Genomic DNA, 463,796 nt, shown 5'->3' with positions numbered 1-463,796 from the left:
TGGGTAGTTTGTAAAGAGCAGAAATGTATTGCTCACAGTTCTAGAGTCTGGAAATCCAAGATCTGGGTGTCTGCGTGGTCCAGTTCTGGTGAGAGGCTGCTTCAGGTCTCACACTGCAGAGTTCTCCTTGTATCATCATACAGCAGGAGAGGGAGGCATTTATCTCTGACCTTGTTGATAAGGGCACTAATTCCATCGTGAGGCCTCCATCTTCACACCCTAATCAAGTCCCAAAGGGCCCGCCACCTGATACCATCACTTTGGGGGTTAGGACTTCCAAATACGAATTTTGTGGGGATGGAAACATTCAGACCACAAAGGGCATTGAAGGCTACATGTCTTGGCATCCAGAAGAGAGAATATATTCATGTAAATAAAGAAGAATGAGCCATTTACCAGGCCAAAAGAGCAGACCGAGGACTCAGAATCCAAACTCTTGATTTCCAACCTGCAGTAATGCTTTAATTATTATGTGTCAAAATTTGGAAATCAAACTGAAATGGACCCCATCGTCCCTTGAAAGGGAATGAAGACACAGGAGGAAAAGGATCATTCATCAGTCTTTGTGAGGAGTCTCCAAAGAATCTCAGTAAGAGTAACGTGGTTAATTGTCTGGTCGCTGTGACCTGTGTGAATCAGGGAGAATTTGAGTTCAGATACGTGGCTCTGTATGTGACATCAAGCTGGTTATTTTCTGTCATGACCTAGTAGAGGACAAATTAGCGACGAGGCCATCCTCCTGAGTTTAATAGAGTGCCGGGCAACAGCTGAAAATTGTGCTGCTCTTACAACTTGAATCCCCAGAGCCATAGGCACCTTAAAGGAAAGAGAATCCTAGGGGTTTTAGCAACAAACTCAGTAGGCATGACTGATACCAGTAGGAGTAGAGTGGGAATACCAGCCACTGTCTATTATAATCCCAGCAAATACGACCGTGATAAAGGAAAATAGCTTGGTCATTCGTAACTGCCTTCCAGTGGGAGGAGACCATCTGAGAAACTGCTTTCGTTAAAAGTACCTGTTCGGGCTTCCCTGGTGGCGCAGTGGTTGAGAGTCCGCCTGCCGATGCAGGGGACACGGGTTCGTGCCCCGGTCTGGGAAGATCCCTCATGCCGCAGAGCGGCTGGGCCCGTGAGCCATGGCCGCTGAGCCTGCGTGTCCGGAGCCTGTGCTCCGCAATGTGAGAGGCCAAAACAGTGAGAGGCCCACGTACCGCAAAAAAAAAAAAAAAAAAAAAAAAAAAAAAAATTACCTGTTGCGTGATTACACTGGGCCTGGTGCCGAGGATACCACAGAGAATACGACAGAGTCCAGTTGCTACAGAGCTGATTTGCCACAGAGAGTCACATACCTATTATTTATTGAAAGATCGGTATTAGAGGGGGCTGAGGCCACAGAACATCCACTGCAAAATAAAAGAATTCATGATCAGAGTTGAAAGTGAATTCTTTCCATGATACCAATCAACATTTATCCAGTTCTCAATTAATTACAAAGATGGTTTTCTTTTGTTTGAAAAGAATAGGCTTGGATTGGAACCTCTGACAGTCCTTTGGGGAATCTGAAATTCAATGCAAAAATACAGAGAAAGATTCAAATCGATGATGATTCCTAAATCATCTGGGAGCAGATCGCTCCCACGGGTACAAACAGTAGTTGTTAGGGGTGCGAACAAATCTTAGCTACCACAATGGTGGGTGGCACTCCAAAGCTCAACCCTATCTAACCCTATCCTTTGTATTCATTTTTCTCTTTGGGTTTTCTTGTGTATGAGACGAGAGGCATTGACATTGAGTGCATGGAAGATACACAATATGCAGGATCAGTGCTACAAGCCATGGTGGCTTGATGTTTCATTACAGGACTTTCTCTCCATCATATGCTTGAACTCAAAGTCATAATGTGAGAGGTGCCTTCTGCTTACTTATGAGGTGTCCTTGTCTGTCTTGTGGATTTTGCTTATGTTTGAGCCTCAGTGTGATGTGGGCATCGGGAATTAAGCACAAGTAGGTTGTATTTTATTATTTAATTCTAAAAAAGTTATCTAGGAGATCAATAATTACGTCTAGTCCTAAAGAGAAAAAGTTGTTGACAATATCTAGAGGAATATCTAGCAGCTAGTGAAGTTAGAAATCATTTTATGATATGAATCAAAACTAAAAATTACTTAAAAATAAATGTTAAGAAAATCATTTAAATTGTCAATGGTTTTAGCAGTTTTGATAGATTTTTAAATATATCTATACATTGGTATTCTTATGAAGTATTTGTATAAATTTTTATTGAATATGTAATTTGATACATTCCTATTTATTAAGTAAATGTATTACATTAAAAGTCATTCTGCACACTTAACCAAAATGTTAAATTAATTGTAGTAGCTTTTACAGTTAATTTTTAGCCTAATTTTTTTTGTCATACTCACCCCTGCATCGAATAAAAAGAAAAAACTTTTCACTTTCTTTTTCTATTTATAAAGTAGAGGTATGCATGGAGTACATATTGATGTACCCAGTATATCTGTGTATCAAAATTTCATAGGGGGGCCATATGGAAAAAAATATCTAGAAAGGTTCTGTGGGCAGGAGAAGGGGAGGCAAGGATGAAAAACAGTGTTTGAGAAACACTGCCCTAACCTATCTGGAGAGTGCAAAATGAATAGCAAAAACAGAAGTAGAAAGTAAGAGGGAACATTCAGAAAATGGAAACCAATTCGCTCCCATTTAAGACCCAGGCCTGAAGGAAGGTCTTCAGAGAACCTAGAGAGCAGGGTTCACAGAGTCCCCACCTCAGCCAAGCCGGCAGCATCTGCAGGGTCCCCGATGGCCCCAACCGTGTCCTTACTCCTGGCCCTGGTGCTGCTCAGCTGCAACTCCAACTGCTCTCTGGGCTGCGACCTGCCTCAGACCCACAGCCTGGCTAACACGAGGGCCCTGATGCTCCTGCAACAGATGAGGAGAATCTCCCCCTTCTCCTGCCTGAAGGACAGAAATGACTTTGGATTCCCCCAGGAGGCGTTTGGAGGCAACCAGTTCCAGAAGGCTCAAGCCATCGCTGTCGTCCATGAGATGATCCAGCAGACCTTCCAGCTCTTCAGCACAGAGGGCTCGGCTGCCGCTTGGGATGAGACCCTCCTGGACAAGTTCTGCACTGCACTTTATCAGCAGCTCACTGACCTGCAAGCCTGTCTGATGCAGGAGGCGGGGCTGGAAGGGACTCCCCTGCTGAAGGAGGACTCCATCCTGGCTGTGAGGAAATACTTCCACAGAATCACTGTCTATCTGCAAGAGAAGAAGTACAGCCCTTGTGCCTGGGAGATTGTCAGAGCAGAAGTCATGAGATCCTTCTCTTCATCAACAAACTTGCAAGAAAGACTCAGGAGGAAGGAATGACACACACCTGGTTCAACACCGAAATGATTCTCAGTGACTAACAAGACCACACTTCCACCTGTGTTGCCATGTCAAAGACTCTCATTTCTGCTCTCATCATGCCCTGAATTGAATCAATCTGTCACATGTTTTCAGGAATATTAAGCAACATCATGTTCAACTCTGCAGGCACTAGTTCCTTACAGATGATTTATTTATCTATTTAAAAATTTATTTATTTAACTATTTATAAAGTTTTAACTTATTTTTTGTTTGTATAATATTACGTGCACCTTTAAATTGTGGTTAAGAGAAAAAACACTTTCTTTGTATTTAGTCTATTTATTTTTTGCTTTGTGCATTAAGTAAATTTTCACCATAGAAAAATTTTTATATTTGTTTATTCTTAAAAAAGAAACACCGAACCTGAATTTGCAGTCTGATTAAAGAATGGTGCAATTCATTTACATCATTATGTAAATGATATGATACACTAGTTAGAGTCATTATGATACTCTAGTTAGAAGTAAATATAAACATCGTCTAAGCCAGGTTGTATGTTGCCCTCAGGATATAGTGGTGACCATAATGAATGTCCTATGATTTTCTCCTCTGATTTTGTTAACCAGGTTATAATAGCCTTGTAAAGTGAATTGATCAAATTTCCATCTTTTCCATGTCCTATTAAAATAGGAACTAAACATGTTTTACTGAATAGTTTTATGACATAATTTCCCATTTTGCTCTCTCTTCAAGACACTTCAGTGAGGACCTATATTGTTCTTTAAAAACTTTTGATAATGAATTTCTATTTCTTTTGGACAGCACACCATGCTGAAAAGAGTCTAAGAAGATCCTCATGCACTGGAGCTAAACTTGTCTAAAACAGTATCTAAGTTTTATCAAAATAAATTGTATTCTATTTCTTTTTTGAATTTTATTTTATTTATTTTTTATACAGCAGGTTCTTATTAGTTATCTATTTTATACGTATTAGTGTATATATGTCAATCCCAATCTGTAATCTATTTTGATTTTTATTTTTCTCTCTTTGTTTACATTGCCTAGGAATGTGCTCAGGAATATATGAGGTGCTTGAATTCTTGTCAGGAGAACTTATGAAATGAACCCTCAGCAAACAGTGCTGAGACAACCCCTTGCAATTTGATAGTCAGAAGCTCATCAAACCACATATTCCTAGCATAGCATTTATTCAGTCAACAATACTTAAATTCCTACCATGGGCTGGGCGCTGTGCTAATGACTGGGCATACGAAATTCAGACTTAAAAGTCTAATCTGCTGGAGGAGACAAAAATTAGCTATCAGTTACACAACAGAATGATAAGTGTTCTAAGGGAAGCACTGTATTTGCAAGGCAAACGCATAGGCCTGGAGCCACATTGTAAAATGGAGAGACATTATCAAAGAATGGGTACTCTAGGACTGATAGATGGATATAGAAAGACACTTAAAGAACTGGACAATGAGAAAAGGGCCAGAGACACTGTGCAGGCCATTTGGAAGCAAGAGCTAAATCAAAGGGTTGACAAAATTGGACATTTTTAGAAAATAAGAAATAAAAAAGAAATAAGGGCTAGGAGCAAGACCAGGTTTTCCTCCCTACCAGGGATCTTGAAATGAGAGATGAGAAAGTTACACCAGGCCTTGAATGCTCCTGCTGAAACTTGGAGACCAGGATGCTATTGTTAAATTTCGTACCAGAGGGAGGGAGAACTGGGTCCAGTTTCCTTAACTGTTAAACTGAGATCATCATAAAACCACTTCATAAAACTGTGGTGAGGATTAATTGCTTTAATTTATGTAAGGTGCTCAGAATGGTACCAGGCAGTTACTAAGTGCTCCTTACTTATTAGCTCTTCTATTTGAACCTGGTTAGAAGATTAGTTCCTGATGTTCTGGGTCTGTGGTCAGGAAGATGAGGCAGTTCCAAGAGAGCTGTTCAGGAGGCATTTTAGTGCCAGGTCAACCACTGGACAAGGGAGAGGAGAAATAGCCATTCACTGGGATGACTGGGCCAAGTGCGTTGCAACAAATATCCCAGAGTTCCAGACAGAAGCATTCATACTTGGCTCACACGCCAGCTGTCTACAAGGACGCCCCTTCCTCCACTGGTTTCTTGCTTGAGTTTAGGAGCTAAAAGTTTTGAATTTAAACTCAAGTTTATCCCTTGAGTTTAGGAGCTAAAAGTTTCCACCAGAATGACGCAGGCATCTTGCAGGCAGTCGGAGGAATCCTCTGCTCTGTGCACTCAACTCAGCCAAGAAGCTAGGTCAGAGGGGAATCCCAACCTCAATTCTCCAAATCCAGTTTGGCAACTTGCATTCAGTTTCCTTCACTTGTTGCGTCAAGTTCGTTGCTATTTTTGCATTCCCCGTTCATTACGCAATCTCTGAAGATGAAAGAAAGCTAAAGTTACTTGTAAGTTTGGACTATGTAGACGGTTTTGCTTTCGCTCTTTCACTTTAAAGAAGATTCAGAAACTGCTTCAGAGACAGAAAACTCACACACAACACATACAGTAAGACGTGCCCACGTGTTAGCAGAGGGAAGGCAGCTGATGCTTGTTCAGCAGCTGCTGGAAATGTGTTGCCCATTTAATTCTCTTCTCAACCTTAGGCTGGCCTGGCTCAATCCACCCCTGAGAGTGATTGTAAGAATTAAGTAAGTCCAGCTCAGAGAATGGCCTGGTATTTGAAGGGAAAAGTAAATCCAGGCTTGATGCAGATGGGGGCATGTTCAGAGAGGGCCAATCTGGAGTGTCCAGCAGCAGCGGGGTCCTGGCAGCAAACAGTGAGAGACACGGGATGGGCAGCTCCTGCGTGTTCCTGGGCCATGAACCTTTTGATGGGAGCATTCTGAGGGTGACGGGGGGTGCAGAGTGTAGGATCCTCTGGTTGTGCACGTGCTGGGGGAGTTTGCTAGAACTAGGCAGGGCTCCGAGCCAAGTGGCCTAGTCCCAGCTGCATGCTGAAGTGACCAGGACAAAAACTGTGGAATGAGTCTAGTCAAAGGCCTGTGACAAGACATCCAGGGTGTGAGAAAGGGGAAGAGAGAAGAGGCTGAAACCAGTGGCACTTAGATCTTATCTGCATATTCAACTTCTTCACACCAGGTTGGAGGCCTGAAGGTGGAGGTCTGTGTGTCACCAGCTGTTGGCTGTGGATACAGGGAAGCCCCAGCCTGGGCAGAATCAGCCTTGGGTGCTGAGTGAGGGTGAGAGCGAGGCCGCAGGTGGAAGACTGGGAAGACAGACTCTTCCCTCAGGCTGGATACGGACTTCTCCATCGTGGTCCCTAAGTTTCACGGGAACTCTAGGCCGCGGAGCAAAATTTCTCCGGTGAAATTAGGACTCTTGGTGAGATTACCACTGATGAGTGTGGAGAGTATTGTTTTGGAACCAAGCTCTTCCTCCTCTCCTGTGTCCTCGTTACCTCCCAGCCTCAGCCTTTTTTAATGGACTTTACTACTCCAAATGTAATTTCACACCACGGTTGCTACCCAAGGTCAGGAAAAAGTGTCACATTTGTTATCCTGTGATTTGAATACAACAACCAATAAAGAAAAAGATGAATGTTATTGTAAACCCATAATACTCATCTTTAGTTAACCACCCAAATAGGTACTTGTAAACATTATCAACGTCAGCAGTTTGCAAATGTTTTGGTCTCAAGACCCACTGATACTCTGAAAATTATTGAGACCTCAAAGAGATTGTATTTATGCAGGTTATATTCATTGGTATTTACCATGTTAGAAATTAAAACTGAGAATGCTTTAAATATTTATTCTTTTAAAAATAACATTATATCTTAACATAAAAACATACTTTTATGAAAAATAACTACAGTTTCCAAAATAAAAAAAAATTAACAAAAAAGTCTTAAAAGTTTTGCAAATCTCTTGAACGCCTGGCTTAATAGAAGGCAGCTGGGTTCTCATATCTGCACTGCATTCAATCTGTTGTGATGCATCACTCTGATTCAAGTCTTTGAAGGAAATCCAGTCTCACACAGACGTGCAGTTGGAAAATGGATGATCTTGAAGACCTCAGAAAGAGTATCTGGGAACCCCTGGGGTCCTCAGACCACACTTTGAGAGCCACTCATATACATTTATCATACCAGATTGAAAGGATACTTACTGCCCAGAGTGAGTTTGAATTTCTGTTCATCTTCTTCTTATTGTCCATTTCTGCTTATTTTCATTATAATTTAGACAAGTAAGAAGTATGGGAAAACATTATACTCTTGTGGTTGCTATTGTTCAGGATTATCAGCTAAATGATTTAGATAAGAGTAAGTATATGTGCACAGTTTTGATTGTTGTTTACTAACCTCTCTTATTATTAAGTATAACAATCATGCACAAAAGTGCACAGAACAGTAGCACAAATTTTAGAATAATTAAAGCAAATACTCATGTAACTACCAACCAATAAAAACAGTCAGATTTTGCAACATTCTGGAAGCCTCACCACCGATCACAATCCTGTGCACCCCTTCATGAACATAACTCCTACCCTGCTCATTGCAGGTGACCACTATCCTGAATTTTATGGTAATCACTTCTTCACTTTTCTTTATAATTTTACCCTAAAATACAGTCTACTTTTGCCTATTTTTAAATTTTATATAAATGCAATATGTATGCTTTGGAGTTGAGTTTCTTTCACTCACCACTGTGTTTGTGAGATTTATCCCTGTTTGTGCAGACAGTTGTGGTTCTTACTTTTCACTGTTATTAACACCCCTATTATAAGCACAGATAACAACATATTTATCCATACAATTTTAAGGAATATTTGGGCTGTTTCTAGTTTGGAACTATTATGAATAATGCTGCTATGAATATTCTTTACTTATATCCTGATGCATATTTACATGATTTTTTTCCAGGGTAAGTGCTAAGAGTCGACTTACTGGGTCATAGGTCATGCATATTTTCAGCTTTGCTGATAATGTTTTTTAAGTAGTTGTACAAATTTACACACCAAACAGCAGTTGCTCCATATGGTCATCACACTTGAGATTTTCAGTCCTTTAATTTTTTTACTTGCAGGCAATGTATTTGTTTATCTAAAAATTTGAAAAAGCAACCAAAAACATTTAGACATAGTGTTTGCAAAGTTGGCTGGATAGAAAACCAGAATTAGTTAGTTTCGTGTGTGTGTGTGTGTATGAAAATGTAACGAAACATTAGTCCATTAAAAATTAGAAAATGTAATGAAAAAATCATTTCATTCATACTTGCAACAATAATAAAGCATAAATATGTTGAAATAAACCTCAGAAATATTGTGCAAGATATATAATCAAGCCAGCAGCAAAACTTTACTGAGAGACATTTTTAAAAGTCCAATGAAATGGTAATATTTGCTTTTTTATTCTTTATGAAGTGGTTAAGAAATGTTTGCTAAATAAATATTTGTTCACTAAATGAATGTGTGTCTTTCAGGAGGAGGCTGGCCTTGGCAGTCTCCTATTGCAGACTCTGATTTCCCTTCTCACTGATGCTCACCGCCTCATCACGTGCTTACATGTCCGTTGCTCACTTACAAAAAGAATAAGTTGGAGAAGTTGGTTAATCCTCATTGATGGTCAAGGTGAAAAAAAAAAAACACAACCTCAGTTGTAACCTCAGTGTAAGAGAAAAAAAAGTTATATTTTTCATTGGTTTCTGGCCATCTTATTTGAATCAAAAATTCATCTATAAACTTGTACTTAGAGGCCCAAGGTGAAGATAACTTGCCCTGTCAATGCTAGTTTTTTAAATGATTAAAGTCCACACTTTATTCAGATCTCCTTAGTGTTTACCTAATGTTCTTTTTCTGTTCTGGGATGTCATTTAGAATATGCCGCATTACCTTTAATTACTATGTCTCCTTAGGCTCCTCCTGACTATGACAGTTTCTCAGTAGTAGACGTTTTATGTTATTGTCAATGGTAACATTTTTATTTTATTTTTTAATATTTATTTATGGCTGCATTGGGTCTTCGTTGCTGTATGCGGGCTTTCTCTAGTTGTGGCGAGCAGGGCTACTCTTCGTTGCAGTGCGTGGGCTTCTCATTGTGGTGGTTTCTATTGCTGTGGAGCATGGGCTCTAGGTGCACAGGCTTCAGTAGTTGTGGCAGGTGGGCTCAGTAGTTGTGGCTCGTGGGCTCTAGAACAAAATCTCAGTAGTTGTGGTGCATGGGCTTAGTTGCTCCATGGCATGTGGGATCTTCCCAGACCAGGGCTCGAACCCGTGTCCCCTGCATTGGCAGGCGGATTCTTAACCACTGTGCCACCAGTAAAGCCCCATCAACGGTATCGGTATCATTTTTAAATGTCATTTTCCAATTTTTTATTGCTAGTATAAAAAGAGGTGATTGATTTTTAATATTGATCTTATTTTCAATGACATTGCTAAATTCATTTTTTAATTCTAATAGTTTATGTATTCTTTTGTAGTTTGTATGTACACAATTACATCATCTGTAGATAATGAAAAAAATATCTGAGACAGTCAGCAAGAGATTTGACTAGGCCCCTCACGAAGAAAATAGCCAAATGATCAATAAGCATATGAAAATGTGCTGAACCTTGTTAATAATCAGGGAATACGAATTAAAACTGTAATGTGATATCACTATGCATAACTAGAAAGGCCAAAATTAAGCAGACTGGCAATACCAAGTGTTGGCAAGAGTGTAATGCAACTGACATCCCATACATTGATAGTGAGAATATACATTGGTACAAACATTTGGAAAATATGTTTGTTATTAACTGCTAAATCTGAACATATGCGTATTCTATGACCCATTTACTTCATCCTAGGCATATAGCCAACAGAAGGCTGTACAAATGTGCACCGAAAGATACAAACAAGGTTTTTCATAGCAAAATCAATTATAATGACAAAATCAGGAGGAAAAAATTCCAAATGTTTATCAGTAGTGGAAAAGATAAAACACTGTGGCATTTCTACATGGATATGACACATTCCTGCAAATTAATGGACTATAACTGCACACAAAAACATAGATGAATCTCGCAGACATACTATTGAGTGAAAGAAGTCGTTCATACAAAGTTCAAAAACAGGCAGAATCTAGGCTGTTAAAAGGCAGTAGTGATGCTGGGGGAGGAGCTTAGTGATGGGGGAGGAGAGAGGGGCACTGGAATGTGATGGGGGAGGGGAAAAGGGCCAGGTAGGGTTTCTGTCTGTTGGTAGTGTTTATGTCTTCACTTAGTTTGTGGTTTCAAAGGTGTGCAGAAGTTTATATTTTATGATTTGTTGATTGTATACTTGACATTTGTGCATGACTTTCTATGTATATTATGTAAACTTTTTTTTTTCAGAAGGAGGAATGGGGAATTCTCCCCTTATGTATCAAAACACTCTCTTAATATACACGTTGTTGCCCCTTCCAAGATATCCCTGAAAGATTGTTTTTTGCCTTAATTTCTATTTTGCCACTGCTCACGAACTTCTTGCTAACTCTTCATCTTGTCTAATTTATCATCTTTTATTGTGCCGTTTTTTGTTGAAAAAATATTTGAAGAGATGAGGAAGAGAGAAGACAACTGTAATTTTGATTTCTAGAGACATAGTTTTCCTCCATAGATAATCGTATCAAAAAAGAGAAGGAAACTCTTTCTGTCTCTGAGGTTTTTCTGTCTCTGAGGTTTATAGCAAAGCAGTTCCGAATTCAAAAGATTTCAAATGGCTAGAAACATCATTCAAGTTTTACTTTCTAAATGTCACTCTGCCTCTCTGAAAAACCTCATTAACCAGAAGAAACTGATACAGGGACTGGAAGTAGTTCTCTGGACCGCAGAAAGCTGGTAGGAGAGAATGCACAAAGAAAAGTCTCCACAGAGGGAGGAAGTGAAAAATGGCTTCCAACAACAGAGGACAAGATGAAAGAAAAGGGCCAGCGCATTCATTCTTGCAATGCAGGTATACAAAAATAGATCTCCCTGACAGAGATAAGGCTATATGAATTTTCCTGATTATTTTGATAAAACTCAAATAAATTAGGGGAAATGAAACAAACACAAACAGAAAGATGGTGTCTTCCAAAGGAACAGATTTTAATCCATTCATAAGTGGACTTCTGCAGTGAGTATCACCCGATCCTCAGGAGAAGCTTCATAAAGGCAATTGGAAGAGAAATATTAGGAAGCACCTCATGAACACAACAGCAGAAATTGGAAAGACGACAAAGGGAAGAAATCAGAAAAAAGAATTCTTTTTTTATAATTCTGTATCCACCCCCTTCTTCCAGTTCCTTAGCTATCATCTTTATTTTCAGCCTCTACAGCCATGAGAGCCCCTGGGTGGGACTTTTCCCTGCTTCAGTTCACCTCCAACATTTCTGCCTATTCTTCTGCCCAGAGCAAAACATAGTGCCCTCTACGCCCAAAGACCTCTTGAATTAAGTACAAACGCCACATTCTGGTATTCAAGAGCCTCCACAATACATCTCGAGCTGATTTTTCCACCCTCAATCCCCTTGACTCTTAGCACAGAGCTTGTCCACAATTTGAAGCTCCTTCTATGTGCTCCCTGCAAACTCGTCCATTCTCCTGGCTCTGTTCGTGCTGCTCCCTCTGTCTTCAGCTGTGCTGTCCACCATGGTAGCCATCAACCACATGTGGCCAACTGAGCACTTGACTAGTCCCAACTGAGCTGTACTATGACTGTAAAAGTATTTTGAAGGCAGTGTGAAAAAGAAGAATGTAACTATCTCATTAATAATTTTATATTGGTACATGTTGAAATGAAAATATTTGGATATATGGTGATAAATAAAATATACAGTTAAAATTAACTTCATTTGTTTCTTTTTACTCTTTTGATGTGGATACTAGAAAATTTTAAATTGCATGTATGGGGGCTTCCCTGGTGGCACAGTGGTGAAGAATCGCCTGCCAATGTAGGAGACATGGGTTTAAGCCCTGGTCCAGGAAGATCCCACATGCCGCGGAGCAACTAAGCCCGTGCACCACAACTACGGAGCCTGAGCTCTAGAGCCCATGTGCCACAACTACTGAACCCACATGGCACAACTACTGAAGCCCGTGTGCCTAGAGCCCATGCTCCGCAACAAGAGAAGCCACCGCAATGAGAAGCCCGCGCACCACAATGAAGAGTAGCCCCCGCTCACCACAACTAGAGAAAACCCGCACACAGCAATGAAGACCCAACACAGCCAAAAATAAATAAATAAATAAATTGCATATATGGCTCACATTATATTTCTTCTGGGCAGCGCTGATCTAGAGTGACCTCCACCATATTGCCTGCACCATGGCCACCATTTCTTAAGTTGCACTGCTTGCCTCCTTATCCTCTCCATCAGCTATAATTCCTTTTTCCTTTGAGAGTTAGCGTTGTCACCACGGTTTGTACCATGTATCTATATGAAGGCACTGGTCATGGTCTGCTTCATATTCTAACTGTGGCATAAGGAAAGAGCACAGCTTTGACTGCAATCCGCCCATCTTATTAGCTGTGTGTATCTTGGGCACGTTACTTAGCCTCTCTGAGCCTCAGTCTTGCCCTTTTAAAATGGGGATGACAATAACCCATCTCAAAGGTTTACTATGAGGATTATTCAGAGAATGGCACATAGTAAGTGTTCAGTATATGGTAACTAATACTACTGCTACTAATGCCACTGCTATTATTTTTATTCCATTAGGGTATGAACTCTCTTAGCAGGGAGGATCAGAAGCTGTTGGATGTGGGCAGGATGAGCAGGCCCTTTGTCACACCTGGGGAGGTCAGCTCTACATGAAATTGCAAGTCAACCTGGAGGGGCAGGCCCCAGTGACCAGACTCCTCAGACAACCTCCCTTCCCTGAGTGCAGTGGACCACTTCTAGGTTGACTGACCTCTGTGACTCCTTGCATTGGCCTTTGTGTGTGAGCCATGGATGATTCCAGGCTAATCCAAGTATCCTTTTAAAAAAGAAGAAATCTTGAGGAATTATTCAATGACTGACACAACTGGGCATTTTAAAGTGGAACAGCTGAGGGGCTTCCCTGGTGGTACAATGGTTAAGAATCCACCTGCCAATGCAGGGGACACGGGTTTGAGCCCTGGCCCGGGAATATCCCACATGCCACGGAGCAACTAAGCCAGTGTGCCACAACTACTGAGCCTGAGCTCTACAGCCCGCAAGCCACAACTACTGAGCCCACATACCACAACTACTGAAGCCTGCACACCTAGAGCCCGTGCTCCGCAACAAGAGAAGCCACGACAATGAGAAGCCTGTGCACCACAATGAAGAGTAGTCCCTGTTCACTGCAACTAGAGAAAGCCCGCTCACAGTAACGAAGACCCAACACAGCCAAAAATAAATAAATAAATTAAAAAAAAAAAAAAGTGGAACAGCTTTCTCTAAAATCCATTGTGCAGAACTCATGAGATGGTTGACATTCTGTTCAGAGATGGCATGCAAAGATTAAAAGGCCAGAAAGAATGAAACCCACATAAGATGCAGAGTAACCAGAAATGCTGGGTTTATTGTTTCTTTACTGTAGATTAATCAATAATGAAAGAATACATTCACTGTGGAAAATTGAAAAACCACGCAAAAAAAAAATCATCCTTTAGTTTCATAAATCAAACATAATCACTATTAAAATGTTGGTATATTTCCTTTTATTTTTTTTCTGTACATACTTCTACATAGTTACATAGTATGTACAATTTTGTGTCCTGCTCTTCAATATAACTAGGTGCTTTTTGTTTTCTAATGGCACAAGTAACATATGGTCATTATAGAAAAAAATTTAGACGTGAATAAAACAAAAGAAAGGCTAAAAATTAAGTAACCTTAATTAAATTCTTTCAAACAAAGTGCACAAAATTTTGAAAATGCTTAATAATCCTGTCTCCCAGCTATCTTTTGTTTTTTAAACATCTTTATTGGAGTATAATTGCTTTACAATGGTGTGTTAGTTTCTGCTTTATAACAAAGTGAATCAGCTCTACATACACATATATCCCCATATCTCCTCCCTCTTGCGTCTCCCTCCCACCCTCCCTCTCCCACCCAACTAGGTGGTCACAAAGCACTGAGCTGATCTCCCTGTGCTATGCGGCTGCTTCCCACTAGCAATCTATTTAACATTTAGTAGTATATATAAGTCCGTGCCACCCTCTCACTTCGTCCCAGCTTACCCTTCCCCCTCCCAGTGTCCTCAAGTCCATTCTCTACATCTGCGTCTTTATTCTTGTCCTGCCCCTAGATTCTTCAGAACCATTTTTTTTTTTAGATTCCATATATATGTATATATGTGTTAGTATACGGTATTTGTTTTTCTCTTTCTGACTTACTTCACTCTGTATGACAGACTCTAGGTCCATCCACCTCACTACAAATAACTCAATTTTGTTTATTTTTATGGCTAATATTCCATTGTATATATGTGCCACATCTTCTTTATCCATCCATCTGTCGATGGACACTAAGGTTGCTTCCATGTCCTGGCTATTGTAAACAGTGCTGCAGTGAACATTGTGGTACATGACTCTTTTTGAATTATGGTGTTCTCAGGGTATATGCCCAGTAGTGGGATTGCTGGGTGGTATGATAGTTCTATTTTTAGTGTTTTAAGGAACCTCCATACTATTCTCCATAGTGGCTGTATCAATTTACATTCCCACCAACAGTGCAAGAGGGTTCCCTTTTCTCCACACTCTCTCCAGCATTTATTGTTTGTAGATTTTTTGATGATGGCCATTCTGACTGGTGTGAGGTGATACCTCATTGTGTTGTTTTTTTTGTTTGTTTTTTTTTTTTGCAGTACGCGGGCTTCTCACTGTTGTGGCCTCTCCCGTTGTGGAGCACAGGCTCCGGACGCGCAGGCTCAGCGGCCATGGCTCACGGGCCCAGCCGCTCCGCGGCATGTGGGATCTTCCCGGACCAGGGCACGAACCCGTGTCCCCTGCATCGGCAGGCGGACTCTCAACCACTGCGCCACCAGGGAAGCCCCTCATTGTGGTTTTGATTTGCATTTCTCTAATGATTAGTGATGTTGAATATTCTTTCATGTGTTTGTTGACAATCTGTATATCTTCTTTGGAGAAATGTTTATTTAGGTCTTCTGCCCATTTTTGGATTGGGTTGTTTGGGTTTTTTTGATATTGAGCTGCATGAGCTGCTTGTAAGTTTTGGAGATTAATCCTTTGTCAGTTGCTTCATTTGCAAATATTTTCTCCCATTCTGAGGGTTGTCTTTTGGTCTTGTTTATGGTTTCCTTTGCTGTGCAAAAGCTTTGAAGTTTCATTAGGTCCCATTTGTTTATTTTTGTTTTTATTTCCATTTCTCTAGGAGGTGGGTCAAAAAGCATCTTGCTGTGATTTATGGTCATAGAGTGTTCTGCCTATGTTTTCCTCTAAGAGTTTTATAGTGTCTGGCCTTACATTTAGATCTTTAATCCATTTTGAGTTTATTTTTTTGTTCTCATAGCTATCTTATTATCATGGGGAAAAATCCAGGTACAAACATTCTCTGACCATCTCTGACTTGAAAATCACAGTGGTCTTCAGTCTAGTCCTTTACCTTACCATGCATCCTCCCACCACAGGGCCTTTGCATATGCAGTCCCATCTGATCTTCCTTCTGATTTTAGCTCCAGTGTCATTACCTCAGGGCAGTCTTCTCTGATTTCTTCTACTACATTATGTCCTTATATCATAGGTCCCCTTATATCATAGGTACACACAATATCACTTACTCCTCCTCTGTAACATTTGTTACCATTGCATTTTTAGTTTTGTGTATTTCTTTGATAAATGTTCTGTCCCCTGCTTAACTGTATGATCCATGAGAGTGAGGATTACAGTCTGCAGCAGCTCATGCTACAGCTACCCACAGTGTGGATTTAGTAAATTCAGGCTGAAAGATAATGCAAGGTTTCCTGAAAACTGAAAGTTATTACTTTAAGTATCATAATTATTAGAACTTATTTTTGTCTTGAAATCTTTAAAAATGTACTCTACATCTACCTGTCTATATAAGCAGGACAAAAAATCATAATTTGATTCTTTTTACTGAGTCCTCTCTTATCAAAATCAGTTACTAAACTCGAATTCAAAAACGGTCTCAGAAATATTGAGCTAGAACCACTTGTCTCAATAGTAAAATCCTCTGATTACTTGATTGTTTTCCTCCATTTTCCTTCTGGACCTTCTTTTAATATGAGGTATAGATTTTGATGCAAATGGAAAATCAGACACTTAGATTGTTAGAAGTATGTACAAAAAAGACATTGGCCCTCAATAATGGTCACAAAGGCCCCCTAAAGAGGAACCATGGACTTTTATGCATGGCCCATGTAACATTCATTTTGCCTGCTTAGAGATATTACTTAATTTCTAGTTTTCAGTTATATTCTGGATAGCTGAGATTACCAGATAAAGCAATAAATTAAGGATGAAAAAGTTATGTGTTGTCTCGTTGCTTATGGTTAAGGCCCTACAAAAAAAATTCAGATCAACTTAATTTGACATCATTCTATTTTAGTTAGAAGAAAAATAGCTGTCTTTTTAAAAATAATAAACTGCATGTATTTATTGATTTGTAATAGTGTATTGGGAATTAAATCTAGTTGTTAGGAAAAAGAAAACTCTCTTACAAACAAAGACTACCTCTCAAATCTCAAAATATGCAAAAAGAAAAAGAAAACTATCCTTTCCAAATTAAAGAACCTTGTAATAGTCAAGTTCAAAATGATTTGGCTTATTTTTTTCTTTAGCATTTCACTGAAACTTTACAAAACATTAGAAATCCTTTGTATATCTTTTCCCCCCTAATATAGATAAAAGAAAATAACAAGGAGCTTAAAGAAAAAGAATTTTAGAGACAACTAATAAGTTAAATGACATAGGAAAACTGAAAGGGAGAACTGAAAGTGGGAAATTCCTCTCCAACAGAAAGAGTGGAGGGCCATGCTGTATAAGTAGACCACACTCATGGAGAAAGAACATTCACACTGCAAACTCCTGAAGACTTGGCTTCAGCATCTAGTAGTAGACCAGATAACGCTGTTCCTGTTTTCATCATGACCCACAGATGCATCCTCCAAACTGCTCTCCTGTTGTGCTTCTCCACCACAGCTCTTTCCATGAGCTACAGATTGCTTCAATTCCAACAAAGGAGCAGCAATTTGGCATGTCAGAAACTCCTGCGGCGGTTACCTGGAATGCCTCAACATTGCCTCGAGGACAGGATGGACTTCAAGGTCCCTGAGGAGATTAAGCAACCACAGCAGTTCCGGAAGGAAGACGCCGTATTGGTCACCTATGAGATGCTCCAGCAGATCTTTGGTATGCTCAGAAGAAATTTCTCTAGCACCGGCTGGACTGAGACCATCACTGAGAACCTCCTTGTGGAAGTCTATGGGCAGATGGATCGTCTGGAGACAATCCTGGAGGAAATAATGGAGAAGGAAAACTTCACCAGTGTAGTGACCATTCTTCACCTGAAGAAATACTACTTGCAGATCATGCAGTACCTGAAGTCCAAGGAGTACAGCAACTGTGCCTGGACAGTAGTGCGAGTGGAAATCCTCAGGAACTTTTCCTTCCTTAACCGCCTTACAGATTACCTCCATAATTGAAGAACTCCCCCCTGTGGCTATGGGAACGGACAATGCTGCCAATGATGTCAGGCTCTTCAGCCAGGGGAGGTTCTTTAAGGAACTGACAGGCAATGCACTGGATTTGAAAGGACAGTTAAAGACTTTAAGCTTTTTTAAAATTAATTTATATATTATTTATTTATTTAAATTTTACCATGGGAAATAAACTTTTTATGAAACAAAAGTCAACATGGCAGTTTTCATTTCAATTTGATTTATGTAACCATCATATTAAAAATTGCAGATCACCTAGGAGACGTTCTTTTTAAAATAAGCCTGCAGAATAGTAGAATTTCCGGGCCCTACCTTCAAGGAATTTGAAATACAAGGAAGCCGTGTGGAATATACAAGGTAAAAGATGATAAGGGGATGGGATTTTAGGAGAAGAAATGTGGCCTGAGCCTCTACAGAATTAAAATGGGAGAGCCAGGTAAGTGACTGTGGAACTAGAAGCAGGGGTGCCTACTGCTTCTACACTGTACCCCAGGCTCTTTGGCCCTAAAGTTAGAATTTGACGGCTGTCAGGGTAACCAGGGGAATATTTCAGCTCTTGTGTTTGTCCTAAACTCATCCCTATTATCTGTGGGGTGCTCTGCTTCCCTCCCCATGCCCCACAGGATTTTAAAATATTTATGTACCCATCCCCCTCCTCTGGCCAAGCCTAAGAGTGAGAAGTCCCAGGCACTTCTGTGACACTGTTAAGTAGCAGTCCCTTTATTTTACTCTTCATGGTACAGCCAAGATGTATGGGTGTCTTAGGAGAGCTGGGGTCTCTGTCGACTTCCAGGGTACAGACACCAGAGGGAGAAAGAACTCTGCCTGATACCCCTGCTGTCTGGCTAGGTTTTCTCCCCATTTTTTTTTCAGAAAAGCGAGTCTGCTCCTGGTTCCCCCTTCCCTGTTCATACAGAATTTCAGGACTATCCTATCTGTTTTTTCTGCTGCTCTGCATCTCTGAAGCTACATACTCTCTAAAGTCAAATCCAAGACAGGTGCAGCAGATTAAGTTGTTTTAGGCCAAGTGAAAAACCAGGGAGCATGAGAGAAAGGGAAATTCGGGTGGGAGACAGGGGGCACTCACTTATTCCAGGGCTTACCCTGAGGAAATAAAGTTTCCCTAGGAGCTCTTTGGAACCTGGCCAGCATGGCTGGGTTTCTGTCTTTGTAGCGAACCCTTTGGGAATCTGAATTTTTGATTGTTCCTGTCATTAGCAGCTACCATCCAGGCACTGAGCTGAGCTCCTACCTATGTAACTGGATTTAGTCCTCTTCGAAGGCACCCCCCCTGGTGGCGCAGTGGTTGGGAGTTTACCTGCCAATGCAGGGGACATGGGTTCGTGCCCCGGAACGGCTGGGTAAGCGTCTGGAGTCTGTGCTCTGCAGCGGGAGAGGCCTCAATGGTTAATAGGCCGGCGAACCAAAAAGAAAAAAAAGCATCCCTCAGATAGGGATGATACTGTAATTGCTTTTACAGAAAACCAAGTCTCCAAGGGGTTTAGTAACTGCCCCCGCTCATATAGCTAGTGAGTGGAGGTTAAAAAAGAATTACAAAGGTAAGAATCATATACAACATTATTTGTATCTACGAGCTTTCTCCTAGAGCAGCACAGAAGTCTGTGTTCCCTTTAAGGGATTCAGCTTTGAGAAGAAATGTTAGTCAAAAGTTTCAGAGCAGACACTATCGTGCAGACAATGAGCTCGGGGCTCCCCCTTGTGACTCAAGTTGGGTAAAACACCAGCTGTGGGACAGAGAAGTGCCATCCTGGTGGGTCTGCGGCTGTTGCTGTCCTCCCAAGCCAGGCAAGGTCCCGTAAAATGATAACTTTCCCTCTCCCCACAACTCCCCACAGTCTGAGACTCCACACCCCAGTTCTGCCAAAAGCCCTTCCACAGCCGTGCTTCCTTTTGCCTAGGAGTCAAAAACAAGATCCGTACATCAAAATGCAGAGTGAAAGGCATGCCTAGAGCAGCCAAGAGGATGCTAAAGAAGTTTGCCCGGTCTCCATTGTGAAAATGACTATACTACTCAAAGCAATTTACAGATTCAGTGCAATCCCTATCAAACTACCAATGGCGTTTTTCACAAAACTAGAACAAAAAATTTCACAATTTGTATGGAAACACAAAAGACCCCAAATAACCAAAGCAATCTTGAGAAAGAAAAATGGAGCTGGAGGAATCAGGTTCCCTGACTTCAGACTATACTACAAAGTTACAGTAATCAAGACAGAACAGTACTGACACAAAAACAGAAATATAGATCAATGGATATATTGGGGTTTTCTATCTTATCAATAGGATAGAAAACTCATAGATAAACCCATCTTATCTTTGATAAAGGAGGCAAGAATATACAATGGAGAAAAGATACCCTCTTCAATAAGTGGTGCTGGGAAAACTGGACAGCTACATGTAAAAGAATGAAATTAGAACACTCCCTAACACCATACACAAAAATAAACTCAAAGTGAAGTAAAGACCTAAGTGTGAGGCCAGACACTACAAAACTCTTAGAGGAAAAAACATAGGCAGAACACTCTATGACATAAATCACAGCAAGATCCTTTTGACCCACCTCCTAGAGAAAGGGAAATAAAAACAAAAATAAAAAAATGGGACCTAATGAAACTTAAAAGCTTTTGCATATCAAAGGAAACCATAAACAAGACCAAAAGACAACCCTCAGAATGGGAGAAAATATTTGCAAATGAAGCAATTGACAAAGGATTAACCTCCAAAATATACAAGCAGCTCATGTAGCTCAATATCAAAAAAACAAACAACCCAATCCAAAAATGGGAGAAGACCTAAATAGACATTTCTCCAAAGATATACAGATTGCCAACAAACACATGAAAGGATGCTCAACACCACTAATCATTAGAGAAATGCAAATCAAAACCACAATGAGGTATCACCTCACACCAGTCAGAATGGCCATCATCAAAAAATCTACACACAATAAATGCTGGAGAGGGTGTGGAGAAAAGGGAACCCTCTTGCACTGTTGGTGGGAATGTAAATTGATACAGCCACTATGGAGAACAGTATGGAGGTTACTTTAAAAAGCTAAAAATAGAACTACCATACAACCCAGCAATCCCCCTACTGGGCATATACCCTGAGAACACCATAATTCAAAGAGTCATGTACCACAATGTTCTTGGCAGCTCTATTTACAATAGCCAGGACATGGAAGCAACCTAAGTGTCCATTGACAGATGAATGGATAAAGAAGATGTGGCACATATATATAATGGAATATTACTCAGCCATAAAAAGAAACGAAATTGAGTTATTTGTAGTGAGGTGAATGGACTTAGAGTCTGTCATACAGAGTGAAGTAAGTCAGAAGGAGACAAACAAATACTGTAAGCTAACACATATATATGGAATCTAAAAAAAAAATATTCTAATGAACCTAGGGGCAGGACAGGAATAAAGACACAGACATAGAGAATGGACTTGAGGACACTGGGAGGGGGAAGGGTAAGCTGGGACGAAGTGAGAGAGTAGCATTGACATATATACACTACCAAATGTAAAATAGCTAGTGGGAAGCAGCTGCATTGCACAGGGAGATCGGCTCAGTGCTTTGTGACCACCTAGTGGGGTGGGATAGGGAGGGTGGGAGGGAGACGCAAGAGGGAAGGGATATGGGGATATATGTATATGTATAGCTGATTCACTTTGTTATACAGCAGACACTAACACACCATTGTAAAGCAATTATACTCCAATAAAGATTTTTAAAAAAATAAAAAGTAAAAAATTTAAAAATTAAAAAAGAAGTTCACCCGGACCGAACAGCTAAATTGGCCGAGAAAGTGAGAGGCTGGGGCAGCCCTAGAAAGGCCTTCTCTGTGTGTGTCCAGGGGACTAGAGGACAGAGGAGAGGCTTCTTCTGCAGAATTGTGAATAACTGTGCCACTGCTGAGCATTCTGGTCCATCCAGAATATCAAAAGTATGTTCATCATAGTAGAGGATAAATGACAATTAATATTAATTATAATAAGAATGCCGGAGGTTAACCTAAAAGCTCATGTTTGAGTATTTGCATATGTTAAACAACTATGCCACATATAAGGCAACATATCTTCATAGATAGCTACATATGAGGAGTGAAGTGATTATTTTAGCTGGCACCAGAATACCTCCCTAGAAAAGCACTTGTTTAGGAGAATATCGAATGGGCCCCTTGAGATACAAGGTGAGATCTTGAGGTTGTGGACGTGGCAACACAAAAGACAGCACAACATCAATAGCATGTTTTTGGGTGTCTGTTTTTAAGGAGGAAAGAGAGAGAAACACAGCCGATGGTGTTGGAGTTCTGATGCTCCCTGGAATAAGGCAGCAGTGAAAAATTTCTGATGAGGGCAAACAAAGGACTTTTAAGAACAAGGATGTCTCACAGGCAACTTGAAATTATGTGCACTGATGTGATGAAATCCTGTCCTCCATCTTCTTCAAACCTTCAGTAGAGGTGGCTACCCACACAAAGTCCCCGTGTTTGTAGAAATCATAGAGTGTCCAGGGTTGAAATGGTATGGGGAAACAAGCAGACGTTGGCTAGATGTCCATACGTGAACCAAATCAGTGGGGACAGCAGGCAGAGCCATGACAACAGAGCCACTTCCCACCTCCACCCATCTACCTCCCAAGGAAATCGTGGAGAGGACATGGATTAGGGGGTGGAGCAGTTTTATCTACTCTTAAGCCGTTCGAAGGGCCTGGTGAACATCTTGGTTAACATAAATATTACGTAAATATTGCCTAACCATATGGACATGTAGATACAGGGTAATATCAGTGTACATTTGTATGGTATTTTTCGCACTTAACAAAGCTGGTATTTAGGAATTTTGGGTGTCATTAGGCACTTTTAGGCCCTGAGATATATCTGATGCAGGACCTTGTTTATAAAATGCTCTGAAGAAAATGAAAAGAACATGCCACAGTCTGGGAGAAACTATTTACAAATCACATATCTGATAAAGGACTTGTGTCTAGAATATATTAAAAAATACTCTCAAAACTCAACAATAAGAAAATAACCCAATAAAAGTGGGTGATATATTTGAATGAATACTGTACCAAAGAGATAGATGAATAGTAAATCAGTACATGGAAACATGCAAGCCTTCTTCATAGGTTTTTTTTTTGTGTGCTTGTGTGTATGTGTGTGGTTTAGATCAGATAATGAATGTGAAATGGTTTTTAATTACACAGGAGCCCATTTGATTACATGAGGACCTACCATAGCCACTACCCTTCCTGAGGAATGTCCAGCAGCCATCCTGGTCCAGTTCTGTATGTGACACACTTGAGGTCTGTCCAGCAGAGAAGGCAAGGCCCTCACTGATACGGACTTCTGTGTCGACTAGTCTAGTTATGAGACAGAGAGGCAACAGCTGGTAGTGGAGTCGGAAGGTGAAGGGCATCCAGAACCAGGTCTTGCTAATTGCAAACATTTTCTCTAAATCTGTCGTACCGGTGCTTACTGAGCCTGAAAAAGAAATTGTTTTATGAATGTATCCTTTTTTTTTCTCAATGTTAATTGTTGCTTTATAAATATGAGTTTAATTGTCTAAAATCTCTTAGAATAGTTAGTTTAAAACAATCAAACTCTGAGATAGGACTAGAATTGCCAGCACAGAAGTGTACTCTTAATTTAGCAGGACCACGTTAATCACTTAATTTGTTAATTGACTTGATGGATAGTACTCCAAACACTTGTTCCCATCAAACAATTATCACCAAATCAGCAAATTTGGCCTCAGTTGGCATTCTGTTTCAAAATTTTTGCTTTACTTTATAATTCTCTGTGTAGAGTGTTCTTAGGAAACTCAAAATGCATTATTTAAATTATATCTCCCAACAATTAGCCTAGGAATAAGAAAAAAATGGAGTTCCCTTCAAAAGACCTTCTTAAGAAAATTAAAGACCTGTTACAGACTGGGAGAATATATTTGTAGTTCACATATATGATAAAGGACTTAACATCTGTGCATAAAGAACTCTCAAAACTCAAAAATGGTAAAACAACCCAGTAAAAGACTTGACTACATTTCACCAAAGAAGATACACAGATGACTAATAGGACAGGAAAAGATGATCAACATCATTAGGCATTAAGGAAATGCAAATTAAAGCCACAATGAGACACCACTGCATACTTACCAGAATGGCTAAGGACTGACCCTATCAATAATTGGTAAAGATGTAGAGCAACTGGAACTCTCATACACTGCTGGTGGAAATAAAACACTGTACAGTCTCTTTGGAAAATCATTCTGCAGTTTCTAAAAAAGGTAAACATACACCTACCATACGACCCAGCCATTCCACTCGGTTATTTACCAAAGAGAAAGGAAAGCATGTTTCTATGCATAGACTTGTATATGAATGTTTGTAGGAGCTTTACTTGTAATATCCCCAAATTAGAAACAACTCAAATGCCCATCACAAATGAATGATTATAAAATGATTGTAGTATATCCAGATAATGAATACTATTTAGCAATTAAAAAGGATGAATCCTTGATAAACACAATGGCATGGATAAATCTCGAAATTATGCTGAGTATAATAAGACAGACCAAAAAAAGGAGTACATTCTGTATTGTCCCATTCATACAAAATTCTAGAAGGGAAAACTAGTTTATAATGACAGAAAACAGATCAATGGTTACCTGAGGATGGGGGTGGTGGGAGTGAGGAACGAGATGGAGGGAGAAACTACAAAGGGACATGAGGAAACTTTTGGGGGGACATGGATACGTTCTCTGTGTTGTTGTCGATGGTTTCAGGAGTGTACATATATGTCAAAACCAATCAAAGTGTTCACTTTAAATATGCAGTTTATTGGATGTCAGTTACGCTTCATTAAAGTTCTTAAAAATATATAAGAAAACAAATACAAAGTAGAATGGAGCCAACGCATCGTGTGTCCCTTTGTCAGAATCAGCATACTTTGTTTGATGGTTTAAGATCTCTTAATAAGAGTCCAAGATAAGATTAAATTAATAGGCCCTCAGAAAGGAAAAATTATCTTATAGTCTAAGTTCAACGTTGTCAGCAGTTAGATTGTAAGAGGCTTTTATGTCACACTGCAATAGTCTTTCATATTTTAAAAGGTTGCCCAAGAAGTTGGTCAATATCCTCTCATGCTAAAACTCTGAAAAAAAGCCTAGAGCACTTTATAAATAGTATAAAATTTACCATTTTAACCATTTCTAACTGTACATTTTTGTAGCAGTAAGTACATTCACATAGTTGTGCGACCATCACCACCATTCAACTCCAGAGCTTTGTTATATTCTCCAACTGAAACTCTGTACCCATTAAACACTAGTTCCCCATTTCCCCCTACCCCTACCCCTGGTAATCACCATTCTACTTTCTTTTTTTTTCACCATTCTATTTTCTGTCTCTATGAATTTGACTACTCTAGGTACCTCATATAAGTGGACTCATACAGTATTTATTCATTTGTGACTGACTTATTTCACTTAGTATACTGTCTTCAAGTTTCAGCCATGTTGTAGCATGTGTCAAAATTTCCTTCCTTTTTATGGATGAACAATATTCCATTGTATGTATATACCACATTTTGTTTATCTATTCTTCCATTGATGGACATCTGAGTTGCTTCCACCTTTTGGTTATTTTGATTAGTACTGCTTTGAACTTGGGTGTACAAATACCCGTTTGACTCCCAGGTATTTGTATTTTTTTCTAAATCTCTAATTGAGCATGGTAACCTGAATTTGTTGCATTAGTTACCTTTTAGACCTCAAGAGCAAAGTGGCATGGGGGTAATTTACATAAAGACATGAGTTTAACCAGAAGTAGAATTGCTGTATCAATGGTAATTCCATATTTAATTTTTGAGGAATCATCAAGGTAACTATATTTAAGTTGTCTCTTTAAGATGCAAACATCTGCTATAATAGCATAATGCAAACACAACAATAATAGCTACATTTCTTAAGGATATACATTCTGCAAGGGACTCTGCTAAATGTGTTATAAATATATACCATCTTATTTAATCCTTCTGAGAGGATTCCTCCCTAGGAGGAAAGTATTACTGTATTCTTTCTACACATAAGAAAACCAAGGCTCAGTAAGCTTAAGTAACTTGCCCAAGTCCACAGTTGGTAAGTACAGAGACATATTTGGAACCCGACACCATACTCTCAACTACCTGTAATCATCTACTACCTGCCAAACTGTTATTTTTATCCAAAAACATAGCACTGATCTTGTGGTTTAAAGAGAGCACGAGGAGCTCTATGGCCAAGTGGCTCTAGCTCCTGGCTTTGCTCCAAATGCCTATGAGGACCTTCTGCAGAAGGGGCTGCTCTCTTACCTCAAGAAGTTTGTCTCCCTTCCATCCCCACCCTTTCATAAAAGGACTTTCTCTCCCTTGCTCTCTGGAGATTAGTAGGAAATTCCCATCTGCTCCCTCGCCAGACTCTACAGAGACTATTTTCTCTTCAGGTTTTAGGAGGCAATTGTCTGAACCATGAGTCATAGTTTTCCCTGGCAAGGCTGCATTTCCTTCTCTCGACCACTATGCTTTTATCCTTGTACCAGCAAGAAAGCTCTGTATGCAGTTTCCGTTTCAAGTCTTACACCAGCTGCTTTCGTTATCTCACAGGAATGTTTAAGAACAAAAAATGGCCTGTGTTTTTTTTTGTTTGTTTGTTTGTTTTAACATCTTTATTGGAGTATAATTGCTTTACAATGGTGTGTTAGTTTCTGCTTTATAACAAAGTGAATCAGTTATACATATACATATGTTCCCATATCCCTTCCCTCTTTGGCCTGTGTTGTTTAATGGAAATACCCAACAAATTTCTCTTTCCTTTCACTTTTTAATTTCTTGGCTCGTTTTCTTTTTTAAGAAAACCCAGAGGTAAAACAAATAGTTTTCAAAGCAGAAAATGACTTACTAATCCAGAAATGCAAGAAATGGAAATCTGTGAATTTGAAAGTCCAAATATTAAAAAAAAAAAAAAAAAAAAAGTTTTCTGTAGTGGAAAAAGCACAGGACATGGAGTTTTTATAAACCTGAGAGCTAATGAGGGTTCTGACATGTTCTAGCTGTATGATCTTGGGCAAGTTATGCAAACTGGAGATAATCATACCTCAAACTCTTGAGAAATTAATGTCCAGAATGTATGACTTGGTTTAGCACAGGGCCTTGCCTGTGGAAGATGCCCAATGTTTAACTTAATTAAACGTGAGTAAAAATTGTAGAAATTCCTTACATAAAATTAAGCAAGCTTAAGGAGCTCCCTTCCCAAAATCTCATACAAAAAGCAAGTCCTTTGGGATAAAAATGAATGTCATTTTTACCAATGTCATATTGACAGATATTGGAAAAGGATATTCAGCATCTCTGATTACAAAGTGTAAATAAGACACTTCTAAAATTCCAACTTCAACATTCTATAAGTGGCCTCTGCAAGACTATTTAAGAAACAAGACCAATTGTTTTGCAAATCTTTGAAATGTCAAGAAAAAAGATGGGTAAAACAGATTGTAGGAAAGGGTGAATAGGAAGAAGAGTCAGCTTTGTTCATCTCCTGTGATGGGCCTGAACTGTGCTCAGCTGTTTATATGTTACACTGGACATCTGTTGTGGTCTGCTTAGCATCTAGGACCACCACTGACAGCTGTGGGATTGGGGCCATGCCCAACTCTGCGAATGGGCCTCTGACCCAAGCTGAGGCACTGAGAGCACTGGTATCTCCATGGCCACAGTGACTGGTCAGGAGGAGCTGAGTGACACAAGCAGAGGCCATGAGAGTGACAAGAAGAACTCTGGCTGGAACGCTGAGGAAAAAGGAGTCTCTGTCTGTGGTAGCAGGTGCCTGGTTCAGTGTAAGCTTAGGACCAGGACTGCCACGTCCGGCTGCACAGCTTATGTTCTGCACACCTTTAGATGGTGCTCTTCTCTGGGGAGCCTGACATGTCCCACACTGGAAGAAATGCTGAGGAATAAAGCCAGAAAGGACAGCAGAAGGGAAAGATAGATGAAGACACATTCCTGAATATATTGCTTCAGCCATGCCTGAAGCCAGGTGAACTTCTAAAGTGTTTGTTATATGAGCCTTGAAATAGGGTTATAGGGAACTGGAAAATAAACTAGAAACCCACCCACTGCCTCACTGACCTCTCCTGCCTTTGAAAGTAACCCATGTACACATTCCTTCACGCTAATTTTTGTGAAGGTGTGCAGGTAGATCTGCCCATCCTTAGACGTGAGGAGAGGTACTTATCTGACTGGTTTTTTCCTTGTTCTTCCTGTGTGAGCTGCTGTTTACACACTAACCAAGGTCAGTGATTTATGAACTCTCCTACAACCTCAGCACACCAGACACTGCTGAGCACTGGGCTTACATAGACAAACACGGTACAAATGTTATCCTCAAGAAGCTCATTTTCAAGGAAAGAAACAGATAAGTCTATGACTAAAAATGATAGCATGATGATAAATGTCATTTTAACATAATGAACAGTTTCCTATAGAAGCCCAGATTTGTCTGTCTGATGGTTTGAGCAGCCTTCACATAGAAAGTATTTGAACTTGGATTTGAAGAGATTGTAGCATTTAAAAATGAAAAGAATGGGAGAGAGAACATTTCAGAAAAGAACCATCTGAACAAAAGAAGAGTCATGAAAACACGTGGCCTGTTCAGGGGATGTCATGAAGGACAGTGTAACAGGTATTGGGTAAGAGTGAGAAGGAAATGAAGCTGGAATTTAAGTTGGGATAGATGCTGAGGGCCTGGGGAGTCGGGTGTTTAAGGAGAGGAGTGGCCTGGTCAGATCTCTTTAAGACAGGAGACTCTGTCACAGCTGGAAGGGGTGGATTAGAGCAGGTTGGGGATGGAGGTCAAGAGGCTACTGAGGATCTGAGCACAAGGGGATGTTGGCCTGAACTAAGACTGAGAAGGGGTCAGTTTATAGACACATATGATGGGAATTCAGTTCTGCATAATCCTCTCAGCCTTAATATGCTCTTTTCTCTTCATATTCACAACTTCAACATCACAGGGATTAATTTTTGAAATGAATGAAATTATAATTCTTAATCAGACTGAGAAACAACAGTTGGTGTTATTAATAAAACACCCCTATAACCCTAGAACCTCTTTTCAGCTCACCATAAAGCTAATGAGGGGTCTCTAAAGCAGGGACTATGGGTGACAGATTGGGCACAAGAAGTCATCTGAAGAGATTAACATCCTCTATATACATGCAAGGTATAAATCTATTTCTATACAAGACAGAGTATTGTTCCCGTCTGATTACATTTCAACTGCTTTTTCTAGGAGCACCAAGAAGCCTTTCCCATTCAGTGGCAGGTATTGCCAAGCTTTCAACTAATGGGGTAGGGCATGTACCCTGCTCTCTGGCTCATCCAGCGAGGCTGTGACAGTTCTATTCAATGCCCCCTCTCTCACCTGCAGATGACTATCTCTTAACCCTGGAGAAATTCAGACTTTGGTGGCAGGTTGTATTCGTTTGCTAAAGCTGCTGTACAAAGTACCACAAATCAGGTGGCTTAGAACAACAGAAATTTACTTTCTCGGTCTGGAGGCTAGAGGTTGGAAATCAAGGTGTTGGCAGGGTCTGTTCCTTCTGAGGGCTGTGAAAGAGAATCTGCCCTGTGCCTCTCTCCTAACTTCCCGTGGTTTGTAGGAATCTTTGGCATTCCTGGGCTTCTGCTGCATCACCCTGATCTCAGTCTTCACCTCTACATGCTGAGAGATCTGTGTGCATGTCTGTATCCAAATTTTCACTTTTTATAAGGACAATTAATCTTATTGGATTAGGGGCCCCACCCTATTCCAGTAAATGACTTCATTCCAACTTAGCTAATTATATCTGCAACAACCCTATTTCCAAATAAGTTCACATTCTCAGGTATTGGGGGTTCAGACTTCAGCTGGGGAGGGACATATTTTATAACATCATACAGGGGAAGATGAAATATCTCCTTGTCTTCTCCCCTAGGTACTTCTTTGTGTGGGGTGGAAGTTTATCAACTTTTCTGTCAGGTTTTGCCATGAAAGAGGGTCCCCTCTCCCACCTCAGCTTCCCCCAGCTGCAGTAGACAGGGGCACAGACAGCTTCAACTTTCCTTGAAATACTGCTATGAAGCCAAGATGAAAACCAGTCAACTAAAAATGCCATAAAGATCTTCATAGTCTGTTAAAATCATCCCTTCCATCATATTTGCTGTAAACTTTATAGTTTAAAAGACAAGAATATATTTGGGGAATGGGCCTCAGACCAATTGGCCTCTGTGTGGATCTCAGCATCTGTTGAGGAAGGGGGGCCACACTCGGGGAGGGAGATAATATTCAATATTAGCTTCTTCCCCTGGGCTGCAACTTGAGCTCTCCTAAAATCCAACATAGTTGAATCCCATGGATTAATTTTCTACTGTACACCCTACCCCTGAAATGATAAATGTGGTCTGCATGAGAGATTCATTTTCTTTCTATTTACTTAACTTTGTTCTTACTTCTTAGGGCCTAATAACATTGGACTTATTAAGCCAAGTGTGCTCAGCCTCTCTGGGCTTCATTATAATGCTTTCTATGATGATCAACAAAGAAGGTTCCATTTTTAAATTGCTTCACCCTAAACCCTTGGTTTCACCCCAGGGTCAGTTGTCTTGGGGAGGCATGTGTGAAGGGGCGGTTGTGGACAATTTCATTCTGCGTTGCTATCTGTGTAGGACTTTTTGGGCACAAGTAAGAGCTTAAGTATGGAAGGTGTTTTTTTTCTCTTTACAGACAATTACCATCTGTCTTCCCTTGCTAAAATATGGGAGTCTTTATTACAAAGCACTGCAATCTTTATGCCAAAGTAGAATTTCATAAAATTTGCACAAAATCCCGGATAGCTCAGTTACTCTCTTCTATGTCAGTAAAAACAAGAGCATGGCTGGTTGGCCAAAAAGACAGAATTTAGCATGAAGCCATGGCTATCTCAAATGTATTTTTAGAAAGAAAAAAATGGACTGAACACGTTATATTCTGACTCCATGTGCAATAAAGTTTCTGTCTTTCATGATACAGTTTCACAGACATTGCTGCCAGAACCCAGCCTCCCACCGGAAATCACTTTAGGTTTGGTGCCCCACACTGGACTTTTAGGCTGACTCTCACTTCCCATTCCCTGGTAGCTCAAGCAAATAAACACTACAGTGAAAAAGATGACAGGGACAGCATTCTATTTTTAGATGTCTTGTCAGAGAGCTGTTGCCAGTTCCTAATGAACCTGTCTTCCCTCTTCTATCTTCCTTCCCTCTCTGATCATCACTTGGGAATAGAAAAACACAGTCAGCCCACAGGTGAGTGATTGAGAGACACTGAGACAGTACCAAAAAGACTTTTGAAGGTTCTGAGCAAGTGTGATGGACTATTAAGCTGTGATAACTTCCAAGGAGACATCATCTCACTCATCAGTAACACATTTTTCATCAACAAGTCTAAAAACTCTCCTGATTTTTTCTTCTTCCTTTTTTTTCCTTTTGATTTGCTGAAAGTGATAAATGGTAATAACTCAGAGAAAATAGTAGTGGAGGGAAGCAGTGGGAGAACAATTTGCAACTCTGATTTGTTGATCTTAATAAACTGCTGTCATTGATCAACTTGGAGAACATTGTCCCAGTGGAACCCCTTGTCCAAATGCACCTGGCTGTGATACTAAGTGGTAAACTACCTGTTTGTGTGTGAAACACATTTTGCCTCCAATAGAGGATGGCCTATCAGTGACCTTGCCCACCATTAACTGACCAAAATAGGAGAAAATATATTTTCGTAGATTTTTCCCCAGGTCTGATCATACAGTAACAAGGTTTGCAGGTGCTCCAAAACAATGATCCTTAACTAGTTGTAATATTATTTCCCTCCTGGCCAAAATAACTAACCGTCTAGTTTTAATACCCTCTGCATATATCACATCTTTCTCAATACAGCATTTTAATTCCAAAAAATAGGTTCGCCATAGAGCAGATTAGAGATCTGAGTACTAAAAACTTCAATAGTTTACTCTAAGTCAAGTGGTTAATAAGTAGCAGAGGCAAGGTTCAAAGATATGCAAAACTTTAATAGGCTCAGACAATGGTATTATTTAGTAATTCTTCATTTCTTAACAGGGAGATGGGGACTGTATTTAGTACACATTCCTATGAGGGACAATGAGCATCCTCAACTCCCTGCACATTTCTTTATTCACTATTCATTCTATACATGTGAATTGGACAACTTGTCATATGCAAGACATTCAAGACACTGTGCCTGCCCTTGGGGAGCTCAGTCTCATTGGAGAAGACAGCTAGAAGGCAAGATAATAACCATAGTCACAGAGCTATGAGAGAGTGGCTGAAGTGCAGAGAATGGAGATGAGTCCTTCTTGAAGCCATGACTAGGTTCCCTATCTGGTGAAGCAAACAGAAGCGGCTGGAGCCTATGAGTTTTAGTTCTATCACTCAAAGATTTCCCATTTTATCTGGTTTCCACCTCTCTTTAAATTTATAATTGAATGTAAAGGACTTTTCGTGCTGTTTTTTAATAGGTTTAAAGCAAAAGGTCTGGATTAAAATAAATATAAGGATATCTATATAAGAATCCTTATATTTATGTCAGCACATAAATTATGTGACTTTGGACAAATTTCTTAATCTCTCTGAGGTTCAGCTTCATCAATTTAAAAATGGGCTAATGATATATCACTTATATGTGGAGTCTAAAATATGAGACAAATGAACTTCTTTATGAAACAGAAACAGACTCACAGACGTAGAAAACAATCTTGTGTTACCAAAGGGGAAAGCAGAGAGAGGGATAAATTAGGAGTTTGGGATTAGCAGATACAAGCTACTATATATAAGACAGATAAACAACAAGGTCCTACTGAACAGCACAGGGAACTATATTCAATATCCTGTAATAAACCATAATGGAAAAGAATATGAAAAGGAATATGTGTATAAATGTGTATAGCTGCATCACTTTGCTGTACACCAGAAATTAATACAACATTGTCAATCAACTATGCTTCAATTAAAAAAATAAAAATGGGCTAATGAAATGATTTATCTCTAAGATTTAAGGTATGAGATATTATATGTAAATCCCTAGCACAATTCCTCGTACACAGGAAGTGCCAGACAAATGTTAGCTATTGTTGCCATTGGCTACATCGGCTACTCACCTCTACTCAAACACAGATTAAGCCTTAGTAAAAAGAAAATACATAAGACTGAAAAGAGGAAAGCTAAAGTTTTCATTAGCACACATGTCTCCATTATGTTAAATACAAGCCGACTTTCATGTTGATGATAAGCAGGAATGAAGGAATTGATGGAAAAAAGAAGTTATTCTAAGATTAGAATTTCCTGGTACCATCAAAGGAATTCTTAACACGTAAGAACTTGAGAGTCATCTTTTCTTATCATTAGTAAAAAGAAATTGTTTTAAAATGTGTACCAGCAACCACAACTTAGAATGCTCTAATGAAATCAGCTCATTTCATAATAGTAGTTTAAGGATGATTTAATTACAGTGTTTATTTCAGTACAATCTTTAATGGAGAAAGAAATGGTTCCACTCAAAAGTCTTCCTCAATAAATTGCATTTAAACAGTCTTAATACTCACGCTCATACAAAGATTGCCTGTGATTTTACATAGACAGTTTTTTTAAAAAGCAGTACTTGAAAGTGCTCTTGTAATTTAACCCCCAAACTCTGATTTTCAAATGGAGAGCAGGGGATTTACCAAATATGTGATGAAGAATCATATTTTCATGTTCTTTCGTTTTGGCAGGAACTCTTGTTTCAATTGAAAACATTCCCTTACCATCACGGAAACCCAGAAGGCAATCATGAGTTAAGACCTGAAAAATAAAACTGAGAGAAAAGACTGGAACAACATGTGGTCGTCATTTTCAAGGCCACAGAGAAGGGAAGTGGTTTTCCACTGCTAGCTAAGCAAAGGCAGGCACACGTATCACATTAATGTGGAGGGTAGACAGTAAAAATACAAAGAGATGGAAGTTCCCCTTTCATTCATGGTGAAGCAGGTGCTGACTTGCCCTGCAGTTAGGACTGCTTAGTTTAGGATCCTGATGTCATTTTATATTTGAGGTAAAGGTTTTCTGTTTACATTTGTGGTCTCTCACAACCACTTGAAAGATATGGCCATCTCACTCACTTGGGCTCCTCTTCCCTAAAGATGAACTTTCGTATGTCCCCAAGACCACAATTAGAAGTTTGATTGCAAATCACTACCCCTGAATTTTCAGCCTTACAAATTATTTTATCTGTCCATGTCTAGAAAGGAAGGAAGGAAGGAAGGAAGGAAGGAAGGAAGGAAGGAAGGTAGAAAGAAAGAAAGAAAGAAAGAAAGAAAGGAGAGAGAGAGGAAGGAGGAAGGAAGGAAGGAAGGAAGGAAGGAAGGAAGGAAGGAAGGAGAAAAAAGTGGTGTTTTTGTTTCAAAAATATATTTACAATGTCAGGTTATAAAAACAATATTAACTTAGAGAGATCACTATATCATTTTTCCAGCCTCCTTTATAGCTTGTGGTCACCTTTCTTGTTTAATCTCCCTTCAACCACCCCAGACTTAAATCCTGCTTCACTCATGCTCAAGCAAATAAGACACATACCTAAGGTATCATAAAATTTACAAGGGATGGCAACTCACCTTCCCCCCATCTCATGGCAGCCATTGCTAGCTGATTACAGTACCCTCACCATTCAGCCCAAATGAAGCCTCAGGATCCTTCTAACTCCAGAAGACTAAGACCAGTCGATTTGGCATGAAATTTTTTTGTCATCTCCAGTTTAGAGCACAGTCCCCCTAATCTTGCATCTCCGTCACCCAATAACATTGCCTCCACTAGTTAGTGATCCTTGGTACATTTAATCTTTCTGAGATTTGCTTTTCTTACCCATAAAATGACGATCATATAATTACCCCACATTGAGTCTGTAATAAGATTATGTATATGAAAATACTAAGCAAACATATACAATAGTTTGTTTTACTCTACTCCCTTTTTTTTTTTTTTTTTTCACTACGCGGGCCTCTCACTGTTGTGGCCTCTCCCGTTGTGGAGCACAGGCTCCGGACGCGCAGGCTCAGCGGCCATGGCTCATGGGCCTAGCCGCTCCGCGGCATGTGGGATCTTCCCGGACAGGGGCACGAACCCGTGTCTCCTGCATTGGCAGGCGGACTCTCAACCACTGCGCCACCAGGGAAGCCCTATTCTACTCCCTTTAATTATTCCCATCATAATTGGCTTTCTCCTTCAAAACATTCTGGTTTGCCTTACACACAGTAGTGCACCATTTAGCACAGGACCTGCACATAATTGGTTCTCCATAAACATTAGTCCTGCCCCACCCCACTGTCCCTTTATGACTCACTCCTAGTAATGTTACTCATTCATCAATTGTTGGTGTTCACAGTGTTTTCACACTATAATCTGTCCCAGTTAAATAAATTCAAAGCATAATGTCTCAAAGAAGAATTTCAAAACTGTATCTTGACTGGTTTCACTAGTCATTCACCAGAAGGGTTTTCCGCCTTTAAGTAATTATTTCTGCTCTTATATCCAGTCACTGAGCACAGTTCACCCTCACTTTAACCTGTGGACTTCTCCATGCCTTTCCAATGTGGACCATTCCATGTCTTTGACAAGAATGTTCTCTCCACCTGGACAGCGTTCTCCAACTCACCTCCTGCAAGACCAACTACTCTCTGAGGATGTCCCTGGCTCTTCACTACCTTCCCCATTCCCAGAGGGATGACTCAGTCCTTCTAGATAACTCTTCACACTATATTATATTTAATGGCTCTTATCACGTTACTAGAGGTCCTTGCCCACTTCTTGGTCAAGATGTGAGCATCTTGAAGGCAGGGGTCCTAGCTCCTTTTCTTTGTTGTGTCTGTATCCCTAGTATTTAACACAGAGCCCTACACACGGTTAATCTTCAATACAATTAAAAGGAAGAGTGGGGACTGTTAGCATCTTGAGTCTTCATTAGTTCACAGCACAGAAGGAATCATGGCAGCCAGTGGAGAGCAGGCTGGTATGATAGAGCTTAATAATCACAAGCAGCTAAGTTTTACTGAATACCGACAGTTGCTGGCCACTGTCCTAAGCCCTGTGTGTGAGTAAGCAAAGATCTGAGGCCCAGGCAGTTAATTAGCTGCTTAAGTTTGTGGGGGGCACATCTGATCCAAACCAAGGCAGCCTGGCTTCAGCACTGGCACTCTCCATCATTCTGCTTTACTGCTGAGGGAGGAAAAGAGGAATACTGTGAGTAGAAATGACATGAGCACAGCTAAACAGGGAGATAGGAGAACAAAGACAAATTTCACACATTCTACAATTCTGATTTTGCTAGGAAAAAACTAAACAAAATCTCAATGTACATAATCACCTTAGAAGAACTTCAAAGTGCAAGTCTGTGATAAAGCACAATTAGCTAAAACGAAGTCTTGAAAACCATACCAGATACTGTATCTAAACAAGCATTTCACCCAGAGACAGTCATCTTGATTGGAACGAGCACAAGCAGCGTTAACTCGAGGAAGGAAAGCCACAATAGGCTATGCACAGAATAATTAAACTAAGGCAAAGACATTGTTTTGTTTTCACTTAACTGATTGTTGGTCTTTCATAGCAGATAGTTTATATTTATCATGATTCTAAAATAGAGCATGTGTATCACTGTCCAACAATGCTACAGAGTTTTGTATATTATTGAAAAATAGTAAACAAAAATCGGAAAAGACCACGAGAAAGTACAGGGACCCTGAAACGTCATGCAAAACAAAAGTTCCCACAGATATACAAATTCAGAGATGTTGAATCTATGCAATCAAAAGTGGTCCACAGCCAAGCTCTCTCCGAGGAAGGAGTACATAGTAAAGGGGCCCACGATGACCAGGTGGAGCTTGCCATATTTGTCCTTGGTGCTACTTCTATCCCCTACTGACTGCTCTCTGGAGTGTCACTTTTGAAGGAGGAGGAACTGGAAGATTTTACAACATTTAGAAAACCTAGGAGGAAAATTTCCTCTGAGATGTCTATAGGACAGGAGCAACTTTGGATGCTTCCAGATTTCAAAAATTGACCAGTTTCCAAAGGAAAGTGCTTTCACTACCATCAAAGAAATGCTGCAGCAGATCTTCAACACTTTCAACCTGAATGTCTTCCAATCTTGAAATGAAAGCAGTTTAGAGAGACTCCGAAGTGGACTTTATCAGCAAATGGAGAAGGCAGGAGTGTGTCTGGAGCAGAAAATCAGGCAGGAGGGCCAGTCATTCTCACAAAGGGAGGATATCAGACTTGGAATAAAGAATTACTTCTGATGAATCCACAACTACTTGCAAACCCAAAAGTATAACAACAGTGCCTGGCAGGTTATTCATGTAGAAATCCAAAGGCATTCTCTGTTCATTGAGCAGCTTACAAGAAGATTTCAGGACCAAGAAATACGTCACTTACATAAGTAATTTGGAGTTGATTACCAGTATCATTTTAGATGTCTCCTCAAATCAGTGTAATATTTCTGAGCAACTTTTATTTATTTTTTTATGAATTAGGGTAATATTTTCAGTCAGTTTTCTGGATTAAGATTATTTTGATCATTTGCAAATATTAGTTTATTAATGAATTTTTACTAAAATAAATTATTTACTTATCCTTGAAATATAAATATTATACTTGATTTATGTATAAAATTTTACTTTAAAATTAAATAACTACTATCTTTTAGTTCACTTTTATAATCAATATCTCCCAAATTTAGTATTCTTTTTTTTTAAACATCTTTATTGGAGTATAATTGCTTTACAATGGTGTGTTAATTTCTGCTTTATAACAAAGTGAATCAGCTATACATATACATATATCCCCATAGCTCCTCCCTCTTACATCTCCCTCCCACCTTCCCTATCCCACCCCTCTAGGTGGTCACAAAGCACCGAGCTGATCTCCCTGTGCTATGAGGCTGCTTCCCACTAGCTATCTATTTTACGTTTGGTAGTGTACATATATCAATGCCACTCTCTCACTTTGTCCCAGCTTACCCTTCCCCCTCCCCATGTCCTCAAGTGCATTCTCTACGTCTGCATCTTTATTCCTGTCCTACCCATAGATTCTTCAGAACCATTTTTTTTTTTTTTTTAGATTCCATATATATGTGTTAGTACGTGGTATCTGCTTTTCTCTTTCTGACTTCACTCTGTACGACAGACTCTAGGTCCATTCACCTCACTACAAATAACTCAATTTCGTTTCTTTTTATGGCTGAGTAATATTCCATTGTATAAATGTGTCACATTTTCTTAATCCATTCATCTGTTGATGGACACCTAGGTTGCTTCCATGTCCTGGCTATTGGAAATAGAGCTGCAATGAACATTGTGGTACATGACTCTTTCTGAATTGTGGTTTTCTCAGGGTATATGCCCAGTAGGGGGATTGCTGGGATGTATGGTAGTTCTATTTTTAGTTTTTTAAGGAACCTCTATACTGTTCTCCATAGTGGCTGTATCAATTTACATTCCCACCAACAGTGCAAGAGGGTTCCCTTTTCTCCACACCCTCTCCAGCATTTACTGTTTCTAGATTTTTTGATGATGGCCATTCTGACTGGTGAGAGGTGATACCTCATTGTGGTTTTGATTTGCATTTCTCTAATGATTAGTGATGCTGAACATGCTTTCATGTGTTTGTCGGCAGTCTGTATATCTCCTTTGGAGAAATGTCTATTTAGGTCTTCTGCCCATATTTTTGATTGGGTTGTTTGTTTTTTTGATATTGAGCTACATGAGCTGCTTGTATATTTTGGAGATTAATCCTTTGTCAGTTGGTTCATTTGCAAATATTTTCTCCCATTCTAAGGGTTGTCTTTTCATCTTGTTTATGGTTTCCTTTGCTGTGCAAAAGCTTTGAAGTTTCATTAGGTCCCATTTGTTTATTTCCGTTTTTATTTCCATTTCTCTAGGAGGTGGGTCAAAAAGGATCTTGCTGTGATTTATGTCATAGAGTGTTCTGCCTATGTTTTCCTCTAAGAGTTTGATAGTGTCTGGCCTTAAATTTAGGTTTTTAATCCATTTTGAGTTTATCTTTGTGTACGGTGTTAGGGAGGGTTCTAATTTCATTCTTTTACATGTACCTGTCCAGTTTTCCCAGCAGCACTTACTGAAGAGGCTGTCTTTTCTCCATTGTATATTCTTGCCTCCTTTATCAAAAATAAGGTGACCATATGTGCATGGGTTTATATCTGGACTTTCTATACTGTTCCATTGATCTATCTTTCTGTTTTTGTGCCAGTACCATAGTGCCTTGATTACTGTAGCTTTGTAGTATAGTCTGAAGTCAAGGAGCCTGATTCCTCCAGCTCCGTTTTTCTTTCTCACGATTGCTTTGGCTATTCAGGGTCTTTTGTGTATCCATACATATTGTGAAATTTTTTGTTCTAGTTCTGTGAAAAATGTCATTGGTAGTTTGATAGGGATTTCACTGAATCTGTAGATTGCTTTGGGTAGTATAGTCATTTTCACAATATTGATTCTTCCAATCCAAGAATATGGTATATCTCTCCAACTGTTTGTATCATCCTTAATTTCTTTCATCAGTTTCTTATAGTTTTCTGCATACAGGTCTTTTGTTGCCTTAGGTAGGTTTATTCCTAGATATTTTATTCTTTTTGTTGCAGTGGTAAATGGGAGTGTTTCCTTAATTTCTCTTTCAGATTTTTCATCATTAGTGTATAGGAATGCAAGAGATTTCTGTGCATTAATTTTGTATCCTGCTACTTTACCAAATTCATTGATTAGCTCTAGTAGTTTTCTGGTGGCATCTTTAGGATTCTCTATGTATAGTATCATGTCATCTGCAAACAGTAACTGTTTTACCTCTTCTTTTCTGATTTCGATTCCTTTTATTTCTTTTTCTTCTCTGTTTCCCATGGTTAGGGTTCCAAAACTATGCTGAATAATAGTGGTGAGAGTGGACACCCTTGTCTTGTTCCTGATCTTAGAGGAAATGGTTTCGGGTTTTCACCATTGAGAACGATGTTGGCTGTGGGTTTGTCATCTATGGCCTTTATTATGTTGCGGTAAGTTCCCTCTATGCCTACTTTCTGGAGGGTTTTTATCATAAATGGGTGTTGAATTTTGTCGAAAGCTTTTTCTGCTTCTCCTGAGATGATCATATGCTTTTTATTCTTCAATTTGTTAATATGGTGTATCACATTGATTGATTTGCATATATTGAAGAATCCTTGCATTTCTGGGATAAACCCCACTTGATCATGGTGTATGATCCTTTTAATTTGCTGCTGGATTCTGTTTGCTAGTATTTTGTGGAGGATTTTTGCATCTATGTTCCTCAGTGATATTGGCCTGTAGTTTTCTTTCTTTGTGACATCTTTGTTTGGTATCAGGGTGAAGGTGACCTCATAGAATGAGTTTGGGAGTGTTCCTCCCTCTGCTATATTTTGGAATAGTTTGGGAAGGATAGGTGTTAACTCTTCTCTAAATCTTTGATAGAATTTGCCTGTGAAGCCATCTGGTCTTGAGCTTTTGCTTGTTGGAAGATTTTTAATCACAGTTTCAATTTCAGTGCTTGTGATTGGTCTGTTCATATTTTCTATTTCTTCCTGGTTCAGTCTTGGAAGTTTGTGCTTTTCTAAGAATTTGTCCATTTCTTCCCGGTTGTCCATTTTATTGACGTAGAGTTGCTTGTAGTAATCTCTCATGGTCCTTTCTATTTCTGCAGTGTCAGTTGTTACGTCTCCTTTTTCATTTCTAATTCTATTGATTTGAATCTTCTCCCTTTTTTTCTTGATGAGTCTGGCTAATGGTTTATCAATTTTGTTTATCTTCTCAAAGAACCAGCTTTTAGTTTTATTGATCTTTGCTATTGTTTCCTTCATTTCTTTTTCATTTATTTCTGATCTGATCTTTATGATTTCTTTCTTCCTACTAACTTTGGGTTTTGTTTGTTCTTCTTTCTCTAATTGTTTTAGGTGTAAGGTTAGGTTGTTTATTTGAGCTGTTTCTTGTTTCCTGAGGTGGGCTTGTGTTGCTATAAACTTCCCTTTAGAACTGCTTTTGCTGCATCCCATATGTTTTGGGTGTTTTCATTGTCATCTGTTTCTATGTATTTTTGGATTTCCTCTTTGATTTCTTCAGTGATCTCTTGGTTGTTTAGTAGTGTATTGTTTAGTCTCCATGTGTTTGTAGTTTTTACAGATTTTTTTTCCTGTAATTGATATCTAGTCTCATAGTGTTGTGGTCGGAAATGATACTTAATACAATTTCAATTTTCTTAAATTTACCAAGGCTTGATTTGTGACCCAAGATATGATCTATTCTGGAGAATGTTCCATGAGCACTTGAGAAAAATGTGTATTCTGTTGTTTTTGGATGGAATGTCCTATAAATGTCAATTAAGTCCATCTTGTTTAATGTATCATTTAAAGATTGTGTTTCCCTATTTATTTTCATTTTGGATGATCTGTCCATTGGTGAAAGTGAGGTGTAAAAGTCCCCTACTACGATTGTGTTACTGTCAATTTCCCCTTTTCTGGCTGTTAGCGTTTGCCTTATGTATTGAGGTGCTCCTATGTTGGGTGCATAAATATTTCCAATTGTTATATCTTCTTCTTGAATTGATCCCTTGATCTTATGTAGTGTCCTTCTTTGTCTCTTGTAATAGTCCTTATTTTAAAGTCTATTTTGTCTGATATGAGAATTGCTACTCCAGCTTTCTTTTGATTTCCATTTGCATGGTATATCTTTTTCCATCCCCTCGCTTTCAGTCTGTATGTGTCCTTAGGTCTGAAGTGGGTCTCTTGTATACAGCATATATATGGGTCTTGTTTTTGTATCCATTCAGCCACTCTATGTATTTTGGCTGGAGCATTTAATCCATTTACATTTAAGGTAGTTATCGATATGTGTGTTACTATTACCGTTTTCTTAATCATTTTGGGTTTGTTATTGTAGGTCTTTTCCTTCTCTTGTGTTTCCGGCTTAGAGAAGTTCCTTTAGCATTTGTTGTAAAGCTGGTTTTGTGGTGCTAAATTCTCTTAGTTTTTGCTTGTCTGTAAAGGTTTTAATTTCTCCATCAAATCTGAATGAGATCCCTGATGGATAGAGTAATCTTTGTTGTAGGTTTTTCCCTTTCACCACTTTAAATATGTCCTGCCACTCCCTTCTGGCTTGCCAATTTTCTGCTGAAAGATAGGCTGTTAACCATATGGGGATTCCCTTGTATGTTATTTGTTGTTTTTCTCTTGCTGCTTTTAATATATTTTCTTTGTTTTTAATTTTTGATGGTTTGATTAATATGTGTCTTGGTGTGTTTCTCCTTGGATTTATCCTGTATGGGACTCTGTGGTTCCTGGACTTGACTGAGTGTTTTCTCTCCCATATTAGGGAAATTTTCAACTATAATCTCTTCAAATATTTTCTCAGTCCCTTTCTGTTTCTCTTCTTCTTCTGGGACCCATGTAATTCGAATGTTGGTGTGCTTAATGTTGTCCCAGAGGTCTCTGAGACTGTCCTCAATTCTTTTCACTCTTTTTTCTTTATTCGGCTCTATGTTAGTTATTTCCACTATTTTATCTTCCAGGTCACTTATCTGTTCTTCTGCCTCAGTTATTCTGCTGTTTATTCTTTCTAGAGAATTTTAAATTTCATTTATTGTGTTGTTCATCATTGTTTGTTTGCTCTTTTGTTCTTCTAGGTCCTTGTTAAACGTTTCTTGTATTTTCTCCATTCTATTTCCAAGATTTTGTATCATCTTTACTATCATTACTCTGAATTCTTTTTCAGGTAGACTGCCTATTTCCTCTTCATTTGTTTAGTCTGATGGGTTTTTATCTTGCTCCTTTATCTGCTGCATATTTTATTGTCTTCTCATTTTGCTTATCTTACTGTGTTTGGGGTCTCCTTTTCACAGGCTGCATGTTCATAGTTCCCATTGTTTTTGGTGTCTGCCCCCAGTGGCTAAGGTTGGTTCAGTGGGTTGTGTAGGCTTCCTGGTGTAGGGGACTGGTGCTTGTTTTATGGTGGATGAGACTGATCTTGTCTTTCTGGTGGGCAGGACCACATCTGGCAGTGTGTTTTTGGTGTCTGTGACCTTATTATGATTTTAGGCAGCCTCTCTGCTGATTGGTGGGGTTGTGTTCCTGTCTTGCTAGTTGTTTGGCATAGGGTGTACAGCACTGTGGCTTGCTGGTCGTTGAGAGGAGCTGGGTCTTAGCATTGAGATGGAGATCTCTGGGAGAGCTTTCACTGTTTGATATTATGTGGAGCTGGGAGGTCTCTGATGGACCAATGTCCTCAACTCGGCTCTCCCACCTCAGAGGCACAGGTCTGACACCCGACCAGAGCACCAAGACCCTGTCAGCTACACGGCTCAGAAGAAAAGAGAGAAAAAAAGAAAGAAAGGAAGAAAGAAAAGAAAGTTATTAAAAAATTTTTAAAAGTATTAAAAATAAAAAGTAAAAAGAAAAGAAAAGAAAGAAGAGAGCAAACAAAGCAAGAAACAAATCCACCAATGATAAGAAGTGCTAAAAACTATACTAAGAAAAAAAAAAAAGAACAGATAGAACCCTAGGACAAATGGTAAAAGAAAAGCCATATAGACAAAATCACACAAAGTCCACTACCCCGATTTTGGAATGATTCGTTGTCTATTCAGGTATTCCACAGATTCAGGGTACATCAAGTTGATTGTGGTGACTTAATTCGCTGCTCCTGAGGCTGCTGGGAGAAATTTCCCTTTCTCTTCTTTGTTCGCACAGCTCCTGGGGTTCAGCTTTGGATTTGGCCCCGCCTCTACGTTTAGGTCACCTGAGGGAGTCTGTTCTTTACCCAGACAGGACGGGGTTAAAGGAGCAGCTGATTCGGGGGCTCTGGCTCACTCAGGCCATGGGGAGGGAGGGGTACGGAATGCGGGGCGAGTCTGCGGAGGCAGAGGCCGGTATGACGTTGCACCAGCCTGAGGCGTGCCATGCGTTCCCCCCGGGGAAGTTGTCCCTGGATCACGGGACCCTGGCAGTGGCGGGCTGCACAGGCTCCCGGGAGGGGAGGTATGGATAGTGACCTGTGCTTGCACACAGACTTCTTGGTGGTTGCAGCAGCAGCCTTAGCGTCTCATGCCCGTCTCTGGGGTCTGTGCTGATAGCCGTGGCTCGCGCCCGTCTCTGGAGCTCATTTAGGCGGTGCTCTGAATCCCCTTTCCTCGGGCACCCCAAAACAATGGTCTCTTGCCTCTTCGGCAGGTCCATACTTTTTCCCGGACTCCCTCCCGGCTAGCTGTGGCGCACTAGCCCCTTCAGGCTGTGTTCATGCAGCCAACCCCAGTCCTCTCCCTGGGATCCGACCGAAGCCCGAGCCTCAGCTCCCAGCCCCCACCCGCCCTGGCGGGTGAGCAGACAAGCCTCTCGGGCTGGTCAGTGCTGGTCGGCACGGCTCCTCTGTGCGGGAATCTCTCCACTTTGCCCTCTGCACCCCTGTTGCTGTGCTCTCCTCTGTGGCTCCGAAGCTTCCCCCCTCCGCCAACCCCTGTGTCCGCCAGTGAAGGGGCTTCCTAGTGTGTGGAAACCTTTCCTCCTTCACAGCTCCCTCCCAGAGGTGCAGGTCCCTTCCCTATTCTTTTGTCTCTGCTTTTTCTTTTGCCCTACCCAGGTACGTGGGGAGTTTCTTGCCTTTTGGGAAGTCTGAGGTCTTCTTCCAGAGATCTGTAGGAATAGGTGTTCTGTAGGAGTTGTTCCACATGTAGATGTATTTCTGATGTATTTATGGGGAGGAAGGTGATCTCCACGTCTTACTCCTCCACCATCTTGAAGGTCTCCCCAAATTTAGTATTTTTATAACTTTCTTCAAAGGGTAATCTTCCAACTGCTTCATTTGACAGAGAAAATAGTTATCTTAAACGATGTTTATGATAACCTCACAATGCAGAAGGAAGCTGATAGTAGGGCTATCAGTTGATAAAAGAAGATTGTGACCATGATGACAAAATTGGCAATTTCTGTTCTCAATAAGTCCTAAACTTAAGCTGGGACAGGAACACACCTTTCACCCTAACCATCATCCCAATCCTGAGCATGCCTTCCATCTATTCTGGACATTACACGTGATTTCACAGGAGAAGGAGAACCAAGGAAAGCATTGGGATAAAGATGATGGCAGATAAGGAGAAGTGAGGGAAAGGGAGAAAGGTGGGGCAGGAATTCCTGAGATGCACTCCTACCAGACCTGACACGCTGACAGGTACAGAAAGTCCTCCCCCTTCTTAGACTTCCTGCTCTCCACCTAAGCCCAGCAATGATAAATAATGCATCACTGATGTGTATTCTTTCAGTGTTGTTTTCAAGTCTATGTGAGGCTTGGGGCCACATTATCAATATCACAGTTTATTCAGGGATTTGTACACAGACACACAGAGAAGCAGGCCATGTGAAGGTGGACGCAGAGAGTGGAGCGATGTACCTACAAGGCAAGGATTGCCAGGAGCCACCAGAAGTTAGAAAGGGGCAAGGAAGGAGACTTCTCTACAGTCTTCAGATAGAACATGGTCCTGCCAACACTTCGATTCTGGATTTCTAGCCCCCAGAACTGTGAGACAAAACATTTCTGTTGTTTTAAGTCACCTAGTCTGTGGTACTTTGTTACGGCCCTTGGAAAGGAATACAGTCACCTTGGTTCTCATGGCTCAGTGACCACACACTGACTCAGATCATCTCATGGCCAGTGGTGGCCTCCCTTCAATTGTGAACTTCTCCCACAGTCTGTAGTCTTCCCTATTCCCACAATCAGTTTTCTCTTTGTTCATCTCTCTCACTACGCTAAGAGAGCCAATGCATCTTACTGACCCTGTTGAGTGAAGAGAAAAAGAGCTTCTCAGAAAAGTTCACTCCTCAGAAATGGTACCCCTGGGAGTAGCCATTTCGTTTTTGTGATCTCTTAGCGCTTCCACCTTTCAAAAGTTCTGTTGCTAAATTAAGAGTTCACATTTCTCCTGTGTATACATCAAAAGCTGTATGTGTGGGCTTCCCTGGTGGCACAGTGGTTGAGAGTCCGCCTGCCGATGCAGGGGACACGGGCTCGTGCCCCAGTCCGGGAAGATCCCACATGCCATGGAGCGGCTGGGCCCGTGAGCCATGGCCGCTGAGCCTGCGTGTCCGGAGCCTGTGCTCCGCAACAGGAGAGGCCACAACGGTGAGAGGCCCACGTACAGCAAAAAAAAAAAAAAAAAAAAAAAAAAAAAAAGCTGTATGTGTCCTCAGAAACATCTCTTGGCACTTTTTTTTTTTTTAACCATTCACTCTGCTCATTCATTAATCTTCAAGTGATCACACCCATTAATTTATTCCACAGATTTACACTTTACATGTGGAAAATCCTCCAGGTGCTAAGAGGCTCTAGTGAGGTGTGCATGGACCAAAGACAGGACCCCTAACTTGTAGAGTTTAGCCCACCTTTCATCTCCAGCATTATAGACTCAGGCACATCATCTCCCTCCACTTCCTTCCTCAGCCCCAGCCTCTTCTTCCAGTCCTCCTCATTAGGGAGGACCACCACCACTTTCCAAGAGAAAGTCTTGAACAGCAATAGCTTCTGCCATTGGCCAGAGTTGTACACGTTACACTGATCAAGAACGAAGTTCCGGGCTTCCCTGGTGGCGCAGTGGTTGAGAGTCCGCCTGGCGATGCAGGGGACACAGGTTCGTGCCCCGGCCCGGGAGGATCCCACATGCCGCGGAGCAGCCGGGCCTGTGAGCCATGGCCGCTGAGCCTGCGCATCCGGAGCCTGTGCTCCGCAACGGGAGAGGCCACAACAAGGTACGTGAGAGGCCCGCGTACCAGAAAAAAAAAAAAAAAAAGAATGAAGTTCCTCTTTATCCGGGAAGCAATCTGGACCAGCTTACTAGGGCACTGGAAGGCTTGCTGAACTAAAAGGTCTCAGCTTTTGGGGTCCATCTGTGGCTCCTCGAGCCCCTTCATCCATATTTGATTGAGCACAGTCTCAGCTCCCAGGACATTGTATCTTTTCTCAGGGTTTTCTTTTGCATATTTCAGTGCCCACTGGGTCTTTCCAGGTCCAGGCAGTCCCACCATCAGAATCACCTCACACTCCTCTATGGTCTTGGGAGGGACTGCAGTGAGCACGCGCTCCTCCACAGGCATGGCATGGATGAACACAAACTCTTCTGGCGGTGGGAAGAAAGGTTCCTCCTTCTGACCAAAATATAATTCTACAACACAATTTTTGCAGAGGACATGGGGTAGGAGGGCCCTGTCAGCCACGGATTCCTTGTTGATACGGAATGCCACACCAAGGTCTTCTCCATTCTTGGAAAAGGAAAGTTCTACTTCTTCAACCTCAAATTTGGCAAAGCAGCCAATGACATCATTCTCCCCAAAAGTCTGGCCAAATTCCTCAAACTGCCCATTCTCTGCCTCGAGTCCTCGTCCACTCAAACCATAAGAGAATCCATCCTCACCAAGCTGTGGATGGGAAAAATCAACAAACCATCCAACTCGAAGGAGAGAAACCTCTGTGCAGCCTTCTTTCATTGGGAGATTCTGGGTTACCTTGGCCTCAAAGCAGACTTTCCCCTTTGTCACTCCATAAGTACTTCTTGCCCCAGACCAAAGGGTGTGGAACTTCTCTGAGAAAAGTGGCTGCCCTCCATAGCGGTCTTTGCTCACCCGAAAATGGAGATCCGAGGTATATGTGTCCAGGTTCACAAGAGCCTGATCCTCTCCTCATCTTTTGCCTCTTCTTCCGGGGGTGGTGGAGACTTTGAACCTGTTCCTCTGCGGCCTTGTCACCCGGCGATTCGGATCCCGGCGTCTCCTCTCCACTCTGATCCTCCGGCTCATCTTCCTCCCCTTTGCCAGTGCCCTGCTCTTCACCACCGGTCACCCGACCTGACTCGGCTGTGGCTTCTTCCGCCAGTTTCTCGGAAGCACAGGGCTCGGCCGTGGTCTCCACGGCTGCCGCCTCCGGGGCTCCAGCGGTGGCTGTGTGGCCTCTCTTGGCACTTTTTTTTTTCCTCTGCCGTTGCGGAGCACAGGCTCCAGACGAGCAGGCTCAGTGGCCATGGCTCACGGGCCCAGCCGCTCCGCGGCATGTGGGATCTTCCCGGACTGGGGCACGAACCCGTGTCTCCTGCATCGGCAGGCGGACTCTCAACCACTGCGCCATCAGGGGAGCCCTCTCTTGGCACTTTTTAAAGGCTCTGAAAGCTTTTGTTTATTTGCCAGTGAATTTAGTAGAGAATATATTCCACATATGGATTTATATACAGTATATAAAAATGCTTGGTGAAAAATTAAATACAATGTGAACCTGAAATATCCTATTAAAAATTACATTTCAAGCCAATTTAAGAAACTATTTTTGCATTATTTGCCACTTAGATTTTTAAAAGCATAACAAAACCTAATCAACTAAAACATTTAAAAAACAAGTGACCGGTTTATTTTAAGAAGGATGATGTTTATCTCACCATAACTTCTGTCAGGATAAGATAACACCTGTTAGATGAGGAAAGAGTTAACATGTCAATTCCTATTGATTAGCCGCAGAAATATTTTGTCACCAAAGTGGGTGTATCATACTTGTAAAGTATATATTTTAATAAATAATTTGTTGAATTTCATCTATAATATTGGGCCAGGCACTGGGCTAAGTGTTTATGTTTATATGCACAAATACACACCAAACAAAATCTAATTTATTCCCACCTGAGTGCTGTGAAGTTAGAACTTTACAGATCAGGAAACTAGAGCTTCAAGGGATGAGTTCCTTACCAAAAAGTTCTCTTGAGTACTAACTGCAACTTGACCATTGTATTTCTATGAGTTTTTGTTTGTTGTTTTGTTTTGTTTTGTATTTGTTGAAGTATAGTTGATTTACAATGTTGTGTTAATTTCAGGTGTACAGCAAAGTGATTCAGTTATACATGTATATATCTATTCTTTTCAGATTCTTTTCCCTTACAGATTATTATAAGAAATTGAGTAATCTTATCAATATCTAGTTCCCTGTGCTATATAGGAGGTCCTTGTTGGTTATCCATTTTATATTCCTATGATTTTAAAAAAGATATTTAACAAATTTTGACAATACATCATTATAGTTTAGTTATCATTTTAAAGGTTTTTCTGTTCAGTTCATTACCCATCAACATTATCTTCTTTTAAAATATACTCTCCCTGGTCTGGGAAGATCCCACATGCTGTGGAGCATCTAAGTCCGTGTGCCACAACTACTGAGCCTGTGCTCTAGAGCCCGTGAGCTACAACTACTGAGCCTGTGTGCTGCAACTACTGAAGCCCGTGCACCTAGAGGCCGTGCTCTACAACAAGAGAAGCCACCACAATGAGAAGCCCACACACCTCAACAAAGAGTAGCCCCTGCTCACTGCAACTAGAGAAAGCCCACACGCAGCAACGAAGACCCAACACAGCCAAAAATAAATAAATAAAATAAATAAATTAAAAAATAAATAAATAAAATATACTGTGACATTTGTGAGGACTGTATCCTTAAGACCTTCAGCAAAACTCAAACACCAGTATCGTATATCTGTTCCCAGATACACACAAATGGCAGGTCCATACAATACGGTAAGCCCCCTTTGAGGCTGATGCACCTTGGGAGCTAAACTCACACAACTCTGTCTGCACTCTAGCCTCCCAGCAGGTGGGTCCAATTCAGGTTTGCACCTTACTGAGGTCACACACATCTTGAAGGTGAAATAATCCCATTTTGATGTAGCGCTCAAATCTCCAAAACCAAAAATGTTAAAGCCTAATCACCAAAGATCTTCAACACAGTATGTTTTTTAAAGAGCTAATAATTTTCCTATTAAAATGTTTCTGACGTTCAAGGAAATTTTTTATCACATTTGTTCTCTGAGATAGAGGGAACTTTAGTTCAGGAAGAGTAGAGCTGAGAATGTGAGGTCACTTCCCTCTCCTGTGCATTCCCTGGAGTCCTTCCTACAATGCTGCTCCAGGGAGTTTCCTGTCTCCATTTCTTAAATAAGTTTAATCACTTGTGCTCCATAGCATTCTTCCCCTGGGTCTTTAAACATGCACAATCTCCCAGACATCGAGAAAAACTTCCCTTGATTTTCCTGGAATAGGATTCTTTACCATCCCCAAGGAGTCGTTATGGGATTACCTGCCAACATTCTCAATGGTAGCTGTTTCAAATAACATTAAACACCATTTCCTGAGTAGCTACTCCTCACTTGATGTCCTGCCAGGTTGAGATGGTGGGGTGGGGGTGGAGGGCAGCGAAGGCACGGATTCCCATTTTCAGAAAGCTCAAAGTGTGATGGGGAGGCAGACATACAAACAATCACTATAGGTTATCGTAGATGTAAAGCGTGAAACGAAGATCCAAAGAGGGAGAAAGAGACAGGACAGAGGTAGAGGACAGCAGTGGCCACAGACGGTTTAAAGAAGCAGGAAGTGGTTAACGTCAAGTGAAGGAGAAAACCCAGGCAGAGAGGGTCTGAAAAGCATGCCAGCTTGGCTGCAAAGAGAAGGAGGCAGATAAGGCAACAGCCGGAGCAAAAGGCACAGTCAAGGGAGAGGGAGGGTCTGTTAGTTGCCATGAGTTGAGGGTGATAGATTCAACTGCTTTAATGTGACAGCTGTCTGGATAAATATGATGGTGATGGATAAATGTCGAAATAGCTTCAGATGTAATTAAATTAAGTTGGAGGGGAAAACATCTCCTCTGGAACCCAGGACAGATTTTAGATTTGTGTAAAGACCAGCCAATGTACTGTTTGTTTAGTAAATTCTGCCTCCCAAGATTTTGAAGCAAAATTTTAAATTCAGCATTTGAAAACCAATTATGTGTGTAAAGGTAGTTTTCAATCACCTGAGTTCAAATCTTAGCTTCACTGCTTACTGGCAGTGTTAAAATCCTGGATAATTTACTAAAATTATCTGTATTCTAGTTTTCTCATCTGTAAAATGGAAATAATTAATATTACATCATCGTAGCTTTGCTGGAGGAGCAAATCAGTTAAATCACATAAGGTGTTTAGAATAGAGACTAGCAATAGTCAGCCCTCGATGTATTTAGCTATCATTGTAATTATTATAATTACGAATATCATTATCTGGTCTTATTTTGGTCACAGTTCTTATAAACATAAGTCAGTTTATTTACTTCATTTTACAAATGAAGCAAAATGGCTTCACGTGAGTAAATAATTTGCTTTGAGCTCTACACCTCATCAGAATGAGAATAAAACTCCCAAACCTTTCTTCATACACACCTTAGTGTCTGTTAAATATGAACAGATCTTTACACCAAGGGCACCACAATGGCATGACAGTCTGAAATTATTTTATACCTAAGAAATGAAGTAATAAAAATATATATACATGTTTAGGCTCAAGTTCTTCTTATATCACACCTGCCCTGGGTCACAAGGTCCACAAAAATTAGATGCAATCTAATTGTATTAGAGCAAAAAATACTAACAGTAAAAGAAATTAAAAGGAGGAAATGTGGAAACATAGAATTTTATATAGAGTAAAAGTATCATTCAAAATAAGGTGAAATAGAGACAGAAACAGATAATTCATTGCTGTAAGCCCTGTATTAGAAGAAATACTAAAAGAAGTTCTTAAGCATAAAGAGAAATGATAGAAAATAGGAGTCTATGTGAGGGAATGAAGAATTGCAAAAAATGGTAAATATGTAGTAAAGGTAAAGGTCTTTCCTCCTTATTTAAAATTTATTTAAAAGACAATTAACTTTCTAAAAAATGAAAATTTATTGTGGGATTTATAGTATATGTAGTAGTAAAATATATGGCAGAATACAGAAATAGCAGAACTAATGGAAAGGAAAAATGGAAGAATTCTGCTTTAACTTTTTTTATAATATATGTGATGTGGTATAATATTAACTCAATGTAGATTATAATAAGTTAAGGATGTATATGATAATTCCTAGAGCAACCACTAAAATATAAAACAAAACTATAGCTGAAAAGCCAATATAGGAGACGAAATGAAATTCCCCAAAGTACTTGATAATTCCAAAAATGTCAGGCAAGGAGGAAAAAAGATTGAAAAAGCAATTAGAAAACAAATAGCAAGATGGGAGATATTAACCCAACCACAGCAATAACTGCATTAAGTGTAAACTAAATACTTTCATTAAAAGGCAGAGATTATAGACTGGATATAAAAGTAAGACCCAATGATATACTGTCTACAAAAGATATACTTTATTTTTTTAAATTTTTAAATTTTTGATTTTTTACACTTCAAACATAAAGAAAAAGATAGGCTAAAAGTAAAAGGATGGAAAAAGATGCACCATGCAGACACATATCATAAGAAATCTGGAGTAACTATATTAATATCAAAGCAGACTTCAAGCTTAACAAAATATTAGCAGACAAATCCACTAGCATATAAAAAGGATGATATATCATGACTAAGTGTTAGGTTCATCCCAGTAATACAAATATAATTTTAATCTTTTGGCACTGTTTTGATATCTTTTGCCATACAAAAACATTTTTCTATAATCCTGTTTTGGTGAACAGCTCTTCCTAACACCCAGGGTGTCCAAATAATCATCTAAATTATATAAGTTGTTTTTACTGACTTTTTCTATACACTTAATTCTTTAATCCACTGGGAATTTACTTTTGTATGTGGTGTGTGATAGCATTCCAACATTATTTTCCTCCAGATGGATTAAACAGGTGTACCAACTATTTATTAACTAAGTGAGCCTTTTCTCACGGAATTGAAATTTTAGTTTGTCAAACATTAAATTCCTATATATGTTGAAATCCATTCCTGGGATCTTGATTGTCTTCTATTGTTCAGTTTGTTTGTTCCTATATCAATACAATGTCTTGTACTTTATTGCCTAGTAATGCATATCCTCCTCACTATTCCTCTTTTAATTAATTTTTTGGCTAGTCTTAGAAATTTCTTTCTCTGTATGGACTTTAAGATTACTTTATTCAGTAAAAAATTTTTCTTATGATTCTAATTGTAATTTCCTTCCATTCATAGATTAATTGGAGAAAATTTAAATTTGGAGGACATTAAGGACTCCATTCAAGAACATGTTTCCATTTGTTTCATTTTTTAATATTTGACAATAAGATTTTATAACTTCCTTGTTAAAGAATCTGTATGTTTATTCTTTATTTCTAGGTATCTTTAGTTTTGTTACTATTGTGAATGAAATTATAATTCTATTTTGTTTTAAACTGATTATTGCTTTTATAGAGAAAGGATTTATAATTTTTTAAAAATTAAGGCTCATATCTGGACTTTTGGAAATGTGGGAGGAGATCACCCAGCCCTGTAAAGGCAAGCCTGAGCTAACAAAATCATCAGTTAGGATTAGTCAAGATCAGTCCAAATTTTGTTCTAAATTTCTGTCTCCTGGTGGCTCCCTTACCCGGCTATTTTCTGATTTGGGCACCAGTAAAGCAGTTTTTTCTGTTCTTGCTTGACTGAATTCTACTTGTCGTATATTCAGTGCCACCCTTGCCCCTCAGACTAGTCTGAGAGGATGCTCCTTCTTGGGGGCTGGGATCCAGCACAAGACCAGATTCACTCTATCTCACAGGTAATCTGATAGATATCACTCATGCGATGTCCAACCATATGGAATAAGACTTTTATACCAGCAATATAAAACAATTAACCATCTCTACAATGGTCTTAAAAGTTATCTATGTGGTAAAGATTATTTCTAATAGCAGATAAGAAATCATTACAAACTCTAAGGATGGCCATTTAAATGTGGTTATATCAGGCTCATAAACCTTATAAATTAAAAGACTAAATCTCAATGCAGGGTTAGCCTTCAACAACAATATTAAGTAGGGTAACTTTCCTTTATCTTCCCTTGACATCGGTATCTAGTGTACTAATGGTGCAATTTAGCCACCTTGTCTTCTCCCTACTTCTTCACCCTACGAAGGCCCAATCTCCACCTACTCCCAATACCCTCACCCAGACACAGGGAAATCAGACTTCTGTCTGAACAACAGGCAAACGCAAGTACATCTGACCTACGACAGCACCCTGCTTCTGTCTAGACGGTCCTCATTTAGAGAACCAAGCTTTCATATCTGGGTTTAGCTCGGCTTTTTGACCTGGCTCACAACAGAACTCTCTACTTCTGAGTTGACCTCTACTCCTCCCCTCAATCCTCCCCCCCGACCCCACCGATCCACTTATTATCTCCTCTTCTATAACTCCTTCCCATTCCAAAACATATGCTGAACATTTTCTTGCTGGAGATCTAACTCTTGAATTTCATTTAGGATGATAATTCCTTTTAGTTCCTTTGTCTCCCATAGCTTGACCCCTCTCCAACCACCACAACCCTCCCTCCTCTGTCCCCTTCTTCCTTCTTCCCCAGGTTTCTGCCCTATTTGACAGGCAACATCCAGGGCTCCACCTCTAACTGCTGGAGCAGGTTGTCACTGGGCTTTGGGGACATTGACCTCGTCTGTGTTTGAATTTGAAGCTTGACAGTTATCATATTTGAGCCTCATAGGGGAAGCAAGCTAGGGTCTGTAATTGTATTATCTTCATTTTAAAAAATAAAGGAGGGGCACAGTGGTTGGGAGTCCGCCTGCCAATGCAGGGGACATGGGTTTGAGCCTGGTGCAGGAAGATACCATATGCCGCGGAGCAACTAAGCCCATGTGCCACAACTACTGAGCCTGCGCTCTAGAGCTGGCAAGCCACAACTACTGAGCCCATGTGCCACAACTACTGAAGCCCGTGCACCTAGAGCCCATGCTCCGCAACAACAGAAGCCACCGCAGTGAGAGGCTTGCGCACGGCAACAAAGAGTAGCCCCTGCTCGTCGCAAGTAGAGAAAGCCCGCGTGCAGCAACGAAGACCCAATGCAACCAAAGATAAATAATTTATTAAAAATAAATAAATAAATGAACTGAGACTCAGAAAGGCATTATTACTTGTCCAACATCACACAGAAGTGAAATCTAGACTTGAACCCGGGTCTTCTGACTGAAAATTCCTTGCTCCCTGAAACTGTTTCTTTCTGTTTCTGAGCATAGTTAAAAAAAAGAAACAACAACAACAAAAAATCCAGACATTTAAAAACACCTTGAGGGAGTTTGGCATTAGCAGATGCAAACTATTACATGTAACATGGATAAACAACAAGGTCCTATTGTATAGCACAGGGAACTATATTCAATATGTTGGGATAAACCATAATGGAAAAGAATATAAAAAAGAATGTGTATATCTGAGTCACTTTGCTGTACAGCAGAAGTTAACACAACATTGTAAATCAACTATATTTCAATTAAAAAAAATTTTTTTAAATACCTTGAGGTCTAGAAACACCTTGAGGATGGAGAATGTGTCTTTTTGTCTTTAAGTTCATCCAGTCTCCCAAACAGCCAATAAGAGCTCACATAGCACAAGGTCAAGCACAATATATTTTGATAAACAAATACTAATTCTGTGGAAAGTATACACAAACAGCAAAATGAAAGTATCAAACCAATGCATGAATAAAGAAGTACGAACATTGACATCACTTACAGCTGATGGCTTTTCTAAGGAGAGCATTTATAGAAAATATGTATTTGAGATACAGAATAAATTGTGAGTTTATAGAATATCAGAACCAGATCATGGAGATCTCTATGATCTTCTTATCTAATCCCACTCAACTAACAGAGTAGCCAACATTGAGAAGGCAATATGGATTAAAATAATCTGAGAAGCAAGACCTTTGTTTTTCTGAAACTCATTTTTCAAGGAAGGAATCTTTCTGGTCAGTTTTCTTTTGGGATCAGCATTTCCTACCATTATTAAGCTACATAAATGCACAGTATGAGCTATGTTTATCTATTTAAACATCCAGTAAAATTCAATAATTTTAGATGAATTAATAAGTGTTTAGATTGTTTATTTTGACTTTATCTCTTTTGTTTTGTAATTTCTTTATCCAAAAAATGATTACAAAAGATGTTGCCGTTTTGTTTCTTGACTCTGTGTACATATCGTACAGTCAAAAAGTCTTAAATTTTTAAAGCCTAATTCATTTTTAAAATCTCTTACCTTAGATTATCAAAAAGCAACCCTGCCTTTAAAGTGATTTGGATATAATGGAAACAAAAATAATTTTATCTAAAGAGATCAATATAAAAATGATCTTGAAAATATTTATATTTGTGACCCAAATAATGTTTCCATCATTATAAAACTAAATCTGATCTCAAAAATTACCATATTAAGTTGTTTTTCTGTGGGTGACTCCTCTAAGTAGTTTGTAAAGTGAATTATTCTAAGAAAAGCAGTTTTCAGTAATCATAGACAATGGCATGGAACAAGAATAAATAGAAATGAAAATTGTATGTGAATCTAAATAAAACCTTAACTGTATATAACAAGAATAACAGTTTGGAATTATACTAATGTGACTTTCTCTTTTGCATTTCTTTGTATGTTACTTTCCTCCAAGCCTGCTAGAGGCATCCTTTTGCCTTAGGAGATTTGGGCTGGTTGTAGGAAGGCTGCAAAGGGATGGATTGAGTTCCCTCTCAGCCTTGATATTGTGTCTTTTTAATTTTGGCCATTCTCATACGTGTGTAATGATATCTCTTTGTGGTTTTAATCTGCATTAAATGTATACATATATCCCCTATCTCCTTCCTTTAAAAAAAAAAAAAAGAACAGTTCCCACCCACCTCATATGGTTGCTCTGAAGATTAAGTGAGATAACTCATAGAAAGCACTGTAAAACACATATAGCTTATAATCAATAATATAATCACGTGAACTAAGAGATTTTATAACAGCGCCTGCATGGCTGAATGAACCAATTACACACTTGAACACATTTGTCTTGGAATAAGACAGAGGATAGATTGGGGGATAATGATGACCAAGAAGTCCAGGGTTTGGTCTTCTAAATGGAGTCGCAAAGGGGGAAGACATTTAAAGGATGAATAGTTAAAGTTCTAGCAGAGAAGTAAAAGCAATGCTTCGGATCAGCTGAAAAAGAGTGGTAATAGAGGCTGAGAGCGTGTCCAGGCAAAGATTACAATAGATGACTATTTATGATTAATGCCCAAGTAAGATAAGATAACTGGGCAAATACAGCTGAAATTTTGCACAATGCTGTGGAAAGAGATCTCAGCCTAGCTTTAACTAGAGTTTTGGTGTCTTTGAAACAAGAAGATTGGACAACATAATCTCTAGGGTTATGTATGGATCTAGCAGCTTGTGAAATTTCCAAACTGTGCTATGGGATTGGGAGTGGGAAGAGAGAGAGGTTGTGATCCCTGAAAATTCCAGGTGATTGAAATAAAAAGGAAATCTAGAATTGAAAGTTATCAGAGTATAACTGTATCCTTACAGTGCCCTTTGTAGGTAATGGAAGAAGAAGGGGGCAATGGGGCACTTTTCCAGCATCTCTGCTCTCAGTGAATATCACATGAAGTATTGACATTCAAAAATGGGATTGCCAAGGAATGGGAGGGAAAAAAATGCAGGAACAGGGTGATGGATAGATGGATGGTTAAATGTCCAAACTCAGGATATTCAACCACTGGATTTAATTTCTCTGAAGATCATTATGAAATAGTGTAGCTTATTACATTTTATATATGGTTTAAAAAATTCTTGAGCTAATCTGCTACTGCCATGAAATGTATTTCAAGGCTTTAGTTTCCCAAATGGTGCTCACAGGGATGAAAACAAATTTAAACATTTTCCCAAGGAAAACAACACTGACATATTCAAATAGTGTTAAAGTTCCTTCTAAAGGCAAGAACATGTTAATTTTGAGTTACCTGAACTATCCCGACCTCTGACTTCTCCTGTACAAGTAGATAATTGACATTTTTGGATACCTATCATGCCAAGCACTGTACTAGGTACTTTTACACATTTTCATCTATACATTTTCCTATTCAATCCTCCCAAGAATCATGTAGTTTTGGCAAAAGAGACTTTGTTCATAGAAGTTAAAGTATGTCAAATTCTTACTGTAAGTAAGAGGTAGAGCCCTCTGGGAATTCACAATTTAGTTGAGTAGGTAGGAACCCCAGTAAAAATATCTTAAGGTAAGTGCTATCATAGACATCCATTAGACCAGTGCAGCTCCCAGAAGAAGCTCTGGGAAGGGCTTTAAAGAATGAGTAGAACTTTGACAGGTAAATATTGGGATGAAGAGGAAGAAGTAGAAGAGAAATTCAAAGAAGGAGAAAAGTTTCACATAGGTACACATGATGATCAGAAAATGCCTGGTGTGGTCATGGAATGGTGAGTTGCTGTAATTGGTGGGGGATAGGGTGGTATGAGATGTCAGTGTATGACTGGCTTAGAGGCAAGAGGAGATATGACTGTAACAGGCAACAGAGAACCACAAAGAATTTTGACCAGAAAAAAATGGCTGGATCAGGACTGTGGTTTAAGAAAATACTTCCAGCAGGCTTCAACTAATGTATGGTAGTCTGGGTAGAAGGAGGAGAGACGGGAGGCAGGGAGGCTGGTGAAGTCTGCCTTGGTAATGCTGGCAGGACCTGAAGAGGACCTGCCCTAAGGCCCTGCCAAGGAAGAGGGAGAAATGCACTTCCTACTCAAAATGTTCTCTCATAAGCTCCCTCTGCACTGATTCCTTGGAAAACAAGGTAGAATTCCCTAACTTCTTGATTTGAAAGGTTTTTTGTTTGTTTGTAGTTTGTTCTTTGGCAAGTAAAAAGGAGCTCTTTTTGGGTGTCCTTTACCCGGGTTCTGGGTATAAGGAACAGAAGTAGAATGCTAGTGATCTCAACAGAATAATTCTGTCAATAGAATTAGATTGGATGGGGAGACTTAATGATGACTCCTAAATTTTAAACCCGAATGACTAGGAAAACCGTGGCCTCCCTGTAGGAAATTAGATAATGATATGGGAAGAAAGACAGTATGATTATTTTAAATAGATTCAATTGGAAGTTACAATGGGATTTTCATGCAGAAATATCCAGAAGCTGCTGAAAGGCCAGAACTAGTGTTCATTAAAAAAAACAACAGAGGCTGAAGATAATAGAGTTAGCCATTATCCGCGTGGAGATAAAGCCGTGTGGGGAGATGTCTGTGCTGAGGAATAACATGGTGGCAAAGGGAAAAGATGGCCCAGGGCAGACCTGAGAGGAAATAGAGCTGGAGAAGAGGAGGCGTCTAGAGAGAAAGAAAGGACAGAAGGCGAGAAAAGTCTAACATTCAGAGTTGCAGAGGCACAGGGAAGAGAGGTGAAGGTGGTAAATGCTGTAGACTTGTGGAAGGGGAGGAAGGGGGAGGATGTAGATGCAGGGTCCGTGTTTTATGATAAAGGGTCGCTTTCTGCCTTCTCCTCTCGCCCCATTCCAGTCCATCCAGGACTTCATTCCTCTCTCGCTGCCTGGCCTGGGCACTGATGACATTGATGACTGCTTAGCCACCAGTGTTTGCTTGTAAAATCAGTTTCCTCTTTACATGAAATTCTCCCCAAGAGCAAGAACTGTGTGGGGTCATCTACACAGTGGGTGCAGAATGGGGACTCAGGGAAGAAATCAAGGCAGCCTCCCTGAGAGAACAGTTTCTGGAGAGTGTTGGGAAGGGAAGTTAAATAGTAAGGTGTTATGGACCAGGAAGATGGTAAGAAATAAAGAAGCGTCTGATTATGAGAGTGGGCAGGGAGTTATGAGAAAAAGGAGAGAGAAAACTACGTCCAGAGAGAAGCAGAAAGAATAAAATGTGTAATTCTAGGGTGGGAGAGATTTGAAGATGTTCCTAAACTGTGGTGAAAGCCAGTGGAAAGGACAGGATGGAGATGCAAGAAGAAGGTGTGGGTAATAACTGATGGAATGACTTTGAGAAGGGACTGGTGAATGCAGGAGAGGGATGAACTTCCGACCCAGGGCAGGGGGTGAGGGAAGGTGCAGAGAAATGGAGAGATGAGGTACCAGGTCAGAATGGACTAGGAGGAAGGAAACTATAGCTAGCCTAATGGAAAAACAAAAACAAAAAAACCTTGAGGTTCTAATACTGCCATTTATCAGTCATGTGACCTGTGGCAAGTGCCTTAACATATTTTTGAAAGATTCAACTCCCTTTAGCTAAAATGGGGATACTACCTTCCAACTCCCCAAATCGGGCATATGGTCTTGCTTACTTGCAAGTGCTTTCTCGGCTTTTTGTTTGTTTTGTTTTAAATTTATTTGGGGATATTTCCCTTAGAAGGCAGAGAAGCTGGAAGATGGTCTGGATCTTATCAGCAAAGTAGCAAGTGGGTCACCAGAGCATGAAGGAGAGAGTGATGCCATAGGCCTGAGTGATCAGGAGGTTTCTGAGGGCTGGGCAAAGGATAGGGAGATGAACAACACAACGTGAATAAAAGGATTTGCAAGCATCAGTGAGGACCCAGGAGAAATGAGAGGGCAAGGATGTCTGATACTGAGGAATCAGGCCTCTTGGCTGAAAAAGTCTTAGGGAAGGCCTGCTCACAATCGTCCTAGCCTAACCGCTCTCACAGGTGAGGGTAATGAGAGGCGGCACCTGGGGCTCACGCATCCCAGCAGGCTTTGGGATGGCTTGACTGCGCGCTTCCGGGGTCAGGGGTTAGGGTCCGTTAGTTTCTACGAGGCTGCAACGGAGTCTCAACACAAAGATTAGGAAGCCGGGTAAGGAGCCTGGTGCACCTTACTTGGGACTGGGGTGTGTTAGGGCCCCCGCCAGGGCGGCCCAGCCCGGGCACCTGCCGCGCCTCGGCGTGCCAGTGGTGGTGCAGCTGGCTCCCGCCGCCGCAGGAACTTCAGGAACTTTTTTTTTTTGGTAAATTGCTGCGTGAGGAGAGGCCCCGCCCTTCCGCGCCCGGCCGCCCGGCCTCCCCTCCGGCGCTCCTGGCGGGTGTTCGTTCCCGGTCGGCGTGGAGGGCCTGGAGACGGCGGCCCATGGGACCCGTGGAGCTGCCCGTCTGGCTGCAGCCCAGGTAGGACGCTCGGCAGAGCAGGGAGAGGAGCGGGTACGGGAGGAGGGGCCGCTGGGGGTGAGGGTGGGGAACGGGGCGGTGGGTGGTGCCGATGCTGATGAGCTGGGGGAGCACCGGCCAGCGCCCGATCAAACTTAGGCCCCACACTCCGTGGGGCTCTGGACAGGTATTGGCTAATTCAGTTGTCTCGACAACCCTAAGAGTAACTGTTATTTCCCCCATTTTATAGCTATGGAAATGGGAAGGACGGGCTGCGTGTCCACCCTTCCTTTTGTGCTCTCTCTTGCCGTCTTTTTCTTTCTTCCCCCTCCGCCGACCTGGAGCCCTTCCCTTGACTTTCTCTACTTGCTGCAGAAACACCAATCACACGTGTAGATTTCAGGGCCCAGTTCCAGAAAAACTGATCCAGTGGTACGAGGGTAGAGCCTGGGAAGTGTAAGTTTAACCCACGCACCATGTGATTCTGCTGTAGGTTTGAGGGAGGAATTCCTCTTCCCCACTCGTTTAGTAGTACTTGAGTCATCTGTAGGGGTGCCCAGGTAAAATCATCAAGCTACACTGTATCTGCTTCCCAACGTATTTGCCTTATTTCCCAGAGGTTTCACGTCTCCAACTAGGAGAAAAATCTTGTCTACCCTGGGCAGGGCCACTCCCACCGCTTTTCCGAACCAGAGGCAACGCTTCAAACGGTGCTTTCTCTAACTCCCTCAAATGTGTATCTGTCAGTCTTCTCTTAGTCATCTCCCCAGCAACCCATTTTAAAAGCCAGCTTGACTTCCCATATCTGGCCCAAGTGACTAAACTGCTTTCTCTGTGTCTGGTGAAGGAAGCTATCTGCTTTTGCAAAATATAATAGGCAGTGGTGAGACACTGTCCCCAGTCACATAATGCATTCAGAAGTCAGGTGTGTCCCATGATTGAATTATCCACCACCTGGGAATGCCACCATTGCTACTCCCCTCTTGTAACTATAAACTAGTTATCAAGTTCAAGTTCTGCACTTAGCAGGGACACATATCGACCACATCAGCCCCTCTCCATCCATATTTTCTTTTCAAAAATATTCAAAGCCTACTTTGCAATGCTTTCATTCCTTGTGGAGCAGCAAGGTTAGAGGTTTATCAAAGATGAAAGTGGATTTTGAAATAGAACCATATTTGTCTTTAAACAAACTCAGGATGGTTACTTTAACAGATAGTGTGTGCTTTCAAAATCTGATGGGGTTTAGAGGGGTAACCAAATAAAAGACTCTGATATGGAATAGTTGTCTCTTGCTTGCTCAGATTGGCCAGTAAGTTAGTGAAAAGATGAGTATAATGCTGAAAGGGTGATTATAAAGGAAGTGTTTAATATGTTTAAATGAAGTATTTTCCTGTATTTATTGTAGGTATAGGAAGAATGCCTATCTTTTCATCTACTACTTAATCCAGTTCTGTGGCCACTCATGGATATTCACAAATATGACAGTCAGATTCTTTTCATTTGGAAAAGGTAAAAGCCCAAAACAGTTTTGGATTTTTAACTTTCAATCCTCGTTTTCACCTAGTCCTGGTTATAATAATTTTTTAACTTCTATGAACTGCACCTAATAGCCTTCACTTCTCTAAAATGTAGTGACCATATTTTTCAGTAAGCATACTTTGTTCTTACTGCAAAAACCAAAACCTTTTTGGAGGGGGGGGGAGGTTAGATGAGGGAAATGTATGTGGCTTCCCCCTGAGTAGGCGTTTGCCCTGAAAACATAGACATGGCGTTGGGGTGGTGCCATTTCACTCTTCCTTTTTGGCTCTGCACCAAACCTTAGCAGATTTGGTGTGTGTTGTGGAAATCTGTAAATTCCAGTAAAACATTTTTTGCAGAGAAATCAGGAATTAACCAATTCTTCTCCTGTTTTTTATTCCCCAGGTTTCAGATAACTGGAAACTACTAACAAATGAAAGACAAACTTTATATTCCTCAGGCTTCTATTTGATCCCTTTAAAGGGCAGTGTGTCCATAAGAAAATGACACACTTTGTAGATGACTCATCACCTATATGGGAGTTAGCATTAATGGTTTAAGTCATAAGTTTCCTCCACTTTCCTAAAAAGTAAAGATTTTAAATGCATTTCAGTTTTTCAAGAAATGAATCACTGTCATTTAACATCCTGACTGTCAAAATAACATTCTTTTCACGTTCCATCCCCACATGGGTAAGTGTCATCACAGTTTACAACTGTTGCATGACTTGACAATTTGAGCAACTGCTGGTTTCAGCTAAAAACAAACATCTAGGATATATCTGGGAAAAGTCATGCTGTGCTCATCAATTCAGACTTCTGTATCCTCAGAAAATTAATCTACTTCTGTGGCACCATAAATGTTGCTTTTTCATTACTGCAATCTACAGATAAATTCTTGCCTTTGTTAAGAACCTCCAAAGATACAGCCTGAGGCTTGAATTTCAACTATGAGTGTTGGGAGTCCTCAAGCAGAGGAAAACACAGGGCTTAGGAAAACTTCCCTTATATTTTTAGGAAAAAACATAACTTCTAGACCTTGGAAGTTAGCTGTGGCTTTGAGGGCATATTATAGGTCATTCACAACATGAGTAACAAGGCATGAACTCTTTCTTATGCTGCCTGGCCTTTCCAGTAGGAAAAGTGCCTTAGTCAGCAGTGTACTTATTTCTTAATTGTTATCCTGCCGTTATAATTATAAAAGCTACGTATTATTAAAGAAACACAACCCATTCATATGGAAGGCAGGCTGAAAAGAACTATGTGGGGTTCAGTACAGTTCCTGAATCAATGTATAAATTAAGTAGCTCAACAGCACTCAAGCACCTGGACTAGTAACGTCTGCTACTTTCTTCCTTCAAGGAGCCGTGTGACTGATAATTCTCTTACAGCAAGTGCAGGGCCATGGATAAGAGCATGGACTCTCTATGCCTCAGGAATCATCTGTGAAATGGGGATGATAATTATGTCTATCTCATAGAGCTGCTGGGAAGAGACACCCTTTGTGGTTGATAAATTATTATCATGTGAATGATCACTAGGGAGTGAAAACAACAAAGACTTCCCTAGAAGATTCTTAACATGGCAGGATTTCAATTTAAAATTTAAGCCAACACATTTATCCTATTTAGACGAACATTTGTTTGCCTCCCATTTCAGCTCTCTCCAAATGCAGTATTTGTTTTGGGCCCTCTGCAGTGGGCCCAAGTTCCAGTGTTTAAAACTCACAGAAATCCAGAAAGCACTAACTACATATATATGAGCCATAAATGCTAGATACACATAAGATGTTATTTGATATCATGGCATCATTAATCTCATTTCCATAAAGCTTCTCTGAAATAGTATTTTCTCATCTCTGTCATTTTCCTGTCAATGGACAAGGTGTGGGCACCACAGCTTCTTTAATAAACACTTCCAGCCTGTTTTCACTGGTGTAGTCTAGAGTCTAGCTGTTTACTTTTATGCTGGGATTGCTTTAGAATCTCATAAATGGGGAATAAATGCTTTAGCTTTGGCCATGGAGCCTTCTTTTTCAAGTTTTAAATCCTTTCTGGAAGAGGAGCAATTAAAATGTACAATGATATAAAGTGCTTTCTTTGGTTACATAGTCTTTGTAATTTAGTAATCTATTTAGGAAATTTCTCACATGTACTAAGAAAAAGGAAATAAGGAGTCTCAACTGTATTTCAAAGTGCTTTATAGATTTGGGTTGTGATCTATGTTTTACTTACCATGTCTGTCTTTTTAATTCACTGGACACAGATTCAATGGTTGACACTTTTTATGCAATTGGACTTGTCATGCGACTTTGCCAATCTATTTCCCTCTTGGAGTTGCTGCACATATATGTTGGCATTGAATCAGACCATCTTCTCCCTAGGTTTCTGCAGGTAGGTTTTAATCGCATTATTTGTATTATAGAATTTGTCGCATACTTAACTTTGTTCTATTTATAGCCTCTGTTGACTTTATGGCAGTGAAAAAGCCAACCTTTGCTAATTTGCAACCCACATCACTAACAAGGAGAATTCCATGAAAAACTTACCTCATCCTAAAACACTGCACACTTAAAAAACAGAAATATAGATCAATGGAACAGGATAGAAAGCCCAGAGATAAACCCATGCACATATGGTCACCTTATCTTTGATAAAGGAGGCAAGAATATACAGTGGAGAAAAGACAGCCTCTTCAATAAGTGGTGCTGGGAAAACTGGACAGCTACATGTAAAAGAATGAAATTAGAACACTCCCTAACACCATACACAAAGATAAACTCAAAATGGATTAAAGACATAAATGTAAGGCCAGACACTGTCAAACTCTTAGAGGAAAACATAGGCAGAACACTCTATGATGTAGATCACAGCAAGATCCTTTTTGACCCACCTCTTAGAGAAATGGAAATAAAAATAAACAAATGGGACCTAATGAAACTTAAAAGCTTTTGCACAGCAAAGGAAACAATAAACAAGATGAAAAGACAGCCCTTAGAATGGGAGAAAATAGTTGCAAATGAAGCAACTGACAAAGGATTAATCTCCAAAATTTACAAGCAGCTCATGCAGCTCAATATCAAAATAACAAGCCAATCCAAAAATGGGTAGAAAACCTAAATAGACATTTCTCCAAAGGAGATATACAGATTGCCAACAAACACATGAGAGAATGTTCAACATCATTAATCATTAGAGAAATGCAAATCAAAACTACAATGAGGTATCACCTCACACCAGTCAGAATGGCCATCATCAAAAAATCTACAAACAAACAAATAAAAAAAATCTACAAACAATAAATGCTGGAAAGGGTGTGGAGAAAAGGGAACCCTCTTGCACTGTTGGTGGGAATGTAAATTGATACAGCCACCATGGAGAACAGTATAGAGGTTCCTTAAAAAACTAAAAATAGAGCTACCGTATGACCCAGCAATCCCCCTACTGGGCATATACCCTGAGAATACCATAATTCAAAAAGAGTCATGTACCAAAATGTTCATCGCAGCTCTATTTACAATAGCCAGGACATGGAAGCAACCTAAGTGTCCATCAACAGATGAATGGATAAAGAAGATGTGGCACATATATACAATGGAATATTACTCAGCCACAAAAAGAAACGAAATTGAGTTGTTTGTAGTGAGGTGGATAGACCTAGAGTCTGTCGTACAGTGTGAAGTAAGAGAAGAGAAAAACAAATACTGTATGCTAACACATATATATGGAATCTAAAAAAAAAAAAAAGTGATGAAGAACCTAGGGGCAAGATGGGAATAAAGACATAGACTTTATGGACTTGAGGTTATGGGGAGGGGGAAGGGTAAGCTGGGACAAAGTGAGAGAGTGGCATGGACATATATACACTACCAAACGTAAAATCGATAGCTAGTGGGAAGCAGCCACATAGCACAGGGAGATCAGCTGGTGCTTTGTGACCACCTAGAGGGATGGGATAGGGAGGGTGGGAGAGAGGGAGACACAAGAGGGAAGAGATATGGGGACATAAGTATATGTATAACTGATTTACTTTGTTATAAAGCAGAAACTAACACACCATTGTAAAGCAATTATACTCCAATAAAGATGTTAAAAAAGAAAAAAAAAGAATACAATACCTGGTTGCTATTGCTGTTATTTTAGGTATCGTTTGTATCTAGCCCTAGATGACCATTGTTCCTTTTAAAGGCAGGCTGAAGGAAGGTGGGAAAGTCACTGGTAGATATTTAGTATACTAAATCATTGCTGAATTAAGGCAAGAAAAACAAAAAAGTGGTATTTTCCTTAAGGAGAGATAAAGGTTAAGTGACTATATGAGCATATGTTTAAAATTTACATGAGTATAATATTAACTGCAAAATAAATTGGAAAAATGGATAACAAAATATGACCAATTTGCATTGTAAAAATATTTGAAATACTAGAATCTGATTGTATTGCCAGCACCTAGCAAAGTGCTTATAACAGAAACATACACCTTCAATTTTGTTGATTGAAGGAGTGGCGTAGATCCTTGTATTAAAATTTGCTTAAAATACCATGAAAGTTTAAAAGATGGAAATCAGAGTATAAACTTGAGGAGCCTATCAACTCAGCATTGCAAGTTCATGGGAGATTTTTGTTTATTCAGTAAAAGTAGAGAAATAGTATTCATTAGGATGAAGACATTTTCAGCGTTGACATATCAAATGTAAAATAAAAATTGGGGCAATATTTAGAGTACAAACTAGTAACAGAGTAGTCAGCTAGCCAAAACCTAGATGGAAATGCCTTAAATGTATTTACTTACAAAATAAAAAGGGGTACACATATGTCCCAGAAGAAGCATATTATTTAGGAAAAGATTTATTGGTATTTATTATTTGTTAACAACTAAGATGCATATAGCATCATCTAATGCTAATTTTAGAGAACAGAAGTAACAACCCAGGTTAAATGAAAGTTGTATTCTGTCATATGGAATTATTTTGCTTGGAGTATGATCAAATTTATCTGAATCTAAGTCATGTTTTCTTTTGGCATACTTTTTTGGATTTTGTACTTTATTAGGCTAAATTGGATAATATTAATTTTATGGTAAAACAGCAGTTTCAGAGTTAAGAGCAGTGTTATTTTAGTTATTTCCAAAGAAGGAAATGCAAGTGAGAAGCAGGACAGTTAAATTTGTAAGAAAGAAGAGCATCTTGAATATGTCTAGAAAATATGCATATATTTTATGCTTTCCAAAAGTATGTAGACTTATCCAAAAATAGAAAGTATTATACAACTTAGAAATCTGATTTGTTGCAGTCCTAGAAATTCCAGAATATTTAAGTGTGATTTTAATCACTATTAATTGAAACTGTAGTGGCTTATGGAAGTATGATCACTGTAATCAGAATATATCCTGGTTTGGTAATTAAAAAATAATGGCAAGTATACACTGACACTTTTTATTTAAAGGTGAGGTGGCAAAGTCTACTGTTGTTGGAGCTCAAATGATTTTTAAGTTTCTGTTGTCAGGAGCAATCAGGAACCATCATAGTAGTGAAGACAGTTACCATTCTCATTCTGGGCTGATTATTGTTAATTTTTGTTGTGATGTTTGGCTTCCTCTTTTTATCTCTTTATCTTTATCTCTCTGCCTGTCCTCTGTTTCTTTTATTCATTTACTATCTTTTCTATGGTTTTCAGAATGGACATAGTATTGTAAAAAAGCTTCAAGAACACAGCATTGGGTCCAAAGTTTCATTTTCTGCCCCCTTCTTTTATTAGAGTTCTGCAGATAATTAGAAGAATTCCCTCATTATGAGATGACTCTGAGGCCCCTAACTTTAAAATAACCAAACGAAAGTCTAAAGTTGTGTAATTATTCTTGGTTTTCCTGTTTCCCCACTTTTAAGTGAAGAAACTAGTTAAGAATGTGGCTAAGCTACTCATACAGTAATCATAGCTGATTGCATATAGTATCTGGAAAAATGCATGGTGTCTATCTGCTTTCAAGTAGGTTGAAAAACATGTCTACTCATTTGTGATGTTATTTTGACATTACCTTTGTGAGATTGCTAAGTCACAACGGAATTCTCTTTTTGGGAACTGGTCTTCCAAAATATCAAGATAAGTAATTCCCAAAAGAGGTAGGAACTCTTAGCTAGTTGAGCAATTAGAATCACATGTATCAAATGCCGGTGGTGTGTGTTTAGGAGGGTATGTTTGTTTTCTGTGTTTTCTTCTGTACGTTTTTAAATGTTTTATACACATCTTTATTTTCACAGTTAGGGAAGAGCCACTTGATTTTCTAATATTACAATTGGTAAAAGAAAGTGGGGGGAACCCATTGACGATAAGACTATAATAAGTTAACACAGAGATGTATAGTTTATGTATTTTTTAAAGGTACAATTTAGAGGAAAAGGGCAAAATGACAACATAAATAGTTGTTTATATACATCCATTTTTGGAAACAATTACATGCCAGTTAAAATTATATCAGGAAATAAAGTAAACTTTTGGTATTTTTAATTTTATAAAATGGGAAAGTAAAAAAGGTCCAAAAGTAGAATATAACTATAATTAAAAGTGATAAGTGAAAACTTGGCATCTCTCCTCTCTAACACCTTGCTCCCAAATGAGCTTGCGTATTTTATTAGCTTGATTTTTAAAAAAAAAGTTGAATTGGGAAACTATTTTAGTATATTTAATCAAAACAACTTGCTTTTATGGAGCAGAAGTACCACCAACCCTGAAATATTGATTTTGAAGGGCTTTCTTCTGACTTCACTTGTGCAGAAGCCCGAGAAAGAGGTTTTTATTGATATAGCTTTAGGATGTTTCAACTCAGGGAGAGGGAAAATATCCACAAAACTAACCTTTGTATTATGACATTAGGCTGATGTGCCTTTAGGAAACCCTCAGAGTTATCCACTTTACTCCTTTACCTTTTGAGAAATGCAAAGACTTCATACATAACTGAATTATAACGGCTAAATTCTGCCTCCTTACCTTTGCATCCCAATAAACATAGCTGCACATGTCTTCATTTTACACAATTTTTTAAATCTATAAATCAAAACACTGGGAGTTATTACCCCCAAATTATCGTGCCTACAGACTTCCATTTGTGAGCCCAAATTGCCAGAACAATTTTTATTTTTACCGATATCACATCCTATTTCTGATAAGGACAAGCAGGGGTCTGCTTGTCAAAAATCATTCCAAAGATTTCACAGTCACAGATTCATAAGAACAAATATGAAGGATATACCCAAGGAGAGTGTCTTAAAATAAACCCTTTTAGGAAAACAGCAAAGTTTCACCCTAATTTCTTTTAATCCGTGACGCAGGTGCTTCTTTGCATTGCTAGATTTAATTATTTTTTTTCCATAAAGTCATATAGATTTTCTCTCCAGTTTTAAGTTGGGAACAGGTTTATATTGTTAGAGATAAAACTGTACTGCGGATAGTGTTGTGCTATGAGATTCCCAAAACTTTGATGCTTCCTGACAATGAATTATTCACTCTGTACATAATGAATTATTACGTACAATTCACTCTGTACGTAAGATTTTCGATTTTTCTGGTATTTTTTGCATTTGATCAGTGGAGTTCTTTAGTGTGATAGTTATAAATCTATATTCACAGTATAATTTTAAAGATTCTGAGATTAACTTTTTTATTCACTGATAGTCTTGATTATATAGAAAAATGTATTTTCCTGTAAATATACTAATCACTACATTAAATTATGCTTATTTTTATCTCCAGTATAATTACTTTACACAAAAGTTAAATAACTTATCCACGTTCACATAAATTGTAAATGGTGGAGCAAAAATATGGATTTGGGCTAGTTTTCCTGAACGCTCAACTATTATGCTACATTTGTTTACAGTGTGTATCTCACAAACTAGGACATAAACACCATGAGGGTTGGGACTTGGTCTTGTTCATGGTGTTATACCCCTCGGGATTCAGGATAGTGCACTCAATAAATATCTATTGATTGATGAATAAGTAAAAATATATAAATAGTATTTAGATGCTTTTGTCTTACAGAAGAATGTGGTGATTTGAACATTTAAGGGTATGTTTCTGAACTTCTCAACAAAAGTTTACAGGGTTTAAAATAGTTTGGGATATCCTTTTAGTAATATAATAGTCTTTGAGGCTAAAACTAATTTATTTTTAAGGTTGTAGAAATTCTCTCTATAGTTGAAGTATGATTTTTTACTCCTTCAGTAGTTTATAACTAATTTGCTAGATGCCATTTATAAAGTAACAGTTTTAATCATTGCTTAATCTGGAGTTCAGGATTCCCAAATAGAACATAAAAATGCAAAATATTTTTATTTTGTAGTTACCAAATTTTTGAGTTAACCACATTACCAACATGTTTAATTTGGCCTATGTTACAGTGTTTTTACTGTGCTTTTATTCTGCCTGTTTGAGTTGCACTAAACATTACAAGACCATTCATTAGTAATTGTCATGTTCTCATAGGATTTGTTTAAAATGACAAAGTGCTAAGTTTTCCCAAGTGTAAAGCTCTAAATAACTGGTCAAACTATTATATGTAAAGAAAAGTAATAAATGTTAAAAGTCTATTCTTCAAAATTATTTTGGTGTTGATTTAGAAAATCAAGTAAGTTCTTGTTTTAAGGTTTAACTTTTCAGCAGAGGCTTTTTTTTTTTTTTTTGAGAATAGACTATAACATAGACATTATGCGAGGGTGTAGCCTATAAAATAACAAAGGTGAAAATGTCTTAGTGTTTCAGAACAAGGAATTTAGAATGACATTGTCTAGACTTTGATTTCATATCTATAGGCAAGTCACTTTCACTTTGTAAAATGCAGTGTCCTTTGTAAAAGGCAGATAATAACAATAGCACTTCTTAGGGTCGTTATGGAGATTAAATGAGATGGCGTGTGTTTGGAACGTGGCACAAAGTAACTAATAAATATTGGCTTTTTACCAATTTAAGAATATCGCCCCCTAAATTCTCCCATTGTATTACCATTGAATGGTCAAGTTAGATTTAAATAACCATCAGATAATTTATTAATTAGACTGACATCGTATGGGAGGAGGACCTTCACATACCTTCCTGTATGTATGTGGTTGTGTTTTGGGGGGCATGCTGATTGCTGATTTCTCCGCAGTCAGGTTACCATCACTAACATGCCACAGTCCCTCGTGTGATGATTTTAAACAGAGTGAGTTTCTTTGTGCAGCTCCAGTCTCTCTCTTTAGGAGAGTTTTCCCTCCCTACTCATTAGTTGAGGGGCAGCCTGAAATCAGGGATTGTCTGCAACTCTGGAAACCAGGAGACTTGGGAAATATATGTTTCCAGGTCTGCCACTAGTATGGGCAAGTCACTTAATTTCTCTGGTTCCCAGTTTCCTTATTTGTAAAAAGGTGGGGTTGGGCAAGTATCTAGCAGGGCCCTTAGAGAGCCATCTTATCAAAAGGTAGCTTATGTTCTCTCTTTCAGTAGTCACCCATGTAATTAGAAATATGTGTATATGCATTCATGTGTGTATCTCCTGAGATTTTTGACAAAAATTAGATAATTTTCCTAATTAGTAGGCACTGATCAAATGTAGGATTAGGCAGTGCCTAAATACTTGTTTGCTGCTAAGATCTTGTATCCGAAGGCTGCCGGGTGTCATAGCAGCAAGCTTGGATCATTCGGTAATTATCATTGCAGTTAAGTCTAATTCGTTATATAAATATGGTTAAATCAAGAAACTAGGGCATTGTAAAGAAAGACTGACAAAAGAAAAACAGCCATGTAGGTAGCTTCCATTGATTGACTAAGGTTTGAATCATATCTAATTTCCTTAGCCAAGCAAGGGCCCTCTTGACTCACCAATGTGGTTATAAACACGCTGATACAGCTTCTACGTGTGGATTTCTGATCATGTGGCCCAATGTTGGCAAATCCTGGATTTCTCTGCACTAGGTGATTTTCCAGGACTAACAACCTATGATTCTAAGTCATAGATTATCCCAGTCTTTAGTCCTTGATCCGCTTTAAAAATAGACAGCTATTGAAAAATACAAAGCAGCCCTCATCTTCCTTTATCACTAACATGCTCCCTCAATCTCATGGATATTTTCCTTCGACCATTGTGAGGAAAGTAAAATGTTCTATTAAAAACAAACAAAAAACGCAGAGTGTACAAAGTATATTAATATGGCATAAGAAGGCACATTAGATTGGAAAGAGGAATGTATATTTTGAGGTCAGTAATGAGCTGAGCCATAAATGTGTGCATTCTTAATGATTTATAGATGCTTACTGACTTGGAAAAATATGAATTTGTTGAATTCTTTTCATTTTCCACTAGCTTATGTGGGTTAGGATTATATTATTTCGCATCCCCTTTCTCCCTTTCTCCCACCTCCCACCCACCCCCACCAAAAAAAACTAAAAACAAAGCAAACCCCCCCAAACCCCCAAAACTACAGGGGCTTCCCTGTTGGATGAAATGGAAATTTCTCAGCCTGTCATTCAAAACTCTTCACATCCCAGCCCCCAACACCTTTTCAGTTTTATCTCCTAGGATTCCCTTCTCTGCACCTCCTCTCTAGCCCCCAGGGGTTCTCCTTACTCCCCAGCACACTGTGTGTTTTCACACCTCTGCCTCTTTGCTCAGGCTGCTCCCTTGGCCTAGGATGCCCATTCTCCTATCCAGTCTACCTGACAAACCCCTGTCCATTCCTCAAGATCCAACTGAAATGTTGCCTGCCTCGATAAATCTTTTCCGCATCTTTTTCTCAGACAGGTATCTCCCTCCCCTGTGCTCCCATATATAGCCCTTTAAATGACAGCATTATTCACACTGTGTTACAGTTACTGCCCCACATGCTCCTACCATTGCTACCCTGTGTAGCAAGGACCATGCTTTCATTATATATGTAGTCTTAGCATCTGATACATAGTGGACACTCAATAAAAGCTTGTCAAAGTGAGTAAAAACCATGTGTGCATGTATCACAAGAAGGGACATGCCCTGATTCAGATGAAATATGTTATCTTTTTATTCATTACATATAATTTGGAGAATGCAGAAAAACAAAAAGGAAGAAATGAAATTCATCTGTAACCCTGCTCCCTCAGAGATCATGTTAACTGTGTAGTATATATATTTATAGTTAAAGCATACTTTTTTTTTTTTTCTTTTTTTGGTGGTACATGGGCCTCTCACTGTTGTGGCCTCTCCCGTTGTGGAGCACAGGCTCCGGGCATGCAGGCTCAGCGGCCACGGCTCACAAGCCTAGCCGCTCCGCGGCATGTGGGATCTTCCCAGACCGGGGCACGAACCCATGTCCCCTGCATCAGCAGGCGGATGCTCAACCACTGCACCCCCAGGGAAGCCCTTAAAGCATACTTTTAAGAGGAACTCTGGTTTTTAAAATTAGAAAATTACCTACCCGCTTAACAGATGATCCTAATTCTTGACTTTTCTCTTTCTTTGTTAGCTCACTGAGAGAATAATCATCCTCTTTGTGGTGATTACCAGTCAAGAGGAAGTCCAAGAGAAATACGTGGTGTGTGTTTTATTCATCTTTTGGAATCTATTGGATATGGTTAGGTAAGGAGGCAAAATAATCTCTTAAAACAAAGCCAAATTGCTTTCTACAGTGAAGCCAGTAATAGCTGCTTACATTTGGTTACTCTGAATGAGAGAAAAATACATAACCCCTTTTCATATTATTTTATCTTGATATGGAAATGTATTTTTAGTGCTTTCCATAATGGGCATATCAAAGATAATGGAAACCTACCATGGTATCAAGAGCAAATCATTGCATCAGGTTCCCAGCAGAAGACTTGGCATACACCAATTTGGAATAAACCTCGCAGCTGTTGCTAATGAAAGGCGTTCTTTGCAATTGCTCTGGTATGTGTTACTTTAATAAGCAAAGCAAGATTTTTATTCTATCATAGTCACAATTTACAAAGTTGGTTTCTTGGAATTCAAGAATATTATAAATATAGGGCCTTATCTCTCTGGGGAAAAAACACACCTCCACAAACATATTTGTATACAATTCCAGCGGGTTCAAATAACTGAAGTTCTTTCATGGACTCACTGGGAATCCTTGGACCTCAGGTTAAGAACCCTTGCTCCCGATGGTGTTATGTTTCCTTCTAATTCTAAAACTTTGTGTGTTATCTCTACCAGCAATGGTGTAAAATTGCTGAGCCGTTTGCTCAGTGGCTCACTTTTGAGAGGCTCCTAACTGCTACTTCAAGCTCTCACAAATGAGAACCGTCCCTCCTGCTTGAAAGATCTGGATGTGGATGGGTAACAAAAGAACCCTAGCATTTTAGCTGAGGTTATATAAATTCTTTATTATATTGTCAATAACTTGGCTGAATTAAGATATTCTAAGTAGAATGAATTTAATGAAATATTTTGTTGAATTAAAGTGACTGTAATTCTTTGTTATATATAACTTAGTTATTTCTCACTTTTAACTGAAAGATTTGTGGACTTGGGGCAAACTTCAGGGAGTTTTGTAGCCCATGACTTTCTGTTTATGAGACATGGAGCCTCATTTGGGACTGTGGCTTTCTGATGTTTCATTCTCTGGTATGCCCAACTCTTTCAGTGTCGATTCAGTCTCAGATAAGCTCAGTAGACCCATTAGAGAACAAAGTGGTTTTGGCATTGAGAGTGGTATCGTGATGTGATGGAAAGAATTTTGGACATAGAAGTGGAAGATCTCAGTATGAACCTCACCTCCACTGCTATGTGATCTTGGGCAAATCACACAACCTTAAAAATAACAGCAATGCGATAATTCATGAACCTTAATATTCACCCTTTTAAAGTATAAAATTTGTCGATTTTAGTGTATTCAAAGACATGTGTAAAGACATCACTACTGTCTAATTTGCGAACATTTTCATCACCCCCAAAAGAAGCCCCAAATCCATTAGCAGTCGCACCCAATTCCCTTTTCCTTCCAGCCCTGGCAGCCACTACCATACTGTCTGTATGGATTTGCCTGTTCTGGACATTTCATATAAATGGAATCATATAATATGCGCCTTTTGTGACTGGGTTCTTTCACTTAGCATAACGTTTTCAAGGTTCGTCCATGTTTTAACAGGTATCAGTATTTTATTTCTTTTTATGGCTGAATAATATTCCATTATATTGATATACCAATTTTTATTTATTCATTTATCAGTTGATGGACATTTGGTTTGTTTCTACTTTTTGGTCAGGAGGAATGCTGCTGTGAACATCCATGTACAAGCTTTTGTGTGCACATATGTTTTCATTTCTCTTAGGAGTGAAATTCCTAAGTACTGAACCTTTTTAAAACTCATTTTTTTCCTCTGTGAAATGGGGGCAGAATTATCTTCCCAATTTACCATAGAATGACTTTTTGAAAAGCAACTTCCTCAACCTGATAAAAGCATCTGTGAAAACTCCACAGCTAACATAACGGTTAATGATGAAAGACTGATCTTTCTTCCAAAGATAGGAATAAGACAACAATGTCTACTCTTGCCTCTTCTATTCAACATTGTACTGGAAGTTCTAGGCACGGCAGTTAGGCAAGAAAGTGATGTAAAAGCATCCACATTGGAAAGGAAGGGGTAAAATTATCTCTACTGGCAGATGACATGATCTTGTATATAAAAAATCATAAGGAATTGACTAAAAAATATTAGAATAAGCTAGTTCAGCAAAGTTGTAGAATACAAAATTAATACACAGTTGACCCTTGAACAACATAAGGGTTGGGGTGCTGACCCTCCGCAGAGTTGAAAATCCACATATAACTTATAGTTGGCCCCTTGTATACAGGGTTCCTCTGTATCTTAGGTTCTGCATCTGGATTCAGCCAACCCCAGATAGTGTAGTACTGTAGTATTTACTATTGAAAAAAATCGGCATATAAGTGGACCCACTTAGTTCAAACCTGTGTTGTTCAAGGGTCAGCTGTACAAAAATTAATTGTATTCTACACATTTGCAATGGCCTATCCTAAAATAAAATTGAGAAAACAAAACATCAAAAAATAAAGTACTTAGACATAAATTTAACAAAAGATGGGCAGAACTTGTACACTAAAAACTATAAAATACTGTACAGAGAAATTAAAGAAGATCTAAATAAGTGGAAAGATATTCCGTGTTTATGGGTTGAAGACAATGTTTTTAAGATGGAACACTCCTCAAGTTGATCTACAGATTCAATGCAATACCTATCAGAATCCCAGCAGGCTTCTTTGCAGGAGTTGAGAAGCTGATCCTAAAACTCATATGGAAACCCAAGGAACCCAGAGTAGCCAAAACAATCTCAAAAAAGAACATAGTTGGAAGATTCACACTTCCCAATTTCAGAACTTACTACAAAGCAACCAGAGTTGCACACATCAAGAGTGTGATAATGGACATAAGGATATATTGTGGAATAGAATTGACAGTCCAGAGATGAACTCTCAAATTTATGGTCAATTGATTTTCGACAGGATGCCAAGGTCGTTCAATGGGGAAAAATAGTCTTTTGGTCAAACGGTGCTGGGACAGCTGGATATCCACATGCAAAGGAATGAATTTGGTCCTTTACTTTGCACCATACAAAAATTAACTCAATGGTTCGAAAATCTAAATGGAAAAGATAGAACTATAAAACTCTTAGAAAACATAGGGGTAAATGTTTTTGATCTTGGGTTTGACAATGGATTTTTAGATTTAATACCAAAAACACAAGCAACAGCAAAAAGAGATACATTGGACTTCATCAGAAGTGATTTTTAAACATATGAAAAAATTCTTACCTACTCTTGTAATAGAAAAAAATCAAAGCAGCGAGATACCATTTTTCCCTTATATTGGTAAAGAACAAAAAGTTTGATAACATGCTATGTTTGGTGAGTGCTTGCACTGCTGATGTATATTATATATAGTATATATACACATAGGTAAGTATATGCAAAAATATTTTGGAAAGAATATATGAGAAATTGGCATTGGTCATTGCCTCTGAGGAGTGGAATTAGGGTCCTGGAATGAGAGAAAGATTTACTTTTCTGCATTCATGTTTTCAAGGTTTTGAATTTTGTTTTGCCATATGTATGCACTGCCTATTCCAGTAGTTCTAAGTATGGTCCCTGGACCAGTGGCATCAGCGTCACCTGGAACTTGTTTGTAATACAGATTCTCAGGTCCACTGAATCAGACACTCTGGAGATAGGGCCTAACAATTTGTGCTTTAGCAAGCCCTCTGAGTGATGCTGATGTATGCTTAAGCTTGAGAAATGAAAAGATTTTGATTACTTCATCTATTACATCATAAAGACAGGTTTAAAACCAACTCCTATACCCAAAACAAGCTCCTAAGGCCAGTTCTTTAATTATTCACACAAGATGGCACATATTTTTTTTATTTTTAAAATTCATTACCTAGATATTTACAAGTCTGTCTGTCTTAAAAACTTAGCCTGTGCATAAAATGGGCTTGGCTTCTGAGTGAAATTGAAGTCACTATTTGAGGAAACTTGTAACTGTAATTTGCTGGGGGATAAGATATACATTTTTCTCTCTTCCCTCTATAATTATCCGTGATCCACCCCATAAGACAAGCCAGACTGACACGGTTCCTCTCTCTCCATTATTTACCTCTTCTCCTGCTTACATTACAGGAAATAAAGTAAGGAATTTGCATACTCTCCAGTTTTATCTGTGTATTCAATTACACAGTAAGGTATTCTCCTATTTCCCAGACATCAGCAGCAAATGATGTTTATGAGCAAACTTGTCTCCTTTCAGGTACACTTACAGCATGTTATCAGTCATTGGAATATCCTATGCTGTCTTGACATGGCTCAGTCAAACACTATGGATGCCAATTTATCCTTTGTGTGTTCTCGCTGAAGGTAAGAAAAGAGTGACTTTTCTGTATTGCTTACTGGCAAAAGCAATCCTATTATGATGATTCACAAAACTTTTTGATGATTAAGTTACTATTTTTGCTACTGTTCAGCTGACTAGGTGTTATCTTTCCTGGCATACTTCCCTTGATGCAAAGAAGCAAAACATTAAAATGTCAAGTTAAGGGGGAAGCAGCTCTGCACAGTAGACAAAATATTGGATGAGGAATGAGGACATCTGAGGGCCTTTAACTTCATTAACTTGCTGAGTTTGGGTAAATCATTTAACCTCTCTAAGTCTGTTTACTCATCCAAAGGGGATTTAACATTTAGTGACTCAGTGATTATTTGTAATGCATAGAAATTCAGTTCCCCCTTGGCTGGACTAGCCTTCCCACTTACCATCTACCATGCTGCCTACTCTCTGCCAGTGACAGTTAACTCTACCTTTAGACGAGTCATTGGTTTCTCAGGGAAGCGTTCCTCAATTTCCTCATCAACATTAATTCCCCCAATGAATCTCTTTTGTAAGACCTATCTTAGTTGTAATTAGACATTTGTGTGATTCTTTGATTAATGTCTATTTCCTTGTCTAGCCTCTAAGCTCCTTGGGGATCTGGGGTTGTCTTTGTTTCTTTCTTCCTTTGCCTTATGCACCCAATACACATGCTCAATAAACAATGAATTATTAAATACAATGTGAAGTAGGCTAATTGCTTAGCCTAAATGTAAACCTAAAGCTTAAACTCAAATAATTAAAAGCATCAATTTGCAAAGAGCTTGAGGATATTTGGGGAGTATATGCTTCCCTCTGTAATGGATTTAGCAGACTGGTAGGGAACTCTGAAACAGACATGATAAAAGTTTTTGAAAACCGAAGGCATAAAGAAATTAAGAGGGCACATGTTAAGTAACTAAGGGAAAACAACATACAGAAATATTTAACATAAAATGATGGTGATGTTGGCAGTAATTATAAAGTATATATGATATAACCACACGTTGTCTATCTACCAGTGAGCAGAGAAAAGGAGCTTATATTATAGTAAATCACGTTAGACATAATTTTAAAATCTGTTTTTTTTCCAAATAGACTATGCCAAAAGAATCTAGGGAATAATCTTCTTGAAAACCATAAAAAATGGATTGGCCATTTATTTGAGAACAAAATCCATCACTCATTGAAACATTTATTTATTAAGTACATTCATTTGTTAGATAATATGAAAACTACTATAAAGAATATATAAAGGAATAAAGTAGCAATATGACTAATATTTTCCTAAAAATAGGGATGAATAAATATATAGGAAACTTTTCTTTTTATTCCATAATTGTAAACATTGTCCTTTCTTAGGAAAGCCATGTTTATATATAGTTGCCATAAAATGCATATTCTTTTATTAAAATTAGTTTCATAAACTTATTCTTGCAATTAAAAAACAAAGTCTATCCAGAAAAATTTTGAAAGCACATATAACAAAATATCAATAATGATTAATTCTGTGTGGTAGAGCATAGTAATTTTATCTTTATATATTTCTATATATTTCAAATGTCCCAAAGTATAAAAACATGTAGTTAAGAAAACCTGCTTGACTTTTGATAATTCTAATATCTTTTAATAACTATAGTTTCCCATCTGATAATATAAGACAAAAACCAAGTTCATATTCATAATCAAATCAACTATACTAATAAAATGCCAGAGACTTAGGTGCTGCCCATGGAAATCTTAGATGGCATGCTTTAGTGTCAGTTGCAGACTCTGTGCCGATTCCACTGTCTGGTTCTAACAGCTGTGGGTGCCTGAGTTTTCCTCTGTCTTTTTAAAAAAAAGAAATTAAAAAATAATAATTTTAGACTCACAATAAGTTGCAAAAACAGTGCATTGTTTCCATGTACCTTCGCTCAGCTTACCCTGATGAGAACATCTTATATAACCATAGTACATTATCATTTTATTCCATGAAATGTTATACAAAGTCTATACATGGGACACAATTTCATAGAATGTCCATCTCTTCTTATTTGACCTGAGCCTCCTCCCTCAAAATAATTTAGGCCAGCATTTCTCACATGATTCCTCAGAATTTTTATTAAGTACTGCTGGGATGGGGAGGAAGAAAGAGCTATTCCAAGACCAGTTAAGCTGAGGAAATGGGTGAAACCAGTTTCTTTATTGCAGAACTTGACAGAATCTGCTATACCAATGCGTGTTATGAAACTCCAAGAGGAGAATATATGAAGCATTTTCCATGTTCATTCGTCTGTAACCCCTACTTGTGGCTAAGAGGACAGGTATTTTGAGATACAATTTTTGGTACGAACTACTATGTATAAAATAAATAAGCTGCAAGGATATATTATACAGCACAGGGAATATAGCCGATATTTTATATTAACTATAAATGGAGTATAGCCTTTAAAAATTGTGAATCACTCTGTTGTACACTGGAAGCTTATATTGTACATCAACTATACCTCAGTAAAAAAAAGAAACACTGTAAACTATTTTTGTGTAGGCATAATAAAGTAAAAAATGGACAAAATTCAACAAATCACACTGCTATAATGGCCTTGCCAATCTGATCAGCAGATTTCTATATCAAACTATAGCTTTGGCAAAAGGATTCAGCAATTATCACAAAATGGTCATTATCAAATTCAGAATATCCTTCAACTATGCATACATATATACACATCTCTGTAGCAAGTTAAGGAGGGAAACCTTCATGATTCCTTTTTTCTTTAAACAGCATTTGCCATCTATCAGTCACTGCCTTATTTTGAATCATTTGGCACTTACTCCACAAAGCTGCCCTTTGACTTATCCATCTATTTCCCATATGTGCTGAAAATATATCTCATGATGCTCTTTATAGGTAAGTGGCTTTTCTGTTTTGTTTTGTTTTTGCATTCTTTCTGTGCTTTTTGGTTTGTGCTGCCATCTACCTTAGTAGAAAGGTCTGTAAACATGGGAGAGATGGTAAAAGAAGGCTGACATGATGAACTAGACCTTGTTAGTAAAATATTTAGAAGTTATAATGCTTTTTGCAGGTCATGATGAGATCAAATATATCACTGTTTGCAGTGTATGAACAAAAACAGTTTTACTAGCAGAAAATGTAACTGCTTTGTGTATGAAATATAAAAGTTTTCACGACAAACACAAGCATCTACAAAGAAAATCTAGATGTCAAACTAAGTGAACTTGGCTATTTCTGGATTTCCCATTTATATCTGTTTTGTTTCCTGTTTGTTTGCCCTTATGTGCTAGCATTTTCTAGCAGGCAGGTGGGAGTAGGTGCTAAAGGCTCAAGAAAAATATATAGGACAAAAACTTACAGTTGAGAAAATCTAATCAATTAATTAATTTGTCCAGAAAATTGGGAAACAGACTTCTGTTGTTAAATTTTAGTTTCTCCAGCTCTAACCTTCACAAGTCCTTCACAAGTCCTTAAGGTAATTATTACCTCTAGAAGATAACAACTATCAGGTATGTAAGAACAACACATAAAAGAGAAGACAAATGTAAAACTTTAGGGGAAGTGGAGAGAGCTAAAGAAAAGTTCCTTCCTTGCAATAAACAGAACAGTAAGGTGGAGGAGTTTGCTTTACTTCTCCTGCAGAAAATCTGGACACTCTTTAAGTATTCCTTCTTTGAGTTTCCTTTGCAAGTGCCTCCTCCCTGGACTCCAGGCAGCACTCTGTATTTCAAAACCATGGTTCTTTCCACAGAGATGGTTAATCAGTCTTAATTTTTGCCATTTCTTTCTCCACATCAGGTATGTATTTTACCTATAGTCATCTTTACTCAGAAAGAAGAGACGTCGTCAGAGTCTTTCCCATTAAAAAGAAGAAAATGTGAAGCATGGCACTCTGATGTGACATAATAAAGGAGAGGCTGTGGATTCAGCTGCAGTAAACACAACACAGGTGGAAAAATACCTAGTATTTCATAAAAATCCATGACATGCAATAATTGCTCTCCTCCCCAAAACTCTTGACATATACAGCAGTCTGTGTTTCTTACATGTTGTTTTTAGTATGAATACTCTTCATGACCTGTTTCACCAAAGCTGTGAATTTTACACAAGTTAAGTTTATATTGTGTTAAACCTGATTATTTTCCTGTAAGGTTAATGAGAAATAGGATTTTAACTGGAGTAGATTCTGTTAAACTAAGAAACCAAAGTTGTTAACCTAAATTACATCCATTTACATATATTTCTTTTCACTTCTGAGTTCCCAAGTAGCAGCTGATCTGTGGGAGGGGAGTGATGTGTAATATGGTCTGTATTTTTCTAGAATAACTTATTTTATAGAGAGATGTCCCTGTCCCCAGACCCACCTTAAACATTAGACACACTTAGAAATTTAAACATTTTTCCAAACCCTGAAAGAGTATTTGTTAATACTACACAAGTTATTTGGACTTTGATGGTTTAAAAGAGAGCCCTGAGGAAAACAGAATAGACCTTCGTTTTCACAAATAATGCCCCATATTCCTTTTTAAAAAAATCTAATCAAGCCATATACATACCTTAAAGGAGATAAAAGGTACAAAAATATAGTAAATCATTTAAATAAGGCAAGAAAATTGAGAACCAGTGATGCTTCAGATTATTTATTACTGAATTATTATTGCTAATTGCTATAAATCATATATGTCATCACTTCTACTTTTGAAAAATGCTCCTTCCTTTGAAGTTCTAAAATATATGTGAATAATTGACTAATAGAATAATTTCTGTACCTTCAGTATATCATTCACTTTTCTTGAGAGAATTATAGAATCTCATTATCCAGTAAGTATATAAAAAGGGTACTAAATATTTTGTGACAATAAGAACCAGGTAATGGAAATGTAATTATAAAAGATGGGTAATCTTATTTCCACTAAATAAAACATATGAAAAGAAACAATTGAGTATTAATAAAGATAGTTGATATCTTTATAAAGTTAATATGTTTGGAACTTTAAAATAAGTATTAAAATTATCCTTTTAAGCTGTACATTTTATTTTGCTTTTGTTTTTATTGAAGTATAGTTGACTTACAATATTATGTTAGTTCAAGTGTACAGCATAGTGATTCAGTATTTTTGAAGATTATACGCCATTATAGGTTGTTATAAGATAATGGGTATAATTCCCTGTGCTATAGAGTATATCCTTGTTGCTTAACTATTTTATATATAGTAGTTTGTATCTGTTAATCCCATACCCTTAATTTGTCCCTTCTTCCATGTCTCTCCTCTTTGGTAACCACAAGTTTGTTTCCTATGCCTGTGAGTCTATTTCTGTTTTGCATATACATTCATTTGTATTATTTGTTAGATTCCACATATAAGTGATATCATAGTGTTTGTCTTTCTCTGTCTGACTTACTTCAGTAAGTATAATATTCTCCAGGTCCATACACGTTGCTGCAAGTGGTAGAATTTCACTCTTTTATGGTGAAGTAATAGTCCATTTTATATGTATAGTGCATCTTCTTAATCATTTGTTGGTGGGCATTTGGGTTGCTTCCATGTCTTGGCTATTGTAAATAGTGCTGCCTGCTATGAACATTGGGGTGCATGTATTTTTTCGATTTAGTGTTTTCGTTTTTTCTGGATATATACACAAGAGTGGAATTGCTGGGTCATGTGGTAGTTCTATTTTTAATTTTTCTAAGGAACCTCCATACTCTTTTCTATAGTGGCTGCACCAATTTGCATTCCTACCAATAGTGTTCGAGGGGTTCCCTTTTCTCCACATCCTTGCCAACATTTGTTACTTGTAGACTTTTTGATGATGACCATTCTGACTGGTGTGAGGTGATGTCTCATTGTGGTTTTGATTTGCATTTCTCTAATAAGTAGTGATGTTGAGCATCTTTTCATGTGCCTGTTAGTCATCTGTATGTCTTCTTAGAAAAACCTCTATTCAAGTCCTGCCAATTTTTTGATTGGATTGTTTTTTGGGATGTTGAGTTGTATGAGCTGTTTGTATATTTTGGATATTGAGCCCTTGTCAGTCACATCATTTGCAAATATTTCCTCCCATTGAGTTAAGTTGTCTTTTCATTTTGTTGATGGTTTCCTTTCCTGTGCAAAAGCCTTTAAGTTTAATTAGGTCCCATTTGTTTATTTTTGCTTTTGTTTTCTTTGCTTTAGGAGAAAGCAAAAAATATTGCTATGATTTATGTCAAAGAGTGTTCCGCCTATGTTTTCTTCTAGGAGTTTTATGGTTTCCAGTCTTACGTTTAGGTCTTTAATCCATTTTGAGCTTATTTTTGTAATGGTGTGAGGAAATGTTCTAATCTCATTGTTTTACATGTAGCTGTCCATTTTCTCCAGCACCACTTATTAAAGAGAGTGTCTTTTCTCCACTGTATATTCTTGCCTCCTTTGTCGTAGATTAATTGACCATAACTGCATGGGTTTATGTCTGGGCTCTCTGTTCTATCCATTGATCTGTGTGTCTTTTTTGTGCCAGTACCATGAGTTTTTTTTTTTTACATCTTTATTGGAGTATAATTGCTTTACAATGGTGTGTTAGTTTCTGCTTTATAACAAAGTGAATCAGTTATACATATACATATGTTCCCATATCTCTTCCCTCTTGCATCTCCCTCCCTCCCACCCTCCCTATCCCACCCCTCTAGGTGGTCACAAAGCACCGAGCTGATCTCCCTGTGCTATGGGGCTGCTTTCCACTAGCTATCTGTTTTATGTTTGGTAGTGTATGTATGTCCATGCCTCTCTCCTGCTTTGTCACAGGTTACCCTTCCCCCTCCACATATCCTTAAGTTCATTCTCTAGTAGGTCTCTGTCTTTATTCCTGTCTTACCCCTGTGTTCTTCATAACATTATTTTTTTCTTCTTAAATTCCATATATGTGTGTTAGCATACGGTATTTGTCTTTCTCTTTCTGACTTAATTCACTCTGTATGACAGACTCTAGGTCCAACCACCTCATTACAAATAGCTCAATTTTGTTTCCTTTTATGGCTGAGTAATATTCCATTGTATATATGTGCCACATCTTCTTTATCCATTCATCCCATGATGGACACTTAGGTTGTTTCCATCTCCGGGCTGTTGTAAATAGAGCTGCAATGAACATTTTGGTACATGACTCTTTTTGAATTATGGTTTTCTCAGGGTATATGCCCAGTAGTGGGATTGCTGGGTCATATGGTAGTTCTATTTGTAGTTTTTTAAGGAACCTCCATACTGTTCTCCATAGTGGCTGTACCAATTCACATTCCCACCAGCAGTGCAGGAGTGTTCCCTTTTCTCCACACCCTCTCCAGCATTTATTGTTTCTAGAGTTTTTGATGATGGCCATTCTGACTGGTGTAAGATGATATCTCATTGTAGTTTTGATTTGCATTTCTCTAATGATTAATGATGTTGAGCATTAATGATTAATGATGTTGAGCATACTTATACATTTTGGAGATTAATCCTTTGTCAGTTGCTTTATTTGCAAATATTTTCTCCCATTCTGAGGGTTGTCTTTTGGTCTTGTTTATGGTTTCCGTTTCTGTGCAAAAGCTTTTAAGTTTCATTAGGTCCCATTTGTTTATTTTTGTTTTTATTTCCCTTTCTCTAGGAGGTGGGTCAAAAAGGATCTTGATGTGATTTATGTCATAGAGTGTTCTGCCTGTTTTCCTCTAAGAGTTTGATAGTTTCTGGCCTTACATTTAGGTCTTTAATCCATTTTGAGCTTATTTTTGTGTATGGTGTTAGGGAGTGATCTAATCTCATACTTTTACATGTACCTGTCCAGTTATCCCAGCACCACTTATTGAAGAGGCTGTCCTTTCTCCACTGTACATTCCTGCCTCCTTTATCAAAGATAAGGTGACCATATATGCATAGGTTTATCTCTGGGCTTTCTATCCTGTTCCATTGATCTATATTTCTCTTTTTGTGCCAGTACCATACTGTCTTGATTACTGTAGCTTTGTAAGATAGTCTGAAGTCAGGGAGCCTGATTCCTCCAGCTCCGTTTTTCATTCTCAAGATTGCTTTGGCTATTCTTGGTCTTTTGTGTTTCCATACAAATTGTGAAATTTTTTGTTCTAGTTCTGTGAAAAATGCCAGTGGTAGTTTGATAGGGATTGCATTGAATCTGTAGATTGCTTTGTGTAGTAGGGTCATTTTCACAATGTTGATTCTTCCAAGAACATGGTATATGTCTCCATCTATTTGTATCATATTTAATTTCTTTCATCAGTGTCTTATAATTTTCTGCATAGAGGTCTTTTGTCTCCTTAGGTAGGTTTATTCCTAGATATTTTATTCTTTTTATTGCAGTGGTAAATGGGAGTGTTTTCTTGATTTCACTTTCAGATTTTTCATCCTTAGTGTATAGGAATGCCAGAGATTTCTGTGCATTAATTTTGTATCCTGCTACTTTACCAAATTCATTGATTAGCTCTAGTAGTTCTCTGGTAGCATCTTTAGGATTCTCTGTGTATAGTATCATGTAATCTGCAAACAGTGACAGCTTTACTTCTTCTCTTCCAATTTGGATTCCTTTTATTTCCTTTTCTTCTCTGATTGCTGTGGCTAAAACTTCCAAAACTATGTTGAATAAGAGTGGTGAGAGTGGGCAACCTTGTCTTGTTCCTGATCTTAGTGGAAATGGTTTCAGTTTTTCACCATTGAGGACGATGTTGGCTGTGGGTTTGTCATATATGGCCTTTATTATGTTGAGGAAAGTTCCCTCTATGCCTACTTTCTGCAGGGTTTTTATCATAAATGGGTGTTGAATTTTGTCAAAAGCTTTCTCTGCATCTATTGAGATGATCATATGGTTTTGCTCCTTCAATTTGTTAATATGGTGTATCAGATCGATTGATTTGTGTATATTGCAGAATCCTTGCATTCCTGGAATAAACCCCATTGGATCATGGTGTGTGATCCTTTTAATGTGCTGTTGGATTCTGTTTACTAGTATTTTGTTGAGGATTTTTGCATCTATGTTCATCAGTGATATTGGCCTGTAGTTTTCTTTCTTTGTGACATCCTTGTCTGGTTTTGGTATCAGGGTGATGGTGGCCTTGCAGAATGAGTTTGGGAGTGTTCCTCCCTCTGCTATATTTTGGAAGAGTTTGAGAAGGATAGGTGTTAGCGCTTGTCTAAATGTTTGATAGAATTGGCCTGTGAAGCCATCTGGTCCTGGGCTTTTGTTTGTTGGAAGATTTTTAATCACAGTCTTAATTTCAGTGCTTGTGATTGGTCTGTTCATATTTTCTATTTCTTCCTGATTCAGTCTTGGCAGATTGTGCATTTCTAAGAATTTGTCCATTTCTTCCAGGTTGTCCATTTTATTTTCATAGAGTTGCTTGTAGTAATCTCTCATGATCTTTTGTATTTCTGCAGTGTCGGTTGTTACTTCTCCTTTTTCATTTCTAATTCTATTGATTTGAGTCTTCTCCCTTTTTTTCTTGATGAGTCTGGCTAATGGTTTATCAATTTTGTTTATCTTCTCAAAGAACCAGCTTTTAGTCTTATTGATCTTTGCTATCGTTTCCTTCATTTCTTTTTCATTTATTTCTGATCTGATCTTTATGATTTCTTTCCTTCTGCTAACTTTGGGGGTTTTTTGTTCTTCTTTTCTCTAATTGCTTTAGGTGCAAGGTTAGGTTGTTTATTCGAGATGTTTCCTGTTTCTTAAGGTAGGATTGTATTGCTATAAACTTCCCTCTTAGAACTGCTTTTGCTGCATCCCATAGGTTTTGGGTCGTTGTGTCTCCATTGTCATTTGTTTCTAGGTATTTTTTTATTTCCTCATTGATTTATTCAGTGATCACTTCGTTATTAAGTAGTGTATTGTTTATCATCCATGTGTGTGTTTGTGTTTTTTACAGGTCTTTTCCTGTAATTGATATCTAGTCTCCTAGCGTTGTGGTTGGAAAAGATACTTTATACAATTTCAATTTTCTTAAATTTACCAAGGCTTGATTTGTGACCCAAGATATGATCTATCCTGGAGAATGTTCCATGAGCACTTGAGAAAAATGTGTATTCTGTTGTTTTTGGATGGAATGTCCTATAACTATATATCAATTAAGTCCATCTTGTTTAATGTATCATTTACATCTTGTGTTTCCTTATTTATTTTCATTTTGGATGATCTGTCCATTGGTGAAAGTGGGGTGTTAAAGTCCCCTACTATGAATGTGTTACTGTCGATTTCCTCTTTTATGGCTGTTAGTATTTGCCTTATGTATTGAGGTGCCCCTATATTGGGTGCATAAATATTTACAATTGTTATATCTTCTTCTTGGATCAATCCCTTGATCATTATGTAGTGTCTTTCTTTGTCTCTTATAATAGTCTTTATTTTAAAGTCTATTTTGTCTGATATGAGAATTGCTACTCCAGCTTTCTTTTGGTTTCCATTTGCATGGATTATCTTTTTCCATCCCCTCACTTTCAGTCTGTATGTGTTTCTAGGTCTGAAGTGGGCCTCTTGTAGACAGCATATATATGGGTCTTGTTTTTGTATCCATTCAGCCAGTCTGTGTCTTTTGGTGGGAGCATTTAGTCCATTTACATTGAAGGTAATTATCAATATGTATGTTCCTATTCCAATTTTCTTAATTGTTTTGGGTTCGTTATTGTAGGTCTTTTCCTTCTCTTGTGTTGTTTGCCTTGAGAAGTTCCTTTAGCATTTGTTGTAAAGCTGGTTTGGTGGTGCTGAACTCTTTCAGCTTTTGCTTGTCTGTAAAGGTTTTAATTTCTCCATCAAATCTGAATGAGATCCTTGCTGGGTAGAGTAATCTTGGTTGCAGGTTTTTCTCCTTCATCACTTTAACTATGTCCTGCCACTCCCTTCTGGCTTGCAGAGTTTCTGCTGAAAGATCAGCTGTTAACCTTATGGGGATTCCCTTGTATGTTATTTGTTGTTTTTCCCTTGCTGCTTTTAATATGTTTTCTTTGTATTTAATTTTTGACAGTTTGATTAGTATGTGTCTTGGTGTATTTCTCCTTGGATTTATCCTGTATGGGACTCTCTGTGCTTCCTGGACTTGATTAACTATTTTCTTTCCCATATTAGGGAAGTTTTCAACTATAATCTCTTCAAATATTTTCTCAGTCCCTTTCTTTTTCTCTTCTTCTTCTGGAACCCTTATAATTCGAATGTTGGTGTGTTTAATGTTGTCCCAGAGGTCTCTGAGACTGTCCTCAGTTCTTTTCATTCTTTTTTCTTTATTCTGCTCTGCAGTAGTTATTTCCACTATTTTATCTTCCAGGTCACTTATCTGTTCTTCCGCCTCAGTTATTCTGCTATTGATCCCATCTAGAGTATTTTTCATTTAATTTATTTTGTTGTTCATCATTGCTTGTTTCATCTTTAGTTCTTGTATGTCCTTGTTAAATGTTTCTTGCATTTTCTCTATTCTATTTCCCAGATTTTGGATCATCTTTATTATCATTATTCTGAATTCTTTTTCAAGTAGACTGCCTATTTGCTCTTCATTTGTTAGGTCTGGTGGGTTTTTATCTTGCTCCTTCATCTGCTGTTTTTTTTTCTGTCTTCTCATTTTGCTTATCTTACTGTGTTTGGGGTCTCCTTTTTTCAGGCTGCAGGTTCGTAGTTCCCGTTGTTTGTGGTGTCTGTCCCCAGTGGCTAAGGTTGGTTCAGTGAGTTGTGTAGGCTTTCTGGTGGAGGGGACTAGTGCCTGTGTTCTGGTGGATGAGGCTGGATCTTGTGTTTCTGGTGGGCAGGTCCACGTCTGGTGGTGTGTTTTAGGGTGTCTGTGAACTTATTATGATTTTAGGCAGCCTCTCTGCTAATGGGTGGGGTTGTGTTCCTGTCTTGCTAGTTGTTTGGCATAGGGTGTCCAGCACTGTAGCTTGCTGGTCGTGGAGTGAAGCTGGGTACTGGTGTTGAGATGGAGATCTCTGGGAGATTTTCGCCGTTTGATATTATGTGGAGCTGGGAGGTCTCTTGTTGACCAGTGTCCTGAAGTTGGCTCTCCCACGTCAGAGGCACAGCACTGACTCCTGGCTGCAGCACCAAGAGCCTTTCATCCACATGGCTCAGAATAAAAGGGAGAAAAAGTAGAAAGGAAAGAAAGAGAGAGAGAGAGAGAGAGAGAGAGAGAGAGAGAGAGAAAGGAGAGAGGGAGGGAGGGAGGAAGGAAGGAGGGAAGGAAAGAAAGAAAGAAAGAAAAATTAACAAGATAAAATGAAGATAAAATAAAATAAAGTTATTAAAATAAAAAAGAATTAAGAAAAACAATTTTTTTAAAGAAAAAACAAACAAACAAAAAACCCCCCAAAAAACAAAAACAAAAAAACGGATGGATAGAATCCTAGGACAAATGGTGGAAGCAAAGCTATACAGACAAAATCTCACACAGAAGCATACACATACACACTCACAAAAAGAGAAAAAATAATAAATCTTGCTCTCAAAGTCCACCTCCTCAATTTGGGATGATTCGTTGTCTATTCATGTATTCCACAGATGCAAGATACATCAAGTTGATTGTGGAGCTTTAATCCACTGCTTCTGAGGCTGCTGGGAGAGATTTCTCTTTCTCTTCTTTGTTCTCACAGCTCCTGGGGCTCAGCTTTGGATTTGGCCCCGCCTGTGTGTGCATGTAGGTCGCTGGAGGGTGTCTGTTCTTCGCTCAGACAGGATGGGGTTAAAGAAGCAGCTTCTTTGGGGACTCTGGCTCACTCAGGCCAGGGGGAGGGAGGAGTACGGAGTTGGGGTGAGCCTGCAGCGGCAGAGGCCAGCATGACATTGCACCAGCCTGAGGCGCGCTGTGCGTTCTCCCGGGGAAGTTGTCCCTGGATCCCGGGACCCTGGCAGTGGCAGGATGCACAGGCTCCCCGGAAGGGAGGTGTGGAGAGTGACCTGTGTTCGCACACAGGCTTCTTGGTGGAGGCAGCAGCAGCCTTAGCGTCCTGTGCCCATCTCTGAGGTCCGCACTTTTAGCCGCGGCTTGCGCCCGTCTCTGGAGCTCCTTTAAGCAGCCCTCTTAATCCCCTCTCCTTGCACACCAGGAAACAAGGAGGGAAGAAAAAGTCTCTTGCCTCTTTGGCAGGTCCAGACTTTTCCCCAGACTCCCTTCCAGCTAGCCGTTGAGCACTAACCCCCTGCAGGCTGTGTTCACACCGCCAACCCCAGTCCTCTCCCTGCGCTCTGACTGAAGCCCGAGCCTCAGCTCCCAGACCTGCCCACCCCAGAGGGTGAGCAGAGAAGCCTCTCGGGCTGGTGAGTGCCGGTCAGCACTGATCCTCTGTGCGGGAATCTCTCCGCTTTGCCCTCTGCACCCCTGTTGCTGTGCTCTTCTCCATGGCTCCGAAGCTTTCCCTCTCCACCACCTGCAGTCTCTGCCTGCGAAGGGGCTTCCTAGTGTGTGGAAACCTTTCCTCCTTCACAGCTCCCTCCCACTGGTGCAGGTCCCACCCCTACCCTTTTGTCTCTGTTTATTCTTTTTCCTTTTGCCCTACCCAGGTACGTGGGGACTTTCTTGCCTTTTGGGAGGTCTGAGGTCTTCTGCCAGCGTTCAGTAGGTGTTCTGTAGGAGTTCCAAGTGTAGATGTATTTCCAGTGTATCTGTGGAGGGGAAGGTGATCTCTGCGTCTTACTCTTCCACCATCTTCCCCTCGTCCCCCATGATGTTTTGATTATTGGAGCTTTGTAGTATAGTCCGAAGTCCTGTGGGGTGATACCTCCGGCTTTGTTTTTTTCCTCAATATTGCTTTGGCAATTTGGGGTCTTTTGTCGTTCCATATTAATTTTAGGATTATTTGTTCTAGTTGCATGAAAAATGTTATGGGTATTTTGATAGGGATTACATTAAATCTGTAGATTGCTTTGGGTAGTATGGCCATTTTAACAATATTAATTCTTCTAATGTGAGAGTACAGGATATCTTTGTATTTCTTTGTATCATCTTCATTTTCCTTCATCAGTATTTTATAGTTTTCAGAGTATAGGTCTTTTACCTCCTTGGTTAAATTTATTCCTAGGTGTTTTTCTTTTTGATGCGATTTTAAACAGGATTATTCTTTTTGCTCTCTTTCTCATGGTTCATTATTGGTGTATAGAAAAGCAACAGATTTTTGTATATTAATCTTGTATCCCGCAACTTTACTGAATTCATTTATTCTAACAGTTTTTTGGTGGAGACTTCAGGGTTTTCTATGTATATAGTATCATGTCATCTATAAATAATGACGGTTTTACTTCTTTCTTTACAATTTGGTTGCTTTTTATTTCTTTTTCTTGTCTGATTGCTGTGGCTAGGAATTCCAATACTATGTTAAATAGAAGCAATGAGAGTGGGCATCCTTTTCTTGTTCCTGAGTTTAAAAGGAATACTTGCAGCTTTTCACCATTGAGTATTACAATGGCTGTGGGTTTCTTGTAAATGACCTTTACTATGCTGAGATATGTTTCCTCTGTATCCACTTTGGTGAGAGTGTGTATTGTGAATGGTTGTTGAATTTTGTCAAATGCTTTTTCTATGTCTATTGAGATGATCATGTGATTTTTATCTTTCCTTTTTTTTAATATGGTGTGTCACATTGATTTACTTATGTTGAAACATCCTTGTGACCCTGGAAAAATCCACCTTGATCATGGTATATGATTCTTTCTAGGTATTGTTGGGTTTGGTTTGCTAATGCTGCTTTGTTGAGGATTTTTGCATCTATATTCATCAAATATATTGGCCTGTAATTTTCTCTGTTTCTTTTTGTAGTGTCCTTGGTTTTGATATCAAGGTAATGATGGACTCATAGAATGAATTTGAGAGTGTTCCCTCCTCTTCAATTTTTTGGAATAGTTTGAGAAAGAGCAGTATTAGTTCTTCTTTATGTGTTTGGTAAAATTCCCCTGGGAAGCGGTCTGGTCCTGTACTTTTGTTTGCTGGGAGGTTTTTTTTTATTACATATCCAATTTCACTTCTAGTGATAGGTCTGTCAGATTGTCTGTTTATCCTTGCCTCAGTCTTGGCAAGCTGTATGTTTTTAGAAATTTGTCCATTTCTCCTAGGTTGTCCAATTTGTTGGCATATAACTGTTCATAGTATTCTCTTATGATTTTTTTTGTATGTCTGTGATATGGGCTGTTATTTCTCCTCTTTCATTTTTTATTTTGTTTATTAGGTCCTCCGTCTTTTCTTCTTGGTGAGCCTGGCTTAAAGGTTTATTAATTTTGTTTATCTTTTCACAAAACCAGCTCTTGGTTTAATTGATCTTTTCTATTTTTTTTAACTTCTATTTTATTTATTTCCTCTCTGATCTTTATTATTTCCTTCCTTCTGTTGACTTTAGGCTTTGTTTTTCTTTTTCTAATTCTTTTAGGTGGCAGGTTAGGTTGTTTATTTGAGATTTTCCTTAGTTCTCGAGGAAGGCCTGTATTGTTATGAACTTCCCTCTGAGATCTGCTTTTGCTGCATCCCATAGATTTTGTAAAGTTGTGTTTTCATTTATGTTTGTCTCAAAGTATTTTCTGATTTCCTCTTTGATTTCATTGTTGACCCATTGGTTTTTTAGTAACATGTTGTTTAGTCTCCACATCTTTGTTCTTTTCTCATTTTTCTTTCTGTAGTTAATTTTTAGTTTCATACTGTTGTGGTCAGAAAAAATGCTTGATATAATTTTTATTCTCTTAAATTTGCTAAAGCTTGTTTTGTGATGTAGTATGTGATCCATCCTGGGGACTGTTCCATGTGCACTTGAAAAGAATATGTGTTCTAATTTCTTCAGATGTAATGTCCTGTAGATATCAGTTAAGTGCAAGAGTCTGTTGTGTCATTTAAGACCTCTGTTGCCTTACTGATTTTCTGTCTGGATGATCTGTTTATTGATGTCAGTGAGGTATTAAAATCTCCTACTACTATTGCGTTACTGTTAATTTCTCCCTTTATGTCTGTTAGTATTTACTTTATATATTTAGGTGCTCTTGTATTGGGTACGTATATGTCAGTGAATGTAATATCCTCTTTCTGTATTGATCCCTTTATCATTATATAATGCCCTTCTTGATCTTTTGTTATAGCTTTGTTTTAAAGTCTATTTTGTCTGGTATGAGTATTGTTCCCCCTGCTTTCTTGTCATTTCTGTTTGCATGAAATACCTTTTTTCATTCCCTCACTTTGAGTTTGTGTGTGTCTTTCACCCTGAAGTGAGTCTCTTGTAGGCAGCATATAGAAAGGTCTTATTTTTTATTCATTCAGCCACCCTGTGTATTTTGATCAGAGCATTTAGTCCATTGACATTTAAAGTAATTATTGATAGGTATGTACTTATGGACATTTTATTACTTTTTTCCAGTTGTTTCTGTAGTTCCTCTCTGTTCATTTCCTTTTGTTTCTCCCATTGTGGTTTGATAATTTTCTTTTGTAGTGTGCTTAAGTTCCTTTCTGTTTGGTTTTTGTGTATCTTTGGTAGGTTTTTGATTTGTGGGTACTATGGGTTCATTTATGTTGACTCATAATTATATCTACTTACTTTAAACTGATAGTCATTTAAGTTCAAACACATTCTAAAAGATCTACATATTATACTCCCCTCTCCCACATTTTGTGTTTTTGAAGCCATATTTTACATCTTCATGCTTATCCCTTTACTGTTTATTGTAGTTATAATTGCCTTTACAAATTTTTAGTTTTTAATCTACATACTGACTTAAGTGATCTTCAGTCCTTATTATATATTTGCCTTATATATATTGCCTTCCTTATTATATATTTGCCTTCCTTATTGGGATTTTCCTTTTCCTATATATTCTTACTTCTTTTCCATTTAGAGTAGACCCTTCACATTTCATTTAAGGTGGGTTTAGTATTGCTGAATTCTTTTAATTTCTGCTTGTCTGAGAAGTTCTTCATCTCTCCTATTCTAAATGATAATCTTGCTGGGTAGAGAATCCTAGGTTGCAGGTTTTTCCCCTTTCAGGGCTTTGAATGTATCATGCCACTCCCTTCTGGTCTACAGAGTTTCTGCAGAGAAATCAGCTGATAGCCTTATTGGGGTTCCCTTGTATATGACTCTGTTTTTCTCTTGCTGCCTTTAGAATTCTCCCTTTAACTTTTGCCATTTTAATTATGTCTTGGTGTGAGTCTGTTGGGGTTCTTCTTGTTTGGGACCCTTTGTGATTCCTGTACAAGGATATCTGTTTCCTTCTTTAGGTTTGGGAAGTTTTCAGCAATAATTTCTTTAAATATGTTTTTGATCCCCTTCTCTCTCTCTTCTCTTTCTGGAACCTCTGTAATGTGAATGTTGGCACTTTTTATGTTATCCCATAGATCTTGTGTGTTGCTTTGGTTTTTTTTCATTTGTCTTTCTGTCTGCTGTTCTGACTGGGTGATTTCCATTACTCTATCTTCCAGGTCACATATGCGTTCTTGTGTCATTTAGTCTGAGATTCAGTGCTTCTAGAGTGCTTTATCAAAAATAGGTAATTGAATTATTTATTTTTGATTGGGTCTTCTGTATAGTTTCTAGTTCCTTGTTAAAATGATCTGTGCTTAGATCAATTCTCTTTCCTAATTCAGTTATCATTTTTATTACCAATGTTTTCAACTCATTGTGGTAGACTGATTATCTCTGTTTCATTATTTTTTCAGGGCTTTTTCAATTGAGTGTAGTTCCTCTTCCATTTCACTTAGCTATCTCTGTCTCTATGAATTTTGGTGGAACATTTATATATTATGGTCTTGAAGGGGCGTTTTTATGTGGGAGTGTCCCTAAATAGACTGTGTGTGCCCAGTGTCTTTGGTGTGGACACCAGTCACATCTTTCCTCAGGGTGTGCTTGTCACTATCAGCTTGGTAGGGTGTGTGGCTGGTGTTGAAGGAACTAGAGTCTGTGCAGGGTGTAAGACAGGACTTCCTCTCTGCTCATTGGCCTATCACAGGCAGGGTCTGCTCCCAAGTTGCTACAGCAGAAGCCCTAAGGGTTGGGCCTGAGCTGGTTCTGTTCTCTTTAAATGTTGTGTTTTTCCTTCTCCCTCCACTGGGGCCTTTGCCCCAAAGGAGGGGAGTGCTGAAATAAGTTGGGCTTATGTGCATACAGAGGTACAATGCACTACCTGTGTATGTGTCTCTGGCTCTGCTCAGACACAGCCCAAGGTTGCATCTTTTCCCCTCTTGTGGTAGTCCCAGATCTAGTGTTATGTTGTGGCATGGTGTGGGCAGTGTCAGAGCATTTGCTCAGCTGGACTGGGAATCATGGTGTCTTGGTCACAGGAATTCTAGCAGCTGCACTGCTGTCAGAAGCCTGGGCTTCTGGGGTGCTGTTTGAGTCAGCACCAACAATGGCTGCTGCTGTACCACCTGGACCTCATCCCATGCCCCCCAGTTCACTTCTGCATCCCTAGGTTGAGTCTTTTCCCAGGAACTGGCTGCCCTAGATCCAGTGCCAAGTTGTGTTGTGGAGTGGGTGCTACCTCACCACACTCCCCCCTCAGCTTGGACTGGGGAGTGTGGTGAGATCGCAACTACTAAGGCAGACCTCTGTTAGCTCTGTCTGTTGGCAAGCCAGCCCCTGTGCACTCCTCACGAGTGGAGTCTAGGCCTCTCCAGCTTTTCTATCTGTCCTAGCATTTCTCCAGGCAGCCAAGTGGGCTTGTATCCTCCATGTAGGACCCCAGGATTGGGACGCCCAGTTGTGGCTCTTCCATCTTACTCCCAAAGGTGAGCGTCTGCCTGTGTAATCTCCATTTTCCTCTTAGTCCCCTCCCAGGGGCACAGGTCTCAACCCAATGTTTTTCTTCCCATTCTACCCAATTATGTAAGTATCTTTCTTGCAGCCTTGATTGTATAGGAGTTTTTCTGCCAGTTTCCAGTTAGTTTTGCATGAGAATTGTTCTACATATAGAGGTATTTTTGATGTGTTTTAGTGGAGGGAGGTGAGCTCCACATCCTCTTACTCCACCATCTTGGTCCCCCTTCTCTATTTCACTTTTAATGTTGCTTATTTCATGCCTAAATTTAAAAAAAACGAAAGCTTTAGTGGGTAAAGAGAACAGAACCCCTTTGCAAACTTTAGATGACTTAGTCTAGCTTCCTTCCAATAAAGATGGCTACCTACATTGCTGAAATATATGATTATACATGAAATATATCTCACTAAAATGAAGAGAAAGAAGTAGAAAAACTAAACTTTATGGGGTCATTATAAGAAATTAAAATTTCATTACTAAGTAATAACTTTACTTTTTAAACCAAGTTACCTTAAGAATCTTCCTGCTTCTTGAGGTAGAAAACCAAAATAAGCAGTAAATTTATAATTTTGGTAATTTTGGAGTAGAGATGATGATTCACAATAATTTGAGATATGTGCAACAATTGTAACGTTAAAAAATCTGTGATTTCGTTTGGTGGCAGAGTCCCAATTGTTATTATTACTGTGGCTGGTTGACTGTATTCATTATTGAAAGAAATACATTCTGATAGAGATTGGTGAAAATAAGAATGCAATTCCTTTTCTCCCTCAAGTTCGTGTTCTCCAGATTAAGAAGCTGAGACAGTAAACATTTAGTTAATCGGGTGTTACCCAGATTGCAAAGCTGATGTCTTTGGCTATCTTTTTTAACCATGTCCACCAATTCTTCATTTCATTTTGTTCAGTGTCATCAAAGGCTTACTTTCTGAAATCTAATTAATATAGATGAAATATGAACCATTAGATATTTGGAAAGCATGAGACATAACTTTTTAAATTATCTGTCTCTGGAGTTTCAAATGCCAAGTTGCATTGCCTGAAGTTCCAAGTTACACTAGTTAAGGAATACTGATTACATCAGCAGTGCTTCTGGTGCTGAGAAAAAAGAAAGAGTAAAACTGAACTGAATCAAAACTGCTTTGGAGAATTTATTTCATCACTCAGCAGAAGTCTACCTAAAAATACAAGTAGAACACACAAGTAATATCATCAGAGTCAATGAGATTTTCCTTTAAGAAGGTACTTGAATGAAAACCAATAACTAGCACTTCAAAACACATCTGTTCAGTATAGATGTGTTTTATTTTACTCCAGTATGCTTTTCGGGAAACATTCTTATCTTCGTCTTAGATTTTCATTCAATTAAAAGGTTAACCTTAGTAGAATGAGTTGGTTCCTAGTCGGCTGTATACACATGCCTATGAAGAAACTTATTTTGTGCCTGCAGTATGTCAGGCACAGAGCAACATTATAGAACCTTTACCAGGCTTCTTGTATACAAGTTTGTTGTCAAAAAATGTACTATGTCTCAATTAGCTCCCTAAGATAAGTTAACTTTTTTCGTTTGTTTTTCAACTACATCTGCCTATCTTGAGCAGATTATCACAAGAATCTGCATTTCTTTCAAAAGTTGAAGGAGATAATATCAACATCTGTTTCTCCAGAGAAAGAATCTTACATTTATTTAAATTTATGTACAGAGAAAACACAGTCACATTTTATTTTATTGTGCTGAAGTATTAAAGTGACTTAAAATTAAAAGCTATCTCCCCTTTCCCTAACAACTTCCTCTCATTGGTTTATTTTTTGCTTTGAAAACATCATGTGTTCCTTTGTTCAGATAATTTTTACTTTCTTCTTCTGGGTCTAAGTGATAAGCTGATTTTGATATGGCACTTTTCTCCAGGCAGTTTTTCTAAGTAATTCCAGGGAGCAACAGTCACAGAATTAACAAGAGTGCCTATTTAGAATCCAGATTCCTGGGCTCCACTAAAGAGCTATTGAATCAGAGGCTTTGGTAATTAGCTCGGGAGCCTGCAGTTTGACAGGCTCCTCAAATGAGCCTCATTTTCACTACAGTTTGACAACCACTGCTTTTGAGTATAAAGTATTTCAGCTTTGGACAGAAAACTGCTAATAAGAACTATTTATATAAAAGCCACCATACAATATAGTTCTCTGTAGAACTGAGATAATGGCATTCATTTTTTCTTATATTTATATAGTTTTAAACCTACTAAATAGGAATTATTAACAAATTAGTCTATCTTTGCTAAGTGTAGCTGGAATTTTAAATCTCATCTTAAAAAAGGTTCCAGTCAATTCTATATGAAAATCAACTAGTAAAAATATGCTTTAATTCATCAGATAAATGTAGGCATCCATTGTGTACTTACTTTGTGGTATTCAGCTGAACCATGGGGTCCTGTGATACATAATGTGTTTTAGAGGTAAGAGCACTCTTGTTATTGTCGTTATTGTTATTGAAGTACAGTTAATGTACACTATCAGGTAAACAATATAGTGATTTACAGTTTTTAAAAGTTGTATTCCACTTACAGTTATAAAACACTGACTATATTGCCTGTGTTGTACAATATATCCTTATAGCTTACTTATTTTATACATAGTAATTTGTACCTCTTAATCCCCTACCCCTATCTTGCCCCTCCCCCTTACCCTCTCCCCACTGGTAACCACTAGTTTGTTTATCTGTGAGTCTGTTTCTTTTTTGTTATATTCACTATTTTATTTTTTAGATTATATATATAAGTGATATTATACAGTATTTCTTTCTCTGACTTATTTTTTAAAAATATTTATTTAATTTATTTTGGCTGTGTTGGTCTTCATTGTGGTGTGCGGGCTTCTCTTTAGTTGTGGTGCACATGCTCCAGGGCACGTGGGCTCTGTAGTTTTTGTGGCACATGGGCTCTCTCATTGAAGCACGCAAGCTCAGTAGTTGTGGCGCATGGGCTTAGTTGCCCCGTGGCATGTGGAATCTTAGTTCCCCAACGGGGGATCAAACCTGGGTCCCCTGCATTGGAAGGCAGATTCTTTACCACTGGACCACCAAGGAAGTCCCGCTGACTTATTTAACTTAGGCTAAAACCCTCCAGGTCCATCCATGTTGTTGCAAATGGCAAAATTTCATTGTTTCTTTCAATGTTTCTTCATTGTTTCTTATCTCTGTATAGAATTCCATTGTGTGTGTGTGTGTGTGTGTATATATGTAGATGTATATATATGTATATATACTGCATCTTCTTTATCCATTCATCTGTTGTTGGATACTTAGGTTGCTTCCATATTTTGGCAATCATAAATAATGCTGCTTTGAACATTGGGATGCATGAATCTTTTTGAATTAGTGTTTTCGTTTTTTGGGGGATAAATACCCTAGAGTGGAATTGCTGGGTCATATGACAGTTCTATTTTTAGATATACTGTTTTCTACAGTGATGCACCAATTTACATTCTCACAAAGAGTGCATGAGGGTGTCCCTTTTCTCCACATCTTTGCCAATATTTGTTTGTATTCTTTTTGATGATAGCCATTCTGACAGATGTGAAGTGATATCTCATTGTGGTTTTAATTTGCATTTCCCTGATGATTAATGATATCGAGCATCTTTTCATGTACCTGTTGCCCCTGTGTATGTCTTCTTTGGAAGAATGTCTATTTAAGTTTTCTGCCCATTTTTAATATATATTTTTTGATGTTGAGTTGTATAAGCTGTTTATATATTTTGGATATTAACCCCTTATCGGTCATATAATTTTCGAATATTTTCTCCCATTCCGTCAGTTGTCTTTTCATTTTATCAATGGTTTCCTTTGCTGTGCGGAAGCTTTTAAGTTTAATTAGTTCCCATTTACTTATTTTTGCTTTAGGAGACAGATCCAAAAAAATATTGCTACAATTTATCTCAAAGAGTGTTCTGCCTATGTTTTCTTCTAGGAGTTTATGGTTTCCAATCTTACATTTAGGTCTTTAATCAATTTTGAGCTCATTTTTGTAATAGTGTGAGGAAATGTTCTAATCTCATTGTTTTACATGTTGCTGTCCAGTTTTCCCAGCACCACTTATTGAGCAGACTGTCTTTTCTTCATTGTGTATGCTTGCCTTCCTTGTCATAGATTAATTGACCATAAGTGCATTAATTTTTTTCTGGGCTCTGTATTCTGTTCCATTGATCTGTGTGTCTGTTTTTGTGCCAGTGCCATACTGTTTTGATTTCTGTAGCTTTGTACTATAGTCTGAAGTTAGGGTGTGAGATTCCTCCAGTTCTGTTGTTCTTTATCAAGACTGTTTTGACAATGTGGGGCCTTTTGTGTTTCTGTACAAATTTTAAAATTATTTGTTCTATTTCTGTGAAAAATGTCATGGATATTTTGATAGGGATTGCACTGAACTGTAGATTTCCTTGGGTGGGTAGTATGGTCATTTTAACAATATTAATTTTTCCAAAACATGAACACTATATCTTTCCATCTGTTTGTGTCATCTTCAATCTCTTCATCAGTGTCTTATAGTTTTCCAAGGTCTTTTATGATACTTCCTTAGGGAGATTTATTCCTAGGTATTTTATTCCTTTTGATATGATTATAAATGGGATTGTTTCCTTAATTTCTCTTTCTGATAGTTCATTGTTAGTGTAGAGAAAAGCAACCAATTTCTGTATATTAATTTTGTATCCTGTAACTTTACTATATTCATTGATGAGCTCTAGTAGTTTTTTGATGGTGTCTTTAGGATTTTCTGTGTATAGCATCATGTCACCTGCAAATAGTGAGTTTTGCTTCTTTTCCAAGTTGGATTCCTTTTATTTCTTTTTCTTGTATGATTGCTGTGGCTAAATTGCCAATACTATGTTGAATAAAAGTGGTGAGAGTGGGCATCCTTGACTTCTTCCTGATTTTAGAGGAAATGCTTTCTGCTTTTCACTGTTGAGTATGATGTTAGCTGTGGGTTTGTTGTATATGGCCTTTATTATGTTGACATATGTTCTCCTTGTGCCAACTTTCTGGAGAGTTTTTATCATAAATAGATGCTGGATTTTTAAAATGCGTTTTCTTCATCTACTGAGATGATCATGTGGCTTTTATTCTTCAATTTGTTAATGTTGTGTGTCACATTGATTGATTTGCAGATATTGAAAAATCCTTGCATCCCTGGGTTAAATCCCACTTGGTCATGGTGTATGATCCTTTTGCTGTTTTGCTGGATTGGGTTTGCTAATATTTTGTTGAGGATTTTTGCATCTGTGTTCATCAGTGATATTGACCTTGTAATTTCCTTTTTTTATGATGTGTTTATCTGGTTTTGGTGTCAGGCTGTTGCTGGCCTCATAGAATAAGTTCAAAAGCATTCCTTCCTCTGCTATTTTTTGGAATAGTTTGAGGAGGATGGTTGTTAACTCTTCTCTAAATGTTTGGTAGAATTTACCTGTGAAGCTCCCTGGCCCTGGACATTTCGTTTGCTGGGAGCTTTTTAAATTACTGATTCAGTTCCATTACTGGTAATTGGTCTGTTCCTGTTTTCTATTTCTTTTTAGTGCAGGAGATTGTATGTTTCTAGGATTTTTTTCATTTCTTCTAGATTGTCCATTTTACTGGCATGTAGTTGTTCATAGTACTTTTTTATGATTCTTTGTATTTCTGTGGTGTTGGTTGTAACTTCTCCTTTTTCATTTCTGATTTTATTGATTTGCACCCTCTTTTTTTCTTGATGAGTCTGGCTAAAGGTTTATCAATTTTGTTTATCTTTTCAAAGAACCGGCTCTTAGTTTCATTGATCTTTTCAATTGTTTTTTTAGTCTCTATTTCTGCTCTGATCTTTATGATTTCTTTCCTTCTACTACCTTTGAGTTTTGTTTGTCCTTCTTTGTCTAGCTCTTTTAGATGTAAGGTTATGTTGTTAATTTGAGATTTTTCTTGTTTCCTGAGGTAAGCTTGTATTGCTATAAACTTCCCTCTTAGAATTGCTTTTGCCGTGTCCCATAGATTTTGGATTGTTGTGTTTTTGTTTTCATTTGTGTCCTGATATTTTTTTATTTCCTCTTTGATTTCTTCTGTGATCCATTAGTTGTTTAGTAGCATATTGTTTAGCTTCCACGTGTTTGTGTTTTTTGCAGTTTTTTTGTCTTGTAATTTCTAGTCACATTGTGTGTGGGTGTTGTGGTCAGAAAAGAAGCTTGATATGATTTCAGTTTTCTTAAGTTTACTGAGACTTGTGACCTAGCATGTGATCTATCCTGGAAAATGTTCCATGTGCACTTGAAAAGAATATGTATTCTACTGCTTTTGGATGGAATGCTCTCTCTATATATTGATTAAGTCTATCTGATCTAATGTGTTATTTGAGGCCAGTGTTTCCTTATTGATTTTCTAGCTGGATAATCTGTCCATTGATGTCAGTAGCGGTTTTTTCTTAATTAATTAATTTTTGGCTGTGTTGGGTCTTCGTTTCTGTGTGAGGGCTTTCTCTACTTGCGGCAAGCGGGGGCCACTCTTAATCGCGGTGTGCAGGCCTCTCACTATCGCAGCCTCTCTTGTTGCGGAGCACAGGCTCCAGACGCACAGGCTCAGTAGTTGTGGCTCATGGGCCTAGTTGCTCTGAGGCATGTGGGATCTTCCCAGACCAGGGCTCGAACCCGTGTCCCCTGCATTGGCAGGCAGATTCTCAACCACTGCACCACCAGGGAAGCCCTAAGTAGCGTTTTAAAGTCCCCAACTATTACTGTGTTACTGGCGATTTTTCCCATTATATCTGTTAATACTTGTTTTATGTTTAGGTGCTCCTATGTTGGGTGCATATGTATTTACAGTTGTTATATCTTCTTCTTGGATTGAGCCCTTCATCGTTGTGTAATGTGTTTCTTTCTCTCTTTTAACAGTTCTTATTTTAAAGTCTATTTTTTTTCTGATATAAATATTGCTACCCCAGCTTTCTTTTGATTACCACTTGCATGGAATGCCTTTTTTCCATCCCCTCACTTTCAGATCTGAAGTGAGTCTCTTGTAGACAGCATATATACGGGTCTTGTTTTGGTATCCATTCATCTATTTCATGTCTTTTGATTGGAACATTTAGTCCATTTACATTTAAAATAATTATTGATATGTATGTTCTCATTGCCAATTTTTTAATTGTTTTGGGGTTGTTTTTGTAGGTCTTTTTTTATTCCTTTCTTCTTTTGTTCTCTTGTGATTGGATGACTATCTTCAGTGTTATGTATAGATTCCTTTTTTGTATGTGTATCTATTATCAATTTTTGGTTTATGGCTAACGTGAGGTTTATATATAGCAATCTATATATACATGTGATTGTTGTAAGTTGATGATCTCTTAATTTCAAATGCATTTTAACAATCCTGGATTTGTACTCTCCTCCCCTCAAAATTACTCTTTTTGATATCATATTTTACATATAATTGTTTTGTATATCTCTTACTTGCTTATTGTAGATATAGATGATTTTACTATTTTTGTCTTTTAACTTTCCTACTAGCTTTTTGCATGGATGATTTCCTACCTTTACTATATGTTTGCCTTTACCAGTGAGCTTTTTCCTTTCGTGGTTTTCATGTTTCTTGTTGTGTCCTTTTCTTTTTTACTTAGAGAAGTTCCTTTAACATTTCTTGCAAAGGTGGTTTGGTGGTGCTGAACTCTTTTAGCTTTTGCCTGTCTGTGAAACTGTTGATCTCTCCATCAAATATGAATGAAAGCTTTGCTTGGTAGAGTATTCTTGGTTTTTCCTTTCATCACTTTAAAATATATTGTGCCAATCCCTTCTGGCCTACAGAGTTTATGTGGAAAAATCAGCTGATAGTGTTATGGGGGTTCCCTTGTATGTAATGTGTTCCTTTTCCCTTGCTTCTTTTAATATTCTCTTTTTACCTTTAATTTTTGCCATTTTAGTTACAGTGTGTCTTTTTAAAAAAGTTTATTGGATTATAGTTTGTTTACAATGTTGGGTTAGTTTCAGGAGAACAGCAGAGTGATTAAGTTATATGTATACATATATTCATTACTTTTCAGATTCTTTAGGTTATCACAGAATATTGAGTAGAGTTTCCTGTGCTAGACAGTGGGTCCTTGTTGGTTATCTATCTTATATATAGTAGTGTGTGTACGTTAATCCCAAGCTCCTGATTTATCCCTCCCCCTTCACGTTTCTGCTTTGGTAACCATAAGGTATTTTTTATATCTGAAAGTCTGTTTCCGTTTTGTAAATAAGTTCATTTGAATCTTTTTTTAAAATTACATTCCACATATAAATGATATCATATATTTGTCTTTCTCGGGTTTTTTTTTTTTACATCTTTACTGGGGTATAATTGCTTTACAATGGTGTGTTAGTTTCTGGTTTATAACAAAGTGAATCAGCTATGCATATACATATGTTCCCATATCTCTTCCCTATTGCATCTCCCTCCCTCCCACCCTCCCTATCCCACCCCTCCAGGTGGTCACAAAGCACCGAGCTGATCTCCCTGTGCTATGCGGCTGCTTCCCACTAGCTATCTACCTTACGTTTGGCAGTGTATATATGGCCATGCCTCTCTCACGCTTTGTCACAGCTTACCCTTCCCCCTTGCCATATCTTCAAGTCCATTCTCTAGTAGGTCTGTGTCTTTATTCCTGTCTTACTCCTAGGTTCTTCATGACATTTTTTCCCTTAAATTCCATATATATGTGTTAGCATACGGTATTTCTCTTTCTTTTTCAGAATTACTTCACTCTGTATGACAGACTCTAGGTCTATCCACCTCATTACAAATAGCTCAATTTCGTTTCTTTTTATGGCTGAGTAATATTCCATTGTATATATGTGCCAAATCTTCTTTATCCATTCATCCAATGATGGACACTTAGGTTGTTTCCATCTCCTGGCTATTGTAAATAGAGCTGCAATGAACATTTTGGTACATGACTCTTTTTGAATTATGGTTTTCTCAGGGTATATGCCCAGTAGTGGGATTGCTGGGTCATATGGTAGTTCTATTTGTAGTTTTTTAAGTAACCTCCATACTGTTCTCCATTGTGGTTGTACCAATTCACATTTCCACCAGCAGTGCAAGAGTGTTCCCTTTTCTCCACACCCACTCTAGCATTGACTGTTCCTAGATTTTTTGATGATGGCCATTGTGACTGGTGTGAGCTGATATCTCATTGTAGTTTTGATTTTCATTTCCCTAATGATTAATGATGTTGAGCATTCTTTCATGTGTTTCTTGGCAGTCTGTATATCTTCTTTGGAGAAATGTCTATTTAGGTCTTCCGCCCATTTTTGGATTGGGTTGTTTTTTTGTTATTTAGCTGCATGAGCTACTTATAAATTTTGGACATTAATCCTTTGTCAGTTGCTTCATTTGCAAATGTTTTCTCCCATTCTGAGGGTTGTCCTTTGGTCTTGTTTATGGTTTCCTTTGCTGTGCAAAAGCTTTGAAGTTGCATTAGGTCCCATTTATTTTTGTTTTTATTTCCATTTCTCTAGGAGGTGGGTCAAAAAGAATCTTGCTGTGATTTATGTCATAGAGTGTTCTGCCTGTGTTTTCCTCTAAGAGTTTGATAGTTTCTGGCCTTACATTTAGGTCTTTAATCCGTTTTGAGCTTATTTTTGTGTATGGTGTTAGGGAGTGATCTAATCTCATACTTTTACACCTACCTGTCCAGTTATCCCAGCACCACTTATTGAAGAGGCTGTCCTTTCTCCACTGTACATTCCTGCCTCCTTTATCAAAGATAAGGTGACCATATGTGCGTGGGTTTATCTTTGGGCTTTCTATTCCTGTTCCATTGATCTTTCTGTTTTTGTGCTAGTACCATACTATCTTAATTACTGTAGCTTTGTAGTATAGTCTGAAGTCAGGGAGCCCAATTCCTCCAGCTCCGTTTTTCATTCTAAAGATTGCTTTGGCTATTCTGGGTCTTTTGTGTTTCCATACAAATTGTGAAATTTTTTGTTCTAGTTCTGTGCAAAATATCAGTGGTAGTTTTCTGTGAAAAATGCCAGTGGTAGTTTCTTCCCAAAGAGGGAAGAAAACGTCTCTTGCCTCTTCGGCAGGTCCAGACTTTTCCCCGGACTCCCTCCCGGCTATGCGTGGTGCACTAACCCCTTCAGGCTGTGTTCATGCCGCCAATCCTCTCCCTGCGCTCTGGCTGTGTTCATGCCGCCACTCCTCTCCCTGCACTCTGACCGAAGCCCGAGCCTCAGCTCCCAGCCCCACCTGCCCCAGAAGGTGATCGGACAAGCCTCTCGGGCTAGTGAGTGCCGGTCAGCTCCGATCCTCTGTGCGGGAATCTCTCCGCTTTGCCCTCCGCACCCCTGTTGCTGTGCTCTCCTCTGCGGCTCCAAAGCTTACCTCCTCCGCCACCCGCACTCTCTGCCCGTGAAGGGGCTCCTAGTGTGTGGAAACCTTTCCTCCTTCACAGCTCCCTCCCACTGGTGCAGGTCCTGTCCCTATTTTTTTCTGTGTTTATTCTGTTTTCTTTTGCACTACTCAGGTACGTGGGGAGATTCTTGCCTTTTGGGAGGTCTGAGGTCTTCTGACAGTGTTCAGTAGCTGCTCCGTAGGAGTTGTTCCACGTGTAGATGTATTTCTGATGTATCTGTGGGGAGGGAGGTGATCTCTGCGTGTTACTCTTCCTCCATCTTCCTGGGCTTTCTATCTTGTTCCATTGATCTATATTTCTATTTTTGTGCCAGTACCATACTCTCTTGATTACTGTAGATTTGGAGTATAGTCTGAAGTCAGGGAGCCTGATTCCTCCAGCTCTGTTTTTCGTTCTCAAGATTGTTTGGGGGCTTCCCTGGTGGCGCAGTGGTTGAGAGTCCGCCTGCCGATGCAGGGGACGCGGGATGCTGCCCCGGTCCGGGAAGGTCCCACGTGCCACTGAGCAGCTGGGCCCATGAGCCATGGCCGCTGAGCCTGCAGGTCCGGAGCCTGTGCTCCGCAACGGGAGAGGCCACAATGGTGAGAAGCCCGCGTACTGAAAAAAAAAAAAAAAGATTGTTTGGCTATTCGGGGTCTTTTGTGTTTCCATACAAATTAAAAAATTTTTTGTTCCAGTTCTGTGAAATATGCCATTGGTAATTTGATAGGGATTGCATTGAATCTGTAGATTGCTTTGGTAGTATAGTCATTTTCACGACGTTGATTCTTCCAATCCAAGAACATGGTATATCTCTCCATCTGTTTGTGTCGTCTTTGATTTCTTTCATCAGTATCTTAAAGTTTTTTGCATACAGGTCTTTTGCCTCCTTAGGTAGGTTTATTGCTAGGTATTTTATTCTTTTTGTTGCAGCAGTTAAATGGGAGTGTTTTCTTGATTTCACTTTCAGAGTTTTCATCACCAGTGTATAGGAATGCCAGAGATTTCTGTGCGTTAATTCTGTATCCCGCTACTTTACCAAATTCATTGATTAGCTCTAGTAGTTTTCTGGTAGCATCTTTAGGATTCTCTATGTATAGTATCATGTCATCTGCAAACGGTGACAGCTTTACTTCTTCTCTTCCGATTTGGATTCCTTTTATTTCCTTTTCTTCTCTGATTGCTGTGACTAAAACTTCCAAAACTATGTTGAATAACAGTGGTGAGAGTGGACAACCTTGTCTTGTTCCTGATCTTAGTGGAAATGGTTTTGGTTTTTCACCATTGAGGATGATGTTGGCTGTGGGTTTGTCATATATGGCCTTTATTATGTTGAGGAAAGTTCCCTCTATGCCTACTTTCTGCAGGGTTTTTATCATAAATGGGTGTTGAATTTTGTCAAAAGCTTTCTCTGTATCTATTGAGATGATCATATGGTTTTTCTCCTTCAGTTTGTTAATATGGTGTATCAGGTCGATTGATTTGCGTATATTGAAGAATCCTTGCATTCCTGGAATAAACCCCACTGGATCATGGTGTATGATCCTTTTAATGTGCTGTTGGATTCTGTTTGCTAGTTGTTTTTTTTTTTTTCTTTTAACATCTTTATTGGGGTATAATTGCTTTACAATGGTGAGTTAGTTTCTGCTTTATAACAAAGTGAATCAGTTGTACATATACATATGTTCCCATATCTCTTCCCTTTTATGTCTCCCTCCTTCCCACCCTCCCTATCCCACCCTGCCAGGAGGTCACAAAGCACGGAGCTGATATCTGTGTGCTATGTGGCTGCTTCCCACTAGCTATCTACCTTACGTTTGGTAGTGTATATATGTCCATGCCTCCCTCTCGCTTTGTCACAGCTCACCCTTCCTCCTTCCCATGTCCTCAAGTCCGTGCTCCAGTAGGTCTGTGTCTTTATTCCTGTCTTACCACTAGGTTCTTCATGACATTTTTTTTTTCTTAAATTCCATATATATGTGTTAGCATATGGTATTTCTCTTTCTCTTTCTGACTTACTTCACTCTGTATGACAGACTCTAGGTCTATCCACCTCATTACAAATAGGTCAATTTCGTTTCCTTTTATGGCTGAGTAATATTCCATTGTGTATATGTGTCACATCTTCTTTATCCATTCATCCGATGATGGGCACTTAGGTTGTTTCCATCTCCTGGCTATTGTAAATAGAGCTGCAATGAACATTTTGGTACATGACTCTTTTTGAATTATGGTTTTCTCAGGGTATATGCCCAGTAGTGGGATTGCTGGGTCATATGGTAGTTCTATTTGTGGTTTTTTAAGGAACCTCCATACTGTTCTCCATAGTGGCTGTACCAATTCACATTCCCACCAGCAGTGCAGGAGTGTTCCCTTTTCTCCACACCCTCTCCAGCATTTATTGTTTCTAGAGTTTTTGATGATGGCCATTGTGACTGGTGTGAGCTGATATCTCATTGTAGTTTTGATTTGCATTTCTCTAATGATTAATGATGTTGAGCATTCTTTCATGTGTTTCTTGGCAGTCTGTATATCTTCTTTGGAGAAATGTCTATTTAGGTCTTCTGCCCATTTTTGGATTGGGTTGTTTCTTTTTTTGTTATTGAGCTGCATGAGCTGCTTATAAATTTTGGAAATTAATCCTTTGTGAGTTGCTTCATTTACAAATATTTTCTCCCATTCTGAGGGTTGCCTTTTGGTCTTGTTTATGGTTTCCTTTGCTGTGCAAAAGCTTTGAAGTTTCATTAGGTCCCATTTGTTTATTTTTGTTTTTATTTCCATTTCTCTAAGAGGTGGGTTAGAAAGGATCTTGCTGTGATTTATGTCATAGAGTGTTCTGCCTATGTTTTCCTCTAAGAGTTTGATAGTTTCTGGCCTTACATTTAGGTCTTTAATTCATTTTGAGCTTATTTTTGTGTATGGTGTTAGGGAGTGATCTAATCTCATACTTTTACATGTACCTGTCCAGTTTTCCCAGCTCCACTTATTGAAGAGGCTGTCTTTTCTCCGCTGTATATTCTTGCCTCCTTTATCAAAGATAAGGTGACCATATGTGCGTGGGTTTACATGTGGGCTTTCTATCCTGTTCCATTGATCTATCTTTCTGTTTTTGTGCCAGTACCATACTGTCTTGATTACTGTAGCTTTGTAGTATAGTCTGAAGTCAGGGAGCCTGATTCCTCCAGCTCCGTTTTTCGTTCTCAAGATAGCTTTGGCTATTCTGGGTCTTTTGTGTTTCCATACAAATTGTGAAATTGTTTGTTCTAGTTCTGTGAAAAATGCCAGTGGGAGTTTGACAGGGATTGCATTGAATCTGTAAGATTGCTTTGGGTAGTAGAGTGATTTATAGAATGTTGCTTCTTCCAGTCCAAGAACATGGTATATGTCTCCATCTATTTGTATCATATTTAATTTCTTTCATCAGTGTCTTATAATTTTCTGCATAGAGGTCTTTTGTCTCCTTAGGTAGGTTTATTCCTAGATATTTTATTCTTTTTGTTGCAATGGTAAATGGGAGTGTTTTCTTGATTTCACTTTCAGAGTTTTCATCATTAGTGTATAGGAATGCAAGATATTTCTGTGCATTAATTTTGTATCGTGTAACTTTACCAAATTCATTGATTAGCTCTAGTAGTTCTCTGGTAGCATCTTTAGGATTCTCTGTGTATAGCATCATGTCATCTGCAAACAGTGACAGCTTTACATTTTCTTTTCTGATTTGGATTCCTTTTATTTCCTTTTCTTCTCTGATTGCTGTGGCTAAAACTTCCAAAACTATGTTGAATAAGAGTGGTGAGAGTGGACAACCTTGTCTTGTTCCTGATCTTAGTGGAAATGCTTTCAGTTTTTCACCATTGAGGATGATGTTGGCTGTGGGTTTGTCATATATGGCCTTCATTATGTTGAGGAAAGTTCCCTCTATGCCTACTTTCTGTAGGGTTTTTATCATAAATGGGTGTTGAATTTTGTCGAAAGCTTTCTCTGCATCTATTGAGATGATCAAATGGCTTTTCTCCTTCAATTTGTTAATATGGTGTATCACATTGATTTGCGTATATTTTAGAATCCTTGCATAATGGAATAAACCCCATTGGATCATGGTGTATGATCCTTTTAATGTGCTGTTGGATTCTGTTTGCTAGTATTTTGTTGAGGATTTTTGCATCTATGTTCATCAGTGATATTGGCCTCTAGTTTTCTTTCTTTGTGACATCCTTGTCTGGTTTTGGTTATCAGTGTGATGGTGGCCTCATAGAATGAGTTTGGGAGTGTTCCTTCCTCTGCTGTATTTTGGAAGAGTTAGAGAAGGGTAGGTGTTAGCTCGTCTCTAAATGTTTGATAGAATTGGCCTGTGAAGCCATCTGGTCCTGGGCTTTTGTTTGTTGGAAGATTTTTAATCACAGTTTCAATTTCAGTGCTTGTGATCGGTCTGTTCATATTTTCTATTTCTTCCTGGTTCAGTCTTGGAAGGTTGTGCATTTCTTAGAACTTGTCCATTTCTTCCAGGTTGTCCATTTTATTGTCACAGAGTTGCTTGTAGTAATCTCTCATGATCTTTTGTATTTCTGCAGTGTCGGTTGTTACTTCTCCTTTTTCATTTCTAATTCTATTGATTTGAGTCTTCTCCCTTTTTTTCTTGATGAGTGTGGCTAATGGTTTATCAATTTTGTTTATCTTCTCAAAGAACCAGCTTTTAGTCTTATTGATCTTTGCTATCGTTTCCTTCATTTCCTTTTCATTTATTTCTGATCTGATCTTTATGATTTCTTTCCTTCTGCTAACTTTGGGGGTTTTTTGTTCTTCTTTCTCTAATTGCTTTAGGTGCAAGGTTAGGTTGTTTATTCGAGATGTTTACTGTTTCTTAAGGCAGGATTTTATTGCTATAAACTTCCCTCTTAGAACTGCTTTTGCTGCATCCCATAGGTTTTGGGTCGTCGTGTCTCCATTGTCATTTGTTTCTAGGTATTTTTTTATTTCCTCTTTGATTTCTTCAGTGATCATTTCGTTATTAAGTAGTGTATTGTTTAGCCTCCATGTGTTTATGTTTTTTACAGATCTTTTCCTGTAATTGATATCTAGTCTCCTAGCGTTGTGTTCGGAAAAGATACTTGATACAATTTCAGTTTTCTTAAATTTACCAAGGCTTGATTTGTGACCCAAGATATGATCTATCCTGGAGAATGTTCCATGAGCACTTGAGAAAAATGTGTATTCTGTTGTTTTTGGATGGAATGTCCTATAATTATATATCAGTTAAGTCCATTTTGTTTAATGTATCATTTAAAACTTGTGTTTCCTTATTTATTTTCATTTTGGATATCTGTCCATTGGTGAAAGTGGGGTGTTAAAGTCCCCTACTATGAATGTGTTACTGTCGATTTCCCCTTTTATGGCTGTTAGTATTTGCCTTATGTATTGAGGTGCCCCTATATTGGGTGCATAAATATTTACAATTGTTATATCTTCTTCTTGGATCGATCCCTTGATCATTATGTAGTGTCCTTCTTTGTCTCTTCTAATAATCTTTATTTTAAAGTCTATTTTGTCTGATATGAGAATTGCTACTCCAGCTTTCTTTTGGTTTCCATTTGCATGGAATGTCTTTTTCCATCCCCTCACTTTCAGTCTGTACGTGTCTCTAGGTCTGAAGTGGGTCCACACTGTTAGCTGCGGCTCGCGCCCATCTCTGGAGCTCCTTTAAGCAGTGCTCTTAATCCTCTCTCCTCGCACACCAGGTAACAAAAGAGGGAAGAAAAAGTCTCTTGTCTCTTCGGCAGGTCCAGACTTTTCCCGGACTCCCTCCCTCCCGGCTTGGCGTGGTGCACTAACCCCTTCAGGCTGTGTTCATGCCACCAGTCGTCTCCCTGCGCTCCGACCGAAGCTCGAGCCTCTGCTCCCAGCCCCGCCTGCCCTAGCGGGTGAGCGGACAAGCCTCTCGGCTAGTGAGTGCCGGTCGGCTCCGTTCCTCTGTGCGGGAATCTCTCCGCTTTGCCCTCTGCACCCCTGTTGCTGTGCTCTCCTCTGCGGCTCCAAAGCTTCCCCCCTCCGCCACCTGCAGTCTCTGCCTGCGAAGGGGCTCCTAGTGTGTGGAAACCTTTCCTCCTTCACAGCTCCCTCCCACTGGTGCAGGTCCCATCCCTTTTCTTTTGTCTGTTTATTCTTTTTTTTTTTTTGCCCTATCCAGGTACGTGGGGAGTTTCTTGCCTTTGGGGAGGTCTGAGGTCTTCTGCCAGCACTCAGTAGGTGTTCTGTAGGAGTTGTTCCACATGTAGACGTATTTCTGATGTATCTGTGGGGAGGGAGGTGATCTCCGCATGTTACTCTTCTGCCATCTTCCTGGGCTTTCTATCTTGTTCCATTGATCTATATTTCTATTTTTGTGCCAGTACCATACTCTCTTGATTACTGTAGATTTGGAGTATAGTCTGAAGTCAGGGAGCCTGATTCCTCCAGCTCTGTTTTTCGTTCTCAAGATTGTTTGGGGGCTTATCTGCTGGCGCAGTGGTTGAGTCCGCTTGCTGATGCAGGGGACACGGGTTCGTGCCCCAGTCCGGGAAGGTCCAACGTGCCGCTGAGCGCCTGGGCCCATGAGCCATGGCCGTTGAGCCTGCGCGTCCGGAGCCTGGGGTCCGCAATGTGAGAGGCCACAACAGTGAGAGGCCCGCGTACCGCAAAAAAAAAAAAAAAAGATTGGCTATTCGGGGTCTTTTGTGTTTCCATACAAATCAAAAAATTTTTTGTTCCAGTTCTGTGAAATATGCCATTGGTAATTTGATAGGGATTGCATTGAGTCTGTAGATTGCTTTGGTAGTATAGTCATTTTCACAATGTTGATTCTTCCAATCCAAGAACATGGTATATCTCCATCTGTTTGTGTTGTCTTTGATTTCTTTCATCAGTATCTTAAAGTTTTCTGCATACAGGTCTTTTGCCTCCTTAGGTAGGTTTATTGCTAGGTATTTTATTGTTTTTGTTGCAATGGGAAATATAATTGTTTCCTTGATTTCTCTTTTTGTTCTTTCATTGTTAGTGTATAGGAATGAAGAAATTTCTGTACATTAATTTTGTATCCAGCAACTTTACCAAATTCACTGATTAGCTGTAGTAGTTTTCTGCTGGCATCTGTAGGATTTTCTGTGTTTAGTATTATGTCATCTGCAAACAGTGACAGATTTACTTCTTCTCTTCCAATTTGTATTCCTTTTATTTCTTTTTTTCTCTGACTACCATGGCTAGGATGTCCAATACTATGTTGAATAATAGTGGCAAGAGTGGACACCCTTGTCTTGTTCCTGATCTTAGAGGAAATGCTTTTTGTTTTTCACCATTGAGAATGATGTTTATTTGGGTTTGTCATATATGGCCTTTATTATGTTGAGGTATCCCCAGTTTCTGGAGAGTTTTTATTATAAATGGGTGTTGAATTTTGTCAGAAGTTTTTCTGCATCTATTGAGATGATCATATGGGTTTTATTCTCCAGTTTGTTAATGTGGTGTATCCCAATGATTGATTTGTATATATTGAAGAATCCTTGCATTCCTGGAATAAACCCCACTCGATCATGGTGTATGATCCTTTTAATGTGCTGTTGGATTCTGTTTGCTAGTATTTTGTTGAGGAGTTTTGCATCTATGTTCATCAGTGATATTGGCCTGTAGTTTTCTTTCTTTGTGACATCCTTGTCTGGTTTTGCTATCAGGGTGATGGTGGCCTCGTAGAATGAGTTTGGGAGTGTTCCTCCCTCTGCTATATTTTTGAAGAGTTTGGGAAGGATAGGTGTTAGCTCTTCTCTAAATGTTTGATAGAATTCGCCTGTGAAGCCATCTGGTCCTGGGCTTTTGTTTTTTGGAAGATTTTGAATCACAGTTTCAATTTCAGTGCTTGTGATCGGTCTGTTCATATTTTCTATTTCTTCCTGGTTCAGTCTTGGAATGTTGTATCTTTCTAAGAATTTGTCCATTTCTTCTAGGTTGTCCGTTTTTTTTTTTTGCAATATGCTGGCCTCTCACTGTTGTGGCCTCTCCTGTTGTGGAGCACAGGCTCCGGACGTGCAGGCTCAGTGGCCATGGCTCACGGGCCTAGCTGCTCCGTGGCATGTGCAATCTTCCCAGACCGGGGCACAAACCTGTGTACCCTGCATTGGCAGGCGGACTCTCAACCATTGCGCCACCAGGGAAGCCCAAGGTTGTCCATTTTATTGGCATATAGTTGTTTGTAGTAGTATCTTATGATCCTTTGTATTTCTGTGGTGTCAGTTTTTACTTCTTTTTCATTTCTAATTTTATTGATTTGTGTCCTCTCCCTTTTTTTCTTGATGAGTCTGGCTAAAGGTTTTTCAATTTTGTTTATCATCTCAAAGAACCAGCTTTTAGTTTCAATGATCTTTTCCATTGTTTTCTTCGTCTCTAATTCATTTATTTCTACTCTGATCTCTATGATTTCTTTCCTTCTACTAGGTTTGGGTTTTGTTTGTCCTTTCTCTGGTTGCTTTAGGTGTAAGGTAAGATTGTTTGAGATTTTTCTTGTTTCCTGAGGTAAGATTGTATTTTTATAGACTTCCCTGTTAGAACTACTTTTGATGCATCCAACAGGTTTTGGACCATCCTGTTTTCGTTAGTTACTTGGCCTGAGGTGTCTCAGCACTGGTGTGTACAGACTATTGGGCAAGGGTGGGGTGGGTCCTGGGGCTAATAAGCTGGAGGGAGGATTCCACAGTGGTGCCTGCCAGCACCAGTGTCCACCTGGTAGAAGGAGTTCCCACAAATGGCTTCCTACAGTGTCTATGTCCCCAGGGTGAGCTGCAGTTGCCTACTGCCTTTCTGCAAGGCTCTCCAAGATTAGTAGGTAGGTCTCACCCAGGCTCCGCTCAAATTACTGCCTCCGCCCTGGTTCGAGGAGGGTGTCAGATTTTGTGTGAGCCCCTAAAGGGTGAAGTCTTTATTTCCCTCAGCCCTCTGGGACTCCTGAAAGTAAGCCCTGCTGACCTTCAAAGCCAAATGCTCTGGGGGCTTGTCTTCCTGGTGCAGGACTCCTGGGCTAGGGAGCTCACTCCTTTGGGAGAAACTCTGCAATTGTTATTATTCTCCTGTTTGTGGATCATCCACCTGGGGTTATGAGATTTGACTATATCACAATTCTGCTACCCCTACTCATCTCATTATGGTTCCTTCTTGATATATTTAGTTGTAAAAGATCTTTTTTGGTAGGTTCTGGTCTTTTTCATCAATGGGTGTTCTGCACATAGTTGTAATTTTGGTGTGCATGTGAGAGGAGGAGAGCTCAGGGCCTTTCTACTCCCCCATCCTGTGCAGTCCTCTCAAGAATGCTGGCTTTGATTTCAACTCCAGCACCAGTATTTCCTAACTGAATGACTCTCTGAGTCCCAGTTTACTTAACTGCCCAAGGCTGTTGTGAAGAGCAAATGAAATATGGTAAAGTAAAGTAAACCTCTGTAAATTATAAAGGGCCATACAGAAGTAGGAATGCTTTTCTTTATTACATGATGGTTTACTGATTTATATTTTCTGAATGTAAGCTCCACAAGGGTAGGAATGTCATGTCTTGTTTACTTTGTACCCCAGAACCTTGTATGGTGGTACATAGTAGACACTCAGAGTTGTTGTGCAACTCTGACTTTATGGATTACTATTACTACATCCAGGAAAAAAAAAACTATACTTTAAGAAATAGATTAACTAGGTGATGTTTCAGTTATTTTGGATTTATCTCAAAGGGTGCTTCATGTTCAGAAGACACATATATAGGTTTTTTTAAAAAAACTTACATAAATATCTTTCCTTAATGTGCTACTTGCTTCTAGAATGTAGATAATAATTTTTTACTTAAGAAATTTCCATTATCTTCCCAAGTCCTGACATACATGTTGTCAGGCCTGTTTCAAGCATTATAGCTACTATTTATTGTTAGTGAAACATACAAAAGTGAAAGCATTTCTTTTACATTTTAGAATTTATACAGCATACAACTACTTTGTTAGGTAGGTTATTTCTTTCATACAAAAAATAAAACCAAAGTCAGGGAGTCATCAATGTCATTTTTATTCAGTTCCATTTCTAATAGTTTGGCTGGACATTATTTCACAACTTCATAAATATTTTATGTGTCATACATTAAAAAGATGAGACTTTAAAGTTACTAGGAGTAGAATAAAGTGTTTCCTTCCAGAAAATATAAAAGCATATATCCAGCACCAGAGCAGTGATGATATACATTTATACATGACGATGATGCTGTGAGGTATCTTTCCATAAGAGTGGTGAAGGATGTGAACTGTCCCAGCCACATTCTGTCCTCTGGTTCCATTTGAAATGCCTGCAGCTATGAATAGGCTGGTTGAGGTCAGAGACCTAAAGACCCAGCTTACAACTCTGGCCTAATGAAGGCCCCATCCTCTTAACCACATGGTCAGATTTCTCTTCTAAAACAGCAATTTGCTAAAATGTTTACCAAAAATCTAAAACTACTGCTTACTTTCAAAGTGACTAAGATGTTTCAAGACAGTAGTTAAGTCCTTAAAGTTTTACTCCTTATATTATTATAATATCATCTTTGGTTAAAATCATTTTGGAGAAGTTAACTTGTGGCAATTAACTTCAAAAAAAAAAAAGGTGATTAACCGCCTCTTGGTTACCATGGAGCCATTACATTACAAATAAAGCACAAAGATTTTAGGCACTTGCATGGATCTCAACATCTGTTCCAAATGTACACTCTTCAAGTGAAGAGTCACAGTGTTTGGACACATCTGAGACACACAACATAGCCTTAATCCCACACATTGATTTGTTAGTATACCCTAGCATGCTATTTGTCTTGGCAACTTGTGATTTCAAAAACTAACAGAAGATGACTTATAAGGAAACTTTTCCTTTTGTATATAGTTTGGAACGTCTGGTCTCAAAAAAGCAGAGACTTCTGGTTTCTGGAGAACAAACTGAAATATCCCAAGGGAATATCTTAATACTTACTGGAGCTCAGGTAACCAGGAGAAAGGGTCTTATTATGCCAGTAACCTACATCTTAGAATAATTAGAGTTTAGAACCTTTACAGCTTCAAATTTAGATTTTGACATTTTGGACTCTTTATGGAGTCCAAATGAATAGGAATGAATAGGAAAATCCTATGAATAGGAAAATCCTATGACGCTTAAACACAAGACTGCTGAAAACAAAAAGAGGGAGCTAGGGAAGAGAGGGTACAGGTAGATCTTATTTCCTCCCTTTTGTACTATTCTGTTTTCTTGTCAAGGCAGGAGCAATGACAAAGTCTGACTGAGAAGAAACTGGGCCAAACTGAAAAAGACAGTCTGGGTCTGGAAGGCTGGGCTGATTCTTTATCCCTCTCCTTGAGCATCAGCAAGTCTGCCCACTGATTTGGGGGGAAATGTGAGAGTAGTTCTTCAGTGCCCATTTCCTCTTCCCTATTCTTTACTGCCATCCACATCTGCTAGTTGGCCCGGGAATGTAATGTCCTTCAACCCATGAAGACCTGCTCCTTTACACTGTAACTCCCAACATCCCAATTCCAGAGGCTTATTAATATGAGGCAGGGGTGTTTCTTTTATCTGATTCCAGCAATCTATATTAAGCATGAATGAGGCTAAATACTTGGTAGGAGTTTTCATCTGAAAGTGGGTGCTGATGAGCCTGATGCAGTAGAAAGCGCATTGGACCTGGGGTTCTAGGACCTTGGTTCCAGGTGTAGTAGCTCTGCCACTTATTAGATGTGTTTTCATTTAAAAATAGAAAATAATGCCTCTTCACAGTATTGTTGCAAGGGTTAAAAAAGATAATACAAGTGAAACTCTAGTCACTTATATAGTCTGACAACTAGTGTAATAAACGTTAGAAGAATGTCAACATCTCATTGGTAGGTAGTATGAGAAAGCCACGGTGGGTGGGAAGGAGACAGAAGCTGGCTTCTCACATAAATTTTCTACACTTCTGCTTCCTCCAAACTCATTTCCCTCCAGCTCAGCCTCTAAAGAAGTAATAGAGATGAAATACTTGGTGATGTAGTTAAGTACTACCTGAGAGCTCACCTTCCTTTCCTCCTTTTCTGTAAGTATCTCAGCACCCTACGGAGTTCAGCAAAAGAAAGAGCTGTGACCTGGAAACAGTGTGAATTACACAGTGAACCACAAATATTTGGAACCTGGAATCATAAATCCGTATATTTGGAAAATAAAATTAGAGCTATTTTTAACTTAAGTGGTAGGTATGCTTGGTGACAACATGAAGGTATTGTACATGCCACACAGGAATACTAAAAGTTCCATGACACTGCTGTGGCATGATAAGCACGAAGGTACATTATTCCAGTGGCACACATTTTCTCCCCAGTAATCCCATATACGTATACATCAGTATATTTGTATGATTGGCTAAGGACAGCCCTGATTAATGGCTGCATGAAGGAACAATAATTAGCAATCAGAGCAAATTAAATTCCTGGCTGATCCTAAACCCCTGAGTAAAATGCAACCCTTGAGGATGCTGTCACATTCCTTCATTTACTTGGCATTAGGCCACCAGTCACCCTGATTAAGACAGAGGTTTGTACTTATAAAAAAAAGATCGATGTTTGGAAGAGATATTTGCCATTTTTTGCTTGCCTAGCATCCTAATCACCTTTCTTCTGGGGGAACCCAGTTCAGGTGGACAGACATGTGACCCCGGCCTGGTCACGTAGAACCCTCCCCACCCCACCCAAGGACTCAACATGACTCAAGCTGAATCAGAGTCCACCCCATGTTGCTTCCACCATACCTATGAGCAAAGACACCTTCCCTTCCTTATTTTAAATTGGGTAACTTTCACTTGCATTCAAGAGACTCAAGCATAAAAAAATTATAGCCACCACTTACAAGTCTGATTTAGCAATGTTTAACACTATGCTTATTATTTAAATGCGTATAGCAGTTCCAAGAGAGTGTTTTAGCAATAAGAATAAGAAAACATGTCTAACTTACTGAGTCAATGAATATCCTCTGGAGACTTCATGGGAAACAGATCAGATTCCACTGTCACCGCTACAGTTTGGTTTTGCTAGCAAAACCTTCCCCATGCCTTAAAACAAAAGTCACATGCACAAAATTCACAGGATTATTTTACTAGAATTTAGTGCGGAGGAGATGATATAATTAGATTTTCACAAAAAATCTTTATGTTGAACTCTAGCCAAATAAAAGAAAATCCAAGTTCTTGTTTCGGTCTCAAATGGCCTGGGTACTGAAGCAGTGGCCCCTGTCCTGGCGTGCACGGTTCAAGCTGTCGGTTGTGTGGCCACCCTTTCATGACCTTCAGCTCTCTGCATCGTCTCAGTAAGCCCAGACACGAATTCTGAAAAATTCCTTCTGTCTGTATGGTTTTCCTCATCCAGCTGAGAATGCTGCTGGCTACTGCAAAACTGTTTACCAACCATAAGCTCTGGTCCATACAGCTTTCTTCGTAAACTCTGGGAGAACTCTCAAGGACAGCAGGGTGGCTAAAGGGACAAAAAATAAAGTGCACTGTTGCATTTGGTGGAGTTGCATTTGAAAAAGTCATTTAGATCAAAAAGGTGTCAATAGAACCTGGCTTGTTCTCACTCAGCTAATCTTTAAGAATTCTATCAAGCCTTAGAATTTTAATGGAAGAAAATGATTAATAAAGGTTGAGGAAAGTTTTTTTTTTTTTTTTTAAGTTACTTTGAAACCAGTTAGTGGGAAATTCTGCATAATTAAAACAAAAAGTGACTTCTGGGATGCTGACAATGCTCTTTTTCTTCATCTGGGTGCTGATTACATAGGTGTGTTCCCTTTGTAAAAATCTACTTGTGCACTTTTCTACATGAATATCACTTTTCCACTAAAAAAAGCTTAATTGAAAGGTAAACAGGGCTTCCCTGGTGGCGAAGTGGTTAAGAATCCCCCTGCCAACGCAGGGGACACGGCTTCAAGCCCTGGTCCGGGAAGATCCCACATGCCGCGGAGCAACTAAGCCCGTGCACCACAACTCCTGAGCCCGCGCACCTAGAGCCCCCGTGCTTCCGCAACAAGAAAAGCCACCGCAGTGAGAAGCCCGCACAGCTCAACGAAGAGTAGCCCCTGCTCGCCGCAAGTAGAGAAAACCCGCGCGCAGCAACGAAGACCTAGTGCAGCCAAAAATAAATTATTTTTTTAAAAAAAAGGTAAAGACAAAAAACCTGATTCTGTAATGAAGTTAGGTTCATGGGCTCAGTGGAGCAAGTATGACTGTACTAAACTATATTTGAACACACACCTTAGCTGTCATGGGTCCCTCAGAGATCGATTTAAAGTAGGGAAGTTACATGTAACCCCTCTAGGTAAATTATTACATATCTTATTTTAGAATACTAATGTAAATATATTGAGATTTAAAAAAAATATAATAGTGTGAGGGAATGAGGGTAAGCCAGAGCTACATAATAATCGTGTGTGACTCTAGTAAGCCCTTGAATACACGATCAAGTGAACATGTACTTCTTTGACCCAAATAACTATTTTCCTCATTGGTATCAATTAGTATCTTCATGACCTAAGACAGTATATGTTGGGAACAACCAATGGAATTATAGACCCATGGCCATTAAAAATTAGTCCAAACTCCTCAAGGAAAATAAATGGAGGAAATCCTAGCAGCAAGTTTCTAGGGAATGGTCAAGTGAAAATATGTCAGACCACTGCTCTGATCCTCAGTGAAGTTCTGTGGTTGATCAGAATCACCGTCCTACACAGGCCCTCCCACCTACTTTGGAGGTAGGGAGAAGGACAAGAACCAACACATTAGATAATTCTCGCTTGTTAGGCAATCAATAGATTATACCATACTTAAAGCAAAATACGGTCAATTATCACAAGAGTAGGCCAGCAGGCAACTTTCCCAAGGTGAGGCTTTTCAGTGCAGTAGCTTACAGCATGTCAGGGGCATCAACAGCAGCCACTGGTAGGATCCAGACCCCCAAGTCTCAAGATGTGGATGACAGTACAAGCTGTCTTGGACCACAGAGCCAATGCCCAGAAGACTTTTCAGATTTGAGTAAAAACATCTACATAATTTTCACAGAAAGATCATCTATATTTGTGGATCCCATAGTCATAGTTTAACAGTCAATAGAGATGAATAAAAAACATGAAAATCATCTAAATGCCTGGAAGCATGGGAAATGTCCAATTCCCTTGGCAAAATACTATGCAGCCATTAAAAATACTTATGAAGCCAGTGTAAGAATGGGTTAAAATGCTTTTAAGGGCTTCCCTGGTGGCACAGTGGTTGAGAGTCTGCCTGCTGATGCAGGGACTGGTTCGTGCCCCGGGCCGGGAAGATCCCACATGCTGCGGAGCGGCTGGGCCCGTGAGCCATGGCCACTGAGCCTGCGCATCCGGAGCCTGTGCTCCACAACGGGAGAGGCCACAACAGTGAGAGGCCCGCGTATCGCAAAAAAAAAAAAAAAAAAAAAAAATGCTTTTAAAATAATTTTAAAGTACAAAAGCCAGTATTCAAAGTGTGTATGTACATTTTTCAATTGGCTATGATTATAAAAATGTTAATACTCATAGAGGGAGCAAAAACTTAGGAAAAACAATCAAAATTGTCATTGGGCAGTGGGATTCTGGATTCTTCTTTGCTTATTTTTACTTTTCTGAATTTTCTAAATTTTAAGTCATTTTATGATTATAATAAAACATTTAAAAACCATTTAAATAACAAATCTAAAGGCAATGCAACTTTTTTAACCACTTTCTAATTCAAGAATGCCACACTGGTGACAGCTTCATATTACTTCTCTAAACTGAACCAAGACAAGCCCTTTCAGGAGCCAACACACGCTAGGTTGCTGTTCTGCAGCACAGACAACACTGGATGGGCATAAAGCATGGAAGTGATACCTTTTAAAAGATCCCTGGACTTTGCTGAGAGGCCTTCTTTAGGGCTTTCCATGATGCTGAATAGCCAGTCAATGAACTAGAGTGAAAATGAAGAATGGTATCAGTGAAAACAATCTATCAGTAAGACATCATTCAAACCCTTGGGCCTGCACATATGAGTATCAGGGCAGTAGTCCCTGGACAATACCTGCCTGGGCTGAGAGAGTGGAGTGGAGACAGGACCAGGCACAAGAGATGGGAAAGTTGGAAATGGCTCTTATTTAGTTAAATGACCCAGCAAAGTCAAACCTCCTTCCTTTGCTGATTACCCTGGGACTTGCTGTAGCTTTTAAGAGTGGGGTAGGCATGGGCCCAGAGGGCCTCCTGTGTGCCATGAACATTCCGTCTCATCACTCTGAGAGGCCCCAGAGAGGCTAAGAACCTTGCCCAAGTCCACTCCCAATGAATGGCACAGTCAAGATCTGAACCCATGTGCACCTGGCTTCAAAGCCTCACACTCCTCCTTCACATCATGCTGCCTGCCACCTGGTTCCGTGTGTATCAGGCCTAGGCTCCTAGGTGGGGTGGTAAATGGGGAAACACATCAGATGTAAAATATGTTTCTGTGGCTAAGAACAATTTGTGCCCAAATGGATATGAAGCAAAGTTGAAATGCAAGAGAAAAGGCATAAAACAATTTACTAGGTAGACCCAAGCGTATTAGCTGCAAATAAATCCTGCAGATGAGGTAGAAACTCATAGTACTCATGAGTTTGACTGATCTCCCAGATGCAGCCAAAATTGTTTTTGAATTAGATAGTGGATAATTTCGTTGACTGAATGTTGCCAATCTCGACTCATTGAAAAACACGTACACTAGTTGTAGGTACTAGGATTTTTAACTTTGGACTAAAAAAAGAAAATATTCCTAATTCTCTACTTTAATTAAAACTTTTTTCTTTATTTTCTTTTCCTCAATTTTGTTTTATCATATCCTACTGGTAAGTAAATAAATCAGGTACTACAAATACATAATAGATGCAGGATGTCTATACTGTAGTCCAAAATGAACAGGGTGTCCCAGGCCAGAAATAAGGGGATAGGATACCACATTTAAATTTATTTTCATTTAAAATGAAAAAGAAAACACAAAATTTGGGATAATAATACTAATGCTTATCAGGTTTAAGAAAACAAAGGCATTTTAATTGAGATGCTCAGTGAAGTTCATGGCTAAACTGTGGGTCCACAGCTCAGAAATATTTTTAAAGATTAATGTTCAGATTTTAAGATTAAGCCACACAAAGTTGGCTTTAAGCTTTCAACCTCGTAAAAATCCAGTTTTGATTAAATGGGATTCAAAAATATCTTTCAACAATTCAAGACAGGTCAGAGCCACATAATGAGAAAGGATGTACCGTATTTTCATATGCTCTTCACGACAGCTAGTAGCCTGGGGAAACTCAGTATTAAAAACCAAAAGGTACTTCCTATAGTTTGGGTTTTCCTGAGGGCAAAGGTGATGACATTAGGCCTTTACAAATCTCCCCACGGTATCGCACAGGCCAGAAGCACCTGGAACACACCTATCGCATGGAATGAGCTGTGGGGAACCTTAAATATGGTAAAAGATGGATACTCCAGATTCGCATCTCCCTGGAGGATTTCCTGGACCCCTCCCCAGACATTGTTGATCACCCTCCTCCCTTGCTCATCACCACTGTATCCTTATCATACCATCTTGCAACCTTGAACTTGCTTTCCTGTCTGTCCTCACTCTGAAATTCTGAGCTCTCAGAGACTTATTCATCCTTTTATCCCCAGGATCAAGAACACATGTGTCTTCAATAAATGAAGGCAAGTATAAGCTTTTCTTTCCACTTCATCCCTAACTGTAAGCAAGTTGTTGCTGTTGTCACTGTTGTTTTTAGTCAGCGGTTACCCTGAGCCTGGGCTAGCCTCAATCGCTGAGGCTTTGCATCTGGCTGAGATTCGAGGCTGACTAGGAAAGCCTGTAGTGTGACTCAGGTTTCACTTAACTCCCACCTCAATTCTACAGCAGAAACTGCTGAAGAGAAAATGGCCGCCTGCCCTGACAAGCAGGTAGCTGCCAACCTCACCTTCTGGGTCTGTTCCTTCCATGGCTCTTTCTGCAGCAGAAGAGGCATGCTACTGGGAAGGAGAGTGACAGCCTCCTGCACAGTGACCCTGTGCAAGGGACTCCTGCCAAGGAACCTTGAAGCTGGCCCAGCTGGACCATTTTCTTGATGCCATGGCAACCAACTGGCACTGAGGCCAAGGAGCAGAGGGGCAGCGTGGTCTGCCCATGCAACCACTGCTGCTGCAAATATCAGCAACAAGAAATCCAAAGCCTACAGTAGAAATAGGAACAAGGTCAGGTCACATGCTTTAACAATGCAAAGTAACACATGTTCACGTACACAGCCCCCATCATGAGGCGATGTTATCTTCCCCTTCACTCAAACCTTCTGCCTGCCCCACCCCTACCCCAGAAGAGGGACTGGACCGAATAGCAAACTATTTCCATGCTTAATGAAGAGACATTTTGGGGTTTCAGAAGGTTTGAAGGATCCTCTTTTGTGAGGACAGAAGGCCCAATAGTTTCATTATTAGCGTTCTAACATTTCAAGAGAAACATAATTTATTTAACACCTAATCATACTGAGATCCAAACATTCCTCTGTTTTGGTGTTTTCAAAGAGATTTAAAAATTAATTAAGAGAGATCCAGACAGGGGTATTTAGGTTTATTATTATGTGGCCAAAACTGATTTTCAAAAATATGTATAGTGTATTCTGTATTTAAACAGAAACAAAAAATGACTCTCCACATGCATTAAAAAAAATCTGTTTAGAATCCATGCATTTAGATTTTATAGTCTAATCTAGACACTTGTAGAAATGGTGGTAACAAGGGCTACCTCTGAGTTACCGTACTTCTGTGATTTAAATTATTCTTCTGTTTATCTGTATTTTCTAAGTTTCAAAAGACTTTGTAAGAAAGCAGAGAAGGTTAATACAAACTGGAAATCAGAATAAAAAGAGGAAAGATTATGCTAACTCAAAAAAAAACTTTTTAAAGTACCCATCAATCTCTTAAAATGCCTAATCTCACTAATGAAAATTTCAAAAAGACACACAACTCTGCAGAAGAGCTGGGCAGAATATCAAACAACATCCCAGGTTATGCATATTTTGCTCACACAGCAAACAGGAGACCCATGAAACATGGCTATGGAAAAAATACTAAAAAAAAATGCACATTGGGCAGCTGAGTCAAGAAAATGAGGAGAGTAGGAAGGTGCTGTCCTTCATTTTTTAATCTTTTTTTGTTTTACTCACCCAGTACTAGCGGTGGTTAACCTTTTTTGGGTCATAGGTCATTTTGCAGGTGGGGTGAAAATTTCCCTCCAATATATGCATGTTAAGTATTGGCACAAACAGAGATTACTTGGATACACTTCAGGAACCCCTCCAAACCAGGTGTTTGAAGCCGTGCTCTGGGCCAGTGCGGAGGCCAGAGCCCTGTACCCCAGTCTTTGTGGGGTCCAGCCCAAGTACACAGGATCCCAGTTTCCCCCTCCAGCTAGAATCCTTTGTGTACTGCCTGTCAAGGAACGTGGTTCTGTTGAAAATATTTTTCAAAGGGCAGCCATGGGCATCTCCTAAAGCCTGGTAAGAACATCCGTTTCCTTGTGACGTCAGATAATTGTCATCCTTGTTTCCCAAAAATAAAAGGAAGGAAGGAAGGAAAGCTTCAAGCAGCAACATGTTCCTCTTTTGGGAGAGTAAATATCCTCTATATTTTAAGGAAGCCACAAATGGCTCCTCTACATTTTACCTCATTAAGAGCCACGTTCTGAACAGATGCTGACTGGTAAGCAACATTTCTGATATAACCCATCAGTTCCAAGAGCCACTCCATTCTCTTCAACACGCCTGAAACAGAAGGATATTTCTTACCAGACCATGGTTTTCCTTTGCAATGTACAACAGATCAGCGATTACCGTCATAACTAAAGCAGAACACCCGCCGAGGACTCTGTGTGACAGTTTCAAGTCCTTTTATGGTACCTGAGACTTGTGCTCACCCGTGAGAGAGTTTTTGATACTATTCACATCAGATGACCATATTTTGGTCTTTATTTTTAAAAGCTAATTTATTCTTCAAATCTGTGATAAAATGGTGAAATGCATTTGTTGGAGTTGCTCAACATGAAACACACTCGGAGAAACTGGGCATGCCAACTAGTTAGTAATGTTAAATCCTTGATAACTAGTTGTTTTTATAGTCTTCCCTTGCTTAAATATTCCCAATTTATGCAAAAATCATAGAGAATACCTATCCTAAAGACATTAAAAACAAACAAAAAACAAAACACAGCTACTACAGGCTAACTGGAGAACAAACATCAACATAAATATTAATTTTTCCTTTAAAAAAATGAGGATTTTCAGCACAGCAGAGACTACTTGGAAACATCTTAAAATTTAGTGCATGAGAAGAAAATGGTAACTAAATTTGAACTCCAGCTAGTTAGGACCAAAGGCAATATCACATTTGTTTCCTTCATATATCGTCATGCTTAATAGGGAGTACCTGCTAGTTTTCTGCCTGATAAATACACTTTCGAGTTAGAGTAAAAAATCTCATTTCTCATCACAGGTTCACTTTTCACTGGGCTGGCGCTACTGTGGACATGAGACAACTCTCTCAGTTGCCAAAGAGGAGGATGAATCAAAATTTCCTACACAGTCTTGCAAAGAGTATTACAATTGTATTTGTCAGTTTTCTCTCAAAGCCTTCAAGATACAAGAGATGGGGATGATGGGTCACAAGGGCTTCCCAGCCATGTTTGATCTGCTGAAGCCAGATGCCTTCAGGACCTGAATGTAGACTTGAGAAATTATAAGCATATGACCAAAGGCATGGAGGAGAAATGAGGGAGCTCCCTCTTTAGATGATTATTAAAGTATAAAGTCTAAAATGGTCTAAAAGTTGCACCATTCATCAGCAGAGCTTCATGCCTGCAGTTTCTGGCTTGAGGACGTAGTAAGGGTGTCCAGATTTTATTCTTCTCACTCCTGAGAAGTTCTTCTATAGAATAACTAATTTGTTGTTGCTGCTTTCTTTTTCCCTTTGTAAAATGACCACCCAAAAGCCGTTTTCATGAAAACATCAGGGAGAATCAATCAGCATCCATCTGCTTGAGAAAGGAAGCAGGCAGAATCAACCTGATAAACTTGTTTATGTCTCTGAGGGCCTGGAGGGCCAAAGACAAGATAAAAGTCACCAGTAGAATTCATTCCCACCTCCAAAGAGTTGGTGTTGTGAGCTGTAATTGCTGGTTTCTATCCAAGGTGCTACTCATGTCGGGTAACAAGGCCTCGCCTGTGTCAAGAAGCACTAAACTAGTTGAGGAAACAATTACAACCTAAAAGATGGTAGGTACATCTTTCTGTTCCTGATGTTCGCCTCCAGCTGGCCTTACCGGTGTTGGCGTGGCTCACAATCCGTGCCTGGTATAAGCTGTGCAGTATCATCCAGGCCAGTGTGTCTTTTTCATGGTGCCGAATAGCAACACTGAGCACATCAGTCAAGCCCATCAAGGGGAATCGTCCTTGAGAGACCAAGTATAGTCTGACAAAGGCAGCCTTTTCTAAGCTGTTCTGCAAAAAAGTAAATTGTTCAGTTACTATTAAATTAACTGAAATTGTTATAGGACCTCGGGGCAAGGGCAAAAGAGAAAGGGTGAGTTTGAAGTTGATTACCATTCCAAATGCTAAAACTGTTCGTTTCCTGCACTGTGTGACCTACCTGCCTGCATGCTATATTAAAATGTACCTACAGACAGATGGTTGTAATGTCACCTCCTGTTTTCTCATAAAAACCATAAATGATTTCAGGGGTTAATTGGTGAGGATATTTAGTAAAGATACACAAATAATAATAATGATAACTAACAAATACAGTACTTATTATGTGCCAGGCACCATGCTAAGCACTTAACCTGTGTTAATTTGGCACTTCACAAAGGGTGGTACACAGACCTATGGGGCACCCCAAGACCCTTTTAGAGGGTCTGTGAGGTCAAACTATATTCATAATAAGACCCCAAACTGTAGTAATGTTCATTGTATTTTTCACTGACACTTGCAATTTTTTAAAAAGCTAGTTTCATTTAAAATATCCTTTAAACAATAAAAATTACTAGTTTTGTTAAACCTCTGCCCTTGAGTCCATCTTTGTAATATTCTGTATGACCAAATGGGAAGTATGCATAAAAAACTTGTGCTGCATCCCCAAGTGTGATGGTCATCTCAAGGAGAAAGTTGTGAGAGTGAGCTGTGAGCTGAAATAGCCACTCTACTCATGGAACGCCATTTAGTTGAAAAGAATAATTGATGGACAAACTACGGTTATGAAAACTATTTGATTATTTTTTAAAAGTGAAGGAAATAAGGCTGTCACTTCAAGGAAAATACTTGACAGTATTTATTGCCAATGATAAAATGTGAGCTTTTAAGTGAAAATTCGATTTTTGGAAAATCTGTATCTGCTACTATGACTTTAGTAGCAGATACGTAAAAGACTTTTCTGATGAAGTTACTGGTGATACTGACAAATGTGATGTTTTGATATTTTATAATGAAATTTACCAACATTTGGAAGATTTTCAAAATCTAGTGACTCAGTATTTTCCAAATGACCAATATATCTTACAAATCTTACAATAATATCTTACAAAATCATGCATTGGTAAAAGACCCAGAGTGCAATGGACCAATGGATTTTAATGTAACAGAGTATGTGAAGTTCACTGATACGGTTTCAGATTCCACATTTCAACTAACCTATAAGAAACCAACACTTGCTGAGCTTTGGTACAGTATCAAAGAAAGACATCCCCAATTATCAGAAAAGACTGTTAACACACTCTTCCCCATTCCACCTACGTATCTGTGTGAGGCTGGATTTTCTTCACATACTTCACCCAAACAACATCACAACAGATTGAATGAAGCAGCAGCTGTGAGAATCCAGCTGTCTTCTATTAAGCCAGACAATAAAGAGACTTACAAAATAAAACAATGCCACTTTCTCACTAATTTGTTTTTTGGAAAATAGTTTTTTCTTACATATGTTAAGATGCAATGGGTTTATTATTATTACTTTTAAGTAAATATTTTAAAATTTTTCTAGTTTTAATTTCTAACATGGTAAATATTGACAGATATAATCCACATAAATAAAAGCTCTTTGGAGTCCTCAATAGTTTTTAAGACACTAACGTAGTCACGAGACCAAAAAGTTTGAGGACCACTGAATTACGCATGTAATTCTAACACTGAGCAATAGATTACTATTATCATCTCTCCTTTACAGATGAGGAGACTGAAGCAGAGAAGTTAGGCAACTTGCTTACTGCCACAGAGAGTAAGAGCTGAAACCCAAGGAGTCTGAGCTCTTCACCTGTACCTTCTTCTTACCTGTGTTCTTTCTAGAAATGAATAGAAAACAAGGGCTCAGCGGAACACATTAACTTTTGGGGACACCAGAACAGGATTTAGAATGTTCTAGTGACAATCTTCTGAATGGCACTTTAGAAACCCAAGTGAATAACAGCAACTTTTAGCTCTAGGTACCCCAAAGTACATTATATTAATTACTTCGAACAATGTAACATGAATATAATAAGTTGTAATAAATTACATGAACGTAATAATTATGATAATAAGTTATTACTGAGTACTTGCCTTGGGTCAGGCACTTGCCCAACAACTTAACATGGATTAAGCCATTTAACTCTCAAAACAGCCCTAATAGGTAGGCGCTATTATCTCCCTTTTATAGATCAGGAAACCGAGGCAGAGAGAGGTTATGACACTTCACCAATGTCACGTTGCTAGTAAATGAGAGACTGGCTTTCATACCAGGGTGGTGAGGCTCCAGAGTCCACTCTCTCAAGCATTTCCTTATACCGCTTATCCTTGCCTAAAACGAACATCTCCAAAAGGCCGATATTCCAAATATTCTAACAGTGCTTCTCAAACCTTAGGATGAACCACAATCACCGGGAGGGACTGTTAAAACACACACCACTAGGCCTCCCTCCAGGGTTTCTGATCGAGTAAGTCTGGAGTGAGACTCCAGAATTTTCATTTCTCATCACTTGCCAGGCTGATGTTGTGGGTCCGTCGGCCACAGTTTGAGCATCACAGCTATACAATGCAGAGGATTCAAGGATTCAACTTAACAGGCCAATCTGCCATATAGTGAAATAAATGATAAGATGACCACCCATGATGTGAGGGCTCCCAGTCCTCTAGACCTTTGGTATTACCTGGTATGCAGGGATGCCATTTGAATAAGTAGGTCCCATTGGGATGTACTTACTCTAAAAAATTATTCATTTTTTATCTGCAATTCAAATTTAACAAGGTATCTTGTATTATATGCTAAATCTGGCAACTTTACGCTTATGCTGCTTTTCGCTTATTCATCCTTTGATTCGGTATGGGTCTGAGAGGTACTTGTTATCTTGTGTCAGTGATAATAGTGTTTGTTTTTCAATCAGCCACCTTTCTTCATTTCAAAAGGATAAGTATCAGGTGAAGAAAAATAAATGTGCCTACCATGCACCAGAAAGTTCTTTGGTCAGAATATTTCCATTCTTGTGGATTTTGTATTGAAGATGTCCTGTACTTATCTTTGCTCATCAGTAACACTAAAATGTTCTTGACAAAGTGGGATTAATTAGGTTAAAAAGTTATTCATTCATCTATCCATTTATATACTACTACATATCCAACCATACTAGGCTGGACATGAGACCCCACAGTGAAAAAGATGGTTTCCTGAAATTATCCAGTAGCAAACAAATATGAAGCAAAGCTAGCTTCAGCCAAAAGGATACTATAATCATCTCAATTGTAATCTCCACCTCAATAATAAAAAGACACATAGATATGTTATTACCTCAGTAATCTGGGCAACCCGATTGGCTTCATCGTCTGTCATTTCCGAGAGGCATTTTGCTACACTGATATACAGCTCTAGATCATTTCTCTGGTAAAGAAAAATCCAAAGCATGTCAAAATACAGTGTAAAATAACACGTATATTCTCAATGTTCTGACAAAATCATTAGATTTGCTTATCTCCACGAACAGCAGCTGATGAGATTTTAATTTTAACCAAGCCAAAACTTGTGACCAATTTTTATCATTTAAAAAACACCTTACGGGCTTCCCTCGTGGCCCGGGAAGACGGCCCGTAAGCCATGGCTGCTGAGCCTGCGCGTCCGGAGCCTGTGCTCCGCAACAGGAGAGGCCACAACAGTGAGAGGCTCACGTACCACAAAAATAAAATAAAATAAATAAAAAAATAAAAAACATCTTTCCTGTTATTGCGTGTATTTTGTTTGACTGTACTATTTTCTTCTTATCAGAACCCATCATTCCGAATGGATTTTTAACTTTTTTTGTACAACTACATTTCAGAAGTCTGTTGGGGGAGAGGCAAGGCTAGTATTAAGTCACTTGATGTAAATAGTGGGTCAGACAATACACCCAAGGACTCCCCAGGTGTAAAGTATAAGGGTTTCTTTTTTTTTATTTTAAAAATTTATTTATTTATGCCTCCGTTGGGTCTTTCTTGCTGTGCCAGGGCTTTCTCTAGTTGCAGCGAGCAGGGGCTACTCTTCGTTGCAGTGGCTTCTCTTGTTGCGGAGCACGGGCTCTAGGCGTGTGGGCTTCAGTAGTTGTGGCTCATGGGCTCCAGAGTGCAGGCTCAGTGGTTGTGGCATAAGGGCTTAGTTGCTCCACGGCATGTGGGATCTTCCTGGACCAGGGTTCGAACCCATGTCCCCTACATTGGTAGGCGGATTCTTAACCACTGTGCCACCAGGGAAGTCCCAGTGTAAGGATTTCTGAACGTGCTCATCTTCTACGGGCATTTGGTAAAAGGCCTAAGAGCAAACTTCTGGTGCCGCACTGGTTAACCTGCTTCTGAGCGTGCTCAAAACTTTGGTTCTAAATATTCAACCTCAATTTAGATCTTGGAAGCAAACATTCTTAGTGAAGAACGTGGTTATTTCTTGCTAGCCTTCCCACCACATTCTTAAAACATGTACCTCCCTGCTTTGCCAAAAGGCTTTAAAAAATCCCAAACATAAATTGTCAGGAATGTAAATATTTTTGTTCCTCACCCGAATCTTATTTGGCAGAAGGTCAAAAATTTTCCCAGTAGCTTTGCTGAGCAGACTCCAGAGGTGGTAGGCAGGGCTGGGCTGTTTCATGGCCTGGCTCAGACCCTGTAAGGCACTCGGGCATAACTCAGGTTTGGAGAGTGGGGAAGCTGCTTTAAAAACTGTCACCATCAAGCTTTCAACAAAACCCACGATCTGTTCATCAGAGACGTGTTTTATCCACGAAGGCACAGATAGCAGGAGGTATTTCTTGATATTCAGCTGAAAGCAAAACAGAAGAGGTCAGATGTAAACAGGCAAGTCTGGGTTTGTAATGCTCAAAACCTCTAGGTCATCACTGTGTTTGAAAGATAAAAGGTTCAGGTGAAACATAAAAAGTTCAGGTTGTTTCCTAGACCCTCATTTCCCCACAGCTTCATGGTCTAATGGACCACCGATGCATGTAATTTTAGCGGCTGCGGTGACTTCTGATCCAGGGTGACTCGTGTGGATATATGGTATCTGCCAATCCATCTGTGAACTACTCAGCTTAAACCTTGGATCTCTTCAGCGAGGGGAATAAAATGCTACTTCTAAAAGAACATGACAGTTGCTATTCAGTCTTAAAAGGTCACATTCTCTGGCAAGAAAAGCTCCTGAAGATGAAGGCTCAACTGCTGGAAATCGACTAAACAGAATATCTATTATTATTCATTTCTTCTTCTGAGGAAGAATAAAGAAATAATGAGGGGAACTGGCATTCTGGGGCCATTTCTGAGCAAAGAAGAACCAGCCAAGCGTATGGAACTGACCATAGCATATTAAGAGTTCAGGAGCGGGCTTCCCTGGTGGCGCAGTGGTTGAGAGTCCGCCTGCCGACGCAGGGGACACGGGTTCGTGCCCCGGTCCAGGAAGATCCCACGTGCCGCGGAGCGGCTGGGCCCGTGAGCCATGGTTGCTGAGCCTGCGCGTCTGGAGCCTGTGCTCCGCAACGGAAGAGGCCACAACAGTGAGAGGCCCGCGTATTGAAAAAAAAAAAAAAAGAGTTCAGGAGCGCTAAGAAGGGGCATAGTTAATGATAGCTGTGAGCCACAGACTTTGAGAAAGCAGGCTTCAAAAATTCTTAGAAACATTAAGTATGATACTAAAGGAGCAGCAAGTCTAAAAGAAGTGCTTTAAAAAATAAAATCTGACAAAAACCAGTATATTTCAAAAAAAGATCAATGTAGCTTCATGAGTTACAGAAGATTTCATGTTAAAAAACATGCCATTTCAGATCATTTTTTAAATGAGCAGGTACATAATTTAAAAAATGAATTTACAAACTTAATTTGTTAATTAACAAAGATAATAAGAAAGGTTCCTAATCAAGGACAAATGCAAAAAAAAAGAAATAGGACAGATCTAAAAGAGAAATGGAAGGATAACTAAAACCTAGAAAAATGTCTGAGATCAAAAAAACAGGCTGTTAGAATTATAGATGATTCAAAAGGAAGGAAGCATTAACAGAACAGTGTTCAAGACACAGGCTTTTGAGTCAGCCAGACTCTTCCATTTATTTGCTATGTAAACTTCGCTTAACCTCCAGTTGCTTCTGTTCATCAACCTATAAAATGGGAATAAAATCTACTTCTCAAAAGTGAAATAAACCAGACACAAAAGATATAATACTGTACAATTCCATTCTAAAGAATTTCTAAAGTTTATATGAAATTTAAATTTATATGAAAGTTCTTTAAAGAAGGCAAAATTATAGAGACAAAAAGAACAGTAGTAGCCTGAGTCTGAGATTGAGAGTGGGGATTAACTATAAGTAGGCACGATAGAACTTTTTGGAGTGATGGAAATATTATTGGTGATGGATGAAAATATATAAATGTACTAAGACCCATCAAATTATACACTTAAAATAGCCATATTTTATGGAATATAAATTACAACTCAATAGAGCTGTAAAAAAAAAAAAAAATTGGCCTGTCAGGGTTGAAGAGAGATTAAATCTGATGTCTGAAAGTACTCATTGAGTGCTTACCAGTAGCAGGTACATAACCAGTGCTCATTAAGTGGTAGCTAAATGGGAGCTGTTTGGAGCAGACAGGTAATAACAGCTGATGGAAAGGACGCAGACCTCAGTAACACTGACCTTCAATTAAAAAGAATCAGGAGACGTAGGAAAGCTTAAAAAAAAAAAGAAGTACAGAGTAGAGACTAAAGCCAGAAAGACTGAGGAAATAATAAGAGGGTTTTGCACTATCCTCAAACAATTAAAGCCTCCTAGAATAGAAGAATAACGAAGAGGAGATCATTTAACTTATAATTAATTGGTAAACCTCTAAGGAATCATGGAATGTGGTTTTTTGGGGGGTCCTACCTTGAAATGTACCCAAAATTATACATCTTTAAATAATCTCACCCTATTCTTCCTACCTACCCTTAGAAGGTAGGAAGGTGCCCTGGAAGGTGCTGGCCCCCTCTATGCCCTGGAAGGTGCTGGCCCCCTCTATCATAAATACCAGGCTAGATCACTTCTCCCTCAGCACTTTACTCAAGCTGAACACCATTGGCAGAGATGTTCTACTCTCTCCACATACACCTTCCCACTTACATTCCCTTGTGTCTCTAACTTGATGCCTAATGAAATCCTACCAAGCCTTCAAGGCTCGCCTTAATTGCTGCCTTTCTGTGAAAGGGAGGGATCATTTATCCAGTGTGTGTGGATTTGCCTTTCTTTTAATACCTGCTGAAACGACTGCATATCATATAAACAAACCCAGGTTCCAATAACTGTACAACTTTCTACCTGTATGGTCTTGAGAAAGGAATTTTAATATCTCTGATCATCACTGTCCCTTTTTCTTGTAATAAATGGCAGCTGAAAGCATGAATGGTGATGGCTATGGCAGAGTTCTGTGTCCCACAATTTTCCAATTTGCTGTCCAGCTATTGTCAAGTCCTCACTGTGAAATCCCATTTGTCCACTCTTGACTTTGAGAGCTCACACACAAATGAATGTTGATCTCCCCCAAAAGAACCATATCCTCCTGTTGCTCAACATCCTTAATTACTACATACACTCAGACCATGGATCAGTGGTGGCATCACCCATATTCCCAACAGTGCAGCGACATTCTGGGATGACTGAGCCTGGGTCACCATAATTTCAAGACACAGTTGCTGAATCTCTTCACCTGAAAAAGAAGAAAGGAAAAAACTATCTGTAATATAGCTGCTTCTCTTAACTCATATTCAGTCTTCAATGTCTCAAATCAGACATCTAAAGGTAAAAGAACTTGTGTGTGATGTCTAAAGGTAATGGAACTTCAGCAAACCATAAGGTATTTCAAGAGACGTTTTTAGTTATGAAGCAAAAGAACGTACCCGCTGTATCAGAGGCTTGAGTTTTGGAACTGGCAAGGATCTTGAAATAGCTCAGGAAAGTTCTCTTGTGATGTCTAGACAAACCTAAACACTCAAATACTATTAAAAATTTGAGAAAACTCTAGCTAAAAATCTCGTTTCTGTTTTTCTCTCCTCTCCATCTTACATTCAGCACATAGACAAATCTGGAAGGCCTGAGAGATGTATCCATGTTCTCTAGTGACCCAGTCTTTTTAAGCCTGATCCCAGTCGGCAGATGCATCTTCCCAACCAGACCTTTTCTTCTTTTTACTAAGGATTTTTACTAAAACACCAACATCTTCCATATAGCACACAAAAGCAGGGGAGGGGCAGGGGAACATATTTTTCTGGAAACATAGTATGGTGAGATCTGGAAGCATAGTATGGTGAGATCATATCTTATATAGGATTAGGTTCAAATGAAAGCATTCAAATGAAAATTGTGTTCAGTCAAAATAATCTTTGATTATCCCTTAAACTGTACATAAAGTATACAAATCTTTTTGTATATCATATGTAAGTAAGCACCTACTGTAAAAGAGCACTCATGGCAAATACACACACATATACAATTTCTAGCACTGTTAAAGTTGTTCTCCCTCTTTTTTTTTTTTTTTTTTTGGAGGTGGGGGGCAAATACATGCATCTAAATTTGCCTATGCTAACACTCTAACTCCATACTAGAGGTTGCTGTGGACAAACTGAGATGTGCATTCCCTTTGCCTCTCACCACAAAGTACCTGTGGTAAACAGAATAATGGCCCCCAAAGATGCCTATATCTAATCCGCGGAACTTGTGAATATGTTCTCTTGTATGGCAGAGGAACTTTGCAGATGTGATTAAGGTTAAAGACCTTGAGATAAGGAGATTATCCTCGATTACTGAAATAGACCCATTAATCACATGAATCCTTAAATATGGAAAACCTTTCCTGTCTTCAGAGAACCAGACAGATGACAGCATGAGAGGTCTTCAGCCCTCTGTTGTTTGCTTTGAAGATGGGGAAAGGGGGCCACAAGCCAAGGAGTATGGGCATCCTCTAGAAGCTGGAAAAGGAAGGGGAATGGATTCTCCCTGTCTTAGTCTGTTTGGACTGTTATAACAAAACACTACAGACTGGGTAGTTTATAAACAACAGGAATTTATTTCTCACAGTTCCGATGGCTGGAAGTCCAAGACCAGGGTGCCAACGTGGTTGGGTTCCGGTGAAAGCCCTTTTCTAGGTTGCAGACTGCTGATTTCTTGCTGTGTCCTCACATTGTGGAAGGGACTGGGGAGCTCTGTGGGGCCTCTTTTATAAGGGCACTAATCCCATTCATGAGGGCTCCACCCTCATTACCTAATCACCCTCAAAGGCCCCACCCTCTAATACCATCACATTGAGGTTTAGGTTCTCAACATATGAATTTTCAGGGAACACAAACATTCAGGCCACATCACTCCCCTGGGCAACTAGGAAGGAATGCTGTTCTGCTGATATCTTGATCTTAGCCCAGTGAGAACCATGTTGGACTTCTGACCTACAGGACTATAAGATAATAAATTTGTGTTGTTTCAAGCCACTAAGTCTGTGGTAATTTGTTACAGCAGTAATAGCAAACTAATACAGCATCCCATAGGGCATTTCCTTGAAACCTGGAGTTCTGAAAATGCAGCTTGATAACCATCAAACCAGGCTTTCTGGGACCTGCACCACACGCCCAGCGACATGCACCATCTCAGTCGAGTATTGTTTTGATGAGTGTATCTGGTCTGTGTCTTCAAACCTCCTTCCCCTCCCCCTCAGCTATTTAGAAAGTGACTCAATGAAAGTAACCCAGCTGTCCCATCCAAGAAGACAAACCTCAAGTACCCAGACATCCATCCAGTCACTACCAATTGTGACACACAATTTTCTATTCAGGTCACATCCTAAAAGCAGAGTCTGAAGACCTAAAAACATGATATTTACCAAAGTTTAGCCTCATAAGTGGAGAGAGGAGTGCAGCCCAGTTCACAGGAGGATACTGGTAGCTTTCTCCAACAGTTGCTATGGGTTTCATCACAACTTTGAGAAGGGAAGGAGGCACAGATTCAGGACCTGCAACAGAAAGGAAAAAAATAATAAAATACTTCAACAGCATCATGAAACTGGAACATGCCAACTTTCCCTCCTTTCTACTAGTTTCAAAGGATTTGGTATCACAGCTTCAATTGTGTTCAACCTTTCAATTCTCACTTGCTGGAAACTTTGCTCCCTCTGTTCTTCTCTCTCTTATTTGTCTCCAGTCTTTCCCTCTTGCCTGGATAGGAATATTCCACATTGCTACTTAACTCTCTTCCATGTTCTCTCATGTCTTTTCATCCAGCTTCCTACAAAGAGTAACTTACTCTACATTATTGCCTTATTGCTCACTCACTCCTTAATCCACTTCTAGAAAAGGAGACAATCACTACCACTCAGGTCCATCTCCTTCTCAGGAGAATTGTTTACCTTCAGTCCCTGTGGCTCTAAATGGTACATTCTGTCCCATGTGATCCCTGCTTCTTCTTCTCCTCAGCCTGTGCCATGGCTGACTGCTCCACAGGTGAGCACCAGATATAACAGCTAATCCATAGGTTAACCAGCTATCTGTGACATAGCGCCATGTTCTTTTCTTTTTATTTTTCAGGTGGGAGGTAATTTGAAATTGAAAAAAATGAGACACTCTAGCAGTTCTAAGTGCAGCCATAAGGTGAAGCCAGGGTTGGAGTAGCCATTGAGGGCCATATAGAAGTGAAGTTACAAGGAGGTCAGAAATGATGTATGAAAAAGTAGCAGACCAAGAAGAAGTAACTGAAGCAGCAGGATCAACATAAGCAGCAGAAGGGAAATCAGCATTAGCAGAAAGAGAAGCAGAATCAGCAAAAGGAAAAGCATCAGCAGGAAAAGGAAAAGCAGGGGTGGAATCAGCAGATAAAGCAGCAGCAGCAGACACCGAAACAGGGGAAAGCAGAGATGGGGGCAGAGTCAGCAAAAGGAAAAACAGCTGCAGAAAGGAAAAGCACGGGAGAAGGAGAAGCACAGGAAAAAGGAGAAGCACAGGAAAAAAAGAAGAAGCAGAAGCAGAAAAAGCAGCTGACCTGGAGACCCTGAAAAGTGCAGAAGCAGAAGTAGGGGCAGAGTCAGCAAAAGAAAAAAGAGCTGCAGAAATAAGAAGCATGGAAAAAGGAGCAGCACAGGAGAAAGGAGAAGCAGAGTCAGAAAAAGCAGTAGAAAAGTAGAAGTATCAGCAGATGCTGAAAACAGGGAAGGAGAAATAAGTGGAGAGTCAGCAAAAGGAAAAACAGCTGTAGAAAGGAGAAGCACAGGAAAAGGAGAAGCAGAGGCAGAAAAAGCAGCAGAATCTGCAGACCCTGAAAAGTGGGGAAGCAGGAGTGGGGGCAGGGTCAGCAAAAGGAAAAACAGCTACAACAAGGAGGAGCATAGGAAAAAGGAGAAGCACATGCAGAGTCAGCAAGAAAAGTAGAACAATTAGTAGAAGTTGAAAAACAGGGAGAAGCAGAGTCAATAAAAGGTCAAACAGTCAAGAAAGGAGAAGCATAGGGAAAGGGAAAAGGAGAAACATATAAAAATGGGCAAAGAGTTTGAAGACATTTTCCCAAAGATGGTACACAAATGGCAACAAAGATATGAAAAGATGTTCAACATTACTAATCATCAGAGAAATGCAAATCAAAACCACAGTAAGATATCACCTCATGGCCATTAGGATGGCTACTATTTTTTAAAAAAATAGAAAAAAACTGTGTTGGTAAGGATGTAGAGAAATTGGAACCCTTGTGAACTTCTGGTGGGATTATAAAATAGAACTGTTATGGAAAACAGTATGATGGCTCCTCAAAAAATTAAAAATAGACCTACCTTATGACCTAGCAATCCCACTTCCAAAAGAACTGAAAATAGAGTTTCGATGAGATATTTGCATGCCCAAGTCTATAGCAGTACTATTTTATTTTTTGACAGTAAAACAGTTACTTTATTTTTTTTGTTTCGTTTTCAAAATTATATAATAATTTATTCACATAGTTCAAAAAGCAGAAAAATCATTTTTATTTTTTAGGCAAATAAAGCATATTATAACTCTCCGTTCTACTACACCTTATTTTTCTCACTTATTGATGTGTCTTAGAGTCCTTCCCTATTAGTACCTTTTTTTTTTATACAGCAGGTTATTATTAGTCATCAATTTAATACACATCAGTGTATACATGTCAATCCCAATCGCCCAATACATCCCCCCACCCCCCAACCACTTTCCCCCCTTGGTGTCCATACATTTGTTCTCTACATCTGTGTTTCAATTTCTGCCCTACAAACTGGTTCATCTGTACCATTTTTCTAGGTTCCACATACATGCATTAATATATGATATTTGTTTTCCTCTTTCTGACTTACTTCACTCCATATGACAGTCTCTAGATTCATCCATGTCTCAACAAATGACCCAATTTTGTTCCTTTTTATGGCTGAGTAATATTCCATTGTATATATGTACCACAACTTCTTTATCCATTCATCTGTTGATCGGCATTTAGGTTGCTTCCATGACCTGGCTATTGTAAATAGTGCTGCAGTGAACACTGGGGTGCATATGTCTTTTTGAATTGTGGTTTTCTCTGGGTATATGCCCAGTAGTGGGATTCCTGGGCCATATGGTAATTCTGTTTTTAGTTTTTTAAGGAACCTCCATACTGTTCTCCATAGTGGCTGTTATCAGTTTCCATTCCCACCAATGGTGTAAGAGGGTTCCCTTTTCTCCACACCCTCTCCAGCATTTGTTGTTTGTAGATTTTCTGATGAAGCCCATTCTGGTGTGAGGTGATACCTCATTGTAGTTTTGATTTGCATTTCTCTAATAATGAGAGATGTTGAGCAGCTTTTCATGTGCCTCTTGGCCATCTGTATGTCGTCTTTGGAGAAATGGCTATTTAGGTCTTCTGCCCATTTTTGGACTGGGTTGTTTGTTCTTTTAATATTGAGCAGCATGAGCTGTTTACATATTTTGGAGATTAATCCTTTGTCCGTTGATTTGTTTGCAAATATTTTCTCCCATTCTGAGGGTTGTCTTTTGGTCTTGTTTATGGTTTCCTTTGCTGTACAAAAGCTTTTAAGTTCCATTAGGGCCCATTTGTTTATTTTTGTTTTTATTTCCATTACTCTAGGAGGTGAAACAAAAAAGATCTTGCTGTGATTTATGTCAAAGAGTGTTCTTCCTATGTTTTCCTCTAAGAGTTTTATAGTGTCCGGTCTTACATTTAGGTCTCGAATCCATTTTGAGTTTATTTTGTGTATGGTGTTAGGGAGTGTTCTAATTTCATTCTTTTATATGTAGCTGTTCAGTTTTCCCAGCACCACTTATTGAAGAGACTGTCTTTTCTCCATTGTATATCCTTGCCTCCTTTATCATAGATTAGTTGACCATAGGTACGTGGGTTTACCTCTGGGCTTTCTATCCTGTTCCATTAATCTATGTTTCTGTTTCTGTGCCAGTACCATATTGTCTTGATTACTGTAGCTTTGTAGTATTGTCTGAAGTCAGGGAGTCTGATTCCTCCAGCTCTGTTTTTTTCCCTCAAGACTGCTTTGACTATTCGGGGTCTTTTGTGCCTCTGTAAAAATTTTAAGATTTTTTGTTATAGTTCCGTAAAAAATGCCACTGGTAATTTTATAGGGATTGCATTGAATCTGTAGATTGCTTTGGGTAGTATAGTTGTTTTCACAATATTGACTCTTCCCGTCCAAGAACATGGTATATCTCTCCATCTGTTGGTACCATCTTTAATTTCTTTCATCAGTGTCATAGTTTTCTGCATACAGGTCTTTTGTCTCCCTAGGTAGGATTATTCCTAGGTATTTTATTCTTTTTGTTGCAGTGGTAAATGGGAGTGTTTCCTTAATTTCTCTTTCAGATTTTTCATCATTAGGATGTGTATAGGAATGCCAGAGATTTCTATGCATTAATTTTGTATCCTGCAACTTTACCAATTTCACTGATTAGCTCTAGTAGTTTTCTGGTGCCATCTTTAGGATTCTCTATGTATAGGATCATGTCATCTGCAAACAGGGACAATTTTACTTCTTCTTTTCCAATCTGTGTTCCTTTTATTTCTTTTTCTTCTCTGATTGCCAAGGCTAGGACTTCCAAAACTATGTTGAATAATAGCATTGAGAGTGGACATCCTTGCCTTGTTCCTGATCTTAGAGGAAATGCTTTCAGTTTTTCACCATTGAGAATGATGTTTGCTGTGGGTTTGTCATATATGGCCTTTATTATGTTGAGGTAGGTTCCCTCTATGCCCACTTTCTGGAGAGTTTTTATCATAAATGGGTTTTGAATTTTGTCAAAAGCTTTTTCTGCATCTATTGAGATGATCATATGGTTTTTATTCTTCCATTTGTTAACATGGTGTATCACATTGATTGATTTGCGTATATTGAAGAATCCTTGCATCCCTGGGATAAATCCCACTTGATCATTGTGTATGATCCTTTTAATGTGCTGCTGGATTGTGTTTCCTAGTATTTTGTTGAGTGTTTTTGCATCTATATTCATCAGTGATATTGGTCTGTAGTTTTCTTTCTTTGTGACATCCTTGTCTGGTTTTGGTATCAGGGTGATGGTGGCCTCGTAGAATGAGTTTGGGAGTGTTCCTCCCTCTGCTATATTTTGGAAGAGTTTGAGAAGGATAGGTGTTAGCTCTTCTCTAAATGTTTGATAGAATTCACCTGTGAAGCCATCTGGTCCTGGGCTTTTGTTTGTTGGAAGATTTTTAATCACAGTTTCAATTTCATTACCTGTAATTGGTCAGTTCATATTTTCTATTTCTTCCTGGTTCAGTCTTGGAAGGTTATACCTAACAATTTGTCCATTTCTTCCAGGTTGTCCATTTTATTGGCATAGAGTTGCTTGTAGTAGTCTCTTAGGATGCTTTGTATTTCTGCGGTGTCTGTTGTAACTTCTCCTTTTTCATTTCTAATTTTATTTATTTGAGTCCTCTCCCTCTTTTTCTTGATGAGTCTGGCTAATGTTTTATCAATTTTGTTTATCTTCTCAAAGAACGAGCTTTTAGTTTTATTGTTCTTTGCTATTGTTTTCTTTATTTCTATTTCATTTATTTCTGCTCTGATCTTTATGATTTCTTTCCTTCTGCTAACTTTGGGTTTTGTTTGTTCTTCTTTCTCTAGTTCCATTAGTTGTAAGGTTAGATTATTTATTTGAGATTTTTCTTGTTTCTTGAGGTAGGCTTCTATTGCTATAAACTTCCCTCTTAGAACTGCTTTTGCTGCATGCCACAGGTTTTGGATTGCCGTGTGTTCACTGTCATTTGTCTCTAGGTATTTTTTTATTTCCTCTTTGATTTCTTCAGTGATCTCTTGGTTATTTAGTAACGAAGTGTTTAGCGTCCACGTGTTTGTGTTTTTTACTTTTCCCCTGTAATTCATTTCTAATCTCATAGCATTGTGGTCAGAAAAGATGCTTGATATGATTTCTATTTTCTTAAATTTACTGAGACTTGATTTGTGACCCAAGATGTGATCTATCCTGGAGAATGTTCCGTGCAAACTTGAGAAGAAACTGTAATCTGCTGTTTTGGATGGAATGTCCTATAAATATCAATTAAATCTATCTGGTCTATTGTGTCATTTAAAGCTTCTGTTTCCTTATTTATTTTCATTGTGGATGATGTGTCCATTGGTGTAAGTGAGGTGTTAAAATACTCCACTATTATTGTGGTACTGTCGATTTTCTCTTTTACAGCTGTTAGCAGTTGCATTATGTATTGAGGTGGTCCTATGTTGGGTGCATATATATTCATAGTTGTTATATCTTCTTCTTGGATTGATCCCTTGATCATTATGTAGTGTCCTTCCTTGTCTCTTGTAACATTCTTTATTTTAAAGTCTATTTTATCTGAAATGAGTATTGCTACTCCAGCTTTCTTTTGATTTCCATTTGCATGGAATATCTTTTTCCATCCCCTCACTTTCAGTCTGTATGTGTCCCTAGGTCTGAAGTGGGTCTCTTGTAGACAGCATATATATGGGTCTTGTTTTTGTATGCATTCAGCAAGCCTGTGTCTTTTGGTTGTAGCATTTAATCCATTCACGTTTAAGGTAATTATCGATATGCATGTTCCTATGACCATTTTCTTAATTGTTTTGGGTTTGTTTTTGTAGGTCCTTTTCTTGTCTTGTGTTTCCCACTTAGAGAAGTTCCTTTAGCATTTGATGTAGAGCTGGTTTGGTGGTGCTGAATTCTCTTAGCTTTTGCTTGTCTGTAAAACTTTTGATTTCTCCATTGAATCTGAATGAGATCTTTGCAGGGTAGAGTAATCTTGGTTGTAGGTTCTTCCCTTTCATCACTTTAAGTATATCATGCCACTCCCTTCTGGCTTGTAGAGTTTCTGCTGAGAAATCAGCTGTTAATCTTATGGGAGTTCCCTTGTATGTTATTTGTTGTTTTTCCCTTGCTGCTTTCAATAATTTCTCTTTGTCTTTAATTTTTGCCAATTTGATTACTATGTATCTCGGCATGTTTCTCCTTGGGTTTATCCTGTATGGGACTCTCTGGGCTTCCTGGACTTCGGTGGCTATTTCCTTTCCCACGTTAGGGAAGTTTTTGACTATAATTTCTTCAAATATTTTCTCGGGTCCTTTCTCTCTCTCTCTTCTCCTTCTGGGACCCCTATAATGTGAATGTTGTTGCATTTAATGTTGTCCCTGAGGTCTCTTAGGCTGTCTTCATTTCTTTTCATTCTTTTTTCTTTGTTCTGTTCCACAGCAGTGAATTCCACCATTCTGACTTCCAGGTCACTTATCCATTCTTCTGCCTCAGTTACTCTGCTATTGATTCCTTCTAGTGTAGTTTTCATTTCAGTTATTGTATTGTTCATCTCTGTTTGTTTGTTCTTTAATTTTTCTAGATCTTTGTTAAACATTTCTTGCATCTTCTCGATCTTTGCCTCCATCGTTTTTCCAGGGTCCTGGATCATCTTCACTATCATTATTCTGAATTCTTTTTCTGGAAGGTTGCCTATCTCCACTTCATTTAGTTGGTTTTCTGGGGTTTTATCTTGTTCCTTCATCTGGTACATAGCCCTCTGCCTTTTCATCTTGTCTATCTTTCTGTGAATGTTTTTTGTTCCACAGGCTGCAGGATTGTAGTTCTTCTTGCTTCTGCAGTCTGCCCTCTGGTGGATGAGGCTAAGAGGCTTGTGTAGGCTTCCTGATGGGAGAGACTGGTGGTGGGTAGAGCTGGGTGTTGCTCTGGTGGGCACAGCTAGGTAAAACTTTAATCCGCTTGACTGCTGATGGGCGGGGCTGGGTTCCCTCCCTGTTGGTTGTTTGGCCTGAGGCAACCCAACACTGGAGCCTACCTGGGCTCTTTGGTGGAACTAATGGCAGACTCTGGGAGGGTTCATGCCAAGGAGTGACAAACTGGATAATCTAGATGAAATGGACTTCCGAGAACTTCTGCTGCTACTGTCCTTGTCCCCGCAGTGAGCCACAACCCCCACCTCCACCCCGCCTCTGCAGGAGACCCTCCAACACTAGCAGGTGGGTCTGGTTCAGTCTCCCCTGGGTTCACTGCTCCTTCGCCTGGGTCCCGATGTGCACACTAGTTTGTGTGTGCCCTCCGAGAGTGGAGTCTCTGTTTCCCCCAGTCCTGTTGAAGTCCTGCAAACAAATCCCACAAGACTTCAAAGTCTGATTCTCTAGGAATTCCTCCTCCCATTGCCGGACACCCATGTTGGGAAGCCTGACGTGGGGCTCATAACCTTCACTCCAGTGGGTGGATTTCTGTGGTATAAGTGTTCGCCAGTCTGTAAGTCACCCACCCAGCAGTTATGGAATTTGATTTTGCTGTGATTGCGCCCCTCCTACTGTCTCACTGTGGCTTCTCCTTTGTCTTTGGATGTGGGGTATCTTTTCTGGTGAGATCCAGTGTCTTCCTGTCAATGACTGTCCAGCAGCTAGTTGTGATTCTGGTGTTCTTACAAGAGGGAGTGAGAGCACATCCTTCTACTCTGCCATCTTGGTTCAGCTCCTCCGTAGCAGTACTATGCACAATAGTCAAGAGCAACCCAAATGTCCATTGATGGAAAAATGGATAAACAAAATGTGATATATACACAGAATGGAACAGTATTCAACTTTAAAAAGAAAAGAAATCCTGTTATATGCTACATGTCCTCAACCTTGAGGACACTATGCTAAGTGAGATATATCAGTCAAAAGACAAATACTATATGATTCCACTTATACCTGGCATCTAAAATAGTCAAATTAATAGATATGGAAAGTAGAATCGTGGTTACCACGGGTCGGGGAAGGGAAAAAGGGTAAGTATTATTGCTTAGTGGGTACAAAGTTTCAGTTTTGCAAGATGAAAAAGTTCTGGAGATTAGTTTAACAATGATGTGAATATACTTAACACTATATAAATGTATACTTAAAAATGGTTATGATGGTAAATTTTAAATGTTTTTTATAATTTAAAAAAAGTTTAAAAAAAAGGAGAGACTTTTGGTTTCCGGTTGTGCATGTAAGGAGCTTGGAAGTTACCACTCTGGTATAAAAGTAAAAAGCTGAACAGACTGAAGAATCAACAACTCTTCTTGGATCCTTAAGAAAGGGAAGAACACAGGGCAAACTGCTGCCTCCAAGACTAGAGAGACAGGCAGATGAATACAGGGAGTCATGGCTTATCAGAGCAGAGACTCATGAGTGGATGCTGCAGGAACAGTGCTGGGGTAAGAAAATCTGAACTACAATTGATGCAATGCTGGAGGGCCCACAAATTTGATAACCTAGATGAAATGACCCAATTCTTTGAAAGACACAATCTGCCAAAATTCATACAAGAAGATACAGACAATCTGAATAGAACTACATCTATTTAAAAACTGAATCAATAATTAATAACCTTCCAAAAGAGAAAGCAACAGGCCCAGATGGGTTCACTGCTGAACTCTACCAAACATTTAAAGAAGAAATTATACCAATTCTCTTTAATCTCTTTCAGAAGATAAAAGCAGAGGGAATATTACCTAACTCATTCCATGAGGATGGCATTACCCTAATAGCAAAACCAGACTAAGACATAAGAAAACTACAGATATTTCTTATGAACATAGATGCAAAAATCTTTAAGAAAATATTAGCCAATTAAATCCAACAATGTATAAAAAGAATTATACACCACAACCAAGTAGAACTTATCCCAGGTATGCAAGGCTGGTTCAACATTTGAAAATCAATTAATGTAATCTATCACATCAGTAGCCTAAAGAAGAAAAATCATATGAATATATATCAATAAATGCAGAAAAAGCATTTGACAAAATCCAGCACCCATTCATGATAAAAACTCTCAGTAAACTAGGAATACAGCGGAACTTCATCAACTGGATAAAGCATATCTATAAAAAAATAACCTTCATCAACTAGATAAAGCATATCTATTAAAAAAAACAGCTAACATCATACTTATTGATGAAAAACTAGGATTAGGAACAAGGCAAGGATGTTTCTTCTCACCATGGCATTTCAATATTATATTGGAAGACCTAGCTTACACAATAAGATAAGAAAATTAAATAACAGGTATACTGATTGGGAAGGAAGATGCAAGTAACTAAGATTAGAAATGAAAGTGATGACACTGCTATCAACCTTACAGAAATAAAAAGGATTATAAGAGAAAGCTATGAAAAAGTTGTATGTAACAAATTGGATAATCTAGATGAAATGGACAAATTCACACACCTAAAAACACACAAATTACCAAAACCGACACAAGAACAAATAGAAAATATGAACAGACCTATAACAAGTAAAGAGACTGAATCAGTAATCAAAGACCTCCCAACAAAGAAAAGTTCAGAACCAGATGGTTTTCCTGGTGAATTCTACCAAACACTTAAAGAAGAATTCATACCAATCCTTCTCAGTTTCTTCCAAAAAACAGAAGAGGAGGGAATACTTCCTAGCTCATTCTATGGGACCAGCATTAGCCTGATACCAAAGCTAGATGAAGACAACACAATAAAAGAAAACTACAAACCACTCCTTGTTATGTATATAGATGTGTAAATTCTCAACAAAACACTAGTAAACTGAATCCAAGGGCATATTAAAAGGACTATACATGATGACCACACAGGATTTATCCCAGGAATAAAAGTGCTATACAACATAAGAAAATCAATCAATGTAATATATACCACATTAACAGAATGAAGGGAGGAAAAACATATGATCATCTCAACTGACACAGAGAGCTTTTGATAAAATCCAACATTCTTTCATGACAAAAAAATACTCATAAAATTAGGAATAGAATGGAATTATCTTAATATGATAAAGTGCATTTGTGAAAAAACCCACAGTGAAAATCATATTCAATGATGCAAGACTGTAATCTTTTCCTCTACAATCAGGAACAAGACAAGGATGCTCACTGTCACCACTTTGTATTGGATGTTCTAGCCAGAGCCATTAGGCAAGAAAAAGAAATAAAAGGCATCCAGATTGGAAAGGAAAAAGTAAAGCTATCTCTATTTGCAGATGACATGATCCTATACACAGAAAAAGAGAAGTTAGTAAAGTTACAGGGTACAAGATCAACAAGCAAAAATTATTTGTGTTTCTATATCCCAGCAATGAATAATCTGAAAAGGAAATTAAGAAACAATTCCACATGCAATAGTACCCAAAAGAATAAAATATCGGGAAATAAATTTAACCAAGGTAAAAGACACACACACTGAAAGTACAAAACATTGCTGAAGGAAGTAAAAGAAAATCTAAATAAATGGAAAGACATCTTGAGTTCATGGATTGGAATATTTAATATTGTTAAGATAATACTACTCAAAGCTATCTACAGATTCAACACAATACCTATCAAAATTTCAACAACCTTTTTTGCAGAAATGGAAAAGTTGATTCTCAAATTTATATGAAATTGCAAGGGGGCCCAAATAGTCAAAACAATCTTGAAAAAGGAAAATTTAAAGGATTCACACATACCAATTTCAAAACTTACTACAGAGCTACAATAATCAAAACAGTGTGGTACTGGCAAATATAAGGATAGACATATAACAAATGGAATAGAATTGGGAGGCCAGAAATAAACCCAAACATTTATGGCCAATTGATTTTTGACAAGGGTCCTAAGACCACTCAATAGGAGAAAGAAGGGTCTCTTCAACAAATAGTGCTGGGACAACTAGGTATTCAGGTGTAAATAATGAAGCTGGATCCCTACCTAACACCACATACAAAACTTAACTTAAAATGGGTCAATGACAATATAAGAATTAAATTGTAAAACTCTTAGAAGAAAACATAGAGGTAAGTCTTCATGACCTTTGATTTGGCAATGAATTCTTAGGTATGACCAAAAATATGAGCAACAAAAGGAAAAAAGATGAATTGGACTTTGTCAGTGCTAAAAACTTGTGTGTCCAAGGATATTATCAACAAATTGATAAGACAACCTAGAGAATGCAATAAAACATTGGCAAATTGTATATATGATAAGGGTCCAGTATCCAGAATACACAAATAATTCTTAAAATTCGAAAACAAAAAGACAATCTAGTTTTTAAAATGATCAAAGGACTTGAACAGATAATTCTCCGAAGAAGATATACCAACAAGTAGTTGAAGTTGCTTAACCTCATTAGTCATTAGGGAAACACAAATCAAAACTAAGTGATCACTTCACATTCAATAGGATGATAATAATAATGATAATAATAATCATGGAGAAAGAACAAATGTTGGCAAGGATGTGGAGGAATTGGAACCCTCATACATTGCTAGTAGGAATATAAAATGGTGCAGCCACTGTGGAAAAACAGTTTGGCAGTTCCTCAAAAAATTATATGGAATTACTATATGACTGAGCAATTCCACCCCTAGATACATACCCCAAAGAATTGAAAACTGGTATTCAAACAAAAACCTGTACACAAGTCTCCACAGCAGCACCACTCATAATGGCCAAAAGGTAGAAACAACCCAAATGCCCATGAACAGATGAATGGATAAATAAAATGCATATCCATGCACTGGAATATTATTCAGTCATAAAAAAGGAACTAAATATTGATACTTGCCACCACATGGATGAACATTGACAACATTATGCTAAGCGAAAGAAGCCCATCACAAAAGGCCATATGGCATATGATGCCATTTAAATGAAATATGCAGAATAGGCAAATCCACAGAGACAGAAAGCAGATTTTGGCTGTTAGGGGCTGGGGGAAATGGGGGAATGGGAGCAATTGCTCAGGGAGTACAAGGTTTCCTTTTGGGGTGATGAAAATGTTCTGGAACTAGACAGTGGCCTAATATTGTGAATGTACTAAACGCCACTGAATTGTACACTTTAAAATGGTTAAAATGATAAATTTTATGTTATGTGTCTTTTACCACACACACACAGACACACACACACTCACACACACAAGCACAAGAAGAAGAGAAAGGGATGAAGCAGTCTTTGATGAGAAAAGCAGAATCCATGGAAGAGATCGATACAGTGCAGCCCTGGGCAGGCAGACAGAAAGCAAGATAAAGTCTTGATGCCTGGTATCTTTCTGCTCCTGATACTCTGAGGGTTGAGAATAGTTTCTGTCCTTAGATTTCTGGGAAACCTATGAATCCTTGCAGTAAATACTGAGTCACTTGAAGCAAGTCATTGTTTTCTGTAATAAAAATTACCCTAACATAATTGCTATCACTGCCTAAGCTCATTTACTCATAATTTCACAGACTACTTAGGCGTTGATGACTAGTAAACCCATACTTCTAATGCAGGCCTTTCTCTGATGTTTCTACAGCTATCTCAAGAATCAGCATATTTTCTTAGGTAGCCCCCAACAAACCTACCTCTGTACCTTTGCCTCTGCCAACTTGGCAAAGTATAATAAAACTAGTTGTGTGCCTTCCAGTGCTGTTTCTCTCCCCTCCAACCAATACTTTTTTGCTTTTTGAAAATGTTAAAAGCTCAACACACCTGCCACTCTTCTATGCTGTGTTACCAGTAACTGAAGCTTTATTTCAATTCCACCTTGTGATGTAGTACTAGGATTATAGGAAATATTATCAGGGAGTTAACCATTGCTATTACAAGTAGAAGAATTTCTGACCAAAAAAGTAAATATATTCTTAAACACATTCATTTATTCAACTGAGTATCTATTAGCTACCAGACAGTGGAGACGGTGTTGAACAGGCAGAAGAGGTCACCATGCTCATGGAGCTTATACTCTAGTGACAGGACAAACAGACAAGGAAAAATCAGGTGTGATAAAAATAAAAATGCTATGATAGGAATTAACTGGTTGGGTATTCACATAACTCTATACTGATTATCCACATATGGCAGCTGTCCACACACAAAGTTGTCTGCAAATTGGAGTCTTTGATTTCACAAAACAACGACAACAAAATTTAAGCTGCTCTTGGGGGGGCCTTTTGGCTCACGATTCATAGAAATAGCCTAATGAACTGGCAGATAGTATAGTAAATATCTGGACATAGAATTACTCTTCACTGGGCTTCCCTGGTGGTGCGGTGGTTAAGAATCCGCCTGCCAATGCAGGGGACACGGGTTCGAACCCTGGTCCGGGAAGATCCCACATGCAACGGAGCAACTAAGCCCGTGCACCACAACTACTGAGCCTGCTCTCTAGAGCTCATGAGCCACAACTACTGAAGCCTGTGTGCCTAGAGCTCGGGCTCCGCAACAAGAGAAGCCACTGCAATGAGAAGCCCTCACACTGCAATGAAGACCCAACACAGCCAAAAATAAATAAATTTATAAAAATAATGTTCTATATTCTAGAAATGCCATTACCAGGTAGGAAAAGCTTATTATTCTAAAAAAAAAAAAAAAAAAAGAATTACTCTTCACTCCTATTAAGGACATAAATCCAATTCTATATTGTAAATCTTTAATTCATAAGCAGATTTCTGTTAAATTTTTTTCTCAGATCAAGTGTTTTTAAAACTATATAAAATTATATTCCAGGTCCTTCTATAGAATTCACTACAGAAAACTTGCAGTTTCCAGAGGATCTAGAGAATCAGGAGAGACATTCAACCTGTCCTCTAATACCAGGACCCAATGTAAAATATGGTCATTTTCTATATCCTTTATTGCTTAGACAACAAACTCTCTCTTGACAGGACAACAGAACTTTCACCAGTAACTGCACTTTACTATCTAAACACTTTACATGTTGCTTCCATACTCTTTAGAACTGACCTAATTAATATACAAGCAAGTGTCAGAAACAAGGAGAACTTGTAAAATGGAGCACAGGGGTGAAAATCAAGTAAGTACTATAATGCAATACATTTCCCACTTTTTAAAAAAGCAGAGAATCAGTATGGACTAGCATAGCTAGAATCACACAAAATTTTCCACTATATTTGCAGGGAACTAATTCTGAAACCAACTGGAATGAAAGAAATTATAGCAGCTGTTAGGAATGGAGAAAATACCTGGTAGTTCTAAGCATTTGCGGGGAGATATGGAGAGAGAGTGAGCCCCAAAATGGGAGAACAGAGTCACATGGTTCCCTCCCCAGAGATCTTTAGCATTGGACACAAGAATCCAAATCTAAGCTATGGGAAGGATCAGTTCCCTTATTACAGAGCTCTATCTTTCACCCAAGTGCCTTAGACAAAAAGAAATACTGGAATGCTTTATAGACAATGGATTTGGAACTGAGAAGACCTAACAGTACTTGTTAAAAGGATCCAGATGTCTTAAAATCCGGTACAAAGTTGCTTTAAATCCCTCATCCAGTTGACAGCCTCAAAGAACCCTGATATAAATGGCATATCCGAACATAATGCATTACAACAGGACCCATTTATCACACATACTCTGGCTACAAAAAGGATCAGATCTCAATGCCACAATGCACATGTGTAACTCCTATAGGAAAAGTCTGGTAACAAGTAGGCTAACAGCCACTGGTGTGTCTGTTCCCCATCACCAGCATGTCGCTTGTAATGGTGTGGATATGTCTTTACCTTCTCCATCATTAGCATTGTTTAGAAGCAATATATATAATATATGTATATACACATATATAATATATATATTATATGATTACACACACACACACACACACACACATATATATGTTTAAAGTGGTAGATCAACAAATACTTGAAAACGATTACATGCCAAGTACTCTGTACTAAGCATTTAGGATAAAACCCACATGTTCTTCCTGCCCTTGAGGAAATTACAGTCTACTGGGAAAGACAGACTTTAAACAAAGAATCACAAATAATTAAGCAAATAATTTCACATATGTAAAGTACTATGAAAAACATAAAGTATCACATAAGAAATCTATACTAATCTGGGAACATCAGGGAATCCTGTCTTATCCTCCACTGAGGAAAGGATGTTTAAAACAAGATGGAAAGGATGAGTCGAATTTTTCTAGACAAAGTCCTTAGAAAACACAGGTAGACATAATGACAGCATGACATATTTTGAGAGATTAACAGATGCTTAGCCCCTTGCCAGAAACCACTCTATAATCAAGACAGCTGTTGAAAACAGTTGATGATTCCAATATGTCAGTCAGATACTAAGAGTTGGTAGGATGTTCTTTCTTAGGACCAAGTACTTCAATATCATCCAGTGTTATCAGAAACAAAAACATCCCTGAGCCCCTTAGCACCAGGAAGGCTGCCAAGCAGGGTGGCTGCTCAGTGGAAATCAGGACCTGGGAGAGAGGAAGGCAGCTTTAGCAGGACTGTGGCAAATACATTGAGAATAATGGGAGTCAGGTTTCTTAAAGTCAGAGAAGAAAGTTACAAATGAGAAGGAGGAAATGCAGAAGGAAGCCTGTGATGTTGAATTGGAGATATTGGTGTGAACTCAAGTTTTTCAATATATATAGCTAGATATAAGAATAAATATAGACAATATGTGAGAGAGAAAGAGAGAGAGGGAGGGAGGGAGGGAAAGAAGGAGAGAAAGAGAGAATTTCCTAACTGTCCACTGAAAGGGCCTAGGAGCAGTGATTATCGCAGTAGCAATGCAGTAATTTGCACCCAAGATCTTGGCTTCTAAATATCTTTCTCCACGAGAAGAAACTTGAGTTACCTGGCTATTACAAGGCTGAGGATAATACAAGATGAACCTAGAACATCTTTGTGTGCCACAAAGAAAAGGAGGTACTCAAAGAATGATAAGGTTATCTCAAAAGGACACAAGAGTCAACTTAAAGAGGCTCTTTCTCATCTAGTCTGGAACAATTTGAGGATCAAAATCATGAATAACTGAATAATAAATAATTGAATAATAGGAGTTCAGCAGTCCATATTGAAAGAAAGAAAGAAAGGAAGAAAGAAAAAGAAAGGAAGCAAGGAAAGAAGGAAGGATGGAAGAGGGAGGGAGGGAAGGAGGCAGCTTTTCCTTTCAGAAGAAAGCCTACCAAAAAGTGTAAATGGGATAATGGAATTTTAAGAATCACCTATTGGCAATCATCAGAGTAATAACTCAGTCAAGAAAACATTAATGGATACCCAAACTAATGGGTGAAAGTAGGATGAAAATGGGATATTCATAAAGTCTCAAAATATCTCCACATAAAATATTTCTTGATGATAAAAGGAAAGGAGGAACTTTAATGAGGAGACACCTGGAAGAGATCACCTTATCCAAGTGATCAAAGTTAGCATCACTTTGGTGGAGGAAGACAGACATCGTGTACCACCCGAAGGGATGCAGTGAGCAGAGCAGGCCTCCATGGCTGTAACATTCTTGCCAAAGGTGACTGACCTCTCATGTGAGGAACACCAGGCAAACCCAAACAGAAAAGTGCTCTGTAAAACAACTGGCTTCTAATCCTAAAACACGTTAAAGTCATGAAAGACAGAACAACCGAGGCAATGTTCCAGACTGAAGGGGACCAAAGAGATGACAAGTGTGACATTCTGGATTAAATTCTTGTTCTGCTAAAGCCATCATTTGGGCTGTCAGGGAAACTTGAATAGGGTCTCTGGGTGAAAGGAATATAGAAGTGATCTGGCTGTTTTCACTTTTTGGTAAGTTTTAAATTATTTTAAAATAAAAAGTAAAATAAATTTGAAAGCACATCTAACATTTAATTTAAAAAAACGACATCTCAAATAGTAAATACATACAAAAATGTTCATTCCTTCTGACAATGAATGCAAATTAAAGTAGTCTTAAAGTATCATTTTATACCTGCTTGGCTTTTATTGTAGTCATTTGTTTTATCTATCTGATGGTTTGCTTTGTAATATGATAACTAGAAAGGGTTTATTCTTTATTTGTTTCCTAAGCACTGTTACATAAAGTGAAGCTGTGAGAAAAGCGTGGAAAAGATTCTCGTTCAGAGCCCCCAGAAAGAACCCACCCTACCAACGCCTTGACTTCTGACTTCTTGCCTCCTGAACTGAAGGTTTCCCCTGCCTGTGGCAGACACCAGAGAGTCACCACCAGGGATGCAGGGATGCAAAAAAGGACACAGGCAGAAAGACACAGAGAACTCCCAACCTGAGCTTCCTCAAGTGCCTTCACTTCCATTGCTGTTCTTGCCTGATCGGAAGTTGTGCCAGTGTGCCTTCCTTTCCTCTCCTTGCCAACACCTTTGACTATCCCGGCACCCAGAGCTGCATTCACTGTGATTGAAGGTCCATGTTTTATATTCTGTCTTCACAACGAGCTCGTCAGCCTGAGGATGGCTCATAAACTCATAATCCTTACAAAAAACTCTAGAAAGAAGATTCAATTATTTTCTCCACTTTACAGAAGCAATTGAGGATTACAGACTTAAGTAGCTTGCCTGAAGTGACATAGCCAGCAGGCAGTATAAGTGGGGTATGAACCCAGGCAGTCTGGCTCCCACGCTTTTAACCTCTATGATATGCTGCTGTACTATGATACTCAGACAGGGCCGAGGTACTGAAATCTGCTACAGTCCTTTTGAAGAGCAATGAGGCCATGCCATCTCTGTAGTCATCAAATCCTCAGCCTCTTGGCCACTAATAAATTGCTGAGAGTTTATCCTAAGGAAAGCTATAGGCACAAGGATGTTCTCTATAATGGAAACATTTTAAATGATCTATAGGGTAATGGGTTAGTTATGATTCATCGACTTGACGGAACATTCTACAGTCAGTCATTATCATTATTAATGATAATGGTAATCATTTTTAATGATAATTATGGAGATATATGGAAAATAGGGAAATGTTTACAATATAATATTAAGTTAAAAAATACAAAGTTTATGTATACTGGTAAATATGTAAACATTGTGTGTGCATAACAGGAACAAATTAAAAAGTAAAATTTTTAAATGATAATAGCTGTTAGAAAGTCATGGGATAATTGGTGACTTTTTTCCTTTCAAATATTTTTATGATGTTTACAACAAAAAAATAGAAATTAAATACTCCCCAAACATATCATATTAAAACCTGTCTAGAAAGTGATGCAAGGATTCTTTTCATGCTTCCTCAACCCTTCTTTTCAGGGGATGAGTGGTGATTATGTCCATTTACATGGAAACTTGTTAAATTTTTTAAAAAGACAATAATATACATTTTATGATTCAATATAATATAACACACACACATCTAGAGGACATACACTGGAATACCTACTGAGGCTATCTCTAGGTGGTGAGATTAAGAGGATTCTTTCTTTTTCTTCATACCATTTTTGGTATGAAGAAATGTATTCATTTCTAATAACTTTTTAAAAAGAATTGTATAGGTAAACTATTACCAAACTAAAATACTTAAAAATAACATACTTTTGGTAACCAACTCCATAATTTCATCAGAAAAATAGAAATAGCTTTCTCATATCATTTATTCTATATTCTGCTCTCTTGGCTAGACTCATCAACAATTATATCTCATGCTAGTAATCCAAAAATGATCAACTGAGAATCTACCTATTGATAGTATATGTACAAGCCCAACACTTATACACTCAAATCGCTGACCAATGAATCCATATCGAGAAGGAAATGCCATTCATACTGACTTTCTTACAAGGATTTAAATATACTTTCTGTGAATTAATACTTCTTATTGTAAACTTTAAAGCCTAATAGAAAAATTAAAGCTTAGAAAGTCACATTCCCCAGCAAGAGAATGATAAGAAAAATAATCCTAAATGATTAGGTAGAAATACCTAAATGTTATCACCAAAAATAAATGATTATTTTTATTAAGTACTTTTAATACATTTTAAGTGTTTTGTTTAAAAAGTAGGTAAAATCCTGATGAAATCTGAATATGCCATGAGATTGAGAAAAAACAAAGATCAGAAATCAGGAAAAAGAATAAATGTACAGAAAAGCAAAAATAAGAGTCAAAATTTAGAGGCCCTTAAGATAAAAAATAATTCCATGATAGGCGGAATTAGATTATAAGCAAATTTTAAGCATAGCACAGCCAAGAAATGTCCATAGAATAGATTATGATGATGACAAGGGTTAAGGAATATTATATCTGCTAGAAGGTAGGGCTATTAGGGAAGAAGAGAAAATGTTATAGGGTATAGCAAAAAAAACAGTTATATTCAAAACTATTAACTGCAGTCTTAAAATTGGAAGGAATTTTATCTGTTTGGCATGGTTTTAAAATGTAGGCCTGTATGAAGGAATAGATGCTATGAACATATGCTATGTTCTGTTGTATGAGTACTAAAGTGAGTATCTAGAATGAGAAAAGCCCTAAACATTTGAAGCAGATTAATATATTCACTATCTCAAATCTGATTGGCTAAAACTGAGATCATGACATCCAATCTCAACCTGGCATATGTGTGAATCAGGGATAACTCATCACATTTTTCTTCCTCTTGTGAGTTACTAAATGGCATACAGAGGCAACGAAGCCATGCTATCCCTAAAGTTTTCTCTCTTCTGCCTATGCCAAGCATGATTTTTATCCTCTCAAGCCATTTCTTCCTCTAAAGAGCTCACCAAAGTTGTCATCCTTCCTATCAGCAGCGCCACTGGGCTCTGATGAGTGACACCCAAACATTTAAACTCAAAAGCTGCTTCAGAAGGGAGTTATTAAAATTCAAATGAGCTGGGCATATTGAAGAAGAAAACACTTGTTTGCATGCACACCTCCACATTTGGCCATCCCATTTAGACCCATAGAGCAGGGTCTGGTTTTGTTTTTGTAAATGGGCTTCCGAGGCGGAGGTCAGCCTCCCACGGCCTCCACTCCTCTGGGGTCATCATTAGTAATGGGTAAGGCTGAATGGATTTTCCTCTGAATCTAGTCAGTAAACCTGACAAGAAGGCAGCCCTCTCCCACAACCTGAGAATGCCAAAAATGTGACTAGTAATATGGCATTTTAAAAATATTTCATTTATATGTCTTAAAATAGCTTTAATAGTAAGATTTTACATAATGTTTCTGATGTCAATTTCACCTGATTTTTCAGTTTTAGAACAGAATACTTCCTGTTGTACCATGACTGCATAATCATAAAAATATTACATTTAACAAAATTTTCCACAAGATTCACAGAAAATTCATTTCTGTTAAAAAATATGAATCTAGGGAGCCAAATGACATTTTAGTCACTAGAAAAGAAAAAGAGTATGTCTTTCATTTGGTCTTAAGAGTTTTATATTTCATGGAAATATCTCACGCTATCATCATTTAAAAATTTTATAAGATATCAGTGAGCAAACTAACAAAAAATAGAGCAAAAATATATGTTCCTAGAATTATTCTAGCCATGGAAATTTTAGATGTTCCTTTAGTAAGAATTCAATTTCCTCCTAATGGAGACATCTCTGTACTTTAAAAACACTTAATTTATGGCAATATAAACAATTAACTCCACATTATATATATATGACATGTTCATATATAAACATATCTTGTAAAACCATGACATAACCTTATACCAATTTTTACTGAGGATATGTAAAAGCAAATTATGCTAAGTCGCGACCTGAGGATAATATGCACAATTTCTAGAACTGCAGAAACTAAGGGAATTCATGTCCAACCTATGAAAGTAGTTTACAATCTGGAAGCTCCAGGGATTTCTGTACCCAGTGGAAACTTAGACAACGGACATGACTTTTAATGTCCCTTCCAATGGTGAGATTTTATCCTTCCATGACCTTCATTAATCAATGACTTCAGATGTCCCCAGATGTCTTCATTTTAATTGGTTTAAAAACTTTTTTTCCCCTAAAACTGGGATGGTCTTGTTGTAATACAGGCACTGATTTTGCCCAGACTGACACAGCCAACCCAACGAAGAATGAAACTAGCACACATCAGTGAAAGAATATTACATAAAACTGGTTCCTGAGCCATGACATGCTCATTTCAGATCCATTTTTTCCTCATAGCATGAAATGGTAGGTGTGTATCATTAAAGAGCATTTATTTGATAGTTTATGTGGCATTATTTTGACTCCAGTTATAAACAAAAGGCACTCAATCTCTGTCTTTAGGTTGTGTGTGGCAGCAAAAAAGAATCACAAAGGGACAACTGGTGCAGAGAAAAACAACAGAAACTAAAATTAAGAACTAGAGCCAGTGATTCCAACAACACAAAGTGATCACACAAGGTTCAGGGAGAAGACTTACCTCCAAGTCTGGTCCTGGAATACAAACAGCACCCATGTGTGTTTTCTCTTTTTAGGTCACACTCACTTGAAATTGACAAGAAAAGTAATGTGCGCTTATACTTTCGAAATGGCCAAAAGGAAGATTAAGATATTCACATGTCCCCCAAGATCACGTATGGTAGTTCCAACAGTACACACAGTGTGTATGTTTATGTACCACTTAGTGTAGTTGGTCTCCTAGTCATCTCTACTGCAAAGATGATCTGGCAGGAGAAATTATTCACCCCTTCAGATTTGTATTGTTTAATTCTACAGAAGCAAGCTGAGGGCACACAAACTTGACATGTAGACAGTATGACAGAGTTCAAGAAATGTGCTCACTTGCCTTTTTTTCCTCCTGTAATGAAGAAGCCAATGGATGCTCTAATAAAACTGCTTTCAGGCAAATAGCTATAGTCCGTAGGAACTGTGGAGACAGAAAATGATCAAATTAACCACTGAACCTGACGGGACTAATGAAGGAAAGATAATGATCTCATGCTGCCATATCAACCTAGAGACAAAGCAGAAGTGTTTATGCCATTAATCTCAGAACAATACTCTGTGGTTGCAACTAATTCTATTAGGTTAAGTGACTGGCCTTGGAGTCATCACTTAGGCTATGCAAGCAAATCTAAAACGGTGGTAAATCTAGAGGAGGCTGAAAAACCACAGAGGACAAAAATTGTACTCAAGTGGTTTAAAAAAACCCTTTTCCACTTTGGCACATCAATGAGCTGCAATCCAGTGACTTCCTCTGTGTCAGCAAGGAGTCTACTGGGCTTCTAGGATGAGACCACCATTCTCTGGGCTATTTCAGGGCACCCTGAGTCAGATATATGAACTATGGAAATACATCAATCAGCATTAATATCAGCTAGTCTCTTACTTCATAAGGCAGGGACCTCTATGTGACCAACACGTGCAAATAACCAGATGTGCCTGCTGACCTGGAACAATGAAGGAGTGACATTTATGCTTGTTGAGTCCTGGGAGTTTCCCAGATTCTTTTCCTCCCAGTTCCACATAATTGTTTCATGAAATGTTTTTTACTGGGATAGATGGCTCAACTTTTCCAGACACACAATCATGTTGCTCCAAAGAACCTGGGTGTAAGATGATTCACTACGACCTGTCTTCAGTATATGTGGGCCAGACCGTGTACTCCACAGTATAACAATTAAAAGCCTATGTGAAAAAGCAAAAGCCTGACATACACATGCTATTTTACCAGGACCTTGTGAGAGCACTGCACTTCAAAACTAGCAATACCAAGGGTTTCTAATATGACTACTTTTTTTTTCCTTTTCCAGTTTTAATATGACAGCTTCTAGTTGTCTAAAGTTCATTATGTTGGGAATGCTGTGAAACCATGTCCTATTTCTATAGCTGAGGAGTGATTGAAAATGAGGGAGACAGTAATTATAGTAGCCCATGGTAATGCTGTCTGTAGACTACCTGTCAGGGGATATGTGAAACTAGGTTTTAATGAGGAATCTTTGGTACCTAAACCTCCCTGGCATGAGTCCAAGAGAGCCAGTGGTCAAAATTCTATAAAGAGCAAGGAGTAGCTATAGGTCCCAGTGCATTACAGTGATGCCTTCCCCGGGAGATCTCCAAGTACACACATAAGTTAAGCATGTGGGAACTGCAAATATTTTTATTGCTTTTATTAAAAAGCTGGAAATAGAAAAAGCCTTGTTACATTAAGACCTAGGATTTTAATTCCAAGGCCAAGGAGATATACATCTTTAAAAGTACTTACCCAATTATTTTCTCAAAACCAGGAGCCAGAAGAATTCCAGCCATATATGAAGAGTTTTTTAATGAAATATGAATATTATACAAACTATGATTACATCTAGTAAAATAAAAAGAACTCTGTTCCAAGCTTCAAGGGTCTGATTCCTAGTTTCTGAATTTCTCATTAAGCTTGTACTTAAGTCATGTAACCTTTCTGAGCCTCGGGTTCTCCATTTGTAAAATATGGGGTTAGACTCAATGTCTAAACCGATCTCCAAGGAAGGCAGAGAGAAAGAGTGAAAAGAGCATGGGCTTTGGCGGCCGACAGATCTTAGTTCAAACTGCATGTTTACCATTTACTGCTATGTGACCCTGGGCAAGTCAGGAGACCTCTCCACAGTCCATTTTCCTCTGATGTAAAAGAGGGACAGTAATATCCACCACCGATATTACTGTGCTTGGGTAGCTGTGAAAATTAACTCTCTTAACAAAGCACATTGCCCCATGTCAGCAATCCCTCCTTCCAGCTCCAGTGTTCTATGACTCCAGTCTTACCCGAGGTTCTACTTTGATTTGAGGACAGAGTAGACAGATGAAGATGTCCTAGAAGCCAGATTGCATTTGACTGAAGACCAATCACCCCAGACACACTGATGACCTATAAATGAAATGTAACAGTTCAATGATGGGGCAAGATCCAAATTCTATTCAATACAAGGCCACTCACAGGAGGTCACTAATCTTTTATGAGGTGGTGGCTTGGCTGATAATGAGATATACAAGATGTACTATCAACTGTCTAGTATACTAAACGTGGGACATAGAGGTGATCAACAAGTGTTGCTGAATGAATGAATGAATGAATGAATCTATCAGTCATGATGGAACATACCAGTGGTTGTCTCAGTTTTCACTGAGTCAGACTGGTCTAAAGGAATTTTCAAAAAATGAGAAAAGAAAATCCAAAAAGTAAAAAGAGGCGATAGTTGCTTAAAACTAAAGTACCTTTAAAAGTAGAAGGAGATACTATTTTGTTCTCTTCTTTGACTAATTCTCTATTACTGTTTTATCATTCATAATAAGATTTTTAAAATAATAGTTTTCATTTATAGATTTTTCCCCAAGTTACAGCAACTTATGTTTCAGTAGAATTTTTTTTGGAGAATATTCATATTCATACATGCAAAAGAGAGTTTCTTCTGTTCAGAAATTTGTTTGCTTTTAAAACCATGAATTCCTAAAACTTCTTTATGTGGTGAGTATTATAACCAGCTATATTTGCAAGAATGAAAACAAGTATGCTAAGTGAAAAGCCTAGGATACAAAGTTCTACATATGATAAGAATACAACTATGCAGAGAAAATAAGAATGCTTAAAAAGAAATATGACCAAATATTAGTAGCAGCTGCTTCAGGTTGGGAGGAACATCACTGATATTTTTTCAGCTTCTTTCATTCTGTAATTTTAAGTTTATTCAATGAACATCATGATTTTTTAAAAATAAAAATCTGAAAATATAAAATCATTTCTCAGCAGATGGACATGTTTATTCTTTAGACAAGGAGAATGCTGACCATAATTTACCTAAATACTTTTACCAGTGACATCTGAACTAGTGCCTCTTGACCATTCTGCTTAGATATATGCCCGGCCCTTTGACTGTCTTCCACTTTTCCTTGTCTGGAGGGCCTGACATTCTTTGCAAGGTCAGGTTTTAATTTTTAAGAGAAACCAGTGCCAACTTAACTCAAAAATGCCAGCTTTCTTTTTTTCCAGAGGTGGTGTGTGTTGATCAGCAAATTATGCAGGGCCGTAAGCCATGCTCCAATGACCCTTGAACTCACCATGAATAACCAGAGATTTTCCCATTGTCTAAGTAAAACAGTTTATATCATGAAAAAGAAAAAAGACCACAAAGGGGAATATCTGTTTTCCCACTCAACGGTCTGAAATTCCCCTTCTCACCTGAGTTAAAGTTCTAATGACTTCATTAAGTCTGCCTTGAAAATGAGAGGACTGGATGGCTTCTGACTTCAGCTGAAAGAAAAAGGAGAAATACCCATCCCGCATCCCCCCAGAAGTAAATAATGATATTCCCAGTGTATGAGTTACCATCATCTAAGCTGTGAAATAATTTATCATTATATCCTTATATTTCAAAAACAAAAGCTGTGAGCTCCTTGAAGGCAGTGCCCATGCTTTATGAAATCACTGATTTCCTAGCACCAGTTCAGTGTGGCATGTAGCAGTCACGTAATAAACCTTTACTGTATGAACAAAGGAACACCTTAGAATTACTTGTAAATTTACATATACATATGCTCACTACACAAAACATTTTAAAGTGAAAGCATAATTACATAGATATAAACTTAAACATCACAGATGCAAAATGGAGTTTCTTATGAATGGCTTTTTAAATTTCTTAGGATCCAATCACTTTTCTCATTCAGAGAATTTTGCAGAAAGTAGATAAGTTGACTAGGTTTAATTCCTACAAACCAAATAAAATAAGGAACATATCTCTATAGAAAGAATTCCTGACCAAGAGCAATTTTCCATATATAAAGGCATTAGAAAGCCCAGTGTAAACAATACCATGATCATATATTGTTCTTTCCTTAGCATACTGAGATATTGGGTATTCTTTTCTTGCTGTGACTATGTACACATTTAGGTTTCTTCTCCCACCCGACCCCGACCCCCCCCTTTTTTTTTTTTTACCTGCATTACATCCCCTTCAGAGCCTACCAAGGCCACCATGCCATGAAGAGCTGCCAAACACAGCATTGTGGAGGTGCCCTGAAAACAAACATCAGAATATGTCAAGAGGGAAACAGTCCTTGGGTTGGAAGTGGATAAAAATTTTATCAGGGCTTCCCTGGTGGCACAGTGGTTGGGAGTCCACCTGCCGATGCAGGGGACGCGGGTTCGTGCCCTGGTCCGGGAGGATCCCACATGCCGCAGAGCGGCTGGGCCCGTGAGCCATGGCCGCTGGGCCGGCATGTCCGGAGCCTGTGCTCCGCAACGAGAGAGGCCACGACAGTGAGAGGCCCACATAACGCAAAAAAAAAAAAAAAAAAAAAAAAAAATTATATCAAAGAAAAACAACTGGCCAAAATGGTACTAAATTTGTAGGGTCAACACAACCTGTGTCACTGAACTGAGAACTGCCCCAGACTTGAATAAAGTAACAGGTTAAAGTTGTTAGATTCTAGGTGGTTTCTTGTCGTTTTTTTATTTTTCAAAACTACAGTGTTGTTTTAAAATTAACACACTGACAAAACAGCCAGTTAAAAAACAAAACTATAATGGTTAACAGGATGTATCATTTATAAGGCATTAAAAATACATGTGTCTTGGGGGAGATTGGTTTAAGATGGCGGAGTAGAAGGAAGTGCGCTCACTCCCTCTTGTGAGAACACCAAAATAATAACTAACTGCTGAACAATCATTGACAGGAAGATATTGGAACTCACCAAAAAAAGATACCCCACACCCAAAGACAAAGGAGAAGCTGCAATGAGATGGTAGGAGGGGTGCAATCACAATAAAATCAGATCCTGTAACTGCTGGGTGGGTGACTCACAAACTGGAGAACAATTATAACACAGCAGTCCACCCACTGGAATGAAGTTTCTGAGCCCCACGTCAGGCTTCCCAACCTGGTCTGGCAACGGGAGGAGGAATTCCCAGAGAATCAGACTTTGAAGGCTAGTGGGATTTCATTGCAGGACTTCGACAGGACTGGGGGAAACAGAGACTCCACTCTTGGAGGGCACACACAAAGTAGTGTGCGCATCAGGACCCAGGGGAAGGAGCAGTGACCCCATAGGAGACTGAACCAGACCTAACAGCTAGTGTTGGAGAGTCTCCTGCAGAGGCGGGGGGTGGCTGTGGCTCACAATGGGGACAAGGACACTGGCAGCAGAAGTTTTGGGAAGTACTCCTTGGCGTGAGCCCTTTCAGAGTCCACCATTAGCCCCACCAAAGAGCCTGTAGCCTCCAGCGCTGGGTAACCTCAGGCCAAACAACCAACAGGGAGGGGGAACTCAGCCCCACCCAACAGCAGACAATCGGATTAAAGTTTTACTGAGCTCTGCCACCAGAGCAACACCCAGTTCTACCCACCACCAGTCCCTCCCATCAGGAAGCTTGCACAAGCCTCTTAGAAAGCCTCATCCACCAGAGGGCAGACAGTAGAAGCAAGAAGAACTACAATCCTGCAACCTGTGGAACGAAAACCACATTCACAGAATGATAGACAAAATAAAAAGGCAGAGGACTATGTACCAGATGAAGGAACAAGATAAAACCCCAGAAAAACAACTAAATGAAGGGGAGAACGGTAACCTTCCAGAAAAAGAATTCAGAATAATGATAGTGAAGATGATCCAGGACCTCGGAAAAAGAATGGAGGTAAAAATCGAGAACATGCAAGAAATGTTTAACAAAGACCTAGGAGAATTAAAGAACAAACACCTAGAAGAATTAAAGAACAAGCAAACAGAGATGAACAATACAATAACTGAAATTAAAACTACACTAGAAGGAATCAATAGCAAAATAACTGAGGCAGAAGAACGGATAAGTGACCTGGAAGATAGATTGCTGGAATTCACTGCTGCAGAACAGAAGAAAGAAGAAAGAATGAAAAAATGAAGAAAACCTAAGAGACGTCTGGGCCAACATTAAATGCACCAACATTCGCATTACAGGGGTTCCAGAAGGAGAAGAGAGAGAGAAAGAACCCGAGAAAATATCTGAAGAGATTATAGTCAAAAACTTCCCTAACATGGGAAAGGAAATAGACACCCAAGTCCAGAAAGCACAGAGAATCCCAGGCAGGATAAACCCAAGGAGAAACATGCTGAGACACATAGTAATCAAATGGACAAAAATTAAAGAAAAAGAAAAATTATTAAAAGTGACAAGGGAAAAATGACAAATAACATACAAGGGAACCCCCATGAGGTAAACAGCTGATTTCTCAGCAGAAACTCTACAACCAGAAGGGAGTGGCATGATATATTTAAAGTGATGAAAGGGAAGAAACTACAACCAAGATTAATATACCCTGCAAGGATCTCATTCAGATTCGACAGAAAAATCAAAAGCCTTACAGACAAACAAAAGCTAAGAGAATTCAGCACCACCAAACCAGCTCTACAACAAATGCTAAAGGAACTTCTCTAACTTCTCTAAGCAGTGTTTCTTGGGAAACACAAGAGAAAAAAGGACCTACAAGGACAGACCCTAAACAATTAAGAAAATGGTAAATACATATCGACAATTACCTTAAATGTGAATGGATTAAATGCTCCAACCAAAATACACAGACTTGCTGAATGGACACAAAAGCACAACCCGTATATATACTGTCTACAAGAGACCCACTTCAGACCTAGGGACACATACAGACTGAAAGTGAGGGGATGGAAAAAGATATTCCATGCAAATGGAAATCAAAAGAGAGCTGGGGTGGCAATACTTATATCAGATAAAATAGACTTTAAAATAAAGACTGTTGCAAGAGACAAGGAAGGACACTACATACTGATCAAGGGATCGATCCAAGAAAAAGATATAACAATTATAAATATATATGCACCCAACATAGGACCACCTCAAAAGATAAGGCAAATGCTAACAGCCATAAAAGGAGAAATTGACAGTAACAGAATAATAGAGGGGGACTTTAACACCTCACTTACACCAATGGACAGATCACCCAGACAGAAAATTAATAAGGAAACACAAGCTTTAAATGTCACAATAGACCAGATAGATTTAAGCGATATTTATAGGACATTCCATCTACATGGAATGGAATGTAATCCGTACATTCCAGATTACACTTTCTTCTCAAGTGCACACAGAACATTCTCCAGGGGAGATCACATCTTGGGTCACAAATCAAGCCTCAGTAAATTTAAGAAAATAGAAATCATATCAAGCATCTTTTCCAACCAAAACGCTGAGATTAGAAACAAATTACAGGGAAAAAAACATAAAACACACAAACACATGGAGGCTAAACAATACATTACAAAATAACCAAGAGATCATTGGAGAAATCAAAGAGGAAATCAAAAATACCTAGAGACAAATAACAACGAAAACACGACAATCCAAAACCTATGGGATGCAGCAAAAGCAGTTTTAAGAGGGAAGTTTATAGCTATACAATCCTACCTCAAGAGACAAGAAACATCTCAAACAAACAGTCTAAACTTACACTTAAAGGAACTAGAGAAAGAGGAACAAACAAAACCCAAAGATAGCAGAGGAAAGAAATCATGAAGATTAGATCAGAAATAACTGAAAAACAAATGAAGGAAACAATAGCAAAGATCAATAAAACTAAAAGTTGGTTATTTGAGAAGATAAAAAAAATTGATAAACCTTTAGCCAGACCCATCAAGAAAAAGATGGAGAGGACTCAAATCAATAAAATCAGAAATGAAAAAGGATAAGTTACAATGGACACTGCAGAAATACCAAGCACCATAAGAGACTACTACAAGCAACTCTATGCCAATAAAATGGACAACTTGGAAGAAATGGACAAATTCTAAGAAAGGTATAACCTTCCAAGACTGAACCAGGAAGAAATAGAAAATATGAACAGACCAATCACAAGGAATGAAATTGAAACTGTGATTAAAAATCTTCCAACAAACAAAAGTCCAGGACCAGATGACTTCACAGGTGAATTCTATCAAACATTTAGAGAAGAGCTAACACCCATCCTTCTCAAACGCTTCCAAAAAATTGCAGAGGAAGGAACACTACTAAACTCATTCTACGAGGCCACCATTACCCTGTTACCAAAACCAGGCAAAGATACTACAAAAAAAGAAAATTACAGACCAATATCACTGATGAATATAGATGCAAAAATCCTCAACAAAGTATTAGCAAACAGAATCCAGCAGCACATGAAAAGGATCATACATCATGATCAAGTGGGATTTATCCCAAGGATGAAAGGATTCTTCAATATAGGCAAATCAATGTGATACACCATATTAACAAATGGAAGAATAAAAACCATATATTTTTATGTTTTTCAAGTCCTAGCCACGGCAATCAGAGAAGAAAAAGAAATAAAAGGAATACAAATTGGAAAAGAAGAAGTAAAACTGTCACTCTTTTCAGATGTCACAATACTATACACAGATAATCCTAAAGATGCCACCAAAAAACTAGAGCTAATCAATGAATTTGGTAAAGTTGCAGGATACAAAATTAATACACAGAAATCTCTTGCATTCCTATACACTAACAATGAAAGATCAGAAAGAGAAATTAAGGAAACAATCCCATTCACCACTGCAACAAAAGGAATAAAATACCTAGGAATAAACCTACCTAAGGAGGTAAAAGACCTGTACTCAGAAAACTATAAGACACTGATGAAAGAAATCAAAGATGACACAAACAGATGGAGAGCTATACCATGTTCTTGGATTGGAAGAATCAATATTGCGAAAATGACTATATTACCCAAAGCAATCTACAGATTCAGTGCAATCCCTATCAAATTACCAACGGCATTTTTTACAGAACTAACTAGAACAAAAAATCTTAAAATTTGTATGGAGACACAGAAGACCCCGAATAGCCAAAGCAATCTTGAGGGGAAAAAACGGAGCTGGAGGAATCAGACTCTGTGTCTTCAGACTATACTACAAAGCTACAATAATCAAGACAATATGGCACTGGCACAAAAACAGAAATATAGATCAATGGAACAGGATAGAAAGACCAGATATAAACTCACACACCTATGGTCAACTAATCTATGACAAAGGAGGCAAGGATATACAACGGAGAAAAGACAGTCTCTTCAGTAAGTGGTGCTGGCAAAACTGGACAGGTACATGTAAAAGAATGAAATTAGAACATTCCCTAACACCATACATAGAAATAAACTCAAAATGGATTAAGGACCTACATGTAAGACCGGACACTATAAACCTCTCAGAGGAAAACATAGGAAGAACACTCTTTGACATAAATCACAGCAAGATCTTTTTTGACCCACCTCCTAGAGTAATGGAAATAAAAACAAAAATAAGCAAATGGGACCTAATGAAACTTAAAAGCTTTTGTCCAGCAAAGGAATCTATAAATAAGACAAAAAGACAACCCTCAGAATGGGAGAAAATATTTGCAAACGAATCAACATACAAAATATTACTCTCCTAAATATATAAACAGCTCATGCTGCTCAATATTAAAAAAACAAACAACCCAATCAAAAAATGGGCAGAAGACCTAAATGGACATTTCTCCAAAGAAGATATACAGATTGCCAAGAAGCACATGGAAAGCTGCTCAACATCTCTCATTATTAGAGAAATGCAAATCAAAACTACAATGAGGTATCACCTCACACCAGTTAGAATGGGCATCATCAGAAAATCTATAAACAACAAATGCTGGAAACGGTGTGGAGAAAAGGGAACCCTCTTGCACTGTTGGTGGGAATGTAAATTGATACGGCCACTATGGAGAACAATATGGAGGTTCCTTAAAAAACTAAAAGAATTACGATATGACCCAGCAATTCCACTGCCGGGCATATACCCAGGGAAAACCATAATTCAAAAAGACACATGCACCCCAATGTTCACTGCAGCACTATTTACAATAGCCAGGTCATGGAAGCAACCTAAATGCCCATCGACAGACGACTAGATAAAGAAGATGTGGTACAGATATACAATGGAATATTACTGAACCATGAAATGGAACAAAATTGGGTTATTTGTAGTGACGTGGATGGACCTAGAGACTGTCAAACAGAGTGAAATAAGTCAGAAAGAGAAAAACAAATATTGTATATTAATGCATATATGCAGAATATAGAAAAATGGTACAGATGAACTAGTTTGCAGGGCAGAAATAGAGACACACATGTAGAGGACAAATGTATGGACACCAAGGGGGGAAGCAGGTGGTAGTGGTGGAGGTGGGATGAATTGGGAGATTGTGATGGACATGTATACACTAATATGTATAAAATAGATAACTAATAAGAACCTGCTGTATAAAAAAATAATAATAAAATTAAATTAAAAAGGAAAAAAATGTACATGTGTCTCTTTCATTTGAAATTGCCTATTCTTTTATGGTTAAGCTATATATCTTGGCAGCACCTATAAATGGTCCAATAAAGTAGCTCTTTTTCCTTTATAAAACTATAAAATAACATGCAGGAGGTCCTTCTACCTCTGTTAGGACAATTCTGATCCAGGCAGGGAGCAGTTTGTTGCCCAAGTCTTCAGCTTTTCCATGTCCACACACAGACAAACCATGAACTATGTTTCCTAACGCCAGGGCAAAACCTGAAGTCTGTTAAAAATAAATTAAAAGAAGAGGTAAGAAAAAAGGAAGAATGGCACAGATCAGGAATGTTCATATACAGCAAAACAAGCACATTTAAGGGCTCCCTTTCCTATAGACACATTCTGTTTCCATCTGAAAATCAGAGATTTGCAGATTTTTTAAATCTATACCAGTCTGCAACAGAAACTGCAGTCTAATTGTATGGAATTTGGCTTCAGTAAGTCGTTTATTTTAGGAAAAGAATACTGCACTACTGATTGACTTGGGTCAAACAATCCAAATTCTAAGAAGGAGGTTAGGGTGAAAACACCAAGGTAAATCACCCAAGCCCAGTCAACCCCCAAACAAGAGGAGAAAATATTCTATAATGAGCACAGCATATGCAAACTTCTATATTTTGGTGTTTGCAAAATCTATTCTTTTTTTTCTAATTTTACATTAATTTAATTTAATTTTTTATTGAAGTATAGTTGATTCTCAATGCAAAATCTATTCTGACTGTAAGTGAGCAGGCATACAACCATAAAATAATAACAATACAAAACAGCACAGGCTTAAAACCTGGACTGAATCCTGCAGTAACCCACTATGGCCAATATTAAGACTTTGGAGAAATCTAAAAAACAAAGAACTGAGCAAACAAAATACAAACAGGGAAATTCTAGAGCCTGTGTGATCAGAGGGAACATTTTTGTTTCAATTTTTAAAAATTATGGTAAAATACACATAACATAAAATTTACCATCTTAACCATTTTTAAGTGTACAGTTCAGTGGTATGAAGTACATTCATAATGTTGTGCAACCATCACTCCCATCCATCTTTAGAACTCTTTTCATCTTGCAAAACTGAAATTCTGTACCCATTAAACAATAATTCCCCATTCCCCCTCCCTCAGCCCCTGGCAACCACCATTCCACTTTCTGTCTCTATGCTTTTGACTGCTCTAAATACCTCATATAAACAGAATCATACAGTGTTTGTCTTTTTGTGACGGGCCTATTTCACTTAGCATAACGTCCTAGAGGTTATCCATGTCATAGTGTATGTCAGAATTTTCTTCCTTTTGAAGGTTGACTAATATTTCAGAGGGAATATTTTAAGGGTATTTCATTTAAATTGCAGGAATCTAAATTTTCTTATATATTTAGTCATGAGCAGAGTTTCTCTGCCTTGAACTTGCTGAGGCTTTACTCTATCAGATTACTCTATGTATTCCTATCGTTACGAATTTTTGTTTCTAGCCTTACATAACTCTTATATTCCCTAGCCACGTGTTTTAAAATTTTATAAATACAGAGCAATAGCTGGAGAGCCAGTAAAGACTTTTGTACTCAGACCAAAAAAGAAAAAATGTCTATAGGGGATAAAGAGAGAAAAAGATGTCTGTGGATACTGGCTATAGCTGTGGACAAGACAAGAGTTAGAAGTTCCTCAGTTCCGGGCACAAACCATACCACATTATAGTCTAATTCAGAGTAAATTAGAATTAAGACTTAGCAGCAGCCTGAGACCCACTGAGAAATAACCAGAAATTCCAACCTGCTGGTTGTTCTCCACCAACAGTCGAAGCTTATTCATAATATCTTCAGCCTCTACAGCCTCAATAATTCCGGCACTGAATGCAGATGTACATACACAGCTGAGGGTATAGGCAAGGACCTGAGAAGAAAAGACAAGAGAAACACGTGTTTTCATGAGGGGAAATAAAAGAACACGGTTTAGTTGACACGAATATTTTGTCAAACTTATCCCTGGCATAAGGTTTGGATTCGAGTATACCCACTATAGACGGGGCATTGTTTTGCTGCCTAACTTATATTTCATAACAATATTATGAGATGGGGGTCATTATGGCTACTTTCTGGATAAAATCTTCGAGGCTCAATTACACATAGCTAGCAAGTGACAGAGGCGAGATTCAAACCTGGGTCTTTAGACGCTAAATCAAAAAGTTCCCTCAACAGTAGAAGTAGATTTTCATCACCAGTGGATACTACTAATGGCCATGTGCTCTGATCCAAGGCCAAACTGGAGAGGAAATTCAAAAGCAGTGAAACGCTGCTACATGAAGATTCCCTAGTAGAAGTAGTGGAGCATGACGGACGAGAAAGGTGGGTTTTAGAGTCGGATAAATTGTGTAAAATAGGGATAATACTACTCACTTCAGAGCACGAGTGTGATTTTAATAAGCAAATGAATAAATAAATAGATGAATAAATGAACAAATTATAAATTTTTTTTAAATGTTGGGAGTAGAAACAATACTTGAGTGTATATCCCAAATTGACCACTGACTGGCTAAGTAACTTTAAGCAAGTCACTCCAACTATTTGAGCTTCCATTTTGTCGAAATCAAGGTTCTTCATCCCTCCCTGCTACCTTGCATTTTCATGATGAATCCCTTCCTCACAAAGATGCTGTTAAGACAAAGTAGAAATGTTCAACTCCTCACACTGATTGATAACAGCATGAAAAAAAGAGGCAGTTTCTAAGGTAGAAATTGGATAATAAAAATCAGAGGGGAGGAACAACCGAAATTGCTTGCTCGAGGCCTTCTAAATCAAACCATCAAGGCAGACAGATGCATCAATTATAAAAACCTTGCTTTCATTTATTAATCAAATTGCTCCGTGGTTGTAACATTTTCTCCTTCGGCTTAAAAAAAAAAAGTACTTTCCAACTGTGCTCTGCACTGCTTTAAAAATGGAAATGTGGTGCATGTCTTAGAACAAAACTGCAACCCTCTGTGCCCCAAAGAAATTCACTGATTCAACAAGTCCTATTGCTGAAAGCAGAGGAGCTGAGCAGGGAAACACAGCAGCCATTATGTGCTCATCAATAGCTCGTGGGCAGGCCGGGGGAAAATAGGATCTGCTCTAATGAGACGGAGAATCTAGTGAGGCCAAGAGGTCGGCCCAGGCTCCTCCCAGAGAGAAGAGCCCTGCAGCGGCGCGGCTTCACCTGGGCTCACAGACACACAGGCCTCAGATGTCCTGCTCGACCCAGTCAACACACAGACCAGAGCCCAGGATCCCAATTCTGCATATTTTTACACCATCACAGAAAAATCTTTTCATTAAGTGTGGTGAAGGGAATTTCCTCAATAATTTTTCATGCTTAACTGACATTAAAAAAAATCAAATGCCTTTTCGATCCTCAGTTTCTTAAGCTTATTCCTGGCCATTTCTTAAAGTTATACTTGGATGGAGGCTAATTCTAAAAAATCTCCATTTAACCTTCCTCCAGAAATTGCAGCTCTTCTTAGAAACTGCCTTCTAGTGATACTGAGTCAGGTTTTTGTATTCACTAAAGGCTCTTATATGCCACATGTAAGTCTAACTTGATTTAAATAGCTGCACTATTTGAAAACCTTATGATCTAATGTAGGTTGTTTGCCACTCAGATTTTCTCCTTAGCCCAGCTGAAATTGAGGAAGGATTTAATTTCAGAGTTACCAAAACAGGAGAAGTAGAAAATAAGCAGCAAGAGGAAAACAAAAGCCAGCAGAGGGAAGGAAACTGGAACGTTGGTCTCCTACCTCCTGAAAGGTTCTGCTCTGGCCCCCGCTGTCATCTAGGTACACGGAGAGCTTCCGAAGCGAGGCTGCCACGTGAACTCGCGACTCTGTTCGGCTGCTGTGGCTCATGAGGGACAGGACAAGTCCAACTCCCAGTACACAGCCCGTGCTTGGATGCCAAAAAAAGATGAGGAGTGAAAATCGTAAGAAATCCACGCCATTGCTCTTCACTTATCATGGGAGTTACCAGTGCTCTACAACCCGAGGTAAGATGGCTGGATTCTAATTCTGCTGCCTGGTGTACAGGTGTATTCCATGACCAACGCCCCCCCCCCAATCAAAATGTGTCCATGGCCCATGCCAGTGCTATGTACCCAATGGAGAAAACAAATAAATACATGAAATAGTTTGACAAACTCTGTAAGAGAAGGAGGCGTAAAAATTAGTCAAACCAGTTCTATCTCTGCACTTAGAGAAATGCCGTGGTCCTCTCTCCACCGACTGCCCCCCCCAATCATGCTGAGTGCACTACGATTAACTGCATAAAGACAGAAAAGCCTAAATTTCAGGATATGAGCTGAGGCCATCTGATTAATAACGGGGGGAGGAGGGGCAGATAAATGCAAGGCATAATTACGAGGTACTGCTAAGTGCTTCACGTTTCCTAGTCAACTTCAACAAGTGGAATTTCTGTCTCAAAGAAACTGTGTATTTGTCTGTGCACAATGACATTAATCCTCTTCTCCCCTCTGATCCCTCCGAGTACCACTGGGTCAGAAGAGAAAATGGACAAATGACAGGCTTGTCAAAAGTTACCCCATGTGACAATTCAATTGGAATCTTGGGCTTTGTGCCCCAGTTCTCCTGAAAGAATACATATCCATTTAAAGAAAAGAATTGTTCTCCCAGAAAACTTCTAGTTCGTGTGATAAGATAAATGTGGCTTGGGGGTAATTTTTTACTCTTTTGAAAAAGTTTTTATCATCATTGTTGTTTTTCAAGTTGAGGAAATGCTGACTTTTTCAGAAATCATCCTCACTCTGGTTTGGCTTGCCTCTCTTCCTGATATCTACTGCTTAAGAAGACATTCCAGGGCATTTCTCCAATAACATATTTCAATGCCCGTATGTTATGTCATTTTGCTCTTATATAGCATCTATCGCTTTGGCTGGCGTCAAGACCTTCACATAGTTTCCTGAACATGTTAGTTACTTCCCCCGACACCTCTGTGCCAGCGGAGCTTCCACATCCGATAAGAGATGCCCAAGAGGATGGACAGGCTACAGGATTTGCTCAAGGTCATGCAGAGAGTTTCCAGCAGAGCATGGACAGAAGACAGGGTTTTTTCATTTCCAACCTTCTGTTCCAACTGCCAAACCCAGGCCCCTCCCGGCACCCTGTGTGATGCCATGATGGAATGATTATGAGAAGGCAACATGTCTCAGGTGTGTTTTCCTAGGTTCTATTGCACAACGATCTGGCATTAGAAAATCCTTTGTCAGGAAGCTACTGCAGCACTAATCCAAGTCAGGCAGAACTGCTGTTCCTGCTTACAGGAACTTAACAACCAGGTCAACTAGCATAATGCATATTTCAATGAGTTAAATCAGCATCTAACATCTGAACACTGTGTGCTTTTGAGACAAATCACATTTCTGAAAGAGGAAAGGCTGCTGCTGATTAGAATGGATTTAAAGTCTTTGTTTTCATTTAGACTCTACAGGAAAGGTTTTTTTTTGGCCATCTTTCTATATTGATGCATATGAAAACTTGAAATCAGACCAAAGATATAGTTAGACAAATATCATTTAATACTTTAAAATTTAACTTTTGCTCCCTCTTTAATTATGTAACTGCTATTTATGCTTAGGATTTCAAATGTTACTTCCTCAGGGATACCTGCCCTGGCCCAGCAGGGAACCTCCTTAATATTTTCCCATAGTACCTTGTACTAATTTACTTCAGACAATTTTAATGATACACTCTGATGAAGATTATCTGGGAGATGATTTGATTACTGACCACATCCTTCACTAGCTTGCAAGCTCCATGAGGGTAGGTACCTTTTCTGTTTTTTCCTCACTACAGTATTTGTGGCACCTAGTAACACTGCTTGACAGGGAGAGGCATTCAACCAACATTTACTGAACGCTGAAGAACTGACCAAATTCTCTTTAGTTTCAAGAGAATCTAAAGTGGAGAGAAAAATCTATAGGGGGGAACCCCCCCAAAAAAACCCAAGGCTTGATTTTCATGTTCAGTTGGAGGCAAAATTTATGAGTGGTAAAATTCACTGAATATATCATCCAAGATTCAATCAAGAAAACTCGATTTCTATTTTTTGCCTGACTAATTTAAGAAAGAGGTGTCAGGTTTATGAGGCAAAAAGATTCTTCTCAAAGCTCACTTAACTACTGGGGTTCATCTTCTTCAAATAATAGACAGGTCTTGCTTTTCTGGCTATCTGGGCACACAAAAATCTCTATCCCCTGGACTGAAGCTCCTCTTTCACCATCTCAAGGCACATGGGCACAAAGGTCTAGAAAAAGACATCCCGGTTTCTAGTTTACATTTACCTAAAAAATATCACAGCAGAATTATTCTTGGGCAAGGTTAACAGTCACTAACGATTCTATTCATTTGGTTATTAGCTGACTGTTATGATATACGAATATACAGTCTAACTAAGTACATATGGGTGCCAACAAAAATACGTTAGATTGTGTGCATCTATTGACCATCTGAACTGTTTCCTTCTACTTTGTCTCATTTGTTCCAGCATGTACCAAGAAGGTAGTCCTCAAGCTTCATTCCTGATGTTCCCTGCTGACTTCCAAATCTTCTACATTTTAATGTGTGTATCTTTTGTCCTAAGTCTTAAAGATTCTTCTAGGTGCTTAGTTCAGCATTTCTACACATTTCCCTCATTCTAGCTTCACTGTTCTACCAGCCCTAAACCAAGAATAACTTGGGCAGAGATAGCTTTCACATCCTTCTGTCCACTGAAAACAAAAAGGACTTAAGTGTTGGTGTCCTGAACAGATGAAATAAATTGTGTTAGATATAAAATTGAGGTTTGGGAATTGCTAACATAAATCTCCTAGAAGAATACTAACAAATGGTAAAGAGGATGATATGCCCCATTATGTCATTACTTATTTGAATCTCTTATCCAAGTGTATTAAAATATCACTGGCAAAGGAAATTCTGAGTCTTAAAAGCTATGCTCATAATTCCGATATGTGTGTTGCTATATCAACTGGGACATGATATATTTTTCTAAAATTAACAAGAGATGAATCTTCAATTCCCTAGTTTATTGTAGGCTATTCTGCAGATTAAGTACTAGGCCATCTAATAATTAGTTCTAATAACAGCTAACATTTGTATAGTGCTTTGCCCTTTACAAAGTGCTATACAAATGTTATCATATTTGTAAAAGCTCAACAGTAATTAACCAATGCTCAGGTCATTGATGGATAACATGACTAGTTATGGCTGTGAAGACTGGAATGGTGTAATACGTACCACTAGATGGCAGCAAAATGTAAGTGATAGGACCCCAAACACCACACCAGGTGCTCGGTTCTCTCAGCAGGGACACATCCATTAAACCAAGGAAGCGTGGTAAATTTGCTCTGGGTGAATTCTATCACTCGAGATAGCACGCTCCCAGATCTATTAACTACCTTTGGGTAACGCCTCCGATATTTCAGGTGAGAGAGGACTGCCCTGGACTCCTGCAAGCTCATTGGATGGGGGAATACTTTATGCTATGAACCAGGTCTGGGCCTAGTTAGAATCTCTCTTCTGCTTTCAATGATAGACAACATCCACATGTCAGAAAAAATAATCAACACCACACTGTCAAGTGTCAAACTGCTTTCTTTCTACTGAAATGTGTTCTCCATGCTGTGCTAAGCAAGAGAAAGCAAGCTGGTTTTGAAGTCAGACTACCTAGGTTTCTCTCCTGGCTCTGCCACTTAGTGTGTGACCTTGAACCAGTCTCCTATTTTAGACTCACGTTCTTCATCTGTAAACTGAAGTGATGGTGACTCCTGCTTTAGTATCAATATTTAGGTTGTAATCAGGGCTTAATTACATGAGAAGAGGATGTGAAAAGGCCTAGCAAAATACGGCGCTGCTCAGTAAGTATTAGTGGAACCCAAAACCAACGAGAGACCTACCTAAGCGTGGACACCCACAAAGCATTAGCAATGACAAAATACTAAACTTCATTAACTAGGAAAAACACAGTTTGGAGAGAATAGAGGGAGGGTTTCTTGAAGGACCTGGGCTTTTAATTGGCACTGAAAGGCAAGCAAGATTTTACTAAATGGACAGGAAATTTCTGATGACCCTATTCTACTTGAATCTGCAGGCTCAATACCCTATGGAGGCCCACCTTTCCTTCTCCCAAACACATGTTTATTAAGAAGGTAAGAATCAAGAAAGAAGGTAAGAATGAAGAAACAAGAACCTTGTTAATATAAAAAGTTAATTTTAAAGTTACATATGCTTAGACATATGAAGGTTGTAAATGCATAAATGCCCATACTTTGGATAATTCAGTTATCCGCGTGGCCCTCCCTTCACTCAAACAACCTTCCTGCAAACTCATGGAGCTGGTACGTGAGAGTCACTCCTGATTGTTCCAGCTGGCTGAAAGTGTGCAGCATGTTAATCACTATTTTCTCCCCAGCTTTATAATACCCTGAGCTACAGATATGTTGGACACCTTTGTGGGAAGGCAGGAGAAAGAAGGAAGATGGGGAGAGGGGACAGGAAAGGACAGAAACTTACCTTACTCCTTGGCTGTAAAAGGCAGCACCACCAACACATGAATTAGGCTCAAAAAACTCAACTCTTCACCGGCCCCCTGAACAGTTAAATGACCCTATCCCTTCCATTAATCATTTTCTAAATTTAAGAGACTTGAATCATGCCACCGAACTCTCTTTGCCCATACTCAAAACCACACTCTTAACACGTCATTTCATCTCTGACGTGTTCAACTTTAAAGTGTGATAAAGTGAGTGTGTTTCAAGCATTCTTATCCAACCTTAGCCTGCATGTGAAAGATCTCATAACTACCACCTACTAAGTGAAGATCTGACTTTATTTACACATGATGAAATACATGATACTTGCAGTACTTCTACCATTTATGCTTTTGTTAGTCTGAACTTAACAGGCTACATCCATGAACGTAACTTTAGATCATAAGTTCCTAAAGGCCAGAAATTTAAACACTGATTTTTTTTGTAAACACTGATTTAACTCATATTTGAACAGTGCCCATAATAGCATGAAGTAAATGAGTTAATAAATTGGAGGTTAGTGCTTATACTCTGTTGAGTTTCCTAGTAACTTCAACCCCAGAAGATCCAAACCTCAAGTTCCAAAACATAGGGAAATCCAAAAAGGTACAATCCAGGTTCTCAATGGTGTCAATATTTCAGAAGGCCTAATAAAACAATATGTTTTCCCACCACACAAGCCACATGGATGAGTTAAAACATTCAATGTCTCACTAAATGAGTATGTTTAACACCATTTTGTTTTGTATTTTCTGATTATTCCTTTTTGTTTTTGTTGTTTTTCATGACTGGAATGAGAAAATAAATTAACTCAAGATATTTAGTTTAACAGACAAAATATTTTAAAAGCATGAAGTTTGCGGGGAGAAGGGATCTACTAATATTGAGGAGGTTGGGAACCTCTGGTGTAACCTCTGCTTGTTTCTATTTTGATTCCTCTGACATTGGATTTCATAGGGAAATCCAAATCATGAGTCAAAGACTCTCTTAGTCAAATCAAATTGAAAGAATATTTTCAACAGATTTTAAAAAGGTTGTCATACATACAAGTCCCCAGATAGATGCCTCATATGGTAAAGTACAAGACAGAATCTAAGGTATGGGTAACTTAATGACAGCCACAAAATGACATTTGTTGCTTTGTATGGAAACAAACCGCCTATTTCTGAAACATGGGTTTCAGAACAAGTAAGCTTTAATTACAGATTTTTTTTATTACTACTGAAATCTCTACACAAAGGAATTCAAGACCGGGTCCTACAAATATTTCACCATAGAATGTAAAATTTATGGCAAAGAAAGAACCAATCTCTGAGTATCAGAGAAGGAACGGAATCAACATACTTGTATTCAAGACTAGTGTCAAAGCAGCAATTTTCCAGGGCATCCAAAGACTTCATCAGAAGAAGGTTCATCTGTTGGCCAGATATATCACTGGGTAAAGACCAAGAGGGAAAAATGAATTATTTAAAATCATTCAACTGTCCAAAATATTTACTATGTAATATTTTGCTCTCAATATTTTATTGAAAATGCATTTCTTTAAAAAATATATAAAAGTAGCAAATAACAATATTGATGATTCACACATATTTTGTAGACAGAGAAACTGAGTCAGAGAATTTATTCAATAATTGGGTTTCTGTACATTATAATCACTTGCAAACCAATAAACCCTAAAACTGCTACTTTTGCATTTTCTCAGTTCATTCAAATTTTAAAATCACTGAAAAATAAGAACAAAGCTCAGAATTCCAAAAAATTATTTCTAGGAATGCTAAGGTGATTTTCTTCAGAATATTTACTAATCCATTAAGCTGATATCAATAATCATTCCAAATCTTTCTTGCAAAGGCTATAACTTCTGATTTCATGTCTCAAATATGGAAGTTTTCAGTTCTATTCTTTTTTTTTTTTAAAGGGGGGTAAAACCCAGCCCTATATTTTTCTGCCTTTATACAGTAATTGATGTGGTTTTTGTAATTGTCTTGGTGAGAACTATGACTTTTAGAGTAAAATAAAACTTAAAAGGTAGGTCTACATCTGTTTTTTCAGGCAGAGTTGTGGGCTTCATCACCGACACTTTATTATCAAGGGGTCCCTACATGTCAGCTCTCCTGCTGTTGCCTCAGACCATGCTGAGTGGAATGCAGCCCCAGGAATGCCAGCCAGCCAGAGCGCACTTTAAATAATATCTTCTCCAACCAAGACTATAGTGGTTTTGCCTGAGGTGAAGGAGTACATTTTGCAATGAGAAAACATGCACACAGGTACACACAATTTTAACAGCTTTAACTAAATAAGTCCTATTATAGTTGTTCTCTGGAGTAAAATGTACTTAAATATCCTAAACAAATGCTAAAGAGATCCTACTAGTATCCTCTGGGAGTTATGACAGAAGCAAGCTTTGGAATAATATACTTTTCTGAATAAATTCTAGACTGGAATTTAAATTCAGGAGATTTTTCATAAGCCTCAGCAAAAGATAAGAAAATAAAAAGAAAGATGGATTGAATGTCAAAATTCTTTGCTACAAAGTGATTTTTCATTCTTGATACCAGGATATTTTCCTGATCCTATTCTCCTAAGGGGCCACTTTGGGCTACTTATTTGATGTCATTGATTATTCAGAGTTAGTAGCCCTCAAAACACTTACTTTAATCTTAGAAAAATAGAAATTTTCTCCAAAAATGTCATTATCTGGTGAGACTGTCATTATCTAGTAAAATATTTATTAGTACTAAAAGGCAAATATTTCAGATTCCTCTGCTCTATGAAATTAGGAAGGTGGGAACCATGAATAATTATATTAATGGCTGCAGTACTAACACACCAGGCAGAAGGAGAATGCTATCAAATACAGGATCATTATGGCAAAGTTAAAATCTGCAGTTATTCTGTGGGCAGGCCGCCTCAGGAAGAGCTTCCTGGTGTCCTTCCCCAGGGTTTCCTGCAGGTGCAAAGTCAAGTAGGGTAGATAGGGGTGGAAGGCAATCTAGGAACCAGAAAGGATGCTTTAGGGGAATCACCATAGGTTTCTCCAGGTAGCATAATTAAATTAACCACAAATGTAAGCTTGTCAAGCCCTAAAACCAGCGGCATCTCCTCCTAAACTAAGGAAGAAGGGAGCCAGAGCCAGGATAGGATGAAATGAGTTGCCTGGAATTAAACTGCCATGGCTCATTTTTAGTTGTAAAACAAGTAGCTTGAAAAGATACTGAAGAAAGAACATGAACACAGATGGTGAAGAGACCGCCATTTGTAGCATAGAAGCAAAGGGGAAAAAAAAAATCACTTTCACGTTTTAAGTCTATAAAAATACTTTGTGTTCTGTCCCACACACAAGACATGTAACAGTCAATTCACATGCAAAGGGCAGCTTTTTGTTCACGTCCAGAACCAGGCCTGTGTATACTAATACTGGTGAATAGAACAAAATGAATATTCTGGAAATGTTTCATTTATGATCACAAAGACTAAGGCAATCTTCCCAAATCATCCAACAGATGTTTCCAAGGGCTGAAAATGATCATCTGAAATACAGTATTTCCCTAGATCAATAGCAGTTCTCATAAAGGTTTCACATATGGATGTTTGCACAAAACTATGTAAATTACAAATGTAAACTTAACCACTGGTTTCAAACAGAAATCTAAATATAGCATAATATCACCCAATTTACCCACATCAACACCATTTCTTGCTTTTGGACAGACAATTTCTGCCAACTAGGGAAGCTTAAGGACAGCTAACATCAGAACAGAATGCCTCTCCCCACAATCCCTACTATTTCCAATGCAGGAAAATGGGCTGAAATTCCAAATCAGTGACATCTAAATATTCATGATCCCCAAATACTCGTGTTGTACCACAGTACAATCAATCTGGATATATAAAATTCTAAGATCGGTAATAAAATAAAGAATAAATATAACGAGCAACAAAACTAAAGTAGATCCGTGCACCAGGAAACTTTCCCACTTAGTGGAATTTTCCACCTGGGTCTTTGATATTCTATTAGCTCCATTCAAGAGTAAAGCTAGCAGTCTAAAAATGAGCAATCAAACTGAATAAAGCACACAGTATAATATGCAGAGATTAAGACTCTTTAAGGATTACGAAAATGTAGCCAGGGCGCAGGATAAAAGCAATATTTAAAACTGGGTACATGCAGTTCTCAGGTGATTCAGTGATTCCCGCACCCTCAGGCACAGGGGTACCCCGATCTTTTCCTCCCATTTTATAGTGATTTCAACAAAGAATAAGTAATTACTTTCACCCTTATAAACCAGAGGGAAAAAAAGAAGCTTTTTAAAATTTATAGCACCATATGATTAGACTTTCCTCATGTCTATTACACATGGCTTTCATCTAAGCATGAAATGATTTTCAAGTAATCAATCACTTTAAAAAGAGGAACCCTTAAAACACATTAATGTCTATGTGATGGTATTTTAGAGAGAGAAATTCATTCATAAAGGAGAATAAAGGATCAAGCTGCACATCTCAAAAAGTGGAGCACCACAAATTGCTCAGATATAATGTGTGTGTGTGTGTGTGTGTGTGTGTGTGTGTGTGTGGGAGAGAGAGAGAGAGAGAGAGAGAGAGAGAGAGAGAGAGAGAGAGAGAGCGCGAGTGTCGGGGGATGGGGGGGGAGAGAGGGACAAATCCTCCACCTAAGTCACAAAGAGGAAAAACAGGAATATTTTAATAAACTGTACCTGAGTTTCTCCTCACACAAGCGAGAGAGAAACATCCCCAAAGCAAGGCCCATGTGGATTTGCACGGCTTGAGACTCATCAGCACTTGGTTTCCCAGGTAACCTGGCAGTCAGCATGTTCAGGATTTCCTCAACCTTCTCTTTGCAAGAGATAATGAAAACTGGCACAAGGAGAGACAAAGCCGTGGCGGCCGCAGAACGTGCAATGGCACTAGCTGTGTTTTCACCAGAATAGGATTTCTAGGACATGCCAAAGAAAGAAAACAGGGGGTTGGCCTTTTGTTTAAAACATGAAGGACGCACACCTATCACAAAAGCGCTATACAACAGTGCAAGCTTCTCCTAAATCCACCCTTGCCACCCAAAAAAAAAAATTTTTTTAATAAATCTATTTCTGTGTTTACCTACGGGTTACCTTCTTACTCTTAGTAAAACAATTCGCTACTAAGCAATCGGTTGACTAATAATACCCTTTTAAATTTGAAAAACCAAGTTACAAGTGTCTCCTTTTAAAGGGTGTGAATTCCCTCACTATAAAGCCTGAAACAATATCAGTGTTTTCAAAGCCTACATGTGTATATAATGAGAAACCCCAAGTGAAGCTATCCAAGCTTGCAGAAACCAGCAAGCCACATCATAAATGTCCAGAAAGCCAGGAGTTTTCTCGGAGAGAAAAGAAAAGGGGTTAGGGTGAGGGCAGCTCAAGTTTAGTTACAGAGGGATAAGTGTAAGTTTGGCACAGGGATCTATTGGCAGATCTCCCAAAATTTTTGGTGGGAACGCTTCCCAGTAGATGGATTATTTCCTACAGGGGGTTAATTCCTTTTAATTAAAAAGGAAGTTGAAATCCTAAAAGCCTCTGGTTACAAAGCAATAACCAGCTATTCAAAATGAAACGGAGAGCTCTATATGCTCCTTTCCTATATGTAATTACGGGAAAAGAAATGAATAACAACCCTAATAAAATGACAGGGCAGCTGAATGTGAACAGTTTCTACGAGAGTCCTGTGTTAGAGAGCTCCACCAGACATTATATAATTTATAAATATGTCTCAAGTGGGGAAGAAAGACCGTTTATCATTCCTCAGTATTACCCACTTCAAATTTTCAGACACACCATAAAGGCCGTGTTGTCCCTTGCAGTCAAAACACATTGAAAAGTGTTTTTAATTCTATACTCGTTTGCTCTCTAAGCTTTAGTACTTTAAGGATAAAAAGCAACATGAACTAAGGGATTCTTTAAGTTAATATAGCACTATTACAACAACGATACTACTCAAAATGACCCAGCTGCTAAGACAAGGGAAATAAAGAAAGTAGCTTTCGAAACAGGGCTTTGAAAAAGTATAATAATGCAAGAATCACAAAGGTAAGAGGCAACCCCGAGCTGGCTAGTAAAGACATTATTCTTATTGGATTGCAAGAACTAAGCAGCGCTATTAGAAGTCTAATACAATATCCTGTCCTGCTGAATATCTGAACCAGACAGCTACTGCAAAGACCTCCATATAAGTTAACAAGGTTTTCATCCATCATTAAAGAAATAAGAAAACTTCTGACAGAAAACAAATCATCGTAAACAAAGTACTTGTTTGAGCAAAATCTACCTTCCAATTTAATTCTACGTTATCTAGTAAGTCATTTTTTGTCCTCAAGTATAGTAAAAAAATCTAGTTCCAGACCCTAAGCCCCAGATGGATACATACCAGGTCCTCCTAAGGGCAGGAGGACAGAGGCACACAAAATGTTGTACAAAGAAGACCTAAGGCAATGAAGTTTCAGGCTAAAATCGTGATCTTAGCAACAGTTCAGGACTTGTGCTATATTTTAATTCAAATCAACTGTAATCCTCTGCCACTCAGCTGATTGTCCCATGATCCCTATAATTCCCTAAGCAATGGATAGTGATAAGGCAGAACCAAAATAATTCCATGCAGATACAGAAATAAAGCATTCACTACAGCCAATAAAGGGGAAATGAAACCTAAACCAACAAAGTGTGTTTTCAATTTGCTTCAGATCTTAGCATATAAGCATGAAGAAAGAGAATGACTAAGTAACAGGTGCTTTTTTATGATCAACAATATTACTTTGTATTTATAGAGCATTTCACATTTTCAAAACATTTTCCTGTAGATTATATAATTTGATCCTCACAATCTTCTACAAAGTTGGCAAAGCATTCATTTTTACCTTCATTTTACAGGAAGGGAAAATAAGATGATAGGTTAAGTGTCAGGTCAACAGTCACAAAACTAATAAGAGGTGAAGCTGGGGCTACAATCACTGTAGTTAATATTGCTCAATCACCTCATTTTATAAACAAGGACACAGTGGTCCAGACAGATTAACTGAACTTCCCCTGGTCACATACTCTGCAATGAAAAGCACTAAGACCAGAAACTCACGGTCCTCCGTCTTCAGCCAACGTTTATGTTACTACAACTGTAGCGCTTGACTCTGATTACACATCAGAATAACTTAGAAAGCTTCCAAAATGCTGATACCCAGGACCCATTCCCAAGCAATTACATCAGAGGTGAGGCCTATACATCAGTATTTCTTTTTTCAATATGTATATATATATATTTAAAGTTCCCCAGGTGACTCTAATGTACAGCCAAGGCAGAGACTTATATCTAATGTATAGCTAAGGCTAAGACTTACACTATATTATGGATTTCACATGAACAATTGATATAAGAATCAACGCTTGAGTTTTCTAACCATTTTTTATTTCTCGAACTTACATAATAAAAGCAGGAGAAAAGTTGTCCTCTGGGCTGGTAATGGCTATCGACAATGACCAGAAGAGTATCAAACACCATGGAAACCCACACTTCCATTGAAAGGAAATTAGGTTGAACCTGCAGATGAAGGGAAACATGAAATGATAATGGGAAAAAAGAAAAAACCTAAACTTTATTTCTAGAACCAGGGTACAACCTCCTTCTGTATGAAAGAATGAAGTGCTGTTATTAAAAACTAAACTTCACCTGCCAGGACTGCATGAAGTAGATAGGTATTTGACAAATACACATCCTCACCTGTGCCCCAATGTGAATAAGACTTACCTTTCATACAAGACTTAGCAGATGTGAGAGGATGAGGGCTGCAAAACAGAACAGACCTGGGAGCTCCTTAGAGCTCTCCCGTGTTCAGTGAGGGTAACATGGTGGTTAAAGGGAGAGACGTGCAGAGAAACCAACTCAAACTTTCTCATTTCTGACTTGTCATTTCAATAAAGCAGCTGACAAAATGTTTTTACCATCTCTAGCATTTCTGCTTACTATCACTATACTTATCACTCAAGAATCATCACATTTGCCTAGCCAAGTAAGTAAGAAAACATAAATGATCTTCAGTTTGGAAAAGAAGAGGAAAGAGAATGCAAAAAACAAAACAATGACAACAACAAAACCCAGCTCAGTAAAAAGAGAACTTGGTTTAAAAAAAAAAAAAAAATCATTCTTGAGGGACTTCCCCAGTGGTCCAACGGTAAAGAATCCACCTTCCAACGCAGGGGACACGGTTCGATCCCTGGTCGGGGAACTAAGATCCCACATGCAGCAGGGCAACTAAGTCTGCGTGCGTGACAACTACTGAGCTCGCGCGCCTCAACGAGAGGGCCCACGTGTCGCAAACTACAGAGCCTACATGCTCTGGAGCCCACGCGACACAACTAGAGAGAGAAAAAACCCGCACGCCACAACGAAGAGCCCATGCCCCACAACTAAGACCTGACACAGCCAAAAAAATAAAGAAAAAAAAATCATTCATGACCATGGATGTCGAAAAACATTCATTAACTCACATGGTGCAAACTACAAAGGTCGATGCGGTGTTAAGAAACCTTGGAATTAATTCCTTGAATCAGACAAGACCTTCTTCTTAAGATCTTTAGTTGTTGGTCAAATGCAGATTTGAATGAAGTTTGAAAACTTCAACTTTAATCAAATAATGACATCTTGAGTTTATATTGAGTAATAGCCAAAGGCAAGGTTATCAAGAATAAAAGCAAAGCCCCATCTTTGGCTTGTGAGGCTTCTCAATGTTTTGTGTACTGTGTGCCACATCACAGGACAAAGGTTGTGGGAATAAAGAATAGAAGGGCCTGGAGCTCAAACTCTGAGCTAGACCTCCAGTTATTACTGGGGCAAATGACCTGTACAACTGGTAGTCTGACATAAATAACACCAAAACGAAGGGATCCTAGGAAGGCATGTTTACTTTTTAGGGTGTAGGTCTACCTAGCATGTTGCCTCTGCTAAAGTATTCCACGGCTCTTTCAAAGATATGAAACATTTCCACTCTAAAAAATTTTCATCTTTCTCATTATTAAAATAAGATTCTGGGCTTAAAGGTAAATTTTCATATGGTAACTAACTACATTTTTATCCTTCATGCGATAATTCCTTGGCCTCCTTCCCTTCCCCACATGTAATACACATTTGTAGCTTTTGCCACACAGCATTATTCTCTTGTTTATTGGTAAGAGCACCCTTTGGGGAATTCCCTCCTCCACGATTTAAAGCTTGGTTAAATGCTCAATCAAGCTACTCATCCTACCCTGCTGAAGGTGTAGGCATGGGACCCATGGGATTCCGAATCTTAAGTGAGTGACGCAAAGACAGTAAATGACTATAGCCGATCCATCCCAGTAGGGGTGGTCTGCTGAAATGGTTCATCAGTACCTGTGTGTGGACTCCCCAACTTGCCTCCTGTTCTTCTCCCAACTCAGTTTTTTTTTTTTTTTTCCAACTCAGTTTTTAAGCTTTGCCTTCAATTCCATGGGATTCCAGATTCCTTATTCTTCTAGTTCCTTTTTAATTTAAATTAGAGTTGGCTTCTTGCCCAAAAAGAACCCACCAAAAAACCCTACCATGAAAAAAGAATACAAATGGTCCATCGGGCACTCTGTGGGGACAGAGATAGGCTGAATAGCATTGAATAAAGCCCAATTTTTTGCAGCAAGAAGTGATGATGCTGATGATAATAGTTACTATTACTGACTATTTACCAGCCACTGTGCCTTTCATATATTACTTCATTTAATCCTAACAATAACCCTATCTGGTAAGTATTGTTATCCCCATTTTACAGATGGGGAAATAGGCTCTGAAAGGTGAGGTTACCAACAGTAAGCCAGAGAGCTAGTAAATGCAAGTATTAGGATTTAAATCTAGGACTCTCCTACTCCAAAGCCTGTGTTTTTTAACCACTTGACTATACTGTCTCCAGATAATGATAGCTACCAGAAAACGGGGCTTAAAAGAAGAATAAATCCATGCCTTTTTATTTTGACAGATATGAATTATCTGAAAAAGTACATTGGAAATGAACATTGGCCAGCTTGCCACATGTTTAATTAAGAAATAAATGCCTTGCAAAAAATGAATAGGCACTTTGTCACTGACATCTACAATTAAAATGCAAAGTGCAATTTTTTTCAGTCAGTAAACACTGCTTATTTATCATTTTTTTGACATCATTGTTCACTTTCAGTAAGCCTAGTTAACCTCCTAAGATTGGTTACCATGATGTAATCACAAAAAGACAAGCCCTGTTGCATAAAATTGGTACCTTCAAATGGAAATGACCACTTAACTGTGATGGAGAGAGCAAAACAGAAAAGCAGCAGAGAAAAGTGTTTTAGAGGACACTTAAGCTTACGGTATAAAGATGCATAGGGTAGCACAGCCAATGACTGTAACCTCCTAAATTCAGGGCCAGGCTTCAGGAGAAGTCTCACTTTTCACACGTTACACAACCAAAGGTCAACTGGTTCTAATCACCCTTAACTCACCTCCAGGACACCCTCAGAGTCTGAGGAGAGGCTGGCTTCATGTTTGGAAACGACGACAGCAAGGCTGCTTAAGGCTAACAGCGCGTTGCCTTTGACCACTGGGCTGTCTCTGTTTAAAAAGAAAAAAATTCCAAGAGAGGATTTGGGGGCATTAACCGGGAGAAGAGAAGGTGATATTATAGGGAGGGCAGATGAGGTCAAAAGCACTTCCATCCCTTCACAGAGCCTTGTAAACACAGGTCTGTTGGTTCCCTGATGCCAGCAGCTTCTTTCCTCCTTCTGACACTAGTGCTGATTTTTAACTCTTCTTATAAATGTATGGTCATTATGCTTTGGGTAACCTAAAAAATCTAATAAGCTCATACATCTAAGCTTCTTCTTCCTAAAATTTTTATTTCATCATTAGACCTTACATTTCCCAAGCCATCTTCTTCGGTGTCATCTTTGGCCAATATAAAAATGTACTGATTTGTTTTGGAAACACGGCGAAGGACAGTTGTGTGAATAAGCCCAGCAGAATGCAACTGGCCCCTGGCTTTTCTAAAGCACTGGTGTGTGGAATCAGCTTCTAGTGAACCACTTCAGATGGCATACTTTAACAGCAACTCGACACGCTGGCGGCTTTCCTCCGTCATTATCATTTTCCCCTTCTTTCTCTTAATATGCCAAAGCCAGCAACCTTAAAGTCAGTCTGTAACATAATTCAGAAACCCTAGATAAGATGCAAAAAAGCTTGTTTTTAGACTATTTGCATAGAGAGTTATCTTTTTATATCACTCAAATGGTAGTTTTCTAATATTGGCAATAAAATATTAAGTTTGACTTATGAATTTGGTATGAAGAAAACTGAATCTTTTAAATACACTTACCACTGGAAAATGTACATTTAGTATTATTCCATAATTCCAAAGTAAGCCTATAGAATAAAATCCCCAGTGGGACACTGATGAGATGCTCTTGGCTTGCGGACTTCATTGTAACAGAACTCAGACAACACAGCACTCTTACCATCGGATAGTTCAGTTCTCAGGGAGTTCTACAATTGTGGGTTCCCAGAAATGCAGAGAATCCTTCCCCAAACCTAGACTTGAGACCTGAACTTTAATGAGTGTGTACATCCAAGAACTACTCCCTTGCTTACCCTGGTGCAGGAATAGAGCAGATGGGCGGGATGAGGAAGATTTCCAGCCCTGCTCCCCATGCAAGCCTCGTGTCTCCAGCCCTAGGCCACAGTCACGACTGAACATGTGAGTTAGTGAGTATCAAAAGGTTAGTATACACCTGTGTTCTTGCATTTTTGTTTCCATTTGGTAAGAATGGAACTCAGGACTTGCCATTATCAAGTTCTATCAATCCATCCATTCCTTCCTTCCTTCCTTCTCTCTCCTACTCTCGGGTGATTAAGCTCAGTGAAGGCTTGCTCTGCACTCTTGATCATTTTGTTCATCTCTTCTTAGATCATTCCTCCATGACGCCTATCATACATTGATAAGACAACAATATTTACACTGAGGGATGGGGCAGGGGGAGAAAACAGAAAGGAAGCCTTGAGGTTGAAGCAGTTTTGCAGTGAGGATTACTGGGAACTCCTATAGCTTACATTAAAATCCCAGGAAGCAAGGCAAGATGTGGGCACGCCCGGGTGCCCTAGCCAGAAAATCATTTAACAAAATCAAAATTAAACCCTTTATTTATTTATCTTTTTTTTGGTGGTGCAGTGGTTGAGGGTCCGCCTGCTGATGCAGGGGACACGGGTTCGTGCCCCAGTCCGGGAGGATCCCACATGCCGCGGAGCGGCTGGGCCCGTGAGCCATGGCCGCTGAGCCTGCGCGTCCGGAGCCTGTGCTCCGCAACGGGAGAGGCCACAACAGTGAGAGGCCCGCGCACCGCAAAAAAAAAAAGAAAATCCTTTATTTTAATATTCTCCCTTTCCTTTAACTGAGAATACCTTGAAGCCTGTTCTGCTACAAAATGGGCACGAATCCCCGCAGTAAGATTTTAAAAAGTTTTAAATTCTCAGTGAATTTATCACCCTGGAGAAATTCTTAGATGGTCACTAGAAATTGGGTATCAAAATCTTTTAAAACAAGAATATTAGTCAAGATGACATAAAAAGTGTCTTTTTAACCCTGAAATTCTGAAAGAAAATTTAGCCTCAGTTTTAAAACAGTACCCCAAATCACTGTATTTCAAAAGTTTCTCTGGTCTTGACATTCCTGAGCATGTATTGTTCTTGTAAAATGGGGTAAAATGTATTTAAAGTCACTGGTAATTAGATCTTTGGATGCAGACTAAATGCATATTTGGACATTAATCTTTGAATAGGAAAAACTAGCCCACAGTCACAATGCATGCTTAGGCCAAGTTACACATTTCATAAAGGTACGGAGACTAGCTCTCTTTTTTTTTTTTAACATCTTTATTGGAGTATAATTGCTTTACAATGGTGTGCTAGTTTCTGCTTTATAACAAAGTGAATCAGCTATACATATACATGTCTCCCCATAGCTCCTCCCTCCTGCGTCTCCCTCCCACCGGTGACTAGCTCTTGAACATCTCTTCATTCCCCACTTGCCTTGCAGTGAGTTATGGAGAGAAGACACTCCATACATACACAGTGAGACAAATTCAAGGAGGAACTGGCCAGGTGAAACTCTAGAATAGGTTCAGCAAAAACTCTTCACCTTGTTGATCACATAACTATCCCCTACCAGTCAAGCAGCAGTGATTAATTTGCATAATAACATGTCAGCATCAGTGCAGTATTTATCTAGGCAACACCACTGACATTTTAATTAAATTGTCCTTTGAAACAAACAGATGCCATTAACCTAATTAAAAAGCTCAAGGAAGGATGAGCTACCATGATGCTTTCTTAGGGACAAAGTATTACATTACATATTAGTAAAGTGACCCAAGCCTTTGGGGATTTTTATCTTCAGGTTCAAATCTATTTAATTATTAACAATGAAAATAAATTTACATCAATCATCAGGTTTTATCTGTGTTCTGATTCTCCCTTAGTCCTATCCCTGATGCTTTTAAAAATGCTCTCAAATGAGCAAATCAGTCTAATGCTGTGACTAGTGTTTTACTTCCTACATTTAATTTATGCCTCAGAACAAAATAAGCCCTACATTGGCCCAAAGTAGCCTGTGGCAGCCATGGTCCAAGGAATAGAAGGCTAAGCTGGCAGGAGATGGCGATGCGGTCCTCACAAGATTGGAGCAAGTCAGTGGGAAAAAGTAAAGAGAAGGCAGCAGACTGATTTTTTTCTTCCACTCTATCATTAATCTCTCAGCCTCTGGACCTTAACTATCTCCTGCTCACTTGCTGTCATGCCTAGTATTGTCAGGATTGCTTTAATAAGATAAGGTCTATAAAATACTGGGAAATTTTTGATGAAAAGGTAACACCATGAGAACATAAATTATTTTTACTCCATACCACTGAGAATGTGAACACACTCTTTTTAGGTATTAGTCATGAAATGATGCTTTGCAAATCTAAGATTAAAGTCTTGGTGAACTAAAATTTTAGAATGGAATCTGCCAAAACTACTGGAGAGGCAAAATTACAGTTTGTTTTAATAGAAAGCTGCTAGTTTCTTCAGCATTTGAGCTTTTGTTTCAAGTGTCAGAGCACTGTTTTTAACAGGAACTAAGCAGACTACATAATAAAACAAACTATGAAAGGTAAAGGCCAAAGGCAGCCCCCCATCCCAGCACCTCCTCCCCTCCGATAAGCAGCTGAGTGCTCTCCCACTGTGTCTGCAATTCACCAAACTAGGTAAACAGACACAAATGAGTCCCTATCAAAGCCTCTCTGTACTTTAGTTTTCATTTTGTCAACAGATATTTCCCACTGCCTCCCACGGAATTGAGTGTAGGGGAGGATTACCACTATATTCAGAAGACATGAGGCTGAGTAGTGATCAGGTATTGAGATCAGGTTTTAGAGCGAAGTACCTGCTTAAGAAATTGCTGGTGGAAAGCGAATTCTAAGGTAGATGGTGTTTTTTGGGTTTTGTTTTTTAGGCGAAATCTGTGTAGCTACAGAAGGTTCTAGGACATGAGAAAAATAAACTGTAGTTAAATATTTCTAGATAATATAGACTTTCAATACGTATGAAATTCTCTGGGTCAAAGGTATATCTATATTATTTGGTGAATAAGAAGAAAGGAAGTCAAACAGCAGCAAGCTAAGGCTAATAGTGAAAAGGAGAAGCGTATGTAACTTACTACCAGGAACAATTAGGCAGCTTGCTAACAAAGGGACCTGAAGAGACTGATCAAGCAAGTTCACTAAGGTATAATTTTCTTAGTAAGAGTTGGCTTAAGATAAATAAAAAGCCTCAAGATAGCAACACTCAAGTTATTTTTGTTAAAACAACCATAAGGATATGATGGAAACTGCTTTTTTACTGGGTCTTCACATTAGTTTTTAGTATTAAAAAATTCAATATTTAGCTACCCTGGGCCCAATAACACCAGGAGAAAAAAAGGAGGTACTACGTTAAATTATTTACTGGTTCACAGTTGAGATTTAATCATCTGTTTGTAAAATAGACATAATTCACATTAGCAAAGATTTTTTCTCCCCTGTACTAAATCACAATCCTTTAAATCTAAGCCAAAGCACAGGGCATTTTGTTAGGTGTACAGCATGGGCACTACTCTGATGTAAAGTTATGTGCCTGTACTGGTTCCTCCGTATTTTCACAGAAAGACATGTAGTAAGAATTAACTGAATATGAGAAAGGATAACAACTGATTTTTAAAAAAATAACTGAAAAGTCCTTTAAATCCTTAAAGTAATGAAATGCCAGAAAAGGAGAAACTGTTCGTAACTGTGAGGAAGAAAACTATTTATAGAAAATTCCTGGTAAGAGAATAAATGGATCTTACTTTGCAGCTGCTTTGGTGACCTCATCAGTCAACATGTCTCGAACCCTGTGATACAGATGGAAAATAGGTATGAGAGTTTATAGTAGAGCAAGAAACCAATCTTTTTGCTTATTCATCAATTAATAAGAACCTCTGGCAATGACTCCAGATCTTAAAACTTCCATGTAGAATTTTAGTGTAAGGTGAAAGAACGGTAATAAGGGCTTCATTTCCAAGACAGTTTCATCTTCCTAGTCCTTAGGTTACTTAGTAGAGGCAGGGAAGGAGGTGAATGCAACTAATGTGTAGGCAGTGTTTTCATGGTGTCATCTCTTAAACTGAGTGCTGGGTATACAAGTGTCCTTTATATTATTCTCTGTGATGGACTGAATGTTTGTGTCCTGCTGCCCCAAATTCACACGTTGAAATCTTAACTCTGAATGTATGGTATTTGGAGGTGGGGCCTTTGGGAGGTCATGAGGGTGGGGCCCTCATGAATGTGATTAGTGTCCTTAAAAGAAGAGAGAAGAGAGACCAGAGAGCTTGCTTTCTCTCTGCTCTCTGCCATGTGAAGCTACAAGGAGAAGGCAGCCATCTGCAAACTTAGGAAGCAGGCCCGCACCAGCACCAGGTCTGCTGTCACCTTGATCAAGGGTTTCCCAGCCTCCATAACTGTAGGAAATAAATTCTGTTGTTTAAGCCATCTGGTCTATGGTATTTTTGTTATAGCAGCCTGAACTGACTAAAACATTCTCTCTTTTCTGCACAAGAGCTCACCAAAACAGCAATTTACTGCTTTCAAATTGTAGATAATAGAATTTTCACTATGTATGTATGCAAAATAAAATTTAAAATGTTTGCTATGGTATACGTGAAACTGATATAATATTATATGTCAATCATACCTCAATAAAAAGACAAATGTTTGTTATAAAATTGAACTAAAAGAAAATACTTACATTTGTGGATTTAAAGGAAGGTATGTTCAATTAAAATATTCACAGTTTTTTTCATATAAGAGTCTTGAGATAAAGTGAAAAACAATCATTGACTACCAAATTTATATTCCAAAGATGATATCATAACATGTTCACTGTACATTTTGAGTTTCATAAATTCAAAGTTTTTATAACTATCATAAAAGTTTTGCAAATATAACTGTATTTGCATTTGAAATATAATAAAATCTTAGCTATTCAGCACTCTTTGAGAATGAGTCATTCTTAAGAACCAAGTTTTTCAGATAGCTGCAAACTGCTCCTTAAACTTGTACTTTATAAAACCATTTGACAGTAAATTTCTCTAAAACGTATTGTCCAATCTTGGTCTTCCTAAATGGAGTATAGTGCATTCAGTGTATTCTTTTACTGGTCAACGTGAAATATTGACAGACGATGACTTGCCTGTACTTCTAGGTAGAGCCACACCCTCCGTTAGTTCCCTCCTCTTACCTACTCTCCCTTCTCTCTGCTGCATCACCAATTTTTCCTTCTCCACTTGTATTACTCCCCTTAGCTTGTGAACACACTATAATATCTACCATCTTAAAAAAAGAAGCCGCTACTGCCCCATTCCACTGCTTCTCACACAACAGAACTCATTTAGAAGAGTAGCTTATACTTATGACTCCAGTTTATCTCTTTCCACTCTCTAGACCCTTCTATAATTTGGCTTTTCTTCCTACAAAACAGCTCCTTCATGGTCACCAGTTGACTTTCAAGAGGCCAAATCTAATGCTCAGCTCTCAGTCTCCATCTTCTGTAGTCTCAGAGCAGCATCTGACACAATCGGTTGCTCCTTTCTTGAAACACTTTCTTCCTTCAGCTTTTAAGGTGGCTTTTACGATTCCATTCTCTCTTGGTTTTCTTCCTACAACGCTAATCTTCCATCTGCTTTACTGGCTCCCTCATCATGTCCCCCATTTCTAAATGTTGAAGTGCTCCAGGGCTCACTCCTCTGACCTTTTCTCTATCTTTACTCATTCCCCAGATGATCTCATCCAGCATTGTGATTTTAAATGCAGTCGATATGATGATGATTCCCAAATTTATATAACCAGCCCTGACCTTACCCCTGACCTCTAGACTCATAGTCAACAAACCACTTGATATCTCCAAAGTGCAGATCTAATTAGGTATCTCAGGCTTAGCAAGTCTCAAACCTGATTTCTACCCTAGACAGACCTGCTTTTCTATAGTTTTCCCCATCTTAGTAAATGGGAACTCCATACTTTTAGTTATTCACAGTCAAAATCTTGGAGTTATCCTTGACTTCCATCTCTCTCTCACATCCTCCATTCCATATGTCACCATGTATATTTGGAAGAGTATTGCTAACAGACCACTCCCCAAATTATCATTTTCAGAAGATGAAATTAAAACTATGTGTAAAGGAAAATAGGAAGCGAAATCCAAATTCTTAATCTCTAATCTTAAATCCAATGTCATAACGTTTTAAACTGCATTGCTATTTTTTAAATGAATCTAGGAAATGTAACTTAGAATAGAATTAGTTAACTGTACATGTGTACATGTGCGCATGCACACACACACACAGCTTCTGCTTTTCTACATATGCCAATTGTTAGTAAATAAAAAACTGAAACCAAGTAACCTTTGAACAGATTTTTATATTAAAGAAACCTGTGGCTACAGGAAAAGCTATTTAGATTCTGGGCACTTTACTTAGATTTAGGCTGCTGCAACATTAATCTGACAAGGTATTCATCACAACCCACGTAACAATTTAAATTGCTTTTAATGTGCCAGCACTTACACATTTCTAGATAATATAGTGGGAATTCACTGGGGGACATCTGCCAAAGAAATTAAAGCCTTGACATGGTAAAATTGCTCCTAATAATGAAGATGTCTTGGGGAGGGAGGAGCAGGGGAGTGGAAGGGTATTCCTTGACTAAATGAGTGGGAAAAACGCAATTTTCATTCAAAAGCATATAAAACAATCAATTATAGGGAAAAAGGGAAAAACAAACCATTTCCACACTGCTTTAGAAAACAATAAAAATATTTAAAAACCATGAATAAAGTGCTCCTTCTTTGATCTGGGGAGGAAATAGAAAATACACCTATCACATCTTCAGCCCTTTGCCCTTCAGGCTCATACAGAGGTTAAAATTCCAACATTAAAGCCTTTAAAGTGGTCACCTTCTCCCTCACAGTTCATTTCCCATAACAAATAATGAGCACAGAAAGCCATCCCCTTACCAGAGCCAGGCTGTGCTTTTTTTGTATTGCACCTCCTCAGGTCCTTCTTTTCCATGTTTTAACTGCAACTCCAGCTCTCCTATCCTCCCCTGCAAAAAGCACAGCATCAATCAGCATGCAAACTCTATGGCCAAAATTATCTTAAAATTTTTTTGGAAACACTTAGGTAACAATCCTTTCCCAATTGGCCTTAGGTGTTCCTGATAAGATATCAGATTTTGACAGAGGATGTGTGAGAAGAGAGAATTATATCACTGCTCAGGGATTTCCACATTCACCAAATAAGCATATCCTGGAGAAGTTGTATGTTTGGCAAATTTAGTGCAGAGCACTTCATTTGGGGATATCTATTAAAAGCAGATTTGAAGTCCATAGGTCCTAATCAACAAATCCCCTATATTGTAAAAATCTGCCTGTGTCAGCAGCTGACAATTTCAACTGACATGATACCAAGATTGGGGTCTGGGTACCAGTATTCTAACAGAATGGTAGAAATGAGTAGGAAGTATATAACACTTAAGATTTAGGTAATGTATAACAAAAGTTATTCTCAAACAGATGCAAATTACATTTCTATTTCTTGACTAAACTTATAGATATAATTCTCAACCTGTACCATGCAATAAAAATATAGCTAATATCATCATCCCTTTAAGGGCAACGCCTTCAAATATTTATTATTTGTTCTATTTTTTTATACTCAGGATTATTTTGACCAGATGCTTTCCCCTCTACTCCATCACCAATTACATTATTTAAATGTAATTGAAATTCTGGTTTATTGATATACCCTGAACTGAACAAGAACTCAGATTGCATACTGTATTACTGAGTAATACCAAACCATTTTCAGAAGTGGTCGTGTGGCTCACATTCTCACTAGCGGTAAGTAAGAGTTATGGCTGCTTCACATCCTCACCAGCATTTGAAATTACCAGGCTTTTAAATTTTTACCATTTTGGGAGGTGTAAAATGGGGCCCATTATGGTTTTAATTTTCATTTTACTGTTTACTGAGATTGAGCATCTTTCCAGATGTTTAATGACTATTTGGGTTTCCTATTCTGTCCACTTTTCTATTGGTTGTCTTTTTCTTATTGATTTTAGAGTTCTAAGGTGTGCTCTACATAAGAAAAATTAAACTCTCTATATATTCTAGAGAGGGAAGCAATATAGCTTTAGGTTAAGGATGTGGACTCTGGAATCAGGATGTCCTGACCTGATGTCATTTCCACTTACTTGCTGTGTAAGTTTGGGCAAGTTACTTCACCTCTCTAAGCTTCAATTTCCATTTGTAAAATACAGCAAACACCTAACTCATGGTATTAGAGCATCACATAAAAAAATGTGGAAAAGTGTCTATTTAGTGCAGTGACTGGTACCAAATAACTGCTACCATTACCAGGTTTGCTGTCAAAAACAAACTCTCCTTATTATCTTCTTATAATCTATTCTCTCACGAATATATCTAAATCCTTCTTGAAATAATTCATATTTTTAATCTGTACACTCTCAAAGAGTAAAAGGTTCCCCAAAACGTAATATCCAGACTATAAAGTTGCATGCCCTTGTATTTCTCTCATATACTCTCAGTTGCTAGCTTGTAAGCTCATTGAAGAGTACAAGGATGGTTTTATCCATCTAAGGAGTCCCTGTATTTTGCACAACCTCCAGCACACAGTGCCCTGGGGTTCACCAGTTCAGGCACTCTGAGATCTGATGGGCATTCTGTTCACGTCCTTCATAGTTTCTATTTACTTCAATCATGTTCATCCCCATCTCCGTGTTTTCAATGATAGAATCCTGACCCTTTCATTCTCCCTCTGTCTCTTGGAGCAAGGTATCAGAGGTGATCAAACTGGCAAGATACTGATATTAATATTTAATATTGATAGCAGCCTCCCAAGAGGGTAGGCAAAATAGAAAATCATGTTTATTGCCTTCTCTGTTTGTTATGCTTCTTAAATCATACCTCTTCCCTCCTAAAACATTTACTTTCCATAATGCTTTCCAAAAAAAAGACAAATAAGAAATTAAAAGGTTAAAAATCTGTTCAGAAATAAGCAAAACACAGAAAGGCCAGTATATGTGCAGCCTCTTGAGAAGGCCTACTTTTCTGATCTCTCCTGTAGCCATAAACCAGTACAACTATTCTATAGTGACTAAGTAAATTTCTCATTTTCTCTTTCTCAGAGTCTCGGTTCTTCTCAATCTCCTCTTCTGAAAGGTCTCTAATTCCTTCTACCCAGCCCCTGTTAGGCTATTTATTCAGATCTACTTTGCATCCAATTCTTCACCTACTGACAACAGAGATCCAATGGCATTTAACTCAGTTACCTCTGCTTCTGGTTAACAGCTGTGGTTAAGGAGGGGGGTAGGGTGGGGACACTCACTGGGAGAGAAAAGGCTGAAATGATCACTTGAAATGAGATTTTTTTTTAATAAAGTTATTTATTTATTTATCTTTGGCTGTGTTGGGTCTTCGTTGCTGCACACGGGCTTTCTCTAGTTGTGGTGTGCAGGGGCTACTCTTTGTTGCAGTGCGTGGGCTTCTCATTGCAGTGACTTCTCTTGCTGCAGAGCCAGGGCTCTAGGCATGCAGGCTTCAGTAATTGTGTGCACAGGCTCTAGAGAGCAGGCTCAGTAGTTGTGGCACACGGGCTTAGTTGCTCCGCAGCATGCGGGATCTTCCCGGGCCAGGGCTCAAACCATGTCCCCTGCATTGGCGGGCGGAGTCTTAACCACTGTGCCACCAGGGAAGTCCTGAACTGAGTTTTTTGGATTGCCTGTAGATTCCAATTATTAATTTATCTATTCCTCTTCCTTTGTAAAAAAAAATCTTCAGCCTAGGTAACCACAAGCTTGCTGGTTACAGTGAGCAAATTTTACCTAACTCTAAACCTGCACATTAAAGACAGACAAACAAACAACCTTTACAAATGGTCAAAGACTAATCTACTAGGGATCACAATTCCTGACCGGTTTTGATTTCAGATTATTGTGCAGCCAGCTGACCAACTCAGGAAATAAGTATCTGCAGTCAACCTGTTTTAACCCCTCTGTCCTGTCTGAGGTCATATTCAGAGTCCCTAAGGGCCCTTTAACCAAAGGCTGGAGACCTTAACCTCCTCAGCATCCCACAAGGGCAGAAAGGTAAAGCCGACCTGTAGAGGGCACTTTACCAAAATGGACTTGGAACCGTCTATCAACTCGTATCTGCATTTTTCAACGTAATGGGAAGAAATCCGAATACCTCCCCATGTCAACCACTTTGATATGCTTATAATTCAAAATCCGACGTTCTTGTGGAAAAATTAGATAAGGCTGGAAGCTGACGCCTAAGCAAAAGCCACTAGAAGCGTTCAAATTGCAAACATTCACATTATAGTCAACCTCTGGGAAATAATGTAGAATGCACCTTTTAGCGTATCTCCTAGGCTTATTGAATAAAACATGGCTCCTCTAAATGATTCTCTAGCCTAATGCTACGAAATATGTCTAACACCAGATGGAAGTAACTGTACCTCCTGTACTGAACGAAGAGCTATCCTCCAGGATGGAAATTCTTGATATAGGTGAGGAGTTTGGCAGTTCCTCTAATTCTTCTAAGATCCCACAAATTCTGTTTAAGTGTGTGGGCTCATTTAAAAAGACTTGCTGAACAGTTAAAATGCATCAGCATACTTTCAAGTAATAGTGATAGCCTAAAAAGCACTGTTTTTAGTACTTTTCAAATAATACTGAAAATTTTATTATAGTCCCTACTTTGAGTTTCACCTCTTAATCCCCAATTCTCAATGGAACTAGACTTGATAGAAACCCAAAGGAAAGAGATTTTAAGTGATAAATAAATAAAGATACACACTATCACCTACAACAGTAGAAAAGCAGAATAATTGACCTGTGTTACTAAAAATACTCAGCTGGCTTTTCATAAATTGATCTGTCCTCTAAAATATTAAACCAATTTGCATTATTTATAACAACTAATGACGGTGTTAGGGAAAATGCATGATGCAGTGGCCAAGGCTGAGGCTCTGGAATCAGACAAATCCAGGTTAAGTTCCAGTTCTCTCATTTACTGACTGTTAGATTTTGTGCAGTTTGCTTTGCTTTCCTAGCTAACCCTGCTTCCCCATCTATAATCCCATCCTACGTGAGGCTACCAACATCCACTTCAAAGAGCTTCTGTAAAGATGAATTGAAATACTATACATTAAATGTTGGACAGACACTAGTTATTTAATAAATGGTAGCTCTTGTTATAAAAAAGAAACCACCGAGGGTTTTTTTTTTAATCAGTTGCTTGTCATCTGCATGTTACACCATAATTCTACTCAATTTCACCTTCTTTATGCTAAGAGCTAAATAAAATTCTCAGTACATGCTGCAGGAGGAGTTGTTCTTGCCAGCTCCAGGTGCCTATACTGGAGTACATCCTCTATTAAAGCATCAAAGATTTGTACTGGCATTGCTAGTGGACACGTTAGTCTCCTGCACTGGACTGGGAGCTCACTGAGAGGAAGGAGTGCTTTATTCCTCTTTCTATCCCACACACCCGGCACAGGACCTGGCCAGTAAAGTACGTTCCATAAATGTTTGGTGAAGGAAAACACTGCAAAATTACAAAGGGAAAAATGAGTGTGCGAAAAAGTGCATACTCTGATGAGCAATCTCACTCTTCTTGAATAAAAACTATAATTGGTTAAGGGTGTGTAGAGGTAATTCATTCATTCACTTATGCATCCACTCAAAACAAAGTGGCCAGATGCTGCTGAGGATAAAAAAGTGTGTAGGCCAAGCAAAAGGGTACAATGGTTCCAAGGGAATGTCTTTAAAATGCAGATTCCAGTTTAGTTTGGGGAACCATCTAAAACACTGTTGTTCAGAGTAGGGTTGATAGACTGAATCAAAATCACCTGGCAGCTTGGTAAACATGGAGATTCCTGATCTCCTATTCAGTTCCAGTGAACCAGAATCTCTGAAGATGCATTAGTACTTTATAAATTCTAGAATGAATATGTTGTAGCAAGGTTTTAATTTGAGAACATCAATGCTGAGATGCTTAGTCATTCCTCCGGCCCCACCTCTATCCTTTAGGACAGCTGTTACCTTTAACCATAACACCTCATTTCCTAAGCCTTCATGAAAATCTTATTTTGGGCCATAAATTACTTAAGTAATTTAGATTTTTTCTATCATCCTTAACAGAGAATTTTAAGCTAGGAAAAAGGATTGAGTTAGTAGTTTTTTCCTTATGCAATTAAATGTTCATATATTCCCAAACTGATTAAAAATTATTTCTAACTTTAAAAACTCACAAGCTATAACTTATAATATTACTGGAATAAAAGAAGTCAAATTGAGCATAATTCATTTATTTAGTGAGCACTAACTATGTTTTAGACACCATGTCAGGTTCTAGAGACGCAACAGAGAGGAAAACACAGCTTCTGGCTTTAAGGAACAGAGTCAACTGGAGGGAGGCCCCAGACATATAACTAGGGTGATAAGGGCTTTGAAAAGGGAAGCATGGGTTCTAAGGAGGCACACAGAGAGGGAAGGCACACAGATAAAAACCATGTAAAAAAAACAAGTAGAAATTTGCCATTCCAACATGTGCCCCTTTCACGACTATGACAACTATAAATACAAAGTGAAACTTATTCCTGGAATTGAGAAAAAGGGAAAAGCTGCAAAACCAGCCTTGAATAGGCAGAGAGGGAACGGCAGTGCCTGCAACAGAAGGAACAGTGTAGGTAAAAGCCAAGAGGTAGGGAAGACATGCTGAGTTTGGGAAAACAAAGAAATTGAGCAAGGCCGAAAATTCAGGGGAAGGGTTAAGAGACGAAGCTGGAGATGTAAAAGCAAGTCCAGCTCGAGAGGGCGCAGGTACAGGATGAAATGATGAGCTCAGTTTGGGACACGCTCAAATTGAGGTGCTGTGGGACAGCCACTGCGGATATCTGGGACAATGAGAGGTGTTCACAGAGCAGCAGGACATCGGAGAGGAGCGCTCAAGAGGCAGCTCTGGATGGAACACACATCTGGCGGGGGGCGGGCATCACATTTAAAATTTAAGTGCAGTTATATATGCATGCCTCACATTCTTTTATGAGCAAAAATAACCGTTGCCTTTTTGATAGTGCTATTTTCCTAAGTGCTCTTACACTAACTACGTATTTGTAGTAAACCTTAAGAGACACGCCCTAGAGCAAGCCACCCCATGGTTTCATTACCTGTAAAATGGCATGATAAGCACGAGTCATATATGCGAGCCAGGCCTGTGGGAGAAAAATTGCACGGTGCCACTCGGAAAGCTGGATGTGAACCTGTGGGAAAAATGTACCATGACATAAGTTAGGCTGCACAGTATTAAAACAGAATAAAATGAAAACTGTATCATCAATTCTCTCTTTCCCTTCATTTTCTACGGTCTGGATTCTAAAACAAACCAAAACAGTCTAGGATCAGAACCACAAATAAGATCTTTCAGATATTTTCAAAGGAGAGGAGCTTAGAGTCCTGTAAAGACAAAATACAGTAAGCCTGGAATTTTCTAAATTAAAGCAAATAAAATCCTACAATAATAACAAGTTAAGATGTATGTGTAATACAACTATGCCCTCGAAAATCAGGGGGAAACTCTGTAAAGCCTCTTGCCAATGTCAGGAAACTAGGTATTGTCTAACAAATCCCCCTAGTAATTTTAAATAAAAATAAATACCGCTCACATCTTGGACTTCCAATATGACAATTTCTGAAGTAATAAACTTAAATTGCCAACAGAAATATCATGTTGTGTAGAAACCAGGATGTTAAGAGCATGCAAATGAGTCCCGCACACAGCAATTGAGCACACCACTAGATAAATGCCCTTTAATCAGTGTGGGTAAACAAGAGAAAAATGATATATGCCAACACTGAAATCCTGTTTCTGAAGACAGGCCCAGACAAAACATCTGGTTTTCATAGTCATTTCTGTTTCTACCTATTAGTATACTGCTATCTTGCGACAAATCTTCCCAGGTCTGCTTCTGTTAAAGAAAGATCACTCAAGAAAAAATAGTCCCAGTGCATCACATTTCACGTTTCCTGTAACTCATCTCATCTAAACTCAAACAACGGAAACTTTAGTCTGTGTCTTACAGACAAAAAACAACAACAAACACACAAAAAGGACAAATTTCTACATAATTACCCCAGAATCATGATAACTACAGTGTTTAAAGAGATTTTACTGTATTATAGGAATTAATTTTCTCAAGTGCTTTGTGATGGGGAAGAGAACAGCCTCTCTGAATACAGTTGGTTCCCATGGCTTCTGGTATTTTCTTTAATCCCAATCTAAGTGTGGGCCTACTATACGCAAGGGACTCTGGAAGGATGTGAGGATTATAAATCGATCAGTAACTGCACAGAGTTCAGAAATGCGCAGGGAGAGTCAGAAACGTACACAAATAGATTATAAGGCAAAATTATGAAGCATCTATGGGAACAAAGAGATCAGTCTGTCTGCAATCTAGCACTCCTCATCCCACTGCTTCTTTTTAAAAAATTAGATACTCAAACTGTATGAAAAAGATACTCAGATCACGAAATGAACCTAAAAAAAAAATTATAAAGTCAGATTTCTTGCTTTTCTGATCAAGTACTCACTCTATTGAGTAGGGTAGGGGAAGCCTTGTCAACATGTTAACAAAACTCCTTGAAGGAAGGGGCCTACCAATTCCTGCTTCTTCCCTTGTTATCCAGGAAGCTCTGGCGGCATTAATTAGTCCTTGACCTTGCTCTTTGTTTCCAAAATGTGGGGACTTCCCTTTAGCTTTTTCCTACCCTTTTCAAAAAATACATTAATTATCTTTAAGTTCCATTTTGAGACCTGGATTTCACAGAAAGGATACAAACACCACAACTGAAACTTTTATCTCTTACTTCAGAACCTCAAAATATTTTAAAATTTTGCTGCTACATAATCCATGGACATCATTGCACAACTGAGAATATCCACAGTCTCAGCAAACTGGCAAAAAGAGCACTGGATGTTCTTGGAAAGACAGCGATCTCAATTGGCTTCTTAAACTTGAGTTAAAAAAAGAAAGTAATATGAAAAAATGTAAAGGAACATGAGCAAATCAAATGCTGAGCTTCTAAGAACAAAGACTGTCATGCCAGGAAACCTAGTTACAAGGAGGCTATAAACCGAAGGTTAAAGCTAACCCTCTTGCTGCTGTTCAGACCACATCTGAAGGTGGGTGCAGGGAAGCAGTCATGCTTGAGCCTAGACACCTGCCTGAACTCCCCAGGTTTTATGAGATTACACCTAGTCTTAGTGTTCTGTGGAGTTAGCTGTGACTAAATCTCTTTAAAAATGCACTTTCTCGCTCTTTCCCTTACAGAAGAGAGACTTAGAGAAACAGCTTAAACATAGTCATGCCCTTACTCTCCAGTTGTGTTACAGGCAGAAAAGACTTCCTTGACCATGTTTCACAAAAACACATTTTAGGATGTGTTCAGTCACCCCATAGAGGTTAATGTTGCTAGGCTGAAAAATATAATTTGCATTACTGAAGTATGAAAATCATGTATAATTTGCTATACTGGTGCGATGGCTTTGAAGGAAGCCCAAGGAACAAACTAATTCCAATCATGAAGTTTCAACCCTGTTATTCAACAGATGATAAAGCAGGGTTCTCAACCACTGTGCACCGAGTTTTAATTAACACATGCAATACAGTTTTTCTAAGGCTAACTATGTATACCCTTGCAGTGAATAACAGGTGTCTAATGGACTGCTAAGGTGAGCAGCTTCTATGACTTAGGAAAGAGTAAGAGTTTCTATGTCTAAGAGGCAGTACTAAGTATAACGAAACATTACTGCACATGCCTAAAAAAGAGACTACGTTAGGGAAATACGCAAGTAGGGTAAAGGGGGAAAAGAAGGATAATAAGGCAAGAGTGGGGACAGGAGCAGGTCACAGGACTAAATAGGGCGGTCAGGGTATCTCGTTGAGAAGATGAAGCCTGAGTGAAAACTTGAAGGAAATGAAGAACTGGTGGGAACGTAAAATGGTTCAGCTGCTGTGGAAAACAGTTTGGTGGTTCCTCAAAAAGTTAAACATAGAATGACCAAATGACCTAGCAATTCCACTCCTAGGTATATACCAAACAGAACTGAAATGACATATTTAAACAAATACTGTACGTGAATGCTCAAGCAGCACTTTCACAGTAGTCGCCAGGCAGAAATAACCCAAATGTTCATGAATGAATAAATGGATAAACAAAATATGATAAATCCACAATGGAATATTATTTGCCCATAAAAAGGAATGAAGTACTAACGCATGCTACAATGTGGATGCACCTTGAAAACATTATGTGAAAGTCAAAGAAGCCAGACATGAAAGGTCACATGTTATACGATTCCATTTATATTAAATGTCCAGAACAGGTAAATCCATAGAGAGAGAAAGCAAATTAGTGGTTTCCAGGGGTGGGGAGGAGGTAGGGAGAGGAAGAAGTGGGAGGGAATGTTTAATGCATACATGGTCTCATCTAAGGGTGATGAAAATGTTTCAGAACTAGACAGAGGGGAAGGTTGCACACTGTGAATGTACTAAATACCACTGGATTGTAGATTGTACACTTTAAACTTTAAAATGGTTAGTTTGATGTTATGTGAATTTTACCTCAATTAAAAAAAACCCCACAAGGTAAGGCAAAGATCCCTAAAGTGAGCACATGGCTGACCTGTTTTAGGAACAGAAGGGAGGCCAGGGTAACTAGCACAGATAGAGTAAGCAAAGAGGAGAGTGTAAAAAGAGAAGGCTGGAGAATTAACAGGAGAAAGCAGGGCCTCCTAGGTCACTTCTCAGGACTTGCCTTTACTCTTACTAAAGGGGGAGCCATTATAAGGTTTTGAGAAAAATGACACAATCTAATCTACATCGTAAAAGGATCATGCTGACTGCTCTGTTGAGAACAGACTGTAGCGGGCAAAGGTCAAAGCAGAGAAATCTACTCAGAGGCTCCTGCAAAAATCCAGGTAAGAGACAATGGTGGCTCGAGTGGTAGCAGTAACACTGTAGAATAAAAGTTTTCGAGTATTTAGCTGTGTAATTTTTCCAGCCCACCTCAAATATTAAGTAAAATGCCAATATATAAAACAGAGAAGCAAAATTTGTGTAAATGAAGTAAGGGTGAAGGCTGAGGGCTTGGCGTTCAGCCCTCTTGATCATCTGAGTCTACTTTGTGGTGGTCTCTAGCACTTTTTAAAACACAGTTTTAACTAGAGGGACATAAAAGAGATCAGTGGTTGTCAGGAGATGGGGGAGCGGGGGAGGAGCTGACTACAAAGGAGCATGGGGGGATTTTCGGGTGATAGAACTGTTCTCATCGTGACTGTGGTACTGATTAGACAAATGTGTTCATGTCTCAAAATTCATAGAACTATATACTAAAAGGGGAGAAACCTACTGTATGCATATAACTCAATAAAATAAAATTTAAAATACATAGTTTGAAAATGGCTACTTTTAGAACATACACTTCTCAAACATTCACCTCCCACCATCTAATATCCTCTGTATACTTCTTTGTCATCATCATTCAAAATCCACTCTTTCTCTTATCTTTCCTTTTCCTATCAATATTACCCCATCAATATTACAATCACCAGGTTTGAAATTTCTGATTTATCCTGGACTTCTCCCTTGCCCCCAACTCAACTGTCATCTCTACCTCTAAAATGTTTACTATGTTTGTCCCTACTTCCTCATTGGGTGAGTCCTAATTCCTGCCTTGATTACTGAGGCCACCTAACTGATCTCTTAACAGCCTAAAATCTTTCCTCCTTCTAATACATCCTGAATGGTGTTGCTACTATTACATTAACTCAGAACTTCTTTTCAAAAACCTTTGATGGTTCATTAAAGAATAAAGTCCAAATTCTTCTGTGCTGTGTCCAAAGTATCTTAGAATCAAATTAAGAAATACTTTATTGTAGGAGCCTCCCTAGCAGGTTCGATCCCTGGTCAGAGAACTAAGATCCCACATGCCACTCATAGCGGCAAAAAAAAGAAAAAAAAAAAGAAAGAATTTGTTATGTGAGAACTCTGCTGCCCTGCTGGTTAAGATCCTCATCCAATTTCCCCACTTGATTTTCTGCTCCTCTCTTTCATTTAACCTGTATTCTGGTTGATTTGGGTTATAAACCAATTCCCAAGCCTGTCCTATATTCTACAAGACCTTTGCATTCACTGACTGCTTCTGCTGCTTTTAATGCCCAGTCTTCCTCTCACCTCTACTTTCTGAAATAATTTCTCCCATCCCTATGCTTGGAAATATACTATATGCCTCTCCCGTTATACTCAACAGATTCCATCTTAGACTATTCTTTCATGGACCTTAATCTCATACAATCCCAAGGGCAGAGATCATATCCTATTCATCCCGGAATCCCTCCCATGAAACCCACAACAGTATCTCGCACTTAAGTGTTCACTTAAATACCTGCTGAGTTTAACCAATTAAACGTACAGTGTTAGCTTTAAGGCAAAATCTTGTCATGTGAAAGCCACACTGTCATAAACAAGTAATCACAGAAAGTTATGATGTGTAAAATCACAATGTTAGAAAACGTTTTTTAGTAGGCACGGCTAAACACAAACAAGTTGTTGAGAATACAGTTATTTGAAATTTTACAGAACATGTCCAAAATGTTCTGGCTGGGAAATGTTTCATTCCAGATTAAAAACACAGTGACTGACAAGGCGAAATTTTAAAGCGGGTATTATAAACTTTGTATTTTGAAATTTCCTAACGAAACTTTTTAATTTGTATCATACAAGTTCTAATGACATATACGTGAAATACTCGGTCAACAGAAATATCCTGCTTAGAAACACAATTCATAAATGTAGCGGGAATGTCAAAAGACAGAATGAAAAAGGAGATGTTGTTTCCTCACTGATGCATGTTTTTCTTGAAGGAACTACATGGCTACCTAATTAGATAATTTATGTTCAGAATATATTGCCCAGAAATTTGGTAATGTTTTCTACCTCTTGAGTGATCTTAACAAATACAATTATTCATTTATAAGAAAATACCCATTTTAACAGCACTTCAATAAATAATTTAAATCAAGTAAGACAAGCTTTGGTGAGGCTGTTTGACTGTAAAACTAGAATGGGATAAGGTAGAGCAGCACATAAAAATCAACAGGTAAAGTGTTTGTTATTGATTTTAAAACTGCAATCTCACAAAGTAAGGCATATTCATGTTAACCGGATGTATATATTATTATCAAAAGAATAAAAGTATTTAACTTCAGTTGCTACGCGGACACACCAATACTGAGCCACTACATTTGGTCTGTGACATACACACACTCCTCCCACATTCCCAGAAGAAAAACCATTTGTACTTAGTGTCAGAGACCCCCAAAGCCACTCAATGTCCCACTGTTTATAAATAAGAAATCATAGGCTTCAGTTGTCTGTCAATAGTAATCTTGTTTGCACAGTATAAATTTTCTATTATTCCTGTCCCCTGACAAATAGTGACTGGGAGACAAGAAGGGAGGGCTTATAGAGGACACATTTTTAAAGTAAAATGACACTCATCACTTTGTAGGTGCTTTCTGGACATTTAAAACTCTCTCTCTCCTTCCACCCTCCCTCCGTCCCCCCCTCATTCTCTCTCCAGCTTAGTCTATCTCTCTCTTCCCCTCTCCCCCCACTCCCCCTTCCCATGAGGATAACATTAGCTTGAAAGCTGACAATTCAATCACATCTCAAGCAACCATTTACTCTGTTATTTAATAGGAAGGGGGAAAACGCTGTTACCATAACAACTCACATCACATGGTAATTATGGAGTTTCTAAAATACAGCAAACAATACTTTTCACAGTGTTTTCTAAGGGGAATGTGTAATAAGCACAGATACCACTTCTCACAATTATTATTCAAAATTTTCATCTAATTGTTTCATATTGCATGAATGCCAACATACTCCATGTTTTTCATAAGAAATATGTTTTTAAATAAAGAAGGAACTGAAAGAAAAGGGCAAATGATGGGTTATATCACATGTACTTTTGGGTATCTAGGGAAAAAATGTAAAGAAGGCAGAAGAAAAAAATTAATTTATAAGGCAAAACAAAACAAATGATGATCAATTTCAAAAGAAAGAAAGAAGAAAAAAGATTTCATTCAGAGTAGTACTGCCAATAAGCCTGATAAAGGCTTCTCTGACATAAAAATGAAAAAGAGCTCATTACCTAATGCTGAGGCATAAATATGGTTGGGTAGCAGCAGGATCAGGAAAATTTGCATGTGCCCAAAGATGGAGGAAATAATGAAGCAAGGCTGCCATTCTCATCCAGGGACAAATAAGTATCATCCAATTTAGGTGAGAGTATCATGTCAGAGTTAGAAGTGCCAAAGGATGACAAGACAGTCAGCAACTTTCAGGGAAAGAAACTGTCATTCACCTTCAGCTTCCTCATCAACAGGAGCCAAGTTAGTCTCAGGATGAGAAGTAGTTATAAATCAGGGCAGAAGGGCTTCCCTGGTGGCGCAGTGGTTGAGAGTCCGCCTGCCGATGCAGGGGACACGGGTTCATGCCCCCGTCCGGGAAGATCCCACATGCCACGGAGCGGCTGGGCCCGTGAGCCATGGCCGCTGAGCCTGCGCGTCCAGAGCCTGTGCTCCGCAACGGGAGAGGCCACAACAGTGAGAGGCCCGCGTACCGCAAAAAAAAAAAAAAAAAATCAGGGCAGAAGAGGACAGTCACTTGAGCTTGGAGAAGCCCTAGTAAAGCTGAAATGACCCCTGGTTGTCCCCTGTTCAAAGGAGCAAAGAGAGAACGGGCACTTCAGTTTTAGAGAAATCTAAACAGGACAGTGATTATACAGAACTGTTCCTGGTAGGTCAGGTCAAACCCAAATCAGACTTAGATCTGTGATCCTTCCGAAAGTATAACGTGGGAGAGTTTAACTTTAAGAAAAGTCAATGAAAAACAAAAACAGTTTTTAGGAAGAAGGGGATATAATGCTTTCCAAAAGAATTCATCACAGATTAAATAGCTAGTTCTCCATGACACTGAAAATACTTGATTTAACTAACACAGTTATTGAGAAATATTGACAATTACATAAAGCAAAATACACTTCAAAATATGAAGAGCAGAGCACTGGGACATTCAAAACCAAGTTCTTTTATCCATCCATTCACGCACTCACCCATCTATAGTTGTATGCATTAGGGCCATAGAATATCCTATAGGTATATGTAACCTTTGGCAGAGAGGGGAGGCTAAACCATATAAATGAATAACAACACCAACAGTATATAATAGCTTGTTCAAATGACAATAACGTCACTTCTTAGTAAGACCTCAACAATTATTAGATTGACCATCAATTTAATAGCAACATTTCTGGAAAAAGGAAACGATCCCACTAAATGCACGTATAAAGTATAGGACACATCCAAGTTTCAATAGGATTAAAATCACTTACAAAGTGTCTACTATGTGCCAGGAATACTAAGCACTGGAACAACACATGACCAAAACAAACTCCCTGATTTTATAAAATTTACACTTTAAAATAGGAGAGAGACACGCTAATTGTCATGTATGCTGTGCCACCCAAATCCCCACTTCAGGATTAGTAGGGATAGATGGATAGATAAATACCTTCACGTATTAAATAAACTGAATTCATAGTTACAAACATTCCTAAAGAAAACTCCAAGCCCAGAATTTTCACTAGAAAATTCTACTGCCCATTTTAGGAAAAATTATTTATTAGGATAGCATTATCCTGATAACACATCAGGCAAAGGTATTACAAGGAAACTATAGAACCATACCCTTCCTAGGTGCAAAGATGCAAAAATCCTTAACAAAATATTATTAGCAAATCAAATTCAGCAATAAATAAATAGAATACTTCATTATAATCAAGTGAGTTTATCCTAGGAATGCAGATTTGGTTCACATTAGAAAATCAATCAAAATAATTCATCATATGGGGCTTCCCTGGTGACTCAGTGGTTGAGAGTCTGCCTGCCGATGCAGGGGACACGGGTTCATGCCCCAGTCCAGGAAGATCCCACATGCCGCGGCAGGCTGGGCCCGTGAGCCATGGCCACTGAACCTGCGTGTCTGGAGCCTGTGCTCCGCAATGGGAGGGGCCACAACAGTGAGAGGCCTGCATACCACAAAAATAATAGTAATAAAATAATTCATCATATCAACAAACCAAAAAGGTATACAATCATTTCAATAAATGTAGGGAAAAAATATTTGACAAAATTAAACATCTATTTGTAATAAACACCCTTAGCAATTTAGGAATAAAAGGAAACTTCATCAACCTAACACAGGATATCTACAAAATCTCTACACTAAAATAAACTAAATATAACATCATATTTAATATTAAGACACTGAATGCTTCCCCCCAAGACTGTTAACAAGATAAGAATTTCTGCTCTCACCACTGCTATTCAACCACACCAAAGGGTCCTACACAGTGCAATCAGGCAAGAAAAAGAAATCAAAGGCATACAGATCCAAGAGAAAAACAGTATGACAATCTATATTCATAGGCAACATTACAATGAAAAACAAAAAGAATCTACAAAAAAGCTACAAGAAAATGTAAGTGGGTTTAGTAAGGCCATAAAAAAGTATCAATAACATGTTTATATTCTAGCAATGAGCAGTTGGAAATTAAGACAAACCAAAAAACAGTCTAATCGCACTAGCATAAAAATACTTAGGGATATGCAATACTTATTAAATTTAACAAAATATGTGCAAGATTTGTAGTAAGAAAACAATAAAACATGATCTAAGATAATAGAGAAATATACCTTGTGTATGGGTTGAAAACTTAATATTATTAAGATGTCAATTCTCTCCCAAATTGATCTACAAATTCAATTTGCATTTCTACCAAAATTACAGCAGACTTTTTTTGTAGCTTCTCAAAGCTGATTTAAAATTTATGTGGAGGGCTTCCCTGGTGGCACAGTGGTTAAGAATCCGCCTGCCAATGCAGGGGACACGTGTTCGAGCCCTGGTCCGGCAAGATCCCACATGCCATGGAACAACTAAGCCCATGCATCACAACTACTGAGCCTGAGCTCTAGAGCCCGCACACCACAACTACTGAAGCCCGCGCGCCACAACTACTGAGCCTGTGCTCCACAACTACTGAAGCCCATGTGCCTAGAGCCCATGCTCTGTAACAAGAGAAGCCACTGCAATGAGAAGCCCACACACCGCCAACGAAGAGTAGCGCCTGATCGCGCAACTAAGGAAAGCCCGTGCGCAGCAATGAAGACCCAACACAGCCATAAATAAATAAATAAATAAAATTTATGTGGAAAAGCAAAGGGCTTAAGACAGCCAAATTTAAACCAAAATTGGAAGATTCATATTACTTGATTTCAAGACTTATTATAAAGCAACAGTAGTGAAACTGTGTGGTTTTGATGAAAGTCTACACACTTAGAACAATGAAACAAAATTAAGTACAGAAATAGACCCATACATATATGGACAAATGATTTTTTTTTTTGTGGTACGCGGGCCTCTCACTATTGTGGCCTCTCCCATTGCAGAGCACAGGCTCCGGATGCGCAGGCTCAGCGGCCATGGCTCACGGGCCTAGCCGCTCCGTGGCATGTGGGATCTTCCTGGACCCGGGCACGAACCCGTGTCCCCTGCATTGGCAGGTGGGCTCTCAACCACTGCACCACCAGGGAAGCCCGACAAATGATTTTTTGACAAAGGTGCCTCGGTGAAGAAAGGATGGTATACTCAACAAGTATAACTCATACTTTATGAAAAATTAACTCAAATAATCATAGGCTAAAATGTAAATCTTAAACCATAAAGCTTCTTATACAAGAAAACTCAGGCGATCCATCAAGTGATCAATGGATAAACTATATATGATATATTCATACAATGGAATATTATTCAGCTGTAAAAAGGAATGAACTGCTGATACATACTATAGTACATATAAATCTTGAAAACATTATACTAAGTAAAAAAACCCATACCAAAAAACCCACATATTGCATGATCCCATTTATATAAAATGTCTAAAACTGGCAAAACTACACAGAAAGAAAGTGGATTCGTGGTTGCTGAAGGCTGGGATGTGAGGAAAATGGAGAGTGACTGCTAATGGGTACAGAGTTTCTTTTCATTATGATGAAAATATTCTAAAATTGATTGTGGTGATGGCTATGCAACTCTGTGCATATACTAAAACCACTGACTTGCACACATTAAATGAGTGAATTTTACGGTACATAAATTATACCTCATTTTTTTTTAATTAAAAAAAAAGAGAACACGGGGGAAAAAAAAGCAGAAAAACTTTGAGACTTGGGGTAGGACAAAAAGCAAGAACCATAAAAAAAACTTGAGAAATTCTTCAAAACTAAAGATCTTCTCTTCAAAAGACAAATGAAAAGTTACAGAGTAGGTAAAAACATGTGCAAAACACATTTCTAATTTAAAAAACATCCAGAATATATAAAGAACTCTCATTTGAAAACAAAAAACCTGGATTAAAAATGGGCAAAAGAACAGAACACTCTATGGAAGAAAAAATATGAATGGTGAATAAATACATGAAAAGATGTTCAACATCAGCAGTCATTAAAAAAAAACACGAATTAAAAACTACAAAAGGGAAACCACTAACCACTATGAGAACTGCTAAATTTAAAAATCTGACCATATTGAGCACTGGCAAGGAAGGCAGAGCAACCAGAACTCCCTTACATTGCCGGTGGGCACTCAAAATGGGACAGTCACTAGAAAAACAGTCGGGTAGTTTCTTACATTCACTCACCAAAAGACCTAGCAATCCCATTCTTAGGTAGTTATTTACTCAAAAGAAATGAAAACAGATGTCCACACATACACCTGTATGATAATGTTTATAGCCGCTTTAGTCATAATCTGGAAAAAGTAGAAACAACCCAAAGGTCCATCAATGGGTAAATTAATACACAGATTGAAATAATGACGACAGGCTTTTTAAAAACAAAAAGACTCAGAACAGAGCAGTGATGGGAACCTAAGCAAAGTCTGAAGAAACTTCAGCTGGAAAAATACCAAAGGGACTGCTACAAAAGAAACACTAGAAGAAAGGAGGAGAGTTAGGAAATACTAGAGTCATCCTGGAAAAAACCAAAGGTATTTTAAAATTGTTCTCTGATTGCCCTGGGATGGTACAAGGTAGTTCAAGAACTGGGTAATCATACTTCCTGGGTTCAATTTCCAGGCTCCTCTACTTACCTGTGTCATGCACATTAACAGTACCAACCTCATAGTGTGAATATAGAGATTAAATGAATTAATATATGCATGGCAAATTTTGAAGCATCTGAGCTGGTTATTAGCTATTATTATTGCAATTGTTATACCTATTAACTAGCTCTTAAAATTCTTATTATTTGTTGTCAGATAGTCTGAGAAACTGCATGGCTCATTCTCTATCTCTTTTTTTAAAAAATGGATTATAGTAAGCAGAAAATGAATCCAAACAAAATCCTACCATAGATTTGGCAGAATTCTGTCTAATGTGTCTTCCAATTGACTCCTAAAATTATGATCTTTTCTCATCTCTTGAAATTTTCTAGGCATTCTAAAATACAAGCAACAAGTATCATAACCCAAATATTTTCTCTGTTCACATCTAAGGTACACCTCATAAGTTCTGATTCCATTTTCTGAATTTATTAGGTGTCTTCTGCTACCTCCACATTAACACTTTTTTTGTTTCTTTTCTGATGGTACTTTTAAAGTTAGGCTTCCATTAATACTTAAAAATTTGGTTACCCACGTTAAGTCCACAGCTTTAAAACCCAAAAAGGTACCAAATCTCTCTCTTCTCCATACCAACAAATAATATGCTAGGGAGAACAAATCTAGAAATTACCTATGCTTTTTCCTCTTTTATGAAATTAAACCTCTCTTCTTCCCAGAGAAACACTGCTCTCCCCAGATCTTTCTTCCCTCCTTAGTTAAATAAAGACATTGTGTTAGACAAAAAAGGTTCTGAACCAAATATTTACATAATTTCAATTCTAACTAAATATATAAAACTAATATGGGTGGCTAGGATAGAGGTGGGTCTATAAAATCTGGCTATGCTGGGACTTCCCTGGCAGTCCAGTGGTTAAGACTCTGCACTTCCACTGTAGCGGGCACGGCTTCAATCCCTGGTCAGGGAACTAAGATCCCTCATGCCATGCATGTGCACAGCCAAAAAACAAATAAACAAAAAACCTGGCTATGCTAATTGGTGGCAATTGGTATGACACAGAATATAATCAAATCAAATTAGTGATGCCAAGATTTATAAATTATGTCTCAAAATAAGATTTAATACAAACATACTGTAGCAGCACTATTTTTACCTCATATCCTTTAAAATTTTTACAATTTATATATTTTCATTTATAATTTGTATATAACTTATGTTTAAATTATGTAAAATAAACCTCTTTGCTGTGATATTTTGTTTTGTTATTCATTCATACATTTTAATTTATATATAACTGAATGAGTAACTGTCATAAAATTGTAAAAAACAACAAAAAAACAAATTTCCCAAGTGCTTTACAACTTCCCTCTTCCCTCTCGTATTGCTACCATCTGCAACGATCAGATTTCAAGCAAAAAATAACGTAACTTTATTTTAAAAGGGTGGTCTAAAAGAAAAATTAAATAAACACTAAAACGATAGGTTGTTTGTTTTTTTTCCCCCTAAACTCTATTATTTACTGTTAATTCCCAAAATATAAACACTGGTGCTGTACATACTTTCAAAGGATCACAATTAAGAAAGAGGCAAAATTACTTCTTTAAATAATAAATTGGTATTTATTCTGAAATATGGAAGTTAAATACTGATGAAATAAACCAAATTCCAAGATACTACTCCTTAATAGGCTGAACAGTGGGGAAGCATGCCAGTTTCTTTGAGAAATACCTCAAAATATTTTAGTATTCAGTTGGCTCAACTATTCTGGTTGTCTTTAAAAGCCACTTAAATTAATTATGATAAAGAGAAAAATAATTCCCAAACACACACTAAATCTCATGGGCATAAAGTGAAGGAGGGAAACCCCAAAACATATATAAGCAAGAAGAACCTGTTACAGAGCATGGGAAGGCACCTACCTCATGCACTAGAGCGAGTGAAGTCTGCTTGAAACTTCGCCCTCTATTGGCCATCAGTCTATTCAATGGTTTGCCATCTTTACTCTGATATATTGAAATATCATAACAAAACAGCATACCACCTTAAAAAAAAAAAAAAACATTGCTTATGGCAAAACTCATTAATTAGGGCCTCAGTAATCCATATTCAATCAATCTGTATAGAGAGATTTAGAAATTAAAAGAATATGCTAAACAAATTATGATTTTTAACTGTGAATAAAAAATAGAGCTATAAGAAGTTACCATATTGAAACGATCACTTACTGACAAGCCTTATTCATTTGTAAATAAATGAGAAAATTTCAAATCATGTCTTATTTTAAATTTTGTGAACTGTTACTTCTAGAAATTCTATTAAGCTTTTCTTTAAAAACAAATTTCAATGAAAGAGAAATGCTTGTGCATGTCAGTCTTTGTGAACTCCTGAATAATATGGGTTCCTTTAGTTTCTATCCATAAGTGGACTAGTTTTCCTTCATACCTGCACTCATACATTCACTCTCCCTCTTTTCCTCCCTTTTCTAACATACTTTTGGGGGAATTTTTGCAACTATGTTCATGGAAGAGACTGGCCTTTACTATTCTCTTCTTCTACTTGGTGTCAAGATTATGCTGATCTCAATCAAGAGTGTTCTCTTCTTTTTTTTTTTCTTGGTTGAAGTTTATAAAGACCACTGTTATTTCTCCCTTAAGTTTTTTGAGGACTTCACCAGGGAAGCCATCTGCACCTAGGTTTTCTTTGTGGGAAGGTTGCTACAGATTCAATTTCTTTAATACATATCAAACTATTCATATAGTCTATTTCTCCTTCTGTCAGTTTTGCAAAGTTTTATATTTTGACAAATTTCTACATCTCATCTAAACTGTGAAATTCATTGGCTAAAAGTTCTTCAAAATATTCTTTAATGTTTTGAATGCTGTAGGGCCTGAAGTGATGTCTCCTTTGTTGTTCCTGATACAGGTGATCTATATTTCTCTATTTTTTTGTCCAGCCTTACAACAGCTTTATCAATTTTCTTAAACTTTTTTTTTAAACTAGCAGTGTTTTTTATTTATTTATTTTTAATTTTTATTTATTTTTGGCTGCGTTGGGTCTTTGTTGCTGTGCGTGGGCTTTCTCTTGTGGTGAGTGGGGGCTACTCTTCGTTGTGGTGCATGGGCTTCTCATTTCAGTGGCTTCTCTTATTGTGGAGCAAGGACTCTAGGAGCAAAGGCTTCAGTACTTGCAGCACACGGGCTCAGTAGTTGTGGCACGTGGGCTCTAGGGCCCGTGGGCTTCAGTACTTGTGGCGCACAGGCTCAGCAGTCATGGCTCGCAGGCTCTAGAGCGCAGGCTCAGTAGTTGTGGTGCACGGGCTTAGTTGCTCCGTGGCGTGTGGGGTCTTCCCAGACCAGGGATGGAACCTGTGTCCCCTGCACTGACAGGCAGATTCTTAACCACTTCACCACCAAGGAAGTCCTCATTAAACTTTTCAAAGAATCACCTTTGGCTTTGCTTATTTTCTTTATTTCCTGTGTTTCCTATTGCACTGATTTTTAATCCTATCTTTATTATTCCTTCCTTTATCATTTCTTTAAGTTTAATTTGCTGTTCTTCTCCAAGTTTCTTGAAATAGAAGCTTAAACTATAATTGTTTTCCTTTCTTCTTTTTTCAGTATATGCATTAAGGGTACAAATTTCCTACTAACACTGTTGTTGTTTTTTTACAGGTAAAGCAGATAATTTTTAATGAAATGGAAATTATAAGACTTCAAAAGATTTTTTTTTTCCCACTACCACCACCCCCGACCCTCGCTTTCCCTCCTTGGTGTCCATATGTTTGTTCTCTACTTCTGTCTCTATTTCTGCCTTGCAAACTGGTTCATCTGTGCCATTTTTCTAGATTCCACATATATGCGTTAATATACGATATTTGTTTTTCTCTTTCTTACTTCACTCTGTATGACAGTCTCTAGGTCCATCCATGTCTATACAAATGACCCAATTTCGTTCCTTTTTATGGCTGAGTAATATTCCATTGTATATATGTACCACATCTTCTTTATCCATTCATCTGTCGATGGACATTTAGGTTGCTTCCATGACCTGGCTATTGTAAACAGTGCTGCAATGAACATTGGGGTGTATGTATCTTTTTGAATTATGGTTTTCTCTGGGTGTATGCCCAGTGGTGGGATTGCTAGGTCATACGGTAATTCTATTTTTAAGGGGTTTTTTTTTTGGTGTTTTTTTTTTTTTTTTTTTTGCAGTACGCGGGCCTCTCACTGTTGTGGCCTCTCCCATTGCGGAGCGCAGGCTCAGCGGCCATGGCTCACAGGCCTAGCTGCTCCACAGCATGTGGGATCTTCCTGGACCAGGGCACGAACCCATGTCCCCTGCATCGGCAGGCAGACTCTCAACCACTGCACCACCAGGGAAGCCCCCTCCAGTTCCATTTTTTTCCCTCAAGATTGCTTTGGCTTTTCGGGGTCTTTTGTGTCTCCATACAAATTTTAAGATTTTTTGTTCTAGTTCTGTAAAAAATGCCATTAGTAATTTGATAGGGATTGCGTTGAATCTGTAGATTGCTTTGGGTAGTAGAGTCATTTTCACAATATTGATTCTTGCAATCCAAGAACATGGTATATTTCTCCATTTGTTTGTGTCATCTTTGATTTCTTTCATCTGTGTCTTATAGTTTTCTGAGTACAGGTGTTTTACCTCCTTCAGTAGGTTTATTCCTACATATTTTATTCTTTTTGTTGTAATGGTGAATGGGATTGTTTCCTTAATTTCTCTTTCTAATCTTTCGCTGTTAGTGTGTAGGAATGCTAGAGATTTCTGTTCATTAATTTTGTAACCTGCAACTTTACTGAATTCATTGATTAGTTCTAATAGTTTTCTGGTGGCATCCTTAGGATTATCTATGTACAGTACATGTCATCTGCAAACAGTGACAGTTTTACTACTTCTTTTCCAATTTGTATTCCTGTTATTTCTTTTTCTTCTCTGATTGCCGTGGCTAGGACTTCCAAAACTATGTTGAACAACAGTGACAAGAGTGGACATCCTTGTTGTGTTCCTAATCTTAGAGGAAATGTTTTCAGTTTTTCACCATTGAGAATGATGTTTGCTGTGGGTTTGCTGTATATGTCCTTTATTATGTTCAGGTAGGTTCCCTCCATGCCCACTTTCTGGAGAGTTTTTATCACCTATTAACACGATTTTAGCTGCATCCCACAAGTTGTAATTTGGCATATTTTCATTATCATTCAGTTCAAAATATTTTTTGATTTTTTTCTTTGATCCATGGATGATTTATAAGTGTACTGTTCCATTTCCAGGCGAGTGGAGAAATTCCAGTTATCTTTTTGTTATTTAGTTTAGCTTAATCCCATTGTTATCAGAGGACAGACTCAATGACTTCAATATTTTGAAATTTGTTGAAATGTATGGTCTGCTATATGACCATTTTGATAAGTTTCCAATGTACAGTTAAAGAGCATACAAATTCTATCACTATAAGATACAATGTTCCATATGTCACTTAAGTAAAGTTTGTTCATAGTATTATTCATATATTTTGTGAACCTGATTTTTTTGTCTGCTTGTTCATCATACCATTGAAAAAGCTGTTTAAGAGTTTTCCGCTATTATTGTGGATTTGTCTATTTAGTTAGTTCTGCTAATTTTTTTTGGGGGGGGGCGGTTTGCGGGCCTCTCACTGTCGTGGCCTCTCCCATTGTGGAGCACAGGCTCTGGACGCGCAGGCTCAGTGGGATCTTCCCGGACCGGGGCACGAACCCGTGTCCCCTGCATCAGCAGGCGGACTCTCAACCACTGCGCCACCAGGGAAGCCCAGTTCTGCTAATTTTTGTCATATAGTTTGAAACTCTGTTATTTTGGCACATTGATTAGAATTGTGATACTTTTCTAATGGACTGACTTCTTTATCTCCATGAAATATTCCCTTCATTTCCAGCTTCTTCCTTTTTCATATGTCTAGCACTTTTTCACTGGACAGTATATGAAAGAACCACAGAAAGTCTAAATGATATTATTATTTTTTTAATCAGAGGATTTTCTCCTCTGCTAGGCAGACAGAGTGAAGAACAGATTATCTCAGGTGAATGAGGGATTTAACTGAGTTAGGCTTGACTATAGCTTTGGTAAATCTCAGTCTACCTCTGTTTCAACCCTGTTCCTAAGGCATGCCTCCTCAAGATTTTCAACTGACAGTCTTATCAGTCTTTGACTCTTCAATACAGAAAGATTATGGGAGATTCAGAGATTTGTATCTGTCCTCAGAAGTTTTCAGCTTAGCTTTTAACTTCCCACAAAGCTGCAAAATTTGACAAATATCTTAAGGGAGAAACAGGCTGTGTGTTTGAAGGGTCTCAAGTTCCCAGTCTTGTCACTCAGGTTACCACATAAATGTCATGATCTCTGTTGGCTTCTCTGCCTCCTGCACCAGCCTCTTGTTAAGGTCAAGCCTGAATTTCAGCCTCTATCTGAGGCCAACATTAGTAAGTGCATCCAGGTGAAAAGAGCTGTAGATCTCAGTATCAGTTCACTACTTGTGTGCTTTGTTTTCAGGCCCATTCTCCTAGCCAGTCTTTGTTTCCTAAGCAACACAAGACTGGAGATTTCACTGCCTCTCAGAAGCATCAGCCTAGTTCTTTAACTTTCAGTGCAAACTCAAAAGTCACCAAATTGCTTATGAGGAAGATCACCAGTTTGTCACCTGTATTAGAATCTTCAGAGAAACATAACCAACAGGATATATATAGGTACAGATATGTAGATAAGCAAGAGGAGATTTATTATGGGAATTGACTCCCAAGATTTTTGAGGCTGAGAAGTCCCATGATCTGCTGTCTGCAAACTAGAGAACCAGGAAAGCCTCTGGTGCAATTCAGTCTGAGTCAGAAAACCCAAGAACCAGGAGCACCAATGTCCAAAGGCAGGAGAAGATGGATCTCCCAGCTCAAGCAAAGAGCAAATTCACCCTTCCTCTACCTTTTTGTTCTATTCAGGTCTTCAATGGATTGGATGTTGCCCACCCACACTGCTCAGGGTGATCTTCTTTACTCAGTCTACTGATCCAAACGCTAACCTCTTCTGGAAACACACTCAGAAATAATACTTACCAGTTATCTGAGCATCACTTAGCCCAATGAAGATGACACATAAAATTAATCATCACGTCAGCCTAGTCCCATGAAACCACTAAAAGCTTTACTGGTTTCTCTATCCTCCAACAGGCCTCTTCCTGGGCCAATACACAATCCCAGCCCACAACCAGAATCAGTGACTATCTCCCATGGGGTAGGGGCTGGGGCGTGGGACAGGTCCATAGGGAACAATCTAAAATGTTCTCTCCATTCCATAACTTCAGTCTATTCTTTGTTTTATCTATGTCTTTGTTTCTACAGTTCTCTGATGGCTTTAAAATGTGATTCATTTTTGTAATTTATCCAGCTGTGTCTAGACGTTAGCAGCAGCAGCAATGCCTTTCCATGCCCTATTACACCCTACTTGGAAGAGAAACTTAAATCATCACATTAAAATCCTGTACCGTGATACTATGTATTGTGCTTACCCGCAAGGCCAGGTTTCAAACCCGGCTGCTTGTTTGTTTCATACATTTTCAACATAAAATTGGGGATTCCTGCTACAGTCTTTCCTTGATCTAAGCGGGCACCTCCTTTTAATGCAGAGTGATACACCCCACGGGGCATATTCACCATTTCTTGCTTCACAAGTGATGTAAAAAATTCCTCCAAAGCTGAAAGAAATAAAAGGAGACCAAAAGTAGAGTGAATATAGTATGCTAGTAGAGAAACATTCATTCTTAACTCATACACACACACACCACCAACAACAACTTAGCTATATTTCATGTCAAATTTCACAAAGTAAAAACAATTCTTGATTCCCAGCCCTTTTGTAGTCTTCCCCAAACTAGAATATGGCACCCAGTAACTCAAGCTTAAAAACTTAGTCATTCTTAACTCCTCTCTTTCTCACACTCCTTATATGCAGCAAGTCGTTTCAGATCTACCTTTAAAAATATATCTCAAATCCATCAGTTTCTCTCCATTTTCACTGCTACTTGCCCAGTCATTATCTTCTCTCTTCCTCATCTGGATAAATTTAAAAACTAGTTCTTGGTTTCTTCTCCTCATGACCACTCCTCTAAACCATCCTCTACCCAGAAAGAAGCTAGAGTTTTATGACATTTCCTTCCCTAACATCTTTCAATGCTTTTTCACTGTACATAGAATAACGTCAAGACGTCTGACAATGATCAAGGCCTTCTATGACCTAGCCCCTGACTCTCCCCGTGACCTCATCTCTACCACCCACCTTCCTTCCTAGCTGTGTTAAAGACACACTTCCACAAGGCCTTTTTTTCCACTCCTCAATAACACAAAGTTCATATCTAAGTCAAGGCCACTGCACTTGCCATTTCTTCCACCTGGAACACACTAATCCCCAATGCCCACGTGACTGGCGCCTTCCTGTCATTTAGATATTTTCAGAGAGGCCCTTTATGACTATCCACCATTCTGCGGTAATATCAGTACACGTATTTTAAAAAATTAATTCATTATTTCTTTGTTTGTGTTCCTTCTAATTAAGCCCAAGCTCTTTATTGCTTGACATCTTCACTTATTATAAGGTAATGCAGTAATGTGGGATCAGAAGACAATAGGGTATCCAAACAAAATACCTGGTTAGCACTATAGGTTTATATTCAAGTGTTATTTTCCTAAGGACCACTAGAGGTTGCCCAATGCAGAAACAAAAACAACAAAAATTAAAGCTAAACAAATCATATGGAAAACAAAAAAGGAAACCACCACAGGTGCCTCTTATTATAGGAACAAAAAGCAAGAGTCTGTCTACCTAAACTAGAATTTCATTCTGAATAGGTCTAAAAGTTTCCTTTAAATGACCACGATTAAATTAAAGGCAGAAGTACTCACTGGAACATGTATTATGTACCCAGTTCTGTCATTCCTATATAGAACTTTCCTAGGTGCAACAAAGCTTCTCCATTCAAAGCCCAGAGAACACCTGTGTAGTATGTTTTCTATTTACCCCTCCAGATCCACACTCTCAACCCTACTCTGTGCCCCGGAAGAATAACCTTTCACAACTGCATCATCAGACTCCCTTGTCCTCTGGCTTTTAGTTGGCTTCATCCAATGGGAGACACCGGCAGGAGATCACAGGGTGCAAACAGAGGTGAGAGCATGTAATCCCCAGACACCCTCCTGCAGGACTGCCCCAGGTGGTCTGCATCCCTCTTTTGAAGGGCCTTGCTCCCCTTAGGAGCTTCTTATGACACAGAAGCTCTCTCTTATTCTCCTAACTGCTCCCTTCCCTTACCTCTTCAGGCTGAGGGACATTAACCATTCTTAGATGACTCACCATTGCTTGTGAATTTCCTTTAACCTTGACAACACACCTTTAAGCAGTCCCTTTATTAAACTCTCAATTACTCTCTCTGAATTTCCTGCGAAGACCCTGATCAACACATCATCTAAATGAAAAGTGTGAGTAATATCCAACTGCAGGTCATACATTTCAATTCCTGTATGTACATGCACATGTACGACTGCTTCAAGCTTGGGAGGAGTATAGACTTTTCAGAATGGACCTAAGAATCATGCACTTGTGAGGAAAGAATTTCATGCTTTCTCAGAAGACACCCTATTCTGGTAAAAGCTGATACACGTCAAGAGATAAGTACACATCTACACGAAGACTAACCCAGGAATGAAAATTTGTCTACTTGTCAAGCTCTTCAGAGAATTAAGGATTATCAAATAATTCCAGCCCTGAGAGTAGTTTAAATGAAAGTAAAATACCACGAATGCAAAACCCCAAGAGGACTTTGAACTCTAAGGTTATTCTGGGATACAGGAGGAACTTTGGATAACTGATGGCTTTTTTCTTCCTTGGGCTTACTATTAACCGCAGGGGAGGTCCTAGACTCTGAAGAGCCTTCAGGTAGGAAGTGGGGACGATCAGGAGAAAGAAAAAGGGAACAAGTCCTTAAGGCTTGTTCTGGACATCAGGAGAAAAGAAAAGATGGACTCTGTCTAAGTTGTACCGTTCAGTTTTCTCTAATGAAAGGAGGCAGGAATTTGGGACAGGAGCTTTGTCTAGCAAGAAGTACTACTATATACTTGGCTGAATTCCTCAGGAATCTCCATGTGGGATGAAACCAAGGATAAAAACTTCTAACATTACAGGCTACTGAGATTATGACTGAGAAGATAAAGATGACATTTCTTGTGTTTATCGAACTTAATTTTGAGAAATTAAATTTTTACATCCATGAACATTCAGGGTAGATTTGGGACAGAATAATAATAGATGCATGCTTGGGAAAATGTTGGCTACTACTGAATTAGAACAACTAGGTATAATTAGAATAATTTTTTAAAATGTCAAGGTCCTGTACACTTTATATCAAAGCTGGAAAAAAAAATTGAACGACCATAAAAGTTAATCTATTTTTTAAAAGCATTAATGTATAGCTCTCAAATACTGGTACCACCATTTCTTTAGGAAGAATATATTTCTAATGATGAAACTACCCAGGAAATTTCTGAAGATTCTAATGATCTTTTCAGTTATCTTATATAAATAAGCTAAAGAACCATTTGAATCACTGACTTAAAGTCTCACTGAAAATTTGTCTTGTAGAATAAATTTAACTTTTGAGATGAATTTAAATTTTTCAGTGAAAATGGTTGTTTAAACTAGTTCTCCAGTTTATTTTTACTTGAGTCTAACATTTTTCAGTGTGTTTTTGAACACCATACTACCTCAAGCAGTCCCTATAAGACACATAGAAAATAAGTATTTAAGATTAAAGTAAGCTATAATATGTGTTCATCACAAAAGAGCACAATTAATCAGTTAAAATCACTAAAAAAATGCTAGCTTCCCTGACACAAAATAGGAGTCACCTGGTAAAACGGAAGGAGCAGTGAGTGACAACAGTTTGAGATAGCAAGAACCAGGAATGGAAAGATCCACGTCCTTTTCATCACCCTCCTCATCTTCATCTAGGTCATCAGGAATTTGGATTTCTGGTCTTACCTGAAATGATAGAGAAGGCGATACTAAAATATTATGTAAAATCTTTTCCTTTAAAAAATTTAGACTCATTGCTCTACAATGCCAAAAGACCATTAAAATTAATTTTAAAAATCTATTCGTTTTCGGATTAACTAAATGGTAAACTCTAATCATCTTATTAGATACACTCCCAGATCCATGTAAAGAACTAATGGTAATATAGTAAGAAAATCACCATAAACCAGCCTAAGCAATGATTACTATAGAAAACTAATAAAATTTTATACCATCTGACAATAAAATGCAAACACACATTCAATATATTGAACTTCTGTAGTTTATAATTAAATAGTTGCCTTGTCTGAATACATGTTTTAAAAATTTGTGATTTCAGCCATATTTCTATGACAAAGCTTAAAATCTTCTAGTAGAATATACATAGTAGAGATCAGGAAGACACAGAATGCTGTAGCTGACTTTTCTTTTTAGACTTAGCAGTTTGTTGCTATGGAATATAAAAACACTAAAATCTGCAGTTGGTAGCTATACTTTATAGTGTCTAATTTGCCATTTGAAGATTTTGTGGTTACTCTGTGATTAGTTAGGTTTATTTGAACCAAAAATTAAAAATGTAAAAAGATTACCACTATTGTAGTTTCCACAAGCTATAACTGTCAAGCAATTAATTAAATTTTTAATACTTTCAATGACACACCATGATAATGCCCACATGGAGATAATTAAGCATTAGGGGAGGAAATCAAAATATATAAATGTGGTTGCTATAACCATAAAGTGCCAGAACCCAGTCATTACCATTAGCCTGTCTCCCGGAGTTATTTTTAGAAATAATTAACAATTCCTGCAGACTGCCTTTTTCATAGGTCCCCAAAGCACTGTTCCGTTTAGGAACTGCACTGAGTTAGGATTCTTGCAGGGGGATAAAAGCAAACAGAGATAAAATGCTTCTCACGTATAATAACCTCAACTCCGATGAAGCCTTTCAATCATAACTAGCGTTCTTTTCAGTAGTGAAGGAGTGAAAGCAACCTGACCACCAAGCACTTTCCAAGACAAGATTTAATTCTGATTCAGTCTTGAGGATCTAATTCTCAGAGGACTGAGCCAGCCATAATTACAGAGATAGCAATGACGCATGCTCCGCAGAGGGCATGCCTGCATTTGTTGATATCAGCGCACACCAGAGGAACCCTGGCACCTTTGCAAACCTTTTGGTTCTGACAAGCAGGGTTTTCTGAGTGTCTCTGGTCTGTGTATATACTTGGAATTTGCCACATTTGGTATCATCAAGAGGTATCTTAGAGATTTTAACTAGTCCTAGTTGCCTAAAAAGTTTCAAAAAAAGGAGTTGGTTCTGGGTCTGTTTACCTTGCTTCCTGACTTTTTACACATTATAGTACAAATTGAAAATAATATTTGAACAGCATATGGGGGGAAACAGACAACAATGCTTACAGCTGGAGGCTACATGAATAACACCAGATACTGCACCAGAGCATCAGAGCACTGGGTAGCTCTGCTACATGTCACATTCACAAGTGGTAGGAGACTCGGGGAGGTGGAAGCCAGCGGTAAACACTTAAGCTAATATGAAAACTCATAGGGATGGTGAGGATGTGGAGAAATCAGAATGCTCACACACTGTTAGTGGGAAGGTAAAACGGTGCAGCCCCTTTGGAAAACGGTTTGGCAGTTTCTCAAAAAGCGAAATGCAGAGTTACTGTATGGCCCAGCAATTCCACTCCCAGGTATATGACCAAGAGAAGTGAAAACAAATGATCACACAAAACTTTCAGACGAATGTGAATACATTAGTTGTAACAGCAAAAATGGAAGCAACTCAAATATCCATGAGCATATAAACAAAATACAGCACACCTACACGATGGAATATTATTCAATCATAAAAAGGTATGAAGTGCAGATATGTGTTCCACATGAATGAACTTTGGAAACATTATGCTAAGTGAAGGAAGCCAGTCACGAAAGATCACATGCTATATGATTTCATTATAGGAAAGGTTCAGGACAGGTAAATTTACAGAGACAGAAAGTAGATTAAAGGTTGTTTAGCGCTGGGGGGAAAGAAAGGGGTAATGGGGATTGATTGCTAATAAGACGATCTAAAATTAGATTGTGGCAGCTCTGTGATTAGTTGCACAGTTCTCTGAATAAACTAAAACCACTTGAATTGCATGCTCTAAATGGGTGAATTGTATGGAATGCAGATTATATCTCAGTAAAGTTATTTAAAAAGAAAGGAAGGAGGAAGGGAGGAAGGGAGGCGATAGGAAAGAGAGGAAAGGGGAGAGGAGAGTGTGGGTTGGAGGAGGGGCAGCAGAAGAGGCAGCAGCACAAGCGGAAGCATAGGAAATAGAGGCGGAAGCTGCCACGACCTTCAGAGGGACCTCAGCTGGTGGATGAACTAGGCCAAGTGACCAATGCTCCCAATTCCAGAATTATGTAGTATAAAAGGAATCTGATTTTTGCACACATTTTAGCCTATCCAGTTTAACTGCTCAATGAGTCACAGCACACAGGCCATCAATATTTCCGACAGCCACTAAAGAAGACCTACTACGTTGGGGATTTTAAAAAAAAAGATCCGTTCATCCATCTTAAGTTGTTTAATTTTGCATTCACATAACTGCACCCCTATATTAATTTATCTGCTGTGCGATAAACAACATATGTCTGCATCTTACATACACATATATGTTAACAAAGACACTAAAGATGTACTGTAATTTATTTTATTTTATTTATTTATTTATTTTTGGCTGCATTGGGTCTTCGTTGCTGCTCATGGGCTTTCTCTAGTTGCAGTGAGCGGGGGCTACTCTTCGTTGTAGTGCACAGACTTCTCATTGCCATGGTTTCTCTTGCTGCAGAGCACGGGCTCTAGGCACGTGGGCTTCAGTAGTTGTGGCTCACGGGCTCTAGAGTGCAGGCTCAGTAGTTGTGGCGCAGGGGCTTAAGTTGCTCCACGGCATGTGGGATCTTCCAGGACCAGGGCTAGAACCCATGTCCCTGCGTTGGCAGGCAGATTCTTAACCACTGCACTGCCAGGGAAGCCCCAATGTACTGTAATTTAAGTATAGATGATATACTCTGCCTACTTATAATGGTAGGATTACACCTTCAATTTTGTTTCTTCAAAGGTGAGCTGATTCTCTGAACTAAGTAGCACTTATTGTTAGACTTTGGTTTCATGGCATTTCCCTACTCCTCTGTTCATCTCTTAAAGAAATATTTGTTCCAGCTTCCCTATACTAGTCTCAGTCTTTTCCCTTTGTTTGTATGCAACAAGTGAATAAGATCAACGTAAGTACAACTAAGGAAAATCAAGGGAAGTCATATGAAAAAATACTTGTTAAAATTATAAAATGTTGCTAACTATATTACATTAGCTACTCAAACATCCAGGAAAAAACTGTCTATTTAGAACACACACACACACACACACGCACACACGCACATACGCACACCAACTACACGCTTCCAATTATAGCTAAGCTTTGTTGAAGAAACTTAAAGGGAGAGCCAAATATAAAATGATAAATTACTTTTAAAATCTGCTTTAAGTTGAATATTGGAAAGCTTATCCTACAAAATGCCTTACTTACTACATTTTCTGAGCCAGATAACCTTTCAACCACGTTTCTGTGTGTGCAACCTAAGAAAATCCAGGAGTTTGTGCATAAACAGAGGATTTATTTGGAACTCGTTAAGTATCTGCATAAATTCATTTAAGAAGAGAAACAGCTTCTGATGAAATCAATAACATTCACTTAAATCAAAGCGGAACAGGTTACACCACATTAATACCAACCCAGGGTGCATAATAAGTTCTTTTATATTACTCGCTTCTCAAATTAACTCCAGAAATCAACAACACTACCTTAAGAGCTCTATAATAAAAAGTTTAATTTTTAAGCAGCCAAGCATTTTTTAAAGAACCCAAGTCAGAGAGAAGAGTCAACCTAAATGTTTATCAATTACTGACTGTTTTACCAGAAAAACCATTCTTTGTAGTTTTTTTGGTTTGTTTTTCTGTTTTGTTTCATTTTGGGGGTGTCAGGGGGCACTAAAGAAGGCAAAGGAGAAGGATAAATAGCTAAAAAGACAAAGAAATACAAACTAAAAGGGAAAAATCATTCATGTCTATTTTTTAACACTGAAATCAACAGGTCCTCAAAGAAGCCCCCCCGAAATTTTTTGACCAACTTTAGACTTGCATGTTTCAAGTGATTAACAATAATATTTTTACAAACCAACAAACACATGGATTCATTCACTGGCCTTATTTCCGTAGTGTAGTGGTTATCACGTTCACCTCACACATGGTTTCATTCAACATTCCCAGCTCATAAGACAGCCTAGCACTTAGTATACGTCCAATAAATAATCACTAAACCAATGCAAGTGTTAAGTGTCTATCATCAACGATCCCACAAAACTTCCTAATAACAAACCAGTGACAAGAAAGATGAGTTAATGAATCTGCTATTCAAATCCCTGGCTCACATGATATCTCATTCAGCTCTACTCTCCATTGATATTTTCCATCTTACCTTAGGTGGTACTGTTTCGTTTAACCCTAAATATTCCTTCTGAGGTCTGTCACTCCTTTAATGCCTTCTGTTTACCAGGCTGTTAGCTTTCTTTCAACAAGTTTCACAGTTTAAGTTGATGCAGCAATGAACAAGAAATCTTTCTTTGATAAATTTAAAGGTGTACTTACAAAAGTAGTTGAATTATAATCCGCAAAAGTCACCATGTGGATAGTATCTTTTAAAAAAATTCTCTTTTTAAAAAAAAATTTCTACTTGAAATTCACTGTATGTTCTGTTAAAAGATTATTTCACAAGTTTCCACAAGTAGAAAAAGAGAACCTGTACACCTTTCACTGGAAAGGTATACAAGTAGCCTTCAGTTTTGTGAGTAAACCAAACTGCCCCTGGTGCAGAATGAGTAAACTCTGACAACAAGGAGGAATCTTAGATTTTACACTAGAGAAGTCCCTACCTGGCAGAGACTTTTGAAACAGTTGAAAGTATGCTTTTGTAGAAAGTGAGCCACAGTTTCACATCACTGCCACTATCTACAAAACAGAGGTGGGATCTGGGGTTGCACCCTTAGCCTTCAGGGACTTGTTTGGAATATGAACATACTGACCATTTTCTGGACTTTTAGTTCTTAGATATTCAAACAGCCAAACTGAAAATCAGTAATTAATAAAAAGAAGAAGAACAATGCATGGTGTGGTCTTGGAAGTAATGATTCTCCATGCGGAGGAAGGTCTTCTATATCAGAAACTGGGGGTTGAAATGGGGTGGACTCTTTTAAACCATATGTCCTCTCATCTTAATCTCAGTTAAGAATATCCACGGTAGTGAACCTCTGTTACATATGAGAGGGAATCACATCCTAGACGCGGGTTAGGGCAGAAAAAAGGTTGAAAAGCATGGCTAAAATCAGTCTTAGAGACTTCCTTTACAGCTCTTCACGCTCTGCTAGTGAAAACCCAAGCATATATAGTACATCACTACCCTTTATGTTGGAAGGTATAAAGAGCTATTTATGGTTATTCAGGGATCAGAGGATATAGAAGCGTTAGATTAAGAAAGTATCTAATATTTGACTGCGTACAGCACTTAGCTGAGTAATAACTCTAACAAAGACAACCAGAAACTAAACATAACCCTCAAGTAGGATAAAATAGAAACATAACATTATTTAAAGAGGTAGAGACTAAACAGTCAAGAGTGTATGGGAGTTATTTAATAAAAGCTATCATTCCAGCTGGAATGTTTCAGTAATAATAGCTAAAAATAAAGGTAATCATTATGTTGTAATCTAAATTACCAATTGCTTATTTAAAATAATATAGGGACTTCCCTGGTGGTCTAGTGGTTAAGACTCTGCACTCCCAGTGCAGGGGGTCAGGGTTCGATCCCTGGTCAGGGAACTAGATCCTGCATGCATGTCACAACTAAGAACCCACGTGCTGCTACAAAGATCCCGCACGTGGCAATGAAGATCCCACGTGCCTCAACTAACACCCAGTGCAGCCAAAAAATATATATGTATGTATATATATAAAATAAGAAAAAGTATCTTTCCAGATAGTGTAGGTAATCTATTGGTAGGAGTTTACATACCAAATTTACATGTAATTTTTTCCTTTTTCTTTACCTTTCTCTCTCTTTTTTTCAAAAGCTATGGGTATTGCTAGTCACCATGGTGTAGTCTGAAATCCCATCTTTTTAAATTTTACGAGTCATAGGACATCTTTTGTTAAGGCTTCCTGTTTGTGATAACTGCACAACAAGCTGGCCGATCTGTCTTCGAGTTCTCAGTGACACGGGAAATCCTGCCTCACTTAGGATTTGGTTTTACAAGAGCCTATCTTCAGTCCCTCCAATTCAATTCAATGAACAGAAGTTTGCCTGGTTACTACTGGCATCTAGTCTCTGCATAAGCTCAACCCAGAAGAAAAAGTCAACTCATTTTAATGCCTGAGGATCCCAAGAAATTCACAATAAAACTTGCCACTTCACCTCAAGGACAGATTCTGGGTAATGTTACGCATAACTTCTTCTAAAACAATGTCTTCCTTACACTCTAAAGGCATTAAATAACCATTTGTATGCCTTTGAATTACAGTAACACTAAATGTGAAATCATACACTTAGGGACTTCCCTCGTGGTGCAGTGGTTAAGTATCTGCCTGCCAATGCAGAGGACACGGGTTCGAGCCCTGGTGCAGGAAGATCCCACGTGCTGTGGAGCAACTAAGGCCATGCGCCACAACTACTGAGCCCTCGTGCCTAGAGCCTGTGCTCTGCCACAAGAGAAACCGCCACGATGAGAAGCCCCGTGCACTGTAACGAAGAGTAGCCCACGCTCGCCACAACTAGAGAAAGCCTGCGCACAGCAATAAAGACTCAATGCAGCCATTAAATAAATAAATAAATATTTTTTAAAAAGAAAGAAATCATACACTTAACTCCTTAATATAACCTGATAATTTAAAGCTGGTTATACTAGGTAGGTAGTAGAAAAGGTTGTATGTTTTTAGTCTAGTCTAAAAACTAAGATAATGTCTCACAGTGTGTTAACCCTTAAAAGAGAGTGATACTTTCTTCATCCAGTTCTCTGGGACTAACCTATATATCATTTCAAAGTAAACAAATAAATAGCAGATTTTTTTCCGACGGCACTTCAATTCTGTATCACAAATAAAGATCTCTGGTTGCTCAGGTGGTAGAAAACCTTACTCTGAGCAGGCCATGCTTGGATGTGAAGTTCAAGATGGCGCACTAACTGGGTAAGTTGGTTCCTATAGTGACACAGACCTTGCCCTGGGCACAGGGCAATGCAGTCATACACCAAGTCACCTTATAGAGATGTCATTTTCACCTTCCATCTGCTTCATTCATTATCTGTGAAGTCTAAGACCTCTATAGTCTACTACAGATTAAACAAATTATAAATATAAATTCTTATCTTTTATGGACAACATATCTAGAGTTACAGGTAAGAATTCCCTAAGCAGGGGATATAAGTAAAGTTATAAAACGTAGCAGTAAAGAGATACCGGTAAGAAAGCAGAAAAACCTACCTGTTCAGGCAGATGAAGAATGGTGTGCTCCCTGGCACCGAAGTGTGACAGAGATTTATATGCAGCATTTGCTACAACTGGGTCCTAGATAGAGTAAAAGTAAGATAAACAAAAGAAACAACATATATTAAACATCAACTCTGGAGGCAGAAAGAAAATCTTCCCTGACCAACCTCAAAGTTCTACAGTCAGTGCTTTGGAAATGGTATTCAAGCCTTGCTTAGTACGTCCCAATTAAAAATAGAGAGAAAACAGCACTGGACAGAGGCATCAGAAAAACCACATTTCTATCCTAGCTGGGACATTAAACATAAAATAACTCCTAATTGCTCAAGTCCCCATGAGGTGGTATGGTTTAGCGGAAGGAGTACGAGGGTATAGAGTTTGATAGGCCTGGAAGTGGACTCTGAGTCTCCGGCTACTCCCTGGGAGAGCTGGTCTTCTGGAATCTAAGCTTTTTCACTCATGAGCCAGGTGGAACATCACCAACACCCTCTGCTCTATACTCCTTGATTGGAAATGACATTCGAAAAATGGAGAGTATACACGCTACTGTATATAAAATAGATAACTAATAAGGACCTACTGTACAGCACAGGGAACTCTACTCAGTACTCCGTAAGGGCCTATATGGGAAAAGAATCTAAAAAAGAGTAGATATATGTATATGTATAACTGATTCACTTTGCTGTACACCTGAAACTAACACAACATTGTAAATCAGCTATACTCCAATAAAAATTTTTAAAAAACAAACAAAAAATGGAGCGGACTTTTTGTTTGATGTGCTTATCGGTGGGGGAGGGGCAAAGCAGGAAAGAGGAAGGACCTTTAAAAGGAGAGACAATGGCAACAGTCCCTCTTCATATCTGTCAGTGTCACAAAGTAACAAGTGCATTTTATGGTGAAAATGTATTAACTGGCATAAATTAAGAATAACTTTTAAAACCTAAATTTATTAATAGTCACAATTCTTTTAAAACCAAGAAGGCATCATTTCAAGGGAGTTATATTTTTATCCTAAGAGTCTTATTTCACAGTTCTTTCCCCAGTTTGGTTCTGTTTCACTGACGCCCTTGTGACAGTACCTTGTTTTGAGTGTGGTTCCAGAGGAAGCTGAGGACTTGAACTTTAAAATTCTGAAAAATCAACAAACAACAGAATAAAATTTTAAGACAAAGATAAAATTGAGAGCAAACAATCTAAAGTAGCAAATGTGGAAATTAAATCACTTTAAAAATTATACCACTAGTAACTGACTTAATCTGTACTTATCCATCATTCATAAAATGAAAATACTCAGAAACAGACTCATCATCTAAACATATGGATACGATAACAAGGTGAGATTTTAAGATTACTGAATTTAGAAACCTAACCATTTCTTACTGATCTCTCAAGTCTTAGTACAAATGTCACTCTCCTTTTTCATGCCTCTATTTCTAACCCCCTACCCAGAAGAGCGCTCTCCCTTCTCTAGGCAGCCATACGGCACATGGCACAATTTAGCATCTAACGTGATTACCTGTGTATGTGGTCAACTAACTCCCTACTAGCTTGTACACTCCTTAAAGCGGTGGCTGTCTTTCTCATTTCAAAGACCAGTACATAAAGAATATAAAGCCCAGTTCTTCAAATGACAAATATTTAATAAATAATTGAGCATAAAAAGCCATTTATTTTCCAACACTCAGTGTCTTCTTAATTTCAGCCACATCTAACTTCTTGCCCTGCTAATCGTATGAGGTTCTTCTATACCTCCTTGTGTTTGCATATTCTCTTAAAAACGTCAATGAAAAGCAACATTTTATTAATTCTTCACGATCCTAGTCTAATAGCGCCGACTAAATAAGGTTTCCTTAGATTTCTCCTAAGAATGCTTGTCACTTCCACCACCACACTCTCGTAGCCCTTTGAGTAACTGTGCTCATCAAATGTTATTATAATTATTATTGCTTATGTCTATATCTTTTACCAACTTTTGAGCTTTCAGAAGGCAGGGACTGACAACATGGTATAATGGAAAAATATAGCCTTGGAGCTAGAAAGTCCTGGGTTTAGAAAACAGCTTTCACTTAGAAACTACAGTGTTGGTTCAGTTACTTGTCTTGCATGTAGCAGATACTCAATAAATATTTGTTTAATGAATGGATAGACCTCTTAAAACCTCAGATTCTTTTGCTATAAAATGAAAAATAATACCTGCCTATCAGATATTAGAACTAATTGATATAAAGTAACTGGAAGAGCGCTGGGGAATATAATAACTACTTAAAATAGTGTCTATTATTGTTTATTAGTATCTCTAAGGCCTAGCACAGTTCTAATAAATATATTCTGAGTCAATGAATGAATGATCAAGCATTTTGCAAAGCAATTCAGAAAATATACAAATTGAAACATGGACTCTATTTTCAACAAGCTTATATGTTAATGGAGAAAATATATGTATACATATACCTGTAGTATAAAATAGAAATAAATGTTCTTAAGACAGTATAGCTAAAGAACTTTGTAAGCAATAGACTCCTGTTGAAGAAAAATTCTCAAAGGATGAGATAACTTAAACCAATTCTTTATTTCCTAAAATAGACTTTAAAATTAGAGGTGAAAAAGAAGGTAATACTAGACAGAGAGAACAACATGAACAAAGGAAAAGCAATGGAAAAATTTGGAAGTGGAGAAGGAATCTACAATGGTTTGGTTTTCCTGGAGTGCAGGAGGCGGAAAAGCAGAATGAGGCCAATTCTAAGAGACCTTATTGGCTCCATATAAAGAAACTGGACTTCACTTTTGGTAAACACAAGGCATTTGAGGTGACTAGGGATAGCAACGACCTAAGAAATGTTTTGGGAAAACTATATTCAACTCGGGCTTACATACAAACAAACTCTAAGCACTTAATAGAAAACAAATTATTTAAATACACACAGGAAGAGACAGGCGGAGGGAGGGAGAAAGGAAGGGAGGGAGGGAGAAAGTGGGGGAGGCGGGGAGGAAGGGAGAGACAGAGCGACAGATGGGAGAGGGGTTTTCCCTACGTTTCTTTACTTCTGCTGCCAGGTGGGCTCTGATCACTGAAGTAATCTCCCTACTAGGAGGAAACTGATGGATGAAATGGTCCCCAAGCCATCTATCTGAATAACAGAGGAATCCTAATGTTATTATAAGCATGAAGATAAACCAAAATAAAATGTCACTGAAAAGGAATGTAAAATTTGAAGGAAAAAAAAATCGTCCAAAAGACAACTTACAGCTTACCAATGTAAGCAAACATAAAAAACACACAAGCCACTTCATAAATTCAATGTAAGAAAAACTGAAAGTACAAGCAATACAAAGGTATATGAGTTCAGCCCTTGAAGACAGAAAATAAATAGATGTATCACTGCATACAAAGTCCTTATTTTGTGTTTTAGTATGGGCTCCTTATCAGTAGCCTGGCAGATTTTCTGACAACATGGGGTATGTACCCACGAACAGTGGCCATAAAAAAGACTGCTGGTGAACTATATACTCTAGGAGTCTCGAATTGATTCTTTTTTTAATACCCCAAAACAAAAGCCCAAATGTGAGAATAAACTCACAATATCCTGTATTGGTTCATTCATTCATTCAACAACTAGGTTCTGAATATACATTATGTACCATGCTAGGTATTGTGTCCTTGGTAAGGACAAATTTGATTTTATTCACTGTGTAGCATTTAGAATGATTAGAAGTATTATCCTACAATCCTGTCTTCTCATGTGATCTAAAACAAGTAAGGGACTATTCTTGGAATCTTACAGAGGGCCAGTTTATCAAAGTCTGTGAAGCACTAAATCAAACTAAAGGTTCACCAAGACTTCAAGTGGAAATCAATTGAGGCTCTTTGAAGGAAAAGTCAATAAAAAGGTGAGCTTGAAAGGGGATATGGCTACAAAAGTGGACATATAAATGAATCTGCCACCCTCTCATTTCATTCAAAGAAGAGATAATAGAGAAAATGTTAAACAGAAGTACGTGAATCTTACAGCAAAACATCTTCCACCAAGTGTTTCAATTCATTACAATGACAAACATTGCCTAGTTCATAAAATTATTTTCCTCTCCTAGGACAGGTTGATTTTACAATCGTCTTCATTGAAGAGTATACATGAAAAGCAAAGCTATATATAGAAAATGTAAACTAATAAACTAACACGTAAAAAATCAAATTTCTATGCCTAAGCTAGAAAAAACCCACAAATGACACTATGTCTATACTACTCAGAAGTCTGCCCTGCCTTACTAAAGCCTTTGTAACACTTTTTAGAATTTAAAACACCAACAAAATGCATTTAAACTGTTGGCCTCGTGAATTCTATTATTTTAAGAAACACTATTTTAACATATGGGCTTTAAAAAATCTTGACTATACTTTCATAATAAAAACTTGGCATCCTTCACGTAAATAAATCTCAAAGACAGAGGACTGATAAGGGTGGATATCCTCCTACTCCTAGGAGTCCATAAAGATATCAACATGTTCACAGAACAAAAAGTGCTAAACGATTTTTGGCAAACAAAAGATACGAATATTTTTTCCCAAAAGTTATGATAAAGCACATGTCTTCCCAATGTAGAAACAGGCAATTTATTGAGCTCTGAATGCATACCTCATATTCAGCTGTATTGACTGTTAAGGAAGGAACCAGAGAAAACAGTTCACTGAGGGTCTTCAAAATGAGAGGTCTCATGTCACAACTCAGCTTTGGGGAGAGAGCATTCCAAGTGGAGCGAATACAAACCACCTGTGAAGCAAATACAAAAGTCAATGCCTAACAAAATCCCAGCTCATATGATGCCGTTAGTAAAGAGTACTGTCTTTCATTATAAGGAAACTTAAGAACAAGAACACTCCTAGCAGTTAAGATCTGATAAATCATCACCCCTCAAAAGAAATTATTTAAACTAATATAAACTGTTGTTGAAGAAGATCCAGCCTGCCTCACACTACTGCTTTTTTACTTTATTCTGGTTAACCAAAGAAGCAAAGCTTTGTCGCTCTCCCTCACGCACAAATACACACAAAATTCACTCCAGGTTAGCTACAAACATTGTTGAATAGCCATTCTCTGAAACCAAGAAGGGTGAGATAATGCTAGAACATTTCTAAATCCAGGTATTCACAGTTCTCATAGTTTTCTAGTCTTGCTGAAACTGTATCACCACTCAGAAAATTGGGATGTTAGCATACATAAATCAAACACTCTCAAATCATCTTACAAACTTCTAAATGAGGTAGGTGAATAATTTTATTATTTAAAATAATAACTTAAAACTTTGTTTAAAAAGTCATTTCAGATTTTTAAGAGGCTGTTACATGCTAAAATAAAACTAACAAAAATGTTATTGTTAGCTTGACCCAATTCCCTTAAACCAAGTATTCTTAAGCCATTTCAAGATCTGTTTTTAAGGATATTCAAATATCTTCTTAAGTTCAATTCCAACTACAATGGATGATTTCTTCACTTACAGATATTTGATTAAAATTTTAAAACTCAGGCAAGAAGAGTGGCAGCACAGATCAATCAGATAGAGTTTAACAAGGATTAATCTTTCTAAACCACTACAATCTCTTCTCTTAAGCTTCAATTAACACACACAATTTATCTTCATCTACAAACATAAATTATTTAGGAAACACTACATGAGTTGACAAGTGAAAAGATGTCAAAGATAAATGAATAATATATACTTAAAGACACAGATTAAGGAGAGACTCAAAGAAGACAGCAGAAAGAGTATCTCAGAAAACTTGGATTCAGTGCTTTTGCTCTTATTTTCCACCTTCCATGAAACAGCAGAAAAATGTTCTTTGACTTGAGATCCACTACAAATTTGGATTCCACTAGCATTCACTAAGGGCAGTACTGTCAGGCATGACAGTAGGTACATTTATACAAAGTAGCTCTAATATTACAAATCATCAGTATTTGAAATAAAAAAGAAACCAATTCTTTAAAAGCTATCAATTCAACATCGAGTATATACCCAGAGTAGTATACAGCACTAAGAGGAACAATAAAATACAAAACATAATCTAACCCTTCAAAGAATTTACCACCATATCAAAAAGGAAGAGAAATGTCTGTAATTCTAAATCATTGGGAAACAAAAGGTGCATGATTAGATTTTGAACTATTTTCAACAGAAAACAGTTTCAGGAGGAACCCAGGGAGGAAAGCTATTTCAGTGGGTGGGAGTCATTACAGTATCAGGAGGCAAAAAGTCTAGAGATGGGACTTGGAGAAGGAATGGAAAGAAATCAGGCAGACATCCCACAAGGAAATGGAAAGCATAAGTCAAACACAAATAAAGCAAGCTGTAGACATAAAAAGCACGAGTCCTGGTGAAGCAAGGCTGATGGATCAAAGAGTACCTAGAATACCAAAGCAGTTTGGATCAGAATCAAAAGGAAAAGGAAGCCTCCAGAGATTTCTGAGTTGGGGAATAAACTAAATTCAAATACTATTTTTGAAAGATTCTTCTGGTAGTCTTATAGCCAAACTCAAAGCAGTCATGAACCTCTCTAATTCCTATTTGTCAGTAGTCCCTAACATAAAGAACCTCAAAAGTTTTCCAAAAATTGTATTATCCATGCTTTCTCCTCACTTTAAATTCCTATCTAATTCCAACCTACGTTGTTTCAAGACAGTTCAAATCTCAATTCTAAAATTAACTTTTCTCTTACAATTCAGGCCCTCATTTTATCCCTTCCTTTCCTCTAACTTCTAGCACTTAAAACTCTGTACCACCCAACTTAACATTTAATTCCATACTGCCTGGTATTGTTCACTATTTTTGTAAATATAAATTGTCTTCTCAACTAGATATTAAGTTCTGTAAAGACAATGACCACATCTTACAGTTCTCACCCCCCCCCCACCCCGCTCACCTAGCACAGTAATAACTATATCAGATTATCAGTAGTTATCAACTACTGATGGTACTGGAGCCTGAGGAATGGTAAATCTGAGATAGAGAATAAAAGAATTAAAAGGACTTGGAGAATGAAGTGAGATGATTTGGGCCTAGAGACTTGGGTGAATAAAAAGCAACACAATTAAATGGAGGGGAAACCTGAAGAAGGAGCACCTTTGCAGGAGATGGGGGATGGATATGTTTAATTGGAGCGGATGGAAAGACATCTAGAAAGAAATATCCTGCAGGCACGAGGGAAAAAGGACTGTAACTCAGATGAAAGGTCTGCTAACAACAGGTTTGTCATTCAAACATTTCCGTAAATCAAAATACCAGGAGGAAGTATGGTCTCATACATGTTCTGATGCACTTTGCAGATCAACAAAAAAGATCTCTGGCCACCAATTATGGGAGTACAAAAAGGGCTTGCCTTGTCCATGGATGGTGGGTGGGGAGTGAGGCTATATCCTCTAAGTATCCTCTAAGTATTTACTAAGGTTTACTAATTTTTTTAAAAGTCTTCCTCCTAGAAAGTTTGAAAACTAGTGCCTGAAATGGTACTCTACATGTGGAATATGAGAAGATATTCCAGAATCCCAGCCATGAATTGTGCCTTAAATGTAAGCAAGGTATACCTGCAGGGAATATACGTTAAATCCAGGCTTGCCTATACATAATCAGGAGCAGGGAAGCCTCTAATAAAGAAGCCTGCTTCCTTTGACCTTCGCAACCCTGGCTATTCTTGACTAGATCTTAGAGATCTTCCAGCCCTGAGGGCTTTGGATTCAACCGATTACTATCTTGCTATGTCCATCTACTAGAACCCTGTGGATCTGATCCACCAGCCTGTTGACCTGTGCAATCTGTCATATTATATCAGATTAGTCAAGCTCATGTTCCTGGTCTTTACTGGCTTGTTTCGGCCTACTGTTTATTACCCAATGACTTGTCTGTTTTCAAAAAATAGACTGACTTCTGGCTCCAACAACATGATGGGCCATACTTGAAATGACTGATAAAGAAGAAAAGTCTTTTATATATAGCTGAGCCGAAAAGGAAAAATGGGGGTGGGGTTAATTACCCAGTGCCGGAAACAAAGAGGGAAATACCTGCATTGTGGTATTGAAAGGAAGTTGTCAGTTTCCATAACCTAATAGCTTGAGTTTAAATGTCCACATGGTAAGAGGAGATACTGCCTTTATTCTACAGATGGAAGAGAGTCAGAACTGAGACCCCCACATAAAACCAGCACCCTTGAAGGGCTGCACCCTAGTGTAATGGTTGGACTAGAAACCAATGAGCTGAGAAATTAACAAAAAATGGCAGTGAGCTGGGGGTACCTGGACCACTCTCAAAAAGCACTCCCATAATACATAACCCAAATGATTTGCACAGAAAAATAAAATCAAATAAGCCACACTAAAAATAAGTTTATATGTCTATACATTATAATATGACTGTTTAAAACCAAAGGCAAAGAGACAATCTTCAGAGATAAATGGAAGAAAATACAGGCTATCTACAAAGGAGCAATTTAGAGTAACAACAAACTTTTCAAAATTAACAAGACCAAAAGACAGTGCAATAAGATCTTAAAAGTGCTAACAGCCTACAATACTAAATCCACAGGAAACTATCAGCCTACAATACTAAATCCACAATTCAACAGTATCAGCCTACAATACTAAATCCTATGATACTAAATCCACAGAAACTATCAGCCTACAATACTAAATCCACAATTCAACAGTAGGGGCAAAACAGCAAAAACAAATAAAATACAAGGAAAACTATCAGCCTACAATACTAAGCCCACAATTCAACAGTAAGGGCAAAACAAGCAAAAGCAAACAAAATAGAAGGAACAATACCTAGGTATTATGCATACATAGCATATGAATATTTACCGATTAATGACTCAGAACATATTGCTTAGTTTGTCTATGAGATTTTGGAGAATTCATTCCATTCTGAATGCTTACGTTATGTATATTTTGTTGCCATTTTTGTTTCTTGGGGAGAATGATACTTTTTCCATGTTATTCTTCCACAAGAACCTTAGCGACACTAAACAGCACAGATTACGAAGATCCGATGCAACATGATATACTGTAAAGAGCACATGACTAGAGTCAGAAACCCCAGGTTCTCCCATTTGGTAGCTGTGGGACTATGGCAAAGTCATTAATCTCCTTCAATTTGTGTCCGCAGCTGCAAAACGGAAATAATAGTACTAACACCTGCTCTATGTATAGCACAAGGTTAACAGTAAAGACAATACTGAGGCAATTGTACGCAAATGTGCTTTATACAGTGTAAAAGAAGCTTGCCAATGGAAAAGATAATGAATCGCAAAAGAATCAGTCTTTGCTTCAGTTCTTGAGCTGTAAGAATGAATTTGTTTCTTCGCAGAGGAACACATAGCTATCTTCTAATTTTACCTCCAAAAGGTATTTCTAGAAATTCCCAAGAAGAGCCTACTCCTTTTGTCCTGATGCTTTACTCCAACAGAGGGAAAGCTTTTTAAAAACATTTAGGCTATGAAAACCGCCTTATTTGCCCTTTTCATAATGAAGGTAAAAGAAACTGCCTTCACAATTAGAGGACTCAAGTCATCACCATGCAGTGAAGCCCTCTTAAGCTAATTCAGCACACACAATTCATAAAACAGGATGCTTCTGTTACCAAAATACAATAACATGGGATAAGAGGAGTTTTAGGCGCTATAATCAATGGAGCAGAAACAATGGGAAAAATAACATTCTTTCTTAACCTAATAATACGGGGTTAAAGGTTATAGGTATAAAAAAATTACTAGCATAGGTTTATTTAAGCAATTTCAGTCTTTTAATGTCTGAGACTAGTGTATTATCAAAGCAGTGTTGTAAAAAAAAAAATAAGAATAAATATTGAGTTGCCTTTTTTCAAGTCCCTTATAATCTAAAGGACAGTAATTCTGATGATTAGAGTTGCTCAACTTCTGTACTGTTGATGGCAAATAATGTAAAGGCACATATCTAAATCCCAAAGTGTGGCTTAATGAATCAAAAATATGTGTACTTGATGTGGTAAAGCTACTCTCATACTAACAATCCCTAATATCACAATGACATTTCTAAAGGAGGCACGACAGAAAAACTGTTTGGCAGTTTGTAGTACAGACTTATAATTCTAACATCTGAATAGAAGAGGCTTGGAACTGTATAAGTGCTACAAGTAAAAACAGAAAGGCATTGACTAAACAGATTGATCTAGATTATCAAGCCACCCAAGGGAATCACTACTCAGCGGCCTGGGATTTTAGGTTTCTCTTTTATTCCGCCATGTCAGAAGTTGCAGCTTCCCTGAGACACCTCCTCCTAAAGGGAACAATATCTTCCAATGTAAACTCCATTGATTTCTCTGCAGGAACAGAAAGAATGACAAAAGAGCTCCCTGCAGGGACGTTCAGTTTTCATTTTTGCTAGATTCTGTCTGAATTAATTATCTATTTCATGTTGGACACTCTCCTGGCATGAACTAGCAAACTCACAGTAAGAATGTGTCAGAAATATCCTTTGACAAGAAAATTAGTGCTTTATTCCCCCAAATAAGCAGAGGGATTTTTTTTTTAAAAGGCCAGTTCCTTCCCCTGTTCAGATAAATGGAATTTAGACTCCAAGGTAAAAAAAGAAAAATAACAGAAATTCAATCAAAATAGCTTAAACCCCCCCACCCACCAAAAAAACCTGCTGAAAAGTTGTTCAGCAGATACAAAACTAAAAGCAAAGCTTTTGCATAGCAAAGGAAACCATCGCTATAACAAAAAGACAACCTGTGGACTGGGAGAAAATACTTGCTAATCATGCAACCAACAAGGGCTTAATTTCCAAAATATACAAACAGCTCATACAACTAAATAACAAAAAAACAAACAACATAAAAAATGGGCAGAAGACTTAAATAGACTTTTATCCAAAGAAGACATACAGATAGCTAATAGGCACATGAAAATGTGCTCAACATCAGTAATTATTAGAGAAATGCAAATCAAAACCACAATGAGGTATCATCTCACACCTGTCAGAATGGCCATCATCAAAAAGTCTACAAATAACAAATGTTGGAGAGGATGTGGGGAAAAGGGAGCCCTGGTATGGTGCTGGTGGGAATGCAAATTGGTGCAGCCACTACGGAAAACTGTATGGAGGTGCCTTAAAAAACTAAAAATAGAACTACGATATGACCTAGGAATTCTACTCCTAGGTATATATCCAAAAAAAATGAAAACACTATTTCAAAAAGATGCATGCACCACAATGTTGATAGCAGCACTATTTACAATAGCCAACACATGGAAGCAACCCAAGTGCCCATCAAAAGATGACTGGATTAAGAAGATGTGGTATATTTATACAATGGAATACTACTCAGCCATAAAAAAGAATGAAATACTGCCATTTGCAGCAATGTGGATGAACCTAGAGAATATTATGCTAAGTGAAGTAAGTCAAGCAGAGAAAGACAAATACTGTATGATTTCACTTACATTTGGCATCTAACAACCAAAAAACAAACAAAACAAGATGAAAACAGACTCACAGATAGAACAAATGGGTGGTTTGGGGGGTGGGCGAAACAGGTGAAGAAAATTAAGAGATACAAATTTTCAGTGAGAAAATAAATAAGTCACAGGGACGTATTACACACCAAGAAATATCGTCAATGTTGTAACAACTCTGCATGGGGACAGATGGTTACTAGACTTATGGTCTTGATCATTTCATGATGTAGTTAAATGTTGAATCACTATGTTGTACACCTGAAACAAACATAATTTTGTATGTCAACTATATTTCAATAAAAAAATTTATCACAGTATGGTGCATCATATGAAAAGTCAAAATCAAAACAGAAAACAATTTAAGTATCCCACAATAGGAAATTCATTAAATACAGGACAGCCACATGCTCATTCAATTAGCTGTCAGAAGTAGATTATTACATGACTTGGTGTCCATGATAAACTGCTAGCTGAATAAAAACATGTTACAAAACAATATCTATAGTATGATCTCTTTCTCTGTTATACATATACTCTGGTTTAGAGATGATTCTTAATCTTTTTTTCCTCAGTCAAAACTTCTGACTTTTCTAGTACGTACATGCAATATTTGAGTCATATGTTAAGGGAAATATATATGCATTTTATGAATTTAAGCCTTAATCATTTTTCTATAATTAAAATTAATTGATTCTTCCACTTCCCTATAGATTACATAAAGATTTACTTTCATATGGCAACTAAAATTACTGTATCTTTAAAATGACATTAGGCAAGGTGCTCAAACTTTGCTAAAAATTGGCATTAATGTTTCTTCTGCCCACCCACCTAAATTAATATTGTTTTATATGAAAACTTGGAAGTTTACCATAGCTGTTCCTATTTTACAAAATGGAGCCCAAAATCTTCAACCATACATGGCAAACCTAATATAATTCCACAGAATTTTTTACACAACCTTATTGCTCAAAATGGCTATTGCGCCTCCTCGAACAGAGCATAAGCCAGGAATTAACAACTACTCCTGCCAAATCAACTAAATATATGGCTGGTGATGACTACACGACCCATAAACACAGGCCAGGAGGAATGGAGGCAAAGACTGAGAAGATGCAAGAAATGTTTAACAAAGACCTAGAAGAATTAAAGAACAAACACCTAGAAGAACTAAAGAACAAACGAACAGAGATGAATACAATAACTGAAATGAAAAATACACTAGAAGGAATCAATAGCAGAATAACTGAGGCAGAAGAACGGATAAGTGACCCGGAAGACAGAATGGTGGAATTCACTGCCACGGAACAGAATATAGAAAACAGAATGAAAGAAATGAAGACAGCCTAGGAAACCTCTGGGAAAACATTAAATGCACCAACAATTCACATTGCAGGGGTCCCAGAAGGAGAAGAGAGAGAGAAAAGACCCGAGAAAATAATTGAAGAGATTATAGTTGAAAACTTCCCTAACATAGGAAAGGAAATACCCACCCAAGTCCAGGAAGCACAGAGAGTTCCATACAGGATAACCCAAGGAGAAACATGCCAAGACACACAGTAATCAAACTGGCAAAAATTAAAGACAAAGAAAAATTATTGAAAGCAACAAGGGAAAAATGACAAATAACATACAAGGGAACTCCCATAAGCTTAACAGCTGATTTCTCAGCAGAAACTCTACAAGCCAGAAGGGAGTGGCATGATATATTTAAAGCAATGAAAAGGAAGAACCTACAACTAAGATTACTCTACCTGGCAAGGATCTCATTCAGATATGACGGATAAATCAAAAGTTTTACAGACAAGCAAAAGCTAAGAGAAGGCAGCACCACCAAACCAGCCCTACAAAAAATACTAAAGAAACTTCTCTAAGCGGGAAACACAAGAGAAGAAAAGGACCTACAAAAACAAACACATAGCAGTTAAGAAAATGGTCACAGGAACATACATATCGATAATTATCTTAAATGCAAATGGATTAAATGCTACAACCAAAAGACAAAGACTCCCCGAATGGATACAAAAACAAGACCCATATATATGCTATCTACTGGAGACCCACTTCAGACCTAGGGACACATACAGACTGAAGGTGAGGGGATGGAAAAAGATATTCCATGCAAATGGAAATCAAAAGAAAGCTGGAGTAGCAATACTCATATCAGATAAAATAGACTTTAAAATAAAGAATGTTACAAGAGACAAGGAAGGACACTACATAATGATCAAGGGATCAATCCAAGAAGAAGATATAACAATTATAAATACACATATGCATCCAACATAGGAGCACCTCAATACATAAGGCAACTGCTAACAGCTATAAAAGAGGAAATCAGCAGTAACACAACAATAGTGGTGTACTTTAACACCTCACTTACACCAATGGACAGATCATCCAAACAGAAAATTAATAAGGAAACACAAGCTTTAAATGACACAAAAGACCAGATGGATTTAATTGATATTTATAGGACATTCCATCCAAAACAGCAGATTACACTTTCTTCTCAAGTGCACATGGAACATTCTCCAGGATAGATCACATCTTAGGTCACAAATCAAGCCTCAGTAAATTTAAGAAAATTAAAATCATAACAAGCATCTTTCCTCACCACACACTATGAGATTAGAAATCAATTACAGGGAAAAAAATCGTAAAAAACACAAACACATAGAGGCTAAACAATACGTTACTTAATAATCAAGAGATCACTGAAGAAATCAAAGAGGAAATCAAAAAATACCTAGAAAAAAATGACAGCGAAAACACGACGATGTGTTTCATTTTGACAACAAAAATCCAAAATCTATATGATGCAGCAAAAGCAGTTCTAAGAGGGAAGTTTATAGCAATACAAGGCTACGTCAAGAAACAGGAAAAATCTCAAACAATCTAACCTTACACCTAAAGGAACTAGAGAAAGAAGAAAAAACAAAAACCAGAGTTAGTAGAAGGAAAGAAATCATAAAGATCAGAGCAGAAATAAATGAACTAGAAACAAAGAAAACAATAGCAAAGATCAATAAAACTAAAAGCTGGCTCTTTGAGAAGATAAACAAAATTGATAAACCATTAGCCAGACTCATCAAGAAAAAGAGGGAGAGGACTGAAATCAATAAAATTAGAAATGAAAAAGGAGAAGTTACAACGGAATCTTCAGAAATACCAAGCATCATAAGAGACTACTATAAGCAACTCTATGCCAATAAAATGGACAACATGGAAGAAATGGACAAATTCTAAGAAAGGTATAACCTTCCAAAACTGAACCAGGAAGAAAGAGAAAATATGAACAGACCAATCACAAGCACTGAAATTGAAACTGTGATTAAAAATCTTCCAACAAATAGAAGTCCAGCACCAGATGGCTTCACAGGTGAATTCTATCAAACATTTAGAGAAGAGCTAACACCTATCCTTCTCAAACTCTTCCAAAATATAGCAGAGGGAGGAACACTCCCAAACTCATTCTACAAGGCCACTATCACTCTGATACTAAAACCAGACAAAGATGTCACAAAGAAAGAAAACTACAGGACAATATCACTGATGAACTTAGATAAAAATCCTCAACAAAATACTAGCAAACAGAATCCAACAACACATAAAAAGGATCATACAAAATGAGCAAGTGGGATTTATCCCAGGGATGGAAGAATTCTTCAATATATGCAAATCAATCAACGTGATACACCATACTAACAAACTGAAGGAGAAAAACCATATGATCATCTCAATAGATGCAGAGAAAGCTTTCGACAAAATTCAACACCATTTATGATAAAAACCCTCCAGAAAGTAGGCATAGCGGGAACCTACCTCAACATAATAAAGGCCATATATGACAAACCCACAGCCAGGGCTCACATTTAGTACATAAGTGAAAGAATGAAAAATTAAGTTATAACAGTTAACCATGTTTTTTAAAACAAATATCAAGACATATGAATAATTCATATCCTATGTAGAAAAAAGTATAGGTAAAGCAGCACTACCATATAATGCAGGGAGAAGTCCAACAGGAAGAAATCTTTACAGATGGTAATTATATACCCTTGGGCTAGCAATTTCATTTCTAAAAATTTATTCTAAGAAATAACTAGAGGTGAGCGCTAAGGACAGCTCTCAGGATGATCATCACAGCACTGAAGATGATAAAAAAAATTGAAAACAAAATATCCATCAATAGAAGATTGGTAAAAGTATGAAGAATGCAATGTACAATGAAATACTCTGTAGGCATAAAAAATACGTGTGTACATATGCCAGGAAAAGATGTACACAATATATTAAGATGAAAAAATCAGGTTATACTAAACCATACGCTCAATGCAATCTCATTTTTTAAAAATCCATAGATATACATGTACATATAGAAAAAGGTATGAAATTATATATAGCAAATTGTTTAGAGTCATGTCTGGATAGTGATATTATGTGCAATTTTTTTGTTTCAAATTTTGCTTATCCTTCTCTTCTAATTTTGAATAACAAACGAGCTGTGCAAGAAAAAATACTGTAAAAACTCAATATGCATATTCTAAAAGTAAAAATTCATTGAGACACCGGGATAGAAAATATGAAATTATAACTTTCCTGGGCAATGCAAGAGGTCTCATAAACAAGCTGTTAAGAACTAGGACTAGAGATGAATAAAAAGAGCTTATTACACCCCAAAGTAGCTCACAGAAACATAAACAAGGAAACAAACATTTATAGTAAGTTATGCTTAAATACAGAGGGATGCCGTGGGGCAAAGAGTGAAGGACACAAACCTAATGGGTAAGAAAATTTCACAAAAGAGAAACAAATCACTCAATAAACTTCATTATTAACTTAACTAGGAAATGTCCCCCTAATAATAAGAATTTTACTAGCATTCTTAGATTACCTTAAATTCACTAAACTTTTCTAACAGAACTTATACTCCTGCTTTGTAGGATTTATCACAACTGCAAATAAGTAGCTGTACCACAAATGGTAAAGTATCATCTGCTCTGGGCCCCCAACTTAGAATGAAAGTTTCCTGGGGGTAAAAACTATGTCTCTCCTTTACATCATTGTATCTCTAGCATCTAATGGTGCCTTGTGCACAGTAGACACATAACTTTAGTTGAATAAATAAATATAAATAAAAACTGTCAGTTTATCCTTTCCTCCATAGGTTTGGCTCAGAAAGCAGGTTGTGTTGCCTGGCGCAAGGACATCTTCCACATGTAACTTAGAATCAGGCCCCTCTTTAATACTGTTCTGCAACTGCTGACTCTAAACCCTAGCCAATCCTAAGCAGTTCTTTAGTTTTCTGTGGTTAAATGCAAACTCTCTTGCTCTCTATATCTCTAAGCTGTTCTTCTTCAGCTCCTTTTATTTATCAAGTGGCATTAGGCTACCGCTTTTCCCTCCCTTTTGGGGTAGAAACGGGCAAGGGAGTGGGGGATGGGAAAAGCAGTGACAAATTAATTACATCATATGATACAGAATAAAAGGCAAGGGATTAGCCTTGTTTTTAAATCCCAGCTCTGCCTCTTCTTAGCTCCATGCCCTTGGGAAAATTACTTGTACTTTGTGGGTCTTAGCTTATTCACGTATAAAATAAGGACAAGACCACCAAACTCATAGAGATGTTGTAATAATTAAATAATGTATGTCATACACGTAGTGTAGGTGCCTTGACAGCAAGAGGCACTCAATAAATGGAATAGCTGTTCTCCCTGTTTTTGTGGTTGTTACATAATGATATTTGTTCCTAAACTACTCCTTAAAGGCAATTCCTCTCAGTGAATGATATATCCTAGTTTCTTTTAGAGTCAGGTCCCTACTCCTTCAAAGCATTTTCATATCATATAACAAAACAAAATCTGAGAAAAAGAGTTGTCTTTAGTAGATCTCTTCATAATGATGGCTTGTTGCAGCACCTTTCTAAGACATCTTAACATAAGTTCCACTGGAGCATCCTCTAGACCAGTGACCTATAAGCATGATCATTTGTACATCTCTACTGGTAAAAAAAAAAAAAAAATTCAGCACACCAGCATATATATATATTTATTTTATACACATGAACTACAGGAATGAAAATATTATGCAAAGTAGGAAAATCTAAAACAATTGTTCTTACTAAAAAACATAAAACATGTTTAAGTTCAAAACCGTTGAAACCTCTATGTAATACAAATATCTTTTAGGGACACACTCAACCTCAGTATAAAATACTGTAAATGATATAATCTGCCAATAACCACGTGAAAAGATGCTCAACACTATAAGTCATTAGGAAACTGCAAATCAAAACCACAATGAGATACCACTTTATACCCAATAGGATGGCTATAATAAGACAGACAATAACAAATGTTGATAATGATGTGGCAAATGTGAATGCTAGCATATTGCTGGCAAGAATGTAAAATGGTGCAACCACTTGGAAAAACAGTTTGGCAGTTCCTTGAAAAGTTAAAAATAGTTATCATAAAACCCAGAAATTCTATTCCTAGATACATATCAAGAGAACTGAAAGCATAAGTCCACGTTAAAAACTTGTACACAAATGTTCATGGCAGCATTATTCATAATAACTAAAAAGTAGAAACAACCCAAATGTCCATCAACTGACGAATGGATTAACAAAATTTGCTACAGCCATTCAATGTAATATTATAGAGCCATAAAAAGGAATGAAGTTCTAATGAAACTCGAAAATATGCTAGGTAAAAGAAGCCAGACACAAAACGTCATATACTATATGATTCCATTGACACGAATTGTCCAGAATAGGCAAAGCCATAGATACAGAAAACAGTTGCCAAGGACTGTAGGAAGATGGGAATTGAAAGTGACTACTAATGGGCTTGGGGTTTCTTTGAGGGTTGTATCCGTTTCCTATGGCTGCTGTAACAAATTACCACAAAGTTAGTGGCTTATCACAACAAAAACTCATTCTCTTACAGTTCTGGAGGCCAGAGTCCAGGTGAGTCTTATGAGGGTAAAATTCAAGGTTACCTCTAGAGGCTCTGGAGAAGAATCTGTTTCCTCGCCTTTTCTAGTTTCTAGAAGCTGCCTGCATTCCTTGGTTCATGATTCCTCCCTCACATCATCACATCACCTTTTCTTCTGTTTCAGTTGTCACATCACACTTTCTCTTCTCTGTAGTCAAATCTCTCTGTCTCCTTCTTACAGGGACACTGTGATTACATTTAGGATACCACTCAGATAATCCAGGATAATCTACCCATCTCAAGGTCCTTAACTTAATCACATATGCAAAGTCCCCTTTATGATATAGGATGACATTCATAGGTCCCAGAGATTAGGACCTGGATATCTTTGGGGGGCATTATTCAGCTTAACACAGGAATGATTTAAAAGTGCTTTGATAGGGGCTTCCCTGGTGGCGCAGTGGTTGAGAATCCGCCTGCCAATGCAGGGGACACAGGTTCAAGCCCTGGGAAGATCCCACATGCTGCAGAGCAACTAAGCCCGTGTGCCACAACTACTGAGCCTGTGCTAGAGCCTGTGAGCCACAACTACTGAGCCTGCACACCTAGAGTCCATGCTTTGCAACAAGAGAAGCCACTTCAGTGAGAAGTCCATGCACCGCAATGAAGAGTGGCCCCCGCTCACCGCAACTAGAGAAAGCCTGTGCGCAGCAACAAAGACCCAACGCAGCCAAAAATAAAATTAATTAATTAATTAAAATGCTTTGATAGTGGTGGTTGATGAACAGCTTTGTGAATATACTAAAAATCACTGAACTGTACACTTTAAAAGAGTGAACTTTATGTTATGTGTATTATATCTCAATAATGCTGTAACTTTCTTTAAAAGACACTGTTGTCAGAAAAATATAGCTATTACATGGCTCAAAAAATAAAAGGCAAATAATTTGTGTATAGCTGTCCTCAGGCATACGTAAAGGAATGAAGAAATTCCATAAAGTCAAGGTTAACAGTGCTTCAGATAAACTTCTCAACAATCCGTATCTGGAATCAGCGTGTCTAATAAAATGACAACCCCATATACATATATATATGTATATATATACACACATACATATACATACACATATGTATGTAAATACCTATAAAATGACACAACTATATATATATGTGTGTATGTGTGTATGTATGTATATATCCTATAAATTCATTTAACTCATATGCATAAACTGTAATGGATTGCCATATTCTAACAAAGGAGAGATGATGGTACAGCCAGTCTTCACTGTGGAACTCCCACTCTTCCTTTAGGATACCTGGCTACTCTAGGTGGTACATGACCATCTGATGGAAGTGCAAGTAAAGAAACCATCAATCCATATATTAAATATTATTTGAGCCTAATTTTACTCTTTGAGATAAAAGATAAATAAGAAATATTCTAATATCTTCTTCCCATACCTCATGGCTGGGCTTATACACAAAACACCTTAGAGACTGCTGCTCTTGACAATGCTCCCAAACTTCACTGGATATCAAAGTCACTGGGGAACTCATTAAAAACTAAAGAGCCTAGGCTTCATCTCTAGAGATTCTGATTTCATAGCTCAAGTTATCCACAAACTTTTGAAGACCTTACTCTATACACTAGAAATCACTGCCATTCATTTTTCTATGAAGTCCATAACTTAGACAGAGTAGCTGAGGCAAACAAGTGAAAGAGAAGGAAATACACTCTAACTGAAGCTGTAAGTGTAACATGATGAAACAAAGTCAATGACATTCTTTTGTTTGACCTGTTTTCGACAATTTCAGATCAAAGTCATATGACCTTGTCAATTGTTTAAGCAAGTTAATTGTTCAAATGACCACTTACATAAGTAGAGGCAGTGTGCCATGGCTCTGAAGCCAAAAGAATGGTACCTCTGAGAACATCTTACTCATTACTGTTGAATTAGAACTTAGAGCAACAGGTTCCATCATACTACTATGAGAAGATCTAAGCCTAGCTTTTAATAAAGCTCAAAAACCAGACAACAGGTCCTATATGGTATGAAGTCATCTAAATCACAAAAGATAAGTGATATATACTGAAAACATAAAAAAAGCCATTAGAAAGACAGCCAATTAATAGTACAGTCCACAGACTTGAACAAATCCTTTTCTGTCAACTCTGAAAAGTCTCTCCAACTTAAAACTAAAGAACCTTAAAACAAAATGTATACCTTATCTCCTTTAAATACTACTTCTAGATTTTTATGCATGTTAAAGAGGCATTCTGAGTAATTCTGTACCTATGCAAAGATTTACCAAAAGCTTACTGTCTTAATTCCCAATACTTCCTACACCTTTCACTAACACATGATTTTAGTCATCTAATCAAAGTGAAGACTAATCTGGCAACATTAGTATTTCTGGAAATGAGTCTCTTAGCGATATTTTATCTTGGGCAATGAGAGGGTAAGATCAACACATTTATATACCATGGAGATGAGTTTAAGCACCACAGATAACAATGCCATTTTTAATAAAAGTTTAATTCTAGGTTCATTTATGGGTATACGATGAATAAGTTTTTCAAAAATTCTAGGTCACTTAAGGGTATATGCAAAGTTCTTGGAAGGTACCAAAATAATGCTTTCAATCACTTCTCAAAATCCATAGAGCCTTTCAAACATGTAATGTCATTTAATCTACAACCCTCCTTCAACGATTCCCTCTCTACACCCCATGTCCCCATTTACCCCCCAAAGAAAAACCCACCCCTTGTATAAGTTTAAACCAATATTTGATTCACTGGAATGGCAGAATGGCACACAATTAGCATGATTTTAGTCACGTCATTATTTCTAGCTCAGTGGCATTTATTCAGATGAGCACAATCTGCAACCACTGAGCCCAGCTCTTCTGATGTTAACTGGCATCATTAAAACCCTCCTAGTGTCCAACTTGTTTGATCTTTTAAAGAATGCCCTGCGTTTGTGACTGAGAGCCGGAAACTCACGGCTGGATACCCTGAACGGCGTTCCTGTTTGGTCACAGACTACTCACATCAGTTAATAATCCTCAGAGACCAGGATTCCAATTCAAGAGGGAAAACTTTTCATACAAAAATTCTTTAAACACAAAATAAACAGGAAATGGGATTAAAATAATGAACAGGCGGGGAGAAGGAGCTCTTAAATGCCATAACTTCGAAAGTTGAGAATGTAAAATGTTCGGAGTGAAGTATCTAAAAGATCATAGCAAATCTGGGTATGGCAAAGGGCAGACAGCAGAGGAGAGAGGACTGAATCATAAAAGCAAAAACAGAAAATGATAAAATTTCGAGACCTCAAATTTAAAATTTTCTCTTTTGATTAGTGCTCAACTTTTCATACTCTACAAATACTGTCTGTAAAAAGAAATTAAAACAACCAATTAAATAATACTTGACTTAAATCTTTTCTACTTAAAGAGAAAAATCCAATATTTTTATTTTCCCACACATTTCACACGTGTGCTGAATAGCATTCCATTATACAAACCTACCACAGTCAGTTAAAATTTTATTTTGAAAATGAAAAACCATATTTAAAAATCTACTCACAGCGTGACAAAGTAAATGTTATAATGTCCACAAATGTTTAATAAAAGGCAAGTTCCTGCTGTCCTTTTAAAGTTAAAAATAAAGCCAAACTACAACTTTCAACTGCAAAGAGTCATTGTGTAATACATAAAAAGCTCAGCATGGAAATAGATTCAACAAATGTACAAAAAGCGTTTTCATGCCCAGGAAGAACTGAAGGCATCAAAAAACATGCCCCAACTACAAATAATGTAGAGCTCAGTTCAAAAAGACCAGCAAATTCCTTCTCTAATGCATAGCAAACGAAACTTAATCAACTCCTCTGCAAGGTCAAACAGGCAACCCACCTTCAAATGTCCCCACAAACGAAAACATAAAAACAACAAAAGAGGTTCCAGAAAGTAATAAATACTGAATCCACAGTAGGCTACAGAACCCTTACTGTACATAGCTGAGAAAACCTACTGTGGAACAATGGATCATATTTCCATATTAAATTATATTTATCACACTGAAAAACCCTTAAACAAAATACAGGATTTATACTGGCCATTTTTATACGACACTAACTCCCTAAACCTTCCAAACACAATCCCACTGAAAACATGAGTCCCACTGAAAATCATTCCCACCCCATGACGCACTGAAGGAGCAGCTAGACAAAGAGTTGGGATGATGGGAGAGGGCAGGGAGAACTACCTTCCCCCATGATTTCAGAAAATAAATCAATAAAAGAGGATAGAATAGCCAAAACATAACCTTGGCACAGGGTATTTCCGGAAAAATAACTGCTGTGACAAATGGCCTGAAGTGAACTCTTCCAGCGGTCAAGAATCCCCAGGAAAGGCCCCTCCCCTCCTTATCTGTTGCTCAATTGTACAATACTCCGCTTTGAAAATATAACACCCTCTTGGAGCTGGGCAAGATGAAAGAGCTTTTCTTCATGATCCCGCAACGCCTATTAATTTTTGCTACAACAGACTCACAGCTGATTAAGAAAACAGAGGGCTAGCACTGCCTCACATTCCCATCTCAGGATTTAAGAGAGAAAAATCTTAAAAGTGAATGAGCCCTCTTTTTCAGTACAATGTATTGATTTTCATTTCTGCACACACCAAAAGCTGTTTCTCTTCCAACTGTGGGCAATTTGTTTAGCCTAGAGGTCACTTTCCTCCTTGAAACATCAGAAGCAATGTTATTAGATTCCTATGCAGTTAAAGAATTATCTTTCTGAAATATTATGACTCATTCACCACCACCCAGAGCACAGGTTGAGAAATCAATGGCTGAAGGAGCAAAATTTAAACTGTCCACAAAGTACACTCACACTTTTATCACAAGTGGAAAAGCAACATGATAGAGTGGAAAAGCACAAGAAGTATAGTTAAGCCAAAGAGTATTCGAATCTCCATGTTATCACATATTTATGTTAATTTGGATGTTACTTTGACTTCCCAGACTCATGAGCAATAGCACCTATATTACAAGATTATTATGAAGTGCAATATAGAATATAATGGATACCAAATGCCAAACATATTCACTAGCATGAAAAATGCAGCTTTTATAGTTTTGTTTTATTAAAATATAACAGTTCAATGAATCCTGATAATGTATACACTATTGTAACCACCATGCCCATCAAGATGCAGACCATGGAAATATAATGTGAGCCACGGGGACTTCCCTGGTGGTGCAGTGGTTAAGAATCCACTTGCCAGTGCAGGGGACACAGGTTTGATCCCTGGTCCAGGAAGATCCCACATGCCGCGGAGCAACTAAGCCCATGAGCCACAACTACTGAGCCCACGTGCCACAACTACTGAAGCCCGAGCGCCTAGAGCCCGTGCTCCGCAACAAGAGAAGCCGTCGCAATGAGAAGCCCGCACACTGCAACGAAAAGTAGACCCCTCTCACCGCAACTAGAGAAAGCCCACACACAGCAACAAAAACCCAACACAGCCAAAAATAAAATCAATAAATTTTTAAAAAAAGAAAAATATAATGTGAGCCACATACACAACTGAAAATTTTCTAGTAACCACACTAAGAAAAGTAAAGGGAGACAGACGAAATTAATTTGAATATATTTTATTTAATCCAATGTATCCAAAATATTATCATTTTATGTAACTGATTCAAAACTATTATCAATGAGATATTTTATATATTATTTCATACTAAGGCTTCGATCTGTTGTATATTTTACACTGGCAGCACATCATAATTTGAATTGGCCACAGTTCAAGTGCTTACTAGTCTCTGTGGCTAACAGCTCTTATATTAGACAGTGCAGATACAGACCACAATCCAGAAAATTTCCTCATGTCCCTTTCTAGTCTACACTTCTCCCCACCCCAAGTCAACTGCTATGCTGATTTCTACCCTCACAGATAAATTCTGCCTAATCTTGAATTTCATAAAAATTAGATGTATAGACTTCTTGTGACTGGCTTCTTTCACCAAGCATGCTTTTGGGATCAGCCATCTTGCTGCAAGTGGCAGTGGTCCGTTCCTTTTTATCGCTGAATAGCATTCCGCTGTACAAATACAATACCTATTTGGGTTGTTTCCAAATATGCTATAATCAATAAAGCTGAAATGAACACTCTTGTACAAGTCTTTTTGTGGTCATGTTTTCATTTAACTCAGGTAAGTATCTAGAAGTGGAAATGTTGGATCATAAGGTAGGTTTATGTTCATCTTTTTAAGAAACTGCCGAATACCCTCCCATAGTGGTTGTATCATTTTATACCCCTGACAGTAATGTATGAGATATCAAATTACTTCATACTTTCTGCAGTGGTTGGTATTGTCACTCTTTTAAAGATTAGTGATTTCATTGGTATATATGTTTCCCAACGACCAACAATGTTGACATTTTTCCATGTTTACTAGCCAATCATATGACGTCCTTTTTGAAGAGTGGTTTGGAAAGAAGAAGGGAGAGTTGTTGCACAGACAAACTGAGATTACTTATATAAAGTTATTTGTGGGTTTCCCTGGTGGCGCAGTGGTTGAGAGTCCGCCTGCCGATGCAGGGGACACGGGTTTATGCCCCGGTCCGGGAAGATCCCACATGCCGCGGAGCGGCTGGGCCCATGAGCCATGGCCGCTGAGCCTGTGCGTCCGGAGCCTGTGCTCCACAGCGGGAGAGGCCACAACAGTGAGAGGCCCGCGTACCGCAAAAAAAAAAAAAAAAAAAGTATTTGTAACATTAAAATAAGGGATGCACTTGCAAGGACTACCTGGGTCAGGCAGATAGCGTAAATCTAAAAGCCAAGGAAAGTGCTGCAAATTAGAGTACACACTCCTCTGAAGGAGGCTGTTAAATGTTACTTAGTACCAAGGCCTCCATCCCACGTGGAAAAGCAGCCCAGGTTCTGTAAGATCTTCCTCTCTTATCAAGAGAGGGTAGATACCTGTATTTTTATTTTTAATTAATATTGGAATTAATATAAAGTATTAATCCTATGATAATCAAAGAATATAGGCCATAAGTTTTCAAACTCTGATTTATATAAATGTTAGTGGTTTATATAAAGACAAACATCCCTACTATGGTAAACATTAAACCATTCAGAATTGTTACTGATTACTGGTCAAAGATAATAACTATTAAGACAAGGACAGGCAATCTACCAATGACAGATGACAAAATCATTTCAAGTGGCAAGGCAACAATGCCCCAGAGACAGAAAGAAAAAGTTGGGTAAGGCAGCTCCTGTTTCCTCTTTCCCAGCTAGCTTCCTAAATGACAGAACACATTCTATGGTATTCTTATTCTTCAGTGACTATCCACATTATGTAATTCTAGTAAGAATGAAGGTAACAGCTAATCATACTGCAGTGGCAGTGCCTACCTAGGAGTATATGCATTATTTGGGGAGAGCAGAAGAAAAGATATATGCTGATGGGACATAAAACAGTACAGCTGCTTTGGAAAATAGGTTGGCAGCTACTAAAATGTTTAAACATAGAGTGATATGATCCAGCAATTTCACTCTTAGATATATACCCAAGAAAAATGAAATATATGTTCACATAAGAACTCGAACATGAATGTTCATAGCAGCATTATTCATAATAGCCAAAAAGTGGAAACAACCCAAATGTCCATCAACTGATGAATGGATAAATAAAATGTGGTGTAGCCATACAGTGCATTACTTACCTATAAAAAGGAATGAAATATTGATACATGCTATAACATGGGAATCTTGAAAACATTATGCTAAGTAGAAAGCCAGTCACAGAGACTTCCCTCATGGTCCAGTGGTAAAGAATCCACGTTCCAATGCAGGGGACATGGGTTCGACCCCTGGTCAGGGAACTAAGGTCCCACATGCCACAGGGCAACTAAGCCAGAGCGCCACAACTAAGAAGCTCGCACACCTCAACTAGAGAGCCCGCATGCCACAAACTACAGAGCCTGTGTGCCCTGGAGCCCACGTGCCACAACTAAAGAGAGAAAACCCACCACCACAACTAGAGGGAAGCCCGCACGCTGCAATGAAGAGACCGCGCGCCACAACAAAAGATCCCACGTGCCGCAACTAAGACCCGACACAGCCAAAAAAATTAATTAAATATTTTTTAAAAAGCCAGTCACAAAAGGCCACATATTGCATGACTTCGTTTACATGAAATGTCCAGAACAGACAAATCTATACAGACAGAAAATAGATTAGTGGCTCCCTATGGCTGGAGGTGGGGGGGCATGGGGGTATGGAAAGTGTGAAGTTTCTTTTTGGGGTAATAAAAACGTTCTAAAAGTGATTGTGATGATGGATGCACAACTCAGAATATTCAAAAAGTGACTGAATTTTACGCTATAAATGGGTGAGTTGGATAGCATGTGAATTATATCTCAATACAACTGTTTTCATAAAAAGAAAGAAAAACCAAAGATACTAGTGATCCGTAGAGCCTCTTTCTTCTAGTCCTAAACATTCTTTCCCTCTGCCACCTGATGTTGCTGCTTAAAATTTAGAGAAGTATTCCTTTGATGTTGTATCTCTCCTCTGCACTATTTCTGAATTTCAAATATCAATACATTTAGTGTACCTAACACAATGCTCTCCCCTACGTAGGCTGTGAGCTCCTAGAAGGCTGAAAATGTCTCATAAATCTTTATATCCAGAGAGCCTTGCACAACCTGGCTTCAGTTTTCAGTATTTTTATTTTAAAGGTGATGCTTTTGGTGTCCTGCCTAGGGAATTCTTGCCCAACATGTGCGCTGCAGTGGACACAGGCTTGGGGGGAAGCTGCGCCATCTCCTTTTCCCTTGCTCTCCTCGCCACGTCTACTCAACAGAGAATGAATAAACGACAACTTGGCAGAACACTGCTGAAAGGCTGCCAACCCTTCTATTTGAACATCTTCTGGAACAGGCAACAAACTTTATGAAATTATGAGATAAACAAGATCCCTTTTACACTTACAACCCATAAACCCACAAAGCAAAACAATGACAACATTTTCTTAGAAGTGTAAAATAAAAAGTATGAATTTAAATATGATCTCTAGTCAACAAGATGAATTTCAAAAACGTCTTTTAAAAGCACTCATAATAACAATACATCAATGATTTAAGAATAAAATTAGTAAAAATATATATTTAACTTTTTACAACTTATACCTGAAAGTCTATAATGGATTAAACCACTTCCACCCCTCTTTAATTAATAGTTCTCCAAAGCCCCAAAGTGAAGCCTACATGGGACAAATTCACTGTGAGGAAAGAATATTCATTTTAGACCTTTTCTTTCCTTGTAATCTTTGGGTAAAAGGGACCCTGGGCTCCTGGTAACAAGCAGAATGATCATAACAAGAATAAAGGCTGCCCTAGACTCAATGAAGTGACGATATAACTGAATTGTTCTCTCTAGTAACAAATAATACTCCCAGAAACTTGGGTACAAATTGCTACATTACACCTTTCTCTTGCATGCTCGAGTAAACATAGAAAGTTACTTAAAAAGTAGGCTAACTATTTAATAAGATCATAAAAAATCCATAAAACTCTAAAATGTTTAGGGCAAGAAAATAATCCAAAAGAAAGGAAAAACTTTACATATGTAATTAGTTCTTAGACTAATTATAAAGAGAGAAAAATGGGAAGCAAGTTTAAAATCCAATCTAAAATGAATTATTTGATTACATATGATACTTTCACTCAATGGAAAATAATTGAGCCATTAAAACCTGTAGCCACATCAAAAATCTTTCTAGTAAAATGTAAAGTAAATTGAGAAGATGGAAAGTATAAAATATATATGTGTAAAGAAAATACAATGGGAAGGAAAATGGAAAAATCAAAATGGTTTTGTGAGACGTTGATATGGGATACTTTTTTTTCACTATCCGAAGTAAATGTGATGCTATAAAAACCTAATGTCTTTAAAAGTAGGACAGAAGCATTTCAATACAGCTATAAAATATAAAATTTAACAATAACCCATAAAACACTAAAAATTAATCTATTTTGGCTCAAATATCTTTTTCATTAGGATCTCTATCCAAAGACTAAATAATTTAAAATCTTATGCATTAACACATTGCAAAGGAAACAGACAAGTACGAGGGAAAGAGCATAAATTTAATGCTCACAAAAAGATTTATCCATTTAATATCACAGCATGACAAGGTCAACTGAACACAAACATGACTAGTAAAAACACAGAGTGATAGTATATGAATTATATCTCAATAAAGCTGTGTTTAAAAAAATAGTAATTAACACATAGTCTTTGAATTCAGGCACACCTGTGTTTGAATCCTGGCCCTACCACATTTTAGCTGGATGACTTTGGGCAATTTATTTAACCTCTGTCAGCCTCCCAAAAGAAAACAATACCTTATCACATAGTGAGCTTTTTTTCAGTAAGATTAAATCATATAATAAATATAACAATTGTAGTATATAGTGCTTACTATATAGAAAGCATTCAATGAATCAATAGATGCTTACTACTACTATTATTAAAATATCTCTAATAGTTTTCCAGCTGAAAGCACTCTGCTAATTTCACATAAAAACAAAGAAAATGTCATATGTGGACAAAATAGCTAAGTAAAACGTGTCTTTCTCTGATATTTCATATGGCTTGATGAGCTCTCTTTGTAGTAAAAGGCCCATAAAAGAGTTCACGATTTCCCAAGTATCCTTTACTTAGAAGCAAGAAGACAAAACTGTTTTTACTAATCATTCCTATAGGAATGAAATGTAACTTGGCTGACCAGAGAAGTTAAAAGCAATGGAGAAGAGAATATGCAAAGGATCTGAATAGACATTGCTCCAAAAAGATACACAAGTGGCCAATAAACACAGGAAAAGATGCTCAATATCCCTAGTCATCAGGGAAATGCAAATCAAAGCCACATGAGATACCACTTCATACTCACTAGGAAGGCTACAGTTAGAAAAAGAAGCAGATAACAAGTGTTGCTGAGGATGGGGAGAAATTAGAACCTTCACTCGCTGCTAGTGTGAATCTAAAATGGCACAGCCACTTTGGAAAACAGTTCTGGAAGTTCCTTAAACAGTTAAACACAGACTAACCATATAATCCAGCAATTTTATTACTGGTGTATATCCCTCAAAAATGAAAACATATGTCCGTGCAATAGCCTGTACAAAAATATTCATAGCAGGATTATTCATAATAACCAGAAAGCAGCAAAAATCCAAATGTCCATCAACAGATGAATGGATAAATAAAATGTAAGATAGTCATATTAAATATTATTCAACCATAAAAAGAAATGAAGTATTGATACATGCTATAACACCAATGAACCTTATAAATATGTTAAGTGAAAGAAGCCAGATACAAAAGACAATATATTGTCTTCATTCAGATGGAATCCATCCTTTCAATCTCTCACTGGAAACCATGATTAATGATTAAGCAGTAGTAATTGTAGGTTTAATCTGACCCTACCAAGGACAAATGAATTTCATGATGATGACGTTCAAAACTGAAGAGTCCATTGTCAACCTTAGGAAAAAGAGCTCAACTCATTATACAAAGGCAAGGATGGGAAAGCCCAGTAAAAGCTAATTTTGGATGGTTTTCCAACTAAGGTAAGTATTTTCTTAAACATAGGGTTATTCAATTTACTCTTATTCTTTTTCGTTTTTAAAATTTCACTGTTTTAGGCTGTCTTTCTATATTCTTAATTATATTTGATAGTCAAGGATCTACAGAGAAATAGAGAAATCTCTTCCAAATGTTTCTGGGAAGAAGACTTATAACTATGCTGAATATTTTCATTCTTGAAACTCTTGGCAGCCATCAGTGCTTCACACATGATACCAATTAGAAGACAGAATAAATAGCTTCATAGAAGGCAGGCTGGCTTCCGTAAATAGCATGCTGGCAAAAAACCAAAAGATTAGCCCAAAATTACTAAATGTGGACTGGCAAGGGCCACCAAATTGAGTATATTTTACAACTTAAACACACATCACAGGACACAACAGCAGCAGCTCCACAAATAATGAATACACACACAAAAAGCTTGGAAAGGCTTAAGCAAGGTCCATCAAGGAGGACTAGATTATTTATACTTATTTAGATGAACATAAAGTTATTTATTACCAAACATAAAAAGGAATATTTTTATAACCAAAATTAACCGTGATGCAGTCAGTTTCAACAAATTCCACAACTCCAGACATTTGTAATATCTATAATGAAAACATGGTAAATAACACTTATTCACGACTAGTAAGCAACAATAAAATAGTGGGTCCATCCCCTAGACAAGAAAGAGAGATGAAAAAGAAGGGATAAAGAAATAAGTATTCTTTGTAATAAAAGGAAGTTAACTGATTACTGGTATTGGTTTTTGACTTATGAATGCCCATCTTATTACAAAAAGGATTTAAAGAGGCTAGTATCTATTGTTAGAAGGACAATGTATTAAATTCTTATCTCATTTGCAATATTTCAGTTAAGTTTCTTAAAAGTGAATTTTGATAAAAGTATTATAAGGGATTTGGATTTTATAACATTAAAAGAGAGAGGGGGTGGGAAGAGAGAAACACAATAAGAAAGAGAAATGCCTTTAACCAAGCAAAGGAAAGGAGTATTGGGGTACCAATTAAGACACAGGCTTTATTAAATAAAATACTTAGACATGATGCCTCAATTCCTCTAGAGGACAATGGAACATAAGAAGGTAGTTGCTATAGAATGAATGTTTGTACCCACCCCGCTAAATTCATATGTTGAAATCCTAATCCCCAAGGTGGTGGTATTAGGAGATAGGGTCTTTGGAAGGAGATTAGGTCATGAGGGTAGAGCCTTCATGCCAGGGATTATAAGCAGACTACAGAGAGCTACCTCGGCCCTCTGGCTATGTGAAATTACAGTGAGAAGACAGTTGTCTATAAGGAAGACAGCTGGCTATGAACCAGGAAGTAGGCCCTCACCAGACAGTGAAAGGGCCAGCGCCTTGATCATGGACTTCCCAGCCTCCAAAACTGTGAGAAATAAAAAATTGATGTTAATAAGACACTCAGATTATGTTATTGTTATAGCCTCCTGAATGGATTCAGACTATAAGATAGTCTGATAGTGGGTTCAGAATTATCTTTATGAGTAGTGGTTTGGATCGAGGGAATGGATTTGGGGCTACATTATGCAACAATCCCAAGTGGTCTCCTTTAAATAGAAAAAAGTACCAAAGCTTTAGCAGTGAAGGGTTAGGATACCATCTGGAAAAAGAAACTAAGTAACTAAGTCACCATCATATATTATGTGAGTTTTAGAGGAGAAATTAAAAAGACTACTTAGACCCTCCTTGAGGGCATTGACTATAACCAATCTTTCAGGAACAAGTCTGATATTTAAAGAACCCTACATGGGTAGACATTATGCTAGGTCTCTTTTGTTTTTAATCCCATTTTATCCTCATTTGAGGAAATAAGGCTCAAAGAGGTTAAGTAAATTAGTCAGAGGACACACAGCTAATAACTGGTATATAGGAGGTACATGGTATGTCTGCCTAAAAACGAAGATGCTTTCTACCACAGCAGGCAACAATTTTTTATATCTCCAGTACTAACTACAGTTAATGATGATATCTTACAGAAGTGAAATGAGAAAAATCACTTCTTATGAGTTAATAAGCATCTATAGATAGCAGAGCCTTAGAATAGCAAAGGATGGGTGGAGAACATAATGGAATCACAGACAAAACGACCACTTCTTAGTGGTAATTAGGAAGAAAAACTTAATTTCTTAGGAAGAAAAACTGAATTTCTTAGGAAGAAAAACTTAATTTCAGAAACAAGTAGATTTCTGTTTGAAAAAAATAATAAAAAGGAAATACTCCCAAATGGTAGAATTATTTATTATGAAAGTAATATAATTATTAAAGTGATACTTTCCATTTCCAGATGACTGACTGTAGCAGTAAAAAACAAAAGTCCTTGATTATGTGAACTATTTCCCTGCTGTAATAGGACCCTACCATGAAACCTTAATAGCTTTGTCAACTACAGGGTACACAGTCTGAAAGACTATCCTTAGTACACATCACTTCCTAAACGGTAATGGTGTTTACTGCCTGCTAAATAAATGTTTAGCCAAAAGACCATTATTCTCAAACCAAGACACTGAGCAGTTATCTAACCTCCTTCTGAGGTCTATTTTCCTCATCTATAAATGTTATAATCCCTATATTGAAGAGTTGTTGAGGAACAGAAATGAAAAGTGCTTACTTAGCACAAGGACATGATCATATATACACTAAATAGAGTCATTGCTTGTATGATTATATTATATTCATTATCATCATATCAACCATAATTACCAAAAGCTAAGAGAATTCTACTTAATCTCATTCACTAAAGAACAACAATTGTATAGGTATGTTTACTGCATCAAAAAAAATTGGTTAGAAAGAATCAATCAAGATGGCAGAGTAGAAGGACATGGAACTCACCTCCCCCCATGAACACATAAAAAATACATCAACACGTGAAATAATTCTCACTGAAAACTAACTGGAAACTGGCAGAAAGATTCCTATACAACCAAGGATATAAGAAAGATCCACACAGAATCTGGAAGGGAAGAGAAGGGACCTGTGCCCCCTGGGAGGGGACTCAGAGGAAAAGGGAGATTACATAGGAGGAGACCCCTGCCTGCAAGCCATAGATTGGGCGCCCCAGTCCTGGTGTCGGACACAGGGAAGACAAGCCCCCTTGGCTGGTTGTAGAGCTGTTGGAACTAACAGGAGGGCTGTGAAGAACATGCAAGGACTGGCTTGCTCCTGAGGCAGCGTGGCAAGGACAGATTGAGGATGGTTCCAGTGGCTGCCCAGTTTTCTGCAATTAGCCTAGCATACGCCTCAGCCTGAGCCAAGCAAATGCTCCAGTCCCGCTTACTCTACCACACTAGAGAAAGGGCTGCCATCACCAGGGAGAGAGCTCATATCTTAGTACTGAGATGCAGAGGAAACTTGGAACTAGGGCAACATCTGAGCACAGTGTGGGCAGCCATTGCTGGCATTTACACAGGCACTGTATCAGGGGTAGTCTTGATCTCTGACGGAAGCCAGACTGCTGCACCCACACCCTGACACATGCCCAGTGCTAAACGGAGCCCTGCTTACCCTGCAGCACAGCTTCTCAACAGGGCTGGGGTGGCAGAGGCTGGGGGTAGTAACTGGCTGTGAGGGACAGCAGAGACTCAGACACAGCTGGGGCTGTCATTATTGGTGCCTGCACAGGGGGCACATTAGAGGCAGCCTGGACCTCTGTGGCCAGCCCATCACATGCTGGCATGGGCCCCTCTTCCTCCAGCACTCCTCCTCTCTGGGGCAAGGGTACAGTGTTGGGAGTGGGAGACAAACACATTTAAGGGAACAGAGACAGCTTGGACCCGAACCTCAGGGCTTCTACTCCATCAACTTTGGACCTGACCCTGCCCCCGATAGGGTGCTAATGGCCACTGAGCAGAGGGGAAGCCACACCTCACACTTGGCTCTGGCCCTGGTTCCTCCATCTCCAACCCTACTTCCTGCAAGATGATAACTGTCAGCATACCCTGAGGAAACGCATGGCTTTTGTTCACATCAAATCCAGCTCTCCCACCAAAGGCACTGGGCACACACAGGCTGTAGACAGACACTCCCACATAAGGACACCTCTTCAAGACTGCAATAGGTAACTGTTTCATCTAATTTCACAGAGACAGGGAAAGTTAAGCAAAGTAAGAAGACAGAGGAACTAGTCTTGATTGAAAGAGCAAGACAAAACCCCTGGGAAAATAAATAATGAAATAGAAATAAACACTTTACAAGATAAAGAATTCAAAGTATTAGTAATAAGAATGCTAACTAAATTAGGGAAAAGAATAGATGAACACAGTGAGAATTTTAACAAGGAACTAGAAAATATACAAAAAGAACCAATCAGAACTGAAGAATACAGTAACTGAAATGAAGAACTCACTGAATAGCAGACTATGTGATACAGAAGAACATAAATGATCTGGAAGATAGAATAATGGATATTACCCAATCAGAACAGCAAAAAGAAAAATAAATGTTAAAAAATGAGAACAGTTTAAGAGATTTCTGGAAAAACATGAAGCATACCAACATTGGCATTATAGTGGTTTCAGAAGGACAGGGGAGAGAAAGGGGGTTGAAAATGTTTTTGATGAAATTATGGCTGAAAAAGTCCCAAACCTGAACAAGGAAACAGATATCCAGATACAGGAAGCACAGAGGGAATCCAAACAACATGAACCCAAAGAGACACACACCAAGATATATCATAACTAAAATGGCAAAAGTAGAAAATAAAGAGAATTTTTTTTTTGGCCATGCCACGTGTTAAGCGGGATCTTAGTTCCCAGACCAGGGATCAAACCCATGTCCCCGCAGTGGAATCTCAGAGTCTTAACCACTGGACTGCTAGGGAAGTCTGCAAAAAGAGAATTTTAAAAGGCAGCAAGAGAAAAACAAAGAGTCATATACAAGGGAACCCCCATAAGGCTATCAGCTGATTACTCTGCAGAAACTTTGCAGGCCAGAGGGAGCAGCATGATATATTCAAAGTGCTTAAAGGGAAAAACCTGCAACCTAGGATACTCTACCCAGTAAGATTATCATTCAGAATTAAAGCTGAAATAAAAACAAACTTCTCAGACAAGCAAAAACTAAAAAAATTCATCAATACTAAAGCTACCCTAAAGAAATGTTAAAAGGTCTTTTCTAAGTGTTAAAGAAAAAGCTATAATAAGAAGTAAAAATTTATAAGAAAGGAAAAATCCCACAATGAAATGCAAATATATAGTAAGGACTGAGGATCAACCACTTAAATAAACTAGCATAAAGATTAAAAGACAAAAAATTGTAAAAGCAGGGGCTTCCCTGGTGGCGCAGTGGTTGAGAGTCTGCCTGCCGATGCGGGGAACGTGGGTTCGTGCCCCGGTCTGGGAGGATCGATCCCACAAGCCGCGGAGCGGCTGGGCCCGTGAGCCATGGCCGCTGGGCCTGCGCGTCCAGAGTCTGTGCTCTGCAGCGGGAGAGGCCACAACAGTGAGAGGCCCACGTACCGCAAAAAAAAAAATAAAAAAACAAACAAACAAAAATTGTAAAAGCAATTATAACTACAATTAAAAAAATGAAGATGTAAAATAGGACATCAAAAACACAAAATGTAGGGGACGGGAGTAAAAACAGGTGTATCTTTTAGAATATGTTTAAAATTGAATGACTACCAGTTAAAAATAAGTAGATATGGTTATAGGTCAACATGAACCACAAATCAAAAACCTACAATAGATACCAAAAACCTAGAAAGAAACACAAGCATACTACTAAGGAAAAACATCAAACCATAAGGGAAGAAACAAACAGAAGAAGAAACGAACAGAGAAGAACTACAAAAACAACTGGAAAACAAGTAGTAAAATGGCAATAAGTATATACCTGTCAGTAATTACTTTAAATGTCAGTGGACTAAATGCTCCAATCAAAAGACATAGTGGCTGTTTGAATAAAAAATCAAAACCTGTCTATACACGTCTTACAACAGACTCACTTCAGAGCGACACACACAGAGTGAAAGTAAGGGGATAGAAAAAGATATTTCATGTAATCAGAAATGGCAAGAAAGTGGGGGTAGCAATACTCATTTCAGACAAAATAGACTTTTAAAACAAAGTCTATAACAAAAGACAAAGAAGAGCATTATATAATGATAAAGGGATCAATACAAGAAGAGGATATTACACTCGTTAACATATATGCACTCATACAGTAGGACCTAAATATACAAAGCAAATATTAACAGACATAAAGGGAGAAACTGACAAAAAACAATAATACTAGGGAACTTTCACATTCCACTTACATCAATGGACACATCACATAGACAGAAAATCAATAAGGCAACCATAGTCTTAAATGACACAATAAACCAGATGGTTTAATAGATATCTACAGGACATTCCATCCCAAAACAGCAGAATACGCATTCTTTTCAAGTGCACATGGAACATTTTCCAGAAGAGATCAAATGCTGGCCACAAAACAAGTCACAACCAATTCAAGAGGATATAAATTATATCAAGCATTTTTTCCAATCACAGTGGTATGAAACTAGAAATTACAGAAAGAAAACTGGGAAAATAACAAACACCTGGAGACTAAACAACATGCTACTAAAAACCAACAGTCAATGAAGAAATCAAAGAGGAAATCAGAAAATACCTTGAGACAACTGAATATGGAAACACAATTTTCCAAAATCTATGGGATGCAGCAAAAGCACTTCTAAGAGGGAAGTTTATAGTGACACAGGCCCTCCTCAAAAAACCAAGAAAAATCTCAAATAAACAACCTAACATACCACCTAAAGGAATTAGAAAAAGAAGAACTAACAAAGCCCAAAGTCACCAGAAGGAAGGAAATAATAAAGATCAAAGAGGAAATAAATAAAATAGAGACCTAAAAACAAAAAAAAAGATCAATGAAACCAAGGGCTGGTTTTTTGAAAAGATGAGCAAAACTGATAAACTTTAGCCAGGCACATCAAGAAGAAATGAAAGAGGAAAAAAAATAAACAAAATAAGAATTGAAGAGGAGAAATAACAACCGATACCACAGAGATACAAAAAATCATAAGAGAATACTACAAATAGTTACATGTCAACAAATTGAACAACCTAGAAGAAATGAACAAATTTCTAGAAACATGCAAGCTAAGGCTGAGTCAGAAAGAAACAGACAATCTGAACAGACTGATCACTAGTAGTGAAATTGAATTTATAATTAAAAAAAAAAAATTCCCAGCGAAGTCCAGCATCGGACAGCTTCACGAGGGAATTCTACCAAACATATAAAGAAGAGTTAATACCTATCCTTCTCAAACTATTCCAAAAAACTGAAGAGGATGGAACACTCACAAATTCATTCTATGAGGCCACCATTACACTAATACCAAAACCAGAAAAAGACATCTCCCCCCAAAAAATTTCAGGCCAATATCTTTGATGAATATAGATACAAAAATCCTCAAAAAAATATTAGCAAACTGAATCCACTGATACATAAAAAGGATCATACACCATGATCAAGTGGGATTTATTTCAGGGATGCAAGAATAATTCAATATTCGCAAATCAATGTGGAACACAACATTAACAAAGAGAAGGATAAAAATCATGTGACCGGGGGCAGAGTCAAAATGATGGGGTAGGAGGATGTGGAGTTCGTGTATCCTCAAAACTAGGGCATCTACCAGGTGCTGGTGGGGGACCTCAGACACCTAAGGGGATGGGAGGAATGCCTGTGCAACCAGGTAGGATGTGGGAGGGAAGAAGGCGGGGGAGGAAAAGTGGAGGTGGGATGGGACCAGCATGCCTGAGGGGTGGCTGGGGGAGGAGAGGGGTTCCCACAGTCAGAGGGGCCCACTCAGGGCGATGGGATCAGCAGGGATGGAGAGAGACCTTTGGGGAATTGGGGGATCAGAGGGGAATGCAGCCAACATCTCCCCAACTTGCTCAGGCCCCAGGAAGCCTGCTGGGGTCCCAGGCTTGAACCTCTGCCCTCCAGGGCCCCTCCAGCTGGGCGGGTCCTGAGGACATGGGAGGGAAAGTGGGGAGGAAAAGTGGAGGTGGGACGGGGCCAGCCCCTGAGGGGCAGCTGTGGGATAGGAGGGATTCCCATGCTTGAGGGGCCCACTCCCAGTGAGGGGATCAGTGGGGATCAGGAGAGACCTTCGGGGGATAGGAGGGGAACACGGCCAGCATGTCCCCTGCCAGCTCAGACCCCAGCAAGAATGCTGGAATCCTGGGCCTGAACCTCCACCCTCTGGGGCTTCCTCTGGCTGCATGAGTCCTGAGCCTAAGGCCCGCCTCCCAAAGGCCTCTTCCAGCCAGGCAGGTCCTGACATTAAGCCCCAACCGCCCAAGGCTTCTACCAGCCTTTTTTTTTTTCTGCCGAGGTTCTGTTTTGCATTGTTGTTGCTTCATTTTTATTTTTCTAACATATTTTTATTTTTCTAACTTTATTTTTTATTCTTTCTTTTTGTTCTGCTCCTTTTGGTTTGTTACATCTCTTTTTTTCTTTTTTTGCTGCACCACATGGCTTGCAGGGTCTTGGTTCTCAGGCCAGACGTTGGGCCAGAGCTCCAGTGGTGGGAGCACCGAGTCCGAGCCACTGGAATGACGGAGAACTACAGGCCCAAGGGAATATTAATCGGTGTGAGCTTTCTCAGAGGTCCTCATCTTGACACCAAGACCTGGCTCCACCCAACTGCCTGCAAACTCCAGTGCTGAAAGCCTAACAGCAAACAACCAGCCAGACAGGAACACAGCCGCACCCATCAAAAAAAATGGGATGACAAAAAAATATAGTACAGACAAAGGAGCAAGATAAATCCCACAAGACCAAATAAATGAAGAGGAAATAGGGAACCTACCTGAAAAAGAATTCAGAGTAACCATAGTAGATGATGATACAGAATCTTGGAAATAGAATGGAGGCACGGATTGAGAAAATACAAAAAATGTTTAACAAGGACCTAGAAGAACTAAAGAACAAGCAAACTGTGATGAACAACACAATAACTGAAATGAAAAATACACTAGAAGGAATCGATAACAGAAAAACTGAGGCAGAAGAACGAATAAGTGAGCTGGAAGATATGGTGCGAATAACTGCCAAAGAGAAGAATAAAGAAAAAAGAATGAAAAGAAATGAGGACAGCCTCAGAGACCTCTGGGACAACACTGAATGCACCAACATTCGAATTATAGGGGTCCCAGAACAAGAAGAGAAAGAGAAAGAGTCTGAGAAAACATCTGAAGATATTACATTTGAAAACTTCCCTAACATGGGAAAGGGAAAAGCCACACAAGTCCAGGAAGCACAGAGAGTCTCATACAAGATAAACCCAAGAAGAAACACACCAGGACACATAATAATCAAACTACCAAAATTTAATTGAAAGAAAAAATATTAAAAGCAGCAAGGGAAAAGCAACAAATAACACACAAAGGAATCCCCATAAGGTCATCAGCAGATTTTTCAGCAGAAACTCTGCAGGCCAAAAGGGAGTGGCAAGATATATTTAAAGTGATGAAAGGGAAAAAACTACAACCAAGATTACTCTACCCGGCAAGGATCTCATTCAGATTCGACAGAGAAACCAAAAGCTTTACAGACAAGCAAAAGCTAAGAAAATTCAGCACCACCAAACCAGCTTTACAACAATTGCTAAAGGAACTTCTCTACACAGGAAACACAAAAGAAGAAAAAGACCCACAAAAACAAACCTAAATCAATTAAGAAAATGGTAATAGGAACATACATATTGATAATAACCTTAAATGTAAATGGATGAAATGCTCCAACCAAAAGACACAGACTGGCTGAATGGATACAAAAACAAGACCCGTATATATGTTGCCTACAAGAGACCAACTTCAGAACCAGGGACACATACAGACTGAAAGTGAGGGAATGGAAAAAGATATTCCATGCAAACAGAAATCAAAAGAAAGCTGGAGTAGCAATACTCGTATCAGATAAAAAAGACTTTAAAATAAAGAATGTTACAAGAGACAAGCAAGGACACTACATAATGATCAAGGGATCAATCCAAGAAAAAGATATAAAAATTATAAATATTTATGCACCCAACATAGGACCGCCTCAATAGATAAGGCAAATGCTAACAGCCATAAAAGGAGAAATTGACATGAACACAATAATAGTGGAGGACTTTAACACCCCACTACCACCAATGGACAGATCATCCAGACAGAAAATTAATAAGGAAACACAAGCTATAAAGGACACAACAGACCAAATAGACTTAATTGATACTTACAGGACATTCCACCGGAAAGTGGTGGAATACACTTCGTACTTAAGTGCACATGGAACATTCTCCAAGACAGATCACATCCTGGGTCACAAATCAAGCCTCAGTAAATTTAAGAAAATTGAAATCGTTTCAAGTATCTTTTCCGACCAACACTATGAGATTAAAAATCAATTCCAGGAAAAAAAACTGTAAAAAAATACAGACACACTGAGGCTAAACAATACACTACTAAATAACCAAGAGATCACTGAAGAAATCAAAGAGGAAATAAAAAAATCTATAGAAACAAAGGACAATGAAAACATGACGATCCAAAACCTACGGGATGCAACAAAAGCAGTACTAAGAGAGAAGTTTATAGCAATACAATCCTACCTCAAGAAACAAGAAAAATCTAAAATAAACAATCTAACCTTACACCTAAACCAAGAAGACAAAGAAGAACAAACAAAACCCAAAATTGGTAGGAGGAAAGAAATCATAAAAATCAAAGCAGAAATAAATGAAATAGAAACAAAGAAAACAATAGCAAAAATCAATGAAACTAAAAGGTGGTTCTTTGAGAAGATAAACAAAATTGATAAACCATTAACCAGACCAGTCAAGAAAAGAAAGGGAGAGGACACAAATCAATAAAATTAGACATGAAAAAGGAGAAATTACAACTGACACCGCGGAAATACAAAGGATCATAACAGACGACTACAAGCAACTATATGCCAATAAAATGGACAACCTGGAAGAAATGGGCAAATTCCTGGAAAGATACAATCTTCCAAGACTGAACCAGGAAGAAACAGAAACCATAAACAGACCAGTCACAAGTAATAAAATTGAAATCGTGATTAAAAATCTTCCAACAAACAAAAGTCCAGGACCAGATGGCTTCACAGGCGAATCTATCAAACATTTAGAGAAGAGCTAACACCTATTCTTCTCAAACTCTTCCAAAAAATTGCGGAAGAAAGAACACTCCCAAACTCATTCTACGAGGCAACTATCACTCTGATACCAAAACCAGACAAAGACATCACAAAAATAGAAAATTACAGAACAATATCACTGATGAACATAGACACAAAAATCCTCAACAAAATACTAGCAAACAGAATCCAACAATACATTTAAAGGATCGTACACCATGATCAAGTGGGATTTATCCCAGGGATGCAAGGATTCTTCAATATATGCAAATCAATCAATGTGAATCACCATATTAACAAATTAAAGAATAAAAACCATATGATCATCTCAGTAGATTCAGAAAAAGCTTTTGACAAAATTCAGCACCCATTTATGATACACACTCTCCAGAAAGCGGGCATAGAGGGAAACTACCTGAACATAATAAAGGCCATACACAACAAAACCAAAGCAAACATCATTCTGAATGGTGAAAAAATGAAAGAATTTCCTCTAAGATCAGGAACAAGACAAGGATGTCTACTCTCGCCACTATTATTCAACATAGTTTTGGCAGTCCTGGCCACGGCCATCAGAGAAGAAATTTTAAAAATCCAAATTTATAGGGCTTCCCTGGTAGCGCAGTGGTTGGGAGTCCGCTTGCCGATGCAGGGGACACAGGTTAATGCCCCAGTCCGGGCAGATCCCACATGCCGCAGAGCGGCTGAGCCCGTGAGCCATGGCCACTGAGCCTGCGCATCCGGAGCCTGTGCTCCGCAACGGGAGAGGCCACAACAGTGAGAGGCCCACGTACCGCAAAAAAAAACAAAAAACAAAAATCCAAATTTATATATAAAACACTGATGAAAGAAATCAAAGATGACACAAACAGATGGAAAGATATACCATGTTTTTGGATTGGAAGAATCAATATTGTGAAAATGACTGTACTATCAAAAATAATCTGCAGATTCAATGCAATCCCTATCAAATTACCAATGGCATTTTTCATAGAATTAGAACAAAAAATTTTACAATTTGTATGGAAACACAAAAGACCCCGAATAGCCAAAGCAATCTTGAGAAACAAAAACGGAGCTGGAGGAATCAAGCTCCCTGACTTCAGACTACACTACAAAGCTACAGTAATCAAAATAGTATGGTACTGGCACAAAAACAGAAGTATAGATCAATGGTGCAGGATAGAAAGCCTAGATATAAACCCACGCACCTATGGTCACCTAATCTGTGACAAAGGAGGTAAGAATATACAATGAAGAAAAGACAGTATTTTCAATAAGTGGTGCTGGAAAAACTGGACAGCTACATGTAAAAGAATAAAATTAGAACACTCCCTAACACCATACACAAAAATAAAATCAAATGGATTAAAGACCTAAATATAAGAGCAGACACTATAAAACTCTTAGAGGAAAACATAGGAAAAACACTCTGACATAAACCGCAACAAGATCTTCTTTGACCCACCTCCTAGAGTAATGAAAAGAAAAACAAAAATAAACAAACAGGACCTAATGGAACTTAAAAGCTTTTGCACAGCAAAGAAAACCATAAATGAGATGAAAAGACAACCCTCAGAATGGGAGAAAATATTTGCAAACAAAGCAACTGACGAGAGATTAATCTCCAAAATACACAAACAGCTCATGCATCTCAACATCAAAAAAACAAACAACCCAATCGAAAAATGGGTGAAAGACCTAAATAGACATTTCTCCAAAGAAGACATACAGATGGCCAAGAGGCACATGAAAAGATGCTCAATATCACTAATTATTAGAGAAATGGAAACTGAAATTACAATGAGGTATCACCTCACACTGTTCAGAATGGCCATCATCAAAAATCTACAAACAATGAGGGTGTGGACAAAAGGGAACCCCTCTTACACTGTTGGTGGGAATGTAAATTGATACAGCCACTATGTAGAGCAGTACGGAGGTTCCTTAGAAAACAAAAAATAGAACTACCATATGACCCAGCAATCCCACTACTGGGCATATACCCTGAGAAAACCATAATTCAAAAAGTCATGTACCACAATGTTCATTGCAGCCCTATTTACAATAGCCAGGACATGGAAGCAACATAAATGTCCATCAACAGATGAATGGACAAAGAAGATATGGTACATATATACAATGGAATATTACTCAGATATAAAAAGGAATGAAAATGGGTCATTTGTAGAGATGTGGATGGACCCAGAGTCTGTCATACAGAGTGATGTAAATCAGAAAGAGAAAAACAAATATCGTATATTAATGCATATATGTGGAACCTAGAAAAATGATACAGATTAACCATTTTGTAGGTCAGGAATAGAGATGCAGTGGTAGAGATCAGACATGTGGACACAGGAATGGATGGTGGGATGAATTGGGAGATTAGCATTGACATATATACACTACCATGTGTAAAATAGACAGCTAGTGGGAACCTGCTGTATAGCACTGGGAGCTCAGCTCGGTTCTCCGTGGTGACCTAGATGGATAGGATGGGGTTGGGGGAGGCCCAAGAGGGAGAGAATATATGTATACATATAGTTGATTCACTTTATTGTACAGCAGAAACTAACACAACATTTTAAAGCAACTATACCCCAATTTTTTTAAAAAAAATCACATGATCATCTCTATAGACACAGAAAAAGCATGTGACAAAATTCAATATCCATTCATGATAGAAAATTTCATCAAAGTTTGTGTAAAAGGAACATATCTGCTCATAATAAAGACCAGTTATTATAAACCCACAGCTAACATCACACTCAATGGTGAAATGATGAAAAGCTGAAAGAATTTCCTCTAAATTAACAGATGAATAGATAAAGAAGATGTGTGTGTGTGTGTGTGTATTCCAAATATACATAATGGAATATTACTCAGCCATAAAAAGGAATGAAATTCTGCAATTTGCAACAATGTGTATGAACCTAGAGAATATTATGCCTAGTAAAATAAGTCAGATACAGAAAGATAAATACTCTGTTATCACTTATATGTGGAATCTAGAAGATAAAACAAATGACTGTATATAACGAAACAGAAACAGACTCACAGATACAGAGAACAAAGTAGTGGTTACCAATGGGGAGAAGGAAGGGAGGAGGGGGGAGGTAGCGCTATAGTATTAAGAGACACAAAATACTATGCATAAAATAAATAAGCAACAAGGATATATTATACAGCACAGGGAAATATAGCCATTATTTTTTAATAACTTAAAGGGAGTATAATCTATAAAAGTATTGAATTAATATGTTGTACACCTGAAACTCTTATGATATTATAAATCAAATATATTTCCATTAAAAAACAATAATAAAGCAGCTTACAAGGCTACATAAAAAAATTTTTTTTACATAAAAAACTTTTGTTAGGTCGATGAATGATCTTTGATGTAATTACCACATTTCTCCAAAAGATTAAAGATTTCTTCTGCTGTGCTACAGTTTTGGGAGCAGTCTGAAGTTCAGAAGATCATTTAGAGACTCGGTTCTAATATCAGTCCATCCTACCCAGTCTGATCATTAGGAAAGAAAGGATCCTTTGCCAATCTTCAAGTCAACAAAAGTTTTTTGCTGGCTATAAAACTGCCACTGGCCCATGCCGGTTTCCTTACCTCTTCTGCTTCTAAGGCTCTCAAATCACGAAACCGAGAAGCAAATATACTCAAGAGTTCTCCTATAAGCATACTTCTCCTTCTATATTAACAAAAATAAATAACAACGAGGAAGAATCTAAAGTCTGGTTTTCTTTAGCCTCTAGAAAATGTCTACATGTTTCAAGACTTCCCTCTACAAAGAATTTGTAAGGTAGACTGTCTTATTTCACTCTTCCGAACAAAAGTCTCCTACATCTTTGTAACCACAATGCCTTGTAAATTATTTTCTTCCAAATTATACAAAACAACTCAAAAAAGCCCACCTCAGCCTGGCAGAGTGCATGAAGACCTTGTAACACCAAGGCTGCTGGAGTAGCCTGGTCAGGCTTGGTGCATTCATTCAACATCTGGGAAATAGCTGCCAACATATCTGCACCGTGCTGATATGGCCTACAAAAAACGACAGTTTAGACACAAGATTAAAGCCAAAGAACTATATTACTACCCAAGGTCTTTTGCCTGAACAAAAACATTAATGCTTTTCTTTACTCTTGTGCATATCAAACGTTGACCCTCAACTAAGAATACCATATGCTTTTGTTCAAAGATTTGCATCTTCATCATTTCTGCTGTAACTTCAGGCTCATTTTTGGTATTATTACCCAAAAAAGAAGACACTCCTTAACAAATTTTATTCTCCCTGAATCACAAAACCTATTGTCTGAATCGACAAAAACTCAAGTCTATAATAATAGTGAAAAGAACTGACTTACCTTATTGAGATCATCAGTAAACCCAGGGATTTGAGATCAGAAGATGGTTGGTCATAGCAGTATTACAAACTAAGGTGGGTATGCCTATCACAATAACGACGATAATGATGATAAAATCATAATAATATGAATTATAACTGACTGAGCACTTACTTCATGCCAGGTACTGTGCTGGATTCACTCACTCATCCTCCTCTCCTTCCTCTATCCCACATATATTGTGCTACCCCCAGAATGCTTTTAACTTCATAAAGAAATGCTCAGGTCTGCATTCGTTGTAACCCCTCAGCGATATAATACTTCTCTCTATTTAACAAAATATCAATTGAAAAAATTGCCTGACTGAATTCTATTGCTTCACTGTCCGCCAAATGGAAATCATTTAACAAAACTGGAAAAATTTGACGGATCTCGAGATGGTAACTGAAAGGTTCACTGAATAAGGTTTCAACAGACTCTGATCTGATCTGATGTTTAACGTCTCCTGAGCCTCATCTTTAAGTATGTAAAATTAAAATGTCGGCTATCATCTCTAAATTTTTTCCATGCCAATACCTCAAGAGAATCTAAACTCTTAAGTCTTGGGTTAACACGTGTGTAACTTTTAGACTAAGATGTTTTTTGTGTTGCCAAAAGGCTGAAGCTTAGAAAAGAGGCAGAACTGCTGAGGCTTAAATACAGTCTGATCCAAGATTTTACTTGAAACGGAAATCATCCACATTATCAGCATCTGGGCCAACCCATTCATTGCACAGCTTCAGGAAGTACCATTCACAGTGTCATCATTGACAAAAGTAGAATGATGCTCCAAGAATTCTACAGTGCAGTGGCTCAATCAATATATGAAACTGCAGGATTATAACTCATTACAAATGTATCAAATCTATTTCCTCTCTAAGATTTTGGCCTTACCCTAATTCAAGAAAATAGAAATCTGGCAAGGTGGAGCTTTGCTTAGTGTTATTTCAGTCTTGTCACCTCCTGCCTAGTTATTAACCCATAACCTAGAATAGCAGAGTCATCTCCCTAACATCTTCATGTCTTCCTAAACCCTAAAGCATACACAGGAATTCAAGGTCATTTCCCTCCTTGTAATAATTCCTAATAATTAATTCCATTCAATGAGTTACAAATAAGGCCTTCTCTATTAAAACATCTTATAAAAATCAGCATAACATAGAGAGAATATAAGAAAGAACAGCTTGACTGATAATCCACTGCTTAGGTTTCAGGAATTTATATATAGAAAAATAGAAAATGTAACATCATATGTTTTATTACAACATTAAATTATTACACAGAAAAGGATATATAAATAGCCTCTAAACCTAGATATAAGTCTAGACCTGAAAAGACATGCCTGCTACTCAAAGCTATTGTTTGATGTTACTAAATTTTACAATCAGACAATTTGACTTTAATATTCATTTATTCTTATTCAAACATCCTCTGCCTATCTTTCCTTGCTTCTTGCTTGCAATAAAAAAATTAAATGCAAAATAATATATCATGATATACATTCCCAAAGGTCAAGCATGTCTTACCTTTGCTTACATATATCTCTGATCGATGCTGCTTTAGCTATCAGTTTCTCCCACTGGACCTCCTTGCCCACAGACAGAGAGGGCACATCGGACATGGCCATGAAACGCTGCAGTTCAGGATAGACACGATCCTAAAAAGGCAATTTCACAAAAAAGGTAATTTCACAACTTGAGTTGAATAATAATTGTCTCCTTTTATGCAGCATTTTCACATTTAAATCTTACATCTGCATTGCAAATTATAATGTGTTTCATCTAATCAGAAAAAAAAGAATGCTGTTATGATTGCTGGGGATTTTCTTACAGATCCATGTACTGTTCATTTCATAAAACAAGAAAAAAGTGGCAAAATCTCACTCTAATTACAAATGCTCTAATCACTTATATTTCTATCACTTTTTCCACACAAATGGAAAAATAAATTTCAGAATTAAGGAAATAAGATTATTTTCTATTCTCAATTTCTCTCTGAGAGTCAATCACAACTGACCACATTATAGATCAAAAGTACACTAAATCAAAATTTCTCAATGCAATCATTTATGTCACTCACTAATATTACTGTATCAAAGAAGTGTCATGCATAATGACAAAATTACCTTTCTTCAGTGAAAGGGACATGCTTACTACTCATACAAGTGTATATCTGAGCTTACCTGTTTTTCCCACAAAGAAGTCAACAAGCGCAAAGTGACAGCTTTTAGTTGCGGAGTGGTTCCAAGAAGTTGAATTACTCGTAGAATTTGTCCTATGCACACCTAGCAAACATTGAAGAAACTTTGGTTTCATAAATGCAAATGTGGATAACCCCAAGGTTACCAAAGGAACTTAAAAACCTCTTATTATAAAATAAAGACTGAAACGGAAGCTTACTACAGTATTACCCATCTCCTCAGAGGTTGGAGATAGCTTTGGGAGGAGCTAGTTAGCAATTCTGGGGGCATAAAGACCCAATCTCAGACAACAGCCAATGGGAAAACTTGATGAAAAAATGATTTTTAAAAACTAATTCTTAAATATTGTAACAAAAATGTTTGGCCCAACAAGGGAAGCAGTGATCAAGGCAAAATTAAAGGGTCAAAATTTCACATGACAACAAACAAAATTCATGTCTCACTTTCTTTTTGCCCCAAAGTAAGTCGCTTAATATACAAACCTTGTGAACACCAAGTGTAGGCAAAGTATACAAGATATCATTGTATAACACAGGTTCCAGTGGTCTTCCTAATTTGAACATCAAAACTGGAATCAGATTTGGTACCTGAAATGAATTTAAAGAACATATAAATTATGCCTTTTAAAAGAAATCAATCGATAAAGCAATATTTCATTTTTCTCCAAATGAATACTATGAATATATATGAATTAAAAGCCTAAAAAAATGTCAGTTAGCCATTTGTTATTAATGGTAATTTCAAAGTACTGTTAATATTCTATCTCTTTTATAATTACCTGTGAGCCCTTGTTCTATCCCTTTATACACATATACCTATTACAGGGGTTTTTTGGTGTTAAAAAAATGCTTTTCTTAAACAACTATGACAAACTCTCAGCAATACAAAAATAATTAATACATATCCTGCCCTAAAGAAGCTTACAGTTGTAATGAGTAGCACAGTGAAATATTCAATGGTTATTCCAATGTAAAATAATTAAAACCAATTGTAATATAGGGGGGGTTAATGGACAAAAATTTCCCTCCACGTTCATACTTCAACCCCTATGCATGATACAATAAAATAAGAAGAGCAAAATCATTTGTGGATCAAAAGACTTAATATTGTTAAAATGGTACTATTTCCCAAATACATCTACATATTCAATGCAATCCCTATCAAAATCCCAGGTAGCCTCTTTGCCAAATTTCAGAAATTGATCCTAAAATTCATTTGAAAACAAGTGATCCTGAAAAGCCAAAACAATCTTCAAAAGGAGCAAAATTTGAAGATTCAACCTTCCCAAATTCAAAATTTATTACAAAGTTACAGCAGTCAAAATAGTGTGGTACTGACGTGAGGATATAAATATAGATCAATGAAATAGAACTCACAGTCTAGAAATAAATCGTTACATTTAAGTCAATTGATTTTAGACAGAAAGGCCAAGAAAATACAATGCAGAAAGAAGAGTCTCTTTGAAAAATGGTGTTTGATTTTTGACAACTGTATTTCCATATGCAAAAGAATTAATTTGGACCCCTTCCTCACACCACATGTAAAAATTAACTCAAAATAGATTTCAGACCTGAATGTAGGAGCAAAAACTGTAAAGCTCTTAAAGAAAATATAGGAGTAAATCTTTGTGACCTTGAGTTAGGCAAAGCCTTCTTAGATATGACACCAAAAGTATGAGCAACAAAAGAAAACAAAACATTTCATCAAATTAAAAATATTTGTCCTTCAAAAGATGCTATAAAGAAAATGAAAAGAACAACCCACAGAATGGAAGAAAATATTTGCAAATCATATATCTAATAAGGAACTTATATCCAGAATATATGAAGAATTCATACAACTCCATAATAAAGGACAAGTGACTCAATTTTATAAGAGCAAAGGATCTAAAGAGATACTTCTCCAAAGAAGGTAAACAAATGGCCAAAAAAAAACATGAAAAGATACTCAATCAGCATTAGCCATGACATAAATGCAGATCAAAATCAAATGATGTATGACTTCATACCCAATAGGATGGCTTGAAACCACATTAAGTGTTAGCAAGGATGTGGAGAAATTGGGACCTTCATACACTGCCAGTGGGAAAGTGAAATGGTGCAGCCCCTTTGGAAAACAGTCTGACAGTTTCTCAACTGGTTAAACAGAATTACCGTATGATCTAGTAACTGTACTCCTAAGTACCTACCCAAGAGAAATTAAAACATACATCCACACGAAAATTTACATGTGAATGTTCACAGAGGTATAATTAATAATAGCCAAACAGTAGAAACAACCCAAATATCCATCAACTGATGAAGGGATAAATAAAATACAGCATATCCATATGATGGAATATTATTCTGCCATGAAAAAGTAATCAACATGGATGAACCATGAAAACATCGAGTGAAGTAAAAAAAGCCAGTCACAAAAGACCACATATTATATGATCCATTTATATGAAATGTCCAGAATAGGCAAATCTACAGAGACAGAAAGTAATTGCTTAGGATCAGGGAGGTATAGGAGAAAATGGGGAGTGATTGCTAATGGGTACAATGTTTCTTTTGGTGGTGATGAAAATGTTCTTAAATTATCTGTCATTATGGTTGCACAATTCTGTGAATATACTAAAAGTCACTTTGTACACTTTGAATGAATTAATTAAATGGCATGTGAGTTATATATTATAAATATATATAAAATATATTTATATGTATATTTTATTATTTTTATATTTTTAATAAATATATAAAACTACATTTTAAAATCATTAAGAGAACACCTATTATGAGCAAGGATCTCTACTTGATGGCACAAAATGCAATGCCAAAAAAATTTTATTTTCCTTATAGTGCATTTGACAAGTTTGTTACCCAGAAATTGATAAATTTCCTCTATCTGCTGTAGTCTTAGAAAACTTGTTCCTTCTAAGCTTAGAAGACATCTATTTTAATTCAATCTCAAGAAGGAAAAAAAAAATCCTCCTAACCCTACCAACAAAAAAGTGACAGTTAAACACTGACTCATTAATGGGCCTGACCATCACATACCACAGCGGCATTTGGAGCTACACATGTAATGGCTACAGACACACAACACACAGGCAGAATTTATGATGTTTTTAACAACTGCTGGGGCTCTATTGGAACAGAAGTTCCAGCACCCTCACCTTGAGCAAACGAAAGGAAACAAATTTTTGAATTGGCTTTTTAATTCCCCATTTTAATTAAAAAAGGTTATCTTAGATTGCACTGCACAGGCCTCAATGAATTACTCCTTCTGGGAAGATCTCTACCAAGACAGTTTGACAGATTCTTAGTTCTGAGAAGGGCAATCAGTACATATAGTGGCATTTTACAAAATAGTGTATTTAATTATATGGCTTTTAACAAATGTTTAAATTATATTGTCAGGAAAGAAATAAAGTATTCTACTTATGCTAAAGAGTACACCTCCTTCATGATCCTCAGACCTAAAGAAGTATGTAAGGGTGTTTAGTTTTCTCTGGTAAGTTCAGAAATTAAAAAACAAAGTGGGAAATTTTTACAGCAAATAATCTTAGATCTTGAGGCTATTCTAGTTCATATTAAATTCTCAAATCAATGGAAAAAGAAAATAGGTGTTATTTCATTAGGAAAACATAGATATAGATATATATGTGTGGAAAACATTTTTTGCATAAAGTCTGAGCTGTTGTTTTCCAAATGAAAAGACATATGTGTATTTATTGATTTACTTGAGATGTCATTATGGGCTCTTGATTCCTCTGCTCTTGAGTCTTCTATTCTCTGGAAGCAAAAAAAGCAGAGAATGAATACTCTGCCTTTACCTTAAATTTAAAATAAGCCGGCAAGTGCCCTATAATTCACTGTCTCAAGACCTCCTGGTTTCATAAAACTCAACGTTTTCTCTCCCTCCTTCAGAATTCAAGTCCTTGATTTAAAAAATTTGATTTCAAATGATGGAATCATTAAGGAAACCCCTCCCATAAGACTATCAGCAGGTTTCTCAGCAGAAATCTTGTAGGCCAGATGGGCATGCAGAATGATATATTCAAAGTGCAAACAATCAAACAAAAAAACCCAGCCAACTAAGAATACTATAGCTAGTAAAACTTTCTTTCAAAAATGTAGGAGAAATACTTTTCTAGCTAAACAAAAGCGAGGGAGTTCATTCACTAGGCCTCCCTTACAAGAAATGCTAAAGGAAGTCCTTCAAGTTGAAAGGAAAGAACATTAGACTGCAACATAAAAATATATAAAAGTATAAAGCTCAGTGATAAAGGTAAATGTATAGAAAAATATAGAATACTGTAATATGTCACTTTTAATACTAGAATAGGAGATAAAGACATAAATATAAATAGCTAACTATAAAGATATGTTAATGGATACACAACATAAAAAGATGTAAGTTGTGACATCAATACCATAAAGTGTGGGGGGGTTGAAAAAGTAGAACTTTTACATGCAATTAAAGTTAAGTTATTACGAGCTTAAAATAGGCTATTATACATGTAAGGTGGTTTCAGTTAAGTGCCATGGTAACCACAAAGAAAATACCTATAGAAGATACATAAAAGATAATGAGTAAGGAATCAAAGTATTTCACTACAAAAAAATCAACAAAACACAAAGACTGAAAGAGAAGAAAAGAGGGACACAACAGCTATAATTCAGACAAAAACCAGTTAACAAAACGGCAATATTATGTCCTTCCTGATCTATAATTACTTTAAATGTAAATGGATTAAACTCCCCAATCAAAAGACAGAGTGGCTAAAAGTTAAAAGACAAGATACAACTAAATGCTGTCTACAAGAGATTTACTTTATATTTCAGGACACACATAGGCTAAAAATAAAATGACAAAAAAAGATACTCTATGCAAATAGTAACCTCTAAAAGAAAGCAAGGATAGCATAACTTATACCATGCAAAACAGACTAAGTCAAAAACTGTCATAAGAAACAAAGATGAACATTATATAATGATAAAAGAGTCAATTCACCAGGAAGTTAAACAATTATAAATATATATGCACCCAACATCAGAGCAATATAAGTATGCTCAAATATACAAAGCAAATATTGACAGAACTGAATGGAGAAATAGATACCAACACATATAATAGATTTCATTACTCCACTTTCAATAATAAATAGAACATCCAGACAGAAGATCAATAAGAAAACAGAGGACATGAACAACACTATGGACCGAATGAAACTAACAGACATATACAGAACATTCCATCCAACAGCAAGAAAATACAAATTCTTCTCAAGTGCATACGCAACATTCTCCAGGAAAGATCCACATGTTAGGTCACAAAATAACAAATTTAAGAAGACTGAATCATACTAAGTATCTTTTCTTACCACAGTGGAATGAATCTAGAAATAAATATTAGTAAGAACACAGGAAAATTCACAAATACATGGAAACTAAATAACACACTGTTCATCAACAGATGAATGGATAAAAAACATGTGACACAGACACACACACATATATACATACACACAATGGAATACTACTCAGCCATAAATAAAGAATAAAATTTTTCCATTTGCAACAAAATGGATGGACCTGGATGGTCTATGCTTAATGAAATAAGTCAGACAGAGAAAGACAAATACTGTATGCTATCACTTACATGTAGAATCTAAAAAATAAAACAAACTAGTAAATATAACAAAAAGGAAACAGATTAACAGATATAGAGAACAAACAAGTCATTACTGGTGGGAAGAGGGAAGAGGGGAGGGGCAATATAAGGATAGGGGATTAAGTTTATACAAACTACTATGTATAAAATAAATAAACTAGGGCTTCCGTGGTGGCACAGTGGTTGAGAGTCCACCTGCAGATGCAGGGGACATGGGTTCGTGCCCCGGTCCGGGAAGATCCCACATGCCACGGAGCGTCTGGGCCCGCGAGCCATGGCCGCTGAGCCTGTGCGTCCGGAGCCTGTGCTCCGCAACGGGAGAGGCCACAACAGTGAGAGGCCCGCGTACCACAAATAAATAAATAAATAAATAAATAAACTACAAGGATATATTGTACAGCACAGGGAATCCAGCCAATATTTTATAATTACTATAAATGGAGTATAATCTATAAAAATTTTGAATCACTATGTTACACACCTGAGATTAGTGTAATAGTGTAAATCAACTATATTTCAATTTTAAAAAAGAAAAAGTATCTCAAATAAATACTCTAATCTTATACCTCAAGGAACTAGAAAAAGAAGAATAAACTAAGTTCCAAGTTAGCAGAGGGAAGGAAATAATGGAAATTAAAGTAGAAATAAATGAAGTAAATAACAGAAAAAAATCAACAAAATTAAAAGTTAGTATTTTAGAACATCAACAAAATTGACAACCCTTTAGCTAGACTAAGAAAATAAGAGAGAAGACTCAAATAAAATCAGAAATGAAAGAAGAGACATAACTGATACCAAAACAATACGATGGATTTTGAGACAACCATATACAATTATACTACAATAAATGGGATAACCTAGAAGAAAAGGCTAAATTCCTAGAAATATGCTTCTCATGAAGACTGAATCATGAAGAAATAGAAAATCTGAACAGACCAATTATAAAGAAGGAGATTGAGTCAGCAATCAAAAACCTCCCAACATAGAAAAGCCCAGGACCAGATAACTTCACACGTGAATTCTACCAAACATTTGAAGAAGAATTAACACCAATCCTTCTTAAACTCGTCCCTAAAAATTGAAGAGGTGGGAACACTTCTGGACTCATTATATGAGACCAGCATTATTCTCATACTAAAACCAGACAAAGACATTACAAGAAAAGAAAACTACAGGCAAACATCCCTAATGAACACAGATGCAAAAAGACTCAACAAAATACTAGCAAACAGAATTCAACAACACATTGAACGGATCATAAATCATGACTAAGTGGGATTTATCCCTGGAGTGCAAGGATGGTTCAACATGAAAATCAATCAATGTTATAAACTACATTAATAGAATGAAAGATAAAATCACATGATCATCTCAATAGTCACAGAAAAAGTGTTTGATAAAACTCAGCACACTTTCATGACAAAAACATTTACTAAACTAGGAACGGAAGAAACTTACCTCAAAATAATAAAGGCTCTATGACTATGAAAAGCCCACAGCTAATATCATACTGAAAAATAAAAACAAAAAACTTTTCCTCTAAGAGCAGGAATAAGGCAAGGGTGCCCACTCTTGCCATTTCTATTCAACATAGTACCAGAAATTCTAGGCAGAACAACTAGGTGAGAAAAAAAAATGAAAGTCATCCAAATCAGAAAGGAAAAAGTATGGACTTCCCTGGTGGTCCAGTGGTAAAGAATACGCCTTCCAATGCCGGGGACACGGGTTTGATCCCTGGTTGCGGAACTAAGATCCCACATGTCACAGGGCAACTAAGCCTGTGTGCCACAACTACTGAGCCCACGTGCTTCAACTAGAGAGCCCACATGCTACAACTACAGAGCCCGTGTGCTCTGGAGCCCACACGCCACAACTGGAGAGAGAAAACCTGCACACCACAACTAGAGAGAAGCCTGTGTGCAACAATAAAGAGCTTGCACACCACAATGGAGGATACTGCATGCTGCAACAAAGATCCTGTGTGCTGCAATTGAGACCCAACGCAGCCAAAAAAGAAAAAAAAAACAAAGGAGGAAGTACAATTATCTCTGTGATAACATGATCTTGTATGTAGAAAACTCTAGTGATTCCACATACCAAAAAGTTAATTAAAACTAGTAAATGAATTCAGGAGAGTTGCAGGATACAAAACAAACATTAAAAATCAGTTGTGGGGCTTCCTGGTGGCACAGTGGTTGGGAGTCCGCCTGCCGATGCAGGGGACGCGGGTTCGTGCCCTAGTCCAGGAGGATCCCACATGCCACGGAGCGGCTGGGCCCGTGAGCCATGGCCGCTGGGCCTGCGTGTCCGGAGCCTGTGCTCCGCAACGGGAGAGGCCACAACAGTGAGAGGCCCACGTACCGCAAAAAAAAAAAAAATCAGTTGTGTTTCTATACACTAACAATGAACAATCCAAAAAGAAAATTAAGGAAACAATCGCATTTACAATAGCTCAAAAAGAATAAAATACTTAGGAATAAACTTAACTACAAGGTTAAAGACTTGAATATTGAAAACTACAAAACATTGCTTAAAGAAATTAAAGACAACACAAATAAATGGAAAGACATCTTGCGTTCATAGATCTGAAGACCTAATATTGTTAAAATGTCCATGCTACCCATAAAAGTCTACAAATTCAATGTAATCCCTGTCAAAATCCCAAAGGAATTTTATTTTTGCACAATAGAAAAACAATCATAAAATTCATATGGAACCACAAAGGACCCTGAATAACCTCAAAACATATTACAAAGTTACAGTAATCAAAACAGTATGATACTGGCACAAGGACAAACATATAAACCAATGGAATAGAATAGAGGGCCCAGAAATAAACCTATGTATATACGATCAATTAATTTATGACAAGGAGCCAAGGATATACAATGGGGAGAGGATAGTCTCTGCAACAAATCCAGGGAAAACTGGATATCTGCATGCAAAAGAAGGATATTGGACCCTTATCTTACACCATACACAAAAATCAACTCAAAATGAATTAAAGACTTAAACATAAGACCTGAAACTATAAAACTCCTAGAAGAAAACATAGGGTAAAAACTTCCTAACTTTGCTCCTGGCGTTGATTTCTTGTATATGACACCAAATGCACAAGCAACAAAAGCAAAAACAGACAAGTAGGCCTACTTCAAACTGAAAAGCTTCTGTACAGCCAAGAAAACATAGTAAAAAAAGGCAACATATGGAATAATAAAAAAAATTGCAAACCATATATTTGATAAGGGGTTAATACCCAAGACATACCAGGAAACCCTACAATTCAACAACAAAAATATAAACAAACAAATAACCTGATTTAAGAAAATGAGCAAAGGACTTGAATAGACATTTTCCAAAGAAGAAATACAAATGGCCACAGGTATATGAAAAGATGCTTAATATCACTAATCATCAGGGAAATGCAAATCAAAACCACAGTGAGATATCACCTCATACCTGTTAGAATGGCCATTACCAGTAAACTAGAAAATAACCGGTGTTGGCAAGGATGTAGAAAAACTGGAATCCTTGTACACTGTTGGCAGAATGTAAAATGGTGCAGTCACTATGAAAAACCGTACGGAGGTTCCTCAAAAAATTAAAAATAAGACTAACGTATGATCCAGCAATCCCACTTCTGGAAATTCAGGACAGGCAGTAGTCTCTTTTAAAATTTATTCACAAAAAAACATTAAATGCTCAGTTGCTATTAGCTGCCTGTTCTGAAACAAGTCTTCTTTATTGAAACACAATTTTCGGTAATATTTTATGGAATATAAACAAACTTGAATTGTTTGACTTGTTTAACTTGGCACTGTTAGTTTTTATAATAAAATACACATGAGTATTTTAAAATGTTTCAAATAACTGAAATATTTCAAAGGAATTGAAATCAGGATCTCAAAGAGATATTAGCACCCCCATGTTCACTGCAGCATTATTCACAATAGCTAAGAGATAGAAATAACCTAAATATCCATCAGTGGATAGATGGATAAATAAAATGTGCTAGACACACACAATGGAATATTACTCAGCCTTAAAAAAGGAAATCCTGTCATATACTACAGTATGGATAAATCTTGAGGACATTATGCTATGTGAAACAAGCCAGTCACAGAAGGACAAATATCACATGGTTCTACTTGTATAACTATCTAAAGTAGTCAGTCTTAAAAAAAGAAAGTAGAATGGTGGTTGTCAGGGGGAACCTGACAAGGGGGAAATGGGGACTTGCTGTTCAATGGGTACAGATATTCAGTCTTGCAAGATGAAAAATTGTATACATTTTGATAAGAAGGTATAGTTCATGTTACGTGTTTTACACCACAATTTTAAAAAGAACCATGAGATTGTTTTTTAAGAGTCAGAAGAGTCTTGTCGAGTTCATTTAGGTAAATGACTTTATATTACAGATGATGGAAGTGAGGCACAGAGGGATCACACAGTTAGTTGGTGGCAGAATGAGGATGGAAGTCGACGTCTCAGTTCACCCCTCTATTCTATCCTGGCGGAAATGAAAATGATAGAAGATTTCAGGCTGTACATAATAGGATAAAGAGCTATTATGTAAGTCTTCTCCCTATAATCAGACAAAACATCCAGAAAAAGTAAGCAGGAGAGACAAAAACCAGTACCTACCTGGAGTCAATCATATAAAGAACAGAGTAGAAAAATTTAACTCTGGGTTCCATGAAAAATATCCATGTTGGCAACACTGTATGAGGCTACACAGAAAGTAACATAATCTTTCAGAGAGTTCTATAATGAAAATCATGAGTAGGCTATCCACTTATTAATTGAGAAATACAAAGGGCTTTGTTATTATTCATTTTAGTTTTCAGATGAGAGATATAATAAATGTTTATAACTCCCCTCTTTTTTAAAAGCATGAGACTCATACTCTTTAATACTATATAAGAGATATAGCTATAAATTAGTATTAAAAATTAAGATACCAGTGAAGAAAATAATTCAAGGCATGATCATCTTATGGAAGAGGCAAAAATCCAAAGCAATATCTGGTTTTCTTTAACTTTTTAGACTTACGTTTTACAAAACTAGACCTGAACTACAAAAGCACATTCTTAGATCATATTTTATACATATCCTTGGATAAGTGCTGAACCATCTTTGCACAAGACTCTCTCCTGTGAGAAAATGGAAGTAATCTATGTACACAAGTGTATTTGCCATTTATAAAACAGTGGTAAGATAACAGTATGTGTTAAGTTAGAAATGAAAAGATAAAACATGAATTTAAAAAATATTTTTTATTGAAGTATATTTGATTTATAATACTGCGTTAGTTTCAGGTGTACTACACCATGATTCAGAAAAACATGAAATTTTATAAAACAAAGAGTGAATATGCTAGGATGGTACATATAAAAAAAGCATAAATACATTCTTTAATAATTTTAACATTGACAGAAATTTTTAAAAATTATTTATTCTACAAAAAAGGGGCATAATGTACTATGATTTTTTTTAACATTAGTTAATTCGACCTTCCTCAATTATTTGATATGTCTACTTTGGTATCTACTTATTATTTAAGTAATACAGTGAAAAGCAGTCCATTGAGGGATGTGCTGAAAAACTAATTGTTGCCTTTACTTGTAAGGAATCTGCAGAAACACAGCAACATTACAGTAATGTAAACACAGTATAATTTTTTCCTTCTGTGGTTCATATTATATTTATATCACAGCATTATAATTAAATAAGTGGTCTAGGGTCTTGAAGTTTAACCTTTGAGAGTCAGATAAGGTCAAGGGAAGATAGGTATCTAGAAGATTGCTCCCACTGGGCAATCTTCTTTCTATCTGATATTCACTCTAGCCTTATTCCAGTTCAGCCTGAGCATCTGATCCATAATGACTCCTCCAACAGTAACAGCTAACATCTATTGAACAGTGACTGTAAATGCTCTCCTTAGCACTTTATAGAAATCATGATTATCATGTTTGAAATGACAAAACTGAAGCTTGTAAAGGCCAAATAATGTGCTCAAGGTAACAGAGCTAGTATGTACTGGAGGTAGCACTAGAGCAAAGCAATTTAACTCTGAAGAGCCCAGGTACTTGCCACTTTGCCTTACCAAAAGTAGGGATGGCATCTTCCTCACCTTTGAATCTCAGGTTCCAGCATACCGTAAGTGCTTTTAGAATGCATAAACTACTCCTAATTCCTTTATCTGCTCAAATTCTATTTGCAAGATGGATCTTATAACAGTGTTGCAGCTATTTCATTCGGTACCCAATTATTAAAAGCCTACCACTTGAAAAGAAAAGTACTTAAAGATAGTACTCTGACCAAATTAACTTTGAATCAGAAAAATTTCCCTGTTAGGTAAGTGTTACCAGGATATCAAAATGTTACCAGGACATCTTCAGAATCTGAGGTAAGAATTTCCCAGTACATAGAAAAATAAGTTCAGCAACACAGGAGCTCAAAGTATGGAAAAAAAGAGGATATACGACAAACTAGAATGGATAAAGTCAAGTATCATATCACTTGAGGAGTCTGAAATACCTGGAAGAAAATAATCATGACCTTTCTCAACCTAAACTTAATTTCTAGGTTAGCCTCCTTAGTCTTCTGAATTTAATTATCTCTCAGAGTCTGGCAATTTATGTATTTAGAACATGGTATAAGAAAACTTAAATTATAAAGTAATAGTCACACTATTAGTATGTAATCACCAGTGGGAAAAAGGAGTATAACCACAACTTCTTTCAATTGCTAACATTTTAACAACTTGCTATAAATGATAACTATAATGACTGAATTCCTGAAAGTATAAAATTTCCTTCCTAAAAAAAGGCGGTTTTACATTTCTATCATGGTAAGATCTAAATCTTTGGTAGTCTGACTGGTAGAACAAAAGTGAAAAGGCAATATCCTGTTAAGTAAAGTATAATGTGTGTATTTTTCCTTTCAATTCGGTACAGTCGATTTCTACTACTGCATATGTCACTGACAGTAAGTCTTAAGTCGGAGAGTTGAAAGGAGGAGTCTGAATGCCCTCCAACAATGAGATATAATTAAATACAGCTCAGTGAGATAAGCAACTATGTAATAAAACTAGAGAGAGTCAATGCTTTGAATGTATTAAAACAGTACATTGCTCAAGGATCCCAACGCTATGACAGTCAGATCAGTTTACTGGAATATGAAAAACTATGCAAGACTGACAATGGTAAACATGAGCCAATTCATACTACATTTGAGGGAAAAAAAGATTAAATGGTCAATACAAATTGGCTGAACATAAAGTATGACTCCAAATCCTCACTTGCCTTCTTCAGTGACAAAAAACCTTTGAAGTATAAATAAGTGGTAGATACTTTATACCATGAATTGTATTTATAAGGTCCCAATTCAGTCTCAAATGAAAGCCTTAACATTAAATAGGGTTTACATGAATACTGGTAAACAAATGACCTGACTAGAAAGCTATATTAACCAAAAAGATTCACACCCAGAATGAAGTAAAATTAATGAAAAAAGCCAGAAACATAAAAAAGGATTGATATAAATGTCTTGCAACAATGAATAAGAAGACATTCAATTGCTTGGAGTAGACAGTGTATTGTTAAGGAATGACAAAAAACAGATTTAGTAAACTCCTATCCTGCATAATCTTCTGCATCAAGGAATAATATTAGACTAGAGAGATGAATGTTAGTAAGAAAACACTGACAGTGACACCCATGATAGAAGCAGACAGTACAAACTGAAAGGAAAAAAAAAGATGATGATGATTCATCCATGAATGGTTTTTAGAAAAACTGATTATTAACGGGGAGGAGAAATCCTAACACGTTACCACGTAAGAAAAAAATTCCAAATGGATTCAGGAATTAAATATCAAAGAGAAATAATGATTAAAGAATCTAGAAGAAATGTTAAGTGAATATTTACATGCCCTCTAGAAAGAAAATAGCTCACTATGCATTAAAACAATGAAAGTAAAGATGGCTACAATTCAAGAACATTTAGAAAACAAAAAGAGCTACTGAATTTAAACACATATTAGCACAACAAAAAAATTCAACAACAGTTGAAAGATAAAGTTAAGGAAATTCTCCTCAAAAGTGGAGTAAAAATGTAGAGAGAAGAAAACAGGGGAACAAAAGATAAGAAAAATATAAGACCAGTACAGAATTCAAGGTCCAAGCAAGAGAAGTTATAGAAAGAAAGATCAAGGTCAGTAGAGGGAAAGAAATTAATGACAAAATAACAAAGAAAATTCCCCAGAATTCAAGGACCTGGATTTCCAGATTAAAAGAGCCACCAGTTATCCAGCACAACAGAGGAAAAAAGATTCACACTAATACACATCGGCATTGAAATTACAGAGTATGGGGCAAAGAGAAGATTCTGAAAGCTTCCAGAGAGGAAAAATAAAAACAAAAATTAGGTTCACATAAACATATACTCAGGATTTCAGGCTTTGGATTTCTCCACAGCAACACTGCAACCTATAGAAGCAGTGGAAGAAAACAAAAAAGATTTTGAATAAAAATGGGTCCCAATGCAGAATTCTACACCCAAACTAACCCAATCTCTGCCACACAGTAAAGCACTCACTAACAGTCAGCTATGAAAAAGAAAACACACACACACACACACACACACACACACACGCGTGCGCGCGAGATTTTTCAACCAGTGATTTGATACTTGAAGTAAAGAATGCAAAAATTCTTAAGATACATAAAGATTTCCCCCTCCAAAACGGACACAGCATATATATCTAAAACTCAAAGAGAAAAAGAAAAGGAGCGAATAAAAACTTTAAATCTCACTACTAATTTTTAAAACTGAAAATTATAACAAGATAATTTTCTCACATACTAAAGTTTAAAATATTTTTAAATTCTAAAACAATGTAAACATACAGTGAAACAGATATTCTCACACGATTATGGGGGAGTAAAAGGTGATACAATGTTTCTAAACAGAAAAATTTCAAACTTCATTTAAGAAGTTTAGCTCTAATCTGGGATTTGCTTCAAAATAACAGTTCTGAGTTGGGGACTGGAGAGTGGAGAGTACAAGAGATACAGGCCAGCTATGGAATGATAACTGTTGAGGCTAAGGGATGGATTCATCAGGTTTATTATACTATCTATCCACTTTTGAATATGTTTGAAATTTTTCATAATAAAACATTAAAAATCTTCTAATCTAGGAGTCTCATTACATAAATGTATTTTTTTAAAAAATCAGAAATTCAATAAAATTTAGGAGACAAGATTCCCCCCAATATACATACAATATCATGTCAGAGTAAATCAGCTAAAAAGAAGCAAAACACAATAAAAACCTCCATATTATAAAACACCAATACAATGTGCAAAACATATGCCAGGAAAACAAACATACTGTAAATAGAATTTGTTGTTATAACCACAAAGAAAAAAGGGCAAAGAGAAACAGAAAACTCTGTGTTCCTGTACTACAGAAGAAATGAAGACAGACAAGTTATCTGTGAATATTTAAAGGGTAACATATAAAGGACAAACTAGGTTTGTTTCATGTAATCCCAAGGCCCAAACTGAAGGGCATATTTGGGTTTAATATGGAAAAGAAGTTTTAAGAGAAATTTTTAGAGAATTGAATGGGATGCCTCAGGGGGCACTAAGTTTTCTGTAACCAGAGGTGCTCAACAAGAGAATGATAACCACCTACTGAGTAGATGTTTAAGGTATATATATATTTGATATACTCAAATATCAAAAAGGAGAATATGAGAGGAAATTGTCAGGACCTACTACTTAAAAATATAAAACACAGCCCAAATTAATCAAGATTTAAGTAAATATTTGTGCAGAAACGAGTTAACGTAGCAGGCTTGAGAATGGCATCCTTAAAAAGCCTGCTTGCAAAGTTAGCCTTTGAGTAGAGTCTCAGAAAATGGATTTTGGTAGGGTTCCTACCATTCTTTACTAATAGGAATGTGCCTAAACTCTTTGTACAAACACAGTATACAACACTGTGCCTAAACTGACCAGCCCCCAATAAAACCCTTGGGCACAGATCTCTAATGTGCTTCCATACTAGACAACACTCCACATGTGCTGTCACGATTCCATGCTGGCGGAATTAAGTGCATTTTGTGTGACTCCACTGGGAGAGGACTTTTGGAAACTTGTGCCCAGTTTCTTCTGGACTTCACCCAATGAACCTTTGCCCTTGCTGATTTTGCTTTTACCCTTTAGCTGTAATAAATCATAGTTGTGGTTGCAACTAAATACTGGGTCCTGTGAGTCCTTAAAGCAAATCAACAAACCTGGGCATAGTCTTGGAGACCCCTGACCCAGTATTTCATACTCTGCTTTAAAAGTAACTAGCAAGTAAGAAAACAAAATGTTATGTAGGATTTTTTAAAAGAACAACTTCTAGAATATTTCTCAATCAATAGTAACAGTAAACTCTCCTATGAGTTATACACCTAACAATCAAAAATATTTGAGGGACAATTGCACACTGGGTGCTGTGTTAGGCTTTACGACACAACTGAGAAGACAGTCCCTGTTCTCAAGTAGTTTACAGTCTAGTCAAGGAACTCACAATTAAAATCTCCACCATTATTGACTGAAAAAGCCAAACTCAACTTTTTTTTTTTTTTTTTTCTCTGTGGTACGCGGTCCCCTCACCGCCGCAGCCCCTGCCGCCACGGAGCACAGGCTCCGGACGCGCAGGCCCAGCGGCCACGGCCCACCGGCCCCGCCGCCCCACGGCACGTGGGATCCTCCCGGACCGGGGCACGAATCCGCGGCCCCCGCATCAGCAGGCGGACCCCCAACCACTGCGCCACCAGGGAAGCCCCCAAACTCAACTTTGAAGGTTAAAATCATAAAAAATAATTTCTATAGACAGAAATTAAGATATAAGAACAAGAAAACAATTCAATCTTTGATAACTGCAAATACTAAATAGTATAATAATGACTGCTTTTCATTTTTCAGAGGAAGGGAATGATTCTAGGGCTGGGCTGCCCAACACAGTAGCCACCACCCTCATATGGCTATTTACATTTGAAATTAAATTAATGAAAATTAAATAAAATTAAAACTCCAGTTCTTCAGTCACATTAGCCAAATTTCAAGTGCTCAAAAGTCACACGTGGGTAGCAGCTACCATTTTGGAAAACAGATTACAGAACATTTCCATCATTGCAGGAAGTTCTATTGAACAATGCTATCATAAAAGGCTGAGGTGCCCAAGAATTCCTCAGTTGTCTGCTACCACATTATCTGTAATGGCAACAACAGTAACAAAAAGAAACACAGACACCTTAAATATCTATCAATACGGAAAGAGTTACGTACATTAAACTGCTGATACACCATAGTACACCAGCATCCTTCAAAAACCATAAATTACACCTATAACATGGAAAGATGGCTATAACGTATTAATGAGAGAAAAACACAAACTGCAAAGGAGCATATATTTAGTATAACATAATGGCTTTGTGTGCATATGTGTGTATATATATTCGGGGTTCAGAGGGGAGAAGTTGCATTAAAACAAATATATTTGTTTACGAGTACTTGTACATACTACTATATTGTTTGGATACATACTACAATCACATATTACAAGAATATTACTTTAGTAAAATAAAATATTATTTTATTTATATTAATAAATGTAATTAATATAGTAATGTTTTACTAAAGTTATTTTCAGCAGTATTTCAGTATGTGATGGGACTGAACTGGCTATTAAATGACGAGAAGCTATAAGACTAGTAGGCAGGAAGAGTAGGAAGTAAACAAGGCAGCATTAGGACTCAGCAAAGGCTCACTGGAGGAATGAGACAGACTGCAGGTATCCTGCCCAAAGAAGACGGTTCATGTCAGGGAACAAAGTCTGATCATCTTCTCCCCTGCCTTCTTGCTCAGCTTAGTTTTCAAGGCAAATCTAGCCCTTCTTGCCTGCTGAACCTTGTGTGTGTCTCTCCTTTTTCAAACTGATGGTTCAACTATTCATGCACTAACCACAAAAAATAATGTTTTACAACCATGAAAAATGTTTAAGGATAAAAGAGTAATTGTTTGCCACTTTCTGGGCAAAGAATACCCTAAGTATTGTTTGTCGCTCTAGCTTTGTAAACACCTTTATTTCCGTATACTTTGGGTAACAGTTATTCATTCTCAAGAGTGCTGCCCACACTAGTCTGTGAACACCTCACAGGTAGCAACCCTGCTCCTATTCTTCTTTGAATTTGCCCAAGACCACACGTATAGCAAATACTCATGAACATGAGCTGAATTCAACTCGAGACTGACTAAAGGAGGAAGAAAAAGTTAACAAACTGTGAAGTATTGAGACTGACTACTTCCATCCAAAAAACATCTGCCTGACAGTCCATCGCCCTCTTAGTACCACCCGGAAAACCCCATTTTAAGAATTTGTTCTAATTATACCATAACTTTATAATGAATATGATGAAATACCCTTTCAACTGCTTTCTTTAATACTCTCCACCTGTTCTTTCCTTTTATCAATGCACCATCTAATTATGATCTTTGTAAACCTAGTAAATAAAGACTTTTTTATGGTCAATTAAAAAAAAAAGAATTATTGTTCTTAACCATTTTAGGTTTCTATTTCACTGCAGAGACTGTGAGGCTATTTTAGCCCAGTAAAGCCAATGAGAAGAGTATTTCTAAATACTTGGTACATTTATATCAAATAAATGAGAATTGGGATTTTTTTTTTTTTTTTTTTTACTGTACCTACCCGTGTACTATTCAACACAGTAGCCACTATCCACATGTGGCTAATCAGCCCTTAAAGGTGGTGAGTCTGAACTGAGATGTGCTGTAGGGTAAAATACACACCAGATATGGAAAGTTTTGTACCAAAAATATATATGTATAAAATATTTCATTAATAATTTTATGTTGATTACATATTGAAATTATTATCTATTATTACATATTGAAATAATGTAGTTTCGGATATATTGAGGTAAACAAACATATTTTTAAATTAATTTCACCTATTTATTTTCACTGTTTAAAAAATACGGCTACGAGAAAATTTTAACCTATATATGTGGCTCATATTATATTCCTATTGAACAGCACTATTCTCTATCCCCTTTAAAACACATACACACATGGGCTTCCCTGGTGGCGCAGTGGTTGAGAATCCACCTGCCGATGCAGGGGACACGGGTTCGTGCCCCGGTCCGGGAAGATCCCACATGCCACGGAGCGGCTGGGCCCGTGAGCCATGGCCGCTGAGCCTGCGCGTCCGGAGCCTGTGCTCCGCAACGGGAGAGGCCACAACAGTGAGAGGCCTGCGTACCGCAAAAAAAAAAAACAAAAAGCACATACACACGTGCACACACAGGCACACTGAAAACAGTTAATGTCTCTCTTTTCAGGTACTGGGGATAAAGGATGACAATAAGCCTCAGATGGGCAAGGAGCATGTCTATCTTGCAAAATAGCATAGCACTGCTCCTAGAACATGAGGTAGCAGATACATAATTGTGAAATAAATAAAAGAAGCTATAAAAATAAACTACAGTTTTAGTAATAGATAACTTTTATTGAGCACTGATTATAAACCAGGTATTATACTTTGGATTATCTCATTTAATCCACCTGATGAATTTAATGAGGTGGATTCTTCTATTATTCTCATTTTAAAGCTGAGAGAACACAGGTATAGGCAGAATTATAACAAATCTCCAGTATATTTTACAATATTACAAAAAACAATTCAATTTAGATATTCTATACAGGAGGTTCATAAAACCTTAAGTTATAAATATTTATTGAGTGCCTTCTATCACATGGTATTATACTAGGTGCTATGACATTAAGAGAAATCACAGGTTAATGCAATCAAAATATAAATAGTTACAGGCTAGAAATCTCACAATTATCCCATATCCTACACCAAAATATTAATAAGCCTGAATAATAGTTAATTATCTAGTAACATAAAATTCTTGTGAATTCAGACAATTCCTTGAAATTCACTGTAAAAAAAAAAAAAACCACAGCATTTATATGGCACTTTACAAAGTCTTTTCATGCACAGGACCTTGTAATTCTTACAACACCTCTGAGAGGTAGGTATTATTAGAGATTGGATGGGATCTTACAAATATTGATAAAATATTGATAAAAATTCCAGATTCTTATCATCTTCAGAAATAATGGCCTTGGGCTGAGCAAGGCATGAAGACAGTGTAATTAAAAACTTTCTATGAGGCTTACAAAAGGCCAATTCCAACAACTTATCACTTTTGGGGGGAAAAAAGCATTCATATTTAAAATAAGCCTTCATATAGAATAATTTAATTAACATCAATCAAAATTAATTCATCCTTACTGAGCTCCTTTTTGAAAACATATTTATTAGGGCTTAAATCTTGATCTACCTTGAAAAAATAAGCAATATTCAATACACACTAAATCATCAACTTAGTTTTTAATGGTTAAATGGCATGGCAAGAATGGTTCAGGTACTTGTAAATGCTAAATGTCTGGGTATGTCTTCATGGGCTTTTGAACAGTTTCAAAGAGCAGACATGAGGATTCATTAGCTCTTAGCACATATGAACCTGCTCCAAAGGCAGCCAAGAGAGTTGCCTAGCAACAGTGCATTTTGCATCTCTCATCATCCCCAAAGATGCTGCAGCAGCAGCAGCTAGGTCAAGCCTCTCATTAGCAACCTGACAAAGCGTTTCTATCTACAATTTTACAAAATTATTTTTATTTTCAAGTGAAGCTCATATATCTATGTATTATTCTTACTGACAATGTAGTCTCTTCCTTCTATTCCTTCTTACCAACCCCCATTTCAACAGATATGTTTTAATGAACCCATCAAAATACCTGTAACAAAAGCAGGCACTGAGAAATCCAACAGAATTTATATGCCTATTCACATCACTCTAACAGTTCCATATCTTTGGGGCAATAAAGTAAGGAAGCTTCAGAAGAAGAAAAACAGATGCTGGAATCCAATAACGGGAAGAGAAAAAGTCAGTTATTTGACTTCAAAATTAACAAAAAATCTATCCAAATTATTTTCAAAGCTATTGATAGCTAGTCTTATTTCTTTCCAATCCCCACAAAAACTAATCTCAACCATATAGCAAAAAAGCAGAAGGCTCCAGAGTGGTAATAAATAATAACAAATGGATTGACAGTTTATAATGAATGTAATCTATTGGAAAGGTACTCTGGTTCCCAAATTAATAACTGTGTTATAAAGCTTCACCTCAGATCAATAGCTATTCATTCACTTCTTAAAGTGTTTCCTAAAATTACCGCTCAGCATGGTTCCATGCAGAGCTACAATATATACTCACATAATCTGTCTTATATACACTCAAAGACCCTTAAAAGAAGATAAACATAATAAGCAGATAGACTTTTCATTTCATGTACTTTAAAGTGCTTAATCCAGATTTTGACATGAACCACATACATCCTGGTCTCTGAGCTTGCATGCAATCATGAATTTCCCTATGGAAAAGATTACAGAATGTGCATGACATGTTACAAAAGATAAAGTGTAGGACTAATAGACTTAGATTAAGAACGGTGTAATGAGGAACATTTAAAAGCAACTGTCATCACACCAAATCAAAATAAGTAAACTTTGAAAGTGATCTGAAAGGAACAATGTGATTTTTTTCCCTGAGACCCCTCCCCCTTTTTTAAAACATACAAAAAGCAAAAAAAAAAAAAAGAATCTTTAGGAGGATTTCCCAGAAGGGTGTCGTTTACCACAAAAATATTTCATTCCAGCAGTTGAAAGACCATAAAAGGGTGAATGTCCTCCAGAGTCTCTAATAACGGTAATAGATCTTGTGTTACTATTCACAAGTGACCTCTGAGTCAGGCGATTTAATTTTTTCCCCTGCAGCATGGTTGGTTTCACACACAGTGTAATAACAGTTTTTGCACAACAAGACAATTCATCCAATTAGAAAGACTGTATTAAGTCTTTCATGAACAGCATGTATCATTACAGCTTCAGCTAGGATTTGATTCAAGACGACCTAATATATGCATGCGTGAGTCTTCATTTTTCTGTTGTTTTTTAAAAAAGATTCCTGACTTCCTTCAGCAATTTTGCAGACCATTGCCTGAACCCACCCTGGTTTCAAAAAATAACTAAGAACTCATCAAATGCTCCCTGAGCACTTTAAGTCAGGTACCAAGAATTCACCAGGCAACAGAAATGTGTATAAGGCTCCTCGTTTCTAGTTTCTACGTGGGTTAAATGAAATTCCACTAATGTCTCAAAGGACAAAAAACATAAAAAGGGACAGAACGGGCATAACCGGTTATTGCAATTACGTTTATGCTTTGCAACATTTCAACAACGCGCCATTAATTATAAAGACAATATGATATTACCGAGAAAATCTTTAGATAAAGTGAATTTTGAGACTTCCATTGTAAACCTCAGCAAAGCACAAAAGATTTAAAAACAGAAACCAAAGGAAAAGGTGTTAAATGAAAACCAACCATCTGGCAATCTCTGCTATCATGAGTGGCTCAGCATCGTTCAATGCCCACAGAAGCCTAAACCTAAGAATGTCTACACATTTCTTACTGCCTTGCTGATGAGATTAGGAAAGTTAAGCCCAGAATCTCTGCAGCAAAGGGCTGTAGTGACAGCTGCAGGAATTCTCAGGGGTTCCCTTCACCTTACTACCTTTAATTGATGCTGATAGGCTTCGCTTCCCCCTTCCATCTCTGAATCTGGGCAGGCCCCTCTGAGGAAGAGTATCGGCACTCCCTTGCTACAGGGCTAGGAGTGTCTTTACAGCTCTCCTGCCCCAAAGGGATTCTCCTACTCCTCCATGGCAAGCAGCCCAAACCTGTCAGATTAAGTTCTGTTTAGACTTTTGATGCAGGCGAGATGCTCTCTTCTGGTTTGATTGGTCAACACCCTCTAGGAATCCTGCTTCTTTCAGCAGAGGCCTGTATACTCCTTAAGCAAACCTCTAAAATGAGCTGAGACAATTCCACTCTAGTTCTCTTGCTCCTGCTGCCCACATTTTAACCAGAGGAAACACTAATATATCTTTTGCTTTGACAAATTCTAGACATGCAAGTCAATCCCTACGTGGCTCTCTCTTTGTTTCCACTATCACAATAGCTAGCCAGTGCATCACTCTCCGTTAGATTTTTGGGGAAGTCATCAACCCATGGCACATGCCTGCCCACCCCAACTGCAAGGGATTCACTTCAAGCTGGATGAGGGGATGTGGGGTTCTGTTGCGATCTCTGTCACTAGGCTTGAGATAAGGGGCTGGCGCTGGTAGGACTCAGCACTGCAGCAACTTTCTCCAAGAATCCTCCCTCTTTTCTTCACCTAACTTTTCATTTCCTAACTTCTAGACCCTTGGATGTGAGTAACGGGTTAAAAACTGCAATAGTACTCAGACATCGAGGTTTAATCCTACTACTCTACAAGTTTTACTGGGTGTTCTGTCTCAAAACTCATTTTGGTATCTTAAGGTCCCCACCAAAACTTCTAACATCCTGTTATATAACTTTATCTCCTCTATGTCTCATTACCCCAATACTTTAGATAAATTCCTATCTCCTGACTGACTGCAAAACTCTTTAGGATCTTCCTTCCAAATAATTGCTCAGTATCCACTCCAGGATCAATTCCCCTCACCCTACATATCCCGGTTTAATACAGTACTACTTGCTGTCTCATTAACCCACTGTGACCTGCCACAGATTTGTGTCTTTGCATATGCTCCCTATCCTGCTAGAACGCCTTTCCTTTACCCTGCATCAGGGAAACTTGTGGGCCTCTTCCTGTATGTTCCAGAGACACTTACATACCTCCACAATGGCAATTACCACCTCGTACTGAAAAGTAATTTTTAATGCCTCTGGCAAAAGACTAGGATCTATGATTCCTGGAAACAAAGACCATGTCCTTTCCTCTTAGTGTACCAGAACTTGCCATATAGAAGGTATATAATATATATATATATGTTGAATGACTAAATCAATGGCTTGAAAATGCTTGATAAATAAAATGGGACCTAAAAAAAACAAGGTATCTACAATATTTCAAGCTAAATGGTAATTCCATGATAAATCCACTTAATGCAGATCAAATTGCATCATTAAAACTTGAATACAATCTGACAACTAAATACACATAAGTACCGTAAAATGCCACCAGTATAATTATCACTAATAACTCAGACTACTAGAAACAATGAAGGTAGACAAGACTGGATTAGAGAAAAATGTTAAAGAAATAAAATTCGATTACTGTCACATATATACTGTAACAAACTAATTAGCCAAGTGTTGCCAAGTACCAGTCCCTGCTGATATGTCTTAATGAATAGATAATTTGATTATTTTTAAATTGGCACATTCATTGTACTAATGCAAATGAACAAACTCAAACTGCCTAAAAACAACAGCATCAACATCAGCTTATGTTTGAACTCAGCTTATATAAAATTACCCTGAACCCTAAATTAATAGGATTTCATTTAATAAGATTTTAATATAATCTAACCCAACCTTAACCCTGTCCCTGGAATCCACACTGTTCCATCAATTAGTTTGGATAACACATGACAACATTGGAAAATAGTTTATTGGTTCTAGGATGGTGGGCACATACATCTAATATATTTATGTAGTAATTCAATCAGGCAACAAAACAAGTATCAAAGCCCAGCAAGTGGGCAAGGTTACTAGGAGGCAAAAACAAGTGAGACATAGTTTACCATGAGGAATTCCTTTTATAAATTCCAAATCTAATTGTAATCCAACGAAAATTTTCTTTGAAGATAACTATAGGACACTTCAGAATGCTAATTTGTCCTTATTTGTCTTTAATGCTATTTGTGACATGATAAATTCAGGTTACATGTATTTATATGCTTGTTTTCTTTATAGAAAAGAAATATACAAATTGTCTTAAATACAGATGAGATCCACTACCACAAGAATGTTAATAAGCAAGCATGACAAGACACAAGGTCTCCAAAAGTCCAATCAATTCACCAGAAACCTACATATAGAAATCATCCCACTTCTTAACTACTTGTCTGGCTCCACTGAATTTGTAACCATGTCTAACCCATTTGACGTAAACTGACTTCAGAATGCCGTATTTCATTATATCAACTATTCTAAAAACTTGCCAAAGTGTCCATTGTATTATCTATCATGAAAAACTCAAAACTGTCACTGGTAGGGTAGAACTCCAATGGGCTGAAAAGACAAAGGAAGAGCATAAGTCTCAAGACTTCTGGTGAGGGAGCTCACATAGTTGTCCAACTTTAAGAATTCTGGAGTAAACCTTTCCCACTAAATCCACCAAATCATGGCCTGTCATCTCGATTACAGCCATCAGAGAGTAGCTATAATTGTGACAAAATGTCAGTGGCTTTCTTTTACTTCCCAACAAGAAAATGAAATCTAAAATATAAAAGTACTGCTAAAGAACCTATGGTACACCAAGTAAAAAACTACTCTAGTACCTCCAAAAATGTATTTACTCCACTGTTTGCCCAACAGTGGCACTCAAAAAGGATCATATGTCATATATAAAAAGTAGTGCTTCATATGTAATAGAAACAGGCAATAAGACTCTTCCAGTTAATTTCAAAGATGTTTGTTTAACTTGTATTTGTCCAGCAATAGCTGATGAATCACCTACTCCAGGCAGACCTCCTATTATGACTTAGCCACCGCTTTCTGGGCCCATACCAAACCGTATGCTTCCCTGCATCATACCAGTTATCACAGGGCATTCTAATTGTATATTGCCCATCTTCCCTATGCACTGTGAATTCGCCAATAACTATCTTTGAATCCCAAGTTCTAATTAAAATGTGTGCCCCAAAGATGTTCTCTATGACTGTTTACTAAATAACTGATTCTTCAATGCCCTTTCAAGCTCTTAAATGAACAGTATATCTTGTCAAACCTTTTAAATATTTCAAACCTAACAACCAACGTGTGATTTTCTCAACATTTTGTAAATGTTATTTTTCAAAATAAAGGGAATACAACAACCTACTTTTTTGTTCACTAAAAAAAATTCTTGTCTTTAATTAGGTTTCAGAATTTCTCAGTTATGATCACTACAAACAAAAAAGTATAAAAGAATAATTTTTGACCATTAAGCAATAATCCCAACTGCAAGCATTTTTGTTGATGTTGATTCACTTAGAACATCTCAATCTCTTTTTGACATGTGCTTACATGAGTCATGACTCTGTACGTGTTCTATTTAGGTAGAAATATCTGGCTAAATGTGATTTGCCTATGTATAGAAGAGCCAATGGAAGCTAGCATAGAAGAGGAAAAAATAATCACACAAGACTGAAGATCTGGCCAGATTTCAAACACATGTTGAGGTTTCTTTCTTAACATCTAATTATCTCTACAACTGACTAGGCTAATCTAACAAATGTAAAGCTAGTGAACCTTGTTTACTCTTTCAAAATTTTTTTAAGAAATGGTTTAACTAAAAGTTGTAGAGAGATAGTATAGCATATTGGGTTAAGAGCACAGAGTCTAGATATGTGCTGGGTTCAAATTCTGACTTTTCCAATTACTGAATGGCTGTGTGAATCTGGAGAAGTTAGTCAACCTCTGTGCCTCTATTCCTAAATAATAATGGTACCCAACCTCAAAGAGCTGTGAGTATTCAATGAGTTAGCTCATATATGCAAATAAAGTGATTAGAATAGTGACTAGTATATAATAAGCATATGTAAATGTTGGCTATTTTTATTAACTGTTACTTTGTTCAAGAAGATGGTTCAGCTTCTAAATGAGTAGACTATATTTAAACCTATTTTGCCCTAGAAATTAAGGATAATAAAAGAAACAATTCATTCCAAAGCATCAGGTTATCAAAAGGCCTGTAACTGACTTACTCAACAGAGCTCAGAATGTGATCAAGCTGGCAAACATGATAAACACTCCACTTTTGGACTTGGCGGCACTATACGTGCAACTGGTTAAGTGAATATCTTTCTGCAGTGAAGTTAATGTAATGAATCAGAATCCGTGTAACAAAGGTGATTAATGCAAAAAAAACAAAACTAAATGTCTTATAATCATAAGATCGCTGAACCTCAAATCAATCAATAGTAAATATTTATAACATGAATTCTACATTTAAAGTATTGTACTAGAAGTCATTATATGTTTTAGTAAAATTTTATAAATTACATCAAACAGTTTTTATAACATTTCTAGTATTTCAAGGTACAGTTCTTATGCTATTTACAAATTATCTCTCTCCCATATACTGCCAATATGTTCTTATTTATTGTTTTTTTAAAGAAAATCAATCGGTTTTGTACACTGATCTGATATCTGGCCACCATATTGAACTCTCTTATTTAATCTAAAAGCAAAAGTTTTCAGTAAATTCTCTAGTATTTTCTAATTGTCTGTAAGTATTAGGAGCTCTGGGTTTTTATTTTATTACACATATATAACTTTTATTTCTTTTTCATGAATTAACAATGGCCAGAACCTCCAGAAAAATAGTAAAATTGACATCAGACATACTTTTCCTAATTTCAGTGGAACTGCTTCTAAATAAAATTTGACTTGAGATTCTACCATTTGTCAGTATAAAATACTCCTCTTCATCTTGTGTAAGGCTTTTTACCTTGGATTCTATATCATCTATCTTGGATGATAATATTACCACATCTTATGCTTTCTTAATGATCTACCTAGCTTTTCATTTTCACTCTTTCATTTTCAGCTGTCACTTGTTTCAAGGTTTGTCTCTTAGAAAAAGTACAGAATTGTGTTTTTTAATAATATGAGCCTTCATTTTTTTAACTGAAGTATAGCTGATTTACAATATTGTGTTAGTTTCAGGTGTAGAGCAGAGTAATTCAATTATACATACGTATTTTTCAGATTATTTTCCAGTATAGGTTATTACAAGATATAGAGTACAGTTCCCTGTGCTATACAGTAAATCCTTGTTACTTACCTATTTTATGTATAGTAGTTTGTTAATCCCATACTCCTAATTTATCCCTCCCCCTGCTCTCCCATTTGGTAACCATAAGTTTATTTTCTATATCTGTGAATCTGTTTCTGTCTTGTATATAGATTCCATTTGTTTTTTTTCTTTAGATTCCAAATATAAGTGATATGATAGAGTATTTGTTTTCCTCTGACTTACTTCACTAAGTATAATATTCTCTAGGCCCATCCGTGTTGCTGTGAATGGCAATATTTCATTCTTTATTATGGCTTAGTAATAGTCCATTCTGTATATATACCTCATCTTCTTAAGCAAATCATCTGTTGATAAGCACATGGGTTGCTTCCATGTCTTGGCCATCATAAATAGTGCTGCTATGAACATTGGGGTGCACATACATTTTCAAATTAGTTTTCATCTTTTACAAATATATAACCAGGAGTGGGATTGCTGGATCATATGGTAGCTCTATTTTTATTTTCTTAAGGAACCTCCATACTGTTTTCCATAGTGGCTCTATCAATTTACATTTCCACCAACAGTGCAAGAGGGTTCCCTTTTCTCCACACCCTCTCCAGCATTTGTTATTTGTAGACTTTTTAATAATAACCATTCTGACAGGTGTGAGGTGATACCTCCTTGAGGTTTTGATTTTCATTTCTCTAATAATTACGTGATGCTGAGCATCTTTTCATGTGCCTGTTGGCCATCTGTATGTCTTCTTTGGAGAAATGTTTATTTAGGTCTTCTGCCCATTTCCTGACTGGGTTGTTCGGTTTTTTTCAATATTGAGTTGTCTGTGCTGCTTATATATTTTGGATATTAACTCCTTATTGGTCACATCATTTGCAAATTTTTTCTCCCATTCTGTAGGCTTTTTCATTTTGTTGATGGTTTCATTTGCTGTTCAAAAGCTTTTAAATTTGATTAGGCCCCACTCATTTATTTTTGCTTTTATTTCTTTTGCCTTAGGAGACTGATCTAAGAAAATGATCTAAGAAAATATTGCTATGATTTATGTCAGAAGATGTTTTGCCTATGTTTTCTCGTAGGAGTTTTATGGTGTTGTGTCTTATATTTAGGTCTTTAAACTATTTTGAATGTATTTTTGTATCTTGTGTGAGGGAGTGTTCTAATTTCATGGACTTACAAGTAGCTGTCCAGCTTCCCCAACACCACTTTTTGAAGAGACTGTCTTTTCTCCATTGTATATTCCTGCCTTCTTTGTTGTCGATTAATTGACCATAGGTGTGTGGGTCTACTTCTGGACTTTCTATTCTGTTCCATTGATCTATATTTCTGCTTTGTTTGTTTTCTATCAATGTTCTTGTGCCAGTATCATGTTGTTTTGATTACTGCAGCTTTATAGTATAGTCTGAAATCTGGAAGGGTTATGCCTCCAGCTTTGTTCTTTTTCTTCAGGATTGCTTTGGCAATTCTGGGTCTTTTGTGGTTCCATATAAATTTTAGGGTTATTTGGTCAAGTTCTGTAAAAAATGTCATGGGTATTTTTTGGTTTTTTGTTTTTTGGGTTTTTTTTTTTTTTTGTGATACGCAGGCCTCTCACTGTTGTGGCCTCTCCCGTTGCGGAGCACAGGCTCCAGATGCGCAGGCTCAGCAGTCATGGCTCACAGGCCCAGCCGCTCCACGGCATGTGGGATCTTCCTGGACTGGGGCACGAACCCGTGTCCCCTGCATCTGCAGGCGGACTCTCAACCACTGCGCCACCAGGGAAGCCCTGTCATGGGTATTCTGATAGAAATTGCATTACATCTATAGATTGCTTTGGGTAGTATTACGAGCCTTTTTTTTTTGATAAGGGAATTTAATTCATTCACAGTAATTGTGGTAACTGGAATATTTGGAATTATTCCTACCATCTTATTTTATGTTAATATTTGCCATCTTTTTTAGGTTTTTTAAAAAATTGTTTTCCTTTTGTTATATTATTTGGAAGTTATAAATCACCTTTAGTTACTAATAAAGGTTTAAATACATATTTAAACTTATTTTTCTACTAACATCAAAAAAATACTCAGTTTAAAAACAAAATTCCACCCTTACTTAGCATGTTCTCACTCTTCGCACCACCACATTCCCACTACCTACTCCGACCACTTCCCATGTTTTAAAGCTTGTACTTTGTTCCAGGTAGTTATTTTTCATAGTTTATACAAACAATTATGGTTAATTTAAAGTAATATTTACTGGATATTTTGATCACCTTTTAACATCTCTTCTCTATACTTTCTTGGATTCGTTTTCAGTTTTGCTAGAACACATTCTTGAGGGGCTTTTCCTCCCATAAAATCAGTAACCAAGAAATGTTCTTGAATTATTGCCCATCAGAAAAAGCCTTTATTATCATCACTTGTAAAAAGTAGAATGATGGAAAGGAATATTCCGGGTTCAAAGTGACTTTCCTCAAGAAATTGGAAGACAATATACCAATGTATTCCAGTACCCAGTGGGCTGCTATAAAAAATCTAAGGTCAATCCAATTTTAAATGACTTCATCTTTTCCAATTCTTCTCTAAAATCTCTTTTGATGTTTTCTTTATTCTTGAAGTTCTGGGCATGGATATAGGTATTGATCTATTCTCACTTGTGCTATGTGGCTTTCAGAGGGTCCTAACAATCTATATCTTTGTGTCTTTTTTGAGCTTAGGAAATAGTTTTCTGTCATATTTTAAGTTTTTCTCCTTCATTTTCTCTTCAGTTTTCTCCAATTGAAATTCCTACAGAAAGATGTTAGAACTCTAAGATTGACCTTCAATGTCTTAACTTGTTCAGTTTTCATATTTTTTCTATATTCTGAAATATTTAGTTGGCTATTCTATAAATCACTAATCCAGCCTCTATTTACGTACGTAAGTTTTTAATTTCTAAAGTCTCTTGCTCTTGAATTTCTTCATCACAGCAGTATCTTATATACAATACAAAAACATACAATATCTTGCCAACATCTCATAGGTACTGGATTGTTTTTATATTATTCTCTGCACCCCAAGTTCTTCTTCTGGAAAGAGATGCTCTGGTTAGTCATGCTGTTAAATTTTCTTAAAAGTCTGATGAGCCTTGATTATCCATTTTTATTGATGAATCAAGGCAAAACTCATTGGAGAGAGCTGACATGGGCTGCTTCTGTAGATGTAAAGAAATGTTTCCTTGATTAAGACTCTCCTCTGAATTGAAGGATTGACTATGGAAGGGCTGAAGAATCAATGGCAAGGGATGTCCACTGACAGCTCCACTTTGGGGTGTCTGGCCATGATACAAGTAGGCAGGGGACCAACACCCCTTTTTCCTTCCCTGCCCTCTGACCAAATAAAAATTTTATTCTGGCAATGGTGGACTTTGTGTTTTTCCCCTTGAGAAGAATTCCTCATGCCTTTTATAAAATTCAAAGTTACCACAAAATTTGTTCCCCTCTGAGTCCTTCAGCAACACCAGAAGCCCATTCCAAGCAGGTTTTAATCTGAAGACAAAGCTACTGCTAACTGATATTCAACTGGGAGCAAAGAGACTCTGCTGTTCTAAATGCACTTCTAGGCCCCATCCTCACCAAACCCACCCCCATCCTTTCTGTTACTCAGTGTTCAGTGACACAAGACAAATGGCTTCTGTTTCATTATATGAGTAAGCTAGTGAGTATCACAGTGATCTAGGGTTGAACTTTTAAGCAATTTATACTCTGTTGACTTCTCAGAAGAAACTCAGCCCAATATTAGCCCTCAGGAACTCAAGAAAGGTAAAAAATTGACATAGGACTGCTTCCCTGAGTATAAACTCAAGGCTTCATGCAAAAAACTGAAAAAAATATAAAAAGGTTCAAATGCCAGTTTAAAACATTTTATTCTATAGATATCTATGTTGGGTTTATAAAGAAGAAATAAACATATTGCCACAGGATGGAATAGATACTTGACCCTGTATTTTCGTCTGTGTTTCTCTTTGCCTAATTGTTTCATGCTGACAGGCTCGTCCCAATTTTGCTCTAGGCATAATCAATGCTATGGCTGCAAGGGAATAGTAGTACAGCATTTCTTATCTGTAAAGCTCTTTATTAAAAGTACTGTACATTCTGGCTTCTTTTTGCTGGTATGAAGAACACAGGAAGCCGACTGACTTCAGGGGGTAGCAATTCATAGAACTCGGTGACAATAGAACAGAGTGCAAAGTGTCCAAGGACTCTTTGTGCAAGTTCCTTTATAGAATATATTTTCTCCTTTTCTCACAGCAGTAACTTACAGACCATTAAATTTCACACATTTCCTATTCATTTTCCATGTTAAAATATGGCTTATGACCCAGAGTAGAACTATCACAGGATTCTGCCCTGAAAGTCAACTTTTTACTATTTGATAATATATGACTTTTAAAAGACCAGCAAGTCATGGGCCATGAACCTATCCCCATAAGTGATTTAAATGGCTCAAACATGTGTACACCTTCACAAATGGACAAAAAAAAAAAAGCCCTGAAAACATTACAAAGGATAAGATAAAATTATCAAAGACTGCAATTGTTCCCATTAAGTAAGACCTTTAGTGAGACTTAACAACCAAAAGGTAAAAGGGAAGTAAAAGTCCTCAGAGTTGTAAATGCAAGCAAAAACAAAATAAGACAAACAAAAAGACACAGCTCTATCCCCAATTCCAAACAAGAGAAAAGCAAGCAAGTACCAAGGATTTAAAAGACGGCATTGGGTTTCACAAAACTTAATTTGATAAGCTCCTCGGTGAGAGTAGATTTTAAGGAAGGAACTTGTGGTTCTCTAAAGTCAAAGTTTATAAACTTTTCCTCTTTGGCATATTCCATTTTATAAACTAGTCAAAAAGAAACTGTTATGCCTTACATGTAGCAGTTAGAGTTCCTCCACTGAAGTTGAAATACTAAGCTATTGTAAGATTTTACTTTAAACCATCTCAGCCTATCTAAAAATTACTCATCTTCGTGGTTAATGTTCAATTCAGATGCCTAAGTATTTAATCTTGCCGTAAACTCTTAACAATATAGGTAGAAACAGAAAGAAACATATTTTCTTAGGTTTTAAAACCACTAACAAGCAGCCTGGATTTCCAAAAGAGAATATAATCTGTTGTCAGGTGTTCTCTCTACATCTGTTTATATGACATACTATTAAGCATTTAATAACCTATAGTCTTTGCCGAATCATTTATCTATGTGAAAAGTAGCCTCCTCCTCCAACACCTCTATTATTCTCTAGGATATAATGCTTCAGATGGAGAAATGTCAATTCCGATAGCTAGAGGGAAGCTATAGTTAATAATATAGCTAACATAATAAGTGGTTATTATAACAATTATATATTTAATATATTAAATATTATGTAATAATTAGCCAATGATATAGCTAATATAATATAGCTAAGCCAACAGATATTAGAGAAGGTTTTAAGAGGTGAATAGTATCCCTTTCTTCTCAAGGGGCCAGGGGCCAGAGTAATAATATGGGGAACTGGGGGGAAGGCAGGGGAGTCCCACGAAGACACAGAGAAAAGTTTACCTGAGGCTGCCAGAAGGAACATGGGTGGGATATTACTGGAAACCAAGGTCAGAGGTGGCAAAGAACTAAACATAAACTCCAAAAGGGAAATGAGAGTTAGGAAGAGAGGAAGAAAAAGTAAGGTTTCTCGCTGAGAGTATTAGAAGCAAGATACAATCAGGTATATGGAATGGGTTGAGGAAAGTGGTACAGAACTGGTGCCATCGCCAGTTAAGTTTCTATAGAGGCACACAGTGCAGGTCACAGAGCCAGACGTGGTTCTTAATTAGTGAGCTGTCGCTGTGCTGGGCTCACCTGAAAGGGGAGATAGGAAGTCAATCAACATGTGTTGATTAAGGGTTATTAACCTCTTCTTAAGGAGGCTGTTATCAGTCTCAGACATTTCCAAACTGTCCACAATCATGTTTCATAGATTAGTCAATCATTTAATAAGGGTTCAAAATATGATTTGATATTGCCCTTTAAAAAACCATTCAATTAAAATTTAGAAAATGTCCTTATTTAAGCCTGGGGTTCACATTATCCCTTATTAGAGCCTATGTTTATATTCACTACCACTGATTTCAAACTAGATGTGACCAGATCTGGACAAATCACAGAGTTAGGAAATAGCTCTCTGAAGAAGAAACAATAAGCCCAACAGGACGTTACTGTTTATGAGCCATGAAGCCATGTGCTTCAACCGTCATTCAGGCATCTCTGAAGGCAGCATGAATGATTTACATCAAACTGTGGGGAAAAAACCATTACTCACAGTATCAGAAAGGCAGGAACCGTTATATAAACATAACCAAAAAGCACATGAATCCATCATCTGCAATTTCCAGAAAAAAACACTAATTTAGGAATTAGATGGCGTTCCCATATATTATAAGCACAGACTATGATACGAAAATCTCTCTCTAAACTAAATCAATGTGTTTAAAAACTTTCACGACTTCCATGGGAATTCACACAGGATGCTCATTCTTGGATCTCTCCCCAGAACACTCTAAGACATTCCTTCCAAGAAAGAAAAGGCACTTAATTTTTACTAAGAGCTGCCTGACCTGAGCTTGTATCTTCTGCAAATTAAGTCTCATGATGTCTGGATAAGAAGACTATATGGATTATCAGTAACTGCTGACAGCATTTCTAGATATGGAAAAAAAAAGTTCCTTACTATTTTTTTCAAGTATCAATTTATTGCTGTGGCCTTGAGTAACTATCTAGTTATTTTAACACCATCATCTGTATCCAGTTAACTCTAAAATGGTACTCACAAGGCCAAGTTCCCTTCAGACTATCTAGCTCCATTAGACTTCCATGGCCCATGTATTAAACCCAACAAAAACGCATGCCACAGGGGAACATGGTGAGGGACTAAGGATGAAAACTCACTGGGGAAGGGGATCCATCAAAGTACCTGATAAGTAAGAAGAATAATTACATTTTTAAAGAAGTATATTTTCTTATCATTATTAACACTAAAAGTGTTAGTTGATATTGATAACTTGCATTACTATGAATAAGTACTATCAAAAATAATTTCTATTAGTATCTTAGAATGAATAATAATAATCATAATCACACTAAACACACTTCAAATATGGCACATCTCTTTCAAACTTTTCAAATATTTTCTCTCACAAGGTCTTAAGAGTAGAATTCTTACAATAAATTATGGTGTCACACAAACACAATACTGCAGGCCAGTGAACTCTATATAAGAGGTTAAGTGACCACCAAAACAGAGTTAGAAGACAGCTTCTAAATTCCTATTCTTACATACCAATTTACTTAGTATCTGCTTATTAGTAGTCTAAGACTTTTCTTTAGTATTGACTCCTCCATGAATTTGAGCCAATGATTGCTTAAACATAATATACCTTTTTATAAGGTAAGAAAGGACAAACACACATGAAACAATACATTTCATGCAGTCATGTCAACTTAATGAAAGAAACAGAAAACACTCCTCCAATAATAGATCTCAACCCTAACTCATCTAATTGAATCTACACCAAGCAGTTACAATTAGAGAATTGCTTTTTCACAATATTCAATCCTCTTCTTCAGGCTGCTTTACCTTGTAGCTAAAAGCCAGAGAAATGATATGATATGGTCACTTCATAAGGAAAAGTGAAGAACACTACCTCCTACTTCTAGTCTTCCTTTATCCTTTTCAAAAGACTTAAACAACTCCACCTGTAAGTTCTTATTAATTATATTGCCTTTGCTTCTTCATGAGTTTGGGTAACTACATTTCAACATTTTACCCTACCATTCACCTTAACAAGCAAAATTACACGGGGTGTTTTTACTCACTTCTTTAAAAACTTCCTAGAAATTATCAACAGATGTGTAACATTGACTTTAATTTATAGCACTGCTTCTTAATAAACATTTATTGAATAAATAAATGAACCGGGATGGTCACCCCAGTGCTTCCCAACTTTTTCCATTTCATGGCACACATGAAAAGTGTTTACAAGGATCCTGGATCACCCTAGAATTTCAAAGACTAAATGCATTTCCTAAGTATCAATACATACATTGCTATAACACATGTTCTACATCAGTGGCAAACATAGGTCAGGTAACCTACGGTATGACTTCCTCAGATAATCTCCAGGCATTACCTGTGCATTAACTATTCTAAAGAGATAATCCTACAAGGTGTCAACAGTGATAAAAAGCATTTGGTAGAATTAGGATTGTTACAGAAGCTGAAGGGAGAAATAAAGTAGGAAGCAAGCTGAAGTGTTTCACGTTATGTGAGACAAAGGTACTCTGAATACATTACGGATCCACTTGCAGAATCAGACAGAGAAATCTAGTCAGAGGGAAAACTTTTGTGAGATAGCAGTTGTTTACCCGACAAAACGGAATGAGCGTGACAAGTTGGGGACAAAAAGGAATTGCAAATACATTAACTTCATTATCTAGGAAAACATATTTATCCCACCTTCACCAAATTTTTTTCCTATAGGAACACTCCATAAAGAGATGGACTTTTTCTTCACCATGCTTGATAAAGAACACAAGCACAGACACTAAGATAGAGAAGATAATAAAAATGCCATACCTACTTGGTTAGGAAATCCTTCCCTTAACAGGAAATGCATTCTAGAGATTCTATCCAATAGAAAAAGACTTACAGATATCTATGCTAAATATATGGTTAGTTTAAAAGGCGGGGGGGGGGGAGTTTTATTAATAATGTCTGATGGTTATCTTATTATTATACTCCAAGAACTGTGCAGATAGGAAAAATGATTATTTATCTTTAGTAAGTTTAATATGTTTATTAAACAACATATCTTTAACATGTTGTTTTATACGGTACTGATCAGCATGTTTTATATGGTACATGATCAGCATGTTAATCAGTACCATATAAAACAACAACCCACTATTTGTTTTGTTTATTAAATGACTGAATAAAAATACGATCAAATTGCAAGAAGTTAAAAAGAGATTAATTCCTATTATACAGGCCCATTTATTCTGAATTAATTAATTTTTCCACCTTAAAAGATTGATATGAGAACTAAGGGATATGCATCTTGGAATAGGGTGCAAGAGTTAATGAAAGCATTACAAATTAGCAAATCCATCAATAACAAAAATAACAGATTAGCATCAGGTGTAGATTCTCTTTCGAAGTGTCTTTCATTAAAGAAACATGTGCATTATGAAGTAGACATCAACTCAGAGTAAGGAGAAAAAAGAAAAAAATGGGAAAATAAAGATAGCAAAAAAAAAAAAGCAACCTGTACTCTAAAACTCTGATAAAAATTATCCACAATGAAAGAATAATCTACAATTCCAATATTAAGCTTTACCCCCATTACTGCTCCATTATTTTCTTGCTTTACCTGAGAGGAATCAGCTTGGGCAAATTCTGTAGTGACCTTCAGTATCTGACGAAGATTTTGTCCTTTATCTTCAACAAGGAGGTAAGCCAGCAGAAGAAAAACATGCACAGGGATCGCTGTGGTAATAGGGAGCAATGACTCTACGGAAGCTAACCAGTCACTTATCGCAGACTCTTCTCTCATTACTTCAAGGATCCTCCAGGCTGTAAATATTGAACCATACATGCTGGTTACAGGGAACACAAGCTTGTAGGAGAGCTGAAAAGTAAACACAAAAAAAGGCATGAATAAATGAGATAAATCTATCCGTCAGGTATACATTTCTGACATTCATTTATTTTTTATACTTCATTGTAAGAAATCAATCCTTCCAACAAAATGAATACAAAATTTTCCATTCCTGCCCAAAACCTCTCTGCACGTATTTAAGCTAATGGGATTACACAAAAAGAAAATAGCTGTCAGGTGGATCTCTAGAATAGTTTATTACCAATTTTCCTCATGTTTACCATTCGCTCCAAGTTAAGGCAGAAAAAAAAAAAAGAGTCAATATAAAAACCCAGAAGCAACAGAGTTTGGGAAAAGCCATTACCACTTACGAAGTATTCACCAGTGAGAGGGAAGATAGAAAAAAAACACTGTATTTGCCCAGCTCCAGGGCCCAGTAAGAGGCAACTCGGGGCAGATGGCAGATTTGGACTGAGGACAATTCATTTTTGTAACAGACAGTCTGTTGATAGGAACAGAGTTGGTTCAGCTGGAGCCTGAAAATTCATTAATAATTGTGAATAACTCCTGCAAGAAGAAATAGCCTGACAGCTCTAAATTGAAATGATACCCGAAGAAGATGTTATACTTAAGTCAGTCTGAGGAATGACTCCTCATGGAAGTCAAGTGGTGCAGTCAGAGTCAGAGACTGGATAGAACTCTGCCAATGTGAGCTGTGTGTCCGAATGGCCCAGGAGAAGCCACAGACATTAATGAGGAATTAGATATTGCCTGCTCAAAAAATAATTCAATTCATTTAGAGTACAATGAGACAAATTAGAAATTTCTAGATTATAACTATCCTGTTATTGGAGACTGACTTACATGGATAAGAATAACAGTTGAAAGGATGAGAAGTAAAAGTTAAGCCTTATAAAACTTTTTAATAACGACTTTATTGAGATATAATTCACATCATAAAATCCAGACTTATAAAGTTTATAACTCAGTGAATTTTAGTAATTCATAGAATTGTGTAACCATCATCACCAGCTAACTTTAGAACATTTTTCGTCACCTCAAAAGGAAACCCCGTGCCCATTAACAGTCCCTCTTTATTCCTTCTGACCCACAGGCCCAGGCAACCATTAATCTACTTTCTGTTTCTATTCTGACCATTTCATATAGTAGGAGCCACACAATATGTGGTTTTTTGTGACTGGCTTCTTTTACTTAGCATATTCTCAAGGTTCATACATGTTGTGTCTGATAACAATACTTCATTTCTTTTCATTATCAAATAATATTCCACTGTATGGATATACCATATTTTGTTTATCCACTCATCAGTTAATGGACACTGGGGTTGTTTCCACTTTTTGGCTATTATAAATAATGTTGCTAGGAATATTGCTGTAAAAGTTTTTCTGAGAACATAGGTGTTTAGTTATTTCAAGTATATGCTTAAGAATGAAGATAACCTTTATTTGAAAGTAACTGCCAGGATAAAAACATACAGGGAAGCTCTATCTTTACTGATAGGAAAAGATCTCACACAGAAAAACAAAAGATACATATAGTGTGCCTGAAATGCTACTAATTAATTTTTTAAAGGAAAGCACAGAGACCGTATATTTGTATTTGCATATATATGTGTGTGTATACCTACACACACACACACAAAGTATTTAGACAAATATAGAAGAAATTAATAGCTACTAATCTTCATTTTCTATCTTAAGAGTGTGGAAACTGGACAAACAGAATCACAGGTGAGAAAGAAACTTCTCATTGTATACCATTTATAATTCTTACCATTTTAATGTATTACTATTTTAAAAATTATAAATTTTTAAAATTAAATGATACCTAATTTATTATAACCCTAAGAATTTTTTTCCCAAGAAGATGGAATTCATTAAAGACGAGAGTCAATTTCTTTAGCCTAATGACAAATAGTATTGGACTTGAGATTTAAAAGACCAGGACTTTAGCGCAGCCATGCCAGCTATCAGCTGTTACGCAAACTCTCTGAGCCTTACTTTCCTCATTTGTAATATGGAACTAATGCCTACCTTCCAGCCAAAATTATTGAAGTTGATAATGAGATAGTATCCACAAAGCACTAGCACAGTGCCTAAAGTTGCAGAGGAAAGAAAAATATTATCCTTGTCATCTTTAGGAGAGAAAAATAAAATTGCTGGATATGAGTATAAGAGAAAATAATTGGAAATCACCATGAACCATAACTCGAGTCAAAAGCAGCAACATTACAGAGTAAACATAGTGAAACAGAAAAGTAATCCTACTTTGCTTAAAGTATTAGTCCAGGTTTAGGCTCTTTTTTGTTTGCTTGTTTTCCTAAGGTAGAACAATGAGGAGAGGAGAAAGGCACAATGTTAAATAAGAGATCACAGAACGGCCTCTCTGTCCCATTGAGTGACAGCTGCCACTGGCATAGTCCCAGGGCAAAGGTGCCACCAAGGGTTTTCTCTCAGCACCAGCTACCAAATCCTAGCCCCACCACCTGGGGGAGGACCTGTGAAAGTGCTGGTAGGCCCTGTGTTTTAGAGGAGAAAGTAGGTATTTAAAAATAAAAGAGAGGCTCATGTCAGGTGAACTATATCTCAATAAAAAAAATAAGAGAGAAGAAAACACAGAAAAATAACATTTAACTGAATATTAAATGGTTGCAAATCATCTTCAGACGTGAAATAGTTGTGAATCTTTACTTTTTAAAAAACGAATATGAAAAGACAACCCTCAGGGGGCTTCCCTGGTGGCGCAGTGGTTGAGAGTCCGCCTGCCGATGCAGGGGACGCGGGTTCGTGCCCTGGTCCGGGAAGATCCCACATGCCGCAGAGCGGCTAGTCCCGTGAGCCATGCCCGCTGAGCCTGCGCATCTGGAGCCTGTGCTCCATGACGGGAGAGGCCACAACAGTGAGAGGCCCGCGTACCGAAAAAAAAAAAAAAAAAGACAACCCTCAGAATGGGAGAAAATATTTGCAAATGAAGCAACTGACAAAGGATTAATCTCCAAAATTTACAAGCAGCTCATGCAGCTCAATATCAAAAAACAAACAACCCAATCCAAAATTGGGCAGAAGACTTAAATAGACATTTCTCCAAAGAAGATATACAGATTGCCAACAGACACATGAAAGAATGCTCAACATCATTAATCATTAGAGAAACGCAAGTCAAAACTACAATGAGATATCATCTCACACCAGTCAGAATGGCCATCATCAAAAAATCTACAAACAGTAAATGCTGGAGAGGGTGTGGAGAACAGGGAACCCTCTTGCACTGTTGGTGGGAATGTAAATTGATACAGCCACTATGGAACAGTATGGACATTCCTTAAAAAACTAGAAATAGAACTACCATACGACCCAGCAACCCCACTACTGGGCATACACCCTGAGAAAACCATAATTCAAAGAGTCGTGTACCAAAATGTTCATTGCAGCTCTATTTACAATAGCCAGGATATGGAAGCAAGCTAAGTGTCCATCAACAGATGAATGGATAAAGAAGATGTGACACATATATACAATGGAATATTACTCAGCCATAAAAAGGAACGAAACTGAGGTATTTGTAGTGAGGTGGATGGACCTAGAGTCTTTCATACAGAGTGAAGTAAGTCAGAAAGAGAAAAACAAATATCATATGCTAATACATATATATGGAATCTACAAAAAAAGGTCATGAAGAACCTAAGGGCAAGATGGGAATACAGATGCAGACCTACTAGAGAATGGACTTGAGGATACGGGGTGGGGAAGGGTAAGCTGGGACAAAGTGAGAGAGTTGCATGGACATATATACACTACTAAACGTAAAATAGCTAGTGGGAAGCAGCCGCATAGCACAAGGAGATCAGCTCGGTGCTTTGTGACCACCTAGAGGGGTGGGATAGGGAGGGTGGGAGGGAGGGAGATGCAAGAGGGAAGAGATATGGGGACATATGTATAACTGATTCACTTTATTATAAAGCAGAAACTAACACATCATTGTAAAGCAATTATACTCCAATAAATGTTTAAAAAAACTAATAAAAATTTTCAGGTACACTAAATATTAACAATAAGACATCTGGTAGTACTTCTTTGTCTAAAGAGGACTGACAAAGAAATCGTGAATGCAGGTGAACAATATAGATTTTCATTAACTTAAAAGAACAACAGTTATCTATAATGTTGACTAAAACAGGCTTAACAAAAATGGGGCCAGGATTTGATCTGGAAAGGGAGTGTGGAAACAAACCTAGAGACACTTAAAAGTAGGACCAGTTTTTGCTAGAAGGAATTTATCACTCACCAGACCAGAAGCAGAAGACTGGAAAAGATAAAGCCTTAAAGAGAGTCCTTCAACTCTACACCTCTACGAAGAATCTAGTCAAGAGCTAAGAGGCTTGGTAGTGGTTAATTATCACCAAAAGACAATGAACACCACCCCCGGTATCCATGTTATTAAGAAGACAATGATAACCATTTTGACTGGTGTGAGATGGTATTTCATTGGAGAGGCTGTGGAGAGAAGGGGACCCTCCCCTACACTGTTGGTGGGAAGGTAAATTGGTGCAGCCACTATGGAGAGCAGTATGGAGGTTCCTTAAAAAACTAAAAATAGGGCTTCCCTGGTGGCACAGTGGTTGAGAGTCCACCTGCTGACGCAGGGGACACGGGTTCGTGCCCCGGTCCGGGAAGATCCCACGTGCTGCGGAGCGGCTGGGCCCGTGAGCCATGGCCACTGAGCCTGTGCATCCGGAGTCTGTGCTCCGCAAAGGGAGAGGCCACAACAGTGAGAGGCCCACGTACCACAAAAAAAAAAAAAAAAAAACTAAAAATAGCGCTACCATATGACACTTCAATTCAATCCCACTCCTGGGCACATATCCAGAGAAAAACATGGTCCGAAGGGATACATGCAACCCAATGTTCATTGCACCACTGCTTACAGTAGCCAAGACATGGATGCAACCTAAATGTCCATCAACAGAGAAATGGATTAAGATGTGACACATATATACAGTGGAATATTACTCAGCCATTATAAAGAATGAAATAATGCCATTTGCAGCAACATGGACAGACCTAGAGATTGTCAAACTGAGTGAAGTAATTCAGGCAGAGAAAGAGAAATATTGTATGATATTGCTTACGTGTGGAATCTAAAAAGAAATGATACAAATGAGCTTATATAAAACAGAAACAGACTCACAGACTTAGAGAACGAATTTATGGTTACTAGCAGGGAAAGGTGAAGGGAAGGGATAGTTAGGGAGTTTGGGATTGACATGTACACCTGCTATATTTAAAATGGATAACCAACAAGGACCTACTGTATAGCACAAGAAACTCTGCTCAATATTATGTAATAACCTAAATGGGAAAAGAATTTGAAAAAGAATAGACATATGTATATGTATAACTGAATCACTTTGCTGTACACCTGAAACTATCACAACATTGTTAATCGACTATACTCCAATATAAAATAAAAAGTTAAAAAAAAGACAACGATAGAAGCCCAAGATCTAATTCCTTTTAACTTCCAACCAAAGGCTTTTACGAAACCAGTTTACTTCAACTTACTATTGATTTACTGTTTCCCTGTAAATCTGAAATGCTGTTATTAACTCCAAGTTCAGCACAAAGATGATAAATCACTGTTCAGCTAAAAAAAACTCAAAAAAACGAAGTGGAGGCAATAGAGTATAGGCAAATCTAAACTCTATTTGTCAAACAGACAAAATCTGAATCTCAATCCTACCATCTACTACCTGTTCAATGAGGGGAAGTTAATTAACCTCCCTAATTTCAATTTCTTCACTTGTAAAATGAGTATTATAAGATTATCATCAAGGAAATGCAAATCAAAACCACAACAAAATAGCACTTCACACCCACTAGCATGGTTATAATAAAAAAGACAGGCAATAACAAGTGTTGGCAAGGATGTAGAGAAACTGGCACCTTCATACACTGCTAGTGGTAATGTAAAACGGTGCAGTTGCTTTGGAAAAGTCTGGCAGCTCCTCAAATGATCAAACATGGAGTTACCATATGGCCTAGCAATTCCACTCCTAGGTATCTACCCAAGAAAAATGAAAACCTATGTCCACACAAAAACTTGTATAGGAGTGTTCATAACAGCATTATTCACAATAGCCAAAAGATTAAAATAACCCAAATGTTCAACGGATGAATGAAAAAATAAAATTGGTATCTCCATACAATGGAATATTATTTGGGAGTAGTTTCTTTTTGGAGTAATAAAAGGGTTCTAAAATTGATTGTGTTGTTGTGTACACAACTCTGCAAATATACTAAAAGCCATTGAGTTGTGTACTTTAAATGAGTAAAGCGTATGTACGAGAATTTTATCTCAATAAATCTATTTTTAAAAATAACCAGGGCTTCCCTGGTGGCGCAGTAGTTGAGAGTCCGCCTGCCGATGCGGGGTACACGGGTTCGTGCCCCGGTCTGGGAAGATCCCAAGTGCCGCGGAGCGGCTGGGCCTGTGAGCCATGGCCGCTGAGCCTGCACGTCCGGAGCCTGTGCTCCACAACGGGAGAGGCCACAGCAGTGAGAGGCCCGCGTACAGAAAAAAAATTAAAAATAAAAAAAATAACCAGCCTCCCACTGCATGACCCTTGGCAAGTTACCTATCTTCTCTACGCCTCAGTTAACTCTTGGATAAAATTAGACCATTAATATTAGCTACCTCAAAGAGTTTGAGATAAAATCAAATGACTTAATATATGGCAAAGCACTTAAAATGGAGCCTGAATGTAAGACATGCTTAATAAACAGCACCATGAAGCAGGGGCTTTGTTGCCCATCTGGCCAAGGGCCGGAGAGCTTCAACCATTAGTCCAAGGCCACACAGCTGGAAATGGCAAAACAAAACTATTTCAAAGTTACTGTGAGAAATGAGTTGACCCATATAACTTCTTACACAGAGCATGTGCTCAATAAATGTTAACTTTAGCTATAAATAGGACAACAATCTATTACAAATTTTGATTTTTTTAAGAGACAAATATTCAAAATGCTTTCTGCTTATTATATACTACTTCAAAGCAACTGTGAATGAAACCTACTAGGCACTGCTTTATTCCAAGGTAATAAAGTTCACAGTACTTTATTTAAGTTTGAATAAAGTACATTATCAAAAAGTACCAGTGAATAAATGTATGACAAATCCTAGCTCAGTCACACTGTCTCTAAATCTTTCTGTTGACTAAAACATTTCTCCAGAGCTGAATCTTGCCCTACTATATAATTGCAGGAATTTAGCTTTTAAGTCTCTTTCCCACTTTATTTCACCCAACCATGGCTCCCAAGAGCACGCAAGAGACCCCAGCAGTTGGCTTCCTGTGTCCCAGCTCTAGCCTATGGCACTCCCAGCACACTTCACCAGCTAGCAGGCCATAACTGCAATCTTTCCAACAGCTGTGATATCAGCCTTGAGCGGGGAGATCCATTTAGTTCCATCCTTGCGTACTCTCCCTCAGCCCTAGAAGTAGTAACTGTTCCCTACATTGGTTATTGAGATATTCCTTAGAGCCTCATTTACAGCTTTCAATAATTAAACACCTTTTACTAGTTAACCATTTTTCGTATTAAGTTTTTCTTTGTTCAAATTATCAGTGTGGTTTCTCTCTCCTAACTAGACCCTGACTCATACACTGGCGCTTTCTCCACCCTCCCCCCAACAATCTTTGGGGTAGGGGGCAGCAAGATTTTAAGGACTTTAGAGTTTACAACCAGTGTTTGATATTTTCACCTAGGAGAACACAAATAGGTGGTTTTAAATATCACATTTAACAGCTACAAAGGGATCCTGTTTTTCATACACCATAAATAAATAAATAAATAAAAGCTTATTAGATTATGTTAATCTTTTATTTGAAAGAGATGAATGGCTGGCTTGATATCTTTTTTAATTCTTGGAAATTGGGACAAGTTAAAATATGTTTTATTTCTTGGTTATCAACATTTCAGAAATGGATAGGTAATAGAGAACTACATGGTACAGTATATTTACCCTTTGTTTCATTTATCAGAAGAATTGTACTTCTGAAGAAACGCTTTATTTCTAAACCAAACACTCTTAAGTCGGAGTCACCAATTCAAAAATAAATAATAAAAATATAAACAACAAAACTCTGTGATTTCAAACAAAGTCTTTCTGTAATAAATCAAGACAGTAAAATGATCTTTTGTATTCGTATCAGAAGCACACATTCCTCATTGAACAGAAATTTCTTGAATGTCTACTATGCGGCCAACAATAGGTCAAGTGTGGAGGATGCAAAGACAAATAAGCTAGGGTGTTACCTATTTCTTTAAGTATGTGGAAAATAGAGTATTCAGTTTAACAACTGCTATTTTTAATTTTCCCATCTATAATCAGCTGAAAAAGATAATGCAGAAACACCTAGGGTGGAAAAAATACCAAAAGTTCAACAATTGTTGCCATTTAAATATTAACATGCTTAGAGAATAAAGGCAAAGTGTGAAAAGGGCCAAGATTCCTTCCCTCCGTGAGCTCACAGCATAGTCGAATGTACAAATATGTACCCCCTAAATTAAGACACAACACAACTGAGTAATGCTAAAAGTACTTGGATGCAAAGGAAAGAGAGTAATGAATTCTGACTCAGGGAGGCTGAGAACACTTGGCTGGGTCTTGAAGAATGAGTAGATCAGGCAAAGGAGATAAAAGATCATCCTGTGCAAAAGCAAAGATTCAGGAAGAGACTCGGAGGGTTTGGGGCAATTTAAATTTACAGGTATGTTTGGAATCTAGAGTCTGGACGGGTGCAGAAGAAAAGCCAACAGTAAACTGTGGCTTAAATTATTTTAAAGGGTGATCATATATCCACTCAAAGGCTCAAGAAAGCAGCACACTAGCATCAGGAGGCATTTACCCCCTAATAGCATTCCTTCCTCCTCCCTCTTCACCAGCTGCTGAAGAGAAAAATCCAGCTATTAGTGCTGATGAATAAGATTCACTCACACCTGAACAAGTAGTAAGCTGAGTACTTACACATTCGATTTAGGGTGATCCTCAGTACATATCACTCATGATTTAAAGGAACAGAACTCTCAGAAATAGTGCCCTGTCCCTACCCCCATTCAGAATCCAAGTATTGTTCTCTATGGGCAAACCAAGAGGGAAGGTAAAAGGCTATTAGAAATTTTTGGCCACAGTGCGTAGTCCTGTCAGAGCAGATGCAAGAACTTCCTTCTCTTAATGCAAATCAATTACCTATTTCAAGTTTTAAAGTTTTAGTCAAACAATTAGGATTGAGGAAACTGTAGCATACATTCAATTTGCCTGTAGGCTACTTTCTGCTGTATGATCAAACAAGGAACAGGACCAGCAATCCCTAACAATGGCTGGATTTTTGCTGCCAGAACATTTAATCATACATTATTAGAGGAATCTCTGCTTTTGCAGACAGAACAACTGAGGCACTAGCTTGCATTTATATAATGCCTCTCTCTCTGGCGACTTAAGATGCTTCACCAGTTTTATCTTCTTTAATCCTCATTCAATCCCCATAAAAGTCATAGCTGGGAATAATACTACATTTTACCGAAGGCAAAACTCAAGTACCAAAAAAGAAAAAGTCTGACGAATATAGGCCTAGAACCCAGCCACTAACCAGACACTGACAATACTTCTACATTATTCTAACAGGAACCGTGAGACTGACAAAGCAGAGTTGGGTAAGAGGCCCTCAGGCAGGGATAGGAATGGAGTGTGACAGCAGAGTAGGGCCACATACAGGAGGCATCAAAAGCCTCTTAGTTCTTACAGATCCCAGAACTTCCAGGCAATTGAGATTCCCCACCATGGATTGTGGCAGGTCTAGCAATAAGCCGCACTAACTGACAGTGATGACAAAAAAGGGCTCCATGCTCAGAAATGTTGGAGAAGCACTAGGTTAAATAGAACTAGCTCCTTTTCTGCAGGATTCCTCAGGACCTTTAACTACTAATGTACACTGGCAACTCAACAAGCAACAAAGATTACACAGCATTTCCAAAACTTATTTCACAGCCGGACTACCGCCCCCTCACAGTCCAAAAGAATATACTAACATCTACACCAGTGCCTGACAGAACGGTAAAGTTCAATGACAGAATTTAAACCCAGACAGATACATCATTAGGAGGTGAGATTATCGGCAGTGACTTAAACCCCACATTACCAATTAACCTTTATGTAAGAGAAACAAGGACGAACTCATTACCTTTTGGTGGTCGTCTCTGTAGCACTCCTGCTGTACCATTTCTAAAAGGTTTAGAGCCAACTGCTGCCTAGAGGGTCCTTCTTCGTCTGGGGATATACAGTCTTTCAAGGCAGTAGAAGATAATATCTGCAGAACTGGCATCACTAGCAGCAAGGAGGACTTTGGGATTTTCTGACCCTCAGCAGAAGAGAGAAGCTTCAGAGCTAGTTATCAAAACAACAATTTACAGTTTTAAAATTAATACTACAGTCAGGGCTTCCCTGGTGGCGCAGTAGTTGAGAGTCCGCCTGCCAATGCAGGGGACAACGGTTCGTGCTCCCGTCCGGGAGGATCCCACATGCCGCGGAGCGTTTGGGCCCATGAGCCATGGCGGCTGAGCCTGCGCATCCGGAGCCTGTGCTCCGCAACGGGAGGGGCCACAACAGTGAGAGGCCCGCGTACCACAAAAAAAAAAAAAAAAAAAAAAATACTACAGTCAAATAAAATGCTATTTTGTTTAAGAGTAATATGCAAAAAGTTTTCTTGCCCCTTTACAACTGGGTCAGACACATAACTAAGATGATAAACCTTATCCTTTTAGAAATAAAAAGAATGAAACAATTAACTCTTAGCTAAAATAAGATGTTAACGTATATAATTGAAAACTTGATGATACTTTTAGAGATAATGCATATCATATGTCAAAAAGTGAAATCAGCTCTTTTTTAGGTCAATGTGAATTCCTTTAAAATTCAACTTTTGCCTTTATGTCCTGTCAGATCCTCTGCCCTCCACAGAACCAAGAGACCGCAGAGCTCCTGATCTGTGGATAACAAGATCAACATGTGTGCTTCTCTTACAAACCCAGCTGAGAATTGTATCAAGAGATGCAGAAGTAAACAAGGTGAAGCAGGGCTGTCCTTCAGCTGTAACTGCTAAGAAGCAAATCAGCAAAGTCTCAAAGTCCATAACCAGCGTAACAATCCAACGCATTTTTATAGTACTGTTTTTAACATGGAAACTCAACTTACACATCAGAAACATACACACATGTACAATCACTTACTTACATGTACAGTCTCCCCTAGACTACAAACAGAATGAATTAAAGAATAAATATACTTTCTTTTCAGTTACTGAATGAACGCTGATTTACTGAAAGATGTTATTTGTAGGCTGCAGAGCAAGATTATTAAAGTAATCAACTAACTTCCCCACTACACTAAAAAAATTCAAATTCAAAAAATTTTTTAAAAAATTAAAATTTTTTTGATTTTTATTTTTTGCCGGTGCCATGCAGCATACAGGATCTTAGTTCCCTGGCCAGGGGTGGAAACCGCACTCCCTGAAGTAGAAGCATGAAGTCTTAACCACTGGACCACCAGGGAAGTCCAATATTATATTTTAAATCACTTGGAAGTCAAACCTGAACATGGCATGAAATACAAACCCCTGCTGCTCTGACACAACTAATTTACATTTTTTGCCTAAATGTTAGTCTTAATCCATAATTGTCAGTTATTATGAAAATCCATTATCTTTAACAAAACATGAAATTCATATAATACAAACATTTCTATATTCTTTACTATGGATCTTCCAGGCATTTTTATAAATTGCTATTTACAATCAAGGCCAGTGTTAATAATTAAGAAGCATAACATTGTATCAGTGCTGTGCATTTTTTAAATTTGAAATAACAAATATTCTCTTGGCTATTGTATTTCTTTGAACACTCTTTCCCAATCTACTAAACAATAGTTTTTCATTACTTTTCAACATGACATACTGGCTCAATAGTTTTCAATATGGTTTATTCAATCTATCTAAAGTAACTTCAAATCAGAGACACTGGTTTACAAAAGAAAAAGTCTTCTATCCAACAAATAATAAAAGTATTGGAGTGTTTGAACCTGTATCAGCCTATCATACATGAGCCACAATAAAGGACTATAGCTTCAGAATTAGGAATGTGGTTTCTCTGTGGCGTTGAATTTTTTTTTTTTTTTTGGTCAAAAAACAAAATCCATTTAAATGAAATATCCAGAAGAGACATATTTAGAGACAGAAAGCACATTAGTGTTCTGGGGGGCTGAGGGTGGGAATGAGGATTAACTGTAAATGGGCACAAGAAATTTGGAGGAGGGGGGTTGATGCAAATGTTCTAAAACTAGACTGTGGTGCTGGTTGCACAACTCTAAATTTACTTTAAAAAGCACGTTATTGTACACTTAAAAATGGTGAACTATGGGATTCCCTGGTGGCGCAGTGGTTGCGAGTCCGCCTGCCGATGCAGGGGACACGGGTTCGTGCCAAGGTCCGGGAGGATCCCACATGCCACGGAGCGGCTGGGCCCGTGAGCCATGGTCGCTGAGCCTGCGCGTCCGGAGCCTGTGCTCCGCAATGGGAGAAGCCACCACAGTGAGGCCCACATACTGCAAAAATAATAATAACAAAACTATGGCTGTCAGAAGTAACTGGACTGGAAAATTATACCTATAGGAGGATGTCATGCGTACTGCTGTAAGGGAAAAAAAGGCAAAAGCAGTTCAGAAAGGGCCTAGGGAGGAGGGTACAAAGAGCATAGGGCCAATAAGCAAAAGCAGGGTAGGAATCAAAGCCCTTAAAACAGCCAAGGGTCCCCTCCATGTGCTAAAGCCATTTCCAAGACAGACTGTACATGAAAGAGCAATTCACCCTCAAAATCACGATGAATTAAAATGCCCAGAAGAATGAGCTACACAATCGGTATCTACCTCAAGCACCTTTTAAAAATGAAAGTGGCAGTGTATCAATATATCATGGCATCATAACATATACATCGCAATTTAGACAAGATCCTACATTACTACATGGATTATGGTGGCCCAACTAAAGCAAGGCAACAATAATGTAAAAGCCGCATTTGAAAAGCGTGACTTGTTTGCCAATCTGCCAGACCTGGCACCTTGATTCTTTACCACATTATTCGTAAACAGAACTTCTTTTGCCTCCCTTCAGCCCCATTCCTCACTTTTCTTTAAGTCAATACTGGAGAGTCAGAAGAATGTTATCTTTCATTTGTTCTAGGCAGGTTAATAGAATAATCATACTTTAAGTCTCGTTCAATGTGGCACCAGTTTTGAATAGTACATGTATATATAGTTTTACAAACACAAATGCTAAACACTTATTTTCCTTCAAGGGTTTTATGCTATTGATTCTGTTTGCTATACAAGTGTGAATAAGCTGGCATGCCCTTCAAAATATTTACCAATGTCACTGCTATATGATTTAGATCATAATCTCCTAACGAACAGCTGAGATACTTGGTAAATTATGGTATATGGAACCTTGCACAAAACACCTTTTTGGATAAGAAAAAGAAAGTTCTATTTGATAATGACTAAACAGAAAAATTCCAGAATGGACACTCAAAGTATACAGGACTTTTTTTCTACAGCACAGCAAGAAATGTAGTTCAAGTGACTCCTGCCAATACTTGTGTTATACTTACGTTTTACTCTTGTGAGTGTATTTTTATTTACCTAGACTTAAGATTGGCTTCTGCTGACTTGCCGGAGACTGTAGTAGTAGTAAAGCTATTCCAATTATGACTGGTTCAACAGGAAAATCCTAAAAAAAAGTAAAGAGTTGAAGAAGTTTCCAGAGCCAAGGCTTTATAACATGTATCCAGGAAGAGTAAATTTAACATGAAATATTATAAACCTATCGTACAAAATTATTTACAGTAAGCCTGCTGTATTAAAGGAAGAACTGTTGAAGGCCACAGCAGTCACATATAAATTCAAAATGTTATATCTGGCCAAAAAGCAATAAACTATAAACCAAATTAATTCAGAGGAAAAACTTGTAGTCTTCAAAACAGTCAATCTTTGCAAACCACTGAACACTACCTGAAATACTTAAGAGTATTTCATTTCTGGAAAGTAGCTCAATTGTCTGCTTACCTAATACAGACATGATTCATCTATACAACTTACATAATAAATTATACTTAACAAATTTTAATAAATCTTGTTATTATAATAAAAGAAACAGTACCAGAGAAGCAGAGATTATTTTTAAATTACAGTAATTTATTAAGTATATTTAAATATAGCAAAGCAATAACGATAGAAACTTAAAGTCATTAATTTTACCAAGTAAAATGAAATGAAAAAGAAAAAAGGGATATGTACATTAAGTTCTTATAAATAAAATGCAAGTGGCATAAGATAGTACTTGAAGTTTCTAAATAAAGAAAATTATAATGTATTACGGAACTAAAGAAGAAAGGCCCAGCACACTTTGCTAAAATTATTTCATTCTGAAATTTACAGAAGTGCCTGCAGAGCAGAAATACCTATGAATCATGAGGACAGGCAAAAAATTAAAATTAAAAAAAAACACAAAAATTAAAAAAAGAAAATGTGAGATAGACTCGTGTTAAACACTAGAGAGAAAACAACTTAGTCTGACACACAGAAGTTACAATTTTGGAAATGCTATCAACTCTGGGACAAATTAATAAATGCATATCTACATCTTAGTTATACCATCTGAAAGTGAAATTAAACTGCAAAATCTTCTAACGTGCTCATTTATGGACTTTTAACAACTAGCAAAAGAAGAAAATGTATGGTTTTTTTAATGGAATATATTCCAATTTGTGTCTTGGGGCCTATATGTGTTCACTGTTTTGAAATATAGTTGAGAATAATGAAGCAACAGTTATCTATTTGAGGACAACAAATGCATTTTGAAACCAATATATTTCCAGTATACACCATCACACCATTCTTTCCCAGTTTGCTCAATTGCATTTAAATTCTGCATGTTCATTTAAAAAAAAAAAACCAACCAAATAAGCAAAACTCAGCAAGGTCATTTACATTTCAAATTTACTAGCTACCAAGAGAATCAGAGACAAATCAAAGTATTACTTGTACTAACGCTATCATTGGAAAGCCTTTTTCACACAGGCTATCACTGGAAGGGCCACAAAGTAGCTTCTCAGGGTTCTGAAATGCACTAGAAGCATTTTAAAGGAATGCAGCTTAAAGGTATGAAGGCATAAATGAAAATGACTTCCTCCAGGAAGAGTGAGACTGGCCTGTTCAGAACAGAGGGTGAAAGGAAAAGAACTAAGGATCAAGACACCAAAAATAAGGAAAAGTAATGGTAAATGATTAAACTAGATGATCTTAAATTGCTTACAATTCTGAGAGGTTACAAGTTTTTTGTGTGATTGACTGATTTTTAATGAACACCTGAGAATGGTATCTTTTAATGAGCCCTTTTAATAAAAGCCCGTGTTGGACATCTCTTGTGCTACTTCAAATACTACAGCTATTGCCATAGTGACTCTTGCTTCCTGTCCCAGGCCACTGAGAGATCCAGAAGTACAAGGAAGTTAAAGCCCCATAGGCTTGACAAATTGGCAATAGAAGCCCAGGGACAAATGCTTCCCCCTTTATTCTGGATCCTTCTGGCAGGTTCTGAGACATATTCCATAATACTTCTCAGCATATTCTGTGATATCGAGCAACTGATTGCTTATAGCAGTGGCCAACTTGATAATACTTGCATTGTCTCTCTCATATTTCACTCTTCGTGTCTCTCTCCCACCTGCTTCTTGAGACCACACCTGCAAATGAACTCCTATTGCATAAGCCTTTGCATTTGTGGAAACCCAGGTTCTGCTTTTGCCTTTAGGGAAACTTAAGGTCTACTTCTGGGGGAACCAAGGCTAACTTAGAGCCTATCTGAAGAAGTAAAGAAATGCCTTTATACTGGACCACAGATGTCACAGGAGTCTTAATGACAGCAAGCCCTTGGAGTCCACACTACATCAGAGGTACATCAGAGGTATGTGAAGCAGACACAACAAAGATGGCAGCCCAGCTCACACAATCGCATGTCATGGCTTTTCTACCTACACTGTCCTCTGCTCAGAGTTGACTGATCCAAGCTGGGCCAATCAGATCATTTTTCCTAGGAATCTGACAACATAAACTGAGATACACAGTGAAGGAAGGTGGGTGGGATTGAATCATCTGATAGCAATGTGTTAGGGAACAGGGGTCCCCAGCCTTACTAAAGCTGGGATGTATAGCGCTCTTTGCTTTGAGAGCTACCTAGTCTCCTTACAATCAGTATCATTTTCTGTTAAGAGTACATATTTTTTGGGACTTCCCTGGTGGCACAGTGGTTAAGAATCCACCTGCCAGTGCAAGGGACACGGGTTCCATCCCTGGTCCAGGAAGATCCCACATGCTGTGGAGCAACTAAGCCTGTGTGCCACAACTACTGAGCCCGCGTGCCATGACTACTGAAGCCCGCACTCCTAGAGCCCATGCTCTGCAACAAGAGAAGCCACTGCAATGAGAAGCCCGTGCACTGCAACGAAGTGTAGCCCCCGCTCACTGCAACTAGAGAAAACCCACATGCAGCAACAAAGACCTAATGTAGCCAAAAAATAAAAAGTAAATAAATAAATAAATTTATAGAAAAAAATAGTACATATATTTGCTTGAAATGGAAAGCACCTTAAGTTATCCTTTAAATAAGCTAAATATAGTTCAACTAAGACCAAATACACTGAAACTAAAGTAGCCTAAGAAATACATCCATTTTCAGTGTACAATGAAATAAATCCAATATAAAAGCAGAAAAAGAACAAAGGGGAAAAGAAAAGTTAATGTAATATTTGAATTGAATATCTAGCTGATAAACTCAGTGATATAGGAATACAGGTATAGCCTCTAAATAAGACTGATTTATTCTACTTCATTTTGTTTCAAATTAAAGGGTATATAGACCTAAAGGATATATGTTTGCAAATTAATTTTCCTAGGCTTTTTTTTACACCTCAGAAACACTGGGACAGAGTTGGGGGACAGGAAATTTCATAACACAAGTATTTTAACAGTTCTACATATTTTTTACTTACTTCTAAAATTGTTAAAATATTGGGCAGAAGGAAGACACAATATAAATATGACCTTCTCCCACAGATACCATTTCATTGCTCAAAATAAAAGTATTCTGTAATTCTACATTAAAATCAATAATATTTTTGGGACTTCCCTGGTGGTGCAGTGGTTAAGAATCCGCCTGCCAATGCAGGGGGCATGGGTTCAATCCCTGGTCCAGGAAGATCTCACATGCTGCAGAGGAACTAAGCTCATGCGCCACAACTACTGAGCCTGAGCTCTAGAGCTGGCGCACCGCAACTATTGAAGTCCACGCGCCTAGAGCCCGTGCTCCCCAGCAAGAGAAGCCACCGCAATGAGAAGGCCTCACACCGCAACGAAGAGCAGCCCCTGCTCACCACAACTAGAGAAAGCCTTCACACAGCGACAAAGACCCAACACAGCCAAAAATAAAAATAAATAATATTTTTAAAGTTGGACTCAAGAGCCAACTTAAAAAGATTCCTACTGGCCAAAAACAGGACAATTTGAATTTTAATGCAGACATTATCTGTAAGAAATTGAATTGCATCAAATATGTTTAAATCTATAAGTTCACAATACTTTTAGAAATTAGTAAGTAAAGGGAAAGAGTCAAGCATTTATCCTAACTTTTCTATATAAACTCTACCACTGGATAACCAAATAGTAGATAGAAACAAATACTTTTTTAATAGAAGTATTCCAGCTAATAAATGAAGAAGAATGGATAGAATTAGAACATCATTTCTTTAACGCCTAATGAATTAATGGAGCTACGCACTGAGCATCAACAGCAATCAACATCATAAAAAGAAGAGCAACATATATTATGTGCTTCTTGATGAAAGAACACACCATTCCCTGTGGTCTTAGAAATGAAAAACAAAACAGAACAAAAACCTGAATCTGATCAAGCCTCTATAGCCAACTACCTATTAACTGGGAAACATGTCCAAGTGAGCCACAAGGTTCAATCAGCAGATTTCAAGATGTACAAAACTCCATAGCTCACATAATTCAGGTTTTTCCATATGTAAACAAACTGCCAGTAAGAAAAGAGGTAGGGAAAGGAATGGAAGGAGACCATCTTTAGTGTAAAAGATACCTAAAAGATAGATCACACATGCACACACCAAAACTGTATTATGATATGAACAGATACACACATAGGCAGTAAAACTATAGAGAAACGTAAAGAAGCCACTACTATAGAAGTCAGGATAGTCAGGGGAGAAAGGAGGTTGTGATTAGGACCGGGCTCCTGGAAAACTTCTGGGGTGGCCAGAAAAGTTCTGTTTCTTGCTCTGTTTGATGCTTACAAGGATGTTTGCCGTACATGCAAAAAAAAAAAAAAAAATTATGAAAATTATTTGAGGGTACTAGTTTAAAATACAGATGTTTGGGCCCCACACAGCCCTGCTAATTCAATACTTCTAGGGGTAGGCCCTAGGCATTTGCTTTTTTTTTTTAGAATCAATTTTATTTATTTATTTAGGTTTTGTTGGGTCTTCATTGCTGCGTACGGACTTTCTAGTTGCAGCAAGCAGGGCCTACTCTTCGTTGCAGTGAGCAGACTTCTCATTGCAGTGGTTTCTCTTGTTGCAGAGCACGGGCTCTAGCCGCGCGGGCCTCAGTAGTTATGGTGCACGGGCTTAATTACTCCGCGGCATGTGGGATCTTCCCGGACCAGGACTCAAACCAGTGTTCCCTGCATTGGCAGGAGGATTCTAAACCACTGCGCCACCAGGGAAGTCCTGCATTTTTAATGAAATCTGCCTAGTGATTTTTATGCACTCTAGTCTGAACAATTTGACTGGAATATAAACGTCACAGATCTCATCTGTTTCACCTAACTGCTACAGCAAAGTGTTTGCTGTAAAAAACTGTCTACTACTCACATAAATCTACACAAACACAAAGGAACATTATGGGATTTACCTGTTAAGTACATTACATTTACAGTTAAGACAGGCAATTCCAAGTAATTTAACTAATATTTTCTATATATTATTTATCTATAAATATTATATATCCATATTTTCTATATATTTTTGTATTATTAGTAAAATAATATATATCAATATATTATCTATTAGCGCTATATCTAATAGGTATAACTATATATAATTTATATAAATAAACATCTGAATAGGAATGACATTATTTTATTATATTAATTATATAATTTATAACATATATATTACCATATATTACATGTTACTATATATTACTATTGTATCTAATAGATAATATGTGTATTATATTTTTAATATTACTATATATATTACTATTATACTAGATAATATATACAATATTAATATAACACAAATATATCATTATATAATATTATATATAAAGTCCCAACATCCATGAAACCATGCTAGTCACAAAACTGACAAAAGATTACTTGAGCCTTCCTCGGCTCCCACCTCCTACCAAAATCTACACTCACTTTCTCTGTTTCCTCAGTTACCATTCACTCCCTTATTCCAATTTGGTTCCTATCACCATCACTCTGCTGAAACTGCTTCCTTTAACATGAACAATAAATTTCTACTTGCTGGATCCTAAGGGGACTTTCTATCCCGTACTTAAATCCTCTCCCCAGGACACTGTTGACCATTCCCCTTTTTGAGATATTCCTTCCCCTGATTTTCATGTCTGAGACAGATGACATGGGACCGAGTATCTCAAAAGGGGGAATGGTCATCTGTCTCTTCTGCTTGTTATACAATCCTTCTAGCTGTACTTTCTCAGACTTCTCTTTATCAGTACACTACAAATACTTACAGCCCCTGGAATTCTATCCCAAGCCCTGTCATGAAGTCCATGGTTAAAACTTCCACCCCAAAGTAGAAATCTATTTACAAGTCTCTACCTTTAGCCTAGGCTTCTATCCTGAATTCTAAAACCATATATCCATCTATGACCCATGCATACCTCAAACCAAGCATATCTAAAACTAAATTTATCATCTTCCCTTCAGCATTGGCTACCATTTCTCAAGTGAACGGCACCATCCAGTTGCCCAAAATAGAAAGCTGAGACTCTACCGAGGACCTTCTCCTTGACCATGTTATCAACCACAAAGCCCTAATGATTTAATGTCCTATATTTCTCTTTTCCTGCTCTAATTTCCCTAATTAGCCCCTGCCATGGACTGAGATCCCCCCCTTACCAAAATACATACGTTGAAGCCCTAAGTGCCAACTGACTGTATTTGGGGTAAGGAAGTAATTAGTTAAATGAGATCATAAGGGTGGGGCCTTAAAACAAAAGGATTAGTGTTCTTATAAGAAGCAGCAATAGAGACCTCATCCTTGCTCTCTCTCTGCTTTGTGATGACACAGTGAGAGAGCAGCCTTCTTCAAGCCAGGAAGAGCGAGAGCCCTTACTAGGAATCAAATTGGCCAGCACCCTCATCTTGGACTTCCTAGTCTTCAGAACTGTGAGAAATAAATTTCTGTTGTTTAAGCCACTCAGTCTGTGATATTTTGTTAAGGCAGCCCTAGCAATCTAAGACATCCCTCCTCACTTCCTGCCCTATTAGTGTCGCTCTGCTCTAAACCCTCCTCCACGCTCCCACCAGAATGATCTTCCACACACAAAAACATGAGGGTACCTCTTTGCTGAAAGGTCTTCCATAGCATGCCACTGCCTAGAAGATAAGATGTAAGCTCATTTGTGTGGTATGGAAGACCCTTCACGGTAGGCCCAGCCTTATCTCTTACACTTTAATCCTTTGGCAACACTCAACACTTTTTTTCTGAACAAGCCATGCCTGCCTGCTCGCTCATGTTTCTGTGCCGGGGCACATGCTGTTCCAGCAGCTGGAATGCCTTCTCAGCCTCTGGTTTGTACCAAGCAAACTCCTACTCAGACTTCCTCAAATCTGAACTCATGCCCTACCTCCCTTAAATTGTGCTCCCATGGTACTTTAAATATACCCCCATACAAGCAATTTACCTTATTGTACTACTATTATTTATTTGCATGTTTGTAAGTCCCTTGAGGTCACAGAATGGCCTTTTCATCTAAGTACAAGTGGCCCTTGAATAACACATGGGTTTGAACTGCACAGGTCCACTTGTACATGGATTTTTGTCGATAGATATGTACTACAGTACTACACAATCAGCGGTTGGTTGAATCAACGGATGCAGAACTCCAGATAGGGAGAGCCGACTGTAAAGTTATATGTGTATTTTCCACTGAGTGGAGGATTGGCGCCCCTAACTCCTAAGTTGTTCAAGGGTCAACTGAATTCTTCTATAGAGTGTGGCATATAAGTGTTCAATACTTGTGTTCTACATGAATAAATGAAAAAAATACCACAGTGGTAGACCCTTAACTGATGCTCCAAAGAGTATTTAATGACTCATTTTTATAATAAATGATAGTAGTACTATTGATGCATTACTAGTATGATCTAATAGTATTAGATCAAAACACCTTTGATATGCAAGAAAGTAAGAGAGCACACCCACCCTGCTACTAAAAGACCTACTTAAGTGATAACTGACATTAAAACTTCTTACAATCCTTACCTCCTTCAGAAGTTCAACACTGTGCTCTAAAAGGTGAATTAAAGATGAGCATTCCCCAGTTATGTTTAAGCTGACTTCACAGACACACAGCAGCTGAAGGGTCATCTGGATAAGCTGAATTTTCCAGAAAACAGGATGACGCAAAAGGCTTAAATATACTTCTTCGATAAACAGCATCACTTCTGTTGTCTGTATCAAATCTCTCATCTGTTTGAGAAACAATCTTGTGATATTAAAATAATACACAAACAAAAGGATAATTTTAGCTTATATAAGAAGCTTTACCAATAAAATTTTTTTCCTCTAAACCTATAAAGACTTAAAAGGGATGAAGAAATTTATGTAACTCAGAGAGAGTTAAACTGTACAACTCTGCTTTCTCCTTTTGTCACTAACCAAAACACAATTTGCTACTGTTTTTGTTACTGCTGGCTGGCACAAATTCTTTTCATTTATTTTTCTAACTACTCTGAGTGCAGATTTTTAAAGACAAATTACATGACAGTACCATCATGTTGAAGGAAATTAATTAAAGTTGGTTCTGAGTTCTCCAAATGGACTCTCCTTTCTATAATTTCAACATAGCTACCTGGAAGGAAAGGGTTGGCGTGTTATTCTAATGCACTGCTAAGCCCTTCATCTGAACGAAATTTGCTCAGACAACCTTAACTGAGAGCATCATTTCCACACTTGGCAGATGCAGTGAAAGACGACATTCAAATGGTAGTGTCTTCTCAGCTGGCTAATGTATTAGATAGGAAGGACTTGGGTGCTCTTGAAAATCCCAATTCAATTCAAACCCAGCTGTTCTGATCAAAATTCTGGAGTTAGTATTAAGGATATGGTCCTGCTCACAGACACACTGGCATTTCCCAGAGATTACAAACAATGAACCATCTGCTTCAATCAGGAGCCTTGTGTCTGTTAAATTCATCAAGAGGAAAGCCTACAGTTAACCAGCTGTACCTTTCACCAGTCGTTACCACCATAATAACCCAAAATGACTATAAGTTATACACAGAGAGAGAAGTTAATTCCGAACAAACAAGAAGAAAAAAAACTATTAAAAGATCAAGGGGAGGAGACAGCAAAGAATACTTAAGTTATAAGAAATAACTTAGTTCAGTAGCTAAATTATTTCATTCTTTTGCAAATATACAATGGCAAAGGCAAAAGGCCACCAAGAAAGGAATTTAAAACAAAGTAAAGCCCCATGTTTATTTGACAATATATTTCCTTGAGTGCATTTTTTTGTACATACTTGAAATTTTCCGTAATAAAAAAAATTTTTGAAAGACAACCTCAGCAACTTAGCATTAAAGGCTCTCTAATCTTTAACATTACCAAAATTCTTAACAAGAATACTTTGTAAGTAATGGTTTCTCTTTATGTAGAAATAGAACATGTGCAATGAATAATATGTGAGATGACAAAAGTCACAATTAAAAAGAACTACTGGGACCAAAGTCAACAGTGAAGTTCAAGGCAGGTTAAGTCCAAAAAAAGACAATTCCATAAATACAAAATGGAAGAACAATTGGAGTGAGAAGAAAAAGAAACAGGAGTTTCACTGACCATCATCTCATTGACCTATGGGTCAACAGGGTTGACAGATATTTCTCAGGAAAAAAATTTTTAATTAACATGATGGTATTGAAATGCTCAGTATGGATCAGACCACATCTATACTACTGTATTCAGCTCTAAGAAGAACATTTCATAGAGACACATTCTCAACACCAATAAACTAGAGAATTCCTTGCAAACAACAGTGAAAAGTCAAAACCATTTCATGTGGAGAAGTAAAGAAACTGATGAAGAAAAGAAAGGAGGGAGGGAGGGAGTAAAGGATGAAAGGGAAGAAAAGGAAGGAAGAGAGAAACAACACAAGATAGGATGCAGATGGGCTTTTTAAAAAGCTTATTTTGCTTTGTTCTGAGAAGAAGAGGGACTAATGGGTAATCTTAGGAAAATGCAGGTCAATTAGAAGTACTTGCTAAAAAAAAATAATAATAAATGGTTGCCCTGCAAAATAGCATGCTTCCTATCACTAAAATATTTAATTAGTCGTGGGATGGTTGTCTCTCAGAGAGGATAAGAAGTGCCTATAACCCGTGGGAAAATGGATGACATTGCCACTAAGACCCCTCCCAACTCTCAAATTCTTCATTCCAATAAAGCTGTTTTGTTAAGTTATTAAATGTATTTATGTCACTAGTCCCATTAGTTCCAAATGACGGATCTCTTTTTTCCTCACCTATCTTGACTATATTAACAAGCCACAGATTTCCAGAAATACTGCACAGAGCACACTTATAGAAGTATTTAGGCTTGTCAATATAGGTTGATGACGATGAAGGCAAACACCTACCAAAGAGCACAGAACAGGGTAACACAAGCATCGTATGGAAAAACTGTACGCTAGTTCAAGACATCCGCCTATACATTGCTTTGTTGCCCACACAAAACAAAAGCTTTGGAAAAGCCACAGGAGAATTCACTTGAATTAACTTTTCTCTGCCTTGATTATAGGAAAGCCTATTTATGAGCCGTAAAAGAGTCACTCTAGTGACTCCTTGCTAACACAAACTTAAAACAGGTCATCTGTGACCTCAAGTGATCACCTTGAAAAATAATCACAGATTCCCTCCATCAGCTAAGCAGCATGGTGTTCAGATTCTAGGCAAACAACAAACCTAGATGGTGGGATGGGATAAATGAATCACTACACCCAAATCACAACAAGCTGGCAACTGGAATTTTTTTTAAATCTGTAGTTATAGAGGTAGCTCAAATTTACCTCTCCCCTGAATTCCCTAAGCATTTTATCCATACCTCTGTATGGATAAAATACTTCATCCATCTACTTTGAATTATACAAATATATATACTTGTTTTAGCTCTCTTACTAGACTGTGGTCTTCCCAAGAACAGGAGCCATCAGGGTCACCACATACACTGTAAGGGGACTTGTGAAAACTGGAATCTAGCCAGCATTCAGCTGGTCAAGCCCTGTGTCCCTAGGGCTGCATCTGCCCAGAGGGATGCCTTTTTTCCAAACTTACACAAAAAGGACATTTTTTTTCCTTATAACCCTCTTAGTCTCCAGCACAAGGAAAAACTCAATGCAAAATTATTTTCCCTGAGAAGTCTTTCTTATAGATTTCATTCCTAGTAATCCTAAAATGGACTATGTTGGTTTATATTTCTGTGAATTTAGTTAACATTGTATATATTAAAGTGAAATCTAGATTTGTTTCCTTCATCACCTCCAAAACCCCGCAAGCATTTCTAGAGCTGTTTGCCAGATCACATGGGCTCTATTTTATGTACAAAAATAACAATCACCACTTACTAATGCTGGTGCTATATTAGTGAAGGAGGAGGAAAGGCCTTACCTGCAAACATGGAACCATGTCGCAACACAGTTGTAGCATCTGTTGTTCCAATATTGATGGTTCTTCTTTGTCACAAAGAACCCGGGGGTGAACTAAGACTTTGAGCAGAGCTAGCCGGAGTTTAGCATATTCTTGTAACTGGGATGGTTCACAATACAGATACCATAGAAACGGTGCCATTATTTGGATACATGAAACTTCTGACCTGCAAGTAAGCCATGGAATGCATAAGCCAGTAACTGAGTTAAACAGGGTACCAAGCAAGTAAGTGTCAAACATCAACTTAGAGTTCATGACATATCATAAACTATGATACCATTGAGTGTATCTTTTTTTCATGACTCTTCTATTCCACCATGACCCACCTAAACCCATGCCAAACAGTTCTTTGTACACTGGGGAGAATGACTCAACACCTGGAGCCTACAAGCCTGATGCCCAGGACTAAGAGGGCCTCTACTTGCACACTAGAATAGCATCTACATCTCCAGGACCAGTCTTTGGTGAACATCAGAATCATCTGAGAACCTTTTTAGAATTATAGACGTTAGGATCCATTTTTTCAGGAGTATGCATGCATTTTTGGAAAAACTCGACAGGTAAGGTCCTATGTAAAACAAAGACATACAGACATCCCAAGAAGATGATGATAACAGTTAACATTTACTTGTCAACTTGTTAGCACTCAGAGTGTGCAAGTTACTGCACTTTATGCCTTTCAACTCAATCAATCCTCACCACAACCCTATGAAATAAAAATATTATTATCCCATTATGCAGATACAGAAACTGAGGCAGAGAGGGATAAAGTAATTTGTCAAGTCCCTCCTCTTAAGTTCTTCCCACTCAGAGGAGGAAGACTTTACATATGTTTCGGATCTATTTAGATTACAATACATCCCAATAACTCCAAGTCCAAAGACACTAAAATGCCAGAATGACCTTTCAGATATAAAAATTTGATCATGTCATTAATCAGCTTGAAAAAACTTATGCTTAAGATAAAGTACTTAGCCCAATTCACAAACCCTTCATAATTTGGCCTCTTTCCAGTCTCATTTCTTGCTTTTCTCCACTCTCCACTGAACTACACTAAACTTCTTTCAGATCTCTAATCAAGCCATCTGGGCTTTCTTCTCACCTGCTGTTCCATCTACCTATAATACTCTCCCCTTTCTCCCTAATTTCTATCATTTTTCCATTCTCCCTTTAAAATGACTTCCTGAGGGCCTTCCCTGATACCTAGCCTTGGTCAGATCCCCATTATGTGCTTGCAAAGGATAATGACTTTATTGTCATTATTTATTTAATATCTCCATCCCCTGACAGACTATAAGCCAATGAGGGCATGAACCATGGATTTCTGTTTAATGCTGTATCCCAAATAACTGTACACACTAGGCCCTCAAAGAGATGCTCAATCATTAAATTAATCGATTCATTTACACTAAGTTATAGAGTGGATTTACAATTAGCATGCATCGATTAAGTATCACAATTTTAATATTTTTCATATTGATTATACACAAGTTATTACTAGATAAGATACAAAGATGAACCAGGCAATATCTATCCTTAAGAAGCATATAGTCTAACAGGGACAATCAGCTCTGTTTCTGGACTAGAGAATAGAAAGTGAAAACTGCTAAAAGAAAGGTATAAAGTGCAATACTTATTGGAGGAAATGGCATTTGAGTTATGCCTGACAACATAATTTTATAATACTATACATCCCACAGCAATGTGATTTCAAAACACCATTAACATTAATAAAAATTAAAAAGTTACCAAATTGATAAGATTTAATCTATTCATTTATTTGCTTGACAAAATTTCTGAGTTCCTACAGTATACCATTCACTCTTCTATGTGCTAGAAACCAAGCAAGAAACAAAAACAGATGAAATCCATGCTCTGATGAAATCCATGCTCACAATCTGGAGGGATTTTTTTTTTTTTTCATGAGCACAAACACACAATCCATAAAAAACAAAAAGACTTATGAGTTTCATAATTATGAAACACATGGCTTCATCACACTACCCCCTTTAGGAAACTAAAAGAACTTTCATAGATTAAGCAAGTAGACAATGTATGTATGGGTTAGAATATGGAGCCGAAAAGAGATTTAAGAAACATTGTTCCTCCATCTCTCGCTAATAATGTACTCCCCAAAGAATAAATACTAGCCAGGTGTCAAAAACATCCATGAATAGCTTATCAGTTTTCTCCTACTTTGAAATGCTGAAGGTGAAATGCAAGGTTCATACAAAGAAATATATTTCCAAGATGCTGTTAATATTTGACATCAGGAGCATAATGTTGAGCTTTCCTAGAACAATATACTTTTTAAAAATCTCTGTGGCTTAATCTGTCCTGATTTTAGATTTTGCATTTCCTATGTGGTATCTGATGATCTACTATCACTGCAGTGGGGTATGCAATTAACAGGGCTTAAGGAGAAAAGGGAAATAATAAAACAACCTGAAATCCCAAAGTGATTAAGAATGTTTAAAAATGCAACCAATTGTGCATGTATCTACACACAAGGCTTTCATATATGTTCACCAAGGATGGAGAAGCAGTGGGAAAAGACTTGTAATGAAAATCAAAACACTGAGCCTTTGGGCCCAACTCTGCCACTAGCCATCTGACCTTGAACAAGTCATTTAATGTTGCTCTCCTTAGTTCCCTCACCTGAAAAACTATGTGTTAGACTAGATAATCTTGAAGTATCCAGCCCTAAAGACCTTGACATCATTGTCAATTCACCCAATTCTCGGTTCTATAATGGTGAAGTCTTAACACCACAGGCCTTCTACAAATCAGTGCAGAATTTAACTGGAGAAACATGCCCCCAAAAATGTAGCACGAAGATACACTGCTATTTCAAGACATCTGTTGATACATTCTATTAAAAGTGAACCCATACATGTAGGCTAGCACCTTTCTACTCTACCACCTCCAGCGAGGTTTCTTCCCACATTTGTAATACAGTTTGTAATACAGCTATATTCTTTGTGTGACTTGATAGCTCATTTCTTTTTTCATTCCATTTCTGGGATATATATATATACATACACACACACACACACACATATATTTGCATACATTAAAGTTCACTTTTTGTGCTGTAAAATTCTATGGGTATTGATAAATGCATAGTGTCATGTATCCACCATTACAATGTCATATGAAATACTTTTACTGCCTTAAAAATCCTCTATACTTCACCTTTTTAACCCTATCTCCCTCCCCTCAACAAACCCCTGGAAAGTACTAATCTGTTTGCCACTCTATAGTTTTACATTTTCCAGAATGTTATATAAATGGAATTATACAGCATGTAGACTTTTCAAAAAAAAAAAAAAGTGAACCCAGCTACTCTAATCAACAATTCCTAACACAGAAAGAGCTAGAATACAAGCTACTGTCACATTTTGCCTCCTTCCTATAGTTGTGAATCACTATTTATATTCTTATTAAATTACCAAACTTCCTTCATTACCTTCTAAATGACAAAGTAAAAACTACTAAGTTAACTTACTCTAAAATTAAATCTCAAGAAACTAACAGTCTGCTGAAAATGCAAGCAGAGTGATCAATTTCATCCTGCAAAGAACAGTCTCATAGTGCAAAAGTAGAAATGAGACAACTGTAATTATTCTTTGCAAATAAATATAAAATAATTTGAAACTTCTATAAAGCTCTAGATAGTATACTCTAACACTCCAGAATTCAAATGAAAGGAATAAGTCAATGAAAGCTTATCCATAAGTAAACCAAACTCAATTAATAATCTCTTCTCCTTATGACTATCTGGACATATATCATTAGAAGAACTACTTTCAAATTCCAATATAATAATCCTTTGAAATGAAACAACCAAAAAGTAAGTTAATTATTTGCTGACTAACTAAACCACTGGAAAAGAGAGATATTGTAAGGATTACCCTAAAAACAAGCTAACAACAAATATGGCACATCAGCAGCAACATGTTTTTTTGCTGCGGAGCACAGGCTCCGGACGCGCAGGCTCAGCGGCCATGGCACACGGCCCCAGCCGCTCCGCGGCACGTGGGATCCTCCCAGACCGGGGCACAAACCCGTGTCCCCTGCATCAGCAGGCAGACTCCCAACCACTGTGCCACCAGGGAAGCCCAGCAATATCTTTTATAAAGTATCCCAATCTATTTAACAAGAGAAACTTCATTAAACAAATGTTTATAAATTTGTCATTTTTGCTTTCTGACATGGATGAACAAAGACTTTTTTAGTAAATATTAATATCTTACCTTCGAAAATACAGTCCTAGGTGAGGGAAGAGAGGATGATAATAATGTTTATTTTAAGGTATTCATTCAATTGTTACATGGACTTTTATCACTGGCAGATGATTACAAGTTTCCCTATATCTCTTTAAAACTTCCTGTAGCAGTATATCCTGCCTGGAAATTCCATCTAAAATTGAAGTTATAGACTCCGAAATAATGTTCTAATACACTGTATGTATAGGACACTCTAAGACCTTCAAGAGCTAGAACACATGAACGTGGCTAGTGTGGTAAATGTAACTCAGGCACTGGATTACATGGGACAATGGTACCATCCCATCATGACCTTGTGTGACATACTAAGTATACAGTGATATAATATTTTAGGAGGCACTCTACAACCCACTGCCTGGGCCCCACCAATCTGTGGGCCTCATGTGTATACATATATAAATTCAACATTTATAAAGCACCCAAAAATGTGCCAGGCATTATTAATATGAAGAATATTGAGACACAGTCCCTGTCCTCAAGAAAGAAGAAAGTTTCACAGTTAATGGAGGAGAATAATTATAAGACCATACAGTAAGTATAATGATGTCAGAAATCACAACTGAAGTTACTAAGGGAGCATGTAAAAGAGACACCTAATTCAGCCTGTGGTAAGTACACACTTCCTAGGACAGACAATACCTAAGCGGAGATTTTTTTGATTTTTTTTTAGTTTTTTGGCCACACCACACAGCATGTGGGATCTTAATTCCCCGACCAGGAATCAAACCCGTGCCCCTGCAGTGGAAGCGTGGAGTCTTAACCTCTGGACCACCAGGCAAGTCCCTAAACAGAGATTTAAAATACAGAAATTAATCAAGAAAGGGCTAGGGTATTAGTCAGAAAAAGCACAGAGGCGAGGAAACAGCACTGTTTCCTGTGTGGAACCAAAGCAAGTCGGTGTATTGCTGAAATACATAATTCATAAATTATGAGATAAAGATAGGAGAAAATAAAATTGGTGAAACAGATCATACACAGAGCCTAGCATGACATAATAGATTTCGTCCTGTAGCCCAGGGATTTTCCAACTATTTCAGAGACCAAACTATTGTTTTCCATAAGATATCAACACATAAAAAAACAGTCTATAAGAAAAAGAGCTGAAGGGGTGTGAGGGTGTTTCCATGCTTAGCCTATACATTGCAAGTGCAGTTTGAAAATCACAGCTGCAGCGACTTAAGAAAGGGAGTGATGCAATAAGATCTGCTCTCTTGATGCGTCACCCTGATGGATGCTTAGAGAATGGCCTTGAACAGGACGAGATCAGAGGCAGAGATGCCAGTTAGGAATAGGTGGCAATAGCCACAGTAAGAGATGACCGCCTGAGCCAGTGCCATAGTAACAAGGATGTGAGAAAGCTTTGAGGAGCATCAGAAGGCAGAAGGCCTTGGTGAAGCTAAACTAACTGCACATATGGCAGCTATCTGGTCCCATTTGGCAGGACTGCTTAATCCCAACTGGCACTGGTTTCTAATGGAGAGATTAACTCACTAATCAATTTCCAGAGGGAAGAACCTATCTTCCATATGTACCATGTAGTAGTTTACCAAATATTTCCAATCAACTTTCCCAACTAACCAATGCTTAGTTTATTTAATAATAGCTTTTCTCATAGTCAATATTTCAACAATCAGTAAATCTGGTAGGATTTTTTTCTCTTACTCTTAAAAAGAAAATAGAAAACTATATCCTGCTCTAAGACATTTCCTTACTTCAGGAGAAAACATTACAATCAAAGCAGCTTAAAAGAAAAACTCTAAAATTAGCATATACTATACATCTCCCTCATTTATTTTATTTTACATTACCTTTCAGGGCATTGCTGGAAAAAAGTTGTCAGCTGTTGCAAAAGTACTGGCCAGCAATCAGGTCTGTGTTCAAGCACAGTGATCAAAGGCTGAGGATGGTTTCTGAAAAACAGAAAGTCACATTGGAAGCTGTCATTTCAGGACTACACCTTCTTAATATCCAAATATAGCTACAAAAAAGCCACTACCATCTAGATTCAAAATTGTCACAAAAATATCATTTGCTGCATTTGTTGCAGAGTTGGCTCATTAGAACTATGTTTTTCCTATATCTAATTCTTTTCCAGAAAAGAGAATAAACCCGGGTCTTAGAGACCCAAATTTGACAGCAGACTCTGCCATTTAATAGCTCTATGACTTTGACCAAGCTTCTCAATCCAGTAGCTCTTTCATATCCATCCCCTTGATTCCTGCATTCTTGGAAATCACTGGCCACCTCCTCCTCTTGCTGATCTCTTTCCAAACCTGGAAGGTTCCATTTCCTCTAACACTGCCCCAACCTATAAGCACTATCTCTCCGTCTCTGTGCCCACTTACCCCCATTTTTCTCAGTATATGGTTCTGTGTTTCCCCAGTATACTTAAGGTGAGAAAAAAGAAAATATTTCTTCCATATCAAATAAACTCGGCAAATTATAAATTCTTGAAATTTCTGTTGAACAAGGACAAATCTTTTATCTGGGCTACATCGATTCAGGTACCTAAAAGACTATATAAAATAAAAGATCTGAAATGTGAAGGATCCTCATATAATGGGGTTTAAAAAAAAAAGGAAAAAAGCACAAACAAATTATTTTAAATAGTTCAAAAAGTCTACTAGAAATTGTAAATTCATTAGCTTTTTAAACTATGAAGTACTAAACAAAGTTTTGATGTGGCTTTTATTATTGCTAGTTTCAGGTGTACAGCAAACTGATTCGGTTATACATATATACATATGTATATATCTATATTCTTTTTTTCGATTTTTTTCCATTTTAGGTTATTACAAGATATTGAATATAGTTTCCTGTGCTATACAGTAAATCCTTGTTATTTACCTATTTTATATATAGTAGTGTGCATCTATTAATCCCATACTCCCAATTTATCTCTCCCCTCTCCCTTCCCCTTTGATAACCATAAGTTTGTTTTCTATGTCTGTGAGTCTGTTTCTGTTTTGTAAATAAGTTCATTTGTACTACTTTTTTTAAGTTTTTTTTTTTTTTTTTTTTGCGGTACGCGGGCCTCTCACTGTTGTGGCCTCTCCCGTTGTGGAGCACAGGCTCCGGACGCGCAGGCTCAGCGGCCATATCTCACGGGCCCAGCCGCTCCGCGGCATGTGGGATCCTCCCGGACCGGGGCACGAACCCGTGTCCCCTGCATCGGCAGGGGGACTCTCAACCACTGCGCCACCAGGGAAGCCCTAAGATGTTTTATGATGTGGACCATTTTTAAAGTCTTTATTGAATTTTTTACAGTTTTGCTTCTGCTTTATGATTTGGATTTTTGGCTGTGAGGCATGTGGGATCCTAGCTCCCCAACCAGGGATCAAACCCACACCTCTTGCTTTGGAAGGCGAAGTCTTAACCACTGGACCGATGGGAAGTCCCTGTACTGTTTTTTTAGATTCCACATGTAAGTGATGTCATAGAGTATTTGTCTTTCTCTGTCTGGCTTACTTCACTTGTATGATCATCTCTAGGTCCATCCGTGTTGCTGCAAATGGCATTATTTCATTCGTCTTTTATTTTTTTAACTTTTAATTTTATTTTGTAGTTGATTATCAATGTTGTGTTAGTTCAGGTGTACAGCAAAGTGATTCAGTTATACATATACATGTGTCTATTATTTTTCAAACTTTTTTAAAAATTAAAAATGCTATTTGAAAAAAAATTCAATGCATATAGATGCATCTATCTTTTTTACATAAAAAGAATCATATGCATAGTACTTTTCTTTAATCTTAATTTTTTTTTTTTTTTTGCGGTACGCGGGCCTCTCACTGTTGTGGCCTCTCCCGTTGAAGAGCACAGGGTCCGGACGCGCAGGCTCAGCGGCCATGGCTCACGGGCCCAGCCGCTCCGCAGCACGTGGGATCTTCCCGGACCGGGGCACGAACCTGTGTCCCCTGCATCGGCAGGCGGACTCTCAACCACTGCACCACCAGGGAAGCCCTCTTTAATCTTAATTTTTAACCCAATAATATAGCACTAGCAATGTTTATAAAAAGAAAAAGATCAGTTACACCCAAATGATTTTTTACAACAGCCTTCTTGGTGGTTCTCAAAATGGGATTGCCTTACCAGCAATATCAGCATCACCTGGGAACTTGTTAGAAATGAAAATAAATTCTCAGGCCTCAGCCAGACCTAATAAATAGCTCTGCAGACAATTCTGATGCACTGCTATAAAGCAGTGGTGCTCAACCCTGGCTGCATGTCTGATTCATCTGTGGAGCTCTTTTCAAAATACAATGCCCAGCCTTCAATTATACTGGGGTTGCTAGGAGTGGAGCCCATGCATTAGTAATTTTTTTAAACTCTTCCAGCAATTCCAATGTGTTGCCAGGTTGAAAACCGGTACAAGTGAAAAACCACAGAAGAGGGAGGTGAGGAGTTGGGAAGTTTTCTGATTTTTCTCTCTCTTAAACAGAAAAGTATGGCAGATCCATCACACTGAAACCCTCATGTTAAACACCTCTCTGACACTACTACAAAGTTTCTGGTTATTATAACACCATCTCTCTATTTTCTCCTCAACCTCACCTAATCTATTAGACACTAACTTCACATGCTGGCAGCCTCCTGTTTGTTAAAGCACAGGCTATTTCTGACTGATCAGATTACTGCCATTGCTAAGGGATCACTCCAAGCAAATTTTTATGCCAAAATTCAAATATCCTATCAAAATCACATTTCCAAATTCCAAACTCTTTGGCAGTTAAACCTATCTAGAATTTGCTTCTGCTCTAGTTGCTACAGATATGAAGACACAAATGTTACAAATCCTTAAAGCCTCTCAGGTATGTCACATCAGCCAAACTTCTTAGATTACGAATTCAGTAGGTCATGTTCAAGTAAACATGAATAAAAAGGAAAGAACAGCAACTGCAATTATTTTAGCTATGGGTTTTCCTTCTGACAAGCACCATATTGAAATGAGGAGCATCAGATATGACCATCTATTAATCCTCCAGCTAATGGTGGCATTCATGACTATTTAAGAGGAAAATCCAACAAGTTGCCACATAGTTTTTGTGTGATCATAAAGCACTTTAGTGCTTTGCAATACTCTTCCCTTGTAAGTCACCCCCTAACTCTTCCCACCCCTCAATTCCCATCCCCCAAAACTGTCAAGAATCTATCTCCTGTTTAAAAACTGTTAAGAATCTATCTCCTTTAAAAAACAGTTTTGTCCAGATTAAATCAGATCAACAGAGGTAAGAGATAGTAATTTTAAAGTAGGATTGGGAATGATGCATATATAGCAAACAACTCTGTTATAATTTAGCTTCTACCTCACTGGAATTGTGGGACCTACTCTGCTTTGTTGCATGAAGTTGAAGGCCTGCTTTGCTAGCATTGGGGTTCAGCAAATTCTTTTTAGTATCTCAGACTTAAAACTCTAAAGATGAGATTAAGAAGAATATAAAATAGGGATTTATCCAGATTAATTACTGACTTAGACATCTGGATAATTAACTTTTCCAGAGAATTGATTATGTCAGATCCAAGTGGAAATACTGTAGGAATAATATACAATATTGATTCCAAGAAGTTAAAAACCTCGAGGGAGAAAGGAAGTCCAAATTAAAAACGTTGAATATTACTACAGATTAACATTGATTACCAATATTATACTATTTCAACTGAGTACAACTAACTTAAAATCAATTATAATTGCCAAAATTTTGTTTTAATATTTTGAGCAAAGAATGAATTTGAAGCAAAGAGCTAAATTCTCCCTTGTGAATCATCAAACTGGTATGTGAATACACATATAAAATAATATGTAAAGCCTTATGCTTTATAGAATGGACACAGTTTTTAATTCAATATACTTTATCGTGCAACTGCCATACGTGAGGGGTTCTCAATCTTGGCACTATTGACATTTGGAATCAGATAATTCCTTACTGTTGGCATTGTTCAATGCACTATAGGATGTTTAAGAGCATTCCTGACCTCTACCCACTAGACGCTAATAGCATTCAACCTAGGCACATGACAATCGAAAATGTCTCCAGACATTACCAAGTGTCCCCTGGGGCCACAGTTGTCCCTGGTTAAGAACCACCGCACTAGGTAAAATGGCAAGCACTATGAGGCACAAAACTCACAATCACGGTACTAGCCCTGAGTTATTCAAAAAGACTATTATCCCACCTTCATCCTTCTTTATACTGAACCAAAAGCAATCAATCGATCATGCTCAAAATTTGAAGATTCTTATGGAAATATAATCATCAAATATTAATATTAGATGCACAAGAGTAACGGTAGAGTAGAAACTAGAAGACTTAAAATGGAAAACAAATGTAAAATTATTCCTTTGCAAAACATAGAAGCATGTTCCAAAATAAACAAACGGCATTAAATATTATGCATGCTAATTTGGTATGATAGAAAAGAGAGTTATTTTCCATTTAAAATATTATAACTAGAGCATTTAAAATGTCATAAGGAAAGCAATTATACTCCAATAAAGATGTTAAAAAAAAGTCATAAGGCTAAGTATAGTTCACTCCTGAAATATTCAAGGATTGATTCTTAAATTAATGGATTATTCAAGATTTTTCTTTTCTTTCTTCTCACTCAATGCTTGTTAGCCACTTCTTTCAAGTACCTCACTTCTTTCAAGTACCTCCAACTGAGAAAGGTCAAGGTAAATGGAAGAATCCACAATTTAAAGTAAATTTTGCTCTTCATTAGAAGGACTGTTGATCAAAAAAAGAAATAACGTGGTACAAAAGAACACCAAAACAAAACCTGGGTTATGCCTTAAAATGTCAATTATACCCAAACCTGGTATTCAAGGCATAAAGAGTGAGTTGCCTAAAACACTTTATTCAAAGTGATAGATGGGTTGAACATACAATCAACCTGATAACTTGTAAAGCAAACAGTGACAGACAATAAGCTCTACAATTATGAAAAACAAACACAAATGTGGGACACTGAAATCATTATTATTATTTATATAAGCAGGGCCTACACAGCATCATCCAAATCATTTACTGTTATGCTGCCACAACCATGTCTCAGAAGAAAGACTAGAAGTGGAGAGGCGACATGAAATAGTGGAGGAAAAACACTGAATTAAAAGAGTCAAGAGTTCCAAATTCACATTCTGTCTCTGCAACAAACTGTGTAATCTCAAGCAAGAGAATAACCTCTCTTGGGCAAAGTTTCTTCATCTGTAAAATGAGGAAATCAGACTAAGTACCTTCCAGTGCTAAAGTTATAGAACCCAGGTCACCCATTAAAGCCTTAATCTTGGTACTGCTCGGGACCAGAGGTGGAACCAAATCCTGTAAAGGCAGAAACCAATAAAGATGGCTCTCAACTATTAGTAATTCTATGCCAAGCTTAAACGGCTTTAAGGCCAACGTCTAATAAAATCTAGGGCCTCAAAACAGAGGTCTCCTATTTTTATCTCAAAGAAATAAAGCATCTTATATTTTTTACTTCAGAGAGAAATGCAGTGCTATATCCAGAATAAGCCCACAGAAAATTTTAAATCAAGATTTCCTAACTCTTGAGACATCCAGTAGATTCTGTTTTCTTCTTAAAAGAGAATAACATTGTTTCTAAAATTGAAATCAATACAAACCAGGCAATCAGGTCACCCTTCAATGGCCTCTAGTGCCTGTAATTTCTCCTTCAGAGAGAAATGTGGTTATTATTATTGTTGCTGTTGTTGTTGTTGTTATTTTTCTGCCATAGATGAGCCAATTTGTTGTATGTTCTTTGGCACTTTCCCATTTCATGATTTGTAAATGTTTTAACTGCCATTTTAAGTAAAGCATTTAATACAGTAACTAGCACACAGAATATTCCATAAATGGGGTACTATTATGATTATCATGCAGGTAAATTTTTATCTTAAACTAGAGCATAAGCAGCTTGAAAGCTGGGTGTCTATCTTCTTACTATTATGTTTCCCTTTCAGTGCCAAATGCACATCTAAAATAAATGTAACAAACACACACTTTCCCCAAAGCACCTTTTTAAACTCTTTGAATGGATCATGAAAAACCAACATCACAACCCCTCTAAGTACATTGTTTCAAAGTCCACATTGTTTGGAGAAAAAAAGCACAGAGGAAGCATGCAGAGTTGGTACCTAATACTTCAGGGCTCCCTGCCCTTTAATAACACTGTCAACAACACAGAGCAGTAAATGCATCTTAGCAGAATGGAGCGGGGGAGGGAGTAAATGATAAATTCGTGGTTCCACTAGACTAGCGCAGAGACAACAATAAAATAAGGTATGTAACTAGATTCACCTTTCCAAGTGTAAATACATCAATCTTAATAGAAAAGAGGGAGCAAAAAAAAAAATTAGTCTTGTAGTAGGCAAAAAGCAAAAGTTACTTGTAACCTTTGGGTCACCTCAACCTTTCTGCTACATCTCTGAATGTAGGAAAGCTATGATTTGATTTACATCTTAAATTCAGCAATAGACACAGATTGCCTTTTCTGTGTGAGGAAACAATGCCTGCAGTCACCATGCATTTTCATGTATGCAGCTGTGACCCTGGCGCTTTCAGAAGCATAGCATAGCACTTACTACATCAAATATGCATTTTAAAAGCATTTCTCTACCTGCTCTGAATTTTGATTTGAAAGAGCTGGTTAGAAGCCAAAGTGGGATTAAAAAAAAAAAAAAAAAAAAGCTCTGCAAACTTTAAGATTAAAAATGCATAATAGGGACTTCCCTGGTGGCTCAGTGGTTAAGAATCCACCTGCCAATGCAGGGGACAAGGGTTCGATCCCTGGTCCGGGAAGATCCCACATGCCTCGGAGCAACTAAGCCCATGCGCCACAACTACTGAGCCTGCGCTCTAGAGTCCATGAGCCACAACTACTGGGCCTGTGCACCGCAGCTGCTGAAGCCCGCGCCCCTAGAGCCTGTGCTCTGCAACAGGAGAGGCCACCGCAGTGAGAGGCCCGCTCACTGCAGTGAGGAGTGGCCCTCGCTCACCACAATTGGAGAAAACCTGTGCGCAGCAACGAAGACCCAACTCAGCCAAAAAAAAAAAAAAAAAAGCATAATAAAAATTGTTAAGATTCCACAATAAAAAAAAAAAGATTCCACAATGAATATTACTATAAAAAAGAAAAATTAAACAATAATTGTGAATCATTATCTATCCTATAGAGTCTTAAGACAATGCATTTCATCCTTTCCAGAAAAAGACGACTTGGAGCAAAAATTATTTCAATTTTGACATTTTTGACTAATTTTCTTTTTTCTTTAGGTCTATAACGCAGATAGGGAAAAGATAAGATGACTTTGAAAAGAGACTTCATATCACAATGGTTCTGCCCTCACAATGAACCTTTCCCAGGATCCCTATTTTGAGAGGCAGGGTTTTAACGCAAAGGTGTCTGCCAATGTCAGAAGTCTGGAACTATTTTAGGTTCAAGGTGATGGCTGGGGGGAAACACACAGATATGGAGGGGTCCAAAACGTCTATTACTAAGTTACATCCTTGATTGGGGGGGGCGGGGGCGGCAGGAAACTAGAGATAAGATAAATAGGCTAAGGCAAAAATTACAACATTTTATGCTCTTCATTTATCAGCAAATTACCATATCGATTTTCGAATTAAGCATGCACACTTAGAAGAACTTATAAAATATTTTCTAGTGGCAATTGCCAACTGGAAGATTGTATAATATGTATAGATTATTATTTAGGTCTGATTTTAAATCCCAAGTGTAAACTCCAGGTGATTGGAACCATAAACTGTGAACAAAGACTTCCCTGGGTGGGAAAGAGGAGAGAAAAGAGGAAATGAAAACAGAAGCAAAACATGCAGTGCCACAGAAAGAATCAAACTGCAAAAAGATAGATGGGGGACTTCCCTGGCAGTCCAGTGGTTAAGACTCTGCACTTCTACTTCTGGGGGCTAGGGTTCAATCCCTGGCTGGGGAACTAAGGTCCCACATGCCGAAAAATAAAAAAGACAGATGGCCCTTGGAACGTATTATTGGCTATGCTTTCCCGATTACTGCCCTAGCTTCTTTCTTATCCTCAACTCTACTGAGCTTTCTCAGGGACAGATCTGACACTGATACCCCCTTCTTTCCCACCTTCTTTTTCCTAATTTCTGTAAAAAATTTCATTTATCCATTAATGCAAGAATTCACAAGCCCTCTGAAATTATATGCAAAATTTTGAGTACATGTACGTGTGTACATTTTCTAGGGGAAGGTACAAAACTTTTATGAGATTCTCAAAGAAGGTCCTGACCTCCCCTCCAAAAAAGGGTAAGTGCTAGTAAATTAAAGCTAAGTATACCTAAGGTAATTACTGCAATTCAGCCTTGTTAAACTCCTGCTTCCAAAAAAAACTATAAAGTACGCTTCTGTTTCCCAAAAAAAGTTACATATTATGTGCCTAGAAATGGTGGCTCCCCAACTACTGAAGTTTTTGTAACTTCAGCAAAATAAAACATATTAATGCATTCTAATGGTTCCAAACCCTATGGTAGCTTGACTGTAAAGTACAGACAATTTAATAATGGTGTCATGCTTCCTTTATGCTAAATAAAACCAAACATCTACACCTCAGGAGATCCCTTTAGATCATATATTCAACTGTTGAAATAATCAGCTCCCCAAAAAGCAAAATGCTTATTTTGACAACAGAAACATATGACAATAGCTGATGGTCAAAAAAATCAAAAAAACACTTGATTTTTTTTTCAAGTGTTACGGGATTCTAAGCAACCTCGTTAAGAAACAATAAATGCGACAAGGAAATTTGCATAGAAATGAGAAACAATAACAACTATTCTTAATTATAGAATAGGAGGTTTATTTTCAGGAACTTAGGAAAAGCAGCTTACCTCCAGAAATAAATGTAAAAGGGAATAACACTGAAAATTCATTGGACTTGGTATAAGTATACAAAAATATTACAGAATAAATAAAATGTGATATATCCATGCAGTGAAATATTATTCAGCCATAAAAGGAATGAAGTACTGAATCATGCTACAGTGTAGACGAACCTTAAAAACATTATGCTATGTGGAGGAAGCCAGACATAAAAGGCCACGTATTGTATGATTTTATTTATATGAAATGTCCAGAAGAGGCAAATCCAGAGATAGAAAAGTAAGCAGTGTTTTATATCTATAGTAGGAGGTATTACAGAAAGACTGCTAATAGGTATGGGGCTTCTTTTGGGGGTGATAAAAATGTTCTGGAATTAGATAGTGGTATAGTTGAACAACTTTGTGAGTATAATAAAAACCACTGACTTGTACACTTTAAAAGGGTGAATTTTATGGTATACAAATTATATCTCAATCAAAAAGGCATTAAAAAATATTCCAAACTTAACTCAGTCATATACTATTTTAATGTTAATTAACCTCTTTCGATTTTAGAAAAATTCATATGTCTCATGTGAAGCATACTGCCAATATAAATAATCATAATAACTTGGATTTCCCTTACAAAGAAAATAAGTTCAAATCAGAATCTCATTTATTACCTCAATATCTACGGTTGATATCTTAATTGTGCCCATTTTAAAGATGCAGATGTAGGAGGAAAGAAAGTTAACTGTCTTTGTCTAATGTCACTATGAAATAATATAACATTGTTGAGTGTTTTAACCATTTGTCCAGTGATTTCCAAACCTAGTTCCACATCAGAATCTCTTGAGACTTTTTAAAAATACACGGATTCTACGGACCCACACTGACTCCCACCCAAGCTTTCTAAATCAGAATCTATAGAGGTGGGGCTTCAGAATCTATAGATTAAGTGAATTCCCAGGGATTCCTACTATGTCCACATCTAAAGCATATCTATATCTCGACTGCCACTAGTAAATCTGAAGGGAGTGGTAGAGTTGGGAAATCACCATTTTGAAATTATCACAGTGAAAATTAATGGGGGTGGGGCAGCTGTGAGTTTAACAAGGAACAGGATATTTGCATGGTCTCGTAGCATCTTCCCCATAGACTGCTTATTAGTTACAAGAAGAAGATGATAACTATACAGTAGAGAAACCAGACATCACCTTGATGGAGTAATCAAAATTAAAATCACCAGTGAGGGGCAAGATGGACATCAGTCTCCAGATATGATATCCTGAGAAAGACATAGCATCACTTTTATAGTATTCAAAAATGTCAATGTTATAAAAGATAAAGGATGAGAAATTTTCCAAATAGTTCCAAATTTTAAAAGACTAAACAAATATGACAATTAAATGTAATATATGATCCTAAACTAGAGCCCATACACTAAAAATAAAAAGGAAAAAGGTATGAAAGGACATTATTAAAACAAATGGCAAAACTGGAATATGGACCATAGATAAAAGTATGATATCAATGTTAAATTTTCTTGATTTGATAACTGTACTCTGGTTATATATGAGAATATCCTTGTTCTTAGAAAGCATACCCTACTGAATATATGTAATCTACTCTCAAATATTTTTTTAATTATATAGAGAGATGGATAGGATAACGCAAATACGGCAAAGGGTAAAAAAATTGATGAATCTGGGTAAATGGCATATGGAAAATTTTTGTACTATTCTTGCACCTTTTCTGGAACTTTAAAATTCTTTCAAAATAAGTTTAAAAATAAAACTTTCAATGACTCCCCACTACTCTTTCTTTTAATAAATTTATTTATTTATTTATTTTTGGCTGCGTGGGGTCTTTGTTGCTGCGCGCAGGTTTTCCCTAGTTGCGTTGAGTGGGGACTACTCTTCGTTGCAGTGCACAGGCTTCTCATTGCGGTGGCTTCTCTTGTTGCAGAGCATGGGCTATAGGCACGTGGGCTTTAGTAGTTGTGGCGCACAGGCTCAGTAGCTGTGGCGCACGGGCTTAGTGGCTCCAAGGCATGTGGAATCTTCCCAGACCAGGGATCGAACCTGTGTCCCCTGCATTGGCAGGCAGGTTCTAAACCACTGCACCACCAGGGAAGCCTCCCCACTACTCTTTAAAGAAAGCCCAAAGCCTTTGCCATGGTCTTGTATCTTCTAAGCCATGCCCACCTCCCCTGGGCCTCTGTCTTGGCCTCTCCCTTCCTTGAACACTAAGCTCCAGGCACCCGGCCTCCTGTTAGTTCTCCTGGGGCACCAGGCTCTCTCACACAGCAGCAGCTAGGCACATGCTTTTCCCTAGATCTAGAAATGTTCTTGCACTCTTCGCATGGGTGACTCCATCTCACACACCAAAATGGGTATAAGAGAAAATGCAAAAAGGGCTTAATGCTGAGAAGCAGCTAGTTATCAAAATTAAAACTGGAGCTATATTTTGACATCCACAACTACAAACTGGTCTTAGTGCACTTTGTGTCAGTATTTACCTTGGGACTTTCTCTTGTTTCTGTTTGATGGCCCTAAGGAATGAATGTATTTGCCTTAAGAGATAAGTGAAAAAAAAAAAACAAAAACGGTATGAATCACAAAGTACCTCAGTCTTTTGGACACACATCTTTAAGTTCTTAAAACTAACTCTCCATCTAAATAAACTCATAACACTGCACAAAGAGATGCACAAATACACATAGAGTACATAACTTTCATCTACTCAGGGTATCACCATCCATCACTATTGGCCTTATCACCCATTTCAGAGCACACCATCTGCCAAAAACATTTAATATTCCCTTATTTCAGAAAGTACAGCTTGATGTTGATCAGACCAACCCTTTCCACAAATAAGATTCTCAACATTTGATATTTGTACATGTCAGCCACTGTCTGGCACATCAGAATGATGCACAAATTCTGGAACAAGCAGTTACTGCTCATGAATTCACAGCTATTTCCTCACTTCAGCTGAGGCAAGAGAGATCTTAAAAAGATTGCCATTATACGAATACACAGAGGAAAAATTAAAAGCAAAAGTACATGATAAAATTTTAAGGGAAAAAATGGCATATTACAGAGAAAATGAGCCTCTAATAATTTATGAATCATAAAAATTTAGTTTCGTCATTCTTGCTTGAAACCAAAATACCAGGCAAATGTTGGTTCTCTGCTGCACTTCCCATATGGTCAATGTTAGAGAATGTTGAAATAACTTAAAACATAGTGTGTTATTAAAAAGTGGAGTTCAGGGGCTTCCCTGGTGGCGCAGTGGTTGACAGTCCGCCTGCTGATGCAGGGGACACGGGTTCGTGCCCCGATCCGGGAGGATCCCACATGCTGCAGAGCGGCTGGCCCCGTGAGCCGTGGCCGCTGAGCCTGTGTGTCCGGAGCCTGTGCGTCCAGAGCCTGTGCTCCGCAACTGGAGAGGCCACAACAGTGAGAAGCCCGCATACCACAAAAAAAAAAAAAAAAAAAAAGGAAAAAAGAGGTTCATGAACAAGGAGCTCCCCTTCAAACTAACCAAAAGAAAATTCAGACCAAACAAAAAGGGCAGGGGAAAAACAAGCCTGAAGTAAAGGATATCTTACTAGTTGCTTTTTTTTTTTTTAACTGATTAGTATAAAAATTGTTCACAGGGTGGGAATGTAAATTGATACAGCCACTATGGAGCAGTATGGAGGTTCCTTAAAAAATGAAAAATAGAACTACCATACGACCCAGCAATCCCACTACTGGACATATACCCTGAGAAAACCATAATTCAAAGAGTCATGTACCACAGTGTTCATTGCAGCTCTATCTACAATAGCCAGGACATGGAAGCAACCTAAGTGTCCATTGACAGATGAATGGATAAAGAAGATGTGGCACATATATACAATGGAATATTACTCAGCCATAAAAAGAAACAAAATTGAGTTATTTGTAGTGAGGTGAATGGACCTAGAGACTGTCATACAGAGAGAAGTCAGAAAGAAAAACAAATACCGTATGCTAACACATATATATGGAATCTAAAAAAAAACGTTCTGAGGAACCTAGGGGCAGGACAGGAATAAAGACGCAGACATAGAGAATGGACTTGAGGACATGGGTAGGGGAAAGGGTAAGCTGGGACGAAGTGAGAGACTGGCATGGACTTATATACACTACCAAATGTAAAATAAATAGCTAGTGCGAAGCAGCCTCATAGCACAGGGAGATCAGCTCCGTGCTTTGTGACCACCTAGAGGGGTGGGATAGGGAGGGTGGGAGGGAGGGAGATGCAAGGGGGAGAGATATGGGGACATATGTATATGTATAACTGATTCACTTTGTTATAAAGCAGAAACTAACACACCATTGTAAAGCAATTATACTCCAATAAAAATGTTAAAAAAAATTGTTCACAGGTAAAAAGGGGCTTTTAAAGTTTTTGAAAACAGTTAAATGCCTAAACCAGAGGTCACAAACTGTTGCCCTTGGATTGCATCCTGTGAGCAAACGTGTTCAGTCTGCCTACCCTGTATTTTCAAAACTTGGAATTGCTTTCCAACATTTATTAGTGAGGATATTTCATATAAAATGTTATTAATATTGAAAGATCTGAAGGTATGGCAACAATGAAGCCCCACTGCCTCACTGCAACAATTGGCCAGTAGTTCTCAGTTGAACCAGCACACTGGAAACCATCTAGGAAGCTTTGAAAAATTACCAATGCTTGAGGCTGACCCCTACTCATTCTAGGGAGAGTCCAGGGAACTAATACATTTAAAAGTTCCTCAGTGGGCTCTAATGGTGCAACCAGAATTGAGACTCCTGGGCCTAGAGTTTCACACTTGACATATGCTCTTCGTTTAATCACAGCAGTCAAATGTGCTTCACTGTTCTTCCAGTTTACTCCCATCCTAAAAGGCACTGGGAATTGAAACTCCATTTAAATATCCCCATTTAATCTTTTTTAAGCCACTGAACTATAGAAGGGTCCAGTGACACAAAATGAACTTTATTGGCTACATACACTCTAATCTGATGTATCTCAAAGCACGATGGGTAGATCACTTCTGTATCCAAATCTCTTGTTAAAGTGCATGTTCCAGACACATATATGAAAAACTCTGAGCAAGAGCTCCTTATGCACTGTAAACACTAAATACCATCCTTGGTTTGTAGAAAGGTGCTGAGGGCTCTCTTCCCCTCCTGTTCCTACCAGCGTCTACTGTCTGACCATGCAGAACGCTAACTTGTTGGGATCATGGAATTACTCATTGAACAGAGAGCAGTGAGGTTTAAATCTCACTTGCATCCACACTTGGCTTGCTCTCATTGGATTGCTTTTCCATTAGAATTGCTGTTTCGTTCTGCTCTTGGACTCTCTAATGTCCATGGTAGACGCAGTAAGATGAACTTAGTGCCTAAGTTAGGAGCAAACAAAACTTTTGCCTTCCTAATACGGAACAGAGGCCAGGAGACATGATTAACCACCCAAGACCCCTCCCAGTCTACCCCAAGGGGCTCCCTGCAGCTAAGTACTACTAAGTTCATATATGGTACCACTAAGTTCCCAGGGGCTCAAGCAATATTGCTCAAGCATGATCCACAAATGACCTATATCCATCACCCAGCCGCTGTATTCCTGAGTCTCATTGCAAAACCTACTGAATGAATGAGAATCTCTGGCAAGTGGGCTTGAGAAGCTGTACTCATAACAAGCTCCCCAGGTGGTTCTTAGGCACAGGAAGTTTGAGAGCCACTGAGCTCTGGGTTCAACAAAGAGAAGACCCACTCTAAAGCTCCTTCAGGAAAGTCACAGGAACCAAGGGAAGCCCCTGGCTAACATTCTGGGTCCTCACATCTCCCTCTCTCTTCACTCCCTAACTGGAACGACTTAAGCAATTCAGGGCAGACCCATTTAAAATGACAACGTAAATACCCAGAAAAGAAACAGCTGGATCATGTGGCAGTTCTATTCTTAATTTTTTGAGGAATCTCCAAACTGTTTTCCATAGTGGCTGCACCAATTTACCTTCCCACCAACAATATATAAAGGTTCCCTTCTCTCCATATCCTCTCCAACACTTATTTCTTGCCTTTTTGATAATAGCCATTCAAACGGGCATGATGTGATATCTCACTGTGGTTTTGATTTGCATTTCTCTAATAAATACAGTGATGTTGAACATCATTTCCTGTGCCTGTTGGCCATCTGTAGGTCTCCTTTGGAAAAATGTCTACCCAGATCCTCTGTCCATTTTTTAATCAGGTTATTTCGTTTTTTGCTGTTGAGTTGTACAAGTTCTTTACATATTTTAGATATTAACCCCTTATTGGATATATGATTTGCAAATGTCTTCTTCTGGGTATTTATCAGAAGAATATGGAAACACTAATTCAAAAAGATATATGCACCCCAATGTTCATCACAGCATTATTTACAACAGCCAAGATATGGAAACAACCTAAGTTACCCATTGATGGATGTATGGATAAAGAAGATGTGGTACATATGTACAATTAAATACTACTTAGCCATAAAAAAAGATGAAATCTTGCCATTTGCAACCCCTGGATGGACATTGAGGGTAGTATGCTAAGTGAAGTGAGTCCAACGGAGAAAGACGAATACCATATGATTTCACTCACATGTGGAATATTAAAAATAAATAAACAAACAAAATAAACCACACAAAAGCAAACAAATAGATACCGAGAACAGATTAGTGATTACCAGAGGAGAAAGGAAGTAGGAGGAGGGAGAAACAGATAAATGGGATCAAATGTACGGTGACAGATGGAAACTAAACTTTTCGTGGTGAGCATGCTGTAGTGTATATAGGTCAAAATATAATGTTGTACACATGAAATAGTAATATAAACCGCTGTTACCTCAATTTTTAAAAAAATTTTAATAAAAAATAAGATGACCACATATTCTGTTTTACTATAATTCAAATTAATCAGCTATTAGGACAAAAAGAAGTGAGAAACACTTAAAATCCAACTGTATAGTAGCAGAGTCCTTAATACCATAAAAACACAGATGAGTTTCAGGCCCAGAAAGCTTATAATTATTTGTCATACTACTTCCATTTTAAATCAATCCTACGGCATAACCAGGGAACACCTTTCAGTGGAGTTCTAAGCTTCTCGTATCCTTTTTATGCTTTCATACAGAGCTCATCAGCCTTCCTCTCCAAGGCTGGATGATATTGCTAACCAACATGTGGCAAAGAAGATTCTAAAACAGCATGACAATTTTATGCTTGACTCAGGCAATCATAGCTCTCTTGAGGGAAATCTGCTCTCCAGGCTCACCTCTCCTGTGTTTCTGCCCACAATCCCCCCTGGAGGAACTTAAGACTCTTATACACTTGATTACACTCTACTGATTTATAGTGCCAAACAGCCATCCACATAAGGGCCCTCCATAAACATTACTGGATTATGCCAACTCAGGTGATTGATTCTGGTCCTCTTAATGTGCCACCACTCTACAGACAAACCTTATATATCCAGTATGATTTCAGCTCCTCAAACTAGGCTCCCTATCCACACCTTGCATCTATTGTCTTCTGAAAACAAGACTGCAGTTAAAAGAACCAACTACTGGAGAAAACTAATTCTAAATAGGAAAACAGGTGAAACATTATAGGTAACTGAAAGTTTCGCACTTGCACACAGTGAGGACAATCAGTATGAAAATGACACTAACTCTGATTCTTCTGTGTGACGGAAAATTTCCTTCTATCATCATCAAAACTAGTGCTTCTTAAACTTAAAGGTGCCTGTGAACTACCTGGAAAATCTTACTAAAATGTGGGCTCTAATTCAGATAATCTGAGATGGAGTCCGAGATTCTGCATTCCTAACAAGCTCCCAGGAACTGCTAATGCTGCTCATAGCTCTGCTACTTATAGCAGGTGGGGAAACAGCAGCATCAGCGTCAGTGTCAGTGTCAGCATCAGCATCACCTGGGAGCTTGTTAGACAAGAATCCTGAGTCCACCTTAGACCTAAGGAAAGAGAATCTGCCATTCAACAAGGTCTCAGGTGATCAGAATGCATAGTAGACAGCCGCTAACACACCATCTTATACTCACTGTCAGTCAGAATTGCCTGGGACCTTTTTGAAACTACAAAAGCTTAGGCCTCATGGCAGAGAATCTAATTCAGTTGGTCTAGGGTATTTCATTGTTCCTATTTTTGTTTGTTTTTAGGCATACCCGGGTGGTTCTGAGCAGCCAGTGTTGAGAACCATTGAATTAAAAATACCCAACTGGGTGGAGGAAAAAATAGAGCTACTGTTAATCGGTGAGGAATTTGAGGGAATGATGAAAATGTCCTAAAATTGGTTATTGCAATGATTACATGACTCTGTGAATATACTAAAAACCATTGAACTGTACCTTAAATGAGTCAGTTGTATGGTATATGAATTATTCTCAATAAAACTGTTATATAAAAATGTAAAACTTCAATAGCTTTCCTATTTTAAAATAGGTAAATAACTCCAACTGAACAACAATGAAGTGGAATTATTTTCCATTCTGGAACTCTGGCCCAAGAGGTTGAACTTCTTTCAAAAAAAGAGAACACACGTGCTTATACGACTCATCTAGAAACATTAAGTTCTGCTCATCTACTCCTTAGGTTCATTTCTGGTTAAGGTAATGCATATTTTAAAAAGAAAAGCAAATTTATCAATTTTGAAAACTTTCTCCTGCACACCCAAAGTTTCCATAGTATTTTCAAATAAATAATTTTCCTTTTGCTTCCCCAATTTAAAATAAACCAAGTTAACTAATAAGTTAACGATGAATTAACTAATCCATTGTACTACATTCTTCCATCTTTTCTGTGTTTTTGAAAACATTCAAAAAACATGTTAACAGGGACTTCCCTGGTGATCCAGTGGTTAAGACTCCATGCTCCCAATGCAGGGGGCCCGGGTTCGATCCTGGTCAGGGAACTAGATCTCGTGTGCCACAACTAAGACCCGGCACAGCCAAATAAATAAATAAATAATTTTTTAATTAAGAAAAAATATATAAAATGCAAATCTGACCTTGTTTTTAAAAAGTGACTTAAGAAACTCTCGATAATGTGCTCATAAAAATAAAGATGATAAATAGCATTAAAATATCAGGAAAATTATACTCCAATAAAGACATTAAAAAAAATCAGGAAAGATCACTGTAATATATGAGACACTGTTTACTTATTACCAAAAGGAAAGTACTATAAATATACGTAAGTAATAGGTACCACGTATTATTATACTTTGGAGAGGCACGCACAGCTTCTGATAGCTGTGGTGTCAAATGCTCAAAACTGCAGGTCTTGTATGCTCAAGCCAATGACAGTTCACAGGTATGATTTACTTTCCCTGTTGGATCGCCATAGCCTATGTAGGTCATTTTCCCCCAGAACCAGTGCCCTTGTTTCTGGTCTCATGGTCTCATTCTTCTGAAACGCATATTCTAGATGCATCACTGAACAGAGTTTTCAGGACAATATACACTGGTTACATGGCACCTTCTGGGATCCCCTGCTCACTAAGGAGCCCCTCTCTTAAGAAATGACTTTCTAGGACCTTCAAGGCAATGGTTAAGGTCACCTTCAAAAGTAAGCATGACGCCTTCCCTTATCCAAACTCTCCCATAAAATCCAATATATTTCAACATAACTGTTGCTGTGTATAGTTTCTTTTAAAATAATTCTACCATGTTACATTCTGTAGATGACCAAAAAAAAAAAAGGCAAATCAATGCTCCTAAGTACTGACCTTGCCCTGGGTAATAACCCTTGAATAGTCCTCCTATTACTTTTTATAGTGAGGAAGTTTACCCTCCTGCCTAAACTAAGCCCCTCCTGCTCTTAGTACATCTGTCCAATGAACTCCTCAGTTTTCATAGTATTGGGAAGATGGTTCTATATCCCAGAGCAAAACAAATGACCTGAATTTTGGATAAAAGATTCCAATTTCAAGGAAACAACCCTGAAAGCCACGTTGTAGTCAACTCTATCTCAATATATAGTAGTCAACTCTATCTCAATCCTGTCTCTTTGAAATACTAACTCAGCATATAGTAGTCAACTCTATCTCAATCCTGTCTCTTTGAAATACTAAGAGAGGGCAAGACTCACAGTCCTTGCTGAGTTAAATATACTAATTCTTAAAGGATTAGCATGTCTCAATTCATAACTTATTTAACAATTCACCAAAAAAAAAAGTTTCAAAAGAAAGGAGAAAAGGCATACCTAATATTATATATATCCTGAATATTCTTCTCTCCACCATGTCCTTCCTTAAGAGCTTGCATTTGTAATAATTTCATAATGGCTTTTATCAAGCCGTGTGTATCCCTGTAAAGAAACACAACAACATGTCAAATGTTATAAAGTGAATATTCCAATCAGGTACGTAATCCTACCACTTTTAAATAGTTGAACACTTGCCACCCACACTGAACAGGAGCCATCCACACACACCCAGCTTACTGCACAGCACAGCCAAGAATAGGCCTACAAGCTCCCATTCAACACATTGAAAGGAGGAGCAGTGGAGCCAAAGAATCAAACCACTAACCTATCAATCACCTCCATACATGCACTTGGGGGAAAATCAATCAGGAAAAAGGAAACACTAACCCACATAACTGCAGGCAGTGACCACATCAGTTACCCGCACTGAATAATCAAGTCCTTCATTTATAAATATTAGCAGACCATGAATAATAACCAGACATATGAAATGGAACAGCCACTCAAAAAAGTGGGACAGGGGACCAATCAGAGAAAATAACCCCCATTAAAACAAAGTTAATGGAAGTGGGGAACAGAAATTTAAGTTTTCTCATCCTCTGTAACAGGCAGCAGGATAATAAATCAAAAAGAAGGCCTGCCCTTTTTTATTTTTTTCCCTGTTATTAATTATTTTAAATTGTGAAACAGGATTTTACTCCAGCATTACTGAGGTAAAACTGACAAATACAATTGTAATATAATGTGTACAACATGATTTACATGTACATTGTAAAATGGCTGCCATAATCAAGTTAATTCACACATCACTTCACAGTTACTTTTTCTTTTTTTTTGGTAAAAACACTAAATACTCTCTTAGCAAATTTCAAGTACACAATACAGTACTGTTGACTACAGTTACCACGTTGTACATTAGATCCTCAGAACTTATTCATCTTATAACTGGAAGTTTGTATCTTTTGACCAACCTCTCCCCATTTCTCCCACCCAGCCCCCGGCAACAATATCTGTTCAACTTCTTTTTTTACATTCCACATATAAGTGGTACCATCCAGTATTTATCTTTCTCTGTCTGGGTTATTTCACTTAGCACGATACCCTTCAGGTTCATCCACGAGTCACAAATTACCCTGCCCTTTTTAAATAAGATGCACCTTCGGAACAAAAAAGAAATCTTAGAAATAAAGATTACCCGTTAAATTTTTAAAAAGTAATATTTTTAAAATCATGGTTGTTCATATTTACAGATCATCTATTGTAAGCTAAGTACTCTCCTAAGAGCTTAACGTGTATTGTGTCACTGCTACCTAGAAATCACTTTCAACAATCATCGACAGGAAGACACTGGAACTCACCAAAAAAGATACCCCACATCCAAAGACAAAGGACAGGACAAAATGAGACGGTAGGAGGGGTGCAATCACAATAAAATCGAATCCCATAACTGCTGAGTGGGTGACTCACAAACCTGACAACACTAATACCACAGAAGTCCACCCACTGGAGTGAACGTTCTGAGCCCCAGGTCAGGCTTCCCAACCTGAGGGTCTGGCAACGGGAGAAGGAATTCCTAGAGAATCAGACTTTGAAGCCTAGAGGGACTTGATTGCAGGACTTCAACAGGACTGGGGGAAACAGAGACTACACTCTTGGAGGGCACACACAAATTAGTGTGCGCATCGGGACCCAGGGGAAGGAGCAGTGACCCCAGGGGAGACTGAACCAGACCTACCTGCTAGTGTTGGAGGGTCTTCTGCAGAGGCAGGGGTTGGCTGTGTGTCACCATGAGGACAAGGACACTGGCAGCAGAAGTTCTGGGAAGTACTCCTTGGCTTAAACCCTCCCAGAGTCTGCCATTAGCCCCACCAAAGAGCCCAGGTAGGCTCCAGTGTTGGGTCGCCTCAGGCCAAACAATCAACAGGGAGGGAACCCAGTCCCACCCATCAGCAGACAAGGAGATTAAAGTTTTACTGAGCTCTGCCCACCAGAGCAACAGCCAGCTCTACCCACTACCAGTCCCTCCAACTAGGAAACTTGCACAAGCCTCTTACATAGCCTCATCCACCAGAGGGCAGACAGCAAAAGCAAGAAGAATTACAACCCTGCAGCCTGTGGAACAAAAACCACATTCACAGAAAGACAGACAAGATGAAAAGGCAGAGGGCTATGTACCAGAAGAAGGAACAAGATAAAACCCCAGAAAAACAACTAAATGAACTGGATATAGGCAATCTTCCAGAAGAAGAATTCAGATTAATGATAGTGAAGATGATCCTGGACCTCAGAAAAGGAATGGAGGCAAAGGTCGAGAAGATGCAAGAAATGTTTAACGAAGACCTAGAAGAATTAAACAACAAACAAACAGATGAACAGTACAATAACTGAAATGAAAAATACACTAGAAGGAATCAATAGCAGAATAACTGAGGCAGAAGAACAGATAAGTGACCCGGAAGACAGAATGGTGGAATTCACTGCTGTGGAACAGAATAAAGAAAAAAGAATGAAAAGAAATGAAGACAGCCTAAGAGACCTCTGGGACAACATTAAATGCAACAACAGTTGCATTATAGGGGTCCCAGAAGGAGGAGAGAGAGAGAAAGGACCCAAGAAAATATTTGAAGCGATTATAGTCGAAAACTTCCCTAACATGGGAAAGGAAATAGCCACCCAAGTGCAGGAAGCGCGGAGAGTCCCATACAGGATAAACCCAAGGAGAAACATGAAGAGACACACAGTAATCAAATTGGCAAAAATTAAAGACAAAAAAAAATTATTGAAAGCAGAAAGGGAAAAACGACAAATAACATACAAGGGAACTCCCATAAGCTTAACAGCTGATTTCTCAGCAGAAACTCTACAGGCCAGAAGGGAGTGGCATGACATATTTAAAGTGATGAAAGTGAAAAACCTACAACCAAGATTACTCTACCCGGCAAGGATCTCATTCAGTTTCTACTGAGAAATCAAAAGCTTTACAGACAAGCAAAAGCTAAGAGAATTCAGCACTACCAAACCAGCTGTACAACAAATGCTAAAGGAACTTCTCTAAGTGGGAAACACAAGACAAGAAAAGGACCTACAAAAACAAACCCAAAACAATTAAGAAAATGGTAATAGGAACATACATATCGACAATTACCTTAAACGTGAATGGATTAAATGCTCCAACCAAAAGACACAGGCTCGTTGAACAGATACAAAAAACAGGACCCATATATATGCTGTCTGCAACAGACCCACTTCAGACCTAGGGACACATGCAGACTGAAAGTGAGGGGATGGAAAAAGATATTCCATGTAAATGGAAATCAAAAGAAAGCTGGAGTAGCAATACTCATATCAGATAAAATAGACTTTAAAATAAAGAATGTTACAAGAGACAAGGAAGGACACTACATAATGATCAGGGATCAATCCAAGAAGAAGATATAACAATTATAAATAAATATGCACCCAACATAGGACCACCTCAATACATAAGGCAACTACTAACAGCTATAAAAGAGGAAATCACCAGTAACACAATAATAGTGGGGGATTTTAATACCTCACTTACACCAATGGACAGATCATCCACACAGAAAATTAACAAGGAAACACAAGCCTTAAATGAACCAAAAGACCAGATGGATTTAACTGATATTTACAGGACATTCCATCCAAAACAGCAGATTACACTTTCTTCTCAAGTGCACACGGAATATTCTCCAAGATATATCACATCTTGGGTCACAAATCAAGCCTCAGTAAATTTAAGAAAATTGAAATCATATCAAGCATCTTTTCTGACCACAACGCTATGAGATTAGAAATCAATTACAGGGAAAAAAAACGTAAAAAAACACAAACACATGGAGGCTAAACAATACATTACTAAACAACCAAGGGATCACTGAAGAAATCAAAGAGGCAATCAAAAAATACCTAGAGACAGATGACAATGAAAACAGGACAATCCAAAACCTATGGGATGCAGCAACAGCAGTTCTAAGAAGGAAGTTTATAGCAATACAATCCTACCTCAAGAAACAAAAAACATCTCAAATAAACAATCTACCTTACACCTAAAGGAACTAGAGAAAGAAGAACAAACAAAACCCAAAGTTAGTAGAAAGAAAGAAATCATAAAGAACTGAGCAGAAATAAATGAAGTAGAAACAAAGAAGACAATAGCAAAAATCACTAAAACTAAAAGCTGGTTCTTTGAGAAGATAAACAAAATTGATAAACCATTAGCCAGACTCATCAAGAAAAAGAGGGTGAGGACTCAAATCAATAAAATTACAAATGAAAAAGGAGAAGTTACAACAGACACCGCAGAAATACAAAGCATCCTAAGAGACTACTACAAGCAACTCTATGCCAATAAAATGGACAATCTGAAGAAATGGACAAACTCTTAGAAAGGTATAACCTTCCAAGACTGAACCAGGAAGAAATAGAAAATATGAACAGACCACTCACAAGGAATGAAATTGAAACTACTATTAAAACTCTTCCAACAAACAAAAGTCCAGGACCAGATGGCTTCACAGGCTAAATCTATCAAACATTTAGAGAAGAGCTAACACCCATCCTTCGCAAACTCTTCCAAAAAATTGCAGAGGAAGGAACACTCCCAAACTCATTCTATGAGGCCACCATCACCCTGATACCAAAACCAGACAAAGATACTACAAAAAAAGAAAATTACAGACCAATAACACTGATCAATATAGATGCAAAAATCCTCAACAAAATACTAGCAAACAGAATCCAACAACACATTAAAAGGATCATACACCATGATCAAGTGGGATTTATCCCAGGGATGCAAGGATTCTTCAATATAAGTAAATCAATCAATGTGATACACTATATTAACAAACTGAAGAATAAAAACCATATGACCATCTCAATAGATGCAGAAAAAGCTTTTGACAAAATTCAACACCGATTTATGATAAAAACTCTCCAGAAAGTGGGCATAGAGGGAACCCACCTCAACATAATAAAGGCCATATATGACAAACCCACAGCAAACATCATTCTCAATGGTGAAAAACTGAAAGCATGTCCACAAGATCAGGAACAAGACAAGGATGTCCACTCTCACCACTATTATTCAACATAGTTTTGGAAGTCCTGGCCATGGCAATCAGAGAAGAAAAAGAAATAAAAGGAATCCAAATTGGAAAAGAAGAAGTAAAACTGTCACTGTTTGCAGGTGACATGATACTATACATAGAGAATTCTAAAGATGCCACCAGAAAACTACTAGAGCTAATCAATGAATTTGGTAAAGTTGTAGGATACAAAATTAATGCACAGAAATCTCTGGCATTCCTATCACTGATGATGAAAAATATGAAAGAGAAATTAAAGAAACACTCCCATTTACCCTTGCAACACAAAAAATAAAATACCTTGGAATAAACCTACCTAGGGAGACAAAAGACCTGTATGCAGAAAACTATAAGACACGGCTGAAAGAAATTAAATATAACACAAACAGATGGAGAGATACACCATGTTCTTGGATTGGAAGAATTAATATTGTGAAAATGACTATACTACCCAAAGCAATCTACAGATTCAATGCAATCCCTATCAAATTACCAATGGCATTTTTTACGGAACTAGAACAAAAAAATCTTAAAATTTGTATGGAGACACAAAAGACCCCGAATAGCCAAAGCAGTCTGGAGGGAAAAAGATGGAGCTGGAGGAATCAGACTCCCTGACTTCAGACTATCCTACAAAGCTACAGTCATCAAGACAATGTGGTACTGGCACAAAAACATAAATATAGATCAATGGAACAGGATAGAAATCCCAGAGATAAACCCACACACCTATGATCAGCTAATCTATGACAAAGGAGGCGAGGATATACAATGGAGAAAAGACAGTCTCTTCAATAAGTGGTGCTGGGAAAACTGGACAGCTACATGTAAAAGAATGAAATTAGAACACTCCCTAACACCATACACAAAAATAAACTCAAAATGGATTCGAGACCTAAATGTAAGACTGGACACTATAAACCGCTTAGAGGAAAACATAGGAAGAAAACTCCTTGACATAAATCACAGCAAGATCTTTTTTTATCCACCTCCTAGAACAATGGAAATAAAAATAAAAATAAACAAATGGAACCTAATGAAATTTAAAAGCTTTTGCAAAGGAAACTACAATCAAGACGAAATGACAACGCTCAAAATGAAAGAAAATATTTGCAAACGAATCAACGGACAAAAGATTAATCTCCAAAATATATAAATAGCTCATGCAGCTCAATATTAAAAAAACAAACAACCCAATCCAAAAATGGGCAGAAGACCTAAATAGACATTTCTCCAAAGAAGACATACAGATGGCCAAGAAGCACATGAAAAGCTGTTCAACACCACTAATTATCAGAGAAATGCAAATCAAAACTACAATGAGGTATCACCTAACACCAGTTAGAATGGGCATCATCGGAAAATCTACATACAACAAATGCTGGAGAGGGTGTGGAGAAAAGGGAACCCTCTTGCACTGTCGGTGGGAATGTAAATTGATACAGCCACTATGGAGAACAATATGAAGGTTCCTTAAAAAACTAAAAACAGAATTACCATATGACCCAGCAATTCCACTACTGGGCATATACCCTGAGAAAACCATAATTCAATAAGAGTCATGTACCACCATGTTCATTGCAGCTCTATTTACAATAGCCAGCTCATGGAAGCAACCTAAATGCCCATTGACAAACGAATGGATAAAGAAGATGTGGTACATATATATACAATGGAATATTACTCAGCCATAAAAAGGAATGAAATTGAGTCATTTGTAGAGACGTGGATGGATCTAGAGACTGTCATACGGAGTGAAGTAAGTCAGAAAGAGAAAAACGAATATCGTATATTAACGCATATATGTGGGACCTAGAAAAATGGTACAGATGAACTGGTTTGTAGGGCAGAAATTGAGACACAGATGCAGAGAACAAACGTATGGACACCAAGGGGGTAAAGTGGCGGGGGGGTGGTGGTGGTGGTGGTGGTGATGAATTGGGAGATTGGGATTGACATGTATACACTGATATGTATAAAATGGATAACTAATAAGAACCTGCTGTTTAAAAAAATAAATAAAATAAAAGTCAAAAAAAAACAAAAAAGAAATCACTTTTAACTTTATCTCCAGCCAAGACAAGACTTGGACTTAATTAATTGATATCTTTTGGGGCAATTACGTAAGATGTTATTTAGTGTACTCTTTCATGGCATTTAAAATTTTACAGCTTATGCAAGGTTTGGTCGCACTGTCCCATACAGTAGCCAATGGCCACATGTGGCTACTGAGCACTTGTAACGTGGCTAATCCACATTGGGATGTGCTGTTGTGTAAAATACATGCTGAATTTAAAAGACTTAGAAGACAAAAAAGACTGTAAAATATCGTGTAGTTTTTTATACTGATTATATATTGAAATAATATATTTGAAATGTGGGGTTACATAAAATATATTATTAAAGTTAATATCAACCATTTCTTTTTACTTTTTAATACAGCTACTAGAAAATTTTGAATTATAAATGTGGCTCACAGTTGTGGCTCATAGTACAATATATTTCTATTTCATAGCACTGCTGGAGACACTCACATGGTTTTTTTCCTAAGTGGATTCTTTGGTGAGCAGTGAGGTTTCTCTTGCAGTTGAAGCATTTCCCACAATCTATACAACAGTATGTTTTCTTTTTCACATGGATCCTCTTATGACCATGCAGTGCAGATTAATGAATGAGTGTTTTGTGATGGATATCACAGGTGTATGGTTTCTCTCCTGTATGGATCCTCTGGTGAAGACAGAGGCCTCAACACTGCATGAAGCCTGTTCCCTAAGATTCTCTTTCCTGTGTGTGTTCTCTGCTGGACATCAAACTGAGGTTCAGCTTTTCTCACATACTCTACATTGGTATTGTGTCAATTCTACTTTGCCTTCATCAAAAATATGGCTAGTTGGGCCTCCCTGGTGGCGCAGTGGTTGACAGTCCGCCTGCCGATGCAGGGGACACGGGTTTGTGCCCCGGTCCGGGAAGATCCCACATGTCGCGGAGCAGCTAGTCCTGTGAGCCATGGCCGCTGAGCCTGCGCGTCCAGAGCCTGTGCTCCGCAACAGGAGAGGCCACAACAGTAAGAGGCCCGTGTACTGCAAAAAAAAAAAATTTATATATATATATATATATATATATATATATATATATATATGGCTAGTTAATTCCACTGAGACTCAATAGAAATTAAAAAGTAAATTTTTTAAAAACTTGGGGTGACATGCTGTTGTCTTAGGAATGTCTGATGGCATGATATCTCCTTGGGAACCAAGGTACTGTCTTATTTTCTTCCTTCGAGACTGCTCAGATTCTTCTGAGAACCTTCTCTGTTGACACCCTGAGCTTCTAGAATCCTCCTCCTCTAAAGCTTAGGAAGAAGATACCTCAGCATCCAATCTTTTAGAATAAATTCCTTCATTGCAATTCTTCACACCATTCACTTTTACAGAATGAGAACCATTCTGTAGCTAAGGATCCCAGACTTTAAGGAATGCTACCTTCCAGTATATGCCCCAGCTCTTCACAACCCTGTACACTTTCCTTTACAGAGATCTGGAGAGTCTTCAGCATGGAAACTGTAACTGCTCTATCACCAATTTATCAAGAACCTATTCCTGGGTGTGAATGTCCGACCTCAGTCACAGGCCTCAGTGCTGCTGTCTTGCTTTTTGAAAGTTAATCTTCAGGATGACACAAAACCCTATGGCTCTGACCCAGGTCTGTGCCTAGATTTTTATACAAGACCATGAAATCTGAGGTCTGTAGCTATATTTAGTAGATAAATTCTAATCATCACTGAATCAGTGAGCAGTTCCATATTCCAGTATCCGACTGAGACCTATCAGAGGAGTCTGCCCTGGTTTACCTTGGTGAGAGGGTCACTACGTGTTCAGAAGTCTCCTTGTCTTCTTGTCTGCAATGTTTACACAACTGGTAATCAGCTTTAAAGTCTGATTTAAGCTAAAATGACTCCATTTATGTATGGTTGAAATGGAAAAAGTCCAAGCCTCACCTAGTAACCTCATAAGGCCACTCTCTGGACCTAATGATTAGTTTAAAGAGTACTCATTTTAGATGATCAATTTTGACGGAATTTCTGACTGAATTTCTTCCAAGAAATATGGTTTCATTAAATAATCCCTTTTTGCATGTAAAACTATATTGGTTTTCCTTATTTCCTTATTTCCTTATTCCTTATTTCCTTATTTCCTTTCCTTATTAATGATTTATTTGTCATATGACTAGAGTTTTACAGAAGACAGATAACGGACTTATGATTTTTAACCAATTTGGGTCACCTACCCCTTTATGAAAGCACTAGAATCCCAGAGAAAAGCACATACATCCTATGTGCATTTAATTCCAGGGAGTTCCCAGAACCACTGAGGCTGGTAAATTAACTCCAGTTTTTTAACCTTTAAGTTACATCTTGTTTTATTTGTGGATCCAGACTTTACTGTGTGGATAATTGAGTCCACACTATATATATATATATATATATATTTTTTTTTTTTTTTTTTTTTTTCTGTACGCGGGCCTCTCGCTGTTGCGGCCTCTCCCGTTGCGGAGCACAGGCTCCGGACGCGCAGGCTCAGCGGCCATGGCTCACGGGCCCAGCCGCTCCGTGGCATGTGGGATCTTCCCGGACCGGGGCACGAACCCGTGTCCCTTGCATCGGTAGGCAGACTCCCAACCACTGCACCACCAGGGAAGCCCCCACACTATATTTTAAGCAAGAGTGTAACATGAATAGATTATAATTTTTGAAAGATGATGGCATTAATCAAATCACGTGTAGATCCATTCAAATAGTAACACATTGCCTAAATTCAAGTATTTTAGAATAATTTCTTAAATTATTTAAATATTTCAAGTGGGCTGAGAGGGATGGTTTCAGATTTGTATTTAAATCCCTGCTTTAATTCTAATTAGCTAGGGAATGTTGGGCAAGCCACTTAATGTCCAGAAGCCTCAACATCCTCACCTGTACAAGAGAATCATAATAATAAGCCCACCTCTGTGTTGTTTTAAAGAATAAATAATACTATGTCAGTAAAGTACCTGGTTATTTTTTCCATGAATTGTGATAATCTAATATGGTAACTGTACCATAAAGATTATGATGCTTTTCCCTTTGTAAGGTTATGCAAACAGAAGTTTCAGAGTTCATGAATGCTAAAACCTAGAATGTTCCTAAAAATAACTACAGTTAAGTCCTAAATGCCTAAATCCTAGTATTTTCCATCTTTCTTCAAAAAACCCTCTATTTATTGTTTTCAAGCCATTTTTACTCTGAATCTGAGATCTGCTCTTACAAAATTAAAAATTTTTATATGAAATCTGTATAATTGCAGAAAGAGGTTACAAGAGTTTGAATAGTGCTAAAAATCAAAATAATAAAATAGAAGAAAACATAACCTTTAGAGAAGCAAAAATCAAAGAAAGGATAGAAGAAAAATTCACTAGACCTAAGTCTTCAAACTGAAAGGGCTACCAAGTGCTAGGCAAGATGACTGAAAAAATTTCTGACATTTCCCAAATCCATAGGTAAAGAGAAAATTCTATGAACTTTAAGTTATAAAATAAAATCTATAAAATAAAGAATATTAGACTGACATCATTTCTAATTTGGCATCAGAATTCTCATCTGCAACACTAAATGAAGCAATGTATATGGAATTATGAGAGAAAGGTTTATATAACTTAATAAATCTAACCCCCGTCCCCAAAAAGACTAAGAATAATGTAAGAAGACAAAAGAAATATTTTTCAGACACAGTATTCTGAAAAATTTTCTTCAAGAGGTTCTCCAGTTAAAATATAATGCGGGATGATTGCACAATTTTGTAAATATACCAACAACCACTGAATTGCACACTTTAAAAGAATAGTTTAAATATGTGAATTATATCTCAATAAAGTTATTATTTTTTTAAGATAAAGCATAAGAAAGAAATGAAGTGGTAGAAAGATATAGCCTACAAAGAACTTGTTCAGAATGAATACCAGAAGAATTTACAATCAAGTCTTTAACATTTTTCAAATGTCACTATAAAGTTTAAAGCAATTGTTAAGAGAGGTTTTGGAGGGGAAAAGTACAAAAAAGAGAGAAAAAAAAGACAATCTGTCATAAAAATTCCAGATCACTTTAGCAAATTTAGTGGGGAGGGTTTTCAGGGGAAAGAAAACATAAAATTAAGATAAGAGATAACCTGCGATGAAATATTTATAACACATATGACAAAGGGTTAATATATATAAAACAAAAAACAGCAACAAAATAAGGCAGATCATATGATAGAAAAATGAGCAGAGAATATAGATATGCAGATCACAGAAGAGGATGATTCATAATATCCAGTGTTAATGAGTGAATGGGGAATAAGCATTTTCAGGTTGAGCATACATTCATTCAGACTTTATGGAGGGCAATTTAGCAGTGTCCATAAAAATTTTAAATGAACAGTCTTTTTCCCATAAATTGCATTTGTAAGAACCTATCATATAGAAATACCCTTACATATGCCCAAAAGAAGATCTTACAAGGCATTTGTTATCTTAAAGAAATGGAAGAAGAAAACTACGTTTGCCAATAGAGAAATATTTAAAATATGACACAATCATATTATAGAATAGTCTGCAGCTATTAATAAAGATGCAAACAGATCTATGAAAAGATGTCCAACACATATTAAGTGGAAAAAAAGCAAGTTTTAGAACAATATACATATGAATAAGATACCCAATTTTAAAACACATGGAATGTATAGGCTTATAAATACTTTTTTTTTTTTTGCGGTACGCGGGCCTCTCACTGTTGTGGCCTCTCCCGCTGCGGAGCACAGGCTCCGGACACGCAGGCTCAGCGGCCATGGCTCACCCAGCCGCTCCGCGGCATGTGGGGTCTTCCCGGGCCGGGGCACGAACCCACGTCCCCTGCATCGGCAGGCGTACTCTCAACCACTGCGCCACCAGGGAAGCCCTTATAAATACTTTTTTATACATCTAGATATGGGGCTCCAATTTCACTGGAATTAGCTGGTCCCTGATTCCACGTGCCTGGATCTGATTTCAGATCACCCTAGCTTTACCTATACTCCAGAGGAAACCAAGGCCAATATTTGGAGAAATCTCTGAGCCACTCTACTCTCCCTGAGCCTTTCCAGACTGTCACTTCCTAGTTTCCACCAGGGCCCAACAGGAAAGTGAATTTTTTAAAAAGAAGAAAAGAAAGAGAAAATGGTAAAAAGGAGAAATTTTACCACTTACTACTTTCACAAGTGCCATTGTTCGAGTTTTCAAAAATGTATGCACTACTTTTATTTTTTTATTAGTGAAAAAAAGGAAGACAAAAGATTTATAATCTCAAGGTGAGGAAGGACCACTGAACACAAAAAGAAGATTAAACCTGATCTCCTAGATATACAGTATGAGCAGAAATTTAAGTAAATAATGAAATAACCACCGTGTCTTTTATTTAGAACCTGCCTTCACAGTTTAGCACAGACACAAAAACATGTTAACTCGAGGAAGTAGACTTCTGAGAACATTTTCAGGATCTGGAACTAGCCCTTAGACAAGCAGGCTGGCTGTGTTTGAGGTACACAGGTACCCAGAAAGTTATTTAACAAATCAAAGTGAAGACTTTTAATCAAGGCGGAGGAGATCTGATTAGATATTATGACTAACTTGTTCATAGTGTAATATGTTCGAGAGATGTCATTACCAAAAAAAGGCATATCCAACTGTTTACTGGATAGTCCCTTTTCAGTATCTCAATTGTGCCGCAAATTCAACATGTCCAAAACCAAACTCATGTTCTTCCCACATACCTGGTCTTCTAATGTTTCCTATCTACCTGGTAGAGAAGCCAGAAATCAAGGAGTCACCTTTGATATATCCCTTTCAGTGATCCACATATTCAATCCACCTCAAATGCTTCACTCCCTAAATATCTCCCAAATCCATCTATTTCCCTTCATCTCTAGGAAGCAACTATCATCCCTCACCTGAACTACAGTAACAGCCACCTAAAATCATCTCCCTGTACCACACTATTTGCCTATCCAAAACCCAGCACTTTTAATGTTATGTGCACACTGAAGCCAGAGTGGTCTTTTTGAAACCACTGATACTCACCACTACACTTCAGTAGATTTCCTCTGCACTCAGGATAAAGACCCAAATCCTGCAGATCAGCCATCATGAATGTCTGATGGCTGAATTGTCTGAGCCCTACTTCTCTTCCCAGCTTCATCTCAAACCACTCTCCTCTTGCTCTTGAAATTTTTCAGGCCTTCCTAACTAATCATCTTCCCTCCCACCACAGGGACCTGGCACATGCTACTTCCTGTAACTGGAAAATTCTACCCTCTCCTATTTGCCTATAAAATTTTATTCAATCCTCAGTCTCATGTCAAGTGTCACTTCATCAGCGAAGCCTTCCCTGTCCTCCATGACAAGGTCAAACTCCCACATTAAAGGCACTCTCAGCACAGTGTTCTTGTTTGAATGTAGTTTAATATATAATTGTGTGACTATGTGATTATGGCAATCTCTCTCTTTAAATGAAAAGCATCATGAGTGCAATGACTATGTCTGCTTTCCTCACCATGATCTCACAGCACCTAGTAGAGGTATACAGGAGATATTCAATAAGTGTTTAATTAGTAGATGGATAGATGGATGGATGGAAGACAGCTAAGGTATTGTCTTGCTTAGATACAGAGGTGACCTTTGAAGGTAATTTCTAGTTCTATAATTATGTGATTTTACATATGCACACTGAAATTACAGTATCATATATTTATTATTATAAAGTTTGTTATTTAGTTTATTACTAAATAAGCTAATATGAATGATATTACTAGTTGTGCTTATAGTCCTCTCTGAGATTGTACATTTAGCAAATGAGGGAATTGTAAAGACTGGGAAGATAAAGTTAACATAATACCCTTTATATTATCAAGCAATGAAATAATCCTGTTGGGGGAAGGGAGGCAAGTGTTTTCTGTTGGGTGTTGTTTTTTTTTTTAATACATCTTAAGCCACGTAGAAACAACATTAAAACCAACTTAAGACTCCTTACAGAATAAGTAAAATAAAAGAAATATTCAGTATGGTAAAAAGAGATTTAACTACTATGTTGAATTTGCCCACCATGCAGCTAAGTTCACCACACTACCAATTAACACCTAAGAGAATCTTATGAATATTAGATGGTTCCTGTGACTTAAGATCAGAGCAGCTGCAAGAAGACCCCTTTGGAAGATGCTATTTTTTTTCACTCCCTTCCCTCTTAATTCATTTGTTATATATGAACATCATTAAATAGCAATAGGACTTTTGAAGCTACTAAAATTTCTTCCCCTCTCTCTCTCTCTCTCCTTCTCTCTCTCTCTCTCTCTCTCTCTCTCTCTCAAGCTGCTTCTAAAAGAGTGGGTCTAAAATAAACTCAAAATAGTGAAAAGATAATAAAGTCTCAAAATATGATTTTTTAAAAAGAAGGAAGAAGATAGAAATACATCAATTATGTTTAAATCCATGAGCTCATTATAATTCTTTATAAAATAAAATCTAATTGTTCAATACTGAAGAAGCCGTAAAAAAAAAAAAACTGATTGTTTTGAAGTTTAGTAAATAAAGAAAAAAATCAAGTATATATCCTGCCCTTCCTATACAAACTGTACTACTTACTGGGTAACCAAACAGTAGATATGGGGATGGTTCTCTTTATAGCAATATTTCAAGTAATAAGTGAAGAAAAAAATTGTAGAATTAAAATGTCACTATTTTGAATCTCCTAATGAATTAATGGATCTAGCCATTAAGCATCAACTGCTAACACCATTATGTCCCTCCCCATGGAAGAACACATTGCTCCCTATGAAGAAGTCTTCCCCCCATGACACGCCCCTGCAAGAACGACAAAAACTGAACTTAAATCTCATCAAATTTCTAGAGCAAAATTTACAGGAAATGCAGAGAAATAAGTTAAAGCACACCATGGAGAAGCAGCCAGCAAAATCCATACTGTGGGAATCACTGCAAACAACCAAGTTTCTTCAATAAATTGTAAGAAAGAGAGAGGCAGCCAGAGAAATATGGATATATGTGAAGGGGAGATCCTATAGGTTAAAAGAGATGTTAAAGAATTAACAACTAATTCTTATTTGGATGGTTATTCAAACAAATTGTTTAAAGAATATTATTAGCGGGCTTCCCTGGTGGCGCAGTGGTTGAGAGTCCGCCTGCCGATGCAGGGGACACGGGTTCGTGCCCCAGTCCGGGAAGATCCCACATGCCGCGGAGCGGCTGGGCCCATGAGCCATGGCCGCTGAGCCTGCGCGTCCGGAGCCTGTGCTCCGCAGCGGGAGAGGCCACAACAGTGAGAGGCCCGCGTACCGCAAAAAATATATATATATATTATTAGCAATTAGAAATCTAAATACTGACTAGACATTTAAAAACTACACACACACACAAAACGCACACACATATATCCAGGTGTAATAATCACATTACTGTTATGTTTTTTAAAAAGAGATATATACTTAATATCTACAGAAGAAATTATACAATGTCCGGGATTTGCTCCAAAAGAATATGGTAGAATGGAGGCGGATGAGATTATGGATGAACAGGACTGGCCATGAGCTAAAGGTTGTTAGGCTGAGTGATAGGAACATGAGGGTTCATAACACTATTCTACTTACTTCTGAAATTTTCTTTTAAATGTTTAAAAATCAAAGAGTTCCTCTTTGTAACACCTATTTTTTTCCAGAATTTTCTTGGCTATTTTTTTGTATCACACTCCAAGCTAGTTTCCTTCCTTTACCTCCCTTCCCTTGGCAACCAAGGCAGTGGTTGCTGCTATCATTATTGCTGTTTGGAGAGATAATACATGCTTTCAAAAAAATATTCCAGAGGATGGTGATGATGATGATGATGATGATGATGGAAAACATGGTGGCATTTTGCCATCACAATAAAACAATCATGTTATCTTTGACGATGACTCTCCATCCACTCAATCTCTCCTCCCTCTATCCCATTTTAATCTTTTTTTTTTTTTTTTTTGGCTGTGCGGCATGACATTCGGGATCTTAGTTCCCCTACCAGGGATCAAACCTGTGCCCCCTGCAGTAGAAGCGCAGATCTTAACCACTGGACCTCTAGGGAAGTGCCCACTCCTCCCTCGATCCCAGTCAGAGTAACACAGATAGAATATCATCACCTGTACTTAAGTACAATTACGTTTCAAAGCTAGAGCTGAGCTGAGAGGCTGAGAGATACCTATTTCTAGAGTCATGGCTTTACCCCAAGTTCAATCTTCAGTAATAATGTCCCAGTCTCCTCTCTGTTTTGAGAATTACCACTCCTTGTCCATTCATATGGTTACTATAGAAAGGATCCCAGCATACGAATATTCACACAATGAAGACCCAGCCTGTAGAGGGTTAAATTGCCGTTCCCCCCACCACCCACCACGACCACCACCACCCCCCACCCCACAAAAAAAAAGTACATCTAAGTCCTAATCCCTGGTTCCTGTGCATGTGACTTTATTTGGAAATAAGATCTTTAAAGATATAACTAAGGATCTTAAGATGAGATCATCCTGGGTGGGCCTTAAATCCAATGACTGGTATCCTTATCACACAAAGGAGAGAAAAGATTTGAAACACAGAGAAGGTCATGGAAAGACAGAGGCGGAGATTTCAATTACGCAGACACAAGCCAAAGAACATCAAGGGTTGCCAGCAGCCACCAGAAGCTAGGAAAGAGGCATGGAACTGACTCTCCCAGCCTCCAGAAGGAACCAATCCTGCTGACACCGTGGTTTTGGGCTTCTGGCCTTCAGAATTGTGGAATAATAAACTTCTGTTGCTTTAAGTTTGTAGTCATTTGTTACAGCAGCCCTAGAAAACTAATACACAGCCCCTAGCAGAACTGACTGATCCAGGAGTGAACATCTCACACATGCTGGTCCTTGGAAATCTGTAATTGTGGCCAAGAAATTCAAACCTCAGTCTGGCTATCTCTTACAGATAAGAGATGTTAACCCAGGAGCAGGTGGTGTCCTGTAGACTAGGAAGCAGAGAAGTCAGTTTGCTGCAAGGGAGAAGAGACACACAGCCTGTATCCAGTTTGTTTCTGAGGCCCAGGTACATCCCTGTTCTTAAGTCCTGTGGGACACCCCTTTAGCAAAAAAATTAAAATCACCGTTTTATGCTCAAACGAGTTCAAGTGGGTTTCTGTAACTCGTAGCCCACAGAGTCCTGTCACACTCAAGAACCTTCTGCCCAAAGTCCTTTAGTAAAGGTCGGCTGGAACAAGTCCTTTCTTGGGTAGCTGCCAAAACAAACTGAACTGACTCAAGAACCCTCTAAGAGGGAGCAAAGGAAACTTCAGGCCTGAGCTACAAGCGCAGTGACAAGAAACAATGCAAAAAAAAAGGTGGGAATGTAAATTGATACAGCCACTATGGAGAACAGTATGGAAGTTGCTTAAAAAACTAAAAATAGAGCTACCATATGATCCTGAAATCCTGCTCCTGGGCATTTATCTGGAGAAAAACTTAATTCAAAAAGACACATGCACACCAACGTTCATATCAGAACTATTTACAATAGCCAAGACATGGAAGCAACGTAAGTGTCTATCGACAGATGAATGGATAAAGAAGATGTCGTACATATATACAATGGAATATTACTCAGCCATTAAAAAAGAATGAAATAATGCCACTTGCAGCAACATGGATGGACCTGGAGATTATCATACTAAGTGAAGTAATCCAGACAGAGAAAGACAAATATCATATGATATTGCTTATATGTGGAATCTAAAGAAAAGATACAAATGAACTTATTTACAAAACAGAAATTGACTCACAGACATAGAAAACAAACTTATGGTTACCAAAGGAGGGGGGAGGGATAAATGAGGAGTTTGGGATTAACATATATACACTACTATATATAAAACAGCTAACCCATAAGGGCCTACTGTATAACACAGGGAACTATACTCAATATCTTGTAATAACCTATAATGGAAGAGAATATTAAAAAAGAATATATATATATGTGTATATATATAAACTGAATCACTTTGCTGTACACCTGAAACTAACACAACATTGTAAATCAACTGTATTTCAATAAAAATTTTTAAAAAAGGACTTCCCTGGTGGCGCAGTGGTTGAGAGTCCGCCTGCCAATGCAGGGGACACAGGTTCGTGCCCCGGTCTGGGAAGATCCCACATGGTACGGAGTGGCTGGGCCCGTGAGCCATGGCTGCTGCGCCTGCGCGTCCGGAGCCTGTGCTCCGCAACGGGGAGGCCACAACAGTGAGAGGCCCGCGTACCACAAAAAAATAAACTCATTAATTTTAAAAAATGGAAGCTCAATTTTCACTGGCATAAGAGCCAAACCCAGATCTCATCATAAGGAGTGTGGGTCAATAATGATGCTGAACACTCCAGAGAAAAAGAAAAGAAAAAAATGTTTGGTCAAGCTGTACAAACTATACTAATTAAAACCCAGAAAAATTGCTCTTCACTAGGTAAATACAGCACAATTACTACTGTGCATATGAATACCATATCTCAGGTTTCCTTTGGGGTTTATTTGATTACAGCATTAAATACTGCTCATGTATGCTCGGTCTCCTTTTGAAAAGACTACAATTAATGCTTGGTTCTTTAGCTTCGAAATATTCTAAATATGAGATGCAAGGAAGTACCCATAATAATTTTTCTTTTTTTTTTTTTTTGCGGTACGCGGGCCTGTCACTGTTGTGGCCTCTCCCGTTGCGGAGCACAGGCTCCGGACCCGCAGGCGCAGCGGCCATGGCTCACGGGCCCAGCCGCTCCGCGGCATGTGGGATCTTCCCGGACCGGGGCACGAACCCGTGTCCCCTGCATCGGCAGGCGGACTCTCAACCACTGTGCCACCAGGGAAGCCCCGCATACTAATTTTTTGACCAGGGATGAAAATAACAAAAATTTGCATTGAAGAGAATTATACAAACATCCCAAAAGAGGGCATCCTGGGTATCATGGGAGCAAATGGTACAAATGTAGCCAAGTCTCTTTTTAACTAGAAAGGGTAAGTGGTCAGTTTTAAGTACAGTAAGTCACCAGCAAATAAGAGAATGTTAAACACTAGATTAATGATCAAGTCATTTCCTAAATTTATAATAAAATTATATGAGAAAAGAGAGACGGAGCCAGGAAGAAAGGGAGGAAATAAAAAAACAGTTCTGTGGAACCCATGGTTAACCCATAAATGACAAAAAATAATGTTTCTTTCAAAAAAATCTAAAAGATATAATGCTATTGAGTTTTTGCTTGGGAAAGTTCTAAGTACCAGAAAACAGCCTGATTTCTTCTGAAGCACTTTTCCATTATAAAAGTAACATGTATTTCAGTAGTCACTTTTCTTAAACCACCTAAAAACACCTTAGCATAAATACATGACTCTTACAATGGAATATTTTGTGACAAACAAAGTCTTCAACCAGATCAGTTAACTTAAAAAGACATAGGGCAGAATGTCCTAGATGAGAAAAGTGGCTAGAATTACTTTTCTGGTGATGAGCTACAAGTTGAGAGAGATTCTGTAATTTTAGAGAAAGAAAAAGAATTCGAAAAAAGGAAAAGAGAACATCTGAAAACAAGCTAAAAGGCTTACGGAATACTTAAAAGACAAGATGAGGAGACAGACATGGTCCAAGAATTCTGTCATTGTCAGATAAGAGTTAAAATTAAATGAGCAATGATACCAATGTAGATATAAACCCTGAAACCAACTCAAATTCATGAAAAATTCTCTGACTCCCTGGCTGCAAATGAAAGCATGCTAACTAAGACTGTCTTCCTCAAATCTTGGAAAAACCTCATAAAGGCATCCTTCTTTGGTTCTTCTTCTCCTGCCAAATAAAATAAAGAGAAAGAAGCTAAATAGTACAGAAAAGCCTCAATAATACAAGGTATGAATACAGCGTCTCCTTGTTGCTAACCGTTTCCTACATGATAACAAAGCAATTAAGTGTTCCAAGGAACAGGGTCATCGACAAAAGAAAAGACCCTGAGAGAGAAGAATTTTCTCATGAAATTACCCTAAATCTTAACTGCAAATAGTTCTCAAAGTCATTTTAAATCTAACTGGACCCTCATCAATCCATGATCAAAGACTCACTGGATCCAGCAGCTTTGGCCGGGACCTATTATGGGCATTTATTAATATCCTATTTGAGATTTATTAAAAAGTAGCCTTTAGGAATCTCAGAAAATAGACTTTAATCTCTCACACCCTAATACATTTTTTTCCACCAAATACATAAATTGCAGGTCCATTCCCTGTTTGAAAGCACAAAAGGAACAAAATGAAGCGCTAGTTTATCTAGAGCATAACCGTCCTACCAAACACATTTTTTGAAAGAAGGGGTGGCGGGTCGGGGAAGCAGCTGAACTGAAATTACAGGCTGTCATGACATCTCAGTATCGAAAACTAAATACCTGGTTCCACAGGAGAGTACTGTTTTTATTCACAATCCCGTTACTAAGCAACTATAACAATGGCTGCATGAGCTTTCTAGAAGCTAGTGCAGTTAAGGGAGGGGGCGGGGATCTAAGGAAAGAAAAATGAGGAAACTCCTTGCTTTGGCAATCTTTATCATAGGATAAACTCAAATGTAAAAACAAAAACAATCTAAACTGAAAACAAGCAGTTCTTTAAAGGATAAGAAAAGGACATGCTACTATGTATATCATTCTCCCTAATTTTATTTAATTTCAAAATTTACATTTAACTGGTGATAATAATTTCCTAACTGTGTTTTCTCTGTAGCCCCCTTCTTTCCTTCACCCTCCCTAGGGAATATTTTTTTTTTTTCAAATTTCCTTACTGATTAAAAGAACATTTTCAACCTCTTAAATCCACTTCTTTGTTTACAGAAGCTATAAAAACTAGTTTACAATTGTTTCATGTTGCCTCAGCTTTGAACCGAGAACACTCTGGACATCCAACTATTCCTTTGAAGGGAACAGTCTCTCAAACAGAGCCAGATACTTTCCCAGCCACTCCCTGAAGTTTAGACAACCAGAGCTTTACCAATGTCAAGTCTTACTCAAAGTTAGACTATACAATGTAGCAGGCTCTAGACCAATGTTTCTCAAATTGTGGGTTGGATTTGGGGGTGGGGGGTGGTTAAGAGGAGGCAGCTTTTCATACATGTTCCAAGGGAATTTACATACTAGACCTGCAAAGATCCAAGGAGCAGGTTATAAGGCTAGGAGAGAGAACCTCACTGACTTTTCCTCCATCTTTCCTTGCAGCTTTCAACATTTACTGCAATGCTGAGAAAGCTCTGGAAGCTACATCTTCTAAATATCTATTCCACAGAAGGATGCCGTTTCTCTCTCCTCTTTCCCTCTTTCTCTCTTCCTCTCTCCCTCCCTTCTCTCTCCATCTCCCTCTCTCCCTCCCTTCCTCTCCCTCTCCTTCTTTCTCTCTCCCTCTGAAGAATGTTAGGATACTAGGTAGGCAAAATGAAAAAATACAGTTTTAGGCTCATTCTTCTGCATCAAAGCTGAGCAATCGTTGTGTGGCTCTGTTCCCAAGGTGCCTCTAGACTGCCATAAATCTCTATTTTAAGAAGAGAAAGCCACAGACAAGAAGAAATTTAAACACTGGAAATTGAAGATCCAAAATGTCTCAGCCAAGAACCACAGGGAAATGACAAACTCATTTTTGTTTTTAGATCCCAAAGATAAAAGATGGTTTTCTGTCTCAGAAGATTCCCTGAGGAGCATTTGGAGGAGGAGGCTGTTTGGATCCCTGTTTTTAATTAAATTAAATTTAATTTATTAAATTTGATTCTCATTTTGCTTTTGTTAAGGCATAAACAATGCAAAGTATAGTCTTTGTAATCACTACAAACCACAAAGCTCTACTACTTGAAATAAAACAAAGGAAATTCTTCAGAAATTATCCTTACCTCTACTGACAACAATAAAGAAAACCTAGCACTTATATAACACATTTCACGATCAAACTGATGCAAAAGTTAAATTGGTTAGCTTCAGAACCTACTCTGCCTACATCTCCTGTGGCTAACAATTTAGACAACATGAACACTCTAAGAAACTTTAAAAAAAGTTTTTTCAGGATCCTTCAATTGTTAAAATTCCTATATTTGCTTACCATAAAATTCAAGGCTTTCTTCTATATCTTGGTCATATTTCCAAAGACCCTTGAAAACTAATGGTAACCTATATGTGTAAGATTACTCATTGAAGCACTGCCTATAATTGCAAATAATTGAAAACAATAGGGAATTGGTAAATTACGGCATATTCATACAATGGAATATTATACAGCCAGAAAAAATAGAAAGCACTTTATGTATGGTAAGGAATGATGTCCAAGATATATTTGCTTCATTGAAAAATGCAAAATAAGGAATACTATGTATAGTAGGCTACTAATTTTTTTTAAGAAAAAACATGTACATATAAATTTTCAGTTATATGTACATACAGCATCTTTAGAAGGACAACACCACCTGTTAAGAGTTTTACCTGAGGAGAAAAACTGAGATACAGAGGAAAGACAGAGAATTTGCCTCCTACACCCTTTTGAATTTTTTACCACGTGAACATGTTGCTAATTCAAAAAATGTATTTTTTAATTTTAAAAAATCTAATATTACTGACAAATTTTCACATATACAGATGACATGCTGATCCACTCTCAGCAAAGCTTATGCTTTTTGGTTTACAATAGTGATGATGGACTTATACTGATGTGTGAAGGATATCCCACACCAGCATAATTTTCTAATAGGACATTCTGGAATTAAAGGTATAACCTAACATGCTCTAATTATCCCTTAGTCAGAGACATTAGCTGGCCCCTGGCCCCTTTAGCTGCTGATACTCTTACTTTTGGATATAAACAGTACAACTAGACAATGCAAGGAGGTTCTATGTTTGTGAATTTTAAGGCATTTGAAAATATTTAGGGAGGAACTAATACTACACCTGCATTTAAAAAAAAGGGTGAGGCAAAATCTAGGTGGCTTGCTTAAGGGCAACCAATAAGTTACAAAAAGAGAGACACATTAAAACTTAACCTTTTAGGACTTCCCTGGTGGTACAATGGTTAAGAATCCACCTGCCAATGCAGGGGACACGGGTTTGAGCCCTGGTCTGGGAAGATCCCACATGCCATGGAGCAAGTAAGCCCGTGCACCACAACTACTGAGACTGTGCTCTAGAGCCTGCGAGCCACAGCTATTGAGCCCACATGCCACAACTACTGAAGCCCACACGCCTATAGCCCGTGCTCTGCAACAGGAGAAGCCACCGCAATAAGAAGCCCGCACAGTGCAATGAGAAGCCCGCGCAGTGCAACAAAGACGCAACGCGGCCAATAAATAAAAAAATAAAAAAATTTTTTAAAAAACAAAAACTTAACCTTTTAAAAGCCGCCTCAAAACTAATCTTTTAAAACTAATCTTTCTAAAAACATTTGAGTCTGTGCGCGTGCGTGCATGCGCACATGGGTGTGCACACAAAGAAAAAGACAGAAAATGAGTTAAGTTTTTAGCCATGATCGAACCTTACTTATTCAGAAAGATTTGGTCATCTACTAACTGCTGAAGAGTGTGCTAGAGACAAAAATACAGGTTAAAAATAGAAATATATTGTGAAAGAGCAAGTAGCCCAGCTGAGAAGAGGGAAGTGTCTAGGCAGGAGAGGTGACATCTGAGCTGAGCCTTGAAGGATGAAGAAGATGATATCAGAAAGAGAAGGGGAAGGAACATTCCATGCAGAGGTACAGTATGCACAGGCTCGGGAACAGGTATGTACGGCTTAGAGGAGGGTTCATGGCAGAAAACGCAGGTTGCAGAAGGTGGGAACTAGTTTGGGAAGGGCACGTATACCATGCTAAAGGGCTTGGACTTATAAATGTAGATAGCAGAATATAAAGAAAAAAATCAAGGCTCCAAAAAGATTCAAAGAGTTGATGTAAGGGAACAAAATAAGATTTGTGAAGAAAGGTTAAAAGGCCAGAGGTTACTTAACCTAATAGACCTCAAGTCTAGGAAGGCACTGTCCATACATTGATGGTTACAGTTGTACTCCGTCTCCACAGAAGGCAGAAAAAAAGATTAAGTATTCAGCTCTGATGATACTACAGTAAAGGTGAGTAAGAAACATCAGGAGAACAAGTAACCCCACAGAGAAGGAGGCGGGGGCCTGGGTTAAGAGTTGGGAGAAGGGGACAGAAGCTCAAATGATTTAAAGCAGGCAAAACTGAGGGCATATAGATCAAGACCACTTCTTGAAGCAAAGAGTGGCACCTCCTTTTCAGGGAGTATCTTACAAGAGATGCTCACTTCCATGGGATGGTTCAAATACAGTCTTGTTTGACTACCTCAGAATGCCCATTTTATCCCCTGGGATTCCATTAACCTCAGTCTGTGAATGGAATAAATATGGTCATTCCAAACAAATTCAAAGAACATTATTTACTTGGAATAATCAGGGGAAGACATGTCTAAACCACAAAATGCTTTTAAAGAAATTAGTGCTGTTAGTTTCTAACGCATGCACTGATGCTAAAGGCTGACCAAGTATTGCCAATAGTGTATAAACTTTACCACTGTGGAATGATGCTTATGGGCAACCTTCTTTCTTAAAATAAGTCAGGAATTTGTACTGCAAACTGTGAGTTATAAACTACTTAGCTATTCCTTAAAAAGAGCAATGACAAAATAAGCAGAACCCCAAAACTTAAGTACAGCAAATGACCACAAATCCCCAAACTTTTAGAGCTTAAATTAGCATGTTCTCACCACATATGAAATTTCAACTGCATGACATTTTTAGGGAAATAAAAACAACTGGCAAGTAGGATGAATGGTGACCCTTAATGGCAAATGAATGAATTTTTTTCTAAAACTTTAAATCATTAACTGATGAAACATGAAGGAAAGAGCACCTGGTCGATGGAATCAAGTTGAGAATCCCATTGAGAACATAGCTGAACTCCGCAAGATCCTGAGCGACAAGGGCTACCAGACCCTCACAGCAGGCTGTTCGAACCACGACATTATCACTGCAACATTTCTCCCACAGCAAGTTCAAAGCAGGAGTCTGAAATCAAACAAGTGATTAAAACACACGTCTGATGAGCAGCAAATGCATATACACTCCCAGCCATTCATCAAAGTGTAATTCGGGGCTTCCCTGGTGGTGCAGTGGTTGAGAGTCCGCCTGCCGATGCAGGGGACACAGGTTCGTGCCCCGGTCCGGGAAGATCCCACATGCCGCGGAGCGGCTGGGCCCGTGAGCCATGGCCGCTGAGGCCACAGCAGTGAGAGGCCCGCGTACCGCAAAAAAAAAAAAAAAAGTGTAATTCGTTCACAGTGGGCTAACTTTCCTCTACAAAAACCATGTCACACCATTTGTAGAATACACTAAAGTCGGTTTTCCAAGAGAGGTAATGGCTATGTTCTGATATAGCAACTCTCTCTCATCTGGTGCCTTTGCTGCAAAATGAGGCTGGCTGCAGAAGTATGACCTGAGTCCGAGCAACACAACTACTAGGAGATCGAAACTATGACTTGGCTCCAGCACTGTGCTCTAACTAAGCCATTTAACCAGACATGAACAATACCAGCATATCAGTTAGTCTAAGTTGGACTCCAAATCATACCTATGCTTCAAGCCCTAAATGGCAGTAACATTTTCAGAAAATGTTCCTGCTCTCCTCCCACCAACCTCTATCACCCACATGCCACCCCACTGTCCCCCACAATGTCCCTGCCCCAAGTGATTGAAGCTGAATGTGGACCCAGAGGAAGGAGACAGAAGTAGGACAGGCTACGAGCAAGCTGCTGGTTCCATGACTACAAACAAAAGCCTAGAAAAAGTGTTTTGTCCAAGGAAGACTGTGACTTCTCCCCCTCACGCTGTGAACCTGTCACTTTTGACAGGAAAGCACCGGAAGGACACACAGATAAATATAACTTCTTTATTTTGAAAAATCCTATAAAAAGAGAAGTTCTAGCTTTCATAACTTTCTCAGGAACTCATGAGCCTCCCCTCAAAAATAAAGGTTCACTACTAATGATAAACCTCTATTTGAATGTATTGTGGGTTAAGTCCATTTAGATTTTACATGTTGTTTTGGGGATTTTTTTTTTTTTTGCTTTTTTTTTTTAAAGAACACACAATGAAGCTATTTTTCCTTCCTCCTGACATAATTTATTAGGGAAACATACAATCTGGAGAAAAAAAAATTAAGATTCCCCAGCTCCCATAGAATAACTAAAAGAATGAAAATCAACATTAAATTGTGCTAACTTTCCCACAGTAGCTGAGAGCCTCTTCAGTCTTAGAATCCCACTAACATAACAATACAATTAACAGTCACTGAAGGGAAGAAATATTTATATTTCATTTCTTTTATTCAGAAGGAAATTTTATTCACCTTTATGGACAATACCAAAGCGTTCTAAATGTCATCACTCCACTACTAAGCCAGAATAACAAAATAAATGAATAAAAAAAACTGTTGCCTCAGGTAATACTGTGCCCTCATGGAAGTAAGCATTCATTTATTAGAAGAGGAAACATTTAGTTACAGGGATTTGACATTCAGTAAATCCTGGCAGTTTAAGTAAAAACACTAGATCTTCTCAGAGTACATAATGTGATTATCGGCAGGATTAAGATCAGAATTCTCAGAAAACCTAATTTATATGACTACATACAAACACCAGATAAATGCCAATTAGTGAAGTATGCCCCTACATTGACTTCAACATGTCAGCAGAAGCTGTGAAGAGATGTAACTTGGAGCAGCTAATAAAAAGGAATGTGAGAGAAAGGAAATCAATTTATTTCTGTTATGAAAAAAAAAATCTTATTTCCATCACCTATATTCTCCATAGAGTGACCTTAGAGGACCTACTTAAGCAGAGCTTCCAATCAGCATGTCAAAATACAACACTGGTCAACCAAAACCCAAGTGGTAAATATGTCAGTAAGCTGGCATTGCTTCAACTCTTAGCATTCAACTGCTCTATGAATGGCACAGAATTTTTCCTCCAGCTCCTCCTGTCAGGGGATGACCTTTCCGACTTAGAACGCATATTTGGGGCTATACCTAAAGCATGAGAAATCTCCTACACCCAAACAGAGCCACTATGTTCACTTTCTCCATTAAACAAAAAGATTCCCTCAGCAGTAACTCTATCAGCCTTCTCTAAAGCATGCCTACCCTCCTTCCACCCATGTTATTTTTCATTAATAGTCATAAGAATACTCCCCTTCACCCCTTCCATATCTCATTCCTGGAGTGTTGTTACAAATTTTAAAGTTTAAAAGAAAATCATGGCGGGCTTCCCTGGTGGCGCAGTGGTTGAGAATCTGCCTGCCAATGCAGGGGACATGGGTTCGAGCCCTGGTCTGGGAGGATCCCACATGCCACGGAGCAACTGGGCCCGTGAGTCACAATTACTGAGCCTGCGCGTCTGGAGCCTGTGCTCCGCAACGAGAGGCCGCGATAGTGAGAGGCCCGCGCACCGCGATGAAGAGTGGCCCCCGCTTGCCACAACTAGAGAAAGCCCTTGCACAGAAACAAAGACCCAACACAGCTATAAATAAATTAATTAATTAATTTAAAAAAAAAAAGAAAATCATGGCAAATGAACAAAAAAAGGCAAAATCATTTCTATAGTGACCTGAACTGTGAGGAAAACAAAAGAAGTGCTTATGCAGTCCAGCTAGCAGCAATATCTGAATAGAACTAAAGCACAAAGTTAAAGACAGACCTGGTTTGTGGACTGGTGGATCTTTTCTGAAAAAACATTTTCCTTTAGAACTGCAGCAATAAGATGACCTGCAGCCTAAAAAAACAAACAAAATTAATGAATACATTCCCTTGGAAGTTCTCGCTCAATAGTGAATTTGAAGGTAACTAATAGCAGTACTAGTTGATGTGGTATGCCAATCACTCCCATTCATAGTGTGTGCTTTGTAGAAGGCACTGTATTGGCACTCCACATACATAATCTCTTATCTTCATTAACAACCCTCAAGGTAAGCATTTTATCCTACATTTTATCCCAATAAGCAAACTATTGTTCACAGATGTTGAGAAAATTGCTGGAATTTCAGTTTAAATTGCTGTCACTTAGTATTAGAAGGTAATTTGAGATTGCTTAATCCATTAAAGCATGAGAAAAGTGAGAAACTCCACAATTCTTAAAATCATCTTCGCAGCTAAATGAAACGCATCATTTTTCATCATGCCCTTAATGAAGATCGTCATCCCCATCTTCATGATTATGGCCCACACAGATTTGAACCAACAGGTCCTCCCCTCACCATGACCATTCTCCTTCCTCTATGCTCTATGATTTAATTTTTTTTGTTGGTTTCTCATAGGTTTCAGCCCCTTAATAAGCTTTCATACTCATAAATCTCTAAAATTTTTCCATATCTTCTTTGGTCAAAAAGCCAGTAATTAAAACTAAGATTCTTATAGGAGAGCTGATTCCATAAATACGTAAATGTCATTATTTCCCATCACCTCAACTCCACTCTCCTAGTTTTTCAGCACCACACAGCACTGCTGTCTTAGAGCCACAGGCTAGCAACAATGACAGCCATGCTATGTATGGGTTGGGAGAAACTTTGCTTCGGCAACAACTGTTCAGCCTGCCCTTGAGACCAATGTCTGAAAAGACTATGAATACCTGTCAGTGTTGCAAAGTCTCCCGAAAAGCTCAAATAAAAACAAAGCACCTACTCCTTCATTTCCTTTTGTATTTCACACATTGGAATTGAATTCAGACCTCAATGCTTGACGGTCTAAGTTTTACAATACAAGTCACACATTCACATGAATTTTAAGTTTAGATGAATGAACTGTCTCTTACCTCTTTGTTAAAGGGATAGTAACAAAGAATTGAGGACCAGTGAATAGTTTCAGTTCCTGTTTACAAAATATACCATATTTCATTGAATGTAACTGGCCATCAACTGCGAGATGCACCATTATTTTATGTACCATCAAGAAAGAAAAAAAGTCTGCCAACTAATCTGTGTTATACAGTGCTTCTTATAATTTAAATTTCTTATTTTATATTAATGAAAGAGCTCTTTCAGACTCTTTTAGAAAATCATGGCCAACTTCATAAATGTGCAGGCAATACCAACTGTATAATGACCGCTGCCATCAATTACTAGGTACAACCCAATTTCACAGATGTTAAAATGTGAAAAAATGTGTATGAATCAATGAAATATGGTGCTAACACTGAGCAGTGGTTACAGAAGAACAATAAGAAGTATTCAGAGGACAGGGCACAGTTGCAAGAACCTAATGAAACCAATATGAAACACAACAAGGACAAAAAAAAGCTACTGTTCATACTTAGAAAAAGGACTAAAAGAAAAAAGCTTAATGATAAAACATCCCCCCATTGCCCACCAAATTCAATTTCTCTAATTTACCTTCCAATTTATCTCTCTAACAAATCAGAGAATATAGCCTAAATTGATTTTAAAATACAAAATCCAAGTATCAATCAGCCTATACTGCTACTTAAGTTTTCCGTAACAGAACAGTTTAGATATCGTACACTAGACAATACACTTTTCACTTAATTGTAACAGCAACACAAATAGGCATTTCTTGATTTATCTATGCTAATAAAGGGACTCCAGGTACAGAAAAATAAAAACTGTGGACAGCATCCTCCAAGCATTCATCTTCTTCTTCATGGTAAGCACCTGTGCTGCACAGGATATGACTCCAACCCAGTCAGGTAGAAGGGAATCTTGCATAAGGAGTGTTCTACTCCTCATGGAAGGGTTCCCCACTACCCAGCTAAGTCAATTCCCACAGCAGGCATCTCCGAAGGTAACTGTTGAAAGTATCCAAGACGCTGTACGTTGGTAAGTCTTCAGGCAGGCTTCTGCTGGCCCCTTAGATTTACTCTCACAAGAAAAAATGGTAGCTATTATGGTACCTTGATTAACAGGGATGCTTCTAGTTAGCTGAAGGCTAACCAGAAAATCAGTTCTGTTTTAACCCTAATAACTGAAAAGCTCTTCTAAAATAAATTAACACAATCTTCTACCTGAGTTAGCATGTAGATCCAATTTTTTAATCCAGGGTATTTTACCTATTGAATGTCATTATTATAAATATCTTTATTCTTAATGTTGTACTGCAGTAGAATATACCTTTTTCAACATTAATCTCTCATACTTTGTAGATGTATAACCATTTAATTCTGTTCCCAATAATTAATTACAGACCAAAAAATATATATTCAAGGGTTAATCAAGGTTTTTACCTCTAAGAAGAAAAGTATGACATAAATGAAAGCAGAGATTGGTCAATTTCAATATTTACTTTCCTATGTCATACATAAATTTTCAAATTAACTGATATAAAAGTTGTTTATTAATATATATTTCAGTACACAGAAGAATAAAAATATTTAATGTTAAAAATATAAAATTCAATTAACAATCCACCAAAAATGTTTGTTTGTTACCATGAAGCATAAACAAACAAATAAAATTACCTGTGATTGGATAAGAGAATTTGGAAATTCAAACCTTTTCCTGATATCATCTGACATTTTTACTTCTCTCACATGTACGTAAGCAGATTCTGTAACCAAAACAAAAGAATATTTGTTAGTCCGGAAACGGAGTTCAAACCAACTATTTGTCAAATAACATGAAAGTAATTCATTCCAAAGACAACAATGGACATAAAGCACAGGGCTCTGCAGAGCAATCCCTTGGCATACCCTTCCCTGTTAACCACTTCAGCCCTCAAATGCCATGACTGATAAATAAACTAAAAATGCCCAACAGCTCTTAGTTTTTCCCATTAGAGCAAATCCTGAAACAGATGAATTCACTCCACAGAAACAAACAAAAAAATCCAAAAGTTCAAGCCTAAATAACAGGATTTTAAAAGTTCAACCACACATTTGAAATAGAAATTAATTCTTCTGTGGATCAAAACTTCTGAGGAAGAAAGAATCAAACTTTCACAAAATTTTTAAATTATGCCTCACTCTGGCACAAGCTTCCGTTTAATCATGAATCCAACTGTTAGTGACAAGTGTGAAGCATTGGTGAGCTTTTTCAGGAAGTACAGAAATGACCTAGAAACTCACACATCAAAACAGATCCTGTGTCTTCTGAAAGAGGAACAAGCAAGCAATTAGCACCAACTTTTAATATTTACATCACACCCCTCTGACTCCTACTGGGCTCTCAAATACAACAACAAAAACAAAATCATGGAGAAGGGCAGGTGGCAAAGTGGAGGCACAGAACTAATAAGATTTCCCAAGGATCCCAATTTATCCAATTCCCATGGAGCACTGAACCCAGCAAATTACACCACTCTAAAAAATAGGATGCTTTAGGCCACCTATTTATTACAGTATAACTTAAAAAAAAAGCTTGTCAGTACTGTTCTCTAAGTCACCTTATAAAAATAACAGGCAACAAAACCAAGCTTTCCTGATCTCAAAAATGGAAGCTTCTTGGTTTGAACCTGCAGCGCTTTCTCACTATTGTCCTCCCTTTCTTCCAAAGGCCAACTCCCTGAATAAATAATTTATACTACCTTTCTTCCTCAACATCTAAACTTTGCTACGGTAAAGTCCCTTGAATTGGACATTTCACAGCACTGAAACAACATGTTCTAAGACTGCCAACCATGTCCCCTGTCTAATTTACTCCTTAGCTTTTAAGCAGGTCAAAATTTCTTCAACTTCCCCGTTGTATTAATCTCACCTTTCTTGAAATGTTCTTCTCTTTTGTTCCATAAGTCATCACAACAGGATTTCCCAAAGTGTGTGCCTGGGAAACCCAAGATAGAGATCTCCTCGAGAGGAAAAAAGAATTTTGTAGGGACATATATTGCCATCTTGAAGATTCAAAGAGTACACAAAAAACCAAATAATACATGAAATATTTTAGAAGGTGATACAATAGAAAAAAATAAATCTGATCTCTTTTTCTATGAGTTGGTTTTTGTTTTTTTTTTGTGGTACGCGGGCCCTCTCATTGATGTGGCCTCTCCCGTTGCGGAGCACAGGCTCCGGACGCGCAGGCTCAGCGGCCATGGCTCACGGGCCCAGCCGCTCCGCGGCATGTGGGATCCTCCCGGACCGGGGCAGGAACCCGTGTCCCCTGCATCGGCAGGCGGACTCTCAACCACTGTACCACCAGGGAAGCCCTATGAGTTTGTTTTTGAAGTACAATTGACCTACAATGCTACGTTAGTTCCTGTTATACAACATAATGATTTGATATTTCTAAACATTTCAAAATGATCATCACGATAAGTCTAGTTACCATCACCACACAAATGTATTACATAATTATTGACATATTCCCCACACTATACATTTCATACCTGTGACTCATTTATTTTGCAACTGGAACCAGAGGCGGGGGGAGGCGACTGGATGAAGGCAGTCAAAATGTACAAACTTCCAGTTATAAGATAAATAAGTACCGGGGTCATAGTGCACAACATGATAAAGGTAATGAACACTGCTGGATGTTATGTATAAATGTTAAGGGAGTAAATCCTAAGACTTCTCATCACAAGGAAAACATATTCCTCTTCCACTTCTTTAATTTTGTATCCATATGAAACAATGGGTGTTCACTAAACTTATTGTGGTCATCATTTGATTATGTATATAAGTCAAATCACTATGCCTTAAACTTATACAGTGCTAAATGTCAACTGTACCTCAATAAAACTGGAAGAAAAAAATGTTTTTAAAAAGGAAAGCCAACAGAGTAAAGGGGGGTGGATGAGAAGTGAGGGATGGACACACTTCCTATTTAAATATGGTGGTCACCTTAGAGGGTGACATTTGGATGTTAGCCACACAAATCTGGGAAAAGAGTGTCACAGGCACAGGAAACAGTGAGTGCAAAAGCCCTAAGCTAATAACCTGCTTAAGACTCATCCCAGAAAGAGGAAAAAGATGAGTCAGGGACAGAGTGAAGGAGGAAGAGAATGGTAAATCAGAGTCAGTGAGAAGCCAGACCACAGAAGGCCTTGTAGGCCACTGGACGGACAGATGTATTTATCCTGAGTGAAACTGTTAACTACTACAGGAAAAAAAAAAAAAAAGTGGTAAGATTTTAATAGAATCACTGAGGTGAGGAGAGGTCAGATTCTGGATATCCTCAAAGGCAGAGCCAATGTGGCTGCTAATGGATTAGATGAGAGTATAGGAGAAAGAAAGGGTCAACGATGACGTCAAGGTTTTTGATCTGAGCAACTTTATTCTTAATTTTAATTCCTTTGGGCATTTTACACATTAAACAAAACCATGTATATATTACTTACCATAGCATTTTTTTACTAAAAGGAAAAGATGGAGTTGCCATCAACTGAGACAGGGAAATAAGTTTTGTGAGGGAAGACCAGGAATTCCACTGGATAGGTAAGTTTTAGATGCTTAATGAATATCCAAGTGGCAATGTCAGGGAGAAAGTTGGATAAATGAATTTATAATTGAGAGACAGATCTTAGTTGGTGATACAAACAATGGTGTGTATTATTAAAGAATCTGAGAGGTTCTAAAGCAAGAAGTTTGATAAACTTTGCTTAACCCAGAGTTTGCCAAACTTATCTGGTCATGGCCTACCTATTTCTAAAAATACCTGTTAACAGTCTACATAACCAGCCTCCCCTGGGATACACCTTGGCAAACACTGCTCTATTGGCTCCTCCAATTCCTCTGTCCACCCTGCTTCTCAAGCACCATCTTCCTGAAGGTGCTCCCGAGCCTTTTGCCTTGTGCTTCTTTCATGAAAACTCTCCTGGAGCCTTCATCTCATCCCTATCTCCAAACACTTCCCTACTCTCTCTCATGAGGCTCTAAAACACCAGAAATTGGAGAGGTTAAAAACAAAACACATATTTTCTCTCATAAAAACTGTTTCCATTTCAGCGCATCTTCTCTCAATTCTCCTCTCACAATCTTCTTCACCAACATTCTCTAAATCCAGTCAGTCACAAAGTCAGCTTTGTTCTTTCCAGCATCCCAGAGTCTACCTTTCCTCTCCATTTCTCCATTCATCATCTTCGTTCCTCATGCTAGGCTTCCTTCAGTAACTGCTTAATCTTGGGGTTCTCCATGCTTGAGTTCATCCCATACGCTGCTGTCAGATTAACTGTCCTAAAATGCTATTTCCATCATATCATTTCCCTGTAAAGAATTCATAGTGGGTTTTCAATAGCCTGTCAGATTAAATGCAAATTCTGATTCCCAGGTTTTAAGTCTCCAACAGCAGTCTCACACATTCGACTTCATTTTCACTGTTGTCTAATTCCAATCTGGTTAAAACCATTTTCAGAATAGTCCCATGTGCTCAAAAATCTGCTCATTCCTAAGGGATTTTATTTATGCTGTTGTCTCCTATATAAAATGTCCTCTGTCTGTTCCTACTATTTAAAGATAAAATTCACTTCATAGCGTATCTTCTCTGTTAAGCCTTTCCCAAGCAGCCACATCTTAGAGCAATCGCCTTGCTTTATATTTCTTCAGTGCTATTGCATTTGGTCTGACCCATACTACCATGTGACTATTTACATTAGGATTGTTCATATTTTTCTGTAAAGGGTCAGATAGCAACTACTCAGATTTGCCACTGTAGCAGGAAAGCAGCCACAGACAATACATAAACAAATGACCAGGGCTGTGCTCCAATAAAACATTATTTACAAAAACAGGAGGCAGGTGGGCTGTAGTTTACTGACTCCTGGTTTACATAATGACTATTTAATTAATTTCTAAAATTTGTTGACAAAAATTACTACAGTTGACATTCAAATTGCCCCTGTGCATCCAAGCACAGGTAAATACATAAATAAGATAAATTATACATGTCTTATTATCTAAAAGATGAAAAAGTTCTCTTTATCATAGAAAACAAACTTTTTCATGCCCCTAAACTCTGAAGGAAATTTCTCACATTAGGCTTTCTATATGGGATACAGAGTGATATAATAAACAATAATCTCAATAACAAGCAAAACGGAATTTTATGTTACTTCTTTTTTCAACAAACACTGGAGAAAGCCATGGTTATAACATAACATGTAATTCAGAAAAAAAACCTCTCAGCTAATGGGGTCCAAGTACAGAGTTTCCTGATGATCTAACCTAACTCAATAGAAAGTCGACTTTAGAGTATCCAGAGAAGCAGAGGGTTATCAACTTACCACAGAATATACTTATGCAAATGTCAAGAGTGGGAGAGTTAAATAGAAGAAATGTGGGGTTATACTCTGATTCAGGCCTGAACGATGGAATTCCAAAATGCTCTGGGGACCAGACAAACAGCTGGTTAGGCTAATAGCTTATTATGGCAGTGAAGAAGCTGAGCCCTCCGGAAAGAGGACTTTGTCTCCAGGAGGTGGGCCAATGGAGTAAAAGAGCACTGTTTTTACCAAAATTGTCTAAGTATAGATGACAAATACCTAAGCTTACAAAAGACAGTCCTAATTTCGGTACAACACTTTAGAGAATAAGTAAGTTTTTAAAATCTATAGTAACTATCTTTCCTTAGGCATTCTCAAAACCACTACCACAGCTGCAATATGATTTGATATCATCCTTGATTTGCTATCCTTGCGCTACCAACTGCAGGTGTCTTTCACCTGCTGGAGACATATTTCAAGGTTAATCACAACCACTTCACCTTTCAAGGTATCAAAACATCATATTCTCTTAGGGAATTTCAAAAAGAGTATATATTTTGCTTTAGCATTGGCAGTGTAGCATGTGTCCTACTCTATTTTTAATCTCAACGTCCCTTGGGCATTTTATACATTTAAGAAAACAATTTATATATTACGTCTTACCCTGACATTCTTAGTCACAATATGCTCCATAAACCACGTTACAAAAAAAGAGTATTTGATTTTAAAAGATTTATCTCCAACCTGTCATACTGCCTTTTTTGTCTGTCTGAATCTAAATCAGAAAGAGAATTTTCAATGAGGTCTTTAAGTTCCAAGTGAATCAAAGTATTTGTTTAACTTAAGCAATTATCATCTTATCTGCCAAGGTGTTTCAGCCACACAAGAACACTTCCCCAAAAATAAATCAATTGCACTCTAGAAGCAATAAAGGAGCAGCAGATAGATAAAGCACCTTAGGTTTTCAATTTTCTCAATAGTTTCCCTAGGATACAAAAATATACAGCCATAGATCACACAAAAGTATTTAGTGTCAAACTTCAAATGAAGGATACAATCTGAAAAACAAGAGAAGAATCTCTCTATAGTAGACCCTCAAACAACACAGGGGTTAAAAATCTATCTAACGCCGACCCCCGCACAATTGAAAATCTGCACACAACGTTATGATCAGCCTTCCACTGCCATGGTTTCTCATCCACTGATTCAACCTACCACTGATCGTGTAGTATTGTAATAAAGTATTTATTGAAAAAAATCCATGTATAAGTGGACCCGTGCAGTTCAAGCCTATGTTGTTCTAGGGTCAACTGTAATTATATTCACAAGTGCTATGGAAATCTAGCAGAGGGATTATGCAGGGTAGTTTGCGGGGGCCGGTGTCCAATGGTCACAGAGAAAGACTTGACTTTGAGCACTCATGACTACCAAATTTCTATATAGGAAGGACTCAGGGCAGCAATGTAGGTGGAAGTCAGGGCTACAGAGAGTACATTCTGGAAGCTAGTCTACAAAAGCAAAGTCATCATCAGACTGATAAAAAGTAAACTTCCCTCACATTAAAAGGACCCTGTTTCAGAGACACAACTAGGACTTTTTTTCTTTCTAACACTTTATCAACTCTTCCAATTATCAGTTATGCATTTACTTAGCTTCTTCCACCCACAAGTTAAGCTATGGAACCATCAGACTGAGGATTTTTAACACATATTTTGACAATTTATTACTTTTTTTAATGGCTTATAGAAAAGCTGATATGCACCATCAATAAATTTGACCTGATCTTATAAGTTTATCAAGACTGTGGCTCAGGGGTATATTCCAGACTCTTCTAGTTGCTTCACTTTGCCCCTTAAAGAAAAAAAGAAAAAGACTTTTCAATCACCCAATATTTATATCTTCCTTGTTCTCCTACCTACTTAGCTTCTCACCTACCTCTTCTCAGTCCCTAAGAGTCCCACAGCCTCTCTAGTATTTGGCAGCTGGAATCTGTTTCATCACCCTTTATTATATCCCAAAACCTGCTAGAAACTCAAGCTTAACCTCAGCTCTTGCTTCAAAAGCTTCAAAATCCAACTGGCTCCTGCGCTCTCAAATTAATAGGACAATAGGAGTCCTCCTAACGACATGATTCATAAAAATGGAAATGTCATGGGAAAATTGCAATGGAAAGTTTTTAATACTAAAGAGTGAGTGTAAGAAAATAGTGATTTTTAATCATTATATTCACTAAGTCATCATTAAATTAAGCTGAGAGTAGGAAATACTTGTATTTTCACCGCTAATTTCAAAATCAAGACGAGGTAGAGGTCAACCTACTGGTATGACAGAACCACTTGGTCAATCAGAGAAAGCAGGAACGGCATAGACGTGGCAGAGACTGCTACCTATCCTTCACTATCTGTGCTTTTCTTCTATATTAATAAAACTGTAGCCTGACCAGCTGTATTACATTTAGTAGCCTCAAGTATGGCCACAGAGACTGTGTATGTGATCAAGTTCTCCCCAGTGGAATCTGAGCAGACACGATGTGCCAATTCCAGGCTACAACCTGCTTCCTCCACTCTATTCCCAACAGAACCAGGTCTTGGCAACAACTCAGATTCAATCATGTGCATGAAGACAATGCCTCTAGGACACGGCTGGAGAAACAAGATGGAAGGAGCCCTAAATGATAGCTTAGAGCAGAATTGCAAACCTGAAACTCCAAAAAAAAAACCTACTTTGTTTGAACCATTGCATTTTGAGCTCTGTTTGTTGCAGCAGCTAGTACTTCCTTAATAATATATTGGACCTGAGAGCATCTCCCTTCTGTACTTTTGTCACTGGAGAAACAATGTCAGAGGGGTTAAGCAACTCAACAAAAAGGTACTCACCCTAGCAATTCACATGACAAGGGAGGTTTCTTGACTCCCAATCCAGTGTTTCCCTGGACTATCAGTAACATGAGGCATAACCAGCACACTCCACATTCCTGCATCATGTCCCAGGAATTTTAAGATCTGTAATTCAAGTGCTGAGCAAATTTAGGTGACTGTAAGTTCTGATTATCTCACGGGTTGCAATTTACTAAAATACATCAAATTGCTATCATATTCTTGCCTTTACAATTTAGTTTCTTCTCAGTTACATCACATGTTAGTTACTCATAGATTCTGAAATGGGAGTCTAAAATAAGATCAAAGGCAGGAAATACCAAGTTCGAGCTTATTACTGTCCAGGAGAACCAAACATGAAAGTAAGAAACAAAACCACCAACTTCAATAATGCCTGATTTGTTACAATATTTTCTTCAATTATTCTTGGATTATCTTTTCTAAAGTGTCTTTTATGTGTATGTATTTATATGTTAAATATACAAGGGAATGCAGATGAAAAATAGTGATTTTTAAAATCTAAAGACTGATTTATCTCTAGAATTTTTACAGTATCCAATCTAAGTCTTCAAAGAAGTCCTCTAATTAGCTCCTTTATGAGATTATTTTTTCTAGTGTTATAATTTTTAAATATTTTTGCTCCACCAAAAGAATAATTTCTCAAATTGCTCAGTACATTTTTAAATAAGTATTTTATGTTGATACAAAATAATCTTTACTGTATATTTATAATAAAACTGATGCCCAATCATTTTGAAGACCTTACTGACCAATAAATGTCTAATCTGAATAGCTAAAATCTCCGTATTCATATTACTTTTAATGCCATTCAGTTAACTAAAATTTAGTAAAACACCACAGAATGTGTTTTATAGGTATTTGATTTGTATTTCTTCCCCTAAAAAATGACTCAAATTTTGCGCACTCGTTCTCTAAAATAATTTACTTCTTAGCAAATATTAATATGGCACAAACTGAAGTATACCAGTGTCCCTCCAGGGGAAAAAAAAAAAAAAGAGGAAATGATAAGTAAAGCAAGAACGTCTAAATGTTGATAATAGATGGGTACATTGGAGTTCATAATACTATTCTATGTTTATATATGTTTGAAATTTTCCATTATAAAGTTAAAAAAAAAACCCCACACGTGTGATTCTCACCTAGGGGCCAGGCAATAGTCTCAGCACTTCACATTTATTAACATTTAATCCTCACAATACCCTATGAAATAGGCACTCATTTTACAGAAGAAGAAACTGAGGCACAGAAAAGACAGATAACTTTCCCAAGGTCATACAATAAACTGAAATTCAAATCCAGGTAGTCTGGGTATATATGTACATAGAAAAGCCTGGAAAACATAAATTATGGGTGAATTTTAATTTTGCTTGTTCCTAGTTTATAATTTTTTCACAAGAATATGTGATTTTGTAATTTGAATAAAGTTACCAAAATTATGAAAATCTTTATTCAAATACTTACATATTCTTTAGAAATAGAGGATATGACTTTCTAAAACCCAAATCACTATAAGCATAGAAATCCATCATTAACAGATGTCATTAAGTGAGCAACAAACTAGAAAAATTTTAGAAATGTTAAGACTACTTTGTTAGCCATTTTACCAATGCTTTATGGAAAGAGTAATATTGAAAAGGGGTCAATGTAATTTAACTAGATAGATTCAATTAACTTTAGACCATTTAAAAATCTTCCTTCATTTTCAAGGAGAAATATAACCATTATTATTTTCCTACTTTAGACTCCTGGGAAATTTTATACCAAAATAAAAACGCTCACTCTCGAAAAGAATTAGGTAGACTGATGACAAGTTAAATGGCAACATTTTTTTTGATTGCTGCAAACTGGCCAAACTCATTTCTTATTTTTCATGAAAACTAAATTATTAAAATCATATCGAATGGAATAGAATTATTTTAACTTACACTCTTAGTACTGATGAAAGCTGAAGATCAGATGGGCCAAGGAATTTTATAGGAAGATAGTAAATTTCCCTGCTGTTAACTAACTCAGTGTGGCCCAAGGTGGAGAATATCTCTAGATTCCAGGCCTGAATGGACACAATCACAAAAATAACATCATCACCACACTGTTAGAAGAACCACTCTAAAAATGATCAAATGAATAAGATGAATAGGGCACTGTGAAGCAATGTCATATATTCTTTTGCAAACCCTACAACTATCCATAGTGAAGATGAGAAAACGTCTTTAATTTGATTATGCTTAGTCTTACACACCCCTATCACCATGATGACAGAGCAACCTGACACAGAGAGAAAAATGCATGGGGCTGGAGGGTCAGGGAGTAGGAAAAACAGACTGGTTGCAAAACCTGACTCCACCACTAGGCGTTAAAATTTAGGTTAATCACTTACTATCTGGAGCCTGTTTCCTCACTGGTTAAATCTGGGGCCACTTGCCTCACAAGGTGGCATAAATAACAACATGAAGTAAGCCTGAAAGCCAAGAGGATCTTGACACAGTAGGTATATACTCTAAAAATGTGTGTTTCCTCCCTCCCTTGATACAATGTAGGACAGTCAAGGGAAGCGAATGATGGAAAAGAATTTAAGTTTTAGGGATAAGTAGAGCATCTGTAATCAAAGACTAAGATGGGATCCTGTATGTAAGTCACCAGCTAGAGAAATAAGACACCAGCGCCCATGGTTAGGAAATGCATGAAATTCCCATTCAAAATATATAGTTGACTTCTAACTCACCTGCTGAAAACCTTTCAACAGCATCCCACTGCACTTTGTAATAAAATTCAAACTCCAAACCAAGGCCAAAAGGTCCTACATGATTTGGTCTCACACCTGTCCCTCAGTCAAGGAACTTTAGCCACAATGACCTCCAGTTTGCTCCGTAAGCCTCCCAAGTTCTTTCGATGTGCAGGTCTGGAACTCTTAGGCCCCTCAGCCTCAAGTGTTTGTGCCCTTGCTGTTTAAACAGCTGACTCCTCTCACTGTTCACATCTTCCCTTGAGCCTCCCCTACCCCTCAGCCCCAAGTGCTTCCCCACTCCCTACCCCCAGTGACCCACTACTGTATCCTTCTCATAGCTTTGGTCGCAATCTCAAACGATCATCATATAGTATTTCTGCTGCCTCTCTCTCCACCTCCCAGTGAAATGCAAACTCCTGAGGGCAAGGGCCTGGACTCTCTTTCTGACCACTATACCCCAGCATATAACAAGTACCCGCTCAGTAAAGATTCACTGAATGAACACAAAGCACAACATGAGATTCAGAACACCATGTTGGATGAAACAGCTCCTATGTGCCACACATCCACAAAACACTATAAGTAACTAATCCCATTGGATCTTCACAATAACTCTGAGGTAGGTATTATTAACGCCATTTCCAGTATGAGAAAATAAGAGCTCAGAGAGGAAGTAACTTGCCTGAGGTTATACAGTGGTATTAGCAGCCAGGATTTATTGAGAATTTTACCATGTGCCAGGCAGGCATAGTTGAAGCTCTTTACATGTGTTCTCTCACCCAATATTCAAAACCCCATGACGTGAGAACTATTATTATCCTCATTTTCATATGAAAAACCATGTGAGGCAAAGAGAGGTCAAAATTAACTGCCTAATTATGTAAGAAGCAGAGCATGGATATGAACTGTGCACCCTATGAATGTGAGTCAAAGTTCACATGCATGGGCTTCCCTGGTGGCGCACTGGTTGAGAGTCCGCCTGGAGATGCAGGGGACTCGGGTCCGGGAAGATCCCACGTGCCGCGGAGAGGCTGGGCCCGTGAGCCATGGCCGCTGAGCCTGCGGTTCCGGAGCCTGTGCTCCGCAACGGGAGAGGCCACAACAGTGAGAGGCCTGCGTACCACAAATAAAAAAAAAAAAAAAAGAAAGTTCACATGCTTAACCACTCCTCTATAAAGTATAGTTGACACAGAGTTCCTGAAAAATTAAAATAATCCATTAAAGCAATTCACACAGAACCAGGCACATAAACCCTTTTTAGATGTTAGGTATTATGATTCTTGGTCTAAATCCAACACATTGTTTTTTTCTATTATATCTTGCTGCATCCCAGGGAATCAAGCAAATCTTTAAAAACCAAAACAAAAACCTAGGTTTGGATATACAGTGTTAGATCAAGTTCCCAAAGCAGCTCATCAGCATCCGCAAACAGCTCTGCACCTTTGCATATATTGCAATCCTAAAAACATGTAATCAAGTCTGATGCATGAAAGTTACATATTAAAGGGCTGCTCCATGCCGAGCACAAAACACAAAAATTATCAATCCAAACTTAACCCTCGTCCTGTGGCACCATCATCAGCAACACTTCTCCCACATCTGTATATGTTTGGGGTTTTTTGTTTATTTTTTTACATCTTTATTGAAGTATAATTGATTTACAATGGTGTGTTAGTTTCTGCTTTATAACAAAGTGAATCAGCTATACATAGACATATATCCCCATATCTCTTCCCTCTTGCATCTCTCTCCCACCCTTCCTATCCCACCCCTCTAGGTGGTCACAAAGCACCGAGCTGATCTCCCTGTGCTATGCGGCTGCTTCCCACTAGCTATCTATTTTACGTTTGGTAGTGTATACATGTCCATGCCACTCTCTCACCCCGTCACAGCTCATCCCTCCCCCTCCCCTATATATGTTTTGAGATTTTATACTTGTATTTCGTTGTTGATCATTCACTTTAAGTCCAATGAGTACCTAACAAAGGATAAAGATTGGCCACTTTCATCATGGCGACTGGTATCAATCTGTAGTAAGTCCATGCTCCTTGCCATTGATATCAAGGCTTTCGCATTTAATTTTCCATTTTTTTAAATCAGTAAATATTCATTGAAATAGATGAAAGCAATCATTGCCCAAATAATTGCTCAAACACTACCGCACAGGCACAGATGGCTACACGGCTGCCAAATGAACGCTTGGCTGGCGTGTAGCCCCAACCATGTGACAGCTCAAGACACATCTCAATGAGACAGGGGATGCTTTTACTTCTAAAAACATGCAGGAGTTTGAAATAACAATGGAATGTTCGGGAAGAAATGTTCAGAACCAGGAAGATCAAGAGGAAGCCACTGAACGTTCTCAGTTCCTGCAGCTGCCTCAGAATACAGAGCTTGAACTACGACTTGGTATCACACTCCATGCAATGAGAATATGAGGATATGGTGTACAGGGGCCATACTGCAGAGTTAGGCTCAATTTCTAATGCCCCTTCCAGCTCTGAGAGGACTGTCACCAATCCTCAAGATGTAGATCTTCTCATCTCATTCTGAAGGGGCTACCTCTATCTGTGTACCAACAGCACACTACTGAAGGAGTATCTCAAGCAAGAAGGATTCCTCACTGACCAAGCCTGCTGCACTATTCTCCTGCACTTTCGAGTTTCTTGGGGGAAACAGCTGAGCCTTGTTCACCTCCTGCCGGGCCTGGCATGTAATAAGCAGTTAATTAATGTTTTTTGAGTTACTGTGTTTAGCACAGTACCTAATACACAATAGACTCAAAAAAATGTTAGAATCATAATTCTACTGTGTATTTTGTTTTCAGATCAACTTTCCAAAACAGAAAGTGAGAAATAGAGAAGAATCTATATCCAAATCTCTCTCACTAATTAAGATTTGTGAAACAGACCAAAATAAATTAATAAGAACCAGACATCAAAAATAAATAAATAAATTTGTAAATGACTCTATTTTCAAATTAAAACAGTAACCAGATTCAGTTATCAACACATTTAGGGTTTGAAAATAATTAGCTGTTTTTAGACCGACTCCTTTTTCCCGGCTTTTTTAAAACTAAGCAAATAACTTCTGTATAGGTAGCATAGAGATGAACTTCAGCCAAGCCCAAATCCCAAATCAGCAGAATCCAAAGTGGTGCGATTTTATCACACTGTTACTCATTTTGGTACATTTTCTTACAAAAATAAAATAAAAGGTCAAAGAACCCATGTAACACAAGACTGGTTCATCACTGTTTCCAGCTGAATCTAATAGAGATGGAAAATGGGTCTTTGTTACTTGAATACATCATAAGTTTTACATGAATGCTTCAGCTGACAGCTATTATTTATCATAGCTATACCCTTCCTTAATCTGCTATGTATTACAACCCTTTAAAAGCCCACAGTATTACCTCTGTGTATTACCCACTAGGGTAAAGGCATTTTAAACACATAATTACCCAATGAAGTAACATTTACTAATTTTCCGTTACACAACTAGCAGTATTCACGCCTGTTTTTACTTGTAGGGTTCTTAATAATCAGATATTAGTTAACCTTCACAACTATACTGGGCAGACGATCATTAGTAAATCCTTTCACATTAGTACAGAGACACCAAGCTGTATGTTCAAGAAAAGGATCCTGCAATGAAATGCTAATATCCAGTTGGCAGAAGAAGAAGAGGAGGAATGGGAAGGGGAGGAGGAGGAACACCTAGCTGTTCGTGACAATTATTTTTAATCGCACAAATTTTAAAACCAATACATACAATTTTCACATGTACAGGGTTCAATGGAACTTTTCAACACTATGCTGGAAGTAAATGACTGACTAGATGAACAGCAGTGAGCCAGCAACTCACAATGAAGCCAGTGCTCAGAGCTTCATTTCAGTCTCAAAAACTACTTCTGCCTCTCAGTCCAAATTCAAACTCTCTTTATGAAATTGCTCCCAATCTGTCTTACCTCCAAACTGATACAAAGGTCCTCAAAGGCCAGATCAGCTCTGGAGCAAAGCCTCAGATGTAAGGCAGAATCAGCATGGTTCCCAGGACCACAAGCATCTCCCCAAGCCCCAACCCACCATACTCAATTCCATAGAGAACTTAGCACAATAAAGCTGAAAGTCTGGGGTAGGTCCAAAACTAACCCACTCTGTGGGAGTGGGCAGTCAGGGTACTTACTGATCATTTGACCTTAGTGTTTGGCACTTCTTGGCTATATCCCAAAGTGTGGCATACATGCTTCAAGTTCTATTCACCTCCCATTTCAAAAGTGTAAGAATATAAAAGGCTTAAAAGCAAGCTTCTTTTGTGCAAAGTTATTCACTGACTGATCTAAAAGGTAAGCTAAGTAATATGCAGGTAAAATTTTGATTAGTAATGTGAAAAACATTTACAAAGAGTTTTAATAATATAAAGAAATGCTCATGACAGAGTAAAAAAATTGTAAGAAATTTTTATACACAATGGTGAACACAACCAAGTTTAAATTATAGATATAAAGACACAAGATCAAGGAAAAAAGTGAATATGCAAAAATGTTAAGTTATTTCTGGTTAATAAGTTGATGACTGATTACATACTATTCCTCTCCTCCTTATATTTGCTACATTTAATGTGCCCCCCTACAATGGGCATACATTACTTTCTTACATTAAATAGAAATTATTAATTCTCTTCAAATAAAAATGTAAGTTCAATTTTTTAGTCTCAATAAAAAAAAAATTGTGATCTTATTTATTCACTTGAAACCATGGTCTTTTATCACTGTCTAAAGAGGCAGTTTCACCACAGCACACACCAAGATAAAAAGCCTCACTTGATCCAATTACACTGCTTATTAAGAGCTATTTAATGAGAAAGTCACACCTTTGAGTTATTAGATGCTATAATGGTCCTGCAGAGTTCCAAACAACTAAGCTAACAGAATTACCTTTGATTCTAAATTGTTTGCCAGAAGATTAGTCCATCTGTCCCTGAAAAAAATTAAGTGTTCCTCCAGTGTGTTCAACTTCCTCCAATCTCATTTTAATCAAGGATGTTGGCCTCAGTCGACAGAGGTATTTTTTAACAGATTTATTGAAGTATAATTGATGTACAAAGAAATGCACTTATTTAATGTGTGCAATTTGATGAGTTTAGACATGTGCAAACACCCGTGATACCATCATCACAATCAACATAACAGACATATGCAACACCTTCCAAAGTTCCCTTGCGTCCTTTTGTTTTCGTTTTTTGGCGTGCACAATACCGTACTGTTAACAATTGGCACTACGTTGTAGAGCAGATCTGTAAAATTTATTCATCTAGCATGACGGAACTTTATAAAGGATACTTATTTTTAATTGCTTAAATTACAATACAAAGAGTTTAATTTATCCTTTAACTTTCCAAAAATGCATATACAACATATATGCATATATGCAACATAAACATATACGCATTCCAAAAATGCATATACAACAAAACTGTTGTCATCGATAGATAAATTTTCGGGCGGTCTTTACATGTTTCAGCATCTGTCAAAGAATAAAGAAAAGTCTTTCTGATATAGTGACATTTGGACACAGACTGGGAGGAAATACTGAGCATTCCAGACAGAAGGAACACTAAGGGCAACAACCCTGAAGTAAAAGCACATGTGGCAAATTCAGGGAAGACCAAGGACACCAGTATGGTTGGTGCAAGTGCGCAAGCTGGGCAGTAAGATGACAGAGTGAAGCAGGGGCCCAGATGACAGAAGCCCCTGTAGACGCTGTGGGCTCTGGATGTTCCTGAGTGGCACAGGTAGTCCTAGATGCTTTGGGACAAGGGCATGGCATACTTGACAGTCATTTTAAAAAGTTCATTCTAGCTTCTCTGGAGAACAGGCCATAAGTGGGCAAGGATGGGAAGAAGGAGACCAGTTAGGGGATTATGGCAATAATCCAGAAAAGAAACCATATTGCCTTGGACAAAGAGAAGAGCAGTAGAGATGGGAAGAGGTCAGAGTTTACACATATTTTGACAGAATTTGCTAATGGACTGGATGTGGAATGTAAGAAGAGTGAAGGATGACCCCAAGGTTTTCAGTTCAGACAAGTGGAAGAAAGATGCAGTCACATACTGACATGCAGAAGACTAAAGGAGTCTTGTTTTTGAAACAGTGCAACAATGTGCAAGTCTCCTAAATCCATGAGGTGTAATTTACTTTTGTCTATGTCAGGAAGGAAAGGCTACATGACAAAAGGGCGCTAAGTGCAGAGAGTACAAGCTTCATCTTCTTCTCAATTTTATTTGAAGCCAATCTTCACTATAACAAAACAAATGTTAAATTTTGTATGCTTAGCTCTAGCCTGGATTTGCATTCAATTCACACCCAATACCAATGCTGCTGTCAGCACATGCCCCACTTCCTAATCCCCATAAGGCCTCGGTGGCCTGCTAAACCCTAACTATCCTACGGAGCGGAAAATCTCACGAAGTAAAAAGAGGGAGATATAAAGGAGGGAGGGGAGACAGGCAAATCAGTATGTAGGTGGGTAGATAATCCTTACTTCCCTATTCACTCAGCCTTCATTGTTCATTCCATTTCATAACTCCTTCCAAGCTTTATATGTTCAATACATTCTGAAGGCACTGTGACTGTGAGCAAATTTAGGATTCAGGGAGGGGGGATGGGAAAAATTGGTTGTGAATTGATACTGTAAAGAGAAATGTGAAGAAAATGAAAATGTATTCATTTCTTAAAAAAAAAAACCTTTAAAAATATGAGGTCACTTTGTTAATATCTAATTGATTTGTGAGTGACTCAATTGTTGCTAAAACAATTAAGTTAAAGAATGATGGGAACTTTATATTAGAGGGCTCTGAATGATACCACCTGAACCCATTGATTCATCTTAGCATCATTAAAAGTGAGAAACCAGACACTGTGTCCTTATGATGTGAAGGAATAAGAAAACATACACAGAACCCTCCAAGAATATTCTTGCCTAAAAAAATTCAAACTGGGGACTTCCCTGGCAGTCCAGTGGTTAAGACTCTGTGCTTCCACTGCAGGGGGCACAGGTGTGATCCCTCGTTGGGGAACTAGATCTCACATGCATGCTGCAACTAAGAGTCCACATCCGCAACTAAGAGCCTCCATGCCACAGCTAAAGATCCCATGTGCTGCAATGAAGATCCCATGTGCTACAATTAAGACCCAGTGCAGCCAAAATAAAAAATTCAATAAATAAATAATTTTTTTAAAAGACCTTGAATAGCCAAAGCAATCTTGAGAAAGAACGGAGCTGGAGGAATCAGGCTCCCTGACTTCAAACTATACTTCAAAGCTACAGTAATCAACACAGTATGGTACTGGCACAAAAACAGAAATATAGATCAATGGTACAGGATAGAAAGCCCAGAGATAAACCCACACACATATGGTCACCTAATTTATGACAAAGGAGGCAAGAACATACAGTGGAGAAAAGACAGCCTCTTCAATAAGTGGTGCCAGAAAACTGGACAGCTACATGTAAAAGGATGAAATTAGAACACTACCTAACACCATACACAAAAATAAACTCCAAATGGATTAAACATATAAATGTAAGACCAGACACTATAAAACTCTTAGAGGAAAACATAGGAAAAACACTCTTTGACATAAACCACAGCAAGATCTTTTTTGATCCACCTCCTAGAGTAATAAAAATAAAATCAAAAATAAACAAATGGGACCTAATTAAAATTAAAGCTTTTGTACATCAAAGGAAACCATAAACAAGACGAAAAGACAACCCTCAGAATGGGAGAAAATATTTGCAAATGAAACAAAGGACAAACGATTAATCTCCAAAATATACACACAGCTCATGGAGCTCAATATCAAAAAAAGAAACAACCCAATTAAAAAATTGGCGGAAGACCTAAATAGACATTTCACCAAAGAAGACATACAGATGGCCAAGAGGCACATGAAAAGATGTTCAACATCACTAATTATTAGAGAAATGCAAATCAAAACTACAATGAGGTATCACCTCACACCGGTCAGAATGGCCATCATCAAAAAATCTACAAACAATAAATGCTGGAAAGGGTGTGGTGAAAAGGGAACCCTCCTGCACTGTTGGTGGGAATGTAAATTGATACAGCCACTATGGAGAACAGTATGGAGGTTCCTTAAAAAACTAAAAACAGAAGTACCATACGACCCAGCAATCCCACTACTGGGCATATATCCTGAGAAAACCATAATTCAAAAGGAGTCATGTACCGCAATGTTTACTGCAGCACTATTTACAATAGCCAGGGGCTTCCCTGGTGGCGCAGTGGTTGAGAGTCCGCCTGCCGATGCAGGGGACACGGGTTCGTGCCCTGGGTCTGGGAAGATCCCACATGCCGTGGAGCGGCTGGGCCCGTGAGCCATGGCCGCTGAGCCTGCGCATCCAGAGCCTGTGCTCCGCAATGGGAGAGGCCACAACAGTGAGAGGCCCACGTATCGCAAAAAACAAACAAACAAAAAAACAAAACAAAAAAAATACAATAGCCAGGACATGGAAGCAACCTAAGTGTCCATCAACAGATGAATGGATGAAGAAGATGTGGCACATATATACAATGGAATATTACTCAGCCATAAAACGAAACGAAATTGAGTTTTTTGTAGTGGGGTGGATGGACCTAGAGTCTGTCATACAGAGTGAACTAAGTCAGAAAGAGAAAAACAAATACCGTATGCTAACACATACATATGGAATCTTAAAAAAAAAAAAAATGGTACTGATAAACCTAGTGGCAGGACAGGAATAAAGATGCAAACGTAGAGAATGCACCTGAGGACACGTGGTAGGGGCTAGGGGGAAGCTGGGATGAAGTGAGAGAGTGGCATGGACATATATACACTACCAAATGTAAAATAGCTAGCTAGTGGGAAGCTGCTGCATAGCACAGGGAGATCAACTCAATGCTTTGTGACGACCTAGGGGGTGGGATAGGGAGGGTGGGAGGGAGATGCAAGAGGGAGGAGATATGGGGATATATGTATACGTATAGCTGATTCACGTTGTTGTGCAACAGAAACTAACACACTATTGTGAAGCAATTATACTCCAATAAAGATCTATTTTTAAAAAAAAGCCATGGTGAGAGCATGCGTCAGATGTTTGAGGAAGAGCAAAGAGGCTAACTGAGCAGAGTTAGTGAGTGAGTGGAGAGTAGTTGGAAATGAACCTGGAGAAGCAACAAAGGGGTCAGATGGTGGCAAGCCTCACAGGCCACAGTAAAGACTTTGCTTTTTACTTTGGTGGCAATGGGAAGCCATCAGAGGGTTTTGGAAGAGAGAAGAAATCTTATGTTTTAAAAATAATCACTTTGGCTACTCTGCTGACAATATGGTAGGAGACAAAGAGAGAACAGATCAGTTAGGAGACTATGGCAGATTGCAAAAAAATGGCCCCAAATTCTTCCCTGTTCCTGTATGCACATTTCCTTACAAAGTACCTCTGCTGCTCCTCTCATAAGTAGTCTATTTCCACATCCCCTTGGATTTGGGCTGTCTTTGTAACTATGAACAACAGTGGGAGAAGTGAAGTTGTGGGAATTCTTAGTCTACATCTCAAAAGGCCATACAGCTCCCTCTCGTTCTCTTGGCTCTATTAGAGCACCGTGTTAAGAAGCATGGGACAGCTTACTGGTCCTGGTGCAGCAGAGATAAGCCATCCCAGCTGAAGCCTCCAAACCCACCAGTCCCCATTTGCTACATGAGTGAGCCCACCAGCAAAAGAACTCCCCCCACCCCGACCTCCCCAAGCCTGATCCAAATTGCCAGCCCCAGAACCATAAACTAATAAATGATTGTTGCTTTAAGCCACTAAATTCCAACGGTGAGTGGTAATAGATAACTGATACAGAGGCTGTCACAACATCAAGGACATAGACAATGGAGGCTTAGACTAGAGTGAGAGCAGTGGGTAGTGAGAAGTACTCAGATTCTAGACATATTTTGAAGGGACAGCCAATAGGCTTTCCTAATAGTTTACAGGTGGCTTGTGAGAGATGAGTCAGGGATGACACCCAAGATTTTCGCCCAAGTCATGGAAAAGGTCAAGTTTCCATGAATTGAGATGGGAAAGACCACAGATGAAGCAGGTATAGGAAGAAAATCAGGAGCTGAATTTGAGATTTCTATTAGTCATCCAAAAAGAAATGCTGAGTAGGCATCTGGATACAGAGTCTAGAGTTCAAAGGAAGAGGTCCAGGCAAGTGTATATATATAAATATATATATTAAAATATATATATATATATATATATTTGGGGGCTAATAGGGTATTATTAGTATTTAAAGCTAGTATTTAGGACCATGAGGACTGAGCCCAGGAGCTCTTCAATGTTGAGAGGTCAGAGAGATAAGAAAGAACCAGTAAAGGAATTGAAAAGGAGCAGAGGGGTAGGAGGAAAAACTGCTGATAGGAAATGGCAACTATGTGACAGGATACAGGTGGTGGTTCATACTATGGTGGAAATCATTTTGCAACTTCTAAATGTATCAAATCAACATGCTGTACCTTAAACTTACACAAAGTTATGTGTCAATCAAATGTCAATAAAGTTGGGAAAATGATCTGTCAAGCAAAAGATGAGGATTAAAAACATCTTTGGACTTAGCAAAATGAAAGTCATTAGTGACTTTGAGGAAAGCAATTTTTTTTAGAGTAGGAAGGGAGAAAGTCTGATGAAAGTGAGTTTAATAACAAATGGGAGGAAGTAATTGGACACATAAGTTTTGCCATAAAGGGAAGTTGTGTGGTGGCATAAGGAGGAAATGGAGTCAAGGAAGAGTAATTATTTTAAGGTAGGAGAAATAACAGCATGTTTAGATACTGAAGGGAATAATCCAGTAATGAGGGAAAATGTGATCTTGCAGGAGAGACACTGGAGCCAAATCCTGGAGTAGGTGAAAGGAATCTTCGTGCATGAGCGAGGAAGAGAGACTTAGAAACACAGAGACTATTCCACAAGAATCTCAGTCCTAAAATAATGGAGAGAAATCAGAGGGAAATCAGGTACACCCACCTCCCACATCCATGGCAACTGTCATCAGTTATCAAAGCATTTTTCACACCTCCGAGACCAGAACCAACCTAAAAATGCTCAACATAACCTTCCAGGCATCCTAATAGATGGGAGTTGTCACATGTGATGAGAAGTACACATGACTCTTGAACAATGTGGCGCTGAGGGGCGCTGACCCTCCCTGGAGTGGAAAACTCACATATGGCTTTACGGTCGGCCCTCCCTACCCATGGTTCCACATGCATGGATCCAACCAACCATGGATCGTGTAGTACTGTAGCACATATTTATTGAAAAAAATCCAAGTATAAGTGGATCCTCTCAGTTCAAACCCATGTTGTTCTAGGGTCAACTGTATTTGCCAAAATATTTTGGAAGTCCAAAGATCAAAAAGAGGTGCAAAAAGCAAAAACCCTCTCCTTTCTCGTAACATAAATATTCATTGGAGATATATGTTATTTTTAAATTTGGAACTAGTCCTATACCTGCTATCCTACTACTGAAACTGTAATTATTTGATGGATAAAGTGGATAACAGGAGGCTTCACCAAAACTTAAAATCCAAACTACTATTTTTAACTTCAAAGCCAGCCATGCGCTTCAGAAAAACTGTCACTCTCACACTCAAATCTAACTTTTTTCTAACCTGCCTTCCTTCTCACTAAACACTAAACAGTCCCAACCTTTTGGACTCGGATACCACGGTCAATGAGTTTTGTTATTAGATGCTCAGCCTCTTCATTAGATGCTTCCCCTACCTCTCTGGCCTACAAAAACTAGACTTTTCTTCTTTGCTGGCCACTTCAGTGAAGGCTAATCATCCTTCCAAGCTCCAAGGCTCAGAAGAATATTTCCATACCATCTACCCCACACCTCTGAGGGTGCATATCCAGGTATCTTCATCTCTCATGTATACTGATCACTACCACTGGCAGTCTAAAACCTAAGAAACCATGGTCTATCTCATAGTATCTCTCTCCACCCTGGGTATACAATCATCTGGGGTCAACGTCTAGGTGAGTGATTCATCCAACACAACAGTCTCATTGTTCTTGAACACCTTCATGTAACCTCCATTTCATCCATCTACATCCATGGCCAAACCCTACACTCCAACAGCACTCTAAAAATCTAAAACTCCAATATTCTACTCAGACTACAGAGTACTTCTATCCTATCAGCTATCTCCCTTATACCTACCTACACGTGTATATTTACTTCATTCTGACTTCTAATCCCTTGAACCAATTATTTTCTCCCAATCTTTCAGCCTGCTCCTGGCCTGGTCATCACCTCTATCCAGTCTAAACCTCACATGCCATCACTTCAACCACCATCTTGTCAAGACCTTGAATTCCCTTGCATTCCTACCATAGGTACATTATAAAATCCAAATACTGGATCATTCCAACTATTCATAATCTCTAGTTCTACTGAATTTTGCTATAGAAAGTCACACAATTATATGAACTAGTGTCACTACAAATGAATGCTCCTTGCCTAACTGGTAAACTTTCCCAAAATCTCTAGTCAGCTCTTTCTTCCATTCCTGATGGTATTTGACAGCTGACCATTCTCGCCTTCTCAAATTCTCTCCCTCCTTGTCTTCTAGAGCTCCACTGTCTTTCTCAGTCTTTTTCATTGGATCATCTTCCTTATATGGTGGTGCTTCCCAGAGTTCCTCTTCTGTTTTATTCTTTCTTATTCCTCAAACTCCGTCTTAGGTATCACATCCACTCTCAACACTGTTTTCACTACCACTTATATGTCAATAACATTTTAATCTCTACATTACGTAGAATCCCTTTCCTCATCCCCAGACGAATGTGGCCAACTGCCCACTGAATAGCACCAATTGTGTGACCTAAAGGCACGTTCAAGACCGATCTTATTCTCCCATACATGTGATAATCCTCATGTGATTCCTATCTTAGGAAGTCATAAACCTAGGAGGCATCTTTGACTCTACCTGCTCCTCATCCCACATATCCAAGTGGGCACCAACTTCACCATCTTAATATACCTTGCATCCATCCTATCCTCGAGCCCCACTGCATAATTTGGAGTTCTATCATATCTTGCCTTCACAATTGGGCCTTGCTCCACTACAATTCATTCTGCACATTGCCACATAAAACTGATCTTAACTTTCCTCCACTTAAAATCTCTTCCCCATGGACCACCACAGCCTGAAGGATAATGTTCAAAACCTTTAACATGGTGGGGAAGAGGGCCTTTTATTATTTGGTGTTTGTTTACTTATTAAACCTCATCTCTCTATTCTCTCCTTAACACATTAAAGTCTGTGTTTTGTCTGTAACCTGTTCATTTGGCCTTAGTTCTTTCTTGTGCCTACAATGCCTTATCCACCATCCTCACCAAACAATCGCTACTTGCTCTCAAAATTCAGTTCAGATGAAAATGCCTCCAGAAAGCCTCTTCTGAATGTCTTAAAATCTCACACTCACACAGTTTTCCTCTATTCCCCACTATACTCGATGCATACATCTAATTATAATATTTATCTCATTGTATTTTGGCCTTGTCTGTGGCTTCCAAGCAATACTATAAACTCCTGAAGAAAAGTTAGGGACTTGGGACCAGAGCAGATGCTCTGTCTTTACTGAGTGAAAAAATAAATAATGAATACAATATCTTTAACACGTATGAACCTGTAAAAATTCCATTTACTTACATGTTTCAGCAATTTAAAACAACTTTAATAAAAAGTTTCCTCCACTCCCTCCATGTTTTGTCCTAACAGCATATGCTAAAACCTGAAGGTCTGATCGCATAAATCAACCAGTTCAATGACTGTTAAACAGAGTAAAATTCAAAGTAAATTCTGAGAGCAGCAAGGCCAAAGAAAAAGGTTGTCAAAAGAGGAGGGAAAGATACACCCTGGCAGCCAGAAAACCTCATAACAAAACTACAGTTCAACATTCACAATTATAACATTTGTTCAACACGCTTATCAGCCAAATGAGCAGTCACTGTATCTGACCAAAAAGAGATTAGAGGATATATTCTAAAACAACGGAAAGAACTGAAATCTTCAGGTTAGAAGCTTGAATGGAATGTGTCATTGGTCCCAAGTGAAATCATGAATCTTTAAATAAATAATAACAAACTTATCTATGCAGTTTGAATTCTCAACTTCCTTGGGCCTAAAGAAATGAACAATGGAAAATTTTACAGTATTTAATGTCATAGCTTTTGAAATGTCTTCAAAATACATAAAACTAAAGTAACTCAGGCTAACTGAATGAAAGCCAATATAAATTAACAAAATTTTTAAATCATAAATGCAATTATATTACTTTTTATATATTATTACTTTATATATATATTACTTTTTATATATTATAAAATTATATATTACAATTATATTACTAATGTGGCTTGGAACAGGTTAAAAAATTATGAGGCCAGAAGTACTTGGTGGACCCAATTTATAAAAACAACAATGTTCAATCTATTGTTTGAAAAGAGATGGGATCTTCCACATTGCTTGAAAAATCTGTTTCAAATAATTGAAATGGGAGAAAAATGACAAACATCCCTTGTCCTATTAGCTTAGCAAATTTGTTTCCTATCGTGTGGAAATAGTACACACAACCTCCAAACAATTTATCACTAATTGTGAATCAAAGATTTATATTATACTTATATAACTATATCATATTGTATTATATTGCTCATCTCTAGATCTGTAGTAGTTTTAAAAATATATAATACTTATAGATTTCACATCTCCTAAAGAAACATCTATTGCCCACCTGATCAAAGTTTAAATTATCACCCAGGTTTCTTTTTTGAGATAAACTGAGCTCATTGTCATCAATCAAGAAATATTAAGATCAGGTTTTGCTATAGACCCATAAATAACCCTGAAACTACTATTTCCTTACATTTCTTCCAAATATAGTTATAATTTCACTTTTCATTGTGCTTTTCTCCCGAAATTTTAATTTTTTTCCTTCACACAGATATTTTCATATACACCTGAATCCTATGAGTCTCCCCAAATTTTAAATCAGAAGACTCCACTTAGATTTTTGCCCTCAGCTCTAGCACTTCTCATCTTCCCATCTTAATCTGCTCCATTTCTAGAACAAGAAAGATCTAACAAAAGCAAAATTTTTTAAAGTTCAACTTTCTTAAATTTTCCAAACCCCTAATAGTGATAAAGGGGTTTAATTTAATTCACCTAATGGTTTGTGAACAATAGTCAAAAAGTATCACAAGGCTATGAATATTATGTCTCAGAAAAACTATTCTAGAAATTTAACACCTGCAGGAAGGCTAAACGAATTGCTTAATAAGTACCATCAATCAATCAACAAGTGAAAAACTATTGTTACATCTCTATGGGCATTTTTATTCTCAAACTAATGATTTATTTACCTTTTGGTTATCAATTCTCAACTGGAGACACCAATCAATTAAAATCCAGTAAATTTTAGGTTGATAAAATAAATGTTAACAAAGACATGATACTGAAAGACATTAGCCAGGTGATGACAACTACCTAATATTAACCAAGTAAGCAAATAACCAAGGCAGAGGTTTTAGTTACCACTAATCTACTAAAGCAAGTAAAAATGCTTCAAAAATTGCATTCTTATCCAATGTTTTTATATCATATCTTTAAATGTAACATTAAAAAGCTCTTGATTATTACATTTCAAAATTTAGATGAGTCATAGTGCTTTGAGTGCAGGAATTGGATGTGAATCAAAATTGTAAACATGCACTTGCTTGCTAGTCAAAACGTCAATATGGACAGATTCAGGAAGAGTAAAACATATTATCTTAAAATATATCCAGGGTTTTTTAAATGGTCACTTCTCAACTGTTAACACAGTTCAGTAAACATGCAATCTGCCCATCCTGTCCTTGAATATCTCAATATTACTAAATATTTCTAACCCCATCACCTCACTTTATGGATAGGTGCCTGAGACCTAGGGTCTTTAGCGATACTTAGCAGGATTATGCCTCAAGGCCATCATGGTCTGAGGCTTAGCAGAGGTGAAAGTAAGGAAAACTGAATGAGGTCCCAGAAGAGCTGTAGCTTATGATACAGGATCATAAGCTTCTGTGTCTAAATCTAGAACCTGAAATTGAATCATCAAATCGAGACAATAAAACTGGCAGATAAACTGGAAGAAAAAGACAGGGAATGCCCATTTTAGTTTATGGCATAAGACCTTGACCATGAAGGAACACATCAAAAAAGTGTTGAACAGATGAATGATTGATTGCATGATACTTGATAGCATGATTTCACTGATTTTAGAAGCTCCAAATTCAGAAACTAAACTGAGGGATCAGGATGCCATGGCTGAAATTAAAATTCATGGAGAGTAGGGGCAACACAGCGGCAAGTCTCTGCAAATCTTTGTATAGCTGTTGCAGACATTTCAAAACATACATTCATATACGTATGTGATATATAGAGAGGGATACAGATATATACTGTTTCTTCAGGGAATTCCTGCAAATGAGTACAGAGCCAGAGAACCAGGAGGTCTGAAAACAGGCCCTGTTCACCCATAAGCCTTTGCATTAAAGTGGACAGGATCTAAGTGAGTCACTGGAAATCAGGAGGAGACAGTCACCCCAGGACGAGCAGAACAGGGCTGGAATCCCCTGTGCTGCCTTCGAGTAGGGAATCGGTCGGGGGAGAGTGGGACGACTGCAACCTGCTGCAGGAAGGTATGCAAAGATCGCGCCGACCTGTTTCCGACCTGTTTCCTGGATCCCGCTGAGCCCCACCGTAGGCACCAGAGCCGGCCCCACCCAGGCATCCGAGAGCTCTCTAACGTAGAAGGCCTAGTTCTTCAGGAGTTCAGACAGGACAGGACGAGGGCAAACGGCAAGACCTGTCCCCTTCCTGGCCGCCCACACCGCGACGCGGCCCTCTCACCACATGCTCCACTGCCCCATCTCCCATCAGAGCTCCAGGCCCACAGGGCCTCAGCCTCCCTCCCAGCAAGCTGAGTCAGGCCACCGGCGGGTGCGACCCGGCGGCCTCTGTGCTGGAGGCAGCTGCCCGCAGCCTGCCGCCTGCCACCCGCATAGCTTACCTTCTTTCTGCCACAAGCTCAACCCCACGCCGGCTGCCTGACGTGGCCCGCCCCGCCGTCTCGAACGCCTGGGGGCGGGGACTACGGGGAGACAGCCAATGGACTGCAGACGGCAAGGGCCTGCCCCCGCCTCCTCCAACTTCGGCCCGCCCACCCTCGCTCGCGCGCACGCGTGTTCAAGGCCAAGGCCGCGCACTGCGGCTGGAAGGCAGCGTGGGCGGAGAAGCTCAGCTCTGCAGCCGCCTGGGGGCAGGTAGGGCGGCGCGTGCAAGTGCTGGCTGTGGGGCTGCGCCGCAGTGGGGAGTTGGCCCAAGGGAAGGCAGTTTAAAGGAACCCGCCTGGAGATGCCACTGCAGCGTGTCCGGATGGTCCTGTTGGCAGCCTGCCCCTATGCAGCTTTTGGCGGTGCAAAGCAGCTTCTTGGTATTTGGAGATTTTGTTTCCCGGGAAAAAAGTAATACCGATAACATTAGGATTCAGAAATTTTAATACAGACGGCAGACTTGCGGTTTCGTTCTTCTCCTTGTAGCTGCTGCTTGGTATCTTTACTTCAGTTGGCCCGCACAGAACATTGCAGTTCTTGATGCTACAGTGACATTATCCACCTGTTGGGTAGTCCTGCAGGTCGTCCTGGCCCAGGCATTTCTGTTGATTTAATCTGGGGAGAAGTGGCGCCCATAATTGTTACTTTTATTGTTGTTATTATTTTTGTCTAATACTTATTGAGTGTCCACCCATGCATGAACACGCATTTTCATAAGAAGGCTCTAAGACACCTGGCACCATGGAACAGAAGCTAAAAGAGGCAGCAGGAAAAAAAGATGAGGTTATGACAAAATGGAATTCTGATTGTGGATGGCAAAAGTGAAAATTATATACAAGATGAAATAGTTAAGACAAGTTGCTCTAGAGAACCTGACTTACCAGCAGTTTCTAAACCCTAGTGCACCTTTACAAGCATTTGAGGAGGTTTTTTTAAAATACCAGTAGCTGAGCCCCATTTCTAGAGATTCTGTTTTAATAGCTCTGCTGTGGGGCCTTGGCATTGGTCTTTTTCTAAGTTTCCAAAGTGTTTTTAATGTGCTGACAAGTTCTACTTCTCATTTGTAAGAAAGATTTGGTTTCCTATACTCCACTTCAGAAAAGTAATAATATACCACAGACCATCTTCAGTTCTCTCAATAATCTATTATGCATTTATTATGTAAGAATTTATCTAAATTAATTTTGAACCTACTTATATATTCAATCTGTTACCCTTTGAGAGAAAGGAGTGTTATAAGGTTTATAACTGCCTTCTTGATTTTATGGACTTTGATGATATTCCCCTTCAGCCTTTTTTTTTTTGGCTGCGTCAGGTCTTGGCTGCACGTGGACTTTCTCTAGTTGCAGCGAGCGAGGGCTGCTCTTCATTGCGGTGCGTGGGCTTCTCATTGCAGTGGCTTCTCTTGTTGCGGAGCACGGGCTCTAGGCGTGTGGGTGTCAGTACTTGCAGCACGTGGGCTCAGTAGTTGCGACATGCAGCCCCTAGAGCGCGGGCTTTAGTAGTTGTGGCTCGTGGGCTCTAGAGCGCAGGCTCCGTAGTTGTGGCGCACGGGCTTAGTTGCTCCGCGGCATGTGGGATCTTCCCAGACCAGGGATAGAAACCGTGTCCCTTGCATTGGCAGGCAGATTCTTAACCACTTCACCATCAGAGAAGTCCCCCCTGTGCAGCCTTAATAATTCCAAATACAACAGCACTTCTTTTAGGACTATTTTAATTCTTTTTAAAAATTCTTTTTCTTTTAAGAAGATGTTGGGGGGTAGGAGTTTATTAATTTATTTTATTTATTTTTGTTGTGTTGGGTCTTCATTTCTGTGCGAGGGCTTTCTCTAGTTGTGGCAAGCGGGGGCCACTCTTCATCGCGGTGCGCTGGCCTCTCACTATCGTGGCCTCTCGTTGCGGAGCACAGGCTCCAAACACGCAGGCTCAGTAGTTGTGGCTCACGGGCCCAGTTGCTCCGCGGCATGTGGGATCCTCCCAGACCAGGGCTCGAACCCGTGTCCCCTGCATTAGCAGGCAGATTCTCAACCACTGCGCCACCAGGGAAGCCCCTAAAAATTCTTTTTCTATTTCCTTATTTTTTGAGATACATTAGTCAAAGTTACAAATGAACATTTAACTATGTGAACAGCACCTTTCAATGTATGTCAACTCATTTAATCCAACTTTATGAAGCAGGCACAGTTATTACACACATTTTATAAATAATGAAAATTAGGCACAAGGAGTAAAGCATCTTGATCAAGAGGCACTCTGGCTCTCAATAAATAAATGTACTGCATCTGTTATAGAAAGTCTGGTTTTAGGAGTGTTTGGGGAAACGCCCATTTAAAGAAAGATGGTGAGTCTGTGATTTTTCACTTTTGACACTTCCCCTAGATTCTGATTTTGGGCAGGATTGAGGGATTTAGGCTGTTAAACCAAGAACCTAAAACTGACAACAACTTGCTGCAGATCTTGGGCTAGGCTGGAAGCACAAGGGCTCACTCTCTTCTGGGATATACTCACCCTACTTCTGGGATATACTCCTTCTATACATGACTGTAGTTCAGCAAGGATTTTTCTACCTTTTAATTTATTTAATCTATTGCTATACCTGGCACTGTGCTAGATATGAGAGATAGCAAGATGAAATACACAATCCAGAGCCTCAGGGAGCCAGCTCATCCCGGAGATTTATTTGTACAAGACTAGAGGTATAGACTTTTAGAACCAGAAAGGATGTCAGAAGCTGCCAGTCTATGACAAAGTTTTAACTAAGTGCTGAAATGAAAAATAAAGACAATGTATTAAGTTTTCATTAAAATAAATTTATTCAGTGTAAAGGACTGTTCTTTGTGAGGTTATGCTTTGATTTTTTCTGTTAAAAATGTTCTCTCTTTGGGAATATACTGTATAGCACAGGGAACTCTACCTAATGCACTGTGGTGACCTAAATGGAAGGGAAGTCCAAAAGGGAGGGGATATCTGTATGTGTATGGCTGATTGATTCATTTTGTTGTGCAGTGGAGGCTAACACAACATTGTAAAGCAACCATACTCCAATAAAAATTAATTTTAAAAAAAAGAAAAAGTAAATAAAGAGAGCTAAATGCTAAAAAAAATTTTAAATGTAAAAAAAAAAAATGTTCTCTCCTAATAATTAGTAGGTTAAGTTGTTGGGAGTTTTGTTTACTTTAACGACCTTAAAGTCCTGTGTTGATTCTCAAAATTTTTTGATGTTTTTCTGATTTAGTTTAACTGTCCATTGCTGGCGAGGGAAATTAAGATTGCAGAGGGACAAAGTCCAGTTCTCTTTCTACTGCATACCCATTGGAACAGCCCATTTCATGAGCAGGGCTAGAAATGTTTGAAAATAATAATAACAAATTTAAAAAGAAATCAGGATCAAGGTTAGACAACAAAGATTAGAACTGGTTCTGATAGGCCAGCTGTGTTGTTAGCCAGGAAGAGAAGTCTCCTGCCTGCTTAATTAATCAGATTAGCTAAGTAGCTTGGTTTCCTTCTGAGCTGAAAGCAAAGAATGGGGCCTGAGGGAATACAGCTACTGTATGGACTGACATTTTTGTTGTTGTTGTTGTTGTCGTTGTTGTTGGTACTCGGGCCTTTCACTGTTGTGGCGTCTCCCGTTGTGGAGCACAGGCTCCGGACGCGCAGGCTCAGCGGTCATGGCTCACGGGCCTAGCCGCTCCGCGGCATGTGGGATCCTCCTGGACCGGGGCACGAACCCGTGTCCCCTGCATCGGCAGGCAGACTCTCAACCACTGCGCCACCAGGGAAGCCCTGGAGTGACATTTTGATTGGGGTAAGACTAGGAAAAATCAGCTGGACTGAGTAAGGCACACCCATATCTGATATAGATATGTGGAGTCTATATTCCCTGAGAGTCAGCCTGGGGAGAATTTTTGAGAAACAGCAGGGAGAGACTGGACCCGGATGGGGGCCATGGGAGAAGAATCAACTTCATTCATGTAACCTGCAGAGGGTGGTCTAGACCTAATACCAGAAGCCCCAGCTCAGATGGAAATTTCAATTGAAGGATCAAAACAGACTTCAAATCTATATATTATTTTCTGGATAGGCTTAGATCCTACATGCAATACATGCAAATGAACTCTTTGCCTTTTAAATATTCAGGACAAATCACCTTCTTGCAGAGATAAGCAAGCAGACAGCATTTCTCTGTTAAACTCCTTGTATTATTACCCCTGAAGTTGTTAAGCAGTTAGTTCTCTATTGTACCAGACCCTTTAGATAAGTACACTTTTTGAAGTCAGTAGAGAAGGGCCTATTGACTTTAACAACAACAAAAAAAGAAAGAGAGTAAGAAAAATGTGTCCACTCCCAAATCATTAACTGAACTGAAAAGAATATGCTAACAAAAAAAGACACTGTAGTGTGAATCCTGTACTGTAAGAGAAGATCATGTCCCCCACAGCATCAGGAGAGGCACAAAGCCTTGAACTCAGGCCCAAGCATGCTGGGCTAGCTCAACACGCACACACATTCATCAGCAGGAACGAAACTGGGAGGAGAAATTCAGAACTGAGTCACAGGGCTCCACTGTCGACACATAACAGAAAGTAGTCTTATTAGACTTAATTAGATGTGAGTAGATGGCTCCAATGGCTCCCCATTTCTTTTAGAGGAGAAGCCAAAGCCCTTACAAAGGTCAACAAACTATACATGATCAGTCTCCCTGTACCATGCACCTCCATCCCCAACACACACACACACTGCCTGTTAATCTTTGACCTTGCCTTCTACACTCACCCCAGCCAACTCCACTCCAATAACCCTGCCTACTCTCTGCTGCAGGATCTTGGCACTTCCCCCCGCATATTCTCATGACTCATTCCATTGAATCATTCAAGCCTTTGCTGAGATATTACCTCCCGGATAAGGCCTACTCTCTCAGTCAGGGTCCCAGCAGGAAACAGATGGCACAATCAAATTAGGAAAATGGAGAAGCATTTAATAAGGGACTATAAACAAAGGTGTGGGCATGGAATAAAGAGATCACAAGGGAAACTCAGGAACATTGAGGCCCCCAAAATCACCTCTGAGCCTAAAGGGGCAAGAATAAGGAGTAGTTACCAAACATGGAGAAGGCTGTGTACATAGGGGCTACCTGACAGGAATTGGGAGCTTAGGTCAAGGAACACAGCCAGTCCACAGTGACCCAACAGGGAGAGGAGAGCCCAGGAGTTAATACTTTGACCTCCCTCATTCTCCTCTCTCTTTCTGATCTTCTGACACAAGGGAACTAATGATGCTGTTCATATAGGTCCATCTCCTGGGGTACAGTGAAGGGGCAAAAAGAAGATATCTCTCAATCAATCTTACCTTGATTACCTACAACAGTTAGCTTTTGCTGTGTAACAAACTTAGAGGCTTAAAATCACAAATGTTTATATTGCAAAAGCAACCATGTCTAGTCATGGTAAGGGTGGAAAAGGCCCAGGGAAGGGAGGGGCCAAGCACCATGGAAAACTGCTGTGCAAAAACCTGGGGATCAGGAAGCCTGCCATCCAGTGTCTGGCCCAGCATGGAGGCATTAAGCCCATCTCTAGCCTCTTCCAACGGGAGACCGGCAGGGTGCTCCAAGTCTTTCTGATGAACATGATCCAGGATACAGTCACCTACACAGAGTACGCCAAGCCCAAAGCAGTCACAGCCATGGTAGTCTACAAGCTCAAACCCCAAGGATGTACTCTAGGGCTTTGGTGGCTGAGAGTACAGGATCTGCCATACCTCAACATTGAAAAAAAGAGCCCTTTTCAGGGCATCCCATGAAGTCACATGAAGGGTTGTTGTGCATTGCAGAATTGTTAAATCTGAGTAGGTAAAATTAAATAGTGGTTTGCATAAGGCTGCTGAAAGGTAGATGCATTATTATATTGCAATGCAATTACATAACTTAATCCTGGAACATTTTGTCACACTAAGGTGTTGAGAAATCGGGGTTTGTTTTTTTTTAACAAAGCAAAAGAAATAGGTCTTCTAAAAAGGGGTACAATAGATGAGCACAAGCAAATGGTGCTGATAAAAAGACTGGCTACCTAAAAAAACAAACAAACAAAAAAAGAAACATTTATTCATTTTCAGGATCCTATGGGTTGCTTAGGCAATTCTTCTGATATAGGCTGGCTTTTGCTGGTTCCTCCTGAGTCTACTTATGTGTCTGCAGTCAGCTGGCAGCTTGGCTGTTCTAGAATAGCCTCAGCCACCTCATATGTGGTGGCTTGCTCAGTGTCAGCTGGAGCAATAGGGATGATGTAGCCATGTATCCCAATTAACTGTAACCAATCACTTTTCTTACTCATATGACACCATCAGATCCTTGCTAATATCAAGATACATTATTTTGATGGAATTCCCATGTTAAAACAATACCGATTTTTATTTGACCCAGCAGTGTTTCCAGCCCCAGGGGATAGAACAGGATTGATCAAAACCAGAGGTCAGCAAATTTTTTCTGTAATGAGCCAGAAAGTAAATATTTTAGGTTTGTGAACCAAGAGGCAAAATTGAGGATATTATATAGAAACTTAAATAAAAAGAGAGAAAACAAATTTCCACAAAACTTTTATTGATGAAATCCAAAGTGTAATGATAATTGAGCACAATCATTTGTAATTCAGGTCTACTAATGAAAAGAATGGAATTCTTTGTTGGAAGATAATAGTTCATTTAATTGGGATTCAAAGTTTGAATTCCCTGTCATCAAAATCAGTTCCACATATTCATCTGTTAATGCTGATCTGTAAAGTGATTTTATGCATTTCATCTTTGAAAACACCTTTTACACAGAAGATATGGCCAAATACTGATATCAATCTATGAGAGTATGATTTTAATTGAGCATATTTATCACTTGGAAGTAATTTACAGAATTCTATTAGGTTCTTCTCTTGATATTTGCCAATTACCATGTCATTATATTGCAGATTAATCACTTCCAATTGAAGGTTAGGTGGAAGATACTGAGCTGCAAAGTTACATGGATTTTGAAATATGGAAATTTCCTTTCCACATGCATTAAGATCCAAAAATGCTTTTGGAACTGTAGTTTGAGCATAGAGAATACATCTCCTGCAAATTTTTGTGGGAATGAAGATCTTGCTTCTTTTTAAAACTTTGACAGCACAGGAAGTATATTAAACAGCTTGACATTACTTGTGATTCAAGCAGCATCAGTTGTTCTTAAAATGACTTTCCCACAGCATTACATTTGCATATGGGCACTGTCTGCCTTGTAATTTTATATTGAGAAATTGACCAAGTCTGCAGCAAAAGCGAATTTTCAAAACCAGTCAGTGTTCAATAAAAGTGATCGAGGGAAGTTCTCATTTCAAAAAAATTCAGTCTCAGGCCTGAGTTCAAAAATTGCGTTAAAACTACCACTGCTAAGCCATCAAACTGCTGTATAGCAGGGCAAGGCAAAATATTCAGCTTCTATTTTTGACAAAAGTTCACAGAACTGATGATTGTTAAGTCCACCAGAGTAAATGTAGTTTAACATGGAGGCTACTGGTTCAAAAGCACAAGAAATTGAAAAACTTTCTGCAAATGACCCACTGATGAATAACAAGATTAACCACAGGCTTTAAATACCTATCATTTCACAAGCCTTATAAATTTGTTCAGGTAAGCCTTCTCTGCTCCACACATATTTATCACCATCAGATGGAACTCATCTTAGCAGATTCCACTTCAGATTGTACCGAATTAAAGCTTTCTCAGCTTCTTTGAAAATATTCTCATCTATAGTTGTTCCATGCTGACAGTTTATAGAGGCTAATTCTTCAGTCAAACTCAGCATTGACTCCTTGAATAAACAATGTACTGAACGGTATTAGTAACATCTGTCAACTCATCAAGAGACAAGGAAAACCTGTGGAAATCGTTTAATACTTTGTTTTTTAATTAACTATTGATGTTGCTCCCAGTGTCCCCAACTCTTCAAGGAACTGTTCTCAGTGAAAGGCTACTGGTCTTAAACAAGTTTATTTTCTCCAGAAATATGTCTTTAGCTGCTGCAATCAAACATGACTTAATTAACTCACCATCAGTAAACGGCTTTCCTTGCTCGACTAACATGAGTCACTCAGAAATTTACTATGGTTGCAATTTTTTCATTTTTATTTTTGTGGAGAAATTCTGCTGTGATATGTTGCATTTTAAATATGCATATTTTTCTGATCATTGATTTCCTGTGAGTTTGGAACATTGTGATGAATCTGGGAATGTCAATATATAATGTAATCTTTTCACACAGGTATAGTGACTGTACAATAAACACATACTTTGTCAACTATTTTGAAAGCAAAATAATCCATATCCATTGTGCCTTTAAAAGCATGACATAAAAGGTGAGTGATGTCAAAAAAATGGTGCGATAGAAGACCTCAGCGTCCCTTCTCCCACAAAGATCAACAGTTAGACAGTTATCCACAAACAAAAACAGTTCTGGGAGAGCTCTGGGGTCCACTTAAGAAACTTCAGCAACAGGGAACTCTCTGGCGGTCCAGTGGTTAGGACTCTGTGCTTTCATTGCTGAGGGCCTGGGTTCAATCCCTCGTGGGGGAACTAAGATCCCACAAACTGCACAGCACGACCAAAAAAGAAAAAAAAAAAAACAAAAAAACTTCAGCAACACAGTGGAACAAAAACCTGAAAACAACTGCAAGAGAAGAGGGAAGACAGCTTAACTCTGCCTGCTTCACCCCATCCCCCAAGCCAGCATGGCTCAATGCCAAGGGGAAACTTCCCAACTAGAAAGAGTTTCCTTCAGCAGGAAAGGAAGAGTAAGGTGAGTAACTAGCTTCCCCAGCCTTTTGGGACACTGCACAAACATCCCACTTTAGATTCACCCAACCCAGACCTGAAAAGATGAGCCATATAGAGATGGCTAGAAACAAGGAAGAAAAGCAAGGGCTACCAGTAGCAGCCATACAGCTAGAGCAATTACAGTTCAAAGTGACCAGCTTTGCAGATAAACCTGACAGATTTGGCCACAGAAGAAACCAATGGCCCAAACAGCCACTGAGGAGCCCTGAAGATGTCATCACCTTTCACCCCACAGATACTCATCTTCACTGACAACAGCCGCCTGAGTCCCTCCCTGCTCACTTCCCCACCTCTCATCCTACCAGAGCCGGGGGATTGCACTAACTCAGCCCAGGCCTCTGCAGCTCTGTGAATGCAGTCTAGACCTCTGAGTTGAACCACCACTGTACGTACATTCAGGGTTAGCCCTTCCAGCTGTGCACTTGCATGCCACTGGCCTGATGCCTGTCACTGGGCTCCACTGCAATACATATACCCAGGAGGAGACTGTGCAGCCACAGGAGAGCACATCAATGACCAGAGCCCATGCAGGTGCTTGTGGGACCAGATTAGACCCTGTCTTCTGTCACTGGCCTGTACTACTGCTCTCACCTGCAGCTAAGCCCCTCCAGCTAGACATCTGCATGCCCCTGGCCCAGCCCCCATCACTGGCCTTCACTGCCATGCACCCATGGCAAGACCCAGCAGCCATGGTAGTACACAACAACAGTTGGCGTCCCACAGCTTTCAGTGAGTCCATAGTTGGCCCCAGCTCTTGCTGCCTGCCCTGGCCCCCATCACTACATATGTATCTGCAACTGGTCCTTACCACTACATAGATACCTGCAGCTGGCCCTCTGTAATCAGCACTGACTCTGGTCACCACCACTGCCTGCCCTGATCCCTAGAAATAAACATACTAAAACTAACAGGATGTTACAAAAGCATTTCTAAGGGGGCTGTTTATAGCAATAAATGTCTACGTTAAGAAAAAAGAAAGATATCAAAGAACCTAACTTTACACTTTTAAGGAACTAGAAAAAGAAGAACAAACTAAACCCAATGTTAGCAGAAGGAAATAAATGAGAGACCAGAAAAACAATAGAAAAAGTTAATAAAATGAAGAACTGTTTTTTTAAAGATAAACAAAATTGAAAAACCTTTAGCTAGACAAAGAAAAATTAAGAAAAGAATTTAAATAAAATCAGAAATGAAAGAGAATATATTGCAACTGATACCACAGAAATACAAAAGATCATAAGAGACTGCTATGAACAATTATACACCAACAAACTGGAAAAATTCCTAGAAACCCACTACCTACCAAGACTGAATCATGAAGAAATAGAAAATCTGAATAGACCAAAGAGTAAGGAGATTGAATCAGTAATCAAAAAACTCGCAAGAAACAAAAAAGCCCAGGACCAGGTGGTTTTACTAGTAAATTCTCCCAAACATTTAAAGAAAAATTAATGACAATTTTTCTCAAACTCTTCCCAAAAATTTAAAAAGAGGGAACACTAAAAAAATAAAATAAAAGGAGGGAACACTAATAAACACATTTTATGAGGCCAACATTACCCTGATACCAAAACCAGATAAGTAAGGACACTACAAGAAAACTACAGACCAATATCCATAATGAATATAGATACAAAAATTCTCAACAAAATGTTAGCAAACCAAATTCAACAGCACATAAAAAGATTTTATACCATGATCAATCAGGATTTATCCTTGAGATGCAAGGATAGTTCAATATATATAAATCAATAAATGTGATACACCACATTAATAGAATGAAAGATAAAAATCATATGATCATCTCAATAGATGCAGAAAAAAGTGACAAAATACAACAACATTTCATGACAAAAAATGCTCAACAAATCGAGTATACAAGAAACATACCTCAACATAATAAAGGCCATGTATGGGAAACCCACAGCTAACATTATACTCAATGGCAAAAAATTAAAAGCTTTTCCTCTATAATCAGGAACAAGCCAGGGATTCTCACTCTCACTCTTATTCAACATAGTACTGGAAGTCCTAGCCAGAGCAATCAGGCAAGAAAAAGAAATAAAAGGCATTCAACTCCAAAAAGAAGCAGCAAAAGTATCTTTTTCTGCAGATGATATGATCTGATATGTAGTAAATCCTAATGACACCACCAAAAAAATTGTTAGAACTGATCAATGAATTCAGTAAAGTTGCACAATACAAAATCAACATACAGAATCAGTTGGGCATCTATACACTAACAACAAAACATCCAAAAAAGAAATAAAGAAAATAATCCCATTCACAATAATATCAAAAACAATAAAGTATTTAGGAATAAATTTAACCAAAAAGGTGAAAGATCTGTACTGAAAACTACAAAACTCTGACGAAAGAATATGAAAAAGACACAAACAAATGGAAAATTATGCCATGCTCGTGGATTAGAAGAATTAATATTGTTAAAATGTCCATACTGCCCAAAGTCATCTTTATTCAATGAAATCCCTATCAAAATTTCAACTGCTTTTTTCACAGAAATAAAAAAAATCCTAATATTTGTATGAAACCACAAAAGATCCCAAATAGCCAAAGCAATCCGGAGAAAGAAGAACAAAGCTAGAGGCATCAGTTTCTGATTTCAAACTACATGGCAAAGCTATAGTAATCAAAAGAGTGTGGTACTGGCAGAAAAAAAAGGACACATAGACCAATGCAACAAAATCAAGTGCGTAGAAATAAACCCTTGAATATATGGTCAACTGATATTTGACAAGGGAACCAAGAAAACTTAATGGGTAAAGATATTCTCTTCAATAAATGAAGCTGGGGAACCTGGGTAACTACATGCATAAGAATAAAATTGGACCCCTATCTTATACCACTTAAAAGAATAACTCAAAATGGATTAAAGACAAATATAAGAACAGAAACTGTAAAACTCCAAGAAGAAAATGGGAAAATCTCTTCAACAGTGGTCTTGGCAATGATTTTTTGGATATGACACCAGAAACACAGCAACAAAAGCAAAAATTAACAAGTGGGATTACATCAAACTGAAAAGCTTCTGCAGAGCAAAAGAAACACTCAACAAAATGAAAAGGCAACCTATGGAATGGGAGAATGTATTTGCAAATCACGTATCTGATAAGGGGTTAATATTCAAACTATGTAAAGAACTCATATAACTTAACAGCAAAACAAATGGCTATTATCAAAAAGACAAGAGATAACAAGTGTTGGTGAGGGTGTGGAAAAAAGGGGAACATTTGTGCACTGTTGGTGGGAATGCAAATTAGTACAGCCACTATGGAAAATAGTATGGATGTTGCTCAAAAAATTAAAAATAGAACTACCACATGATCCCGCAATCCCACTTCTGGGTATATATACACAGGAAATGAAAACAGGATCTTGAAGAGTTATCTGCATTCCCAAGTTCATTGAAGCATTATTTACCATAGCCAAGATATGGAAACAACATAAGTTTCTGTCAAAGGATGAATGGATAAAGAAGTTGTGGTATATGTAAACACAATGGAATATTATTTAGCCGTGAGAAAGAAGGAAATTCTGAGAACATGGATGAATCTTGAGGGAATTATGCTAAATGAAAGAAATCAGACAGAGAAAGACAAATACTATATGATCTCACTTTTATGTGGAATCTAAAAGAGCCAAACTCATAGAAGCAGAGAGTAAAATGGTGGTTATCAGGGACTGCGAGTGTGGGGGAAATGGGAGATATTGGTCACAGGGTACAAATTTCCAGTTATAAGATGAATTAGTTCTAGGGATCTAAAGTACAGCATGGTAATTATAGTTAATAATATTATATAATTGGAAGTTGCTAAGACAGTAGATCTTAAATAGTCTCACCACAAAAAAGAAATAGTAATTATTTAATGTGATAGAGGTATTAGCTATCTGTGGTGTAATCATTTTGCAATATATAAATGTATCAAATAAATGTATTGCAAACCTTAAACTTACACAATTATGTCTCAATATATTTGCGATATATTTGTGTATGTATTATGTGTCAATGTATTTGTGTCACTATATCTCAGTAAAGCTAGGGAAAAAAGCATGACATATAAAGCTTACTTTTCTTATTTTGACATGATGGATCTGTACTTTTTTTTTTTAAACACATTGTAAAGTAGTAGTTTCTTTATTTTTAGTTTATTTATTTTATTTATTTATTTTGGGCTGTGTTGGGTCTTCGTTGCTGTGCTCAGGCTTTCTCTAGTTGCGACGACCAGGGTCTACTCTTCGTTGTGGTGCACATGCTTCATTGCAGTGGCTTCTCTTGTTGTGGAGCACAGGCTCTAGGTGCACAGGCTTCAGTAGTTGTGGAACGTGGGCTCAGTAGTTGTGGCGCACAGACTTACTCCACAGCATGTGGGATCTTCCCGGACCAAGGCTCGAACCCATGTCCCCTGCATTGGCAGGTGGATTCTTAACCACTGCGCCACCAGGGAAGTCCCTGTACTGATATTTTTAATGTAAAAATTATTCTTAGCTTGCAGGCTCTACAAAAACAGGTGAAGGTCTAGACTTGACCCACACACTGTATTTTACTTACCCTAACCCAAGCCCATTACGGCTATTTTGTTCCCCTTTGCCAGATACTTTCCCAGACTCCATTATAGCAAGGTGTGGCCATGTGATTCGGTTCTGTCCTATGAGACTTACAGAACTATAAGATTTCTAAAGAATTTTCTTTAACCAGAAAAAGAGGGCATTACCAGGAAAAGTCATTTGCCCTTGCTCCTGGCTTTTGTATTTGTGGAGAATGTATGCAAAAGTAGCAATTGGTTGGGAGACTGGGATTGACATATATACACTAATATGTATAAAATGGATAACTAATAAAAACCTGCTGTATAAAAAAAGTAGCAATTGGTTCTGTTGCTGCTTCCTTAGCTATGGTCCTGTCCCCATCCCACCTCACCCCAGATTTAAACATAACCCCTCGCCTAGGCACTTACTTAACTCCAGAGAACTCCCTAGCCCCCTTCTGCCATCTGAGGATAGGACGATAAGTCTGCAACCTGGAGATGGCCCTTACCCTAACCCGATGATGCTGATCTCTGACTTTCAGCTTCCAGAACTGTGAAAAATCAAAATTCTGTTGTTTAAAAGCCACCTAGTCTATGATATTTTGTTATAGCACCCCAAACAGACTAAAACACTAAGGAAAAAATTGTAGTGCTTGTTGATTTCTTCAGTGTAAATACTCTGTGGCTGATTTCAAACGATGAAAGTGATGTCAGTGAACATGGAGTTAGGAAGAAATGTGCACTGCCAGTGCACAGGAGCCAGTAGAAGCTGGGTGCAGCACTCGTAGTGACAACTATGGTGCAGATGTCTGTGTATGTGAGGTGAGTTTTGAGGGGAAGGGAGGACAATTGAGGCACATCACACCTTGAAGAGTTACTGTACTGGGGAGCAGGGCAGGCAGTTCTTGCCCCCTTTTACCCTTGTAGAGAACACAGCTGTTTTCTCCAGCATCTGTCTGATACTATATTTTCTCTCTCCTCTCTGCTTTCTTTCTTTTAATCTCTCCTACTTTTTATTTTTATTACGTGCTGCTGCACTAACCTACTTTTGTGAGAGAAAGGTGCCTCCTTTGCAAGAATGGCCAATAGGTGGTGAACCAAGCAGTCTCACCATACACTCAGGTTCAGAGGTTTGCTCTCCTGCTGTGCACACTGAGGTACTTAGAGATTGCTGCATCCACCTGAGAGAAAGCTTGTCCTGGGCTGCTCCCAGATTTGGAGACACTCCTACAGCCTGGGGATTTCACAAGACTGGTACTGGATACAGGACCTTGCATAAAATGATGGGAGAAGTGTAGATCTGCTTTCACCAGTATTAACGTATACATTCCATTCTTAAGGGATTTTTCTTCTTTAAGACTTCTACTCCTTGAAATTTGTCACTAAGGGTTCAGATGTGTAGCTTTTTCTTATCTACATAATTTTATCTACATGCGATTTCATGACTATCGAGTTCTAATTAGCATGACACATTTGTAAGACTGTAGGTATCCATGACACAGTATATCATATATTATATCCAGGATATAATAATTTCCCCTTGCCCTATGACAGAAGAGGAGAAAGGTAATTTTAAAATGTCTGAGGGACTTCCCTGGTGGTGCAGTGGTTAAGAATCCACCTGCCAATGCAGGAGACACGGGTTCAAGCCCTGGTCCAGGAAGATCCCACATGCTGTGGAGCAAGTAAGCCCGTGCACCACAACTACTGAAGCCCACACACCTAGAACCCATGCTCCGCAACAAGAGGAGCCACCGCAATGAGAAGCACACGCACTGCAAGGAAGAGTAGCCCCTGCTTTCTGCAACTAGAGAAAAGCCTGCACGCAGCAACAAAGACCCAATACAGCCAAAAATAAATAAATAAATAAATAAATAATGTCAGATTGAGATTGACATATATACACTAATATGTAGAAAATAGATAACTAATTTAAAAAAATAAAACAAAGGGAACTGCTTTGAAAAAAAATGTCTGAGAATATATCTGCCTAAGGAGAGAATGTCCTATATATGATCAGAGTCTCTTGTACAGTTAGTATTTACTAGTTGGAATTTCTAAGATTTTGAATAATAATTATTATTTGCTAGTGTCAGGTTAGTAAAGTTGTTAGACATATGACCAGTTAATAGCAAAAGATAATCCAAAAACCAATCAATTATTCCCAAGTGCCTACTATGGGCAGAGTGGTTAAGGGTTTAGACTTTGAAATCAGAGGAATACAGGTGCTAATCCCAGAGGTTAATTAACCGTGTGACCTTGGGCAAATTGCTTTAACTCCCCAGGTGTCATTTTCCTTATCTATAAAGTGGGGATAATAATAATATTTACTTATGAGGTTGCTTAAGGATTAAATGAGATCGTTCATATAAAACCCTTAGCCAGTTTCTGAATTTCCCCTATCCATCCATTCCTTCAACAAAGAGGAATACTTACCATGTAGCAGGCTATGGGCCCATAATAAGAGCTCGGTGAATATTAGTTATTATTGTTGCTGCTAAGTTCTCACCATGGGTTTAATAAACACCCTGGGCCAAAACGATGCATAAGAAACCCATGCTGCTGTCACAGGGATTTCAAGATTTTGAAATGACTTTTAACTTAATTTTCTCATGCTTCTCCAATTCTCCACAATTCGTCAAAGATCAGCAATTTCACTTGCAAATATCCCAGAAGAGCTGGCTTCCTGGCTGTGTGACCCGTGTAGTCACACAGGGGCTCACACTCAGAAAGTTCCCATGTTTGGTTTAGTGCTCTCCTATTGCTTTCTGGAAGTTCTCAAGAGTTTTTCAACAAGGGCCCTACATTTCCGTTTTTTTCACTTCTTTTTTTCCACTAGATCTTACAAGTTATGGAGCCTGTCCTGCCTGGGATGTAATGTTTCTAGGTCCTATAATCCAGAATTCATTTAGAACAACCAGGTATTCTCCAGCTACTTCTCAGACTTCTGTTGCCTTACTATTTTGGTCTGTACTGCTTTGATTATAAGGAACAGAATCCTCTTGATTAAAGGAAGAATAAATGTAAGGAATTAGTCGTCAGATTTAAGGAGGCCCTTACTCTCAGGAGCTGACCCTGCCCTTCACAGCCCTGAGAGTGAGTGTCCCCTTAAATTTTGTACCCAAGACCTCACTTGCCTCACCCTCCCCTGGCCCTGCTGTGGTCCTTGGTGGAGCACAAGGCCCAAGAAATAAGACACCAAGGAATTAAATATCCGAGAGCAGAGAAATAAAAATTCCCTCTCCTCCATCCTTCAGTCCCCACTAGGACTTCCTATGGGCTGAGTCCAGATGGAAGTCAGAGGTCCTGACCATAGAGGTCAGCCCAGAGCCTGGTGGAGAAGCTGAGTGGCTCTAAAGAGGCAAACGGAGACTACCCAGCACAGGTTGGGAACAGGACAGCAGACAATAAACTTTTCTAGTGTTATCACCACTATGTATGCTATGTGTTTTAGTTCAGTTTAGAAACACTAAATTGCTTTTAAGCTTTGCTATTTCATTTCTATTAAGTAAAAAAAAAAAAGGTTTTTAAGGTTTGTCCAGATGAGTCAGGATTCAGCCTCCTGACAAGTCTAATACTCAGTGTAGGGCAGCTCATATGTGGAAGGTGACCTCCTCAGAGACAGCCATTTAACTGGCTCCTGACAGCAACAATTATGACTAATGGATCTATTCAGTGGCCATCATGCCCTGTAACCACACCAGTTAGGAGTTTTACAACCTTTATAGCCTACCCTAATTGCTCTCCTTTTCCTCCCCCTATCCATTTTTTTAATATAGATGTTGCTTTATATCAAAACATAAAAAATAAAATATGAAAACAATAGTTAGCCATTGCTTCTTAGCACTGGAAGTATTTTCTTGCACAGCATAACAATGCTGGCAGATGATGCAACTTTGCTTGTATCAATACACATTTATAGAATGTTTCCTCTTGATTGACATTTCCATCTGAATAGGTTAAGAGGATGTCCTTCATCTTGCTTCTCTTTTTGTATCATTTGTTAAAATGAAGTCATTAAAGATCAGATAATTCTTGGGTTATTTTCCCCTTTATGATGAAATGTTGTAAGTATTCAGTAACGAACTCTCAAAGAAAGGAAAACAAAGAGAACTTTGTTATTACCATTTAATACCTCATTCTAAAAAATACTAAAAAGAGAGGAAGATAAAAATGGATTTCTTGGGACTTCCCTGGTGGCGCAGTGGTTAAGAATCTGCCTGCCAATGCAGGGGACATGGGTTCAAGCCCTGGGCCAGGAAGATCCCACATGCTGCTGAGCAACTAAGCCCGTGCGCCACAACTATTGAGCCTGTGCTCTAGAGCCCGTGAGCCAAACTACTGAGCCTGCGTGCCACAACTGAAGCCCACATGCCTAGAGCCCGTGCTCCGCAACAAGAGAAGCCACCACGGTGAGAAGCCCACACACCGCAATGAAGAGTCGCCCCCACTCGCCACAACTAGAGAAAGCCCACACACAGCAACAAAGACCCAACACAGCCATAAGTAAATTTATTTTTAAAAAATGGATTTCTTCACTACCATATTAAATAAGAAAATACATTTATTTACAGGAAGCTATGCAATTAAATATTTCCCTTAGAAATTATTAGAGAGACTTGGCTCTCCCAGGAAGAGTAACAGGTGAAAAAGGTGCATGCCCTCTTCCCTGTCTAAACGCACTGAAACCTTTTCTAGTGGCATCTATAAACAACTGAAAAAAAATGAACAATTTGGCTCCACTGCTGTTAGCTACATCAGAATGATCTCTTTGATAAATACAGTGAAGGAAATATCCCTTCTCTATTAGGAAGATGCGTAGTCTGGTTTTTATTTTGGTTTGATGTTTTGTTTCTGTTTTGGAGGGGTTTTTGATTTCTTTATTCTTTGGAAGTCCAAGGTTTTCCACACACAGTCTTGCCACAGATGAACCCTGAAGCATCCCTATCACAAGAGTGACCATGTGCAAAAGGTATTCAGCTATCAGTTGTAAAGCACCTAAAAGATAATTGGAATTTCTATAGTGGTTTCCTTGGTGATTCCTCCTTTTTGTCTTCTCAGGGATGTTCCTAGACCCCAGGCTAACATCACAGAATTAGAATGAAAGACTCCATTGTCAGGGATGTGGCCAAAAGCGTGGGATTAATTTTGGATAGGGTTAAAACACAAGAGATGAGACATTTATTGGATAGTTTTTCTTTTACAGTTTAAATTCTCAATTATAAAATTATATAGCATACATTTCGTCCATTCCTTCTGGGTTAATAAATCTGTAGACTTTCCTTTAACTTTAAGAGCCTGTCAATGAAAATTGTATCAGATAATTTCAGTCTCGAATGAGTGAATGATTTTTAGCTTTTCCTAAAGTGTATAGACTAAGATTACTTACCAGAATATTTTGAGTGGTATGGAAGATTTTTAATTAATTAAGATGACAGTATGAGACATAACACAACACACATATTTCACACAATCATGTTTTCAGTGACTATATAGGATGGACAAAGAAAGAAAAACTAGTTAGTGGTAGATTCTTAAGTTGATTCACATGTCATTACTAGTAGCTTCAGAGAACAATGCAGGAAGCAACTACCAAATTTTCCTAAATATAAAGGGACCTCGAAATTAAATCAATCCCTTATTTTCCTAATGAGAAGATACAAAAATAGTGAGGTGTTAGGTTTTTTTGCCCTACTAGAATATGTAATATTTTAGAAACTTTGAAGACATAGTAAAAATCATTTAATAATTTATTTACACATACATGTATACATATTTATAATAACATGTTATCTAATATTATTTTAGGATGTTTTCCTACTCATATATATTCATTAAACAATTTGATTCAAATTCTTCACAGGCATCTCCATCATCAGTATTTTTGTCACCAAGAGAGCCACATTTAAAATCATCATAATTTTCTAGCACACCATTTTCACTTCCATCTAAGTTGCTTAAGACTAAGTATTGAATCTGTATGTGAGCTATAATTGGACATTTTATTCTAAGTCATAAATATCTATGTAAGGAAGGTTAAGGCAGTTACTTTTATTCATACCATATGTAATATTCATGATATTCACCAAATAACTACTTAATAGAATGCTTAATAGTACGGGTAACTAATTTAAACAATCGGAGAATATTACAGGATTTTTAACAACAAGAACAAAAACCAGCAGTTTTTTGATCTATACTCTTCATCCCTGATTCCAAATTTCTAGTGGCCACTGCTTTCAAGTCTGTTAGGGGTTTTTTTTGTTTTTCTTTTTTATCTTAGTATTTACCTTCCTATTTCTAAGTGGGTTATTCTAGAATTTCTTGATTTTTCCAAAAAAGTTTTAGATAATATCTACTGACTTCCTACTTTGAAAGATGAGGGTTTAATCTCTCTTATATAGGTCTCCCTATATAATCCAGCTTCTCTCTCTCTCTGTCCCTCTCTTTCTCCATCTTTATAATGTAGTATCACAATTTGGAGTTAAATCAATATTCAGTGTTTACTTTATTATGCTTATATTACGATTCACAAATGAGCCACCTTGTTTGCTATAATAACATTTTCATTATTGTACGGTATTTTTGTTTTTCTTTCCTGGCATTAATCATTGCCTCATTTGTTTTCATTTGCTTTGTCTTCTATGTACCTGTTACTAATTCACCCTCAAACTTTCAAGGAAAACTGTGAATCTTTGTTCAATATGTCTAAACACTTTAGTTAATCTGTTGCAATATATGTTTCATTTCCTATGGGGAAAAATCCCTCCTGAATCTCTGTCTTTTTGTGTCATCTTGGGACCTCCTGTCATCATCATCATCATCATCCTCACCATCATCAAAACACTCTTCACTTCTTTCCTCTGGTAGATCTCCTTTTCTCCTGCCCCCCACATCTTCTTTCTCAGTGTACATTCTCACTAGCTTTCTAAGAAAGGAAAGGAGATAAAGGTTTTGAAATCTTACATTTTGAAATATCACATTTTCCCCGATGTTGATTGATAATTTAGCTAGCTATAGAATTCTAGGTGGAAATAATTTTACCTACAGTTTTTTGTTTTGTTTTGTTTTGTTTTTTGCGTTACGCGGGCCTCTCACTGTTGTGGCCTCTCCCGTTGCGGAGCACAGGCTCCGGACGCGCAGGCTCAGCGGCCATGGCTCACGGGCCCAGCCGCTCCGCGGCACGTGGGATCTTCCCGGACCGGGCCACGAACCTGTGTCCCCTGCATCGGCAGGCGGATTCTCAACCACTGCGCCACCAGGGAAGCCCTTACCTACAGTTTTAAATGCATTGCTCCATTATCTTCCAGGGTGCTATTGCAAAATCTGAAGTTATTGTGATACCCAGTTATTCTCATGTAACTTGTGTTTTGTCTTTGAAAGTTTTAGGATTTTTCTCTTTATCCCTGATATTCTAATATTTTATTTGGATGTATCTTAGTGTTAGTCTTTTCTCACACTTCATTGGGCATAGCATGAAAAAGGCACAGTGTGTCCCTTCAATCAGGAAATGCAAATCCATCAGCTCTGGAAATTTGTCTTGAATTATTTCTTTGATAATTCTTTCCCACCATTTTCTCTGTTTTCTTTTTCTGTTAGTCAGATGTCGGACCTTCTAGCTAGTTTCGTTCATTTAAAACGTATTTTACAGTGTGTTCTTCTGGGGTGATGAAAAAGTTTGGAAACTAGAGGGAAAGGATTGTACAACATCATGAGTTCACTAAAACCACTGAATCGTACACTTGAAAATTGTAAGTGTATGTTATGTGAATTTCCCTTTAATTAAATATTTTTTTTTCTCCTATTTTCCATCCCTTTGTTCAACCTCTTTATTTGTTCAGCCTTCCTGGCAACATACAGACATTGAAATTTCTGCTTTTGTATTTTTACTTTTTAAGAGTCTATTTATTCTCTAAATATTTTTATAATACCCTGTTAGTGCTTTATGAATGCAATACTTTATCTCTCTGAAAGGTTTCTTTTTCCATAATTGTTTTTGTTTTATCATTCTCCCTGAATTGTCTCTGCTTTCTCAGAGTTATTTTTGTTTGTTTTTATTTGTTTCTTCCAATGTACCACTGCCTCCTAAATAATGTTGGAGTTTTCTATCTTTGGAATGGTTTACTTCCTTTTTTCTTTTTGGCTTTCCCACTTAAGTGTCAGCTTTCTCAGTTCTGTTAAGTCAAATACTATTCACCAATTTTCCAGTTTTCAAAATGTTATTGATATTTAAAATCTGTTGTCATCGCCTCTCCTGTCTTTGTCCTTGTGTGGTCTTAATACCATTTAACCACTGACTGCCATTTTCATTACTGTTTTCTGGAAGCAGCAGAGAGAAATTCATTTCTTTGCTCCAGCAAATTTAATTGGAAACCTGTATTTCTTTTTAAGGGGATCTCACCAAAAAGTCTGTTTTAAATGACAAAAAATGCTTTCAGGTTGAAGTCATTCTCTCCCAAACCAGGAAAAATGACTATGGTAAATCTGGTTATGTTTTTGGTCTGCTGTCTTTCTTTTTTTTTAAGCTTATTCCATTACTTGACTTATTTAGGCATCCAAAACTGACATTTTTTGAGGTCACTTCAAGCCAATGGTTCTTCAAAGAACATAACTTTGTAATTCAAATAACATGATTGAGAAATTATTTATGTAATATGAGAACATTTATAAAAATTTAAATATAGGGAAATTCTTTATAACCAAGTGAGAATTTGGGTGAAAGTATTTCATCTTATTGGCAAATATATTCTATTTTTAAATATTATTTTTCAATTATATTCTAGATAATGAGAGACTAAAACCTGGGAAAAGCAAACATACAAAGAAATTTCTTTCCTTCAAGAACAACTTTGTATTCCTTTCTCCTGGTTAGGCTTCTGTTTTCACAATTTTTGCCAACATACTTACTCATTTTCTTCCTTTCACTTGCATATTTATAGAATAAATTAATTGTATATACGTAGCATAAACACATACACGCTTAATCTTCTCCTGACATAACACAGACCACAATTACGAGGAAGTGACTGGACTGTACAACCACCCTTAATTCTCTAATTAGATAAAGAGATGACTTAGACTTGATTCTGTATAGAAAAAGATACAGAATTGGGCTTTACTGACTTGAGCCAATGTAAGTCAATCCAATATTACTCATAACCTCACAGATAAAAATGTGGAAGTTAGGAGGTGCTTATATTTTTCACTATCATACTCTATCATCATTATCATAGTCTTCTATAAGACTGGGAGGTAAACTATGCAAGTATCCCAGGCCCTTGGACCTCTTGGTAATCATTCTTAGTCTTAATAAAACTTCAAGCAAAGTTTTCTTTAACAGTACTTTAAGCCAGTAACTTTAGGTCTATTAAACATTTCACAATCAAAATACTTACTTAATCTAGCAGAATACTTATACCGAGGTACTTTTGGGGCTTTATCACTTTTCCTTTGTAATTCGGTCAACTAACTGTCACCAGTTTATTCTTCATAAAGCAGAATGCCAATTTTATCATTTCTCTGCTTTAAAAACTAGTCTTTATTATGCATAATATTTAAAATCTTCTTACCTTGGTATTTTTAAAAATAGCTTTATTGGGGACTTCCCTGGTGGTGCAGTGGTTAAGAATCCGCCTGCCAATGCAGGGTACATGGGTTCGATCCCTGGTCCGGGAAGATCCCACATGCCGCGGAGCAAGTAAGCCTGTGCGCCACAACTACTGAGCCTGCGCTCTAGAGCCTGTGAGCCACAGCTACTGAGCCCACATGCTGCAACCACTGAAGCCGGTGCACCTAGAGCCTGTGCTCTACAACAAGAGAAGCCACTGCAATGAGAAGCCCGTGCACTGCAACAAAGAGTAGCCCCGCTCTTCACAACTAGAGAAAGCCCACGCACAGCAACGAAGACCCAACACAGCCAAAAATAAATTAAAAAAAAAAAAAGCTTTATTGAGGTAGATTTGACATACAACAAACTGTGTATATTTAAAGTATACAATTTAATAAGCTTTGGCATATGTATATACTCTTGAATCCATCACCAGAATTAAGGTGTCACCCTGGCATTTGAAGTTTTGTACAAGACAATCTCTTATTTATGGGATTTGTCTCTTACTGCTTGCTTATTGCTCTTATTATTCTTGAATATATTATAAACTCTTCAGAAAGACAGAGGAAGTCTTACCTGTCTTTGGAACACTCAAATGTTTAATACATAACATGCACTCAAAAGAATAGCTGTTTTTTTTGTTGTTGTTGTTTTTTTACGGTGTGCGGGCCTCTCACTGTTGTGGCCTCTCCTGTTGCGGAGCACAGGCTCCGGACGCTCAGGCTCAGCGGCCATGGCGCACGGGCCAAGCCGCTCCGCGGCATGTGGGATCTTCCCAGACCGGGGCACAAGCCCTTGTCCCCTGCATCGGCAGGCGGACTCTCAACCACTGTGCCACCAGGGAAGCCCCAGAATAGCTGTTTTTATTAATTGAGGCCTGATCTTCTGTATCTTGAAAGAGAATTAGTTCTAATTGAAATATATTCCCCTTAACCTCCTTTAATAAATGATATATCTCTATGGTCATACTAGATGTCAAATCACTCTGTCAATATCATACAACAAATAGATATGAATTTAATATTATAAATTCTTTTTATTTAAAGTCGGAAAAACTTTTACAAAAAAATATACTTATGCAGTATTTAAATTACAATTTCTGCAGAATCTTGAAGGGAAAAACAAGGTTTAATATCTTATTTCATTATTAATTAATAATAATAGAAACAGCAATAATAATATTTTTGCTTCACTGTTTCAAAAGTACTTTGAAATTTACTGTCTCACCTGATCTCATTAAGACAAAATAACAACACAAAATAGGTAACTAGGAAATTTTTAATTTTGTTTATTATTTATTTTTTTAAATATTTATTTATTTATTAGTTTTGGCTGCATTGGGTCTTAGTTGCAGCACGTGGGATCTTTCATTGCAGTGCGGCAGACTTCTCTCTAGTGGTGGTGCACATGGGCTCCAGAGCGCACGGACTCCAGAACGCACGGGCTCAGTAGTTGCGGTGCGTGGACTCTCTAGTTGTGGCACGTGGGCTCCAGAGCACATGGGCTCTATAGTTGTGGTGCATGGGTTTAGTTGCCCCTCGGCATGTGGGATCTTATTTCCCCAATCAGGGATTGAACCTGCATCCCCTGAATTGGAAGGCAGACTCTTAACCAGTGGACCACCAGGGAAGTCCCCAGACTAGAAAATTTTTTTTAAAAAAAATCATCCATTACTGATTTACTTTATGACATTAATGAAAATTAGAAAGATATATAATCCTTATATGTTTATTTTCTAGTATGAAAGTTAGGGGAAAATTCCATACAAAGTATATTTTGCAAGGATATTTGAGATAATTTTTAGCATAAAATGTGTTTTAGGAAAATGGAAAATACAGAAACTTGAAAGGGAAAGTTTTTCAGAAAATGCTGATACCTAAAGCAGCCTCAAGTTTGAGATTACATATTGGTCTTCTCAAACCACAATTTTAAAAGCGTTCTGATAACATTATTCAAGCACCAACTAAATTGTGAGTCCTTTGGAAACAGAAACTTTCTTAGAATAGTTTCTGATACATGGCATTTAATAAATGTTTATTAAATGATTAAGGGCAGATGATGGATGAGATATTTCAAACCTAGGGGTCAATTTAGTGTGTGTGTGGTGTGTCTGTGTGTCTCTGTATGTGTATGTGCACATGCCCACATGTGCATGTGATAGGTAAGGTAGACTGTTGGTAGAATATTTCATTAAGTAAAAGAATTCCTTTTAATTTACTTTCATGTGTAATCTGCCATTGTTCCTTCCTTGATCTTGTCAGAATTTAAAAAGAAAAAGCACATAAAAAACCAAACAAGAAACACCCCATTTCTGTTACATAGTTATTCTGTTTGCTAAGAACAGATACATGATAAGTGCTGCTATTAGCATTGTTACTTTTAAAAGGTTATTGGGAGACATAAGAGGGAGGGGATATGAGGATATATGTAAACATACAGCCAATTCACTTTGTTATACAGCAGAAACTAACACAAAACTGTAAAGCAATTATATTCCAATAAAGATGTTAAAAAAAAATGACTGACAAAAAAATAAAGAGACAAGAAAAACGGGTAATACAAAAATATATAGGGTTGTTCTATCTACTTACAATCTAATTACAATGGGTGGTTATTATAGACTGACTGACTGTGTCCCTCCTAGGTCCATGTGTTGAGGTCCTGGCCTTCAGTATGATGGTATTAGGACGTGTGGCCTTTGGGGGTGATTAGGTCATGGGGATGGAGCCCTCATCAGCGGGATTAGTGTCCTTACAAGAAGAGACACTAGAAAGCTTTCTTCCTCTGTATCTTCTGACCTGTGAGGACACAGCAAAAACATGGCCATCTGTAAACCAGGCAGAGGATTCTCAGTGGAACCCAGCTGTGCTGGTGCCCTGGTTTTGGACTTCTAGCCTCCAGAACTGTGAGAGGTCAATGTGTGTTGTTTAAGCCACCTAGTCCACATTTTTGTGTTGTAGCAGTCTGAGCAGACTAACAACCAAGATACTAGTTATCTGATGCTATTCACATAGTTTCATAGGGAAAACTTATTTTCTTTGAAGTCATTGAATTGATTTAAATAAAGGTTTATCCTTTAGTTTTCTACGTTAAAAAAAAGTTTATGTTGACAGCATGGTGACTAGAGGTACTAATACTGTATTGCATATTTGAAAGTTGTTAAGAAAGTAGACCTTAAAAGTCCTCATTACAAGAAAAAAATTTGTAACTGTATGAAGACATAGGTTAACTGGCTTACTGTGGTGATCCTTATACTATCCAAAACTAACGTACAGTTGACTCTTGAACAATGCAGAGGTTAGGAGCACCAACCCTCTGCTCAGTTGAAAAATCCGTGTATAACTTTACAGTCAACCCTCTGTATCCACAGTTTCACATCCTTCAATTCAACCAACCATGGACAGTGTAGTACTCTAGTAAAAATTTGTTGGAAAAAATCCTCATATAAGTAGATCCATGCAGTCCAAACCTGTGTTGTTCAAGGGTCAACTGTAAAGTAAAACTAGAAAAAAGAAATGCTATCAAGTATAATGTCCATTGAAAATCAGATCTTTAGAGTGTTTCCAAGTACATGTGCTTCTGTCATTAAGATCTCCAGGAGCTGACTCTGAGAAGAAGTTCAGGTGGCAAGATATTTATAAGGGATAAACATCTGGCAAAGGTCCGGGGAGGAAGCCAAACTGAGCAGAAGGAAAAGTTGAACACTAATGCTGGCCTGACAAAGCCCCCAGTCCACCTGGCCAGGAGCTCAGGAGCTAAAACTACCCTTCAGAATGTTCTTTATAGGGCTTTGGTTGCCTCTCACCCCCTTCTCCTCTGCATTACAGTTATTGGATAGCTTTGCTTCCCTACTTCTCAGAGAAGACCAAGAACATCAAGCCTAACTCTGTCAACTTCCAGTTGCCATCATCTGGCTCCCCAGTTGCACTCTTAATACCACTTGTCTAAGACATGCCAACACTCCCAAACTCATTCCACGAGGTCACCATCACCCTGATACCAAAACCAGACAAAGATGTCACAAAAAAAGAACACTATAGGCCAATATCAGTGATGAACATAGATGCAAAAATCCTCAACCAAATACTAGCAAACAGAATCCAACAGCACATTAAAAGGATCATACACCATGATCAAGTGGGGTTTATCCCAGGAATGCAAGGATTCTTCAATATACGCAAATCAATAAATGTGATACATCATATTAAGAAATTGAAGGATAAAAACCATATGATAATCTCAACAGATGCAGAAGAACCTTTTGACAAAATTCAACACCCATTTATGATAAAAACTCTCCAGAGAGTAGGCATAGAGGGAACCTTCCTCAACATAATAAAGGCCATATATGATGAACCCACAGCCAACATCGTTCTCAATGGTGAAAAACCGAAACCATTTCCTCTAAGATCAGAAAACAAGACAACGTTGTCCACTCTTGCCACTATTATTCAACATAGTTTTGGAAGTTTTAGCCACAGCAATCAGAGAAGAAAAAGAAATAAAAGGAATCCAAATAGGAAAAGAAGAAGTAAAACTGTCATTGTTTGCAGATGACATGATACTATACATAGAGAATCCTAAAGATGCCACCAGAAAACTACTAGAGCTAATCAATGAATTTGGTAAAGTTGCAGGATACAAAATTAATGCACAGAAATCTCTTGCATTCCTATATACTAATGATGAAAAATCTGAAAGAGAAATTAAGGAAACACTTCCATTAACCATTGCAACAAAAAGAACAAAATACCTAGGAATAAACCTACCTAAGGAGACAAAAGACCCATAGGCAGAAAAATATTAGAAACTGATGAAACAAATTAAAGATGATACAAACAGATGGAGAGATATACCATGTTCTTGGATTGGAAGAATCAACATTGTGAAAATGACTATACTACCCAAGCAATCTACAGATTCCATGCAATCCCTATCAAACCACCAATGGCATTTTTCACAGAACTAGAACCAAAAAATTCACAATTTATATGGAAATACAAAAGACCCTGAATAGTCAAAGCAATCTTGAGAAAGAAAAACGGAGCTGGAGAAATCAGACTCCCTGATTTCAGACTATACTACAAAGCTACAGTAATCAAGACAGTATGGTACTGGCACGAAAACAGAAATATAGAACAATGGAACAGGATAGAAACCCCAGAGATAAATCAACACACATATGGTCAACTTATCTTTGATAAAGGAGGAAAAAATATACAACGGAGAAAAGACAGCCTCTTCAATAAGTGGTGCTGGAAAAAATGGACAGCTGAATGTAAAAGAATGAAGTTAGAACACTCCCTAACACCATATACAAAAATAAACTCAAAATGGATTAAAAACCTAAAGGTAAAGCCAGACACTATAAAACTCTTAGAGGAAAACATAGGCAGAACACTCTATGACATAAATCATAGCAAGATCCTTTTTGACCCACCTCCTAGAGAAATGGAAATAAAAAGAAAAATAAATAAATGGGACCTAATGAAACTTAAAAGCTTTTGCACAGCAAAGGAAACCATAAACAAGATGAAAAGACAACCCTCAGAATGGGAGAAAATATTTGCAAATGAAGCAACTAACAAAGGATTAATCTCCAAAATATACAAGCAGTTCACGGAGCTCAATATCAGAAAAACAAACAACCCAATTGAAAAGTGAGCAGAAGACTGAAATAGACATTTCTCCAAAGGAGATATATGGATTGCCAAGAAACACATGAAAGGATGCTCAACATCACTAATCATTAGAGAAATGCAAATCAAAACTACAATGAGGCGCTTCCCTGGTGGCGCAGTGGTTGAGAGTCCGCCTGCTGATGCAGGGGACACGGGTTCATGCCCAGGTCCGAGAGGATCCCACATGCCACGGAGCAGCTAGGCCCGTGAGCCATGGCCGCTGAGCCTGCGCGTCCAGAGCCTGTGCTCCGCAACGGGAGAGGCCACAACAGTGAGAAAAAAAAAAAAAAAAAAAACTACAATGAGGTAACACCTCACACCAGTCAGAACGGCCATCATCAAAAAATCTACAAACAATAAATGCTGGAAAGGGTGTGGTTAAAAAGGGAACCCTCCTGCACTGTTGGTGGGAATGTAAATTGATACAGCCACTATGGAGAGCAATATGGAGGTTCTTTAATAAACTAAAAATAGAACTGCCATAATGTCCCAGTAATCCCACTATTGGGCATATACCTGAGAAAACCATAATTCAAAAAGAGACATAAGGTCATGAAGAACCTGGGGGCAAGACAGGAATAAAGACACAGACCTACTAGAGAATGGACTTGAGGATATGGGGAGGGGGAAGGGTAAGCTGGAACGAAGTGAGAGAGTGGCATGGACATATATACACTACCAAATGTAAAATAGATAGCTAGTGGGAAGCAGCCACATAGCACAGGGAGATCAGCTCGGTGCTTTGTGACCGCCTGGAGGGGTGGGATAGGGAAGGTGGGAGGGAGGCGCAAGAGGGAGGGGATATGGGGATATATGTATATGTATAGCTGATTCACTTTGTTACACAGTAGAAACTAACACACCATTGTAAAGCAATTATACTCCAATAAAAATGTTAAAAAAGTAAAATAACAAAACAAAAAAACCCCTAATTTTCTTCCTATATCCCTTAACTTTATTTGATGGCATATTATTCAACACATCATTCAAACAAAAGACTTGTTGTCAACATCTTAGTTCCATCTCCATTTATTTTTACCTCTGAAATAGCTCTCAGATCTTATTTCACCATTCCCATTGTCACTTCCTTGGTCAAATCCTTACCAACCCTTGCCTAGACAGATGCAGTAGCCTAAGTGACCTCCCCAACTCCATCTCACTGCTTTCCAATTCTTTTTCCACACTGCCATCAAAATGACTGCTTCCTTGCATAAAATCCTTCAATGGCTCTTCATCACTGTATTAGTTTGCTAAGGCTGCCGTAACAAAATACTGTAGATTGGGTGTCTTAAACAACACAAATTTACTTTCTCATGGTTCTCGAGGCTAGAAGTCTAGGATCCAGGTGTTGGCAGGTCTGGTTTCTTCTGAGGCCTCTCTCTTGACTTGAAGACAGCTGCCTTCTCCCTGTGTCCTAACATGGTCTTTCCCCTATGCACGCACATCCCTGCTATCTTTTTGTGTGTCTAAAGTTCCTCTCCCTATAACATAATCACCTCTTTAAAGGCCCTAACTTCAAATACAGTCACATTCTGAGGTACTGGGGGTAAGGCCTTCAATATATTAATTTTGAGGGACACAGTGTAGCCCCTACAACAATCAAATACAATTAACAGTGTATTTAGTCGTTATAACATGCTAATGCACTTATAATCTGGCCCTTTCAGCTCTCCAATTTCATCCCTTGCTATTTCTCTGTCACTTTATAGTCCAGGAATTCCAAATTGTGCATAGTTCCCCAAGCATCCAATCTGTTTGCTGCCTCTGTGTCACTTATTCCTTTTGACTAGACCGTCATCCTACTCCCATCTTTGTCACTGGTAAACTTCTGTTTATCCTTCAAACCTTATGCTGAGAATTTTCTGAAATTTCCAAATCCATATATTAGCAAGTGATTTATTATGTTATTGTGTTGGTCTGATGGAATTTCATTACATTTTTAGTGTAAAGATAGAACTAGGAGCATATCCTTTTTGCTCCATATAAGTGGGCCTATAGACAAAGGAAGTGGTCACAAAACATAAACTCTTGCCCAGGACCTGGGAAAAGAGAAGACAACATTCAGCACAGGAAGAGTGAAGGACTTCACTTTTCAGCACTCCAGGCAGGGTGAAGGTGAAGGAGTAAGTAGGCCTGGTATTAGCACACTTTGCCTCCTGGGAGAAACTGGGTCTTGCCTTGTCCATTCAATAGAAGACATTTCTCAGGTACAGGAGAATTTCTTTATTTTTCTAAATTGACATAAATCAGAGATGATCACAGTCATCTTTGGTGGCACCTCCCTTCCCTCATCTCTCAGGCTAGTGTCACTGAGCGATGACTTCCTCCTCTGCCATGTGATGCTGTCCAAAGTCCTGGTCCCTCCCTCTAGGAGAAGGCGGTCAGGTGGTGCTTGCTCCAGGGATGTGTGCCAGGACTGCAGACCCAGTAGGAGACCTTCATGGAGCAGCCCCCCAGTAACTCGATTCCCACATACATACAGGCACCCCATGCTTCTCTACCTCTGTACTCCAGCTATGCTGTTTCCTTTTGTAGAGGCATGTAATACAAAGAGCTTTTGTGTATCTTTCTGGAGATAATTCATACATGTAAAGCTAATTTACATTTATTTTTTCTCCCATTTTTACACATAAGAGAGCATACTATATACTCTATAGCTTGCTTTTTTTGAACAATATTAGATTGTGGAGCTCATTCATATCACGTAAAGAGCATCTTCACAGCTGCTATATTCCAATATAGGGATGTATCATCATGTAACCCTCTCCTGATGAAATCTTTTGGTGTTACAAATAATGCTGTAATGAGTAATCTATTTCATATATCACTTCATACGTGAGAGAATAAAGTCTGGGATAAATTCCAGAAGAAGACCTGTTGCGTTGCATTGTTAATTCTGTGAGATAGTGCCAAATTGCCAATTTATATTCAACCAGCAACGTATGAGAGCAAAAAATCCAATCTAGGGCTTCCCTGGTGGCGCAGTGGTTGAGATCCCGCCTGCCGATGCAGGGGACACGGGTTTGTGCCCCGGTCCGGGAAGATCCCACATGCCACGGAGCAGCTGGGCCCGTGAGCCATGGCCGTTGAGCCTGCGCGTCCGGAGCCTGTGCTCCGCAACGGGAGAGGCCACAACAGTGAGAGGCCCGCGTGCCGCAAAAAAAAAAATCCAATCTAACCATTAGATCTTTGCTACCGTGATAATTTAGAAGTGATATTCCAGTTTGTTTTAATTTGCATTTCTGTTTCTGTAAATAAGATTAAGCATCTTTTTATATGTTAATGGATCACTTGTATTTTCTTTTATAAGAACAGTCTATTGGTCTTTTTATTGATTCATAAAAGCTCTCTCTATATTAGAAAAATTAACACCTACCTGTGGTATGAGTAGCAAATACTTTTCCCAGTTTGTCATTTGTCTTTTAATTTTTTTGTTTATTGTCTTGTAGAACTTCATTTTTATTTTTATGTAGTTGTTTATTAATCTTCTCTTTTATGGCTTCCGAGTTTTGTGATGTATATAGAAATAGCTTTCCCACACCCCAAATTTTTAAAAAAATAAATCTTCAATGATTTCTTCTAGTTCCCTTACAGTTTCATTTTTTACATGTAAATATTTGATCCAACTGGGATTTGTTTTAATGTAAGTTATGAGGTACAGATCCAAATTTATTTTTCCTTATTTTTTTCTAGATGTCTATTAGTAGACTGCACACCGTTTATTACATAAATCATCTTTCCCATTGATTGGAAATGCTGCTTTTATAATTTACTAAATTCTATTTCTGAATGTTCTCATTTGATCCATTATTTCTTTTAAATATATAAAAGAGTGAGGTTATCCCACATTCTATACTTCTCCTACATTTTCTTAGATATTGTTGCTTGTTTCTTTTAAAAATAAACTTTAGAATCAGATTGGCTAACAGAAAATCCTCTTTGTCTTTTTATTGAATTGACCTCTGCCTGACAGAGAGTCTTCCTATTAAAGAACATGGTAAGTCTTTGCATATGTACAAGGTTTTAGGGGGGCTTCAGTTGCAGTTCAAAGTTTTTTTTCAAATAGATTTTGCACATTTCTTGTTAAGTTTTTTCTAAGATTGTTTATATTTTTTGTGGTTTTTGTAAATAGAGTCTTTTTGTCCATTATATCTTTTAAATAGCTAGCTGATATGTTAATAAACTTGCTGTTCATTTCTGCATGTTAATTTCATGCTCAGCCAACTTAGTGAATTGCCTTATCATCTAGAGTAGTTTTTCAATTGCCTCAAGTATTTCAGGAATGCAACAGCAACACTGATGAGTAATTATCATTTTGCCTCCTCCCTTTCCATTTTTTATACTTCTCAATTCTATCTCCTTTCTAGCTGTAATGGCTACCATCTCCAGAAATGTTGAATATCAGTGACAGTAGATATTTTCATCTAGCTCCCGATTTTAATGGGACATCTTCAGATGCTTCCCATTAATATGATTCCAGCTTTTGGGTTGAAATAGGTAAATTTTATCAAGTTAAGGGATTGTCCATCTATTACCATCTTAATGGGAGTTTTTTTAAAGAAAGAATTTATGTTACATTTTATAAATACCTCTGTATAGAGATAGAGATGCTATGATTTTTATGTTTTGATCTATTAATATAATCAGTATAGTAACAATTTTCCAATTGTTAATTGCATTCTTGCATTCCTGGAATTAACTCCTCTTCATAATGATGTAGTATTCTTCTAATGAGCTGCTGGAATATATATATATATATTTATACATATATACATATATATGTATATATATATTTAGAGAGAGAGAGGGAGAGATTAAATATGGTCGGTATGTAATTTTTTTCTACCTTTGTTATACTGTGGTATTGATATAATCCTCTCTTCATAAAAATTTTGTTTTTCTATGTTCTGCAATGTTTTGTATAACAATAGAGATGTCTTTTCCTCAAGAATTTGGTAGAATTCCCTTGTAAAACCATCTCAGCCTTGTGATTTGCAAGGGGCTCGAATAACTGATAATTTTCTCAGATTTTTTTTCATGGTAATTTGTCTGTATGGATTTTTTGAATCTTTTCTGGGCTTAGATTTGTAAATTATAGTTTCCTATGAAGTTATTCATTTCATTCAGATTATTAAATATATTTCCTTACTGTGGTAGATTGTTACACTAATGGCCCCAGCTAATCTGCCTCATGGCATCCATGCCCTTGTTTACTCCCTCCCATACTGACTGGGCTTGGTTAGCTGGCTGATCTGGTGAATGGG

At 38.0% G+C, this 463,796-nt stretch overlaps 4 protein-coding genes and 1 pseudogene across 5 annotated transcripts; 3 read left to right on the top strand and 2 right to left on the bottom strand.

The window, feature by feature from the left end:
* Positions 1-2,822: 2,822 nt before the first annotated feature.
* Positions 2,823-3,392, top strand: LOC309823914 (interferon alpha-1-like; the record flags this gene model as incomplete). The annotated part of the gene is made up of 1 exon (XM_082656576.1): positions 2,823-3,392. One exon carries the CDS (start codon positions 2,823-2,825, stop codon positions 3,390-3,392), a length of 570 nt encoding a protein of 189 aa, XP_082512702.1.
* A 14,069-nt stretch (positions 3,393-17,461) lies between these two features.
* Positions 17,462-18,019, top strand: IFNB1 (interferon beta 1; the record flags this gene model as incomplete). Its single annotated transcript, XM_082656604.1, has 1 exon — positions 17,462-18,019. The coding sequence occupies one exon, from the start codon at positions 17,462-17,464 to the stop codon at positions 18,017-18,019; it is 558 nt and encodes a 185-aa protein (XP_082512730.1).
* A 28,552-nt stretch (positions 18,020-46,571) lies between these two features.
* LOC309824155 (heterogeneous nuclear ribonucleoprotein U-like protein 2) lies at positions 46,572-61,106 on the bottom strand (annotated as a pseudogene). Its single transcript has 3 exons — positions 61,015-61,106; positions 46,979-48,176; positions 46,572-46,763 (listed from the first exon to the last, which is right to left on the bottom strand). The product of its transcript is annotated as a heterogeneous nuclear ribonucleoprotein U-like protein 2 (transcript).
* On the top strand, positions 60,941-83,442 carry HACD4 (3-hydroxyacyl-CoA dehydratase 4). Its single transcript, XM_082656699.1, has 7 exons — positions 60,941-61,142; positions 62,530-62,633; positions 64,907-65,034; positions 74,106-74,218; positions 78,421-78,527; positions 81,281-81,406; positions 82,310-83,442. Exons 1-7 carry the CDS (start codon positions 61,105-61,107, stop codon positions 82,390-82,392), a joined length of 699 nt encoding a protein of 232 aa, XP_082512825.1. The 5' UTR covers positions 60,941-61,104; the 3' UTR covers positions 82,393-83,442.
* A 34,251-nt stretch (positions 83,443-117,693) lies between these two features.
* On the bottom strand, positions 117,694-429,820 carry FOCAD (focadhesin). Its single transcript, XM_082656700.1, has 44 exons — positions 429,802-429,820; positions 402,358-402,446; positions 399,589-399,663; positions 396,750-396,904; positions 371,633-371,737; positions 352,336-352,437; positions 346,200-346,404; positions 342,802-343,008; positions 334,844-334,931; positions 331,338-331,540; positions 320,852-321,109; positions 284,261-284,365; positions 283,761-283,862; positions 283,105-283,235; positions 281,111-281,237; positions 240,537-240,671; positions 236,985-237,035; positions 235,897-235,980; positions 228,137-228,269; positions 224,749-224,934; positions 219,125-219,246; positions 205,130-205,222; positions 198,892-198,980; positions 195,689-195,733; positions 190,782-190,890; positions 187,726-187,842; positions 184,977-185,215; positions 181,600-181,689; positions 175,457-175,604; positions 173,458-173,577; positions 171,799-171,921; positions 165,283-165,360; positions 164,524-164,595; positions 163,113-163,215; positions 161,161-161,241; positions 139,057-139,185; positions 136,778-136,893; positions 133,727-133,987; positions 132,497-132,586; positions 129,009-129,186; positions 127,358-127,455; positions 125,617-125,868; positions 123,518-123,593; positions 117,694-121,113 (listed from the first exon to the last, which is right to left on the bottom strand). Exons 2-44 carry the CDS (start codon positions 402,412-402,414, stop codon positions 121,040-121,042), a joined length of 5,412 nt encoding a protein of 1,803 aa, XP_082512826.1. The 5' UTR covers positions 402,415-402,446; positions 429,802-429,820; the 3' UTR covers positions 117,694-121,039.
* Between the last annotated feature and the right edge of the window lie 33,976 nt (positions 429,821-463,796).

This window comes from Grampus griseus (genome assembly GCF_964374135.1).
Source record: "Grampus griseus genome assembly, chromosome: 6".
NCBI lineage: Eukaryota > Metazoa > Chordata > Mammalia > Artiodactyla > Delphinidae > Grampus > Grampus griseus.
This window is presented reverse-complemented; position numbering and strand designations above follow the sequence as displayed.

Excerpts from the sequence above, each read along its gene's own strand:
- FOCAD (XM_082656700.1), bottom strand. The coding sequence starts at position 402,414 with ATGTCAGATGATATCAGGAAAAGGTTTGAATTTCCAAATTCTCTTATC. Across the intron at positions 190,891-195,688 it reads GTCACCAAAGCAGCTGCAAA|AGACAGCCCAGTGGTCAAAG; the intron begins GTAAGATCCATT and ends CTTTTTAAACAG. Across the intron at positions 121,114-123,517 it reads GTCCAGGGATCTTTTAAAAG|CCACCCTGCTGTCCTTGAGA; the intron begins GTATCACTTCCA and ends TTGTCCCTTTAG.
- HACD4 (XM_082656699.1), top strand. The coding sequence starts at position 61,105 with ATGGGACCCGTGGAGCTGCCCGTCTGGCTGCAGCCCAG. Across the intron at positions 62,634-64,906 it reads ATTCTTTTCATTTGGAAAAG|ATTCAATGGTTGACACTTTT; the intron begins GTAAAAGCCCAA and ends CACTGGACACAG. Across the intron at positions 65,035-74,105 it reads TTCTCCCTAGGTTTCTGCAG|CTCACTGAGAGAATAATCAT; the intron begins GTAGGTTTTAAT and ends TTTCTTTGTTAG.